Raw genomic sequence first — 526,119 nt, forward strand, 5'->3', positions numbered from 1 at the left:
CATCAACATATTGCTCATCCTCAGGACAAGAGGTATAACATAAAGAAATCCTCTCATTTCTTCAGTAATAGAGTCATCTGACCCCTACAGCCTTACTCTCTCAGCTTTTGATCATAGACCTGCAAGGATTGTCCAGACACCTAGTTCAGAGGAGAAGCTGCCGACTCCTGTGCTTCAGGGCTTTGTCAGCTAGCTCTGCAGAGTATTGCTGGGACAAGGACATGCGAGGCATGAATGCAAATTACCATAGAGATAAAGGTCATCATTTCCTGGTTGCAGTTTATTTAAGAAATGGGTGACCCGAAACGTCACCCATGCCTTCTCTCCAGAGGCTGCCTAGCCCGCAGAGTTACTCCAGCATTTTGTATCTATCTTCGATTTAAACCAGCATCTGCAGTTCTTTCCTGCACCAGAGTAAATTTTTGTTGTTTCATGTTATAGTGTAATAATTCTCCATTCTTTAGACAGATTGGAAATCCGCTGCTCTGACATCTTTAATTGTTTCAGAATGTAGTTTCTCACTTGAATCACACTGCTTGCTTCCGATCAGAGCATGTCCGTGTGTTATCTTAATTTTCAGGCACAGACTTTAAATTTAATGGTTCTATTAAATTGACTTTTGGCACCATGTATCATTGTCATTTTCAAAGGTGCTAGATGACAGCCATTAAGTTAAACTGACAAAATGCTTTATTAACAAAAGAATTTACAAAAATACGCATCCTTTTTCTGCAAAGTGTCTAATGCACAAAGACAAGCAGGCAACTTCCTTCAGCAAGAGACTTTTCAGAAGCATCTTCATTAACAATGTTACAATATATACATGGACAATTTGATCATATAAATAATCCTTAAAGGTTACAACCTGATATTATTGAAGTAAATCTCTGACAATTGATTGTAAAATAATGTGGTTGTTGTCATGGCTGCAATGTTATTTTGAAGTTGATTTTTAATTCATGATTCTTCTCATCTGTTCAGTCAGCTCTACAGATCATGGCAACTTGCATGAGGAAGACTCTTACAAGAGGCTGACAAATATAAACAGTTGCCCAGTAAGAGGAAACATCTCCTTCATGTGGTATGGTGGTATGGTACTTTATTTGTTACATCTACAGAGGTACAGTGAAATTCATTGTTGCTCATTTTCCAAGAGTCCCCTTTCAAATGGGGGATTAAAAACTACAGAAACAGGGTGGGACAATATAAGGCAAATGTGATGGATTGTGCAGGAAACCAAGTAACTGCATCCAACTGTTTCTACCAGAGTGAAGCATTGTGGCTTGAAAAGGTCAATTGGAGCGATGGTTCGAGATGGAGATCACTTGGAAATTCTCTGGAAATATCTCTAAGCTGAATAGGTGTGGACTTCATGGACTTGAAATGTCAGCCCTCCGTTTAGTTTACTTTAGAGATACAGCGCCGAAGCAGGCCCTTCGGCCCACCGAGTCCACACCGACCAGCGATCCCCACACATTAACACCACCCTACACACTAGGGACAATTTACACATACCCCAAGCCAATTAACCGACATATCTGTACAACTTTGGGGTGTGGGAAGAAACCGAAGATCTCGGAGAAAATCCACACGGTCACGGGGAGAACCTACAAACTCCATACAGACAATGCCTGTAGTCGGGTTCGAACCCGGATCTCCAGCGCTGTAAGGCAGCAAGTCCAACGTTGCGTCACCATGGCCTCCGTTTGCTCCTGGCTTAATTGGTTACAACACTGACTAGCTGCAGTCAATGTTGAGAAGCAGTCTAAAGGGTTCACAATCTGAAACAATGTTGAACTATAGATTAGAGCTGATCTTAGGGAAGTGCATTTTGTTCAGAAGTCATAGTTGTTTAAGCAAGGCGTCAATTATCAGGAAACGTAGAGAGTGTTACATTCAATGTATTAAATGGAATGAACGATGTGCTGCAAGCAATGTAGGTGGTTGTGTGTAGTGGATGCTAGGGAAATCATTTCACCATCTGGTCTCTCCAGGCTGATAAGTTAGGATGGACTGTTGGTGTTAGGCAATGAAGTTTTGACGGGATCTCTTGGATTGTATAAGGGTCCTGACTGAACAGGCTCCAATCATCTGTCTATCAAAGAAATCCTCGTCTGTGTTTACCTATTACCTGCCCTGCTTTGCCCTACCCCTCCCTCTTCCAACTTTCCCCCTCCCCCCCACAATCAGTCCTGACACAAAACGTTCCCTATCCATCTTCTCCAGAGATGCTGCCTGACCGACTGGGTTACTCCAACACTTTGTGTCCACTTGAAAAGTGTTTGTCCATAAAGGAGTCAGATAAAACCTACTTCCTCTGTTCAAAGATGATAGATGCACAGTGCTGGAGTAACTCAGTGGGACAGGCAGCATCTCTGGAGAGAAGAAATGAGGTTGACGTTTCGGGTCGAGACCCCTTCTTCAGACTGTCGTCAGGGGGGAGGGAGATGGATAGATAAGGAAAGGTGAAGGTGTGAAACAGGGTAAAGGAAATGTAGATCAAGAAAAGAGGAACAGCACCTCTTGTTTCGCTTTGGCAGCTTACACCCCAGCAGTATGAACGTTGACTTCTCAAACTTCAAGTAACCCTTGCTTTCCCTCTCTCTCCATCCCTCCCCCTTCCAAGTTCTCCGACCAGTCTTATTGTCTTTGACTGCATTTTGTCTCCTCTACTGATGATGCTGTTCATGTCCCTTAGCCTTCATCAAACATCTGCTGGTCTTCAGACTTTGCCTCGTGGATCTTAGGCTTAAAATCTGCATGAAGCTCTTATTCTGGTACCATCTCTCCTCCGCAGCTGGTAAAGTTATGAAGCATCCAGTCCATGACATCTCCCCATTACTGGGTGCATAATATGCAATGTCTGAACTTGATAAGGTGAACAGAATCTCATCTGTCAGAGATCAATGGTACTCAATGGCACAATGAGCAAAGAGGAAGATACAGAGTGCAGAATATAGCTCTCAGCATTGTAGTGCAACAGTTCCATAGACAAAACCCAATGTCTACACTGGGGTGGTTCTTGGCCATTCCCTCTTGGCAAGCCATGTTTTTGCCAAGGCTCTCTGTAATGGAATTTTACCAATATTATCACCACTGAGGAAACCCCTTGAAACCATAGTTTGGCTGCTAACTGCTGGAAACAACACTAGTTGCAATACATTCTGATGCAGATTTGCAGACTCAAAAATATGAATGCTTCTCATTCTGCTGACTAGGTGAGTTTTTATAGCATTTTCCATTTTTGTTTCAGATTTCCAATTTCTGTTATTTTTTATTTTCGCTCTATGCCCATTTTGAAGTTGACTAATGTATTCCTTTAAAAAGCACAATAAACAATAACACGTTATCATGTTTAGGGTACACAAAAATGCTGGAGAAACTCAGCGGGTGCAGCAGCATCTATGGAGCGAAGGAAATAGGCAACCTTTCAGGCCGAAACCCTTCTTCAGACTGATGGGGGGTGGCGGGGAGAAGAAAGGAAAAAGGAGGAGGAGGAGCCCGAGGGTGAGGGATGGGAGGAGACGGCCCAAGGGCTGAGGAAGGGGAGGAGACAGCAAGGGCTAACAAAATTGGGGGAATTCAATGTTCATGCCCGCAGGATGCAGACTCCCCAAGTGGAATATGAGGTGCTGTTCCTCCAATTTCCGTTGTTGCTCACTCTGGCCATGGAGGAGACGCAGGACAGATGGGTCGGACGGGGAATGGGAGGGGGAATTGAAGTGCTGAGCCACTCATCATGTTTAGGTTCAGGTTTATTGTTGTCATGTGTATCAACATACAGAGAAAATCTTTGTTTTACATGTTACCGCTCAAATCAGATAATACTCATGTGCAATAAGTAGACCAAAGGGAACAATAGTGTGCTCATAATTCATATGAGAGTGTTCTATAAAGATTTTACCAAGATCAAATATATGTTGGTGTGTGGTTGACATGGACAGAAAAACACCAGTGTTAACACAGAAAGTAACCTGTCCCTTTTTATGGTTCCATAGTTGGGAACTGTGAGGTTAGACAAGCACACCTCTTCAACCCTCACCCTGAACACCGGCGTTCCTCAGGGCTGTGTGCTGAGCCCCCTCCTCTACTCCCTCTTCACCTATGACTGCACACCTGTACATGGTACTAACACCATCATCAAGTATGCAGATGATACAACGGTGATTGGCCTCATCAGCAACAATGATGAGTTGGCCTACAGGGAGGAGGTCCAGCACTTAGCAGCATGGTGCGCTGACAACAACCTGGCCCTTAACTCCAAGAAGACCAAGGAGCTCGTTGTAGACTTCAGGAAGTCCAGAGGCGGCACGCATACCCCCATCCACATTAACGGGACGGAGGTGGAACGTGTTTCTAGCTTCAGGTTCCTGGGAGTCAACATCTCCGATGACCTCTCTTGGACCCACAATACCTCTACTCTGATCAAGAAGGCTCATCAGCGTCTCTTCTTCCTGAGGAGACTGAAGAAGGTCCATCTGTCTCCTCAGATCCTGGTGAACTTCTACCGCTGCACCATCGAGAGCATCCTTACCAACTGCATCACAGTATGGTATGGCAACTGCTCTGTCTCCGACCGGAAGGCATTGCAGAGGGTGGTGAAAATTGCCCAACGCATCACCGGTTCCACGCTCCCCTCCATTGAGTCTGTCCAAAGCAAGCTCTGTCTGCGGAGGGCGCTCAGCATCGCCAAGGACTGCTCTCACCCCAACCATGGACTGTTTACCCTCCTACCATCCGGGAGGCGCTACAGGTCTCTCCGTTGCCGAACCAGCAGGTCGAGGAACAGCTTCTTTCCGGCGGCTGTCACTCTACTCAACAACGTACCTCGGTGACTGCCAATCACACCCCCCCCCCCCCCCACCCCCGGACACTTCTTATTATTTTATTTTACACTTATTATTAATATTTTTTTTTTTTTTAATTCAAATCGTTTGCTATGTCGCTCTTCAAGGGAGATGCTAAATGCATTTCGTTGTCTCTGTACTGTACACTGACAATGACAATTAAATTGAATCTGAATCTGAATCTGAATAACCAAAACAATATAGAATATAGACCATAGAAGAATGCAGGATCAGGCCCTTTGGTCCACAATGTTTATGCCGAACATGATGCCACGTTAAACTGATCACATCTGCTTGTGCATGATTCATAATCCCTCTATTTCCTGCACTTCCATGTACCGATTTAAAAGCCTCTTAAACACCAATCTACTTTGGGTAACCTCCAGTTTGGATTAAATGATGCTTTAAATAAAAGTACCAGTTGATCCAATTTCCAGTTTCTTGTCCAAAAGTTATTTACTTTTGTTAACTTTATTTTAACGACATGACCCTTCACTTAAAAACTTCAAACATGAAAATCAACATCTTTGTAATATAAATCCAAATACGTTTTCAACCACATCTTTAGTTAGTCTTCAGCAAAAATTAATACAGTTTATACAGTTTGCTCAAAGAGGTGTGCCAACAATAATATTTGATAACGTCTAGCAAATTCTTTGCATATTTCACTATCTTTGTTTGTATTTATTGCTTGAAGTAAAACATATTCCATTTTATTTCTTTGATTCTTGGAACAGTTACATTCCTAAACCCCACCATTCAAATATTTCAGATTCCATTAGTTGAACTATTCTTTGTAGTCTCAACAAATTATTGTCCATGATATCTAGATTTCTGCAGCGGTATCAAGAACTTGTTCACAACCCGAGGAGAAAAATCTGGCAAGGGAAAATATATCACGGCAATTTAAGGGATTCTATCCCCAATCCGTGTCATTCTGCTGCCAATCGTTGAAAAGATTTCACATCTGTTGAAAATTTCTCCTTAAAGGAATTTCAAAGTTTCCCTTTACTTCCTTCTTTTTGAATTTTGAACACATCCTTAAATTAAAAACAGAGCATATCTATATACTTTTAAAACTCTGTGCCCACATGCCCACCAATCGAGGCCCTCCTGCCTCCAGGCCCCGCCCCGTCCCCCGCCGCTGTGGCTTAATGCAGCGGCTGTCAATGCGCATGTGAGTTTTTTCTACGAGTCATATTACCCCCCCTCCCTCTCTCCCCCCACCGCTCTCTCTCCTCCCCCTTTTCCCTTTCCCCCCCCCCTCTCTCCCCCCTCTCTCTCCCCACCACCCCTTCTGCCCTCCCCCATCCTCCCTCTCCTTAACCCCCCTCCACCTCCATCCCCTCCCTACTTCCTTCCCTCCATCCCCTCCCCCTCCATTCCCCCATCTCTCCCCTCCGTTCCCCACCTCTTCTCCTTCCCCTCCTCTCTCTCCCCCCCCTCTCTCTCTCCTCCCAAATCTCTCTCTCCCTCCTCCTCCCCCGCCCTTACCCCCCCCCCCCTCTCCTCCCCCCCCCCCCCCCTCTGTCTCGTGCTCTTCTGTCTCTGCCTCTCTCACTGTCTCTCTCCATTCTCCATCTGTCCTCACTCTCTAACCCCCCCCCCCCCCCCCCCCAGACGCGCCTGCGAGTTGGGGGCTATGCGTCAGTGGATATGGCGGTTATGGGGTAAAAGGAGCAAATTAATAATATTATTATAATATGAAGGGGAGTAGTTAGTGTGGGGGTGGTTAACGTGTGTGACGCCGCATGCTGCCCCGCCTGCTCCCTCCCCCCCCCCGCGCAAACACTTGTTGGGGGTACAGACACAACGGGTCTGCACTTGGTCTAGTTTTTAATTAAAGTGCTGTTAGTTTTTTTGGTTTTAATTTATTTAATTAAGTAATATTTGTTATCTTTATAATTATTAAATAATATTTCATAGTAACATAGAAAAACAGGTGCATGAGAAGGCCATTCGGCCCTTTGAGCCAGCACTGCCATTCAATACGATCATGGCTGATCATCTAAAATCAGTACCCCATTCCAGATTTTTCCCCATATCCCCGATTCCTTTCATTAAATAACATCACTTATCTTTGTGAGCTATATGCCACTGAAGCACATAAAGGTCAATGCTGTACAGTGGTTATACTTATGATTTAGATTTTCCATTCACTTTTTTATCAGTATAATGCTGCTCTTTATTCCTAGTTTGTTATGTGTGACCTTCCTTTACTGCAATTCATGTTGTAACTCCATTATCTTTTCAATCTTACTTTCTTCACATACTTATTCAAGGGAAAATCTTTGAAACCTTTACTACAATGTTCATTCAAATTGCTACATTAAGCTGGTTCAATACTAATATTGTTTTTTTAAGTAACTGAAAGAAACAGAAGTATTCCATGGTGAATTTGTACTTTTATTGGTAAAACCTTGTCACATATATGAAGAAGAAAGTAAAATTTGCCGTGATGTTTTAAATTCGTTGTTGCTATTAAAATCACAAACCCATTGTGAGGTAATGGTTTGAACCATTATCTTTTAAAAAAAATTGCAGCCGACAGAGAATCCAAAGGTTTGTTGTTATTACAATGTTTAATCTGAAATAATTGATTGAATTGGAGATTTTAATTTTTTAGATGTTTACTTAGTGCCATGTTAAACATTTATTGAAGCTGGAAAATAATTCAAAGTGCATGGACTCTGTATGAGCAGTTCACTTTAAATATTAGTTCACTTTGCAAAATCTTTGCAAAAAATTTAATTTATTGTCAAATGTTCCTAACAGAGCATTTGAACATTTAGCAATCTATAAAAGCTATCTCGGGTAGCTTGTACTAAAATTTAAATGAAGACATGTCTATTGAAAGTTTATTATACAATTATTCATTATTGAACTAGTTGCAGTAAAAATAATGGGACATGAAATAATTCACTCGAGTAGTTCCAATGCTGGCTTTTATGCTCAAATCAAAGAAATGGTAACAGGACACTTAAAGATAATGATAGGACTGAGTGGAGTCAGCATAATAGTAGTATATATTTTATTTTGAACATGTAAAACAAAAAAAAGTTACAAACAAAGAAAAATAACAATTAAATTAAATGAACATTAAACCTACTGTACACACAACTCATTGAATAACTTATAAACATCATAAATTAAATCTTACATGTTCCAAAAGTAGGATGTATAGTTATTTATTCTTACCCCTTCTCCACTACTCATCTATTAATTCACAAACCTTATCTCATCTACATATATATATATATATACACACACACATACACAAACATATACATACATACATCCATACATAAGCCACATACATACGTATATGCACGCATATGTACACACACAAACATACATATATACAGTTTATAAACACTGATCGAAATTCTATGTACAACGCCAATATCACACTGTGTCAATAAACTAAAACTTAACCGTCATCACAGCACTTCCTCATTCTTATACCTCTGGAAAATATTTTTTTTGCACTTCTTCTTAAATTGAGTAATGTTTGTGCTTTACTCGAGTTCCACATCCAAATCGTTCCACAATTTCACCCCACAGATTGAAATACACATACTCTTCATAGTTGCACGAACACAACATTTCTTTAAATTAAACTTTCCTCTCAAATTATAACCACCATCCCTGTTCAATAACTTTTTGTATATTATCTGGTAGTAAATTATTTCTTGCTTTATACATTATTTGTGCTATATTAAATTCTACTAGATCCATAAACTTCAAAGCATTTGACTTTAAAAACAGAGAGTTGATGTGTTCACGAAATCCTACATTATTAACTATCCTTATGGTCCTTTTTTGCAGTATACATAATGGATGAAGGATGCTTTTGTAAGTGTTACCCCATACCTCCACATAGTGATTTAGATATGGCAGTACAAGTGAACAATAAAAAATGTACAGCGCTTTGTAATTCAGAATGTGCCTTGTTCTTCCCAGGATTGCAATGCTCCTTGCCAGCTTTGCTCGCACACGTTTTATATGAGGTTTCCACCAGATTTTGTGGTTCAATATCACGCCTGGAAATTTATTTTCATTTACTCTTTCTATATCAACACCATCTACCCTCGCTTGTACCCGAGTGTTTATTTCACAATTTCCAAACAACATAGTCTTTGTTTTGTTCAAATTTATTGATAATTTGTTTATGTCAAACCACCTTTTTAATTTTCTAATTTCTGATATGATTTGCTCCAAAAGCTGCTGTAAATTCTTCCCAGGACAAAATATATTAGTATCGTCCGCAAATAAAACAAATTTCAATATTTTCGATACTCGACATATATAATTTATATACAGAATTAACAATTTCGGTCCTAATACTGACCCCCGAGATACTCCACAAATAATATCCAACATGTTAATTTATGCTCACTTATCTTCACAAACTGTTGCCTGTTACTTAAATACAGTAGCTTCTCAACCAATTTAACACCACCATGATACCATACCTTTCCAATTTATCATGTAATATATTGTGATCAATGGTATCAAAAGTGTTTCTAAGATTTATAAATACTCCTACTGCATGGGAGTATGTTTTTATCTATACAATTAGTCATTTCTTCTTTTAATTCAATGTGCCACATATGTTGATCTGTTAGATCTGCATCCGTACTGATCAGTCAGCTATTGGTACTTCTCAATGAATTTGTCTAGTCTTTCAGTAAAGAGTTTTGACAGTATCTTGGAGACGTGGGAAAGTAAGGAAACGGGACTATAATTTGTGAAGTGGTGCCTATCCCCAGTTTTATATAAAGGTATAACTTTAGCAATTTTCATTTTGATTGGGAATTTGCCAGTTAGAAACGATAAGTTAGATGTGCATTAGTGTTTTTTTATATTCAAAATGTTTTGCAATATCATCAATGACTTTCTTGACTATTGTCATGTCAATTTCATTCAGTCAGTTTTGTTCTTACCTTTATTTACAATATTCACGATTTTGTTTTCTTCTACTCTCTTAAAAAAAAGTGAGCTTGGATTTCTTTCTCCATAATCATCATCAGTCCTCTCTTTGAGTGTCTCTGGATCGTTGATTTTTTTTCTGCCAATTTTGGGCCCACAGTTACAAAAAAATTGTTGAAACCACTAACCACATCATCCATATTATTTATGGTCTTATCGTTGTCGATGAAATACTGACGATAACTTGAGTCTCTGGATCCTTTTCTAATAACACTCCATATACCCTTCATGTTGTTTTTATTTCTATCTATTATTTCATTATAGTATTCTTTCTTACATATCCTCAAAATATTAGTTAACTTATTTATATATGTTTTATATTTCATTTCCGCCTTTTTAGTTCTGTATACTTTATGAATTGTCTATATAAAGTATTTTCATTTTTACAGGCACTTTGCAATCCCTTTGTAATCCATGGAATATCTATATATTTTTGCGTTCTACTGTATTGGTTTATTGGACAGTTTTTGTCATACAATGTTGTGAATATTTTTAAGAAGGTTTCATAAGCTTTGTCAATGTCTTCTTCCTCGTATATTATTCTCCAATCTTGTGATGGTAATTCATTTCTAAATGCATTCATAGATTCTTCCGTCCTCACTTGTTTGTATTTCAGGTTATCGACATTCTTATCCTTCTTATAGCTAGTCATAGATTGCAAAATCTGGCAAATGGGCATTGATGTCATTTATTAATAACCCGCTCACTGTATTATCTTCCATAACATTTGTGAATATATTATCTATTAGCGTGGCACAGTGAGATGTAATTCTGCTAGGTCAAGTGATTTTTGGATACAAGCTCATGCTATACATTGCATTAATAAACTCTTCTGTCATGTTATGCTTATTTGGATTTAACAGATCTATGTTGAAATCCCCACAGATGAACATAACCTTTTGGAATGTTTTACCAAATATTTCTTACACCCAATCCTTAAATATTTCAGTATTATTTATTTCAGCTCTATTTATACAGCTCACAATTACATTTTTCTTCTTTTCCGTACAGATTTCTATTGTGATATATTCTAGCACGTGATCAACTGCTGTTGTTATGCTTTCCACCACCTTATATTTGAAGTTTTTATCCACGTACAAAGCCACGCCCCCTCCATTCTTGTTCTTCCTGTTCATATAATTCAATTCATATCCAATTAACTCGGTCCACATCCTTCTCAGGGCTGATACAAGTATCTGATATAGCTATTATTGAATGGCTTCTTGAATTGATATGTATTCTTTGATGTTTTATTAATAATAATAATAATATATTTTATTGTCATTGCACATAAGTGCAACGAGATTTGGTATGCAGCTTCCATCCGATGTCATAACTTAAATAACTAATGAAATTTAGATTTAGATACCCCGAGAACATGGTTTGTAAAAAGAACAGTAAAATAGTCAAAACAGTTCAAACAGGCTAAAGTGCAGATGTGTCTGTGCGACGTGACCATCAGAGGGAGACAGTCCATGGGGGGGGGGGCACTCAACAGGGCCGGTTCAGAGCCGCTATAGCTCTGGGAATGAAGCTGTTCCTGAGTCTGGAGGTGCGGGCTTAGAAGGCCTTGTAACGTCTGCCGGAGGGAAGTAGTTCGAACAGTCCATTACAAGGGTGTGAGGAGTCTTTATGGATGCTGACGGCCTTCCTGAGGCACCGTGTGTGGTAGATGCCCTCCAAGTCTGGTAGCTGTGTCCCAATAATCTTCTGCGCTCTGTGGACGACGCCTCCATGCAGCTGAGATACCACACAGAGATGCCATATGTTAATATGCTCTCTGTGGTGCAGCGGTAGAAGGTTGTCAGCAGCTGTTGGGGCAGACCAGTCTTTTTTAATGTCCTCAGGAAGAACAGTCGTTGCTGTGCCTTCTTGACCAGCGCAGCGGTGTTGGTGGACCATGTGAGGTCCTCTGAAATGTGAGTGCCCAGAAACTTAAAGCTGGACACTCTCTCCACACATTTTCCATATCTTTGGAAGTTGGCATATAAGCTTCTGCTGTTAAAGTGGACAATTGATACTTTATGATCTGACTTAACATTCATGTTAAACTGTTCATCTGTGTAGTAGCAGCAATTATTGTATATATTGTTGAAGAAATAATTTTCGGGATCATAATCATTTTCCATATCTTGTGATTTATGCTCGGTATATTCAAAAGTTTTCAAACCCTGTTTATCATATTCTGTCATCCTTGTTGTTTGTGGTTCATCATTATCTCCCGACGGAGTTAAATGACTTATTTCAGAACTCGCCATGTCATAGCATAGACATATGAAAGAGAAATCAAGTTTGACAAGTCTGTCTGAAATGGTTGAGGTTGTCGCTAGCAAAATAGATAAGGGAAAACCAATGGACTTACAAAAAGGACCCCATACAACAGTTATTAAACAAAGTTAGAGCACCTGGGATTTAGGGGAATATTTTGATGTAGATTTTGACAGAAAACAAACATTAATAATGATCAGATCATTTTCAGACTCAGAAGCTATAACCAATGAACCAATGAAGGACCCTGGTAAGACAGACCAGGGATGGTCATAGAGTCAGTGATACAGCATGGAAACAGGCCCTTTGGCCCAACTTGCCCACACTGGCCAACACGTCCCAACTACACTAGTCCCACCTGCCCGCATTTGGTCCATATCTCTGCAAACCAGTCTAACTGTTTCTTAAACATTGGGATAGTAACTGCCTCAATTGTGTTCACATATTGTGTCTCCCTCCTGAAGGAGGAATATACTTGCCATACAGGGAATGCAACAAAGGTTCACCAGACTGATTCCTTGAATAGGGGAGGAGAGCTTAAACATAGTAGGATTGTAATTTAGAAGAATGAGAGGTGATCTCTTTAACTGAGCACTTCACAGGGTGGGTGCAGGGATGATGTTTCTTCTGACTTGGGTGGCCTGAACCAAGAGTCACTGATTCAAAATAAGAGGTCACCCTTCAGAACTGAAATGCAACGAAATTTATTTATTGAAAAGATTTGATTTTTGAAAATCTCAACCCAAAAGGCAAGTGGGACACCACTGCCAAGTTTATACCAAACAGGGACATATGAGACTGTTGAAAATGTGAGGAAAAAAAACAAAGTGCTGAAGGAGCTCAATGGGTCAGACTGCATTTTTGGAGATAAATGTATAGGCGATGTTTCGGGTTGGGACGGTTTCTGACTGATCACGTAGATGGGAGATGGCTGGTAGTAAGCAGTGAGAGGATGTAGTGGGACAAGAGCTGGCAAGTGATAGTTGGATCCAGGTAAGGAGGGGCGGATTAGCAGATGAAGCTGGGGGTGGAGAGAAGTAACCGAGGCCTGGGGTGACACTATAAGTGGAGAAAGCAAAATATGCAAATGGTGGGTTCTGATCCGAGAGGAAGGTTGGGACGGAAATGGAGAACCAGATCCAGGTAAAAGTGTAGTGGGAAGACAGTGACAGGGTGGAGAATTAAAACAGGGGATCTGGAGTTGGAGGTGTGGGTGATGAGCAGTTGAGGAAGGCCAAGGAAGTGGGTGATAGGAGCAAGGGGAGTGGAGAGAAAGTGTGAGGGGAGAAGGTGAGGGGAGCTGGGTAGACAAGAAGGTGGGTGGGGATTTACCTGAAATTGAAGAATTCAATGTTGATACCATTGGGTTGTTGGCTGTCCAAGAGGAATATGAGGTGCTGTTGATCCAGTTTGCATATGGCTTCACTCTGGCAATGGAGGAGGCTGAGCACAGGCATGGGAACAGGAAGAGAATTACCCCCTCCACTCTCCTCTTTCTGTCTCCCCTCTACTCCATCAGCCTGAAGAAGGGTCCTGACCCAAAATGTCGCCTGGCTATTTCCTTACACAAATGCTGCCTGACCCACTGAGTTTCTCCAGCAATGTATTGGTGAAAGATCAGTGGGGTTTTTTTTTATTTTTTTAATGGTGGTGCAGGCATGGACAGCCACTGTTGCTTTTTTTTCTTGAATTCTTTAATCATTGTAAGGATCATGAATTTGCTCCATCATAGCTCTTTCAAATCTGAACAGTACAGGTGCACAACCTTTTATCCGAAAGCCTTGGGACCAGACACTTGTCGGATTTCGGACATTTTCGGATTTCAGAATGGAAGATTTTTAGCGTAGATTAGGTAGGTAGCGCGGGCGGCTTGAAAAGTCTGGAGCTGCTGCCTCCTCCCGGGTGACCGGGAGACTCATTGCATAAATGTTAGTCAGTTAGTTTGGAGGGATTTTATGTGGTGGTGGCAGAGTCGGGGTGAAGGGGGAAACTTTAATTCTTAGTCCCCTACCTGGTCGGCGACTCCCAACCTCGCGGAGCTGGGGGCTCCGTCCGGCCGCGGGCGGCGCCGGTTGTAGCTCCGACCCCGGCAACTCTACCCCTGTCTGCGAGGCGCTCCAAATCCAGCGCCGCCCGCGGTCGGACGTCCCAGCTCCGGGAATGTCGGGAGTCGGCGGCGTCGCAGCGCTGGGATACCAGCGGGGAGCGAGCAATGCCTTACCGGGTCGCCGTGCGGCAAGCTCCGGAGCGCTGTGGCCGCCTTCTTCCAACATTCGCGGAGCGTCGCTGGATTTGGAGCCGCGGAGCTGGGGGCTCCGTCCGGCCGCGGGCGGCGCCGGTTGGAGCTCCAACCCCGGCAACTCTACCCCTGGCTGCGCGGCTCCAAATCCAGCGACGCTCCGCAATGTTGTGTGTCGGCGGCCACAGCGCTCCGGAGCTTGCCGCACGGCGACCCGGTTTTCCCAGCGCTGCGACGCTGCCGACTCCCGACATTTGGGGCGTCCGGCCGCGGGCCCGCGCTGGATTTGGAGCGCCTCGCAGCCAGGGGTAAGTTGCCGGGGTCGGAGCTACAACTGCCACAGCGCTGCGGAGCTTACTGCACAGCGACCCGGTAAGGCATTGACCGCTCCCCGCCTCTCCGACCAGGTAGGGGACTAAGAATTAAAGTTTACCCCTTCACCCCCCTTCACATAAAAGCCCTCCAAACTAACTGACTAACATTTAAGCAATGATTTACAGATGTTTAAGCGTCTCCCGGTCTCCAGGGAGGAGGCAGCCGCTACAGTAGTACAGACCTGGGTTGACCGTGGGTCGTTTTGGGTCAAGTTTGGCGCCAAAAAATGGCCGGTTTTCGGAGCTTTTCGGTTTCTGGAACACCGGATAAAAGGTTGTGCACCTGTACTATGTTCACAAATATTTACATGGTGTTGCAAATTTCATAAATTGATCAATCAGAATTATTTTCAGAATCACTGAAAGATTTGTCACACGATACATTAAAATAAAAATCATCCTGCAACAATAACAGGACTGCAAATCATGTATTTTTATGGTAATTATTTTCATAATTATATCATAATTTGAAATTATGCATTAATTTGTGACAACTTTCCAAGAACCAATGCATTTGGAAATAAGCCTTGTGGATTATAATAGATAAATTCTCTTGGTAAAGTCAATTTTTAATATATAATGAGCCGATTTGTGTTCTGTCTGATCCATCAACAAATGCTCATCCACTCCATTAGCCTTGTGGCCACACTAACCAACCACCCCATGCAAGTGTTTTCCAGCCATCCTATGAGAGCAGCAGATCATGAGTTGTGACCAGGACACTGGACAACAAATCCTAGGATTCTGCCCAGCAACACTGGCTCCAACAGACTCTGACACCTCAGACTGTTCTAAGCTTCCTTACAGTGTGTCTAATTAACATATTTAAAAAACATTTGAATTAAATAATTCAAAACATTAAAGATTATATTAAAAAGTCAAATGTTAAATAATAACAAAGTTGTTCAACCACACAGTAAACGATTGCCAATTAAATAAAACATAAAAATATACAGAGCAATAAAGGGACATTTAAAAAAAACGTAGTAAGCTCAGCATACATTTTTATTCATGGTCAGCAAATTCAGTGGACTCAATGGTAAACTGCAGGAGGTCCCATGCACCCATATCTGACCTCCAAAACATTCCTAACTCATGCATTGCTGTGTGCAGGAAATCAATAGCATACTCACTCATTTTTGCTGCAAACGTCTCTATAGACCTGCCAACTAGCTATTGGGTAAATAGCATGATAAAAAAAAAAATTCTCAGAAATCACACGTTGCTGTACATCTTTATAATGTTGCCAACAGTTGACTAATTGATGATATGAAGTGGTATCCTGATTTCTAGATAATATGATAGAATAGAATACCTTTTATTGTCATTCAAACAGCTTGGTTTGAACGAAATTGCATTTTCTACAGTCTTACATTACAAAAAAACCCAAGACCCACACTTAACACAGTTTACACAAACATCCATCACAGTGGATCTCCAACACCTTCTCACTGTGATGGAAGGCAAAGTCTTATCTCTTCCCTTTGTTCATCTCCCGCGGTCCAGCAGTCCAACTGCAGCGTTGAGGCGAACTGGGGGTCCCGATGTTAAAGCCCCCGGCGAGCGATGGTAAGTCCTGTGGCCGTTTAAGCTGCGCTGGGTGCTGTCAGGCCCCGTTCCGAGTGCTTTAAACCCCGCAATACCAGCAGGAGAAGTTGCCGTTGCGGGAGCTCCGAAAAGCGGTCTCCCACCAGGGACCTGGAGCTCCTGATGTTACCGTCCACCGAGTCAGTGGCCGGTGCCCCCGAAGCTCCAAAGTCAGGTCGCAGCCGCACGCCACCACAGCGCTTCCCGTTCCGAAGTCGGCCAGCTCCGCGATGTCAGGTCTGCCGGCTCCGCGACTGTTAGGCCCAACGACACCGGAGACCAGACAGGGAAAACGTCGGGTCCCCTGAACGGGGGAAGAGATTAACGGTTTCCCCCACCCCCCACAGATACACAGCTAAAGAAAAATAATAATAACTAGGGTCAAGACATACATTTAGCGAGACAAAAATTAAAAAAAAAAGACAGACGGACTGCAGTGGAGCCCCTGCCAATAAGCGCCGCCACACTGTATGATGTAAACATAAATGATGTCAAACACCCATGTGGTGTGCTTTGTTTTTAAAAAGTATCACAAAGTTACAAAGATAGTTCAATTAAGATAGTTGAGAGCACACTTTCGGGATCTCCCTGAAGACTGAGCATCCCACTTTCTGAAGAATGCTTTGTAAAGTTGGTCCCCATTGTATATAACTGATAAACATCAGAATATGATATACCTCTGCACATGTATTTCTACCTGGATTTGCTTTTAGTTTATTTTTGAGGAAGAACTGAACGTTGTTAATTGAATGACATTGAACTGTATAATACACTGTCTAACATTCTGAAAGTCAGAGCATATTGTTTGATATCCTTCCAGTATCTTTCCTTATCTTCTGCCAAATTAGGCTGTTTACGATGATATGAAATGACATGATGTCCGCAGATTCCATCAGCATGCCCAGCACACACGCTGCTGAAAGACTCATCCATGCCTTCATCTCCTCCCGACTGGACTATTGCAACTCACTTCTCCTTGGCATCAGCTCCACCTACATCAACCGACTCCAACTGGTCCAGAACGCAGCCGCCCGACTCATCACCCACACCAAATCCTGGCATCACATCACTCCAGTCCTCAAACAATTTCACTGGCTTCCCATCTCCCACCAGATCACCTACAAAATCCTGATCCTCACCTACAAAGCCCTCCACCATCTGCCCCCCCCATATTTCACTGACCTCCTCTCCCCCTACCAAACCTCACGGTCCCTCAGATCCACATCAGCCGGTCTCCTCTCCATCCACAAGTCCAACCTCCGCAGTTTTGAGGACAGAGCCTTCTCCAGGGCAGCTCCCAGGCTCTGGAACTCCCTCCCCCAACTGATCCGCAATTCCGTGTCCCTCACCATCTTCCAGTCCCGCCTCAAGACCCATCTTTTCACCTCTGCCTATCCTTAGCCCCACATCCCCCTCCCTTTTCATCTGTGCATTAATTGCCTCATATTGTGTTTTGAATTGTATTCTGTCTTTACTTTGTGTACTAGTCATGTCTTTACTATTTATTTCATTCCCCTTACATGTTTTTCCTCTACCTGCTTAATTTTTGTAAGGTGTCCTCGAGACTCTTGAAAGGCGCCCATAAATAAAATATTATTATTATTATTACACCCGATGTGATTCCTCAGATGAAGATAGAAGTAATACAAAATAATAAAAGCACCAACATACGGGAAAAATAAATGATTATTTTGAGATCAATTAGTAAAATAACAATGAACTGGAATTAGAACATATTTTTCAAGCAAACAAGAATATATTCAGGTGAAAAAAGTGTAAGTGAATGTTTGCCATAATGCTTTTATAAAGCAATTTCAAAACAGTAAAGCACCCCAAGGAATTTAATTGGAGATTATAAAATAATATATGGCACCAAGTCACAAACAGAGACACCAGATCTACTGCCTTGGTCACCTAGGGAGTCTTAAGATGCCTCTTACAGGAGGAGCAAAGCAGAGATTTGGAGAGATTTAAGGAGATTGCAGTGCTTGCATTAGAGGAACTGGAAGGTCTCCTCTCAACAGTGAAACAATTACAATCAGGAATTAGCACAATCCCATGACCCAGAATGTGCAGGGAACCCTTGCAAAGTTAAACAGTGTCAAGACCTTTGATAGATTTGAAAACAGAACTTGTGAGTCATATTGTAATTAATTTAGAAGCAAAGTTAGATACCGCGTGCTGGAGTAACACAACAAGTTAGGCAGCATCTCTGGAGAAAATGTATGTGACATTTCGGGTTGGGATCCTTCTTCAGACAGAAAGTGGGGGTGGGGGTGGGGAAGAACAGGACTAATCGTTCTGGTATTTTCTCGCCTTCAGTTCTTCCGCCCAACCGTCTACTTCAATCAATCAATCAACCTTTATTGTCATCTTGCAAGCAACAGTTGTACAGTGCAAAATGAAAAGACGTTTCCCAGTGAATAGCGGAGCATCGCACATGAAATTTAAAACATTTCACACATAATAACACTAAAAACAATCCAGTCCCTGATGGAACAGTATAAATAGTTAAAAAGCAGGTAAAACACAATATTAAAATACAATAAAACCCAATCATAAAAATGTCCGGGGCAGCTGATTTGAGTGGCCAGTGCCAGTGTCCGTGCCAACCGCAGAATCAAGTGACTGCGAGTACAGAGTGACTGTTTAGCAGCCTCACAGCCTGTGGTAGGAAGCTGTTTAGCAGTCTTGTAGTCCGGGCTTTGATGCTTCGATATCTCTTGCCTGATGGCAGGAGATCCAGGTGTATGTGGAGGAGGTGCAGTTTGTCCTTAGCAATTCGCTGAGCTTTTTTCAGACAGCGGCTCTGGAACAGTTCTTGTACCAAGGGTAGGGAGACGCCAATGATCCTCTCTGCTCCCCTCACTACCCTCTGCAGAGCCTTCCTGTCCGAGCAGTTGCAGGTGGAGTACCATGTATTTACGCAGTACGTGAGTACAGACTCCACCGTACCCCTGTAGAAAGTCCTGAGGATGTTGGTGGGGAGTGACTTTCAGTCTGAGGAAGGGTCCTGACTTGAAATGACACCTATCCTTTTTCTTCAGAGATACTGCCTGACCCGCTGAGTTACTCCAGCAATTTGCTATAAACCAGCACATGCAGTTCCTTCCTCTCATAATTTAGAAGCAGTTTGTTTCAGAGTAATTGTTATCAAAAGATGGGTAATCCTACAGAACAATACTGCTGGCAAGTTATCTTCTCCACTGCAGTATTGGATTTAAGCCAGGCATTATCCCCGAGTAAGAAGATTGTGAATAGCATTAGGCCAATTCCCAACAAGCGGGCAGCCAAGAGTGCAGATCGGTACATCCATTCCTAAAGTTTTGAAGAAGATCTTTAATTTCCCTGAGGATGCATTTACTTTCTGATTTATGTATTGTATTGATCCTCACAAACCATAGAGTCCAGAAGTGTTCCATGCTCTGTGATGGTATTTTATCCCAGTAAAAAAAATCTTGACATTTTAAATTTACTGTTGTATCCTAGCACGTGTGAAGAAAAACACAGTCCTTAGTTGGCAATCATTTTGGGATGTAAGGCTATCATAAGAAAGGCCAAGTTGACCACAGACATCCATGATCCAAGTGAATGGCTGAACAAGACTGATGAGGTTGAATAGCCTACTCCTTTCCTATGCTCCTGCCTCTTGATGTAGGAGCAATAATGTTTCTGGCCATTAACATCCCAGCAGTTTATCTGCATCTTCTCGCTGCTTTGCACATAATTGTTACTTTACTCAGAACTATGTTACTATTACTTCTCATTCTCTCCTGCTAAAAGGACCACCTCAGGAATCATTTGACTTGATCATCTTATTTTAAGATTCTTTCACTGAGCTATTCGTGCTATTTCCAGCTTCAGTCTATGATACTATTACAACATTCTAGAATACATAGCCACCAACTGCACTTTACACTGTAGCAATCTACTTTCCATTGACAGCACAACTGACACTTCCAGAAATACAGATTTATGCTCTTGAGCGTCTACATCAATGTTATACTCTCTTTGGCTTATCTGTTATACTGGCTATCTAATGATATCACAACATGCAAGTTAGTAATTTTTCAAACAGATCAATTTTCATATCTTTCAGTCTTTCAATTTAGAAATACAACTTCCATTTAGATTTCCGTACCTGACTCACTTTCTCAATTATCTACAAAACCCCCTTTATGTTTGCTTGAAATTAACACTGTAGCATTGATATTCATTAGGCTGCCCAACTAGTGTCCCCTGTACTCAATTTCCAAATGATCCAGCTGCCTCAGAGTGATTGCAAGCACATGCTGACAAGACTAAGTTGTGCAGTAAATCCTTAACTAACTTGTTTTCCAATGTTTGTCGACATTGTTAACTCATGACTGATTCCTACTGATGTTATGTTGTTTCTTCCACATCTCCCAATAGGTATCATCTCATTCATTTGCACAGCATCTATTAATCACTTACTCTGACAAACCTTTTTCATAATTTATGAATCACTTTTCAATTGATTTTCTACTCGGAAGCCATTCTTTAATGAAATACCCCTTAGAGTGTCTCTGTCCAGAAAACAATATGCGTTTGGTTTCTCGTCCACTTTGTATTATTCTTTGAAGAATTCTTTTGAGCAATGTTTTTGCTGTGTGAACCATAAGGCCAATGTTTCTGTACCAGCCACATTCTGTGGCATTAGGCAGAATGTAATGTACAACTACATGAGTAGGTTTCCAAAGGTGACAATTAACAGAGCTGGACAATGTTACATAGTAATGTGCCCTGTTATTCTAAAGATCCTTTGAAAATATGTCAAATTATGCTTTACAATGGTGTGTAAAATTCCTCAGATGCTTTTGTTCCATAAAGATATAATATAAATGCCCAAGAATATTGCTACCATTGCTGACAAATTTAAGTATACATCACAGGTATTACCACCAACTAGAAATAAATTGATACACATTTGCTCTCCATCTGCTTTTTTCATCAATTAAATACTTTTTTTAAACATAATATTCTGTAATGAAGTGAGCTCCAGTTTTTCCACTTCACCACGGCGGCATAGTCGAGCAGCGGTGGAGTTGCTGCTCTACCGTGATTTGATTCGAAGGATGTCACAACCTAATCTAACCCTCGCTAACTTGCACACACATGCGTTAATACTTAATATAGACATGATAACTGATTTGTGTGTGAAGGAACTGCAGATGCTGGTTTATACCAAAGATAGACACAAAATGCTGTTGTAACTCAGCGGGAGAGGCAGCATTTCTGGAGAGAAAGAATGGGTGACGTTTTGGGTCGAGACCCTTCTTCAGACTGATTTTCAGCTTTACTGGAATTCCAGTATATGATATCATATTGGTCATAGCAATGGTTTGGGCATTTTTCAGGCAAGCAGTAAGGTAAGAAAAGGGTCAGAAAAGTGTTGACAATTCTATAGCTTGTGACTTCTGGGGCCACTCTATGAGAAGCTAACTGTAAATGTTAAACTGATGAATCACAAACCAGTCACTTCCACACTCAATTCAACATTTTAAATCTTCCCTCCACAAAAGGGACACAAGTTCTTATCTGGACATGTGCGTGGAACATCACAAGTCTCTTGTGATGAAAACTACTTGAGGTAAATGTGAACTCATAAAGCAAGGTCCTGAATACATTTCTAACTCCTACTGCTCTATTTATACTCTGGAGTGGGTGGCATAATTCAAACAGAACATCGAGGCCACTATTTCTGCTCTGAGCCATTGCATAAGCCACTCTCTTCATTATTAGATCAATATCTGGTTCTTATCTGCAGATCAAATGTTGCAAGTGATGCAATTGATGCCGTCTCCATAAAAAAAAATAGTAGAGTTTTAAAGACCATTATACAGAGACTAGTGCATCTCTAAAGCACTTTAAAGAACATGTGCTCATTGATATTGTGCAGCCAAGTAAGGATGTGAAGTAATATGGCCATTGTTTATTGGGTCAATATTGTGGACTGCAGAGAATGTCACCAGGTCCATGGTACTGCACTGAACTGGCAGTGCTGCCAAGAGTAAGGTATTGCACTTTGGTAGGTCGTATTCTAGTAGGGCATATAGAGTATATGGCAGCAGCCTTCAGAGCATTGATGTACACAGGGACACGGGTGTTAACTGAAAGTGGTAACAGGAATGGATAGGCTAGTGCGGAAAGCATTTTCTTTGCTTGCCTTCGTAGGGGGGAAGAATTGAGTGTAAGAGTAGAGATGTCACGTGCAGCTGTACTAAACATTGCTGTGACAGCATTTGGAGTGTTGCGTGCAGTTCTGGTCGTCATTGCAGAAAGGATGTCAAAGATAGGCACAAAATGCTGGAGTAACTCAACGGGACAGGCAGCATCTCTGGGGAGAAGGAATGGGTGACGTTTCCTTCTCTCCAGAGATGCTGCCTGTCCCGCTGAGTTACTTCAGCATTTTGTGTCTATCTTGTGTTTAAACCAGCATCTGCAGCTCCTTCCCATACAGAAAGGATGCAGCAGCAATAGAGTACAGAATGTGACCTGGAGTCGAGGGCTGTAGTTATAAGGAGATACTGAATCAGCTGGGTTTATTCTCACTGGAGTGTAGGAGGCTGGTGGTGGGGGGGGGGGGGGGTGTGACCTCACAGAGTCTATAACATTTTGAATGACATACATATGATAGTCAGAGTCTTTCTCCAGGCAGGTATCTAGAACTAAAACACACAGTATTCCTTTTCAACGAGATTCTGAGGGGTAAACTTTTCACACGGGTGTAGTGGTTATCTGGACCAAACTGTCCAGGATGCCTTCAGGGCAGATACAATTACAACATTTAAAAATCATTTTGATTGGTACTTAGATGGGAAAGGAGTGGAGTACTGGCTAAATGCAGGCACATTGGATCAGTATCACAGACAAAGTAGGATGAACGGTCCCGTTTCTGTGTTGCATGATGCTCTGAGTTTATGATTCAAGTCAATACATAAATGTACCAGGTTTGAAATATAGACTATCAGGCAGAGCAACTGTTCAAGGTTTGTGTTCTCTTCGAAAGTTTTCAGCAACAGAGAATGCAATGATATCGCAGGAGCAACAATAAACAAAGATCTTGCAAGAAATACATACCTAGGACATGAAGACTCTTCAATTCATATTCAATTGTCAGTTCCGTTTTGACAATGAGGGTCAGATATTCAACAGCCAAAAGTGACCTAGTCACCATATTCACAAATATAAGAGGGAATTCACTGGTTCAGGAGAGTAGAAGGTTTTCTGAAAAGAAAGTGTGTTCTCATGAACTCCCATGAGAGTAGATAGCTCAAAAACCTCAAAGCAAACAAGAGACAGTTTGAGAAGAACCAACCGATTGATGTTCATGAAAGAGAAGAAAAATAGTGAGTGCAGAGTTTTTGGAAGCCAATTCTGCGGCTGCAAAATAAACAGAATGTGAATGAAACCCGAGCTGTAGCCCCGACATAAATATCAAGGTAAGGATCATTTTCATAACAGAAGTGGGCTCTGCCCACGTTGTTTGGCTGTCTGCCTCACAGAAGGAATGGTATTTGTCAGCAATGTTTTCCTGGCACATTATGTGGATGTCAATTTAGCTGAGTACAGTTGAAAATATTGAAAAGGAGAACTTCTCAGCCATGACTATCCTAGTGGTAATTAATCACTTTGCCAGTGGAATCCATTCAAGCAATGGATTTGTTTGTTAAAGTTACCACAAAGGCTCCCCCAGTCACAGAGTGGAGTCTATCCATCTAAAGACACAATGGTTGTAATTTTCATTGATCAAGAACTACAAGAAAGAAACAAAGAGCAGCACCAACTAATGTACAAGGCCTTATAAAAAAAAAAAGCCCTTTACTCCTTCAATTGAGAGGCACTGTGTCAAGAGTCAAGAGTGTTTTATTGTCATATGGCTCGATGAAATTCTTACTTGCAGCAGCAAAACGGATACGCACAGATAGGCACCTTACTCAACTTGGGCTGCCCTCAAAAATCCACCTAGATTTGTTACGTGGGGACATGTAAGCTGCGTTCTAAACAAATGAGTTCAGAGCAAAAATAACATCAGTACAGACTAGGGACAAACAATGCACATCATCTCTTCTCTCGATCCATCACATCACAACAATGCATCTCTGCTTCCAATGTATGTGGATTACATCCAACGTCAGCTCTGGTGGAATGGAACTAGTCTACAACCATGGGAACTTGTTCAAACCATGTCGTCTCTACTCCAGATGACAACAACATACACACATGTTTGGAGGTCAAGCTTCAAGTCATTGTTGAAACTTTCGTTGAAGCATTCAAGGGAATGGCCCTGCAACAATAATGAGGCTGTGATGTGACTTGGAGCACTTTCTATTAACCCAAAGCTACCTATCAAAAAATGCAGATGTCAGCATAAAAATTGATCGGTACCTCCAGGCACCAGCTCATCATCTGGACATCTGAAGAAAGGGGATCCAAACTTTAAACTTGCCATGTGTAGGAAGGAACAGCAGATGCTTGGTTTATACCCAGGAGAGACACAGAAAGCTGGAGTAACTCAGTGGGACAGGCAGCATCTCTGGGTGGAAGGAATGGGTGATATTTCGGGTCGCGACCCTTCTTCAATGTCTTCTTGAAAGGTACGCTGTCAACAACAGCTCATGGATGTCCCCGACCTGTGACCCTTCAGATGGAGAAGTAGAATTCAGCTCGGCAACAGGAATGTTGAGTTTCTCCGTAGAAACAACGGGGAAAATCTGCAAAACCAGCGAAGGGGCACATCATCTTTGAAACTACTCACTAATCTGTCTAGTACCTCCAGCCCCAACTGTGGTTGGTCCTAATTGGCCTAATCAGCCATGGTGGAACCTACAGGAATTGGCATATTAACAAGTCATCCTCAATCCCGAGGGACTACCTAAGAAAAGGGCAGACGACAAAAGTTCCCTGCTCCTTGTTTAAGAAAGAACTGCAGATGCTGGAAAAATCGAAGGTAGACAAAAAATGCTGGAGAAACTCAGCGGGCGATGCAACATCTATGGAGAGAAGGAATTGGCGGCGTTTCAGGTCGAGATCCTTTCCGTTTTCACCTATGGCAACTGGAGTGCCTGGATCAAGTAGAATTATTGTGGTAAAAATGGTAAAAAATGTTTTCCTGTAATATCATAGCATGAAGCTTGCCTCGTTTGCCGATGTGTACTGGGTGATGGGAGCATGTTCCATGCAGGCAGTGCCCTTCTCCATCTCCATTTTGGTTGATGGTCAAGGAACAAACAGGTTTCATGACTCATTCTGTGACTAGGGAAGGCCAGGCACAAGCAAGTGGGACTAATTCGATTGAACAACTTGGTCACCATGGATAAGTTGGGCAGAAGGGACTGGTTCTATGATTGTATGTGTGTTTGGTGAGAAACTCAAGTTGATTCCTTGATGTATTTGTGCTGTTGCAAACCCAACATTTACTGCTTTATCCATTGCAGTCCAAGGCTCGGTGCAATACTTAAAAATGTGCTTATTACATTGTCATGGAGAATGTGATACTACTTTGTTCACGGAGTTAGATGAAAGACTTCTTATCTCATGTATACTCCTAGCTTGCATCACAGGGAGTGGGAGGTTATCACGATCAGCTCCATTGCCATTTAATAGTAAAGTCAATGAATAGATTCAGGCCACATAAATGCAGATATGTTCCTGAACTGCATGGGTATTATCATCAGTTTTTTGTTGCTTATCTCCAAAGTTTTCACATGCAGCTTATAGGGTAAAACATAATTCAGCATTTCGGTAGTCTTACTATTCACTCCGCTCCTGAAGGGTTCCCCACACTGAAGACAACTGTAACGGGTATAGCTTGGACCCAATAGCAGCACAGAATCAGGCAGGTATAATTGGTCATGAACTTTATTACGATACTGTAACACAGAGTAGTAACACAGGAATGGGTACACCGTACTCACACAGAGGCTCAGGATTGAGCAAGGGTTCCGAAGAGGGGCAGGCAGGAGACGTAGTCGGGGTAGCGGAAGGTCCGGTAACTAGGAGATCCAACACACGATGCAAACAAACCAGCGAGGGACAGACGAAAGGAGAGTCGAAGCCAGGCAGGAAGTCAAGGAGCCGTTGCAGGGATACACCAAACAGCCCAGGAGAGAGGCAGACAGAAACCAGGAGGTACGGGACGAAGGCCGTGGTCGGGGACAGAAGGTTGAGGTGATATCCGGGAAGACGACAGGACGGAATGGTCAGGGGCAGGCAGGTTCGAATCCGTGTAGTCAGTCGGGAAATCGTTGGAGAGTCTTGCATGAATGCTAAGAACAATCTGGCACTGTGTGAACGGTGAGGAGAAATTATATACCGGGTTAATTGGTGATCAGAGGCAACGGAGTGCAACAGGTGAGGAGAGTTGGGCTGATGAGAGGGGAGTCAAGAGTCAAGAGTATATTTAATTGTCATTTGGACCCCTGGAGGTCCAAATGAAATGCCGTTTCTGCAGCCATACATTACACACAACTAGACCCCAGACACAACATAATTACATTTTACATAAACATCCATCACATAGCTGTGATGGAAGGCCAAATAAACTTATCTCTCCACTGCACTCTCCCCCCCCGATGTCAGAGTCAAAGTCAAAGCCCCCGGCTGGCGATGGCGATTGTCCCGCGGCCATTAAAGCCACGCCGGGTGGTGCGAGGTCGCACACCGGGTCTTGGTGTTGGAGCCCCCGGTGTGCGCTCGCAAAGTCCCGCATTCCAAGCCGCGCGGGGCGGTGGTGCTAAGCCCCGCTCCAGGAGCTCTTCAACCCCGCAACTCGGGCGGGAGAAGTCGCCGTTGCAGGAGCCCCGAAAAGCGGTCTCCCTCCAGGGATCCGCGGGCTCCCGGTGCCGCCGTCCGCAGACCCGCAGCAGCAGCCTCCGACTCAGCAGCAGCGGCAGCGGCAGCAGCAGCAGCGGCAGCGCTCCTCCACCGCTCCACCCGCTCCGGTCTCGGCCAGCTCCGCGACGGTGAGGTGAGTCGGCACCTGAGTCCCCGGCTTCTTCCTGTTGGAGGCTGCTCCTCGTTGCGGCCCCAACGACAACTGAGACCCAACGAGAAAAGGTCGGGTCTCCAGTGCAGGGAGAGATTCAAAAGTTTCCTCCCACCCCACCCCCCCCCCCCACACACACACACCCCCCAACAAAAAATAACAAAAAACACATATAAACATAGACAAAAAATAATAAAAACGCGGACAGGCTGCAGAGGCCGCTGCTGACCAGAGTCGCGCCGCCTACCGGACAGGCAGGCAGGTGAGGAGAAGGAGGGACCGGTGGAAAAGTACTGGGAGGTGAAGTGGATGAGAATGAGGAGAGGGCAGACTGTGACAACAACAAGCCAATGAGCTAGCTGCTTGGACTTAACTGTCCATCTAATGGGTTTGGGATTACATTGGTTATTTCTACAGTGTCACGCCCAGTGACATTTATTCAGACTGGAGAAGGGGTTTGTCAGCAAGGTGTAAGAATGAACACCCATTGTTATTAAGAAGGAACTGCAGATGCTGGAAAATCAAAGGTACACAAAAGTCTGAAGAAGGGCTTCGGCCCGAAACGTTGCCTATTTCCTTCGCTCCATAGATGCTGCTGCACCCGCTGAGTTCCTCCAGCATTTCTGTGTATCACCCATTGTTATTATTTGTATGTGAGAGAAAATTGTGCCTGGGACAAGTTCAATATCTGGTTGCCAAACACTTTAACTCCCTTCCCATTCCCACACTGATCGTTCTGTCCTGGGCCTCCTCCATTGTCAGAGTGAGGCCCAGCACAAATTGGAGGAACAGCACCTTATATTTCGCTTGGGCAGCTTACACCCAGCGGTATGAACATTGACTTCTTTAACTTCAAGTAACCGTTGATTTCCCTCGCACTCCATCCCTCCCCCTTCCCAGTTCACCAACCAGTCTGACTGTCTCCGACTACATTTTACCTCTGTTTGCTTTGTTGCTTCCTTCTCCCAGCTTACAATGATCTATTCTACATTTTCCTTGATCTCTATTCTCTTTGTCATGTTTTCACACCTTACACTTCCTTATCTATGTATCTCCCTCTTTCCTGACATCAGTCTGAAGAAGGGTCTGGACCCGAGACATCACCAATTCCTTCTCTCCAGAGATGCTGCCTGACCCGCTGAGTTACTCCAGCCTTTTATGTCTATCTTCAAAATATCCTTTGTTTGCTTTGGCCAAGATTTGGGCCTCATGTGACTAACCTGCAAATTTGGTGCCCCTTTACTACCAGCTCTTAGAGCCATATGAGATTATGTCATGGAAGTTGTAAATATTCCTGTAAATCACTCACTGTGCTTCCCTAACTATGGTTTAACTATTCCAACGATTGGTTTTGCAAGCTGCATGCTCCATTGAGGAAATCAGATTCGGACAGTGATAGTTCTCTATTACATTCTGGCTGCCTCTCACTGACCATACTGAAGTGCATTTAGTAGATCAGGATCGCTTACGAAGAGCTAGTTCGAAAATTAATTGTGTCGGAAGGAACTGCAGATGCTGGTTTACACTGACGATAGACACAAAATGCTGGAGTAACTCAGTGGGACTGGCAGCATCTCTGGATAGAAGGAATGGGTGATGTTTCCCAAAATGCCTATCCCGCTGAGTTACTCCAGCATTTTGTATCTAAAAATTAATTTTTGGGCTTTAGTGGAATAACATCACATTTATTTCTGCATTGCTCCTCATGAAACTGCAAATTATGGATTGTATTGTGCAGGCTGTGTATTGTCCCTTTATTAGTTTTACAAAATGTAAACAAGTTTATTGGTACACGATTGTGCCATTTGGCCTGGAGTGTTCTTTGTTTACCTCCCATGGACTGCAAGCAATATTTGTCCGTGCAGCAAAGAATTACATTAGATTACATACATAATCAAATATTCAAAAAGGATTGATTGTTAAAATAAGCAGATTATTGTATTATTAAATTATTAGCAATAATGGCTCATTCCAAGTTTGTTGTAAATGCAACTTCTACCTAAAAGAATGAACAATGATGCTAATCCATGGGAATGTCTAACATAAATCAAAAATCATTCATTGGCCACAGAGGAAGTTCAACATAACTCAACTGGCATCATACCTGGACTCAGAAGATCATATTATAAGAAGCAATTATACAAACTAGTTTTGTAGCCTATGCATTATGATTTGATTAATGATTTCAAGATGACAAGAGAAACTGTAAACAGTGGGAACCAATCTCCACTTACTGAGGATTTAGGACTCAATATGATCATCTTAAAATGTGACCCAAGACATCCCAGAGTTAAATCAGGAAACAACAATGAATTTTGGAAACCCCTTCAGCAACAAGTAGTGATGCGTGTTCATTTTAAATCTGAGATTAATAGAATTTTAGATAGATACAAAATGCTGGAGAAACTCAGCGGGTCAGACAGCAGCTCCGCAGAATAGGAATCGGTGGCGTTTCATGTCGAGACCCTTCTCCAGACTCATTCTGAAGGGTCTCGAACCGAAGCGCCACCCATTCCTTCTCTCCAGAGATACTATCATAGATGCATAGATACATAGACAATAGTAGGCCATTCAGACCATCGAGCCAGCACCACCATTCAATGTGATCATGGCTGATCATCCACAATCAGTACCCCGTTCCTGCCTTCTACCCATATCCCTTGATTCCGCCAGCCCTAAGAGCTCTATCAAACTCTCTTTTGAAGGCCTCCACTGCCTTCTGAGGCAGAGAATTCAACAAATTCACAACTCTAATTGTGAAAAACATTTTTCTTCATCTCAGTCCTAAATGGCCTACCCTGTATTCTTAAACTGTGGCCCTGGTTCTGGAACATCGGGAACATGTTTTCTGCATTTAGCATGTCCAATTCCTTTAAAAAAATGGATATGTTTCTATAAGATTGCCTCTCATCCTTCTAAATTCCAGTGAATACAAGCCCAGTCGACCCATTCTTTCATCATATGACAGTCCCGCCATCCCGGGAATTAACCTCGTGAACCGACGCTGATAGCAATAGCAAGTATGTCCTTCCTCAAATTAGGAGACCAAAACTGCACACAATGCTCCAGGTGTGGTCTCTCCAGGGCCCTGTACAACTGCAGTTGGACCTCTTTGCTCCTAAACTCAGCTGTTTGTCCCGCTGAGTTACTCCAGTTTTTTGTGTCTAACTTCAGTTAAAACCAGCATCTGCGGTTGTCCTTCCTACACACTACAGGTGCACAACCTTTTATCCGGAGTTCCGGAAACCGGAAAACTCCGAAAACCGGCCATTTTTTCCAGGATGTCGTCTGCACACCAAAGCTCGTGTTTGGCGCCAAACTTGACCCGAAACGACCCACGGTCAACCCAGGTCTGTACTACTGTAGCGGCTGCCTCCTCCCCGGAGACCGGGGAGACACTTAAACATCTGTAAATCATTGCTTAAATGTTAGTAAGTTAGTTTGGGGGGCTTTTATGTGAAGGGGGGGAGGGGTTGAAGGGGTAAACTTACCTAATCTACGCTAAAAATCTTCCATTCGGAAATCCGAAAATGTCCGAAATCCGACAAGTGTCTGGTCCCAAGGCTTTTGGATAAAAGGTTGTGCACCTGTAGTAGTTTTTTGTTAGTTAAGAATATTGAAGAATATGTGGAAAGATTAGATACATGACTCCGGCCATAATCTCAATAAATAGTGGAGTTAGCAGGAGGGATTAAATAGTCACAACTTGCAAGTTGATTACCTGCAAGATGATTAAAGTGCTACTTTAATTCATCACCTACAGAACTTGTCCAGAAAAGATTGGTCCACGATCCAACCATAAATGCCCACTATAAACTTTGAAGTTAATTTAATTTCTCCCCCAAGGTTAGGTTGAATATAGTCCTAGAAATCTTTGAACGATTATTAAATTAAATGATCATGTCATCTATCCTATTCCTTCTGAATAGCTGATTGTCCAATTTCCCTCTCTGACCCCAATGAAAGCTAACATGAGTAATCCTCTGCATTTCCTGTCTAGCTCCAAAATCCTATATATCATCATATGCCTCTCTTCACTGCATCTTTTGCTGTGTTAAAATCAGCAAGATTCTTCCCTCTATTTTAACATAGGTGTCACTGCTAATTCCCTGCAGGAAGCTAGAGGCATTCTTTGATAATCCTGTTCACCATTGCATATTCCAAAATTCAGTCCAATTTAAAACCTACCCTTAGACTTTTAAAGCCTACAGTGTTCCAGCCTCTCGCCCCTAATATGTGTTCAATACAGAGGCTGCAAGCCTGGTTAATGTTAATGAGTTGAGCTATCAAAGTATCGACATGGATTCTTTCCAACAAAATCTTAATCATAGATAATCTCCCCAAATCTTAGAGCCCAGGTATATCTTTGATGCTGCACACAATATACCATCTCATAAATTTATTTTGTTAACAGAAAACAATGAATCATTATATTAGATCATTCAGCCATGCATTAATGCTGTTGAATTTACTTAAAATAATGATGGAACCTTTTTAATGTTGTTTCCACATTTCCTTTGTATTGTTTCATGGGTTCAAGAGCAGAAAACAAATGAAGGAAGAAAGACTATTTTATTTATAGCACTTTCCAAGGTCTCAGAGATTGTTACAATGCCAACGGTACATTGTTGAAGTATAATAGCTATAATGCTGGAAATGCTTCCGCCACTTTGAGCACGGCAAAATCTCACGAACCTTCAACGAAAGAGAATGACCTGATCATCTGTCCTATTCCTTTGAAAAAGGCTGGAAGTATTATCAAGGACGTCCCTTGAATAGGATGGAAGTATCATCAAAATGGCTGTCACCTTGGACATGTCCTTTTCCCTCTTCTACCTTGAAAGCCCAGACATCCAGATTCTTCCTCACTGCTAGCAGATTCCTGAACCAATCACCACTTTTTCAATCCATTCCCAGAAGTGCTGCCACATACATGCACTCTTAACTCTTCCTCATTTGGGTAATCCTTTATTGCACTTTAATGTTGTTTTTACACTATCTCAGATTACACCATGATCTTTGCACCATTCTACTGTTTTGCATTCATCGTGTGCATTGTTGTATCTGTCATTATCATGTATCTTGATGTATCTATACTAAGATAGGTGGGGTTGTGGATAATGAAGTAGATTTTCAAAGTCTACAGAGAGATTTATGCCAGTTGGAAGAGTGGGCTGAAAGATGGCTGATGGAGTTTAATGCTGATAAGTGTGAGGTGCTACATCTTGGCAGGACAAATCAAAATAGGACGTACATGGTAAATGGTAGGGAATTGAAGAATGTAGGTGAACAGAGGGATCTGGGAATAACTGTGCACAGTTCCCTGAAAGTGGAATCTCATGTAGATAGGGTGGTAAAGAAAGCTTTTGTTGTGCTGGCCTTTATAAATCAGAGCATTGAGTATAGAAGTTGGGATGTAATGTTAAAATTGTACAAGGCATTGGTGAGGCCAATTTTGGAGTATGGTGTACAATTTTGGTCGCCTAATTATAGGAAGGATGTCAACAAAATAGAGACAGTACAGAGGTGATTTACTAGAATGTTGCCTGGGTTTCAGCAACTAAGTTACAGAGATAGGTTGAACAAGTTAGGGCTTTATTCTTTGGAGCGCAGAAGGTTAAGGGGGGACTTGATAGAGGTCTTTAAAATGATGAGAGGGATAGACAGAGTTGACGTGGATAAGCTTTTCCCACTGAGAGTAGGGAAGATTCAAACAAGGGGACATGACTTGAGAATTAAGGGACTGAAGTTTAGGGGTAACATGAGGGGGAACTTCTTTAGTCAGAGAGTGGTGGCTGTGTGGAATGAGCTTCCAGTGAAGGTGGTGGAGGCAGGTTCGTTGTTATTATTTAAAAATAAATTGGATAGTTATATGGACGGGAAAGGTATGGAGGGTTATGGTCTGAATGCAGGTGTATGGGACTAGGGGAGAATACGTGTGCGGCACGGACTAGAAGGGTCGAGATGGCCTGTTTCCGTGCCATAATTGTTATATGGTTATATGGTTATCTTGCTCTAAGAGCTCCATAAAAGCAAGAGATTTCTTTGCATCCTAGTGTATGTCACAATAAAATAAGTTGAATCTAAAGTGATGACCACCCAATGGCACTTTCTGACCCAGATGATATATAGCTGATATTGATAATGGTTCTCACTCTTCATCGCCTTCAAATTATATGTCATCAGCACTCTTCAAAAACATACCCTTAACATTTTTGCTCAATCAAACAATCCTGATTTCCAATCAGGCTATTACTATAGCATTAATGTGGTTTTAATCAGCTCTAAAAGTGGCATGAAACATAATTGTTACAATAGTTATTTCTCTTTGTCCATTTTTACATCTTTTTCAAACTTAAAATGATTGTCAGTAAATTGAAGGATGAAAATGTGACAAATATACACTTGGATGGATCCACAACCATTGGTTCCACTTATCTATCCAGTCTGAGCCACAGAAACAATAGAAAATACTTCTCTTTTTCTTCCTGCACCCTTTGACATCCCACGTGGATATTTCCAAACCCCATCCTAGTTCCACATGCTGCCTGATGGCAATATCATCCCAAACCGCAGTGTTATTCTGCACGTCGATCTGATCGAAAACATAGAAAATAGGTGCAGGAGGAATCCATTCTGCCCTTCGAGCCACCACCGCCATTCATTGTGATCATGGCGCTGCTGAATCCTCATGAATCCTCACCAGCCACCTCCTTGACTGCAAAGCTGTTGCTAGCTTGACATTCAGTACAGGATGAGCAGAAACGTTCCCCACCTAACTATTGGGAATACCCAACCCATAATCATAATCATACTTTATTAGCCAAGTATGTTTTGCAACATACAAGGAATTTCATTTGCCATACAGTCATACCAATAACAAGCAACAGAACACGCAAAGTACATTTTAACATAAACATCCACCACAGTGACTCCTCCATATTCCTCACTGTGATGGAAGGTGAAAAAAAGTTCAATCTATTCCTTTCTTTGTTCTCCCGCGGTCGGAGGCCTCGAGCCTTCTGTTGACGGGACGATCTTGGCCGGCAGCGTTTGGGCCTCATATCAGGGTGATCAAGTTCCTGCATCGAGGGGGAATCTCAGCTCCTCCGTGCCAGGTGATCTGACCCCGGGCCGGAGCTGGTCGAAACCTTCTGCGTAGTTTGGAGTTTCCTGACATTGGTCTATACCCGAGAATGCGAGCTCCTCGATGGTGAAATCCGCAGGTCTTTGGAGGGTCGATCCTAGGCAAGGGATCGGCTCCGATGCCAAGTCCACTTCCCCACGGCGGGGCTCAAAGTCAGTCCCGAGCAAGGACACCAGCTCCATGATGTTAGGCCGCAGAGCGACAGGAGATACGATCCGGATTGCATCTCCAGCAAGGTAACAGATTGAAAAAAAGTTTCCTCTGGCCCCCCACCCACCCCCCACATAAAACAAACCAGGGAACATTAACACATACAGATGTTCCCCGATTTACGATGCTTCAACTTGCGATATTTCAACTTTACGATCGGCAAACGCTCGGCAACAGCAACGAGCTGCACGTCACTTCCGATCACATGATCGCGATGTATTAAATGCGTTTTTGACTTACGATATTGTCGGTATACTATGAGTTTATCGGAACATTACCTCATCATAGGGCGAGGAGCAGCTGCACTTTTAAAACACACTAAAAATAACAAAAAAATACAAAACGACAGAGAGACTGTTGGCGAGGCTGCCATCGCACGGCGCACCCTGATGATCTATAATTATCTTCATTAATTAACTCATTATCTTCCATCATCATTCCCAGCTCTAATCTCAAAAATATTAAACCTCTCCTGGTTTATGTCTAAAAATATATCAGTCTGTTACCAATTTCAAGCCCAGCATGAACTTTTGCTCATAGACCCAGGCTATAAGTTTGATTACTTAAATCCACCTTGGTAACTCCATGCAACTTTAAATCTACCTCACCTTACTTTCACTGTAAATTTCTGCATAAATTTGCTTGTATCAAACTTAACTCTTCCAATCTGTTCCTGGTTAGTTTTCCTCATTCTATGTCAAATAAGCATGAGCTCATGCAAGATGCCATCTTGCATCCTGACTCACACCAAGCTCAATGCCCCCATTTCTGCTCTGTCGCAGCTTATCGTGCATCCTGATCGACCAATATTGTAATGGCAATCTCAAACGTTTCCATTGTCATTACTACGCTGGCAGGGAGGAGTGGATCGAACTTACGCAGTACGATAACAAAAACGGATTTTCCAGTCGTTATTTCCATTTTAATTGATTCCTTATTGAAGATTTGTTGTAAATACAAAGAAGTGTCTTATACGAATTGCAGCTTTCCGTTCTTACTATCTGAACTGGTAAAAACTGTGTCTTTTCTCCGCGTACCAGCTCTCGTCTCATCTGACCACACCCTGTCGTATCGCTCAGTTAAATGTAAGTCACGCCCATCTACCTATCAAAATCCCACCCCCAAGTGTTCAAAATGATATAACTAGAAATATCTAGACAAAATACTATAACATACTGACAGTAACTAACTTAAGCATAAAGGGCTCCTACAAATATATCTATTTTAACATACTATCTCTAGTTTTCAACCCCCTACTTAGTCTCTCCTATTATTTTGGAATTTGCTCCAGTGGAATGGCTTTCCAAGATAATTGCAAGAACTCAAAAACACTAGAAAATAGGAGCAGGAATTGGCCACCAGGCCCTCAAGCCTGCCCTGCCATTCAGTATGATCACGGCTGATCTATACTGACCTCAACTCTTCTGTGACAGCTCCCAGTTACCCACAATTCCTTAATCTTCCAAATATTTATCCATCTCCATCTTAAATATAGTTAATGATTTAATGCCCACCATCCTCAGGAGAATGAGTTCCAGAGACTCACTACACCCTCAGAAACGATACTCCCGATAGTGAAAATATCTCAACATCTATCCTGTCAAACCACCCTCAGGAATTGTCCTTATTCTTCTAAAGAATAAAGGTTCTAAAGCAGAGTCCTGACCAAAAACATAGTCTATCTATTCCCTCCTGCCTGACCCACTGAGTTCCTCCTGCACTTTGTTTTGCTCCTTACTCTTCTAAGTTCCAAGCAATGCAGGCCCATGTTTATCTTTCATGATATGACAACCCTTTCATCCTCAGAATTAATTTGGTGAACCTCCTTTGGACTGCCTCGACTGCACCTATATTCTTGCAGTTTTAATGGGACCAGAACTGTACACAGTATTCCAGATGTGGTTTCTCCAATACCCCGTACAACTGTAACATAACTCCCTATTCTTAAACTACAACCCCTATACAATAAAGGTCAACAATCTGTTTGCCTTCTTAACTACATGTTGAATCTGCCTGCAAACGTCTTGTGATTCCCTCGATCTCTCTGAACTTCACTCACTTTCAGTCTCTTCATATAGTCTCTAAATCTAGGCTGAATTAAATTGTTACATTACCATTAGCCATGCCTTCAACTCCAAAGATTATGACCTTTGAAACGTTCTCCCTAAACGTTTCCACTCTTGGTCTCTCCTTCCTTCTTCAAGATCTAATCGGCCACCTTTTGCCACTTTTATGGCCAATCGAACAATCTATCTGTATTCCATTTCAGAATCACAATGTTGTTATCACAACATGTCCTACCGCCTTTTTCATAACGTTGGTAAACTTTAAACTTCATTCCCATCTTCAGGCCATGAACTTAAATAGTAAACAATTGAGAGCCGAGAACTGATGACTGGGGGGGGGATCTTCCATTAGTTACACCCCTCCAACCTGAAAATAAACCCATTTATTCCAACTCATTGCTTTTAAAAAGGCACTTCGTTTTCAAACTATCTTTGAGTTGTTGAAAGACACAGCGGAAAGAGACCCTTCAACTCACAGAGTCCACGCCTAACATTGGTCACCCATTCACACTAGTTCTATGTTATCCCACTTTCACACTCCCTACACACTAGAGGAAATTTATGAAGGACAATTAAGCAATAAGCCCACACGTTTTTGAGACATGGAAGGAAATGGGAGGAAACCTACGCAGCCACAGGGAGAACTCCACATAGACAGCACCCGAGGTCAGGATCAAACTCTTCTAAATCTAGATTGAATTTAATGATTATTCTAACAAAAAGACACTAAGTGCTGAAGCAACTCAACTGGTCAGGGAACATTTGTGGAGAATATGGATGTGATGTTTCAGATTTGGACCCTTCTTCAGACTGATTGTGGCCAACTACAAATTGTTGTTATCTCTGTCATAAATGTTGGTTGAGAGAACATTTTGGACAGTTAAACAGGAGGAAACAAACTCCCATGCTGAAATCAAATGATGACAAAGGATCTTATAATGCAAAACCACGTTAAGCACTTTAAACTGCTGTGATTATCATGTGACAATCAACAGCATTGACTATGATTGTTTAACAAATCATCTGAAAACATCAAATGCAACAATGCCGAGTTACCTTAATTCTGCACTGAAGTGACAACTGCCATAAATAATGGTGCATTGTTTGAAACCTCACAGAACAGGCTGGAATTTGATTGAATATCCATGCACCTATTAAGGAATCACCCTTCAACAGTGAAGAATAGGTGTTTACATCACATAGGCAAACATTGCGAAGGCAGTTGATGCTTTGCATACCAATTACTATTCATGATATATATAGTTCAGAAATTGCCTAGTTTATTTTCCAAAGTCATATATTTATTCGATAGAATAACCAGCGTGATATTGATTTTTCTTTCAGTTTTACGAAAGGCCTACATAACTTGCTGGTGAAGTAAAAATCAATATCAGACTAACTGCCATCAATTATCCTCCACCTTTTTTGATGACGAGCGTTTTTATTTTCATTGTCGAGCAAATTGTTACTTACTGCACTGAAAATAGATTTCCATCATTAATATAAAAGCCGCGCTAGAAGCATTTAATGTTTGTTCCTAAATATTATGGGGCTTATGTGGAGAAGGAGTAGAACAGTAGTACCATTTATATAATAGTCACAATATAATTAAAAACAAACCTGATGAAGCTTTTCAAGAGTAGTCAATGAAACAATTCTGCTACCTCTCAGGGTCAAGTCAGCAGCTTTCAAGATATATCACACGATGGTTTTACACTGGTCATAAGTTACTGTTGGTTCTTATTGTTAAAATGATTCCATAGAATAGACTTTATTGTTGCCATGTGTGCTAATTTCCATGTGGTAATTACAAATGCATTAAGGACTTTGGTTTGCATTCTTTATGCATCAGAAGTGATTGAACTGGAGAGGGTGTAGAGGTGATTTGCCAGGATGTTGCCTGGGATGGAGTGTTGCAGTAACGAGGACAGTATCCAGCCTCATTGTTCCTATTCATGAATAGTCAATGTTCTCTGTAATAACTTTCAGATGAATGGCCATTTGGGGAAAGCACTGGAGGGTGACCGGCACTTACAGAAGTGTACTGCAGCATAAACCAAGGACTTTCAGAAGGCCAAAGCTGAAACTTGTAAGAAAACCAGCTGCATTTTTAATCCTGCTCTACTGATAGGAAACGGACGGGACTGGCCATCTGTTTAATGCCCCATCTGTGAGGGCAAATTCAATTAAAAGTTAGTCAAGAAGTGTGCAAAACAGGCAGCAATCTAATGCCATTATTTCCCTGCCAATCAAATCAGATTAAAATACAATTAAGTTAACATTAAATTATTTTGAATTCCAGTGCAAATTGTCAAATCAATTTCTTTGCCGACCTTAAGTGGAACAGAAGGGTACACCCTTGACATCATAGTCCACAATGCTGATGTGTAAATTGTAACTGTACTGTATAATATTCCACCTTTTTAAACAACTATGTACGTTTAAACTGTTAATATAAATAGGAGTAAAACATTATTTTTTTACATAGAATATCTGATTGAATGTGGCACCTCTAACAGTGCTGCACTCCCTCAGAATTGCAATGAGGTGTCAGCCCAGATTTTTGACCATATTTTTCTGATGTGGGACAAAGTATATATAACATTCGGAACCGAGAACATGAGTGCTACCAAATCAACTTAAAACTCGCATGGCATTTTTTAATGTCAGAATTATCCATTCATTATTATTTGTATATTTATTAACGTCAAAGTTCCCAATAAATTCTGCAAATGAAAATCTTTCTAAAAGATTTTATCCTCTATTCAGAACATGACAAACATTGCTAATTTGGAATAGTCTGAGAGTGAATAATTCATCAGACAGACATGATTAATCTATCTATAATCGAAAATGCAGGAAAAAGTCTGGGAACTACAGGCCAGTGAACATAACATCCGTGGTCAGAAAGTTACTAGAGATTATTCTGAGGGATAAGATATACATGCATTTAGATGGACAAGATTGGGGATAGTCACCACCGTTTTGTACGTGAGACGTGTCTCATGCATCTGAATGGGTTTTTTGAAAATGTGACCATAAAGGTTGATGAGAGTATAGCTCTAGATGTTGTATATGTGGACTTCAGCAAAGCATTGGACACGGTTCCACAGCGCCTTCCATATGTCCACCATCCTATGTGTGGAAAAGAGGCCCATCAGGTTCCTATTTATTCTTTACCCTCTAAACCTTAAACCTCTGCCCACTAGTTCTTTATTCCTTTACATTGGGAAAAGACTTTTCTATCCCTATCAGGATTTTATACACCACTTTAAGATCACCCCTCAGCCTTCTGAAATCCAACAAAAAAAGTCCTAACCTGCCCGATCTCTCCCTGCAGCTCCCACCTTCAATTCCTGGCGATATCCTTGTTAATCTTCTCCGCACTCTTTGTCTTGTCCGACTTTAACATAATGTCCCAAATTCTATACCCCATTCCTCACAGGAACTGCAGCATCTTCCAATATCCCAATGATAAGTTGATGTGTGACTGTAAATTGTCCCGAGTGCAAGTAGATGGCAGGGACATTAGGAAGAGTTGACTAACATGTGAGAGGGTGCAGGTTTATGGGATATAGGTGAGGGGATAATATTTAAAGAATTGTAACCAGGCATGACCTCGAACAGCTCATTGTCTCATTTTATCATTGCCGTGGCCTTTTTTCCACTGCAATGAAAAAATAAAATATGATAAAAGAAAAATTCAGGCCGAGTCATCTGGGATAACCCACCTCCACCCCAACAATATAGTCCCTTATGATTTTTAACATGAGTATCTCTTATATCCAGCTGAGGGAGCAGATGTGGTCTTGGTTTAGAAGACGGCAACTTTCACAGTGCAGTTTTCACCTAGTATTGTGTTACAACATTAGCTCGGATTTCGTGCTTCTGTCTCTGAGTCATTTTCTAACTCAGAGGAAAAAGTGCTTTCAACCAAGCAGCAGCTGACACAGTCAGCCTCCTGCCGACCATCCATGCTGAGCAACAGAGGAAAATATGTTTTAAAAAATATTGTGGGCTGTGAACACTGTGGAGATTTATGCACAATGAATGTACAGTAAATGCAAGAAATTGTATTTCTCTGGAGTATATCATGCAGAGAGCAGTACTATTTACAGTCAACTGAGCTGATCCGAGTTGAATACATGCTTAGTTATGCAGTTATGTTATAGGATAAGCATTAGAGTTCAAGACATGCGCTCTGCATTTCTTTTGTGTAGATTATTAGATGCTGAGATTGAAACATTTCCCATTTCTTGTGCCTAATGATACACAATGTCCTTGTCTTATCTTGATGTGAATGTAAGATATCACATGATAATATATTAAAGCACAGGAGAGCTTACATCCTTATATTCCTCACACCCTGGACAATATTTGTCCCTTAGTCAATATCACATAAACAATATAGTGAACATACATGTTGCAATTTTTTCAACACTTGTGGGCTGCCCTGAAGGTCACCATAACTGGCACCTGTAAAGATGGTTGGACACAAAATGCTGGAGTAACTCAGTGGAACAGGCAGCATCTCTGGAGAGAAGAAATGGGTGACATTTCGGGTCGTGATCCTTCTTCAGACTGACGTCAGGTGAGTGGGTGGTATATAGATAAGGAAGTATATAGATAAGGGTGTGTAAGGTGTGAAAACGGGGCCAAGGGAAAGGAGATCAAGGAACATGTAGAATAGATCATTGTTAGTTGGGAGAAGGTAACAACAAAGCCAACAGATAAAATGTAATCATGGACAGTCAGACTGGTGGGAGAACTGGGAAGGGGGAGGGATGGAGAGAGAGAGAAAGCAAGGGTTATTTGAAGTTAGAGAAGTCAATGTTCATACTGCTGGGGTGTAAGCTGCCCAAACAAAATATGAGGTGGAGGAGGCCCAGGACAGAAAGATCAGTGTGGGGATGAGAGGGGGAGTTAAAGTTTAGAAGATGGAGTCGCAGGCAAGCACTGAAAAAACAAACGTGGTTGTGGTAAATTCAGATTCAGATTCAATTTTAATTGTCATTGTCAGTGTACAGTACAGAGACAACGAAATGCATAGAGATTCAGAACTAAAACATAGTTGTAGTCAGAGAGCAGGAGGAATCATAGAAGTGAGGTTCTTTCCTACACCTTTAAAGGTGGATTCTCTACCAAGGAGGGCCAGGACCTAGAAAGAGATATTGGGAGGAAACGGGCCCACCAAGTCCAGGCTAACCATTGAGTAGTACCATTGAGGCATTAACCAGGCTAATCCTACAGTAGAGTCATACAGAGTGCTAACGTTAAGCTCCTGTCCCACTTAGGAGACCTAAACAGCAACCTCTGGTGATCTTGCCCAACACCCAAAAACAAAATCAAGGTTGAGGTGACCTGCAACCTCCTACCACCTCCCACTCATATGTTGAAAACCTTCCTCGACTATGAAGAAAGCCGGCTTCGACTAAAAAATAATCGATTTTTAAAACGGCCACCTATTTTTAGTCGAGGCCGGTTTTAATCATGATGAAAAAATAACAGCAACCTAGATGAAGCCTCAACCACACGGAAACCACTTTCGACCATTAGGGAGAGTGACCCAAAACCTCCGGTAACCTCATGGAAACCTTGGGTGGCGAGCAAGGTCACCTGAGGTTGCTGCTTAGGTCTCCTAAGTAGGACATGGGCTTTATACGGTGCTGAAACAGTCTATTTGACACAACTCATCTATGTTGGCTAATCAATCTAATAGAGTCAATAGACACTTGCCTGCACTGGTCCATATCCCAAGGAACCTTTCCTATCCATGGACCAGTCCAAGTGTCTATTAAACATTGTAACTGCCTTTCCCACTTATTGTGACAGCTCATTCCATATACATATCATCCTCTGTGAGAAAAAGTTAATCTCGAGTCCCTTTTAATTTTTTCTCTTCTCACCCTATTTATGCCCTCTCGTGCCCCCACATGATTTTATAACCTCCATAAGATCACCGCTCAGTCTTCTACTTCCCAGCAACGAAGAACAACCTTATCCAGACACTCCTTATAAGTCGGAGCCTCCCGATCTAATAACATGCTCATGAATCTTATTCGCACACTTTCCAGCTTCATGCCATCCTTTCGACAGCAGGGCAGCCAGGACTGTACACAGTACTAAAAATGTGGCCTTACCAACATATTGTGCAGCTGCCTGGATTGAGTACAGGACATCCGACCTCCTGTACTCAATCCACTGCTCAATGAAGGCAGGTGTGCCAAATGCCTTCTTCATCACCCTACCTACCTGAGTCACCACTTTAATGGCAGTATAGCCCCGCGCCCCTTGCTAGGTCTTCTGTTCTACAACACGTTCCTGAGCCCTAACATTTACTGTGCAAGTCCAGCTCTGGTTTGTCTTACCAAAATGCAACATCTCGCATTTATCTAAATGAAACTTCATCTGCCATTCCCTGACCCATTGACTGAGTTGATCAAGATCCCGTTATAATCTTATATGACCTTCTTCACTGTCCACTATGCTATCAATTTTAGTTTTATCCACAAACTTACTAACCTTACCACCCAGATTCTCATCCAACTTTTCGATATAAATAATTAAGAATAGTGAACTCAGTGCCGATCCCTTTGGTACACCACTCGTTGCAGGCCTCAAGTTTAAAAAAAACAACCCTCTACCACCACCCGTGGTCTCCTACCTTAAAGCCAGTATGGTATCCAATTTGCTAGCTCACCCTGAATATCATGTGATAAAGCCTTACAGAAAAGCATACCATGCAGTTCCTCGTCAAAGGATTTGCTGAAATCCATGTAGACTACATCTATCCCACTGCCCTTATCAGTCTTCTTGATCACCTATTTAAAAAAACGACGTCAAATTTGTGAGACGGTTTCCCAAGCACAAAGTCATGCAGATTACCACTAATTAGTGCTTGCGTTTCTAAAGGCACATAGATTCATTCTCTCAGAATCCTTTCCAATCATTTAGACACCACTGACGTTAGCCTTACCGGTCTGTAGTTCCCTGGCTTTTCCTTGCAGCCATACTTTATATAGAGGTACAACATTAGTCATCCTCCCCCATGACTATTGATTAAACAAATATCTTTTCCCTAGCTCCCTGCAACGTTTTAGGATACACTTGATCAGGTACCAGGTATTAACATATCTTTATGGGTTTTAAGGGCCTTGGTACTTCCATGTAGACTTTCTTCAGGACATCACTATTAACTTCTCCGTATACCCTGGTATCCATATCATTTACAACGGTAAATTCAGACAACAAATATTCACTTCACACCTCGCTCATCTCCAGTGCCTCCACAGATAGATGATCTCATGATCTTTAAGGGGCCCAATGGTTTTCATAGCTATACTTTTGCCCTTAATACACTTCCAAAATCTTTGGTTTTCCTTCTTGATCTACCAATGTTATGTATGCATTCTGTTTAATAAGAAGAGACCAAAGAGCTAATCACAATTATGCGTGCCAATTTCACTGATGCCTACCTTCGCCGGGAGGTGTTTTCTTTAATTTGGGAGGTGATTCCTGTATTCCGTTGCCTGTATAAATAATTAAATAAGTTCATCAATTCTATTTCCATTTCACTATAGGATAAATGCAATGACTTGAACACACAGCAGGAGTCAGGTTAGAGAATCAGCAAAAGTGTTGCCAGACATAAACTCCCTTTAGAGCTGAGTAGGTGTTTGTGAATAGAAATAGTGCTGGTAAGATAAATTGGCCTAAAATTCATGATTAATAATTAATATTGTGGGTCATGTGCAATATAATTTAACCGTGCTTTCACTCTGTGCCATCCTATTGAGGGAGTGCCATATCGCACAGTCTGCCCTGCCCCTGGGAGCAATCATCTGCTGAATTTAGCCTCCTTTCATTTTATTTTTATGTGCTATTTTTCCTGCTATTATATTTTTACTGCATTTTGTGATGGGGGGTGACATTGAGAAGGTACAATAAAGAAGGAGAATACAATATCAAAACCAGAGCACGTCTTCCAGGCAGCACTTTTGTAATGTTAAGTGAAAATGTCAGTGGTAGGCTAGTTGCAAAATGTTCACTTTCACAGGGTAAATGAATGTACAATTAAGAGATTAAGGTATTAGAAATACAAAAAGAATAAATACAAGACAGTAACTTTGGAGCTCTGCCTGCCTGCACACCTTCGGGGCTTCATTGTTGGATAAAAGCTGAAACATCGAACCGCTGACAGATGTTAATTAAGTGATGTTTACATTTTTGATTTACTGCCTAAACAAAGATAAGGCAGCCTCATCCAGACGCTTTGAATGCACAGTCCAAACACATCTATTAAATCTGTCACACTAAACATGACAGCTTTCTTCTAACTTAACAACCATATTCTTCATTTCCATATTAATGAGAAACTGAGATCAGGTAATGCACAATTACATGAATCTAGACAGGACCTGCCTCTGTCCAATAGTACAAGCCTGCAGTTATCAGCACAAACTATTGCAGTACTGCAGGGAGATACCTATATCCAGTCTGTTCAATGTGTTGTACCACGGTTGCACTGGGACAAATCCATTTGTGAACCTGGAGTCAACAATAATGAAGTTAAAAGAATTGTCTTTTCAACCACAACAAAGAATCCAGTTATGCAGCACATTAACACTGGTAAAATCAAAGTAGGCTTTTCATTTTGACTGCTGCATGGACTAACAAATGTTGTTATCGTTCAATACTTGTGAATTGTGTGCAGTTTCCATTTTCAACTTCCACCAGAATTGTATTTCTGTGTAAAAATTCATGTAGAAACAAGGAACTGCAGATGCTGGTTTATACCAAAATAAACACAAAATATTGGAGTAACTCAGCAGGTCAGTCCAGACCAAAAAAATGTACCCATTCTCCAGAGATGCTGCCTGATCCACTGAGTTACTCCAGCACTTTGTATCTAAACATTTGCATTATTCTATTAAAGTCATTTTCGCATCACGCGTCAGGATGGCGTGCGAGGATTTTGAGAATCCCAAAATCCTGGGGCGCCACGTGCAACCGCGCGTCACTTCCTACGCCACCACGTCTCACCACGCGCCATGCATGCATAATGCACGTGCGTTGTGCATCGTGATGCGTAAATGATGTTGCATGAATGATGCGCAAATAATGCCCAAGTGGGACAGGCCCTTGACCTTCCAACAGAGAAACCAAAACGGTTTCTCAATTCCGCATATTCTGGTGGATTCTAACCATTCTCCGATAAAGCTGACAATGAATACCATGTTTGTGGCAAGAAGACAACATATAAAAATGCAAACTATTATCATTATTGGTGTTTTAGAGCTGCAGTTGGAGCATCTGTTAGGGATCCCAGTGCAATCATAAACTGTAATGTTGGATTACCTTTCTTCCATAACCATTTAGGCGTACACTGGCATCACATATACTGTGTTTGAATGCTGACACTGTGTGAATCATCCTCTGCTGTATGCAATGCAGTTGCAATGTGATCCCGCTAAAAATATATATTTTGTAGTTAAAGTGTCCACTTGACATTCTCTTATGTTCATAATATCATCATTATCTCTTCCATTCCTATGGTCGACTATGAAGATGGTTTTCACGAATTACAGCAGGATCTTGATCAGCTGGGCAAGTGAGCCAAGGAATGGCTAATGGAGTTTAATTAGATAAGTGTGAGGTGCTGCATTGTGTGAACTAACCCAGTGCAAACCTTCGCAGTGGATAGTATGGCTCTTCACGGACGGATCGAGGAATACAAGTAAATGAAGGTGGTAGGTGAAGAAGGCAGAAGGGTATGTTTCTGTACTGTATGACACCATGACTATGGCCCATGCTATGTGCTTCCACCATCATTTGACCCAATGCTTTATGCCGATCTACAATCAAAAACTTGTAACATGGTTCAAGGTAACTTAAATAATATGTAAAAGCTTGGGATTATAAAACAACCACAGCTTTATTCAAAGAGCAAAATTAGTGTTAGAAGTCAGAAAATACTGAAAATACTCAGCGTCGGGTAGTATCTGTCGAGGGAGATCCCAGTGTTTCTTTCTCCTGACTGGAAGCCTGAACTGCTGCAAGTTACCAGTACTTTTTGATCATGCTTCATATTTGCAGCAACTATAATATTTTGCTTTGGAATAAATGACAACAGTTCAGTTCTGATAAAATACCCTTTTCCTCCATTAGATCTTGGCTAAATTTAATTGAGCTAAATAGTAATTTTGTATTACAGTTTAAAATGCATTCATTATAAAATATTGAACCAAGGGTTTTACTGACAGTCAACATAAAGCAATTACTTGAATCACGTGCAACTTGCTCTGTTGCAGTTACATCCTAGATGATTGTCATTACCCTTTAGCTAAGCATTTGCTTCCTTATAAATGTTGACTGTCAATTAAAGTCACATACTGCCAATAATTATTTTGCACATTTTCAACCATGTAAAATTGATCTATTTAACCAAAGCATTTATTAATTGAAAATAGCATTGCACGATAATAGTAAATAGTAGGAATTCAGTAAGCAAAAAAGCTCAGAGGAATAAAAATCGAGATTAAATTCAAAATACTAGATACCTAACGTACCTTAACAGATTGAATATGTGAAAAGAGAAATTATATTTTAAATTATTTTATTGTTTCCGAGCCAAAACAAATACTTCTTGGTTTTTTTCAACCAGCTAATTTGATTAGTTATTCACATGGATTGTGGGGATATGGTGGTAATTTGCTGGGCATTTGCTGAGCTCCTGGATGATGAAGATATTTTCACAATATAATCAGGTAGGGAGTTCTAGCATTTTGACCCACTGATGGTGAAGGATTGGAGATATGTTTCCAAGTTTGGATGGTGTGCAATTTATCCGAGGAGTTAATGAAACAATGAAACGATTGATGAAATAATGAATTAATGAAACAATTATGAAGTGTAATACCAAACAAATTTGAAAGGTGTCAGATCACACTCTGCATTAATCCTAGATTGATTGGGTTTTGCTAATGATGAAAGCGATTTCATTTTGCCAATTTAACTATGCAAAATGCTTATTCCTGAAGTTTCTATTAAAAAATATATACAGCCATAACATTTCCTAATCAATTATCAATTTAACAATCATGATTTTGCTCTTGCCCCAACCCCTGTGTTCTATCAATAGGGGGAAAAGCTTGCCAGGTCACCTTTCCCAAGGCTGATTGATGCCTGTACACTATACCTGCAAAGAAATGTCCAAACATAAGCTTTGTGATCAATTTGGCTTTGCAATTCAAATCAAGGGACATGTGTGCCCCTATGATGCCTATTTTTAAAGCATTTTGTAAACCGTCAATAGTTGCAATCAAATAATTAAATCAACTAAAAGAATGCAAATTTGAAAATAAAGTGTCCAATTGCATTTTCTTTAATTTTGCCTGAAATTGAAGATCCCTGTGATTACTTAATATTTTATTTAGTCTTTTACGCAAAGCTTCTGGCGACAAAATTAGTATCTAAACTCCATGGTCATTCAAAAAAACCTAACTCTGTTCTCCATGCTGAGGTGGAATGGCACTACCCTGGCAGGCAGGACACGGTGAATGCTAAGAGCATCAAAATAAGATGCAGGCACTTTGAATTTAACCTTTGTATTTTGTCCTGCACTTCCTTAATTGATCCATTTGCCAGAATTGCTTATTCGAATTTATTCAGGGAGCTCTGTGATAAATGTGGCAGCAAACCAAAAGCAGGAGCCTACGCCCCAGTCCAAGTCAGAGGGAGCTTCAAAAATGCTTAGGTTGTGAAATTAATGGGATAAAAATAAAATATTTTGTAGACAAGCAGGCAGAGGGAGAAAGGCTACAAGGTAGCAGCAGGTAACATTGTTAGCTGGAACATGAAACAAAAGCACAAAACATGCAATTAAGCAGCCTGGTTAAATACTTCTAGTGATGACTAAGATAATTCTACATTTTATTAAATCTAACTGCATTTAATTTTACTTTTTGTTACATCTTCACCTTTAAACAAGGTGGAGGTTGCATTTTGACCTTTAGGAAGTTTATTTATTTTCTTCAAGCCTGCTGTGACCACATGTCTGCAAACATCAATCAACTAAACTGGCGTCTGGCAAGAACAAAATAACAGCACAAGAGTATTTGCTACATATAAATTATACAGTCACTACTTTTGTACAATAATGTCATCAGAATTTTGTACTAAAATATATTTCATGATAAATAATACCTTAGAACATAGAACATTGGACAATGCAACGTAGGAACAGCCCCCTTTGCCCACCATATCTGAGCCAAACATGATGCTAATCGAAACTAATCCTATCTGCCTGCACATGATCCCTCTATTCCCTGCCCCCCCTCCCCAGCCTCCAGCGCTTCAGAGAAACAATCCAATTTAGTCCCATTTCTTCTTGTAGTGAATGCACTCCAATACAGGCAACATCCTGGTCTAAGTCTCCTGTCGCCTTTCCAAAGCCTCCACATCTTTTCTGTAGTGTGGCAACCAGAAATGCACACACTATACAGTCACATGACTTCCCAACTTCTATACTCGATGCCCTAACCAATGAAGGCAAACATGCTGTATGCCTTCTTTATCACCCTAAACAGTTGTGTTACCACTTTCAGTAACTTATGGGCTTGCACCCCAAAACCCCTCCAAGCATGAATGTTCCCAAGGGTCCTGTCATTTAATATACAATTCCTTCTTGTATTTGACCTCTGAAATTCCATTACCTCGGACCTCATTACCTCATACTAGACTGGATTAAATTCCACCTATAATTTATCCATCTAAATTGCCAATGGCTCTATGTCCTGCTATACCCTTTGACAACCTTCATTGCTATTCATAACTCCACTAACTTTTATGTCATAGGCAACCCGACAACGGAAGGATTGAGTGCCCCGACTGTGGGTGAACAAAGAAGGGGAGATGATTGAACTTGTTGTGCCTTCCATCAAAGTGAGGAATGTGGGGGAGTCGCTGTGGTGGATGTTCATGTTAAAAAGTTATTTGGGTGTCTTGTTGTTCTTTATTGGTATGACTGTCTGGCAATCTGAATTTCACTGTGCCTTGATTGGTACATGTGGCAATAAACTGATCTTGAAACCTTGAATTTACTAACCAGACTACCGCCTGTACTTTCATCCAAATCTTTAACATATATAACAAACAGAAGTCTAAGCATGGATCCTTGCAGGACTATACTTTGGATCCAATTTACCTACGCGCTGGAGATCCCATGTGACTTTATATTTTAGACCAGCCTATCATGAGGAATGAAGATAGATACAAAATGCTGGAGTAACTCAGCAAGACAGGCAGCATCTCTGGAGAGAAGGAATGGGTGACGTTTCGGGTCGAGACCATTCTTCAAGGGTCACAGGAAAGGGAAATGAGTCTTCAGTCTGAAGAAGGGTGTCGACCCAAAACGTCACCCATTCCTTCTCTCCAGAGATGCTGCCTGTCCCGCTGAGTTACTCCAGCATTTTGTGTCTATCTTCACTTTAAACCAGCATCGGCAGTTCCTTCCTAAACACTATCATGAGGGACCTTGTCAATGGTGCCACAATGGTGTAGCAGTAGAGCAGCTGCCTCACTGTACTGGAGACCTGGGTTTGATCCTGACTACGGATGCTGTCTGTGTGAAGTTTGCATATTCTCCCCTGTCACTGTGCGGGTTTCTTTCGGGTGCTCTGGTTTCCTCCCACACTCCAAAGATGTGGAATTTTGCAGTTTTGAAGATTGATTGGTTTCTGAAAATTGACCCTTAGTCTTTAGGAAGATAAAGCATAATGACATAGAACAAGTGTACAGGTGATTGATGATCAGAGTGGACTTGATGGGTCAAAGGGCCTGTTGTATTTCTAATAAACCTTTTGTTAAACAGTTTCATGTAGTCCATGTAGAACATATCCATTGTCCTATCCTCATCAAACATCTTCAAACCTTGCTAAAAAAGATCAATTAGATTTATGAGAGAGGATATCCCCCACACAAAGCCAAGCCGACTATCCCTAAGGTCTATGCTTTTCCTAGGTCTGCGGGCCACCCACGTTCCAAAGATGTGCGGGTTTGTATGTTAATTGGCTTCTGTAAATTGTCCCTAATGTGTAGGAGAGAACTGGTGTATGGGTGATTACTGGTCAGCACAGACTTGGTGAGCTGAAGGGCCTGTTTCCACGTTGTACCTCTAAACTAAACTAAAATAAAATAAAATCCACCATCTATTCTTCGGCTCAGATTTTCTGCTGGCCGGCCCCTTGCCTTCATTTTCCTGTCGAACTATTTTTCCTCCATTTTGCCACTCAATCGCCTTGTAATTTTTATCAAACCAGTCCTGGTTCTTCTTGGTAAAGAAGCCAAGAATTTCTTCGTAGTTGCCATTTGTGGTAAGCCCATAATCAGTAGGCTCCCTGTGGTCGGTGTTGGCTGGGAGTTGACAGGTTGCCCACGAGTACTGCCTTAGCCGTGTCATTAAGAGCTTCAACATTGGTATTCTTGTGGAGATGCTTCCGTTGACACTAATGTTTTCGGACAGTTTAATGGAGATTATTATTGGATTAGATAGTGATAAGTCCAGTAGTCATTAAAATTCTATAAATAATTAAAAGGTGTAAGGAAGTGATAAGTGCGCTGTTCTATTCACTGCTAATATTTCTGTTCAATATATTTAGAGACTCTAGTTCAGACTATGATATAATCTAATAGGAGCCCGCGCTTAGACCGGGGGTATATTGCCATAAATTCATGTCATAGCAGGATTGGGCCATTCAGCCCACCGAGCCTTCTCCGCCATTCATTCATGGCTGATCTATCTTTCTCTCTCAACCCCATTCTCCTGCCTTCTCCCCATAACATTTGACACCCTTACCATTCAAGATACTGATAAACTCTGCTTTAAAAATACCCAGTGACTTGGCTCCAATGAGTTCCATAGATTTACCAACCTCTGACTAAAGAAATTCCTCGTCATCTCTTTTCTTCATTATTCCTACTACCAACGTGCATGACCGCACACGTTGTTACGTTGTATTCCATCTTGCACTTCTTTGCCCACTCTCCCAGGTTGTCTAAGTCCCTCTGCTGCCACCCTGCTTCCTCTACACAACCTGCCCCTCAACCTATCTACTTATCATCGCAAACTTGGCCACAAAGCCGTCAATACCATCATTCAAACCATTGTTATACAACGTGAAAAGTAGCGGCCCCAACAACGACCCCTGTGGAACCGCTGGTCACTAGCAGCCAACCAGATAAAGCCCCCTTTATTCCCGTTCTTTGCCTCCTGCCATTCAGCCAATCTATCCAATGCTAGCATCTTCCCTTTAATACCATGGGCCCTCATCCAGCCTCAAGGTGAATCCTTAGGTCCTGTGCTTGTTCCAATGACAAAACAAGGTGTTGGTTGTGAGAAGACAATGCTCAAAGCATTTGTCAGGAGAAGGTCTCTCATAGAAGTCAAAGTTTGAAAATCTAGATGAGGCAGGAGAGGGAAGGCCAAGATGAAACAACCGGAATCCAAAGTAATAGGTAGGTACATAGTGAGGAAGTGGTTGGTAATGGCCAGACATGACAAAAAAGTAGAAGATTATATGAATGTCCAAAGTTAGACTTTGGCATCTTATGGCCGGATGATGTTATTTGTGCCCAGTATAGAGTAGGCTTTCCTACATCCTTCTTTGCCAGAAACGCTGCCTGAACCATTGAGTTACTCCAGCACTTTGTGTCTGTCTTTGGTATAAACCAGCATCTGCAGTTCCTTCCTACACACGGGGTTTCCAACACCTCTGACTGTAATCCCCGAATAATACTGTGGAAAAAGAACCATAGAATCTAAGTTATTATATGGTGGTATGTCAAACATTTGGAAGAGAATGTAGAAAAAGGAACAAAATGCTGGAAATACAAGTAGCATCTGAAAATATTTCAGGCAGAGGCCATTCATCAGAACCCACAAGGAAGAATTTTTCCTGAGGAATTACTGCCTGTTTTCTTGTTGGGATCTGAGAGACTAACTGCCTAGTTGCCATTTTCTATTTCATTACAACTGTAATGTTAGCGTTGAATAGGAACTGTGCATTTATCATTTCCATTAACCTTTTAATTATTTAGAGAAGTATCATTGAATTACATAAAGAAGATAGGAAAGAATAACATAACTCTAATCATTGTAGTTAATCAGAAAATTGGTGAAGACTCCAGTATTTAACAAATTGTAACTGGTATTGATTTTATAAAGAGTTCTTTATTAGTGGAGACATTTCCCACAGCTACGTATAAATTATCCCTGAACTCAAAGTCTCTCTTCAGTATTTTAACCAAAAGCATTTTGAGATTCAGCAATAGTGATTTTTTTTATTCTAATATTAGCTACAACTTTTAAAATGTTGTCAATAATTTCAATATATATCTTACATTTTTTAAGTGCTTCAAGACAAACAGCTGAAAGTTCAAAGAGGAAAGAGGTAACCGGTGGTACGTGTGAATGGGGCAGCAGAGTGACGCAATCAGTGGAGCTGCTGCTGCTTTTTTTTTTTTTTTTTTTTTTTTTTTTTTTTTATTTTTTTTTTTTTTTTTTTTTTTTCTTTTTTTTTTTTTCTTTTTTTTTTTTTTTTTTTTTTTTTTTTTTTTTTTTTTTTTTTTTTTTTTTTTTTTGTTTATTTTATTAGAAGTTAATACAGCACAAAACAGTACAGTGGCGCCTAATTTTAGGTGCCAACTATGTAATACCGTAATCCATTCTATGTACACCCTCTAGTTTTATGTTATAAGAAAAAAGTAAGCAGATCAAGAAAAAGAAAGCAATAGAAAGGGGAAAAAGTGGAAAAATAGATGGCAAAGAGTAGAAAAACGTGAAGTGTGTATATAAAAAATAAAAAAAGGAAGAGAGAAAGAGGAGAGTAGAAATAGAAGAGAAGGCCCCTTAAAAGAGAATTTTTCAAATCTGTATTCGGAGATGTAGATCTATCCGCGTCATGAACTGAAATCGGCAATCCTTACGGCACCGCTGCATCACATGATTCCAAAAAGTCGATGAAAGGAGACCAACTCTTTAAGAATTGGTCATATTTATCTATTAGTCGGAGTCTCATTTCTTCAAGGCGTGCTATGTCCATCATATTCCTAATCCACATTTTAACAGTTGGTGTGGTTGTACTTTTCCAAAATTTAAGTATCAATTTCTTTCCAATTATTAACCCATAATTAAAAAAAAACATTTTGATCTTTATTTAAATTGGTATCTTCTCCTATTATTCCAAATATAATCCATTCCGTTTTGGGTTCTATTCTTGACTTGAAAATCTTTGTAAATATATCAAATATATCACTCCAAAATTTATTCAACTTTGTACATCCAACAAATGAGTGTGTTATATTAGCGTTTTGAAACAAACATTTATCGCATCTGGGAGAGACGTTTGGATAAAATTTGTTCAACCTCGTTTTTGAATAATATAGTCTATGTAATAATTTGAATTGAATTAAATTGTGTCTTGCATTAATAGAACAGTTATGTGTGTTCATCAAATATTTTTCCCATCTATCCTTCGAGATCTTTGTCATTAGCTCTTGTTCCCAATCTTCCCTTAATGCTTCTGTTGAGGGTGATTCTCTATTTAATATATTATTATAAAAGTATGATATTAATTTTTGTGAATCAGCCTTAATATTCATTGCTTCTTCTAAAGGATCTAAAAATATAGTTTGAAATCTATGTGTATGTTTCTTCATAAAGTCACATACCTGTATATATTTAAAATATTGATTATCCTTCAATTTAAATTTTAATTTAAATTGTTGAAATGATAACAGTTTGCCCACTTCATACATGTCCCCTACTTTCCTAATCCCCAGTCTATCCCATTGCTGATATGTGTTGTCGATGAGAGAAGGTTTGAATGCGGGGTTGTTCAGTAGTGGGGTTAGTACTGATAAATTATTTAATTTCAAGGATGCTTTTATTTGTTTCCAAATTCTTATTATATTGTGAATAATTGGGTTCTTCTTATATATTATACTATTCAATTTTATCGGTGAGAGCAGGATCGTTCCTATATCGTGCGGATAGCACTCCTCTTTCTCCATTCTTATCCACTCCAACTGCTGAGTGGAACTATTAACTGGAGCTGCTGCTTCAAGCGCCAGAAACCCGAGTTCAATCCTGACCTTGGGTGCTGTCTGCGTGGAGTTTGCACGTTCTCCCTGTGACCGCATGGGTTTCATCCAGGTGCTTCAGTTTTCTCCCACATCCCAAAGATGTGCTGATTTGTGGGTTAATTGTCCACAATTGCTCCTCATGTGTTGGGAGTATATGAGATAGTGGAATAACATAGAACTGGTGAGTGATATTTGGCAAATGGGTAATTGATAGTTGGCGTAGACTCGGTGGGCCGAAGGGCTTGTTTGCATGCTATATCTCTGATCTAAATAAATACGGGAAAAATCGGAGGTAACATTTTTGGGAAGGTAATTAGAAAAAGTAAGTACTCTCCACTAGGAGTGCCACACTGAAGACAGCCTCTGCCTACAGTTTGTTTGTTTTTTTTATTTTTTATTTTAGTTTGTCTAAACAGTTTGTTTTGTGGATTCTTTAGTTTTTCTATGTGGTGGAGGGGGGTAGGGAAAGGGGGAAACTGTTTCCCAGTCATTTCCTGGCGAGGACGCGACTATTTCTCCGAGTCGCGTTCCTGCCCCCCTCCTCGCGGCCTACCAGCTATATTGGACCGGCCTTTCCAACCGGAGACCGGGGACTGGACCAGGACTTCGGCAGCGGCGGTGGCGTGGCGCTGGATTCACTGCGGAGCGGGTAATGCCTATCTGGATCGCCGTGGAAGATCCGGAGCGTTGGGCCTGTGGACATCGTGGAGCTGTGGTTCGCGGAGCTCCCAGCACGGGCGGCGCTGACTTCAACATCGCGGAGTCCCTGTGGTCCTTTGCCGAGTGCCTCCAACGTGAATGCCCGACCAGCGCGGCCTGGGGACTTCGGGAGCCGCGGACCCCGGTGGGAAGCGGCCGATTTGGAGGTCCAAGCAGCTGAGGTTGTCCTCCAGTCCCTACGTCGGAGTTCCAACATCTCGGCGAGCGGGCCTGAGCGGCGAGCCACCCGTAGCGGCAACTGCGGAGGGCTCCGGAGACCCCGACATGTGACAAATAAATGTATCTTGTCTTGTATACACATAGAAGAAGCAAATACATGTATTTGCAGTATATGAGAGAAAACCACATGAGAATTTAGGCCTCAATAGAAGTAGGATAGCCACATGAATTGGTATGAAGCTGATCTTTTCAGTGGATCAAGGTTCTCAAATAATGAGCAGCTTTTTACACTTTAAGAAAATGCAAAATCATCAAACTGTGCCCTATATAAGGAATTTAAAAAAATAGACAATAGGTGCAGGAGTAGGCCATTCGGCCCTTCGAGCCAGCACCACCATTCAATGTGATCATACCCCGTTCCTGCCTTCTCCCCATATCCCCTGACTCAGCTATCTTTAAGAGCCCTATCTAGGAATGTATTTGAAAAGCAAGAGTGATATCCTCCAATAAAGGCAAACATGTTGGTGTGTGTTTATACTTTTGGAAGACCTTCAATAAACTAATTAACCTGCTGCCTCACAGCACCAGAGACCCGGGTACCATCCTGACTTCGGGTGTTGGCTGTGTGGAGTTTGTATGCTCTCCTTGTGACCATGTAGGTTTCCTTTATGTGCTCTGGATTCCTCCCACATTCCAAAGATGTGTGGGTTTGTAGGTTAATTGGCCTCAGTAAATTGCCCCTAGTGTGTAGGAAGTGGATGAGAAAGTGGGATAGCATAGTGCTGTGAATGGATGATCATTGGTCTGCATGGGCTCAGTGGGTCGAAGGATCTGTTTCCATGCTGTATCTCTAAACTAAACTCAATTAAACTGCAACACAAGAAATTAGGAAACAAAATTAGAGCCTAAAGTCTTGGGGGTAATATAGTAACATGGATTGGAGCCCCAGAGCTACACAATCTATTTCAAGTGTAATATATCCCTTTTCACAAAGCTGGATGGCTGTGTGGCTTAGAGGCATATGTAATGAGGTTTCATGTGGATAGGGACAGGCTAAGTGAATGGGCGAGGCAATGGCAGATGTATCATAGTGTGGAAAAACATGTAGTTATCCACTTCGGTGGAACAATTTGAAAGATGCATTATTTCTTATATATTTCTTAAATCATGAAAGGTTGAAATTTGTTGATGTTCGAAGAGACCTGAGTGTCCTTATACACTAATATAGTTATGGTCTACTATTAGGGAGACTAGCGGCCCCATAGCAGAAGTGTCCACGTCGCGGGGCTGGAAACTGGAAGTATCCTGAGCTAATTCTGCTACCACCATCATCTATTGCGACAAGTGATGGCTCCCACTGATTGTTGCCGGAAGCTTGTGTCCTTTTCAGGACGGACGATGACAGCGAGGTCAACATTTGTAACATGATGGACACGAAAAGAAGAAGGAAGACTAGCATATTACATTGAAGCTTGATCTCCCTGCTAATAATGATTAAACTTGCAATAGAGTGAGTGCAGCTAAGGAGCATCAGGTTGATTCCTGGATTGTCAAGTCAAGTCAAGTTTATTTGTCACATACACATACGAGATGTGCAGTGAAATGAAAGTGGCAACTCTCTGCAGATTGTAGGGATTATCCTGATAGAAGTAAATAACCTGATAGAAGTATATAAAATTATGAGTGGCACAGAAAGGATAGACAATCAGAACCTTTTTCCCAGTGTGAAATAAGACCAGGCGGCATAGCTATAAGTGAGCGGGGCAAAGGATGTGTGGGGTATGTTTTTTACACAGAGAGTGGTGAGTACCTGGAACATGCTTCTAAAGATGGTAGTAGAGACAGATGTGATAGTGGCACTTAAGAGGCTCTTGGATTGGCACATCATGTGCAGGGAATTTAGAGGGACATGGATCATGTGAAGGCAAAGGAAATTAGTTCACCAGGGCATTATGAACTGAAGGGCCAGTTCCTGTGATGTACTGTTCTATGTTCTTTGTTCCATATTCTGTGTTTATGTAGACCTGATCTCAGACAACGATGTGAAGGCCTACCGGGAAGAGGTGGCTGATCTAGCACTCTGGTGCCAGGATAACAGCTTCCTCTTGAACATCAAAAAAACGAAGGAGCTGATCGTGGACTTTAGGAGGGCACATCATCTGAGGACGTACACTCCATTGAGGATAAATGGGGATCCTGTGGATAGGGTGAGCTGTTTTAAATATCTGGGAGTCCACATCTCTGAGGATATGACATGGACATCACACGCCGCAGCACTCGTAGTAAGGCAAGGCAGCGCCTTTACCACCTCAGGCAATTGAGGAAATTCAGATTGTCTCCGAGGATCCTCCAGTGCTTCTACACAGCGGCTGTGGAAAGCATCTTGTCCGGAAATATTACCATCTGGTTTGGGAATTGCTCTGCCCAGGACAAGAAGGCTCTGCAGCGAGTAGTGCGTTCGGCCGAATGCACTATGGGAATTTCACTCGCCCCCCTGCAGGAACTATACATCAGGAGGTGCAACTCCAGAGCCAATAAAATCATGGGAGACCCCTTCCACCCAAGCAACGGACTGTTCCAGCTGCCACGGTCAGGCAAACGCCTCCGTTGCCATGCTGTGAGAATGGAGAGGTTGAGAAGGAGTTTCTTCCCTGAGGCCATTCGGACTGTAAACGCCTATCTCACCAGGGACTAACTTTACTGAATCTTTTTCCTTCCTATATTTAATATGTAAAAGAATATGTGTGTGTTTATGATTGTGTTTATAGTTTGTTTGGTTGTTTGTTTGTTTGTCTTTTTGCACAAAGTCCGCGAGCATTGCCACTTTCATTTCACTGCACATCTTGTATGTGTATGTGACAAATAAACTTGACTTGACTGACTTGACTTGACCTCAATTCTGTCTTCAATATCTGACATCTTATTTTATGACTGTAAGCCTTGGTTTAAGGCACCCCAGCCACCAGAAACATCCCCGCATCAACATTGTCAAGCTCCATAAAGTTTTTGTATGTTTCCATGAGATCACCTTTCATTTCTTCTCATCTCAAAACAGTATAAACCCAGTCTGCTCAAACTCACCTTAGAACAACGAACATCACAGAAACGGGCCCTTCAGCCCACAATGTCCTGGTCAAACTAATCTCCTCTATTTACTCACACAAAGGTGAATCTTTGGATCTCCTGAGCCACATATCCGTGGAAGTTGAGATTTTGTGTATGTTCAAAATTAAAGTCGAGAGAATTTCAGAGACTAAGCAATTCAAAAGATATGCGTTTGGGAGAATGGCCAAGATTAATGATCAGCCATTTGATGTTACCACAGCATGAAGCAGGCATTGGGGTTAATTGGTCTTCTCCTGCATTGATTTCTGATGTTCTTACAGTATATAATTGGGAGAAAATAATCTGGGGAAAATCAGACGTGGGTGTTGGTGTAATGCTTAACTTTATTCCAGAATACTAATAATACAGAATGTTAGATCATATTTGCCACAAAAGCTTCTTCTCCTTAAACTTTAATATTTCAATTTTATTGCCCATATCGTATTTTATGAAGTAATTCAATGCTCCAAGGAACCCACGTAATAAATGTTTAAATGAAGATGTTCAATTATACAATAAGTTTGCGCATTTATGTATACACATTTGTCAAAGTTATGGATTGATGGGAATAAAGAGATTTTACATAATATATATTTATTCAAGTCACCTTGAGCAATCACATAGAGCAGCCATTTCAGAGCTTGGGGTAATATGTTTACAGCTCAGGTATTTTTATCAGTTCTTCCACTCAAGCATTGAAATGAATTCTAAATCTGTGGCTTTCATATCTTAAGTCTGGGTGATAGCTCGGACAAAGTTAAATGTGGAATTAGGCAAACTTTGTAAGGCACAAAAATCTGGAGTAACTCAGCGGGTCAGACAACATCTATGGAGAAAAGGAATAGGTGACGTTTTGAGCCCTACTTCTTTGTTAATTTGTTACATCAGTACGTCAGGGTCTATAAGAGGGAGTTACTGCATTGTACCCAGAGCACTCAAACTGAAGGTTTTCACCCCAAGACCTCAAGTATATACCCCGGCTCTGGTGCCTGCAGGAAGCCAATGACGATGAGGCCACCATCCAGGGACAATTTAGTGCTCAGAATCCAATGAGATAGAAAGGGCTTGAGAAGGGCAGTTGCAGGAAATATAGAAATATATAGAGTATAGAAAAGGAAACGTGGAACTGCAGAAGCACTCTCATTGTCCCCACTCTCAGTTAAAAATATTGAAAAGTTCCCACTGCTTTTTCTACCCATGGCCAAAAGTCTTTGCTGCCCCCTCTTTTTGGTGCCTATCTAGTTAATGTGTGAACTCAGGAGCATGGTTCCTGATGCCATTCTTGAGGCATTGCCTTTTCAATTAGTTCCCCCAGGTCAGGGAATGGCAGTCTTTCCATGTTCAAGCTTTGGCCGTTTAAAATATTGTGGAGAGCATTGCGATGCAATGCCTCCAGCATCTTAACCCAGCACCAACTCCCTTCCTGCTAGGTGTGGCATTAAAATTGTACTCAAAAGAATAAGCTTCTCTTCTTTAAATGCCAAAACAAGACCCACCCTCATCAACTATTTTATACAAGTATGCACTGCTCACAGTGCGTTTCTGCTGAGAAGATACTAAATTAACATGCCCTCATATGATTGTTTAAGAAGGAACTGCAGATGCTGGAAAATCAAAGGTACAGAAAAAAGCTGGAGAAACTCAGCGGGTGCAGCAGCATCTATGGAGCGAAGGAAATAGGCAACGTTTCGGGCCGAAACCCTTCTTCAGACCTCATATGATGTTCAGGTCAGTCTGGAATATTAGACACAACATATGCAGGCAGAAATCAGTCAAGGTTAAACTCTGATCAATTTTCCAATGTTCATGCACTCATTCTGATATAACATTGCAACCATGGCAACCAGATAATATTACTCTCTGATACTTTTGATAATAATTATTTAAACAAAGTAATTTAGTGGAAAAAGTGGGCAGGGAATTAATCTTAGGTAAAACTGATTTAAGCACATTAATTATCTCATAAGTGACATGCCAATATGGCAGGTTTGAGATTATATAAAATAACCAAATATCTGTGCAGATAAATCATGTGGGTCAATCCAGTATCAGTTTTGTGTACTCTAATAGTTGAAGTATCAAGAATACGATACTTGGACCAGGTGGTGCATCAGCAGGGACCGACAATGTGATCAATGCATACATATGAATATAATGGACAGGAAATGAGTCAGTATAGCTGTCCCATATAGTTATGACCCTCTGCATATCATTAAAGGCACCAACCAATCCCATGAAATCTATAAGAGAAGGAAATCGTCAGGTAGGAATCCAATATGTGGATAGGAACTGCAGATGCTGGTTTATACGATAGATAGACTCAAAGTGCTGGAGTAACTCAGCGGGTCAGGCAGCATCTCTGAAGAAAAAGGATGGGTGATGTTTCGGGTCGGGACCTTTCTTCAGACTCTGTCTGAAGAGGCTGAAGAGGGTCCTGACCCGAAACATCACCTATCCTTTTTCTCCAGAGATTCTGCCTGACACATTTAGTTACACCAGCACTTTGGGTTTATCTTTGGTAGGAATCCAGGCCAGTTAAGGATTGAAAGAACCACCCATCCCCCTCCCTGGCAATGCAAACAATCAAAATTAAACTTGGAAATCACATTGACCTTGCCTTTTAATATAGGCTAATAAACTCCTGCCCAAGGTGATATCTAACTTAGTCAGCAATAAGTTAAGTTGTCTTGAAAAAATGGAGCAAATCATCTTCAATGCCAAACCTGCCAGCCTCCCTGCTGTTCTCTCCATAAAGAAGAACCACCTAACACCCAAACTATTCCACAACTTCCTCATGTGACTTTGTTTTACCACTGCACCCCAACTCCTCCCAATGTGTTTTGTTCATGTGAATACAGTCCAGCCTTGTTATTATTTTATAAACCTCAATCAAATCATCTAACATGCCTATTTGAGCTACAGGATATTCTGTTTTGCTTTGTTATACCTCGTCTTCTGACTTGAATTCCATTTACAAAGTAGAAAGGTCAGAAGCAAAGCTGGATCAAAAGGGCAATAATGTGAACAATAAGCAAGTATATATAATATTCAGGAATGATAAAACGAGAAAGAGGTCATTTAGATGCTTGTGCATGATGATTTGTTCAGGCTGTCTCTAAAGTTCAAAGGCCAAAGTTGAGAATATAACACAGGTAGTTTGACCAAAGTGAGGAAGTTTCCTTGCTCTATAAAGAAATAAGAGCTTATAAACACTAACTGAATGGGACTAACTAAGTGAATACAACATTCAGTTTTCAGTAGTTTCTACCATGTGCTTTCTTCTGCATGCAGCCATTTTAATTTAGTTTTAATAGTCGACCACAAGGGGGAGAATCAAACATGAAATGGGAATACCCTAGTGGTTGATGTTTAAGGTGGTAAGTGCAACTCATGACTATTTCCTAGCTTCAGGGAAGCGGCCAAGGGCATTGTGTATCTTGACTATGGTAAATGGTCCAGATAACATCCAGGAGATGGACGACATCATCCTTTTGGTGATGCTCCACAGAATGATAAGGTTTAACATGATTTTGAAATAAAAAATACTGAGGGTATCTACCAAACCCTGAAGGAAATGAAAGAAGATTATAAACAAACTGACAGAATAGAACACAAAGAGTCTCAACCCGAAACATCACCTATTCCTTTTCTTCAGAGATGCTGTCTGACCCAGAGTTACTCCGGCTTTTTGTGTCTACCTTCAGTCTAAATCAGCATCTGCAGTTCCTTCCTACACAGAATAAAACGCATTCTATTTGCGTAAACTAAGGCCCACAGTTCCTCTTTTGTTTAGTTTAGCAACATGTAAATTTATTGATGTTTAAAAACAAATCTCAAAAAGTAGCAAAGACTTTGCACATTTAATAGAAATGACAATTAATATATTGAATTAGGAGGAAATGAATGCTTACCATATCAGATTTAGTGAATGCCAGAGAGAGCTCATCATCATTAAACAACCCAACACCATGGAGAAATGAAAGGGAACATTCATCCCATTTAATTCATCCATTAAATTCCTTGTACATTTCTTGTTAGTGATTGCTTCAAGTTCAGAATCTTCTGTTCCCTATTGTTATGTTTAGTTCCTCATTTAATACTTTAACCAAAACCATAATTTACCATGTTCACTATTCCATAAATAGACATTTGTAACGATAGCAAAGTTAGTATTAATTTAGCTTAACATTTATTTTCGAAACGCTTACAATCTTACCTAGTTTTTTTTATCCAGGGTTCATAGAATTCCATTCCCAAGTTCTGTTTAAGATTTCCTCTGTTGTCTAAAGTGCAGATTTAAATTATCTGAAAAGGAATCATCATTAGTTTATTCTGTTTAGTTTACAACATCTCGGACTCATCACAGATTTTATGATCACATCTGTGAATCCTCAAGTTGCCAGTTCCACCTCCATGCTCTCAGTAGCCTGAAGGCTTCACCATGCATATATAATATGTTTCATTTTTGCTGTCTCTGATCAGTAAGTTTGTAGTGCTGAACAATGAAGGTATCTCACTTAGTCTCCCTCCCACTCCCACTCCCACCAACCTCCAGCCCCATAATCTCCCCAATAACCAACAACAAAAAAGTGTACACTGTAAGATAGACACAAAAAGCTGGAGTAACTCAGCGGGGCAGGCAGCACCTCTGGAGAGAAGGAAAAGGTGACGTTTCGGGTCGAGATCCTTCTTCATACTGGTTAGGGATAAGGGAATCGAGAGATATAGATGGTGATGCGGAGAGATAAAGAACAAAGAATGAAAGATATGCAAAAAAGTAACGATGATAACAGAAACAGGCCGTTGTAAGCTGTTTGTTGGGTAAAAATGAGAAGCTAATGCAACGGGTAGGAGGAGGGATAGAGAGAGAGGGAATGCCGAGGCCACCTGAAGTGAGGGAAATCAATATCCGTACCACTCGGCTGTAAGCTGCCCAAGGGGAATATGAGATGCTGTACCTCCAATTTGCGTTTAGCCTCACTCTGACAATGGAGGAGATCCAGGACAGAAAGATCTGTGTGGGAATGGGAAAGAGAATTAAAATGGCCGGCAATCGGGAGATCAGTTTGGTTCACGCGGGCTGAGTGAAGGTGTTCCACAGATGATCGCCCAGTCTGCGTTTGGTCTCGCCAATGTATAAGAGTCGACATGTTGAAGAACAGATACAATAGATGAAGTTGGAGGAGGTGTAAGTGAATCTCTGTCTAACCTGAAAGGACTGTCAGGGTCCCTGGACAGTTGAGGGAGGAGGTATAGTGACAGATGTTGCATCTTCTGCGGTTGCAGGGGAAGGGACCTGGAGAGGGGGTGGTTTGGGTGGGAAGGGATTAGTTAACCAGGGAGTTACAGAGGTAAAGGTCTCTGCGGCAGGCGGAAAAGAATAGAGATGGGAAAAGGATTATGTGTTGTATGCGATGGCTGATGGGGTGGAAGGTAAGGACTAGGGGGTCTCTGTTGCAACTAGGTGGAGGGGGAGCAAGGGCGGAGCTGCGGGGTACCGAGGAGACACGAACGGGGGTCTCATCTATGATGGGAGAGGGGAACCCCCGTTCCCTAAAGAATGAGGACATCTCGGATATCCTGGTATGGAACACCTCGTCTTCGGCGCAGATGCGGTGTAGACGGAGGAATTGGGAGTAGGGGATAGTCTTTGCAGGAAGCAGGGTGGGAAGATGTGTAGTCGAGGTAGTTGTGGGAGTCAGTTGACTTGCAATAGACGTCAGTCAATAGTCTATTTCCTGTGGTGGAGACGATGAGGTTGTGTATGGTTGTACATGTACTTTGTGTGGAGTTTGTACGTTTCCTGTCTGATCGTTGTACCTTTCCTCCGGGATTCCACCCACATGCAGAAGACGTGCGAGTTGGGAGATTAATAGGCTGCTATAAATTGCCGCCTGCGTGTAGGTGAGTGATATATTCATGGCAATAAGGAGGGAATAAAATAGGTTTAGTGCAGGGATTAGTGTAATAGTTGCTTGAGGGTCGGCATGGGCCGGCTTCCATGCTGCCTGACATGACTTTAATCACACGTTTGTACATGCATGTCCCTGCGAAAGCCAGCAACTTTAAATTCCTGAGCATTCCTTGACTCTTGCATTCAGGTGACAAGTCAAAAATGCCACGTTGGTTTCAGTTTAACTTCTTTTCCTTGGTTATTTTCGCCTTTCCCTACTTAAGTGAGTATGGGAAAAACGTGTATCCAGCTTCAGTGTGTGTTAAGAAACATTTGTCACCAGCTGCAAATGATTGAGGGTGATGGTGGTGTGTCATCGTCGGCTGTCCTGTTGCCATCCAAGACCCACCAATATTATATTGCAATAGGTCAAGCAATCAGTCAATCGGAAACAGTCATTGCCTTATTCATCAAACTGGACACTGCAGTCCTGGTGAGATCTGATGATTGAAGGGGTAGTGTTTTCAAAGTATTCCACCTTATTGCATCAGATCTTACTTGCCGATTGTCAAGCAGGTCACCAAAATCTACCCAGAAAATGACCACAGTGTTTTACTGGTTAGATTGGAATGGAAATAGATGGGGCAAAGTTCCATCCTGTGCCCAATAGTAATGTGAGTCACTTTTTAAACACTAGATTTTAGAGATAAAGTGTGGAAACAGGCCCTTTGGTTCAGTGAGTCAGTGCCTTCCAGCACTCATCCCACACACTAGCACTACCCTACATACAGTACAAGGAACGATTTATAATTTATAGAAGCCAATTAATCTATAAACCTGTATAGTCTTTGGAATGTGGGAGGAAACCAGAGCACCCAAGGAAAACACATGCAGTCACAGAGAGAGCGTGCAAACTCCGTACAGGCAGCACCCGTAGTCAGGATCGAACCTGAGTCACTGATGCTGTAAGTCAGCAACTCTCCGTCAGTGTGCTGTACTGTGCTGCCACTGTTCTCCATACCTTGAGTGTACCTCAGGGGCAGCTCTACAATAGAGCTCCCACTTCACATCGAACCATCTGACAAGCTGCTGACCTTCCTGCCTGGTACCCACAGCTCATCATTTCCATTTGACGGAAGCCTGGTGTGAAAATCATGAACCGAGCTGAAGCCAGCATGGACTGATGTGTGGAACAAGTCTTCCACCAACACCACTTTTACACAAGTCGAGCTTTTCTCCATGTTTACACCTCGACAGGGTGGACTTCAAAGGAATAGGATTCCCTCTCGTAATCTGCCAAGTACACATTTGACTGTGTTTCTGCAGACAGGCCATGGTATCTTGGGAGGAATCACAGGCACTCTTGTCACAGACATGGTCCTGAATCTGAATCTATTCCCACTACACATTTCTAGCCAGGTATTGACTTTCCTAATCAACACTTTGAAATATAAGGATGTTGCTTGTATCCTTATACCTGAAACCAAAAAACCATTCCGTAACTTGCACAACTGGACATCAAGGTCACAGAGTCACAGGACACAGAAACAGCCTCTTCAGCCCATCTCATCCATGCCAACCAAGATGCCAAAAGGTCTTTCACCTCTTCTCCATTTAAAACCTAACTATTAACGGTGTTCCTTCTTCCTCTATTCTTGTTCCAATATATATTAATTCACACGTTTCTGCATTGAACTTCCTCTGTTGTCTATTCTGCTATCTGTATTCTCTTCCTTTATTTCACAACTTCCTTCACAATTTCCCACAATTCTCAAGGTTATGTGTCATCAGCAAATGTCATCATTGTTCTCGCACAATTCTTAGTTCCAGTTCACTGTAATAAATAACAGGAACTCCAATGTAAAACCCCATGGAACACAATTCACCACAGCATTCCCTGAGCAGGTCGCCAATTCATACAACCTTTCCTTTTGTCTTCCTTACATTTACATTTTCATGTGGTCATGTTCTTTATAATCATGCAACATTATAGTTCTGCAGCATGATATACCATCAAAACAATGAACAACAAACCACAAACATGACATTTCCTTATGTTTTTCTATCTATCGTTTCCCAAGCAATTCTAAATGTGTGGTGAACCACAAGCTGCCTTTCAAACTAAGTTAATTAATTCAGGTTTTTGAAGTTTGAAGTTCATCCCCAAGTTTTATACCTTCATCAGCAATTGTAGATGAAATGATTGAGCTTAAATTTTTTAATTATTTCAAAGAAGGGAATCATATTTACTATTGACAAAAATTCAGCATTCCCACAAAAAGTTATCTTTTCCACAAACAAAGATTGCAGTCTTTCATCATTAACTGTTGTCGGGTCCTTTTGGGACCATGTAAATGTGCACCTTGAGTACTTTCATTGGTAGTCAATGAATGTTCTCCTTTAATGACCTCTACATCTGACCCAGGTGCAGGAGGTTACTAGCCTAATGGATCATGCTTACTTGTATTTCAACTCAGTAGGTGAGCAGAGACTCTTCGTGACACCTGAACCTCTGAAACAACTATTTGCCCACCAGTGAAGGAATCTCCCACCAATTGTCCGCTGCACCTCAGGGAGATGATTCTCCAGGTCTCTTCATCAATGGAGGACCTTCGGATTCGGCGATCAACACTCCAACAACATTTTATGTTCAGAGGCCTCTCCTCTCGACCGCTGAATGGTGAAAGGCCACAGGCTGAGTGAGGCCTAGGGAAGGATTTATTCCCCAAATCAACTTGGGACACAGGGAATGGGAGAGATGAGGGGGTGGGGGAAAGGATTAGAAGAAGGCATACTTTAAGTTCAAGCAAAAAGCCTACTTCATGGGTGTTGATTATTCAATAATAGGTAAATAAATTCTAATCCTAAATATTCCTCTTAAAATTCATTGGCCCTATCTGTTAATTTAAAATAAAGAATCTGTTACACTCTCATGGGCTTCTCATAACTGCGGAATGACCACTCAGCAAAGATAGATGGCAATAATGAAATTCACCCGGGGCCTTCAATGCATAGCACAGCCTTTAGTCAACTGAGGAAAACAATGTTATAGAATAGGGGGATCTTATAAAAACATATAAAATTATAAAAAGGACTGGACAAACTACATGCAGGAAAAATGTTCCCAATGTTGGACGAGTCCAGAACCAGGGGCCACAGTCTTAGAATGGAGGTCATTTAAAACTGAGATGAGAAAAACCTTTTTCACCCAGAGAGTTGGGAATTTGTGGAATTCTCTGCCACAGAGGGCAGTGGAGGCCAAATCACTGGATGGATTTAAGAGAGAGTTAGATAGAGCTCTAGGGGCTAGTGGAATCAAGGGATATGGGGAGAAGGGTTATTGATTGGGGACGATCAGCCATGATGACAATGAGTGGCGGTGCTGGCTTGAAGTGCCGAATGACCTCCTCCTGCACCTATTTTCTATGTTTCTGTGTTTCTAATGCCTTCACCCATCAGGAATGGAATATTTTATTGTCACATGTGACAAGGCACAGTGAAATCCTTTGTTTGCAAACCCAATGTACACAAGGAGCGGCCACCTGGTTAAAAAGTTACAAAGCACGCCAACTTCTCCTTTGTTCTCCCCCCCTCCCCCCCCCCCCCCCCCCCCTCCCAACCCCCCCCCCCCACCCCACCCCCCCCCCCCCCCCCCCCCCCCCCCCCCCCCCCCTCACCTCAGCGCGGTGTGGGCTTAGTGGGCCAAAGGCCTGTTTCCAGTCAGTATCTCTAAACTATTTCCTCCTGCTAATGTTTAGTTTAATGCCCTATCTTCAGCCAGAGTCCCAGTTTATTTTATTGAAGTTTTTCCAACAGAACAGTTCCCTCTTTCCGTAGCACTGTCGAAACCATTTCATCCTAGACCACTATTTACGCTGCACATTCATTTCTCTGATCTATTTGATCTCTTGCCAATTTTCATGTGGTTTACGTAATAATCCCACATTTACCTTTGTGGTTTTCCTTGTTCATTTAGATCCTAGCTTCTCACATTCCCTTTCAGAAATCATGTCCTAGTTCCAACTATGTTGCTGGTTCTGAAACAAACCACAACAACTGAATTTTCTCTTTCCCACATCTAGTTTCCCCCTCATCCCCAAAATGTCCCTGGTTCTGGCACCAGGCGGGCAACTCAGCTTTTGTGGCAAACTCACAATTACAACAGTACACTGACAGCTGCTTTCTCCTGCAGCCACAATATAATTTATCCATGTAGTCGCACAGTGCAGAGAAAGGCCATTGGGCATCAATACGATAAGCTTGCGCCGATATTAATCCCATTTTATTTCACCACATTTCCATCAACCCCCAGAATGCAGCACTCGGGGCAATTACATAGCCAATTAACCTACCTGTCCGCATGCATTTGGGAAGTGGGAAGAAACCAGAACAGTTACAATGAGAACGTTCAAACTCCACATATCATCAAAGGTCTGGGTCACGTAGTTCTTACAATTGTCAGTGTTCTGCCCACATGGTTTAAAGTCATACCGTTTAGTTTAGTTTAGTTTAGTTTAGTTTAGTTTAGTTTAGTTTAGTTTAGTTTAGAGATACAGCGCTTCGGCCCAGCGAGCCTCCACTCGACCAGTGATACCCCCCACACACTAACACTATGCCCCCACTTATACTGTCTTTACACCTACGCCAATTGACTTACAAAACCATCGTCAAATTTCTTTGACACTACGTCGGGAGGGAAACCAGAGGCGCCAGAGGAAAACCCACACAAGTCCGGAGAGAATCCTCTACCATAGCACAAAAGGTCAGGATTGAACTGTAGGCACAGCACTGACTTAGCCCCCCTGCACTACCATGCTGCGTGTGTGGAGAAGGTCAATACCTTCCGGTTTCCCTTAGCCCATGCTGCATCTATACGGACAACACCATCATGCCTCAAGTACAGTACACTACAGTATGTAGGGTACAGGAATCCCACGTCTACTTTAATTCCATTCCCGTCCATCGAGAGCCTGCTGACACACTGCATTACACTGTTGCAGCTGCACCTGGGCAGACAGGGAGAAAGAAAGAGGGTAACCAGGACATATAGAGGATCATTTTATGCCCTTGTCCCCTCCCTGATGGACATCTGTTTCAAAGTGTTAGCAGGGCAAAAAAGATCATCAAAGACAGCTCCCATCCTACGTTTGGACTGCAAAATGCTGCCCGACAAGGCGCTATAGGTCCATCAAGACCAGGTAATCAGGTATGTTGCTTTGAAAGATAAAATCTATATAAATTCAAATCACACATGCACCTGATACATCCCACCCTTACACCGGACTTACTGTATATAATGTATATATGTATGTAGACAAATCCATCTGAACCCCCCATCTCCCTTCATTTTTGTTTTTGCGAGGCTAAACTGTATAGACCTGAAACTGAGCAGCTTTCAAGCACTGTCAGGGGACAATAAAGCATATTATCTCTTACATGTCAGTGTTCTGCCCACATACTTTTTAAAGTCAGCGGGTAGTTTTGTTTTTTTCAGTTTAGTTTATAGTTTAATAGAGATACAGTTTCGACTTCATAGTTTTCATTACTGATCCCCCAGGATAACATTATTGTCACAACATTTTTACCAAGCTCTCAATTGACTTACAACCCTGTCAGGTCTGCCGTCTGGGAGGAAAACCAGTGCCGCCAGGGAAAACCCACGCAAGTCACGGAGAGAATCCTTACAAATAGCACCCTTGGTCAGGATTGAACTGTAAGGCAGCAACTCTACCGCTGCACTACCATGCTGCCTGTTGTACAGTATAGAAATGGGCCCTTAGCCCATGGCATCTATACCAACCATCATGCCTATGTACAGTACACTACAGTATGTACAGTACACTAATCCCACGTCTACATTAATTCCATTTCCGTCTATACCTTGCACATTTCACTTTTGCAGAGTCTGGATGAAAAGAAAGAAAGAAGGATATATATTTATGTTTATATTGCATCTGTCACAGCCTCAAACTGTTTCAAAGTGTTCAATTGGCAATGATACTCTTTAGTGTAGTTAATTTAATACAGCAAAATTGTGCTGACAAGTTTCCATTAAGACCAGGTAATCAGTATGCTGGTGAAAGATAAAATAATGGTGGTCCAATGCACATCACCTGATCATCCCACCCTTACACCAGTACTTAATATATAGCTAGACAAATCCATCTGAACTCACAATAATTGTCATTTGGGTTGCGAGGAACTTATAGACCAAAACTGAGCATAAGCACTTCAGGGGAGAAACGTTACATGAAAGAATGAAGTCATACTTTTTTAAGTCAGAGGGTATGTTTGTTTTTTCAGGATAAATAGGGTTACGACTTCATAGTTTTCATTACTTCTGCCAGGATAATATTATTGTCGAAACATTTCTAACGCTCTCAATGAAACCTTTCATAAGAAGAAGCCAAAATGGTTAGATTTATTTTTTAAGAGGGAACTGCAGATGCTAAATATAGTTTCAAAAAGCTGGAGAAAAGCGGAAGGCATCTATGGAGCGAAAAATAGGCAACGTTTCGGTCTGAAAAAAGACAAGAAAACGTTGCCTATTTTTTTTTGCTGCACCCGCTTTTTTCTCCAGCTTTTTTTGTGTAAAGATATTTATTCAAATGGAATAAAATAGTATTGAAACATATGTCACTCAAAACAAAACACCACCATGCTGGCATCTTGACAAAACACATATGCTAAGAACACACTGCATTAAACGGGATGTGTAGAAATTGACAATCCTTGTCGGGACTCATCTTGTCAGCTTAAGGATTCAAGGGGGTTCAATCCTTTAAAACCGAGATGAGAAGAACTTTTTTCACACAGCAAGAGTGTTGAACTGTTCTCTGCAAAATCTCTGCAAAATATTCTAGTTTCTCAATAAAAACAATTACAAGAACACAGTGCATGGAACCGAACTAAGCAGGGTCATTTATTAATTCAATAGGTCAATATTTCTAGAATAAAGATAAAATTATTCATCTTTCATGAAGTGGTAAAGATTTTATTTTCTAACCCTAAATATAGTTTCACAGAGAAAAAAGGCAAAGACAAAAGAAAAAAGACAAGAAAAACTCCTATCACTTTTTTTTTTCTTTTTTTCTTTTTTTAAATCAAAAAGCCATTGATCATATTGAATGGTATTTGCAATACAAAGGGCTGAATGGCCTACTCCTGCACCTAATTTCTAAGCAACTGTTTCTATGTATATTGCAATCCAGGATGCATTCAACCCCCCTCGGTGCCCAGCGGTCGCGGAACTCCCTCAGGGTGCCCGTAGACAGGGCGTATTCCCTTTCCATCCGCACCGTGGCACAGACGTATCCCTGGAAAAGGGGCAGGCAGCCAGCTCGGGCAGAGTCCTCCATCGTCAGCCGCCGTGACTCGCGGATGGCCAGCTTGGCCAGGCCCAGGAGCAACCCAACCAGGACATCTTCAGCCCTACCCTCCTGTCACTTTATAGTAGGCACAGTAATCAGTAGATCATCAGATCGATGGCTCATGGGTAAACAAATAGGTTAAAGAAGTAAATATGGGTTTTTTTCTGAACAAAGCTGGGATGAATACCCCTCTATGAAGCTAGGTTGGGTTTCGGGAAGAAAGAAAGCAAGAGAGGAAAACAAAAATCTTGATATAAGCACACTTGCAACAGCACAAAAACAGGCCTATCAGTCTGAAGAAGCATCTCAACCTGAAACGTCACCCATTCCTTCTCTCCAGAGATACTGCCTAACCCACTGAGTTACTCCAGCATTTTGTGTCTATCTTCAGCTCACCATGTCCGTGCCTCGCTCTCGGAATCATGGGGTCACGCAAGCCTCTTCACCACGACAAGGTAAATGTTCTGAAGAGTGAAGATATCACCCACTCTCTTCTTCAAGAACTTACTCCTCAGAACACCCTCACCTTAAACCTACAATCTCCTGCTTTGATATCACTACAATGGGAAAACGTTTTTGACTATCTACCCAACCCATGCCCCTCATAATATACCATCATCACATCACCCCCTCAACCTCTTTCATCCAGCCTACGCAATCTCTCTCCACAACTAAAGTCCTTGAGACCTGATAACATCCTAGAGAATCTCCTCTGCACACTCTCCAGCACTATCACATGCTTCCCACATTGGGGTGACCAGAACTGCATGCAATGTTCATATTTGAGCCAATGTCAAAGAAAAAAGAATGCACGGAAGTTAAATGGAGAAATGCTGTAATGAGAATAATTTTAAACAGAGGAAACGTAAGGAATTAGTGATATTACTCAAAAACCCACACAGTCCTTCCGGTTAGGCAGAGGCTCATGCACCTCATCCAACCTCATCTACTATATCCATTGTTCAAGATGTAGACATTGGCGAGACCAAACATAGACTGGCCGATCGTTTCGCTGAACAACTTTGCTCAGTCGGCCTGGACCTACCTGATCCACAGGTTACTAAACACTTTAATTCTCCTTCCCATTCCCACACAGTCCTAGGCCTCCTCCATTGTCAGAGAGAGGATAAATGCAAATTGGAGGCTAAACGCAAACAGCATCTCATATTATGCTCCGAAACTTACAGCCCAGTGGTATGAATATTGATTTCTCTAACTTCAAGTAACCCCGGCATTCCCTCTCTCTCTATCCCTCCCCCACCCAAGTCACACCAGCTTCTCGTTTTCACCCATCAAACAGCTAACAATGGCCTGTTTCCTTTATCATCGTTACATTTCTGCATATCTCATTCATTGTTCTTTATCTCTCTACATCAACGTCTATATCTCTTGTTTCCCTTATCCCTAACCAGTCTGAAGAATGGTCTTGACCCAGCTGAGTTACTCCAGCTTTTTGTGTCTGTCTTCAGTTTAAACCAGCATCTGCAGTTCCTTCCGACACTCAAAAATATAGCTTGCTGATCAGAGAAAAACAAAAAAGTATAAACCTTGTAGCCAAACTAAAAAGAGATAACAGTATGAATTTTTTATTTATTCAAAAGTGGATTAGTGTTGGGTACTGCTTGTGATTAGAAACAGTTCTGAAATGTGCCTAGGCACACTCTCATATATGTTATCATTCTAATAAGCGAGTTTGGTATTCCAAAAAACGCAAGGAATCATGGGATTTGTCATAGGTCACTTGCGATAAACACTCTCGGCAACCGTGCGGCAGCACAGCCGCTGAGAGTGTTTATCGCGAGCGACCCATGACCTGGGCATGCGCAGTCGGAATATCAAACTCGCTTATAAGCAGTCGCTTCAATTTCACTGCAGTTTTATTTTATTGCGAAATCCAACATTCAGGGAACATTTGGGAAATATTGTCCCAAATGATTCACTGGGAGAATATTGCAAAAAGAAAAGTTAAAGCCTAGAATAGATGAGCAAATAAACCAAAGTACTGTAAAGGGTTTATTAAAGGGTCTTGTACAGATAAATTGTCTTTCAGAAACGTCTATCATCGACTTCTTGGAATCATGTGATGCAGCAGTGCCGTAAGGATTGCTGATTTCAGTTCATGACGCGGATAGAGCTACATCTCCGAATACAGATTTGAAAAATTCTCTTTTAAATATATACACACTTCAGTAAAAATATACTTCCACATAAAACTTTGGTGTACATGAATGGTACGGTATTACTGGCCTAAAATTAGGTGCCACTGTAGTGTGATCCTGACTATCTTTTAGAAATGTTGAGGGATCCAAGCTTCATTTGGTTTGCATGGGCTGCATGTGTGCAGACCTGCAAAAGAAAGGTTAGAGCAGATTTTTGAACAAAATTAGTTAAGGAAGATAATGAAAATGAAAGTTATGATAAATATAAAAATATAAGAAGATACAATGCAAACTTAAATGGTAAAACACCATAAAATGACATAATATGGCTTATCATAGCGTTACATTTAATAAGAGGTTTGTCAGAATCTGAATGATGGCAGATGTAGGAAGTTAGTTTATAGTGGAGAATGAGGAAGAGTTACAGATCCTCGAACAGGACTCTGGGGTGAATTATTTGACCTACCATGTGCGCTCAACCCATTGCTTGGTTGCAGCTGCAACATATGTTGCCCAGTGATAAGCAGCAAGCCTTACTGAGTCCAGCAGCAGACTCTGTGGTGGATTCTGTATCCAGCGCGTGGGAAAGTCGCATGGAGAATCTACTGGATTCCCATTGTGAGCCTTTGTCATCAGAGGGCAGTATTGTATAGCATGATCAGGTTGATAGAGAACCTTTGTCTTCCAGATATTGAGCAAGAGACCCAACCTCTCGTTTGCTTCACAGAATGAGTCATTGATCAAGTATCAAGTCAAGTATCAAGTATCAAGTATCCTTTATTGTCATTCAGACTTTTCAGTCTGAACTAAATTTCGTGCCTTGCAGTCATAACATAGAATAAAATAACAAAACACACAATATACACAGATTTAACATCCACCACAGTGAGTTCACCTGGCACCTCCTCACTGATGGAAGGCAAAAGTCTTAAGTCCTAGTCTCTTCCCTCCTTGTTCTCCCTCTGCGTTGAGGTGATCCAAGCTTCCGATGTCGCGACCCCACCGGGTGATGGTAAGTCCAGCGGCTGAATCCGAGCTCCGCAAACAGGCCGGTGCAAACTCCGTGGCCCGGGCCGGTCGAAGCTACCGAAGCTGCCATCCACCAATCCAGCGGACGCAGCTGTTGTTGCGGGAGCTCCGGAAAAGTAGGTCACCAACCCGTGACCTGCGAGCTCCCGACGTTATCATCCACTGGGCCGGTGGCCGAGCCTCCGAGGCTCCGAAGTCGGGTCGCCACCGCCGCAGCGCCGCCACAGCTCCGAAGTAGGTACGCCCTGGCTGGCTCTGCCTCCGGAGCCTCGAGGTCGACCCCAGTTGGAGGCCGCCAGCTCCGCCATTAGACCTCAGCGCAGACGGAGACGGGGAATACGACAAGAAAAGGTCGCATCCCCCCCAAAGGAAGAGACCTAAACCGTTTCTCCCACCCCTTCCCCTCACATACACAACTAAAATAAACCTGAAACAAACTGTGACAACGGGACGAGAAAACAGAAAAAAGAAAAAACAAACGGACTGCAGGCGAGCCGCAGCTGTTAGGGCAGCGCCGCCACCTTCGAGCTTGGCCTCTGTGTGTGCACAAATACAAGTGGCAGCTGCATGCTGTTGAGGTTTGAACAACCTCAGTGTAGTCACCATAGGTTGCGTTTGCCATTAGTTCTGAAGATTAACTTCTCTCCCACAGGACGTTTGTTAGAAGCATGATGCGGCAATAGGTAGGAAAGATTGAGAAAAGTGTCATGGAATTAACACAGCCTTGTTTGACACCAGATTAACTCTGTGCCGACCAGCTGGTTGGGACCACGGTTTGCACTGATGTTCCAAACTCAGCAGCGAGTACTATTTTTTCACAAATACACAATCTCATTATCCACAAGCTTCCGACCCGAGCTTTTACCCGCGAGGCCCTGACCCAGGCTTCTCCGTGGCGATCCAGGAGGAGACATCGAGACTTGGAGGTTTCTTAGTATTTTTATGTGGGGGAGGTGGGGAGGGTAAGGGGGAAACCGTATTTCAGTCACTTCCTAGTCAAGGGTACGACTATTCTCCGAGTCGCATCTTCGCCCCCCCCTTCCCCCCCCCCGCCTTTCCCGCTGGAGACCGACCAGAGCTTCAGCGGCGGCGCAGCACTGATTTACCATGGCGGAGCGGGCGATGCCTTACCGGGGATCACCGTGTTGAAGCTCCAGAGTCCTGAGTCTGCTGCTTTGACATCGTGGAGCTGTGGGCTGCGGAGCTTCTTGCCACGGTTGGACTGACTTTAACATCGTGGCGTCCCTTTGCTGAGGTTCGCCAGTGTTGAACCTCTGCCCAGCTCGGCCTGTAGACTTCGGGAGCTATGGTCGCCGATAAGAAGTGGCCGATTCGGAAACTCCAAGCCGCTGAGAATGTTTTTCCGTTCCGACGCCGGAGTTCCAATCATCCCGGCGAGAGGGCCTGAACATCGGGCCGTTCGTAGCGGCGACTGCGGAGGGCTCGAGGCCCCGACCACGATTGAACAAAGAGGAAGATGACTGAATTTTATTGCCTTCCCTCGCAGTGGGAAACGTTGATTCCGCTGTGTGGGGATGTTCATGTTAAATTCTATCGTGTGTTGTGTTCTTTTATTCGTATGGCTATATGGTAACTCAAATCCCACTGTACCAATTGGCGCATGTGACAACTAATGTAAACTTGAAACTTGATAGAGGAGGATATCTGAGAGGATCTGAGAGATGCTATTATTGTGACTAACCTCCTGGAAGGAAAGATCTGATTACAATACAATAATACTTTATTAGCCATAATCATAATCATAATCATAATTTAATAGCCAAGTATGTTTTGCAATATACAAGCAGTTTCATTTGTCAAGTCAAGTTAGTTATACAAATAAAAAGCCACAGAACACACAAAATATATATTAACATAAACATCCACCACAGTGACTCCTACACATCTTCTTCTTCTTCTTGCGTATGGCGTGCACAGCCTAAAGCTGTAGGACAACTTGTACTATTTGATCTTATTTGATTGTGCACGCCAGGTTGATTGCATTCGTCGAAACAGTGCTGACCACGTGAAGGTTGTAATCTTCCCACCCCACTCCTCCACATTCCTCACTGTAATGGAAGATGAAAAATTAGTTCAATCTCTTTCCTTCTTTGTTCTCCCGTCGGGGGCCTCGAGCCTTCCGTTGACGGGATGATCTTGACTTCCGTAGCCGTCAGACGAGCATCGGAGCGATCAGCTCCTGCAACGGGGGAGTGGGGGGGAATCTCAGCTCCCCCGTGCCGACGATCGGACCACAGGTCGGGGCTGGTCGCACCTCTGCGTTGTTGGAGCTTCCCGACTTGATCTCTCCCGAGACCTCGTGCCCTTGATGGTGGAATCCGCAGGCCGCAGTTAGAGGGATCCCAGGCGAGGGATCAGCCCCGATGGTAAGTCCACGCCCTGCGGTGGGGCTCAAAGTCAGTTCCGAGAAGGCCTCCAGCTCCATGATGTTAGGCCGCAGAGCGACCGGAGAGAGGACCCGAAAACCAATCGCATCTCCGGCAGGTTAAGAGACTGGAAAAAAAGTTTCCCCGACTCTCTCCCCTTCCCCCACATAAAACAAACCAGAGAACATTTACACAAACTTTTAAAACACACTAAAAATAACAAAAAAAGGCAAAAAAATGACAGAGTTGGCGAGTTTGCCAATTGTACGCCGCCCCTAGTGGTATTAGGATAACTATAAAGGGCGCTTCTGCTGGTATGCCACGAGGAAAGTCGTTGCATGCGTACTTCTTATTGGCCAAAGAGCTGCACCTGAAACTGGGAACTGTGTTTATTCCATCCATCTGGGAGTGACCATGATCTTTCCTTCATGACAACTCCTGGATAAAGGCAAGGATCGGCACCAACCACTGTACATGGCCATTTTCAACTTTAATATTTCCTTTGATTCCATCAACATGGGGGCGGGTAGAACTGTGAAATAATCTCCTCAGATTTGGATGCCCAAATTAAATTGTCTCCGTCATAAGGAATCGGACAAGGACAGCTTTGCTTGGCCAGCCTGACCCTGTAAAGCCACCAGGACAATGGGCCTTTACGGCCAATTGCCCATAAAGCAGCTTTGAAAATGGCACCTAAACCTGTTGACTCCTGTATGTGATCTCAGTGGAGTATTTCTACACACTTAAGATAGATGTTTCGCTTAGGCAGCTTACGCCCCAGTGGTATGAATATTGACTTCTCTAACTTCAAGTATCCCTTACTTTCTCTGTCTCTCCATCCCTCATCCTTCCTAATTCTCCGACTGTCTCCCTGATTAAATTTTATCTCTGTTTGCTTTGTTGTCAACTTCTCCTAGTTAACAATGATCTATTCTACATTTTCCTTTATCTTCATCCTGTTTTCACACCTTACACTTCCTTATCTCTGTGTCCCCTGACTCTCAGTCTGAAGAAGGGGCTCGGCCAGAAACGTCGCCCATTCCTTCTATCCAGAGATGCTGCCTGTTCCGCTGAGATAATCCAGAATTTTGTGTCTATCGATAGTATAGTAATAATTTGCTGAACAGTGTGCAGAAAAAAAAAAGTACTTTGGTACATGTGATAATGAAGAACCATCAAACATTTGAATCATTAAACCACATTACTTTACTATTGTTTCTGTTGAACTGCTGCTGGGGTTACAATGGGTGATCAATGAGGTATCTGAAAAAATTCAAAGCCAATGTGTTCTTCAGCTAAGAGAGTCTGTTTTTGATACCTAAAGTAATGATATATGTACAGTATTTCAATGAATGATTGTAATCTTTTCAAATAATTTGCTGCAATTTAGAATCAGCATTGCTTTGGTCTATCTTAAATCATTATTTATTTTTTCTTTGTTTCGGTATGGAAACGTGAATTTGTTTCAGTGCAATACTGTAATAATAATAATAATACATTTTATTTAATGGGAGGCCTTTCATACATCTCAAGGACACCTTACATAGTAATCGGAATAAAAACATATAATCGGAATAAAATAAGTAATAAAGACATCACAGAGACACAAATTAAAAACAGAATTCAATCCAAAAACAGAAAATCAAAAACACAGTTTGAAGAGAGAGCAGCGGCAGCCAAAGCGCGCCAGCGTCCACTCTCTCTTCATGGCAGCCATCTTGGACACAGACTTAGTATTGTGGTCACTGAAAGTTGATCAATAATCAATAATCACTGATTGATACCATGACAAAGCTCCTTCCCAGACTAGATGAAAAACTCAGAGTTTTATAAATAAGGTGCTGGGAAGAAAAGTCTGAGTCATTGTCTTCCCTGGAACTGTTTAGTTGGCAGCAAATGGTTTTGTTTTGTCCTGATATTTCTCTTTGTCACTGTAACCAGATTACCACCTGGATTGATCCAAAGGATAAATAAGTTTAAATGTCAGTTTCGGCTTCAAACTTTCCAACCCTACCTTGGATAGTCAATACCCTCCTGCCATCCAGTGAATTTGCTTTTAGTAGGTAAAACTGCACTTATCAGTCACCAGAGAAAGCAAATTAAATGAGAAATTTTATATGCCACTTTCAATGAAAGTTTCTGAAAAGACAGTCACACTTGCAGCTGAGCACTATTATAGGTGTATATTTATTCATAGTGCCATTCATGAGCCAAATTTGTTGCTGACACATCATCATTGGAGGCAGAATGGAGCAAGAAACTGCATATGCTGGTTTAAACCGAACACAGATACAAAAAGCTGGAGTAACTCAGCTGGGTCGAGACTATTCTTCAGACTGGTTAGGGATAAGGGAAATGAGAGATATAGACGATCATGTAGAGAGGTAAAGAACAATGAATGAGATATGCAGAAAAGTAATGATGATAAAGGAAACAGGCCATTGTTAGCTGTTTGTTGGGTGAAAACGAGAAGCTGGTGCGACTTGGGTGGGGGAGGGATAGAGAGAGAGGGAATGCCGGGATTACTTGAAGTTAGAGAAATCAATATTCATACCACTGGGCTGTCAGCTGCCAAAGCAAAATATGAGATGCTGTTTGCATTTAGCCTCCAATTTGCATTTATCCTCTCTCCGACAATGGAGGAGACCTAGGACAGAAAGGTCTGTGTGGGAATGGGAAGGAGAATTAAAGTGTTTAGCAACCTGGGGATCAGGGAGGTCCAGGTGGACTGAACGAAGGTGTTCAGCGAAACGATCGGCCTGTCTACGTTTGGTCTCGCCGATGTATAAGAGTCTACATCTTGAACAACGGATACAGTAGATGAGGTTGGATGAGGTGCGTGAGCCTCTGCCTAACCTGAAGGACTGTCCGGGTTTTTGAGTAATATCTCTATTTCCTTACGATTCCACTGTTTAAAATGATTCTCTTTACAGCATTTCTCCATTTAACTTCCGTGCATTCTTTTGCTTTGACATTGGCTCAAATATGAACATTGCATGCAGTTCTGGTCACCCCAATGTGAGAAGCATGTGATAGTGCTGGAGAGTGTGCAGAGGAGATTCTCTAGGATGTTATCAGGACTCAAGGACTTTAGTTGTGGAGAGAGATTGCGTAGGCTGGATGAAAGAGGTTGAGGGGGTGATGTGATGATGGTATATTATGAGGGGCATGGGTAGGGTAGATAGTCAAAAATGTTTTCCCATTGTAGTGATATCAAAGCAGGAGATTGTAGGTTTAAGGTGAGGGTGTTCTGAGGAGTAAGTTCTTGAAGAAGAGAGTGGGCGATATCTTCACTCTTCAGATTGTTTACCTTGTCGTGGTGAAGAGGAAGAAACTGCAGATGCAGGTTTAAACCAAAGACAGACACAAAAAGCTGGAGTAACGCAGTGGGATAGGTAGCATCTCGGGAGAGAAGTTGGTGAAGTTTCTGGTCAATACCCTTCTTCAGACAGAATCAATCTCCTTTGAAAGGCAAGCAACCAAATCAATTTCAAAAGGAGAGTGTGAAAGACTTTGGAGATTAGAGAACCCCAGAGATTTGGAGATTAGAGGGCGGCACGGTGGCACAGCAGTAGAGTTGTTGCCTTCGCAGCATCAGAGACCCGGGTTCAATCCCGACTATGGATGCTGTCTGTAAGGAGTTTGTACATTCTCCCAGTGACCGCGTGGGTTTTGTCCGAGAACCTTGGTTTCCTGCCACACTCCAAAGACGTACTGGTTTGTAGGTAAATTAGCTTGGTATAAGTATAAGTTGTCGGTTGTGTGTGTAGGATATGTTAATGTGTGGGGATTGCTGGTTGGTGCGGACGCGGTGGGCCGAAGGGCCTGTTCTGCGCTATCGCTAAATTAAACTAAACTAAACTTTGGAAACTCTGGAAAACACGAAAAACTTAATCTTGATTTCTACAACTTATTTAATTTTTTCCAAGCATAGTGTGTTCAATGGCAATGCTGTCTCCTGCACGTAAATAAACATGATCTCGCAGCGAAAGTACAATACACGATTAAAAAGAGGCAATGAAACATAACATTCTGTCAAGCATCAACCATCAAAATAAAGGAAAAGGACATATAATGTTGCCAAGACTACTGGTAGACTGGAACCTGGGAAACGCTTTAGAAATCAGCAAATGACAACTAAAAAAAATCAAAGAGGAAAAAAAGTCAAGAAAGAAATATGAAAACAGATCGAAAGAGCAACTACAAATATATAAAAAAGGAGTATTTAAGACAACTGATCAGACCTTAAAGGATGAGATCGGGAATTAAAAATGTGAGAGAAATAGCAGAGATTATGAACAAATATTCTGCAAGTATCTTCATGGTACTAAAGGCATCCTGATAGTAGCAGTAAATCCAGGAGCAAAGGAAAAGGCGGAACTCAAAACAATCATCAATAGGGAGAAGATTCTCGGCAAACTAATGGGGAAAGGTTTTCAAGACACCTGGACCTGACATTTGCATTCTCGCGTCTTCAGAAATGTGTACGCATCAATTCATGGCTTGTGATCTTTTAAGATTCATTAGATTTTCGAAAACTCTCAGTCAATTACAAACTGAAAACAAAACGCCCCTATGCAAAATAGGAGCAAGGCAGAAAGCAGAAATCTGTTGATCGGTTAGCTTCACATCTGCCATTTGAAAAATGCAGAAATCCATTATTGAGGAAGTAGTAACAAGCCATTTAGAAAATCATTTTATATTCAGGCAGAGTCAACAGGAACCAAAGCAGTGAATTTAGATTCACAGAAAGCTATCGCTAACTGGCCACATTAAGAGAGCTCATAAGATTGGGAGTATTTAATTAACAAAGACGGACAACTGGTTAATCAACAGAAAGGAACAGAGAATGGTTAATGGAATTTAAAGCAGAAAAATGTGAGATGTTGCATTTTGAGAAGTCTACTGTGGGAAGGACCTACACAGTGAATGGTTTGGCTCAGGGTAGTGTTGCAGAGCAGAGTGATCTTGGAATGCAGGTGCATAGCTCCCTGATGGTGGAGTCGCAGGTAGATCGGGTGATCAAAAAGGCTTTTGGTACAGTGGTCGTCATCAGCCAGAGTATTGAGTATAGAAGTTGGAAAGTCATGTTGCAGTTGTATAAGACATTGGTGAGGCCACATTTAGAATATTGTGTTCAGTTCTGAGCACCATGTTATAGGAAAGATGTTGCCAAACTGTAAAGGGTACAGAGAAGATTTACGAGGATGTTGCTAGAACTAGAGGGTCTGAGCTATATATAGGCAGAGGTTGAGTAGGCTGGGACTGTTCCTTGGAGCGCAGGATGATGAGGGGTGATCTTATAGAGGTTTTTTAAATCATGAGAGGAATAGATCAGGTAGATGCACAGAGTCTCTTACCTAGAGTAGATGAATCGAGGACCAGAGGACATAGGTGAAGGGGAAAAGATTTAATAGGATTTAATAGGAATCTGAGAGGTAATTTTTTCGCACAAAGGATGGTGGATGTCTGGAACAAGCTGCCGGGGGAGGTAGTTGTGGCTGAGACTATCCCAACATTTAAGAAGCAGTTAAACAAGTACATGCACAGGACAGGTTTGGAGGGATATGGAACAAATGCTGGCAGGTAGGATTAGTGTTGCTGGGACATGTTGGCCGGTGTGGGCAAGTTGGGCCGTGGGCCTGTTTCCACACCGTATTGCTCTATGCCTCTAATTGGACTGTCCATTATTTTCTGGTTGGCAACCTGTAACTGGTGGGGTGATACAGGAATCGATACTGGAGTCTGGACTCAGGATTGAAGAAACCAGATGATACAAAGAATGCTAGGAAAGCAATAAAAATAAAGTTCTAGAGTAACTCAGCGGGACAGGCAGTATCTCTGGTGAAAATAGTGACATTTCGGTTCAGAACCCTTCTTCAGTCTGGATGTTTCAGGTCGGGAAAGCAAGCTGTGAGGAGGACATAGAGTCCACAGAACGATCGACTTAGGTAAAATATTAAGAGTATAACGGGGTGGAATGTGAGGCTATCCACTTAGATAGAAAGAATCAACAGATGGATTCTGGTTTCAAAAGGGAGATACTTCAGAATGCCACACTTTGAAGAAATCTAGGTATCCTTGCTTATGAAATCCTGAAAGTTAGCATATAATTAGCACATCACGTAATTAGAAAGGTAAATTGAATATTGGCTTTTATTGCAAAGAGAATGTAATCTAAATGTTCTCAGGTCTTACTACAAATGTATAGAACATAAATAAAACCAGTTGGAATTTTGCACACAATTTTTGTCTCTTTAATTAAAGGGTGATATTACTTTATGGAAGGCAGTTCAGAAAAAGTTCACTCGATTGATCGCTGGAAGTAGGGGTCGACTTATGAGGAAATGCTGAAAGATTTAGTCAATATTAATTGGATTTTCACAGGCTGAGAAGTGACCTTATTGAAAGGCAAGATTGTGAGACAGTTTAACAGGGAGGATTCTGACAAGATATTTAATTTCAGGTCTGAGATCTTAAATTGGCAAATTTGATTATAACACATGAATGTAGAAACAAGGAACTGCAGATGCTGGTTTATACCAAAGATAGACACAAAGTGCTGGAGTAACTCAATGGGTGAGGCAGCATCTCTGGAGGAAAAGGATGGATGACGTTTCGGTTTGGGACCCTTCTCCAGACTTGATTTCTTCATCTAGGTAATTAATATAGATTGTAAATAGCTGAAACTCTAGTATTGAATCCTTGTCAGTCCAGTGTGCACAAATGACTCACTTTAAAAATGTTGGCAAGTATGTGGGAATCACTCAGAATTCAAAAACATTTAATGTTCCAAGTTCAGTGAGGTCAAAGGGTCATGTGTAGAGAAGTAGAAAAACATCATTCATTTAAGTGGCATTTAATATCATTTTGTAGTACAACAAAACTGATAATAGGAGCAGAATGAAAAATGTGCACCGTAGATTGTAAAATAAATTGCTGGCACTAGTGTTGATCCATCACCGTTCCAGGTAGAAGGTATTTTTAATCCTTGCAACTTGGTGGTTGGCTATGTATCCAAACAAAAAGAGCCAGTAAATGAAATTAAAATAATTCATTTTACCGTCTTTTTAACACAAATGGAAAATGTTCGGAATTTTTGCAAATTATATGGTGGTTTTGCTGGTTTCCGGTGGTAAATCCGTTGAATCGGTAGGTATCTGCCCTCTCCAAACTCCTCTGATATACTCCTTACCAGGTAAGTATTATTAGATGCAGATGAATGAGTGGGTCAATCATACCCAGCATAACCCTGGGAGCTCTGCACTCTCAGTGGCGTGAGCTATTCCGGGCCACAGAAGGAGAAGGATCTCGCCTGTGCTGGCAAGGACAGGCATGAGGGAGGAGGAGGGTATATGACTCAGCTCAAGGAAGAAACATGGTAACCCAAAGAGAACTGAACACAAACTGCTTACCCTTTATATAAGGGATATGTGGAATCACCCCACCCGCCTCCACAGTACCACGCAAGAAGCTGCCTTTCTACAGTATTTGCATGGAGTGAGGGGTGCAGTAATGCATAACATGGAAATAACAATGAAATGGTCAGAGTTGGAGGGCGCAGTGAAGACATTCCTGGCAGAAGTACAGAGATCATGTCCCAAGAATGTGTGAGCCAAGATGCCAGATGCCACTTAAACCAAATGGCTGCTTCTTCGGATGTTCCTATGGTAGCTTGGAATGTAAATGAGACCTGAAAGTTGAGAACAGTGTTGATTTTCACTTCTATTGGTAACACGTAGCAGATGGTTAACTGTTCCTACGGGTTTCATCGCCCAGATGGCTGGTTGTAATCACAACCTCACTCCTAAGCTCAGGGCTCCTTTGTCATGCAGGTAGCTGATTGATGCAATCATCCCGCTACCTAATTTGTGAATTTTGCTCTTGCTGTACCCTCTCCATTCCTGAACAGTCTTACCTTCTTCCTGCTGCAGCCTCTACTGCAGTGCAATATATCTGGCATTGTCCAGGCTCGGACTTAGTCAGTAGATTTATTATTTAATTTAATTTAGTCATTATTTAAATCATGATTCCCATTCAGGTGGATGACATCAGTTCTAGATTTAAATATTTCTGTTTTGATTGCACAGGCATTACATTAATAGCCTAAAAATGTATTAACGTAAAATAATTGACATTCCTTTTAACCATTATTAAATGATAATCCATTTTGGATTAACAATTAATAATGTTTGGGATCCCGCCAAATAGAGAAATGTTGTTATTTTATGACAGAATGAATTGTTAATCACAGCTCCTTCTACACATAAAGACCAAAAAGGGTGTGGGTACAAAAATAAGCATTAAGGGTTATAAAAATGTTACGGCTTTAAGGATCCAACTAAATGAATTAGAGGCAGATATTGAACTTGAATGCTGTGACGAGGAAGTCATTACTGACACATGGCTACAGAAGAGCTTGATTTTAAGCCAAATATAATATTAAGCCGAATAGAAGAAAGGAAAAGAGAAAGAGTAGAATGGTGGAGCAATCTTGTTGAGTGAGAATTAAATCACTTCAGGAAAGGATGTAATGAGTGGGAAGCAGGCAGTGGTCTACTTAGGTCAAATTAAGAAAGAGTAAAGTACATTTTCACCTGAACCAGTGCTCATGGTTTCTGGTAGCTGCAATGAAGTAACGGGATGAATGAATTCGAAGATTAAACAAGAATGCAGAGTGTATTTAATAGGGAAGTTAACTTTCAGAGACTCTCAAACAGGTGGAGTTTATGTCAGCATGTTCATAAAAATGGTGTACACCAATTATCTAGAGATAGGATAGCATCCATTTTCGGTGCACAAACTGCGTTAACTTTACAGCCAACATCAAGGCAGAAGTCACCACAGAAAATCACAAAATTAGGATTTTCTTGCATAAAGAAATTTTTATTTGTTTACATGCTTTAAGAGACATTTAAAAGCTAACCTCTCTTTCCTACATACGCAGCTGCCTGGTAGGTTAAATAGAATGGTTCACAAAAATTGTAGAGGGTGAAGGGAGTGGTTGAGAGTCCCTCACTGAGAATGGAGTGGGTCACCATGATCCACAGAGGACGCAGAGCCCCTTTGGTCAACGGCAGCATCAGGTCACTGATGCCGAGCTCCTTGAACCGAACAACGGCTCTCTGAAGCTTTGTTTTGCCGTGGGATTTTATGGAAATATAAATTGGTGGGAGCTTATTTTCAAAAAGTTAGAAAAATATACCAGCGTGGTAAAAAAAATGACAGCCTTTTGATCTACATGTTGATGATGTTTTTCAAATGCAAGAAATGATGGCGAAGCATTATCACCATTTTGCATGGATCGGGATTCACCTCTATCCCATTGAGGACATCGGACTTTATCTATGGAACTGATGCACTCCAATGCTGAAAATTATATTCTGCACTCTGTTTCTTCCACCATTCTACCACCCCCCACCATTTGCCCATCGCCCTCCATTCACCTGTCCCCACCATGTGTCCCCCACCATTTGCCAGAGTCCCTCCATTCACCTGTTCCCACACCATTCGCACATTCCCCACCATGCGCCCATCCCCCTACCATCCACTCAAGCCCCACCAATCACGCATCCCCCCACCATCTATCCATTCCCCCCCACCATTCCCTCGAACCTCACCATTCGCTGGATACCCCCCAAAATGCTATGCAACACCCCCCCCCCCATGCACCATTCCAGCTGTGCCATCATTTGACACCCCCCATTATTTGTCCAGCCAAGGTTAGCCTCAACCACCATTCACACCACCCCTCCATTTACTCCCCCTCTACAACTCCTGCCCTGTTCTCCCCCCCTGTTTGCTCCCCCCGTCCACCATTCAATCACTCGGCTGCCATTCACCCACCTCTCCAACGCTCACTCTCCACCACCCCCTTCCCTCCCCCCCACTCCACCCCCCAATTTGCCAGTACACATGATAATAATAAACCTAATCCTGGATCTAAACCAAAATGGAGTGCTCAGCCAAATGTCCTGCTGGGTTGGAATTCATGAAAAGCCTTGCGCAAATACTAAAAAACATGCTCAAATTTGCATGTTATAAGCTATTTACACATAAAAACAGATGCAGTTATTTTTTTTCTCTAATCACCCAATGTCTAAATTGATATGTCTTTGCGCATTAAGGGAGGAAAGATGTGTTAGATTTAGTAAAGAATAACATGCCAAATTTTATGGCTATTTCAACAGCACGTGAACATTCATACAAAAGCAATAATTCAACATAGTGTTTGACTGGCTGATTTCCATATGATATAATAAAGGCTGCACAGATCTGTTAATGAGTAGAGCAACAGAAGAACAGTGGGGGGTATTCTAAAAATAATGTAACATGATAAACAGCTCATTTATAACCATAACGAGTAAGAGATTTACTTGGCAATAAGAAAAAAAAAAGTTGATACATGGCTAAAGTGGTAAAGGATACCGTAAGACTCAAGATCATAGTACATGAGGCAGATGCAAGAAATACAAAAGAAAGACCCTTGAAAACCAATCACAACCGACTGGAAATAAAAACAGGGAAGGGCTGAAATGAAGAATATATTGCTTAGTAACATAGTCACAAAAGCTGCAGTAACTCAACGGGACAGGCAGCATCTCTGGAGAGAAGGAATGGGTGACCTTTCGGGTCGAGATCCTTGTTCAGACTGCTTAGGGATAAGGGAGATGAGAGATATAGACGATGATGTGGAGAGATAATGAACAATGAATAAAAGATATGCAAAAAAGTAATGATGATAAAGGAAACAGGCCATTGTTAGATGTTTGTAGGGAGAAGCTAGTGAGACTTGGGTGGGGGATGGATAGAGAGAGAGAGAATGCCGGGGCTATCTGAAGTGAGAGAAATCAATATTCATACCTCTGGGCTGTAAGCTGCCCAAGCGAAATATGAGATGCTGTTCCTCCAATTTGCGTTTAGCCTCGCTATTATAATGGAGGAGACCAAGGACAGAAAGGTTTGTGTAGGAATGGGAAGGAAAATTAAAATGTCCGGCAACCAGGAGATCAGGTTGGTTCAGGCGGGCTGAGCGAAGGTGTTCCGCGAAACGATCGCCCAGTCTGCATTTGGTCTCACCGATGTGTAAGAGTCCGCATCTTGAACAACGGATACAGTAGATGAGGTTGGAGGAGGTGCAAGTGAACCTCTGTCTAACCTGAAAGGACTGTCAGGGTCCCTGGACAGAGTCGAGAGAGGAGGTATAGGGACAGGTGTTGCATCTTCTGCATTTGCAGAGTAAGGTATCTGGGGAGGGGGTGTTTGGGTGGGAAGGGATGAGTTAACCAGAGAGATGTGGAGAGAACGGTCTCTGCAGAAGGCGGAAAGGGGTGGAGATGGGGAAATGTGGCTATCCCGTTGGAGGTGGCGGACATTTTCGAGGATTATGTGTTGTATGCGACGGCTGATGTGGTGGAAGGTAAGGACTAGGGGGACTCTGCCTCTGGTGCGACTAGGGGGAGGGGGAGACAGGGTGGAGCTGCAGGGTACCGAGGTGACACGAGTGAGGGCCTCTTCTATGATTGGAGAGGGTAATCCCTGGTCCCTAAAGAATGAGGACATCTCGGATGTCCTAGTATCGAACACCTTATCTTAGGCACAAATGCCTAGACGGAGGAGTTTGGAGTAGCGGATAGAGTCTTTGCAGGAAGCAGGGTGAGAAGAAGTATAGTCGAGATAGTTGTGGGAGTCAGTGGGTTTGTAATAGATGCAAGTTAATAGTCTATTTTCAGTGATGGAGACTGTGAGATCAAGAAAGGGGAAGGAGGTGTCGGAGATGGTCCAAGTAAATTTCAGTGCAGGATGAAAATTGGTGGTGAAGTTGATGAAGTCCATGAGTTCTGCATGGGTGCAGGAGGTAGCTCTAATGTAGTCATCAATCTAATGGAGGTAGACTTCAGGGATAGGGCCACGTACCCTACAAAGAGGCAGGCATAGCTGGGACCCATGTGGGTGCCCATAGCTACGCCTTGGACTTGGAGAAAGTGGGAGGAGTCCAAGGAGAAGTTGTTGAGGGTGAGGACCAGCTTCGCTAGGCAAAGTAGAGTGTTAATAGAGCGAATTTGGATGGTTCTGATGTTGAGGAAGAAACGGAGGGCTTTAAGGCCTTCCTGGTGGGGGATGGAGGTGTAGAGTGACTGAACGCCCATGGTAAAGATGAGGGAGTGGGGGCTCGGAAAGCAAAAGTCATTGAAGAAATGAAGGACATGTGAGGTATCTTGGACATAGGTCAGGAGGGATAGGATGGAGTTGAGGTACGTGGAACCTTTATCATTGTTACTTTTTTGCATATCTTTTATTCATCGGTCTTTATCTCTCCACATCATCGTCTATATCTCTGGACCCTTACACCTAATCAGTCCGAAGAATGGTCTCGATTCGAAACGTCACCTATTCCTTCTCTCCAGAGATGCTCCGAAAATACATATTGTTGGGGGCTTATTTTCATAGAAATTCAGATTTCATTACTTTCATGTGCTGCAGATGGAGTACAGTAATTTTTTTTAATAGCCATTTACAGTGCGTTCAGAAAGTATTCAGACCCCTTCACTTTGTCCACATTTTGTTACCTTACAGCCTTATTCTAAAATGGATGAAATTCTTCTTTTTTATCATCAATCTATACACAATACCCCAGAATAAAAAAGTGAAAACAGGTGTTTAGAAATGTTTGCAAAGTAATTAAAAAGAAATAACTGAAATATCATATTTACATAAGTATTCAGACCCTTTGCTATGACATTCAAAATTGAGCTTAGGTTCATCCTGTTTCCATTGATTATCCTTGAGATGTTTCTACAACTTGGTTGTGGAGTCCACCAGTGGTAAATTAAATTGATTGGACATGATTTGGAAAGGCACACACCTGTTTGTATAAGGTCCCACAGTTGACAGTGCATGTCAGAGCTAAAAACAAGCCATGAAGACAAAGGAATTGTCCGTAGACCCCCGAGACAGGATTGTGTCGAGACACAGAACTGGGGAATGGTATAAAACAATTTCTGCAGCGTTGCAGGTCCCGAAGAGCACAGTGGCCTCCGTCATTCTTAAATGTAAGAACTTTGGAACCGCCAGGACTCTTCATAGAGCTGGCTGCCCGGCCAAACTGAGCAATTGGGGGAGAAGGGCCTTGGTCAGGGAGGTGACCAAGAACCCGATGGTCACTCTGGCAGAGCTACAGAGTTGATCTGTGGAGGAGAGAGAACCTTCCAGAAGGACAACTACATCTGCAGCACTCCACCAATCTGGTGCTTATGGTAGAGTGGCCGGACGGAAGCCACTCCTCAGTAAAAGGAACACGACAGCCCGCTTGGAGTTTGCCAAAAGGCAAGATTCTCTGGTCTGATGAAACCAAGATTGTACTCTTTGGCCTGAATGCCAAGCTTCATGTCTGGAGGAAACCAGGCACCACTCATCACCTGGCCAATACCATACCTACGGTGAAGTTAAAAAAACTACAGTTGTTTGTTTTAGGAATTAATTTATGAAACATTTCTTCATGACAAAAGTGTATGTGCCAATTGTTGGTGTCACTTTTAAATCTGTGATCGATATTTATTAATTGAACACATTGGCTGTAAAGAGAAACGGGACAAAGCTAAATATGGAGGTGGATCACAATCAACAATGATCTCATTGCATGGTGCTACGGTGGTGGAGCCAAATTATCTACTTCTGTTCATATATTCATGAGTATTATTGAAGAAATAAAAATATGACTAACATAATGATTTAAAAAAAAATCAGATTACACTGACAAAGATTTTTGTCCATTAATCTCCTTCGTGGAATCACTATGGAGTAACTTGAATCATTCCCATCAACTTTACATTTTGTAAATGCAGTACCATGGGGAACTTTATTGTTGATAAAGATTGGATAAAAGCAAATTATTAATGTTGGTGACAATCTTCAATATAATTACACATAACAATATGGGGATTTATTTTTCCAGCTTTGAAAATTTTACTTAATGAAAAATTAATGGCAAATTTACCCCCAGAAAATCCACAATCCTCCCCTACGACTGGATGATGTGAAATGTGCAGAGGGAAATATCAACCCATCACCTTAAAACATTTCTGTGCAACGTGGTTGAATTAGAGGGTTATACAACAGAACAGTAAAAATAAGCTTTTGTCACATTTAATCTCAAATATAATTTTTGTAGATTTTATCAGATTTATTGGTTGCCATCCATTTTTGCAGTCTACTTGTAGAATTAAATGCAGGAAACTCCACTATGTTTATTGTTCTTTTCATTTTCACATTCATTTCTATTACAATAATATAGCCAATGATTTCTGATTAAATATTCTCCAAACCGGTCTGCTGCTTTAGATTTTAATCTTTGAGAACTCATTTTTTGACAGCCTTGTGTTTCCATCATATTTGATAAACAGGAGTGAGTCTTGGCCCCACTTGTTACCTGCACTCACTTTGTGGAGAGAATTCCATCTCTTTTGAAGAAGAAGCACTTTGTAGAATCATAGTGAGAGGAATAGAAGTAATTGTATTCCTCAACGAGCTTTCTCCCAACTGCGGTGGAGTACCACTGATGTTGAGAGAGAAAATTGTGTGTATTTCACAATAATTGAAGACATCTTAAAAGATTTTTCTTGTATTCTCCTGTGCCTTGTGACATTTGGAGGAATTCCAAAACTTGCACTGGTGCCAAAAAAAACAGCAGTCTGCCACATACAATCTTATACATTGTTACTGTGTTAAATTTTGTCAAAACAGTGCTCTTACTACATGCCATGAATTATTCCTGGTTTAAAAAACAAAACTTAAAATAAGTGCTGAATTAATATTATAAATATTTATTCAAAAAATATATAAATTTATGAATTAATTATTTTTTGTCAAAAATTATTTTTGAAATAATGTTAGTATATACACCATCCAGCATGGTATCAATTACTGGTAATACAATGGCTATCAGCTAAATAAAAATACTCAAAGCACCATTTGAGATTTAAACCAGTTGTTAGAGCACTATAAAAAGTTAAAGAGCTTCAAATTAAGATAGACTCAAATTTAGCATCAAATTTAAATTGGTGTACCAAAGCCAATCAATTTAAGTTAATAATTAGTTGTTTTTTTGTGCTCTTTCTGTAAAGTATGAATTGAAACTGTGATATTTGTGATATTTAGTTATTAAGTTGGAGTTCCAGATATTCACTTTATCATCAAGGCTCCCTCCAGAAAAGAGACCAAAATTAATGCAAAAATATACATCATAAAAATGTGAATATGGTTTCAGTACAATTACAGTATTGTACTTCACAGAGGACAATATTATTTTCTCCCATTTATTTTAAGACTTGGGTAATCCAGGTGTGATTTTCGATCTTCAGATAAAGTGGAAGATGGTTCAGGTGACTGTCGCAATACAATGCAGCTGGGATAAGAACCCACACCACATATAGGTAGCAACACTAAGAACACCTAATACCTAATGGCCAGGCCTCTGCCCAAATAATACACCACCTAGGCTCTCATTTTTGTTTCACCTCGCAGTTTCAAGTGCATGCCTTGCCTCTTTCAAACGATATGGGATGTCAGGACTTTCATATGAAGAAAGACTGGATAGACTCGGCTTGTACACACTAGAATTTAGAAGATTGAGGGGGGATCTTATAGAAACGTACAAAATTCTTAAGGGGTTGGACAGGCTAGATGCAGGAAGATTGTTCCCGATGTTGGGGAAGTCCAGAACAAGGGGTCACAGTTTAAGGATAAGGCGGAAATCTTTTAGGACCGAGATGAGAAAAACATTTTTCACACACAGAGTGGTGAATCTCTGGAATTCTCTGCCACATAAGGTAGTTGAGGCCAGTTCATTGGCTATATTTAAGAGGGAGTTAGATGTGGCCGCTGTGGCTAAAGGTATCAGGGGGTATGGAGAGAAGGCAGGTACAGGATACTGAGTTGGATGATCAGCCATGATCATATTGAATGTCGGTGCAGGCTCAAAGGGCCGAATGGACTACTCCTGTACCTATTTTCTATGTTTCTATAGAACTGCTGCTTCTTTACTCCAGCAACCAAGGTTAATTCCTGATCTGCACTGCTGTCTAGGTGGAGGTGGCAATGTGCTCCCTGTGGATCTCATTGGTTCCCTCGGTCTGTTGCAGCTTCCTCTTTTATCCCAAAGACAAGCAGGTCAATTGACTAATTAGCCATTGTAAATAGCCCCGAGTGGGCAGATGGTGGGGAGAGTTGATGGGAATGTGGCCAGATATTTTGAAAAATGGGATTTGAAGTTTATTTGGATTTAGTTGAACAAAGGTATTTTCCCATACACTATGTTCCTATGACTCACGTTCATAAAATGCACAGGTAACCTGACCTCTTGATGAAAGGGGCAAATGATTGATAGGCTCTGTAACCAAACATCTGAATTTGCTCTGAATGTATTTACTCATCCACTTGAAAACTTATACCAGATTTGAGGACAAGATTCTACAACGAGACCTTGGCTGGAAGGTTTCTCGGCTATCTAAGATTGTCACCTCTTTACATTTGTACATTTGTAATTTTCCTGTTGAACTCACCAAATGGGTCTACACCGAATAAAGACAAAAAATGCTGGAATTGTTCCGTAGGTCAGATCACCTCTGTAAGAAGCAAAACAGAGTAAATGTTTCAGGTAAAACTCCCTTATCAGATTTCTACAGAGAGGGTGGAGAACTGTAAACCCCTTCCACACCTCCTTGGATTCACAATTCACTGGGGGGAGAATGTCAAAGCAGGCATCAAGAGGATCTTAATCATCAATAGAAAGGGAGAGACATGTCAATGTCCCAAATACAAAAAATACAAGGTCTTTTAGAAACATAGAATTAGGTGCAGGAGTAGGCCATTCGGCCCTTCGAGCCTGCACCGCCATTCAATATGATCATGGCTGATCATCCAACTCAGTATCCCGTACCTGCCTTCTCTCCATACCCCCTGATCCCCTTAGCCACAAGGGCCACATCTAACTCCCTCTTGAATATAGCCAATGAACTGGTCTCAACTACCCTCTGTGGCAGAGAGTTCCAGAGATTCACCACTCTCTGTGTGAAAAAAGTTCTTCTCATCTCAGTTTTAAAGGATTATCTATAAAGGATTATCTATTCATCTATAATGAATGGGGATAATCTACATGAAGTGCACAAGTTTGCCTGAGAAGTTTTGAGATAATCATCTGGTCCCGTCTTTGCTTTGAATAACAGAGACATGTTTCAATTTTTTCTTCCCTGAGGTACAAGAGAGAGCTCTGAGATGAGTAATCTGGTGGGGCTGATGATATATTATCACAGCGTAACATGATAAGAATCACCAGGTCCTTTTATGGACTTTGCAGTTATAGTCACACAGCAGGGGAAATGGGTCCTTTGGTCTAACTCATCCAGGCCGACTAGGTTGCCTACTTGTCAATGGCTGGTCCCATTTGCCATCATTTGGCCCATATCCCTCTAAACCTTTCCTATTTGAGGCCCATATCCCTCTAAACCTTTCCTACACTCCATTGAGTATAAATGGGGATCCTGTGGATAGGGTGAACTGTTTTAAATATCTGGGAGTCCACATCTCTGAGGATATGACATGGTCATCACACGCCTCAGCACTGGTGAGTAAGGCAAGGCAGCGTCTTTACCACCTCAGGCAATTGAGGAAATTCAGAGTGTCTCCGAGGATCCTACAGTGCTTCTACGCAGCGGCGGTGGAAAGCATCTTGTCCGGGAACATTACCATCTGGTTCGGGAATTGCTCTGCCAAGGACAAGAAGGCTATGCAGAGAGTAGTGCGTTCGGCCGAACGCACTATGGGAACTTCACTCACCTCCCTGCCTATACAACAGGAGGTGCAACTCCAGAGCAAACAAAATCATGAGAGAACTCTTCCACCCCTGCAACGGACTGTTCCAGCCGCTACGGTCAGGCAAACGCCTCCGTTGCCATGCAGTGAGAACGGAGAGGTTGAGAAGGAGTTTCTTCCCAGAGGCAATTCGGACTGTAAACGCCTTTCTCACCAGGGACTAACTCTACAGAACGTTTTTCCTTCTATTATTTATTATGTAAAAGAATATGTGTGTTATGATTGTGTTTATAATTTGTTTGGTTGTTTTGTTGTTTGTCTTTTGCACAAAAGTCCGCGAGCATTGCCACTTTCATTTCACTGCACATCTCGTATGTGTATTTGACAAATAAACTTGACTTGACTTGACTTGGCTATCCATGTAAATTTCACTGCTGCCTATCGTCTATCCTGGATGCAAGTGCATCATCTGCTAACCCTGGACATACGAGAGGCATAAATAAGGTCATAGTCATACAATGTGGAAACAGGCCCTTCGGCCCAACTTGCCCACACCAGCCAATATGTCCCAGCTACACTAGTCCCACCTGCCCGCGTTTAGTCCATATCCCTCCAAACCTGTGCTATCCATGTATCTGTCTAACTCTTTCTTAAATGTTGGGATAGTCTCTGCCTCAACTACCTCCTCTGGCAGCTTATTCTACACACCCACCACCCTTTGTGTGAAAAAGTTATCCATCAGATTCCTATTAACTATTTTTCCTTTCACTTTAAACCTATGTCCTCTGGTCCTCGATTCACCTATAAGGTAAACAGGAAGTAAAGATCGAATATTGGAGGGGAAAGCTTTAAGGTAAGCGAGGCAAAGTTTAATGGGGATCTGTAGGGCTACTTTTTTACACAGAGGGCAGTAAGTGCCTGGGATGCGCTGCCAGGGTTGGTGGTTGACGCAGTTATAATTGTGGCATTTAAGAGGCTTTTAGATAGGCATATGGATATACAGAGAATGGAGGGATATAGATTATATACAGGTAGATATGGAATAGTCTTGGCATCATATTCAGCACAGACGTTAAGGGCCAAAGGGCCTGTTCTGATTCTGTACTGTTCTATGTCTTGCAAAGAGTAAGATCCAGAAGTAATAAATTGATGCATGTGGTGTTTTCATCCACTGTGGGCCTGGTCCTTACCTAAATTCCTTAATTTCTAGCCAGCAACTGGAAGAACACTCTCACTTATATTCACTATGGGAAGGAGAGACAAGACAACATAAAGTACAGTGAGTCTCAGTCTCCCATTATGAATCACAACACAAAGTTCTAGAGGAACTCAGCAGGTCAGGCAGCACAAGTAAATGGAATGGATACATGACGTTTTTGGTCAGGACCCTTCTTCAAACTGATATAAAGGTTCCTGACTCAAAATGCCATCTGTCCATTCCCTCCATAGATGCTAACTGACCTGCTGAGTTCTTCCAGAACTTTTATTTGTAACATAAATCGGAAGCCTATTTCACTACAAAGGTGAAGTGCTCTCTGGAGCAGTTGGACCACAGCATCGGCACTGCTGCATTCTCTCCAGCATTAGCGCGCTCTCTGAAATGGGAAGAGAACTCACATATGACATAGTGGACAACAGTAGAACTGCTGTACCCAACAGTCTAGGAATCAACATGCATTCAAATTTGGCGTCACGCAAGCTTGTTCTTCCTCTTCTTCCTTGTTGGTTCATTGCGTTGTGCCCTTTGCTGATAACTGCCAGCGAATCCTCACTCTTATCAATGTCGGAAACGGCAGGATGAAATCGCCGGCATTCTTCCTCTTTCTTTTTATACTTAACGAAGTCTAAAGTGATACTACATGCTAGATGTAAGAATGAAAATATATTTGTCTCATTTCTTACGGTATATTTCGTGGTATCATGGAAACCTTGACCAACATAGTTGATGGAGGATATTTTGCATTTGATCTTTCTATCAATCCTACTACCACCACTTCCTCGCCATTTCCTTGCATTGTAGCACATTATCTTGCTTCTGCTGTTTAACATTTAATCTCGAAAGCTCGCACTGAATCCATTTCCATCGCATTGTCAGACAATGCATTCCTCACCAGTCCTTGTGTTGCCCATGTTAATGCAAAAGGCTGCCAAGTGCTATGGGCGCTGCGCTGAGATTAATCCTGGAACTACTAATAAGATAGCTACTGTGGGAACTGAACTTAAACTCAAGACCCTCCGAATTCAACCCAGCAGACTCGCAGGCATATAAATGTACAGACAAAGATGGATACAATGTCGAAGTGTGTAAGCTGCAAGTTCTTGACTCAACTTGCAAGAGAAACAGCGGAACATTTTTATTTGCCTTTTTTTAATTTTTAGATATATGTTTGAAAACAAAACCTCACTCACAGCGACGTGTAACCTTGGTTTGGGGGGGGGGGGGATTGGTTTTGTCAATATTCAGGAAAAAAACTGAATTGTTGATTGAAACCTGCAGTTTTGCTTCCAGTACTTTATTAGTATTCAATTAGCCAAGTTTTTATTTTAATTGCGAACGGGTGATAAATCTGGTGGGTGCCAGGCGTAAAACTTGGGCACTTCACTTTCGTTACGGTGAATACAATATATATATTTGCACACAAAAAAAAGAGGCCGTTGAGGATGTTTTCTGTGAGGAAGCGTCGATATTTTTAGTTCACGGGGCGGATTATAGTTTGGCGATTTTTTTTCTCTTAATGAACCCTGGAAAGTTGAGGTTTGAAGGCGGTGCTGTTGAGTTTATGTCTGTAGACGAGGGAAGGAGTGAGCCGCTGCTGCTGCTGCTGCCGCCGAGTGTCGGTGCTCTCAGGGAGTGTGAGAGTGAGAGGCTGAGCGAGTGTCGGAGGCGCGCTTGTCCATGTGGGGCTGTGTCATTGGTTTGTGGCAGAGCCCGCCCGCCGAGCCCAACCCAACCCAGCCCAGCCCAGACCCCCTCCGGCCCGGCACGGCACGGCCCCGCTCTGCTCCACACTCTCTTTCTCCAGCTCTCTCTCTCTGCAACTCGGTTCTTGTGCCGGCGGGAGAAAGGAAGGAAGAAGGAGAAGGAGGAAGGAGGGGGTCAGGGCAGGGCAGGAGGAGGAGGAAGCCCGATCGCCAGGAGCCACCGAGGACCAGGGCAGCGGAGCCGCCGCCACCACCACCCGTCTCTCGGCGCCTGTCGCCCGGGGACCGGAGCGCACTGACCCCGCACCGGACCGGACTGACTGCACCGCCCGCACCGACCCGACCCACACCGACCCCGCCGCTCGGATCTTACAGGCTGCAGTTGGAGGATTAAGTTGAATTGTTTTCTTTTTTGATGTGGACCAGCTGAGCGGAGGACGCTGTGAGCGATAGAGATGCTGCTGCTGCTGCCGAGGGACGGTATGTTGTGACTCTGAGCCGGGCGGCTTTTAGCGCAGGTACCGGGCTCTGGGCGAGTGGCCACGGCTCCACCTCGGGCAACTGGTCCCCTCTCCTGGGCGATCCATCCCCCCCCCCCTGGACGATGCATCCCCTTCCCCAGGGTGACCAATACCCCTCCCTATGCGACCCGTCTGTGGGTAATCCGTACCCTCCCCTCCCTCCCTCCACACCCCCCAAGCCCAACCCCTCTCTCCAGAACAACCCGCCTCCTCGCCCAACCTACACATGTCCCCGCCCCCTGAAATGCTGCCTGCCACCTCCCTCCCACCTTGCATCAGCCCCCCCACCCACCACCACTCGCTCCACCCATCTCACTTGCACCCCCCCTTATTCGCCTGCCCTCCCCCCAAAATTTGCCAGCCCTTCAACACCCCTGCCATCTGACCCACCCACACCATTTCACCCGCCCCTCCCCCCAATGTATGCCCCCAGTTCCTATCTCCACTCTCCATTTGCCCCCCTCCCCACTTAATTTGCCCTCAACACCCTTCAACAGTTTGACCCCCCCCCCATGGCAACGTTTGACCCCCACCGGTTGACTCCTCCACCGTTTAGCCTCCACGGTTAGACTCCCCTGCAGTTTGAACCCCAATTGTATGATTAACCCCCGCCTCCCTGGTTTCCCTCACCATCAGTCATCCCAGTCCACCGTTTGACACCCCCCCCCCCCCCACTGTTTGCCCCAAACCACCTTTTTGCACTCCCTCCCCACTGCCCATCCCAGCTTCTCCCAAACACCATGGAGTCAGTGTCGTCTGCTGCCCCCACCCACGTTAGGCCTTGCCAGCCATCCTCTGGATTCTTTCTCAGCTCCCTACCTCACCTGCACACGGAACATGTGCCTCACACCTCCTATCCCGCATACTCTAACTTTATCTTTGTGGTGACCCAGGTTCATTCCTTTCCCCATCCAATGTGTGCACAGGCCATGGATATCTCACCCTGTCCTATCTCCACCTTCCAGCACTACTGCCCTTTCCAACAATCACCCTGAGCAGACAGTTGAGATTATGTGATGCCCATGTTGCTGTGCAGTACTATGTTTAACTCTCTCATCCACATGTCCTGAGCTAAGATATTCCATGTCTTCAATTTTACATTCAGTGCACATGTGTGGGAGGATACTTATGATGCATGTTTCCACAGGATGCTTAAATGATTATTTTGTGCATTCCTCTTGACATTACTGGCGAGGTGCTTTTTAAACATATATATAAGAATGTTGTTTTATAGTTGCTTTCACAAAGTGTTTTCAGTTATAAATGTCAACCATGCTGATATTTAAAATTTATAGATCTGACATATTATCAAAGGAACCCTAGTCTTTTTCCACACACTCTGATGATTGTGAGTAACTTAACACAGGTGCTTACATTTTGATGTTGGCAAGCAGGAAAATCAACATGGTATAATCAACCAAGTTTTAACCAGAAACCCATCTACCCAAGTTTTTTCTTTAAAAATCATGGTTGGTCTTTTTAAAAAGTGCAGTGAGGTTTGAATCCAAACAACCCAGAGCATTTTTCTCATATTCATTTGCAGTTGATATGTTGAAGGTGGTGAATTTTTGTAAACCAGTGTCATTTCTGGTCAGAATGAGTACTGTCTGTTGACCTATGTTTTGTTGTATGCCCTTTTCTTTTAAATGAATGAATTATGACTGATTTATAGATTTACGATAAAACAGTACAAAGTATGGAAGTTTTATTCAGTGCAGTCTGATACATACCGGACGTGGGCCAGAACTTGGCATTCTTTGCGTTTGCCAATTGTTTGTTACAGATATCTTGCAGGATGCATAATGTGTAACAGTTAACGTTATCCAGACAATGGACAGTTTGTTAGATTTATATCATTAGTAAATGATTAAATAGTGATATGAAATACCAGAACATGTTTGTACCAGTTTGTTCCAGTTGAACAAGAAAAAGTAAAACATTATGAATTAGTAATGGAAACATTGGTTAATTTTGCAAATAGATTTACAGCAGGTTGAGTTTGCTGAATTAAAATGGCTGTAGTGTTTGACTTTTCTGTAGAGATTGAATTAAGAAATTTCAAAGCGGCTTGACTATTCTTAAATTGATCTGGTCATTTATTAGTGAGATAAAATAAAGTTCAAATGCCTTGTAAATTTCATGCAATTGATTCTTAAAAACCAAAACATTTAAGCCACATTGTTTGAATGGAAAATGGGCTTTAAACAGTGTTTGTTTCTTCTGTGTAGGGAGTTATACCACGACTGTTTGCCAAGCAGTTTGCAGAGATTAGCTGCTTCCTGATACTAGATGTACAATTTACTAGGTGGAACATCCCTGCAAATATCAAAACGTATGCAGGGGCCTGCTCTTTTCTTTCCTTATCCTACTGTCCTAACAAAACGTCTCAGTTACTTTGAAGGACATATTGCTGTCGATGAAGATAGTTTTAAATTAACATGTGGCAGTGGGTAAGTAACTGGGAATTAATTGAGGTTGAAGTAAGAGTAATGACAATGGGAATGTTGTCTGATAGGTAAGACTTGAGAGGTGAAGTTCCCAGTGTTCTGTATTTGAGCCCCAGTTTTATATCACTGATTTGGAAGAGGAGATTGAAGTTTCTATTATCATTTTTGCATGTCTAAATTAGAAGGCGCAGTAAGTTGTATTAATGGCAGCAGTATGTTTTGCAGAAAATGGCTGAGTTGGAGTACAGTGCAGGGAAGTGTTAAATCATCAGCTTTTGGATTTAAGAAAGAAAGGTTAAAATAATTTTCTTAATGGGAAGTGACTGCTTTGTGAAAGAGCAAAGGCATTTGGGTATCCATTTGTGTGCAAATATGAATAGCAATTTAAAAAGTATTGCGGGATATTGGTGTCTGCATCAGGGGGCTGATTGTAAAGAGGAAATTGTTAAGGTCCAGTGATGCAAAGTTTAAAAAAAAAAATTATCTCACGTGTCATACTTGATTTCAGGTACTGCACCTCAGGAAAGGTGCATTGATTTAAAAAAAGGGTATGGTAGATTCATCAGAATAAGACGATGCCAAGGTTGATTTGAGATGACAAACTTGGTTTTAAATGCCTTGAGTTTATGAGGTTGTGGACTAACTCCATTACAAAGAGTAGTTTTATATACTACTCTTTATAATGGAGTTAGTTCTGCTGTAAATGAACTCCTGAAGCACTTCCCCTATTTTCTCACAGAAATAGTGAGGATGGCGATATATTTGACATTTCAAGATTGTGGTTAATAGATGTTGAGCGATGGAGGGTGGGTAAATAGAATTAAGCTGCAGATAGCCATGATGTAACAGTGTTTCTGTTGGTCTGGAATAATCGAGTGGGTGTACTCTTCTGCACCTGTTGATGGTCATCTTCATTGTGGGAGAAAGTTGGTGCTCTATATAATCTGACTCAACATTCATTTTTGCAAGAGGAAGGGATACCTTTCTTACATCAACTGCTGCCTTTGATCATTTAAGATCATGAAACTGGAGTTGATTTTAATGACATCATTACACATTGTCTTAAATCCACAGACCATCAGAACAACTCTTGATGTAAACACATTTTTCAAATCTTTATGTAGTCAGTACGAGATTACTCTCCACTAATTTGACATTTATTTGTTTGCCAAATTGAGTTGGCTTTTGTTTATTTTTTCCGATTGTCACCATCACAGTAGCCAGTCTTCAGCCAATTCATATACACTATGAGAGCTGTGGATGCAGCAAAGGCAGTGGAACCAGGTGCCACCTCGGCTATTGAGTGTAGGAAAGAACTGCAGATGTTCATTTTAAACCGAAAATAGACACAAAATGCTGGAGTAACTCAGTGGGACAGGCAGCATCTCTGGAGAAAAGGAATAGGTGATGTTTCAGGTCGAGACTCTTCTTCAGATTGAAGACTCGTTTCCACGCTGCATCTTTGGAGTGTGGGAGGAAACCGGAGCACCCGAAGAAAACCCATGTGGTCAAAGGGGGAAACGTACAAACTCCGTACCGACAGCACATGTAGTCAAGAATGAACCCGGGTCTCTAGCTCTATGGCAGCAACTCTACCGCTGCACCACTGTATGCCCAAATATTTGGAGCGGTACACAAAAGAAGATGGCGGTGGCTCTTGGAAATTAATCATCTCAGGCTAAGAATTTCTCAGTGTACTGTCCTAGGCCCAGCCATCCTTAACTGCTTCACTCACAACCTTCCATCATCAGATTGTAAATAGGTCAGTGATTAATTGTGCAATGTACAATTCCATTCACAACTCCTTAGGAAATGAAACAGTGCATGGCAGTATGCACCAAGATCTGGACAATATTTGGGCAAGGGCTGATATGTAGCAAATAACATTTGAACCTTAAAGGAGCCAGGAAATTACCATCTCCAACAACTGTACTGACAGTAAGTACCTATAATGGCATTACCATTGCAAAATCCTCCATGATCAACATCCTGGCTCCACTCAAATGTAGAAACTCAAATGGACCGCATGAATACCATGGGTACAATAGCTGGTGAGAGGCTGTGACACTATCCCTGACATCAAGGCCCTTCCTGTATCTATAAGGCACGGTTCAGGACTGAGATCACATCCTCTTCACTTGCCTGGATGCGCGAGGCTCCCGAAACACTCAAAAGGTTTGACAACATCCAAGACAAACAGCCATCCTGACTGGCACCTCATCCACCATCCTAACGATTCCACCATTGTACAATGCTGCAGTATAGGTTATCTACAAAATGCTCTGCAATTGTTTGTCCAAGTTATTCTCAAGTGAATGATCATTATGACCAAAACCAACCAGGAGTAGCAGGTGCTTGGGGCACTACCACCCTACCACCTCCAAGTCACTTTCCTGTTCTTTCATTGTCCCTGTGTCTAAATATGGGAACTTCCTACCAACATCAATGCAAGAGCAGTTTGTACTGCAGCAATTCAAAAATGCAGTTTGCATTCTAAAGAAGGCACCCTCTCAGAGCATTTGGGTATGGGCATCAAATACTGGCCTTGCTATTGTTGTCATGATCCTGATTGGGAGTGTTAGTGAAAATAACAGATGTGATTCCTATGAATTAGATATTCAATCATAAGAAATCCAGCTTCAGCAGCATGTTTATTTACTCCACTGCACCAGAACTGGATCAGATGTGTATGTATGTTGAAACTTTTTTGAATCCATGTATTTCCATGATGATTTCAGAGGCTTTTTGAAGCAGATGATCTGCTTAAATCTCGAAATTAATGAGAAGCTCTTTCTGACAGATTGTTGTGTTGGTCGATTCTGGGATGTTGTCAAACTAAATAAGGAGAGAGGATGGGGAATCAATGAAGCTTGCAATGGTGAGGGTTAATATTTCTTTCCAGTAAAACCTATGAAAAGAATAATGTAATAAAAAGGAACTACAGATGCTGGTTTATACCGAAGATAGACACAAACTCAGCGGGTCAGGCAGCATCTCTGGAGAAAATGGATAGGTGGCATTTTAGGTTGGGACTCTTCTTCTGACTGATTGTTTGGTGGGGACTGGAAGCAAGGACCAATCGGGGCCAACTGTTGGCTAGATTAACTCAGATAGAGTGGTTCCATGATAGGCCAATTGTTGGCTAGAGATGGTGTGATCGCATGATGTATGAAAATTCAAAACAAAACCCAACTTCAGAATAGCAGCGAACAAGAATTGTATTATTACCATATGGGTAAATTGGCAATTGGTAGGAATTAACTCAACCATTCTTGATTTAATTGTTGCAGTAAAACTTTAATCTGGATCTAATTGGTTGGCAATCCTGATTATATGGTGTCTGACACACTTTAGTCTGGAATGTGAGCTGAGGCTTCAGAGTTGCTGGAGCTAGTGCCTGCACCGAAGAGGGACTGAAGAGGGACCTCTTCTCAAAACATCACCTATCCATGTTCTCCAGAGATGCTGCCTGACCTGCTGAGTTACTCCAGCACTTTGGTCTTTTGTGTATTAACCAGCATGTGCAGTTCTTTGTTTCTGCATTTTGTCTGCACAGTGGACTGGATTGTGAGTGATGTGGGCCTGGGTCAGGAAGGAACATGGTAGGTCTGAGGACAGAGCTGGGATCCGGAGTGTTTTTTATTCCCCACTGGCTTCCCCAAGTCTCTGGCTTGAATGGAAAATTTGTTGAACTAACATGAAATATGTAAAACAAAATGAAACAGAAGATCTAATGGTCTGGAAAATCCGCTGGTCAAGCACTACCAAAGTCAAAAGGGTGCCAGATTATAGTTATACTTCAGAGATTTTTCTTTAAAAATATACTTTGATTTTAGAGAAGTAGATTTTACTTGGCTGATCTTTGGTCAATGATTATTGTATTGCGACCATCAATTTGCTTATAGTTGAATGTATAGAATAATGGCTTGGTGACTCTTTTTGCATTCACCTATGGTATCTTGTGCCTCCCCCTGATAGTGGTTTAAATGTCTAATTATTGAAATGCCTCTTTGTGGCAAGAACTGTAGAATCTATTGGAAGCAATGGGTTGGCCTCATGTCCTGTCCTCCTTGGGGTTTTAAATGTAAAATTAGATGTTTAAGCCACTGAAGCAGGAAGATGGAAGATATTGGAGGTTGAACAGGCGTCATTTTTTCCCTTGCATTTTGTTTCCCAACACTAAATATGTTCATTTGCAGTTGGAGAGGTAGTTGTGTACCATGAATTCCATCCGTTCTCTGAGCATGATAGTTTTTCTTCTGTCAAACCCAACTAATCCTGCCAGTTCCGCAAAGCGATGGACTAAGGCTTTACAACACTTGTTAAATCTAAGTGTTGCCAATAGTTGAGGCTTTGTTTCCCTGAGTTTGCATTTCATAATTCTACAGAACAGCCCTTCACTTGAGTTTTGATTCCACTTTGGCCCCATTCTCTTGTGCATTCATTTGTTCTGAAGTCTTTGAGTCAAGGTGATTTCCCCTCTTCATGTTACTATCTTCATTGCTGTCTGTTTCCTTATTTTCACACAACATTATCAGTCATGTAATGGATGCACTCCTCTTTGTTAAAAGCGCTACTACATAAATCAAAATTAACTTTGTTTCTTTATCCCAGCAATAAAGTAAAGAAACTAGTAAATTATGGAAAACTCTTATTAATCTAGTTAAATGGGTCTTGGTTTTAAAATGCATCCACAAGAAATGTCAAAGGGGATGACACATATATATTAATATTGGTAATTATGTAACTTCACTGGCATTCTATATCCCATCATGAAAAATAATTATGTTCAAAATATCTAAAACAAATTACTACCAATGCTAGGAATCTGAAATAAAATTACAATGCTTGAAATACTCAGGTCATATGGGATCTGTGAGAAGGGAATGTTTAGGTGCATGATCTTTTGCCATTTTACTTGAGAATTTATATTGTGACAATTGAAGGGGACACACACACCAACACACACACCAACACACACACCAACACACACACCAACACACACACCAACACCAACACCAACACACACACACACACACCCTAACGGGTCAGGCTGGAGGACATGAAAAGGTGATGTTTCGGGTCAGGACCACCTCCAGACTGAAGATGAAGTTTTGGCTCGACACCCTTCTTCGACGGGTCCTGACCCAAAACGTTACCTGTCCATGTTCTCCATGGATGCATGACCTGTTGAGTTACTCCAGCACATTGTGTCATTTTTTTGTAAACCAGCATCTGCCGTTCCTTGTTTCGACTTCTCACCTTTATATCTACTCTTTCATAACCCCAGGAGGCCTTGATATCTTTGGTCACTGTGTGAGCAATGAGGTAAAGGAACGGGTAAGAATGACTGCTGAGAATCAACACACTCAGGAAAACTTCCCTGTACTTGTACAAATAATTCCAGGAAATCATTTTGTGCTGTTGCAGAGGTTAATGCCTGACCTTGGGCAGTGTGACATTCCCACAGTACTGCACTGGTCTCTTTCCCACTCCTTCAGAGATCCCAGAACCAGAGTGGGTCTTGAATGTACAACTTTCTGGTGTAGAGGCACACTATCATGCTGAGTGTTTGTCAGCAACAACTGGAGTTCCTTCTGTGACCTGTTTTAGTGCTGACCAGTATATAGAAAGCTAAGTGTTACAGAAACATCAATATGATACGTTTCCTCGTCAATAAGAAATCATCTTCGCAGTATGCAAAGCCGTTTGATTTTTCTATTATAAAACATGGCCTTTCAGATTTTGATATTAGAAAACAAAAGGACACAGAGTGCTGGAATAACTCAGCAGGTCAGGCAGCATCTCTGGAGAATGTGGATAGGTGCCGTTTTGGGTCGAGATATTGCACATGTTCTCTATCCTTTGTAACAGCTGCCTCACCACTGTGGCATGATACAACCACTCCAATAAAAGCTAGTTTTTGTCTTCTTTTATTCACGCTCACACAATTGAATGTGCTTGATACACTTGCATTTTGAATTCAGATAGTCAGGAAATAATGGCAAATAAAAAAAACCTGACAGATTTATTCAGAAAGACTGCCAACAGAATAAAGAATGCACACTGGAAGGAATTTTCATGTTTTATTGGTATGTGTTATTTGAATAGATTACAATTGGAACTGCAGAAATATAATGATGAATCGAGTTAGAGTAACCCCATGCAGCTATGCAGATTAATGGAATTGCAGTCTTTTTTTTCCACTGGTTTGAGTGATTTAATTTGGGCAAACAAAGGCTGCATTGTTTGAGAGTTGCTTGCAGGTGTGTTTGTTCAATATTATGTGATGTAACATTAAACCATACAGGTGTTCAAGTATTTCTTATGTGGCTGAATAATGTCATTTAATTCCACCCTATGAAACTTATCGTGATTGAAGTAACCATCATTGCTGGAACTGTTTATTTCCCTCAATTACATGTTGCTCTTGCAATAATCCGAGTGACAACACACCACTTAAACCCTGTTTTGAAAACTTTTCGAAGGTAGAATGAGAGAAAGGCACACGGTATGTCAAATCTATTTACCCCAAGTACAATCCTCGCTGACATTGAAGCTCATTTATTTAATTGCATTTATTTGAACGCATGTTTCAAGAATTTTTGTTTCACCAACTTTCAGAATATCTCCTCTTCGCTGCATATTCACCATATAATGCAGTTGACTGCCCACCTTTGTTCCATTTTCCACACCCTCCCTTCTGTACTTTTCCCCTCACAAATCACCACCACCCAATTTAATATCACTGTGACTTGTCTGTGAAATCATTCAATCATTCATTCATTCATTCATTCATTCATTCATTCATTCATTCATTCATTCATTCATTCATTCATTCAAGAGATAAGCCTGTGCTTTTTTAAATGTTGTGTACTGTTTAATTGTCTTGGTCCGTATTTTGTCGTGACATGAATTAACACCCTGGTGGTGAATCCGATGCCATGACTCACTGGTGAAAAACAACATTTGGGACCAAAACATCCCCTTGCATATTATTATTTCTTTCTGACTAACAGACCTTCAAGCTGGTTGTGTGTACGGCAATGTGAATACAGAGAAGAAGGGAAGTCCTTGTAATGAGTGAGCTCAATACCCTCAGCAAGTCTGATGACAGTCATTACATTAAAATTTAAGAACAAAACAGATAATTTTTTTTCCTTTAAATTAAAAGCATGTTTGTGAAAGACTGTGTAAGAGGCGGCAGAAATGTCGGTTTAATTGCAAGATGAAATGAACATTTTTATTACTGACACATTATCATCACAAAATTATTACTGGTGATATCAGTCAAGAAACACTTTATGAAATTCCTGTGGCTGAAATTTTTAGAAGGGATATTACTTTACGTTCATTATCTGAAATGGATATTATGATTGCTTAAACAGCGTTTGCTGACTGTCATACAAACATGGTATTCTGGTTTCTTCCTTTGTTTGGCAAGAGATGGAAATGTGCAATGTTGTTTATGTTCTACTTAAAATATTAATGCTATTATATGACCATTTGATGGGCAGTTTGAAAATCTTTAGTTAAAGATTGATGTTTGACCTGTTAATTTCCTTAATGTTTAGGGTTGTCTTTGACTTATCTGAGAGGCAGTAGGTGCAGTGATGTTAATCTTTTGTGGTCTATAACTCGTAAGGAGGATCAGAGCCAGGAGGTTTAATGTAGAGAACATTTTTTTTAACTGAGAAGACCCACTTTACTGCAGCACTGGAAAAGTGTTTGACCACTTTTATTTGGCAATAAAATAAATGAGTTTGCAGATTTTGGTATTAGTTAGAGTGGAACAAAGCTTGAAGTGACTATATCGCAGGACTTTAATTTATCTGGGAAAAGCTGGTCTGTTGACTCACAACCTTGTTAATAGATAGACAAAAATGCTGGAGAAACTCAGCGGGTGAGGCAGCATCCATGGAGCGAAGGAATACGTGACGTTTCGGGTCGAGACTCTTCTTAACTCTATGACCACATCTTAACCCAGACCCGTTCTTCTTCCTTAAACACAATCTTGTTAATCAGTTTGAGAGGTGAAGTACAGATCATCCTTCATCTGAATAATAAATTCATTTAAAATTATTTGAATAAATGTCAAATGATGCGTAAATTAATTGAGTGCACTGAGTGGATGCGAGTAGTTTGGCCCATTTTTATCTCTGTCCTGGTAGTTAAATGAGTGTGTTGCTTCCTCTTTCTCTTGAACCTGCATTGATTACGCTGTGATGAAAGGTGGCTTCAGCAACAACGGAGCCAGTGTCCTGGAACTTGCGGCTAATGTGCAGAATTGTAACTATGTTTTTGATTGGGATCTTCCCACATCTTGGGGTAGGTAGGTCAGTTGGGAAGGGGGAGATAACTGTTACGGAAGGTTCACCCACTGTCATAGATAAGGTGATGCAGCCTGGAAACATGTTCAACAGCCCAATTAATCCATGCCAACCAAGATGCCCCATCAACACTATTCCCACCTGCCTGCATTTGGCCCATATCCCTCTAAACCTTTCCTATCCAAGTACCCATCCAAAAGTCTTTTAAATGTTGCCATAGTTTCTTCCCAACTGTTATCAAGCAACTGAACCACCCTTCCACAACTAGAGAACAGTTCTGAACTACTATCTACCTCATTGGTGACCCTCAGACTCTCTTTGATTGGACTTTACTGGCTTTATCTTGCACTAAATGTTATTCCCTTATCATATATCTGTACACTGCGAATGGCTCGAATGTGATCATGTAGTCTTCCCGCTGACTGGATAACACGCAACAAAAGCTTTTCACTGTACCACGGTACATGTGACAGTAAAGTGAACTGAATGTTGTTATAGTTTCTGCCTCAACTAACTCTGTGTCTGTGGCGTATTTGTGTCAACACTGAATGACATCATACCTACGCAGAACTTTGCTGTCTGCATAGCCACTGGTATTGACTTATTTACATATCAAGGTTCCTCCAACATTTTTATCAATGGGACTAGGTGAACAAGAACGGTAACTATCTCTGAATATTGGTGCAGTTCTGTCCATCCATGGTCATCAATCTGAATAAGCCCTTAACAGGAAGTTGACTAATGCATTTTATAGGAATGTGACAGTATCAGAAATAATCTGATTTTCCACTGAGTCATGGTGGCAGTATAAGCCTTAAACTTATTGACTCACCGGGAACCGTGATAGAAAATTACTGCTCAAACACATCAGGGACTGTTGTGTGGAAATGCAGACTCCATTTACTGTTGAGCAGAGAACTACAGGCATTAAGTGTTGTGCATCAGAAAAGTGAACAGCTGTAAAGAAGCCGTTAACACCGTGATACATTGCTGAAACTTGTGGTATTTGGTTGACAAGATAAGGATGTGTTTATTTGTGGGAACTGATGGATGAGCATCATGTGCCCTCTCCATGCTGCTATGCTCCACTGCTGTGAGAGCTGGAACATTGATGAGGTATTGTACTCTGGGTGGGAATCAACGTAGGTTTCTGCTCCACAATCTCTTGTATATTCATTGTGTTGGGACATAAATTGCTCATTGGTATATTTATTCAGGCTTATTTGGACAAACAGTAGGTGATTACGTGAGGTGTGGAAAAAATGTTATGATTGTGAAATGGCACCTCAATATGAACTAGGGAAATGGAATGCAGATAAAATGTTGGTTGAGTGTGTTGTTGCTAATTTGTAGTTTATTTAAAATATATATATAATTAGAGTCATACAGTGTGCAACAAGCCCCATCAGACCAAATCGTCCATGCTGACCTAGATGCGCCATTTAAGCTAATCTAATTTCCCTGCATTTGGCCCATATCCCTCGAAACCTTTCCTATCCATGTACCTGATCAGGTGTTGTTTAAATGTTGTTATAGTATCTGCTTCAACTACCTCCTCTGGCAGCTCGTCCCATACACCCACCATCTTCTGAGTGAAACAGTTGCCCCTCGGGTTCCTATTAAATCTTGCCCCTCTCACCTTAAACCTATGTCCTCTTGCTTTTGATTCCCCTGCCCTGGGTAAAATACTGCGTGCCTTTCTATTGGGTACACTGGTTAATATAAACATTAACCCTTTCTATTCCCCTCATGATTTTGCACACCTCTAAAGATCACCCCTCAGCCCACTGCACTCCAAGGAATAGAGTCCTAGCCTTCCCAACATCTCCCTATAGCTCAGCCCCTCAAATCATGGCAACATCCTTTTAAAATGTATTCTTTGGGCAACTTTCTTTATTCATCTTAAATAAATATCTTTTTTTTTACCTGGTGCTTAGGATTGTCATTTATTTTCCTTGTTTAATTTGTTGATCTAATAAACAGCAATCAAAATCTCCATTGATCATTGGACTGCATCGATTTAGGAGCTGAAAATGCCAAAGTGGAGTAAATTCAGCAGTGAACACATAATTTCATAATTTTAGGACTTCATATTGGTGTTGTCTGTTTTGCATGTGTGTGTAATAGAAGCCTGAGGAGACTGGAAGTGTTTGCATTCAATGGAAGTTGGGAGGTTGATATAACATTGACCTCGATCATCGCTGCTTAATTGGATAAAAATATTCAGCTCTGGTCAATTAAAGGTGTGGTATAACTGTGATCATTTTGTGCATAATATGCAAGTAACCAAAGCATTAGAGTTTTGTTGCTTAAGTACATAAGCATTTCCTAGGTTGCTTATTGTGAATAGTGGTTTGTTATACAAGCAAATGCAGGGGGGGAAAAACACTTTTACTGGCAATTAATGACTGCGTTGTTTGTTTTGCCTTGTCTTAAAAAAACATGTTTGTCTTAAATTGCTAATTTATGAAAACACCAATTTGGAAAAGTACGTTGTATATGTGCTTTGTGGAATGTTTTGTTTCTTTGCCTCTGAGAGATCCTACTGATTAAATTTCTCTGAGCTGTTCCTATGACCTCGCATCATTTTATTCTTGCTGTTGGTCATTACCATGTATCAGTCATTCTTAATCAGTGAAGAAATACCACTCATCTTCATTCTTTTTAACTAATTATGCTTTAAGAAATTGACCTTACCGTATCCATAATTATTTTGTGCTGTTTTATACTATAATTTGAGTGCAGAAATGTTTCAATGTGCCAGATATGCCTCATATCCACAATAGCTCGGAGGGCAACTGTTTTTTAACCCCCTCCTCATATTTGTTGTGATGACAATTGGATGGCACCATTTGCATTTCCCTCAGAAACCCAAGGCATTTCTGCCAGCAATGAATGTTGTCTTTAATGACCTATAGTAATTTGTTTGAACATAGAGCAATGTGCAGCTGTAAGCACAGGTCTAGTCATTTTGGGTGTTTGATTGTCTCCATGCAGTTGTTCTACATACTGTTGTTAAATGGATAATGGATGCCTCCTAGTCTTTCCGGAGTACGAGTGAGTTTTCCTTTAAGTGTAGTTTACACATTTGAACATATTTTGAGTGTAAAATTGCGCACTCGGCATAGCTTGATATGCCAAGTTATGAAGCCTGGAACATGACTCTTCAGGCCTAACAGAGCAATGTTAGCAGGGGGAACCGCCTTGAGGGGAGGGGGGGCGGAGATCAAAGGTGGACCTGGAATGATGAGGAACTGCTATGGGGTGAGAAGAACAAAGGAGGACCTAGCACACGGTTACTTTGTAACTTTGAGAGCGCCCTTCACGTGGTAACTATTTGCATACCAAGGCCATGCAAGCAACAAATTTCACTGTGACTTGTAAAGTATTCAATTCAATTCAATAAACAGATAATAATAGCAATAAACCTGAATGAGAGAAGCTGAGAAGCAGGAACGGAGGGAAGAGTTGTGTTCCATTTTGCCATGTATTACAAGCAGGGAGAAATCACTTAACTACCTCATCACAAAAATAGTTTCCGACTGAAAAATTGTAAGCTTTTTGTATTGCCGTTTATGTTGTAGTTTTCGTCAAGAGTATTCATCATTGTTTTTTGTTTTAAAGAATCTGAGTTGCTTCTTGAATGATGTTGATGTGTTTTAATAGAGGAACTTGAAATGTTATCCAAATTAACAATTGACTGTGCTCTATGTTGCTGTTGGGGAGATGAATTGGAATATTGTGGTGTTGGTTATTTTTAAATATTGTTAGTGGTATTTTTATTGGGCTTTATACTTTGGGGTATTTTGGTCAAAATCTTTTGATACAAACTCTAACATTAGAACTTTTAATACAGTATGTTATATCAGCAAATTTAAAAAATAATGAAACTCTAGGCACTTTAGAAATCCTTTTGTTATAATTGAGGGTTTGAGATTCTGTAGTGGAAAATTATTAAATTCCATTTACTTTTCACCTGGAAGTTTTGTTCAAATCCATTGTAAATCTCCGGAGTACGAGGTTGAACAGAATGAGTGGGAGGCATTCAGGTCTTAAGGAAGGGCTTTTTGCCCACGCAACAGGTTGCTGGGTGATCAGGTTATGTACAGATCTCTTTAGAAAGGGCACCTGCACTTTGCTGGAAATCCTATAAATATTCAGTCTGGCTGGTTAATGTTTATACTAACCAGCATACCCAATATTTAACCATGAATGGCTAAAAAACTAACTGTACTTGGAAAGCGTGACACCAACAGTGCTGATAAGTGATAATTATTTTCAGGTTGGCATATGTTTGCATATTGAGAATTAATTTTGCTCCCAATATTGCTGGCAGCAAGGGAATATATGAATAGGCCATTCAATTAGTATAGACAGCAGCCATTTCATTATTTATTATTGGAATCAATGTTACATTGTGTTCACTTCAAGCCTTGATATGCAGGAATTTTGGATTTTGCATTGTACCGCACCTTTGCTGTTGTTCAACATGGCTGCACATATTTGCTGCCTTGTCATGCCCTTACACATAACTTTATCAACCTTGTGCCAACTCGCTTGAATCGTAGTTTTTTTTTTTAGCAAGCCATTCAGTATTGCTGAAGGTGACTGGAAAATATTCAACAAAACCAGCTTGAGCTTTAACTGCAGGAATATATCCAAAGGTTTTTGCAGGAATGTACAGCAGAAAACAAACTGCTGGAGAGTCACAGTGAGTCTAGGCGCTAAAAGCGGTAGGCGGGTTGAAACTCTGTATCCAAACTGTAATTGAACAAAACAACTGACTCTGATTCCAAGGAAGAGATACAATGAAGTGAATTCAAAAGGTGGAGCTTAGAGGAGACACGAGGTGAATGGGATAAATTCCAGAGCTTTCCTGGGTGACAGAAAGAGTGTCTCTCAATGGGACGTGTGTGAGAGATCTGGAAGTGATCACAAAGATGGAGATAAGCGAAGATAGGGAGGAATTTGAATAGATAGATGATCATTTTAAATAACACCTACTGAGCTGGTGTTATCTTTACTCATGTTCCATGATCTGGGTCTTGCTTGCCAGTCTAGCATTTATTGCCTGTCCCTAATTTCCTTGAGAGAGTGAACCACTTTCATGAACTTTTCTAGGGAATGTACTCCCATAGAGCTGAGAGATGGATGCTCCAGGATTTAGCCCCAGAGACAATGAAGTAACACCATTGTATTTCCAGGTCAGGATGGTATACGATGGGAGAGGAACCTGGCAGCGTTCATGTGCACCTACTGGTTTTGTCCTTGGTGGAACAGCCCATGCGTTAGGGTAGTTCTATTGGACTAGCATAGGCTTGTAACTGCAGTGCATGAATATAGTACACTCTGCAACCCACACTGGTCTGTTTTAGAGGGAATAAATATTTAAGGCGATAAATAGAGTGCCAGTCAAATTGACAGTTTTGTCCTGGTCACTGAGTTACTTAAGTGTAGTTGGAACTGCACTCATGTGATGTATTCCATCATGCGCTTAAACCTTGTAAAACTCTAGGGGGATCAGACAGTGACTCATTCACTTCCGGATGCCCAGTCTCAGACCTTTGATATGTACAGCAGATCTAGTTTAGTTTCTGGTCAAGAAGAACCCCACGATATCGATGGTGAAGATGGTGAAGACTCTTAGTGATGATAATACCATTGAATTATCAAAAATAGATTGTTTGACTCTTTAGCATTCTTGTGGAGTGAATGCTATTTGTTACTAACCAGTCCATGCCTGAATGTTGTCTTGGTATACAGGCAATAGACCACTTCATTTAGTTTTAGTTTTAGAGATGCAGTGTCGAATCAGGCCCTGCGGCCCACCGACCCCACGCCGACCAGCGATCATCCATACATTAATTCTATCCTATGCATTGTACGGACGGTATTGTGAAGATGAGACTTTGTTTCCAAAAGATTGTGTTTTGGTCACTTCTACCAGTGCTATTGTGGACGGGTGAATCCCTCAGAAGTAAAATGAGTGAGGATGAGGTCAAGTAGCTTTATCTCTCGTTAATCACTTGCTTCCTGGTGCAGATGCAACCTGGCAGGTAGCCGGGCAGTGATGTTGCAGCCCAGCCATACAATGATGAGCTTTGTAGTCTAGCAATCAATATCCTGCACCTATGCTTCATCCAGTGCTCCTTTCAAGTGTCATTCAACTAATCCATTGGTTGATTGAAGAGGTACTCGGGAGTTCAGCTCACGCCCATTTTCATGGGATGCCTTGAGACTTTATAGGCTTGGTGTCAATGCCGGATCAATCCTTGTTCAATGAATTGCAAAAGGACTCACCTGGGCCAGCACAGGCTCCTAGAATATTACCGTCTTCGGGCAAGGGAGGAGACCCTGTTCGCTAATTTGATTTCTATGAACAGCAGCAGCAGAATGTTTACCATCACAACCTGCAAACTCACACATCTCTCACTCTACCTTTACTATCAAGCCCAATACATTAATCCTGGTTCAATGATTTGCAAAAGGGCTTGCCTGGACTAGCACTAGGCTTCTAGAATATTACCGTCTTCATAAAGTCAATGGAGCAATGTGGCACTTTGTTGACCAAGCTGTAATATTTGGTTGGCATTACAAATACATCTTTACTAATAAAGTGTTTAATGATATGATGACCAGAGTGAATAACTGATACTGGTAAATAGAGCCAAAATTTACATATTGCGATTCCACAAACTGCACATCACATTTTCTGAAGAAGGGTCTCGACCCGTAACGTCACCTATTCCTTCGCTCCCAAGATGCTGCCTCGCCTGCTGAGTTACTCCAGCATTTTTGTCTACCTTTGATTTTTCCAGCATCTGCAGTTCTTTGTTAAACTGCACGTCACATTTTAATAATCAGTAAGGAATTAGAAATGTGTCCTTTGTTCATTCCTCATTAACAGACCAACACATATAGAATTCTATGTTTTTTCCTTGCCTCCTTTTGAAAGTTGGTTTTGATGTTCTCGCGATGATCACATAAGCTTGTATTGAATGACATATGAGAATTTATCCCTACAGATGTTGAGCGAATGCCTAAAATTGGCACTTGCTGATGTAGTTGTCTGTAGACTATAAGGAAATCATTTGTGGGGATCTCTGAGCAATAAACTATTTATTACCACTGCAAGCAATACACGGTACAATTGTCTGCAGAGTAAGTATTTCCAGTGACCACTTTGTCTTTGCATTGATGAAGATCAAGTTTTATATTTGATGTTCCTGGTAAGAACAATTATCGCAATTTGAAGAATAGGGTAATTTTAAGTTGAAATAACCGAAGCAGCAGTCACATTGTTCGGGATGTAACCAGTTTAATCAGGCTGAAAGGTTGCATGTTAACTGGAGGTGAACTCAATAGATCCCATTACAGTTTCAGCCTACCTCCATTCGATAATTTTTATCTGCTGGATGTGTTTTCCCAATGCAATTATTTGAAACTGGACAAGCCATCTTTAAATGTCTTGTTGACTTAATTACGTTATTAATGAGGTTAGAGGTTAATTAGTTCATCAGTGGATTCGAATGAGGATGATGTTTAGAATCTGAGATGATTAGTTGATTTGTGCTGGCCATTCAGAGGTTTTATCAGCTGCAGGAACACTGTGGCATTCTAAGTGGATTAATCTAATGTTCTTCTTAAGAATGCACCACGATAAGATGCTGCAGTTATAGTTTAATTATCTTTAGAACATATTATGATGCAATTAACTGCCCTGGCATTTGAAGATAGTGAAGATTAAATATGGGCATTTCATTTTATGCGTAATGTTTCATAAGACTCAAACTAAAATGCAGTTGTGTAATTGCGAGCACATTCTTGGTTTGCATCACATTAAAATAGTTTACCTCGGGATATTAATTTAATTAGAGAAAAGGATCATACCAAATGCAGATATTGTGGGGGCACTGTGGAAAAATAAAAAATATTAAAACTGTTTTGTTCTTTTAAAAAAAAACCTGTCAACTCTGGAAATCTATATGAAGTTTTGCACTAACTTTTTGCTTTGCAACCTGGCGGAATCTTTTCAAATATGCTTTTGTATTTCACTTCTTAAATCTTGAATCATTGACTCCTGATACTTGCTGTGGGTCAACATGAGCATGAAGTGCCTGTATCATGGACTGATGTAAAATGTTGGTTGACTTCCACTCTCTGGTACTGATTTGTCAAGAGGGTCAGTCCCACAAGGATTCAGAGAAGATAGAACATTATTCGACCATGTCCTGCTCATAAAATTGGTGAATTAATACTGATTTGTTTGTGTCGTTTTACTATTCACAAAACAAATTTTAAACATTTCAATTCTTTAAAAAAAAGAATGAAACTGTTTAAAAAATAATTACAGTAAAACGATTCCTTTGGACTTGATTCAAGAAAAGCATTGATATTCTTTTGCTGAGCAGCAATATTAAAACACTTTAATTCAGGATTAATTTTGACGCTGTGCAATTATTATTGTTTTCAAAATGCTAATTTTGTCATATCAAAGAAAGCTTTGCAGTTGTTAGATCAGAGCATTTTATCTGCTTCCTTTGTGTAAAAGAATCCCAGGAAGGCAAAAATACAGACTTTGAACTGATTATTATAAAAACAATGGAGGGACAGTTACGTGTTGTCAATGTTTTAATGCTATTTCCTGCAGTTCATTTTTCTCTGTCGCATGAGGCAAGTGCATAGAGTAGTTATAGCTGTATTCATTTGAAGTAGCCATTGCTTGTGAAGATCTTTCAGTCCAAAATTACGAGGTTGTATTCTACCTGTATATGTTTGCACATAGTTAAAATACACCCAAAAGTCTTTCTCTGTTAGGTCTACATTTTTAACTGACTGTTCTGCCTTTTTTATTAAGTGTAGGTCGAGGACCAATAGAAAGCAGCAATGAAAGCTACAGTTTCCTTGTCCATTTTGCCTCTGAGAGCAAAAGTAGCAAAAATAAAATGACGTGATTTTCTTTACAAATGTTCATGACTTTGGGCATTCAACAATAGAAAGGATAAAGGAAGCAACATGAGGTGGAGAAAGAACCTGCCAGCATGTTACCAGGATTATGCTATAATGGAAGCCTTGAGAAGTCAAGGTTATTTTGTTCTGGAGCTCAGAAGATTGAAGGACTTGTACAGGACAAATATGATTGTTCCATTCTAAAATGATTTCATAGATGCCAAACAAATAAAAATTATATTAATGGCTTGTAAAAAGTGAGTCAAGGGCAATTCGTGCGGAATTGAAAGGGAATGGGTGAAATTTGTTGTAGTTTTTGTTTGTGCCCTTCAATAAACTTTAACTACAGCACTGAGAAGAGGAGGTTTCATCCCAAAACATGATTCGTGTTGTCCGTACAGAATGAGAATGGTGCCCGAGATGTATAATTCACACGTATGCGATTCAGCACTTGATGATCTTTGAACCTTATCATCAGCAGGAAAAGCAACAGCCAAATATCTCCTTTACACTGCTGTTTGCTCGGTAAGGCTGTTATAGATTGTTCAGGTGCAGAGGTTAGTGTTTCTAAAAACTCAATAGCTAAATGTTTATTAAGTTGGTGAAGGAGAGGTATTTGTTTTAGCATCAGGTTGGGGATTACAAGGATAGTGTGCTGTTACTTGCTGTGGCCTGGTTGGATTGTTAAAGTGGCTGAGTATGTTGATGCACTGCAGATTTTTATAGGAGACTGGACATAAAAGTCACAAGGAGAGACCTGACATTGGGATTGCTTCCAATGAAGTGGGAAGATCAACAGGGAATATGTATAGGAGCCTGAAAACTAATGTCAGGAAGTAAAGGTTCAGAAGCAACTTCTTCCCTGCAACTATCTGGCTATTAAACACTACAACCTCCAAATAGGCTCCGAATTGAATACACTTGGGGACATTAGTTTTTTTATTTTCCATTATTGTTGTCTTTTTATTTGTCTGTTGTTTTATTTATATACACTGAATTTTTTCCGTGTTGTTTATTATCTGTTGTGCTGCTGCAGGTAAGAATTTTGTTGTTCCATCAGGACATACGAAAATAAAACACTCTTGACCCTTGAAAATTTATGATGGGTTTAAATACTGTGGAGTAATCTGTTAGAGAAAATATTTCCAGCATGTCAGTAATAAGGGGGCCGTTATTTAAAAATGAAAAGTCATGAGACAATTAGAAAGTTCTTCGCAGACTTTTGCAATGTGGAATATTTTGCCACAGAGCGTTTGGTAAAGGGACCATAGCATATTGTAAAGAACATTTCTAATGGAGCAAAATATTTAGTGCTATGGAGAAAGAGTGGGGCATTAGATATCATTTTGGAATGCACTAGCGTGGTGCACTAAATAGAATCAGTTTCTTCCTCCTAAGCTAATTGTGCAAGACAGAGCAAAATATATCTAGAATTTCCTTTTTTTTTTAATTACCCACCTGACATGTGAAATTAATTTAATTTTTGACAGCACCTCATCCATTATTTCTTCAGAGTCTAAATACAATGACAATTTGGGAAATGTTTTCATTTCCAAGCTGCAGACCATTTGAACTGGAAATATTCCTTTACTTCATTGCTGTTGAACCAATGTCCTTGAATTTCAAACCTGCAGGAAATACATGACTGTGGATGGATTTAAAAAGAAGGCTCCCATCACTTTGGGCAAGACATTAAATGATTGCTTTATTAACGATGCCCATGCCCAGAATTTTCTTTTCAAAAGAAAACGTGTTCCTTTCAGTGGTTTTCCTACAGTTTGAATGCTTGTCTTTACATGCAGATGAACAAAACTAGGCATATGTCATCTGTACAGTGGCTCAGAGCCTAAGAGTATATAATTATAAAAAAGCACTGTTAGATTGATACATTTGTTTACATTTTATTTTGATCTGCCCAGTTATATTTATAAGTAAAAATTACTTTTAGTTGGCATGTTTAATGTTCATAGGGTGCTTCAGAACAAATTAATTACTTTGAGCATGTAGTTGCTATTAAGCTGCAGAGGAATGATTGTATTTAGCGGTTTTCCACCAATTTTGAACGGTGCATAACTGAGTTTAAATACCATGTCTCCTGTGGCCACAGGGGTAGAAACATGTGTCCTTTTGTTTTGTCTGCATGCTGTGTGCTCTGTTAGTTTTGCATTGTTAATACCCTCTGGACTGTGCTGACATCAGCAACTTCAAGATATAGTGCCTCCTTGTGTCTTGCTTCAGGCAGAATATTATGGAGGTGAGTTGTTGTTAGCAAGCTTCCATATCGGTAGATATCATCTTGTAATAATAAAAGTTCTTCATTAAGTTTGTAGCATATTGGAAGATGAGCATCTTAACTGGCATTGCATTCAACCATATTCACTATAACCGTAAGCATCTTAACACATTTTTACACTAAGCTACCTGAAAGATGAAATTTATCCTTTTTCCATTCCATGGATCATGAAGTTTTGAAATATAAAATTTCCAGAAAATATATCAGAATGGAAAAGAAATAGGCCATTAAAGCTCATCCGAAGTTTGTACTTGCAAGATGAGTTGAGTGCAGAGTAACATTTCACCATCATATGGAGGAGTTGAGGTGAAACATATTGAAGCTATTAAGGGGTTTGGAGGTAAGTGAATGAAAGGCGGAACAGAAAAGGATGAAATGCTGTGATAGCGTTGGATAAACACGAGGAATGTAAGCAACAATGTGGATTTGCGCCAGACAGCCTACCTTTGTGTGCATTTTATTAATATTTTGTGCAAAGATGAATATAAGCCTAATGATGCCAAGTTTTTGTGTGCGTGTGTGTTGTCATTTGTTTTGGCATTGAACAATGCATGAATCCAAAATACCCATCACCTTTGTCAATACATTGAGTTTACCTTTGCCATGCCATTGGCACCTTAAATTATTGTCCCCTTAAACTCCTTTGTTTTCAACTACTTCGAAACTTAAAATCCATCCATTTCAGCTCTTGTCCTATCTAGCTCCGAGGCTCATCATTTCAATAAACCACTCATAATCATCATTTCAATAATCCACTCATTTTAGGCGTGTTTTGCTCTGATAACTATTAACTGATTTGTAAAACTGTTCCTATTCACTTTGCTTTGGAATATTGTCAAGAGTCACGTACTTATATTTATAACAAGGTGTCTGTTTTTTAACAGCTATTTTGCACTAAAGAGTCCATTTGCTTTAAGGGAAACAAAAGTTCCACCAGTGTTGCTGAGAATATGACATAAGTTATATTAGTGAAGACTATACTTTTTCTTTCAAAAGATAGTGACTTATTTTTTCTAAATAAAGTAATTAAGCAACGTATGGCTTCAATATTTACTTAGAAAGCTTTAGAATTCCTCTTGGGGCATGAAAGCAAAAGAGAGACTGAACACTAACTGCTCAGTACTTGTTCTTTTGCTGAAGGCAGACAGTCGGGTTGACAGCTATTAGTTGGTTAACAGTCTGAGCTTTTCCTCTGTCTGGTTGGAGAAGATCCAAGAATATACTCAAAGTCTGCTTGGGAAAAGAAAAAAAAAAATCATCATTCCCACTGAACCTTTCGAGTTACGAGCCCAAGACCATTCAAAGCTGAGAAGGAATATTTGGGATTTGTCTGAAAATCACGTCCATGCATTGGACGTGATCCAATCAGAGGTCCTGTGTAAGTGGCAGAAAGAGTACGCAACCTCAAACCACCCATCTACCTCTCCTGTCTACCTGTCCTGTTAGGCACGTCCTGCCCAACGTGTAGAAAAAGTCTACATTTCTCATATTGCGTGCTTGGGGTGATTGATGAGTGGAATCAAAGTGGAGGAAGATATGCTTAAGGAGAGGTAGTGGCTGGGTTTCGTTTTTAGCCTCTAAGTTTAAGCACAAAAATGACAAATGTTCGGACCCATCATTGTCTACCGGCAAGCTGATTTATCCAAGTTGTTATAATGCACCAAAAATGGCAAATAGACAACACCTGTGACATTGTTTCATCTCACTGCCAAAGATGATCACAGACTTTAGTACAAAAAGTACAAATCACCATATTTGTTACTTAAGGGGCTGTCCCACTTGGGCGACCTACTTGGCGAGTTTAGAACTGTTTGAAAAAATGACATGTTGAAGACCTCCTTCGACTATGTAGAAGACCTCCTTCGACTATGTTGAAGACCAGCTAGGACTAGCTACGACTAACTTCGGGAAAATTGGACACCGAATAGTGGAGAATGAAGACAACATCCTTCGGCCTTCAAGAGTTCAGAGTCTTTCCATTGAACATCACAGAGGACACTATCAAGGTGTCCTATTTTAGGCCAACATAAACATTACAATTCGTCAGTATAAAAATTCTCATCCTATAACTGTGATGAAGACTATGTACGACTACCTTCGACTACCCTCGATTACCTACTACTAACATGCCGACCTACTACGACTAAACCTACGAGTAAAAAAAAGTATAGATTTTTCTCATGGCAACCTTTTTTACTCGCATTTTTTAACATATTGAAAAAAAGCCGCAACCTAGCTGAGGCCTCGAGTACGCGGAGACCACTCTCGAGCATGAAGGAGCGTTACGAAGACCTCCTACGTCCTCGTGTCGACCATGCTGCGAGTATGAGTTGAGGGCAAACTCGCCAGAACTCGCGGATTAGGTCGCCCAAGTGGGACAGGCCCTTTACAGTGGCGCAGCGGTAGAGTTGCTGCCTTACAGCGCTTGCAGCACCGGAGACCCAGGTTCGACCCTGACTATGGGTGCTGTCCTTACAGAGTTTGTACGTTCTCCCCCTGATCACGTGGATTTTCTCCGAAATCTTTGGTTTCCTCCCACACTTCAAAGACGTACAGGTATGTAGGTAAATTGGCTTGGTGTATGTATAAGTAAGTAAGTAAGTTTTATTTATATAACACGTTTTAAGTCAACTCGCATTGACACCAAAGTGCTTTACATAAAATAGATAATAAGTTTCCATACAAACCAGAGAAAAAGGTAAAAAAAATAAAGAAAATGGACACAACACATTATAGAGTTCAACACAAACGTCCCCCCACAGCAGAATCAAAAATTTCCACTGTGGGGAAAGACACCAGAAAGCTAAGTCCTCTTCCTCTGTGAAACACCCAAGGTCAGGGCCCATTTGTGGCCTTGCAGCCAGTCCGATGATTTTCAGGGCCGTCTTGCCATGAAGATGGAACTCCGGTGTTGGGTGAAACATTCCTCAGCGGCTTGGAAAGTCTGGTGAAGAGACGGACTGCGGGCACGCTGCCATACACAGACGGCGCCCACTCCTGCACATCCGCCATCTTGGAAATAAATTTGTTAATGTGCGGGGATCACTGGTCAGTGCAGACTCGTTGGGACGAAGGGCATGTTTCCGCATTGTATCTAAACTAAACCAAACTAAACCATCTCTGTCTAATAGGCAGAGATTCTAAGAATTTGTCATCCACGAAGATTGAGTGACAACTGATTTATCTCAATGATAAAGGTAATAACTGCACCATACAGTCATGGAAAAATATTTGCTGTAAATTTGATCCCTGAAAAGACAGGTGACAGCATCCAGTGATGATTGAATTACCAAATCATGCATCCAGTCAGTATTGTCCACAATACACTTGTAGAGTTTCAAGAGAGGAGATCTGGTGATATGCCAAATCTTCCCTAACCTCTGAGAAAGTAGAGGGATTATAGGGTTATCTTTGCTATTGCAACAATATACTAAGCCCAGGACAAGTCATCAGAGGTGTCGGCCAGGAACCTGAAGCTAGTGACTCTCTCCACACCGTCTCACCGATGAATTCAGATGCATCGACCATCTGCTTTCCCTTCCTGAAGTCTACAATCAGCATCTTGGTCTTGCTAACATTGAGAAATAGATTGTTGATCTGGCACCACTCAATCCTATTGTCCATCTCCCTCCTGTACTTGTTTACACTGTTATTCGTCCAATAGCGGCAAATTTATTGACGGCGATTTGCACCCACTGTCGTTCTGTTGTAGCAGTAGGTGAATTGAAAAGGATCCAGATCATCACTGAGGCAGCACTTGATTTACAACGTAACAAATCTCTTGAATCCCTTCATCACAATGTGCACCCATTGGTGGTCATCGAAGCATGTCATCTGGCTCTTCTTGGGCACTGGTATTATTGACATTCATTTAAAGCAAGTGGGGACCTTGGAAAATAGCAGTGAGTGGTTGAAAGTGTCAACAAAAACTTCAGCCAGTTGGTTAGCACGGGTCTCGAGAACACAGCCAGGTTTACCATCAGGACTGGATGCGTTTAACTCCTTTAAAATCAGTGAGAAAGACACAGTGTATTGTAACTTGAGCAGATTTGGCTCTTGGGGATTACTGTGGGTCTGCAACCATGTGACACACAGCTTTATGTGAGTTCTCTTAATTAAGTTATAAGGATAAAGGGATTTGGAAGAGTTCAAATGTCTTCAGTGATGAACACCACAAAGTTTCACTGATGGAGCTGTTCAGCAAGAGTGCTCTGAATGAGAGTGTTAAAACCACACCAGCAGAATGTTTGAACTGATGGAAGGATTACATAAGCAGCAACAAGCCTGCGGTTTACAAAGATCGTGACGTGAACCGAAAACAAAAACTGTGGGAGCTGCAGTGTGTATTAGCTCATGCCCCTTTTAAGCTGTCAGCTTGGAGTCCTTCTCCACAGTCAATGCCAGCCTTGTCACACAGGACGCCATCCCTGCAGGAACCAGCTCACGATGATAATGCACAATTAGAAATTTTGAAACAACTTAGAACGAAAGACCGTCGACAGCTGCCGCAAGGCCTCAGATCAAGTTTCATTTCAGGCGACGTGGTCTGAGAAGCAAGCAAGGCGACGTGGTGCCTTTATTCAGCGGGCCAGTGCAGTCACTGACTATTTTTAAGCTCTGATGGTAAGTCTATGGAAATGAATCACAGCACAAAAAAAGATGTGGCTGGAGCCAAGGGCTCGGAAGCAAATGGACCGCATTGGGTTTACCATCTAAATATCAAAATTGGAGTCCTGCAGCTTTCTGCATTATTTCTCATGGATGTAGCACAGTAAAAGCTATAGTTCACCAGCTCCATTGTGAATTTCTCACCTCACCAGGAAAAGTGGAAAACTAAATTGCTGTTTTGGAATTTCAAAAAGATAATACGTTGTTCTTGACATTTCTGCTATAAAGTTCTCTAGAGCAGACATTCCCTGACTTTTCGTTGCGTATCCTCACATAACTACTCGCACACCACTCTGCGCTGCATTATCAAGTTTTTAATATTCTTATCTATTAAACACCATTTTTCTTTGATTGTTTTAAAATGTTTGGAATGTGTTACACTCTAATGCACTTAATTCTCTTTTTTCTTTTGTGTGTGCTCTCACTCTCTCCCCCTCACTTGTCCCCTCTTTATTTCTCATGACACAATATCTCTTACTCTGGACATTGTGAAGTTCATGATTCATGAACTAATAGTAAGCACTGGAATGGACAGTTAAGTGAGTGATATTATGTAACTGGTACCTTGTACCTTGTGGTCATCACTTCCGAAGAGTCCACCAGGGACTATACATTGGAGTGTGGGAGGAAACCAAGGATCTCGGAGAAAACCCACGCATGTCACGGGGAGAACGCACAAACTCCGTACCTGACAGCGCCTGTAATCGGGATCGAACCCGGGTCTCTGGCGCTGCATTTTTGCTATAAGGCAGCAACTCTACCGCTGCGCCACCGTGACTGCCCAGGTAACCCAGGGTAACACCCACTTGGTGTGCGTCTTGCTGAGTGCTACTGATTGTATTCAAAGAAGAACGATAAAGCTGGTGAAATTTATTCTTTGTTTGGTCTCGTGTTGTGGTCCTGTTACGAGTTGTGTTTTTGGGAAATGCTGAACTCCAACAAACAGTTCTATCTATTTCCTTGCGTCAAATTTAGGGACACACTGGGCTGCTCATTCCCTATCTGAGGCAGCAAGGACCACCAGATGGTGTGTCAAGCTACTCAGTGAAGCCTCTTAATGTCCAGGCTTTCTTTGATTTATTTTGGCAGTGTAACTTGTTTTGTGACCATCATGGTGTATTTGTCGTGTATAGAAACATAGAAAATAGGTGCAGGAGGAGGCCATTTGGCCCTTCAAGCCTGCACCGCCATTCATTGTGATCATGGCTGATCATCCAAATCAGTAACCTGTGCCTGCTTTCTCCCCTTATCCCTCGATTCTGCTAGCCCTTAGAGCTCTATCTAGCTCTCTTTTAAATACATCCAGTGTATTGGCCTCTACTGCCTTCTGTGGCAGAGAATTCCACAAATTCACAACTCTCTGGGTGAAAACATTTTTTCTCATCTCAGTTTTAAATGGCCTCCCCTTTATTCTTAGACTGTGGCCCCTGGTTCTGGACTCACCCAACATTGGGAACATTTTTCTTGCATCTAGCTTGTCCAGTCCTTTTATAATTGTATATGTTTCTATAAGATATCCTCTCATCCTTCTAAATTCCAGTGAATACAAGCCCAGTCTTTCCAATCTTTCCTCATATGACAGTCCCACCATTCCGTGGATTAACCTCGTGAACCTACGCTGCACTACCTCAATCTTATCGGTGATATTTACTCATGAGTCCAAATCGACGTAGAACAGTTTTGTAAATTAGTGAAAGGTACGAGTAAATGATCAATTGCAGAATGGTTTAATTGTTCTTTGAGATGTCTAAATCTAGCTATCTTTAAAATTGTTCATTGGGAAAGAAGGACCCAACTATCTGAAGGCGATGGAATAAATATTTATATAATTCTTTCTATATCTCTCATCCTGTATTCCTGTGTTAACATTGCAATCAGAATGTAGGAATATCAAATAAAGCTGTTGATCTGTGCACCCGACCGATCAGTCTTTTTTGTTCAATTTAGTACTTGAGATATGCAAGTGTATGATTGGTTGCTTTTGGACCAAAGGATACAATTACACCTTGTTTAGCTAGTGGTGTATGTTTCTCTCCAACTGATTTTTGATTTCTTCCACTTCATATCCTAAATAGAGAATCTAAAATGTTAGGAACAGCAGCTCATCGAGAGTAAATCCAAGCAAGAGACAATTTACAGCTGGAATTAATAATCAATGGATTCTCCATTGCATAAACTGCAGTAAACTGTGTTTCTTACAAGGCCATGCAAAAGTTTGTAAATAGCGCTATTAAGTTAGATTTATAAATGAACCATCATGATAACACATCATCAGGGAAGTTTAATCTCTTGTAGTCCTGTAAATTTGAGAACTCCGGCATTTCAAACTGAAGTTCAGATTTTGCAACAAGACCTTAAAGTTCATATCATTCTCCTAAACTGGAGAGAATGGACATTGAAACACACAAATCGAGTGGAAAGCATTTTGTATTGTTGTTACTTAATCCAGGTTTTAACTGTATCAGTGAATTCAAACAGTTCTCTGCAATCTCAATGCAGGTGCCCTTTGTCCAATGTTTTGTTTAATTCTACATATGTGCCTGCAGTTGCTGCACTCTGCACTCTGTTGATCACTCCTCAATGAAGAAACTAACCTGTATGAATTGAATTACTATTTTCCTGCAAAACTGTTTGGCTTATGGAGCAACCAGAAGTTAATAAACTAACATTGAGTTGCCAACTACGATCATCGTTGTAAGTCTGGGGTAACAAAGCTGGTATGCACAGACACTACACATGTAGATCATTTTATATTTATCTTAGGTGCCTAATTCCCAATATTTACCTCCCACAAAAGGCTTTTCCCTTTTATGTTTGCAGCTGAAGACAAGCAAGATTAAACTCGGGAGCCTGAAGGAAGCTCACCTATAGTTGGATGATACAGCTGCTGAACCACCCACTGCCTTTCTCCTTTATTCTTTAAATCATCATCATCATTTCTTATTTCAGAAGCTCCTTGACTCAATGCTGGCTCTCAAACCAATCCCATTTGTTATTTCCCCTTCTCCCCCCCCCCCCTCCCCCATTTTTGCTGCCATCAATTCTCTTTCTCATGCTTACTAACTGCCCCCTATTCTCGATCTTTTATAGTAGCCAATCAAGCTAATTATCTTCGTACATGGGAGGAAACTGGAGCATGTGGGGGAAACCAACATGGTCATAGGCAGAACATGCAGCCTCTGCATAGGCTGACCCAGAGTCAGTGAGGTGGCCATTTGGCTTAACTTAGTATGCTATAAATTATGGCATTAGCCTTTAAATTTTGTCTGCCTGTAATTATGTGGGTGGGATTTATTATGTAATCGGAGGCGTGTTTGCTGCTGGGATTCTAGCGCAGAAGCTTGGAGTTTTTTAGTTTAGTGTGGAAGAAGCATGGAGGGATGGCATAGCTTTCGACCATGTTCGGAGCTTTCTAACATGTCAGAGCCACATGCTGGAGTTTGACTACGAGTAAGATTAAAATGCACTTAACAAGGAGAAGTTTGGATGAATATCTTACTGTTATACTTCGACAATAAAGAAACTATTAATCAAGAGACTTTGAAGATTTATCTTTCGACGGCTTTGAATGTCTCGTGGAGAGCTCCCATGCGTAAGGACTCTATCTCCTTACCCCCATGTCTTCCCATAGTGGCTAAAGGGTGAAATTCCTTGAACGATATAATAATCTGCCACTATAGTCAGGATTGAACCTACAGGTCGCTGAATTGTGCAGCAGCAATACTTGCGGTTGCACTGTACCACTCAACTCTTTACTTTAGACGCTTCAGCATGGAAACAGCCCTACAGCCCACCGAGTCTACACTGATCAGCGATCCCTGTATCACACACACACCAAGGACAATTTACAATTTTTACAATTGACCTACAAACCTGCTCATCTTTGGAGTGTGGGAGAAAACCGAAGCACCCAGAGGAAACCCACATGGTCATGGGAAGAACGTACAAACTCCGTACTGACAGCACCCATAGTCAGGATCGAACGTGGGTCTCTGCCGCTGTAAGGCAGCAACTCTACCGCTGCACCCATAGTCAGGATCGAACGTGTGTCTCTACTGCTGCACCACTGCAATATTCTCCTTTATCCTTCACTCTTATTTTTTTTTGCCTTTCTGCCTTTTTTCTTTTTGTTCAGCCAAAACTGTTTGCAATACCTATGAGCTGTTACATGCACATGACCACAGGGGAAAAAGGCAAAAATGCAAGATTGGTGTTAAGGTTGGACGATTCTGCAATCTGTAACAGAAAAGTTAGTAGAAAATAGAAATAAGCCCATGACAAAATTCAATCCTGATGAGGGTAAATATGCAGCCTTCTTCAGATTCAAACTGTCTTCACTGATTGTATGCGCAATTGTCACAATCAGTGTGTTTTGCTCCCTGTGCTGCCCCTCTCCTTGCAGTTCCCTCTTCCTAGTGGGGTGAACTTCTGCTCTCTGATCCTTTATTCTTCTTGTGTTAACATAAGTATGCAGTTTAATTTTTAACAGTGGGCGATGTCGTAACAGCCCTACTCCTCTGCGTAATTAGCAAGATTGTCAGCGGGCGATGAAGAGTAGAAAAGTTTCACCCTCCATCTCAGCAGGTTACTCCAGCTACTCCAGCTTCAGAGTGGCTTTGCTTTTATTTTCAGGGCTTGGGTTTGAAAAAGAAAGATAATTTAATTTCCAAGTTGTGTTACTGCAACAACTCTGCTTCATATTTGGCCATATCTCAAACGTGCTTGGAAGCTTAAACTGATTCATAGAATTGGCTATAAAAGACCAGGAGAAATCAGTTTATGGATTTGCCACCTACTTGCAGGTTCTTCTCCGATACAACCCAACTTCAAGATGTAGCATTGTTCCTTTGTGCCTCAAAACTAGAAACAGCTTTAACAGCACAGACGTGATTCTCTTGCTGCAAAGACTGCAAAAGTTTAAAAACAAATGCTTTTCTGTCCTCACAAAACGATTAATAATTGGTAATAAATGTTGCAACGCTGGTACCACCCACATCCTGTGTATATTTTAATTTTAGCTGGAGCCTAGCGAATTTTATTGTATGACTTTTTTTCTCGCGCTAAACCACATCCTGCTACTCAAATTACTTTCATTCTTAATATTTGACTTTTTTTAAATGATAGTTTAATAGATTTGTTCTGTCTGCTTAAATATAATACAGCTGGAACACATTCTCAGAGCTTGTGTTTTCTCAGAGAAAATTTTGCCCAAGGAAGATAGATAGAGATCTGGTGTGGAAACAGGCCCTTCAGCCCACCACATCTGCGCCGACCATCGATCACCCATACGGTAGCTGTATGTTCTCCCATTTTTGCATCCTACACACTAGGAGCAATTTACTGAAGACAATTAACTTACAAACCTGCATGTCTTTGGAATGATCTTGTGGATAAGAATTGATCTTGAGAATCTATGACATTTCTACCTCATCAAAGTGAGAGGTTCTGACCTGAGAAACTTTGCATGATATGGCTTAGATACCTTCTGATCAAACGTGGCCCACAATGATGAAGTTGTATTTAATTACCACATCCATGCTGCTCCAAAGTACATTGCACCTGGTGAATTATTTTTGTCTTGCTGTCCGCAGTTGTAAAACAGGTAAACATGGCCGTCAGATTAGGCACAGTAAGAATTCACACACTACAAATAGTTTTTATGATAACCTTTGCTTGACTGTTCCTTGAACTCTCTGTCCTTTGAAAGATTCCCTGATATTTTATTTTAAATCATTCACAGGAACATGCAGATGTGACTCAATGCTTCATACAAAAGGCAACATGTTTGATGAATGCAGCAGTCACTCACTATTATCTTAAATCGCGACTTTTGATTCGGGTTAAAGTTCACAGCACTGAGCAAATGTTGATTTTTAATTCTGTTTAGCAAATGGAAATGTTACTGCACGACTGAAAACGTCGCTGTTTTCAACTGCAACCTCTTAATTGATTTAACTGTGGTTGCTAAAGTGGACGGATTGAGAACGTGCGGCATGTTGCTGAATACACTATCGAACTTCTACAGGTGGATTGTAGAGAGCATACAGACTGGCTGCATCCAGCTTTGTTTGGTTCCTCAAACGCCAAGGAACAAAGGAGGCTGCAGAAAGTGATGGATGTTGCCCGCCCGGTCCATCATGGATAATGATCTCCCCATCATTGAATGGATCCACAGAAAATGCTGCCACATAAAGTCAGCTCTTCTCATCAAAGACCCACATCCCAGGCCATGCTTTCATCCTTCACCCACCATCGGGAAGAAGGTCTGAGAACCATGACAGGTTTCAAGTTCTCCATCCTCTTCCCACAACTATCAGCTTCATGAAGCACACTGCACAATCCTAATTACGATCCTACCTCAGCAAATGATCTGCTATGGACAATTTTTGTTGCACTGTGTCCTCCAGTTTTTACTTTTTTTTTTGTCTGGTTACCTAGTAGTACTGATTATTAATTTATTATACTATTCATTATTGTGTACCTACGGTGTTGCATTAATGGGGCTGGAAAGCTGCAGCAAGTAAGAATGTCATTATTTTATTCTTGGTGCATATGGCAATTAAACACTCTTGATTCTTGAAATGTGGACAGTTTTATATTCATGTATTAGGCACGTCACCCAGTGGATGAAAATTGACGCAAAGCTGGAGTAAAAGGTTTCTGGTAGACTGCAGAATTTTTTTTTTTTTTTTTTTAACATTTCTGCCTGCATTGGCTGGATTTAAGCACAGATTTCAGAAGGGAAACACAAGTTTCAACAATTCACTGCAGAGATGGTTCTAGACATGCCAGCATTTTCTATTTTCTTGGGTAGTTTGTTATTCTTGGGTTCTTTACAAGCTTTCTTTGAGATTGGTTTCGCCTCGTTGCTTATCTCTATTCAGCAGATGTAGATGAGCATTTGTCTGGTCAGTTTTTTTTGCACATAGTACAATCCTAGTACCACAGCTGTGCATTCTAATGTTTCTATTCCTGACCAGAATGAAGAAAATTTGGTAAATCCCTTAAACATGGATGTGATTTATTCTCCACCAATAATGTGTTTTGCTAAAGGAATCGTCCTGCTTTATTGGGGGATGTTAATGTAGTTTCAGTCATGATTTCAAGGGGGTGCTTGATTTGGTGGATTGTTTAGATAAGCTGCTTAATATGTCTGATCATTAGTCTTGCTCCACCTCCAGCTCATTGATTGAGTCAGTGATGTTAGTCGACATTGAATATTTTCACAGAGTGCAAATGCAAGAGTATAGAGCAGACATACAGTGGAGTGTGGAGGCTGCTAAATTTGAGATTCAAGAGGGAACAGCTCGCAAAGACAGTGGCCTCTGTCCTCGCCTTGGAATGAAGCACACCATTAAATCTGACGAACTGTGCATGGGGTGGTCTACAGAAGAAAAAAATATGTTAAAATCTTTGAATCTCGTGCACTGGATCATGATTTTATTTTTAATTTTCAGAGGGGGAAATGTTAATTTTTACCTTCGCCGTGACTGGGATGAAATTATGGTGTTAAAATTCCTTGGGCAATTTTTTTTTTCTCATCTAATACTTCCCTTCACCTTAATGCATCCCTTAGCCTGTGCGTTTTTACTGAGCAGTGAAAGAATTGGATTCTAATGAAACATAATGAGGTCCATGTTTTTTTTTACACACAGCTAGAAGCAATGCTCTAATTTACTCCGAGTCACAAAAGCAGAATTTTTATCAGGGAAGGCCACAGAGTGGATCATTGTGAAGGATGATATCTAATTTGAATTGATAATACTGCAGAGCAGCTTGCGTGCACATATTGAGTTGGCTTTATTTGCCTCTCAGATAGGTAGTGATTTTTAGCTCCACACTTCAGAAGTCTATCAGAATTTGGGGAAAAAAAGTATTGAAAAAAGTCAACCTGTGCCAACAAAAGCTGAAGGTGCAGTCCTTGCAGATTACATTCAGTTCATTAGTAATGTTTAATGTGGGATAGCGATGGGTGATTTCTAATGAACCTGCTTTTCGTGTTTTATATAGTGAGAGATCTTGGTACTCGGGAGATGGAATTCCTCCAGTTCCAAAGCCCAGTTAAAGCGCAAATCTAGCACACTGCAGCCTCTACTCACCTGATTACATGCTTTACACACAAACCACAGTCTGAAACTGATAATACAGCAAATCCCAATCTGTAACTTTTATAAACTGATGGCTGGCTTGTGTTGGGGGACTGACTATGTCTATTGGGTATTTACATAAAAACATATAAACGTAGAAAATAGGTGCAGGAGGAGGCCATTTGGCCCTGCACTGCCATTTATTGTGATCATGGCTGATCATCCACAATCAGTAACCCATGCCTGCCTTCTCCCCATATCCCTTAATTCTGCTAGCCTCTAGAGCTCTATCTAAATCTCTTTAAAATTCTTCCAGTGAATTGGCCTCTACAACCTTCTGTGGCAGAGAATTCCACAAATTCACAACACTCTGGGTGAAAATGTTTTTTCTCATCTCAGTTTTGGGCTCATTCTTAGACTGTGGCCCCTGGTTCTGGACTCCCCCATCATTGGGAACATGTTTTCTGCATCTATCTTGTCCACTCCTTTTATAGACTGGTCTGTGGTTTGTGATAGATGTTTGGATACCAGTTGCTTGTCTACATTTACCCTAAGTGCTAGTATTTGATGATTGAACTGAGACCATCCGTAATAGGCCTTTAGTGTCTGAGAAACAGAAGCACTGACATCATTCTAAATTATGTATTTCGGCTTCATGTAAATAAGGTTGGGTGCTTGCAGCATCTTCCAGTTTACCCCATATCAGGCCTGGTTACCATGCAGCTGCTGAGGAAGTGTGGGCTGAGGAGAATGGAGTGTGGCTTGTGGGCTAGATGCCAATACAGGAGTATTCACACTCTACCAATCTCCAGAATCTTTCTTGGAATGAAACTAGTCTTCCCTCTTCTACATCATGGCTCAGTGAACACACACAATCGTTTTCCTAGGGTTGAGAACTCAAGAACTGTGGCATTGGTTTAAGGAGAGAGGGGAACAATTTATTACGAACCGGAGGTACTTTTTCACACAGTGGTTGGTATGCATATGGGTGAAGCTGCCAGAGGAAATGGTTGAGGCAGGTACAACAATAACAATCGATAGACATTTGAACAGATAGAGGGATAGGAATGGTTCAGAGGGATATTTGGTCAAACGCAGGCAAATTGTGCTTGGGCTAAATGACCATTTTGGTTGATATGGACAAGTTGGGCCACAGGGTCAGTTTCTGTGCTCTGGCAATGCTAACCCAAGCTCTATGTCTCCCTTGCCTCTTCTGGTGGCATGAAAAAAAATGTATCGACCTAATGAAGGGTTGGATATTAATCTGACTTTCTTAGTTTGATGACACTGTCTCTTAAAATTTGGACTTAGTGGTGTCCATTACTTGCCCAGATGGGTCATGCATGAGGCAGGTGGGAAGGGCCACCCTACAAATAATATCCATAAAATGGTGTTTGATTAGACCTAATGAATGCAAACTTATGCCCCTTCATATCAATAATTTTAATTTCCTGTGCATTCTTTAGTGAGATCCAACGATGCCAGCAATTTAAATTCTGAGCTGTTTCTGCTGCCCCTGGTTCACCCCTTGGTTCACCACCTGCATAACCTTTGGTAAGGTGGCTCATTGGACAGCAATCAGGGTTGGCATCCTGGCTTATGTTTCTTTTTCTTACTGCAGCTCAACAGTGCTGACCCTATCAGTTTCTGTTCAGCATTAAGTTGATTAACTTTAACTCAAGATATATGTACTGGAAAGATAATACTGACTCGAGGTAGAGCCTTTTAGCTTCATTATTCCATCCTTTTTAATCTGTCTTTTGAACTGCCACGGGCCTGTGAGATTTATCTTCTGCTTGGTTGGAATAACGTCTAGTTCTCTACGTTATCCAAACTTTCTCTGCTTCTGCATTATGTGTATTTGAGTGGTACTTGGTGAGAGCAAAAAAAAAAATTTGCATTTTATGCATAATCATGAGTTTTGTCATTGTGATGCCAGGAAGCAGCAGATCAGCTTTTGAGCTGCTGAAGGAGATAGCTTTGTTTGATTTGGCCTGTGGGGCGGAGGTTTATAACAGCTATGAAGCTAACCCTACAGCACATTTCTCTACTCACTGGCAATGTAGTGCTACATGCACAGATGCCTTTTTCCTCCTTGTCAGTCTCTGAGGAGGTGCCGTGGGGTTGGCAGAAATTTTTGACATTGCCAATCTGCATTTATGCAGAAATCTGCCGTATAATATTTTAAAATGTTATTTTGTGAGACCATTATTGATAATGTCGTACACACATACAGTACAGAAACAAGTCTATCTGTCCAACTTGTCCATGGTGACCAAGATTCTCATTCCACACGAGAGGAGTATGTGCCTGCGTTTGGCCCATATCCCTCTAAACCTTTCCTATCCATGTACCTGTCCAGATGTCTTTTAAATGTTGTTATCGCACCAACCTCAACTACATCCTCTGGCAGCTTATTCCATACACCCACCACCATTTGTGTGAAAAGGTGCCCCTCGGGTTCCAATTACATCTTTTTCCTCTCACTTAAGAAACATTTAGACAGGTAAATGGATAGGATAGGTTTGGAAGAATATGGATCAAATGCAAACTAGTGTAGAAGGGGAAGTTGGGCCAAAGGGCCTATTTCCACGCTCTATGATTCCTATGACTCTATCTTAGGCATCCAGTCTCAAAAACAACCCTCCATTATCACCCTACTACTTATTTCCATGAAGCCAATTCTCTATCCTGGGGAGGTCTATGACTACCTACCAACCATACTCCCTCCATACTTCTGATAATATATCAAACATAGGTTTAATGCAATCAATACATAATTTGCCATTTATGGAAGGTTCCCAATTTCTCCCATATATAACCTGCTGAGGTGTTTCATAGTTTTTTATGTTGAAAAGTCAGATTCAATTTTTTGCCTGAAGCACTAGCTTTTATATCCTGTCTGATATCCTTTTGCAGTGAAGCAGGTATTAAGTTAATATTTATTTTGTCTTTGTAATTTTTCTGCGAATGTTTAGACTTTGCTGAAGTGTGCCTCATTGTACATGATTCCAGTGGGCAGTCACCTGCCCGTGAAACACCCTCTTGATTGGAACAGTGACCTGGTGTTGACAACTTTGTATAAACCACCTCTGAACTGATCAAGGCCCAAGGAATATGCCAGGATCTGTCCATGGAATAGGTCTGACAGGTCTGATAGTCGAAACCCTCAGTTTACCAGCTGTAAAAGCAATTGAATGCTTGATTCCCAAATATACAAAGCTGTTAAAAATTCGTCAATTGGGAAAGTGAGAACAATAAACATCAGAAAACACTTAAACCAATTAAATGGAATAGTATTCATTCAAATAAATAAAGTAAGTGACCTACTGACTTTATGAATAAATTTATTGGCCAAGTATTCACACACAAGGAATTAGCCTTGGTGCTCCACCCGCAAGTGACAACATGACATACAGTGACAGTTAGGAATTACATAAAACATTAATGTTAGGAATGACACATACTGCCCGTCCCTACCCCAGCCGTTCCCCATTCAAGATGGGCTTGCTATTCTGTCAAATGTGCATCTGTTGGTTGAACAGTGGGTGGGTTTCAGTGTAAGTGCTGTGAAAGATGTGGGGTCTGCTCACTGCCCCTGAGCCCAGGAGGGATCCAATGATGGGCAGAACCAAGAAATCCACAGCTGGGCAGTGTTTTATATTTGCACTTGAGTTCTGAATCTCTACAGTAATGCACAGAAACTCCAGCATCTCTGCAGATGATTCAATGTAATCTGTTTTCTAATATTGATTAGAAGAGCAACATTGACTGCTACAAGAGGAAGACCCGGTAATGTTAAATGGACCTGTTTTTGTTACTAGTCTATTACCTGGCTTCACTGCAGTTCTGAAGTAACCACCTTCAACACCCGTAATACTGAATAAGCTCATTCGTAAATTCCTGGGCCTTGGCTTTAGGGGCTTCACCAACAGACCTCATTCAGTTAGAAATGGTCATAAAATGTCCCCCTTCCTGACCATCAACAGTGGTGCTCATCAGTCTGCAGCCCACTGAACGCCAATGGCTATTGTGGCCCAGTATAGCGTCAACTTGATCTCTAGGTTTGCCAATGATACTGTTGTTATCAGCTGGATCAACATAAATGGTGAGATCGAGTACAGGTAAGAGATGGGGAATCTTGTGTCATGGTGTCCAAACAACATAGCCTTTAACATCAGCAAAATGAGTTGGTTATTGTCGTAACCACAATCCTATCCTCATCAGGAGAGCTGCTGTTGCGATGGTCGGCAGCTTCAGGTTCCTCGGGATCCATTTCACCAACAACCTAACTTGGTCCCTTCACACTGATGTAATGATCAAGAAAGCTCACCAGTCTATATACTTGGGTGTGTTAGGCATGTCACGAGGATTCTCTGAAACTTTCAGAGTGCGCCATAGAAGGAATTTGGTGTATCTCAGCTTGCTCTGTCAATTGCTCTGCTCTTGATCGCTTGAACGTGCAGGGAGTGGTAAACAGAACCCAGACCCAGTCCTTAACAGGCTTGTCACTTCAATGCACCCAGTCCATCTTCATGGTTCTGAATTCAAGCTGACCAGCGATCCCCATACATTAGCATTATCCTACACACTGGTGACAATTTACAATCTTTACCAAAGTCAATTAGCCTACAAATCTGGAATGTGGGAGGAAGCCAGAGCTCCTGGAGACAACCCACACGGTCACAGGGAGAACATACAGATTCCATACAGACAGCACCCATACTCAGGATTGAACCCGGGTCTCTGACGCTGTAAGGCAGCAAATCTACTGCTGTTCAACCGTGTGGTTAAAACTGGGAGGCTGAAGTATCGTCAAGCTGGCCATTTTCTTTTTTCTCTTTTACCTTTTGGGAAAATCTCCTAGATATCCAGACATGATGACAGTTTCTTCCCCATTGCTATTAGACTCTGGAACAATCGCCTCTTTCTTACCCCATTCTCATAGATGCTGCCACATACTTTCTCTCTTAACTCCGCCTAATTTGGTTATGCAGTTGGTGTTTGTGACAATAAACTAGTCTGAATCTTTAACATCACAGTTAAACTTGCATTATTGTGTCAGTAATCTTCCAGTTAAAATTGAGGACATGCAGGGGACAGGAATGCTGTGGCATCTATCTGCCATCTGACCGCATTTACACCCACTCACACTGACCATGCTGAGTAGGCTGGTGCATTAATTCTAAGACGGACCTCTTTTTTTTAATGTTGAAGCTTCTAAAAAAATATGCAAGTAAATATGAAATTGAAAATTATTGTCAGCATTAATTTTTTACTTGTCTGTCAGAAGAAGGGTTTCGGCCCGAAACGTTGCCTATTTCCTTCGCTCCATAGATGCTGCTGCACCCGCTGAGTTTCTCCAGCTTTTTTGTGTAACCTTAATTTTTTACTTATTCGGTTGGTGCCATTGCAACAAGTTGTATGGAACTTGAAATCCTTTCAGGCTGATTGTAAAGAATTTTATGTAATATTTATTGGCTTGTATACAAGTGTCTCTGAGATGAGGTAAAATAAATGTTGGTAACGTTTGATGGAGATTGATGGATTGTTTTGAAAGAAAAGAGGATTATTCCCATCATTCCTGCTGTCAAACATGTTTGCATTTTTTTTAGTATTCGGGACTTATGTCCCCATAGAATTTGCTGAATTTATTCTCACAATGTTATTAAAAAATCCGGCTGACTGATTTTATCACGGCAGAATTTCTGTTTCGCAGTGATCATCCTGTTGAGATACCAGCATTTTCAAAAACTTCATAAATAAAAATGATGGGTTTTTCAGCAGTGCATGCCATATCCTCTTGCACTCCATTTTGTCAGATGTATTTTGTCTTCATTATCTGTGCCTCTTTGTTCTACATTTATTGTCTTTGAATGAGAATGTTTTCAATTCATCCACGAAAACCGACATCTGTTTGAAATACAAATCTATGATGCCAAAAAATCCCTTTTAGTTGCCTGTATGCGAAGCCCCGAAAGGTCACGTATTATTATAGTGAAACCAAGTGAAGTTTAACCTGGTTGCGGTGACTGTCAAAGGCATGCATGATGGTTTTTTCAAACTGAGAGAAGAAATGCAAAGTATCTTGTCGTGAACCAGTGTGCTATGGTTTTGCTCATGTGTGAGGTAAATGCACCCGTGGTTCCGGTCATAATTGTAGAGAATAAAAGTTTTAGGATTTGTGATGCAAACGTCTGTCCCAGATATTTAATAATGCCATTGCTGCTGGTTCCCTATCAATGAATGTTGGGTTTGACTGGCAAGTGCTCTCCATACAGAGTTGCTAATATGGACTGAACCTTCTGTGACTTTGCTTTGTCTCACTTCATTGCAAGCCATTTGTGTTTTCCTCTATTATCTGTCCTGGTTTCACTGGAGTGAAATGCAGTTCTGTCCTCGGGATTACTGTTCATATTGATTCTCGAGAGGTGAAAACCTCAGTTGCCACCAGTGTAGAATTTGCTCTTGGTGTGGCCATGTTTCTTTCCACATCCCAAAGACCCGCATGTTGCTTGGTACGTTAATTGGCACAAGTGTGTGGGTGAAGGGTAAAACCTCAAGGGGGGGGGGGGGGGGTAAGGTAGGTGAGTTGAGATTGTGGAGAGAATCAAATGGGGTCAGTGCGCACTGCAGTTTGATGGTTTACCATGGTCTCAGTGGGCTGAAGGTCCCCTTTCTGTGCTGCGTTCAATAAATCATTACATATACTACGCTTATTTTCAATAAAGTTCCCAATATTTTGCATGAGGTATGGGCGAATATGCAGGCTCAGACAGTGAGACAAGTTGTCTGACTGAGAGACATGAAAGGTGAGCCAAGGCTTGCCCCCACACACCACAAGCCAAGTACACCATTCAGCAGATGCGGTTGAGTCCCTGATTAATTGTAGGGAACAGCTGCTGCATTTCTCTGACTCTCCCTCGCCCGGAGGCACTGAGTGTGCAGGTAACATCCCAGCTAGTGGTGAGATGGTTCATTTTGGGAAGACAAACGTGAGAGTTTTTGATCTATCCTTATTCACAATAGAACGCAGAACATAGTATAGTACAGTAGACAGACACAAAAAGCTGGAGTAACTCAGCGGATCAGACAGCATCTCTGGAGAAAAGGAAGAGGTGACGTTTCGGGTCCAGGCCGTTCTTCGGCCGTGGTGGCGTGATGGTAGAGTTGCTGCCTATTAGTGCTCGCAGCGCCAGAGACCCGGGTTTGATCCAGACTAAGGGTGCTGTCTGTAAGGAGTTTGTATGGTCCCCCCGTTACTGCATAGGTGTTCTCTGCGATCTTTGGTTTCCTCCCACACTCCAAAGACATACAGGTATATAAGTTAATAGGCCTGGTGTATACGTAAAATTGTCCCTAGTGCGTGTAAGATGGTGTTAATGTGCGGGGATCGTTAGTCTGTGAGGACTCGGTGGGCCGAAGAGCCTGTTACCGTGCAGTTTCTCTAAACTAAACTAAACTGAATAACTCCAGCTTTTTGTGTCTATCTTTGGTTTAAACCTTCCTTCACATAGAATAGTACAGCACAACAGGCCCTTCGGCCCACAGTGTCTGTGTGGAACATGATGGCAAGGCCTACTCTTATCTGCCTACACATCCATATCCCTTCATTCCCTGCACATCCATATGTCGATCCAAATGTCTCTTCAATACCACTATCGTATCTGCCTCAACCACCAACCCCGGCAGCACATTCCAGGCACTCGCCACCCTCTGCGTAAAAGACTTGTTCTGCACACCTCCTTTAAACTTTACCCTCCTCACCTTAAAGCCTTACCCTTTGATATTAGATTTTCCCATTCTGGGAAGAAGGTTCTGACTCTCCATCGATGCCTCTAATAATTTGATGTACTTCTATCAGATCTCCATGCAACCTCTGGCGTTCCACAGAAAACAATCCAAGTCAGATTCAGATTCAGATTCAAACTTTATTGTCATTGTCAGTGTACGGTACAGAGACAACGAAACGCAGTTAGCATCTCCCTACAAGAGCGACATAGAATATGAGCAATAAATAAATATATTTACGTGTATACAGTCATAGTAGTGCAATTTTTTTTTCCTGGTGGAAGGAGTGTCCGGGGGGGGAAGAGGGGGGGAAGGAGGGTGGTGATTGGCAATCACCGAGGTACAGTGTTGAGTAATGTAACAGCCGCAGGGAAGAAGCTGTTCCTGGATCTGCTGGTCCGGCAACGGAGAGACCTGTAGCGCCTCCCGGATGGGAGGAGGGTAAACAGTCTGTGGTTGGGGTGAGAGCAGTCCTTGACGATGCTGAGTGCCCTTCACAATCAACGCTTGCTTTGGACAGACTCAATGGAGGGGAGTGAAGAATCGGTGATGCGTTGGGCAATTTTCACCACCCTCTGCAGTGCTTTCTGGTTGGAGACAGAGCAGTTGCCATACCATACTGTGATACAGTTGATAAGGATGCTCTTGATGGTGCAGCGGTAAAAGTTCACCAGAATCTGAGGAGACAGATGGACCTTCTTCAGTCTCCTCAGGAAGAAGAGACACTGGTGAGCCTTCTTGACCAGAGATGAGGTATTGTGGGTCCAAGAGAGGTAATCGGAGATGTTGACCCCCAGAAACCTGAAGTTGGAAACACGTTCCACCTCTGTCCCGTTAATATGGATGGGGCTGTGCGTGCCGCCGCTAGACTTTCTGAAGTCTACAATGAGCTTCTTGGAGTTAAGGGCCAGGTTGTTGTCAGTGCACCATGCTGCTAGGAGCTGGACCTCCTCCCTATAGGCCGACTCATCGTTGTTGTTGATGAGGCCAATCACCGTTGTATCATCTGCATACTTGATGATGGTGTTAGTACCATGTACAGGTGTGCAGTCGTAGGTGAAGAGGGAGTATAGGAGGGGGCTCAACACACAGCCCTGTGGAACGCCGGTGTTCAGGGTGAGGGTTGAAGAGGTGTGCTTGTCTAACCTAACAGACTGGGGTCTGTTGGTTAGAAAGTCCAGTATCCAGTTGCAGAGGGTGGGGTCGATGCCCAGGTCACCAAGTTTGGTGACCAGTTTAGAGGGTATAATGGTGTTGAATGCTGAGCTGTAATCAATGAAAAGCATTCTTGTGTATGTGTCTCTGTTGTCGAGGTGGGAGAGGGCGGAGTGAAGTGCCGTTGAGATGGCATCCTCCGTACTGCTGTCTTGAGGTAGGCAAACTGATAGGGATCCAATGTGGAGGGTAGGCAGCCTTTGAGGTGTGCCAGGACCAGCCTCTCGAAGCACTTGGTGATGATGGGAGTAAGTGCAACTGGGCGGAAGTCGTTGAGGCTTGCCGCAGTGGAGTGTTTTGGCACCGGCACGATGGAGGTGGTTTTAAGGCACGTGCGGTCAACCGCTTGGGCATGTGACAGGTTGAAGATGTGAGTCCAGACGTCTGTCAGCTGCGCAGCACAGGCCCTGAGAACGCACCCGGGGATGCCCAAGTCTGTCCAACTGCTCCCTGTAGCTAATACCCACTAATCCAGGCATAATTCTGGTAAACCTCCTCTGCCCCCCCTTTCCAAAATTTCCACATCCTTCCTGGTATGGGGTGACCAGAAGTGCCTGCAATACTTCAAGTGCAGCCTAACCAAAGTCCTATAAAACTGCATCATGACTTCCTGACTCTTATGCTCAATGCTCCGACCTATGAAAGCAAGCGTACTATGGCTTCTGGGAGTTTTGGACTTGCACCCTGAAGATCCCTCTGTACATCAATGCTGTTGAGGGTCATGCCATTAATTGTATATTTTCCCATACATTTGCCCCACCAAAGTGCAACACCTCATATTTACTTGGATTATATTCCATCCGCCATTTCTCCCCACATTGGAAAGCATTTCAGCTGTGTAGTTGTCACAACATATACAGTGCCCTCCAAAATGTTTGGGACAAAGACCCACCATTTATTTATGTGCCTCTGTACTCCATAATTTGAGATTTGTAATTAAAAAAATCACATGGTTAAAGTGCACATTGTCAGATATTATTAAAGGGTATTTTTATACATTTTGGCTTCACCATGAAGAAATTACAGCTGTGTCTGTACATAGTCCCCCCCCCCCCCCATTCAGGACACCATAATGTTTGGGACACATGGCTTCACAGGTGTTTGTAATTGCTCAGGTTTGTTTAAATGCCTCCTTAATGCAGGTAAAATAGAGCTCTCAGCACCTAGTCTTTCTATCACTGCATTCCAAGCAGTACCCTATTACATTACATTGCTGTGTCCCAAACGTTATGGTGCCCTAAAGGGGGCTATGTATAAACGCTGCTGTAATTTCTACATGATGAAACCAAAATGTATAAAAATGGCCTTTATTGAAATCTGACAATGTGATTTTTTTTTCTATTACAAATCTCAAATTGTGGAGTACAGAGGCAAATAAATAAATGATGGGTCTTTGTCCCAAACATTATGGAGGGCACTGTAATATCCAAGTGTCTACCAAGCCCAAGTAATCTGTTCCGAATTGAATGTGGCTGATCCAAAATAAAAGTGGGTTGAACAATGTAATGGAAGACCCTGCTATATGCGAATTGAATGTGAGGTGGGTGTCTTTATAATTTTCAAAATGCATTGGGTGAAGCAGAAACTGCATTTACGAGGCAATTGTACATGAATGTCTTGGATTCGCATGACTGAACTGCAGCTCATAATTTTTAGTGTCTCATCAAGATTTAAAATGTATAAAGATATTATGCATATGTTTAAACAGTATGTATAACGTCATGTTTTTTTGTTCCCCCATACCTAAATTTACCTCTAATTGTCTCCTCAAAAATAAAAGCATTGTTATTGTTTGCTCTCTTACTCTGCTATTTTGTGCTGTGTGACATGGTCACTATGCATTTCATAAATGTTTCTTCTGCCTTTCGTGTGACAATATCACCTTAATTTAGAAAAATAAAACCACAGAGTAATCTGCATGTCGCAATCGATCAATGGTACCGTCCAGAAGTCCTAATTGTTTGTTCCCACCTTGTTGTCATATCTAATTCTGTCTCTCTTTCACTCAGCCACCTATCAAATCTATCATCAATAGTTGTGATACCTACCTTAATCATTAATTCTACCAATGCAGTACAGAGCATCGCAGCCCACATCGAAATACATTCTCTCATTCCTAAATCTTTAATATTAAACCTTCAATCGATATCCTTCTGATTGTGCTCACAATAAATGGCTTGCCATGTTCCATAGCTTCATCATTTGAGTCACCTTTATCAGTTTTGTTAATAGACAATAGGTGCAGGAGTCGGCCCTTCAAGCCCTTTGAGCCAGCACCGCCATTCAATGTGATCATGGCTGATCATCCCCAATCATTACCCCGTTACTGTTTTTTATGATCAGAAATTTACACTTTCATGATGGTAACACTAATTAATGTCTTGCGCTTATGCACTATGTAGCTAATGTAACGGTATCCTGTTAATGAGACAGGAGTTTGGTTCTGAAAAACAGAATTAGTAATATGAAAATTATAATTGTCCTGTCATTAAGTTAAAAAATATGAGTAAATAAATTGCTTAATTATTTGAGCAGAAACCTTATGCATATTCACTAACAAAGTGGTGCAGGGTAACTTTAAAGGGAGGCGTGAATTCTTCCAAAACATCTAATTTCTGAATTTAATCTAGGAATCTAGCAGGTTGGCCATTTCCAAACTAGTTCATATTATTGTGAAACCGGCATCATATAGTTTTGCAACTAATCATGTGACATATTTCGACAAAGGATTTGAACTTTTGCTGTCCTTGACATTAAAAATGAACACAAAACGAACAGTTTTTGTTTGTGTAATTCTAGAATATACTTAATTCAGTGTAGGTAAACCACTACAAATGATAATCACCATAGCAACAAATGGGGCGTAAATCTTGTTGGTTTAGATGGCTTTGTCATGCGGCAGTTTCGATAACAAATTCATGTAAGGTTGTGAAGTGCAGGAATTCCTTTGTTTTGAATTTGGTGACTATTAATCTGCATGTATTAATTGGATGTACACAAAAATGCTGGAGAAACTCAGCGGGTGCAGCAGCATCTAAGGAGCGAAGGAGATAGGTAACGTTTCGGGCCGAAACCCTTCTTCAGACTAATAAGGGGTGGCGGGGAGAAGGAAGGAAAAAGGGAGGAGGAGGAGCCCGAGGGCTGGGGGGATGGGAGGAGACAGCTCGAGGGCTAAGGAAGGGGAAGAGACAGCAAAGGCTGACAAAATTGGGAGAATTCAATGTTCATGCCCACCGGATGCAGGCTCCCCAAGCGGAATATGAGGTGCTGTTCCTCCAATTTCCGGTGTTGCTCACTCTGGCAATGAAGGAGACCCAGGACAGAGAGGTCGGATTGGGAATGGGGGAGTTGAAGTGCTGAGCCTCTGCAGTTCCTTCTTGAACACTGTATTAATTGGATGTTGACTTCTGAGGTGTTTATACTGTGAATTCCATCGCTCTCTGCAAAGGAAGCAGACATCTCTCAAGATGGGATACACACATCCAGCGATTTGTCCATAAGTATTTTTAAAAAGTTGTATTCTTAAGAAAAAAATGATGTGTTAAAATTAGCTCCATTACTTTACTTTGAATTGAATGGTTCAAAGGTTAATATTTTTATGTGTCCTTAATTTAGAAGAACGTTACATTCTTTTGCAGGACCCAGTGAAAGATTGAGAGAGTACATATTTATGCATTTTTTGAAGGATTTGAAAACCCTTCCTTCAAATAAATTAATGTTTTTTGATGGAGCTTGATAGAGATCTTTCGCACAAGAAGGTGAACCAGGAAGCTTTATTTAATAATGAGTGAGTAGATGGCTTTATGAAGTGGTTTGTTGCATCTTGTAACTTGAAAGGAGCTTAAGTGGGACAGGCCCTTCACTTATTTTGTTTTTGGTGCTGTTCTCAGGGTGTTGAAACTGGAATGTCCACAAATAGAACAAGTTAATGTTGTGGTGCTCATGTTGGCCAGTATCCATTTCAAGTTAGTTAGTTGACTCGGTGCAACTTGAGTTTGTTGACTATTTTTGGAAGGGGAACAGCAAGGAAGGCAATATTTTAAACAGTGATTGAGGAAAACTATTTCCCAAAAACTTATCGAAACAATAAATTCTGTTGTCCTGTTCATAGTCATCTCAACCAAATTCAAAGTGGTCTACATGGCTTTGAGAAACCTTGACATTCCATGAGACAACACTAATGACTAGTTTAACACTTGTACTATGTTAGAATTTATTGCTAAATTATTCTGATATGCAGTTGTACAGTGTGTTGTAAACCTTTGTTTTGTTATGTTTTCTCCTCTTATTGTATGGCTATCTTTGCAGGTTGGTGTTATTTATTTATTTATTTTTATTTTTTTGAAAGAAATGCAGTCCTAAATTGCAAGTAATTTTATGTTAAATGTGATGCTTATTTTGGCTGTATTATTCTGCATTTATTTTATATTATTGATAGTGAACATGCTTATGTTTGGATGTACCAATCATAGTACATTCTGTTTTTGCTGGTTATCATATCAAACGGAAAAGATCTGCAAACAAGATTTTATAATTAATATATAGTTTCCATCCAGGAGAGAAGCCGTGTAGTTTCCCAGCAGTTTTGATCGGCAATGCTTTTTTAACTGCCGATGTATTAATCTGGATTTTCTTGTGATAGTCCCTGCTGCTCTTGGCACTGCAACCCTGCACTTACCTCTTGGTTTCGGTAACCTGGATGGGATTGCCTTGTTTCAATTCACTTGTGAGTGCTCTTCCATAATTTACCCTCTGTACGTTTTGAGGCTCTCGGTAACTGCTGTTCTGTCCTATCTTATAATAAATTCTGTTTATTCATTAGCCAGACTTTGGTGAGGCAATATCTTTTAAAACTTATCATCCTTATTCCCAGGTACTCTGAATGCCACACATCTTTCTATTTTCTTATCTCTTTGAACAGTAATATTTTTTAAGATATCAGTTCTTCCCTTTCTTTTGGACATTCCAGATTTTAGGCATTTCATTTATTGGTATCCATTCCTTCAGCTGCCAAAACCCTGAGATCTAGGATTCCATTCCCATACCTCTTTGTCTCTGTTGATTCTATACATTGGTGGTGGAACAAAGATATGGAAAGCAGCATGTCAGAGCATTTTGGCATATTATAAGATACCCGACCTTGAGATAATTATTCTTCTGTCCTGCATTCCAAGCAGTACCCTATTAGATTATTCATTACAGCTTTTAATGAGATGGTTTTGAGAGGATGTTTCCTGTTTGTGTTATCCCATACTTCTATTGCTTTGTTTATTGTAGTAGTATAAATATTGATAAAATCTAAACAAAAAATGATGTTTTTTTTAATATATAGTGAATGACCCATTCATTTAAAATACAAGTTAATGTTGATCCAACAAGTAATTATGAGCTTTGTGGTTCTGGAGGTGTGTATTCTGCATTAATTAGAGTGGATGTATAAAAATGCATTTCATAAATCTGTAATTGGGATTGGTTCCTGGAAAGTTTCAGATCCAGAGGGAGGCCTAATTATCCTTCTGAATAGTTCCCAGTCATAGAATTTTTGTAAGCTTTGCAACTACCTGTACTAAATTCATGGTCTTGAAGTATTGATTTGCCATGGTGTAGCTGTATTTGAAATAATGAACTTCTGATGTACTAGGTCTTCAGCATGTGGCATCATTGTGCTATTATTGAAACCGTACAAGTCAATGCCGGCATAGGACAAAGTGGTGATCTCATTAATGCTGTGTCTAGCTGAGGCCATTTGCTTCTCCACAGGGAAGGAGGGAACTTTCTCTTTTATTTGTGTGATGTGAGCAGGTGATACTTCCCAAAACAGTGTCCTGGTTTCTTAAACCACATGGTCTATGTGGTGAAGGTACCCCCCTTGGTACTGTTGGACAAGGGGTTCAAACATTTTAACCCATCAATGATGGAGGAACAAATATCAAATGATGATAGTGTATGACTCGTAGTTTATGGCATTTCCCCACTCTTAGCTCTCCATCACATAGAAGAATCTGGCTTAGTTGGTGCTGATAAAGTAGCAGGTGAGTTTTTGATACACACTGTAGCCCAAAGGTTCCCAAGCCTGAGGTTAATTTCGCCTACCCTGGAGGTATGTTTGTTGATTCTGGTTTCAGTGTTTTAAATTTTCCACTTTGTCGGTTGCTTTATTATGGCAGAAGTGTAAACTGAAATTACTGAACAAAACAGGGTGGGGGTAAATTTACTTTTGAAAAGTTGCCATTGGTAAACGGGACGGTAAAGGTTGGGAACCCCTGCTGTAGTCCCTGTGTCAGTGGTGGAGGTAGGTCATTTTCAGAGTAGGTGGACCGGGGGAATGTCACCATGAACCATTCAGAAAATGCCTCATGATCCATTGTAGCAGCTAGAATGTCAATGTAAGGTCGTGCCTTTCATAGCCCAAACACCTTATAATTAATCAAGTATTTTTCTAAGTGTGATCATTGTTGCATTGTAGGGAACCTGTGGACAATGTTATAATTACCAGGTGATCGGTTTTACTGAAGTTTGGCAAGTGATCCATATGGCTATGATATAGAGAAATAGACTGAAGTTCTCCAACATAAAGCCATGGGACACATTACATCCGACTGAATTATAAAATGGGTTTTTAACTTAATATCTCTCACCTGAAGGACATTGTGTTTACAATGCTCAGCCACGCAGGGAGAGGATGGACAGACTAGGACTTTATTCCTCACAGAAGGCAGAGTAATGATCTTAAAATCATGAGAGGGATGGATAGGGTGAATACACAGATTATTTTGATATACTGACTTGGCAAATGAAATTCCTCATATGTTGCAAACCATACTTGGCAAATAAAGTACTATTCTGATTCTGATTATTTTACCCCCAAAATCCAGAGGACATGGGTTAAGGTAGCATGATTTAATACAAATCTGAAGGGCAAATGTTTTACTTAGTGGGTGGTTGGTATATGGAACGAGCTGCCAGAAAAGGTTGTTAAGACCGTGACTATAACAACATTTAAAATACATTTGGGCAGGTACATTGATAGGAAAGGCTTACAGGAATATGGGTGAAAAGCAGGCAAATGGAGGCTAGCTGAGAGGGGGGTGTCTTTGGCTTGGCATGGAGGAGTTGGTCTAAAAGGTTTATTTCTGTGATGTCTGACTCTATGACTCTATACATCTTGTGGGAAGGATGTAGTATTATTATAGACCACCTCAGCATTTTAATGTGGGTGAGTGTATATGCAAGTCCTAAAGTTTTGATAAATGTTTAGAGATTGGTTAACATAGAAAATAGGAGCTGGGATATTGGAGGAGTTGTAAATGGTGAGGAAGGCTGTTTAGGTCAACTGCATTATATAAATCATCTGGGAAGTTGAATAGAGTTATAGGAAATTGAATTTACTCCCAGACAAATATGAAAAAATATGATATGGCCTTTTTGGAAAACATAAAGACAGCTTTATATAATACAGACCGCGGTAGATCGCCACCATGGGCGGACTGGCAAGGGTGTGGCCCGATGGCAAGTGGACCCCTGATGAAGTGGGCCCCCTATATCAAGTGGACCCCTGATGAAGTGGGCCCCCTTTGTCTCCTGGCAACCAATACAGAGGAAACCTGGTGATGTTTGTCGTTTCAGGAGAAAAGTAATAATAAGATAATTTGATAGTAGAGCACTTTAAAAACAAACATAGGTGACAAAGTACATCACTAATCATGACAAAAAAGTTAATACACACCAAAAATAACAATCAGTAGTAGGAAAAGACATGTAAAATAAAGGCAAAAACCACAAACAGAACAAAGCCTTGATGGTCAAAAGCCACGTTACATGCGTTTATACACTGGATTTGAAGATGGACAGTGAGGGGGCCTGTCTGATGTGCAGACCAGGGTGTTCAGTGCCGGAGGCAATGTGCTGTATCCCCTTGAGCCTCCGACTAGACCTCGGTACCTCCAGGAGCAGCTGACCAGCTGACCTGAGGGACCGGGCAGGAGCGTATGGGTGGAGCAGCTCAGAGAGGTAAGGCAGGGCGAGCCGATTCAGAGATTTAAAAACAAATAACAGTAACTTAAAATGAACCCGAAAGTGCACCGGGAGCCAGTGTAGGGAGGCCAGAATTGGCGATATGTGCTCCCTCTTTCGAGTCCCTGTTAAAAGGCGAGCAGCAGCATTCTGAACCCACTGGAGACGAGCCAGTGAAGAACGAGCAACACCAAAATAGAGCGCGTTACAGTAATCCAGCCTAGATGTAAGGCCCGGATTAATGAGATTGTGATTACTGTCTCAAAATGCTGCCGTGAGGCTTCACCTTCGCCAGCTTCCTTAGGTGAAAGAAGCTGGACTTAACCACCGCGCATAATTGGCGATCTAATTTAAAGTCACTGTCCATCCTAAAACCCAGGTTCACAACTGTTGGCTTCACGTACCTTGACAATGGACCTAAATCAACAAAAGGAGGTTCACGGCAGCCCTTGAGATCAAATAAAATCACCTCTGTCTTCTTTTAATTAAATCCAAGAAAGTTTAGGGCCAACCAGGACTTAATGTCATCAAAACAAGACAGAAGCGATTTTACAGAAAAGGCATCTTCCCCCCTCAGCGGCAAATAAAGCTGGGTATCATCTGCATAACAGTGGAAGGAGATGCCATGCTTTCTAAGGATGGAACCCAGAGGAAGTATGTACAGCGAGAAAAGCAGGGGCCCCAGAATCGAACCCTGTGGAACCCCATATGACAGGGGAGCGGAAGAGGATTCAAACCCAGCAAGGCTAACACACCTGGTTCTGCCCGCCAGATAGGACCTGAACCATCCCAGGGCACTGTCGCAGATGCCCACTAACTGCTGTAGCCGAGATAATAAGATATTATGGTCCACCGTATCAAAGGCGGCAGACAAGTCCAGCAGGACAAGAACCACACAATCCCCAGAATCATTAGCCAGGAGGATATCGTTAAAAACCTTTAGCAATGCTGACTCCGTGCTGTGCATGGTTTTAAATCCAGACTGGAAGATCTCCCGAATATCATGCTCCTCCAGGAATAGTTTTAGCTGAGCATAAACAACTCTCTCCAGTAATTTAGAAATAAGTGTACCTTGTTTTCCCTGGAGCAGATGAATCTAATAGATGACCTTATAGATATGTATAAAATTATAAGGGAGACTGATGTGGTAAAAATCTCTTTCTCCTGATAGGCGGGTCTAAGATAACAGGGCATATGTTTCAAGTGGAGATTGGAGGTTTATTTGGGGGATTTGAGTGGGAATCTTTACACACAGAAGGTAGTTGGAGTCTGGAATGCGCTGCTGAAAAGGGTGGAAGCTGATATACTCAGTACATTCATGAAACATCTCGAAAAATACAGGTGACCCCGCGTGACAGCAGTTCAGATGATGGAAATATGTCCTTACATACACATAATGTGTGGGACAAAGACCCATCATTTATTTATTTGCCTCTGTTCTCCACATTTTGAGATCTGTAATAGAAAAAAATCACATATGGTTAAAGTGCACATTGTCAGATTTTATTGAAAGCAAATTTTATACATTTTGGTTTCACCATGTAGAAATTACAGCGGTGTTTATACATAGTCCTCCCATTTCAGGGCACCATAATGTTTGGGACACATGGCTTCACAGGTGTTTGTAATTGCTCAGGGTGTGTTTAAATGCCTCCTTAATGCAGGTATAAGAGAGCTCTCAGCACCTAGTCTTTCCTCCAGTCCTTCTATCATCTTTGGAAACTTTTATTGCTATTTATCAACATGAGGACTAAAGTTGTGCCAATGAAAGTCAAAGATGCCATTATGAGACTGAGAAACAAGAATAAAACTGTTAGAGACATCAGCCAAACCTTGGGCTTACCAAAATCAACTGTTTGGAACATTATTAAGAAGAAAGAGAGCACTGGTGAGCTTACTAATCGCATAGGGACTGGCAGGCCAAGTAAGACCTTCACAGCTGATGACAGAAGAATTCTCTATAATAACAAAAAATCCACAAACACCCGTCCGACAGATCAGAAACACTCTTCAGGAGTCAGGTGTGGATTTGTCAATGATCACTTTGTCAGAAGACTTCATGAACAGAAATACAGAGTCTACACTGCAAGATGCAAACCACTGGTTAGCTGCAAAAATAGGAGGGCCAGGTTACAGTTTGCCAAGAAGTTCTTAAAAGAGCAACCACAGTTCTGGAAAAGAGGTCTTGTGGACAGATGAGACGAAGAGTAACTTGTATCAGAGTGATGGCAAGAGCAAAGTATGGAGGAGAGAAGTAACTGCCCAAGATCCAAAACATACCACTACATCTGTGAAACACGGTGTTGGGGGGAAGGTACTGGCTCACATTTTCCATTGATGATACAACTGCTGATGGTAGTAGCAAATGAAATCTGAAGTGTATAGACACATCCTATCTGCTCAAGTTCAAACAAATGCCTCAAAATTCATTTGCCGACGGTTCATTCTACAACAAGACAATAATCCCAAACATACTGCTAAAGCAACAAAGTTTTTCAAAGCTAAAAAATGGTCTTTTGTATGCTGAAGATAAAACTGAAGGGGACTAGCCCCCAAAACAAGCATACGTTAAAGATGGCTGCAATACAGGCCTTGCAGAGCATCACCAGATAAGGCACCCAGCAACTAGTGAGTTGAATCGCAGACTTCAAGCAGTCATTGCATGCAAAGGATATGCAACAAAATACTAAACTTAACTACTTTCATTTACATGACTTTGTTGTGTCCCAAACATTATGGAGCCATGTATGGGGGACTATGTATAAACACAGCTGTAGTTTCTACATGGTGAAACCAAAATGTATAAAAATTGCCTTTATTAAAATCTGACAATGTGCACTTTAACCACATGTTATTTTTTTATATTACAAATCTCAAATTGTTGAGTACAGAGGCAAATAAATAAATGTTTGGTATTTGTCCCAAACTTTACGGAGGGCACTGTAATTCACAAAGCACCACTGAAATATCAGGGACCCACAATAAACATTTGCTCTCAGAACATTTATGTGAAAAAGCAAACAAATGAATCCTCCCCCTCCCCTCCCCTCCAATTTGGATTTCTTGATTTTCTGCACAATTTAGCATTACTTCCAGTTTTAAGGCCGTGGTGTTAATTATGAAGTGTTCTCAGCTAAATACCAACTTAAAGGGGAAGTCTGGGCACCAGTTAGTCTAAATGTGCTGATCAGAAGCTATTCCATAAAAAGTAAGTGTTGTACAGTTCAAATGGAGACTTTTTTTCTGATGTATTGCTGTTCAAATTGCAACAGATGAGAAGTCCCGACACCACTATTCTGACCTTTGTTCCCTTCACCCAACTAATTGCTGCAGAGTTTTCAGTCATTCAAGGTCTCCTTTTGTGGAATACCTTCTAGCTTTTCTCTTTTAGAAACTTTCTGGAAGCTTCTGTCATTCACAATGTCTTGGGTCACCCCACCCATTTCACTTTCCTTACCTCCTGCATCAATTTCTGAAGTGCTTTGTTAAGGTTTGAATGTTGAAGATACTATAATTAGTCAACATGGTTATTTTTATCTGCCAAGCGAACTTACTGGCTGTGGTTTTTAATGCTGCTATCATCTTTCTTCTCGCTTCCTCTTATTGGGGAGTAGTAAAAAAAAGGGGGGGGGGGGGGGGGGAAGCACTTCAGTGTGTGCGTACAAGGCATTACCTAGGTCCAACAAGCAATGATAGCTGGCTAGGCAGAAACTACGATTGGAAAAAGTGAAGGATATAATTAGGGAGAATGTAAACCACCACCTATTATAAGGGAAATTTGCAATAACTTAATAACATTATGATTCTGAGGCACAGCACATTGTAAAAAAAAATGTTAGTAATTTTTAGTAAATGCTGGCCTTGCCACTGAAAATAATAGTATGAGTGTGTTGGTATAATCTGAAGGCCTAGGTGGTTTTACAGTACTTGCATAAGCATGAAAGAACTGTATGTAGCAGATCATCAGTGTTTCATGGGGTAAAGTATATTTTTTACCCCGTACGTCGTAAAATCCATTGTGGTGGTATTGTATGTTGCTGGTCAGTGAAAGTACCAATTTATCACCCGCTAGAAATACCCGAGGAAGTTTGATAATTTGTTGATTTTTTTTCATTGTGCTTCATTCAGCGTGCACCTGCCCCCATCCCCTTCTTGCCCCTCCCCTTCTTGCCCCACAACCCCTATTAACAAGATGCAAGATAATTTATTAGCCAAGTATGTAAGGACATACAAGGAATTTGATTTGCCATACAGTCATACCAAAAAAGCAGCAAGGCACACATCTGCATGAAAATTAAAATTAACATCCACCACAGCGCACTGCGATGGAAGGCAATAAATAACGTGTTATCTTCCCTCCTTTTCTCCCGCGGTCAGGGCAGTCGAAACATCCGCAGTCGGGGCGATCAAAGCTCCCACGTCGGGGAAGTCAAAGCACCCGCGGTTGCAGCTCCCTAAGTCGGCCCGTAACCAAGGCATCGCCAGCTCCATGATGTTAAGTTCGCAGGCGCCAGCGGTTGGAGCTCCCGAAGTCGATCCCAGACAAGGGGACCGCCAGCTCCACCATGTTAGGCCGCATCGCGGACAAAGATGTGATACGGAAAAGTTGCATCTCCGTCAAGGAAAGAGATTAAAAATATTCCCCCCACCCCTCCACTTAATACAAAAGTTAAGATATACTAAAACATACAGTACCAACAAGCTAAAAACAACTAAAGAAGAAAAGGATGAGACAGACTGGTGGCGAGGCTGCCATCATGCGTCATTTACCAGTGGGTTATTTTTAATTAAACACTGATTTTTGGCGGATCCTTCATAATCGAGGCACATATAAATCTTTGGAGTTCAGACAGTGCAGGGTGATGTTATTGAGACACTTCTTGATGGGGCATGACAAGGTAGTTGTTTTTACAAGTGAGAGAGTTTTGAACAAGAGGACAAGGTGGGCACTGAACTTTTAAAATGGAGGCGCAAAGAAATTTCCTTTAGATTTTTGGAATTCGTTGTCCTGGAGGGTTACGAATGTTAGATCAATAGAAGTATTTAACATGGAGGTAGATATATTTTTGAAAGATCATAGAATGGAGATCTTTGGGGAACTGCCACAAAAGAGGAGCTAAGGCCATTGTAGATCAGCCATGATCATATGGAGTCTGAAGAAGGGCCTCGACCCGAAACGTCACCTATCCCTTTTCTCCAGAGATGCTGTTTGACCCGCTGAGTTACTCCAGCTTTTTGTGTCCATCTTCATATGGTATGGCAGCCAGGCAACAGGGGCCAGGCAGCTTACACCTGCTCCAGTTTCCTTGTGTTTTGCCTGGCTGTGCATCTTCAAATGTGTTACCGTATTCAGGAGAGGCAAAAGCAACAATTGCCACTGATCATTTGAGTTAAAGAAAACCATTCAATCTAGCAAAACCTCAATAGTGTCAGTGTGCGCCTAGAAAATAAATTAAAATAGAGTAATCTAAGCTTAAAGTGCTGTTTAATTAATTTTAGAGAGATATATTCAGGAGTGGACATGGGCTTTCAACATTTAGGTTTCTGGTACACTAACGATTTTAAACCATTCATTCGGAAGGGTTTTCTTTGAGGGATGCACTGAAATAAATCACAATAGTGGTCTGGTGAGTTTGATTCTGATACCCTCATTAAAATGTTATGAAATTTGTAAAGAAATAAATTCTGAAGTGACTAAAGGCATCAGATTGAGGCTCGATTAACCTGCTTGCTGTACTATCAGCAAGTCTTATTAACAAGTGTTCCTTTTTAGGAGCATGGTTTTAATTGTTTTTCTTTTTGCTTCCTTCTGACTTTGACCTTCTTTGAAACATTATAATCTCTTTAGAAAGGCAGACTTGCATTTAAACCACAGATGCGGCTGGTTTCAATGTCATTTATTTTTAAATAGAAGTTGCAAAATGCAGCTTAGTGGGTCTGAAGTATGTTTTGCTGAACGCCTGCTTTGATACTAGAGCTATACACAGTATCTTAAGTCAGCAGCTTTATATGGTGTTATCTCATTAAATTTTCAGAGAAAAGCTGCAAGCAGCTAATTGGAAGCATGTAATAGTTTAGGCCATGAGCTGTCTTATGGTGTAATAAATTACTGAAGGAGAAGACAGTTTTATACACTTATAGAGGGTGAAGTAGTTTACACTTAATGAGTTTTTAGAGAAAATTTGATAGAAACATTGAACTCCTTAATCATCACAGCTTCACTCTAAACTATTTAGTTACTTTATGAATAGCATTAATTTCAGCAATAGTTGCAATAATTCATTTATCATAAATTAATGACTTACAGATAAGAATGGGACTGAAATGTAATTTTCTCTATAGCAATGGCGATTCCTATTTATTACCATAGATAGCATTGTAATTTCAACAAAGGAACAACTACCTTCAGCATTGCTTGAGGATTTGTTTTCTGGAGAGGATCATTGCAGTGGCTATTGTTGAGAGGAATTTGTAAATGAAGATGTAAGCAGTTAATAAATTTCATAAATTTTCAACAAAGCAAATTATTGCAAAGTTTTTTTAAAGGTGTGATGACTGGCGAGTTACAAGAGAGTTACAACTATAGTGTAGGAAGCCACCGCAGATACTGGTTTACACTGAAGATAGACACAAAATGCTGGAGTAACACACATTCCTTCAATTCAGAGATGCTGCCTGTCCTGCTGAGTTACAACTATAGTTACTGCTATTTGGCACTAATGCCAATATGAACTGAAGAGAAATCATTGCAGAATAACTTTCCTTGCTACTCCTCATGGATTATTGAACGTAATCTCGAATATATGCCTGGTTCACTTGTTCCCACCAATGTTTGCAAATTAAATGGCCAAAGTGACACATTTTCTTTACTTTTCATGCATATAACATATTATGCATATGCTGGAAATCTGGTCCCTTCTCACCAGTGTTTATCTGCCAACTCTAGTTGGTGCAAACTGTAAACTAGGGAGATGGCCAGAGCTTAGGGGTTTTTATTTGAAGCCAGGATAAAACGGGGCTGGTGATGGATTATTTAATTGTCTTCAGCTTTTGCAACAGGTGTAGCGACCATTTAAATACATTTATCAAAGTCCATGTGTCTTTCTACCCAGTGGATCAACTCTGTACATGCTCCCCTATGCGCAAATCTGACCAGTGTGTGGCTTGATCTTAGGCAAGGGTTGTGCTCGGTATAGATGAGGTGGATCAAATACTTGCTACATGAGGCCCCTCGTGGCTTTGTAACTTTTTCAGGCCTTCACACAAACTATAACTTGATCTTTCTTATTAGCACTGAGTGTCTATTAGAAATTTAAGGAAGAAATCAGTCAGGCACATCATGATTTAGTCGTAGTGTCTGTGTTCCTATTGAGTGCATCCCTGAGTCAGGACCACCATTTTCTCAGATTTCCCCTGTAAGCCTTCAGTGAACGATTAATGTTGCAGAAATCAATCATTTACAGGATACCGGTAAGTTATTTCTGTTGTCGTTCACTCTTTTTTTGTTTTTGACTGTGGTTTTATTAATTACTTTGTAAAAATGTGAATTTATGAGGGAGGGGAATGGAGACCCAAAATTCCTCTGCAATCATGTTGGAAATGAGTGTTGGTTCACTTGCTTCATCACCAAGTCAGAAACTGGGCATGAAGATTTTCACACCCCACTGATTCAGAATTCTGAATCAACGGTTCAATTTACACCTTAATCCTTTTGCTTCTCACAATTGTGTCCAGTGTGAAATGACTGCTGACTTGTTGGCTCACAATGGACCAAGTGTCACCACTTGTTCAGTTACTTGAGCATTATCATTAGCACAAATCATCCAAGAAAACAATGTTAAAGACAAGGATGCTGCGTTTAATGAACATCTGCAATGATTCAGTAAGTATCATGGATCCGGAAATTTAGAGAGGTCGTCAAGGGTAGAGAGTTGGTCAATGCTAGTTGGAAGGCGCACTTCAGAGATCACCTCAATCCTGTCTTTGAAACTTATCACTCCATGATGAAGCACATAATGACGATACAGCCTTATAGGACTTTGGTTAGGACGTATTTGGAATAATGTGTGCATTTCTAGTCACCCCAGTACAGGAAGGATGTGAATGCTTTATAAAGGGTGCAGGGGAGGTTTTCCAAAACAGTGCCTGGATTATGGGGTATTAGCTGTAGGGAGAGGTTGTACAGATTTAAATTTTTTTCTCTGGATTGCTGAACGTTGTGTGGAGACGTGATAGAAGCATATAAAATTATGAGAACCCTAGATATGTTGGACAGTCTGATTTTATTTTTTTTATTTTCCCCCTAGAATTGGAAAATCAAATACAGCTTTAAGGCGAGAGGGGGGAAATTTAAAGGAGATGTGCAGGGCAACTTTTTTACACAGAGGGCGGGGAGTGTCTGGAACACACTGCTGGGATTGGTGTCTAAGGCAGACACGACAGTGCCAGTTAAGAAACGTTTGGATAGGTATCAGGATGTGCATGGAGTTTAGGGATATATGGATTATGTACAGGTAGACAGAAGATGGTCTTGGCATGATCAGCACAGATAATGGGCCAAAGGGTCTGTTCTTCTGCTGTACTATGTTCTATGGAAACTATTTATTAACCATTGCAGATATCAATAAAGAAATTTGCCACAGTGTCTCGTGCACAAACACATTTCTTCAGCTGATAGAGAAAATTGTTCGAAGACTTCAATGTAAATCACAGCTAAACCATTGTGCTGTGTCCTTCCCTCCGTTTAAATGACCAATAGCAGCCACCTGTAAACAATAGGGTATACCAGCTATAGCTCCATCATTTGAAGAATTGGCAAACCAATATTGCCATTCTTTCTCAGGTTTGCACTCCCTGGCATTGAGGTAGTGATTACACGCATCCATGCTGTTCCCAGCTAACTCTGAGCTCCAAGTCAAGGGATTTCCCTAAGGACCGAGAAAACACTTGGGATCTCTGTGCGACAAATTTCAAAATAGAAGAACAGCATCTCGTAAGATTCCCTGAATCACAATGTTGGCGGCAAATGGATTTCATGCACATACAGCAAAAGTAGCATACGGCACCGCTAACCGCCAACCTACTGGGTCCACCAGATCTCTCAAACAGAAGAATACACTTTGGATACTTGCTGTGCAGCAATGTGCATGACAAATACCCATTTTAGTGAGAGAATAATGGAAAGCTGGTGCTTATGGCATCCCATTTTGTACAAATTATGCAGGTAAATGATAAAGTAGAGAACTTGAATCACCAAGGCTTAATAGTCTACGGACCAGGTGCTGATAAATGGAATTAGTGTAGATAGGTAGTTGCTGGTCAGCATGTACATGGTGGGCCAAGAGGATAGTTTCTGTACAGTATGACTTTGAGTCTGTCTTAAGTCGATTATGTTGGGTGAAGTGAAAAGAAAGAAAATGAGAGGCCGGCTTGGAGCAACAAAAGCCGTTAGCATGTCTCTGCAGCACGTTCGAAATGTAGTTTGTGATGGATGGTCTTGAGAGCAAGTCAAATGGGCGGACAGAAGTCATCATTGACTCGGTAGCAGCCGTCTGATTGTCTTTACCAATTGCTCCAACACCAACATGAGGGCAACAAACACAAATGAAAATGCCAAAGAGTCACTGTGTTGGCTATTATAAAGATCGACAATTTTATTGGAACTACTCAAGCAAGGATTAATCTGGAAGAAATGGATACACTTTTAATTTTCTTTATCTATCCATGAAGGCAGCCTGTGTTAATGTCCCATAGCAGTGCAATGTGAGAATCTAGAACACAAACAGGTTACATTTGGTCAATGAAATCCACTTGTAAAATTGGCCTACTGTTGTCCACACTAATCCCTCCACCCCCCCTTCCCCTGCTCATCTCCATTTTAAGTGTGCTGTCGTCATGCTAGCCTCTTACTGATAACTACTTAGAAAATCAGGTATTAAAGCTTCATTGAAAAATAGATTGCTGGTCATCATTAAGTGATCAGTGATACACATTGAACCTGTAATTAATTTAATCTGCTATTAGCAGGTGGCTCTGTAATTTTCTCCTTTCTGTTGGAAAGAGTGGGCTGCACTGATACGGTAAAATGTTTTCTGAAGATTAGTTTTAAATCCTGGCATTGTAGAGGAGTCCTGTTTAGATTTATACCTGAGCTCAGCAGAAGCCTGTTTTCAGGGATGAATATTTCTTGGCAAATTACTTAAGACTCTACTTTTCAAAATTCAGCTGTATTCATATTTAAATTAAGTAGAAATTTGAATTGTCATGGAGAATAAGCTACGAAATGTAACAAAACACTACGGTGAATTAGACGTGCAAAAACTGGAAATGTAAATGGCAAAGTTATTTTCCTGTCGGCTATTTAACCAGTTCCAACCGTGGTGCACTTGATACTGGAGAACAAGAGTGTACTGATCAGAATCCTGGCCTGTGAAGCTAGAGGTGACCTTGGTCACAACTTTACCCAGTACCAGAGATGAGTTCAGTGGAGGTTAAAATAAAAGTGTAGTGGTGTTTATATCTTTAAACAAGAAATATGTATCTCTAGCCCTTTACAACCAATGAAGTTTGATCACTTTTTTATTGCATAGAAAACGTAGCAGGCAGTGTGCATGTAACATATCACAATGCAGTAAGCAACTTTATCATCTGTTTCAGTTGGTGGGTATCACTGGCTGCAATCTGTTTGGGATGCTGGTTTACTAAACTCATCCAATTTACATAACATTAGAACTGGGAACTACATTATAATTGAAGCTTTTGCCTGGAGGTTGGCAGGGGATTTGAGGTTCATCCATTCCAAGATTGTAATAAACACATTGTTCCGGCCTGTATGGGTGGGCTTGTAGCTTCAATCTGGCAGCTGGCAGCGTGCACCACAGTGCATTTGTTTGCTGCTTCGCTTCTCAGTGCATTAACGGAAACTCTGGAGTAAATGCGGGTAATTTTACGCAAGGCTTCTATTACTGCGAAACTCGCGGAACTGTCCTCAACAAAATTAACTTAACTGTGCATTCATTGCTTCTAAAGTGAAGAAAAGCTTCTTGCACACAGTGAACTGATTATATTTAGTTGTACAGATGGTGAGTCAATTGTCAATCCTCAGTTTATTTTTTGGGTTATGCATTTACGAGGATGAAATATATGAATAGACATTCAAATTCCACTTGATTTAATTTTCAAAAGAAGTGGAAACATGTAATAATATGAACGTTTACTTTCAATTTTGAAAATAGTGCCATCCATTATGACCATGTTTGTGAATATCCAGTACAACCATCCCTAGTTCTTTAAATTCAAGTGTTATAATGGATTTCATCCAAAAATTACATGTTGGTATGTAGGAGGAAACCTTTTAATTCACTGTAACCTCTGCACCATTACCAGTTATTATCTCTATCCGATATAAGGCATAGTTTAGTGGTATATTTTTTAATTAAATAAATTAACTAAGCTCTTGATTCCCCATCATTTACACTCAAATTTATTTCAATTGTCAGATTGCAGAGGGATTTAGCGATGTACAATGTGGAGTTGAAAACCGCTTTAATATTATGGGGAAAATTGGAGAAACATAGAAGCAGATGAAGGTTTAAGGTTATAGTGGTATGTGACCAGTAGGACAGCTATTGCGCCTTGCAAAAAGCCAGCTTGGTTGTCCCAGTGTGTGCCTTGGAGTGGAGAAAATGCAAATTATGTTGAAAGAAGCAGGAGATTTGAGGAAGGAAAAAAGGAAAGAAATGTGCAAATCTCATAACTGCCTTAACTTCACCTATAATGGCAAATAAGATTGGGGTATTCTGCATTAGATAAGTAAGATTGCTACCTAGGACAACTCACCTCAGCGGTAGGTTTCTCATTGTACATTGCAAACTCCAAATCTTTCATTGGTTGCAAAGTTAAAATACAATTTTAAGAATAGATCAGGAGAAAACAAAATAAAGTCTGAGTGTGTACGCTGATTATTTGGTAAAGGTAACAACATGAGTTTTAAGAACACAAGATGATGAAAATTGCAGAATCTGTGGGAAATAAAGAGTCCACATTTTGGATTTGTAACACTGAGGACTTGCCCTGGAGAACTGGAGAAGAATTACGAGGATATTGCCAGGTTTTGAGGGCCTGAGGTATAGAAATAAGTTGAGCAAGCTAGGACTTTATTCCTCTGAGTACAGGAGGATGAGAATTAATCTTGTAGAAGTGTATAAAGTCATGAGAGGAATAGATCAATTAAACGCAGAGTAGGGGAATTGAGAACCAGAGGGCATTTAAGGTGAGGGGGTGAGGGGGGAGAGAGAGATTTAATAGTGTACCTGTCTAATTAAACATTAGACAGGTACACGGATAGCAGTGGCGGACTGGCCAGGGTGTCAGCTTGCCCGATGGCAAGTAGGCCCCTGATGAAGTGGGCCCACTATATCAAGTGGGCCCCTGATGAAGTGGGCCCCCTTTGTCTCCTGGCAACCAAGATTTTTAGACCCAGTCCGCCACTGACGGATAGGATAGGTTTAGAGCGATATGGTTTAGCGGGATATGGGCCAAATGCAGGCAGGTAGCACTAGTGTAGATGGGGCATGTTGGTTGGCGTGGGCAAGTTAGGCCGAAGGGCCTGTTTCCCCACTGTATGACTCCATGACTCTAACCTAATGCTATCCATAACACATCTGTAACCTGATGCTGCCACATACTGGTGCCTTTCCTGATCTAAATATGGAATGATGCATGAGTACAGACTTTCTTTACATGGCAATTTGACACCTGAATTAGGATGAAAAAAGGTGGGAAGCTGTCCATTTAGAGGGGCTACTTATAATGAATATGAGGTGGAAAACGTGTTTGTGTCGGAAGACTTTCAAAAACGTTACTGTGACATGGTCTAATTTGTTAATATGAGGCCAAACGCTGAGGTGGGTCTCAGGTTACAGGGAGTTAGTGCTTTAATTCCGGATAGATCTGATTTTCTTTCCCATTATAAGGTTGAATAAAGTGAAGGATTATTATGAAATATTTTTAGACTTCTTTCTTTCTTTCCCCCCCCCCCCCCCCCCCCCCCCCCCCCCCCCCCCCCCCCCCCCCATCTCCTGCCCTTTGCCCTTTGCCCCCTCCATTTTAATATTTTCTCCACACCAGTCATATGTCTAATCACAAAGTTAAGGACGTTACCCGTCCATGTTCTGCACCAAGTTGGTATAGAGTGGGCCATCTAAAGGTGTGTCGGAAGCTTCCCTGCTGGAATTGCCCCCATCATCTCATGCAGGCAACAGCATACTATGTGAGCACAGGGACTGTAATAATGAAGCCCAATCCATTCCTTACCCAGTGCTTAACAAATAGAATTGCGGACAGGTTATTGAGGTCAGGAAGACAGAATTCCTCTCCTCATTCCCAGCATGGGTTCAAAGACTTATTGTAACAACCTTGTGCATTAGCCTGGTGCACCTTCATTGATATGAGGTGGTTTATTATGAAAGTAGGTTGTGGCCTTTTGCTGTTTATTTTATTCTTGCACTGTGTCTCACACTGGGGGATTGACAGAGTGACCCTCTTCTCTGAAAATACAGTTAATTCTTCAGAAAATAGAAGGCTTTTGTGAGACTTGAATTTGTGAGACTTGAGTCATATGGGTCAAGAAACGGCAGGATTGAGTCCTTATCCAGTACTATCTAAATGCAACCAAAAACTAAATGCAACCAAAATGCACCCTGCATGTCATAAACTTTACCTTCACTATGATAATGTTAATGGAACTAATAATTCCATGAACATCATGGAGGTATGCAGTGAGTGTTCAGTATTGGTGAATCAAACTAAAAATTAATATCTCACTCATTAAAAAATGACAAAAATAGAAGAAATTCTGCACCAGGCCGATTGGTGACCTGATTTACCAAGCTTTCTACATCCATGTGACCTCCCCCTCTTTCCATCCTACCCACACTCAATGGTGCCTCGAACTTCTTCTGTAGCTTAGGTAAGCAACAGTCTAAAACACAGCTATGAATTTAACTTGAGATGATTTTTGTCGTGCCGAAAGTTTAAAACTTTAAACCTTAAAAGGGTATTGTAGGAAGGAGGATATCTAAAGTAAATGCCCACATTTATTTTTCATGTTGCAGCTGCATTACACAAATGTTCCATCTCTCCTGGGGATGGTTAAATAGTTAAGTTAAGAGTGCATATTTGTCGTGTGCACTGGACATGAACTGAAACTATTGCATTCTTCCCTGCTGCCGCTTTACAGCCACATTAAAAGTGAAAAATAAATATACGATATGTTAACAGGTCTTCTAAGTTAGTGTCTGGCTACAAACTCATAGGTGCGCAGAGGGTCAAGCAGGGGATGAGCACACAGCCCCGAGGTGCCCTGTGTGAATGGCCAGCAAGGAGGAGGTGTCATTGTCAATTCATACCGGTGGATGTCTAACTAAGCACTGCACTAGATCGGTATTAGTCCTGCACAGACTGCAATATCCGTGTTTCCAAATTTACCTTTTCAATGCAGCAGGATTCATCATATGTTCACTGAAGCTGGACTTGGCCATTTATCGGCCAGATCCATATCTTGCATTAACTGACACACAATTTAATGTCAACAATTAAGACCTGTTGTGACCAATGAAACATTATGCATCGCATGTCAAAACAAATGATGAGGCTCCTGAGTCATTTAAGGCTTGTTTTATCCTTCCACATTTATCTTAAATATTCTTGATGGTATCTTCAAAGCGGGTCAGGCACTTTACTTTTTCTGAATGCATATGAATTTTCTAGTGAAAATGTGTTTTTTTGAATGTTTGATAGTTATGTTGGTAATGAAGGCTCAAGGACTCTTCTGTAAATCATTTCAGGCCCTTTTACCTTTACAGCTTTGTTAAATGCCTGAGCATTGGAACTGATCCAGTCTATTTATAGTTTGAGTACTTCTGCCTGGAAGTCAGATAAACAAGCTGCTTACTGTTGGCGTTGTAGTCACATGTAGTATGCAGTCCTTTGGCAAGACCTGTGAACTGATCTTGTATTAATATCTAAAAGGGGACACTGAGGCTTCATTCTCCTGGAGACTGCTTTTGGTCCCGGAGGTCTTTTACTAACTTTTTATAGTCTTGTAACCAGTCGTAGGTGCAAAACTTTTAAACCGATTCAGATAGTTTGTTGTCATATACACCAGGGTGTAATGAAATTCCTTGTTCACATAAAGCTCACAGAGTGAACCGTATACATACCGTGTACATACGGTAACGATGAATACACTGATGGGTGCAAAACAGCAGAACGGTACAAAGTTGTAGTGCAATTGGAAGTAGTGCAAAACTTTATTAAAGTAGAATAATGGAATGACTACGTGAGGTAGAGTTAAGAGTACATGGGGTCATCTCTGGGAAGGGGATGTGAAAGCGATGGTAGATACAAAATGCTGGAGTAACTCAGCGGGATAGGCAGCATCTCTGGAAAGAAAGAATGTGTGACGTTTCGGGTCAAGACCCTTCAGACGTGAAAGCGCTGATTGCTTCAGGAATTTGATAGCAGTGAGGAAGCAGCTGTTCTTGTTCTAAGTTCCTGACACGCGGGCTTTCATACTGCAGTTTTTTTTACCCTGAAGATAGAAGAGAGAGAAAAAGGAATGTCCAACCTTGACGACACTTCCAGCCTTCCTGATGCAACACACCGTGCAGATGGACAGGATGGATGTGAGCGATGACCAGTGATAGACTGGGCTGTCTCCACTCTCTGCAGCCATAACAAAGTATCCTTCTCGACTGCCTCTGTAGAAGTCAAGAGAATTCTCGTGGTCTTGCGAATCTTCTCAAACATCTAAGGAAGTAAAGACCCTGTTGTGCTTTCTTGATAACCACATCAGTGTGAAGGGACCAGGTTAGTTTGTTGGTGATACACATGCCGCAGGACCTAAAGATGTTGACCATCTCTACAGCAACTCCGTTGATGAGGACAGGGTTATGTTTGCCTCCACGCTTCCTTAGGTCACCAAACAACTTTTTGTCTTGTTGACCTTCTTCTTCTTTTGTGCGGCGTGCGCAGCCTAAAGTTGTAGGACAACTTGTTCTATTTGATCTTCCGTTTGTGCATGTTGAGTTGATTGCATTAGTCGAAACAGGGTGGACCACGTGAAGGTTGCAATCTTCTACCCTTTGTTGACATAAGGACTAAGTTGTTCTGACACCATGACTCTAGGTTTTTGATCTCTTTTCTGTATTCTGTCTCATCATTATTGTTGATCTCGCCAACAATACCGGTATCATCGGCAAATTTAACGATTGCGTGGCATTGTACTTGGCCACACAGCCATGGAAATACAGTGAGTAGAGCAGGGAACTGAGCACACAACCTGAAGTTACTAATGTTAAGGGTCAAGGTGGAGGAAGTGTTATGACCAATTCTAATCGACGGAGGTCCAGAAGCCAGTTGCAGATGGAGGTACCAGGGTCAAAATCCAGAAGTTTAGGGATGAGTTTATTTGGTATTGTGGTGTTGAAGTATGAGCTACAGTCAATAAATAGCATCCTGACATAAGTGCTTTCATGATCGAGATCGTCCAGAGCTGAATGTCGTGCAAACGAGATAGTGTCCTCCATTGACCTATTTTTCCTGTATGCAAATTTGCAAGGGGTTTCGATTGTCGTGAAGACTTTCACAAATGTAGGCCATTACCAAACTTTCAGAGTACTACATTATTGTTGATGTTAGAGCTACTAGGCATTGAGACAAGTCACTTTATTTTTCTTGGGGACTAGAATGATGGAGGTTTTCTTGAAGCAGATGGAGACAGTAGCCTGTTGAGGTGCGAGGTTGAAGATGTTGGCGAAGGCTAGGGGTGAGAACGGTGCACATTTTCCGAACCTGAGCAGGGACTCCATCCAGGTTTGCCATTTAGAGTTTACCCTCAAATGATATGATATAACTTTATTTATCCCAGGAGGGAAATTGATCTGCCAACAGTCATAAAACACAAGATACATGGAACATGAAATTAAAGTGACGAGTGAAAAGGATTGGGGATGTGCAAAGATTGGGGGGGGGGGGGGGGGGGGGGAATCAGTCTACCCCACGACAGAAGGGGTAGGAGTTGTACAGTTTGATAGCCACTGGGGAAAAAGGATCTCCTATGGCGTTCTGCATCTTGGTGGAACCACTTTTGCTGAAGGTCCTTCTCAGGTTGACCAGTGTGTCATGGAGGGGGTGAGTTGTATTGTCCAAGATGCTCCACAGTTTGAGGAGCATCCTCCCCTCCAAGACCACCTCCCATGAATCCACTTCCGCCCCCAGGGCGGAGCCAGCCTTCTTGATGAGCTTGTTAATCCTGTTAGTGTCTGCGGCCTTCGCCCTGCTGCCCCAGCACACGGCAGCGTAGAAGATGACACTGGCGACCACCGATTGGTAGAACATCTTACTGCAGACATTGAAGGAGCGGAGCCTTCTCTAAAAGTACAGCCAGCTCTGTCCCTTCTTGTACTGGGCCTCACCGTTCCTGGACCTGTCCAGTTTACTGTCCAGGCAAACTCCGAGGTATTTGTACTCCTTGATAAACTGATGAAAGGACTCATGAAAGCACCTCCGATTTCCGCCGTTGAGATGTATGGGGCAGAAACGGGGGATCAGGGATGTGCCTTGTTGGCACTTTGTTTTTCTGTTCAAAATGGGCATTTGAGTTCAGCTGGTAAAGATACCATATGAGTTCATTGGGTATAACTCTATAAGCTCTTTAAATGGAATGCTCTTGTCTAGTACAGTGTGTTGATGAGATAACATCTCTTTACAAGTTGGGTTCTCTATATATCCATCAGGATTGAGGGGGGATGGGCTTTCTAATCTGGGCTTGCAATCTGGGAAGAAAGGCCCTTACGTAGGATGGAACTGCAAATGCTGGTTTTAATTCGAGGAAAGGTCCTTGATTTGCTTAAGGCCTTTCTTGAAATGCCCAGTTAAACACTTCACTCATTCAAGAATTACCACAATACGTGGATTTGCACATTGGAATGAGCTATAATTTGCTGTTCCTGCTGATGAGATTCTTAGTTGCCCTTGAATTCGTTGGGTGTTATTAAGTATGAAGGTTATGTGAATAAATTGATTAGATATTAGATTACTGCCGTAGGGATAACAACCAAGAAGTAATTTTGGGAAACCAAGACTGAGCCTGTTGATGCTTGCAGAGTGAAGGCACATGATCTGTTTTCCCACTTTGATCTATTTTACATATTTCTCTTAAATTGCCTTTTTTTGTTTTTACAATCTAGGATAGGATCTCAATTATGCAACTAAATGTTCCGTATATTTATTTGTTTTATATATTTAGTGCACGGCAATAAAAAAAAAACACAGGCAGCTCTAATAGTGGTTGAACACACACTGTGTTCTAAAATCTCATTGTCTGCAACCTTTCTCTCTCATTGAGCACTCCATTCTCTTATGAAACCTTAGCTTAGGAAATCCTGTTGCCAAGCAAAAGAGCCGTAACTACTTTTGGTGGTTATAGATTGCTTTAACCTAATGGAAAAGATGAGCTACTTTCACTGCCTCTGTAAGTAATTAACTCATTGTGCCAGGCAGCTTAACCTTGAGTCATACCCAACTTCTCGCATCGTGGGAGATTCTTGTTCTGTCGAGTCCCCGCAGAGCTCTGCTGATTGTTACATTCCAGGCGTTGACAACAGGCCAATGATCCCAAGATTAAACCCTGAATATCTTCCTGGGCACTTCATCCTGTCCAAGTTCCTTTGTTATACTTTGCCTGCTGCAGGTTTTTTTTTGTTGGAAATTGTTTTGTATAATTCGCTGTTGTGCACCAGATTTGTACATGTGTACGGTGAATTGCAGTGAGTTTGATGTTACTCTGAGTGTTGTGGATGATGCACTTTAACTAATGTTTGTTAACTAATTCAACATTAACATTTGTGCTGCTCTGGGAGGCAATTCCACAGAGCTTCTAATCAAACCACTATGTAAAATTTAACCCATTTTGGCACTTGAGCGGTTAGGTCCTTCCACTGCAAGGTTAATTATCTATCCCGGTGGAATTGATTAAGTGTGCTCTGCACAACAGTCCAATGGGTATCTTCTGCCTAATGTCTTGAGGGCTTCCTTGCAAGTTCCTTATTAATAAGGTACTACTGCCACGATTGTGCTCGTACTTGTGTGTTAATGTAGAATTAGCTGAGAAGTCTAAATCCCTGCATTGGGAAATTTTTATTTACATTAACAAGCCAGTACTAGCAATTACTTCCATTTTAAGTATACCAAATTAAATGCAATTCTTGACTTCATGTTTCTTTAAAAAAACTGCAAACATCCTGTGTTGGACCAATATTTCAAGAGGAGCAGTGCCAATCTATGTCTCTTTATTGCCAGGATTTGGAAAACATTAGCGAGACACTTTAATCTGGCTTTTCTCCAGAGTGAAGATTTTCTTTAAAGATTTCAAATCCTACAGTCGCGCTGGATTTAGGGATATTAACAAATTCCAAATGGTTCGTGCCCTTCATAGGACATTTAGACAGGTACATGGATAGGAAATATTTCGGGAGATATGGGTGAAATGGGACTCGTGTAGATGGGACACCTTGGTTGGCATGGGCAAGCAGGAACAAAGGGCTTGTTTCTGTGTTGTGTGACTATGACTATGATCCTATGACTCTAAATAAAATCCCTCACCTACACACCTCTTAGCCATCTGCTATTTTATCTGACTTTTGTATTTGTTATGCAAAAGCAAGCAACAACCAGAAAGAAGTACATCATTCCATTAAATAGGATAGTGACTTTTGCTCTCCTTAACCCTTTTGGAAGCTTAGGTTTTTAGAAAGTTATGGTTTTTATTCAGTATGAAGATAGTTGGCTTTCCTAAACATTCTAACCTGCACAGTCACTGTCTTGTTTTTCATGAAGAAATAGTTTTTTATACATTTGCTTATTTTGTGTTATGGTTTCCTCTGAAAGTCCCAGCACTGCTGACAGGAAATGAAAGCCGGGCCATGGGTTTGTACCTCTTTTTATGGCTGCTGGTGCTGGTTGTGCCTGAATGGAAACATGACATACTGGAGCTGACACGTTTTCTTCTGGATTCCCACAGGGCTATTTGCCAGTTTAGGAGGTGTTGGGTTCAAAGGTCAGGCGTTGTTATATGCTTAACTATACTTGCCAGATATCTCTGAGAAATAGCACCTTTTTGTCTTAAAGCGTTTGTCTGGAAGAAGAGCCATTCGGCTTTTTTTTTAAGCTTTGCCAAGAATGTGGAAGTAATCATTTGCATCAGATCCAAAATACTTGTTATCTTTATTTTGAGGTTTATTTTATTTTGCATTGTGAAAATTTGATAATTTGGGAGGGAGAGGGAGATTTTGGGAGCAAGGATGAGGAGCTTACCAATCACCCCTTCCACCACCACCTTCCTTGTTGGAGGAGTTCTGACCTGCCTTGTCTTTTCATCCATCTGCTAGAGGAATGAAGGATGTTGACATTTTACCTCCCATGGCCTCCTGGTTTGGGCATGTGTTACAGCAGAATCATCAATCAAAATAAAACAGCAATAGATTAACGTTCTTGTATCCTGAATTAATTACTTTTAATTTTAAAAGCTCTCACCATTTCAAAGAGGATTTAATATGAAAACTAATTGAATCCAGCCAGATTTGAAATCAAAATGGGATTTTGAAATAAGACTGTTTGTTTATACTTTAAGTGTGTTGGTTATACTTTTAATTCTTCCCATAAGTTTAGTTTTGGAAAACAAATTTCTTGCTTGGATTTTTTTTAAACTTATACTGATAATAATCATTAAATATGTTGGTCTGATTTTTGTATTCCCTTGACCACTCCCACATAGCTGATCGTGCTAAAGCTGCCTCCTCTGCATTAATTTAATTACTTTGGCAATTTATTTCCTTTTGATCATAACTGCCAAAAAATGACATGTGCTGATTGTGAATTTTGCACAGACAAATATTTTCTCAATGCCATGGCAACTTAGTATTGTTGGCATGTTGGGCAATTAATATTAATTTTCTGCTGCAGGCAATTGAAGTTTAGGCAACTACTTTAATGGCAACAACATTTTTTTAAAAAGCTCCTGAAATATTTGCCACCATGCAGAAGTGATTTAGGATGATAACATGGCTGCTCCATTCTATTCCCAATATCTTCCTAATCTATTGTTTAAAAAAAGCAGCTGTACTCTCTTGAGGGTCCTTTCTCTTCATTTTCCTTTGTGAAGTCTGCATGTTGGGACTCCAGGATTTCTACAGTGCCCACCAAAAGATGCACGATAACCCCTATCAATCCGGGGTTGGGATCCTGGAGAATTCCTGCAGTAGCTTTCTCCCTTAGGACATCTTTCAAGTCAAGTCAAGTCGGGCTAATTGTTATATGCTCATGTCGGTTAGGTACAGGTAAAATGGAAAATCTTGCTTGCATCAGAGGCACTTGGATGCAGACACTCACAAAGCATGAATTATACATCATACGTAAATTCTGCAATGTAATGTAAAAAGTTGCCAAAAGAACAAGATATTAGTGCAAAACACAATTAGAAAAGACAAAGTGCATAATAGTGCAAGAGGTGGTCCACAGTGTTCCATTGCTGTGCTACGATTAGGGTTGCAGGGTTGATTCAAAGACCTAGTAGTTGTAGGAAAATAGCTGTTCGTGTAATTGGTGATATGCGACCTCAGGCTTCTGTACCTCCTGTCTGACAGTAGCAGTGATAAAAGGACCTTACCTGGGTGATGGGGATCCTTGATGTTAGCTGCTACCTTCTTGAGGCAACACTCTATGTGGATGGTTTTGATGGTGGGGAAGGCTGTGCCGATGATGGAGCAGGCTGAAGTCACTGCTCTCAGCAGCCTCCTACATTCTTTAATGATATATATATGTGTTGGCATGAGAGCATCATCCCATATCATTAATGAGTACAACAAGCCAACTTTTCATTAAGATCTTGATGCTGAATTGTTGGTGCTGCTAGTGCTAGAACGTAAGAACAGGATGATGCTGGTATATTGTGTGAAGAGATGAAAGAACAAAATGAGTGGAAAGAAAGCATGATGTTGCTTTGCACCTTTGTGATTTTCACACCTCGATACAAAACAAAAATGGAATTACTCAGAATGGTAGGAGGGAGTGGGGGAAAAAAAGTTATCCAACATTATCGAGAACTAGAAAAATGAGGTGTACTGGCTCTTGCTATTCTTGCCCTACATTTGCAATAGTTGACTGCCCCTGTTGACTAAAGCCTGTTGTGGATAACTTCTGTTGCTGGTGAACACACTTGACTCCTTGCCCTCGCCTCTGTGGGGAAAGTCCAAGCAGGCCAGTGGTAGCAGAGTGACGTGCCTTAATTTCCCCTCTGTAGTGATATTTGAATGTTTTACTTTAAAAGTGGTATCCTCCCTTCTGTTAGCCCTTGGGGGTTCTCGGTGTCTTCCATTTCCTGAATAAGTCAGGGAGGCAACTCAACAATTGTATTGAAATTAAACTTGGAGGCTAACACTGTGTGAGGCTTGTGGTGGTCTTGGCATGGGAAGTTTTCTCTGTATGAAGGGACCAAATAGAAATTGAAATTATGGTTTTGTATCTCAAGCTAGTGAAAGTACATTTTAACATTTTAAATCGTTACACATTCAGAATCCTAACCATTACTTAAAGTAAAATTACCTGAAAATTGATCACTTGAGCCCGAGTTTAATGAAAATTACTACATAGAAAGACTCAAAGTGTTGGAGCAACTCAACGGGTCAACATCTTCTCTGGAGAACACAGAGGGGTGATGTTTTGGGTTGGGACCCTTCTTCAGACTGATATTACATAGCATGTTTGTGACCCAAAATTAATTTGGCAAATTTGGGTCTAGTTTGTAAAGGTTTTCAGACTTTTGCTCTTGTAATTAACATCTATTGATATGTAGCAGATATTTTATAACAATAGAGCATATTCCAACATCAGTAATATTCAGTTTTATACTGCAGCTTCTGGGTTCCTCTAGAATGATCTTCTGCACCTGCTGTATTAATACCTTTTAAAATTTGAAAAATAAACTTTATTTATGAAATATATACAAGAAAAAATGCATGGCTATCTTTGCATACATAGTGTTATCCAGTCTGTATAATTATAGGCATGTAACAATACTTACCTTCAGCAGCGCTGCAATTCTGCCACTGGCCGTGTGCGCGATTGTAGCATGTTTGAGGGGGGGGGGGGGGGGGGAGCAGGGTTAAAACGCGATTTATTTCCGACCTGGTCCTTAATTATATTTTGTTGGAGTGCAAGATGTTGCTAAAGAATCGTTCCGATGGCCGTTCTGTGTGTTTTTAAAAAAAATTCGCCCGACAAGTTAATCGCTGGAGTGATTTTGAAATCAGCTTCTGAAGCCGTCAATGCCGACAACTGGGACGGATTTTATGTAGGGGACAGGTAAAAGAAAGTAGTTTATTTTTATGTATAAAAGTGTTTCTTAAGATGTATTTAATTCACATTTTAAGTTGCGAAACGGTGATTTAGTCCCCGAACGAACCGGCAGTGTATTTGCTGCCGATATGGGGACTAAATCACTGCAACCTCAACGTTCCAAATGGTCCCGTTCCAGAAAATCCCACTCGCAAGATGATTTAAATGGCCATTAATTTACAGGTATTAACATTAAATTCCTTCCATTTGGCCTATAAACCCATGACAATGAGATTTAAAAATTATGTTATATTCTGAATTCTTGTGTGAATGTAATTTGAACACTTAGGCTATTTAAAAATGTTAATCTATTCTTAAGAAATGGATAGATGTTTAGATCTAGTAATTGAATTTTGTAATTAGTTACAATTAGGTAACTAACTAACTATATGCTTTAATTTCAAGTCATCTAAGTAAGATTGTTTCATATTTGTTTCAGAATGCTTCAATCTATAATAACTGAAAATTTCTTTCAGTTCTCTTAAATTTTAAGAAAGTTATGGGCTTTTAAATGTTCTCGATCACAGCTTTTGTGTTAAGTCAATGAAAAAGCAATAGGGAACAAGATGCCAATTTCCGAGTATGAAAATTGCCATAACTATTTTAATACTGAAGATATGAAAGTGAATTAGGTGTCAAATTAAACTTCTTTTTATGCTTTATCTGATGGGATAAATTAAAGACTTGATGTTTAAAATCTCAAAATGTTGTAACATTGCTAATAATTGCAGTGCTGTTGGCTTAGTGTCTTTGGTTTAGCGTCATTACCTCTCATGTGGTCGAATGGGACAACACAAACTTCAAGCATTTGAGAGGCTTATACACGGGATTTAACCTCTCAATATCTAACAGCAGAAAGACCTTAAACTGCATTCTTTTTTTCTCAAGGTCTTTGCATTACCACACCAGGCTTCAGTGAATCCTGTGTATAAGCCTCTCAAATGCTTGAAGTTTGTGTTGTCCCATTCGACCACATGAGAGGTAATGACGCTAAACCAAAGACACTAAGCATGTTCTCTGCAGCCTACATACAATGCAGCAATTCAGGGCATAGTGGGCAGCCTTTGCTTTATTTCAGACCATGGGGAAGCTATCTGTTTCCCACCCATTGATTTGGACTGTGCTTGTTAGAGCAGTTGGTTCCAATTCCTGATTCCCTCCCCGAAGCACATTAAGGGGAGCATGTCGGTCATGTACGTGAGATATCCTGTCAAACGGCTGTCTCCTGTTCCAAGCTGACCAGGTCAATGTCCTGCACATAGACAATGGTATCCCTCTGCCTGCTGCATTCATTTCAACCTGGCATCACATCTGCACTTGGTTATACAGCTTGGAAAGTTTTCCCGAGTAAAGGGTGGAACTGCAGCTATCTCGTTACACCCATGGATAGAAGCGTCCATTACCAAAGCGTGGGATTATGATTGAAAGCATTTATTGCTGTTCCTGCCATTTGTATTGTGTACTGTGTTCACCGATCATGCCAGCAAGGACAACGTTGAAAGTCAGTAAATGGTGTATTCCTGTTTTATTTAATAATAGCTCTAATTTTTGAAACTCTATATGCTTTGCAGATATTTAAGTCATCTGGCAGTGCTAGTGTTGGGTAACAAACACTGTTTCAGCTTGTACTGTCAGGTATTGTTACATTCACAATGACGGTGTGGCAGAACTAGAAATTATTTATTGGTTCAATGGTACTTTGTTGTCACGTACCTAGGAATGATGAAATTCAGTTTTTGCATACAATTTAGTAAAAAGTCTGACCATACATAAGCACTATCATACTTCAGTACAGGAGTATAAGACTAGTAGATTATACTGAGACAGCAGGCAAGAATGGCCACGTTTCCAGCAGCATCTTGTAACCTTCACATTTCAAGGTTCTTAAAAATGTAGACTCTTAACTTTGCCTTAAATGCCTGTTGTCGTGGCGGCGGCACTGGGTTGGAGTTGCAGGGCTGTCCTGGTCGGGCGAGGTTGTCGATGTCCTTCACCACCACTCCAGGCCACGTCCGATCCACATACTCCACCTCCTTGAAGCGGCGTCCGATCCAATCGAGCCACACGCTGCTGCAGGCTTCCAGCGGCACTTTCCACCTCTATATTGACCTGGCCCATCTCAGAAACATGCCGTCCCTGAGTCGCCTCACATGGCCACCACTCACTCTGACTCTCACAACACTGGGACTCCTCTCACCGCTGACCTTGGAACCTCCAAAGGCGCAGGAGGCGTGCCCCCAGCTTGTTTGACACCATTCCTCTCCTCTGTCCACAAACACAGCACAGAGGCCCTGTCCTTCAAAATGTAAAAATGGATTGTTTCTAGAACACGATGCAATGAAAAAATGTCTCAGTTACCACAGATGAAGCACGAACATTTATTCAATGGTCCACACCACGTGAACAGCTAAGGGAAATTAATATCTTGTTACGTGGTGACAATGTTCCTAAATTTTGTGCACATTTGGAATAAAGCAAGGGAAACATTTGGATCTTTCAGTTGATCAAATTAATATATTTTGTTATGAACCTCCTATCTAACTATTGTCCTTCAAGCCCCTCTCATTCAGCCCCTTCTTGAGCTTCAGCACCCCTTCAACCATTTCCTCTCCTTTACCACCCAACCCCCATCTCTCCATCTAACCCTTCAAACTGTGTGGAGTTTGAACATTGTTCCTGTGACCACCAGTACTCTACTTCCCTCCCAGATCCCAAAGATGGTGGTTGGTTGGTTAATTGGTTACTGAAATCTAGTTCTAGTGCAGGTGGATGGTGTGAGAATTGGGAGTTAATGGGCTTCTGAGACAGCAAGTTCCAGGGTAAATAAGTGGGGGAATAGGATGGTTCCGAGAGCCAGTATAGACTCGATGGGCTGAATAGCTGCCTCGCATGTTGTCTAGAAATGCGAGAAGGGCCTCCCACCCTTCATCCATCTCTGCTGCCCCACTTTGTGTAACGCCTCTCCAGCTGCTGTATGCTCACTCTCTCCTGGATTACTGTCGACAATGTCAAGACAGACCATTGCCAACACCTTTTAAAAGGGCTGCAGTGTTGTTTACTGATCCATTGATGTTAGCAGTATGAACTGGACTTGCTGCAGCTGTGCCCTACAGATATCCAATGGCCAAATGCCACTGCTCAAAGCGGATGAGCATTCGTTTGTGTGGGTGACACATTCTAGTTCCAGTCGGTGTGGGAAGTTGTTCCTCTTGGTTTATTGCTCTGCAGCGGGCACTAAGTAGTCAGATTAGAACAAAAGGAAGTGTGACTGTCATGTACTCGGAGTGGAGTTTGACGAGCAGAGCAGAGCATACTGAATATGGGAATGTGTCGGGATGTTCTGACATCATCCTGCTGTTGACACATTTAAGGTTTAATTAGGAAAACACAATGGCTTGGCTTGTAGTTTGTCACCAGTTGCAATACTCGTTTTCTTTACATGTGTGTACGAATAATTATTATTGAAGTTGCATTCTTAATTGCAAAGATTAGTTTGTGACACAGTGCAGATGTGCTCCTTTACACAGCACAGTGTGATGTACACCAGACGGTTGTCATTGTGGAGGCTGGGTTGGTGCAGCAAGAGAGGCATTGTAGGTTAAAGTTTACCCTCACCCTTTCATCCCCGTCACAGTTGTGTGTCGAAATCTTGCAGGCTTGGTGTTCAATTTAAAAAATGATACGAAAATAATCTTTAACCTTCAGTTTTCAACGGGGATCTAAATTAAAAAATTCCCGGGTAAGTTGATGAATTTGTGGTTGTCAGCAGGGTCACTGATCTGTGCTACTTTCTTTCAATGAGGTGAGCAAATCTTTCAACTGAAAACTAAAAGTTATCTCTGGTTTGATTATCTTTAGATGTTGAAATCACTTTGCAGTCCAGCACAGACAATGACTTGGTTAGTCACAGCAGTGTCCCCAAATAGTTTATTTGAATTATTTTACGCTTTCCTCAATTGAATCATGAGTGTGGTGTTAGCTGTCATCTGTTTTGAACACTGAGCCTTTCAACCCCAAGACTGAGTGGTGGGTGGGTGGGAAGAGGGGAAGGGAAGTGAAGTGGTTTGGTAAAATAATATCTTGCTGATCAGTTGTGCAGGCTACCAATACAGAGGCTGCCAAAAATATTGCTTGCTGAAATATTGTGGCCTCACACAGTGTAGCGTTAGTGTGCTTTGTTCAACAGGTTTATACTTTACGTGATAAGATTCACACCTTCTTGTGTTGCATTGCATGCTATTTATTTATAGTATGTTTAAAGTTTCTCACAATTCTCTTTCTATAATTAGATTTTGGTTTTTGACATTTGCTTCTGCTAAAGTGAAGTGGTCCCCAGCAAAGCTAAGTTATACAGTTTAGCACATCTTGTCACAGGAATGTAATGGTAAAATCCCTTGCAGTTCTGAAAGAGTTTGCATTGCATTGACGATATTACTGTTCAAAATTGTCCTTCCTACATATACTGTATATGGAGAATTTATAATTCTCATCAATACATGCAAGCAATAATGAATCTCATCAACAATAGATCAATTTGAGTTACTGCCCCATAAATGCGGGAAATCCTTGCTGTTAGAAAGAAAACTAAATAATGTGCATATGTCACTCTTTTTCTATACCTATATTTCTATTGTTTGGGAATGTAATAATAATATCTCATTTGAATAAAGAATGATAGCACATCATGCACATAATGCATGAATTGAAAATCGCTAATCCAGCATTGAAAAATTCAATATTTGCTTTAATAAGGACTGCAGGAGAATCAGTCGTTACTTAACCAGCATTTTAATCTGGTGTTTGGCTCGTAAACATTCAATCCTGGTTATTCCTTCACCCTTTTTGTGCATCTGCTTAGAGAGGTCTGTTTCTTTGGAAATAATTGAAAGGATCTGGTAGCGATAAAAGGGGGAGGGATTACTAGTGGAATAAAGTTCCTCAGAGATGCTTGCTGGTTGCTGACCCACCTAAATACTCCTGACTTTGAGCGGGTCCCTGGGCACAAATTTTTACAAAGTAACTTGCTCCGAACCCGACCAGTGAGACCTTGTGCAATGCAGGGCTCCTTTTGGTAGAAAGTAGAAAAGAAAAGAACATTTTTCAATGGTGAGAAGCTAGAGAATGGCAGGAATATTGATGTGGTGATTAATGATGTTGGAGCGTATAAACTGGCAGCACAGTGAACAATTCCCTCTTCTCCCTTCTCCTGTGGGGCAGAAGGTACAAAATCTTGAAATCACATATCAACAGACTCAGGAATAGCTTCTTTGCCTCTATTATCAGACTACTGAACGATCCTCTCATATGTTGGAGGGTAGTCCCAATCTTCCAACCTACCTTCATTACAAACTATAATGCTTCAATGCTGCAAAACTATATTCTGCACTCTGGTATTGTGTTCTTTGCACTAGCTATTGTACTTGTGCATGGCTTGATTGTACTCATATTTAATATCATCTGATTTAATTGGATACAATACAAACAACATATTTTCACTGTACCTCAATCTATGTGACAATAAACCAATATCAATTCAAATACCATTATTAAAAAATCTTGGCCTTTATTGCATAGTGAGTATATTGGATCACAAAGTAATACCCCTGTCCCACTTAGGAAACCTGAACGGAAACCTCTGAAGACTTTGCGCCCAACCCAAGGTTTCCGTGCGGTTCCCAGAGGTTCCAGATGGTTGCCGGAGGTTGCAGGTAGTGGAAGCAGGTAAGGAGACTGACAAAAACCTCCGGGAACCACACGGAAACCTTGGGTGGGGCGCAAAGTCTCCAGAGGTTTCTGTTCCGGTTTCCTAAGTGGGACAGGGGCATAAGAAAGACGTGCTGAAATTGTAAAGGGCTATGGTGAGACGACATTGGGAAAGCATTTCACAGTTTTGGTCTGTCTTAAGAGGATATACTTGTAGTAGTACACCATTGGTTCATGAGCTTGATTCTCAGGACGAGGGCATTGTTCTGTAGAAGATTGACTCTTATTCCAATTTAGAGGGATTAAAAGTGATTTAACTGAGTTAACAGATTCTGACCGAGATTAACAGATGTTGAGAAACTATTTCTCCTAACTGGCATATCTAGACCTGGGAGGCGTGTTGTGAAGATAAGAAGTTGTCTGTTTCTGATTATAATAATAATAATAAATTTTATTTTTGGGCTCCTTTCAAAAATCTCAAGGACACCTTACAGAGATTAACAAGAATAATAAAACATATAATCGGAATAAAATAAATAATAAAGACATCACCAAAACAAATTAAAAACAGAATTCATTCCAAAGACAAAAAATCAAAAACACAATGTGAAGAGAGAGCAGCGGCAGCTAAAGCGCGCCAGCGTACACTCTCCCTTCCGACAACCATTGCCCGCTTGGCCCCAGCGTTGTGCCGCCACCGAAGCCGAGATGCTGGGCGGTCCACGCCAGGAAGCGGCGCTCCACGCCTGCTGGTAGGCCACGAGGATGGGTCGACGGGGCAGCCCAGAGAAAAAGCTGCCTCACCGACCAGGTAGGGAGCTAGAAGTATAATTACCTCCTTCCCCCCACATTAAAAAGTCCATTCTCCAACAGACAAAGGACAGGACTTACTAAAAACTCCAAAAAAGAAGTGAGTTAAACGGACGGCTGCTGGTTAGCAGCCGGTCCCCAAGATGGCTCCTCCTCCTATTGAATTGAATTGAGGAGACATTTCTTTGGCTGGGGATTGTAATTGTTTGGAATTTTCTGCCTTGGATGCTCTGACATTAGCATATATTCCAGGATGGAGCTGGCAGATATTTTAGATTCTCGGGGAAATCGGAGAATACACAAATTGGGCAGAGTTGCTTGAGGCATAAGATCAGCCGTGATCTCGTTGAACAGTAGAGAAGGTTCAAGCGCAGTGGGAGTAGTTTCTGCTTGCAGCTGTTAGAATAAATACAGCCAAAGATTAAATATAAAACATTGAAACCATGAAAAAAAGTATTTAGTTTGCTGCTGGTCAGCATTTATATGTGCCTGGCTCGTTCAAATTCTGTCAACTGCAAGAATGTTCTGAGAAATGCTGCCTCAGGCAATGTACCAAGAGAATGACGGAAGAGATACAAAATGTGCGTGCATCTATCAATCTATATAAACAAGCTATTTTCATTCTTGGTATTCCTTCTGACTTGTAGTTAATATTTCAGATACAGTCAGATCTTCAGTAGGATTCAGGTTTTCAGCGTCTTGTGTGAGGCAGTATTGGTTGTATTTAGTCATATGAAAGTTTGCTGCCTGTCATATCTTTAAGATCAACTGTGAGAGATAGGAATGCTATCTGGATTGAATTCCCTTTTCCTTGTGGTTAGATTGACAGACTTGCCTTCTGAACAGCTGAATTTAGATTGAGTTATTTCCCGTTGGAAGTGGTGGTCTTCCCACTGTGAGAAAAATTAATGCAAGGCAGAAAAACAATGCATCACTGCTAAGAGATCTGGACATATGGTACAAATAAAAAAAAAAGGGATTGCAGCAAACAGACTCTATTGTACCTCTGGACTGAAGAAGTATGAGCGTCACTTTGATCAAAATGTCAGCACGTTCTCCCTGAGTCGTTGCTGTACTGAGTTGCCATTTCCAGTTATAATTACTTCCTGACAAGCGCATGGGTTTGAAAAGCATTGAAACTGAGTTGTTCACGTTGATAAAGAGTCCAGAACATTAAATTAATGTCTGCAGTCTGAATTGTATTTAATTGTTACAAAATGGTTCATATACCACAGGGTTCCATAATATATTACTGATATCATTGTTAAATACATGGAGTGCATTTTCAATTTACTAAATACTGAAAGTCCCCGAGGGCTTGTGAACAGAATGTAGGCGCTGGGTAAATGTAAGAGGGGTTTGGAAGGGTTGGTCAAAGAGATGGCTAATGAGTGACACTTAAATTAGAAAGAAGGCGGGTTTAGTAAGGAAAATTATAGTGATTAAAGGAATAAAGAGAAGGAGTTTTAGTCAGTTTGGGAGGATGAGAGTTAGAGTATAAAACTGTTGGAAGCTGCCGAGTTTAGGTGTAATGAAACATGGAGAAAATTCACGAATGAGACTTTAAATTGGAGAGATTATAGATTATATATATTTGGGATACATTTTTTGTAATGTTGATATTTATGAAGGGTAGAGGAACGGAAGCCAGGAAGGAGAGCCTTGGTGTTCTGGGGGGGGGGGGGGGGGGGGTTTGTTTGGGGATGAGATAGGAGGTTTGAAAGTTTGTGATAGGAATTTCTTAGCAAAGTGAATAGGCTCCGTACAGTGAAGTGGAAGCAAACACAGGCACTTCAATTTTAATTCTTCAGTCTGAAGAAGGGTCTCAAACCGAAATGTCACCCATTTCTTCTCTCCAGAGATGCTGCCTGTCCTGCTGAGTTACTCCAGCATGTTGTGTCTACCTTCGATTTAAACCAGCATCTGCAGTTCTTTACTGCACTTCAATTTTAATAGTATTTTGTTAATATTTATTACAACAATAAAAGAGATATTCATGAACTTCAAAGTAAATATATTGGCTAGGACTTTGTGGTGGCAATTACCCTAAAACTGTTGGCGTTAATCTAAATAAAACGTGTGGGATCTGCGAATCCAATGTACTTACTTTAGGGTGGAAATTCCGATGTAGCTGTCAGTGATTTATTGTGTCTTTTATAAATGCTGTTTGCTGGTTCTCCACTGGGATCGAGGGAATTAATGTGAATTTAAGCTAGTTGCAAACTCTCTCATTATGAAAAGTTCAGAAAACGTTCATCTTTGTAGCTGAGATCTATGTGATAGGATATATCACATTAAGCCACTGCTTAGAAAATCTGCATCCCTCAAAGTCTAATTCTATGTGTATTCTGATCTCCTCACACAAGTATTTCAATTTGTGGAATCTGAATTGCAATAAAAATTATATTTTGGCTTCTGCAATTATATGTACAGATTCCAATCGGTTTTTAGCACCTTATGATATTTTCTGAAAATGTTTTTTTATGATCCTATTCAAATGCCGTGGCGCAGTGGTAGAGTTACTGCCTTACTGCGCCAGAGACCCGATTTTGATTCTTGCCAAGGTGCTGCCTGTAAAGTCCCCCCCCATGACCTGCGTGGGTGTTCTCTGGGATCTATGGTTTCCTCCAACACTCCAAAGACATACAGGTTTGAAGGTTAATTGGCTTGGTTAAATTGTCCCTAGTGTGTGTGTGTAGGATAGTGTTAGTGTGCAGGGATTGTTGGTCGTCGTGGACTCGGTGGGCCAAATGGCCTGTTTCCTCATATCTCTAAACTAAACTAAACTAAATCAGTTTATAATTTCCTTTTGAACAGTTTGAATAAACTGCACACAGTAAACGTTCATCTGAAGTACGGTCCCAATCTGAAATGTCATCAGTTCATTTCCTTCACAGGTTTTGTCTGGCTTGTTATGTTCCCCACAAACTTTGGGTTTCTGCTCAAAGTTCCCACATCTGCAATTCCTTATATCTTCATCCATCTTTATCCCTTTATACCAATAATTCTACCAATAGCATCAGCTTTCTGTGACCGAGAGTTCTTCAATGCTATTGACTGCTCAGCCTGCTTGATGATGTTAGAGATGCTGGCCAGTAGGGATTCCTAATGAACTGGCACCTGAACACTTGATAAGTTCTTGCTGCAGGTATGTGAGGGGTGTGTTCTTTGCAGTGAACACCATTTCATTGCCACTGCATGCAGTTCCAGCCTGTTAGGAAACAGTAGCATCTGCAGTTTCATTCCACACATTTCGTCTGCTCCATGGCGAAATCTCGTCAAGATATGCCTACTTTGAAGAAAGTTCCCTCTCCAGAGAGAATTCTGCAACACCCGTTCTTGCTGCTCCCCCACTTCGATTCATCTGCTTTGATCTATCGCTTTCACACCTTACCTTTCCATATGTCTAGATGTCCTCTCCCCTGACTCCCAGTGGAGATCAGAAATAATGTTTGTGCATACAAAGTCCTCAGTGCATTATTACAGCTGGGCACTAATCGTAAACCTCCTACAGCATATTGCTTAGACCCATCAGGCATTTAAAAAAAATGGTTTGGTTCCCTGGTGATTTTTATTCCCTAAATAATTTCTTATATCCTCCGAGGGAATGAATTCCAAATTTGTAAACATCTTGCAAGCCCCTGTCCATCCCTTGATCATAGTCCTCCCTGCTGTCCCAGCTGGAACTAAGGTTAGAGTTCTGGTCATCACATTGTGCAAAATCAAAATGAGGGCTCAAAATTGTAAGTGACTAAACAGTCCACACTCACCATTGCTTGGTATTTGTTAATTACAGTATCTCAAGGTACTTTGTTACTAGGGCCACTAGGGCTGTCAAAAATGCTATATTTAACTGCTGTTTTTATCCTTCTCCATTGTAAGCATTTATTTTGTTAATTAATGGCTGATGTCCAGAATGACACCACACTAGTTCATATTTCTCTTATTCTTTAGATCTTGCTTGTTGGAAATTTGTATCACTTAACAATCCCTCAATTTTATGTTTATTTTTGCTCCTGTGCACAGATTTTATGTTATTTGTGTAAAGATTTCCTAATTCGAATCTCTGTTTGGAATAAATCTTATTATTCACTGTCCTCGACACCCCTCTCTCCTACGCTGCCAACTGATCTTGCCGTGTTTCCTTCTGAGCCCCAACAATCAGCGGGATGGGGCTTGACCCCTTTCCCAGGCCGATACGGAGTCGGAAGGCCTCACCTGTTGTTCTTGCCGCCTGTTCCCTGTGTTTCACAACTGAGTCAATGCCTGCTGAGATGGGCATGGGGAGCACTGAAAGTGGTTTTGGAGCCTGCGGGCTAGTGGGAACCTCGCCTCAGAGCAGCCTGCCAACTTTCTCTCTCCTCTAAGCATGAAAAATGGCCACTTGGATGAACTGTTGGTACACAGCCAGCACTCGCTAAACTTGCTCCATCTAGCTTTAGCAACTAAATCAGAACAATGATGGAATAATACTTCTGTGGTTTATTCAAGCTGTTGCATTGAAACACAGATTGTGTGCATTTTGTGGAGTAAATGAGTTTCAATACGATGCCACCGAAGGAAACAATCCTGTCTTTATTATTTCAGCATCCGTTTGACCCTATTCAAATCAATTCGATTATGATTTCCTCTTGGAACAGCTTGAATACCTGGCACACAGTCACAGTTTGTCTGCCTTTTATCCATTTATATCAATGATTTTAGGAACTGGTTTTGCATCAGTTTGAAGTGGTGAATGTACAAATGGAAATTGGTTATGTTCTTTTCCAGCATCTGGCAAGGACTGGAAAGTGCTGACAATAAATGAGTGGCAGAGATAGATCAGACGAGCAGCTTAGTGACAGAAGCAGCCATTTTCTGGTATACTTCCTGATCGAGTTTGCACCATTTGTTGACGGGTTCTCTGATTGTCCGACTAAATAACAAAGAAGAAACATCTGCCATCGTTCTGTCAACTGACTGCTAAAACACTAAATGTGGCTGGCAACAGATTGTGATGTGTTGAGTTTATCTATAGTAGCTGTTTTGTTTGAAAGCACTTTGTTCCTTTTGGTTATTAATATTTTGTTTTAAATCTCTGGACACATGCTTTGAATTTGATCCAGGCTGGAAGGGGAAGTTCACTTTGTTAGTCAGTACTTGGCACTCATACATTCCAGCTGATGCTCCCAAGTCTGTAAATAGCAATTTTCTGATTCAATTGGTAGAATTAGACGTTGGAGTGATAAGGAAACATTTTTTTGATGTAAAAATATAGGGACTACTATATTGATGAACTAACAGATGTATAACAAGCAGAATGTAACTTTTTAGTAGTGCAGCAGGTTTGCTGAATTTCTGTGTCTAACTATGGAACGGCTGAATCAGGGGTTGTTGTGCATGGGCACAGAATGAGTACAGTCCAATATCATTCTCCCACAGTTTTCGGAGCAAGCATTGAAACCAGACTTTGTAATGTGTAGGAAAGAACTGCAGATGCTGGTTTAGACTGAAGAAAGACACAAAAAGCTAGAGTAACTCAGCGGGACAGGCAGCATCTCTGGAGAGAAGGAATGGGTGATGCTTCGGGTTGAGACCCTTCTTTAGACTGAGAGTCAGGGGAAAGGGAGACACAGAGATATGGAAGGGTAAGGTGTGAAAACGAGATATCAAAGGGGATGAAGCTCGAGGAAAATGTAGAATAGATCATTGTTAGCTTGGGGAAGGGGGCAACGAAGCATACAACGATACAATTTAATCAGGAGGGCAGTCAGACTGATTGGAAAACGAGGATGATGGGGGGAGGGATGAAGAGGGAGGGAAAGCAAGGGTTACTTGAAGTTGTAAGCTGCCCATGCAAAATATGAGGTGCTGCTCCTACAATTTGCTTTGGGCCTCGCTCTGACATTGGAAGAGGCCCAGGACAGAAAGGTCAGCATGGGAATGAGAGGGGGAGTTAAATTGTTTAGCAACCGGGATATCAGGTAGGATTAGGTGCACTGATTGGAGGTGTTCAGTGAAACGATTGCCGAGCCTGTGCCTGGTCTAGCCGATGTATATGAAGGACTGAATTTTGCCAAGAAAAGGTTCAGAGTGCCTGTCTTTTAAACACCATACAGGCCACTGCTAAAATTGAGTTGTTTTTACTTGGATCCTCCCATGTTAGCGGAGAGATCAATTTTTTGATTGAAGTGCAGAATGGGAAATAAGAATTGTCAGACCATCATGCAGCACACTGTATTTCCTTTCCAATTGACGTTAGTGATCTGAAAAACTGCCTCTCATCTCCCAGGAAGGCCTAAAATCATCTTGTTCTGTGTCCTTGAGATGTAAACGGTCTGGGAGTCTTGCTGCATTAGACACGTCGGTCCAGCTATTCAGCATTTAGACACCTCTTCACTCGATAGTCACAGAACATGATAACCACTTAAGTAGACTTAACCCAGCTACAGTGCTTGCCCAGTGACAGGACTGAATTGTTAGTAGACTTTACTTTAGACTTCACTCTAGACTTTAGAGATACAGCAAGGAAACCTTCGGCCCACCGAGTCCATGTCAACCAGCAATCACCCCGTATATTAGCACTATCCTACACACTAGAGACAATTTACTATTTTACCGAAGCCAATTAACCTACAAACCTGTATATCTTTGGGGTGTGGGGGGAAACCAGAGCACCCGGAGAAAACCCACACGGTCATAGGGAGAACGTACCAACTCCATACAGACAGCACCCATACTCAGGATCGAACCCAGGTCTCTGGTGCTGTAAGACAGCAACTCTTCCGCTGTGCCAACCTAGTAATGGTATACAGTGCTATTGCATTTCTCAATCTTTAAAATAAACTATTCTGAAAAAGATTTTAATTTTGCATAAAATGCTGAAAAAATAATCATCACCAGTGTGCCCCTGAATTTCTGCCAGTTATGGGTGACTTGTTTTCATTACAGGAAAATTACATTTAGTTCTGGATGAAGTAAAAGTATTGAAGTCTGCTATGTTGAATGGAAAAGTTTTTCTTGTTAAAAAAATAATTCTCATTTTTGGATGAGTAAATGTACATTTATTTTTAGAAAGCATTAAGCTTGCATCTCATTTTAAAACCCACGTCTTTTCCACAGACTATTAATATTGATAATCCTTTTGCGGGGTAGAAGCAACTTGGTAGTGGAGCAATTATGATGATGTGATGTTGCAATTGCTTGTATTTTAACATACTAAAAACAAAACTATACTGCTGGATTAGTAATTTAGAGCTGTGGATTAATGACCTGGAGACATGAAATTACAAACTTGCCATGATTAAATAAATTGAAAATATATCGGTAGCATCAGTATTGTTGACTATTAAATTACCAATTTTACATGACCCCCATTCTCAAACCTGATGGTTACTGGGAACCATGAGCTAACGGTTCTGAGGTTCTTGTAGCAGCTTACTGATGGCAACAGACAGAAGAGAGCATGGCCAGGGTGGTGCGGATCTAGAGAGGTCAGTTACCTTTAATGTTGGGGAAGTCCATGTCTGTGATGGACAGCCTCCATCGTTCTTGAGTGTTCGAATTGCCGAACCAGGCTGTAATGCAATCAGTCAGTATGTTCTCCGTATACAGTTGAAGACGTTATATGGAGCATTCGGCAACATGCTGAATCTCCTCAAACTTCTGAGGAGCCATGAGCTTTCTTTATAATTGCATAGGCACATAGACCTGTGCTGGGCTACTTTGGACATCCACAATTTCTCTGATCTCTCCACTCTCCCTCTCTTTGCAATTTAAAATCAGCTTGTTTCCTTACATTTCCAATTCTAATTCTGCTCATGAAAAGTGTTACTCAGTGCAGGCGCTGCTTGTTGAGTGTTCCAACACTTTCTGGGGGAGTTTACATATTGCCATTCATTGCTCTGCTTTATAATTCTCTGCTTGAGTGAAAGTATCACTCTGGCCAGTATTTTAATTTATAAAGTATAATTTATTTGACGCTGTTGTGCCTAAAATGTAATCATCACACAATGAGGGAATAGTCTCATCTTTTCATATCAGCTGTTTGTGTGTTGTAGTGGAGTGCCAGATAGAGCAGTGCTCAGCGAAATGCTGTCATTTGTTTCTAAAAATGTCCCACTTAGGAAGCCTGAACGGAAACCTCTGGAGACTTTGCGCCCCACCCAAGGTTTCTGTGTGGTTCCCGGAGGTTTTTGTCAGTCTCCCTACCTGCTTCCACTACCTGCAACCTCCGGCACCACCTGCAACCTCTGGGAACCGCACAGAAACCTTGGGTGGGGCGCAAAGTCTCCAGAGGTTTCCGTTCAGGTTTCCTAAGTGGGACAGGGGCATAAGCAAGGCTAATTGTAGTTGCCGGTTGACTCTTAAGGCAGACAGTAAAAATGTGGTCCTCTGAACCACTGCAAGCACCCTCATTTTGATAATACCCAATGGGGTCACCATAACTTGAAAATATCTTCAGCGACATCCTGGATGGAGTTTGGGAAGCCATCAGCCTTCAGTATCATAAGCCCAGACCCTGATTTGATCCTGACTAAGGGTGCTGTCTATGTAGAGTTTGTACGTTCTCCCTGTCAACACGTGGGTTTTCTCCGGGTGCTCCGGTTTCATCCCACATCCCAGACGTGCCGGTTTATAGCGCGACTCTCGTCAGCAGCGGCCTCTGCAGCCCGTCCGCGTTTTTATTATTTTTTGTCTATGTTTCTATGTAGTTTTTGTTATTTTTTGTTGGGGGTGTGTGTGTGGGGTGGGGTGGGAGGGAGGGGGTAACTTTTAAATCTCTCCCTGCACGGGAGACCCGACCTTTCTTGTCGGGTCTCCGTTGTCGTTGGGGCTGCAACGAGGAGCGGCCTCCAACAGGAGAAGACCGGGGACTCTGGTGCCGACGACTCACCTCACCGTCGCGGAGCTGGCCGAGTCCAGAGCGGGTGGAGCGGTGGTGGAGCGCTGCTGCTGCTGCGGCCCGACCTCCCGACCTCCGGAGATTCGGAGGCTGCAACTGCGGGTCTGGTGGACGGCGGCACCGGGAGCCCGCGGGTCCCTGGAGGGAGACCGCTTTTCAGGGCTCTCGCAACGGCGACTTCTCCCGCCCGAGTTGCAGGGTCGAAGAGCTCCTGGAGAGGGGCTTCACAGCACCGCCCCGCGCGGCTTGGAATGGCCGCGGGACTCTGCGAGCGCATGCCGGGGGCTCCAACACCAAGACCTGGTGTGCGACCTCGCATCACCCGACGTGGCTTTAATGGCCGCGGGACAATCGCCATCGCCAGCCGGGGCTTTGAGTTTGACTCTGACATCGGGGGGGGGGGGGGGTGCGGGGGAGGGTTAAGTTTCTTGGGCCTTCCATAACAGCGATGGGATGGATGTTTATGTAAATTATGTTGTGTCTTGGGTCTATTTGTTTGTAACGGAAACGGCATTTCGTTTGGACCTCAAGGGGTCCAAATGACAATTAAATTGAATCTTGAATCTTGAATTGGCTGAGTGTGTAGGATAGAACTGGTTGATCAACAGTCGATGTGGACACGGTGAGCTGAAGGACCTGTTTCCATGCTGTATTTCTTAAACTATAATAGATTTCCGGTGTATTTATGTTCCGACTGTTCACATTATCTGTGTTTTGCAGCATTATTCAATTCTTAGTTGAATATGATCTGAGTCAATACAGCTTTTTTTCTTCACGTTTATAATTATGCTGAAGGTCACAAGGAGACATTTTCTCATTCCTTGTTTTGTACTGTAACCAGAGAATCATTTTCAGTGATAGCTGAATCTCAACTCCTTGAACGAAGAGCTTACATACTTTACACGTTGACATTTTGCATTTAAAAGCTGAATCTTTGTTGTGTGTTTGAGATATGTTGTGCGTCACGTGCATAATTGTTCCTACAGGGTGTATTTAAAATCTTCAGTTTACAATTATCATCGAGGTTAAGCTGATTCAAATTTACAAAGTTTGTAAAAAAAATGTTCCAGTTACATTTGCGGAATGGTAGTATAGGGGGAGCAAGAACGTAATCCTGTTCTAGTATGTACTGTGCATGCAGATAGCTGGGTATGAGGCGCTAATCTCCCTTTTAGCTCTGGGGCTTTTGCATCAAACTGCCTGTTTGAACGCAAACACGTGCCGCAGGAGCTGAGGGATGATGCCAGACATTTTCCATATGAGAGTATCAAAATATGGAAGAGATCTGGGCTTGGAGGTTTATCAGTGTATATTTTGCATTAACGGCCATTAACCAATTCTGTGCATGTTTTTGAGTGACATAACAACAGTGCTGACCCGGACATGGACTAGATATGGACATCCTGTTGCAAGGATTCTGTATGATGTACAGCTGTTTTAAGGTGACCAGCTTACCTGAATATCAGTAGCAATAGAGTGACACCCAAAATTAATTTCTGCCAACATTTTCAACCACACTGGCCTGAATCATGGCTGGCATTATTCACTTGCATCTTTTAATAATGCCGAATGCTTAAAATGAATGTCTCTTGAATGGTCAGACATATCTCTCCAGCAGTTGTTGGCAGACAGCTCTATGACACCGGGATAACAGCATGGGAATGGGCCCTTCAGCCAATTGAGCTTGCGTTGACCACCATTTACATTAATCCAATTTTATTCACCCCATATTTTCATCAACTTCCCACAGATTTGCCTCAAACATTATCTCCGCCCCATTTAGTTTAGTTTATTGTCATGTGTATGGAGGTACAGCAAAAAGCTTTTGTAGCGTGCTAACCAGGCAGCGGAAAGACAATACGTGATTACAATCAAACCATTAGCAGTGTACAGATAAGTGAATAACGTTTAGTGCATTCCATTCTCCCTACATTCTTTCCGACACATTCACACACATAGTAGGGGCAATTTAGAGTGACCAATTAATTTATGAACCCTTTTGTTTTGGGGATATGGGAGGGAACCTAAGCAAAATATCATAAGGGGCTTTTGCATGTTGTCTGCAAGTCAGTGTCTCTGTGGCTTATGTATGCAACATGTAACATTTTGCATTTCCCTGCTGGGAAACAGATGTCAAGAAAACCTCTACTGGTAGCATCGGGAATCCTTTGTTTTTGATGAATGTTGCTTTCACAGTTATGCCTGGAAGAGGTCTCTGACTGCAATGAAGAGTTGGCAAAAGTGTGGGCACTTGAAGAGGGCTTTGTGAACCTGGAGACATCTCACTAGCATCTTCCTTCAATAGATGCTGGCTCCTACACTCACTGCTCTTCACAAGTTTATGCCGGTTCCCCTTCACCCGTGGATGTTTTTTTGTTAGTGTCTCCAGTATTGTTGCCTGCCCACATTAGTTGCCAACACTCACTTGTATTGTTGTAATTGTGGTTGTACTGTCCAGTGATCTTTTAAGAGCTTTGTCCTGAGCTTAGAGGTGTGAGAAAGATTGCTACTATTGGAGGAAATTCACCAGTAATACCCATAGCTACTGTGGCAGAGTAAAGTCACATGTGAGAGAGCAAGTTTTGTAACTGGGCATAACTGCAGCTTTTTGAAACTGCATCACCAGAGTTGCTAACTCTGTTTTAATGTCTGTAAAATAGCATCTATCAACTTCAGTGTCAAGTGTTGCTTTCCCTGATCATCAATCTCTGCTTGCCACTGGAGTGCCCGCTTTTCCATTTGTAATGCTCAGAAACGTGGAACATTTTGCAGAGATCATGTTAAAATGTCTGTGGGTCAAATGTGCCATTGAATTGCAATGTCTGGTCTTAAACCTGAGGTGGATTTACAGCCTGAAAACTGTAATGTCCAGGTTCAGGTGCAACTTCTTCCCAACAATTATCGGACTATTAAACACTACAACCTCTAAAGGGCCTGTGACATTGTATGAGCTAATTCAAGAGTTCTCCCTAGTTTCCTCTGATTCAAACTCGGAGAATTACGGTAATAGCCGCTTGTAGGTACTCGGGGCTCTCGTGGACATTTTTCAACATGTTGCAAAATCTTCACGAGCTTACCGCGTTTCCCGGGTACCTGCCGTTAGCGTTATGAGCCGCTAAGAGACGCCCCGAGCTCCGACGTACCCGCTACGTACATTCTACCACGAGTTTCCTCACCACGAGTTTAATTTTTTTTTCAACTAGTGAGAGCTCTTGAATTACCTCGAAGAGTGGATCAGGCCCTTAACTCTGAGTTCTGAACTGCATAGACTCGGGGGCATTGTTCTTGTCTTTGCACTATTACTATTTGTTTTTCTACATACAAAACTTTCTTGCTATTTATTATGTTGCTTATAGAGTACTATGTTCACATGTCTGTAGTGCTGCTGCAAGAAATAATTTAATTGTTCCGTTTCGGGACATGTGACCATAAAACATTCTCGACTCATGACTTGAAGTATAACTCACTTTGATTGAGCTGTTTGTCCCCAACCATTTATACAAAGGTCTCGACCCGAAATGTCACCCATTCCTTCCCTTCAGAGATGCTGCCTGTCCCGCTGAGTTACTCCAGCTTTTTGTGTCTATCTTCCATTTATGCAGCACAGTTCAATGACTCTTTGCTAGTAAAGGAGCAGGTTATATTTACTACAAGAGAACTACGTGCCAATATAAACAGAATATATATATATATATATATTCTGTGGTATTAATTGCTTTCAAATACTTTAGTATTTGCCTTCTCTTCATATTTCTAGAGTTTACCTTGCTGAAAACTACATATAAATCAGGATGATCATGATGTTGTTTTGGAGCCAGATTGTCTTAGTTTAGTTTAGATATACAGTACGGAAACTGGCCCTTCGGCTCAACAAGTCTGCACCGACCAGCGATCCCCGCACATTAACAGTATCCTACACACACTAGGGAATTTTTTTTAAACATTTATACCATGTCAATGGACCTACAAACCTGTACTTCTTTGGACTGTGGGAGGAAACTGAAGAAACCCATTTTGGTCACGGGGAGAACGTACAAGCTCCGTACTGTCAGCACCCGTAGTCGGGATCGAACCTGGGTCTCGGGTGCTGTAAGGCAGCAACTCTACCATGCCGCCCACAAAGGTTGTCCACAAAGGAAGCTTGTAAACTCCTACAAGGTTTGGGTCACTTGACTCTCCAGTGAAAAATGTCTAAGAAAAGATTCCTTAAATATTCAGACTGCGGGTATTCATCCTCTCATATGTAACGGACAAATAATGTATTGAAACAAATATGGGTTTTTATGTTTACTTCCTTAACAATTTGACCAAATCTAGACTTGGGTTTTAAATCTTAATAATGTGGCATTAACCGATTCAGACCCATGTTGATCCCTAGTCTGCATGAAATTAGCCAGCTTCAACCACAGGGGCTTCTTAATTAGCTTCAGTGTCCCTCAGTGAGGGAGCATTGGGGGGGAAATCCTCGGACGTGCACATGACAGTTTTCCTGGTTGGAAATGTATGTTTGTTGGTTTGAATTGCAGTCCTACCCTCTATCAACATTCCTGTATTTTCATACACCATTTCAAACAACTTTCTAAATACTTGCATTTAACACACTTAAATAGTCCGATAATATTTTTTGTAAATTTCATAAGATGCTTATTTCTTCTGAAGTAGCAAAAATGTTGAGTCTAAACAATCATTACTAAATGACATGTTCATAATTGATTTGATTAATCCTTTGCAAGATAATACTTGCAATCATTTATTGGACTTAGGAGATCAAAGACCCAACACTGAAACAGGCCTTCGGCCCAACTCATCCATGCCAGCCAATATGCCCAAGTTCGTGCTATTTGCCTGCATTTGGCCCATATCCCTCTATATCTGTCCAACCCATGCATCTGAATAAATGCCTTTTAAATGTTGTTGTTACTTACCTGCCTCAACTATTTCCTCTTGCTGGATGTTCCATATACTCCCCACCTCTGTGTGGAAAAAGTTACCCCTCAGGTTTCCAATGAAATCTTTCCTCCCTCAAATTAATGCTCTGCCCTCCAGTTCTTGATTTCCCCTACCATGGGAAAATAATCCACGTATCCCTCATGATTGTATACACCGTTGTATATCAATCCCACCCTCCTGTGCACCACAAAATAAAGTCCTAGCCTGCCTTCTCTCTCGCTCTCTCTCTCTCTCTCTCTCTCTTCAGATCCTCAAGTTCTGACAGCATCCTCGCCAATCTTCGCTGCACTCTTTCCAACTTAATGGCCTCTTTGCTACAGCAGGGTGACCAAAATTTAACACAATACTCCATGTCGGGCCTCACTAACTAGCACAACATCTCAACTTCTATACTTAATTCTCCAACTGATGAAGGCCTGCATGCCCAAAGTCTTCTTCACCATCATATCTACCTTATACATTTTCATCCAAATCAACGATGTGGATGACCAGCAGCCATGGGGTCCAGCACCGATTCCCTGAGGCACACCACTGCTGGCATACCTCCAGTCCAAAATCAACCTCTTAGCACCTATCATGAAGCTAATTCTATATCCAGCTCGCCAGCTCTCCCTGGATCCCATGCGATCCAACCTCCCAGAGCAGCAATTTTAATCTTCAAAAATGGCATAAAAATAATTTACAGCAATTGATTTACAAAGAGTGGTTGGAAAATTACGAGCAGGTGTTGAAATTGGCAGTGGGTAATCTGACAATTTTCACTACCCCCTCTGAAGCTGTAGAAAATTACAACCTTTCTGTAGAATAGTGCCTATTTGACTTTTTTCCAAGTTGTGTATAGGAAGGTGAAAGACAGCAGGTAGTTTATGTACACTGGGGTGCAAAGAAATACCTTGTTGGTGTGAAGTCCATAGAGTACACAGTATGCATGATAATTGATAGATGGAGAAATAAATTCAATGATGAGTGCAAAATGGCAGATTGAGCCGTGATTGCAGAGCAATCTGAAGTAGTAAAAGAAGAAAGTGCAATAATGCCCTTTGGCCCACCAGGCCTGTGCTGACCAGCGATCACCCCATACACTAGCACCATCCTACACACTAGGGACAATTTACAGAAGCCAATTAACCTGTATGTCTTTGGAGTGTGGTCGGAAACCGGAGCAGCTGGAGAAAACCCACGCAGTCACAGTGCGAACGTACAAACTCCACACAGACAGTACTAGAGTCAGGCTCGTACCAGAGGTTCTGGTGCAGAAACTCTTGCACTGCGCTACTGTGTCACACACCAAGGAGTCTGATTGCAGTGGTAAAGAAGTTGTTCTTGAGTCTGGATATTCCAGAAGATAAAAGAGAGAAAAGGGGATGTCCAGGGTGGCAGGCATCTGTCAGTCACTAATTATTTGTGTCACTCTCAATCCATTTTGGTAAAGATTTAGTGGTTTGGGGGGTGGGTGGGTGGTGATACGTGCCTTACAAATATTTTTAATTCTCTTGGACCATCCAATACTCTTTAAGGGACATCATTGGACATGTGAAGTTGCAAAATGCAAGTCCAGCTAAATACTGTCTTAGTTGGTGAATTTGAAGATTCCTTTCACTGAGCTTTTGACAAAATAGTTTTGAAACCATAACATTTAAATGACTAGGCTGACCCCAAAATAAAAAAAAGAAACGTAACTACCTAATGCATGACTGTTGTGTGGTTTCAGTTACAGTTGAACAGCTGGTCACAGTTTGGAACAATATCGGGCAGATTTAAGACACTTATTGGAGAATGATTCAAGACCACAATTGGCCTAGGAGGCGATGCTGTTAGTTTTCCGACTAGTTTCATTGCCCTCCTAATTAAATTTTACTGACTGGATTCCTCGTTGTCACCTTCCCCTCAGCTAACTAGTTCCTCCAGAACTAGGGGTCACAGTTTAAGGATAAGAGGGAAGTCCTTTAGGACCGAGATGAGAAAATCATTTTTTACACAGAGAGTGGTGAATCTGTGGAATTCTCTGCCACAGAAGGTAGTTGGGGCCAGTTCATTGGCTATATATAAGAGGGAGTTAGATGTGGCCCTTGTGGCTAAAGGGATCAGGGGGTATGGAGAGAAGGCAGGGATGGGATACTGAGTTGGATGATCAGCATGATCATATCGAATGGCGGTGCAGGCTCGACAGGCCAAATGGCCTACTCCTGCACCTATTTTCTATGTTTTCTATGTTTCTAACAATGAACCATTCTTCATTTTCTTCATTTTCCTTGAGCATCGTCCCCTTTGATCTGTGTTTTCACATCTTACCCTTCCATATCTCGATGTCTCCCTCTCCCCTGACTCTCAGTCTGAAGAGGGGTCTCGAACCGAAAAGTCACCCATTCCTTCTCTTCAGAGATGCTGCCTGTCCCACTGAGTGACTCCAACATTGTCTGCCTATTCTCGCTGTTATCAGAGTGTAGCTCCAAGCGATAATAAGCCACTCTTGTGATGTCAGAAGAAAAACAGAAATGTATCTGATTAGTCATTTCATGGAAATAGTCTCATGAGTAATAGTTCATGCTGCATCCTATTTATACAATCAAGTGCAGAAACCCATGTTTGATGAAGGAAAAGAGTTATTACAATAATGAGTGGCAAAATTCATTACATAAATGAGTAGAAAGAAATTATTAGCCGGATGTGCCTTTTGTGGAAACTGTTTAGAAGTATGAATATAGCCTATGAAGTGTAGTCTTGTGTGCTTATTTAGCTGTTTTGTTATTGAAATGGATGTTTATTGTGACGTTGCTAAAGCAAGGGTTTAGCTTAAACCTCGGCAGTTGCAGAAACTTGCGGCAATTATACTAAAGTGGCCACCTTTGCTAAGGACGAAAAAGAACAAGATTTATTTTGTGAGGGAAGAATCATCACTCCTTTATTAAAATCCGGTATTGTAACAGTTATAGCTGACCCATGCCTGTTGCTTTGATTTTTGATGGGCTGAAATGTGTCACTTTTATGTGGGGAATGTTTCAATTTGCCATTAACGACTTGTGGAAGAGACCACTGACCTAAGAGTCAAAAGTCCAGAACCCTTCCAGCATTGCCCCTAATGTTCCTCTGTAAGGAGTGTGACATGAAGATCCACAGATTAGGTCTGGCACATGAAGTGGCTGATGTTGGATCATTTTACATGTCTAATTATTTTTTTAACAATCTGGCTTCTTTCAGGTTCTGAAACATTTGACCTTGGCAATAAAAGGCAAACCAATGCGTAGTGCAAAATCACCTCTTTTAACCACTTCTGTTCTTTTGTGTTTCCTCTTTTCCTTTCATCCCCTTTTAATAACATTAAGTTGTGTGCACGTTTGTAACATTTCTTTTTACAATTTTATGCCTCTTTTCTGCATTGAAAAGTCGCCCATTCTGATTTTTGAGTGAAAAGCAATCGGATATGGTGATTGGGGATAAAATTAAATGGAGTTCCCCTTGCAATTCCCCTCCCCAAGTGTTATTGATTTTATAGTTGGTACTACACACCAATTAAATAATTATGTTGGCAAGAGCCCTCTGTAAGCAACTTTTCAAGCTTGCTTGTAGTACAGGTATCATATCAAAAAATCTTCCAATGAAAATAACTAGCGGCAATATAAACAAATAAGCGGGTGGGGAATTTCCCCCTTTGCAGCCACTGAAAGAGTGAAGACTTCTTGGGTCAGATGAAATACTATTTGTATGAAACCCATCAGTGTATGAATTCATACAAATGAGCATTGAGTGCTATCCATAGCTATCCATGCAAGACATTTTCAAGCTCAAGAATTTGTACTAAAATCCCATTGTCCCGGATGCTACAGGAATTAAAGTTGCAGCCCAGAAAGACACCCAACGATTGCCAGGAAGAGGGAAGGATAGAAGCAGAAAGTTCTCTAACTCGAGTTGGAATCCAGTTTCCGTGTACACCAGGCCGTTGTCCACATGCACCATGCAGTCTGTTCCCCACACTCGTGTGTGGGAAAAGTGTTCACTATGGAGTCATTTAACCATATAACCATATAACAATTACAGCACGGAAACAGGCCATCTCGACCCTTCTAGTCCGTGCCGAACACATAATCTCCCCTAGTCCCATATACCTGTGCTCAGACCATAACCCTCCATTCCCTTCCCATCCATATAACTATCCAATTTATTTTTAAATGATAAAAACGAACCTGCCTCCACCACCTTCACTGGAAGCTCATTCCACACAGCTACCACTCTCTGAGTAAAGAGGTACCCCCTCAAGTTACGCCTAAACTTCAGTCCCTTAATTCTCATGTCATGTCCCCTTGTTTGAATCTTCCCTACTCTCAGTGGGAAAAGCTTTTCCACGTCAACTCTGTCTATCCCTCTCATCATTTAAAAAAACCTCTATCAAGTCTCCCCCTTAACCTCCTGCGCTCTAGAGAATAAAGACCTAACTTATTCAACCTATCTCTGTAACTTAGTTGTTGAAACCCAGACAACATTCTAGTAAATCTCCTCTGTACTCTCTCTATTTTTGTTGACATCCTTCCTATAATTAGGCGACCAAAATTGTACACCATACTCCAGAATTGGCCTCACCAATGCCTTGTACAATTTTAACATTACATCCCAACTTCTATACTCAAGTTTGTAAGAAGCTGATTTTCTTCTGAAATGTACAATTCCAGAAACAAGCTAATAGATTGCAATTACTGGTCCATTATCATCAACAAAACACATTGCGGTTTTAAGTGGGTATCTGAAGGAAGGAAAGAGGAAGTGGGCAGGTGGAGAATTTTGGTGAGGGGTTCCCATGCTTGGGGCTTGGGCCTCTTTGAACCAGAGCTGCCAGAGGTAGATATTTTGGAGGAGAGCAGATATCTCTGATCATTGACTGTCTGGGGGAAACAATAGAGATAGGAATGTGGTGAGTGAGACATTAAGAAAAAAAAACAAGGATGGCAGTTTTAAAATCAAGGATTCCTCAACATGAAATACAGGGGTAATGGATGAACAATTTTGTTTTTACAAAGAGGAAAGTGAGGGAAGATGACTAGGGAAGCATTGGAATAGTCAGCTCTAACAGCAGTAATGTATAGGAAGGAACTGCAGATGCTGGTTTACACCAAAGATGGACAAAATGCTGGAGTAACTCAACGGGACGGGCAGCATCTCTTGGAGAAAAGGAATAGGTAATGTTTCGGGTCGAGACCTTTCTTCGGACTGAGATTCAGATAAGAGGGAAACTAGTGCAATGAAGAGGTACAAAGAACAAATGAATGAAAGGTATGCAAAAGCAAAATCAAAGCTGGATGGTCACCTAGGTAATAGATAAGGTTCCACAGAAGATGAACTGATTCATGAGCTGTGCAGGGCTTAGTTAGATGGAAGTGAGTGGTGGCAATCACCCATGGACAAAGTTTGTCTCATTGTTGGATATGGGTATCATGGCTGTTATAGTGAGGGTCCACTTCAGATTGATGCCCATGAAAGTGGTAGAGTTGATGGGGAACAATTTGTTCAAGGAGTGAAGACAGTGGCTGGGAGAACATTTCTGTTACCCTGGATGGAAAATTAGCCGAGCTGCCACAATTTAGAGATTAATAAATCAACCACTGTCCCCTTCTCACCTACCCACCTCCCCCTGTACCTCACCACCTCCCTGTTGACACCTTTACAAACACTGCCCTGCCTCAGTTACCCCGTTCCTTTCCCCTCTTCCACTTCCTTCATTCACATATCACCCACTCATCCTTTTTCCAGATTGTCTCCCCCCCCCAAGTTCCGTTCCACTGGTTGTACATATCACTCCCCACATATAGTTTTTAAATCAAATTCCACCATTGGCACTCATGTCACCCATGGGACTTTTTCATGTATCACCTCCAGCCTCAGTTACTATCTCCACCTTTCTGCTCGCTCCCGTGACCTCTTGGTCAATGAACCCCTCATTTCCTGGATTCCACTTCACATCAGCGTTTGCCCCACTCCTTCCCCCTCACTGCTCTCCACCAGATATCTACCCTCTGCCCAAGGAGCTGGCAAGAGAGCAGGATGATGCCGGTTGGATAGTTGCTTATGGGGAGACCTCGATGGGTTATTTGGACATTGTCAAGAAAGGCATAATGAGAGTTAAAGCCTGAGACAGCAGCAGCAGCGGGCGGCATAGAAACATTGAAGAGCAATGAAGTGCAGGAAAATGGGAGAGCAGAGCACTCAAGAATAGAGAGATGAAGACAAATATCCACCACCAAGAATGAAGCTGATTTTTTGTGGAGGAGAGAAATAGAAGTTAGAAGTGATGAGCTGGGGTCTGTACTGATAGCCAAACGATGTCTATAAATGGAAATGGAAGCACAAATTATATGAGCCTGTCACTAATTTTCTGATAGTAAATTGTGAATAGAGATGAGTGTCCAGAGCTAAGACAGGTGATCTATTGTGGTGGGTGGGATACAGTCGACAGAGGTAGGTGGAGTTAGTGGGGACTATTGTTGGCTTGGCAGCCATGTTTGGTAATGGGTTTGGTGGTGATGTTTTGGGTCACGCATTGAGGATTTCTGTGCACTTGAAGTTCTCAGAACTGTGTAGATCAGAATTTTTGCTGGAAAGGGCAGTTGGAGGTTAACCTATGACTCAGAAACAGCAGAGATTTAGCTGATCCCAAGACAGTGAAACTTCCACTATGACCTACTTTGAAGAGAAGCTGGTAAATTGAAAAGCAGTCACGGGCTCAGTAGGTGAAACGGATCACAGGGTTGAGTACTCTGACAATTTAAGTAACTGGGAAGCTGAATTTTGGTGTATAGTCTATTTACAGACATGATATCCAGAAAAGCACAGGCACTTGAAAGCTCAATTTGCAAGATCAGTTCTCATTGAGAAAAGCAAAAGGCAAATGTGCGCTCTAAGGATGATGGGGGGGGGTGGGGTGGGGAGGAAGCTGGAGTATTTAGTGGTGGCATTTTACACCAACAGATAATTTGTAGTTAGTGGTACAACGTAGTAAAGAGGAAGTTAGCCAGTGGGAGAAAGAGCAGCAGATAGACAAGAACAGGGGTGCAGAGTAAGCAACCCACATATGCCCTGGGAAACAGATAGAGTTGCTCAGCACAGAGCGTTTATCAGATGATTATTCGTAAAAATATGTAAAGAGTCATTGAGAACCTCAAACACGATTTGCTGAGAAAACACCCACTGTGCTGAGGGGAAATGAGAATTATTATGCAATTACCCGTTCTTAAGATGATAATTGTGTGGTAAAATAAAACATTTTAACTCAAACGGCCCTTATCTCCTCAAGTACTAATTAATTCTTTATCTAAAAGTACATGCAAATGTTCTAGTTATACAGTTCTGAATGCTTTTGTCTTTCCCGGTTTTATATCTTATCAATGTGTTGAGCATTGAATGGAGGGAATCTTTCAATTAGTTACAAGAATAAGGGGGAACATGCGCTTCGCACTGAACCAGCACACGCCGTATTGGAGGGCCAATTTCCTCATCACCTTAATCGCTTGCGAACCTGGAGTGAGATTTTTCAACAAATTCACCCACTTCTTGTCTATCGGAACACTCAGAAGCCAGAGGATGCTCTGCCAAATAAATATTTTGTAATGACATCCTGCAAAATAACATCAATGTCTATTTATTTATTCCCCCATTTCCCAGTTGGCAAAAGGTTGCAACTGCTCTTCTATATTCTGCACAGGCAGAATTCCAGTTGGCTCCTCTCTTTAGTACTGTACGTATGCTTTTAGCTTACCCAGTCACCTATAATATAATGTTATTGATCAGGCAGAGCAAACCTTCAGTGTCCGATTTCACTGGTTGATCATTGGGTGGGATAATTTGGTCATGGGCTAAGAGTTCAAAGTAAAAAATAGAGGAACTGCTTCTTGAAGGCTGACTGTTACTGAACATGGTCTAGTTTGGCAGGGGCACTGAGCTGCTTAGTAATTTTGAACGGAGAATGAATACTCCATGAGTGAGATCTATTGAATACATTTTTGCTTCATCACATTAGATGACAATTACATAGTGGTTAAATTATTGCTCTAAACGTGTAGGGTTCTGGATCACTGATTTGGAAGCAACTCATTGATCATACCATTATTATTTGAGAGGAAGAGACCATTAAGCCCATTGAGGCCTTACTGCCTCCATGTGTAGTTAGGCCATAACCTTCAAATTATTTTTGCAAGTACAACTTCCTTCTGAAAACTGATCAATTCTGTATTCGCCACTTTAACAAGAAGTGAGTTTTGGATCAGAACCACTGATAATCTTTCCTGTAAATCTCCTTCCCTATGTCTTTTTTGCCCTTAACTTTAGAGTACATCTGCTTCAGTCCCTTCATCAACCTTCTATGTTACTTCATCTGAAAACACCAGTCAGATTGGCCAGACACAATTTGCCTTTAGCAAATCCAAAGTGGCTCTCCATTATTGATAATTGACCACTTATACTTATGCTGCACGTGCTCTGAAGTGCAGGGAGGATGGCAATCTCTTGTATGACATGCAGTGTGGCCAAAGTAACATTGTGCTTACAGTTAGCCAGCAATAAGCAGGTCCTCAACATCTCCCCTGTTCCCACTCTTTTCCTTTCAGATAATGAAATAACTAGGCAGAAGAATCCAAGCTTTTGGCTTTTTAAAAATGTGCAGGTAGAAGTGTCTCGACCCGAAACGTAACCCGTTCCTTCTCTCCAGAGATGCTGCCCGTGCCCTGAGTTACTCCAGCATTTTGTGTCTACCTGCAGGTATTATTGGATCCTTTAAGAGAATGTTTAAATTCCAATTCATTCGCATGTAACTCAAGCTACAAAATTCCCCAAATTCAGAATTTGGATCTATCTAATCTATCCTAAACCTTGATGTTGACGATATGTAATTAGGTCTAAACTGTAGCATCACTCTGAGGAAGGGTCTCAACCCGAAACATCACCTGTTCCTTTTCTCCAGAGATGCTGTCTGACCCACTGAGTTGCTCCAGCTTTCTGTGTCTATCTTCGGTTTAAACTAGCATCTGTAGTTCCTTCCGACATATCTGAAAGTCTGGATACAATTGAGATGTGAATACTTCCTACAATTTCACAGAAGCAGCTACATTCCAACAACCATCAGGTTCCTAAATCAATCTGCTCAACTCTAATTTTACTGTGACAATGGGTATAGTGCTCAATGAACTTGTTTTTGTTTACCAACTATGTTCTTCACAGTAATGAGTCTGAGCCTGTGTGCTTGTGATGCTGCTGCAAGCAAGATTTTTCATTGTACGTGGACTTCTCACCATACTTGTGCATATGATAATGAGCTGGCTCAGTCGACCCGTCAAGCTCAAGGGCCTGTTTCTGTGCCGTACAATTCTGCATCTAAATCATGAAGCTTGACCATAAAGTGGATTTGTTCAGTGCAGATGAAGTCTTTGCATACACCCAGTCTGCAGATGATTATCTTTGTTTTAAATAAATGTGCAATTATGAAGTGATATAATGAAGATATGCAAAGTTAGACACTGATTTGATCAGATAGACATGGAGTAAGTATCTTATCTGGATTTAAATTAAAATGATCACCAAATGATTAAAGGCAGAGATTAAAATAATTTCTTTCCTACAGGGTTGTTGGGACAAAAAAAGTATGATCAGAAAAGTGGTTTAAGGGACTCTGTTTTGCTTCTAAAACCAAAGTACCTGTACTCATTATTTGAAAAAAATAAAGTCATAAAAGACTGTGAAACCATACACTTGTGGACTGCAATGGATAGGTGATATCTTATTCTGTAACGTAATTGAGTAATGGCTGGCAATGCTAAGTTGAAGAGCAGAAGGGCGGTAAGAGAACCTGGGTCTTGCCTTCCGCACCCTCAAGGTCGGCTGTGGGAGGTGCCCTAGGGGCACAAGGGCTGGCCAGGCGAGGAGAGGGACGATGGTTTGCTGGCTGATTCGGACCAAGGTGACGGCCGTAGGCCCTGCAGCAGCCCGGGACTCACCTCGAGAAGACCGAGCGACTGGACTATGAAAACAGCGGCAAAACCCGGCAACTCTTGTATACTGTCTTAGTGGACTATTTCTATGCACTTTGTACTAATTGGAGATTGTGCTTGGGTATGGTAAACCTTTACTGAACCTTTCCATGCAAAAAAGTGGAATTTGACAGTACATGTGTTAATACCGAACCAAATAACGAACATTGATTGAACCATTGAATCATTAAATACATTACTCAAATTATTTTTTCTTAAATTCTCATCCATTAACAAATTGGAAATATAATTTTCCTACCAATGGACTCTGCTAAAGTTGCAAGTGATTCGTAATTCGCAGTAGATTTTACTGAGATTGTGAATGCCAGAACATGCAAAAACGGATCATTAATCTAATATTTCTTCTTTCGAGTCAATCTTGTTACAAACGTTGACATCGATGTCATCATCCGTCCTAAAAGGGACGCAAGCTTCCGGCGACAATCAGTGGGAGCCACCTCGTAACAATAGATGATGGTGGTAGCAGAATTAGCTCAGGATACTTCCAGTTTCTAATACTGAAATAGTAACACTGCCAGTACTTAAGGGGCTGTCCCACTGCGGCGACCTAATCCGCGAGTTAAGAAGAGTGTCTTCGACCTTCATGCTCGAGCGCACTCGCCTGGAAAACCTGGTCCTGAAAACTCTAATAAGCCCAATCAAAATGCCCGGTCAGCGAACGAGATTGCCTACGGCTGCCTGTAACTAAATAGCGATCCCACTCCACTGCACCACGAGTTAAAAAGAACCATGCCGACCAAATTTTACTCACGAAAAATTTTTCATCATGCTGAAAAATTTTCCGCGATCTAGGTGAGGCCGCGAATATTCGGGAACTTCCCTCGAGCATGAAGGAGAGTTCCAGTGACCTCATAGGACCACGGTGCTGGCTCGAAGGGCCGCATGGCCTACTCCTGCACCTATTGCCTATTGAACTCCTAGGACCACGTGTCGACCATTCTGCGAGTTTGAGTCGAGGGCAAACTCTTCTAAACTCGCAGATTAGATCGCCGCAGTGGGACAGGCCCTTTATAGCAGTTTTATTGTGGCAACTTTAATGTTGGTAAATTCTAAAATAATTTATGAAAACCATGTTAAAATACATTTAAGCATCAGAATACATGTAAAAAGTGTGTTGTCGAGACTACAGAAAATTGTTCATACACAATGACAATAGCAAAAATAGTTTGACCAAAAATTGGTCATTTTTGTCTTGTTAAATCAAACAAAATTGAAGGCAATAGAGTGTCACATTCTCAGATAGCTCCATTAGTCTTGTGGGGTGGGGGAGGGGGCAACATGATGTATTTCGGTTTTGACTCAAAATACATGCTTTTCTTTTTAAATCATTGTGTTAACCTTTCAAAGCAATACTGTGGACGCTGAGAGCTGTGAATTGGGAAGGTTGGTTGTGATGCACCATTACCACTGTTTGTACAGTGCCTGATGTTTAGAGAATCTGACAGTAGACACGTCTGAGACTGTAAAGGATGTAGAAAATATTCTAGATTCACTCAACCTCCAGCACTAATATAGATTCTAATGTAACCTTCCTTATTGCATGATCAAAGCAGCAATGATCCGTGTCTCCTTGTGCTGAATCAGTACACAAGCTTCAAGTCTCTCAAGAAAAAGGTCTTATTATTTGAAAATCCAAGTGTCAGATGATTCTTACTCTACTGTGATTTTTCTAAGATTATCTCCGACAGTTGCGGTAACCATAGTGCGTGATATTTCATTGAATGTCGCACTATTTAATTGAATCTAGAAAAACAAAATGCTGGAGTAACTCAGCTGGTCAGGCAGCATCTCTGGAGGACAGGGATAGCTCTGAGTGTGAAGAAGAATCCCGACCGGAAACGTCCCCAATTCATGTCCTCCTGAGCTGCTGCCTGACCTGCTGAGTTACTCCAGCACTTTTGTGGGTTGTTTTTTGTAAACCTGCATCTGCAGTTCTTTGTGTAGGAAGGAACTGCAGATGCTGGTTTGCATTGAAGATAGACACAAAATGCTAGACTAACTCAGTGGGACTGGCAGCATCTCAGGATAGCAGGAATGGGTCACGTTTCGGGTCAAGACCCTTCTTTTAAAGGCTCAGTCTGAAGAAGGGTCGCGACCCGAAACATCAACCATTCCTTCTATCCAGAGATGCTTTCTGTGCGACTGAGTTACTCCGGCATTTGTGTCTGTCTGCAGTTCAATGTTTCTTCTTAATTGAGTCTGAATTATCTTCCCATAATGTGATAGCATATTACTTAAAGAGTTATTAAATACCCCAAAGGGAGACGTGTATGAAATCTGGTTACATATGTACCCTGAACATTGCATTAAAGTTAATTTAGATTTGAAACCCTAAACCTACCTTTGTCATGACACAGACTTGGATTGAGTGGGTTTAGAACACGGATTCCCAACCTTTTACGTCCCGTTCACCCCTGGCAACTTCAACATAGCAGTGTTATTTCACTTATTTATGAGCAACTAATGATGAACATATACCAGAACCAAACACAGTCAGTCACTGAGAAAAAATATGTACAAATCCAGAATCAACAAATTTACCCCCTGGGTAGGCGAAATTTACCCGATGTTGGGAACCCTTGGTTTAGAACATCACTTGAACTGTTAAATTGATCACAAATTAGAGTTTCATAGACTTCTAATTATTAATGCTCAGCAAATGTCAAAAAATATGAAGAGGGCCATAATTTTCCTGGTCTTCTCATAGGTAACTATTGTATTCTTGACTTTTCTTATGTGAGAAACAAGGCTTGTTGCAGGCTGGATAGGTTAAGCTTCAAGGGAGTTCAACTTTAAAACATCCACATTAATCCCATTTGTCCATATTCTTCTATGACTTGCCTATTCAAGTATCAGTCTAAATGACTCTTCAATGCAGTGATTGTAACTGACTCCACCACTTCCTCCGGCAACAAGTTGTAACTATCAGTCCCTCCCTGTGTAAAAAAAAAACCCCATACCCCTCAGATCCCCTATAAAACTCTCTCCTCGCACCTCAATCACGTATTGTCTTTCTGCTGACTGGATAGCAGGAAACAAAAGATTTTCATTGTACCTTGGTACATGTGACAATAAACTAAACTGAACTGATGTAGACCTATTCCCTGTTGTGTTTGATACCCCTACCACGGTAAGAACATTTCTCACTCTCTTTCCTATCTAGGCCTCCCACAATATGATATACCTTTTGGCAGGGTAGTTCTCAGCATCTTTTGCTCCACGGAAAGCAAGCCCGTCCTATCCAATCTCTCTAACACTAAAGTCCTCCAATCCAGGCAACATCCTCTGCACCCTTTGCAACACACCCTTGGGATTGATAGAGATGTTCTGATTCAGAAATTGTATTGAGACTTAACAAAAGTCTTTTCTATTTACCAACTTAATATAAGGTTTATATTCAATATCCACAATGTTCCAGTTTTACTAAACTACTGTCTCTTCAAATCTCCTTTCAGGATTTGGGATTAACTCTATGCACTTGAACTCTTGTGGATTCATCTGAATAGTGACCACCTTGAACGCTGTTTGGTTGTTATAGTGAAACACATTCTTCAAGGGGCACCATTGACATCTCTGATGGACAAGCACAAAGTGAAGAGGCAACGATTGGATCGAATTTGCGAAGGTATGCGGACTGTACAGTTTCATGGTGTTTGGCAAAAAATAGGTTGTAATTCAGGAATATCTTGCTCATTAGGCCCAATAATGTGCGTTTTCAAGAGAGAGTTAGATTCAGATCTTAGGGCTTAAGGAATCAAGGGAAAAAGCAGGAAGGAGGTACTGATTTTGGATGATCAGCCATAATCATGTTGAATGGCGGTGCTAGCTCGATGGGCCGAATGGCATATTCCTGCACCTATTTTCTATGTTCCAATCACAGTCACAATATTACTTTATTAGCCAAATATGTTTTGCAACATGCGAGGATTTTTATTTGCCAAGTCAGTCATACAAATAAAAACAACGGAACACACAAAATACATTTTAACATGTATTTAATAATCACAGTGACTCCTCCACATTCCTCACTGTGATGGAAGGTGAAAGAAAAGTTCAAATCTCCTCCCTTTATTGTTCTCCCGCGGTCGGGGGCTTCGAGCCCTCCGTTGACGGGATGACTTTCTGTAGCCGGGCCCTCCGCCAGGCCCTCCGCATCAGGACGATCAGCTCCTGCATCGGGGGGATCTCAGCTTCCACGCACCGGCGATCGAAGCCCACGTCGGGACTGGTCGAACCTCTGCGTCGTTGGAGCTCCCGACATCCACGGTCTCTCCCGAGACTGCGAGCTCGTGATGGTAAATTCCACGGGTCGCGGTTGGAGCGATCAAAGGCAAAGGATCGGCTCCGATGGTAAGTCCGCATCCCGCGGAGGAGCTCAAGGTCAGTCGGAGGAGGTCTCCAGCTCCAGCGATGGTAAGTTATAAGTTAAGTTTCTATAAGTTAAGATGCAACTCGAAGAGCAAATTTTCGTTTGGACTTTGCTGCATTTACTTCAGCTGTAATGGCAAATTTAGCATAGATCTCTGGAGGGTGCACTTGCTATTGAGGCATAAGCTTGTGTTGCAGTGAAAAGGGATAATGAGTAAATAATTTAAGGGGGCTTTAGAGAAGAGTGATCATAGTATAGAATTTTCAATAAAGATTGAATGTGATAATGAGGTATTAAATTTAGCCAAAACAAACAATGAGGGCATGTAGTGTGAATGAACTATGGTAGATTGGAAAACTGTGTTGAAGCATCATGGAAGTAATGACTGACATTTAAAGAATTAGTATATGGAATACAGCAAATGGATTGTTCTTTAAAGCTGAAATATCCAACCAGTCTCGGCCAATGAGGAAAAATATTTTGTCAAAGGAAAAGGTTTATGATAGCCTAGCAAGTGGAGTAAGCCTGGCGATTGGGTAGATTTCAGAATTCAGCAAAGGACAATCAATAAATTGATAAGAAAAACTACAATAAGAGAGTAATCTGATGATGAATGCCACAACAGAATGTCAAAGCTTACATAGAAACGTGAAAGAAAAGATTTGCAAAAGTTGTTGCTGATCCACTACAGAGAAAGGAAATTGTAGGGAAGTTAAACAAATATTTTATGCCTGTCTTCATGTACATTAAAAACCCAGAACATATTGGAGGTCTAGGGTGAATGAGCTGCTGAAGGGAAATTATGTTAGAGGTAAAAAGATGTTGGACAAATGAATGGGACTGCATTCCATGGTTTAAAAGATGTAGACATGATGATGGCAGATACCTGGTTCTATTGTTTGGAAAGGGATAAATGTATCCCCTCAATTTAAAGAAAGTAGGAAATTGCTGGATTGATTAATGGGATGGGAATTGGTGTTGTAATGAGGACACATTAAGCCAGGGGTTCCGAACCTTTTCCGCCCCGTTTACCCCTGGCAACTTTGAGGACAATGAGGACACATTAAGCAGACCGAGTCTGAATTCTATAGAATTTAGAAGAATGAATGGTGATCCTGAGGAAACATTTATAGGACTTTACCAGATGGTTCAGAGATGATGTTTCCACTGGTTAAAGTCAAATTAACATAGACTCAGAAATAAGATCTTGGCCATTCAGGAATGAGATGAAAATAAATTCTTCCCCAGACCGTTGTGAATTGTTGGAATTTTCTACCTGAGGGGCTGTGGTGACAAACTGTCACAGGGTGAATTCCAAATGAGAATGACAGATTTAAAGAATATTGAGGGGAATGGCATTGGTGCTGTAAAGTGGCATTGAGGTGACTGATGGGTTATGACATTGAATGATAGAGAAGGCACAAGGGGCTGAAGGGTTTCTGCTATTTCTGTTTCCTATTTTATGATCTCATATTTTTTTTTAAATCTATACTGACAGGAATATTTAACCGTGCATGAAATCTTGATTGGTAGCCAGATTTCGATCAGGTAGAGAGGAAGGTACCAAGTTGAAGAAAACCAGGGATGATTCTGCCTTGGCTTCTACTTCACCTTTGACCAGCACGGCCATGACGGAAACCCAATTATTTGTACCCCTGTGGTGTGAAAATTGTCTGGCGTGCCTCTATGCACAGCAACACTTAACTCACTGGTTGCCTTTGACATGCTGCAAGGCTGCAGAAGGTACAATATAAATAAGTTATTTTATAGACAATAGGTGCAGGAGTAGGCCATTTGGCCCTTCGAGCCAGCACCGCCATTCAATGTGATCATGGCTGATCCTCCCCAATCAGTACCCCAATAGACAATAGACAATATTTTAGTGGTGCAAAATAAATAAAAGGAGGCAAGTGATTGGTCAACATAACACATCCACCTCAACCTCAACATGAAGATGATTGCTTACTAATAGGCACTCAAATAAACTCCACAATCATTGGATTTGAGTAATAACTGACTTTTCCTGGTCTGGACACCTCGATTACTACCCAACTGATGAAATTGTCATTTTAAGAATAAAATGTAATTTCCACATTCTAACCTTCCTATTATTTATTGGGAAGGGGTGATGATGGGTATGCTTCTGTGGAGGAATAAGGAAGAGTAAAACAAGATATGCTCGATGGAAATATAAACGGGTTGGAGTGGATAGTGGGTGTCTGATCTTACTTGATTCTTGGCCATGTTCACACGAAGAGAATGATATCCAACTCTTAGTTCTTTAATTTACGTTGTCCAGTCCGAGTGAGGAATACCCGCCCTCCCCACTCCCCTGCTTCCTTTTCTGCTGTCAGGCAGTTTTGTAGGGCACTTCTTTGAGGCTTGGAATCTGAATGCACTCTACTAGAACTGAACTGTGTCAATTTCAATATGTCCATTCATGTTTTATAGATTAAAAATACATTTTCATCAATGAAGAATATTTATTGGCCTCATAAAAACTATGCTCAGGACCTTCTGAAAGCTTATAAAATATGTAGATGCCATCTGCAGTAGGTCATCAGTTACACTCGCATTTGCCATTGGAGCTATGATGATGCATGAAGAAGACAGTCTTGTAATATGAACAGATCTATTTGCACAGCTGTCCTCCTTTAGATCATCTCTTCCAAGATTATTTTCTAACCTGAGATTATTTTATAGTTTATACATTATTTTAATAATTGTGGCCGATGAGAGCAGAGCCATTCTAGCCAGATCTGAACCTATTCCAAATGTCTGCATCAGACTTAATGTGACTTCATGTGAGATAAGTAGAAGTTAATTGGAGCAAACAGTGGCCCAAAGACACACACTGACTAATGCCTATGACCAGTCTGAAGAAGGGTCTCGACCCAAAACGTCACCCATTCCTTCTCTCCAGAGATGCTGCCTGTTCTGCTGAGTTGCTCCAGCATTTTGTGTCTATCTAATGTCTATGAATTCCACTTGTGGACAACCACTACTAATGCAATGATTGTACAATTAAATGCCCCCATCCTTAGTAAAGTGTTATCATCAGCTCTCTAATGCATTTCATTTAGTGATCATATTTTTATCTTCAATTAAATATTATTGTTAGCTTCACTATTCCCTCAGTTAATGATGGTGGGTCGGTCTCTCAGATGTCATTTAATTGTGTTGATTGTTTTGTGAACATTTTATGACTCTTCATGATAACATCCCTCCAGTTATTTCATTTCATTACTTTTTATTGGTTGAAAAATATAGGCAAGTTAAATACACTTGCATCAACTTCTTGACTAGAATCAAAAGCTGTGGCTCACTGGGATTGTCCACACCCAGATAGTCCCAGCTTCAGTCCCTATTCCTTTGGAGAATGTGTCTGTTGTAGCTGGCACGGCAGTAAGGATAGAATGATTGGTTACAGCCGCTCTAGGTGAAGTGCAGGACACGTCAGCCTGTGCTGCCTGTTCATCCTGTTATGCAGTGGCCCCTGCTGGCAGATATACTGTATGGACATTAAGTTGGGAAAGGATCAGTCCTAGCTCTCTTGGCAGTCCTGAGGTTCAACAAGAGGACTGACATGGGGTTAAGGACCAGCAGGAAACTACTGCTCACCAACCTGTACCCCAACATGAACCAATGTTTAGAGGAGAAAAGTGGGAGGCGTATGGGGAGGTTAGTGTTTGGATGGGGGAGGAATTGCAATTCCAAATCGAATTGATGATCATGTTGCTTTGATCTTGTTTAAATATAAATGCTCACATCTCATTTGCTGTTTGGCAAAAGTCCTTTGCAGTGATTGCTGTGGTTAAAGCTAGACTGGTGCGTGGCAGAACGTGAAGGAAAAGCAATGTTCCCACGTCTCAACTTTCATTTGTTCTTTGCCTTGCAACAAATGTCTTTTAAAGCAGCTTAAGCCTCCCCTTTGCCCGCGATTTATTAAAGTAAGTTTCATCATTTGAGGGTAATCACGCTTTGTTGTTTTACAAAAGTGGCTTTGAAGACAAGTTAAAAGAGGACAAATAAGCAGAACTGGGCTTCGAGAAATATGCCTTTCTGTCTGATGTTTTTCATCAGATCTGATAGCTACTGATTAGAAAATAACTGGAACAAGGGAACAAATGGTTGTAAAAATTCCACGGTTGCAGATTTGATTATGATTGAAGATTATTTCCAGCTGTGTGCTTTAATTTGACATTTCCTCTTAAAGGGGACCAGTTCAGTGAACCACACTTCAGAATGTTGAGCACCTTAGCCTGTCTATTTACACAGCTGGAAGCAAAACTGAAAGAGATTGAGCGTTAGTTTCTTGCACAGCAAAACCTAGTTACTTACAACGAAAATGTGTTGAAGCATTCATTACACTCACGTCGCCCAATTACTCCCTTGTCCCCTGCAAATCAGTATTGGATTTCCCGTTTTTTAGTCTTAAGGTGCCTCCTTTAATGAGAGAGATCACAGAATAACACCTCCACTGTAGTCTGGAACTGCTAACTTTCAGTCAGGTAACGTTTGGGAATACGGCTTTGGAATTTGCCTGATTGCAAAATGCTGTCACTTTGCATTGATGTAGCAACACTCGATGATGGAGCCTAGTTGAAAATGCAGCACTGGTATTGTACTTCAAATTTAAGATGTAGAAATTCAGTGCAATTTATGTTGACGCCCTGAATTTTACCTGGGAGTGGAAATCAAGCAGGCGACACGTGGATAAAAATAAAATGCTGCAAATATTTACCAGTTGAGGCAGCCTTTGCAGAAAAAGCAAAACATAAACCTTTATCAAGTGGTGAGGCTTTTTCGTTCTGTGCAGATTAAAATAGCCACCCTATGATGTTGACCTGGTTCTCACTGACTACATTGGTAAAACTGTCCTTTAAAACAGGAGTGTAGTACAATTTATTGATTTCACCTCTGGGTTAGAGATTATAGATTCGAGTCCACGCCTGGAACTTGATATTCTGGAAAAGTAATCATTATATTTTCTGAGGTATTACTCTTTTAGGTGAAATGTTGCACTTATCATTTATTTTGCTTTGTCCTTTAGTTTAGGTGTATGATCAAAATCCTGGCCAATTATCTATAACATGTTGCTGTGCCTGGAATCTAGCTGTGCTTGCCCACTGATCCAAACTAATCAGTGAGATTTCTGAAGTAAAATAAGGTGCTGTTCGATAGTACGTCCCTTTGATAAAACTATTTTGTTACACCTTATGATTATATTTGCCGCCTACGTGAAGCTCTGTTTTCGCAACTGTTTTCGATTATTGCTGAAAGTCGAGGTGAAAATTGTTTTAGTAAAACATATCAGTGATCAGAGTCCAGATCAGTTATTGGCTCCAGTTAAATTGCACCTCCCGATGCAGTAACTGAACTGAACTTGGATGCATTGACAGAAAGCAGGATTGCTGGGCAGAGGCCCAATCATTGATCTCTGTGAGGCTTCTACTAATTACTGAGTCTTTTGAGTTGCTGACTCTTTGAAAATCAGCTTCAAAAAGTTATTATTGCATTTGTTTGGGGGGGTTTCTCTGATTTCATTCTTCAAAGTTTTTTTTTTAATTGACATGTTTGTCATTGGTGTCATAACTGGGCAGGATAAAACTAGTCAGAGTTAGGAAGACGCTCGCTGTGATGGACGTGTAATCATGTAAATTGATGTTTCCCTTTATTAAGGTATTTAAAGCAATTGCCTCTTTTTAACTTTATATATCCGGGTTGGCACATTGGTGCAACGGTAGAGTTGCTGCCTTACACTGCCTTAAACTCTGGTTCGATCCTGACTACGGATGGGATGCTGTCCGTACAAAGTTTGTACATTCTCCCCGTGACCACGTCTATTTTCTTTGGGTGCTCCAGTTTCCGCCCACACTCCAAAGATGTACAGATTTGTAGGTTAATTGGCTTTGGCAAAATTGTTCCTAGGATGTAGGATAGTGCTAGTGTACGGGGTGATCGGTGGGCGGCACGGACTTGTTGGGCCGTAGGGCCTGTTTCTGCACTACACCTCTAAAGTCTAACTATTCTTCCTACTGTTAACAATTTGTAAATCTCCCAATAATTTCATCCCATCATTTCAGAATACACATTTTACACCTGATAAGGAAGTAACATGGATATATTTTTCAGTCCCTGAAAATATTCATTCGGTGATGAATGCTAATGTGGTTTAAACATTCTTTTGTATAGTATTTCATAAATGTAACTTCTTTGTGTTTGGTTATGTGTGAACGGACCTGGTTTGGATAGATGCTTTTAGCTTCTGTCACAACAGTGATGTACCAACCTCAGTGAAATCTAGGCATAAGATCAATATCTCACCTTCATGAAATTGGACCCAGATCCGATTACAAATTAAAAAAATAACAGCGGAAAGAAATTTGCCTGGTTATCAGTGTTGCATATTAGGTGTCTGACAATATCAGTTGCATACGTGGATACAGCCGAGGTTGGCAGGCTGACCTCGATAGTTCTGAGGCCAGCCACCCGCTCTCAGACACCTCCTCTTACATATCCTTTGACTATGACCCCACTGACAAACACCAGGCTATCATCTCCCAGACCATGGCCAATCTCATCACCTCTGGTGATCTCCCTGGCCATGTCCTTCAGAGATGCGACCTGACTGTGGAGTTACTCCAGCAATTTGTGTTCTACACAAGATTCCAGCATCTGCCGTCCCTTGTGTCCAATGTCAGTTGCAATCCCAAATTGGTTCACAGTGACTTTTTGAGCAATCCTTACAAGGAGTTATTTGGAAAGGGACCAAAAATATGATTGAAGGGGAAGGTCATTTAATTAATCTCAACCAACCTTCCTGTTAACGGTTTTGTTAACTTGCTTCTAATTACTTTGTATAAATGTGCAGGAAAAATAAAGTGTTAAGACATGATTGCTTTTTTTTAAAAGATCCATTGATTGAATATATATGCCTTTATATGAATAACAATTCCCATTTCAATGTTTCAGTATTTATGAGATGTGATAGCATCCCAACCCAAATTAAGTACTTGGGTGTCTGTCTGAATCAGCTAAATGTTGATGATTTGTAAAAGTTTTATGCAGAAACGTATGAGAATAAAACAAACCAAATTCATGCTATGCTCGTGCATGTGAAGGGTGGCTTATAACAAGAGTGCAAATCAACAATTAAAAAAAAATATTACTTCCCCCTCCCCTTACTCCTGTTTGCAATGAAAGACATGTATTGTCAAACTGCAGGACCCTTATGCTCTTGTTATTTTTTAAAGCGGGGGCTTGGTGGGGAAACCAGCAGCGGCTTACAGAGGAACACAGCAATCTGGCAGGCAAAGCAGGAACAAGGAGAGGTATGTACTCACATTGCAGATAGAGGAAGGTTAGAGACGTCTGAGAATTATGAGCAGACCATTGGATTATTGTACACACTATGTAAAGATTCAAAATAAAGTGTGACATTTATAGAAAGTTTGTACTTTTAAAAAGTATCTGAAATTTTGCACAAAATGTTTCCTCCAATTCGTAGTAAATGAAAAGAATCTGGACCTCAGATTGAGATTGTCTGTAAGCAAAATTGAACGATACTTTAAAAAATCCCTGTAGAAGAAATGTTAATGGTTATTACGACTCTGTCAATACTAGTGGTGTTCCACTGGTGAAATGGAGACGGTTCAGATCATCGGAGAGATGTTAACTAATAATGCTGATTCAGCAAATGTAGCAATGCATTTTTTGGTTAAAATCTGGAATTTTGTGGTAGCCACTAGAAGAAGTGAACATCATAGTCTGCAGATCCTATGTACATTGTTGTCAGATTTATTTTACAGGAAGGTCAGGTAGAAAGGTCTGTAGCATTTATGATCAAAAACATCTAATAATCTGAGTGAGAGACCAGTGTTTGTGAGGATGAAAGGTTGTGATATACAGGTAGATGTATTACCGATGTGTTTAGTATGCATAAATTGTTAAATATTCATGCCGGCCTTTGACGAGATGTATTATTTCTATATTTAAAAATGAAATATTTTGTATTTATTTATAATCACAGTCTGTCGAAGTCCCGTGTTAAAGAAGGTGCAAGTGAGGTGGATCATGCCATTCTCCCTGCATTTGAGTTTTCAAAAATGTTTTCAAAATTATTCTATGCCCAAACTTAAGATTTAATCGTAGCAACTCACTTGTAATGAGAATAGCAACACACCTAAATCTTAAGGTCATGGAACTTATTGTCAGCCAACTATTCCTTTCTGGTGGACTGTAGCAAACATTGAAAAGTTCAACCAGTACTTGCATTTGTACTTTATTTTAACAAATGGAATAAATGCATCTGTGATTGTTGCATTTATTGCGTTGATATGCAGACGAGACACTACAAATCAGCCCTGTTGTAGAGGAAATTTATTACTCAAACTATTGAACAGTAAATAGCATTTTTATTTTACTATAGCATGTCACTGTATACACATAACTGTATGTTACTCTGCATGTAACATTAATATTTTTAGACTTTCTCAATGTTTTGAGGTATATATCTAATTGCCCAATGATGTTTTATAATGACATTTATTGGTTGTATAAATGCATTAAGGGTAAATTAACCAAATATAGCAAGAAACATCTATGAACAGAAAATGTTCGAGTTGGTCAGCACCTATTAACGTAACCATTTTGTGTATGAAATTGGCCTAGAAATTCATCTACATCATATTCATGGATATTACAGCATTGCGATATAGATCTGCTTTAAAAGGCTTTTAAAAGGTCATGGAATTCAGTGGTATTTGACAAGAAATGTTATCAGGTTCCCTTGTGCAATGCCATTCAGTTGCAGAAATGGTAGGCATCACTGGCCCAATTTCTTGCTGCTACCAGCACTTTGACAAAGCTGGGAGCTCATCAGTCAGTCCTGAAAAGCACTGAATGACACCAACACTCATCAAGCTGTACAATGCTGTTTACTTGGTGGGTGCACCAGTGATCCCTGAGGATTAGGAATGTGCTCCTAGGGTTACGAATACAGAATTATAGAGGCTGGAGATTCACATCATCAGGGGAGAAGAATTACTGGTGTCATATATATGAAGCAAGCGGCTAGTTGAGGATTGCAACAGGGTGAGACATTTCTCAGCTGAAAAGATGTTCTTTCTAAAATGAGACTGTGGCCTGGCATTACAGGAGACGCTTGAGGGAGAGCCTCTCGAAGAATTGTCCAGACTTGTTCTTGTAACTTGTTCTTCATGGGAGTTTGTGATGCAGTCTTATATGCAGTCATCCATGAAGAAGAGTGTTAGTCTAGTCAAATGGGGTTTGTAGGTGTGCTTTGGTTACATCAGAATATTTGATGATGCAAGGGTTCAATGTGAGCAGTGTGCATTCTACGCATGTTTAAATATGAAGACACAAGGAACTACAGATGCTAGAATCTGGAGTAATTGAGCAGGTCAGGCAGTCTGTGGGGGGGGGGAATGGATATTCATTACCTCCACAGTTGCTGTCTGACCTGCTGAGTTACATCAGCGCATTGTTATGCTTAAATATGATCCCAATTTAGTTGATTGAATCTTTGAAGAACATTTCTTTGCTTCATCATTATTTAAAACTGAGGTTTCTTCATTGAGTAATTTGATCAATGTGGTTGAAAATTTTGTTGCTGATGAATTTTGGGCATTGATATCATGAAAACAGTGATAGTGAAGATGAATCTCTGACACCAAAATACCCGCACAATTAGTGGTTGGCATTAAAAGGTCATGAAATGGACACTGTGTTAATATGATATTCAGCTTCACAAGCGCTGTGTATTTGGTGTTGTGTTGGTTATTTTCAATTAAATGATTTGCTGAGTAGTTCCAACATTTATTAATTGCACTTGTTTCAGCTTATCCTGCTTCTACTTTTCCAGAAACAAATGTTTGAAATAGATGTCGTTTATATCAGCTACATTTCCTACGCATTTTCCGCATATTTTTAGATATTTTTATTGTTGAATATGTAGGCAACATAAGCATTTTGTAATTCTAAAAATGGAACATCTTTCCAGCTAACAACTTATTGAAGTGCAATTGTGTAACCTTTGGAAACCAGTAATTAAAAAAAAACCTGATTTACAGCAAATCAGACTGTTGAAAACACCTTTAATTTGAAATTCAGAGTGAGTTTTTGATTTTGTGAAGCTTGAAATACTAAACTTTAATAATCTGAAACAAAGGTCAGGAAACATCTATTACATAAATACAGCAGTATTATTGAGCAACAGTATGATGTACTCCACTGCCTTCCATTCTGTTGAAATTCACCCAAACACAAAGTATGTTCCTTGTACAAAAGGCAAGACAAATTCAATCCATCTCAATGTTGCTCCATCAGTTTACTCTCATTCATGAACAAAATGATGAAAGATTTGATTGACGGAACCATCAAGTGGCACGTACTCAACAATAATGTACCCACTAATGTGGACTAAGTATCCCCAGGGTCACTGAGCTCCAGACCTCGTCATAAATATACATCAAAGAGCTGAATTCCAGAGGTGAAGTTCAAGTGCATTCTTGCTGCTTGACATCAAGGAGCCGAGTAAAACTGATGGTTGAAGCCACATCTGACACAAAGAAAAACGTGTTTGGTGGGTATCAATTATCTCTGTGTTGCAATAAGGACTTTATTGCAGGGGTCCATCATCAATGATACTCTTATTATTGGATAATGCGGAGTTGTGTACTGATGATTGTGCAATGTTCAGTTCCGTTTGCAATTCCTTAGTAAGAGTGACAGTTTAAGCCAGCATTTAGCAAGAGCTAGACAACATTCAAGCTGGGGCTGTTGAGAGAAGTAGCATTTGCAACAAACAAATGCATGGCAATTGCTATTTCAAACAAGAGTATAATCAGCCTAACTAAAAAGCTAACATTGGATTGAGTCCATTTCGGTGCTGGAGCCGACCAGGAGATTTTAAAAGCTAGCCTTTGTATTGTTGAAAGAGTCCATCGGTGTCGGAGCAGGAGATTTTAAAAGCTACCGTTGGTTTAGCTGAGTGAGTTTATTTCAGTGTTGGAGCAGCAGTGGGAGTTTTCAAAAGACAGCGGTTTAGTTGGTTGAGTGATTAAAATAGCTTAATTTAAAGGCAAGGTGTAGTGGAGTGTCTGTGTTGGAAGAGCGGTTGTCTGGAGGTAAAGTGCTGCATGGAGGGCAAGTGTGAGGCTTTGACTCAAGAGCAGAGGGTAACAGAAGGTAAATGGTGGAGAAGGCGGGAGAATTGGGTTGAGAGGGAAAGCTAGATCAATCACGATTGAATGGCGGAGGAGACTTGATGGGCCAAATGGCCTAATTATGCTCTGAGAACATATGAACATGAAAAGTACAATGTTGTTTCTTCTATGTGCTTGTTGTGCTTTTTTTTCCCTTTTGATTTGAGTGCAGTAGAGATGGCAGGTAGAATGATGGAATGTTCTTCCTGAAGGATGTGGGAAGTCAGGGAGACTGCTGGTATCCGTGATAAGCACACTTGTGGTGCAGGTGCAACTCCATGTTTCAACTTTAGGGAGCTGGAACTGCAGCTGGATGACCTCAGGATCGTTCGCGAGAATAATAACTTAATAGATGGGAGTTATAGCAAGGTATTCATGCCTAAGGTACAGGAAGAGAGTAGATGGGTGACCACAAGGAAAGGGAATAGATGGGAGATGGATAAGTCTCTCAATTAATATTTCTCCTTTTTTTTCATTGGGGAGAAAGTCATGAAGGTTAGGGAACTTCAGGCAGTTAATGGAGATGTCTTGAAGACAGTCCATATTTCGCATAAGGATGTGCTGGACATTCGAAGTCGTGTGAAAGTAGATAAATCTCCTGGACCGGGTCAAATATATCTGAGGACAATGTGAGAATAAATTGCAGGAGCCCTGGCTGAGATATGTGAATCAGCACCAGACAGGAGTGAGGTGGTGGAAAATTGCAGAGTGGCTAATGTTGTGCCTCTATTGAAGAAGGGCTGCAAAGAAACATCTAGGAACTAAAGACCAGTAAATCTAACGCCATCATAGGCAAGATACTTGAGAGGATTCTGAGGGATAAGATATATATGGACTTGGATAGACCGGGATTAGGAATAGTTAGCATGGTTTTGTACGTGGGAGATCGAGCTTTACGAATCTGAATGAGTGTTTTGAAGTAACCAAATAGTTTGCTGAGGGTAAATCTATTGACATTGTCGAAATGGACTTCAGCAAGGCATTTGACAAAGTTCTGTAAGGTAGGTTGCTCCGGTAGTTTAGCTCGCATGGGATCCAGGGAGAGAAAGCTGGCTGGATGGAGAATTTACTTAATGTAAGGAAGTAGGAAGGAAGTAGAGGGTGATGGTGGAAAGTTGTAATTCAGGATGGAGGCCTGTGACTAGTGGTGCTCCTCAAGGATTGATGCTGGACCCATTGCTGTTTGTGGGTTATATCAATAATTTGCATGAGAATTAGTAAGTTTGCAGATGATATTAAACTAGGTGGTATCATAGATAGCAAAGATGGTTATCAAAACCTGATTTATTCTGTTAGGAAGGATATTGTTAAGCTGGAAAGAGTGCAGAGAAGATTTACAAAGATACTGGCAAAACTAGACCGTCTGAGCGAAAGGGAGAGGCTAGGCAGACTAGAACTTTATTCCTTTGAGTGCAGGAGGCTGGGGGAGATAGATAAGGTGAATACACATTCATCTTTCTCCCAGAGAAGTGGAACCAAGAACCAGAAGACAAAGGTTGAAAGTGAGAAAGAAGAGATTTAATAGGAATCTGAGGGGCAACGTTTTCACACAGAGGGTTTAGGGTTTATGGAATTACCTGTGGAGGTAGTTGAGGCAGGTACAATAACAACATTTAAAACGCATCAAGACAGGTATATGGATAGGAAAGGTTTAAAAGGATATGGGTTAAATGTGGGCAGGTGTGACTAGCATAGATGGGGCATCTTGGTCAGCAGGGGCAAGTTAGGCCAAAGGCCTGTTTCTATGCTATATGACTTTATAACCTTTTGATATTCAATGATATCATCATCACTGATGTCCTGGGTTCAGAAACAAATTGGAGTCAGTCAGGTAAATGCTGTGGTTGCAAGAGCAGCTTGGAGGTTTGTTTCCCGCAATGATTAACCCACTTCCTGAATTTCAAAAATGCTCACCATTGACATGGTGACAATAGACAATGGGTGCAGGAGTAGGCCATTCAGCCCTTCGAGCCAACACTGCCATGATCATGGCTGATCATCCACAATCAGTACCCTTTTCCTGCCTTCTCTCCATATCCCTCGACTCCGCTATCTTTAAGAGCTGTGTCTAGCTCTCTCTTGAAAGCAAACGGAGAACTACAATTGGTGAAATTGCAATTGGTGAAAGTTAAGAACATGAGAGAATGTTCTCCACTCACTTGGATGACTCCAGCTATATGAACAATGAAGAGGATGGACACCTTTCAGAACAAAGAAGGCCTTTTGATTGGCATCCCATCTGCTATCCTGAACCGTAGTTCCTCCTGCCACCACCATGGCGGCAACGTATATGAAATGTATTCAAGTTATTCAGCTAGGTTATTGTGGTGTCACGTCTCAAACCTGTAACCTCTACCATAATGGACAAAGGCAACAAGTACATGCGTGTACCACCACCTGCAGGTTCCCCTCCAAGTTGCACACAAACCCAATTTGGACATACGTTACTGTCTCTTCATACTTGCCAGGGTTAAATCATGAAACTCCCCATCCAATACTATAATCAAGATGTCACTTCACCCAAAGGACTGCAGCACTTAATACATTGGCTCAGTACCATCTTCTCAAGGGCAATTAAGATCGGCAATGAATGAAGGGCTTCGGAAAAATGAATTTGAAATAATTTTTGAAAACATTAAAGCTGCAATATAAGCTTAATAATCCAAATAAGCTATGGATTTGATTATTTTTATGTGTAGGTTTATTTATCTGTTTTTAATGTTGGATTTGTGGGTGTGCAGGCATGAAGGCAAAGAAGCTTGCACAGATTCAAGTCGAACAGACTTTATTTATAAATCACATCCAATTCATCCTGAAGGCACTGATAAGATTAACAAAAGACATTTGAACATGTTAGATGGAATGGAAACCATAAATTCATTGAGTACTCTTACTCCATTGCCATGCTGAAATAATTGTATGGGTGAATTTTTATTGTCTTAGCAGCCTTAGAGGCTCATTGAGAGAGTTTTTGCATTTAGATTGCAATGGAATAACTTTGCTAAATGGTTTCAGTTTTACAGAAACTGCAAAGTGGTAGCAGATTCAAGAGTCTGGTCCTAAGAACAGTAATGTACCACACTTGATTGATTGATTGATACATGGAAACGGGCCTTTTGGCCCACCAAGTGAATGCCGACCATCAATCACACATTCACATTCATTCTGTTAGCCCACTTTTGGATCCACTTCCTGCAGACAACTGGAAACTTACAGAGGCCAAATAACCTACAAACCCGCACGTCTTGGGATGTGGGTGGATACCGGAGCACCTGGATGAAATGCACATGGTCACAGGGAGAACATGCAAACTCCACACAGACACCAGCCAAGGTCAGGATTGAACCCAGGTCTGTGACACCAGGAGGCAGTAGCTGTATCAGCTGCACCTCTGTGAAGTGCACATACATTCACTACTTAGATTAGACATCTCATGCAGTTAATTCCTGTACAGGAGAAGTCTGTGTTTATAATTACCTTGTTAATTTAAATGTGCAATGAATCACCATGGAATTACATATAATGTATGATGTAATAGAATGCATGCCCATAAGAGCAATGGTGGTACTTCTAACGTGTGCTCTGCAGTGCTGACATTTACTGCATTTGTTGCATTAATTCTCGGATCTGATGCTGATAGATGCAGCTCAGGAAAATCTGCTGCTTTTACGCGTAAATGATGGAGAGCGGATGTGGTTCTTGGAATGCTCTGACGGGGAGGTGAATTCCAACTTGAATGTGGGGCAGAACTAAAAATTGCAATCAAGGATGGAGAGAGTGGATGTGAAGTGGTGACATTCATTCAGGGGAACATTGTTAACGTCTGAAAGGGAGACAATATTTGGAGACAACACATTTGGTGCTCAAAAACATTCATTCTTGAAAAGGTGTGGGTTACCTGACCTGAATTGTAGGGAGGAAATAGAAGAAGAAATGCACAGGCTAACTGGAGACACGAGTTGGGAATTCAACATTTTATTTTGAGAAGATTTTACTTACTTGTTTATCAGTTGGGGTAAGGAAATGCATGAAGATAAGATAATGGAATTCCTTCGAGAGTTATTTTAGTTTTTCACAGATCTTTTTATGAGGATCTGGTTATGAATAATCAAATAGGTTGGATGGATAAATTAGTTGGTGAGTACATAGGGAGTAGGTGTCCATAATAGTGATATTCTGAAAATCCAGCAAGAGAAATCATAATGTGTTTGGTAATATGTTTAAAGCATGCATAAATCAGTGCAGGCAATGGTTAGTGTAGTAATTTAAGTTTGTAATGCTTTAGTAATTAACATGGTGAAATGCTCCAGGAATACTATTGCCTGCAAGCCATGCACCAAGTGTTAGTGAACATTTATTTCTTGCGTCAGTACTGTTTCAAAATCTGAGAACTCCCTCCCCAAGATCATCTTGGGAGTGTGTAAAACTGTTGGCCAGTATAATTTATCAAAGGTACCAGCTAAATCCTTAATTCATTCATCTTAATGGCTCGTCATAGACCATCTGGGGTTTATCAACCAGTCTATGCCTGGGAGTTAATGATGCCTATGTCGAGTCCCTGAACTGTTTAACATCAAGCGGCTTGAATTATATTAGCATTTACACCATGAAATTCCCATCAGGATCTGCACAACGTGGTAAATGAACAGATTAACCCTTTTCTGTTTGCATTAAAAGACACCAGATCACAAAATCATGAACTGGCAATTATTCACTAACCTTCAATGGCACTGAGATGCAGCCTAAAGGCAACCCCTGTGTTACAACCATTCGTGTGATAGAAATTTGCAATTACAGAATTCGCAAATCACTACCCAAAATGTTCAGATATGGAATAAAATTAAAGTGGGAGGAAAAACATAAACTAATCAACACAAAGTTTATGATTTAATCTCTCCATTCATGACGCATAAACAGATGATGTTGCTTTGCGTAATGAAAATCGCAATAGGACTAATCTTTAAGAACGCAACCTTCCCTCCCAGCCCTGGGTAACCCAGGGATCGCCTGCATGCATGTTTTGTGTGCAAAAGATTAATTGATGAAACAGACATGGTTACAAGGGCAGATAAGTAGATAGTTCAGCATTAACTAGTTGATTACAAATTTACAGTTGAGATAAGCATCCAGTTGATGTCAACTGATGGCTAGGTAGAATTTAATTCTATAGAAATCTGTTTATATTATTCCTGGTCAGTTGAATAAATTAAGATCTATATTCTTGTAGTCACCGTTGTTTTCTCAATATGTCTGAATGAACAGGTTGCCTTGAGTTCCTTTGGGACATTAGCTTTTTGATTAACTCATGGGCCTGTATTTTCCTGTCCTCCTGGATTCTATGCTCCTGTCCAAATTCACCTTCTATACAGGCAGCTGGCTTACAACACTAATATCTGAGATGTACTTTCATCTTGCTGGCGTAGCTATGCATTCCTGTTTATTTGACGTTGCTCTGTGTCAGTGGAGGTATTTCTAAGCTTGCAGAGACACTTTCTCACCTTCATTGTTTAACTTCCATTCCAACTAGTATTGAAGAAGTTGTGAAGAAAACTAAACAAAAGCAAGTAAACAGTTCTCATAGTACCAGTAATTTCCAATTAAGCCCTCCTTATTTTTGCTGATCCATTTGAATAGTAAATGTGTCAGAACAATTTAGCGTGACAAACAACATACCTAATACACAGGTGTTCCAGGTTGCATGTTTATTTTCTGGTCTTTGGGCTACAGGCCTCATGGCTTATCACCTTGCTAGGGAATGTTTCAGTGAGTTGAATAGGATTAACATGTTCATTGCCCAGCCCTCAGTGTGATATTCCATTTTGTGGGCACGTTTAAGGTAGTCAGTGCGTTCCTCTTATAACTAGAATAATCCTGAGTATTTTAGTGTTCACCAATGAAGCCTAACCACCACATTATCAAGAATACATATCTTTCCCAGTGTCGCCAATGTTGTGACAACAAATAAAGATCAAAGTAAAATCTATCAGCTGTGAAATTATGCTGCAGTGGTTTAGTTTAAGCTGCAATAGTTTAGTTTAGTTTTATGTGTAGTGGTAGTTTTATCGTATTTCTCACTAAAGTGCATTTGGAGAATTTTGGGCCAATATACTGTAAAGTGATGTATCTTACAAGGCACCGTTCCTTATTGAAACATTTGTACACGCATTGGATATTGTAGAGAATATCAAGACTGTGTAGAATAAATATCTTGAAAACTATGCCTATTGTTCATTGTACATTAGGGTTTTCTGCATTTTACAAGGCACCATTCCATGAAATCTTAGTTGTTCCTTCCTTGGTCTATCTAATGTCAGATATTCTGAAAGATATAAGGTGACTGTTTATTCTACACTTCCTTAAAATATATTTTTAATAATTATTAAATCTATTTGAAGTACAGCTGCAAAAAGCAGAGAATAATAACAGTTTTGTGAATAATTGTGTGATGGGAAAGATCTTTCTGTGCGACAACATGGAAATGAAATTCAATTCCCAGTGGAATAATGTGTCATTTCCAGGAACTGGAGCCACACAAAAGCACTCTGGCACCACTTGTGTGATAAGCCTGAATTCTGACTAGTTTTGGAAATTTTGAGACTATTTTTTGGAATTATGCACCACTCCCCTTTCCCCCACCTCTGCTCTTCCAAACAATGATCCTAAACGTTTAATTTTGGCAAATTTGTAATTGGATAAATTCTTGAAATACATCAAACGCAAGTTTCATTCTGTTGAGGTTTTTGTTAATGAGGTTGAAGATTCATAATCTTTAGTTATGTCACAGGTAAACAAGCAGAATTGCCACATATGGGCGCTCGGTTAGTATGGGCTGAAGGGTCTGTTTCCACACTATATGACTGACACCATCGGGCATTATAGACAGATATTATGAGTGTTTCTAGTTTGACTAGCAGCACAGACTGTGCAGTGATAACACTTTCATCTTGTTTAAAATATATTCTGATTTGTGACATAACAATAGTGTTGCCATAGCTGGACATTATTCACCTCTGCTACTTGTGGAAGGTTAAGTTGTACAGCCACAACCAAACCTTAGATTCTTCTCCTGAACACATGCAAGTCTTACCAACAGTATCATTGCCTTTTGTAAGGGTTGGCTTTTCCACCTCTGCCTTGTTCTGCGGAAGTCAGTTTGGTCACAGCTTAGCAAGTAAATGATGTCTGTTGTAACCTGACCTACTTCAAAAGCCTCTTGAACAGTCCTAAAACACTCACTGTGATGCATTTGCTGCCTCAGAATAACTGAGTTTTTGTGTGTCCTTTTTAGCTACTTGTCACCATGGCTATGTAGTAGAGGGGCAGGTAATAACAGAGTTGTACACACGTACACTGAATGCCATTTACTAATTTTGCTTTCCAGGAGCATTGTCGAATTTTCTGATTGAGGGGGTTAATTGGACCATGTGAAAGTACGTAGGGTGTTATTTTCTTAAAGGCGTTTATTGATTAGTACAGGTGTCAGAGGTTATGTGGAGAAGGTAGAAGAGAGAATGGGGTTAGGAGGGAGAGATGTTTGAATGGCGGACTAGACTTGATGGGCCGAATGGCCTAATTCTGTTCCTATCACATGATCTTATGATCTTGTGGTACCCTGTGCCATAACTTTGACACCAACGTAATTCCTAAGTACTTGAAATAATAAACAAAAATACTGCGGATACTCAAAGTCTGGTCACATTTCTGGGAAAAGAAACCGAGTCAACATTTCAGGTTGAAGATCCTTCATCAGGATGGAGAGAGAAACATTTCTTGCTAATCAGCAGTGGGATCATGGAGTAGAGGTGATGTATCTGATTAGATAAAACTAGGGTGCCCATGGGATTAAAAACAAAGTGCTGGGGGCACTCAGTGGGACAGGCACCGATGTAGGGAACGGACAGATTATGTTTTGGGTCAGGACTTATATTAAGGGGCTGTCCCACTGTACGAGCTAATTCAAGAGTTCTCCCGAGTTTCCCCTGATTCGAACTCGGAGAATTGCGGTAATAGCCGCTCGTACGTACTCGGGGCTCTCGTGGACATTTTTTAACGTGTTAAAAAATCTACATGAGTCTTCACTAGCTTACCGCGTTTCCCGAGTACCTGCCGTTAGCGTTACGAGCCGCGAAGAGACGTCCCGAGTTCCGACGTACCCGCTACGTACATTCTACGTGCTTACCACAAGTTTGATTTTTTTTTTAAACTCGGGAGAGCTCTTGAATTAGCTCGTACAGTGGGACAGCCCCTTTAGACTGATGTGTGACCATGGGCATAGGCTGGCAACTGGGGATATCTGGTCAATTGGTGAATGGGAGCAGTTCAAGAGCAGAGATTGTGGGAGTTGCAAAACGCAGAGCTGGGAGATATTCACGGCAGATTCGGCTGGTCATTTCCACTCCCAGAGGGGAAAAAAGGGGGAAATAAAACAAACGGCCTGAGCCAATGTAGCAGGTGATAAACTAATGCAGAGAAATCAAGTTATCTGATGTTGCACAATTCCATATTGAAGGCCGCCACATGTCCAGACAGGAAATAAGTCCTGTTGTTGATGGTTGCATTGGCCCTCATTGTAACAGTGCTGGTGGCCACAGACTCGTATATCAGAGTGGGGCGGAGAATCAAACTAGCAGGCAGCAGGATGCTTGGCCACTCCAGTGGACTGAATGGGAATGCTCCACAAAGTGGTCATCCAATCTATGTTTAGTTTATCCACTGCAGAAGAGACCTCATGTTGAAAGTCAAATGCTATACACTAGATTGGAAGGAGATTTATCTTATAGAATCATGTATATAAAATCATGAGGTGAATAGATTGGGTGGATGCACAGAGTCACTTGCCCAGAGTGAGGGAATCGAGAACCAGAGGGCATGGGTTTAAGGTGATGGGGGAAGGGTTTTATAGGAATCTGAGCGGTAACTTTTTCATGCAAAAGGTGGTGGATGTCTAATACGAGCTGCTGGAGGAGATAGTTGAGGCAGGGACTATCGTAACATTAAGAAGCAATTAGATAAATATATTGATAGGACATGTTTAGAGGGATATGGGTCAAATGCAGGCATATGGGACTAGTGTAGATGGGACATGTTGGTTGGTGTAGCAAAGTTGGGACGGAGGGCCTGTTTCCACACTGTATGACTCCATGACACTGAGTACAATTGATTTGTTGCTTCATCTGGAAAGACTGCTGGGGTCCCTGGAGAGTGGTGAAAGGACATGTGTTATGTCACCTGTAGATGCAAGAGTAAATGCTGCAAGGGGGGAGTGGTTGGTGAAGGCAGGAGTGGGCCAGGAAGTTGTGAAAGGATTGGTCCCTGTGAAATGTTGAATATGGACGAGAAAGAGAAAATCACTGATTTTCCAAAGCAGCATTTGATGGACAAATGCTATGATGTTGCACGTTTAGTAGATAGATGCAAGTGAGGATAAACCACTACCGTTTCACATATTTTCATGGTTGTTCAAGCTCCTCACCAGGACTGTTGTGTACACTGTCACCTGATTGAAGCTATAAATGAATGCTAATTTATGAGCATTCCACATAATTTATGCCCATTCAAGTGAACATAAAGAAGAAGAGTCAGAAGTGTTCTCAGGATCTTAGATCAATGCCACCAAATCAATTCATTGATTATTTCTTCCATTGCTTTTTGTAAGATCTTTGGCGTCTTTAATTTCACATCATGATACCAAGCACTATTCTTAAAGAATTGTGGATGAGAAGCATTTGGAATATCCCTAGAACTTGAATGGCATTGCCTAAATACAAATTATTTCCTTTTTATTAAAGTATTTTCACCTATAGAATGGCACATCCTTTTGCAAGGTTAATGTGCCATTACTGGCAAGTATATGCTATTTCTGCAATCAGTCAGATTATAATGAACGACCTTGGTCTCTGAGATCCTAAGAAAGAGGGGGAAGAATAGGAACATTTCTTTTATATCAATGAAGACAGAAATTCCTGGTGGAAATTGATCTTACTTCCAATTGATCCAACGTCATTAGTACAGGTTGCAACCCTGTGGATCTGTAGTACAGATTTGTGCTAATTAATTCTAACTGAGGTATAATTAAAATCTAAATTTAACAAATATCTGTACTAATCTGCACTTAATTAACCAAACAGTGCAATTCTGGTCAGAAGTTGATGATCAAGAGGACATTTCCTATGGACCGGCACCAGTCAGATCTCCAGGGTGGCAGCCTAGTGACTTCAGCCTGTTGTACAGAAGTCCACCAAAGCAATAATAACAATCTAGACATCAAATTTGGAAACTACTAAAATTGTAGATGCTGAAACTAGTGCACATTGTCAGATTTTATTAAAGGCCATTTTTACACATTTTGGTTTCACCATGTAGAAATTACAGCAGTGTTTATACATAGTCCCCCCCCCCCCATTTCAGGGCACCATAATGTTCGGGACACAGCATTGTCATGTAAATGAAAGTAGTCACATTTAGTATTTTGTTGCATATCCTTTGCATGCAATGACTACTTGAAGTCTGCGATTCATGTAAATCACCAGTTGCTGGGTGTCTTCTCTGGTGATGTTCTGCCAGGCCTGTATTGCAGCCATATTTAACTTATGCTTGTTTTGGGGACTAGCCCCCTTCAGTTTTCTCTTCAGCATATAAAAGGCATGCTCAATTGGGTTCAGATCGGGTGATTGACTTGGCCACTCAAGAATTGACCATTTTCAGATTTGGAAAAACTCCTTTGTTGCTTTAGCAGTATGTTTGGGATCATTGTCTTACTGTAGAATGAACTGCCGGCCAATGAGTTTTGAGGCATTTGTTTGAACTTGAGCAGATAGGATGTGTCTATGCACTTCAAAATTCATTATGCTACTACCATCAGCAGTTGTATCATCAATGAAGATAAGTGAGCCACTACCTTCAGCAGCCATACATGCCCAGGCCATAACACCCCCACCACCGTGTTTCACAGATGTGGTGGTATGCTTTGGATCTTGGCCAATTCCTTCTGTCCTCCATACTTTGCTAGCCATCACTCTGATACAAGTTCATCTTTGTCTCATCTGTCCACAAGACCTTTTTCCAGAACTGTGGTTGCTATTTTCAGTACTTCTTGGCAAACTGTAACCCGGCCATCCTATTTTTGCAGCTAACCAGGGGTTTGTATCTTGCAGTGTAGCCTCTGTATTTCTGTTCATGAAGTCTTCTGCGGACAGTTGTCATTGACTAATCCACACCTGACTCCTGAAGAGTGTTTCTGATCTGTCGGACAGGTGTTTGGAGATTGTTCTTTATTATAGAGAGAATTGTTCTGTCATCAGCTGCGGAGGTTTTCCTTGGCCTGCCAGTACATTTGCGATTAGTAAGCTCACCAGTGCTTTCTTCTTCTTAATGATGTTCCAAACAGTTGATTTTGGTAAGCCTAAGGTTTGGCTGATGTCTCTAACAGTTTTATTCTTGTTTCTCAGTCTCATAATGGCTTCATTGACTTTCATTGGCACAACTTTGATCCTGATGTTGATAAACAACAATAAACGTTTCCAACTGAAGAAAGACTAGGTGCTGAGAGCTCTCTGATACCTGCATTAAGGAGGCATTTAAACACACCTGAGCAATTACAAACACCTGTGAAGCCATGTGTCCCAAACATTATGGTGCCCTGCAATGGGGGGGACTATGTATAAACACAGCTGTAATTTCTACATGGTGAAACCAAAATGTATAAAAATACCCTTTAATAAAAACTGACAATGTGCATTTTAACCACATGTGATTTTTTTTTCTATTATATATCTCAAATTGTGGAGTACAGAGGAAAATAAATAAATGATGGGTCTTTGTCCCAAACATTATGAGGGCACTATAAGATAGCATGTAGCCAAATGAACAGATATATATCAGTACTATTAGCACTTTATAGGTTTATAGCTGATTGCGTTTAGATCTAAATCTTAATTTTTTAACCTTATGAAGTGTACTGTTTTTTAGTCAAATATGTTAGTGTTCATCAATTGTTTGCAATCATATCTAGATTATGCAATGTTTTCTGAGCGAATGTAATAGATAATCGTTTGAAGAGGGACTCGACTTGAAATGTCACCAATTCCTTCTCTCCAGTGAAGCTTACTGTCCTGCTGAGTTACTCCAGTTTTTTGTGACTATCTTCGGTTTAGACCAGCATCTGCAGTTCCTTCTTACACATATTCCTTTGAGGGCGGTGCCGTTGAAATGTAGAGTTTTACCTGATTTCAACAGATACTGTCGAATATAGGTTGGCATGTTAAAGTTAGATTAAAATATCATTTGCAACTTTCAATTTGGAAATTACTGAAATGAACCATAACTTTATCTCTTGCCAACCTCCCAATGTGCTGAAAAACTCCATCAGCTGATGTTGGACTGATCACATCAACCAAGATGAGGCATAAAGCCTGCAATTAACTCTCAGTTTGGTTTGTATTAAGTGTACTGTAATTACTCTTATTCCTGCACAGAGGCAGTGCTGAAATTGGTGTGAGTTTCTGCTTTGGATTAGTATTAATGATTCCTGTGGATCTGTCGGGAGTTTTTGGTATTCCTCATGATTTAATTTTTTTTTTTATCATTCCTGACCCACTCCAAGACTAGCCACTGGTTTCACAGGCAATTTGGGGTAGGCAATAAATATGGATGGTCATATTCCATGAATAAAGTGAAAATATAGCAGTAAAATAATTATTAGTTTGAGATTAATGAAAGCCATTTAACTCACATCCCGATGTTTTTTTCCCCTCTCGCAAGTATTCCAGTGATGTTTTCAAGGAATATGAAATTTGTTGCATTCTAGGCACGTCAGAGGTTGAAATGCTCGATATGAACTAATCTTAAAAAAAAAAACCTGAATTGTCATTGCAGCTTTAAAGCTTTGCATGCTTGGTTAACATGACATGAGTACAGTAAATGGTGAAGTATTTGAAGTTCTTGCATGGCAAAGAAAATCATCATTATGGCAAGCCGTTGTTCACTTACTTCCTAATGACTGGATTTTTACTGCCATGCTGTCTCCTCCAATGAACTGTGTGTAGATATGCACAATTTTTAACAAGAAAGTTGACTAAAGCAGAACTATTTTAACTGGCCTGATATTTACATAGTATTTCGATTTTTTGGGGGGAAAAAAAGCTTGGGTTTGTAAAATCATGGCGTTTATTGCAGTGAATCCTGTCAGATAATTATACCTGATATATGTTATCCCATCATATCCAATTAATGTCTGGTGCTCTATATGTTGTTCTGTTATGGCAAATCTGTGTCTTGAAACACAAAACATGTCTGGTTCATTTTTACCTCTAAGGCAACCCGCTGCAGATCATTAACAGATGGTCAGTGTAGTTGTTTCCATTTATAATATCACTTGGTTTCTGGATCACAGATATTGTAGGTTGCTTTGATAAAACCAAAAGTCATGGTCAGCAGAACCAGTGGCGTACCCGTATTGCCTGGCAATGAAGGCGCACCTGCGTCTAAGACGCACCCCCTTTTTGAGTTGCTAAATTTTGAAAGAAGGCTGACGGGACATATGAATGATATCTTTATTTCGAACGATTAAAATAAAAAAAAGAAGAAAAGAAAAGATGAAAATGAATAAATAAAAGGAAAATTATATATATATATATATATATATATACATAAATACATACACACATACATACATATACATGTACATACATACATACATACATATACACATATACACACCTAGCATGTGAACCAACAAAATACCAGATCAAAGGGAGGCTACAGATTTTTGGCTTGAGTAAAGCAACTACTCGTGGATAAAAATTGCTTTTATGTCTGGCTGTGGCAGCTTTGACAGTCTGGAGTCGCCTTCCAGAGGCAAGTGATTCAAAGAGTTTGTGGCCAGGGTGAGAGGGGTCAGAGATGATCTTGCCCGCTCACTTCCTGGCCCTTGCAGTGTACAATTCATCAATGGAGGGAAGGTTGCAGCTCCACCGGCCCGCTCATCTCTGGCAGTACTCTCCATCTGAACACCTCAGTCCTGCCGCTCGCCGGCCTCGCTCATGTCAGCCGCTTCCCGCAAATCCTTAAACTCCGACTGCCGCCGGGTGCAGGACATGGCCTCACTTCCTGTGCTGGGTGACACTGCATGGCATTCACTGCCCGGTCCATGTCTTTCAAGAGCAAAGATCATACAGCGGAGCGGGTCAGCGGGTGATGGATAACATGACAGCGGGCGGTGGAGCTTACTCCTGTGTCAGCGCGAGTAACCTCAATTGGTCCCTTGATCGCACTGGCTGACATGAGCGAGGCCACCGAGCGGCAGGAGAGAGGTGTTCAGACGGAGAGCAGTGCCAGTGGTGAGCGGGCCGGCAGAAGGCGCTAAGATGGCAGCAAGTTCCGCTGCCCGGTCCCGGCGGCCACTCGCAGCCACCGAGCTACTTGCCTCCCTGGTCACAATGTGGTGGCTCCGCGCCCGGAGCGCCGCTGCAGTGGTGAGTGAGTGAGTTGCTGGTATGATCCCCGACCCCCTCCATCTCAACGCTCCTGCCTGTGCTGGCCCGGGCCAGATTCCTCACACGCTGTGAAAGAAAACCCTTTCCCTCCCCCCCCCCCCCCAGCGGCGCTGTCCTTTTACAGCCGCTTCCCATCAGCTGCCCAGCAATGAGGGATTGACTTGGCTATCCCTCAGTACAGCAACATCGTTCTTGATTTCCGTGCCTTATTTTTGGATAAAAAATAACATCTTCATTGCCGGGAAATAAGGTATATATTTGGCACACTAGTCATGAGTGTTTAAATGTCAGAAGCACTGGCAACAGAACAATGAAATTCTTACTTGCGGCAGCATAATAGGTCAGGAAGCACACTGAACATAGATAATATATAATAAACAAAAATCAATTACAAAAATTGTAATATTACTTGCGGGCAAATTTATTACAACTACAAAAAAATTCCTAGCACATACTAATGATTTACCTTGGCAGGGTGTGAGTAGCTATTTGAAACTGGATGTCTCGATTTACCACTTTTAATTTAACATTAACAAGTAGTAATAGACTGAAATTAAAACAAGCAAATCTACCAAAGGCCTGTTATTGACGGCAATGTTCCAAATGTTGGTGTTTCCGGGCGTTTGGTGTTGCTGCTTTTTTTTTTGTCGCGTTATATACTTGTTTTACAAATAGGCCGCACATCTCTATGTTGTCTCTACTTTACTTTCTCTCACTAATCAACACAGATCCACTGTAAACTGTACAACGGCAATATCTTCCAAAACTGGCGGCTTTAAAGTTGTTCCATGAATCAGAGATATGGTCACCATGTGAGAATGCAGACAGAGTTTTGTGTTTTTTTTCTCCCCCCTCCAAGGTGAATTGCTGAACCATGACTGGGAATAAATGATATCTGTCATTTAGGTGGTTAGCAGATTACGTCTCCCCCCCCCCCACCATAGGAACCTTAGTTGCAATCAGACATCTTAGTTGCTCACCATTGTTAGAATTTCCATTAGTATTTCCTTTTAAAATAATACTTTTGTCAGTATGTTTATCTTGGTCTATGCCAGTTGCAGCTCTGTTTTCCTTATCGTTACATCCGACAGGAAACATCTACATTTTTCACAATTCCAGCCATTGATTCACTGAGACGGTAGTATTTGGCCATGCAGCTGTCAAATTCTATGACACTGTGCTTAAGCAGGGTTTAATTTCAACAGCAGAGAATCATAGAAATTTCCATCAGTGGCAGTCCTCCAGGAAAGAGAACCAGACAGAGTGCCAGCAACGCTGACTGTTCCATTAGTTGCTGGCTATTGAGCTAGCAGTCTGGTTAAAATGGAAAGAGACATTTTAATTCAACAACGTTGTAAGTAAATTCTTTGAATTGACTAAATTAATCTGAGGCATCGTTAATTGTCCACCTTTGACATTTTCTTGACCACCTAATGACAACCTTCATTGTTAAGGATCTTCTCGTGTTCTGGAATGTTTTTCAAGGAACTTTGCTGTTCCGTTTCTCAGTAAGTTGATAGACCTAATGGTGCTGCTGTTCTTAGAACATCAGTTGTGATTATTTGTTCACTGAGCTTTCAGCCAGTGCTTAAATACTTTGAAAATAAATGCTCCCCTGATTTAAACATTCTTTGACATGTTGATAGTTATACATTTTGTTTTATTGCTTCATCACTGTAAAGCAGTACATTCCATGTTTAACTTTCCATTAGTGCCTAGTATGTTTGTTCCACATTCTTTCGGACAATATTTGGGTGTGGTATTTGAAGTACTGCACCATGTTGGAAAATCTTTTCAGATCAGTGAAATATTAAACATTTTTCTAATGACTGCTGCATAACTAATGACACTGAGTAGGCTTCAACAGTGAATCAGAATGCAATCTTTCATACCCAGTGCAATGATGGGTTCAGGAATTTTACTGTAATTACTAGTGACAGGCGACAATGTTAACGTTGCAGTTGATCGTTCTGTTCAACCTTTACAGTTCCTCTTAATATTCCATGGTCGGCCTGAAGAAACTACTTGTTAAGCATTTGTAATATTTCAGCTTTACATTTTACTATAATTGTTCCTGGAGTGGGTTGGAGCTGATGGAGGTTGTCACTGTCTACATTTTCCAAATATTTCAAAATTAATGTATAACTTGTTGTTAAGATGATGGTGTCAAAGGACTTGGGCAATTTCTGATACATTATGCTGCTCTTTACTCCGCCTGGAAGGAGCTGACATCATCTGCTCCTCTTAGCAAAGTTTAAACCCACATTGCCTATTGGACAATTACTGACAATTGTACTGAGGAGATGGGTCTGTTAGGGTCAAGTTTGATACAAGTTTCCACGCTTCTCACTAAGAGATTAAAATAAGAAGGCAATAATGACATAAAACATTTTATGTGGAGCTAGCAAATTAAATATTAAAAAATAGCTCATGTGGAATACTGAATGTTGTCAAATATGCACGAGAGTGATATTTAAAAAAATAAATTCCATTTGAATTGTTACAGTTTACATGAGCCTAAACAGCTTGTGTATTTTTCAGTGTGTCTGTTTGGACACGGGCAGAACTGAATTCTAACCATTCTACCTTTTCCTGTAGTGTGCTGCCTCTGCTAACTAGGCTGCAAATTAGATAATTTCTCTTTGAGAGTTGGCAGGAGGATTTTCCCCGTGTGATAATGACGAGTACTGGACTTTAGTTGGCTTGATAGAGATTAGTAAATATGACTTCTTCGAAAACTAAAATCATAATTACATCATAAAACCCATGACTCAGGAAGTTATTCCACAATTACACTGAAAGTGTAATTCTAAATCTTCGCTTATGCAATATAACATTTTATTTTATCAACATTCCCTTTTGCTTGCAATGCACTTCCAGCTGTACTCACTGGATTAGTATCTCATCATGATGGATTTGAATTGTGGTGACAGTGAGGGATTGTCCGGCTTTTTGCCTCATTAATTTTCTCATCCACGTTTTACCAGAAAAAGAGGACGAGCCCTGCATTTGTAGAGAGGTTTAAAAAAAAAAGTGAAGGAGCGCATAATTAATTTGATAGGAAATTGCGTGATGGCTTGATTTTTAAAATGTGCAGATCTGCAGTGTATGACCAATGTAAGGTTTGGAATGAGCTTGATTGATGTCACAGAGAGCAAAGGCTTTGCTGGTTTAATTTAGCACTTAATCCATGAGCCCTGCGTTACTAGTCATCTGCACAAGCAATGTCCCAAGCAGGAAGGGATAAAAGTGGATTAAAAGAATCCACCCTTTCTATCGGCAAGCTGACACACAAAGAGGATCTTTCATTTGGTCGTTGTGGAATGAGACTTGGTAACAAGGTGCGTTATGTTTTGTTTCTACTGATGTTTCTTTGGATTAATAATTCAAGCAGTACTTTGTAATAGAATACCTTCAGTTGCTTGGTTTTGGAGTCCCACTGGGGCTCAGGTGAAACCAGCCTGCTTTGTTTCATGTTTTGTAACCAGAGGTCCCGCCTCTTTAACTAAGCTGAAGTCATTTTATTCCAATGCCTGTCCCTAGCAAACATACAACTGTTGGCTGCTCTCAGAGCTGGGACTCTAACGGATGGTACAGAGAGGACTGGGACACCGACAACGCATGTGAATACCAAAGACCTCGTAGGAGAAGAGATTCACTAGCCTACTCCAGTGAAGGTGCCTGCGACGGCAGTGATAGCGGCAGAGTGCACGATCACAACTTTACAGGAGGGTATGAACATAATTACGAACGTTTCAGGTATCCAGACTCTGGCTTCAACGAAGATCATCCCAATCGGTATGATCACAGACCTGTGAGGAAATCCTCTGTGCCTGATCTCTCTCATTCCCATGAAAAGCAGGCCGTGATGTCGGGGCGTAACTCAGTTCCTCAGGATTACTATGCTGAGCAGGGTCTGGTCCACAGGCCATCGGAAGAGGCACGGTTTTATAGGGATCATATGCTTAACAGATCAACGCAGAATTATGGGGTGTCAGGTGGGAGAATGTCATGGGACCACTCGCACGGGAGGCCCCCTCCCCCTCCTGAGGTAAACCGTGCGTACCAAGATGCCCCTGGTAAGCTGCTTCACGATGGACAGAAGATACGGAGTCGTGATCCTTCTCCTGCCAGGTACGGTGCTGAGACACCTCTCCCTCATTACGGGGCCGAGCCGCCACCTCTCGCTGGCAAGCAGATGTACAGCGATGCCAGCGGTCGGCCAGTGGACTCTACCGGTGCACGGCAGATTACTCCGACATGTCTGGTCGTGGATCCTGCCACCGGATCCCGGTGTGAGAACAGTCTGGATAGAATGCTGTCACCCGGCACATTAAACCACGGCCACAGGCAAGGGGTGACAGCACGGGCCATGTCTGATTATGGTGCACACAGGGATGGCTTCATTTCCAAGCCTGTTTATGATGGCTATGACAACAGCATGCTGGCACGCGGTCAACTTCCTGCAAGCATCCTCGGGCAGGACAACAAAACTGAATTCATGGCCCTACTGCGCTCAGAGGGCTTGTCTGAAAGCACAATTGGAAACTTGCTGCATCAAGGATTTGATTCAACAAACTTCCTGGCTATGTTAGAAGAAAACGATATCAAGTCGGTGGCACAAAACCTGGGTCAGGCGCGGCTGCTGCTACGACTCATCCACAACTGCAAGGCAGACGCACTGTTACGACAGGAGCTGCAGAACAGCAGTGCCCGGATGAGAACACGCTCAAACAGCTTCAGTCACAGGAGTGAGCTACTGCGTAATGACTACGGAGTCCAGCAAGGGATGGTCCCTGCCATGGATAATCCCACTGCTCAGCAGCTGCCAATAGCATTGCAACCAATGTCGCCCAGGTTTGCTGAGGTGAACCGCCGGCCATCCAGCGCCCCTTCCCAGCATCTCCTCGAAACTGCTAACTATGGTTCCTCTGGGCCTGGTAGACTGGGGAACCATTTTCCGAGCTTCACAAGCTACGGCAGCAATTCCCCAGTTGGGCTGCAGAACCTGCGATCAGGGCATATATATCCTGCTCAGTCCGGAATAGCAATGAATACACTGCAGGGTGCTCCAAGTACAGCTCCCAAAACCGCCTACTCTACCAACTACACGGTACCCATAGAACTAATGACAAGGGATCGCAGCTCAACTCATTCTCTGATGCACAGCCCTCACAACAATCCTCGGATCCTGCGAAAACCAGGAACACCACTGGAGTCTACACTGGCACCTGCAAGCTCAGCTTACCAGCTAGCGAATACTACACACCCAAAAGTGACCAGGCGTACAGGACCTCCAGTCATTGTCTCCACAATGGCATCACCTGAATCAAGTAATGCATTTTTTACATTTTAGCTTGTATGTGTGATAAATGTGCTATAGCTCCTACTTAAAGTTATTTGGTTTTGATTTGTTCCTCCCCCTTGTAAACAGAAGTTGATTGAAACCAGGTTGATCGATTTTTTTTTCCTTGCATTTTATGGACATGTATTTTGTTTCTCTGTTTTGACATGCATCTTTTCAAAAGAGTATTGAAAATCTCTTTGTATGCTGATCTGCAACTTCTCACTTAATAAGGTCAGTTGTCTTTCTATTAATGCAATTATTTGTGTCGAGGTGGGTGAAAATGAGCCTGGTCCCATATCTCCATTCAATATATTATTGTTATATGCAATTGGCTGTGTAGAGAAATCATCAGCTACTGTTATGACACAGGATTTTTACATTTAATGTAGGTCAAGTACTCTTTAGAACAATTCAGATGTGTCTAGAAATTGATCCTCTTGCCATTTTTTTCCACATTGGAGGCATGACAGATTATATCACTGTTACTCTTAATTGCTTTCTGAGCTTTCAGCGTCGCATCTAAAGATTAATATACTGCAGAACAACTAAATGATGTAAAAGTATTAGAGAAACAATTGTGGTCTGCTTTGCAGTATTTCATAGCATTTGCAGAACTATTTTATTGGACAGGAATGATTGTTGTGTTTCTAGCACTATTTTTGAAGAAAATGCATCATTCATTTTACAAAAAATAATCGTTCAAGCCATCCATTAAGGACAAACTATACTGGGTTTAATACCATCTCAGGACTATTGCAGAGCACTGGTTAATGTATTCATTTTAAATTCCTGCCTGCCCTTTCTTAATCCAAAGCTAATAACCGTGTTAAAATAGCAGAGACAGGAATTTAGCTTGAGCGTTAACCCGTGCAGCAAAAATACCATGAAGAAAAATTAATGGCTGTAAAGTTTTGTCTGAATTCGTTTGGAAGCCATCTTCAAAAATCTTAAACAAAATGTCCCAGATTTAATAATCTCAAATGAAATGTTAATAAATGGTGGTCAGTTGAAGATAGGGCCAAGTTTCTTTGACTGTTTGATTAAAGACTACTTTAAATTTTCTTTCTGAAAGAAGTTGTTTGATTAGGAAAATAATCCATGACCTCTAATAGACCTTGCATTGCATGTCTTAAAAGAAGCAGGGACAAGCCACCAGACAATAACAAATTGAAAAGGTGTTTCATTACTACCCTGTCCAACATTAAAACCTTCTTTCCATAGCATTCTCCATCTGGCAATCGGAGATTTGGCATCCAAATTGGAAAATGCTATGAGACACGACTGTACAATGCAGCATGGGCCACATGTGGAACACACCTATTTTGCCAAGATAATATTGTTAGATTTTTTTTACTTCAATTTCCCCCAATTATTTCATTCAGGTCTATGAATGTCTTCCCAAAATAATTATAACAATAGTTGGATATAGTTCTAGCCACACCCTTTAGACTGAGCTATGTGCAGATTTTAAGTACAATATTATACAGATTTCCTGTTCAACAAATGCAGATTGCATCTTGGACATTATGAAGTTATGGAATCTCAATTATTCTCTCTTATGAGTATTGAGCAGTACGTGATTGTGATAGTGGAATTTGTCCCAAATTCCATGACTCTTACCATTTACAGTATGGTAGGCACTTTTTAAATGTCAGTCCATTATTCTGAAACAAAAAAGTATGAAAGAATGTAATCCAAAAATCTTTACAAACACTTTACTACTTTTTTTTTCTAAGCATTATTTTAACTGTGTTTATTGTTCAGTAAATCAGTAGCGATTCTTAGCAATTTAGGAAATAACTTGAGGAGTTGCCATGTCAGGATTGTGGACTTAGTAGGATGATGGTTGAGAAACACACAAGATAAGTGCTGGAATGCCAAGTGTTCATAGGAATTCTGTGAGACTGAGGACTGAGCTGCACTGGGCCAACCAAACTGCTGGCCTTTGAGAACTCACTATTGCATGATTGCAGAAATCTAGTCCATGGACAGAGAAATTGTATGGATCATAAATTAGTAGAAATTGGCATCTCGGAAAGTGTTGATTGGCCGACAATGTAACCTCAAAATTATGAATAAAATTTAGCCCTTTCCTGGTTTCAGTTCGAATTGCTAAAACTTAATGCTAACTGTTTTAATCATAAAATATCAATATGAAGATCCAAATATCATTGCATCTATTAAAAAGTGCCCAAAGCTGGTAGAAAATCTCTCATGAATCCATGGCAATCTATTTCACAGCTAAAACATGGTGATTAGACATTGGATTTCTTTCATAATATTGGCTCCTAATCCTATTCCTAATACATTATGTTAATGATAAAGAACTGTATAGTTCTTATTAAATTATTTGGCTTCGTGGTTGTAAATAGACATCACTGAATTATGGAATCAAACTGGTAATTTTAAATTGAATACAAAGGAACTAGTAATTTTAAATTGAATACAAAGGAGTTCTTTTCTGACTTTCCTTTCAAAAGAAGAGTAATGGGGAATTATTAACACATGAGGTGAATCCAGGACAAGGGGGCACAGCTTAAGGATAAGGGGGAAATACTTTAAAACGGATGAGAAGAGTCTTTTTCACACAGAGCGTGGTGAACTGTGTTCTCTGGAAATCCCCATGCAGGCTCTCAGAGACTGGCTACCATATTAGTATTCAACGAATGATTAGAGAAGCAAGGGTTAGGTATAGCATTTTCACTTTGGTAAATAAACAAGAATATAAGGACTTCTTGGAGCTTGGTCTGGTGGTAATTTATATTGCTTGGACGATTTATATCCAAGTATGCAATCAACTATTCATCTTGTGTAAGAAAGAACTGCAGATGCTGGTTTAAATCTAAGGTAGACACAAATTGCTGGAGTAACTCAGCGGGTGAGGCGGTATCTCTGGAGAGAAGGAATGGGCTACGTTTCAGGTCGAGACCCTTCTGCAGACTGATGTCAGGGGAGGGGGCAGGACAAAGATAAAATGTAGGAGGAGATAGCAAAACTAGTGGGAGAACTGAGAAGGGGAAGGGGATGGAGAGAGAAAACAAGGGCTATCTGAAGTTAGAGAAGTCAATGTTCATACCACTGGGGTGTAAACTATCCAAGTGAAATATGAGGTGCTGTTCCTCCAATTTGCGCTGGGCCTCACTCTGACAATGGAGGAGGCCCAGGACAGATTGGGAATGGGAGGGAGAGTTGAAGTGCTGGGCCACCGGGAGATCAGGTAGGTTAAGACAGACTGAGTGGAGGTCTTCAGCGAAACGTTAATATTCATCTTATTTGACACCCTTCACTCCTGCAATAAGCGTGACTGGGATGGGTAAGATAACCCTGAATTTACAGTAAAAGCTGAGGTATTGGTGCTTCAACTGACCTTAATTGTTTCCCGTGGAGATCTGGCAGTCTTTCTGTGGTGAGATGAACCCCTTGACTGATGTCTACCACTGTCAGCTACAACTGCAAGGGAATCCCTGAAACCTGTGATGTAGTCAGGTCGATTAGCCAATTGCATTAAAAAATATATCTCAACCAGTAAACCAATATTTGTTTACATTTTTGAACATTTAACATTTAAGATTTGCGAAATATAGTACGGAAGCCTTATGTTTAGAACAGAACCTGAAATTTGTCTTTTTTAATCCTTTACCTTTTAGTTATTAATTTCACAATATCACAATAGATTTGTTTTCCTGGGGCCAAATAGTTTGCTAAGCAGCAATTTGGTGTTAGAATGCCATTGTAATTCATCAAGATTACATGCAATCAACTGTGACATTTTCAGGATATTTGACAGTGGGACGTTCAGAAATAGCTCAAAGTTTCGTCAGTTCGAGCAATTTCATCTTGATTCTGGTGGAGAAGATTGTAAACAGTGCAGGCCTTGATTGAACAGTGGATCACTGTCAAGAACTTTTGGATTCCTGTGTTCAGTTGTACATGCATGTGAATTCAGAAGTTCCTGTTAGTTCCATGGAATAATGAATGGTGAGCGACATTAGTATTCCGGCCCATTCCTTCGATGGACATGCAGGTTGAGCCACTAGGAAGTTGTTTGGTGCATATTGACAGATTATTAAATGTTGAAATGCACCAAGTCCTTGCTGCTTTTAGCTCCACGGAGAGGAATAAATAAAATAGAAAAGGCATATTCATTGAGTGGTATGTTACCTGCTATCAGACTTCACAATTGAATGCTCACCAATGTTCACCAGTTCCTTTATTTTGTTGAACAAATTTAGACATCTCCCTGAAAGTTGAAAGGTAACCTAGCAAGAGTTACTTTTATATTAAGTACAACATCGACAGTTTCCTGCAGGTTTTTTAAATATTGTTTCCGTGCGTTTTTATAAGCTAATAGGAAAACTTTCCAACCTCTCTCCCAGAGGAATGTTCTGGTGGGAAAAGTCAGTTTGTGGATTACTTCTTTAGTTGGTTTCTATAAATATCCTCAAAGCAATAATTTCAGCTTAAGCCAGAAAGCTCAGACTGTGTTCTGAATGCAAAATGTTCATTATGTAATAGATGAACTGATGAAGGCCATTAAATTCTGGAGAATTATGGAGCTTGCTTGCACGACAACTGAGTGGTTTGATAGATCAAATGCAAGCCAGTTGACTAAGACTTAATCGATTGAAGATGTTTTCTGGCCAGCAGGTAGATCGCACCAATTGTTATCTGAGTATCAATGAGAAAACTGTCCAGTTTCATAACTGGGTCTCCTTAACATGCAGCTGTAGATCGGAGCTGTAGATCAGAGACTGGTTCTCTGGAATCGCCTCTAAACTCAAGGCTGCCAGAATATGGGGTCCTTATAAATAGCTAACCCACCAGCGTCAGATGTTAACAGCTAATTTACCCATGGTTTCAAATGGGTGGTCAAGGTTAAAGTTGGTACCCCGGGATTGTTCAAAATTCCTTTGCCTAGGTGTTCATTTGAAGTGTGAATTATGCTTTAAATTGGTCTATCGATATCTTCTATGAATGTGTGCAGCCTTAGCTTCACACTGTTGAGGCATCCCAGCAGTTTAAAACACCCATTGCCCACTGCCAGAGTTCATTGCTGTATATTTGATTTATTATAAATCCACAACGTCCTTCTCTCTAATTCCTGAGCTGATTTCTATAATCTCTCTAAATACCGAGTTTTCAGGACGGGTTATTTGTCCTGGGTTTCTGTTGGTTCACAAATAGATTTGGTTACGAGTGAGGGCTAAAATGCAATCTTCTGTGTTCTGATGAAGGTTATTGATCTGAAACATTCGCTGTTTGTTCTTGACAGAAGCTGCCAGACTTGCTGTGTGTTTCTGGCAGTTTGTGCTTTTTAAAAACGAGTTTCTGGCAACTGCATTATGTTTTTATTTGGTCTTACATGTAGGCTATTTAATTATCTACTCCAGCAACAAACCTTCTTAGTCTGAAACTTGTGGGCGCTTTCAATGTTGTGGACTTTTGAATTTATTCCATTGTGGGATATGGAATTACAATAACAGTTCATTTAATTTGTTCAGAAATAGTCGAAAGAAAACAACATTGGTTGGGCCAGGAGTTGCATTTAGGTCATACCAGGTAGCTTTGACAGACAATAGACAATAGGTGCAGACCCTTCGTGCCAGCACCGCCATTCAATGTGATCATGGCTGATCATCCCCCAATCAGTATCCAGTTCTTGCCTTCTCCCCATATCCCCTAACTCCGACAGATTTTCTTCCCTGCAGAATACTATGGAACCATATGGATTTGACAACAAATATGATGTCATGGAATCTAACATGAGTTTATTGTATATTTGACTACTTGGAGTTGTTGTGGCGGGGAGTATTTAAACTCCCATCTCTGGATCAGTAGTCTAGACCACAAGTTAATTAACTTAACCATTGTGCTACTGTAACCTTTGCAAGATTATTATATTATAATCTATTAAAATGCTTCCTTGAATAAGTAATATTTGATATTGCAAGTGGTCGCAGAAATCAATTTAGAAATTAGTGACAACATTTTGTGGATTTAAATAAAAATGAATTACTGAATTTACTGATATGAACTCTGACGTGAAAGCTTTTCTCAAAATATAAACGACTGCTGTTGAGCACAATTTCTCTCAGGTTCCTGAATATCATTCTACTCCTAGTTGTCATTGGGAGAGTTTCTGAAGTATTACGAGCACTTTGGAGTTCAATATCCACTTGGAAAAGAAGAAATTTGCTGTCTATTTGAACAATTATAGATTTCTGGAACATATATTCTGCTTGTTGTCATCTTCTTTTAACTTGGCATTTTTAGATTCTGAGTTATGCCTCCACTCCTGTTTATTTTAGATCTGCCAATACAATAGTCACTTCCTGAGTCTGGCCATACACTTTGTGGATAATCATATCTTGTTTCCCTTTATCTCTGCAGCCAAAAGCAAAATGTTCCACATCATGGGTAATCAAGAACTCCTAGGAAAGTCATACAATATTGAGTGTATCCAGGGCCGAGAAGGAATATAGCAGGAAAAGGAGTGGATTTTTCAGCTCTGTAACTTTGTTTTGCCATTTATTTAAATCATGGCTCTGTGATACCTATGCTCCATTTGTTTCAATTACCAGCGAATCTGAGGCAAAACTCATCATCTGAAAATGATAAGAAGTTGAAAACTATTGACAATAAGCAGAATATTTATTCTAGAAATCTCTCTTTGTCATTGCTGTTCAAATGAATAATAGATTATTTATTTTCTTCTTTGAATCTTTATTATTCTTTAGATTTTTGAGGGATATTTCTATCATCCTTAATGTAAAAGACTATATTGTGGCAATGCCCCAGCAGTCTATCACTAATTTAAGGTTATGCCCCTTCCTTTCAATGAGCAACAGAGGCAATATTTTCTCCAGCTACCCTTCCAAGTCCTCACTGTCGCTTGGCCATTTACAATTCATCCATCTCAGGTGCAAAACTATTATTGTTTTTGCAAGAACGTTGACCACATTTCTGCCACCTTTTGCATGTTTCCTAGACTCTCTCTCGAATGACCTGTTTCTGACGTTAAGGCAAGGTCTTTTTTTGTCCTAGACTTGTCAATGGCAGGAAAAGGTTTAATGTGCCCCCTTTTAAAACTTCAATCAAACATTCACATCTCTCCTCACTATTCCATAGAATAAGGCCTGCTTTAAATAATCTCGCCTCATAATTAACCCAAGGACAACCTCATGGTGCATTCCCACAAATTAATCAAGTACTCCAACTATTGCCAGTATTTTCTTTCTAGAGTGTGGTCCTCAGAACTATACACTATGCACCATATCTGGTCTAACCATGCCTGAGTATCCTTGTCGAAATATTTGGCTCCCTTTACATCCATAGCTAAGATTTCATTAGTCTTTCTGATTTTTTTAAATTATTTGATAGTTTAATGGATAGTTAAATGCACGAGTCACAAACCTGCTTGGATCTCCATTGTGTATAGCTTTTGACTATTCACAACAACACATTCGGGTCAGACTTCTATTGGTGCCAAATTGGTGGCGCAAATGATTATGTGCATCAGATTGCATTGCGACAGTTTTGTCTATTCATTTAATCCATCGCTGAATTTTGACAAATCTATTCTTCTGCTCTTGATATTTAATACGTTGAGTTACGAGCAAACCTGGGGACATATTATTATCTTATTTGAGTCATTAATTAATGTATTGGATAGATATGGCATCAGCATGGATCTTTTTGGAACCCTGGTAGAACCATCTCCCAATAGAAGTCCCTGTCGTTTGTGCCTGCTTTAGATGGTATGGGATCCAGGGAGAACTAGCCAGCTGGATAGAGAATAGGAAGAAAACAGAAGGTGATGGTGTGCGGTTGTTTTTTAGATGGGAGGCCTCTGACTGGTGGTATACCTCAGGGTTTGATTGCTGATTGTGATTTATAACAACAATTTGGATGAGAATGTAGAAGGCATCATTATTATGTTTGCAGATGGCATAAAGTAGGTGGTGTCATAGATAGCGAATATGGTTATCAAAAATCACAGCAGGATCTTGATCAGTTAGGCAAGTAGGCAGGAAAATGGTTAATGGAGTTTGATGCAGATAACTATGAGGAATTGCATTTTTGGAAGCTAAACCAGACAGGAACTTCATAGTGATTGGCAGGGAGGGCCCTGGGGACTGCTGTAGAGCAGAGGAGTACAGGTACATAGATCTTTGAAAGTGGAGTCACAGGTAGATTGGATGCTCAAGAAGTCTTACAGTACATGGGCCTTCATCGGTCAGGGTACTGAGAATAGAAGGTACACAAAAAAGCTGGAGAAACTCAGCGGGTGCAGCAGCATCTATGGAGCGAAGGAAAAAGGCAACGTTTCGGTCCGAAACGTTGCCTTTTTCCTTCGCTCCATAGATGCTGCTGCACCCGCTGAGTTTCTCCAGCTTTTTTGTGTACCTTCGATTTTCCAGCATCTGCAGTTCCTTCGTAAACACTGAGACTAGAAGTTGGGATGTTATGTAACAGACATTGGTGAGCATGCATTTGAAGTGTTGCATCCTGTTTTGATCACTCTGCGAAAGGTAGGATGTTGTTAAGCTGGAAAGAGCGCAGAGAAGATTTATGAGGAGGTTGCCTGGACTTGAGTGCCTGAGCTGTAGGGAGAGGTTGGGCAGGCTATGGCTTTATTTCTTAGAGCGCAGGAGGCTAAGGGGTGATCTAAAAGAGGTGTATAAGATCATGAGGCTAATAGCTACAGTAAATGCATAGAATCTTTTACGCAGGGTCGGGGAATCAAGAACCAGAGTACACACGTTTAGGGTGAGAGCCGAAAGATTTAATAGGAACCTGAGTGACAATTCTTTCACTCAGAGGGTAGTAGGTTTGTGGAATAAGCTGCTAGAGGAGACACTATAACAACATTTAGAAGACATTTGGATAGGTACATGGATAGGAAAAGTTTAGAGGATGTAGGCCAAATATGGGACTAATGTAGATGGTGCATCTTGGTGGTCATGGGCTAGTTGGGCCGAGGGCCTGTTTCTGTACTGTACGCTCCATGACTATGTCTCTGAGATGTATTTCTAAGGTGCTGAAAGTAACATCTAATCTCTTCCTAATGATGGGCTTAAAACAGCAACTTGTGTTCATTTAATGTAGGAAAACATCCTAAATTGTTTTACAGATTAAAAGAGAAAGCCCGATCCCACATCCTATCCTGTGCCAAATCACTTTCATCCATCACCACATTCTCAAACTACATAGGCTACAGAACAGTTGCTGAAAGAAACTTGTTTTTTTAGTCTCTGTCTCAGTAACATTTTCATCTTTGTAATGTTCTTTCTTGGCATGTCTCTATCTCTGAAACCACCTCCAATCCTGCAATTAGTTCTAAATATTTGTTAACTTAATCCTTTTTTTAAATATATCATAAAAATATTGTTTCGTTTAGCTTAGTTTACTTGAGAAAAAGCGCGGAAACAGGCCCTTTGGCCCACCGAGTCCGCACCGACCAGCGACCCCTGCACATTAACGCATTCCGACACACATCAGGGACAATTTACACTTATTCAAAGCTAATAACCTACAAACCTGTACATCTTTGGAGTGTGGGAGGAAACTGAAGCCCTCGGAGAAAACCCACGCGGTCATGGGGAGAACGTACGAACTCCATACTGACAGCACCCCTAGTCGGGATCGAACCTGGGTCTCTGGCGCTGCAACGCTGTGAGGCAGCAACTGTACTGCTGCGCCACTGTATTTACATGGAACTTGCCAAGAATTCTGTTGGCATATCAATAATTGTTTTCAACTGGAGATAGATATTTAATAATTTGATGGTAAAAAGGTGGTCAAATTCAACCTGCCACAAATATTAAAAGAAGAACCTCCTTTAATAGCTCTTAAAAAGTCTGACTACCCCACTGACGGTTAAATAATACTGCTGCATTCAAACACCAAAAAGAAAATAACACCACAGGTTCAAAATATAACTCAGACATTTCCCATAATTCTGTCCTTGTTTTCTTCATGCCTTCGACCACAGTTTAGAGTCAATTTCCAGTGACTCTTGTAAAGTATTCCTCCTCAGATTCAGACAAATACGATCGATTGTCACCACCACTTCAACCAACTTGCCTGAAATGTTGTACCTGTGGGATTGCTGGCTTAGTATCATGGCACTCTGTATATTTAACCAGCTGGGAAGGCCAATTAGGTAACTGTCGCAAACTTACTCAGTTGGCTCCATGTTACATTTTTGATGGCTGGGCTAACTACTTCCAAGTAACCTATGCTCGTTAAACCAGAATAATAAAACAGGACTCAAAATAAAATGCAAGTTGCTTTAAGGAAATATTACAGATGAAGGAATAATGAGTACGCTAGACTCTTCTCATTCCATGCCCAAAGGAGACAAATCTTGGTTGTTTGTGGGAGAGGGCAATGAAGCTTATTTAGTCCCAGCTCATAATTGCTAGTGATTCTTAGCAGTGTCCACATCCGGTATCTTTGGCTACTTTGTCCAAGAGCTATCAGATATGAGGATCCTTCTAGACGTCTTCACAAGCGTTCAGTACCATTCACAGCCTCTTGTGCAATTAGGCACTTTATGTCCATCTGCCTTGGGACCTGTCCGACCAGGCGACTTATAACACTTATGCCAAAACAAATACCAGGCATTTTCATATTTTCTTGACGTTCAAAATGATTAACACCCTGGCGGGGGAGGGGCAGGGTGAGGGTGGTGTAAGGGGATGGTTGCGTGGACGGGTTGGCAAGTGGGTGAGAGTGGTGGACATAGTTTACTGGAAAAGCTAACTAGACCTGTCACATAAATGCTGTGGCCACAACAGGATATTCAGTGGTAAGTGATTCCGGAATCACCAAAGGCTTTGCTCCATCCACAAATCACAAATCAGGAATCTGATGGAATACTCTGCCGTTGCCTGGTTGGATGTAGCTCCTACGATATTCAAGAACTCGACACCTGGGACCAAGCAGCATGTTTGCTTTGTATCTGTCCTGCACCTTAATTATTTATTTCCTTTCCCCTTGAAACTACATGGTTACAATGTGCACCATCTACAAAATTCTGTAGCAGTAGCTCATCAAAGCTTCCAAGGCATCCCCTCACAAATTCCACCATCTACCCTAACAAGAGCAAGGAAGCACAATCAGCTCCAGTCTCCCCCCCTTCCCCCTCCCCCCCCCCCCCCCCCCCCCCCCCCCCCCCCCCCCCCCCCCCCCCCCCCCCCCCCCCCCCCCCCCCCCCCCCCCCCCCCCCCCCCCCCCCCCCAACCTGTGATGACCCGAAGTGAGTGAGAACAAGCTCGGGCTTAGCTGCGCTGCCAACCTCCACAGTTAACGATATCCCAGTATACGTGATGGTGGTGCTGCAGTGAGGTGCTAGGATTGCCTGGTGGTCAGGGGACTAATTAGTTGGCTTCTGGAGAGAGAAGAATGAAGGCAGGAAAATGGTAGGAGCAAAGCAGGATAAAAGACAGAGCAGACATCAGCAAATATTAAATTAATGAGTGAAAAGGTATAATCGGAAAAACAGCCCTAAAGACAGCATGTTAGCATGTACAACAGTGGAACAACAGACATCCATAACACCTGCTTCTTAATAGATAAAGCACTAACAAGTCCTTCCACCATTGAAAAAGATGGTCTGTCTACATTCTTTAATAGAGATTGACACTTGAGGAAAATTAGAAACACATAAAACCACAAGACAACAAGACAAAGCTATTAAAACAGCAGGGTAAAGGAACAAAACAAATGGCTGCAGATAAAATAATAGAGGAACCATTATTGAAAGAGACAGCTTGGAACATATTTCCCCTCAAGCCATCATAAGCATCCTAGGGTATGTGAGCATGTTGAGATTTGTCAGAAGGAGGACTACACGACAAAATTGTTGTGATGTGGAGGCCCACAGCTCCAAAAATGTGAAATTCAGACAACATGCCTCATGTAAAATAAAGAACCCAAAAAAAGAAATACATTGAAAAGAATTCATGAGGCATAAGTGAAATAGGATTCAGATCTGAAACTGATCTGGGTAAGTGGATATGAATCTTGTTTCTCTGTCACTCTCATTGCAGTGCAAGGGGAAAAACGTAGGCAATGCGAGAACTCAAATATTCACATTCCAAATGAGAACGACTTTTAAAAATTCTGTGCGATTCTTTGAACTAAGGTAAAACATGCACGCTGAAAATAAAAGTTGAATAGCCCTGATTGTGATAGTGACCACACATAACAGTTTTTATAGATTACATTGAATTATATGAAATGCATGTTGCTTGATTAGTGTGTAGTCAGGGGTTCGATTACACAGGAAACGCTTTGCACTTTTACATTCAGCATTTTTTTTTGTGAGGAAACATAATTCAATTTGAAACATTAACTCTGTTTCTGTATCCACAAATGCAGACTAATGCAAGCTGAGGTATCCAACTATTTTAAAGCTTAGTTTAGAGATGCAGCATGGAAACAGGCCCTTCGACCATATCAACCAACAATCACCCGTACACTAGTTCTATGTCCTACACACTTGGAGCAATTTACAGAAGTCAGTTCAGTTACAAACCTGCACGCCTTCGGAATTTTGAGAGGAAACCAGAGCACCCGGGGGAAACTCAAGCGGTGACACATGGAAAGGATACAAACCCCAGCCAAGGTCAGGATCAAACCCGGGTCTCTGGCACTGTGAGGCAACAGCTCTACCTCTGTGCCGCCCCCCAATTGTCTGATTTTATTTCAGATTTCAGCATTGTGCATATTTTATTGTGTTCCATTCAATGATCGCAGATCCACCACCGATTTGATGGCACTCTTGCTTCCAGAGCCTTTCTAGATCATCCGTTTTGCTGGACTAACAAAGTTCACGGCATCCAAGTGGAGTCGTATGGTACCAGAGTGGTCTGCCTAGGCCCCCAGGGAGCCAAGATATCAACCCCGGAAGTCGGCTATGGGAACGGGTCCACTGCCTGCAGCCCGGACGGAGTTCCAGAGCCCCGGCCACAGGGGGCAAAGTTGATCTGCTGATCAGTGGTCCAGCCATAGAAGTTCCAATGAGATCACGATCAGCTGCCTCACCCAGCCTAGGTGTCACATTTTGGGGGGGACTTCTGGAGAGGTTCAAGTTCACATTTATTGCCACATGCACCAATTAAGGTACAGTGGAGTTTGATTGACCATGCATCCACACAATCAAAAAGAGCACAATACACAATAGAATACAACATGAACATCCACCACAGTGGAATCAACATTCTTCACTGTGGTGGAAGGCAATAACTTTGTCAGTCCTCCTCCTTTGTTCATCCGTGGCCGGGGCCATGAACCCTCTGCAGTCTCTGCTACGGACGGCTCGATGTACAGGCCCTCTCGTCGGGATGATCGAAACTCCGATGTCGGGATGGATGGACACTCCACGGCTTGGAGGTCCCGAATCAGCCGCTTCCTACAGGAGACTGCGGCTTTACGATGTTATAGGCTGCAGGTCGGAGATCTTCTCTGGCAATCCCCGTCGAGGGATCCCAGACTCCGCGATGGAAAGTCCACGCTGCGCCCGTGGCTAGAAACTCCGCTTCAGGATGTTACGGTCCGCGGGCCAGCGATCGGAGCACTTCTTCTGGCGATCCCTGGCACGGGATCACCCAGCTCCGCGATGGAACGTCTGCGCTGCGCCCGCTACTGAAGCCCTGGGCCCGACTCCGGGAGTGGCCGCACCAATCCAAGTTGTTAGGCCTCGAGGGAGGGCGAAAATGTGACATGAATAAAGGGACTGAAAAACACTTTCCTCCTATTCCCTTCCACCACCCCCCCACACTAAAACATACTTTTAAACATACTAAAAACATAAACAAAGTCAAAAGGACGAGCAGCTGCTGGCGAGGCTGCCGGCTCACGGCACCATCCGTTGTAAATTGTACAATATTCAAGTACATTATCATAATTTTGCTGGATTAAAGGTGCCAGACAGGTGGAACTGTAATATTGAGTTCCACATTTTTGTGTAAAATCCTCCAATGCGATTATTTTGTGCTTTTATTGTTCTGGACTCCCACAGAAATATTTCCATGCCAATGCTATAAATCCCCTCCTTTGTTGTCAAAATCTTTCTCGGCTCTTAGATGTTCCGTTGCTCGAGGAAAGCTTCAAGTTACTGTAATTTATTCTAATACTTTTAGATGTATGAACCCTAAATCAAATACAAGGGTTGCAATACCTATTTCTACCAGCAGAATTAGAGCTACATTTCTTTGTCATGTGTGAGAAATCTGACCAACCGCTTGTCTCTGCAGTAAATGTGCAATGAAATATGTGCAAACATGAGCATCGTATTCCGGTGGTTTGAAATTATATTGACAAAATAGCAGCATCAATGTCTTTCCTGCACTGTAGAAATACTCATTAAAATTCATTAAAGTCACAAGCGCACAATGTGCTTTCAAACAAGAATAATCACAGCCGGGACTGTGATGATGATGAGCAGTCTACTCCCGAACAGTCTACCCATGAGGCTGACTGTTCACTATTATATTGCCTCTTGCAGGTTATTTAATGAAGCTCCCTGGAAAGATACTTATGCTGTCACAACTGATTACAATACTTAATACCTAAATACTTAATAAGCTAACAAACCAGGGCTCATGCATCAGATTTCATGAAGAAAGATACTACTATTGTATGGTGCTAACATCCTGCCAATTCAGAGTGTCCCCATGACTGCATTCTAACGATACGAATGCACACGAGAATGGTCCTGGAGAAACCACAACTGCATTACGATCTTGGCTGCAGCATTTCATCTTAATATAATCACAGCAGGTACTCTGCATTCACTATTGATATACACATTAGCCAAGCTTATAATATAAGTGAATACTAAAAGGAAAATATCGGCAGCAAGGTCACATCTTGTTAGTTTGCAATGTTCATTTCAAGGTTATATTGCAGATTATTCAATGATTGTTGCTTGATGTGAATCGCATTTCCATGCTGTGAAAATGTCAGAATTTTAACAAAATTTGAAGAAACCTCAGTTTGCCTGCAGCAATTCGGCAGTAATAAAATCCAACGCTTTCCTGCAGCAAAACCCAACAAATGACGAAGAGAAGGATGGACACCTCATTCTGCTGCATTTGTGTCAAGTTTAAATACATTGTCCTGGAACAATAATGACAGAATTAAGCATATAATATTAATTGTGCATTTACAAAAAAAAATCCCTGTGATGAATTACTGGTTGACTATATTTTCACTTCTTCACCATATGCTTCCCTCTTGATCTCCTGGTCTGTATATTTGGCATTTTGTTTCACATGTTCCATTTTGAACCTTATAATTTTCACATCATTTTCCTACGTGTAATTGTGTACGCTACTCAATTCCTATACCTGCTCACAGATACATTCACACACTTTCTCTCTTACCTTTCTCACTCCCATCTGTCTGTTTCTCTTGCACTTTCTTTCACTCACTCTCTCCTCTCTCTCTCCTCCTTTCTCCCTCTTTCTCTCTCCCGCTTCCTCTCTCCCCTTTCTCCCGCTTTCTCTCTCCCCCTTTCTCTCTCCCCTTCGCTCCCCCTTTCTCTCTCCCCTTTCTCTCTCCCCCTTTCTCCCCCTGTCCTTTCTCTCCCTGTCCTCTCTCTCCCTCTCCTCTCTGTCCCTCTCCTCTCCCCCCTTCTCTCACTCCCCCTTCTCTCTCTCCCCCTTCTCTCTCTGCCTCTTTCTCTCCCCCTTCTCTCTCCTTCTCTCTCTCTCTCCTATCTCTCTCTCTTTGTCCCTCTCTGTCCCTTCTCTCGCTTTTGCCACACAGCCCCGACCACCTTCTTTCCTCTTTCTAACTCTTCCTCTCTCGTATAGGCATACATAATATTTCTATTATTAAACGCCATATTTTGTCTTCTGTTCTCGCTTAATGTTTAAAAATTATTTATTTCAGTCGGCTATTTTTGTCCTTGATTTGTGGAGCCAAGAGAAGGCCAATCAGTATGATGCCAGATTGTTCATATTTTAAACTAAAATAAGTCTCCAATTGCACAACAAACTCGTTTGCATAAGCTTAACATTTGTTACTCTAGTAAATTTGCCTGATGATGGCCTGATTGCAGAATTGATCTGAAAACATATTCCTTAATTGTGCGTTGCTAGGTTACAGAGGGTTTGACCATAATCAGAGAAAGATTATGGATTCATTTTAGTTGCTGAAAGATTTAACCCGAAGAAGGACCTGGAGAATATTGCTTTTGGATTTTTGATGTATGCAGTTATTCATGCAGAACATTAAACAATCATCAGAATTATTATTCGGAGTGGTAATATCATACATGAAACATGTTCATTTTCAAAAACAAAAGTAATGAACTACTAATCTCTCCTGCCTTAAAAAAAGCAGAAAGTAGGAAATGGTTTGACCTTTATTTTCCGTAAGCCTTCCAGGAAATGTCCATTGTTGTGTGATGCATCGTTTTATTAAGCACTTTAATAATCCCAAAATATACATGAATAGATGTAAAGAACAGCTGGTTATTACCAATGGAATTTCTTACTTCTGAGAAATTATTGTTTCTAAAAAAAATTGGACTACATTATTGAGTAAAAAATAATATAAAAATAGCAATGTGAATGCTTGTTACACAGAATAGCAGAAAGGAATCAAATATTAGATGATATATATTTAAAAAAAAACATATGATGATGAGATGTAAATATTTCCGTAAATTCTTTAAATATTTAGGCCTGAGAAAGCTATCTTACAAATAATCATAATCGTAATCATAATCATACTTTATTAGCCAAGCATGTTTTGCAACATAGGAGGAATTTCATTTACCATACAGTCATACCAATAAAAGTTAGATGTGAGTTAGATGTGGCCCTTGTGGCCAAGGGGATCAGAGGGTATGGAGAGAAGGCAGGTACGGGATACTGAGTTGGATGATCAGCCATGATCATATTGAATGGCGGTGCAGGCTCGAAGGGCCGAATGGCCTATTCCTGCACCTAATTTCTATGTTTCTATGTAAAAAGCAACAGATCACACAAAATACATTTTAACATAAACATCCACCACAGTGACTCCTCCACATTCCTCACTGTGATGGAAGGCGAAAAAAAGTTCAATCTCTTCCTTTCTTTGTTCTCCTATGGTCGGGAGCCTCGAGCGTTCCGCTGATGGGGCAATCTTGGCTCCTGTAGCTGGCGGTGTTTGGGCCCTCCTCGTTGGGGCAATCAAGCTCCTGCATCGGGGAGGAATCTCAGCTTCCCCGCGCCGGGCGATCTGACCCAGGGTCGGGGCTGGTTGAACCTTCTGCATCAATGGAACGCCTGACTTCGGTCTCTACCCGAGTCTGCGAGCTCCTCGATGTTGGAATCCGCAGGTCCCGGTTGGAGCGTCGTTCCCAGGCAAAGGATCGGCTCTGATGGCAAGTCCACATCCCCACGGGGATGGGTGGGAGGGGGTTCAAAGTCGGTCCCGAGCAAGGCCTCCAGCTCCATGCTGTTACCGGAGATACGATCCGGAAAACAATTGCAAGGTAAGGGATTGAAAAAACGTTTCACCGCCATTCCAACGCATGCACACATTGCAGCCTAAGCCACTTTCTATTTAAAAAAACCCCCTCAAATATAGGCCTCACCTTTGTCCCTCTCCGTCCCCACCTCACTTAGTTCCACGCACTTCTTCCGTCGCCTTCGCCTCAAAGCGCTCTTCCATGGGAAGGAGTCCTCGCCCCCAGTGATGACCCCTTCTCCCGTCTCCAACGGACCCCCTCCTCTTAGACTCCCCCTCATGGCCATCTACCAGCTTTAGACCTTTTTATTTTAAACTACCGGCGGGACGTCAACGGCCTCAACTTCTCCACTCCCCTTTCTCACTCCCCCCCCCCCCCTGAACGTACTCCCTCCCGCAATTTTACCCCTGGCCAGACTCCTCACAATCTGTGAAAGGAACTCTTCCCCCCCCCCCTTCCCTCAGCGGCGCTGTCCTTGTACAGCCGTTTCCCACTTTACAGCCGCCTGCGCTGCGCATGCGCATGCGCAGTACACAGTCCACGCTGCAAAGGCAGAATTTCAGCTACCTTCAGCTCCCCTTGTCATTGACGGCTTGAAGCAGCGTCCACGGCACGTGGGCTGCACACACTTTCCCGTCTTACATGTACTGCGCATGAAACGCACGGAGAATTATGCCTACCTAAGAGATAGATCACTTAGGTAGGCATAATTCTCCCGTACCTTTACTATTCATATTTCATAATCATAATTTTATAATTTTATTCAGGGTCGGCAGTGCCCACCTTGCCGACCCTGACGGCACGTGCCTGGTTGAAGGAGAGCTGAGAATGGGAGGAGAAAGTAAGGACTACCTGAAATTAGAGAAGTCAATGTTCATACCGCTGGGGTGCAAACTGCCCAAGCGAAATATGAGGTGCAGCTCCTCCAATTTACGGTGGTGCTCACTCTGGCCATGGAGGAGGCCCAGGACAGAAAGGTCAGATTCAGAATGGGAGGGGTAGTTAAAGTGCTGAGCCACTGGGAGATCAGGTTGGTTATTGCGAACCGAGCGGAGGTGTTCGGTGAAGCAATCGCCAAGCCTGCACTTGGTCTCACAGATGTAGAGCAGCGGATGCAATAGATGAGATTGGAGGAGGTGCAGGTGAACCTCTGCCTCACCTGGAAAGACTGCTTGGGTCCTTGGATGGAGTCGAGGGGGGCGGTAAAGCGACAAGTGTAGCATTTCCTGCGGTTGCAAGGGCAAGTACCAGGGGAGGGGGTGGTTTGACCAAGGAGTTATGGAGGGAGCGGTCTCTGCGGAAAGCCGAAAGGGGAGGAGATGGGAAGATGTGGCCAGTGGTGGAATCCCGTTGGAGGTGGCGACAATGTCAGAGGATTATCTGTTGTACGTGACGGCTGGTAGGGTGGAAGGTGCGGACAAGGGGGACTCTGTCCTTGTTATGAGTGGGGGGATGGGGAGTGAGAGTGGAGCAACGGGATATAGAGGAGACCCTGGTGAGAGCCTCATCTATAGTCGAAGAGGGTAGCCCCCGCTCCATAAAGAATGAGGACATCTCCGATGCCCTGGTTTGGAATACTTCATCCTGAGTGCAGATGCGGCGTAGACGGAGGAATTGGGAGTAGGGGATAGAGTCCTAACAGGAAGCAGGGTGGGAAGAAGTGTAGTCTAGATTGCCATGGGAGTCAGTGGGATTGTAGTAGATGTCGGTCAGTAGTCTGCCACCTGCGATGGAGATAGTGAGGTCTAGAAACGGTAGGATATGTCAGAAATGGTCCAGGTGAATTTGAGTGCCGGATGGAAATTAGTGGTGAAATGGATGAAGTCAGTGAGTTGTGTGTGGGTGCAGGAGGTAGCACCAATCCAGTCATCAATGTAGCGGAGGTAGAGCTCTGGGATAGGGCCACTGTACACCTCGAACAAGGTTTGTTCGACGTACCCTACAAAGAGATAGGCATGGCTGGGGCCCATGCGCGTGCTCATAGCTACGCCTTGGATTTGGAGGAAAAGGGAGGAGTCAAGGGAAAAGTTGTTGAGGGTAAGGACTGGCTCCGCTAGGCAAAGGAGAGTAGTAGTAGATGGGGATTGGTTGGTTCTGCGGTCGACAAGAAACAGAGAGCTTTAAGACCCTCCTGGTGGGAAGAAGTGTAGTCTAGATAGCCATAGGAGTCAGTGGGTTTATAGTAGATGTTGGTCAGTAGTCTATCACCTGCGATGGAGATGGTGAGGTCAAGAAATGGTAGGGAAATGTGGGAAATGTGTAGTTGAGTGCCGGATGGAAGTTAGTGGTGAAATGGATGAAGTCAGCGGGTTGTGTGTGGGTGCAGGAGGTAGCACCAATACAGTCGTCGATGTAGCGGAGGTGGAGTTCGGGGATAGGGCCAAAGTATGCCTCGAACAAAGATTATTCGACCTACCCTACAAAGAGGCAGGCATAGCTGGGGCCCATGCGCGTGCCCATAGCTGCGCCTTGTATTTGGAGGAAATGGGTGGTCAAATGAAAAGTTATTAAGGGCAAGGACCGGCTCTGCTAAGCGGAGGAGAGTATCAGTAGACGGGGATTGGTTGGTTCTGTGGTCGATAAGAAATGGAGGGCTTTGAGACCCTCCTGGTGGGGGATGAAGGTGTAGAGTGACTGGACATCCATGGTGAAGATGAGGGAATGGGGGCCTAGAAAACGGAAGTCCTGGAGTCGACGAAGAGCGTGTGTGTGTCTTGGACATAGGTAGGGAGGGATTTAACCAGGGGGAATAGGATGGAGTCGAGGTATTTGGAAATAAGTTCGGTGGAACACGTACAGGCAGAGACAATGGGTCTGCCAGGACAGTCAGGTTTGTGGATTTTGGGGAGAAGGTAAAATCGGGCCGTGCGGGGCTGGGGAACGATGAGTTTGGAGGCTTGGGAGGGCAGGGAGCCAGAGTTGATGAAGTTAGTGATGGTGCTAGAGATAATGGCCTGATGCTCGTCTGTGGGGTCATGGTCCAAGGATAAGTACAAGGATAAGTAGAAGGAGGTGTCTGAGAGTTGGCGCGTGGCCTCAGCCTTGTAGAGATCAGTGCGCCAGACCACCACGGCACCTCCATTGTCAGCGGGTTTGATCACCCAGTCTGGGTTGTTGCAGAGTGAGTGGGGGGCTAGCCCTCCCCGCAACTTTAGCCCTGGACAGACTCCCCCCACACGCTGTGAAAGGAACTCTCCCCCCAATTGATCCCTTGAACTAGTATTGTCATTCAATAAGATCACAACTGATTCAACTTGTCCCGGTGTGCTCCCGTTTTTCCCACCATCTCTCCACCTGCTGTCACCCTCCACCCCCCACACATGCAGTAATTCAGAATGAAGGAGATTTGGAAACCTTGGACAAATTGAATTATTACTTTCTTTATCTTTATTCTTTATTTTTACGGAGAGGAAAACAATCTACACATTTTTAAAAGCGGACTGACTGCCTAGCCTGAGTAATTACTCACGGCACGTGCCTGCCCTCAGCCCACTGGCTCCACATCTTCTTTTCTTCGTCCCTCCCCCACCCTCACATCAGTCTGAAGAAGGGTTTCGACCCGAAACGTTGCCTATTTCCTTCGCTCCATAGATGCTGCTTCACCCGCTGAGTTTCTCCAGCAGTTTTGCCTACACTCATATACGCCATGTTGGCTCGTAATTTCATTTACGCTCCACTTTTGGCATTTAATATGTTGCCCGCCGTGAATTTCAACTCTTTCAAAGCCTTCCTGGCCCAGCCCCACGCAATCTTCCAGCCCCACATTAGTTTAGTCCCCTGTAAAAACTTGATTGCTTTACCTCTCTCCAACCTTCTCCACCCTAAAGTCAAACAGCCCCATGGGGAATCAGTCAGCAAGAAATTTCCATTGACGGCTATAGGCTTTTGGGGTGATTGGTTAACACTCAGAGTTCCAAACATTGCCTGAGATTCACGTGTCCTTTGTGGAATGGATCACAGTAGCTGTGCAGGAAGGAACTGCAGATGCTGGTTTAAACCAGATAGACACAAAATATTGGAGTAACTCAGCAGGAAAGGCAGCATCTCTGGAGAGAAGGAATGGGTGACATTTCGTGTTGAGACCCTCCTTCAGATGCCTTATTGGTCAGGCCATTCAAGCAGGTACAGAGAATATCGCAACTTCAAACCATGTGTAGTTTTGTTGTTAGCGTCGCCATTTTGGCGACTAAAGCTCCAGGCAATGCCCTCTCTTAACTTTGCGCAGATGAACATGTTGAGCCGTAGGAAGGAATCCAAGTCTCACTTTAGAAAGACTCATCAGTCGCTTTCAGGTTAATCGCTGGTTGTTTTCTTCTGGGTTCTGCCACATGGACGACAGATGGCAAAATGGGCTAAGTGTTCGGCTGGCGACCGGAAGGTAGCCGGTTCGAATCCCGCTTGGAGTGCATACTGTCGTTGTGTCCTTGGGGCAAGACACTTCACCCACCTTTGCCTGTGTGTGATGTAATGTAATTATGTGAAGCACTTTGGGGTCAATGCAAGTTGACTGAAAATGTGCTATATAAATAAGATTATTATATTATTACATGTTTGCAGGTACTTTTTTTAATCAAATTGCAGCACTCAACAAGAAATGGCATGGCAGATGCTGAAAGATTTTGTTTCTGCTTATTCCGTGGTTTCTACATCAGTCTGTTTCTCTCAAACAGGTGCATGGAAGCACCTATGATGATGTTATGGCAGTGATGCTGAGTAGCACAAGATACTGAAAGGGAAGGAGAGAGTAAGGGCAATGGGCATAAGGCTACACCTAAGTTCCTAAAATGTCCTGCATTCTGTAGCCATAGCTAAATAGCAAGATGGAGACTGTGATTCCTGTGCCAGTCAGTGTTGAAAGGGGCAAAAAGATTGTTTAAGTATCTAGAATAAGTAGTATTTGGCACTTTGCTACCTATTCTGTACAGGAAATCACCAGGCTCCCTATTGAGTAAAACCTAATAAGATTTATCTTTCTTTGTTCCTTCTGCCTGCTTGTGCTCTTTGAACCATCATTGTAGCCCTTGTCTTCAGTGGACTCGACCATAAGATGTCCAATTTAATGTATCATTACTTCTTTTACACCTCTTCATTTCCCTCTTCTCCCTTAAAATGACCTTTGCTAAAATCTACCACTTTGATTGTCCTACTCCAATACTCCCCTATCTGATGCTCTACTAACCTCTATTTAATTAGATTCCTGAGGTACTGTTTTTATATTTTTTCTATGATGAATTTGCTTTCAAGTACAGACCATTGTTGATTAGGACTTTGCTTTGAATTTCTGGAAGGCCTTTCTTATTTCTTGAATACCTAATTGCTTTGTAATATGCTTTTGAAAATTGAAAATGTTCAAATGATTTATGTTGAAAAGGGTCTGTTTCCATCTATCAGTCATTTTAAAGCAAGAGTTTGATTATAAAGCTGGAAGAACTAATTGATTTGAAAATGTCACTATGAGCTGTGAAGGTTTCGAGGCTTACTTTAACACGTACATGAAGTCATGCTGACAAGTCCAAACATGCACTGTGATTTTAGTCGGTAGTTGTATCGCTGCATGACCTTAATTTTAGAATCCCCATGGATAATTCTCTTTCCCTTCTCAGTCATGTAGGTGTCTAGCTATGTTACGAAGACCCACAGCAGAAACTAGGATATAATTAGGAAACCGTAAAGCTGTGAAAATGAAAACCTGTTAAAGTTGCAGTAAAGGCATTATCCTGAGTGCAGTTGTGTGGTAGTTCTAGGACCAGAATTAGGCCATTCGGCCTATCGTGTACTTCACCATTCAATCATGGCTGGTCAATCTTTCCCTCTTAACCCCATTCTCATGCCTTCTCCCCATAACCCCTGACACCTGTACTAATCAAGAATCTATCTATCGCTGCCTTAAAATTATCCATTGACTTGGCCTCCACAGCCTTCTGTAGCTGGCTGCAGGTGGGTGAGCCGGACGTTAAAGCTGTTGGTCAATGGGTTAATGGTAAGGCAATAATTGCACACTGCACAGTGTTTGACGTGAGGTGCAAAACACAAACACAAATCTAAAGGCACAACGTTCTGTAGTTACAGCAGGTCAGGCATCATCTCTGGAAGACAGGCAACGTTGTAGGACAAGACCTTTTGTCAGACAAAATTGACTGCCTAAAGAGTATTTGTAGAGATCCAGTCAAGACCCTTGAGCAGAACTAATTAATCTATGGTATCATGTAGCTGGCAGGAACATTATGTTAAAACTTCAATTGCTAATGCCCGGATATTGATTGCAAGCTTAGCAAATGTATTAAGTACTTTGAGTTTTGGAAATCCCGTGGATGTCTATTCCATTCACACAATAAATGAATGAATTCTCTAAACATCTCACTGAAATCCTACTGGAGGACTGAAGGATCAAGAAGATACATGAAAACATGTGTTTACAGTAGACATGTGGTATTTCATCTTTAGTTTTATTATTATAATAATCCTGCCATGTAATTTGACCCAAACTCTGTGTTTAAATTTTAATCTTTCCCAGACCTCTTTCCCCATCTTCTTTAATGACCCTTTGGTTTCCCAACTCCTGTTCACCACAGGAAAATAAATACAATGAAAAAACATCATCCTCTGAGAAACATTGTTATTTTGGTTCATTCTGTAGTGTGGCTATTGTACAGTAAATGTCCAATATTTTACAGTAACTGTGTGTTTTCATGGAGAATTTGATGCCCTTCCCAGGATGAGCAGCATACTTTGAATGTCTGTGGTTAGATAATCATAACATGAATAAAAGTGGTTGAAAAATCATATTCCAACCAAAGTACACGACAGTAAGTGACATGTTGTACTTTTTGATTTGTGCTGAATGAAAAATGTTATTTGCAGGTGAATTGGCATTATAAATCTCTGAAGATGCTTCCTCTTGACCTAGGAATTGTAATTTGGACTAGAGCATGTTGCAGTGAATTGATGCCGCTGGCCTAAAGTCTCCATGTGATAAATCTAGACTAAGGCAGCTTAATCAGATCAAGAGTCAACAACACTACATCAACTTAAATTGATAAATAAAATGAAAAGACATTTTCACTTGTCTACTTGGTTAATGCCAACCCAGTTCTCAAAGTTTAGAATGAAGTCCAATTCTGAAAATAATGTTTAGTGCATATAGTTTATATACTGGTTTATCAGTGACTGCAAATATTTCAAAGCACGGATTAACTTAATAATTTAACTAATTGTAAAAACTACCACCTCTTGCTATTAAAATAGGAAGAACAATCAACTGCAAATTCATTGTCAAGTTTCAATTTACCATAAAATGATATTTTAATGCAATAATTATTTGGACATCTAAGTTTCAGTCTTTCATGGCTATTTATACAGTATAGTATAATATGGTGTAATAGCAATGACTCCGTTTCACCTCGAGTCAGAAGATAATTGCTCAATTCCTGTCCAGAATCATGGGTATAAGATCTAGGCCAACTCTCCAGCATGTTACTGAAGGAGTGTTTTAGTACTAAAAGTGTCTAACACTTGTGGAAATGCTTTCTAATTAGTGAAATGTTAAATTGAGGTCTCATCTAATCATCCAGGTGAGCGTAAACAATTCTATTGCTTTATTCTGAGAAGAGCAAGTTACTCTGTCTGATTTAAATAAAACACAAAGTGGTGGTGTAACTCAGCTGGTCAGGCAGCAACCTTAGAGAACATGGATAAGTGACATTTCAGGTCAGGACCCTTCTTCAGAATGGGGATGCTGCCTGACCCACTTAATTACTCCAGTGCCTTCAATCTTATTTTGTGAACTAGCATTTGCAGTTCCTTGTTTCTACATCTTCTTATGTATTATAGTGGCCAATGTTTATCCCTCAACCAATTAAGGTGGCATTGTGGCGCAGGGGTAGACTTGCTGCCTCACAGCGCCAGAGACCCAGGTTAGATCCTGACTGCGGGTGTTGTCTGTGGGAATTTGTACATTCTCCCTGTAACTGCGGCGGTTTTCTCCGGGTGCTCCGGTTTCCTCCCACGTTCTCCAACGTGCAGGTTAGTAGTTTAATTGGCTTCTGTAATTTGCCCTGAATGTGTTGGATGCGAAAGTGGGATAACATAGAACAGGGGTGGGGAACCTTTTCATGTTGGAATGCTGCATTAAGTTAGCTGTAATCTAAAAAGGCTGCATCCAAGAAACTCCAATTGGATATACTTCAAAATGTACATTATTTTGTTAAAATAGCCCTCATGACTTACTAATGTTTTAATTGTGGCCGTCAATCGAGGAGGATTATTTTGTTGAATCTTCTTTTACTCTGGTATTTTATATATGTTCATTTTAAGATTAAAATAAAAATAATAAAAGATGAACAAAAAGATATTAATAATAATAAAAAGATTTGTTCTACAAAAATTGGGTTCATTCAAAAGGCCACACTTAATGACCTAGAAGGCCGCAGGTTCCCCGCCCCTGACATAGAACTAGTGTACAGATGATCAGTGGTTGGTATGGACTTGGTGGGCCGAAGGGCCTGTTTTCCCGCTCTATCTCTATATACTTAACTCTAAACCAAAATAACTCAGCAAAAAGTAGATCATCTGGCTATTATTACGTTACTACATGTGGGGCCTTGATGTGTGGAAACTGGATGCTAAATTCCTCTCATTACAACAGACATTTCAAAAGTACTTAACTATCTGTGAAGCTCGTTGAGGTATGAAGAATGTTTTATAAAATGTAGCATGTTTTATAAAATGAAGCATGTTCAATAAAATCCTTTACTTGGGTGAAACTGGTGGAGTGTAAACCCACATTGGTAGAGTAGTACTTTTAAAATTAACGGATAACATTGCTGCAACTGGTATTTGATTCTAAGATCTCCAAATCTGAAGTCTCATTTGTATGAGTGACAAATAAAATGTAATGCAGAGTGATGCATGTTTTAAGATGATGAAAGTTAGTAAAAACTAAATGGCACAGTATGGAATGTGATCAGGGTGCATATGTAAATGTAATTTCTGCAGAACAATTTTCCATTATTTTCTGTTCCAATTTTGTATGGTACTAATGGGTTCTTTTTTTCCGGTCTTTATTTTTTACTGTATTGCAGAACTTGTGTAAGTTATGTATAATGAATATTTTTGTTGGGCTGAATCTATATGCTTGTGCTGCAAGCAAGATTTTCATGATTCCTGTACCTCACTGTACTTGCGCTCATGACAATAAACTTGACTTGATCTCAGGAAGGCATTGGAGAAAGTGTAGAAAAAATGTCATGTAATGTGATCTGGGTTGAGAGACATCAGTTATATAGGGAGACAAAATAACATGGGATTGCTTGTCTGAAGAAGGGTCTCGACCTGAAACATCAGCTGTTCCTTTTCTCCAGAGATGTTATCTGACCCGCTGAGTTGCTCCAGCTTTTTGTGTATATCTTCGGTTTAAACCAGCATCCGCAGTTCCTTCCTACACGTAACCTGGGATTGATTCTTCTGGCGTTGAAAATATTTGGCAGAGATGCCACAGAAACCTTTTTAAGGAAGTGAAAGAATATTAAGAGTCACGGGTAATTTGTATCCCTCAATCAACATCACTCAAAACAAATTATCTGCTCGTTGTCAAGTTGTTGATTGTGGTAGCTTGCTGAGTGCAAATTAGCTGCCGTGTTTCCTACATTACAGTTGAAAAGTCACATCACTAGGTAGTTTTAATTGCTGGCAAGGTGTTTTTGACCATGAAACCACTATAAAAATGGAAATCACTCTTTCTAGTGGAAAAAATATATTATATTCGGGTTAAAGGGACTCTTGAAAAATTATATTGTGAGTGAACTGTGTTAACTTAGTTTAGTTTAGAGATACAGCGCGGAAACAGGCCCTTCTGCCCACTGAGTCTGCACCAACCAGCGATCCCCGCATATTAACACTATCCTACACACACTATGGACAATTTACGCTTTATACCAAGCCAATTAACCAACAAACCTTTATGTATACCGAAGATCTCGGAGAAAACTCATGCGGTCATGGGGAGAACGTACAAACTCCATACGCACAGCACCTATAGTCTGGATCGAACCCAGGTCTCTAGAGCTGCAAGCACTGTAAGGCAGCAACTCTACCGTTGCACCACCATGCCATCCTTGTGTTATTACACTTTTGATAAATTTTGATATTTTTAAATCTTGACACTTTTGATATTTTTATGACATTGTTAGAGTTGTATATAAAGAGGGGGCAAGAGATGCGCTTTTGGATTTTCAAAAAACTTAAACTGCTCGAGATTATGACTCAAAATCAGAATGTGTGGAAATGGCCATGTATTGAGCATTGGATGAAGGGTAGTGGAGGAAAACAGATTGTCTGCCTGTACAGTGGTTGGACTTTAGCTATTTATAACATACTAGACTAAGTGAGACCCGTTGGGTCCCAGCATCACACAGGAGGGCTGGTCACCAACGCAATATTCCACCTCTCACCAATTCCAATATTGCTCGCCAGTAAGGAGGGGGGGCGCTTTCTGTTGAGCTATTATGGGTGTTGTGGGCCGAAGGTACTGGTTTCCAGAGGGCTAGTATAGACATTGTGGGCCGAATGGATTCTTGGGCTGGCAGCTGTTGCAACGATTTAAAAAGCCAAGCCAAGGCAAACAATTTGGCTGCAGCCACCCGACAACCAAAGTTCATTTTGTGAACACAAACTTTTTTTAAAGGCGAGGCAAACAATTTGGCTGCAGCCACCCGACAACCAAAATTAATTTTGTCAAAACAAACTTTTTAAAAACAGCCGCCACTTTCGGGGGACTCACCGTGGAGTAGACGTGCGTTCAGTGTTATTCGCAGCTCAGAGAGCCGTAACCCTCTCGCTTCCTGGGTCTGGCAGAGACTGAGTGAGGGACTACACTTCCGGGTTTTATAGTCCCTCCCCCCTGCCGCCAGCGGGAGCAGCAGAGAGAATGGGGAATTAAAAAAAAACATTAATATCTCTCTGATTTTTCATCGATGGGAAAAATCCTCCGGTCCCGAAAGGCGGAGGGGGGCTCTGAGCGAGGTGGCCAAAAATATCGGCCGTAGGTGGCGGCGTTCACTCAGAAATCGCAGCACAGTGGGCCAAAAGCGTCAAGATCAGACTTTTAGTAATATAGATATCAATGGTACATCTAACATGGGCAGAAACTATATATGTGGTTAAAAGTTGAGCATCAGGAAATAGACCCACTTTGACAGCTTCATATTTTGTACTGCTGGAGACAGCTGATAAAAAAATATGCTGAAAACTGCAAGTTTAAATTGCACTTTTTATTTAGGGAAAACTAAAAATAGTGCAAAAATTGAGCGAGTACTTATATATCTTATTTTGCATTCTCCTCAATCCAAACAGTTGTGTAAATCACATTGAAATACTGTAAATGTTTTAATATCCCAGCAGGAATGGGAAAAGCAGATTTATTGTTGAGTACAGGTATTTGAAAATGAATTTGTTCACTGGAAATGTTTTTAAAAGGCTGTGTCAGGAGAGAAAGGGATCATTCAAAAATATAAACGTTGTTATAAAAATGCAATCAATTTTGTATGCTTGCCTAGATGTAAAGTTAAACCAAACAAAGATGCTCTGCAATCTTAGTAATAGGACAGAATAGAACTATAAGCGGTATTGATGTTTGAGAAGGGAAAAGATTAGAAATGAACTTGGAATTTGCTGGATTGCACCACGAAGCACATCACTAAATATTTCAGTACCTTCTGAGAGTCTACCAAGGCAATGAGTTTTGGCATCTTGGCCTCTGTCAATTACTCAATGTGTGTAGGTAACTTCTAGAATCTGGGGAAATGACAGAAATGTTGGGAGAATGGGATACAAGGAAAATTGATGGGGAATGGGATCCCCTGGGAGCCAGCGTAGATTTGATAGACAGAAATGGCCTTGTGTGTGGTAAATAAATATCAAATGTTATTTGAACGTCGCGTGACACCATAGCTGGGCCTGATTCTGCTTTCATTCAGTGTGTGCAACAGGATATTTTGTAGCTGGATACTAATCAGAAGCAAGAGGCACTCCTGCTTCTTGTTATTCGATCTCCTGTGCCTACTATTGAGATTTCATGTATGCACCTTCACTAGCTTCTGTCAGCTAATTCTACACAGTCTGTGGTTATATATATCTTTTCATTTAGTTATCTATTTTTTAGCACCTGGCCTTAACTGGAGGCACAGTGGCGTAGTGGTAGAGCTACTGTCTTACAGCACCAGAGTCCTGGGTTCAATCCTGATTACGGGTGCTGACTGCACAGAATTTGTACATTCTCCCTGTTACATGTGTGAGTTTTCTTTTCTTCAGTTTCCTCCTACACTTCAAAGGCGTACAGATTTGTAGGCAATAGTAATTTAAAAAAAACAAATATATAAATAAGTGGTATCAGGACCTGGTAACGGGAGGTAAAACAACAAAAAGAGTCCTGGGTTGGTAGTCCCTTTTCTGCGGGTTTAATGTTATAATGAGCGATTGCACAGAGTTTTTCTACATTTTCTCACTGTTCTCTAACCTTTTCTAAGGGGCTTTCTTTTCCCAACACTCTTGCACTTCACGACTCTCTTGCACTTTCTTTACTTTCCTTACTTCTACCTTTTTCTTAAAGCTCAAAAAAAATGAAGCGGTACAAAAAATGTATTAAGATATATGTGTTGTGTAGGATTGTAATTTACCGTACTTCTTATAAAAATAAAATTAAAAAAAAAAATTTAAAAAAAGATTTGTAGGTTAATTGGCTTGGTGTAAATTTTTTTTTTAAATGTCCCTAATGTGTGTAGGGTAGTGTCAATGTGCGGGGATCGCTGGTCAGTGTGGACTCGGTGGGCCGAAGGGCCTGTTTCTGCACTGTATCTCTAAACTAAACTAAAATAAACTATTGCTCATCCTAAATTAAACTTAATGGGCTTGCTTGGCTATTTCTAAGAGTATTTAGGTATCCACCACATAAATGGGTATAGAGATGCATGTAAGCTTGGAGTAATTCAACTGGTCAAGCAGCATCTCTGTAGAAAAGGAGTAGGTGACGTGTCAGGTCGAGACTCTTCTTCAGATAATAATAAATTGCAATTGTGCTTTTTCACATTCTAGTTGTTAACTGTTTTAAATTCCACAATTGGGATTTGATCTCTGGTTTCTGGATGGTCAGTCCAAACCTCTGGTTTACCAGGCCGGTAATACGACCACCCCTCCACACAATGCCACACTGGGCCACATTTGCCCTTTGATCTAGCAGGAAGCCTAAAAGCCTGTTCTGTAAAGTAAGACCAAGCTTTACTGGTCAAGTGTGACACATTTACATTTTAATGGCTGAAAAAGAGCTCAGTATATCTTTCTGGTCATTAAAGTTTTCATTGGAAATTGGAGAGCAATCTGCTGCCCCTGTCTAGGACCTCTGGCATCTATATGTACTATGCAATGTGAGTGACAAGTGAAGATGTAGCTCCCTGCTTGGCTGGAAGTGGAAATAGTGGCAATTTTGTGCCGTTTTGAAACACAGCAGTCACTGTACTGAATGAAACAGCATGCCAAGCATGATCCCCAACTAAAGTCATAATTGCTGCAGCATAACTGGGACAATGAAACTTAAGAAGCTTGATATTTAATAGGGGAGAAATGCGTCAAATATTCTGATTTGATATCACCAGCCAACTGCTGATTAGAACAGTGATCTGAGTAATAAATATCTTCGGTATAGGAGAGCGCTGAGCATGCCTTTTATTTAAAGCTAGAGTTATATAAATTGTAATGTTTTGCACATCTGCTCAGTAAATCCAAACAGCCGGGTGTTTCTGGTGTGACTGGCTGCCAAGGTGACAGATGAATTTCCTACTTGTGGAGATTAGACTGCACATGTGCTAACCCCAGCACTGGCGTGGGTGGCAACAGTGAGGATTGTGTGGTTAAACGAGGCCATCGGTGGACATTATTTGAACGGATGTGGAATAAGAGAAGGCTGCATAAGACCAGATAGGTAAGGAAGTTCTCAAATTGGCCCAGCAAGTCTACATTCATTGTACAAAGCCCGTAATCCCAGTGTTATTTTGTAACACAGGATCATATGCAAAGAGAGGATTATTGCTTAGCCGTCAGGCAAATGTTAATCTGGGAGAAGCGACAAAGCTATCTGCAGTTTTAAAATCAATACCGTGCAACTAAATGGGAAACAGGGAGTTTTCTACCTTGTAGTGATAAGCCAGAACAGTTCACCTTTAGACTCTCCTTCATCCTGAGTCAACTGGTTCGTTATCCAAGATAGGTAACTACATTATTTATCAATGGAAATTTTTTTTCTTAAATGTAGTATTATGTTGCACAGTTATAAATAACTGATGAATTGTAGTTTAGCCTAACTCTTGTTTGTTATTTTTGCACATTTTCAGAAATTATTGCTGTATTTTAGTGTGACTTTACTTCCACCTACCGGGTTCCCCAAACTTTGTTCTTTTACATCTTCAAGACCTGTTGAAAAACAAACAGAGTTTCCACTGGAACTGCCGTGAGGGTTTACTGCTGGTGCGCAGGCCTATAAGTGATTAATATTTTCTTCACAAACACTAATAAGAGGTTGTGAATAGGTAATGATTCTACAGAACTTTCTTCCTCAGAACACAGTATTTGAGTATTTCTAAACAGAATTAGATTCTTAATATATACGCGGATGAACTGGGGATAAATAGAAACAATTTGATTAAAGGACACAGCATGGGAACAGGTCCTTCGGCCCACCTAGTCCACACTCACCCATTCACACTAGTTCGATGCTACCCCACTTACTCACGCACACCCGTAAAGAAGGGGCAATTTGTAGAGCAATTTGTGGGGGCAATTAATCTACAAACCCACACATCTTTGGTTATGTGAGAGGATGTAAGAGCACCTGGAGGAAACCCACGTGGTCACGGAGAGAACATGTAAACTCCACACAGCCAGTACCTGAGGTTAGGACCTCTGATGCTGTGAGGCAAATGTAGAGCTCACAAACAGATCAGCCATAGTCTTAATCAATTAAAAAAAATAAAATCGCTCAACCTCTCCCATGGGGTCAGTGACTCCATTGAAATGAAGGGATGTGCCATTGATAGCCAGTGTTCTCTGAGGTAAAGCTGAGGTGCTGAATATAAAATGTTCCAATCTCCCGCTCTGCCAGTACTCAATTCCTGGGATGGCGGGATTGTCATATGTTGAGAGAATGGAGCGGTTGGGCATGTGTAATCTAGAATTTAGAAGGATGAGAGGGACTGTTACTGAAACATATAAGATTATTAAGAGTTTGGACACGCTAGAGGCAGGAAACATATTCCAGATGTTGGGGGAGTCCAGAACCAGGGGCCACAGTTTAAGAATAAGGGGTAAGCCATTTAGAACGAAGATGAGGAAAAACCTTTTCACACAGAGAGTTGTGAATCTGTGAAATTCTCTGCCTCAGAAGGAAGTGGAGGCCAATTCTCAGGATGCTTTCAAGAGAGAGTTAGATAGAGCTCTTAAAGATAGCTGAGTCAGGGGATCTGGGGAGAAGGCAGGAACAGGGTACTGATTGTGGATGATCAGTCACGATCACAGTGAATGGCGGTGCTGGCTCGAAGGGCCGAATGGCCTACTCCTGCACCTATTGACTATTGTCTTGCCTTTGGGTTTAGGTCACGTGTACCAAGGTACAGTGAAATGCTTTGTTTTACCTTCTAACCTTTCAAATCAGATAATACTATACTTAGAGACAATCAAACCAAACCCAACAACAACAGATAGAGCAAAGGTAAAGAGTACAAAATATAGTTCTCCACATTGTAGGGCACCAGCTCCGTAGACCAAGTATCATGTCCTCAATGGGGTGGAGGAGCATTGGACAGAATCCTGGTTTATGGAAGGGCCATTCAGAATCCTGACAACAGAGGGGAAGAAGCCGTTCCTGAGTCTGGTGGTGTGCGTATTTAAGCTTCTGTATCTTCTGCCCAACAGGAGCTGGGAGAAGAAGAAATGACTGGGGTGGGACAAGCCTTTGATTATGTCGGCGGCCTCCAAGTATAGATGGAGTCAATGGTGGGGAGAAAAGTGGCATTTTGATGAACTCATGGGCGTCTCGGGCAAACGGAGCCATGAATGGGAGCAGAATGTGAATGGTTACTCAAATCAATTCAGCTCAGTCTTATACTTGATTCTGTTTCGAGTGGATATCCAAAATAGAGAATTGTGTCTGATTTGGTATTTATGTCTTTGCAGTCTTCCATTAGAGAATAGGTTGGAGTAATGAAAGGATTTGCAGACTAATGAACGTTAATATGGCAAGAACTGGACACTTCTTCCATGACTGTGACCACCTGTGTATCAGATTGGTTAGTTTTACATGGTGGAGGAAGTTTTGAGGATCCCACAATAAGTCGGGACCCTTCGCTGTCTCCACTTCTCCTTCCCGCCTAAAGTTATTCAGAGTGTTGGCACCTCCAAAATGCACATCTATATTTCCCACCAGTTCATATTTAAACTTGTCCAATTAGATTTGTGGCATCACCCCAACAAATTATAAGGTGAGAGGAGAAAGATTTAACAGAGCCCTGGGGGGCAACTATTTCACACAGAGGGTGGGGTAAGTATGACATCAGCTGCCAGAGGAAATGGTCGAGGTGAATACAATTATGGCAAATGGATAACAAATGATGGAATGATATGGCCCAGGTACAAGCTGGTAGGATTAGCTTGGTTAAGCCACTTGGTCGGCATGGACAAGTTAGGCCGAGCGGCTGTTTCTCTGCTATAGATCTGCTATAGATGGCTAGAGATCTCCGTTGGTTAGAACTGGGGCCTGTGCTATAAATTTCTATAATTCACAACTAATGTTGGAAATCTTGTGTTTAAAAGTGACCTTGATGATTGTATATTAATCAAAGCAAATCATAGAGTGAATCCGAACTGAAGCAGACCCTTTGGCCATCAAGTCCATGCCATCCACAAAGCACCAGTTTTAAAATTGATCCATTTTAGTCTCCTCCCATTCCCAGAAATTTTCCCCAGATTCTACCATTCATCTATGCAAGGGGCAATGTACAATTGTCCATTAATCTACTAATTTTTTTTACACATCAGTGGAATCCAGAGCACCTAAAGGAAACCCATGGGGTCACAGAGTGAATGTGCAAACTCAACGCAGGCAGCCACATAGGACAGGATTGAATGTGTAGGAAGGATCTTCTGGTGCTGGTTTACACCAAAGATAAACACAAAATGCTGTAGTGATTCAGCGGGTCAGGCAGCATAGAGTCAGAGTCTTACAGTACGGAAACAGGCCCTTCAGCCCAACTCGCCCACGCGACCAAGGTGTCCCATCTACACTAGTCCCACCTGCCTGCATTTGCACCCTATCCCTGTCCTACCTGTCCTACCCATGCACCTGTCGAAAAGAACATCTCTGGAGAAAGGAGAGAGGGAAATCAGAGGTATGAAAAGGTATAAAAAGACCATATCAAAGCCAGCTACAGTGATCAAGGAAAGGTGGAGCCCACCATGGTCCATTGTTGGCTGTCGACAAGGTGATAACGAGTGGATACAAACAGTGAAACTAAGCAGGAAACAGATAGGACGAATAGGTTGGGGGAGAGACAGAGAGGGAGGGAAAGTCTGGTCTTCTGGAATTGTGAGATCAACTTTATCAGCTGTGTCTGTGCCACCTCTAACTGTATGTTAATGGGCATACTATGATGAGATTTAGAACTTGACGGTCTTGCGGTGAAATTCAACATACTGCCTCTGTCTTTATGTCATACAGCACCCCTCTATAGTTTCTTCATGGCTATAATCTGAGATTGTTCTTCTCACATTCAGAGGATCCAGTTGATCAGCAGAATATTTAATGTGCAGACTATCACTTATCTCAAATAACTTATTTATACTAAAACGCTGCAGGTGAAGCCATGGGGTGTGCGCAGTGACCATATAATCAGAAGCTCTGACAGAGAAGGAATGGGTGATGTTTTGGGTCGAGACCCTTCTTCAGACTCTGCCTGTCCCGCTGAGTTGCTCCAGCATTTTGTGTCTACCTTCAATTTAAACCAGCATCTGCAGTTCTTTCCTGCACATAATCAGAAGCTCTGTCGTGTTCATGTTTGTGACATGAAGTAATATCACTCATACAACAAGAGTTGCCGTTGTGTTGAATGAATCCGCTTTAGGCAACCACTGCTAAACAGAACCACTCAGATATATTGACTTGGGTCATATTGACATTAAGGCCTTGAACTTTTGATATGCATACACTTTCATAGGAATGATTAACACATTTCTATGAAAGATTTTGACTACTGTTTAAATGCAGGACCTGAACCATCTGTACACAAAGTCATTATCCGTTATTCCCTTGTTATTCGTCTAGTTTTAATGCAACTTTGAAGTTGGTGTATAGTAGATAGGAATATTTGAATGTCGGTATTTATTTTTAATGTGCCGTTACTCTTTCTCGTTGCAGCGATAAGTATGTGGAACAGTTGTTAAAGTGTGCAAGTATATTTTCCTCTTCTATATTAAAATTGCCAAATATTCTCCTCTCACCTGCATACCGCTTCCTCTTAGCATTAATTTCTATAAGGCGGATGATATTTGAGGCTGCTGATGTTTCTACGTTGGGGTGATGCTTAAATTCCCTCTCTGGCATCTATCCTTCTGATATTTTGTTTATTTTCCAGTGATGTCCCCATTCAGGTCTTTATCTTCAAAAAGGACCAGTAGCCATTTTCACCGTATAAAGGAGCATTAAATGGATATTTTAATGTTATATATCGGTTTATGGGTTGCATTTGAAAGAAAGTAGTAATGTACAAGTTCGCTGTCCAGTAATCTATTCACACTTGTGTAAGTAATTAATTTTATTTATTGTGCAGCACCTTTCAACTACTTGTTGTGTAGCAAAATGCAGATACTGACCTTGAAGTTCAAGCCTCGTGGACTGATTTAGCCAGCACGTCACCAGTGCACTTTATGAAATGGATAGACTGTCTGAAGAGTTCCATGTAACAATATTTATAATGGCAGAGAAATGGCAGTAACTCTATATAGTGCTAGTAATAAAAAGTGGATTTTTTTTTTGCACAAAAAGAACACTGTGATTAATTGATGACATAGGCTTATGCATGATGGTTTAATTGTGAGTGTCCTGTATCTGTTGTGCATTTATGATTTCTTTTCACATTCCCTAATGCATTTGCTGGGATTCACTTCCACTGATGCCAGCAACCCTTCATTATCTCAGATAAGTGGCCATTCTTTATGTGCAAGCCTGTACAATGAATGTCAGTGGGCTATTCAGTGGACTGTGAAGTGAAATAACAGTAGAGCTAGCTTTCACACACCAATGTATTCAGGCACTGGGTACAGGGTAGCAATGTGGCAAGTTTTGTATTCTCACCAGCTAAGGTAACATTGCCCCAACAGTAACTGAGCTTGCATTGTATTGTTCCATTTAATATTGAAAACGACTCCGTGTATGTAATGGGTTGCAGGATGCCGGGGGAGAAAGAAAATGAGTAGGAGTAGACATGTGAAGGCAGAGAGAAGCAAGCCTAAGGGAAAACTGTATGGGTGGGCTTTGGTTAACAGAGGGAGAATCAGCAGCGGGGAATTAATGAGAGCAGAGAAGGAAAAGCGGGAATCCGTCAAATGTAGGTAAAAATGTTTTGTCGATCAGCCCAGTGTTTGAACCCATTACAGATACATATTTCATTTACTGGTCAGTAATTTTAGTGAATATTGAAAGTGGTTGGTCGAATGTTGCTTCGTGTTGGTAGCTAGTTTTATTTATTTAATTAGACTCTGTATGTAGGCATTGGATAAACAATTAACCAATTCTTAAAGACATTTTACAAATACATTTAATTTATGCATTAAAAACACAAAAGCTTTCGAAAAGCAAATCAAGTCTTGGGAATGCAGTATGTGGGAGTTTTTGACCAGCAAGACATGAGCAATGACATCTGCAGTGATGGCTTTTATACAGAATCATCAAACTGGAGTGTGAATTGGAAACATACTGGATTCATGAAGGAGAGAAAGGCATATTTAGACTATTAACACCGGGCCTAAGTCAAATTTGATAGAAGTCCTAGATCAGAACAGGATTGCAGTGATTAATAATGTAAGGAATAACTAGAACTCAAGAGAGGGAGACTCAAAAAATCTTCTCAAAATGATCCTAACCAACATGAACAAAGAATGTTGGAAGGGTACACAGAAAAGCTGGAGAAACTCAGCGGGTGCAGCAGCATCTATGGAGCGAAGGAAATAGGCAACGTTTCGGGCCGAAACCCTTCTTCAGACTGATCAGGGGTGGGGGTGGGTGGGGACAAGAAAGGGAAAAGGAGGAGTAGCCGGAAGGCTGGAGGGTGGGAGGAGACAGCAGGGGAGCTGAGGAAGGGGAGGAGACAGCAAGGACTAACAGAATTGGGAGAAGTCGATGTTCATGCCCCCGGGGTGCAGACTCCCCAAACGGAATATGAGGTGCTGTTCCTCCAATTTCCGGTGCTGCTCGCTGTGGCCATGGAGGAGACCCAGGACAGAGAGGTCGGAGACGGAGTGGGAGGGGGAGTTGAAGTGCTGAGCCACCGGGAGGTCAGCTAGGTTATTGCGGACCGAGCGGAGGTGTTCGGCGAAACGATCGCCCAACCTCCGCTTGGTCTCACCGATATAGATCTGCTGACATGTTGGAAGGGTACCATTTTTGAGTGAAAAGCTTTCCAAATAGAAATGGGAAAGGTTAGCAATTGTAGAAAATGCAACGGTTCAGAAGAAAGGCATACTTTACTTTGTAAGGAAATGTACTAGATTATAAGATCCATAGGAAAATGGTAGAAAGAGTGGAATGGTCCTATTGATTTAAAATGAGATCACTTGAAATGAGATTGATGAAAGGAGACAATCCACCTGGAAAAACTTGAGGGCCAAACTGTCTGCTTCAGGCTATGAAAGACAAGGATGAGGAAAGTAAATCTAACGTGGTGAAGATTGGGAGCTTGTGCATTCTGCATGGTTCTGGGAGTAAATAATCCTTAAATTTGTGCATACAATGAATGAATGGAGGATAAAATGATCTCTAAGCTTCATATGCTTTTAGGATTGAATCTGGTGCTTGTCTAAATCATAAGGTACTGAGCTAGTGTTTGCATTTGTATATTGAGGTTAAAAGTATGATGGTGAACAATGCTGGATTATTGAAGAAATGAAATCTTATCATCATGATTGTTCCCAAATAGAACAGTGCTTGCACCCACAATGGGGGACACTTTGGGTGGAGTGTTGTAGCAGGGACTCTTTGACATGCCTGTCATGTTGTTGTCTGATCCCGTTATAATTATCAGAAATAGTATAATCACTAGGATAGGGAAAGAGATTGCAATTTTAAGATACTGTGTCCGAGATGCCAACAATGTTCATTTAAAAGTATTTGTGTCCTTTATATTAACATAGTGGCACTTAAAAAAAAAAAGTATTACTAAGTGGAATTCTCAACAGGAATAAAATGAAATAATCTGATTGTGGGTGGGTGGCCTCAGTGTCACTTCTGAGTATTGCTTTCGGAACAAGGCCTCCCCACTATCGAATAGATTGTTGTGCTAAATCCATTCAAAACATTTTGAGTCCCATTTTTCAACGAGAAATGTCTGATGATGTACTTTGCAGCCTTGATCAGAATGGTAAACATTGGAAATGTATGAATGCTTCATGCCACAACATTTAATGTAAAATGCTTTAAATTGTGCTGTCACACTCTTATAGATTTTATATTTTTCTCAAAAGATTGTATTTTTCGATAGCACCACACTTAAACCTGATGCGTACTGTTTGTTGTCGGCAAGCTTTGCCCCGATCACAGTTTATATTCTACCGTTGTAATTGTCATCATCTGCCAAAATACACCTATTTACTTATTTCTGACACATTCAACACTGCATCTATAATAAGGAACCCATGCTTCATAGTGTGCTGAAATTTTGAACTACCTGACTCTTTAAGAATTTGTTCTGTTTAATATCCATCAAGAAATTACTGTTTGCAACATTAGCTTATGAATGTTATGAACGCTTAATGTTTCTGTATGATATTCTTGTACGATTTAGCAGGGGAGCAAACACATTTAAAATAAACAGGTTAATGATTGTTTTAATGGCATTTAAGGGAATGTCATTCAAATAAATGCACTAGGCTGTGTAAGTGAATGCAAGGAGTAATTTCCATGCTATTTTCTTTGGTGATTGTTTATTCATTAACGGGAGTAGAGAAGAATCAAAAATGAGAGCTTGGCAGTGTAGGAATCAAGAATACTGATGTAACTATATTGATTTTGGAGTTTTATTTATGAATTTCTGATCTAAGTATTTTGAGTAACAAAAGTTTATGAGTGAACTGCCTTCTATGTACGGTTCTGCCATGAAGACGGAGGGGGGTGGTTGGAAATACATTGTTGGCACACTCACAGATGTTATCTTCCTCTGAACAAAAGGCCGCTTGTTCTTTCTGTCTTGGGAAAAAATAATTTCTTCCATTTGCAAATGATTTGTTTGGTAATAGTCTGGAAGGGGATGGACACATGGTCCAGCAGGTTTTTTACTTGCATAAGCAGGGTCGCAGGTCTTGACTGAAAACATTGGGAATGCATTGGCAAGGAACGTGAGCTGCGTAAATCCAGATTGACTGTCTGGGTCCCCCTGGGGTAGCATGTGCGTCAGTACAGAAGCCTCTGGCCAAGTGCTCCAAGGTTAAGTCACGTTTAGTGCTCATTGTGATGTCACTTGAATCAACACTGAAGTTCAGGCCCGCTTTGGTGTTACATAAAGGGTCATGCCCTGCCAGAGCTGCTACTAGGAAGTCCAAAGCCTCTGTTTCCCCTCAGGTTTATGCTTCTTTTTGACTTTTCATAATTACTGATAATCCCCACCACACTGTCACCCAACATGTAATCCTAAACTCCCCAGTGATCATCTTCCTGGCCCCTGTGATATTGGGCACATAATCTTGGGGCCCTAATCTAATCAACCATTTCTCAAGGCCTTCCCATTTGACCCCACTCCCTTCTTTCTCCGGCGTACATTAGCTGCCACTCCCAATTAAATTGGCATATTTCTCACATTTCTGCCTTTAGACATGCACAAAGTGTAATAATACTTCAGTGCCTGAAAAGGGACGTGGAATATTTACTTACGGTGGACTAATATATGCTTTGTGTGCGGACTTTCTGTAGCAGAGGCACAAAGTGCTGTGGAGAACTGCCTTTATCATGTTTGCTCAAAAATAAGTACAATTACTCAGATGTGGTGAGGGCTGTGGGGGAGATAAAGGGTTTGGTGTGGGGTGGGGTGTCTAGGGGAACAGCATTAGGCTCAAGATTGGATCGGAGTTGAGATGTGGGGGTAGTTGGGAACACAGGCAAGCCATTATCTCTAGCTGTGCGTGCAACCTAAAGAAACGAAGCAATCAATGGAAACCTAATTGTGTTCTAACAGGCAAAGTAAACAATAGTGATTCAAGGGTCTTGTAATAGAATGGATGTTGGGATGGTAGATTGTAGCATTGTCATTACACTAGAGATGATTTTCATTGATTCTCCTGGGAGCAAAGAGGTTTGAGAGGAAATTTTAGGAAGTATTCAAAATCATGACCAATAGAGAGTATATAATGACAATATGCTTCCATTAGGGACTAGCACAGTGGCACGGCTGAAAGATCCAGTACCTCAAAATGCCAGAGACCTGGGTTCGATGCTGTCTGGGTGGAGTATGCACATTCTCCCTGTGTGCGTGGATTTCCTCCACATGCTGTGGTTTCCCCCCACATCTCAATGATGTGCTGGTTTGTAGATTAATTGGCCTTTGTTAATTGCCCTGAGAGTGTGGGGAGTGGATGCAAAAGTGAGATAACATAGAACCACTGTACTGTAAATGGGTGAATGATGGGCAGTGTGGACAAGCGGGATCTGTTTCCGTGCTGCACCCATGCACTCTAACAAACTCTTAACAAATTAGCAGATACTTAAAGGTGTGGAGAGACGGTGGTTTAGATTGAAAGGTTTGGTTTAAGATGCATGCAAAAAACTATTTTACTAATAAATAATTCAAGTCTGAAAATCCCTCGCTGTAAAGGTGGTCGGTCATTGTGAGCCCACAAAAAGGAGCTGGATCAGCACTTGAGGGAGAATAGTTTGCAGGACATTGGGAATGCAGGACTATTGGGAATGGGACTAGAATTGGGAATAGATTGTTCTACTAGGAGGAATGAACGATGTGGAAATCATAAACCTGCAGATGCTGCCAATCTTAAAACAACAACAGTAACTGCTGGAAATAACCAGCTGGTCTGGTCTGGTGGTACCCATGGAAAGAGAAACAGAGTCAGTGTTTCAGGTCGGAGACCCAGTCCAGATGAGGGGTCATCAACTTGAAACATTGGTGCAGCCTTACCTGCTGGATATTTCCATCAATGTATATATTTGTAACAGACTGGATGGACTAATAGATCTTTTTTTTGCACCATAGAAGTTATGAGCATATTAAAAAAGATTGTTCTGTAATTGTGAATCTAATTGACTGTCCACTGTCTCCCAAATAACAAGGTGTAGAATCCACAAAGTGTGCATGACCAAATAAGACCCTTTTTGTTGCAAGTCAGATCTGGTCAGTCCTTAAATTGAAGAACTTTTTAAAATAAAACGATCTGGAATTGGAGCCAATGCCTGTACCCCAACTTTAGCTGGGTTTGATATGGGGGGAAAAGGATGGTTCTGACCTGCCAGCATCTATTGCACAATTAAAAATATGTATGTTGTACCAGCACTGCTGCCTATGCAGTTCCCTTGCATCCTCCATTTTGCCTAATCAATCAGAGGAAATCCAATCTCATTTTTAATCTGCCTTGTTACGCACTGTAGTGTCATTATGTAGTTTCCCCACATCTCAGCAGAACCGCTTCCTTGGCAAACTGTAGCCTAATAAAAGTTTCGATGTCCGAGTAGTGTCATTTTTTACAATGTATATGGCAAAGGAACTGGTTTATAAAATGCTTTTATTTCTTTACATTTTTGTTTGCTTTTTTTTTAAAACTCCCTTTGGTATTGAATTTATGCAGTTTGAATGTCAGAGTATAATTGCTGAACGCTTTGCACAAGGCTCCTTTCGTTTCATTCAGAAGTGATTGGCTAACTTAATTAACGGGGAAATTTCTTCGGAGTGTGTGAAGTGTTTGCACGCAGACGCTTTCCAGACTTAGTTTCCAGGCCTTTGTTTGTTTGTACGTAGCTTCGTTTTTTGTTTACCCCACCACTTTCTCTTATTTATCTTTTTGTTCATTGCTCTAATCTTTTCTTCTGTAACCCTCTCCACGTTTCATTACTGATCTTTCCCAGCCCCATCTGAAATCCAATACGCAATTTGTTTTTAAACCAAAGTAGGGAATAAGCCATAAATTTCTTGGCGTTTTGCTTATGCTAACTGACAGTTGCTCAAATAATGCCAGTGTTGTGTGGTCTATTTGTACACATATTTCTTGGCTCACTGACATTTTTCAGATGTATATAGTTAATACTGGGAAAATGTCTGTTAGTATTCTCGGACCACCAATTAATTGTTTCTTACTCGTGCTAATTCTGTGGTTTTGTTTTTCGCCTTAACCTGAAGGGGGAGTGGTGTTGTGACCCACACATTTTTTTTTGGCAACTATCGACTGCTGTTCTCTGAGTTACTTACAGGAAACATTGTACTTCCACAGGATGGCGTTTGGTTTGCTGGATTTTCAACTTAAAGGAATGTGTACGTAATTGCTGACAAAGCGATAGCTGAGTGGCTGGAGTTTAATGTTGATTTCAGAATCTGGTTATCTTCCCAAAGGCACTGGAAGGCTAACCTCTGGACTAAGAGGAATTAAAGCTATAGCCTCAATGTTTATCGCTGTAACTAAATGTTTTAATTTCAGAAATAAACTTTATTTGTAAGAAAATATATATACTAAACAGAATCTGTGCAAATCTCACAATACATTCTTTGCGTCTGTACATTCAATATTTTTAATGTTATACCGAGTTCGCACCTCTTCTTTTCTTTATATGTGTCGCCATTGCCTCTCATGTGGACATTGGTCCTTCTCTCTGTTTGAGGGGTGGCCCCATCAGGCTCAACCCCTTAATGTCCAGCAGCAGAAGGAGCCTAGTCTTTTCGTTGGTTGCACCAAGCTTCTCGAGCTGAAACTTGTTGGTCACCGTGAGATGTCCATAGGGAATGTTTCCAACTGACCCATTCCAGACTGCAGGAATATGTGCTGAGGGAGGCATTGAAGATTGATGTCACTTAACTCTTTTTTTTACTGTTAGAAAAATAGTCGTAGATTGATGGGGCCCAGCGTTTTGAATATGAGATTGAAATGCCCAGTGTTCCTCTGTATGTTTAGGATGACGAAAGGGTTCCTTTTTCATAGAATAATAAATTACAAACATTTCTTATTCAAAAATGAGGATAATGTTGATAATCCTGGGAATGCTCAATGAACTGTTGCATTATATATTGGCACTCTCCTTTATGGAATGGCTGCCAATTTTCAGCTAGTAACAAAAGGGCCTAAAATAAACGTACAAGATTTGACAAAATGCTATTTTAAATTTAATGCAGAAGGCTCCTCTTAAATTATGCAATAAATAGTAATTTTATATGTTAATATAAAATATATTTGAAAGTAAGATGATATAGCATGGCATTCAGCATGTGGAATTGAAAAGCAAATGCAACATTTGAGTCTAGCTGTTTTTGAGCTGACTTTCGTTTGTCATAAATACCACGTTATACGTTCCAAAAATGATCTCATTGTTTGACAAGAGGCTGTATATTGCAATTAGCAGGGAGTAATTCATAGTTTTGGATTCAAGGCCTGTACCTCAGGATGAGGATTTCTTCATTATCTTTCCGCAAACAGCAACCAGCCATCTGGCACGTGCGCAAGGAAGGAAGATTAGAGCTAGCACTGGGGACTGACATTTCTGTGACTGCCTTTCAGCTCAGAAACAGTTGGATAAACACACTAATGTCAACTTCCAAAGACGTTGGTGGAACATAAATCACAAAGTAAAATCATCACACAAGTGGAGTTGACAATTTTTGTTGAATATTTGACCTGGACTGCTTTTTGTTTGACACTGCTTAGTAGTAGATGTTGGGATACAGACAGAACTGGTTAATTCGGGATACAGAGGCTGGGGATGATGAGAACCTGAATTCTACTTTGGCCATTTGCTGGTGATCTGGACTGTTAACACCAGGCCAAAGTCACATTTGAGAAACCCTGACAAGGTGCTTCTATAGATATACTGGATTGGAGAGAAGGAATGGGTGATATTTTGGGTTGAGACCCTTCTTCAGGGTCCGTTTTCTCCTGTCCTGCTGAGTTACTCCAGCATGTTGTGCCTATCTTCCAGTGTAAACCAGCATCTGCAGTTCCTTCCTACACAAGGTGCTTATTTAGGACAGAGTATTCCTGAAGTTCCTGCCTGAGCTTTGCACAGTGGAAGCACAGAATGTGCTGGACATCAGAATGTGCTGGACATGCATCTGAACCCCGCCTCCCCACTACCTCTCCTTCTAGCATCATTGCTCGCTAATCACTGCTTAAAGAACTGTCAGTATGGTTCCTAATGGCAGCTACTTGCAGAGATCACAGTTGCGCCTCATTGCCACTAGGATTCATGGCAAGCAGGCCCTGCCCATGGCAGAAATAACACAGCAGCATGAAAGGCTGCCATGGTGGTGAGTGAAATGTGCAGAGGGAGAGGCCATGTGCCTTCCGACTCTGTGGCCGCGCTGCCCTACCCTTCCTATACTCTTATGATTATTAGGGCAGATAGAGTCCATTGCTTTGAACGGCATCGAGCCATCGCAAAAAACAGGCTTATCACTAAAATGGAGATTGTGGTGTGGCCAGTTGTAATTAACTCTGCAACCCAGCAATGCTGTGTGAAACATGCAAAACATTAAAAACTCAGGCGGACAGATGCAGTCACTATTGCGGTGTCCATGGGTGACACTTTTATTCACTTACCTTTGCCAATAGCACGGTTTTTGTTTAGTTTAGAGCTACAGCGCCCTTTGGCCCATCACTTGTTATCTCCGGTTTGCTTCCAGTTCCTCGTGCTGGCAAGAGCAGGAACAGGGAGATACGGGACATGAATGTGTGGCTGAGGAACTGGTGCACGGGGCAGGGATTTAGATTCTTAGATCACTGGGATCTGTTTTGGGGTAAGGGGGAACTGTACAAAAGAGACGGATTGCATCTTAACAGGTGTGGGACCAGCATTCTGGGAGGCAGGTTTGCCACTGCTACACGGGTGGTTTTAAACTGAATAAGGGGGGTGGGGTGTCGAATGGGATAGTGGAGGATGGAGTTAAAGGGAAAGGGTTTCTTAAATGTGTGAGCGTAGAGACAGAGGGGTATAAAATGAGGGTAGAAGCAATAGATAGCAAGGTGAAAAGTAAAAGTGGCAGGCTGGCAAATCCAGGGCAAAAATCAAAAAGGGCCATTTTTCAGCATAATAGTATAAGGGGTAAGAGTGTTGTAAAAACAAGCCTGAAGGCTTTGTGTCTCAATGCAAGGAGCATTCGTAATAAGGTGGATGAGTTGAATGTGCAGATAGCTATTAATGACTATGATATAATTGGGAGCACGGAGACATGGCTCCAGGTTGACCAAGACTGGGAGCTGAACATCCAGGGATATTCAATATTCAGGAGGGATAGACATAAAGGGAAAGGAGGTGGGGTAGCGTTGCTGGTTAGAGAGTAGATTAACGCAATAGAAAGGAAGGACATTAGCTTTGAGGATGTGGAATCGATTTGGGTAGAGCTGCAAATCAGGGGCAGAAAACGCTAGTGGGAGTTGTGTACAGGCCACCTAACAGTAGTAGTGGAGTTGGGGATGGCATCAAACAGGAAATTAGGAATGCGTGCAACATAGGTAAAACAGTTATAATGGGTGACTTCAATCTACATATAGATTGGGTGAATCAAATTGGCAAGGGTGCTGAGGAAGAGGATTTCTTGGAATGTATGCGGGATAGTTTTCTAAACCAACATGTAGAGGAACCAACGAGAGAGCAGGCTATTCTAGACTGGGTATTGAGTAATGAGGAAGGGTTAGTTAGCAGTCTTGTTGTGCGTGGCCCCTTGGGCAAGAGTGACCATAATATGGTTGAGTTCTTCATTAGGATGGAGAGTGACATCGTTAATTCAGAAACAAGGGTCCTGAACTTAAAGAAACGTAACTTTGAGGGTATGAGACGTGAATTGGCCAAGAGAGACTGGCAATTGATTCTTAATGGGTTGACGGTGGATATGCAATAGAAGGCATTTAAATACTGCATGGATGAACTACAACAATTGTTCATCCCAGTTTGGCAAAAAAATAAATCAGGGAAGGTAGTGCATCCGTGGATACCAAGGGAAATCAGGGATAGTATCAAAACAAAAGATGAAGCGTACAAATTAGCCAGAAAAAGCAGCCTACCAGAGGACTGGGAGAAATTCAGAGACCAGCAGAGGAGGACAAAGGGCTTAATTAGGAAAGGGAAAATAGATTATGAAAGAAAACTGGCAGGGAACATAAAAACCGACTGCAAAAGCTTTTATAGATATGTGAAGATAAAAAGATTAGTTAAAACAAATGTAGGTAGGTCCCTTGCAGTCAAAAACGGGTGAATTGATCATGGGGAACAAGGACATGGCAGACCAATTGAATAACTACTTTGGTTCCGTCTTCACTAAGGAAGATATAAATAATCTGCCGGAAATAGCAGGGGACCGGGGGTCAAATGAGATGGAGGAACTGAGTGAAATCCAGGTTAGCCGGGAAGTGGTGTTAGGTAAATTGAATGGATTAAAGGCTGATAAATCCCCAGGGCCAGATAGGCTGCATCCCAGAGTACTTAAGGAAGTAGCCCCAGAAATAGTGGATGCATTAATGATAATTTTTCAAAACTCTTTAGATTCTGGAGTAGTTCCTGAGGATTGGAGGGTAGCTAATGTAACCCCACTTTTTAAAAAGGGAGGGAGAGAGAAAACGGGGAATTACAGACCAGTTAGTCTAACGTCGATAGTGGGGAAACTGCTAGAATCAGTTATGAAAGATGGGATAGCAGCACATTTGGAAAGTGGTGAAATCATTGGACATAGTCAGCATGGATTTACGAAAGGTAAATCATGTCTGACGAATCTTATAGAATTTTTCGAGGATGTAACTAGTAGAGTGGATAAGGGAGAACCAGTGGATGTGTTATATCTGGAGGCTTTCGGAAGGCTTTCGACAAGGTCCCACATAAGAGATTAGTAAACTTAAAGCACATGGTGTTGGGGGTTCAGTATTGATGTGGATAGAGAACTGGCTGGCAGACAGGAAGCAAAGAGTAGGAGTAAACGGGTCCTTTTCACAATGGCAGGCAGTGACTAGTGGGGTACCGCAAGGCTCAGTTCTGGGACCCCAGCTATTTACGATATATATTAATGATTTGGACGAGGGAATTGAATGCAACATCTCCAAGTTTGCGGATGACACGAAGCTGGGGGGCAGTGTTAGCTGTGAGGAGGATGCTAGGAGGCGGCAAGGTGACTTGGATAGGCTGGGTGAGTGGGCAAATGCATGGCAGATGCAGTATAATGTGGATAAATGTGAGGTTATCCACTTTGGTGGCAAAGCAGGAAAGTAGATTATTATCTGAATGGTGGCCGATTAGGAAAGGGGGAGATGCAACAAGAACTGGGTGTCATGGTACACCAGTCATTAAAATTAGGCATGCAGGTGCAGCAGGCAGTGAAGAAGGCGAATGGTATGTTAGCATTCATAGCAAAAGGATTTGAGTATAAGAGCAGGGAGGTTCTACTGCAGTTGTACAGGGTCTTGGTGAGACCACACCTGGAGTCTCGCGTACAGTTTTGGTCTCCTAATCTGAGGAAAGACATTCTTACCATAGAGAGAGTACAGAGAAGGTTCACTAGACTGATTCCTGGGATGTCAGGACTTTCATATGAAGAAAGACTGGATAGAGTCGGTTTGTACTCGCTAGAATTTAGAATTGAGGGGGTATCTTATAGAAACTTACAAAATTCTTAAGGGGTTGGACAGGCTAGATGCAGGAAGATTCTTCTCGATGTTGGGGAAGTCCAGAACAAGGGGTCACAGTTTAAGGATAAGGGGGAAATCTTTTAGGACCAAGATGAGGAAGTCTTTTTTCACACAGAGAGTGGTGAATCTCTGGAATTCTCTCCCGCAGAAGGTAGTTGAGGCCAGTTCATTGGCTATATTTAAGAGGGAGTTAGATGTGGCCCTTGTGGCTAAAGGGATCAGGGTGTATGGAGAGAAGGCAGGTACAGGATACTGAGTTGGATGATCAGCCATGATCATATTGAATAGCGGTGCAGGCTCGAAGGGCCGAATGGCCTACTCCTGCACCTATTTTCTATGTTTCTATGTTTCTAGCAAGTCTGCACCGACCAGCGATCCCCTCACTGTGGACAATTTACACTTATACCATGCCAATCAACCTACAAACATGTATGTCTTTGGAATGTGGGAGGAAACCGAAGATTTCGGGGAAAACACACGCAGGTCACGGGGAGAACGTACAAGCTCCGTGCAGACAGCGCCCTTAGACGGGATCGAACCCAGGTCTATGGTGCTGCAAGCGTTGTCAGGCAGCAACTCTACCGCTGCGCCACCGTTCCGCCCTTATCATATTTGTATATTTCTTTATAGTGAATAAAGTTTATTTTTGAAATAATAAAAAGTCTCCTTGCCAACCTGGGGTTTGCTCCTTTTTTTTACTGAGAGTTAAAGACTTCTGCTCCTGTTTCTGTCAGTGCAGTTGGGATCAATATTGCAACACGGTAATTGTGTCATTATTGACACAACTGATGCCTGGATTTGTTATGGGCAGCAAGGTGAATTACACGTTTAAGTGGCCAGTCCAGTCCAGTTTCCTCATGGGCACAACTTCCAAAGGAAATGGTTGTTATTGTGTTAGCCTCTCTGCAAATGGTGTTATGTGCAATTTGCAGATAAAAGGATGGGTGAAAATGAGTCCTTTCCAGTTTCATCGGTTTTACACCAAAGCATCAGGTCATTCTAAAAAATGTTCTCTACTGAGATTATTCTGTCATACAGGACATCTCCCTCTTCTCCACATCCTATTCCTTTAAAATAGACACAAAATGCTGGAGATAGACACAAAAAGCTGGAGTAACTCAGCGAGACAGGCAGCATCTCTGGAGAGACCAATTTTTGGTCGCAGAAACATTTTCAACGTGTTGAAAAATTTGCGGCGTCCATACTGAGGCCACAACTAGTTCCCAGAATGCGGGAACTCCTCGTGACCATGAAGGAGACTCACCAGAGACCACCAGCGAACAGGTGGCGAGCGTAGAGTCTTCTGCACTCGCCTAAAAAGTCGCCAAAGTAGGACAGGCCCTTTACATTTCGGAACGAGACCCTTCTTCAGTCTTCTATTCCTTTCTATATCTAGCTTTCCCTTCAATGCCCCAGCAGCTGCCATGATGTTTTTCTCTTTTACAAAGCACAATACATGTGATGTAATATGCATTATACTTTATTAAATGAATAAATAGTTATTACTTCAGTTCCCTATTTAATTTGTCGGTGTGCGGTGTTTCTGATCTTCAGGAATAAATTTTCCACACGAGAAAGTATTTTCTGTACATCCGCCCCATCAAACACTCTCATTTAATTTTCATACTTCACAGCAACGTAGAGCGTGGCCACTCAGACCACCGAGTCAATGCCACCTCCCAGCACAATCCTGTCAGTCCCATTCCCTCGCTCGCATTCTGTTCCCCACTCGTGTACCCATTGACTATACACCCTGCTTCTCCCACCAGCTATCTGCGCAGCGTAAGTTACAGCAGCTAGTTAACCTAACAACCAACACATCACTGGGATAGGGGAGGAAAATGCAGCACCAGAAGGACAGAAAACACACTTACAGGGAGACCAGAACATACAAACTCTACACAAACAGGAGCAGAGGTCACAATTGAACCTTGTTACCTGGAGCTGTAAGATAGCGATGCCAATCCATTGCCTTAAAGATTTCAATTCCAGCCCATTTAGCATTTTCTAATAATTATTTCATCTCAGTTCTCACTTGCCAGGCTTAATTCCATGACCCACCCCCGACCTATTGTCCAGCTTCCTTCCCTCCTACCGCAATCAGTCTGAAGAAGGTTCCCAATCCGATTGCCTCCTACTTTAGCTATTGCATCTGTGTAGCTCTTTGAACCGAGAAAAACACCACTTAATATTTCATCTTTTATTGTCAAGCAAAATTTGTACCTGAATCTAATAGAAACATAGAAACATAGAAAATAGGTGCAGGAGGAGGCCATTCAGCCCTTCAAGCCAGCACCGCCATTCATTGTGATCATGGCTGATCGTCCCCTATCAATAACCCATGCCTGCCTTCTCCCCATATCCATTGACTCCACTAGCCCCTAGAGCTCTATCTAACTCTCTCTTAAATCCATCCAGTGATTTGGCCTCCACTGCCCTCTGTGGTAGGGAATTCCATAAATTCACAACTCTCTTGGTGAAAACGTTTTTTTCTCACCTCAGTCTTAAATGACCTCCCCTTTATTCTAAGACTGTGGCCCCTGGTTCTGGACTCGCCCAACATTGGGAACATTTTTCCTGCATCTAGCTTGTCCAGTTCTTTTATAATTGTATACGTTTCTATAAGATCCCTCCTCATCCTTCTAAACACCAGTGAATACAAGCCTAGTCTTTTCAATCTTTCCTCATATGACAGTCCCGCTATCCCAGGGATCAATCTCGTGAACCTACGCTGCATTGCCTCAATCACAAGGATGTCCTTCCTCAATAGTTCGGATATGGGCTGGATGGGACGAGCTCAGTGTTCTGAAGGTGCTGTGTGGGCATTTAGAGAGCTCCAGATAGAGCCAAACACATTTCTCTCTAAAGTGAATGATGTAAAAAAAAAACCTTTGAATAGATATGTAATATGAGTTTTTTTCTGGGAAGAGTGACAAACATACATAGAGTGCAAACTGCATATTGTCGGTGAGCCAGGTTGGATAAGAACAGCAGACATCCTTCCCTAGTGGACATTCGAAGATCACCATGGGTTGGAGCTTGCAGTCTCTGGATTGATGGTGGACATTCATCATGTTAACATCTTCCAGGCAAAAGCAAAAGCATCAGTGAGAACATTGGAACCAGAGCCCTTATATACTGGCCTCAGCACAGTTGGATTAGGAGGAGGACAGCACTGGACCTTGAATACAAAAGCACCAGCAGGAAGGGAATGGCTGAAAAATTCAACAGTCGGAGTTTGGGCAGTTCGCACCCACGATATCTTATATAGGCAACCAAGAAAAAGTGAGAAGGGTAGAAAATATAATTAGAAAGAATACAGTGTTACAGCAAGTTCCCTTATTTACATGAAAAGATCAAATTTCCTATCTCACAGTGTTGAATGGGTTGTAAATAACAGCAATTTGCAATATCCCTTTTACGTGGCTGCCATCATTTGTCACTCTTTGCTGTTGTATCATCCTGTGAGCTGCCTCATTTATCTGACATACAAGATTGAGGCAACTTAATCTGACATGTCAGGCAAACAAGGCATCCGGTACATACACAGATCTGGAGAATTTGTCGAGTTATTTCAGCCAAATAATTTGACAATGAGAATAATTAGTTGACAGCTTGCAAATCTGCATGTCTTTTTAACGTGCTTTTATTTTTGGCCAGAGCAATTTTTGAATTAAATTTGCCTTCTAAAGTTGTACAATTTGCAGAAGATGTCTGGATTTTTGGCTGGATGGAATCAGCTTAATTAGGAAAAAATTTAGTAAGAGCATCTGAATTAGTAATCCATTTCTAACGTGGTAGTTCTTTGAACTTTCATCACAACACGTAGTATAAAAGTTAGGAATGGTGCTGAGTTAATTTAAATGACCGCATGAGAATATTGATTTAAACATTATTTCAATTGCTTCATAATGTACAATATTGCATCATGATTGGACTTACTTCTCTGCCAGTTCTTTGTGAATGAGCAGGGAATCCAGCATTTATCGAATTTTAAGAACATTGGGATGCAGTTTGTGAGCAGTCCTGCTGTTACTGAGATAAGAGTATTGAGCAATTACTCTGCGTTACTGATGCAGACAGACAGACAGATCTAACAGGTGAAAGGATGCAAGTTCTGAATGTTTACCTTTCCAGTTTAGTTTATTGTCACATGTACCGATGTACAGTGAAAAGCTTTTGTTGCGTGCTAACCAGTCAGCAGAAAGACAATACATGATTACAATTTGTTCTAAACACCTCAGACACTCTCCGCCGCCTCCGAGCATTTCACTCTCGAGGCCCTCACCCACTCATCTTCACCATGGATGTCCAGTCACTCTACACCTCCATCCCCTACCAGGATGGCCTCAAAGCCCTCCGGTTCTTCCTCGACCAGAGGAGCAACCTATACCTAGCCACTGACACTCTCCTCCGCCTAGCGGAGTTGGTCCTCACCCTCAACAACTTTATGTTTGACTCCTTCCATTTCATCCAAACACAAGGCGTACCTATGGGCACACGCATGGGCCCCAGCTACGCCTGCCTCTTTGTCGGGTACGTTGAACCATCCTTGTTCAATACGTACCAGGGCCCCATCCCCGACCTCTACCTCCGTTATATTGACGACTGCTTTGGGGCCACCTCCTGCACCCACACACAACTGACTGACTTCATCCACTTCACCACCAACTTCCATCCGGCACTCCAATACACCTGGACCATTTCCGACACTTCACTACCATTCCTTGACCTCACCATCTACATCGCAGGGGACAGACTTCTGACCGACATACACTACAAACCAACTGACTCACATGGCTATCTGGACTACATGTCTTCCCACCCTACCCCCTGTAAAGACTCCATCCCCTACTACCAATTCCTCCGCATACGCCGCATCTGCTCCCAGGATGAGACGTTCCACACCAGGGCATCGGAAATGTCCTCGTTCTTCAGGGAACGGGGATTCCCCTCCGCCACCATAGATAAGGCTCGCACCAGGGTCTCATCCATACCCCGCAACACTGCTCTCTCTCCCCATCCCCGCACTCGCAACAAGGGCAGAGTCCCCCTAGTCCTCACCTTTCACCCCACCAGCCGGCAAATACAACAAATAAGCCTCCGCCATTTCCGCCACCTCCAACGTGACCCCACCACTCGCCACATTTTCCCATCTCCCCCCATGTCTGCCTTCCGCAAAGACCGCTCCCTCCGCAACTCTCTTGTCAATTCTTCCCTTCCCTCCCGTACCACCCCCTCCCCGGGCACTTTCCATTGCAACCGCAAGAAATGCAACACTTGTCCCTTTACCTCCCCCCTCGACTCCGTTCAAGGACCCAAGCAGTCGTTCCAGGTGCGACAAAGGTTCACCTGTATCTCCTCCAACCTCATCTACTGCATCCGCTGCTCTAGATGTCAGCTGATTTACATCGGGGAGACTACGTGGAGGTTGGGCGATCGTTTCGCCGAACACCTCCGCTCAGTCCGCAATAACCTACTTGAACTCCCGGTGGCTCAGCACTTCAACTCCCCCTCCCATTCCCAATCCGACCTCTCTGTCCTGGGTCTCCTCCATTGCCAGAGTGAGCAACACCGGAAATTGGAGGAACAGCACCTCATATTCCGCCTGGGTTGCTTGCGTCCGGATGGCATGAACGTTGAATTCTCCCAGTTTTGCTAGCCCTTGCTGTCTCCTCCCCTTCCTTAACCCTCGAGCTGTCTCCTCCCATCCCCCCGCCCTCGGGCTCCTCCTCCTCCCTTTTTCCTTCCTTCTCCCCCCCCCCACCCCCATCAGTCTGAAGAAGAGTTTCGGCCCGAAACGTCGCCTATTTCCTTCGCTCCATAGATGCTGCTGCATCTGCTGAGTTTCTCCAGCATTTTTGCGTACCTTCGATCTTCCAGCATTTGCAGTTCCTTCTTGAACACATGATTACAATCAATCCATTTACAGTGTATAAATACATGCTATGAGAATAACGTTTAGCGCAAGGTAAAACCAGCAAAGTCCGATCAAGGATAGTCCGAGAGTCATCAATGAGGTAGATAGTAGTTCAGCAGTGTTCTCTGGTTGTGGTAGGATGATTCAGTGGCTTGATAACAGCTGGGAAGAAACTGTCCCTGAATCTGGAGGTGTGTATTTTCAAACTTCTATACCTTTCGCTTGAGGGGAGAGGAGGGAGTGGCCAGGGGTCCTTGATTATGTTGCTGGCCTTGCCGAGGCAGCGTGAGGTGTAAATGGAGTCAATAGAAGGGTAACTCCAGCATCTTTGGTGTAAACCAGCATCTGCAGTTCCTTCAGATAGCCCTTGCTTTCTCTCTTTCCCCTCCCCCTTCCCAGTTCTCCCACTAGTCTTACTGTCTCCGACTACATTATATCTTTGGCCCACCCCCTCCCCTGACATCAATCTGAAGAAGGGTCTCGACCCAAAACGTCACCCATTCCTTCTCTGCAGAGGTGCTACCGGACCCGCTGAGTTACTCCAGCATTTTGTGTCTACCTTTGACTTAAACCAGCATCTGCAGTTCTTTCCCACACATCTGCAGTTCCTTCCTACACATGAATGTTTACCTGGCTGGCAACCTCATGGAATGCTGCCTTAACTGATGATCATTGATTATTATGGTTCCAAATCAGCATCAGAACAGATTTGCTTATTCGGTGACAACAAGCCAGTGATTTGGGAAATACATCATTTGCACTCTTTGTGTTGCGCTCTTAGAATTTCCATTCACTCCCGGACTTACAGATCTTCACAATGAAACCAGGACAGCGTCATAGGCAATAGACAATAGGTGCAGGAGTAGGCCATTCAGCCCTTCGAGCCAGCATCGCCATTCAATGTGATCATGGCTGATCATCCACAATCAGTACCCCGTTCCTGCCTTCCCCCCCATATTCCCTGACTCCGCTATCTTTAAGAGCCCTATGTAGCTCTCTCTTGAAAGTATCCAGAGAACCGGCGTCCACTGTGCGCTGAGGCAGAGAATTCCACAGACTCACAACTCTCTGTGTGAAAAAGTGTTTCCTCGTCTCCGTTCTAAATGCCTTACCCCTTATTCTTAAACTGTGGCGCCTGGTTCTGGACTCCCCCAACATCGGGAACATGTTTCCTACCTCTAGCACGTCCAAATCCTTAATAATCTTATATGTTTCAATAAGATATCCTCTCATCCTTCTAAATTCCAGAGTTTACAAGGCCAGCCGCTCTATTACATCAGCATATGAAATTCCCGCCATCCCGGGAATTAACCTTGTGAATCTACGCTACACTCCCTCAATAGCAAGAATGTCCTTCCTCAAATCGGGACCAAAACTGCACACAATACTCCAGGTTTGGTCTCACTAGGGCCCTGTACAACTGCAGAAGGACCTCATTGCTCCAATACTCAAATCCTCTTGTTATGAAGGCCAAAATGCCATTCGCTTTCTTCACTGCCTACTGTACATGCATGATTACTTTCATTGACTGATGTACAAGGACCCCCAGATCCCATTGTACTTCCCCTTTTCCCAACTTGACACAATTTAGATAATAATCTGCCTTCCTGTTTTTGCTACCAAAGTGGATATCCTCACATTTATCCACATTCAACTGCATCTGCCATGCACTGCCCACTCACCCAACCTGTCCAAGTCACCCTGCATTCTCATAGCATCCTCCTCACAGTTCACACTGCCACCCTGCTTTGTGTCATCTGCAAATTTGCTAATGTTACTTTGAATCCCTTCATCTAAATCATTGATGTATATTGTAAATAACTGCCGTCCCAGCACCGAGCCTTGCGGTACCCCACTAGTCACTGCCTGCCATTCTGAAAGGGACCCATTAATCCCTTCTCTTTGTTTCCTGTCTGCCAACTAATTTTCTATCCATGTCAGCACTCTACCCCCAATCCCATGTGCCCTAATTTTGCCCACTAATCGCCTATGTGGGACCTTATCAAATGCTTTCTGAAAGTGTAGGTACACTACATCCACTGGCTCCCCCTTGTCCATTTTCCTAGTTACATCCTCAAAAAAGTCCAGAAGATTAGTCAAGCATGATTTCCCCTTCGTAAATCCATGCTGACTGAGACCGATCCTGTTACTGCTAACCACCTTTCATCTTTTATGATTGACTCCAGCATGTTCCCGATGTCAGGCTAACTGGTCTATAATTCCCTGTTTTCTCTCTCCCGCCTTTCTTAATAATTGGGATAACATTAGCTACCATCCAGTCCACAGGAACTGATCCTGAGTCTATAGAACATTGGAAAATGAACACCAATGCGTCCACGATTTCTAGAGCCACTTCCTTAAGTACCCTGGGATGCAGACCATCAGGCCCAGGGGATTTATCAGCCTTCAGTCCCATCAGTCTACCCACACCATTTCCTGCCTAATGTGGATTTCCTTCAGTTCCTCCGCCACCCCAGATCCTCTGGCCACTAGTATATCAGGAAGATTGTTTGTGTCCTCCTTAGTGACGATGGATCCAAAGTACCTGTTCAACTCAGCTGCCATTTCCTTGTTCCCCATAATAAATTCACCTTTTTCAGTTTTCAAGGGTCCAACTTTGATCTTAACAATTTTTTTCCCTCTTCACATACCTAAAGAAGCTTTTACCATTCTCCTTTATATTCTTGGCTAGCTTACCTTTGTACCTGTCTGGTTTGATAACCCAATCTGGGTTTTTGCGGAGTGATTCAATGGCAGTGCGTTCAGGGGGGGAGAGATTGGAGTGAGACAGGGGAGTGGGATGGACTGGTTTGATAACCCAATCGAGGAAGGGGTGCGTTTGCGGAGTGACTCCTTCCCATCAGTGCGCTGTGAGGCGGAGGCAGTGCGTTCATGGTGGGGGGGAACTCATTGAGATGGGGAGAGGGGGATTGGACCTCTGTGAGGACATGGGGAGTGGAGAAGTTGATTGCCTTTTTAGTTATGTCGCGGCGGCAGTTCTGGATAAAGTGTTCCAGAGCCGGGATTTACGAGAGGGGTTCCACGAGGAGGGGGTGCAAGTCTGCAATTTAGACGGATAAAGCATAACAATAAGTTTAATTTGACACCAAATTCACTTTCATATCTCAAGTAAAAATATCATCATTGGGGGGATTTTCGAGGACTACCTTCCCATGGAAGTGCGCTGTGAGGCGGAGGCATTTTAAATAGACGGTCCAAAGATTATTCACAAATAATAGAAGCATTAATTTATAGGCCAAATGGAAGAATTTAGTGTTCAATTCCATAATGCCCATTTATGACGCGCGGCTGGGTTCGTTGACAAGTCATGGTGGGCGCGGAACTCATTGAGATGGGGACGGAGGGGGACAAAGGTAAGACCTCTGCTGAGGACATGGCTGGTTTGATAATTTGAGTTACCTTTGTACCTCATCTTTTCTCCCCGTATTGCCTTTTTAGTTATCTTCTGTTGCTCTTTAAACATTACCAAATCCTCTTGCTTCCCGCTCATCTTTGCTATATTAAACTTCTTAAACTTCTTTAGCTCTTTCCATTTGGACTTACAATACAATACACCCCTCTAATTGTGGTCTGTTCTGGAAGAGAGAATTATCAACAAATTATTAAAATCCTACCTATTCCTTCTCCATCATATCTTCCCGGGAGGTGTGTCTAGAGTTGATTTTAGCTTTACAAAGATTTATAAATATAAAGCTGTGTCTCAACGCCTCTTGACTGTCAAAGATGATGTGTGCACATGTTGTCGCTCGTAACATGACAGGAGTTTAAATATTCCTGCACAGCAATTGGTGCCAGCGTCCATTTTGGTGGCCACCTTCTCATTGCAGATGACTTTAGTTGTGCCCAAGGGCTTTGGTGCAGCAGCCCAGGGTTTTAGCACATGATGTCCAGTTGGGTTTGTGCAATGGGTGGGAGCAGGTTGTTGGGAGGAGTGTTGGAACAGCTTCCAGCATTATATCGCAAGGATAAAGGACCGGGTATGGATGGGGCTTGCTGGGAAAATATCTTCTTTGTCTGTAGGCATTCCATGAAATAGAATTGTGAGACAAATACATTTTCAAAAGTGAAAAAAAAAAAAAAACTATGTATCTTTTGAGGAAGGGGGAAAGATTTTCAATATTTCTTTTTGAAGTATTAATGGAAGCATGAAGTAACAGAGAGATTGGCATTACAACAAGGTGGAGTTCAACAGTGGTGGGCAAAGGATGCGAAATTGCAGGATTGTCACGACCTCAGATCGGAAGACAGCAACATTATTGATGGAGTGTCAGGGTGAATGGGAAGAGGCCGAGGCTATGGGGAAGTCAATTGCTCACTTTGTAGGTTGTTGCTATGCTAGTAAGACCATGTTGTCTCAAGAGTTCCCAGTGATGCGTACCCCAAGAACAGCATTGGTCCAAGTTCCCCTGTGTCCTTGGGGAATAGCGTTGTGTGGAATGAGGTCGGGATCACAAGACTGAAAACAGGAAATGCCTGATTCAATTTCCCAATTGGTGCAATGTGACCCTGACATGATTGCACATGCAATCTGCTCGAGGTGATTTTCAGTTGTATTGCGCTGAGAAATTCAGTTGGAATTGATCTTAAGATCTTGGCCAATGATGTTGGTTTAGGTTCCTCATTTCTTGCAGCCATTTCTCAACGTATGTTGTCCCTGAAAAGCTGTTTTCTGTTTGAATCAAAAAGCAGCAGAATAGCAGCAAGCTGTGCTTGTGCATTATGGTCATGTGAAAAAATGTTGATTGAAGAAAACACATTCTCCGATCTCTCCCCCAGTGCAGACATTTTCAGGTAAAGTGTATTCAGCCATTTACCATATCAATTATAACTAATCCGGGCCATGTACAATGCTGTGAAATAATCTACACGCTCCTCAACTAAAATTAAAATGGTGTGACAATCAATTTGCTTCAATAAGTCATTTACCCAATTAATGGTCCAAAGATATGCTTGGTTAGAGTGACTGGCTAAAGAAATTGGGTAGATGCGCCAATCCAGGTAACTCACATGCAAGATTTATTAATGTGATGTGAAATGACAGCCTGTCCTTTATTGGCCTTCATTCACAGTGAGAAGCCTTTGCCTTTATTCCGTGAATAGGTTTGCCAGTGAGCTGAAACATTGGACCAGCACGACAGCCGCACGTGTTGTAGCTGGAATAGAAACCGTTCGAATGCCGTCAGGAGCAACGTCCGTCTGTTTGAATGTGTTTCTCTTTCTCAGACAAATAACATTAACTGAACAAAAATGTAATTGCAGCACATGTTGCAGTGCAATTAAATGGGTCTGACTCCTTGTTAGTAAGTCAGTACCAGCCAAATCTTTACAAGTGTGACAATCTTTCTACAGACAGGCCAAGGCTATTTAGGTGTTTTGTCATAAATCGACTAGGCCAGCTGGCTAATAACAGACAAAAAAAAGTCCTTCCAAGCACCACCTACTGAGTTGCACATGTGGACCCCACCTGCAGAGTGCAATTCTGTCTTTGCATTATCTGACAGCAGTTAGTATGGCAACAATTTGTGTTTTTTATTCCTAATATGAATGTATTTTATCACCCTCTTGAGGAAACAAGGAGCCAGGTTGTTTTTCCAAATGTGCTGTGTATTCTGATACTTCCATGCATGTTCTGTTCTATTGTCATTCAGTATAATTTCTTCAGGACTGATGCTAAATATGCTTTTAGAATCTGCCACAGTTTATAGGTATAATCGAACTAATGGGAAACACATGGCTGCACAAAGTCAACGTCTTATTAGTGGACGTATAGAATGTCAAAAAGACTTGTAAACTTTGGCCTGTTCTGTCACAATTATTTAAATATCTGCACAATTTATATAATTGGGGGAATATCCTCAGCTCATAAATTTTAAAAGTATAAATTCTTCCATACGGATTCTGTTGCGACACAAAAATGACACTGAAATTGGCCTGAGAATGTTTTTTTAGCTGTAAGTTATGAAGTTCCTAGGCTTCAAACAATTTCTCTAGGTCTTATGTAATATTCATGTGAAGGACATGGATTATTTTAGGATTTTTAATGTAATCAGGATAAGGAGGTTTAAAGCACCTTCATACTGGGAATAATTTGGGAGAACGACAGAACAAAGAAGTATGTGGAACAGGGAATGTCACTATGTAGTATCTACTAATGCAATGATAGTTTAACAAAATAGTGTGAAGATGTGGCTATTTGTGATACCATGTACACTACATAAAAAATAGGAGCAGGATTGGGCTCAATGGGATCACCTAAATTGTCCATGTGACCACAATTGAGAAGCTATATTATCCAAATGTAAATTTTACCAATGCTTATCCATATCTCTTGAACTCCTCGAACTTTGGGAAAACCTTGTATGTTTTGCAAACCACGCACCCATATTTTAACCACAGTGGGATATGAAGTGGGTGGCTGTGATATCTGAGAGGACAAGGCTTGTCATCAAGAATCGGGAGGTGGGGATCAGGGCCATCGTGTGACTGTGAATCTGAGGATTGACATGGTCAAACAGTGGAAGTGGAACCAGAGCACAGGATGAGGCCAGGGTCCAGAGTAGGCCAGGGCTGGAGCAAAAGATGTTGGCGGCAAGATTGATGTGGGTTGGGGAGTGCTGAACAACAAACAAAATACTTAAAGAGAATTTATCTGTCATGTAATCAATGGTGAGGCTGTTTCTGTTTAATTAACTCCCTGGAGCAACAAAGGTGCACATCTGTGGTCAGGGGAGAACACTAGTGTGAACTTGTGGCTGGGGGGAGGGGAGGTGGAGTGTATAACAGAGAATAGTGAGCAATCACACCATTGTAAACTTCAGAGAAGTGGAAGACTAGCATTAATGGTTGTGGAGCCGGGACAAGAAAGGCAGAGTCATCTCAGAGGTAAATTAATGGAATAAAAATGGAAAATATTGATGAAAGTGTTCTGATCGACCTAAAACGCTAACTATCTTTTCTTCTCTACACAAGATGCCTGAGCTGTTACTTCGAGAATCTTCTATTACTTCAGATTTCCAGTATTCACAGTGTTCTACTGTTGTAAATTGTAGAATGTAAGCTTGAATATTGAAGTAAATAATAAGGCAGATTGGGACAATTTATCAGACTGTTACAAAGGCAAACCAGCACTTCTTATCACATTTTTGTGATGCAGATCAGATATGGCCCACCATCGCCCTGAATCACATTCATTGTGACTGCCTGATGAAGTCCATATCCGTTCAGGTTCTGTTCACAAGTTGTTGGTCATTTCTTCTTGTTTGTCAGTCTTCTTGCAAATGGAAACCTCTAAACAGATAATTCCCTGCTCTATACCTGAGGAGGTAGGAGAGGGGCACAGATTCTGGCGTTCTCTGTTCTCTGAGCTCAATAACCGTGTGGTACTAATAGGCTTTGCAATTTGGAGATTGAGTTTTCCCTCATGTGAAAGAGTAGGTTCGTGCATTGTGTGGCAACGGCTATTTATCATTGTGGTGTCACCCAGAGCTCAGAGATCACGTGTTGAACTGCAAGGCAAATTCAAAACGTTTGCCAAAATCTAATAGTACATCAGGGACAAAGCAAGAGCATTTGGCTATTACAAAATGGTGTTAACCTGAAAATAACTTGGAAAATGTTGAAAGATTATTGAAGCTGCTGCTTGTATTTCCTCCCTATAGTGACGTCATGGTTCTGTGCTTTTAGTCATTGACTCTTCCATGCTGTGTTCGGGCACATGTTTTGGAGTATTGTGTGCAGTTCTGGTTGCCCCATTACGGGACCAATGTGGAGGCTTTGGAGAGGGTGCAGAAGAGATTTACCAGAATGCTACCTGGATTACAGGGAGAGGTTAGATAAACTTGTTTGTTTTTCCATGGAACATCGGAGGTCAAGGGGAGACTTGATAGAAGCATATATAATGATGAGAGGCAGAGATAGGGTTGACAGTCAAAAGGCTTTTTTCCCAGGGTGGTAATGTCCAACACTAGAGGGCATGGCTATAAGGTGAGAGAGGGAAAGTTTAATGGAGATGTGCGGGGCAAGTTTTTCTATACAGAGTGGTGGGGGCCTGGGAATCATTGCCGGGGTGAGCAGATACAATAGTGGTGTTTAAGAGGTATTTAGATAAGGCACATGCAAATGCAGGGAATAAAAGGATATGGATCATGTACAGGCAGATGAGATTAGTTTAACATGGCATCATGTTGGGCACAAACATTGTGGACCGAAGGTCCTGCTCCTGTGGTGCATTGTTTTATAAAAGGCAAGTAACTCCCTTGGAGGATGAAAACATGTAGTTATGGCCCATGCATGTACTCTGTCGACTTCCTGGTAGGCATAAGTGAGGCAGTGAAAAGTTGCCACCTCTAGTTGTGTACTGTTGTGTACTGAAGAAAGACATGAAGCTGAAGGGATATTACCAGATCTGCTGAGCATCTCAAATATTTTCTGGTTTTATTTCAGATTTCCAACATTTGCAGTTTTTGATTTAATTCATTGATTTGTAGTTTAGTTTATCAATTTGCGCTTGATGTAAGCACTCTGTGTGCAGTTAGCAAGTAATCCTGTGTTTGGCTATTTGGGTTGCTGGGTTACTTTGATAGTTTATTTTAGCTGAGAATTCTGGATAAACTGTGGTATAATGGTGTGAGTGCAGCTGCCTCACTGCTACAGGGACCCAGGTTCCATCCCAGCCTTGGCTGCTGACTGTGCAGTTTGCTCTGTGGGTTTCCTCTAGGTACCAGTCCCCAATTATATGCTTGTAATTAGCTGTGGTAGATTACCCCTAATGCCGAAACAAACCAAAGTGTAGTTAATGAGCATGTTTAAAATAGAATGAGATGAAGGGAAAGGGGGAATGGGATCAATGGAATGTTTCCCAGAGAACCGGCAATCGATGCAGTGGGCCGATTGGACTGCTCCAATGCCTTTGTGTACAAGATCTAAACATGTAAAAGTGCATTCTCTCATTCCTGGTGTTGAAAGCAATGACTTTGCCAGTGGAGTTATGAAAATTATTCACTGGCCTTCCTTTATTAAGACTTCATGTATACAGCTCCCTGGCAAACCACTTCCCATTGTGTGTTTAGATACGCAGAAAGGGAAAGAGAAGGTGCCAGTGAGAACAACTTCAAACGTCAGGTATGAGCATAGCTAGAGGGAATTGAAGGCATCAGTAGTTCTCATGCCTCTTAATTATCATTGCAATATTTTTCTTAACCTCAGGAAGAGGTAAAATATTCCTGGGAACAAAAAATATGAATGAGATTCTAAACTTACAGGATTGATGCCTTTCTAAAGCAGGAACTGCTCTGCAGGTGTGTTCCGCACTCCCTCTCCTTTCCCCTCTCTCTCTACACACGTTTCCCGATGACATTGCCCAGCACATTAAAAATCTAAAGAAGCTGCCGCGCTTCTTTGTTATTGCCAGCAGACAAATTCACATCAAAAGCTCGAGCTATATATAGGTACATTAAAGAATAGGTGATCATCAGCCTTTGATATTGTATTATTCAGTGAGATCAGTGCTGATTTTTTAAAATCTTGGGTTAATTTCTTACCTAACAGAGATCTGTTTGTGGCAATTCCAGAAAACTCAATTGACCCAGCATCCACCACCACTTGAGGAAGAGAATTCCAGATTTCCTCCGTGGAATATGTGCTTGCTGATTTAACTCCTGACCAGACTCATGTAAAGGTTAAGCTTGCTTATTCTGGATTCTCTGTTCTCACTGCACGTGGCTTGATATTAGTGGAATATGAGTAGGAAAGTGGAGTTGCAGACAAATGATCAGATCAGTCATGGTTTTGTTAAAAGGCAGAGCAGACTTGAGGTTCCAGTTAACACACTCGGCCTATGCCTTATGTCCTTCTGGGCTTCTCTGAACCTATTAAAACAAATGGAGCACAAGTCAAGTCTATCATTCTGTACTCAAAATTGATCTCTTTAAATCCTGTTGTGATTGAGTTAAATCCATGCTGTACTATTACAGCAGTAAGTGTACTGATTTTGTTTCAAGGTAAATGTCGCACAGGGACATAAAGCATATCCACTGGCCAATTGGCCTACTGAGTCCGCATTGACTATCAAGTATTGATGCAGGCTCTGATAGGCTCTGTACCTTCCCTTACCTATAGTTTCCCCTCTCAGTGATCTTGACGGAGGGACGACAGATTCACAACGGGCTAAGTGTCCGACCATCTCGAATCCCGCTTATCACTGTCTTTCCTTGGGGCAAGGTCACCCACCTTTGCCTGTGTGTAAATGTCAGTAATTATGGTTGAGCACTTTGGGGGTGGTTGACTAAAAGAATTGGCTACAGTTTATTGTCGTGGTGGTTGCAGTAGTTTTGCCCGTCAGCATGCCCGGCATGCACCACGTGGAGGTTTCTGCTTGCATCCTACTCCCCCCGGACACTCCCGGACACTCAGTCTGATGAAGGGTCTCAACCCGAAACGTCGCCCAGTCCTTTTCTCCAGAGATGCTGCCTGACCCACTGAGTTACACCAGCATTTTGTGACTATCTGCGGTGTAAACCTGCATCTGCAGTTCTTTCATACTCATTTACATATGCCGAGTATCATTTTATTCTCCGCTTAACTACACTTCCTTCTTAATTCAATATCTCTCATACAAAGCAGGGCTGTTTACAGTAAACTTACTTACCAGCCTGTTAAAAATGTTTTTTGTTAATTTCAAATATCAATCATTTGAATCTGTTATACTCCTGGGAAATAGAGATGGGCAGCTCAAATCCAAACTAATGACATGCTGCCAGAAATGATCCCCTACTGCACAAACTCCCATCTGGGACACCTCATTTTGGCTTTCTAAATATACAGAGATTTCTGGCATGTTTTTTGTAACCTTTCTAGGATGGCTTATGATGTTGCAATCTCTTGAGTAGTGGGCTGTCAATAATGTTGCACTGGCAGTATTGGATGTGCAATCAAATGTATTGAACCTGGATTTTTAAAATAATTTTGCTTCAGGTTTTTGAGTCTCGTATTGAACTTGCCACCATCTGCTTAGATTTATTGCAGCTTTGCTGCACTGCTATCTCTGGAGTATCTCACTTTAGGCATGAGGGGCGTATCGGTGGGTGTGGTAGATAAAGACTGTCCTGCCATCTGCCCGTGACACGGCAGCGCCTACATTGTTAAAGACACATCCAAGACCCTGGGTTTCCCCACCCACTCTGCTGATAGGCCGTATGGAGACAAGAGATTGGAAATAAAAGTGGGGGAGGGGCATGAAGGAAGAGGGTTGAGAGAAACAGAAATATGAAAAACTGAAGAGTTACCAAAACCGTTCAAATTCCTACTTGGAATTAACTGGTGTGTGAAATAAAATTGAGTCAATCAAAACTGCAGGAAAAAATCAGCAGGCACTGTAAAACAAAAATCAAATGGCGAATTAAAATAATAACTTCAAAAAGCACATTCAGCGTGTCTGGTTTCTAAGTGTTTTTTTTTAGGCTGGCTCACATGATTTTTCAAGGGGTTGGAATAAATTGTGATTAGTTAAAAGCTTCAGCATAGTGCAGAGCGAGTGCTGTGGACTTTACAGTGGTGTGAAGGTGACTGTATCCGTGTTAGGGAAGCCTGGACCTTTCCTCCGAGCCCAGGACAAAAGCCTTTTCTTTCCATTTGTGTTCAAAGAGACATTTGTCTGGAGATGTTGCAGCTGTGGGGAGGGGGACTGCTTGATCGAAGACATCCCTTGTAGTTGCACTGACGGAGGCTACGAACTAGACCCTGAACACTCAGTGTCTGCTTGTGTTTTTTTTTTTAATTACTTGTTTTTTTTTTCTTCTTCCGCTACCATGTACCATGTGTGATTCTTATCAATGTATTAATGTGAAGAATGTGGAAGCAACATTTCCCAGGCAAGGAAAACTTCCTGTTTCTTTTCTCTTTGTTTAATAATTGTACACTATCTTTTCAAACTGTAAAACGTTTGGTTTATACTAGTGGATTAATCCTTCCGTTTGAGTGTATGAGAGCGTGTGTTTGATGAGAGTCACTGGTCTGCTTATGCGCACTTCATATGCTGCAGTTTAACACATTTAAACCATCTAAGCCCTGTTGTGGTGCATGCAATGGAGATTAATGATTATTAGAGAAATGGCTTCCCTTTTGTTTTTCTGTGAGACCGTACCAGGGACATTACAGTAATACAAAGGCTGCTATTTAGTAAGGAGTAATCTCTAATTTACTTGGCAGGGTGGCATTGGAATAGGATATGACTGGGTGGCAAAGAGCAAGAGACGTGAGCAAGGACAAGCAGTCTTTGTGCATCAGCAGTAAAACAAAGACACTTTATACAGTGTGCTCCATGCAACAAGCTGTTCAGCCTTTCATTAGAGGGGGAGGTGGAGTTCTCTGTGCGGTAGTAGACAGTGGAAACTCAGAGCCCTCCTCAGAATAATATACAGCCCAATTCCCCAGTAAAACAACAGAAATTTGTGACTAAGGATGTATAATTGTTGGTGAAAGTGAGCCTGGGTTCAGATTGCCACGTTGTGTGTTGTACCCCAGAAGTCCCAACATATAACCTTAAACTTCCCTAAACTTCTCATTTTTGGAGCAGCTGGGCTGGAACTAATTTTTGAAAAGCGTAATCCAAAGCTAAACTGAAACATCACAGACTGTCGATGAAGAATTAGTTTTGTCCCTGCTAATTCAAGTCCCTCAAAACAAACACAGCAGAGTGTCTAGGAAGAACAGGCCGGCTCACAACACATTCTTGATGTGTCTACTATTGACCCTGAAGTGGTTTCCGTCCCGTCCTTCCTCTCACCAGCACTTCATTCGAAAGCTGAGTGCAGATCCGTTGCTGTTCCCAGGTTTCTGAATATATCAGTTCACAAAACCCTCAGTTTAAATGTTTTTCCCTTGGACATGATCTTGAGGAATACTTATACACCAGGATGCTGTGTAATTAAAATTAATTTAGTTGAAGTGATATTTGACCCTTAGCCTGTTGAAAAAAACTATGAATGTAATGGAGTCAAGACAACACTAAAGCACGTTGCATTAAAACATTATAATTATTAACCAAATGACTTTGGCTGCGTAATAAATAACCGAATGCCAGAGATATCTGTTTCCTCATGTGGTTTACTACAGTGCAAATAAGTTGTGTAGCATCCTGTCCAGATGACTGAGTGCATTTCCTTTCAAGAAGATGGGGGGGAAAAATGATGTTTGGATTGTTGAAACGAGAGTAAATACCCTGTTGTCGTGTCAGTTATAGATTGGCATGTGTAGCCCACTGGCTGGTCTCTCTGGTTTGCAAAGGTCAGCAGCCTCCTCAGAAAATGAATGTTTTCAAATGAAAAGATGAAAAAATAGAATTTAGTTTTTAATCATATTACTTCATAATTCAAGTGTATGCTGTTGTAAAAACGTGCGTTTCTGATTTGCAAGACAAATTTCTGACACCAAACAAAAGCCAGATTGGATAACCATTGGTTTTGCAAACATTTTTAATAACTGTGTAGTAATTTTGAGAGGAGCCTTTTGACGAAGCCAGACTTTTAAAATGCGCATTCTTTGTGCCATTGGTCAGAAACTTGTTCAGATCATTGTACATTTTTACATTGAGGGTTTTGTGAGGTTTAAGGAATTTCTAGCTTGACCTTTCTCATTGCCCTGATAAAGCATTCATCATGCATTCAATATGAGCAACCCCCTTGCTTTCTTCCCCTTCACTCTCAATCCAATTGAATAACATTAATCGCTATCTGTTTATGCTGTGATAAATAAATGGTACGGTGCCTGAGGCCCTATGAGCGAACTGCACAAGAGCAGAGACATTTAAAGGAAATATTTTCAAAATTAAAAAAAGTGAAAAGTGAATGAGTTAACTGGAAATTATGTACTGTTGGAGTTTTTTAAATAGGATCGAGGCAAAGGTTAAGGCCTGCCCTTTACAAAATGGCAGATTCACAGCACTTTCTGAGGTGGTGTCGTCAGTGTAGTGATTAAGAAGCATGGGCAAGTACGCAGTTTTTCTGGAAATAGTTTACGCTTAGTTAACCTTTCACCTTCTGTTGAAGGAGTTGTTATCTATTAGAAGGTAACTAGCCTTGGGAATATTTTTAGGGAAGAAGTAGCATTTGAGATTAAAATAATTGATTTTTACTCTGTCTAAATAACGTCTGGTATTGACGTTGGCAAAAGTGCAATATTCACTGTATTATTCACGTCTTCATGAAATGCATTCTCATTGCCAATCTTGATTGCAGCTGCCACAGTCATTCATAAGTTAAAATGGTATTTAGCATGATGAAGAAAAATGACATGTGCAGCAGCAGAATTTTAAATAATTAGCGTAGATGCAGGGTGACTGAATGTTTGGATAGAGTCGTAGTAGGAACAGATGTTCTGCCAACCTGCTGTCTCTGCACTCCGCTTGCCAATTCCTCATCTTTTGGGAGCTCAAGTTGTTTCAAAAAAAAATACTGCAGTATCTTGGGAGTGCCTGCGAACTGCATTTTGTTGATGGGTCAATGTGATATTTACTGGTTTTCATTCTTCCTGTTGGCAAGTCAATGATTATTAACCCATTGAACTTTGCCCACAGTTCTTAGCAAGAATGCCCAATATCTGTAGGCCTACTGCCTGTTCATCTTTGCTGGGTGTGTTTTGTCAGCTTACGGTATAGAGGATCATGTTTCAGGGGAGAGCTCTATTGGACCAGAGTCCTGTGTGTCTCTGTTCAGCAAATCGTAGGGCCAATCACAACCTTCCTGCCAGGGCAGACAGAATAATCATAGGGAAATCGGCAGAATACGTTGCTTGGACTATGTTGCATGTTCCGCTGCTTTGACCGTGTGATGACTTCTTTATTGCCCTATTGTAATGATCAAGTTCGCAATTTCCACATGTTATTTCCCAACTATTCAGGAAATAGCGAAGAAAGCCAAGCAAATGGTGCAGTAATCATTCCTGTTCATATTTTCTAATTTTAAGGCTGATAGATTTAAATTTTCAGCAGTAAATGGTCTCTGATAGCCCTGATATCTCTCCAGTCAGTACATTAGTGGAGGTTAAATTTGCACCTCCAAACATATACTCTGGGGAGGTGAGGCTTCTGTATTATTGTGCCGGCTTACAGGCATTAAGTCTGTTCATCAGCTTTTGTGTTTAATATTTTCTGGTCAGGCAGAGTGTACAGGTTTTCCAGCTTCTCTGTATTATTTGGAACAGCATTAAGGAATGTAAACGTTGATTCCAGCCTTGGCTGTTTTTAGCTTTGATATGGCTTAAGTAAATGCCATGGTATTATATTGTTAAGACATTGCTTTGGAGTCATAAAGAACTGCTGTGGATCTTTTAAGATTATTTTAGTGCACCCAGAATTAAAGTCATAGTAGAGACTCAGCATGAAGCATTGCTACAAGAGGAGGAATTGTACCACGTCGAACTTTATTGGATTTGGTTCACTGGTGTCTGATTTCTGCTGCAGTCGCTGAATGCTTTTAGGATCAGATATTAGCTTGTTTCCGTTTCAAATCATTTTATTTCAGAACTGCGGCTGATTGAGAACAGAAAGATGCACATTTCACAATGCAGATACCTTAATTAGCACCATGATATTTTGATCGTGTATGTTCTCTTCTCCCGCTACCAGAGATTGTGCAATGCTGCACTCAAACTGGGGTGAAATAGTCCAGAGTATTTGGGAGGTTATTGGAGATTTCTCCACCCCTATTCTGTTTCTCTTTGCAAGTACTTTCCCCAAATTAATTTTAGCTCTGACCTACATTTAGGAGAAGCTTCCCTCTTTGCCACCCCTTTCCCCTCCCCCCCCCCCCAACACACAACCCCAGAAAGTAATTACTGACATGAAACCAAGCTGGAAATTAATTGATTTGCCTTCATGAATATTTGATGGTGTCAAACACTGCTTGGTGCTATCCTTAGCTCGCTGGAATTATATTTACCAATAGTAAAAATCAAACTTAACTAATACAAATGAATGTACCTGTTGTCTGCTGTTTTTAAACTGTTCTGATATCTGACATAGTTACAACAGCTCCTCGCATGGAAATATTGCCCAGATGTTAGGAAACCTGCTTGGCTAGGTTTCATATTTAACCCGTCTCAAAATGTTTCCATCATTCTTCATCCTAATGATACTTAGCTCAACCGTTCTATCCAGGTGCAGTCCCAGCTTAGAATGCCAGCTTTTATTCATAACATATTCAAGTGCACACATTAAGGAAAACATGACTACAGTCAAGATTTCACATGGCCATCATTTACACGAGCAGATTTTGCTTTCTTGAATAAAAGAAGGCAGTGATTCAACATTTCAAGTTTGTCTGTGTTGGTGCCAGCACAGTGAAAATAAGTAACATTGAACCTTTGCCTGTTTCCATCAGTCTGTGACCAAACAGAACCTGATTTGGGATTTTTTTTTTTCCCTTTCCACAATCCAAGGAAAAAATTGGTACTGAGCTTGCATTTACAGCTTGCACAGCTGGATTAAAGGGTATGCGTTCAACCCAGGACAAGTTCAGATGCAAAGCCCCTTGTTCCTGCAGCAGCAGAGGTCAAAGTCAAACATTTCACAGCATTTTCAAAATCATTAAATTTGCAGAAATTTCCCAGGTTTTGATCCTTTTCTGCTTAGTCAGCTGATCCCATTCAGTGGGCCACAGCGAAGTAGGGATAAATATCAGATAAAGTTGTGACTCTAGATTCACCCCTCCAAGGTTAAAAACATCGGAATCCTCTCTGAAGAGTGTTTGTAAAATACAAATGGCCCCAACATAGTGCCTCAGCAGAAAGGGGTGAAAATTAGGAGAAAGGAACCCTGTTTGAGATAACTGCTTAATTGAGTGCAGTATAAAAAAATCATTCCTTTCCAGCCTTGTTGAGGTAGCTTCTCACTGGACTTCAGAATAAATAGGCCAGCACAAAAGGAGTCCACTCAGTGCATTGATTCTCTGGCAGCTCTCTGGAAGAACAGTTCTGTTGCTCCATTTGTTTCTATTTCACTGGTGCACTGAGCAGCAGGATAATACAGGGGTGTAATGGAAAAAAAAATCGCACATTTATTCTGATGATTGAGAAAGCTTACACGAGACTTTTCATGTTGAAATGCAAATAGATTTCTTGTGAGGGAATGTATGATAGTAGGGCATGAATGTATATGTAGGTTGTTTCAGGTGCGTACATTTATTAATAATGTTCAGCAAAATATTGTTTGTAATCATTAGAAAAACTTCGATCAAGAGATCGGTCAATATCCTGTCTCTAGATCATCAACTAAAACTGGTGATGTTAACAAAACACACACACACAATTAGAGCCAAATTAACATCAATGATGACCATTTTCTACCACATCACACCGTTGACCTGCACATCCCACCAATGAATGAAATATTCTTAAAACAAAACAAATTTAAATGGATTCTGCCTGTTGTCTTTTATTGGCAGCAAAAATTTTTAGTGATGAGGAAAAATTGAATTTTTCAAGTTGAAAGTTAAGGCCAATGAGGTGACACATGGCAGATTTTCAGTCAAAACATACAACTTCAGAATTTGAAATAAACACATTTCACAAGGAAGGCATGAACTGGCACCGGGGATAAATCATGGTTCACTTCACTGGCAACTCTTCTTAGTTTAGGTCTACATATTTTTGTACTGTTGGTTTCTGTATTCAGATGTCAGTCTGCTGAGCTTCTATATGTATCCCAGTTTGTACTGGCCTTTATTTAACAGTTCACTTATAATAACACATTCATTTGTTCTTTGCAGGTATTCGTCCTCAAATTATGAATGGACCAATGCATCCGCGCCCTCTGGTGGCACTGCTAGATGGCAGAGACTGTACCGTCGAGATGCCAATCCTGAAGGACATGGCCACTGTTGCTTTCTGCGATGCACAATCTACTCAGGAGATTCATGAAAAGGTAGTATTCAGTTTTAACATTGAACACAACAGGTGCTGATTTGGTTCATCTCGTGTCGTCATCATCATCTCTCCTTGCCCCTCCTAACATTTATTTTGCTACGTTACACAACTTAAGAGATTCTGCACTTGGTTTCTAATCCTGAGAACAAATTAAAAACATTTTGGCAGTATGAAAATTATCATCATTAATATGCAGCACTCGTGGATAATATAATGCCATGAAATATCTGTGCTGACTCTCTTCTGTTGCATTTCTTTCTATATGTTTGTCCATTAAACCAAAATTATGATGCCCATATACAAAGCTATAGTTCAGTACAATATGGGTACAATGTCCCTTGATCTACACAAGTAGCTTGTCCAAGGTGCACCTCGCCCAAATACAATGCTGGTGCTGCTGAACAATGGACGTGCTCTTTTTCTGTCAATTCCCAGGATGTGGTTGAGGCCAAAGCCAGAATTTAATTATTCAGCCCTTATTGGTGTTTAAAAGGTGTTGGTGAGAGCGACTGGCCTGAACTACAGGTGTGTGTGTGTGTGTGAGAGAGAGAATGAATATATCCCCGCATTGCTCTTGCAATGGACCTGCACTGATTTGACCCCATGGCACAGCGAGTAACGATAATGCGTCAAAGCTTCAATGATCCAGGTTCAATCCTGACTTCTGCTCTGTTTGCACATTTTCCCTGTGACCATGTGAACTTCCTCCCACGCTCCAAAGACCTGCAGATACATAGGTTAAACGGCTGTTGTAAATTGTTTCTAGTGTATAGGTGAGCAGTTCAATCTAGAGGGAGTAGATGAGAATTCGGGAAGTATAAAATGTATTCAAAACATTTAGTGTGAAAATAAGGACGATGAGTTAAGGCGCCTGTGACTAAAATGATGATAAAAGGTGATATTATTCCCATTGAGAGTGAGGTGTGATTTAGTGTATCCTGCTCCTTTCTTCTCCTTAGATAGTAGATAATGATTTACCAACTGCAATTGAAGAAGCCTTAGCCTGTTGTTACATTAATCTTGTAGATGGCAGCCATGGATCAAGGGAATGGAACCTTAAGATAGCAATTATGGTGCCACTTTATCCTGAGCTTCTTAGTTGTTGCTTGAGCAACACTCACCCGGGCAAGTGGTGAATATTTCATCACGTTCTTGCCTTGAGCTTTGTGAAGTCAGGAATTGAGTTGCATGTTGTAGGATATCTAGGCTCTGATCTGCTTCTTTACTTACCTAGTCGGTCTACTTTTGGTTTCCGATTCATTGTAACTACCACAATATTGGTCATAGGTAGGCAAAAATGCTGGAGAAACTCAGCGAGTGAAGCAGCATCTATGGAGCAAAGGAAATAGGTGACGTTTCGGGTCGAGACCTTTCTTCAGAATGTAGTTGTAGGCACAAATTATTTTGACCAATTACCAATGGAACCCGAGTGCTATTGAATCAGAAGTAAGCATCTCCACTTATTTCTTAGAATGGAGGGTGGGTTATTGATGAACCTGGTGAAAATGATTGGGTCTGTGGCATTGTCTTGAGGAATTCCCCGCAGTGATGTTTTTGAGTGAGCTCATTAGCTTCATCAACCACTACTGTTTTTCTCTCTCATAGTATGAGATGACTTGGAGAGAGGTTACTCTTGTTTCACACTGATTACAGTTTTGCTAAACTGCACTCATTCAGAGAGACTGTCTTGATGTTGTGGGTAATTTCCGTCATCTCACCTCTTGAATTTAGCTAGTTGCAATGTTGCTAATTAGACCTGACCGACACCAAAAGTGAGCGTCATTGAGCAGTGTATTGGTGCCAAGTACACCTTGCAGGGTGCGAGAACAGATTGGCTGCAGATGCTGTGGGTTCTGAAGAACCAATGCTCAGCTGGGAGTCACAGAGCTGTTGCTGTACATAGAGCGCTCTGCAGGTACTTGATATCACGAGGAATGGATTGAATTTGTTGAAGACTAACTTCTGTGATACTGGGAACTCTGGGGAAGCCTTGATGGTTCATTCTCTGGACACTTCTGGCCAAAGCTGACTGCAAATGATTATACAGTGTTGCCTTGTGTTTGATGCTAAACTGGGGCTTGCCATTGTTAAGGATGGGCATATTTCAGGGGTTTCCTCTTCTCATTATCTGTTTAATTTTGTCTACTGTGTGTGTATTGAGCACTGTGTGTGGCAGAGCTACAGAGCTTAGAGTTGATCCATTACCTGTGAGATAGCTTGACTTGCTCTCCACTGTGCTACATCTGCAGTGTTATACCCGCATAGTCCAATGCTGCAGTTTCTCCAGGTTGGCACCACAATGTTCAGTGCCTGATGCCTGATGCTATCCCGGCATGCTCTTCTGCATTCTCTCCAACCTTCATTGCAACGGGACAATAGAAACACCTAGCAGGTCAGACAGCTTGTGCATGAAGACACACAGTCAACACCTCAGGCCAGTGACATTTCATCAGATGAATGTTGCCCTGAAATGTAGTCTCAGTGCACAAGCTGCCTGACCTGCTGAGCATTTCTGGCATCTTTTGTTTTGGGATCGGATTTCCAGCATCTGCAGTTCATTTTTGCTTCAGCTTGGCTTTGGAGAAGATGCAGAAAAGATTTACCAAAATGAAATCAGGGGCGAGGTTGAATGGATAGATTGGAGAAGTTGGAACCCTTTGTGAAACAAAGGTGGTTGCGATGAGATGTGGTGGAGGTAAATGCAGAGTGGATACAGCAAAACTGTTGCCAGAATGATGGGGGAGTGGTGCAGAAGGATTTTTACTGGGTCTAATTTTCTCACGAACCACAACAGGCCAAGTCAAGATGAACTACATCCATCAGGTTCAGTCATTGGTGCAAAGGAAGTGCGCATTGAATTCCACTACCTGGATACTTCTGTGTGCCTTTACTCATGTTGCACCTTGCCTGTGCTGTTGAACAGGAACAATACTAATTCATCACCTGAGAGAAGTAGATGATAATCAGGTTGAAGTTGTCTTGCCTAGTTTAATCAATGCCACGAGACCTAATGTTGGCCACTCATTCCCAATTCCATATCACAGTACCATTTGCCCATATCTCTGTTACTCACAGTGCATTTGGCTAGTGCTGTTGAACATGAACTATGCTAATTCATTACCCGAGAGAAGTGGCTGGTAATCAGGTTAAAATTGCCGTCCTTGGGTTTGATCAATGCCATGAGACCCAATGTGGGATTTGAACCCATCGTTGGTGACTTGTAGAACCATTCCCTCCCAATTCCATATTATGGTACTATTTGCCCATTGGGGCAAGCCATGCCCAGGGAACCATTCAGGAAGTCTGGAATGGTGGCTACAAAGTATGATTCTATGAGCATAACAACATCCCACGGTTACATGACTTGTTTTTCATATGGTCCAGGAAACATCTTCTATCTTCAGGGTTCAGACTTAGCTCCAGAGAGGCAAATGACAACCAAAAAGATGCTGAAGGATTTTGTGGGCAGCACAATGGTGCAGCTGGTAAAACCGCCACCTCACAGTATCTCAAGAGTCAAGAGTCAAGAGTCAATTTAATTGTCATTTGGACCCCTAGAGGTCCAAACGAAATGCCGTTTCTGCAGCCATACATTACACACAAATAGACCCAGACACAACATAATTACAATTTTACATAAACATCCATCACATAACTGTGATGGAAGGCCAAAAAAAAAAATTATCTCTCCACTGCACTCTCCCCCCCCCGATGTCAGAGTCAAAGTCAAAGCCCCCGGCTGGCGATGGCGATTGTCCCGCGGCCATTGAAGCCACGCCGGGTGGTGCGAGGTCGCACACCGGGTCTTGGTGTTGGACCCCCCGGTGTGCGCTCGCAAGTACCCGCGGCCATTGCAGCTGCGCGGGGCGGTGTAGTGAGGCCCCGCTCCAGTAGCTCTTCGACCCCGCAACACGGGCGGGAGAATTCTCCGTTGCAGGAGCCCCGAAAAGCGGTCTCTCTCCAGGGATCCGCGGGCTCCCGGCGCCGCTGTCCGCAGACCCGCAGCAGCAGCCCCCGACTCAGCAGCGGCATCGGCAGCAGCAGCAGCAGCAGCAGCAGCGTTCCTCCACCGCTCCAACCGCTCCGGTCTCGGCCAGCTCCGCGACGGCAACGGTGAGTAGCACCTGAGTCCCCGGCTTCTTCCTGTTGGAGGCCGCTCCTCGTTGCGGCCTCAACGACAACGGAACCCGACGAGAAAAAGGTCGGGTCTCCAGTGCAGGGAGAGATTTAAAAAGTTCCCCCCCCCTCCCACCCCACCCCCACCCCCCCACACACACACCCCAACAAAAAATAACAAAAACTACATTAAAACACAGACAGAAAATAATAAAAACGCGGACAGACTGCAGAGGCCGCTGCTGGCCAGAGCCGCGCCGCCTACCGGACCGCACCGCACCGCCTACAGCTGCACAATGGTGCAGCTGGTAAAATCGCCACCTCACAGTATCTCAGTATACGTCCTGATCTCAGGTATCTGTGCGGAGTTTGCACATTCTCCCTGTGACTGCGTGGGTTTCCTCCAGCTTCCTCCCACATCCCAAAGACATGCGAGTCTGTAGGTTAATTAGTTTCTGTAAATTGCCCCCAAAAAGTGTAGAGAGTGGGAAAAGTTGGAAAACATTGAACGAGTGTGAACAGGTGATTGGTGGTTGGCATGAGCACGAAGGGCCTGTTTCCATGCTGTATCTTTGAACTAAACTAAACTGAAGTACCTGGCTGGCTGGATCATATCTTTGAGAAGAGAAACAAAGACTGTGTTTCGGGTTGACTACCTTTCATCGGTGACCTCCAGCATTCCCTCTGTTTCTCTCTTCACAGATGCTATCTTCCCAGCTATTATTTTATTTTCATTTAGGATTTCCACCATATGCAGTATTTCCGTTTGCAAGCCAGGCTTATTGAAATGCTGCTTTACTGGTAATTTGATTTAGGAACATAATTAGATCCATGAAAGTAGATAGCGCACTGATAGAAACATTTCTTGCGCTCAATGTTTACTGGAGGAATTTGATAAATCATAGCTAGTTCTTGTAGCTGGAGGTCACTTTGACATTCAGTCGGTAGAGAACGACAGCTAATTTGACTTCTGTTTTTAGCACCACTGCTGCAAAAAATCTAAAATGAATTAAAATAAATCCATCATGTAAATACAGGCATGTGTTTGGCAAAAAATGAAAAGCGTTGGCCTAGAGATATCTCTGCACTATTTATCAGATGCTGTAACAATGCTGCCAATCTACCTGATGCTTTCAAAAAGCTGTTTAAAGAAGGAGTGAAAGTTAATTCATTAGTGCTGATTCCAAACGAGCTGTTAGTCGGCTCATTCCTGTAACACTACTCCATCTCAGGAACAGCAGACGTGAGTGATCACATTTCCCGCATTAGTTGCACCTTTCCTCACAACCCTGACCTCAGGAAGTAGGCCTTAAGAGGGGGTCAGCCCACAATACAACCTGCATTATTCCAGCCAATGGGAATTGTGGACTGGGGAATGAGAGGAGGGGGGGGGGATGGGGAAAACGGCCACCTCCTTGGTCAGATATCTTTCTTTTTTTAGTCTCATCACAGGTACAAAAACATTGGAACCATTTCCCTTTTCCTGAGATTTCTTCTGGCAATTCTGGACTCTTAATTTTGAGGGAGAAGTTACTAAATGTCCTGTGCGGTGCCTAGGATCTAGTTCAGTTTGAATGAGCCTATTTGAGTTTATTTGGCTGTGGGTTTTCCAGCATTGTGTCTATCACCGCATGCCTGCCCCTTTCAATAACAATGTTCAAAGCAATGTTTCCTTGAGGGCACGGTGCCAGAGAACAGATTTAGAACAATGTGACTTTTTTTAGAAGGGATCTTTATGCAAATTAATTTCTAGGGCTCTATACGCAAAATAGTTTAAGCTTGTGACATTTTATTTAAACTACAGATGCTGGAAATCTGTAATCAAAACAATTGAGATCAAAATGTTGGAAACTTTCAGCAAGTGCAGCAGCATCTGTGGAAAGAGAAACAACCAATGTTTTAGGCCCTTGACATTTCAACCTGGTATATTCCCTGTTTTTCTTTCCACCGCTGCTGCCTGATCTTTTGTGTATTCCCCGCCATCCCTGTGGCTGGTTTTAGTCGGGTCTTGCACTGGTGACTCATGTTTCACGTCACAAACTTGGCTCAAAATAAGTGGTAGTAAAGTGTTTAATGTTCTGCTGATGGAAGGAAATATTGGCCAGCTATGTTAATTGCAGTAGCTTTGATGGAGGGAAGAAGTTTGGAAGCATATAGGGGTTTGAAATTGATTCCTGTTTTCCCAGTGTGAAACAAGATGACAACCATTTCTAGACCCCTTTTGCATCACTGTAGAAATTGAAGGTTGACACAAAATGTTGGAGTAACAGCGGGACAGGCAGCATCTCTGGAGAAAAGGAATGGGTGACGTATTGGGTCGAGACCCTTCTTTAGACTGATGAAACTGAACTGGCCCTCCTTGGCTATCATCATGCTTGCAGTGTCAACACATTGTTGTCATTCTTCATCCAGTGCTCATTGCTGTATTGCTGTGGAGCTAGGATCACGTTACCCAGAGTCAGTTCCCTGACTGATGCTAAGAGCCACCCTATTTATCTGCAATGGTACTTTCAAGAAACTATGTATTTCTACTCCGAGATCTCTCTGATGGAAAACACTTGGACAGGTACAAGTTTAGAGGGATGTGGACCAAACATGTGCAAAAGGGTCCAGCTTAGAGGGGGCACATTGGTCAGCATGGAGGAGCTGAGCCAAATGGCCTGTTTCTGCACTGTATGGCAATCTGACTTTATGACATAGAAACATAGAAAATAGGTGCAGGAGTAGGCCATTCGGCCCTTCGGCCTTCATGGCTGATCATGATCATGGATGATCATGACTTCCTAGGGTCCTACCAATCACTGTGGAGGCTCTGTCCTGGTTTGATTTCCCAAAATGTAACACCTTGCACTTATCTGAATTAAACACCATTAGCCATCCCTTGGCCTACTTGGCCAGCTGATCAAAATCCTGCTGTAATTCTTGATAACGATTTTTGCTGCCTAGTCTGGTGTCATCTATAAACCTACTAATCATGTTTTTTTGATTATTATTCAAATAATTGATAAAGCTGACAAACAGCAATGGGCCCAGCACCATTCCCTGAGCCACACTACGAGTCACAGATCTCCAGTCCGAGACACAACTTTCCACCACCACCCTTGACTTTCTACCATGAAGCCATTTCTGTACCCAGTTAAAGGGGCTGTCCCACTTGGGTGACCTAATTGGCAAGTTTAGAAGAGTTTGAAAAAATGACATGTTGAAGACCTCCTTCGACTATGTTGAAGACTAGCTTCGACTAGCTACAACTAGCTATGACTAACTTCGGGAAAATTGGACACCTCCAATTGAAATGAAGACGACCTCCCTTTGACCCCCTTTGACCCCCCTTCGACCTCCCTTCGACTGTGATGAAGACTATCTACGACTACCTTCGACTACCCTCGACTACCTACGACTAACATGCTGACCTACCACGACTAAACCTACGAGTAAAAAAATTATTGGTTTTTTCCATGGCGACCTTTTTTTACTCGCGGGCATTTTTTTAACATATTGAATAAACCGCCGCGACCTAGCTGAGGCCTCGAGTACGCGGAGACCACTCTTGAGCATGAAGGAGAGTTACGAAGACCTCCTACGACCTTGTGTCGACCATGCTGCAAGTATGAGTCGAGGGCAAACTCGCCAGAACTCGCGGATTAGGTCGCCCAAGTGGGACAGCCCCTTCACTAGCTTTCCTTGGACGACTTTGATAAAATTTGGAATTAATTTTTAACATTGTTGCTTCTAAACCTTTTGGTTATTACTTTACTAAATTAGGTTGATTGGTTGCAAATTCAAACTGAAGAGGGGGATTTAATTAATGGAAAAAATTGTTGATAAATGGAGCTTAATTTTTAATTGATATGTGTACCTGGGATAAAGGGCCAAGTGCTGGTAAATGGAGTTAGATTACATGGATATTTCGTGATCAGAATGGACATAGTGGGCCGAAGGACCTGTTTCTATTCCCTATGGCTGCACTGAAAAGCAAACGACACTTGAAACCCCATCACAAGTCAAGGCAGCATCTGTGGACAGAGGAACAGAGTTAATGTTTCAGGTCGATGACCCTTCGACGGAACACTTTGTCATTGCTTTCGTCAGAAGTCGCTGGGATGAAATTCCTGACTTGCTTGTCATTTGCCTCTGGCACTGGCTCCACTGAACTTGGAATAATTTCTGCCATCTGGAGCATTTGGCAGTGAGTGCAGCCTGGGCATAGAAAGATTCACCCGTGAAATTTACCATAGAAGGGAAGAAATAACATCCTTTAATTTAAAATGACTCACATGATGAGCTTGAAGCATTCAGTCATTCTTAAGTGGAGAAACTACACACAAGGGAGATAGTTTCAGAAGTACGTGAAGGAAAGAAATGACTGTGCAGAACTGAAACAGCTGTCAAGCCAGTAGCACCGTATTCGTTTGGAAATGCAACCTGTAACAGTTTTCTCCTGTGCTGTCAAAGCGGATGGAGCTGGAGGGAGGAAAGCTCCATCCGGGGGGAGAGGAGTGAGGATATTCTGGTAGTGACAGATCAGAGCCCACCTAAGGTACACAAAAATGCTGGAGAAACTCAGCGGGTGCAGCAGTATCTGTGGAGCGAAGGAAATGGGCAACAATAGGCATCCATAGATGCTGCTGCACCCGCTGAATTTCTTCAGCATTTTTGTGTACCTTCGATTTTCCAGCATCTGCAGTTCCTTCTTAAAAACTGTGAGCCCACCTATTCTGCTGTAATTTTATTTACTGAGGAATGCATTAGGATCTCGACCCGAAACATCATCCATTCCTTCTCTCCAGAGATGCTGCCTGTCCCGCTGAGTTACTCCAGCTTTTTGTGTCTATCTTTGGTTTAAACCAGCATCTGCAGTTCCTTCCTACGCATTAGGTTGAGTTGATATCTGGTCTCCTGCGCTACTTCACACCTGGAGTTTAGTCCATTTTCCGCGAGGAACTGTAGTTATTCATTTTCAACCAGGTTGCGTACATCTTGTGGCACGTTCCCACCATTTGTGCCGATTGAATACACTTAATTGATTTTCAGTCAGATGTTCTACAGTCTCGCAGCACACCTGACCCTTCTGATGGTAAATGTCAGAAGATGGTTTGGCTGCTGCCTGATTTTACTCTCTTGCATTGCCACCGCTTCCACTGCACAGGATACCCTGTCCTTGATCTGACACTGGCCTTAAGTGAGAAATAATCCCCCTTGTAAATTCTGTGACAGCCACCTACCTAACTTTCTCTACAGTGAGTCAAATAAGGAAAAGATGCTCAGATTCAGATTCATTCAACTTTAATTGTCATTGTGCAGTGTACAGTACAGAGACTGTACTGGTCTGCGGTGTATGAATTTTAGATGTCTGAAACTTCACTGAAATGATGTAGAAGTGAATCATGCAGCCAGAAAGCGCCAGGCTTTTGTAAGAGGTATCCAACGTGTCCTTCACCTCTACTTTTTCCAGACAGCCGTGCGGAAATTTCATTTTTAAATATATGTCCAAACCTCTGAAAATGGCTGTTGGATCTGCTTCAGCAACACGTCTGCCTGTAAATTGCTGATGGAAATAAATGAGTGTGTTAAAAGTGTACTCCATATCTTTCTTCTAATCATGTTTTGATTCTCTGAACTTTGTGTCATTTGGTTACTGTTCTTGGTGTAAGTGGAAGCAGCTTTGACGGTCCTTTCTCTGTCAAAGCCTTACATCATTTTGCTTTCCTTCAGTAAATTCCCCTCCATCTTCCATGATTGAAAGATAATAATCCCAGCTCCTTGGGTCTTTCCACGTAACTGAAGCCCTCCACTTTGGGATTATACACCCTTGTCAGGAACTGAACACAATGCTTCAGATTTATAAATGCTCTGTATAACTTCTATATCTTGTACCAAGATTGAGATGAAACTTACTTCCCACAGTTATTCATTTCTGCCAGCCATGTTCTAAAGTTTTTTTTATATGTCAACCACCGATCATGCCCAGCCTTTAAAACGTTGACAGTTTGGTTTATAATTCCTTTGCACATTTTCCTTTCAACATGCATGACCTCATGCTTCTCTAGTAAAATAGCAAACGCAACTTAGTGCAGTGTGTATGTGCCTTCCTGAAGCTGCTTCCTATCATTCCTCTTTGATTTATTTGGGTCGTGATTTAGAAAACACGATTCTACTCCTTGTATTCAAGTTTCCAGTGTTAATGCATGGCCGTGCGGAGGGTGCAAACGCACCCCACTTTTTCCCCTAGAGTAATAAAAAAAATCGCGCCCCCACCCCCCCCCCCCCCCCGCCGTTCAGGCCGCCGTCACCCCCCCCCCGCTCAAGCCCCCCGCATCCCCCCTCATGCCACCCCCTTTTTGAAAAGCTTCGTACGGGCCTGTAATGTGGATCTGCCTGTGAATTACGGATGAAAACAAATTGTTGTGTTAAAAGAGTACTCCATATCTTTCTTCTAATTATGTTTTGATTTTCTTAACTTTGTGTCATTTGGTTACTGTTCTTGGTGTAAGTGGAAGCTGCTTGGCCTTTCTCTGACAGGCTCTGTGCCTCTCTCCGTGATGGCCTTCAGTTCTTAAGTGGACCAGTTGTGATGGAGGCTAAGGATTTTTTCTTGTTTACAAACCTCACTCATCAATTCTTTTTTGTGTTTACTAAAAAGATAACATAATGCAGTGGGATTTTGTTGGGGGTTTATTTTCGAGGTGTTTTAAACTATGTAATCAAAATGATTTCCTGTTATTGCCCAATTGTAATTTGTAATAAATCTGATTCATAGTTTGTAACCTGAGTCACTGCGTGTTTACTTCTCTGTTAATTGAAGTCTGGGAAAAATAAAATGTGGTCGTTTGATTTTGGTGACTAACTGCAGTGATTGTGTTTGGTTTTGGATCCAGATGTTGTACATTTCAAGTCACACTGCAGTGCCAGAATTGATGATGATTAGTGCTGAGCATGGACAAACTACCCGGGTGAAACCCTACAAATGCTGCAGACTTTCACAATTTGTGAACAACCGTGCCTCAACAAAGCTATTAAATGCTTTGCAGAGCAAATCATTTCTGTCAGGGTTTCTGTTATTTCCGTATCAGCTTTTAACCACATGGAGCAATTCCTACAAATGCTTTTAGTAGCACAATATCACTCCATTTTCATGAACAAAATGGACTATTCGTTCTCTTAAATGACCAAAGTTTTCACTAATCTTGTGCAGTAAACGCTATAAGACCAAATTCCGCTTGGCGCCAGTTTTTAAAGTATGTTGTACTGCTTGGAGAAACCCTCTCCTTTTGTAAACACCATAGACTTCATTGGTAACAATTATTATTTTGTTCTTAATGTCAGTACATTTTGCTGCCACCAAGAAAATGAACAGAGGCTATCCTGATGGGGAACCTAATACTTTTGTTTCGAACAGCCCATTTATTTCTCTCTGAACACTTTTGCAGATCTAAAAATTACAGGAATTTACACCAGCCTATAATTTACATAAGTCTGAATGCAAAATATGTGTCTTGTTTATGCTACCTATGGAAATCGGGGAGCTCTGATGCTTCTAAACACTTAGACCTGATATTTGGGGTTCAACAGACACATAAGGCAATAAGTGTCTTATCATTTTAGAGCCTCAGATGGCTACATCCCTGCAGTTGTTTGTGTAAAGGTCATGGGACTAACGTTGGCACTGAATCAGCATTGACACATCTCTGCATACTAGCTGTAGTTAAATGATATTTTTACTTTCTCTGTAGGTTTTAAATGAAGCCGTGGGTGCATTAATGTACCACAATATTACCCTGACCAGAGAAGATCTGGAGAAGTTCAAAGCCCTGCGAATAATTGTACGGATCGGCAGTGGATATGACAACATAGATGTTAAAACTGCAGGGGAGCTTGGTGAGTGAAGTCCAAGCAATGTCTTTCATCAATATCTTTTTATGTATTGTGTAAAATGTAAATTGCAATGTCATTTATAACTCTGCAATGGAAGAGACACAAAACAGCATTGAAGAATCTTTGGAATTCATTAAAGGAACAAGTAAGACAAAAAATGCTAGAGTAACTCAGCGAGACAGGCAGCATTTCTGGATAGATGGAATGGCTGCCTGTCCCGCTGAGTTACTCCAGCATTTTGTGTCTATCTTTGGTGCAAACCAGCATCTGCAGTTCCTTCCTATACAAAGGAGCAAGTAATATTTGGTGTGAATTATAAGCACAAGCTAGGCTAGGTTCTGTGGTATCCGAATGAGAATTGTTTTTAGAAAATAATATTAATTTGTGCTGTGCTGCCACTCCTGTTCTGGAAACACTGCACCATTCCTAGTGCACCAGCAACGTTAGAGTAAGCAATTGATAATTTGTTGCTTATAATCAAACTACACCATGCAGCACTAAGCTGATATAACAGGTATCAACCAAGATGATGATGGTGCTGCAAGTTGGTACCAAGACTCTTTGTCTGAAAAGGGGAGAAGATCACAGTAATTGCCACACCTGATTTGGCATTCACTGCAGAGACAATGAATGAGGCATGGCCGTGCAATGTGGTGGAAGGCAGCCATGCACACTGCTGGTTTAACAAAAAAAAGGCAGCTGTGGGTCGTATCCTGGTCCAAATTGCAGCTGATGTAATATACATACTTTTGCCATGTTTAAACTATTTCAAACATTAAACTCTGTAAATCAAAAACTTAAATGAGATTCACAGTTTTAAAAGTATTTTTCCTTTATTCTGGCATAACTGGATGAAAAACCAAGCTAAAGTTGCTTGTAACATGCAGAGGTTTATGAAAACAAATCTGCTGTAACTATTAGTTTCTGATTTTGAGGGATATCCTCGTTGAGTTTACGCTTGCCACTCCTTGTGTCCAGAAGTGGAAAGTTGGAGACTCGCGTCTTGCTGGCAAAACTTTCCTTCTAGGAATCTGTCAGAGAATTATCTTGGGTGATTCCAAACGTAGTAATTCAAGTACAAGTGTTTTATGCATCTGTGGTCGCGTGTATTCCTCGTGCATTTAAACTCCAGCTTTTGCAAACTCTGATTTAACCTGTCCAGTTTTTGGGAAATCGGACGGAATTCTCTTCCAGCTGCCCAGCTGCATTAGGTAATTGTTATTATGCAGGATGAAGTAGTTGCATAGAGTGGAACTAACTAACTGCTGGTATCCAGGCAAACCCAAATCAAGATGGACACCAATTTGAGGGTAGAGGGATTTGTGAGTTCTGCCAGGAATAAGATTTCTTACTCTTCTGATCGACGAGCTGCAGTTTTTTGATAAAGAAAACAAATGTGTGGTCGTTTATACAGAAATACTTTTAAAGTATTGTACTCGTGGAATCCTGTCATTATTTAGTCTGCAATACTATTTGTAAAGAAGACTGGTGCCAAATTGAAGGTCACCAGGGTGATTTGGCAGTGTGCCGTTTAATAAACTGTGCTCTCTATTAGAAACAGTCCATATTGTTGATGCTTAAAAGATGCTGAATTCAGTGTGTGCCAGGTTAAAAAACTGAACAAAGAGCCCAGTCGTAGTGGCTGATTTTATTTTAAATGGGATACAGTATCGAATGTAAAGATGCACTTTAGTTGGTTAGTGCTTAATATGTTGCTTAATATGTTTGCTGTGTAGTGCAGCAAGCTAATTGGGAACACTCGGTTCCTGGCACTGTTTATTCGTATCAAGGCTCGGGATTGATCAGCAGGGCAGGGCAGTGAGGTGCTTTTAAATTCAAGATCTGTGAAGGCTTTTGGAGTAAAGGAATCAGGCCCGCAGTGTTGGAAATATTAGGGAAACTATGAATTTTTTTTTACTTAACAAATAAACAGGTCAAAAGTATTTCATCACTGAACTATTTTTATAAGTTGGGCTCATGTTTGAAGATGTAAACATAGGAATTAGGAAGTAGGCCATTAGATCATGGCTATAACCTCAACTCCATGTTTCCACCTACCATCAGTAACTTATCACTGCCGTATTTATGCCTCCTTAAAATTATTCAGACACTCACCACCCGACTCCCATGAGAAAGAGGGTCCCAAAGCCACAACCTAATGAGGGAAAGCAACATTATCACCTCGCTCTTCAATTCAATTCAATTCAATTCAACTTTAATGTCATCGCACAAATACAAGTATGAGTACAACGAAATGCAGTTTTGCGTCAGTCCGTAGTAGTTGTGCATAAAGAAATAAAAAAAATAGAAAGAGAGAAGATACAGAATAATCAAAAAATACAGAATAATTAAACAATGGGGACGGAGGGACCAGAGAAATCTATCGGCGGGACTCCGAGTTCAGCAATGTAATTGTATTATTGTAGAAGCTGTTCCTCATCCTACTAGTACGTGACCTGAGGCTCCTGTACCGCCTCCCTGATGGGAGGAGGGCAAACAGTCCATGGTTGGGGTGTGAGGGGTCTTTGATGATCTTCCCAGCCCGTCTCAGACACCGTTTTCGGTGGAGGGCATCCATGGCAGGGAGCGGGGCACCGATGATGTGCTGCGCGGTTTTCACCACCCGTTGTAGTGCCTTCCTGTCCGCAGCAGTGCAGCTGCTGTACCATACCGTGAAGCAGGTGGTCAGGACACTCTCTATGGTACAGCGGTAAAAGTTGGTCAGGATCCGGGGGGACAGGTGGGCTTTCTTGAGCCTCCTCAGGAAGTAAAGGCGCTGCTGTGCCTTTTTGATCAGCTTGGAGGTGTTGAGGGACCAGGACAAATCCTCCGAGATATGTACTCCGAGGAATTTATAGCTGGAGACGCGCTCCACCTCAGTCCCGTTTATATGGATGGGGGTATGACTGCCTCCTCTGGTCTGCCTGAAGTCAACAATAATCTCCTTCGTCTTTTTGGAGTTGAGGACGAGGTTATTGTTGGCACACCAGGCTGTCAGGTGCTGGATCAACCCCTTATTTTAAACAGGTCCCCATTTCTAGATTCACCCACAAGAGGGAACGTCTTCTCCACATCCATCCTGTCTTGACTGCTCATGTTCATGTAAGTTCCAATCAAACCACGTCTATAAACCCCAATAGCGTTTAGAGTTTGGACAAGCCTAGCCTGTCCAACTTTACCTCACCTCATCAGACAACCTGCCTGTTCTGGATATTAGTCTAATAAACCGTCTCTGAAAGGCCTCCAATGTATTTGCAACCTTTCTTAAAGAAGGAGACTGTATAATCATAGGACACAGAACTCAGATGCGATTTTGTCAGTCCGTTGTGTAACTAATAGCCCTGTCCCACAGTACGAGTTCATTCAAAAGCTCTCCCGAGTTTGTCCTGATTCGAACTCGGAGATTTACTGTAATGGCCGCTCGTAGGTACTCGGGGCTCTCGTGGACATTTTTCAACATGTTGAAAAATCTTCACGAGTCTTCCCGAGCTTACCGCGTTTCCCAAGTAACTGCCGTTAGCTTTACGAGCCGCTAAGAGACGTCCCCGAGCTCCGACGTACCCGCAACGTACATTCTACGTGCTTACCACGAGTTTGATTTTTTTTTTTTAACTCGGGGGAGCTCTTGAATGAACTTGTACAGTGAGACAGGGCTTTAAAGCAGCATCTGCATAACGTGAATAATCAATTACACGTGCAATCAACAAACATTTTGTTCGTTTTTTTAATTATATGCTTTACTTGCATATTAGCCTTCTGCAAAACAAGCACCAGGACACTCAAATCCATCCCATTCTCAGAGCTCTGCAGTTTCTTACCATATAGACGCTTTCCTTTTTTCAGACAAAGACATGTTTTTGTACATTATACTCCACTTACTAAATCTTTGACCACTCACTTAATGTATCCATGTTGTTTATGTAGCCTCATTATGTCTTCTTTACAATTCACTTCCTTGGCTATCTGTGTGCCATGATTTAGTAATCACACCTCTGGACTCTTCATCCAAGTCTTGTATATAACTTGCAGAAAGTTTAGGGTCAGCACCCATCCCTATGACACACCCCTTGTTATATCTTTCCAAATACCCACATTCCCTGTCCCCTGTTAGCAAGCCACCCTTTTATCCAAAGATAGACACAAAATGCTGACGAAGGACTGAAGAAGGGTCTCGACCCGAAACGTCACCCATTCCTTCTCTCCAGAGATGCTGCCTGTCCCGCTGAGTCACTCCAGCATTTTGTGTCTATCTTCGGTTTATACCAGCATCTGCAGTTCCTTCCTGCCATTTTATCTAATATGTTTTCATTTTTCATAATAACATTTAATATGGTTTGTTTATTTTAAGATAGTTTAATGTTATTTTGTAAAGAGGAATTTGGGTTTCTTATAATACAATGTATTAATGTCATTTGGCATAGGGCTAAAGCAGTCTGAAATTATTTTGTTAAAGATGGTACTCAAGCATTGTTCAATGGAGGAAGTGACTCCCCCACTGCCAACACTATATTGACTGAGCCAGTACAAATATTAGCATTGTTGGGGGTCTACAATAGTTTGTTTAATAATTTGTTTTGTTTTTGTCAATTTGCTTCTGTTGTCTGTGAATGTGTCACTAATTTGCACCAGGTCCCTCAGTCTAAAACGAGAGCAACTCGTTATTCATCTGAATGAATACTTGCTTTACACAAATAACTAGCTGGAGTATCTGTTCAGCAACAGTGACAGACTTCAAAAAAAAAGCAAATAGTAGTAGCAAATGATCTTGAAGAATGGTGTTCTCTGCAAAGAAAAGATTAGCAAGATATAGTGCTATGATTTTGGTGTTATCCTTGAATAGTTTGTTTAAAAAATAAGCAAAATAAGGGAAGATAGACACAAAATGCTGGAGGAACTCAGCGGGACAGGCAGCATCTCTGGAGAGAAGGAATGGGTGACGTTTCGGGTCGAGGCCCTTCTTCAGACCCGAAAGCTCACCCATTTCTTCTCTCCAGTGATGCTGCCTGTCCTGCTGAGTTACTCCCGCATTTTGTATCTATCTTTGGTTTAAACCAGCAGTTCCTTCCTACAGCAAAATAAGGGACATGCAGAGCAGAAAATAAAATTGGTTAGAGAATGCATGGTGGCCGATTGGGAAAGGGGGAGATGCAGCGAGACCTGGGTGTCATGGTACACCAGTCATTGAAGGTTGGCATGCAGGTGCAGCAGGCAGTAAAGAAAGCGAATGGTATGTTGGCTTTCATTGCAAAAGGATTTGAGTATAGGAGCAGGGAGATTCTACTGCAGTTGTACAAGGTCTTGGTGAGACCACACCTGGAGTATTGCGTACAGTTTTGGTCTCCAAATCTGAGGAAGGACATTATTGCCATAGAGGGAGTGCAGAGACGGTTCACCAGACTGATTCCTGGGATGTCAGGACTGTCTTATGAAGAAAGACTGGATAGACTTGGTTTATACTCTCTAGAATTTAGGAGATTGCGAGGGGATCTTATAGAAACTTACAAAATTCTTAAGGGGTTGGACAGGCTAGATGCAGGAAGATTGTTCCCGATGTTAGGGAAGTCCAGGATAAGGGGTCACAGCTTAAGGATAAGGGGGAAATCCTTTAAAACCGAGATGAGAAGAACTTTTTTCACACAGAGAGTGGTGAATCTCTGGAACTCTCTGCCACAGAGGGTAGTTGAGGCCAGTTCATTGGTTATATTTAAGAGGGAGTTAGATGTGGCCCTTGTGGCTAATGGGATCAGGGGGTATGGAGAGAAGGCAGGTACGGGATACTGAGTTGGATGATCAGCCATGATCATATTGAATGGCGGTGCAGGCTCGAAGGGCCGAATGGCCTACTCCTGCACCTAATTTCTATGTTACTATGTTTCTATGGTGTTGGAGAAAAACTTGCAGGGTGGGTGGTGGGGAAGGGTTAACTTTGGTCCTCCTAACAAACACCAACTGGGATTAGCGAGGAATGAGATTCTGCTATGATGCTCTGGCAAGGGTGCATTTGAACATTCAAATCATAGACGGTACAGACCAAGTAACATTGTGACAAGGAGATTAACCGTTTAAGTACATAGTTGTGAGACTAGTGTGGGAGATGGCACATTATTAGCCCCATTTATCATTGGTGACAAATACGAGAGATAGGGGGAGAAAGCAGGCACAGGTGCTGGCTGACTTGCTCAGTTCCTCCAGCATTTAATTTTTTTTGCTCTCGAAAAAAAGTATGTTTGGATAAAATTAAGCAGGTTTGTCAGAAAAGGTGATGGGGTATCGGTGACCATGCCATAAAATGAAAAATTGTAACATTTAAAATTAGCAGTGGCATATCTGAATGTGTGGAACATTTTAGTTTAGATCAGTGTGGAAACAGGCCCTTCAGCCCACTGAGTCCATGCCTACCAACAATCACCCGTACAGTCGTTCTATCCTACACACTGGGAACAATTTACAAAAGCCGATTAGCCTACAAACCCAAGCGTCGTTGGAATGTAGGAGGAAACCAGAGGACCCAGAGAAAACCCACGCTGTCCCAGAGAAAATGTACAAACTCCATATAGACAGCACCTGTAGCACCGGGTCTCTGGTGCAGTACGGCAGCAACTCTACCGCTGCACCACTATGCCCCACTATATGTTTATATCAAGGTAGATGAATTAATGGTGTAACTAGAGATGTGGGCTTGAGATAACAATCATTCTAATGATATGGTTGCAAGGCAATCAAAGCTGGGACAGTAATCATAGTGCAGGACAAAGTATATATCATCAGATTAAAGGAGCATGAAACAAGGATAAGCAATAATCATTGGAGACCTTAATCTTCATAAAGAGTGTGCAAACCAAATTAATAAAAGTAGGACAAATCATGCAATACCTCCGAGACCATTTTCTGCGCACAGATGTCGAGGAATCATCTAGGGAACTGCGCATTTTATGTAATGAAGCAGGATTGATTAGTAATCTTACAGTAATGGATCCTCTGGAGAAGCGAGTTTATAATATAAAATTTCTTATTAAACTTCAGCCTGAAACAAAGTGAAGACAAGCAGGCCAGGTTGTCTGAGGTAAGCTGGGAAATTAGATTCAAAGACACAATAGTAGATAGGCAATGGCAAATGATAAACGGAATAATTTGTAATTCTCTTGAATATATACTTTGTGGATTGTAGAAGTACACTCATGGATTGTATTGCCGTGGTGGTGCTGTCAGCTATATTGCGATTCTACACAGGACGGTGGTCTCGCTTCAGTGCGTTAGTGCAAAGCACGTGGGAGGTCAGATGCAGGCACATCTGATCTCGCGTTCCACCCCTCAGCTCATCGTTGAATCTGCAATCAATACATGACGGCCGGGATATACACTTTGAATCTTTATGCCAACCCTGGCTGGAGCATCCTGGGTCATGACCCTTCCTTAAAAGGAAGTTTAGTTGCATTTCTCTGTAATTTTTATGTAGTTAAGTTTCACATATTTTTGAAATTTTAGAATTAAAAAAAAAAATGAAGTTTCAGCTTTTTAAATAGCTGGTTATTGGAGACGGAAAAGTCGTGAAACATGCCTTTGGCAATTTAAGCTGTTGATAGTTGTCAGGTCATTGCTGGAGGTGTGCTCCTCAGAAATGGAGGAACAGCTGCTCCAGCCTGCCACTTGGTGAGGTATTTATTAGACCTTCTCTTGTGCAAACAGCCCAGCACATGTAGCAATTCAACAACTCTTCCAGCGCCCTTTGGAGGACTACTTAACAGAAAGTGCCACAGCAAAATATAGCCTAACATCATAAAATCAGCTTAAAATGATGGATGTAGAAAAACGTATACAGTATATCCCTGCACAACAAACCAGTCGCTGAGGAACAAACAGTCCACAAATATAATGAAAATATCAAAGATGCTGGAGATCTGAATAATAAAAATGCAGAGTTTATTTTTCCACAGCAGCTGCCTGACACCTGCTAAGTGTTTCTAGCAATTTCTGTCTTTTATCATTAATATAGAAGATGTGTAGCTGAGCTACATATTTCTTGAAACACAACTAAGCACATTATATGTCACAGCTTAGATAGACACAAAATGCTGGAATAACTCAGCGGGACAGGCAGCAGCCCTGGAGAGAAGGAATTGGAAACGTTTTGGGTCGAAACCCTTCTTCAGACTGAAGGGTCTCTGACGAAGGGTCTCGACCCGAAACCTCTCTCATTCCTTCTCTCGAGAGATGCTGCATGTTCCGTTGAGTTACTCCAGCATTTTGTGTCCATCTGCAGTTCCTTCCTATACACATCATAGCTTCTCTAGCTACATTTTCTTTTAACTTTCATAACATTCGTTCTTTCCTTTATTTTCCTCTCTTGGTCTCTATTTTCCTATCTCTGCTCCTCCAGTTAAGCTAAGTTTAATCTCTCCCATATGTGGTACTTTGACCAATACCCATCACTGCGCTTTGGTCTTCCTGATGCTCTGACAATTTCTAAGACCTTTTCCACTCCTAAAATCTCTTCCTCCTCCATTTTACAGACAGTGATCTCTTTCCAGCTCCCCCTTGCCCCATTTTTGATGACTGGACTTTTATGCCATCAAAACCACATAGTTTAGAATGTTGGCTCCAAGGCCCTTTGCTTTTCTAGCCCCCTCTTCAGATCTAAGATCCTTCTTAACTAGAAATAAATGATCACATAAAAAACAAACCACTTTGTCCAAAAACTCTATGTTGCTGTTTATATTCTATATGAACAACGAACACGATCTCATGTTCCCCACTCAGTCACCGCCTTCTCCTTCAGTGATCGGTATAGCGTAGCCAAAGCTGACATAGGCACTACACCATGCACTCACAGTGGGCAATGTCACAACTCCTCATCTATAAAATAATCACTTCATCATAAATGTGCTACATTTAATCTTGTGATCTACAACAACCACTTCGTCCGTTAAACACTCAAAAAGTCTGTTTCTATCTATTCTTCATATCATAACATTATTTCCAATACATCTATCAAATCATAGAAACATAGAAAATAGGTGCAGGAGTAGGCCATTCGGCCACATGGCTGATCATCCAACTCTGTATCCTGTACCTGCCTTCTCTCCATACCCCCTGATCCCTTTAGCCACAAGGGCCACATCTAACTCCCTCTTAAATATAGCTTTTAAACTACAGAAAAATGCTTTTATACATTTATATTTATATTTCCTTACCCAGAGCAACATCATGATGCTTCCTTTATTGGCTCAATGTTAAACACTTTATTTAATATTTATGTTATTACCACAATTTTTTATTTTAAACATGCTCTGTAAATATAATGCATTTTCTGTTTCAGTAACACAGTTCAGATGGTTAGTAATAGATGCATATGGAGAAATTAGAAATTCAATTTTCTGTTCACTGACTGGAAACCCAACTTCAGGTGCATCCTGAATCAGTTTGAAGAAAGGTCCCAGACCAAAATGTTGCTTTTCCTTGTTCTCCTCAGATGCTGCCTGACCCGCTGAGTTACACCAGCACTCTTCACCACCTGTCTTCTTCAGGTGTGCTACTGTTAACCACAGCAATCCGTTTCCCATTCCATGTTTATAATCGCTGTATGTTCATTGCAGATACAGATTCCTGTTGCTAATAGATTGTTCTTTAAAGCCTTTAAATTGATTCTGAATGTTCCCATTTCCATTATCTAACATGTAAACATGCACACAAAAAGCCCCACAAAACGTTAAAGATATTGACTTTAGCGTTGCTGTTGACTTTTAATTGGCTCAAATACACTTTTAAAGAAAAACACAATCTATTTTTCTTCTCACTTTCCCATTCCTTGAGGTAGTGACTCCAGTGAAGATGTTGGCAAACCTGCTGAGTCTGAACCGGGTGGTCATTTTACCTCGTAGATTCACTAGGGTGAGTGACAGCAAGTTATGGGAACCTGACCTTGCCTACACGCATGAGAATATCTCAAGTGAACAGCAGCTTTCCTTTCTTACTCCAAGGCCAGAAGGTCACTCTGACCAGAATGAGAGCAAATAATTCAGCAGAAACAGGAATACTGATTTATCTGGACTATTTGGTTCCATTCCTTTAGCAGGCATCCTCTGTTAGATTGTGAGATTAAAAGTACTGTCTGATTTAATGCAGATCAAATAAACTGCAGATGTGAGAAAACTGATATGAAAAGGGTCTCGGACCTGAGGTCCTTCCACCAGATGCTGCCTGGTGCTGTTTTCCAGCATCGTTTGGTCATATTATCTGAATTAGTATTGTAAACCCTAATTTTAATGGACCCCTTTATAACGGATTTCAGATATAGTGGACAGACCTTCCGACCCACTGACCCGCCTATATCTCGCACCGCCTACCTACCCCTGGTTCTGACATCATCCCCGAAGATGCATCAGCGAGCCCTCCTTCATCCACCGCACGGTCCTGTGACACAGCTGTTGTTGTAGCTCATGTTGTCGCCCTTGTGGACGGCACTTTCTTCAGGCTGCTAAAAGCGATGGGACGGCCCCGGTCACCATGGGGCTCCCTCCCCTCTCACCAGCCACTGCTTCTTGTTGCCGGCAGTAGTTTTATCCACTCCCCACTCGACCGCTTCCTTCGCTGTCGCCCTGTCCATTCAGCCACATACAATGATAATACCTTACTCGGTTGCAGTGGACAATCGGCAATAACAGACAATGGTTTGGGTCGGGACCTTTCTGCAGACTGAGTGGGGGGTAGAAAGCTGGAAAAGAGAGAGGGGGGGTGGGCAAAGCCTGGCAAGTGATAGATAGATAGATACCGATGAGGGGGATGTTTGGCAGATGAGTGGAGTAGGTGGTGGAATAGATGAAAAAGGGGTGTCGAATAAGGGAATAAAATAAAGAATAGGAGCGAATGTAAAGCCAGATGGAGGGATAAGACAGACAGGGGTGAAGGGAAAGTAGGAGGAGGAGAAAGGAACAGGGGAATGTGGGCGGTGAGAGGAATGTGTGCGCTCCAGTGGGGGAGCAACAGCAAATGAGAACTGGACCAGGAACCAAACGTATGGGCATCACAACAAGGGAAGCAGCAGAACATTGCAAAACTGTTCAATTCATATTTCCTACAGTGCTGTCCTCATCTATTCAATGTAGTCTATAAGTAGTCTAGAGGATTTTTTATTCACTTTTGCTTAACTGTATGAGACTAACCTCTGTAGCTGCTAAATTCCAGCCTACATATATACGACAGATGTACGCAGTATCTGACAGATTGGAAGAGTGTAAATATCCCCTGAGGAACATTCTTTCTTCAGAGGTCGAAGCATTTACCACTTAACACTGTTAGTTACAAACTGCAGCTACAACTGCAAGCAGCAACCTGCCAGTTCTACTTTCAAGTGACAGTGATGGATAGTAATGCTTTCGAAGACTAGCAGGGAGACTGGAGTCGATGCAATATTATATTGCATTTCTGTTGCCATTACATTCTGCCTCAATAACAAATATAGAATTAACAGAGCTGTGGTGTTTAAATATTGATACCGAGCTAACCACTTGCTAAACATTATTCTCAGCGGTGCATTTTATATGTTGTAACTAATACAATAAACATCTGCAGTTCTTCAGTCTGTTTATGGCACTATTTTTATATTTCCTGGCAGCACAACTGTGTTGGGGCTTACGGGCAAGTTTGTGCTCTGCAGGGGGCTTTCTTACAGGAGGCAGGAATGAGTGGAAGCCCAGCCACTGCAGCCTGCAGAGTTGAGAGCAGGGATGGCTCTGGGAACAAACCCCCTCCAGCTGCCCAGTTAGCGAAAGCTGGAATAATATTAGAATGTTTATCCAGGATATGATGGTGAATGGATAGGGTGGGAAATATTCAGCTACTTTCCCACCAATTATCATAGGCAATTAGAAGGATTTTTTTTTTTTAAAGTTATGCCAGAGTTTGCAGTTTCATTTTCTCAAACAAAATTTTACAAACCTCTATCCAAAGGGGAAGAAAGATCTCTCGTTATTGCACAGGCTTTGGCTAGGGAGTCAATAAGTGTGACATCACACAGAACCAGGCCCTTCAACCCACTGAGCCCATACCAATCACAATCCACAAAAAAAATCAGTTTTGGTCCCCTAATTTGAGGAAGGACATTCTTGCTATTGAGGGAGTGCAGCGTAGGTTCACCAGGTTAATTTCCGGGATGGCGGGACTGACATATGATGAAAGAATGGATCGACTGCGCTTATATTCACTGGAATTTAGAAGGATGAGAGGATATCTTATAGAAAAATATAAAATTTGGTTTTTCAGGCCACTGGAATGGCGACTGTCAGAGTGGAACACACACACACACATCGCTTCCTTCACCTGCCCGTTATGCAGGTGGGGGACGGGGCAAGCGGGGAGAGCGCTGTCTGAGTGAAATTCACACGGTGGAAAGCCAATGTCTTACAGACACACCGTGATGAACAGGAAGGTTGGCGCTGTAATTAAGGTGAAAGCACAGTGTACGTGAAGGGTCACGTAAGTCCTTTAAAGGGGGGGGGGGGGGGGGGGGGGGGGGGAGGAGAAGGAATGGAGGCAACTTTTAAGAAGCCAGAGATACACGGCTGTGAAGTTCGGCGGACATTAACATTACCGGTCGGTTATCCTTGGGTCTGAAAACTACTGCTAACGTTTTTTCCCCCAATGAGCCAATGAAATTCGCCGGTCTCACCGGCAACAACCAACGACAACATTCAACCTCCTGGCAACCCACTAACGCTGCACCTGCGGCACGAGAATTATCGCTACTCTCCATGGCGGCTTCATTCTGGTTGTCAATAATTTGTTTTGACATGTAGACATATTCGCGGCGTCCATAATGAGGCCGCTACTAGTTCCCAGAATGCGGGAACTCCTCACGACCATGAAGGCGACTCCCCGGCAACCACGCGTGAACATCTGGCGACCATGTGGTGACTGCATAGTCTCCTGCAGTCGCCTAATAAGTCGCCTAAGTGGGACAGGCACATAAGGAATTGGACAGGCTAGATGCAGGAAAAATGTTCCTGATGTTGAGGGGAGTCCAGAACCAGGGGTCGCAGTTTAAGAATAAGGGGTAGGCCATTTAGGACTGAGATAAGGAAAAACAGTTTCATCCAGAGTTGTGAATCTGGAATTATCTGCCACAGAAGGCAGTGGAGGCAATTCACTGGATGTTTTCAAGAGAGGGTTAGATTTAGCTCTGAGGGCTAACGGAATCAAAGGATGCGGGGTGTAAGCGGGAACAGGGTACTGATTTTGGGTGATCAGCCATGATCATATTCAATGGCGGTGCTGGCTCAAAGGGCCGAATGGCCTACTCCTGCACCTATTTTCTATGTTCCTATGAATGGCGGTGCTGGCTCGAAGGGCTGAATGGCCTCCTCTTGCACCTACTCTCTATGTTTCTATGTTGATTTTTACCATTCATCTGCACTCTGGGGGTAAATTACCATGGATAATGACTATATCAACCTGCACATCTTTGGGATATGTAAGGAAATTGATGCACCTGCGGCCCATGCAATCACATAAAAAATATGCAAACTCCATTTAGATAGCACCCAAGGTCAGCATTGAAGCTGAGCTTGTACAGCACCTGTACCTGGACATGTACCTAACAGTTTCTTAAATGTTGGGATAGTCCCTGCCTCAACTACTTCCCCTGGCAGCTCGTTCCATACACCCACCACCAAAAGGTTGGTTAAACGTCTAGGAGAAATTTGAATAATGATGTTATCTAGGGTTCTAACATTTCTATTTATATCATATATTCCTGAATTAACATTGATAATCACTCTGGCCAAGTAAGCCATTCATGCAATAACATTATACCTTTCTGAAAGAGTTAGTTGGAGGTTAACCTCAGCAAAATGTGTGAATTACTCAAAAATCTGTCTCTAATTGGAGGTGTTGAACCCCTCAAAAGGAATGAATGTTGAAGCCTTATACAGAATCTTGTTACTACTGTATTTCATCTTTAGTGCTACTGAACTAAGCAGATGAGTTTACACAGGTGGATTCTATTATAAATCTGATAGTACGAATCTATCCAGTCAAATTATACTATACACGAGTACAAGCAGCATCACTGGAGAACATGGATCAGTGACATTTTGGTCGGGATCCTTCTTCAGTCTGAAGGGTCCCGACTCGAATTGTCACCTGTCCATGTGTATAGGGAGAATGTATAGGGAGTACAATAAGGGGCTGAGAATGCATCATTGCATCAGGACCTGGGTGGAAAACAGAATAGATCGCTTGATGTCAATGTAATACAAAAAAATAAATTTAAACCCAGCAGCATAAAACTGGTGCTGATGATGCAGTATAATTCATATACAACATGAAAATAAAGGGCCTAAAAAAGAAAATGATTCAGTTAATCGACCTCATGTAGTTCCTCATGAAAGTCTAGCTTTTGTGTTTTTTTATCATTTTGATTGCTCCACTGATCATGCCAGCTTTAAAAAATTGTTTTTATTTTAAAGCAAATCATCTCAGACTGGTGGTTTCAGCCTTGAGACGAGTTGCGTGTCCCAATTCTCCACACACTCTTTACAGTCCTTGCCCCAGTCCAGTTATTCTCTACCTCCATCTTTAATATCCCATCCAGTCTCATTCCAGTGTGAATTGCAGGGGCTTCTCCACGACCCTGTCTGACCCCTGGGCCCTCTATGACCTCAGACCAGCCGCTGTTGATCTGTGAGCCTGTTCTGGCCACTGCCTCTGGGACCTTTCCCCGGCTGGTGCCCCCTCCTCCAAGGTCAATCGTGCCACAGTTTGCACTCAGGCTTTTGTTTTTGGCTTTTGACAACATGTACTGCCCAAAGAACACACAGTTCTCTGTGCATGTGACCTCTAAAATGCGCCAATAAAGATACTCGATTTTTTTTTTTGTGGGAATTTTATTGCAATCCATATTTGCCATTTTGTTGAAGCCGCTGGTGGATGAACAGACTGCGGTGTGATTAGACATTTGTTGCAGCTTCCCCGCTGTTCCAGTGCCCTGATGTGTTCTGCTCTTCCTTGCGCAGGGATCGCCGTGTGTAACATCCCAGCGGCAGCCGTGGAGGAGACGGCCGATTCCACCCTCTGTCACATTCTCAACCTCTACCGAAGGAACACGTGGCTGTACCAGGCGCTGCGCGAGGGGACCCGGGTACAGAGCGTCGAGCAGATCCGAGAGGTGGCGTCAGGAGCGGCCAGGATCCGGGGGGAAACACTCGGACTCATCGGTTTTGGTAAGCTCACTGCAACTGGGCAGAAAGATTGCTTCCTGCTTCGACACTTGACACAAATTAACCTGGTGTAAATGTGTTGGAAATGCTTTCCATTATTTGGTTGAAAATTGGAATACAGTTTAATATCTTCCAGACGAGCTAATTAACTTTTGGGCTTGCACTTTCAATTGGAATATGAAAGAATTGTCCAGGTCGACTCAAACTTGTCCCATGAACAATCTACTTCCATGGGGTTAGGTTTAGCTGTATTATTGTCAAGTGTACCAAGGTTCAGTGCAAAGCTATGTTTTGCATGCTTTCCAATCAGATCCGACAATACTAGATACTAATACAATCATGTCAAACTCAAGTACTATAGATACAGCAAAGAGGAATATACTGAATGCAGAATACAACATTCCAGCATTTTAGCGCACCAGTTTCATAGACAATGACCAATGTCTTTGTACAGTACATAGCTTATAGAAGCGCCATTCAGCAGCCTATAACAGAGGGAAATTGAGTCTGGTGGTGTGAGCTTACAAGCTTCTGTATCTTCTGCCCAACAAGAGTGGGGAGAAGAAGCAATGACCAGGATGGACCAGTCTATGATTATATTTTGTTTGCTTTTTCAAGGCAGCGTGAAGTGGAGATGGTTGATGGCAGGGTGTCTGGTCTGTGTAATGTACTGGGCTACATCTATAACTCGCTCACAATTACTTGTGGCCTTTTTTAAACTTTAGTTAAGAGATACATCGCAGAATCAGGCCCTTCGGCTCACTGAGTCCGCACCGACCAGTGATCCCCACACACCAACACTATCAATAGACAATAGGTGCAGGAGTTGGCCATTCGGCCCTTCGAGCCAGCACCGTGTGATCATGGCTGATCATCCACAATCAGTTCCCCGTTCCTGCCTTCTCCCCATATCCCTTGACTCCGCTATCTTTAAGAGCTTTATCTAACTCCCTCTTGAAAGCATCCAGAGAACCGGCCTCCACCGCAGAGAATTCAACAGAATCACAACTCTCTGTGTGAAAAGTATTTCCTCGTCCCGTTCTAAATGGCTTACCCCTTATTCTGAAACTGTGGCCCCTGGTTCTAGACTCCCCCAACATCGGGAACATGTTTCCTGCCTCTAGCATGTCCAATCCCTTAATATTCTTATATGTTTCAATAAGATCCCCTTGCATCCTTCTAAATTCCAGTGTATACAAGCCCAGCCCTCCATTCTATCAACATATGACAGTCACGCCATCCCGGGAATTAACCTTGTGAACCTAAGCCGCACTCCCTCAATAGCAAGAATGTCCTTCCTCAAATTTGGAGACCAAAACTGCACACAATACTCCAGATGTGGTCTCACTAGGGCCCTGTAGAACTGCAGAAGGACCTCTTTGCTCCTATACTCAACTCCTCTTGTTATGAAGGCCAACATGCCATTAGCTTTCTTCACTGCCTGCTGTACCTGCATGCTTACCTTCAGTGACTGATGAACAAGGACCCCCAGATTCTGTTGTACTTCCCCTTTTCCCGACTTGACACCATTTACATAATAATCTGCCTTCCTGTTTTTGCCACCAAAGTGGATAACCTCACATTTATCCACATTAAACTGCATCTGCTATGCATCTGCCCATTCACCCAACTTGTCCAAGTCACCCCGCATCCTCATAGCATCCTCTTCACAGTTCACACTGCCACCCAGCTTTGTGTCATCTGCAAATTTGCTAATGTTACTTTGAATCCCTTCATCTAAATTATTAATATATATTGTAAATAGCTGCCGTCCCAGCACCGAGCCTTACGGTACCCCACTAGTCACTGTCTGCCTTTCTGAAAGGCACCCATTAATCCCTACTCTTTGATTCCTGTCTGCCAGCCAATTTTCTATCCATGTCAGTACCCTACCCCCAATACCATGTGCTCTAATTTTGCCCATTAATCTCCTGTGTGGGACCTTAACAAATTGCTGCACACACTTTACAATTTACAATTATACCAAGCCAATTAATCTGCAAACCTGTACATCTTGAGCAGAGTTGGTCCCAAACCAAGCTGTGAAGCAAGTGACAGTAGGTTTTCTAGCGTTCATCTGCAGACGTTTGTAAGAATCATTGGAGACACAGGTCTCTTCCCAGCCAGCGCTTGTCCCATCTGCTTTGGCTTAAGAGAGGAGCTGCAAGAGCTTCAGGTGAGTCTGGTCTAAACGTTTGGAATACAAAATGGTCAAAGGTACTTTAGAAACATAGAAACATAGATGCAGGAGTAGGCCATTCGGCCCTTCGAGCCTGCACCACCATTCAATATGATCATGGCTGATCATCCAACTCAGTTTCTCGTACAGGTACCTGCTTTCTCTCCATATCCCCTGATTCCATTAGCCACAAGGGCCGTGCTGCTTTAACAGAATCATAAAAAATAAATGGCAATTTACCTTAATCATTTAACTACTTTGGAACTATGTTTGAAGTGTAAATGGACCCACTTTTGGGACTTGATGCTAATATGAGGGAGCAGAGAGAAAAGGAAAGATTCAAATAACTTAGTTTTAGGTGGTCTGCCTCAGTCCAAATTTAATAAGGATCAATCTATAATGAAACAGTGAGAAGCAGTATAGTCACAGGCACTGTTGTTCCCCAGCTTTCCATTGATTAGCTGTGTTTCTATGATTTACATGAAGTATGCTCTAACCAGTGCACACATAGCATTGTACAGCTTTCTGTTTTCCATCTTAATCTTGAGAGATGTCCAAGTTGGCTGCATCCCAACGTAGCGAGTGATCCAAATGCATTTTGTTCAAAACACCTTGGTTGGTTATATTTTCCAACATTTGTTGAGGTTCTCTGCAAGCTAAGTGCTGCTGAAGTATGAGAGATTGGCAAGAAGTTGGTGTTTGAGGTTGGAGTTAGGTTTTCATTTTCAACGAAAGAAAAGCTGGTGTGTAGTCATTCATATGGTTACAATCTGGCCAAAATTATTTTATTTGCCTCCCGCTGTAAATTGTTCTTGGAAGTTCATTTGCATCTCTTCCTCTGCAAAACAAAATGGTTTCAATGCAACTGCTTGTCATAAGAAACTGCTCTGAAGGTTCATGAATAAAAAGGAAACAACTCTCAAGAGTCAAGTATTTCCCAGATGTTAATGTCTCCATCTGAAAGCCGCAAATGAGGCAAATTAACTCAGATTCAGTCGTTTCAGTCACCAAAGCTGTCGAAATTTATCACACCGGTAAATGACCCTTCTAATTCTCTTCAGTTTGAGGAATTCCTGGAAGCTCTTGTCATGTGACAAGCCATTTGTAATACTTCTAAAAATACTTGACTTATTCTGCTTTTACAGTGGATACAATGGAGAGGGGGGGGGGAGGAGGGAGGGGAGGAGGGGAGGAGGGGCGAGGGGGGGGAGAGAGAGGGGGAAGAGTGGGCAGGGAGGGGGAGAGTGTAGTAGGGGAGGGAGAGGAGTAGGAGAGGGAGAGGGGTAGGGGGAGGGGGAGGAGGGGGGGGGGGGGAGGGGGAAAGAGATGAGGGGAGATAGAGGAAGGGGTGAGAGGGGGGGTAGGAGGGCAGAGAGGGAGCAGCGGGGGAGAGGGAGGGGGGAAGAGTTTGAGGGGTTGGGGGATCCCTCCCGCCATAACTCCTCTCCTCTCCCGACCTCCCTCTTATCCCTCTATCCCCAGCTCCCCCACTGCCCACCTCTCCCTCTATTCCCCACTCTCTATCGCCCCCTCTCCTCTCCCTCTATTCCCCACTCCCTATCGCCCCCACTCCTCTCCCTCTATTCCCCTCTTTTCACATATTAAATTGAAATGTGACTTTCCTCATAACAGTTTTAGTGCCTTGCTGTTTCTTGACCTCTTTTGATCACAGTAGCTGGGAGAGAGATTGCACAGAAATGAAGTCCCTGGGGCCCTTGTGTCAATTAGTGGTTTTGAAGTGAACGGCTACAAGCCAGAGGACAAAAACTACAGAAACTTCCCATCAGAATGTTCTCAGAGTTGTGAACTGACAACATATACAACACATTTTGCATTGTTCATTTTGCACAGTTCGACTTTTTTCAAGGAATCTCTGATCAGCCATTTTGTTTCTCTACGGATTGAATGGTTACGTTAGAAATATAGAAACATAGAAAATAGATGCAGGAGGAGGCCATTCGGCCCTTCGAACCAACACCGCCATTTATTGCTATCATGTTTGATCTTTCCCAATCAACAACCCGTACCTGCCTACTTCCCATATCCCTTGATTCTACTAGCCCCTAGAGCTCTATCTAACTCTCAAATCCATCCAGTGATTTGGCCTTCACTGCCCTCTGTGGCAGGGAATTCCACAGATTCACAACTCTCTGGGTGAAAAAGTTTTTTCTCACCTCAGTCTTAAATGGCCTCCCCTTTATTCTAAGACTGTGGCCCTGGTTCTGGGCTCGCCCAACATTGGGAACATTTTTCCCGCATCTAGCTTGTCCAGTCCTTTTATAATTTTATATGTTTCTCTAAGATATCCCCTCATCCTTCTAAACTCCAGTGAATACAAGCCTAGTCTTTTCAATCTTTCCTCATATGACAGTTCCGCCATCCCAGGGATCAATCTTGTGAACCTACGCTGCACTGCCTCAATCACAAGGATGTCCTTCCTCAAATTAGGAGACCAAAACTGTGCACAAAACTCCAGATGTGGTCTTACCAGAGCCCTATACAACTGCAGAAGAATCTCTTTACTCCTATTCTGAAATCCTCTTGTTATGAAGGCTAACATTCCATTAGCTTTCTTCACTGCCTGCTGTACCTGCACGCCAACTTTCAGTGACTTGTGTACAAGGACACCCAGGTCTCTCTGCACCTCCCCCTTACCTAACCTAACCCCATGGAGATAATAATCTGCCCCCTTGTTTTTGCCGCCAAAGTGGATAACCTCACATTTATCTATATTATACTGCATCTGCCACGCATCTGCCTACTCACTCAACCTGTCCAGGTCACCCTACAACCTCCTAACATCCTCTTTACAGTTCACACTGCCACCCAGCTTTGTGTCATCCGTAAACTTGCTAGTGTTGCTCCTAATTCCCTCTTCCAAACTATTAATATATGTGGTAAACAGTTGCGGCCCCAACACTGAGCCTTGCGGCACTCCACTCGCCACTGCCTGCAATTCTGAAAAGGACCCGTTCACTCCTACTCTTTGCTTCCTGTCTGCCAACCAATTTTCTATCCATGTCAACACCCTGCCCCCAATACCATGTGCTCTAATTTTAGTCACCAGTCTCCCGTGCGGGACCTTATCAAAGGCTTTCTGTAAGTCTAGATACACTACATCCACTGGCTCCCCTTCATCCATTTTACTTGTCACATCCTCAAAAAATTCCAGAAGATTAGTCAAGCATGATTTCCCTTTCATAAATCCATGCTGACTTGGACTAATCCTTTTACTGCTATCCAAATGCCCCATTATTACCTCTTTAATAATTGACTCCAGCATCTTTCCCACCACCGAAGTCAGGCTAACTGGTCTGTAATTCCCTGTTTTTTCACTCGCTCCTTTCTTGAAAAGTGGGATAACATTAACTATCCTACAATCCACAGGAACTAATCCTGAATCTATTGAACATTGGAAAATGATCACCAATGCGTATACTATTTCTAGAGCCACCTCCCTGAGCACCACCACGGATGCAGACCATCAGGCCCAGGGGATTTATCATCCTTCAGTCCCATTAGCCTACCCAATACTATTTCTCGCCTAATGAAAATTTATTTCAGTTCCTCTACCCCCTTAGATCCTCTGTCCTCCAGTACTTCTGGGAGATTGTTTGTGTCTTCCTTAGTGAACACAGATCCGAAGTACCTGTTCAATTCTTCTGCCATTCCCTTGTTCCCCATAATAATTTCACCCGCGTCTGCCTTCAAGGGACCCACATTTGACTTTGCTATTCTTTTTCCCTTAACATATCTAAAGAAGCTTTTACTGTCCTTCTTTATATTCCTGGCCAGCTTCCCTTCGTACTTCATCTTTTCAGCCCGTATTGCCCCTTTTATTTCCTTTTGTTGTCCAATGAAAGTTTCCCAATCCTCTGGTTTCCAGCTACTCTTTGCTGTGTTATATATCTTTCCGTTTAGTTTTATTCTATCCCTAACTTCACTTGTCAGCCACAGTTGCCTCCTACTCCCCTTAGAATCTTTCTTCCTTTTTGGAATGAAACGATCCTGTGCCTTCTGGATTATGCCCCGAAATTCCTGCCATTGTTGTTCCACCATCATTCCTACTAGGATCCCTTTCCAGTCTACCTTGGCCAGCTCCCCTCTCATGCGTTCATGGTCCCCTTTGTTCAACTGCATCACTGACACTTCCGATTTAACCTTCTCCTTCTCAAATTGCAGATTAAAACTAATCATATTATGATCACTACCTCCAAGCGGTTCCTTTAACTCTAGTTCTCTTATCAATTCTGGTTCATTGGACAACACTAAATCCATAATTGCCCTTTCTCTGGTCGGCTCCATTACAAGCTGCTCTAAGAATCCATCTCGGAGCCATTCTACAAACTCTCTTTTGTTGGGGTCCTGAACCAACCCGATTTTCCCAGTCTACCTGCATATTGAAATCCCCCACCACCACAGTGGCATTACCTTTGTTACATGCCAGTTTAACTCCTGCTGCAACTTACACCCTACATCTGGGCTACTATTTGGGGGTCTGTGGATAACACCAATTAGTGTCTTCTTGCCTTTACAATTCCTCAACTCAATCCACAGTGACTCTAGCTCGTCAGTCCCTATGTCTTCCCTCTCAAGGGTCTGAATTCCATCCCTCACCAGCAGAGCTACCCCCCCCCTCTACCCACCTGCCTGCCCTTTCTATAGATGTATAACTCTGAATAAGTTCACATGCCCGACCCTCCTGCAGCCACGTCTCAGTAATCCCCACAATGTCATATCTACCAACCTCTAACTGAGCCTCAAGATCATCTGCTTTACTTCTTATAGTTTGCGCATTCATATACAATACTTTTAATTCCTTACGCATCTCACCTTTCACATCGATCCCTATTACACTTGTCCATATCCTCCGATCCCTTTGTGAGCTTCCTTTCCCGTTAATTCTGGGGTCATTAACTATCCCTTTACTCCCTTTCCCTTTAACTCCGTCCTTGACTATCCCATTTGACACCCCCCCCCTTATTTACTTTAAAATCACCTGTAGAAAACGTTCCTGTAGAAAACTCATGGCATTCTACTGCGTTAAAGATGCCAATTAAATGCAAGTTGGAAGCACTTAGCCAAACCTTGAAATTTAGATTGACACCAGAAGAAAGGTTTAGGAAAACATCTGAATGACGGCATAAGTCTGACTAAGAGTCCCGACTCGAAACGCCATCTGTCCATTCCCTCCCTAGATGCTGCTTGACCCCGTTGAGTGCCTCCGGCACTTTGTGTTTTGTTCGATTCCAGCATCTGCAGTTTCTTGCGTCATCAATATGGCAGATCTAAGCAGATACAGGACCATTTCTGCAAACTCTGGAGTCTGCGTAAGATTCCCTTCTTACCTGCAAATGTACCCTCTTGGAACCTCCAGTTACAAATGTCAGTATATCCATGGGCTAACTAAGCAAGAGATCTTTGCTGAGTTAATTATAACATTGATGATCTGACCTGCATTCAAATGCTGAACAAAGATGATGTTGCAAGAAGCTGTAAATAAATCTAATTTGAATATTTCACACATTATTATACTCCTGTCACACTCTATTGTAGAACAGGAAATGAATGACAAAGATGCACTAATCTTGATGACAGCAGTATTCAATGCATACTGAATCTTACGCAGGCTCCAGAGATTGTTAGAGCTGTCTCTAATCTGAACTGAATATGTACCAGATAGCATTAGGGATGCTTCCGTTGCTTTATATCAGTCAGCTTTCAGAATCTTGTTTGATGTTCAAATACATGTGGGCCAGGTGAAAGCAGGGATAGGATGGTGCTTAAGAAGGAACTGCAGATGCTGGAAAATTGAAGGTACACAAAAATGCTGGAGAAACTCAGCGGGTGCAGCAGCATCTATGGAGCGAAGGAAGTAGGCAACGTTTTGGGCCGAAACCCTTCTTCAGACTGATGGGGGGCAGGGAGAAGAAAGGAACAATGAGGAGGAGCAGCACGAGGGCTGAGGGAGGGATAGGAAGGGGAGGAGACAGCAAGGGCCAACACAATTGGGGGAATTCAATGTTCATGCCCCCAGGATGCAGACTCCCCAAGCAGAATATGAGGTGCTCTTCCTCCAATTTCCGGTGTTGCTCGCTCTGGCCATGGAGGAGACCCAGGACAGAGAGGTTGATTACGGAATGGGAGTGCTGAGCCACGGGGAGGTCAGGTTGGTTAATGCGGACCGAGCGGAGGTGTTCGGCGGAACGATCGCCAAGCCTCCGCTTGGTCTCACCGATGGTGCTTCACAGTCGATTGGGCTGCGGTTGGTTGTTAGGCAAGCTGATGCTTGTAAAACACCCACAACTTGCATAACCCACTGCAGAGTTACCGTCATGATTGAAATCATGCTTGGCCACGTAGAAGATGGCCAGGCTGGAACACCAGACTATATTTGGTCCACTAAAGCTGTATTTTATCACCAGTCTTACTTCTATGCTGTGGTACTACCACAGGTAACATGAACTATTCATCACTAGCATTGAATGGGCCCGGCTACAATATTTACAGTTAGTAGAAACAAGGAACTGCAGATACTGGTTTACAAAAGAAATACAGAGTGCTGGAGTGACGCAGAAGGTTTGGCAGCATCCCTGGTGAACATGGATGGGTGACGTCTCAGGTCGGGTCTGAAGAATGGTTCCCATCAGTGTCAACATTGGAGACCCACTATCTGACATCTGATTGGAAATATTAGCGCAGTGTGCTTCTGGTTTTTGGTGGCTGCATCTATTCCAATTTACTTCGGTAATGCGGAAAGAAACAGTGGGAGACTTGTTACGTCATAAAGTGCTCGACTTTTGTTGGGAAAATGTCATCCGCATTGAGGTGGCAACAGTGGCTAGCACAGTTTCCCAATGGGCATGCAATTGGATCCAATTTCAAAGCTGTTTGTTTAATGACCTAGTAATTATGCTGCAGCTGTTCTTCTTTATCAGAAACTCTTCATTAAGTATGTGTCGGGGCACCTCATCTCTGGCCAGTTGTCCTGGTCATGCCCAATTAAAAATCCATTTAACCAGAAATTGCCATGACAACAAGTTGCAAATGATACCATTATTAAACAACTTATTATACAAAATTGCAAAAACATCCTTGTAGGACGACATCCAGTTTTGATCTGTAGTTGAGATTATTTTACAGGTTCAGTTAGAAAGCCTATGAGCGCATTGTATGCCTCTATATATGTATGTTACCAATTGTCACTGCTTTAAGCAGTACCAAAATTAGGCTGTGACATTTTGGCATTAAATGCGAAACACCGTTAGGTTTATGGACCTCGAGGTAAATTAAGAACCTAACATCGCTAGCTATGAAGGGGAGGACAGAAAATCACCTTAATTCCAATCACTTCACAACTTCTGAAGTGTTTTATATTTGGGATTTAATTTTCTCTACACTTAATTTACATGATCACAATCAGGAAAATATACACTAATTACATAATGAGGTGATAGAGATATTGTATAAATTAAATTTGTTCCTTTTAGACTTAGAGGTCAAAGCCTAGTGGCAGAAGAATGCAGATTTTTTATATGTTTTCATCAATTATTTCATGAAACAAGAATGACTTGCATGAAATTTACTTTTGGATATTGGTATAAAGGAATGCTTTTTAAAAAATGTCACTTTTCTTTTCCTTGTGGTCCCATTTTCCTGCATCGACAAGGCTGGCAATCCCCACCCACTGACACCTACAGAGATTCTGCAGATGCCTTCCTTGTGTTAATTTACCAAGTGCCAGCTTGCCATATTTCTGGTCTTAACCAAGGCAAGGCAGCTGAGAATGTAGCAAAGCTTTCTCCCTGCAGGAATCCTGTGAATCGTACAAGAAGACTACCGATCACACTTGGCTCTCCTGCCAAAACACAGCCCTTTCTGCATTTAAATGAGTTATTGGAACTGTTACTGTGGAAAAAAAATCCTTTCTGTCTCCCTGTTATTAAATCGCTTCTGAAACCTCTTTGATCAAACTTCACATCGTAAAACGTTGCTAGCTAATACTGGAGTGAAGCACCTTGGAATGATTTACTGTTAAAATGATCACTTATGTCGCCTTGCTTCTTTAGAGCAATAGTGGTTTAGATTAACTCAGTCAATAGTATTGCCCACTATCTCATACTACAAAATCATTATGTTGTTTGTTTTGCAGGTCGTGTTGGCCAGGCTGTTGCTGTCCGAGCTAAAATCTTTGGGTTTAATATAATATTTTATGATCCATATTTGCCCGATGGAATTGAGAGAGCTCTGGGCGTACAACGAGTTTATACTCTTCAGGACCTGTTATACCAGAGTGACTGTGTGTCATTGCATTGTAACCTGAATGAACACAACCACCATCTTATCAATGACTTTACCATCAAACAGGTAATCCCATACTAAGAGAACGACAACCAGAGCTCCAGGTATCTCTTGCCCTGCCGTAGAACGTTTCCTCTAAGAAGTGGTTGGGGAGTAAGAATAAAGCAGTCCCTGTCCAGAGGAGTCTTGTGGCCACTGTATTATGATTATACACTGTTCTTGATATACAGTGAGTGAGTGAGTGAGTGAGTGGCTCACTGATCTGGTACATATGTTGTTCAGTCCCCGTGTGACATGAAAGAGCAAGGCTGTGACAGCCAGCGTGGCAAAATCATAACCTGATTATACATTCATACAGCATGGAAACAGGCCCTTCGGCTCGACTTGTCCATGCCAACAAAGGAGTGGAAATAAATTCAGCTGTTCCATTATCTTCAATGACCTAGATACAGTTCCTGCCCTCAGGTTAGAGAATGACAGTGAAAGAGTTTAGGGAAGAATCATCTACTGGCCTTCTGTGCCAGACAATTCAAGAGGTTCCACGGGAGCAAACCTTCATAAAAGGATGAGGGGATATAGGTCAACATAGTGTGAATATATTCATCTACTGTTTCATATTCTGTGTAATCTATGTTGTCTTTCATTTTTTGTGGTGTATTTTTAATGATAATGTTACAAAAGGTAGTGAGGTGCATAGTTAGCTACATGTACACCAGCAGATTCCAACACATGTTTGCTGGTATTAGTCGTTAAATAAAGAGATACTGCACATTTGTATTTCCGTTAGGATAGATTCAGGTTTACAAACACTGGTGTAACAACCAATGTGGGACGCATGATAATAACAAATAATTCCTACACGAGTACATTAAAAAACGCCACTTGGCAGTGAAACTGCATGCAGCCTGAGTTAGTATCCTCAGGAGAAAATGGATAACTTGAGGCCAAAAAGGTACATGTCATAGTCTATTTTTCACTTAAATTGACTGAAAATCAATAAATGCAATCCATTCATTGTACAAGGGATGTTCTTTACATGGAGTAAAGACTGATACATTTCTTAGCCAAATAATACAGAGGGAACATGCTGTATGTGACCAACATGACCCTGTTGATGTTGGTCTGTCAGAATCCCAGTGTTAAATGCTGAATCAGAAATAGACAAGCACAACTTGAACTTAGTCAGTGCTGCTCCGTTTTCTAAACAGACAACATCTATTAATCTGTTCTTTATTCAAGTATTGCTTTTACTCCATTGAAGCTCACTGCAACATTATAGATGTTAAAGCCACATCACATCTGGTTTTGTGCACAAATTAGATGTCATAGTACTTGTTTTCTCATTGTCATAAACTCTGTTCATCATCTCCTGAAGTAAACTCTTGCTGTGCTTGGTCCGCAGATGAGGCAGGGAGCATTTTTGGTTAACACAGCGCGAGGAGGATTGGTCGATGAGAAGGCTTTAGCTCAGGGCCTGAAAGAGGGAAGGATACGAGGAGCTGCTCTTGATGTCCATGAGAGTGAACCTTTCAGGTGAGATGCAGTCATCAACAACAAATCTAAAACTAACCAGAGTGGAGCAGTACCTCAATGTAGGAAGCACAGTGTCGCAATTAGTAGAGCTACTGCCTCACAGCTCCTGTGGCCTGGGTTTGATCCTGATCTCCAGTGAGTTAGAGTTAGGGTTTGCTCTTTCTCCCTGTGACTGTGTGGGTTTTCTTTTGTGTGTTATGGTTTCCATCCACATCCTAAAGATGAGCAAGTTGGTGGTGAAGGGTAGAGTCAAGAAAAGCTTTTCACTTACCTCAGTACGTGTGACAATGAACTAAACTAAACTCAACTAAACCCATTGAAAGATACAGCGAAGAACCACGTCCTCTGGTTAATGGTATTAATTTCTTTATTTTGGAAGTTTTATTTACAGGCACTCAACTTAATCAAAAACGACATTGCACAGAGTTGATTATTAAAAAAAGACATCTAATTGCATTGCTTACATCTCTATTTTGTTTCACTTTTTCCTTCTCATTTGGTAATTATACTTCCTACTTGATTGGACATTATACCTCTATTAGAGTCATCGAGTCATACAGCGTGGGCACAGGCCCTTTGGCCCAACGTGCCCACACCGGCCAACATGTCACCAGCCACTCAGGACTTGATGCGTGATGATAGAGATGATATACTGCTTCAACTGTAATACTTGCAGCTATGTCAAACATACATCACGCTGCATGGTTTGGGTTAATTTGGAAAGTCAGTCTTCAGCCTTGAACCCTTTAACCAACTTGCTCTTCCCAATCTCCTGATCGGTCTTGAGTTCAACCCTTCATCCAAAAATCTGACACGATATTTGTGGCCCCCAATTTTCCGGTCCCATTCCTGTAGCCAAACTCTCCAGCTGCTAAAGTGGCACAGTGGCACAGCGGTAGAATTGCTGCCTTACACTGCCAGAGACCCGGGTTTGACCCTGACCTTGGCTCCTGTCTGTATGAAGGCATAAACATGTTCCTGTGATCGCCTGGGTTATCTCTGCGTGCTCTTGGGATGTGTGGGGGGAGAGGGGAACAGGAGCACCCAGTGGAAATGCACGTGGTTACAGGGAGAATATTACACTTTAAACTCTGATTGGAAACATTTGTTATCTGGATATGATAGGATTATAAATATGGCCACTGGTTAATGTGATCACTTTTTCCAATACCCACAAAATCTGAAGAAGTGTCTCATCCCGAAACTTCACCTATTCCTTTTCACCGGAGATGCTTCCTGACCTGCTTCCTGACTCCAGTATTTTGAGTCAACCACAATATTGGAGCTGATTTGCCATCTTCTCGGGCATTGGAAGTAGAACAGCTGTTACACAAATTGAGTATAATTAGCTCTTTCTCAGTTGAAGAATGCCAGTGGTGCTTTTCTTTATCAGTGTTGTATAAACAAAAACTTGAAATGCTTTACTTTGCATTTTGTGAATAACAACTAAGAGCCATCAAATTGTATTGAGACTGAGAATCTTCATGGAGGGGTGACGTTTCAGGTTGAGACCCTTCTTTTCAGACTGATTATAGGGGGGAGATGAGATGAATGCTGGAGAAGGAGAGATGCGGGGCAAAGTGTGGCAGGCAATAGGTTGACAGGGCAATGGTTTTTACGATATTCAAATGATTGGAACAAAGGCCATAGATAAGAAAGGAAGCTGTGGAACATGTTTGAAGAGTTGTGGATTGTAAAGCTGGAAAGAGGAAAGTGGCACAATTATGTTCAATATTTATACTGTTGGGTGGCGAGCTACCCAAGCGGAATTTGAGTGCATTAGTTTCATTTAACGATACAGCGTGGAAGCAGTCCTTTTGGCCCACCGAGTCCGTGCCGACCAGCGATCCATGTACACTAGTTCTATCCTACAAACTAGGGACAATTTTACAGGAGCCAATTAACAAACAAACCTGCACGTCTTTGAATTGTGGAAGGAAACTGGAGCGCCCGGAGATAACCTATGCAATCACAGGGAGAAGGTCCAAACTCCGTACAGACAGCACCCGTACTTAGGATCGAACCTGGGCTTCTGGTGTTGGAAGACAGTAACTCCACCGCAGCACCACTGAGCTGCCGCTAGAGGTGCTATTCCTCCAGTTTATATGATATTCCTTCCTCCATTTGTTTAACTCAGTTACTATGAAGTAAACTAAATATAACAAAACATCTGAGCCAAAATTATATATTAAGTACAGTGAACTTTAGAAATTTTGCCCACTGGTTAATCCTGTCTGTTCTCACTGATTTTTTACCTTTATGAAAATAAACTGGGATGAAATATCTCTATTGAGCAGTATCATACCACCCACTTGTTACACACGGTATCAGATTCAGATTCAGATTCAGATTCAATTTTAATTGTCATTGTCAGTGTACAGTACAGAGACAACGGAATGCATTTAGCATCTCCTTTGAAGAGCGACATAGCAAACGATTTTGAATAAAAAAAATAAATAATAAGTGTCCGGGGGGGGGGGGGGGGGGGTGATTGGCAGTCACCGAGGTACGTTGTTTAGTAGAGTGACAGCGGCCGGAAAGAAGCTGTTCCTCGACCTGCTGGTTCGGCAACGGAGAGACCTGTAGCGCCTCCCCCGGATGGTAGGAGGGTAAACAGTCCATGGTTGGGGTGAGAGCAGTCCTTGGCGATGCTGAGCGCCCTCCGCAGACAGCGCTTGCTTTGGACAGACTCAATGGAGGGGAGCGTGGAACCGGTGATGCGTTGGGCAATTTTCACCACCCCCTGCAATGCCTTCCGGTCGGAGACAGAGCAGTTGCCATACCATACTGTGATGCAGTTGGTAAGGATGCTCTCGATGGTGCAGCGGTAGAAGTTCACCAGGATCTGAGGAGACAGATGGATCTGCTATTTAGTCCCATTGACTGTAGGCAAATTGAATACAACCAGCAGGGGATGTGGTGCTGGACACAAAAAGCTGGAGTAACTCAGCGGGACAGGCAGCGTTTCTGGGGAGAAGGAATGGGTGACGTTTCGGGTTGAGATGCTTCTATGCTGCCTACTTTGTCCTGTTGCTCCCTGAATTTCCATGTTGTTTGTACCTGGCATTTGGGGTGAGGTAAAGTACCAATTTAACCTGAATATGAGCTTTAAAGACTACTTAGTGCTCCTGTTTCAATACACCTTTACTGTTTTTGACATTTTATAACTTGGATTTGACTTGTGATACATATGGACTCTGCATACAGGATATAATTGTTGTATTTTGACCTGTCAATTGACTTCTGATTCTAAGTGGCACTGAACCAACACCTTTAATATATTGTTAAAACTCCACCATGGTATTTGTGTGGCACACAGTGTCTTACAGCTGTCTTACAGCGCCAGAGACCTGGGTTCAACCCTGATCGCGGTTTATATTTGTGTGGCGTTTGCACGTTCTCCCTGCGGCCATATGCATTTTCTCCAGGTGCTCAGGTTTCCTCCTGCATCCCAAATGTAAATTGTTCCTAATGTGTCGAGAGTGGATGAGAAAGTGGGATAACATAGTACTGGTGTGAATGGATGATTGATGGTCTTAGTGGATTCGGTGGGCTGAGGGGCCTGTTTCATAGAAACATAGAAAATAGATGCAGGAGTAGGCCATTTGGTGCTGCCCATTAATTGAAGGGTTAACACAAATATAAATTCACAACTTAAATTCATCTACCCTTTATTGCTGATAGAAATTGTGTGCGGCAGAGATAACAAAGGAAGGAAGGGGACAAGGTATGAAGGGTTTTTAACATGATTTCTGATCTGTGGCCAGGCCACAGTGTGAGGCTCCATCAGTTGCAGCCCCTACATTTCTACCATTGATCTGACAGATCAAATAATCTGCTTCTGTGTCAGTGTAAGAAGGCCGTGCAAAACTCTGGTGGGAAATGATTGTCTATTACCATCTACAAAATGTGACAACAGAATGTGAAATTATATTAAATAGGAAATCTACACCAGTGTAAGATTATAACGTCATATGAATGATTTATACTCTGTTGTTCAACGGCAGTAGTTAATATGTCCAGTGATACTTTGCAAGATTAATGAACAGTTGCCAGAAAATAGGGCAAAACAAAATAACGCAAGTAAACTTTTTGTAATATTTTTTGTAATATTGGTACAAGTGTGCCACAGGGGTGCAGCAGTTAGTTCTGCTGTAATACACTTCAAGGGTTAGGTTTCAATCCTGACCTTGGGCAGTAACCTTGTTGAGTTTGCACAATCTCTGTGTGACCATATGGATTTCTTCTGGGTTCTCTGGTTTCCTCCCGCTTCCTAAATATGTGCTGGTAGATTAATTGACTACTGTAAGTTACCCTTCGGTGTATGTTAACATTTTTTTTAAATCAGAAAGTGGAGATGACGGGTGTGTGAGAGAGAATCTTGGTGCCACAACATAACCACTATGTGCCGCTCTTCTCGACATCTATTCATTGCGTCGTTTTCCTGCCTTGTAGCGATAGTTTGATTCCAGTTGCCCGCTCTTGATTTTTCTTATTAGTCAATATAAAATATTCTGCTAGTTCTCACCAGGATGCTCTGTGGGAGAGGGAGAAGGAGGCCATACGGCTCATCAAGTCTACTCGGCCATTCAATCATGGCTGATCTATATTTCCCTCTCAATTCCTGTCTCCTGCCTTCTCCCCATACCCCTTGACACCCTTATCAATTAAGTATCTGTCAATCTCTACCTTAAAAATACCCAATGACTTGGCCTCCACAGCAGACTGTGGCAATGAATGCCATAGATTCACCACCCTCTGACTAAAGAAACTCCTCTTCATCTCCTTTCTAAGGAGACATTTAGAAAACACCCTCTCCACATCCACTCTATCCCAGGCCACTATTTGTTAAGGTCTGACCCCCCCCCCCCCCCCTTTTCTACCAATCTCCAATGAGTACAGTTTCATCAAAAGCTCATATGTTGATCCATGAGATCATTCTTGTAATTTATCATATGTCTCTAAATACTCGGAAGTCTCATCCGTTATAATGGACTTGCATGGCAGACAGATATTGCTGACTTAAACACTGATCCCTGAGAGTTTGGTGGCAGTTATCCTTCATGCTTTCACCCCCCTTGCCTCCATGGGTTAATTGCTTTGGGTTATTGGATTGATGAGCCACAGGAGGAGTGCGATCATATTGCATTTACAGATTCCTGCAGTGAAGATTGACATAAAATGCTGGAGTAACTCAGCGGGACAGGCAGCATCTCATGAAGAGAAGAAACAGGTGACATTTTGGGTTGAGACCCTTCTTCAGACTGAAGTGTCTCGACCCAAAACGTCACCCACTCCTTCTCTCCAGAGATGCTGCCTGTCCCGCTGAGTTACTCCATCACTTTGTGCCTATTTTCGGTTTAAACCAGCATCTGCAGTTCCTTCCTACACATTCCTCATTTACAGATTCCTTATTTATAGAGACTCCTTATTTTGTTTCCCATGCAGTTTTACACAAGGCCCGCTGAAAGATGCTCCCAACTTGATCTGCACACCGCACACATCCTGGTACAGTGAACAGGCATCCCTGGAGATGAGAGAAGCAGCTGCCACTGAGATTCGTAGAGCTATTACAGGTGAGACCACTTGACAGATGTGATTTCAGAAGATGTTACGATGATGGTACTTGTTTACCTGTAATTATGTGGTGCAACATTCTTCAATATAAGTAAATATTTCCATCAATTCTCCTATATTGGTAGCGTCATTACTTTAATCTGCGCGTGCGGAAGGTTTAACGGAAGTAATTATGATGGTAGACAAAATTGCTGGAGAAACTCAGCGGGTGCAGCAGCATCTATGGAGCGAAGGAAATAGGCAACGTTTCAGGCCGAAACCCTCCCATGTTGGCTGTGTTTGATATATTATCTTTATGAATGTATATTTGTAATGCGTTAAATTGTGATATCTCTGCCCTGTTTGTTCTCCACAGGTCGGATCCCAGACAGTTTAAGAAACTGTGTAAATAAGGATTACTTTGTTACAACTGCTGCCTGGCCAAGCATGGATCCACAGGCTGTCCACCCAGAGCTCAATGGTGCCACCTACAGGTAAGATGATTCTTTCACGGGCACATTTTTAAAACAGCATCGCGTTCATTCTCAGAACAGGAGATTGTACGGGGAAAAAAACAGCATTTATTCCCTTTCTATCATTGATTGTTGAATAAACGGGTTGTCGTGGCACTTCAGGGGGCATTTAAGAATCAGCCAACGTCTACAAAAAAGTGCGGATGAGGCAAATCTGAAATTAAAACAATTAAAATGCTGGAAACAGCAATGTTTTGAGTCAGAGACCCTTTGTTCAAACCCTTCTGACCTACTGAGCATTCCCAATGCTTCCTGCAAGAGTTAACACGTTTGGGATGATAAGTCCGGTGGTGAGTCTGGATGGTAAAGATGGCAAAAATTCCTGTCCTAAACAACATGGGATATTCTAGCAATCTTGTAATTTTGCTATTCCTGACATTATTTAAACTGTAGTTGATTTAAATTTCTTAAGTTTATGATTTGAACCAAACTCTTCTTTGTGGATCATTGTCCCAGGATATTAATCAAGTGTGTGTGAAAAATAAATACATTTTGTTTTTATTTATAAATACAGTCAATATAAAATTCTATTAATTCTAGAGGAAGGGATAAAGTTAGTCATTAAAGGCCTTAGAGTTTTCAGATCAATCTAAGGGAGGATACTAACTTTCAAGAAAGGCACAGATTAATGAACCACTTAATTATGGAGAGCCATCTTTGTTAAGGGAAGGTTGAGTGTGGCTGCCTCAATATAATCATTTGCAAGGGGGGGGGGGGGGGTTGGGGGCCAATGAGACAATTGGATTCAAATCATAACAAGAAGAGTTAGATCTATTTTTTTAATACATTTTATACACAGAGGACAATAGTTTTTTTAGCTTTCACCTTAGCTGATCTAGGTCAAAAAATTGATCCCTTGTGCAATGAGACAATGGGATTCAAAGGAGAATAACAAATTAGATCTAATGTTTTTTTTCATTGGCAGATGACAGAGGACAATAGTTGGGGGAAGCTTTTGAAAACTGGAAAGCTGATTCCTCAGGTCAAACTAATTGATCCCTTGTACAAACACAAATCTTCTTCACAGTATCTGGCGGATCAGTTTAGTTTAGTTTATTGACACGCGTACCGAGGTACAGTGAAAAGCTTTTGTTGCGTGCTAACCAGTGTACTTGAAGAGCCATGACCTGTAGGGCTACAATGACAATACAGGAAGGTGGGGTTATGTTGGTAGTTCTCTCAATCACCACAGATAAAATGGGATGTATGACTTCCTTGTATCATAGATTTCCAAAAGTTTCAGTCCTCTTCTTTCTAGTTTCCTTGTTGCCCTTCATCAGCAAAAGAGTGTCTCTGTGATGCTGCCATGTAACACAGTTGATAAAGAGGAGGAGTCTGAAGAAGGGTCTCGACCCGAAACGTCACCCATTCCTTCTATCCAGAAATGCGGCCTGTCCCGCGGGGTTAGTCAAGCGTTTAGTTTAGTTTAGTTTAGAGATACAGGGCGGAAACAGGCCCTTTGGCCCACCGAGTCTGCGCCGACCAGCGATCCCTGCACATTAACACTATCCTACACACACTAGGGACAATTTACACATACACCAAGCCAATTAACCTACAAACCTGTACGTCTTTGGAGTGTGGGAGGAAACCGACGATCTCGGAGAAAACCCATGCAGGGCACGGGGAGAACGTATAAACTCCGTACAGACAAGCACCTGTAGTCGGGATCAACCCCAGATCTCAGGCGCTGCAAGCGCTAAGGCAGCAATTCTACCGCTGCGCCACCATGTGTGTCTATCTCGGTTTAAACTACCATCTGTAATTCCTTTCTACAGGAATGCTTTACTGGTAGCTTTGATGTATCTATTCAATTTTAAACTGTAGCGGTGTATTGGATTATGATTGTTAGGTTAGATGATCTTGAAATGTACTGATAGATATTGGACTCCGGAGAGGAGGGCTGGCAGTTTTCCATTATGAGAGATGCTGTGCCCTCATCTGTATCATCTCGAATAGTTAATACTTCCCCTGCTGTCAGTCTTAGCTGGGTAGTTAACAAGATCATCTGTGTCAGAGGTCGATGGCTTCAGGTCCCACTCCAGATAACCAGGCAACAATGCTTAAATTTCAAAAAAGCTTTCAAAACCAGTTCCTGTTTACCACTGAGGTCCTGTCAAGAGATTATCTAATCCCAGTGTCATACAGTTAACGGCAGTCGCAATGAACTGGAGAAATTGTCTTTACTAGTTTAGCAAATCTCGTGCTGTCTAAGGTGGAGGTATTACCAAGTTGCCCTAAATTTTAAGAGCTAATTTCGCAGATACGAATACAATGGATTAGAAATATTCAAATGACATTTCATGGCTTTGATATATTTGATGGTTAGCGGAGAGCATTATCTAGTAGGCTAGATAAGGTCCTGTGCTAACTGCTGATAATGTAATAGTTATTAAAAACATACATTGGACATATGTTGTCTGATAGCCCTTGCCTTGTCTTAAGTGAAAGGTCTTTACTTTAAATTCCAATTCTGAAGCATTTGCTGGATACTTGAAGAGTTGATCAACTTCACTAGATATGTGACTGTTCAGTCCTTCATTTGGAGAAGCTGTTGTGATTAAAGCTTTGCTATCATTCAGTGGCATCTAAAATGGCCATGTTTACATGCCGAACCATCCAAACTGCCCCTTATGGGTGGCACAGCGGTAGCGTTGCTGCCTTACAGCGCCAGAGACCCGGGTTTGACCCTGACTATGGGTGCTGTCTGTACGGAAGTTGTACGTTCTCCCCATGACCTAGTGTATGCAGGATAGCGTTAGTGCGGGGATCGCTGGTCTGCATGGACTCAGTGGACCGAAGGGCCAGCTTCCGCGCTGTATATCTAAACTAAACTAAGCTAAATGCTTATCTGAAGTCAAAAGAGGGGTACAAGATCAGCAAGAGCAATTGGTTACATATCCTCTTATTGTGCAGTCATATATATCATTAACTAGAATATTGTTTACCAACTTCATTATCTTTCAAAATGGGGATTTATGCTGATCTGCAAAGTTATTATTTAAGGAGCTGAGCTAGTTGAGAAATGATGCCATACTTCAACTTATGCCAAGCTAGTCACATCATAGATTCAAATAGTCATTATTCATTTTGAGTTTTTACTTGATGTAGGCATTAGCATCATCCTGCTAATGTAAGATGTCTTAGCCAATTCCTAAAATTTTGTTTTAGATTCATAATGTAAAACTTCTGGAGAATTGGCTAATAGCGTTTTGTCATTGGGTGATGGCAGGAGGCTACCTGCTTCTGGCTTAAAGAGAGCAACAAGGAGTCTTGTGCATCTTACCAGCAGAATGTACAATGCCCGTTAATAGAAAACAAACTCCTTTTCTGTTTAATCAATAGGGAAAAGACTAATTGTTGTGAGCTCTCCTCATTTTCAAAAACTCTCCTATATTGATATTTGAAGTTTACTATTTCAGCCAGCAGCTGCTAATATCTGCTGATAAAATGCTGTAAGGTAAGGAAATACATGTTTATAGATTTAAATGATGTGAAGCTTCTGTCCATCCTCCCCCCTATCTGTGCCATTTCCTTGCCAAACCTTCAGAACTGAAGGTGTTGGTTGATGCTGTCAGTGCCGCCCATGGGTGTGCATCCATTCACCACGTGCCTATTTTTCATAGATGATGAAAGATAGCGTTTTCATCTGTGGGGCGTTATAGTGAAGCTCATCTTATCCAAACCCATCCCAGTCCTCCTGCCCCAGCCTCCGGTCCTGCAGTTTTTGACAATGTTACTGTTTATTTACATCTTGTTGAGGTGTACTGATTTAATGTTTGCCTTGAACAACTTTGCTTAAAGCCCGGTCTGTCTTTCAGGTAATACAAAACTAAAACCTCAACTTTAGATCTCCAAGTATGTTTTTAGTCTGGCTGGTGGAACAAAGAAGAAACATCATTGACAACGTGTAATCTGTAGCTGAACTGAGTATCTGAGAAATACCTTATCATAAAGTATCAATCAATACTTGTATACGGTTTTCATTTGATTGTGTCTTTCTTTGCAGGTACCCTCCTGGTATAGTGGGTGTAACGTCAGCAGGAATCACTGCATCCATGGAAGGAATGATTCCTGGTGGAGTGGCCGTCTCCCACAACCTTCCTGCAGTCGTGCATCCGTCCCACACTCCGTCTCCCAATCAGCCCACAAAACACGAAGGTGACAGAGAGCACGCCACTGAGCAATAGCACCTTGCAGGGCTCATCCAGTTTTAGGGCCGGGACCAAGAGACACCGAAAATATCATTATGAAAATGGAATATTTATAGGATATTTGAGACTTGAAACTCTTCTAAGAATTTGTACTCTTTACAGCTGCCAGCCTTGAGAAGTTAGTGTTATCCATGGATGGGATTGAAAGCTGCATTAAACCCAAGAGAACTCCCTTGACTCAACAGAAACTAAGAAGTATTTTACAAAGTGTGTTTTCCGAAGAAATGTCCCTGTTGATAAATGTGTGTCACGTTCCTTCATATCTTTTATCTGTTGATCACAAGTTTAACTGGGTAGATTTTTCTTATAATTTGAAGTAAGTGTTTGATAGGTGATAAGAGAGAGTGAAATGTGCTATTGACAGAAAATGGTAGCCTTAGGTGTGGAGTTTCAATAGGTAGCTTGAAGCATTTCCCTTCATCTCAGGAACAAAACCTTTTGTATTGTTGGTTGGCAAGTTTGACTTCAAAGCATTTGTTCCTCAAGAGGTCTCCCATTTCTTGATCAAAACAAAACTGTTTCTCTTTGTCATGATGTGGCTTTTTTTATATGAACTCACCTCAACTGTGATTTGTCTGGACTATTGAATCAATCATGCTCAGATCCATGTGCATCAGTGCAGTGTCTTACCAGTGAGTATGGTGAAGGAGGGGGAGCTGTAATTCCAGATGTGGCAGCCAGACAGTGATGATTTTAATGGGGTGGTTGTGTGGTTAGGGTGGATTATTTTCCAGCAAAACATTAAGAGGATCACTTGGTGATTGTGGTCACAGAAAGTCGTCATTGAATACCGGAGTCAAATTTAAAAGGTTACAAATTCCTTCCCGTTCACTCCTTTTTACATAGGACTTGTGATCCAGGTCAAAATACTACCCAAACAAAACTTTAGTTCATGATTAAGCATTTCCACCATCAAACGTTTTCTTGATACTCAACACGCTGGACATCACCAATCTTTCGCCTGATTTCACTTAAAACAGCAGCTCGAGTTACATTAACAGATTTCAGTAAAGCTTATGTTTTGGTTAATCTTGTTTTCAAATAACAAGTGTTTTGTGTTTTATTTTAGTTATATTCAGTTGCTGATTGAAAAACTAACTGAGCTGAATTTAGTATTGCACATTATTATAGCCCAATGTCCTGATCCAAACCCTTATCTTTGCTAAATATGTGTTTATCGTGATTCCATTCTATTGCTATTTTTTATAGAGTTCTAGCATCATTTCTTGTATGTAGTTTTAAAGATTGTTTTTAAAATCAGCAAAGACAAATTGTCTAGTGATATCTGTGAATCTATGGAAACGCATACCACTGCTATGAGTTGGAAGAGGGGGGAGTAGCTTACTGTACCTGGATATTAACTTGCCCCTTTTAAAGCAAGGGTCAACATTCAATCATGGAGATCAAAAAGTATGTGTGTGTGAAAGACTCTTTGTTTAAACATTCTTTTAGGCTTAGAGTGTTATCATTTAAAACTAGAAAGCTCTTTATTAACGTTTGTTAAATTGTGTCATAAACTTGCTGTTCTGTTGTTCAAATGTTGTGTGCAGCCATGTTGAGTTAACATTACTAGTGTTAAGCCTTTTTCACTTGAAACTTTTTTGGTAGCTGTGCAGTGACAGTTTCCAATTGCAGGTAAAATCATTTTTTAAAGTCAGTCTTTCAATTTCTATATTTCTTCAACAATTTGTGTTAACAGTGAAAAATTATAAAGAATTAAAACTATTGCTATTACTGTTTGCATGTGTCTCACTGTTAGGTGTTCTTATACTACACAATTAATTCAAAATGTTTCCTGTCACTTGTGCAAAATATTTACAGCTTAAAAATATTTTCAGTCTATTACTATCTGTAATATATCTCCACATTTTTAAAAGTTGTAAATTAAAGTTATTTTTCTCCAGTTTAGTGGCATAGCATGGATACAGTCCCTTCGGCCCCTCTATGTCCATGCTAACCATTGTTCACTCTTTTATACTAGCTCTTTGTTATCCCACTTTCTCAATAATTCCCTACACAAAAGGAGCTATTTTTCAGAGGCCAATTATGCTACAAACTCGCACATCTTTCATTTGAGGGAGGAAGCCAGAGCACTGGACTGGGTCGCCAGCAGAAATTGTCCTGCTCATAGTGTCTGCTAATAGTGAAAGGCCTGGACAGAATGGATGTGGAGAGGATGTTTCCACTAGTGGGAGAGTCTAGGACCAGAGGCCATGACCTCAGAATAAAAGGACGTACCTTGAGAAAGGAGATGAAGGATTTCTTTAGTCAGAGGGTGGTGAATCTGTGGAATTAATTGCCTCAGACGGCTGTGGAGGCCGTCAATTGATATTTTTAATGCGGAGATTGACAAATTCATGATTAGTAATGAGTGTCATGGGTTTTGACGAGAAGGCAGGAGAATGGGGTTGAGAGGGAAAGATCAGCCATGATTGAATGGTGGAGTAGGCATGATGGGCCGAATGGCCTAATTCTACTCCTCTGACATGAACTTATGCTCAAATTCACATGTGCACTTCTCCTTGGATGAGACTACAGTGATATGTTGTGCTTCTCTGTGCTTAAAGAATGGTCTTTCAAGCTATCCCTGCTTCCCCAGAAACAGTAACCCTGCCCTGCCAACTTCCCCATCCCCCATTTCTGCCCAATGCATTCAATGGAAGTTACAACACACAACTAACCCCGACCCTATATGCAGGTCTGATTAACCATTACTACGCCATTGGATGTGGTTGATCAATTATAACCACCACTACTTACTTCCTCCAGCATATCCATCCATTTGTTCAGATGAGGTTATTGTCATTTCACAATATTAGGGTTGATTGCAATTTCATTCACATGGGCTGATTCTTCACCTACTGACTATTTATTTGCTTTTTCCAAACCATTATGTTGACAATCTGTGTCTATTATTCAGCTAAGGTACACAAAAATGCTGGAGAAACTCAGCGAGTGCAGCAGCATCTATGGAGCGAAGGAAATAGGCAACGTTTCAGGCCGAAACCCTTCTTCAGACTGTTCAAATTATTCAGCTAATTTGTTATCTAGGACAGTGAATATTTTTCTAATTAAGCACTTTACTTATCATGTCACCGGAGACTGCCCAGCCCATCAGATCCTTAACAACTCCCAGCAGAGTAATCAGAGTCATAGAGCACAGAAACTGGTTCTTCGGCCCACCTTGTTCATGTTGACACACTGGGCTAGTCACATTTGCCTACTTTTGCCCCATATCCCTCTAAACCTTTCCCATTTATATATCTCTATAACAGTCGGAATTGTACTCACTTCTATAGCTTACTCCAGCCGAACGCAATACCCTACGAGTGAAAATATTATCCCTGCAGTCACTCTTAAATTTAGTTTAGTTTATTCTCACGTGTACCGAGGTACAGTGAAAAGCTTTTGTTGCGAGCTAACCAGTCAGCAGAAAGACAATCCTGATTACAATCGAGCCATTCACAGTATTCAGACACGATAAAGGGAATAATGTTTAGTGCAAGATAAAGCCAATGAGGTCCAATCAAAGATAGTCCCAGGGTCTCCAATGGGGTAGATAGTCGCTCAGGACTGCTCTCTAGTTGTTGGTTGGATGGTTCAGTTGCCTGAAAACAGCTGGGAAGAAACTGTCCCTGAATCTGGAGATGTGCGTTTTGACACCTCTGTACCTTTCGCCCTGATGGAAGTGTGTGGCCAGGCTGCGACTCGTCCTTGATTATGTCGTTGACCTTGCCAAGGCAGCATGACGTGTAAATGGAGTCAATGGAAGGGAGGTCGCAATGTGTGATGGACTGTGCTGCGTCCACAATTCTCTGCAATTTCTTGCGGCCTTGGATGGAGCTGTTCCCAAACCATGTTGTGATGCACCCTGAAAAAATGCTTTCTAAATCTCTCCCCTCTCAACTTATGCCTGTCCTTTAGATTTAGAATGTGATCATTCACTTTATCCATGAGTGCATGATCTTGTATACATCGATTTTTTTATATGAACATAAACAGCGTGTAGACATTTTAATTACAGCCCCTCAGAAGCTCTGTGATTAGCACAACACCAGATTTGTCTGAAGAAATGTCTGAAGAAAGGTCTTGTCCTGAAACATCACCCATTCCTTCTCTACGGAGCTGCTGCCTGTCCCTCAGTGTTTCCCCAGCTTTTGGTCTCTATCTTTGGTTTAAACCAGAATCTGCAGTTCCTTCCTGTACCAGATTTGATCCTGACAGTTAGCATTGTGTGTGAAGTTTGCATATTCTCCCTGTGACATTTTCCACCTGATCCTCTAGTTTTCCACATCCCAAAAATGTGTGGATTGGTAAATTAGTTGATCACAGTAGATTACCCCTGGTTTGTGCAAGTGGTAGAATCTGGGAAGAGTTGATGGAAAGGTTTGTGGGGAAAATAAAATAGATTGGGGCAGATACTATTTTAAAATGTGCAGAATAGCACAGTGCATCACGATGGGTAAAGGAGTTTTGAGTGACTGTTTTTGTTCTGCATCCTATAGATGCTGCCTGACCTGGATAATTAAATCATTGTATTTAACATTTCCAGAATATTTTTGCTTTAGTATTCTATTTGATTGATTTAACAAAACCCAGCCTGCAGAGTTAACAGGTAAAACAAACATTTGCTGTCTTTATGCCAGACTGCAAAGACAGGACATCCTTGTGAAGATGGTTGGGAGCCAATGCTAATTCAGCCTGAGCTTTCGTAACCAGTGTCTCCTCAAAAAAGGTATAAATTGGCAGTTACATGGAACATTTTGTTAGGGTGTCATAGTGCACTCAATGTACTGACTTAGGAAGAAATAGCACCTACTTTGCGTAAGGCAAAGTTGTACAATTGACAAGTCACTTAAAGGGATTTAATTAATTTTAAAGGGTTAATTGATTCTTTTGAAATCATGCTTTCACACAAATGTACATGCCAAAAACTATCAGTTTGAAAAACAGAAACGTGCCAATTTCCTTTCCTGATCTGGTCAGCAACGTCAGACCTGTGACACTTGTATTGCTGTGTCATGGTGCTGCTGTTCAGGAGTCAAACCATCGAATTAATATAAATAGAGAAAATGCTGGAAACACACACAGCAGGTCAGGCAGCATCTGTGGTTAGTTTCAGTTTGGTGACCCTTTATCAGAACTGCAAAATGAAAACAAAATAGTTTAAAGTTGCGGAGAAAGTTTGTGTCTGGGGGTGGAGGTAATGGAAATGAATAGGTCAAAGGGAATAGTTGACTGGTTAAGGCCTGCGTAGCTATGGAGACAAGTTGTTAATATGAGCGTTCAGGGGTGAGAAAGTAAATAACAGATCAGTGTATAATAATGGAGAGGGGAAAAAACTAAGCCAGTATCAAGATGAATGATGTGAAGCAACAATGGTTCATTCTGATATTGGCAGAGAGAGCAAGTCATGAAAATTGAAGTCTCCAATTTGAGCAGAAGACAGCGAGGTTTTCAGACAGAAGAAGAGGTGGGGTTTTTTCTTGAGAAAAGACACAAAGAGCTGGGGTAACTCAGCAGATCAAACAGCATCTCTGGAGAACATGGAGATAGGTGTTTCGCGACAGGACCTGTTGAGTTACTCCAGCACTTTGTGCCTTTTTTGTAAACCAACATCTGCAGTTTCTTGTGACTGTTATTTCTCAAAATGGAGTTGGGCTTTGTTGCATCTGTGCAGAAACCAACAGATAGGTCAGAGTGAGAGTAGGATGAGGAATTAAAGTGGCAGACCATGGGAAGCTCAAAGTCATCCCTACAGGCCAAATGCTAGTGTTCACCAACTCAGGGTACTTTAAGAATATTTTTGACTCTACTGTTTAAAACGGACTCATCAGAATGAGGAAGGTCATAATTGTTTAAAAATGACTCATCAGAATGAGGAAGGTCATAATTAAGCCAGTGTTGGAACAGTTACATTTTTGTCAGAGGGCAATGTTCCACCCTCCTGCAGCTGCTCACAGCCACTTGAAGGTAGAAAGGAAGCATTAAAAAAAATGCAGAGATGTCTTCCATGCAGAGTTGAGGAGAAAAATAAATAAAAGGCAGATTTTGGAGTTTCTTACGCTCAATAGTTAGTGGCAGGAGAATGGGGTTAGGAGGGAGAGATAGATCGTGATTGAATGGCAGAGTAGACTTGATGGGCTGAATGGACTAATTCTGCTCCTATCACTTAGGATCATGTCAGTTTCCGGAGGGTAGGGGCAGGGAAAGAGTAGTGGGTGAGAAAAGAGAGCGAGTGCTTTAACAAAGATTTGTATTTACCTTGCTGATTATCTTTTGACAGGGTTAGGTCACTAGGTGGCAGTATTTTACTAATCTTCTTGAAAACATGGCTACTTTTTGTGTCCATCTTGCTACAAATGTTGACCCTACTGTAAGATTAGCAGTCCCAACACATGGTCTGTGTGGATATAAAATAACTTACAAAAAACTCTGTTCTATAATAGCAGTTTACACGTTTGAAAGATCTGCCTTTGCACAATTATAACATTTATCTTTTTGGGGTGGTGATCCACATCTTTGCTAATGTCCCTGACTGGTTGTAATTACTTAATTATTGCTGCGACTGCACAAGTTCTGCACTATACATTTCACCGGGAATGGTATCTAATGTTGTGCTTAAAACATTAAACAATCATTTAACTAGGAATTCAAGCAATTTGAAATACAAACAGATAAGATTGGTGATTCATTGAAAGATGGGACCGTACATTAATTGCAAAAACAAAGCAATTATGTTGTGGGTCATCCGTCATTTCAAAACTTATTGTAATGCAGATGAACTTTCTTTCCAGTTCAGTTGGTACAGCATCTATGGTGTCAGGCAGGTAGCATTTTAGTACATCATGAAGAGCAATATTAAACTAGATGATGGGAAGATGTAACCAGCTCTTTTGTGTAGATATGGCAGAGGATTAGCAGAGGAGTAAACTCAGGCTCACGAGTAAAAATGACTGAAATTTGTATCACGGCTTCTGAGGACTAGATCAGTCTACTGGGTATTGGTGTCTTTCATCGCAACTCTGAATACTTAAACTACATGGTTAACCACACACCCTCACAAAATGTGGCAGGGACCAAAATCCTGGTTCAGCTTTGGACTCATTCATCAAGTCAAATCATCAGCCCCCCCTGTCAAACCATCAGACCCCCTATCAAACCATCCGGGCCCCCCATCACACCATCAGCCCCGTTAAACCATCAAGGACCCCATCAAACCAGGCTAATTTGTCAAACCTTCAGCACCCCCCCCCCCCCATCAGGGACCCGTCATACCACCAGGCACAAAGGCATTTTAAAGAGGCAGTATCAGGTTTTCGGTCTTGGCAAAAGATCACAAGTGCCTTCCTAGTCAATGACTCACTACTAAGTATTGCCCTTGAAGCAGTTTGTTGTTTCAGTAATACTGTTTACTATTTTGATACTGAATTGTGTAGGTCAGCAAGAACAAGAGGGATGAAATGCAAATTAAAACATCACCTGAATATTTAAATGTTGCAACACATTTTGTATTGTAAAGACTTTTCATTAATCTACAAACTGTACTGTAATATCAAACAATACAGGAGCAACTTTTTATGCTCGGTTTCTCGAGTGAATTGCTATAGAAGCTGATACAATTATATCAAAAGAGATTTGGACAGATATGGATAGGAAAGATTTAGAGGGGTATGGGTCAAATGCAGGTAAATGGGTTTAGCCCTGTATGCCAACTTGATCGACATGGACAAGGGGGGGAGGAAGGACCTGTTTCTGTGCTATGCAGCTCACTGATTATAATTGCTAAGGGATTAAACAAAAATCTGATATATTTCACGATTCTACAGACAACTCAAAATGAGTGAGGAAACCCATTCGATAGGTTGAAGCTTTCCTCAAGCAGTTCCTTAAGACCGCACAAGGTGTGTAATTCTTGTTCGTACCCTGGAACAAAGCCCAATTGACTGTAAAGCCCAACATTCTTTGAAATATGAAGACTTACAGAATCCTTTATGAAGCCAAAATAGGAAGTTGCAAAAGTGCATTTGAAATAAGAATTGTTTATAGCTTAATTATGAATATGTTTTTAAACTGAGACTTACCCTCTTCACCTATTGTGCTTTTCAAGATATCGATAGATTTTGACGTTTAGACAATAAACCAATGGAATGTGTTGGCCATCTGCTCTGGGATTAAAGATCCCACTGGCAGTTGGATTAAAGCTGTAAGTAGTAAGAGAGCCATAAGGTACCAAACACGTCCCAATGCAGCCTTGCAGACAAGTCAACAACCAAGCCAGAGCAGTGGAGGTAGGGATCATGATTGTAGAACACACAAGTTAATAGCCACACAAATTGTGAGTACGCACAATATGCATGAAAAACAATACGTTTGCAGGTCGCTGTGTATGGATCTGGTCACAGTGAGTACGATGCACGTGTCTACTGGTGTTGATATGAAGTAACAGATGGGAGTTTTATTGATGTCATGGAACTCCGATTTCCATTGTAGCAGCCCCGTCCCTGGAAATAGATGTACTCGAGCCACGAGAGTAGCTCTCTTTCACTGCAGCTGCTGTTAGTGGGTTAGTCAGTCCACCAAACCAATTCTAAGCCAGTCGATGAATAAAGTTACTTTTAAAATTGATTTAAAAAATAATTGAGAGGACCCATTGATCTCGCAGGTATCAACCTTTAGCTTTGAAAAATCAGTAACATTAAGCAAGAATCTGTAGTATTAATAATACTCAGTCATGTTTCTAAATCAGGCTTTGGTCAGGATCAGCTAACTGGGTTCCATTAAAATTGGAAGACAGCCAAATCTACTCAGCACAGTGGTACCAAATTAACGTCATTGCTGTTCTAATGTTTCAACGTCCATTCTCTATTTGCTGTGTATCAAATTCTTCTTCCTTTACACTCTACTCACTTTCAGCATTGCACAACAGTGGCACAACTAGTGCCGGTGTTATCAAGTATCTCCAGCAACCCAATTCCTGAATTCAAGTGCTTTTGGTACTAGCTATTCACATTCCTCCTTTGTCCCAGAGTCTTGTTCATTTGGCAGCGTGTAGGCGATTGGTAGAAACCAGCAGCAGTCAATGTGAATGTGGAAATAAAATGGAATCAGTGAAAACAGGTGTCCAAAGGTTGTTGCTGAGTTAGTGGGCCAAAGGACTTGCTTCACTGCTGTGTGATAAACACAGGCTAAACAACAAACTCAGCATTTTAAACTCGTGCACAAAAACACACTGTTGGCAGTACTCAGCGGGACAAACACCATCTGTGGATGCAAACGGATTGGTCAAGATTTCAGGTCAAGACCCTGCTTCTGGATGGAGTGCATAGAGGTAATGCAGCCACATTAAAGAGGGGAGGGGTCGAAGCAGGTAGATGAGAGATGGAACTAGATAAGGGGGATAATGGGTAGTTGGAACCAGGTGGGCTTAGGGGATATGCCAGGTGAACCATTTGAGATGAAAGTCAGCTAGATGTGGGAGATTGGCAGATGGAACCATGTGGAATGTGGGATAAATCTTGATAACAAGGGGGAAGCAATGGAAAAGACCAAAGTATGAATGGGTTTCTTTTTCCACTTTCATGTAACACATACCCATGTGCCTTCTCCACTCTCCTCATTCCACCCAGGTCTTCACTCCATTCATTCATTTTCCAGCCCTCTACCTCCCCCCTCATTCCCCTTCTCCTTAATTGATCTTGTGAAGGGATGATGCATTACATAGTATAGAAGAGCGCAAGTCAAATATTGAATACAAAAGATGTGCACCATTTAAATTTTGTGCCGGTCACATGAATAACTGAGTGAATAAATTAATTGAAATTCAAGACAAAGTGTTTAAGTAATGACGACTTTGCATTGCATGTTATATTTATTTCAAAGCCCAGATTGTGTTGTGAAAGATACAGTACATGTTGAGAATGAGAATCAGCGCCATGCCTTGTACACATGAGCTTGTTAACAACATCCCACATCTTGGCTTGTTGGTCTTCTGCTGGAAATACTAATTAAACTTGCCACAGCAAGTTAAGGCTGTTATTTAAACAAAGAATTAGTTGGCATGAAAATGGACCAGTTAAAGTCTCAAAATGGTAACATTGAAGTACTGCAATAAAGTTTAAGTTGATTTAGCTAGTTAATCTTTGAAAATCTTTCTGCTGGGACCAAAGATTTGCGCTATATCTATATATGCATCAGAAAGAAAATAGCATAAGATGAAGCAAGAGGCACAAGACGCCAGAGTCATGGAACAAAAATTCAATTGCAAAGCATGCTGCTTATTTCTGGTGTAGAATTTTAATGGCATTGCTAACAGGAACAGTAAGTCACATGTCACTCAACATTGAACAGCATAGTTTGTCTGCTTTTAAGTGACATCAGTTCTTGTGCAATGCTTACTTGATTCCTACCACATTGTTAATTGCATCTCATTCTTCAGTGCATGGGCGACTTACAGGAAATCACATCAAAGCACCACAGACAGAAGTCCTGCATTATAATATTAAGGCACCTGCAATGGGGTTGAAGATGGTGTTGTTGTTGGGTAGTTATTTGGAATTGTCATCAGTTAACATCTTCACTCTGGAGGTGGGGATTTCTGCTCTAGCTGGGTTAAAATGGAGTGGGGCTCTTGGGTAATCTGGGGCACACCAAAGCTGAAACAGAAACACCTAAGGCAAGAAATCTTTGCGAGAGAGATTTCTTTATCCAACAATAGTGAAACTAACTCCTAAAAATTAGAGGACAGGGAAGACATGGTCTGAGTTAAGCCAGAGATTTTCCAAGTACATTATGGGGGGGGGGGGGGGGGGGGGGGGGGGGGGGGGGGAAACGGGTAAACAGAGAGAGAAAATAGGCCACACAGGAATCAAAGCTGTCATCTCTGTGTGGGACCACAGGAAATGGACACGGTGCTCATAAGTATTTTACAGTTTTTACTGTTGAGAAAGACATGAAGCCCAGGGACATCCCAACACACAAGGCAGGCAAATCTCACGCGCCTGATTAGATATCTACAAGGACACTGTGGGAAGCTAGAGAACAAATTGCAAGTGCAGATAAACGAGTCATCATTAAATACAAGTGAGGTGCTGGTAGACTGGGTAAGATATTGGGATAAGATATGCATTCATTTAGATAGATGATGGCTTATAAAGGATAGTACGGTTTTGTACATGGGAGACTGGTTCTCAAGGTTGCGATTGAGATTTTCATCTTCAAAAAAACTAAGTGTAACTTACAAAACCAGCCATAATTTGATGTGTGTATTTAAAATGTGCACATGACCAGTAAAGAATTTATTTGTACATGGAGACAATGCAATTTAAGGAAGCAACGCTTATGCTCCAGCAGAGGAACTTCAAAGCAAATTAACCAGTGTTAGGTTTGGAGAGGTTTATTGTACACCATTAGATTATAGCACAACCACCCTTGCATAATGTCATTTATAACCTACTCTAGGAGAATATATGAAAACCATAGATTAATGCTGATACACATACAAAGAGAAAACAACCAGCAGTACCGTGGCAGAGCCTTGACCTCAACTCCAGAAACCCTGATCTCCAGTGCTGTTCAGAATTTAAACTTGCTCCCTGTGATGTTCTGGTTTCCTCTCACATCCAAATTAGTGAGGGTTATTTGGTTAATTCCTTACCGCAATTTTTTTCTTGTGAGTGGTAAAACCTGGAGAAATTACAGGCCGAGGAAATGGATGGTATAAATAAGTGGCTGACGTAAATAAGTGGTTGACGTTTTGCATAGGCTCAGTGGGCTGAAGGACCTACTTCAATGCTGTATCACGGACAGTAACCTATTAAATTATTTAGCACATTGAGCAGCATACAGATTCTGCATGTAAATTTTTACTGATTTATTTAGCTTGTTAAATTTTCATGGTCATTTTCTTTCACTATCTAGTAAAATATATCTATATTGTTTTAGGAGCAAGAAAGCATCTGAACTGGCAAAAAAGTAAAATCATAGTCTTTGTGTAATTCTCAGTATTATTCAATCGTCCATTAGAAATGGCATGAATACTGTGAAACCTCTGAGAATCTAATGTATCTGCATATATATACCAAATGTTTGTCTTTTAAAAACAGCAAGACTAAATGTTCGTAAATTGCAGACCAGCACTTTCCCAGGCGTAGCTCTTAAATACATTAATACAGCATAGTGTTTTGAGTAGAAAAAATACTTAACAGCAGTAACAATGTGAAGTGAAGTCATTGTTAGCACAATACACAAAAAAAATTAAGGATTCATCATGAAAACAAACTGAGGAATAGTGAGTCAGGCAGCACCTGTGAAGGAAAATGGACAATTTGAATTGATGCTGCCTGACCTGTTGAGTTGGTCCACCAGTTTGATTTTGTGTTGTGCACTCCAGGACCTAGAGTCACCCATGACTCATTTACGATTCATCTCCGCAAAGACCCAAGTGTGTGCAAAATTAACATTTCATTGCCTTTTTATCTGATTTGCATTTAATGCAATTTTGATATTTACTTCAGAATCATGCACAATAATTTTCTTTTAACATGCAAAAATGTGTTTTATCTACCCAATATATCAATACTGTTCAAATATACGCTCAGATATATTTATATGGGAATAAAATTAAAAGGGCTTGTGAATTTCTGCTTCTACATATGATTTGCAATATTTACCATCCAGATACTCGTTAGTGCTACACTTGCGAAACAACAAGATCCAATTTCTGCAACTGGGCACCTCCAACTCACTTAGTTCTTCTAGTCAGCTATGATTGAAAAAAAGACACCAGCAAAAAAAGTGCATCTTATCAAAACACAAGAACCAGCTATGTAGTTCAAGTTTGTTAAGATAGAAAAAAAGATGCAAATATTCACATTTTTAAAAAACTCCTCTCACAAACAGATTTGAAATATGGTTTTCTAATGTTCTGAGCAAGAATGCAACATTTTAAAGCAGTATTTCACAATGTCATAAGCAAAACAGGAAAATGGAAACCTTTGACTTAATGCAGTTTTGATTGCAGGGTGGTCACTAACAAGAAGCATCAGTGAATAGGATACCACCCATGAATCCATTTACCAATTCCTGCCCTGTAGCACCCACTCGGTCATTTACATTATTGACTGCTCTCACTTAAACCTTGAACAGTTTACCAGTTTATCAGCATGCATTCCTGCACATTAATACATAGTTGATTGATTGTTGCAAACTTTTGATCTCTATTCCTCAAAGTATTCAAGCAGGAGATCATGCTCAAATAAGCATTATGTTTACTTTCAAGATAAATTCAAGGAATTTAAGATGATAAAAAATTGTGCAGTCAGAAGTGTCCCATCTGAAGTTTTCTTTTGTTGCAGCTAAGAATTCAAACTTCAGCTTTAACTTGATCCTTTAAAATATCTTGGGCTTTTGTGAAATACATTAACCTTTCCTCATGTAGGCAGTAGTTCGGCAATACCCGAGGTTCAATAATGTGATCATTCTCATTCCCACCTGTACATGTCAATGGTATCCAATGCCATATCTTTGTGGACTTTTTCCATTTCCACTTTTCCCTAATGGGAAAAATACAGGTCTCAACTGTACACAATCTCAACTATTTAATATGAACAATATTGCAAACCTTAGTTACGAGCTCAAATGCAATAAATTTCATGGAATTTCAATTAACTTCTTCAATGACACAATCGGACACCGATGATTCAAAAATATTTGTATTCTTAGATGCTAATAAATTGCTGAACAGATTTTCCTGCAAACTCAAATACATCACTTTAATCAACATTTGGGATATCATTTGCTTTGATTAATATTTCAATTCCCTCACCTATCTACTATTACTTAAGTGCTGTAAAGCAAGTCAAGACATAATCATCAACATTTACACCACTTAAAACTGGCAAATTGCTTCCCTTTTCATTCAAGAAAATGTTATACAACTGGAATAATAAATTCACAACCGGAATGAGAAAAAAATATCCACTGAAAGCAAGACATTCCTAGAGACAGTATATTGTTGTCTTCACTTCTACAAATAGACCGATACTCAAAATGTATTTCCTTATTGTCAGTATTGCTTTTAAGTTAAGATTGGATGAACTTTTACATTCCAATTCTATAAGCATTTAGATATATGCCATATTAATAAATAAAACAAAAACAACACTCAAACTGTAAGAAACATTAGGGCATTTTTCATGCTCCATTTAAAATCCAATCAGCCTGACGTGTTGAAAATGTCACGTGGATTCATCATCAAATACCGCAGCTAGACAAGTCTCAAACAAATATTAATTTATAGCAATTAAATAGGCCATATGCATGCCTGACAGCACATACAATATACCTCAACCCAAAATTGCTTCTATGCAATTTGTATTTTACATTTATACAATTAATTTGTACAAGATACCATCTCAAGTTTGGATTTAACTTTCTTCATAAAACAAGTCAAGTTTAAAACAAAACTTCGGAATTGTTTAGTGCCTATTGTATACTTTGGTTACAATTCCATTAGTGCCTTCTGAAGAGTTGCAATTTTCTTTATTAAATACTCATCACCTAAATATTTCATGTCAAATGTAGTTTAATTTGCATGGCTGCTGATGTGACAAGGACTGAACAACAGGGATTATACACAGTAAACTTAATTTGCATAAAATGCCCAGAATAATATTACCAAGAGAGAAAATCTCTTGTAAAGCTCAAAAATGTACTGAATAGAATTATAAAATTTCAGTGAGACACATGCAACTGCAGTATAATACCCTTGTTAAGTTGAAACCTTTGGCTTTGCAGTGGTGCAAGCATTTGCATAGACAAAAAAAGTCAACAGCATATTCAGCAACATTTTCACAGAAAGAGTATGTATTTGTGCAACATGAAATTCTTCATCAGGATTGAATAAACAATCAACAAAATCCACACAATCGGTTCCGAACTTAATTTTATGGGAAAAAGCACCTCATTTCTTCAGGTCACTTTAAATAAATAGGCTTATCAGAACAGAATTCTTGGCAGAGTTCAGCATCTAAACTAGGTTTTTGTAGTGAACATTAGTGAAGAGATGAGAACATGAATTATCTCTGAGAACGTGAAAACACTAATTTGCTGACTCTATTCTAAATAGAGCAAGTCTCTTTAAAAAAAAAAGAAAGAAATTGGAAACAAAGACAATATTTCATGAACACTTTCCAAAAAAACCCAACATCTCCATTTTGTTCCTTAGAGATTTGACATCATTATAGTATTCATTCCTGCATTTAAAAGGAATACCCATGCACTTGTTCTCACAATGGTTTTTTGCCATCCACAATGCCCCAAACTCAACAAACCCAATATATGTCACCTGGCCCTCAGCAACATAATCTGGCATTAATATTTCTCAAAGAACATATGCACACGCACTTTAAAAACATGACTATAATAAAATAAACCTAAAAGGAACAAACCAGAATCCAAGATGAGGAGTCTTTAAGCGCCCTTTTTTTGGAAACCATTACAAATTCAATTATTTTAGATGCTGGTATAGTTATTCCCCCTTGTTACACAAGTTCTTACACAACCACATGCAGTACATTTAGAGCTAAGGATGTACAGACTGGGGGTTGGGGAAAAAAAGCTTTTTCTATTAACATTAAAGTAAATTTAGCATACATAGTTTATTGTCCAACCATGCCAGTTCTGATTTTAACATGGCACATCACATAAGCCTTTTTGTTGCCAAAGATCAGACTTCAAATGCAACTTCTATTTGGTATCCAAACTTTCCATGATGCACGACAAACTAGAAGAGTCCAATCTGGAGGCTTCTCAACGAAGTAATGCCCATGACTCCATCAGATACCATGCATCACTCATCATCCTCCTCCTCATCTTCTTCACCATCTGAGAGTGAAGTGCATGGTCGTATCTGCCGATATCGGTCCAACCATTTCTCCACCATTTGTGTAACTAATGGATGATTGCGTCGCCGGGAGCTCCTTTGCTGTGCAACAAGAATTCCGCCCTCAGTGACACAACAATCAAGCCATTCCCTCAGTAGTTTCTCCTGCTGGTCCTCATTACCAATCTGCAAAAAGAATTGCATCAGATAATTAACTCGGCATCCCAAAGATTGCAGATGCAGCAGATACTCTACATCAACTGGGGTCTTGAACATAAACATACGAAAATTCGATGACACGAGGCAAGGGTTAACTAATATAGATTGGGAAACACCTAACACAGGAATAGACCTAGGGCAAGAATGGAACAGGCAGGATTGTTCATGTACAGCTAACAAGGGAATATTGGATATCGACACAAAATGCTGGAGTAACGCAGCAGGTGAGGCATCATCTCTGGAGATGAAATGGGCGACATTTTAGGTTGAGACTCTTCTTCAGACTAATGTCAGGGGAGGGGGCGGGACAAGGATAGAATGTAGGTGGAGACAGTAAGACTAGTGATAGAGCTGGGATGGGGAAGGGGATGGAAAGAGAAAGCAAGGGCTATCTGAAGTTAGAGAAGTCAATGTTCATACCGCTGGGGTGTAAACTACCCAAGCAAAATATGAGGTGCTGCTCCTCTAATTTGTGCTGAGCCTCACTGACAATGGAGGAGGCCCAGGACAGAAAGGTCAGATTGGGAATAGGAGGGGGAGTTGGTGTGCTGAGCCACCGGGAGATCAGCTAGGTCAAGACTGACTGAGCGGAGGTGCTCAGCGAAACATAAGGAAATTTCTGTCCACAAGGGAATCTTGGATATGAGATCCAAGGTGACATATAAATTGACATGAAAAAGGATAATTTCCTGGGGAGCCAATCAGTGCATTAAAACACACGGGAATGGGGCAATGCATTGAGATGGATAAAGGGCTGCTGGTGGGCAGGAAACCAAGACAAGGAAAAAAAAATGTCATATTCCAATGACCAGTGGCAATACCAAAGGTATTTCCGGGGCCCCAGCTATCCAAATGCTTTTCAATTGATTTAGATGAAAGGAATTAAAGGAAATATCTCCCAGCTTGCAGAAAGAATGGAAGTAATTACTAGCAAGATACTGAAAAACCACAGAGTAGATTGTGGGGAAAGGTGGGAAAAGCATTGCAGATGCAGTTTATTGCGCATAAATCTGAAGTTATCCAGGTAAACTGATTCTCCGAATGGTGAAAGATAAGTAGTGCACCAAAACCTGGGTGCTTGTGCACCAGCAACTGAAAATACCACATTGAATGCAGCAGCAGGTTCGGAAGAAAAATGATGTATCAGTCTTCATGCCTAGAGGATACAAATGCAGAAGCAAAGTCTTGTTGTGGTTGTACAGGGTCTTTCAGGCAAGCACACCATTAGTATTGTGTGTAGTTTAGGTACTCTTATAGCCTTATAGTGTTTTCAGCATTACACTTAATGTATCTGAAATAGATTTTTTTGCAATCTATCAATGTATTTATTTAGTAGTTACTGGCAACATAGGTGGTGAGAGCAGGTATTGAGGGGGATAGTTCTGGGACTACAATGAGCCTTCCCAAGGTGTCGTGGGCTTAACACAATGAAACACCACTGAAGGGGGATGCCCACTTGATGATCCCAATGATATACTTGTATCTACACAATCAGTTTTTATGTGCTTGTTAACATGCACAGTGCCCTCCATAATGTTTGGGACAAAGACCCATCTTTATTTATTTGCCTCTGTACTCCACAATTTGAGATTTGTAATAGAAAAAAAATCACATGTGGTTAAAGTGCACATTGTCAGATTTTATTAAAGGCCATTTTTATACATTTTGGTTTCACCATGTAGACATTACAGCTGTGTTTATACATATTTCCCCCATATTTCAGGGCACCATAATGTTTGGGACACATGGCTTCACAGGCGTTTGTAATTGCTCAGGTGTGTTTAAATGCCTCCTTAATGCAGGTATAAGAGATCTCTCAGCACCTAGTCTTTCCTCCAGTCACCTTTGGAAACTTTTATTGCTGTTTATCAACACGAGGACCAAAGTTGTGACAATGAAAGTCAAAAGAAGCCATTATGAGACTGAGAAACAAAAATAAAACTGTTAAAGACATCAGCCAAACCATAGGCTTACCAAAATCAACGGTTTGGAACATCATTAAGAAGAAAGCACTGGTGAGCTTACTAATCACAAATGGACTGGCAGGCCAAGGAAGATCTCCACAGCTAATCACAGAAAAATTATTTCTATAATAAAGAAACATCCCAAAACACCTGTCTGACAGATCAAAAACATTCTTCAGGAGTCAGGTGTGGATTTATCAATGACCACTGTCCGCAGAAGACTTCATAAACAGAAATACAGAGGCTATACTGCAAGATACAAACCACTGGTTAGCCGCAAAAATAGGATGGCCAGGTTACAGTTTGCCAAGTACTTAAAAGAGCAACCACAGTTCGGGAAAAAGGTCATGTGGACAGATGAGATGAAGATTAACTTATATCAGAGTGATGGCAAGAGCAAAGTATGGAGGAGAGAAGGAACTGCCCAAGATCCAAAGCATACCACCTCATCTGTGAAACACGGTGGTGGGGGTGTTCTGGCCTGGGCATGTATGGCTGCTGAAGGTACTGAGTGGTCAATTCTTCAGTGGCCAAGTCAATCACCCGATTTGAACCCAATTGAGCATGTCTTTTATATGCTGAAGAGAAAACTGAAGGAGACTAGCCTCCAAAACAAGCATATGCTAAAGATGGCTGCATTACAGGCCTAGCAGAGCATCACCAGAGAAGACACCCAGCAACTGGTGATGTCCATGAATCGCAGACTTCAAGCAGTCATTACATGCAAAGGATATGCAACAGAATACTAAACAAGACTACTTTTATTTACATGACATTGCGGTGTCCCAAACATGATGGTGACATGGAAATGGGTGGGGGGGGGGATCTATGTATAAACACAGCTGTAATTTCTATATGGTGAAACCAACATTCACATGGTTATAAATGTAATCACTATAGTTTATTTGTAAAGCCCCATACACAACTATTACATTCAATTACACACACAAGTAAACAACTACAATGGCTGGAGGTAAATTTCAGTATGTTCTAAAGCATGTTTAAACTACAGCAAAATATGTAATAAAAATGGGGGGGGGAGATGATACTTGCCTCATGAGCTGATAGGAAGTGGATGTGCAATAGCTTCCTCTCACTGTCCACCAATGGTAAGAAGGTAATGTTAACATCATCATCTGTATTTAGATTGGCGCCAGCACCTCGATTGTCATAGCCAACATTCTCCATAGCAACCAGTGCAGAGAAGTGGCCCCTTGTATACCCAAGAGCAATAGGGCTCTTCCAACAAAAACTCTGTTCCCATAGCAAAGGCAGGTAAACACCTGAGAAGAGACCATAGATAGAAAACTCAAATCCAATCATGACAGTGATATATCAATGAGCCAATTAACTGCTTTCCTGTTCAATCTACTATGCTTTTGACTACTGACATTTCCTATAAACTCCATCGGATTATACGCAAGTACCTATGCACCTTCCAGTCATTGCCCATTTCCCAGAGAATTTTAGGAAGCATCATTCATATTTCTATTTAAATATGCTGCTCCACTGCCCTTCGCCAAATGTATAATTTATAAATAGTTTGTGAATAATGAAACATTATCAATTTCTAAATTTCGTCATAGTATTTTCACTTATCCCTTTAAAAACTCCTAACTGCACTTTAACACTCCTACTTACATAGCTGAAAATTTTCTCTCGACCCAAGGTCAAACTCTTAACAGGCAGTGGAGTGCTAGAAGGGAAGGATGGAATTATAACTAGATGATTGCAATCAGGTTAAATGAATCGATCAAAATGTCATCCCTTGTAGTGTCGATCATCTCCATATACAATTATACCAATTGTTTGCAGATCCAAAACTACATTTGACTTTTTCAAAGCTGGGCAACCAACTTGCTTGAAGGCTTTATTACGCCAAATTGATTCAAAGATAAATTGCCTCAAACTGCCAATTTCACTATACCAAATCCCAGTTTTGAGGAACAAATTCCCTTACATAACTTGTGAATAAAGTAATTAAGGGTGTTGGGCTGATTTACACATATTCATCAATATTATCCAAAGCAATTATTCAAGCATTCTGCATAAATACGAAGAGAACATCTTTTGTACATTATTAACAAAAATTCAAATCTACAAAGTATTACAGTACATTATTCTCCTTCAAGGAATGGAAATTGCCATTCCTAGTGGTCTCTTGTGTATCATCAGACCTTTTGATGTTCCTACTCTTAACTGCTTTGGGTAAGGACAACCGATATCAGCACCTTGGGTATGTTTACAGCATATGAATGATTAAAGCACGTTAGTCCCATTAACTTATCTTGCTCTAAACATTAAAATTTTCTGTACTATAAATTAGAAACGTTGTTAATAAATTGTATAGGATTTAAATGACTAAAATCCCTTACAAATGTTATACAGACGAGTAAATTAAAAAAAAATACAAAATTCAGAACATCACAATTCACAGAAACCTTCAGACCATAGACCAGCAGACATTTTTGCCAAATGAACAACAGAATAGTATAATTCGCCTAGAAAACCTCGAGCTGGATGGACCGTCCGCGTTGAAACCATGAGCTGCATCGACCGACCGTGCGCACACGCACACACGTAAACACATCGCAATGGCGGGGGGGGCAGGGAAAGCTGGGGAGTGCTGTCTGAAATTCACACCCGCGATGACAAGGAAGGTTAAAGTCGGCTGGCATAGTGTACGGTAAGTCCTTTAGAGAGTGCGGAGGGGAGAGGGGGAGGAGGAAGGGGCGCGGACATTTTTAAGAAGTATAATAAAGTTCAATGGGCATTTTACCTACTGGTCGGTTTTCCCTGGTCCTGAAAATTCCAATGAGCCAATCAAAATGCCCGGTCAGCCAAGACGATTGCCTACAGCTGCCCTCGACTGCCTGTAACTACATAGCGACCCCACTCCGCTGCACTGCGAGTTAAAAAGAACCGTGCCGACCAAATTTTACTCGCGGAAAAACTTTCAACATGCTGAAACATTTTCCGCGACCTAGCTGAGGCTGCGAGTATTCGGGAACTTCCCTCGAGCATGAAGGAGAGTTCCAATGACCTCATAGGACCTCCCAAGGCCATGTGTCGACCATACTGCGAGTTTGAGTCGCGGGGAAACTCTTCTAAACTCGCAGATTAGGTCGCCGCAGTGGGACAGGCCCTTTACTCTTCTCTGAAGCCACCTGAATGAAAAATCAAGTACCCCTAATGACCAATATTATAGCGGTTTCTTTCTAAAAAAAAGTAGCCTTCCTTACGACCCAACCATGTCAGTTTTAAAAAAAAATAAAAGTCCTAATCTTTGACTGTTACTCTGGAGCCAACGTCTTCTTAGAAAATAAAAATCTGCATTTATTAATCTGTGTTGCATGCTGTTTACTCGTCTCAAACAACTAAAATATCAGCAACTGTAATAGAGACAAAACTCAAATTTCTCATGTTCAAAACCATTACCATTTGTCAAAGCAAGATGATTGTGAAAACCAGCCCAGTTCTGAAAACTGAGTTGATTAACCATAACTAGTGTCATTTCATTTCACAACTATTAGCCAGGCAGGATTTGATAAAAGTTATTACTAAACAAAATGAATGACATGTGCAAAATCCATACCTTGAAATCGTGTGTAACCCAGAGTCTCACCACGAAAACTCTTGTAGTACTTTACTCCATATACTATAATTGGTCGGCGAAGTATATGAGCCAAAACAAAAATGTGGGTCTGCTCTAGACTAGCGCCAGGCTAAAATGAGTAAAATAAAGTTATATTCATTGCACCATTCAGAAATACATGAATCTCTTACATAATATACAAGATATATTTTCATTTTCTAACATAACTTTTGTAGACAAAGAATTAGAAATTAGGCAATGACAAGGCCTTGTAAAGTATTGATACATTAAAATGAGAATTCTGCATGCATTCATGACATACACATTTCTAAAAACTGCAAATGTGGAAATTTTTGTTTAAAAAAGTATTTGAAACATTTCTCCCAACCTCAATTTTGTTTTGCTTCTGAAGCAAGCAGCCTGATTGCTACTCTTCGAATACACAAAGTACATACATTTGCATTGCAGCAAACACAACTGTGTTACATTTGGGTGATTTTGAGAGGATTATTCATTGGGCTTGTCTTGCATTTAATATTCGGATGACCCATGTTTTTGTGCATCCACTGCAGGAAAAATCTGAAATCTCAGCAACACCTGCTTCACGAGAGAAAATTACTCAACTCGCGGTATGAATGAATAGGTTTATTGGCCAAGTATTCACATACAAGGAATTTGCCTTGGTGCTCCACCCGCAAGTGACAACATGACATACAGTGACACATAAAACATTAATAATAAAACATTATAGATCTGTCTGAGGAATTCTGGACAGAAGCACTGAAAAGAGTTCATTCCTCGTCACCATGTGCTAGATTGGGGCTCATATAGTTCAAAGTTTTACACAGGGTTCATTTAAGCAAAGCCAGGCTTGCTGGCATATATCCAGAGACAGACGCTGGCTATGACAGGTGCTCCTTCTATCCAGCCAATCTAGCTCAAGCATTCTGGTCTTGCCCCAAACTTGGTAACTACTGGGCAGTGGTTTTCAAAACTATCAGTGAAGTCCTTGGGATGACAGTAAGACCTTGCCCGCTTGTAGCTGTATTTGGTGTAGCAGATGAAACCTTGGGTTTAAATACAACCCAGTCTGATATAATTACATTTACATCACTTTTGGCCCGTAGGAGAAGCTTGCTGGTCTGAAAATCTACCTCCATCTGTTGCTGCTTGGCTGGAAGACGTAATGTTTTTTGTTTTTGTTTTTTAAGGCTATAAAAGATTAAATTCACATTGAGGAGGTCTGTGAAAAAGTTTTATTTGAAATGGGAACCTTTTTTTTTATTATCATACTTTGATGGTCTAAAGGAACTACCTATTGACTGAGGGCACTTGACAGTAGGTGAGGATTCGCCTTTATTCTGTTTTGTTACTTTATTATTGTTAAAATGTGCATTTGTATATGTGATATGTTTGTATTGTGAACACATTAGCTGCCAAAGGGTGTTTAGGGAGGGTGGGTAAGGGTTATTTTGTTATTATATATAAAAAACAAGATGGAGGGAAATGTAATGCACTACGTCAGATGTACTGTGTTTTTTTCCTCCAATAAAAATAAAAAATAAAAAAAATAAAACATTAATGATTAAATGTGTGAATATATCCGAATATAAAATATCAGAGCAAAAGGAGACTATAGATTTTTAGTTATTGAGAAGGGCTACTAGTGGAAAAAATATGTTTTTATGTCTGGCTGTAGCAGCTTTGACAGTCCGGAGTCGCCTTCCAGAGGGAAGTGATTCAAAGAGTTTGTGGCCAGGGTGAGAGGGGTCAGAGATGATCTTACCCGCTCGCTTCCTGGCCCTTGCAGTGTACAGTTCGTCAATGGAGGGAAGGTTGCAGCCAATAACCTTCTCAGCTGATCGAACGATTCGCTGCAACCTCCGGATGTCGTGTTTGGTGGCTGAGCCAAACCAGACCATGATGGAAAAGGTAAGGACTGACTCTACGATGGCCATAGAGAATTGGACCATCATTGCCTGTGGCAGATTGCATTTCCTCAGCTGCCGCAGGAAGTACATCTTCTGTTGTGTCTTTTTGACTGGAATTGATGGTAGCCCCCCATTTAAGGTCCTTGGAGATGATGGTTCCCAGGAACTTAAAAAAGACTCCACAGATGTGACTGTGATGTTGTTGATGGTGAGTGGGGTGAGGGGAGGGGGAGCTCTCCTAAAGTCTACTCTCAATTCCACTGTCTTAAGAACATTGAGTTCCAGGTTGTTGCAACGGCACCAGGACGCCAGTTGGGTCACTTCCTGTCTGTAGGCAGATTCCTCCCCATCCTGGATCAGTCCAATCAGGGTTATGTCGTCCGCAAACTTGAGAAGCTTGACAGAGGAGTCAGTGGAGGTGCAGTCATTGGTGTAGAGAGAGTAGAGGAGAGGGGAGAGTACGCAGCCATGCAGTGCTCCTATGCTGAGGGTTTGCGGGTCCATGATGTGCTTTCCCAACCACACATGCTGCTTCCTGTCTGTCAGGAAGCTGGTGATCCACCGACAGAGAGGTTCAGGCACAGTCAACTCGGAAAGTTTGGAATGTAGTAGCTCTGGCACAATGGTGTTGAATGCAGAGCTAAAATCAACAAAAATGCCCGCTTAGGTCCCTTGCCGGTCTAGGCGTTGGAGTATGAAGTGCAGGCCGAGGTTGACTGTCATCCACAGATCTATTGGCCCGATATGCAAACTGCAGAGGGTCCAGCAGGGGGTTTTATGATATTTTTCAGCTTGGCCATCACAAGTCTTTCAAGGGTCTTCATGACTAGAGGTCAGTGTGACATGTGGTCATTAAGAACAGTAATCCTTGTTTTTTTGAGTAGATACTTTGAAGCAGGCAGGGACAGTACAGGTTTGTAGGGATTGGTTGAAAATGTCTGTGTAGACCGGTGCCAGTTGTTCGGCACAGAGATTGAGGGGGAAACATTGTCCGGTCCTACAGATTTCCGGTTTTTCTGCCTTCTGAACAGCCTCATGGACAGTGGTGTGTAGTTACAGGCTGGACATTTCATTTGAAGCTAAACTGTGAAACAAATATCCAAATAGATATTTGGTGTCAACATTAATTTGCAATCTTTAGGCACCAGAATTCAAGGCTAAGATAACAGTAGGACTGATGAGTTTCTTCACTAATCATAAGACAATCCTACAATTTCAAATGAGGCAACAGGTATGGTTATTTGTGAAAATCCCAGGTCAGGTACACCAATGATGATGTTAATGAAAATGGCTTCATGGTGTTTGCCTCACTAACAAAATGGCGACATGTTCATATACCTGCACAGTACAAAGTAAACAGAGTTTGGTAACAGTCAAATATTCCCATTTCAAACAGTAATTATGCAATTATTAATTACTACCAATCTCATCAAGTTTTAACTGGAAATATTAATACAACTTTAAACTTTTTTTTTCCAGTCTGTGCTACATATTACATTTTCCTCTTCATTTTCGCCCCTTCACTTAATTCTCCCTTTAAAATAATCTCATTTAAAGATAGAACGAGCTGCTTGCTTTGTTCTCTCAGATTCCATAATGATACCACCAACACATTGGGCACAAAATATAATCATGGGGGAGGGGGAGATGCATGGCAAGAGAGCTCATGGGGTAGTGATGCCAAGGGGAAAACCCAAAATAAGTGCTAATCTAAAAAAAACTTGAGGGTATACCTGCTTCACCACCCCTTCAGAAAATATGCTTCATATTTAATTTCTCCAAATCAAAATAATTATTTGGCAAATCCCCATTGCATTAAACCGATGCTTTCTGGTTATAGATATCTCTCACCATCCATCCTTTCAAAGCCTCTCAATTTTACCTTCAATACCATCAGCCCGCTTTGGTCCAGAGAAAACACATCCAGTTAATCCAATCTCTCACATACTTGAACATCTCCATCCCAAGTAACATCATTGTCATTCTTCGCTGTGATCACAGGGACTAGGCAAGGATTTTGGCTTGACAATATAAACAGGTGGCTAAAGGGGCAATATGCTCTTGCATTTCTCGTTTTGTTCCCAGACATCCACATCATGTCTGGGTTAATGTCTGGCAATAAAACATCCACACCAAACATTGTTAGACCAGCAACTCGTGACTTGCCATGTGAAGTAGAGCATTCCTGAAGACTAAATAAAAAATTACATTCAACTGTTAAAAACCCTAATGAGCTCAGACTTGAACCAGACTCTCTTGCCAGAAATGTTATCTGACCTGTTGAGTACTTTGAATGTACCAATTAAAATTTCCATTGCTGCAGTTTTTTTAAATTTTTGAAATGTGCATGTCTGATTATAATAGTATTTAACACAATACCCAATTTAAGAACCAGATAAAGCAGTTGGTAATTTTGGTTGTGTACGAAAAAAATTAAAAAGTCAAAATGGAAGATTCTACCACACTTATTCCATTCAAGCAATTAGTCTAGTTAAAAATTATAAAGAACCCAAAATAAATGTTGAATTGTTGGTCAGTAATAAAGACATTTACCTGACTTGCAAGGGAAAGAATAAATGCCCAATCTTCCTGCCACTGCTCCTCCCGCAGAGAGAAATGCAACCCAAAGCTCTGAGAGTACCACGACTCCCATTCTTTCCAGCGTGTGTAAAACCTGATAAAAGATTAAATACAATAATTTTATACAAGACTGCAAATAATTACCATTAATCATTTTTTGCTCTTCAGCCCAAAAGCTTGTTTGACAGGGAAACCAACTTGTGGCCTAGGGGCCATAGTGGTCTGTTTTATTGACCCATGATATTGTACCATGCACAAAATATTGTATCTGATGGAATCTCTTTCTCTGTGATCTCATGGCAACAAGAGGACTGCTGTGGTGTTCAAGAAGGTTCATGCTGATTATATGCAAGTGATTGGGTTCGAGAATGGGAGTGCTGTAAAGATGAGAGTTTTCATACTGTACCAGTAAATCACAAACAATTAAATGGAATACTAATGATCTGGCATGCATTATACATGATCATATGAACATGGGGTATCATAGAAATGCATATTAGTTATAAAAGATTTCATATGAATAGTGATGGTATTTCCATTCCAAATAATTAGGTGGTTCCAATCACATTTATCCAGTTGATACACTTATCATTGAATCTAAGCTTAAATCATTAATATTAACCAAATTTACTTCATGTACTGACTTCAGTAGCCAAATTCCACAATTGCAACATCCTCTGAAGCAGTTAATGTATTCTATACTAAATCAATGCACTCACAATATTGTCTATAAAGCACTTCAAAGCTATACAAAAAGGGGAAAACATAGAAAATCCAGATTATCACTAAAATAAAACAGGACCATATTAGAAAAAAGATATGTAAACAAAAAAATTTAAGACCACATTTAAGTGAGGTACATTAATTCAATGATTCATGATTCACATTAACAATGAGAAATAAAAGAAATGCAATGTGTTTTATTGAAATGATTTAAAAATAAATCCTATAAAATGATATAGTAAAATTCCCCAAAATTTAGTGGAAGTAAATGGTGCTGAAATAATGGCGACGTACAAAGTGATTTGAATGGAAGATTAGAGGCAAAGTCTAAACAGCAGAGGTAAAATGAACTTCCAATTCAAAAATGTGTGCGCATGTACACAAATGCTTTGGATTTTAAAAAAGAATAAAGGGAATAGTGAATAAATTCTGGGTATGGCAGACTATATAACAGGGCATAATACCAAGCAAAATTGATCGAGTGTTTAATGGTTAAAAATAAATCATTGTTGATTAGCCGGCTTATTGAAAATGTCTTTCATATCAAAAATATTGAAACATTTCAAATCCACTGACATCTTTCACAGATAGCAAAGCGTTGCCTGCACATTTGCCAGCTGTTAACAGGATATCATGGGATTTGGGGGACAGTACTTTCTCTCTGCATTTCTGGAGGTCCTGCATTAAGACCACTGATAGACTTTTGGGGTGTGGAGCACTATCGGGATAGGTTACTTGACACTTCTGCATTGCTCAGGTAAGTCTCAGTATTGATCGACAGAATACCAACCCAACAAGAGCAAAAAACTCAGCTAAGATCTTAGTTCAATAATATAGATTTTGAACTTTGGACTGCACATTACTAAACCTTGGGAGGAAATACAAGTTTATACTAGATTTGTTCCTTGGAATGTGGCCATCACATTTATTGGTTGATCCCCCAACTGACTTTTATAAGTTAGTGGCAACTTATCATCTTCTACTGCCATAGACCTTATGGTGATGATATTCCCACCATTTTACAATATACTACAGCATGGCACCTTCAGTGAACCTCCGGCAATCTTTTTCCCTCCCACCACTAAAAAAATTAAAGATGGTTTTAAAATTCAAACAATAATACTGATTTTACACCTGCTCATGCAAATCCACAGAAAAGGTTTTACAAAAGCAATATTTGATTACAATGTTAGTTAGAAAAGTCATTATTTGCTTTCTGGGTTAATTCCAGCAATTTGCTGGAGCACTTAATTTTTAGAGATAGAATGAATAAACTTTGCAAATATCGACACCATAGTTAAAACTCATACCAATGTGAGCAGTCATGCAAGCTCTCATGAAGAGCTTTCCGCAGAACCGAATCTTTGTCATAAATACCCCACGTTGCTTGTAGCACAGAGTCAAGCAGACAGTCACCTGCTGTGCGGTTCCAGAGAGCATATAGTCGACTATCTAAGCGGCTTCCAAGCTCCAAAGACCAATTTATAATAGGGGATTCCTCTTCTAATTCTAGAAATCCGGAATATACAAGGATTAAAATAAACTTACATACAATTAGTTTGCAAATTAAAAGTTTAATATATCCTTTTCACGGATAATGAAATAATCAGATTTACAGGAGATAGATCAGCAGTACTGCCATTGGTTACTTAGATTTAAATACTGTGGTTTTTATACTTCAATAGATTTTTTGGTGAAAAGTTGGTTGGCACCCATTATCTTGAGACCAGGAATTAGAGGAAAGTCTCTAGACGGTTAGTCACCCAATAGACAGTAAATTAGACTGCAGCACTTAAAAGAGCAAACAATTACCCGCTGTTAGCAGGAACATAAAACAATGACCTGCTCCTGTACATCTATGGTCTAGGTATAGATCAGACTCCTCCACGAGCGTGACTGTCATGTAATTAGATCATTGCTAAGCTGTAGCTTTGTGGCAAGGGGAATAAAGAAAGGGCAAGGAGGGGGGGGGGGGGGGGGGGGGGGGGGTGGGGGGAGGTTTGTAAGGAGAGGTCCACCCCTGGATCTCACACATTGGATCACTTCTACAGACCACACAAGATCCTAAAACCACCAAAGGAAACATCCACTGTATAATTTAACAAACTCTAATCAGTGCCAGCAGTATAACCGATTCATATAGAATTAAAAAAAAAATACCAATAAGCTGATCACCTTTTTGTACATCTCGATCAAGCACCTCATCAAATAGCTTTTCCTGGACAGATGGTGGAAGATCTTCAACATCTGCAAGAAACAAATAAAAACATCAGATTGAATCATGCTATTTCACTCATTCACAGTCCCACTAGTATGGCCAAAATTCTAAATTTAACACAATTTTTCAGTTATCTGATTAGTTCCTAGACTATAATGGAATTCCACTGAATAAATTTGTTTTTATTTATTTACAGGATCTAGGTGTTTGGTTAAGAGGCCAGCATCTAATGCCTATCCGTAATGGTTCTTGTTAAGGTGAATTGCTGTAACTTGTCAGACAAAGGTCCCCCCCCCCAAACACTCTGGCAAAGGAGTATGAGGACGGACTGATATGTTGTCAGGAACATACACAAGCTGCATATATTGGAGTTCCCATGTTCCTGCTGCTGTCATTCTTCTTGGTGGTTTGGAGAGGTCATGGATTCGACATTCTATCAAAGTGGCATGGATGAGTAATTGCAGGGCATTTTGTAAATAGGTCATTGGTATAGGGAATAAATGGTGGTTGATGAGGAGCCTGTCAAATGAGTTGCTTGAGTTGTTGCAGCAGCACTGATCAAGGCAAGTGGGGACTATCCCATCATGCTGCTGCCTTTGTTCCTGTTGATGATGAATAGACTTCGAGGCATCAGAAAGTAGGATGTTGTATACATTTGATTGGTCAAATCAAATTTGCAGTCAACAGCGACTCTCAGGACGATATTGATGTTGGGGGATTCATAAATGATGGGGGGGGGGGGGGGGGGGGGGCACTGAATGTTAAAATGTTAAAGTCTGGTTGTTGAATGTTAACACAAAACTTTACTTGCCATTTATAAATCCATGGTTGAAGGTTGAAGTCTAGGTGCACTTATGACTAGGAATATGATGCATCATCACTTGACATTCTCACTTCTAACATTACAATCAGAGGAACATGGTTGAGCTAGGAATTTGCCCTGAGGAAATCATGGAGCTGGAATGATTTCTTCAAACTCATTTGGTTCCAATTTCCCCGAATGCTAAAAATCCAACTTTTCTCATTGACTGGGGATTCAAAAACTTACAGCTTCAAGAAAGAATTTCTCATCTGAATGATAGTCAACACATTATCTTGAGACTATGACTCACAGGTCTTGACCACACCCTACATTCTCAGCATAGTTACGATTATACTTTAGATATTTCCACCCATTCTATTCAATACCTATTCTTTCTTGGAGAATAAAACTAATTCCATCCACTTCTGAGAATATGGACACACTCCAGACAAAACTGGGTATTTGGGATAGTTATTGCAATTAACTCAAATTACAAGATTCAAAATTAGAATGTTTAAAAAATATTTTCCTTTTACAAAATACAAAAACAAGATTGAAAAGTATGCTAAATAAATGTTAAATTTAGTTTTAAGGCAGAACTAGTCAGTCTTGTCAAAAGTGTCATATTTGTTAATATACAGCATATCTAGATCATAAATTAGAGTAAAAACAACCTCAGCATGGGCAAAAAACCTTATTGACATTTTTCTGGCCATGCACTGAATCAAAGTTAGATTTACTGAATCAAGATATGCATTATAAATGTGTCAATAATAATATTGCAGGTTTGATTAAAATTAAGTACATGCTCCTTAATGACTGCAGCAACAATGCAAATCAGGTCAATTGAATGCCAATGGTTTAATTTTCAGAAAGCATCCATAAAATTCCCATCAGAACATTCAATTCTATTGCAAATGAATCAAAAATTATCTTACCGAGGCAACCCAATTTGAGAGAACTTGTTAAAAAGGGTCTACACAGGAACACGTCGGATTCATGCATTCAGCATTGTTTATCTCACCAGCAGCGTTATTAATAAATTACAGAATCTCAACTGGTTCATCTCTGCCAAATCAGAAGAATGTGGGGATATTTCAAAATGCTATACACAACTTGTGACAGAGATAAATGAGAAGGTAAAAAATATAAGATTAGAGTGCATTAAAATCACTAATGAGCACAGAAATAGTTTATGCATCAGAATGTATGGTCAAGAGATGAAAATAGTTTTGTTTAAAATGCTGAAGACAAAAATAGGAGCACGTTATCAGGTCCTTCAAGCCTAGTCTGCAGTTCATCATGGTTGATCTTATGCCTCAACACCATTTTACTGCACGGCACTGTATCGCCATAATTGGGCGATTGCCTTAATTCCCAGTAATCTAGCCATCATGGTTTCAAATGAACTTGAATACTGATACTTTTATTTCTTTCATTCCCAACATCTAGGGACCCAGTCTTTCGAATTAAGGCAAGAATTCATTTACACTTCCTCCAGTCTGGTGTACCACATTCACGGTTTGCCATGTGCCTCCTTCAATGGATAATGGATGCTGCAGCTTACTTGATATTGAAATCTCCAATTTGAGGCAACTTTTTCCCCCTATTTGTAAGGGGTCTGGTCATTTTTGCCTGTTTATATTTATAAGGGGTCTGGCTATTTTTCCCCTGGTGGTAAGGGGTCTGGCTATTTTTTGCTTGCACCCTTTCCTTTTTCTTTCACTTGTATTGTTTGGTCCGTTGGGCTGACTGACATGTTGAATTCCTCCTGTTGTTTTTTTTGCTCTACATTATACATACTTTACAACATTAGCAACACATGAAACATCAAAAGGGGTCTTAACAGCCCCATTATTTCATTCAGAGAAAATCCCTTTGTTCCCTTTATCGTCACTCTCTACCTTCTCTGCCACACAAACCAACTTGTCTCTCCTTCCCTCAGTTTTGATGAAGGGGCTCAAACACGTTAAGTTTCTACATAACTTGCTTTTATTTTAGCTAGATAAAAAATTTAATGAAGCAATTTTCTAATAAAGCTAGTTTTTTTCTTCTATTAAGTTAAATTTTCTATGTATTTTACCCGTCAAACCACCTTCTGAATCTTTGCATTTCAACAAGATTCTTTGCATTTCAACACGATACTCTATCATTGTGCACAAAGTACTCAACTATTCCACACAAATCATCCCATCCCCACCAGAAATCAATCTAGCGAACCTCTAAATGTCTCCACAATATAAAGGAGACCATTAGGGCGGTCACAGTGGCACAGCGATAGAGTTGCTGCCTTACAGCAAATGCAGTGCTGGAGACCCGGGTTTGATCCCGACTACGGGCGCAGTCTGTATGGAGTTTGTATGTTCTCCCCGTGACCTGTGTGGATTTTCTCCGAGATCTTCAGTTTCCCCCCCACACTCCAAAGGTTAATTGGCTTGGTAAATGTAAAAATTGTCCCTAGCGGGTGTAGGATAGTGTTAATGTGCGGGGTTCGCTGGTCAGCACGGACCGGGTGGGCCGAAGGGCCTGTTTCCACGCTGTATGTCTAAACTAAACACTACTCTCAGTCTCACCAATAATCTGATTGTGGTAAGACTTCAATTTTTACTGTAGCCTCTTTGCAAAGAGTTAAAGTTTCAGGTAAAAGACCCTTCATCAGAACTTCAATCTGAAATGATAACTCCATTTCTCTTTTCACAGACATTGCAGTAGGTACTGAGCAGTTTCTACATCGTCCTTTCAGGTTTCGAATGCCTACCATATTTAAGTTTCATTCTACTTTCCTATTCTTCCCAAAATGAAGATATTTCCTCACATGACATTCCATCCACTAATTTTTGCCCAGTCCACTGACATGTCCATAATGGTTTGCAGACCAAGTATTCATCAATGCATTTTCCCCACACTTTGTATTGTCAACAATTTTGGCCATAACATAAATGGTCCCTTAAATCCATTGCGATCTTATGATTTTCATAGTCAAACCCCCAGCACAGATCCCTGCTACTCAATTAGTTAGATTACCAGCCTCAAAATGAGCCATCTATCATTTGTTACTTTGCCAAACAATATGTTATTCTTTATGCTCTGAGCATTTATATCCTGGAGTTATGTGGTACCTCATTTTGGAATGCAAAACATGCTGCATTTACCATGTCACCTTTATTCACCCACACCATTACACTCCCTTGAAAAAGTCAAATATTTGTTAAACACGATTTCAAATGCATGAAAACAGACTTTGTTCCAACTGCAACTTAATAATGGATTCCAGGATTTTCCAAATGATATGGAGTTGGACGGCCAACAGATACTTCCTTTGTGTTCAAGAAGGAACTGCAGATGCTGGAAAATCGAAGGTACACAAATATGCTGGAGAAACTCAGCAGGTGCAGCAGCATCTATGGAGCGAAGGATGCATAGATCGATTCGCTCCTAAGATACTTCCTTTGCGTCTCCTCTTTAAAAAAAGTTGTATTTCTGGTTTTCCAACTTGTTACAATCTTTTAAGAAGCTATAGAGAATTTTTATTTAGCATCTTCCACACATAATCTGTACATGTGGGTCCCTTAATTACAACCAACATATCCACCTTCTCTTCATCAACCTTTCAAGAACCAAAGATGCAGGGCCATCACATTCATAGCACTTCAGACTTTAATTACATTAGTTTACCCATTATCTTTTCTCTAGACAAGACACGCACATTTAGGCACTGTCTTTTTAACCGTATTTGTCATTATGCTACTCAAAGATATACTTGTGGTTGTAGTGTGTTGTTCTGGCTCACTTATACAGTTCTCCATCATATCTTGATCGTCTTGCTATACAAATCCCTAAATTTCCTTAAATTGGAACCCCATCTTCACCTCCCCAAATTTAGTTTAAAACAAATGCTTTTTGAGGAATTGGGTGAGTCAGCGGTGATAGAAATTAGATTACAGTCCAAATTTGTTTTACATGCCAGTTCCAGATTCTTTAACTTTTCTGAAGGGCCCAATTCTGAAATTGCCGTCATAAGTGTTCAAGAACAAGCTCCTCAGTTTTCTGAATATTCATTTTGACATACCAAAACCTCAGTGAAATAAATTCTTGATAATTTAACCCTCGGAGCTCTGATAACATTGCCAATATGCTGCATTGCCACAAATGCTAACATATAATGCCCTCCATAATTTTTGGGACAAAGACCCATCGTTTATTTATTTGCCTCTGTACTCCCCAACTTGAGATTTGTAATAGAAAATAATCACATGTGGTTAAAGTGCATATTGTCAGATTTTAATAAAGGCCATTTTTATACAATTTGCTTTCACCGTGTAGAAATTACAGCAGTGTCTATACATAGTTCCCGCCTCCCCCCCCCCCCCACCCCATTTCAGGGCACCATAATATTTGGGACACAACAAATTCATATAAATGAAAGCAGTCGTGTTTAGTTGTTTTTTCGCATATCTTTTCCATGCAATGACCGCTTGAAGTCTGCGATTCAGAGAAATCACCCGTTGCTGGGTGTCTTCTATAGTGATGCTCTGCCAGGCCTGTGTTGCAGCCATTTTTAGCTTATGTTTTTTTTGGAGGCTAGTCCTCTTCAGTTTTCTCTTCAGCGTATAAAATCATGCTCAATTGGGTTCAGAATGGGTGATTGACTTGGCCACTCAAGAAGTAACCATTCAGTACCTTCAGCAGCCATACATGCCCAGGCCATAACACCCCCACCACTGTTTCACAGATGAGGTGGTATGCTTTGGATCTTGGGAAGTTCCTTCTCTCCTCCATACTTTGCTCTTGCCATCACTCTGATATAAGATATCATCTGTCCACAAGACCTTTTTTTCCAGAACTGTGGTTGCTCTTTTAAGTACTTGGCAAATTGTAACCTGGCCATCCTATTTTTGCAGCTAACCAGTGGTTTGTATCTTGCAGTGTAGCCTCTGTATTTCTGTTCATGAAGTCTTCTGCGGACAGTGGTCATTGACAAATCCACAACTGACCCCTGAAGAGTGTATCTGATCTGTCGGACAGGTGTTTTGGGATTTTTCTTTATTATAGAGAGAATTATTCTGTCATCAGTTGTGTAGGTCTTCCTTGGCCTGCCAATCCCTTTGCGATTAGCAAGTTCACCAGTGCTCTCTTTCTTCTCAATGATGTCCAACAGTTGATTTTTGGTACGCCTAAGGTTTGGCTGATGTCTGTAATAGTTTTATTCTAATTTCCAAGTCTCATAATGGCTTCTTTGACATTCATTGGCACAACTTTGGTCCACATGTTGATAAACAACAATACAAGTTTCCAAAGGTGATGGAAAGACTGGAGGAAAGACTAGGTGCTGAGAGCTCTCTTATACCTGCAGTAAGGAAGCAATTAAACACACCTGAGCAATTACAAACACCTGTGAAGCCATGTGTCCCAAACATTATGGTGCCCTGAAATGGGGGGGGGGGGGGGGGGGGGGGGGGGGGGGGGGGGGGACTATGTATAAACACAACTGTAATTTTATATGGTGAAACCAAAATGTATGAAAATGGCCTTTAATAAAATCTGGCAATGTGCACTTTAACCACATGTGATTTTTATTATTACAATTCTCAAATTGTGTAGTACAGAGGCAAATAAATAAATGATGGGTCTTTGACCCAAACATTATGGAGGGCACTGTATCCAGCCGAAATTGGGACTGTGGTCTAATCAAACCTTTAAGCGTATAAAAACAACTTGTTTTATACTCTAGCTACTTAAAGATTTCCATTTCATTTGCCATATTTTTTGTATCTTCCACTTCCTAATAATCAATCTACAGATACCTTGATAATAGGCTCCTCTAGAGTGTGTGTGTGTGTGTGTGTGTGTGTGTGTGTGTCTGTGTACCTTTTCACAATTCAAATACCCCATCAACATTTCACGCTGCCTTGTCAAGGCAACCAGCTTAACAATCTCACCCCGGTCACTCCCTCCTCTCTCCCATCAGGCAAGAGGTACAGACGTTTGATAACACATACCTCTACTAATACTCTCCTCCGCCTAGCAGAGCTGGTCCTTACCCTCAACAACTTCTTCGACTCCTCCCACTTCCTCCAAATCCAAGGCATTGCTATGGGCACTCGCATGGGCCCCAGCTATGCCTGCCTCTGTAGGGTGCGTTGAACAATTACTGTTCCAGGTGTACACTAGCCCTATCCCCGAACTCTACCTCTGCTGCATTGACGACTGCATCGGTGCTACCTCCTGCACCCATGCAGAACTCACCGACTTCATCACCTTCATGACTAATTTCCATCCTGCACTCAAATTTACTTGGACTATCTCAGACATCTCCCTACCATTTCTTGATCTCACTGTCTCCATCACAGGAGACAGGCTATTGACTGACATCTATTATAAACCCACTGACTACCATAGCTATCTAGACTACACTTCTTCCCACACTGCTTCCTGTAAAGACTCCATCCCCTACTACAAATTCCTCCGTCTACGCCGCATCTGCGCCCAGGATGGGGTTTTCCATACCAGGTCATCGGAGATGTCCTCATTCTTTGGGAAACTGGGGTTTACCTCTTCCATTATAGATGAGGCTCTCATTAGTCTCCTTGATATTCCACAGCTCCGCTCTTGGTCCTCCTCCCCCCATTCGTAACAAGGACAGAGTCCCCTTTGTCCTCGCCTTCCACCCCATCAGCCGTTGCACACAGCATATAATTCTCCAACATTTCTGCCACCTCCGATGGGATCCCATTACTGGCCACATCTTCCCATCTCCACCCCTTTCTGCTTTCCGCAGAGATCGTTCCATCCATAACTTCCCGGTCAACTCGTCCCTTCTCACCCAAACCATCCCCTCCCCAAGTACTTTCCCCGGCAACTGCAGGAGATGCAACACCTGTTCCTTAACCTCCCCCCTCCACTCCATCCAAGGACCCCGACAGTCTTTCCAGGTGAGGCAGAGGTTTACTTACACCTCATCCAACCTCATCTGCTGTATCCAATGTTCCAGATGTCAGCTCCTGTACATTGGTGAGACCAAGCGCAGGCTCGGTGATCGTTTCGCTGAACACCTCCGCTCAGTCCGCCTTAACCAAACTGACCTCCCGGTTGCTCAGCACTTTAACTCCCCCGCCCATTTCCAATCTAACCTTTCTGTCTTGGGCCTCCTCCATTGTCAGAGTGAAGCCCAGCACAAATTGGAGGTACAGCACCTCATACTTCGTTTGGGCAGCTTACACCCCAGCGGTATGAACATTGACTACCCCAACTTCAAATAGCCCTTGCTTTCGTTCCCTCGCCATCCCCTCCCCCTTTCCAGTTCTGCCACCAGCCTTACTGTCTGACTATTTTCTATCCCCTGCCATCAGTCTGAAGGGTCTCAACCCGAAACGTCACCTATTCATTCTCTCCAGAGATGCTGCTTGTCCCGCTGAGTTACTGCAGCATTTTGTGTCTACCTTTACGCAAGATACCTTTACGCAAGCAATAACAGCTTATCCCAGCTGTTATTGTGCAACTGAACCATCCTATCGCCGTCTACAGTGCGGTCCATCTCACTAGAGACCTTTGAACTGCCTTCATTCCAACTTTATCTCGCTCTAAATAATATGCCCTTCAGCCTGCATCTGTACATTGTACACATCTTGATTGTAATTATGTATAGGAAGAAACTGCAGATGCTGGTTTACACTGAAGATAGACACAAATGCTGGAGTAACTCAGCTAATTTTCTCCAGCATTTTGTAATTATGCATCATCTTTTCGTTGACTGGACAGCATGCAACAAAAAGCTCTCTGGACAGCGGTACACGTGAAGATAATAATAATAATAATAAATTAAGATCCATTATTCGCACAGTCCATTCATGCTCTATCAAGATTTTATTTTTAACATATCCTATTGCTCATGTGTAACTTATATGCTGACAATTTAAAAAAGTTTACTGCTTTTAGCTTCCAATCTGTCAGTCATATAAAAAGCAGGCTCCGTCTTGGTCATTAATGTTCCTGAAAGTCACCGACATAATGCGTAGCAGCCTTACAGGGTACATCTCGAAATATCAAATGATCTCTTCGTTGCTACTTATAGCTTTGAAACAGCTGCCCATAATGAACCATGCACCAAATTAATTTCCTGCCTCCACCCTAATACCCCCAAGAACTCTACCAAAAGAGATGGTAATAACACATTTAAACAGACAATATCCGAACCAAAATTTTGCTGGGAGACAATTTCAAATATGTTCACAAGTAAGCAAAATCTAAGAGTGAACCCAATTTTGATTTTGGCCACTACCAAAATCATATTTTGTAGCTCTAAATAAACATGTATTTTAAAGTATTCAAAAAAGGCTTAGAGTGTTTTAAGTACCCATTACATATATTTCTATTTTCTAAATAATGCAGTAACTTATGAACTACAGTAAACCCTGATGTCAACGGACCTCTTTATAAGGGATTTCAGTTAGAGCTCAGCTTGCACTGCCTCCCTGACTTCTGACAGCCCCGCGACACAGACAGTTGGTTGACACAGTCGTTGTTGCGGCTCATGTTGTTGCCCCAGGCCGACGGCACTTTATTCAGGCCGCAGTCACCGACGGGACGTGCCCGGTCACCATGGAGTTGCATCCATTCTGTCTGTTGGTCGTCTCTTAGTCCACTCCCCCATCACTGCCACCCCCTCCTCCTTCTCCCATCACTTTGTCTGCACTGCCACTGTCTCCTTCTCGTTCTCCCTGGAGTCACTGAGATCTTCCCTCACACCAGCTGCCACTTCATCCTGTTGGCCGTCGCTTTGTCCACTCTGGCTCTTGCCCCCCACCGCCCGCCTCCCCCTCTCCACTGCTGCCTCGTCCCCTGGAGTTGCCGACATACTCCACCTTGAAAGATGTCAGCAACTCCAGGGGAGGAGAAGGTGGCGGCAGCGGACAAGGGAATGGCAGAGTGCACAAAGCAACAGGAGGAGGAGGTGGCAGCAGATAGCGAAGCAAAGTGACAGCCAACAGAAATAAGCAACAGCTGGTGAGAGGGGAGGCTGTCCCACAGTGACTTGAGCACATTCTGTCAGTAGCAGCGGCCTGAAGAAAGGCATGCTGTCCAGGGGCTACAATGCTGAAGAAGGCCTCGCTGGTGCAGATCAGCAGCAACCGCACATAGTTTTAAGGTGAAACAACACCAAGTGTTGCAGTAACTCAGCTGATTGAATAAGTCTGAAGAAGCGTCCCGACCAGAAATGTCACCAATCCGTGTTCTCCAGAGCTGCTGCCAGAGCAGCTGAGTTACTCCAAGCACTGTGTCCTTTTGTATATTAATCAGCATCTGGTTCTGTGCTTTTACTACAAACAACGTGCTTTTACTACAAACATTGCTCAGTTATAGCAAACGTCAGCAATAACAGACACCATTCTCACATCCCCCCCCCCCCCCCCCCCCCCCCCCCCCCCAACAGTCCATTATAACAAGTTTACTTTTCATTGCAAACGTTCATATATGCACAACTTCTCCATCAGTTTTCATAATGGATTTTATCTAAATGACTTTATTATGTACTGCCAAACATATTACAATGGTGTAACCATTGTTAAATTTCCCTTTTCTTAAAATTCAAAGACAATAATGAAATACAAAGATGCATCCAATTTGGAGAGAGCAAGATAAATCAGTTGGGACATAACAGGGCACGTAACCCAACTTTTAAAATATTGACTACAAACCTAATTAATTAACTAAAATGCATAGTTGAATTGAACTAGCTGATCTTTTTTTTTTAAATATAAAAGACTATGGTGGCTCCTCCTTGTTCTAGTAGCTCTCTATTGAGCCCAGCACCAAGCTAGTTGGAAGATACGCAGAGCTTTATAACACAAATCATTGGCATTTGAATGACTGCTTCAGCCATGCAGGTAACAGTGAAGTGACTTTATCTCAAATGTTATTAAATTATTAATGTAGAGGTGTTTTCAATTAATGTATTTTAATTTTTAATTACTTAAATCTGAATCCGAGTGAATTATTTAAATCTTAATTTTAATGTCTTTCTCTCTCATCTCTGGTCAGTTCATCCAGACCTCGTCACCAAGAGAGGCTGGCTGGATTAGCTGATCAGGCCTATGGATCTGAGTGTGCACAATCTCAGCCATTAAGCTTTCCCCTATGTTAAACATTACTAATGTCATATTACTATAGAATCAGCCCATTTTAAACACGTTTCTTTCAAAATGAATCCCAAAATACATGTTGCTGCAGAACACATCCATTGTTATGCTGTAAAATTACTAGTTAAAACATAATTGAATAACTTTTATAAACATCTAGTAAACTAGAATATTAAAATACTTTCCTCGATCTTAAATAAAATCAATCTCAATTTAAGTGCACTAATATATACCATGTTTTCAGAAAAACAGATTTGCTTTATTATTGAGCCATTGAAATTCCTCATTTTCAAAAATACTAATCCTGCCTCAATCTTGCATCATACATTAATTTACAAATTTACAAATAGCCACTGCTATTGAAGTGAATTTCCATGTGACTTCTCAGCCAGGTAAAGCAATAAACTCAACTCTTTTCTGCCGTTCAGCCGGTTACCGCTTACATTTTAGATGACAGCAAAACAAAACTAAACAAGCATATATAAAGCGTTATCCAATGAGAGGATTTCGATGTTTCGAGACCAGAGGTTCAAATACAACATATCCCACTCCTGCTCCTTTACCTCTTCTACTTGTCGAACTGCAAGAAACACCATCAGCATTTGCCAAATAAAATTTCCAGATCATTAATCCATTCTGCCCAATCTATTTATACCTGCCAACTGCCCTACTACAACTTTCAAGCCAATGATGTCAGGCTAACTGGTCTGCAGTTTCCCATTCTTTAATAGTGATGTGTACAAAAGAACTAAAAGGGTCTTGACCCAAAACGTCACCCATTCCTTCACTCCAGAGATGCTGCCTGTCCTGCTGAGATACTCCAGCAATTTGAGTCTACCTTTAATAGTGATGCCAGTCAGATACAGAATGACTGGGTGGGACAAGTCTTTGAACGAGTTGGGTGCTTTTCCCAAAGCAGCGAGAAGTGTAGATGGAATCAATGGAGGGATGTTCGGTCTGCGGGGGTGACATCTACAAATTTCTGCAATTGATTGCGTGGGGCTGTTCTCAAACCAAGCCGTGATGCAATTCAACCGTATGTTTTCTATGGTGCATCTATAGGAGTTTGCAAGAGTCATTGGAGACACACCAAATTTCCTCAGTCTCCTCAGAAAAGAGCCAATCCTGGCTGTCTCATCAATGTGGATGGTAAATGGCAGTGTTGGAAATAAATCTTACTCATTTGAAAATATAGAAATTTCCCCAAGTCATCTCCAAAAAAATAACACACAGAATGCAACTTATATATCTGCATTAGATATCTATTTCAGAATCAACAAACCTGAACTGTGTACATATTGACTTCAAAATTGCTCATTGTCCAATCAATATTTGCAAATTCAGTAACCCTATACAGTCCAGAAATAAGTACATGTGTAAACAGAACACTAGTGGCATTGATCATTCTACATGTACTGAAAATGATACTGCTTTGTTCCTCAGAGGTGCGATCATCACTCCTCAGCTTTATTTTTGAGACAAGAAATCAATAAATGTCAGTGTTTGCAAGATTTTGTTTTGGTGCAAATGCTTAGCGTATTATCTGCATTTTTGGCATGCGTTATAATTTTATTTTCAGCTGGATCTTTTCATACTGCAAAGAGTAGGAGTAAACGGGTCCTTTTCACAATGGCAGGCATGGACTAGTGAGGTACCGCAAGGCTCAGTTCTGGGACCCCAGCTATTTACGAAATATATTAATGATTTGGACGAGGGAATTGAATGCAACATCTCCAAGTTTGCGGATGACACGAAGCTGGAGGGCAGTGTTAGCTGTGAGGAGGATGCTAGGAGGCTGCAAGGTGACTTGGATAGGCTGGGTGAGTGGGCAAATGCATGGCAGATGCAGTATAATGTGGATACATGTGAGGTTATCGACTTTGGTGTAAAAAACAGGAAAGTAGATTATTATCTGAATGGTGGCCGATTAGGAAAGGGGGCGATGCAACGAGACCTGGGTGTCATGGTACACCAGTCATTAAAAGTAGGCATGCAGGTGCAGCAGGCAGTGAAGAAGGCGAATGGTATGTTAGCATTCATAGCAAAAGGATTTGAGTATAGGAGCAGGGAGGTTCTACTGCAGTTGTACAGGGTCTTGGTGAGAACACACCTGGAGTATTACGTACCGTTTTGGTCTCCTAATCTGAAGAAAGACATTCTTGCCATAGAGGGAGTACAGAGAAGGTTCACCAGACTGATTCCTGGGATGTCAGGACTTTCATATGAAGAAAGACTGGATAGACTCGTTTGTACTTTTAGAATTTAGAAGATTGAGGGGGGATCTTATAGAAACTTACAAAATTCTTAAGGGGTTGGACAGGCTAGATGCAGGAAGATTGTTCCAGATGTTGGGGAAGTCCAGAACAAGGGGTCACAGTTTAAGGATAAGGCGGAAATCTTTTAGGACCGAGATGAGGAAAACTTTTTTCACACAGAGAGTGGTGAATCTCTGGAATTCTCTGCCGCAGAATGTAGTTGAGGCCAGTTCATTGGCTATATTTAAGAGGGAGTTAGATGTGGCCCTTGTGGCTAAAGGGATCAGGGGGTATGGAGAGAAGGCAGGTACAGGATACCGAGTTGGATGATCAGCCATGAACATATTGAATGATGGTGCAGGCTCGAAGGGCCAAATGGCCTACTCCTGCAACTATTTTCTATTTTCTATGTTTCATCTGTGTAGCTATACAATTGTCCACAATACTTGATGTATCGGTACTATAATTTGTTATCTGTTGTTGTGTCTTTTTGCAACAATGGCACCCAATCTCCCTCATAAAATTCACTACACTTTTTATGTGCACTTCCAACCGCATCTTAATCTCCAATTATGGGCTTTATACCAGGATTTATTGTCATTGAGCAGGTGATGGCGAATCACGTTTCTGAACTATTCAAATCCATGAAAGTTCACAGCAGAAAATTGAAACAGTTAAATTAACTCTAGACATTACACAATAACAGAATGAGAAATGTAATTGAGATTGCAAAATATTAACAATTTGAATATTAAGTATCACTAATGGATTCTTCCAAACATAGTGACTGGCCAGTGTTTCCATAAATCATGGTTAAAACTTCAAGAGATTTCCATAAACAGATAAATTGAAAACCAAGTATTGCTCAGACAACATGGTCAGAGGATCTCCCCTCTATACTCTGTCCTGATGCCTCAACCCAAAAAAACATCAACTATCCATTGTCCTCCAGATGCTGCGTGACCTGCCAAATTCTTCCAGCAGGTTTTTTTGCTCATGGATGGGAGGGAGGTGGCAGACACGTGTACAGTGCATTCAGAAAGTATTCAGACCCCTCCACATTTTTTTTACTACAGCCTTATTTTCAAATGGATCAAATTCTTTTTTTTTAAATCATCAATCTACACACAACACCCCAGAACGAAGAAGAGAAAGCAGGTGTTTAGAAATTGTGGCAAAGTAATTAAAAATAAATAACTGAAAGATCACATTTACATAAGTATTCAGACCATTTGCTATGACACTCAAAATGAGCTTAGGTGCAACCTGTTTCCATATATTATCCTTGAGATGTTTCTACAACTTGATTGGAGTCCACCAGTGGTAAATTAAATTGATTGGACATGATTTGGAAAGGCACACACCTGTCTATATAAGGTCCCACAGTTGACAGTGCATGTCAAGACGAAGGAATTGTCCGTAGACCCCCGAGACAGGATTGTGTCGAAACGCAGATCTGGGGAAGGGTATAAAACAATTTCTTAAGCATTGTAGGTCCCGAAGAGCACAGTGGCCTCCGTCATTCTAAAATGGAAGAACTTTGGAACCACCAGGACTCTTCATAGAGCTGGCCACCTGACTAAACTGAAGAATCGGGGGAGAAGGGCCTTGGTCAGGGAGGTGACCAAGAACCCGACGATCACTCTGACAGAGTTCCTTTGTGGAGATTGGCAAACCTTCCAGAAGGACAACTATATCTGCAGCATTCAACCAATCAGGCCTTTATGGTAGAGTGGCCAGCCGGAAGCCACTCCTCAGTAAAAGGCACACGATAGCCTGCTTGGAGTTTGCCAAAAGGCACCGAAAGAACTCTCTAACTATCTCTGGTCTGAAGAAACCAAGATTGAACTCTTTGGCCTGAACGCCTGGAGGAAACCAGACACCGCTCATTACCTGGCCAATACCATACCTACAGTGAAGCATGGTGTTGGTGGCAGCATCATGCTGTGGGGATGTTTTTCAGTGGCAGAACCTAGGAGAATAGTCACGATCAAGGGAAAGTTGAACGGAGCAAAGCACAGAGAGATCCTTGAAGAAAACCTGTTCCAGAGCATTCTGGACCTCAGGCTGGGGCGGAGGTTCACCTTCCAACAGGACAACGACCCTAAGCACACAGCCAAGACAACGCAGGAGTGGCTTTGTGACAAGCCTGTGAATGTCCTTGAGTGGCCCAGCCAGAGCCCGGACTTGAACCCAATCGAACATCTCTGGAGGGACGTGAAAATAGCTGTACATCGACGCTCCCCATCCAACCTGACAGCTTGAGAGGATCTGCAGAGAAGAATGGGAGAAATTACCCAAATACAAGTGTGCCAAGCTTGTAGCATCACACCCAAGAAGACTTGAGGCTGTAATCGCTGCCAAAGGTGCCTCAACAAAGTACAGAGTAAAGGGTCTGAATACTTATCTAAATGTAATATTTCAGTTATATCTTTTTAATTACTTTGCAACAATTTCTAAATACCTTTCGATTTTTTATTATGGGGTATTGTGTAGATTGATGATAAAAAAAAAAGAATTTAATCCATTTTAGAACAAGGCTGTAATGTAACAAAATGTGGAAAAAGCGAAGGTCTGAATATTTTCTGAATGCACTGTATATCAAGTTATTCATCCTCATTTAAGGGGCAATCTGGCACATTTGTATGGCAAATTGGGAGGTGGGTAATAAAAAAAGAGGATAATAAAATAGTTAGAATGTTCAGAGATAGTAAAATGCATGGTGAGAGAAAAGTTCTTATATATATGTAACAACTAAAACCCAAAATGGAAATTGCAATAACAAAAGTGTTTCATTATTACGATCAACTACTTCTCAATTTTGATTTGGGGTCTTGCAATTACAAAAAAGATTCCAAAAATATTATCAGTATTACTTGGAAGTTTGACATATTTCAGTTGGGTCTGAACATTCCCAATTACACCAAGGGCAGAATTTCCAACCAGGAATAGTGAAATAAATATCATAGATAATTAAAAGATCACTGTGTTTTTAGTTGTGGAGATTACAGTTTTGTATTGGCAATGCTCATGTGGGTAAAAGGTCGAGATGATCTCAAGTTTCAACACAAATAAATCTAGCAGCATTTGCGGCAACCACGATTAGGACATTGCTCCAGTTACAAAATGATACCAGTGCCAATTAGACCCACAAACTGCAAAGTTATCATTCTCCACTATAGAGATTAATCACAGTCCAATCAGCAATCAGCCTCTCACATGCATCTGTTGGAGGAAAAGGTGGAAGCAAAGGGAGGCATTTAAATATTTTGCAGTACAATTTGCAGAAATAATCTTTAATTCTTGGCAAAGCAGTTGTGTGTCAATCACTGATGAGCCAAATCAAACTGTGGATTTGGTCTCAGCAAGGCCCCACTTCTAACTGAATAAACTCACCAAGCCACCAATCAAAATTTGAAAATTTAAAACTAAGACTGAACATTTCTTTCAATGGGGGATCCTTGCAATTGTTATAAACAACGTGAATATGCTCAGCGGTAATTTTAATTTGTCCAAAAACATCAATGACGTCACCAATACTCAATGGTTACTGATATTATCTATAGTTTCAGATACATTTTTGTTTGATTACATCTCCCAAGTCCTTACAAACGTTTAATACATTCAAAAGGCACTAAGTTAATGCAACTTACTGTTGCTGCAATTGCAGGATAAAATCACTGTGGGTTAAAGTTCACCTTACCTAAATTTTCATTACGCATTTCTGAGAAAACTAATATTACTGACAATGTATTGCATCATACCTCAAAAGGTATGCCTATTCATTTCTTTAAAAAAAATCTGCATGTACAATGGATTTAACAATGGCTAAAACAGGTGACACATGAATTGAACTATTTAGATACATCCTTTTGATTATAGTTGGTACCTGCAGGTAATGTAAATGTCACCAGATCAGTTAGGAAGTAACAAGCAAAGTCTCCCTTGCGCTGATGAAGTGATGCAGCTATTTCACGCCGTATCTGTTCCGTTAGCTCGGGACATACCATTGCAGGAATGCACTTGGCCGCTTGTTGAGACACCTAAAGAAAAAACAGCAATGATTACATCATCAAATTACTATAAATTAAATTGGATTAAGCTGTAATACATTCAAGTGGTTTCAATGCAACAAAAACAAAGTTGTTGTTGCTAGAAACCTGATAATGCTACCAACACTCAGAGCTAATGTTTCAAGTCAATATTTCATATCATGTCACAGATCACCAATCTGAATGTTAACTTGGTTTCTCTCCCCACAGGTACTGCATGCTCAGAATATTTCCAGTATTTTGTATTTAGTTCAAATTTCTAATGATATTTTTATTTTCATTATATTCAGTTTGTCAACATTTTTAAAAGGCAAAACTTCATGTTCTTTGATTAGATTATTATCTTCCCTCACTAACAATCTGTAAATACAAGAAAATAGGTGTTATATTTGGTGCAGTCACTCACACTCTCAATGCACCACCTAGGGAGGGGGACAATTTAAACAAAAATAAGTTTCCACTGAAAAGATTTTGTTTTGAGTGGAGGGGGAAACATCAAAACATTCTTAACTCTGCAGGTCAGGCACTAGAATGATTTGATTGCAGAAACTGGAGTTAAACAACTGTCTCTTGTAATCATTATCGTGAAACTGATAATAAGCATGGGATTATTTTGCAATGTCTACTTTAAAAAATCAGCAAACAACGCACTCAAATCAACTTTGGCAAGTTATTAAACAGGAACTTGCCAAAGTTGGTCTTGGCCCCAATTTCAAATGTCAATGTGTTTACCAGCCCTGTCCATATCCATAACTATTTTAAAGCTCACAAAATTGTCATTGCTGGTCCCAAAGTGTCACTTACACTTCAGTAACTTGCCCTGCCCAATTCCATAAACTAGCTCAAGCTTTGCCCTCTCCCTCTAGGACACTCCACATATGGCCGGAGGGAACATTTCTGAACACGCATGACAAATTCCACCTCATCCTGGCCCTTGTGACTATGACCGCCCCAGTCCATGTTGGTAAAATGAAAATCCCATACTATGATAACTGCATTAGTCTTGCAACTGCCTGCTATTTCTTGACATATTTGTTTCACCAATTCACATTGGCTATTTAGAGCCCAACAGTATAATCTCAACAAGCTGATCAACCTTTTTTTTATTTCTCAGCTTCATCCATGCAGCCTCACTGGGCAATCCTTCAACAAGGTCATCTTAGACAACTGCAGTGAAGTTGATTGATAAAGCAACTCCCCCTTCTTTTTTTCCCCTCCCATCTCCATCTTGCCTTGTAGCATCTGTACTCTGGAACATTAAGCTGCCATTTATGTCCCGCTCTTAGCCAGGTTTCCGTAATGGATATAACATCCCAGCCATATGTACCCAATCCACACCCAGGATTCATCCACCTTATTTGTCAGGCCTCATGCACCAACATAAACACAATTTAAACCAATGGGCCTTTGCCCATACCTGTCATACTACTGCCAGACCTGTCTACTGAATTTACCATCATTGATTTCTGTATCGACTTACAGCCTCCCACCTGTAACACTACTGCATTAGGACCCATTACCCTACCAATTAAGTTTAAACCGTGCTAAGGAGCACATGTTTAAGCCTAGATATTGATCCTCCTCCAATTCTGGTGCAACCAGTCCCTCTTGTCCTGGTCATGTCCCTGCACTAACTCCTCAGCTAAGTACTCACCTGCCTCGTGAGCACCAGGCACTGGAAGCAAACCAGAAATTACTGCCCTCTAGGTCCTGCTCTTTAATGTTTTGCCAATTCCATATATTCACTCTACAATACCTCATCCCTTGTCCTACCCATGTCATGTGTGCCAATGTGCACAACAATTCTGGCTGCTCACCCTCCCCTTTGAGCATGTTCTGCAGCCACTCTGAAACTTCCTGGACCCTGGCACCAGGGTACATCACCATCCTGGAGTCCAATTTGTGGCCATAGAATCCCCTATCACAATCACTGTCTGACTTCACTCTTTTGTGCTGTGCCTCAGAGCCCAGTCTGGTGCCACAGACCAGACTGCTGCTGCTCTCCCCTGAAGTCATTTCCCCCTCCCACCCCTGGCAAAAAACAGTATCCAGAACAGTCCAAACACATTTTTGGGGAGAACGGCTGTGGTGGATTTGTGTATCCTGCCTCCTCCCTTTACCTTTCCTGATGGCCATCCATCTACTTTCTGTGTGCATCTTGGATATAGCCACCTCACTCCCATAACAACTCCCATCTATAATACTCTCATTCTCCCGGATGATCCCAATGTCGATCATCTTAGCTCCAGCTCCCTCGTAGTCAGGAATTGCAGCTAGACACACTTCCGACAGGTATAGTCCACACGGACATTGGTAGCATTCCCGATCTCCTATACCCTGCAGGAGGAGCATACCAATATCCAAACTGCCATCCAAGCTGCATTTAAACTAAAGAGAAACTGGTAAAAACAAAGACCTCAACTCATCTTACCTTTTACCTCCTTTCAGCCTCTTCACAGCAGTGTCACTCACCTTCAAACACAGCACCTCACCCCAACAGACAACCACTTCCAAAACATCTGCTCCACCTACACTAGTCTTTTCATATCCAGTTGGAGCAATCACTCCCAGACACCAGTGGTCCAGGTTTTATTTAAACCAGCTGGGAAGCTGGAAGGTCTGAAGGTGGAGCAGTCACTTGGACCAGATGGACTAGCCTACAGGGTTCTGAAAGAGGTGGCTTTAGAGATGGTGGAGGCATTAGTGGTGATCTTTCAAGAATCACTGGAGTCAGAAGTGGTTCCAGAGGATTGTAAAATCACAAATTTTACTCTATTGTTCAAGAAGGGAAGGAAGCAAAAGAGGAGATATTATTGGCCGGATAGCCCGACTTCAGTGGCTGGTAACATTTTTGAGTCCATTATAAAGGATGAGGTTTCTGAGACTTGGAAGCACATGATAAAATAGGCCAAAGTCAGCATGGTTTTGTGAAGGCGAGAGAGATCTTGCCTGACGAATCTGTTGGAATTCTTTGAGGAAGTTAATAGTAGGATGGGCAAAGGAGTTAGCTGGATGTGTGATTTTGATATGAAAAATCTGAAAAAGTATTTTGGTTATGTAAGCACAGCAATGTTGAAGAATGCCATTTGAATCTATACTACTAGCTTCTATTTAGAGCTTACAAAATTATTTTCTTTCACGAGACCAGGTTTAATCTGTAACTCACTTGACATTAACTCAATTTTGCCAACAGAAATGGGGGTAACAGTGAGGGGTGATGGGCAGGTGAGTAGTTAATAAAGGTTCTATTAGTTAACTTACCTCAGTCAACAAAATTGCCAACATGTCCTGCCTCTGAAAACGGATAGCAAGGTGTACAAGCGTGTAACCTACATCAAAAGCAGAAGGACGATTCAGCAGGCGCACTTCATCTGACACAAGCTGACGAGCAATGTCACTTCCAGATGACTTGTAAGCTTCCACTGCAGCCAGATCTCCTTCAACAACTCCTGCAGAACACAATGCATACTCAAATTAAGTAAGCTGTTCAAATATTACCACAAACCAATTTATCAATATACAATACAGAATTTGGAACTCAGGATGCAGGTATTTGAAGACTGCAATGATAAAAAATCTTCCAAAATACAAATACTTGCACTCAAGGACAACTTTTGTGTTAGTTTATGGGACCTACAGATTGTTTAATGAAATGCATTTCAACTCTTAATACAGGTAGCAGAACAACATACTTGAGTGCGAGAAGATACAAGGAAGCTGATTTATACTCGAGTGAATTATGTACAGCAAATCAGATTATTTTATTAAACACTAGGGGAGCTTGAAAGAGGGGAATAAATAAGGATTCCTTGACAGTGGAAAAAGCTTACCCCGGCACAATAAAATATGTGAAGGCAAATTCAATATGAATACCTGTGGATGGGAAAGATACGTCCGACAAAATATTGAAGCCTCCACGATGATGGCATATTTTTCAGCAAGGTTTTTATCAGCTGCTAACATTGAATTTTATGTTTCGTAACAGGCAATTTTGGAAAAAGGGCAGTTTGATTTTATTTCAACATAAACACACTCCACTGTCATAAGGAAAAGTAACCAAGCATCTGTTCCAGAAACCCCAAACAGATAAAGTTGTAGTAATTTTATCCAATTCATTTTAGAAAGCTTATAAACAATCAGTTGCTCAATTTAATATTTGAGTTCATTAGGTTTTACGCAGCTTGAAAAAGTTCTATTTTGGAACACAACAGACTGAAGTTGCTGGAATCTAAAGCAAAAAAAAAAAAAACTCTACAGGAAGTAGTCAGTGAATCAAGCAGTATCTGTGGCAGAGAAGTATTTGTTGATGTGTTGAGTCAAGACATTGCATCAGGACTGACAGTGGAGAGGGTAGATAACTGGCATATAGAGTCAAAAGGGAGGGGGTGAAATAGGGGCCAATAGATGATAGGTGGACCAGGGAGAGGGATAATGGGTAGATGGAGCCGGGAGAGAAAGATAGCATTGGGGACAGAGGTTAAGTAGATACATTTAAAATTAAATTATAAAGAGCATTTTAGAAACTCGTAGGTAGACAAAAATGCTGGAGAAACTCAGTAGTATCTATGGAGCGAAGGGAATAGGCAACGTTTCGGGCCAAAACCATTCTTCAGAAATCAAACTCGTATTGAATTTGCTAATGAATAAGCTCATTGAATCACTTAAGAAATTATACCAAAACTACTTTTGTTGGGAAAGGATGCATACGGACAATACTGAACGGTAATGGCTTCAAATAGGCCATGAGTGTGGGATTTTACATTGGAAGCGAGGTGGCCAAGGACAGAAAAGGTCAGTATAGGAATGGGAGAGAGAGTTAAAATGGTGACAGGACTTGACAGGCAGAGTGCAATGTATGGCTAGGAATGAAACAATAGATATTTTGAACCAGATGCAAGGGAAGAAACATGCAGCCAAGGATAAAAACAAGATGCTTGTGCAAAAACACAAGGTGCTATAATAACAGGAATACATTTCCAGTAGGTATTCAGAAAATTATTCCAGCGTGTATACTTAAAGGAAAGCAGGAATTAAAAAGTTGAACCAGAGATCAAAAATTACATAGAAAAGTGCAAGGCAGAATGAAGAAAATGCTCGAAAGAGCCCATAAAATTGGTTTAGTCGTCAAGTAGAAATTCTAATTATTACTGACCAACAATTTGCATGTCTGGCAACTTTGTGACAGTACAAAATATACAGGTAATGAACTTGTTGATATGGGCAGCTATGAGCCAACAATAAATGTAAGCGATTTAGCTCATAAGTAGGGTGACCATGCAATGACTACGACAGTCTTGAATTTAAGAACTCAGAAATGCCTGGAACTAGGACTTGAGGGAAAAAAACAGATCATACAATGTAACAAAGAGGTGGAGTTGGAGAGTGGGGTATGGATCAGGGAAACCTGGGAAAATAAAAATGTGTTCAACGCTATATACAGATTCCCTCAATTACAAATTACTCACAGCAAGTATATGTACTGTAAGAGGTGAATCAGTACCAAAATGTCGAGGAGAACTAACTAAGCAAATTTAAAACCAGGAAAGTCCTTGTAGTTTGGAAGTCATATACCAGGCAATGATAACAATAGTTTGTGGTACCCAAAAACAAATTAGCCTTGCTACAATGATAATAATCGAAATAACCAGGAGTAAACTTAGAAATAGTACTCACAATACTATAATTTAAAAAGATCTAAGGAAAAAAGGTGGAAGTGATCCAATATAAAATTTGAAAATTAACTATTTTTCTTCAGCTTGTTTTTGATGGTTTAGTAGCTGGTTGACTGAGATTCTAGTTACCTATATTCTGACTGCCTATAAATCCTGTCACTTCAATTATATATAGATTGTAGTCTTACAATCATTCCCAAAATAACTTGAGGGCAATCAGACAATTTTAACAAATGGAACAAATCAATTGATAAAAAAAGATATGGAATAAACAGATCATTTTCAAATTGAGAGGCTGTGGTTTGTGGGTTACCGCGGGAATTGATGTGAGGCACCCAGCTGCTCGCAAGCAAATATGGATTGGTTACATATCCAGGTCTGCTGATGATAGCAATTTCACAAGGTGCAGAGAAGCTATAATGGGACAGAAGGGTGAATAGGAAAGGATATTCATTTCGATAACAATATGGAAAAATGTGAGGTTATCAAAATTTACACTGATAGCAAGGTTTTGGTCTTCTGCGCTATCTGAGTTTCTTTGTACACATATTACTATAAGTGAATCTGCAACCACAGCATGTGTTGCCTTCTTTGCAAGAGGATTTGAGTATAAAAATGAGGACCTTACTGAAATGATACCAGGAACCTGTACAGAAGTTCCAAGTTTACTGTCAATGCACAAGTACGTTAAGTTACGGTTATAAAGAAAAATCTTGCATTCATACAATGAAAAAATAAGTGGAGAACTTGAAACAAAATACTAGCAGCACCCAAAAGAGCAGGTAGTATTTATGGAAAGAGAAACAGTTTGTTTCAGGTCAAAGTTCTTTATCAGAACTGGGAGAGCAAACAAGTTAGTTTTAACATGCAGGGAAGGCAGGACAAAAGGGAATACCTTCCATTCCTGTCACAATCTGACCAGCTGAGTATTACCTATGTCATTTCACCTCTTTTCCAACTATGCAGGGACACAAATAATCCTTCCAGATGAGGCAGCACTTTGAATCTAGTGTACTGCATTCAAAGTTAACATTGTGCTTTCCTCTTCACGGAAAATGCAGATTGAGTTAACGCTCCATGGAACACATGCAATCAATTGACAGGGGGAATCCTAGCTTTAATCGCCTGTAGTTTGCCTCTCCATCCCATCCATGGCCTTCTTCACAGCTCTAATAATGCTGAAAGCAGGTCTGGCAAATACCCAGATGAAAAATGGTTTTATGTTTGCAATTTGTAACTTGGATTCTGTATTTGTAACAGAACTGGTCATAGCTCGACTGTGGGTAATCATTAGCTCAGTTAACACATTCTTACCTGTGGACTCTACCTACAACTCTGCATTTTGCAGCTTTTTTTTAATAATCTTTGGTTTTGTCCTTCTAACTGCATGCATGTCATATAGATCTTAACTGTGCGAAATAATTATGGATGGTTCAGATGGCAAGTAATCCAGGCAATATCCAAAAATATGTTGATCTTTATGGGTAGTACACGAAAGGGGCAGAGGCAAATGATTGCCATTATTGAATGGCAGAGCTGGCACTTGGACATGAACGTTCTACTCCTGCTTCTAATTCTTAGTAACACCAGTTCGATAGTGGGAGGGCACAGATTGAGAATAGGGAAGCCAAATATCAGGGATACCACGCATTTCAATTGCATCAGCTTTTTTCTCATGACCTATTCATTTTTTTAAATAAATATCTTCTTAATTCCAACGCAATTCCTTTCAGCTGTCCCAGTCATACAATATAAAACTTCGTAAGACCAACAGAAAAGTAGTACGTTGTCACAAAAGTGATTGGTTCAAAACTATGGAGTATTTTCATTAGGTATAGTATTACTTACTTCTTAGACATAGTGACTATTCATGCTTGAAGATACTGAATGTGTAAGAAGGAACTGCAATGCTGGTTTAAACCGAAGATAGACAAAAAAAGCTGGAGTAACAGCGGGACAGTCAGTATCTTTGGAGAGAAGGAATGGGTGACGTGTTGGGTCGAGACCCTTCTTCAGACTGGTTAGGGATAAGGGAAGCGAGAGATATAGACGGTGATGTGGAGAGATAAATAATAATCTGATACTGAATGCTTATCTGAATTTGTTTCTTCTGCTGATCCTTCTACAGAATGGCTGTAAGTAGAGCTACTTTTTATTGACTAGAGATTAAAGTTAAACAAAAGGAACACAAGCATCCAGTACCAACAATTGTCGAGAATCTGAAACTACTTGGATCTAGGGTGACTGTTTGTGTTTAATTAAGATTCACTAAAATCAGAAGTAAATGCCATTGTCCAGTATGCTAGTAAACTGAGGAACAGTCTTTGTGCAGGTTTCCTCAAGCACAGCCTATTACATCAAGCACACCATTCTTGGACTTGTGTGCGACAGATTAAGAGTGTCCACAAAAATCCAAGCCAAATACTACTTTGGCATGTTGTTTTCACAAACATGCATTCAATTATTATCAGACAGACAAAATTCACATTTTTACTTCTGGCCCACTTCAAACACAGCTTATTTGATTGAAAACTGCTTTTTGTTGCAACAGATACAGCAAATTGACAGACGCTCCTATGCCAATAAAGTAGCTTATCCAATTTTCTATTTAATTTGAATTGTAAGTGTGCACAGTTGGGGCATTATATGACAAGCACAGGAATGTTTTATTATTATTATAGTGACTGGATACTTTAAAAGTAGGAAAAGGTATAATTTACTTCAAGGCAAATTGCAGCTGAGGAGATCATACAATTAGGGATGCGTTGATAGTCATAGAAGGGACAAGGAGTTGTTTGTGCAACAACGGCTCAAGTGGCTTGCAATTTAGTTTCAAAGTAGCAATGGAAGCAAAATAATGTATTGACCCCAACAACAGCTTAACTATTTAATCAAAATGTTACTACAAAGTCTGATTTTTTATCTGATCACTAATAATGGGCACACTGTGGTGACAAGCCACTGTCTACGAATGATGAGATATGATAAGAGGCTTGATACCAGCCCCAATATACCCCTGAGCAACAAGCTTCACAGAGTAAAAACATGGTGCAAAATCTGGGAAACCTAATACTGATGATATCAAATGTGGTTTTAGTGGCTGCTCACTCTAACATTGTTACTGAGCCGACCTTGCCTTTGTTTGAAGGATTAATTCAACACAATGTAGGGATTTGAATATCCAGTACACACAAATATATATTTGATACTTTTTGTGCTTTTCGAGCCTTTTGATACTTAGACAAGTCTGAATTTTGAAATTTAACTGTTCAATGTCCAATAAAATCTTCAGTCACGCTGAACCCCGACATATCTTTTCCCCCTATTTCCTTCATAGTAAAGTCCTAAAATTGATAGAAAAGACACATGTGGTTGGATGCAATGACTATATTGCCAGTGTCAACTGCATCCAATTAAGGACCAGTCACATGATATCCTGAATACAAAGAGTCCAGCATCAGAGGTTCAGCAAGGGGCAATGAGGATTTGCTCAGTGGCGCACATTAAGGCAACGGCCAAATACAAAAAACTGACAAATGGTGGGGTGGACGGGAAAATTAAAAATTTACTATTAAAAGGAAGATTCTCTATTGAACAATTGTTGAGGTCATGTGATAGGAGTAGAATTAGGCCATTCAGCACATCAAGTCTACTCTGCCATTCAATCACAGCTGATCTATCTGTCCCTCCTAACCCCATAACCTCCGACACCTGCACTAATCAAAAATCTATCCATCTCTACCATAAAAATATCCACCGACTTGGCCTCCACAGCCTTCTGTGGCAGAAAATCCCATAGATCCACCACCCTCTGACTAATTAAATTTCTCCTCATCTCCTTCCTAAAAGAACACCCTTTAATTCTGAGGCTATGACCTCTGGCCCTACACTCTTCCACTAGTGGAAACATCCTCTCCACCTCCACTCTATCCAAGCCTTTCACTATTCTGTATATTTCAATGAGGTGCCCCTCATTCTTCTAAACTCCAGCAAGTACAGGCCCAGTGCCGACAAATGCTCATCATTGATTAACCTACTCATTCCTGGGATCATTCGTGTAAACCTCCTCTGGACCCTCTCCAGAGCCGGCACATACTTCCTCAGATATGGTGCCCAAAATATTCCAAATGCGACCTCACCAGCACCTCAGCATTACATCCCTGTTTTTATATACAAGCCCTCTTGAAATAAATACTAGCATCGAGTTTGCTTTCCTTACTACCGACAACTATTGATCAAATATGTGCAGAATAGGAAGAATATCCTATTAGTGTCAAACAAAAATAATTAATGAGCTTCTTTTTTAAAAAGCCCACGTTAGAATGACCATTTAAGACTAATATTAAGAGGAAAATAAAATCAACATGTACCAACCAACTAATTCATTTACCACAAGTTTGGGGGGGGGGGAGGTCACAAATCTTGAAATTAAAGCAAGTGGGCAATCACCGACAGAAACTACTGATCACGTCATTATACAATTGCTCATAGAATCAACCCCAATCTATTAATTCCATTCAATGTTATTTAAACACATTGTGGATGGAGCATGATTCAAATACTGTCAGACAGCCATATCACATGTTGCACATTACTTAAACAATTAATACAAACAATCCTCTTCTCTCATTTGAATGTTCTGTCTTAGATACCACACAATGCCTTCATCTGTTAAAAAGTTCAAGCTTCATTTAAAATGTACTTTACAGGCCACCTTAGTTATACCAAAATGCCTGCAAGCATTCAAGAAGGAAAATAAACTTGTAGGGAATTTGGTTACAACCACTGATTTAGAAATAAAAAAGCTGTGACAATTTATTAATAATCATGCCATATATTTTAAACAATTAATTTTAACACCTCTCATCATTTCCCAGTACAGCATAACTGTGGCCAACTTCTAAGATGTATTCACAGTTTAATCTAGAATTCATTGCAGTAAACAGTGCAAATCAGCAAGGGAAGTGGATTTCCTTATTTGGCAATATAGGATGTCTTAATATCACAATTTATTAGATAAATATGCAATGAATTCCCCAAAGCTCCTACTCACCAACAATTTTCATAACATAACTCTCATTTTTCTAGATTTAGTCCATTAGTGAATGAAGCCTAACCTTGTAACTAGTTAACACTAACTCCCAGTAAAGCATTGTTAATTAATTGAAATACTTTCATTTATGAAGAGTGAAATTAATTTGTCAAGGAAAAACTTACCAAGCATATTGGCCCAAAGACTTTTAGCATTATAATCTTTACTAACACAATTCAGAACCCAGACCTGAAGATTCATGCCAGGAGCGTCAGTGGGCTGTATGCATTTCCACTACCCCACCCACCCCAAAATGAGTGCCCTCATGATAACTTCTGCTCTAACTAGAGAAATTCATGAAATGATAGCAAATTGCATGGATCAATAACATTAATTCAGAGAAAGAATAAATGTTAGGTTACACAGAAAAGCTGGAGAAACTCAGCGGGTGCAGCAGCATCTATGGAGCGAAGGAAATAGGCAACGTTTCGGGCCGAAACCCTTCTTCAGACTGATCAGGGGTGGGGGTGGGTGGGGACAAGAAAGGGAAAAGGAGGAGTAGCCGGAAGGCTGGAGGGTGGGAGGAGACAGCAGGGGAGCTGAGGAAGGGGAGGAGACAGCAAGGACTAACAGAATTGGGAGAAGTCGATGTTCATTTCCCCGGGGTGCAGACTCCCCAAACGGAATATGAGGTGCTGTTCCTCCAATTTCCGGTGCTGCTCGCTGTGGCCATGGAGGAGACCCAGGACAGAGAGGTCGGAGACGGAGTGGGAGGGGGAGTTGAAGTGCTGAGCCACCGGGAGGTCAGCTAGGTTATTGCGGACCGAGCGGAGGTGTTCGGCGAAACAATCGCCCAACCTCCGCTTGGTCTCACCGATATAGATCTGCTGACATCTAGAGCAGCGGACGCAATAGATGAGGTTGGAAGAGATGCAGGTAAACCTCTGTCGCACCTGGAACGATTGCTTGGGTCCCTGAAAGTGAGTTGAGGGGGGGAGGTAAAGGGACAAGTGTTGCATCTGCTGCGGCCGCAAGGGAAAGTGCCCGGGGAGGGGGTGGACCGAGAGGGAAGGGAAGAATTGACAAGGGAGTTATGGAGGGAGCGGTCTTTGCGGAAGGCAGATATGGGGGGAGATGGGAAGATGTGGCCAGTAGTGGGGTCACGTTGGAGGTGGCGAAACTGACGGAGGATTATTTTTTGTATGTGATGGCTGGTGGGGTGAAAGGTGAGGACTAGGGGGACTCGGCCCTTGTTGCGAGTGCGGGGATGGGGAGAGAGAGCAGTGTTGCGGGGTATGGAAGAGACCCTGGTGCGAGCCTCATTTATGGTGGAGGAGGGGAACCCCCGTTCCCTGAATAGTGAGGACATTTCAGATGTCCTGGTGTGGAACGCCTCATCCGTGGAGCAGATACGGCGTAGACGGAGGAATTGGGAGTAGGGGATGGAGTCCTTACAGGAAGCAGGGTGGGAAGAATAAATGTTAATTGTTTTCTTTGAAGTTACTTTTTATTCCTACAAGCTGCCAATCTATAAAAATTCAATACTTTGAACAGATTTTTAATCTCTTAAAGAAGTTTCTTAATAAATCAAAAGAAAGTAAAAAGTAATTGAGACAGTAGATTCAGAAAGGCTTCCTCAGAATATGGATTAAAATATTTGGATTAAAAACTCAGCAGCATATTTGTTTCGGAGCCAAAATGCCAAACATTGATTCATGAGTATTATCAGAAACATTATTAAGGTTAATCAAACCTAGTTAATTGCTTATCTTATGTGGTACATTGGAAGTTATGCCCCAAGTGACATTGCTGTGTCTGGAAGCACGAGATAAGAGTTCTGAAGACAACAGGAGAAATAAATATTGTCCTTTTTACCATTGATTAATTTTCCAACACATGTGGGCCAGGTATTCATTGGAGTTTGCATGTTCTCCCTGGACCTCGTGGGTTTTCTCCAGGTGCCCTGGTTTCCTCCCACATCCCAAAGTCAGGCATGTTTGTAGCTTAATTGGCATAAATTTCCCCTAGTGTGTAGGAAATTGATGTGAAAGTGGTTTAACATAGAACTAATGTAAACAGGTGATCGATGATCAGACTACTCACTGGGCCAAAGGGCCTGCTTCCATGCAGTATCCCTCTAAATACCTGAAAACAGCTTGGCTTCCCCATTATTCTTATGCAATCAGAAAGAATGGAGAGAAAGAAATCCTGAACTGCAATTTCTTGCATAGAATTTCCTGTTTTGTGGCAATTTCTTCAATGCTGAACAGTTGACTTCAATTACATTATGGGAAAATCAATAGCATTGAGTGCAGAAAACAACAGCTTAACCAGTTAGGTAATGCACAATCTGCTTGTCTGTATGCCTTAATACAAAAATGGATGAACAAGCAATGTAACAAAAACTGGTAAATGTAGACATCTTACATTTTGTTTCAATTAAATAGTGCCATTTTATAAAATCTCCGCAATTGGATATCCTCAATGTTCTCTCGTTTCCTCCCACAACCCAATGATGTCCTAGTGGGTTAGCTAGCACCACAAACAGAAGGTGCACTATTTTAAACAGTCAATGCCTTAAACAGATTGGTAAATGCACCAACAGAATGTTTTTACACCAGAGCCTGATCCTGCAAGACCTGGCCTGCCATCTAGAATCACTGCCTGCAACTGTACACATCAGTTTGGAAGCAAAGCCAACTCTCCCACCAACTAGTCTATGAGTAGCTAAATCCAAGACAGTTCAAAGGCTTTACAGAAATAAAAATAATCCAATGTGTTTGGTGGCTGGTGTTGATCTTTACATTTTTCTTGGCACCATCATATACACTGTCACTTTGGATGGACAGAAAGCACACCAATTTGGTGAGCAATTTTTCTGGGTGAAGAGGACACTGGTGATGTCTTTCCAAGATAGATTGCAAGAAGACTCCTTTTTAAAAAAAAATTAAAATTAAAAAAAATGTAACTGGTCTCCCTTCTTAAAAATGGTTAACTGGGCTCGAAATTAGCGGTTGCCCGGGTGCCAATGACCACCCAAAGTGCCGCCGGGCAACCTAAACAGAGAGTCATTTTGCCCGGCTTGGCACTGCAGATAAAGACACAAAAAACTGGAGTAACTCAGTGGGTCAGGCAGCATCTCTGGAGAAAAGGAAGGTGATGTTTCGTGTTGGCAACGGCAGTATTGCGGGGCAGAGATATTAGGTGAGTGGTGACGAAAGGGTCGGAGCGAATGACGAGCCCCGAACAGCAGCAGTAGCGGCCGCGATAGGGGCTCAATCTCCTCCTCCCCGCCCTGATAGCAGCCGCTGCTTGTCACTCCGCCAAAGGTGCTTTCAAAGCAAACCTTCCTGCACGGCGAGGCGAGGCCTCCTTCCGCCGTCTGAAGCAGTTGCACCAAAGATCCTATAGCTATAGGATCTTTGAGCTGCACCGCTCGGCCCCGCATCTTGCTGTTGGCTTGCGGAGGTGGGGAGGCTGTGGCAAAGAGATCCCAACCGCCTCCCCCTTTGGCGGCAGTACTTGGCGGTGGACAGGAACGGCCAAGGAAGCAGGGCAATGATGTCCGAGGAGCGCTGGCCTTCCCCCCTCTCTCTCTCGTACGCCCCCCTCCACCCCCTTAATGGCAGTCACGGTGGTGCAGCAGTAGAGTTGCTGCTTTAGCAATATGCAGCGCCAGAGACCCGGGTTCGAACCGGACTACGGGTGCTGTCTGTATGGAGTTTGTACGTTCTCCCCGTGATCTGCGTGGGTTTTCTCCGAGATTTTCGGTTTCCTCCCACACTCCAAAGAGGTACAGGTTTGTAGGTTAATTGGCTTGTTTAATCGGCTTGATAAAAAAAATGTTAAATTGTCCAAGATGGCAATATGCGACTACAAAATTCAGAAGGTATAGAAACATAGAAATTAGGTGCAGGAGTAGGCCATTCGGCCCTTCGAGCCTGCACCGCCATTCAATATGATCATGGCTGATCATCCAACTCAGTATCCCGTACCTGCCTTCTCTCCATACCCCCTGATCCCCTTAGCCACATCTAACTCCCTCTTGAATATAGCCAATGAACTGGCCTCAACTACCCTTTGTGGCAGAGAGTTCCAGAGATTCACCACTCTCTGTGTGAAAAAAAGTTCTTCTCATCTCGGTTTTAAAGGATTTCCCCTTTATCCTTAAGCTGTGACCCCTTGTCCTGGACTTCCCTAACATCGGGAACAATCTTCCTGCATCTAGCCTGTCCAACCCCTTAAGAATTTTGTAAGTTTCTATAAGATCCCCTCTCAATCTTCTGAGTATCCTGAGACCCCTCCTCTCCATCCCACACGGATCCCCATTCCCGCCTCTATTCAGTTCTCACTGACATCCCCGGTGCGCCCCTCCCCATCTATTTATCCTGCGCTGATCACCCTATCCACCTCGCATTGATTCTCCTGCCACTCCCCCCCCCATCCTACACTGGTCCCCCAATTCATCCTGCACCGATCCCCCCATCCATCCTGTAGTGACCTACCCATTCATCTTTTACTGATCCCCCAGTCATCCAATACTGATCCCCTCATTCATCCAATACTGATCCCCTCAGTCATCCTGTAGTGATCCCCCATTCATCTTTTACTGATCCACACTCATCTTTAACTGATCCCCCATTCATCCTGTACAGATTCCCCATTCATCCTGCACAGCCCCTCCGATCCACACTGTACTGACCCCCCCCCCCCCCCCCAATTCATCCTGCACTGATACACCCATTCATCCTGCGCTGACCCCCCCCCCCCCCCATCCATCCTGTACTGATCCCCCCCATTCAAGAAGGGGGGGGGGGGGGGGGACAGTCTGAAAGGGTCTCAACCCAAAACGTTGCCTATTTCCTTCGCTCCATAGATGCTGCCTCACCCACTGAGTTTCTCCAGCAATTTTGTCTACCCCCATTCATCCTGTACTGATCCCCTCATTCATCCTGTTGTGATCACCATTCATCCTGCAGACCCTCCGATCCACGCTGTACTGCCCCCCCCCCATATGCATTCTGTATTGATCCTCCCATTCATCCTGCGCTGACCCCCCCCCATCCATCCTGTACTGATCCCCCCTCTCAATCCATCCCATACTGAACCCCCCCATTCAACACCACTGACATCCCCCGTGCTCTCCCCTCACAATTTTACATAATCTAACACGTACTAATTCACCTGCCTCAATCCATCCATTCCACACCGATTGCCTTCTCAACACCTTTAAACATATTACCAAAAGAACATTTGCTGCAGTTATGTCCTTTGGCCATCTCTTGTCAGTTAGTGTAATGTTTAGATGGGTTAGATACCCACCTGTCAGATGGGTATATTCGGTTTTAACAGCTATTATCATAAAATGCCTTTAGAAATTACCTTGCAACCTGTATATTTTGTCATGGATAAATTATGTGGGAAGCGAGAGTGTTTCTGTCCCAATAGCAATAACGACCCATGCTATGGCCATGTCATGGTAATTTTTGTTCCTTCACAGAAAACATGCTTGCATCAATCTGTAGTATGCATGGTTAAGCATATATGTTACCATGGTCCAGGATTTATTGACACATGTTGATCATACGCTGAATAATTCAACCACATTTTTGTTTGGAAGTGGAAAGAACTAATAGAAATTACATTAATTGCGATGTGTAAAAAGAATTTAGATACTGTATTATAATGTTGCTGCATGTCATTGTGGTATATATCATGTCTTGATTGGTGAATATGTTTAGTTTGTGACTTTATTTGAAGCAGAAATAATATACGAATGCTTCATTGAGCATAATTCCGACTGTTAACTAAGCACTTGATAAAAAAAAAGTTAAATTTGTCCGAGCACTTATCGCACGCGTCATGCAAGCTGTCTTAAATGACCACCGAAACTGTCATTTGGCAACCTAAAAAGCTGCCACGGTTGCCCGGCTGGCAACAGGGAAAAAAAGTTAGGTGAGAGCCCTGGTCAAGCTTACAGTATCCTTGAAGTTACTGGGAATATCCACCTCTTCCCAGACATGTAGATTCGTAATTGAGTTCTACACTGCCACATTCAGGAGCTCAGCAAAGATGCAATCTTCTCCCAAATCTTTTTATTTTTGAGTTGGAATATAGTTTATGATTTCGTAATCACTCAGGTGATAGCAAGGATTGCCCTTGTAGTTTTGCTGTGGGATAGTCCAGAGCACTCGCATCAAGGAAAATCAATGTTGAGACAGTTGGCTTTAAGTCCCTATTTTACTCGTGTTCTTGGCTCTCAGTTGTGATGAGGTCTACATGTTAAATTCAGCCACAACAATCTGTAATTCACTGCCCATTAACTGTTGGCAGAAAATTCATCCTGGCAATTCTGATGCAAGATCATAGAAAATGTTCTGACAGCACATTGCAGTGCTCCTCAAAGGACTCCCAAAGAAAACTGCTCATTAAAGAAAGACACTCCAAAATAACTAATTAATGTCCACCAGCAATATTAGTTTCTATATTTCATCCATATCTTAACATAAATTCACAGTCAAATGCAATTGAAGAATTTAATATTACAAAAAAAATTAAGGACAGGGATGCACTTTAATAATCAGTGCAATATCTTACATGCACCAACAAAACAAATGGAGCTTTGGCAATGGAGTAAAACAATTAATCACTCATTCACTACATGCTAAAACTCTGCTGGCTTTAACATCAACATCCTTGCATTGCAGCTTGAAGGTTCCAGATCACAAGTGATTTATACAATGCTGGACAACTCCCTTCACAAGTTGCACAACAGTACCACCACAACACCTGGCTGTTTTGAATAAGAATGACATTGAAGGTGTGAAAATAAAGCTTCATTACATCAGTACAAGTACTTCAGTCTTCCGAACACATTGCATGAAATCAATTATTCCTTCCAAAGGTTCGTATCATGCCTGTTGGTAGTTATTTTGTTTGGAGAATACTTATACTGTCCACACATCATAGCACTGTGCAGATGATGCCATTAATTGGACATGCAGATTGGGTGTAGTAAAGGCAAAGCACAATTATGATCAAATGCAAGAACTCAAATTATGTCCATTCCTCCCCAACTAAAATGAAACAGCAATTATACTATTCTTTCGTTTGAGCAAATTTATTCCAGTGCTTATCCAAACCCATTTGGGAAAATGCAAATCTCAATATAATTTAAAATTCGAAGTAGTGTTATAGACTATGGGCAGAAATGCAATCCTCCTTTGCTTTAAAATAGGCAAAAGAAAATGTCTGTGAACGTGGGCACAATTGGTGGACATTCATAACTCAATCCTTGGCACCCAAGGTTACAAGCAGTCTCTTTACAATAGATATGAGGCTTTAATCACATAAGACGAAACAGTATAAATCAGACAATGGTATAACCTCAATAATAAAATTCAATATAATGGATAATTTTATGATGCAATGGAAATCTAATTTGAGTGAAAGTTTATCATTCCGTCAGCAAAATGTTTTAAAAACATAGATACGAGTCAAAAACTGACACACTTTTACAATAACAAATTTGATGCCAAAGTTTGAGATCAAGAATTCTGAACAATTAATGATAAATTGCCATATCAAATTATATACTATACCTTTATTATAGTTAATATTTTGAGGTGTCAACCTGCCAAAAATAATCTCATTTGCAAGACAAGTGCTTTCAATCAAACGTACATCTTGGACATACAAATTAAATGGTGGAAACAACCCCATACCATGTGATAATTTAAAAACATCCTCCCCCTTATTCCCCCCCCCCCCCCCTCAATTTTCCAATCTTCTCAATTTTTTAGAGATGAAGTGGTGGTGTATGGACCGTTTTGTGCAAATGGCAAGTGTTCCATTAAAAACTAAAAATATATACACCGGATATATCCAGTAAGAGAGAGTGCCACACGTAATCAGCAAGAGACATGAGTAAGCTTACATAACGAACGACTCAGACAAGCGGAGTGGTTTGTCTGCTTCCTTGTTACACAAAGGTAGGTGCAAATTAATCATACTTAGGTTGATACACACATTTGATCAAGTTTGATCTTGCTTCAAGGTGAGAAAATATTAGGTGAAGTGATGCAGTTTCATAGTCGCAATATGCAGAACATGCATTGCTCAACACAACCCAGTTTGGAAAACATTTGGCGTTTAAAAATCTACCAATCACAGTCGCAATCAAAAGTAAATCAAATTAGTAAAAATAACACTCTGGAAATCACTGGAGTCCTGTTCGTTGATCTTAAATCGCCGTGGAAAATGAATCCTATATCTAATATTCCTGATTGTGACCTACATTAAGTTATTGGAAAATTGTGCCCATACTTTGTGGCCAGACGCAGCAAAATTTGCTAAAAGTAATAATCCAAACATAAACTTCTCAATTTAAAAAATGCTGCTTACATTATCTTCTGAACAAAATATTCTTTAACAAATATACACAATTCTAAAAATGCCACACACATTCACTATTATGAAGTGAGTAAAGTACACATGGTGATAAACAAAAGGAAATTCACAAAATACCTACCTACGCAAGCGTTGAGAAAGAGCCAATCTGATCTTTTCATTCTATTCTTTATTTGTTTGAGTCGTTTAAAATCCACTTCCAACTCTCCTTTACCACAAACAGCTCCCGGTGCCAACTCAATCCTTTGAAAGTCCATTTTCATCTCCGACTCAAGTTTAGGTACCGGAGGAGATCTTCTTTGGCTATTACCACTACTGCCACTGCTCCTCCATCGAGCCCTGTCCTGTTCATTTATCAGTGAAGAAGCTTCATCTGCTTCTGCAAATTCAATTGCATCCAAATTGTTAGGTGTAGGACAGTCACAGACTGCACACTTCCGAGACTTGGGGCAGTTCTCATATGTGCAAGCTGCACAGATCCAATGCATTGCTTTTGTGTTGAGTCGGTTTCTGTCATTATACTCTTCACAAGGGTCCTGAGAAGCCTGAACTGGTCTTGAAATGCAACCAGATGATTGAGGGGAGTCTGCAGGACTTCTGGTCCGACGCTGAGACAAACACTGAGTGCATCTTATTGCTCTTGGCCAATTCAAGTAAGTACACATGTGGCATGACCACTTGCTTGCACTTTCAGAATTGTACGACGATTTAACCCTTGGTCTAGCACTAGAGTCTGGACAAATCAGAGGACTGCTGCCACTTTCTATACTTGCAGTATCCCAATCTTCATTCAGATCACTGGAGCTACCTCTGATCGGATCTTCAGTAATTATAGTGCCGTTGGGTCTTGGTGCACGACACATGGTGCATTTGATTGCACATGGCCAGTTTTCATACGTGCAGTATTCACAGGGCCATTTTATTCCATATTCAGTCATTGTTGCTCACATCTAGCATCAGTTTTCTATGCAGGACAAGAGGCTGCAACAAAAATAAAATCAACAATTAATACAGATTTCTTCCCCTACCATCCAACTGGGCAAACATTACAATGACACTGTTTTTCTATAAAGTATGGAAAAATGAGATTTTTTTTTTCAATTTATAGGTAACACATTTGGTCTTTCAAATCAACATTTTCCATTACACTTTCACTCAATTTAGTGGAATTTAAAACTATAAATACAACATTTTTATATTAATTAATATAGCATCTGTGAAAACAATGGAACAAATGACAATCAATTTCAGACCATCCATTCACCATAAACTAGTTCATAATTTCTATAGATTTGGTCATGAATACTTGGGAGGGAATTTGGTAGACTGAATTTCTATCTTAAGCAAAATGACACATGAACAAAGTGATTTGTCACTGTTCATTGTACTTCCAGCTCCAGCAACTCATTCATATCTAGAAACAAAATATTTCCCAATTAACTATATAAAAAGGACAGATTCATTTTATGCTGATATTCCATATATCTCACTTAAATGATTAACACAGAAATAATGTCCAGCAACAGAAAAAAAAACTCCAGGCATTCCCTGGATTTTGAGACATGTCAACTTGCATTTTTTCATGGACTCGACTCATGGTTTGCATATATCAAAGCTAGACAGTATAATGTATTTTCTATAAGAATGGTATAGTAATGATGGTACTCCTTGCATCCTAACCAGTTAACTCACTAGATTATTAGCTATATGTTGGACAAGAACTTGTTACATTCAAGGCGGTTTTGGTTTTGAAGTCAGTTTTACATTCAGATAATTGTTACTGCCTAGTTTTGTAGAAAACACATTTCAGCAGAAAAATAGTCATGAGAATGATGACGAGCCTCATACCTGCAATGCTTAATATCAGACTAGTAATAATTTTAGCATTTGATGGAGTTTTGCTGCAATAGAATTATAAACCCAATTTAAAAAATAATCCACACAAAATCAGTATGCTGTTCCCCAAATTCTAAAATATATTTAGATAATGCAAGATATTGTAATTGAAGTGATATCCACATATTTACAAATGAGAAAGACAAAGTACTTGAGCTATTTAGTAATAGTATAGGGAAAACAAGAGTTTTTCTTTCAACAGTTGACTATTAGAAAATTGGAAACCCAGTTTCTATTCCTAAAAAATAGTACATCTATTACATGAACCTACTTTTACATTTACAGATTCCGACTGACCTCGTTTTTCAGCATTTTCTAATTGTGACTGTAGACCAAGCTTTCCAGCAACTCGCAAACAACTAAACACTGCCAATGTTTGCTCCTTGCAAATGAAACCCAGAAGGCATCTTGACTATTACAAAATGATAGTCTAAAATTAGAAATTAAATTTAACGTTCAGAATGTTGGTTGATTTCATCCTATTTTTTGAAAACAAAAATACACTCGCCAAAAAAACTATTTTTTGTAAAGAGGCATGGTGTATATTTTGTGGTAAGCAGCAAGTGCTGCAAGGCAGATGGCTTCTAACATACCATTTAAGATTCAGCACAGTGGGGGAAAAGCAGCAGTAATCTTCTGCTCGTAATCAAGTGATATAAGCAAAGTTAAATTAATTATTATCAACTTCTGTTGCAGATTAACTTTCTCTGAATCTACAACATGGCTCCGAAATTTCCACAAAAATTATTTGTCTAAATACTGACAAGATGCAAGCATATTAGGATTCTCCCTTTTTAGCAAAAAGTCAGTTGGATTTCTAAAAGTTAATAACAATAACCATATAACAAATTACAGCACGGAAACAGGCCATCTCGGCCCTACAAGTCCATGCCGAACAATGTTTAGATAAATTAGAAAGCTAAAAAAACAGACCTTACAGCACAAAACAAAACCAGACAGCTAGCACAAGTCCATCAAACAGAAACGAAAGATGCAATGTTTGGGGAAAAAAACTGGCCTTGAAAAACAAAAGTACTTAAATACTATTTGTACATTGGATTGAGCATTGTTTCTCAAAAAATGGTTGCACATTGCGTGATCAAATACACTAATCAAAATACTGGCGTAGAAATGTCAAGTTCTACACTATCATTTACATTGTTCAATTATTTGAATATAGCAACAGGAGTTATGGCAACTCCAGGATATTTAAAATATGAATGAAGCAATTCCAAATTAGGAATTGGCAGCACATTGTATATATGCAAGTCAGCTGATTTGCATCAACATATCTGCAACACTGGGTTCGGTTGCTGATCAAGGGCCCGGGAGGTGTCAAATGATTTATTGCGTTATAATTTAATAAACGTGACAAAGAAACATCGTAAACGTACATACTAACCCAGCATTTCTAAACAAAGGATTGCCAACTACGAAAACTGTAGACGGTAGGTAACAAAGGCAACTTGAACAAGATTGTAATTATAAACGTTTTGCGTTATATTCCAATCTGCAGTATGTAAAGATAATTTTCAAAACCTTTGCGTACCGAGTTCTTATCACAAACTTAAAGGCTGCAGAATGAGTGATATTTTTCTTTACACAGATTATCATTGGAGAGAAGAAAACTGTAAACGTGACATCTGTTCTAGACAAAATGCAATTGGGAAATAAAAGAATTACGAAAGCTGGAAACGTTTATTGTTGTAGTTCAACTAATAAAAGATAGGTAAATGTGGTAATGTATCGAATAACGTAATTTCATACAGCATATTTTATGGCAAACGAGAAAGAAATGCTTGGCACAAAAGTACTTCAAATGCAAGTAACAAAGCAGGATTCCGGTGATCACGCTAAAAATCACAACTCAACCACAAACTTGCAAAAAACTTAAAATCTGGAACCTATAAATGGAAAATTTAGCCAAAACCTGTCCGCAACATGTCCGTTTAATTCTGTTGCTAAAAGAACTAAACTTTGTCTTTTTCGCTAGCTTTACGCTGGAAACTACAGAAGCATCAGTGTGAAGCAGATACGGCCTCACTCTGCACCCGGCTATCTGTCACTTCGCGCAGGATACTTAAAACAGCTAGCTCTCGCTGCGGATTTTACTTTTCGCTACTGATTGACCAGCAGTTACCTAATTCCAGCTCTTGGGCACCGGCCTCGCATTCAGCTGCGCTGGGGCTGCACTTCCACGCCGCTGCCACATCTTTACCTTATGTTTAGGTTCGGGTCAGAGGGGGGGGGGGGGGCGCACACAACAACAAACAGACCTTCTCCCCCGCGCACTCTCGCTCTCTTTCGTCTCTTGTCCACCGCCGCCGCCTCCTCCTCCGCCGCTCCAGTCGATCCGCTCCCCCACACCACCCCCTCTCTCTCACCCACCCACCCACCCCAACCCCGCTGCCCCCCCCGCCGCACTTTTCCTTACATGGTGGCCGGGTCAAACAAAAACCCCGCTCACAGTCATCGCTCCGTCCGAACGAACGACCGACCTCCCGGCCGGTGACCTCTGGCTTCCCCTTCACTTCACCACCCCCTTCCCTTCCCCCTCCCCTCCCTACCCCCCGGCCCGCTGGTGTATTATGACATTTTTTCTCTCTTCCCCCCCCCCTCTTCCCTTCGCTCCGCTGTTCGACTCTAATGGCGACGGCAAAGACAACATCGGACAAAGTTTGCTGGGAGATTCACGACGTCACATCGCACCCCCCGCACGCTCGCGCCCCTCATTGGACGGCGCCTCTTGTCGGGCCGCGGACCAATGGGAGGCGCCGACCCTGCTGTTTAGGAACGGGACGTCACCTCGAGCAACCGGGGGGTCGGCTGACTACGTCGCGTCAACAACACGGGTCGCAAGCTGGGTCTCCACCCGAAATATCACCCGTTCCTCCTCTCAACCCCAAACACGCGCTGCCTGTCCCGCTGAGTTACTCCAGCATTTTGTGTCCGTCTGTCTGAAACAAAATGAAGGGTCGGGGAGGGAGGGAGGCCGATCACGTGACCTCTGCCTCGTCGTCTGATTGGTTTACGATTACGTCACACGGTTCGGGCGCCTGGAATGCCTCTCAGCTGCTGGAAGTTTCAACCCAATGGTAAGAGTGAGAAAAGTTGTTCTACTTTAACGGGACACATCCCCACCATTTCTTTTGACTTGAAGGATCTTTAAAACCTAATCAGTATCAATGGTTCAATGGTACTTTTGTTTGTCACATGTACCGAGGTACAGTGACATTCATTTTTGTATGCAGTTCAGTACAGGTATCACGAAACACAAGCAAGACACAACATGCTGGAGTAACTCAGCGGGACAGGCAGCGTCTCTGGAGAGAAGGAATGGGTGACGTTTCGGGTCAAGACCCTTCTTCAGTCTCGACCCGAAACGTCATCTATTTCTTTTCTCCAGAGATGCTGCCTGACCCGCTGAATTACTCCAGCTTTTTGTGTCTTATCTTCGGTTTAAACTAGCATCTGCTGTTCCTTCCTACAGAGATCACTATACATAAGCGAGACACAACATGCTGGAGTAACTCAACGGGTCAGGCGGCATCCCTGGAGAGAAGGAATAGGTAACATTTCGGGTCGAAACCAAAGATCTTTGGTCGAAACCTAAGATCTTTGGTCGAAACCCTTCTCCAGACTGAGAGTCAGGGGAGAGGGAGTCTAGAGACATGGAAGGATAAGGTGTGAAAATGACGGATCAAAGCAGACAATGCTAAGGGAATGTAGAATGGTTCATTGTTAGCCATGGGGAAGGTGACAAGGAGGCATACAATCAGCAATATTAATCGGATGGACAGTGAAACTAGTCGGAGAACTAGGATGGGGGGGGGGGGGGCAAAGAGAGAGAGCGAGAGAGGAAAAGCAAGGGTTACTTGAAGTTAGATAAATCAATATTAAGTATTTAATATGCAGAAATCAATAACCAATAAACAGAATGAAGGGTCGGGCGGCTGCTTACGTGACTCCACCGCTGGCCATTTCTCGTTGATCATGAGTCCGAAATGGGAACAGTGGGAATGATGATGGAAATTATATAAATTGGAAATATTCAAACATGAATAAGTCTGTTCTATATTTATCTGAACAATGGTTTTACCTTTTCCGGGAGCCCTTAATGATTTTACCTTTTCCTGGTGTCTAATTTTCTCATTAAAAAAAGTCTGAAAACAAATAACACCTCAAATATTTGGAAATCTGAAATATAAAATGCTGTAAATGTTAGATCAGGCAGTATTTGTGGACAGAGAAACATAATTGACGATTAAGGTCGATGGGTCAGAACAACGTCAGCGAAAAGATGGAGAATGAGACTGATTGACACAAATGGTGCTGGTAAAAAGCTTGTTAATCGCAGATGATCTGTCTTGAGGAGATATAAATAGCGACGAGGCAAAAAAAAACTGAATATGCAAAACAGTTAAGGGCTAGAACTCGGAAATAAAGCATTCTTTTCCGATACAGGCTGGGAAGGCTGGTTATCGAAAAGTGTTGTATTCAGTGTTGAGTCTTGAGGATGGTGATGTTTCTTCAGCTCATATTAAGCTTTGCTTGAAGAGGTCAAAGACAGGTCAAAATGGAGCAGGATTGAAAATTGAAGATTCAGTGACTGCAAACTCTAGGACCCGTTTGCTGTCTGAATGGAAGTGTTCTGAACAAGTCACCAAAACAGAATTTGTTTATCCAATTATAGTAGTTAGTGCATCCTGACCTGGTCAGCAACTCAAACGCTCAGGAAAGAATGAGATCACAAAAAGTGGTGTATATAGTCCAGTCCCTCACAGCCACTGACCTCCCCATCATCAAAGAGAATTATAAGAGGTGCTGCCTCGAAAAGGCTGCCAGCATCATCAAGGACCCACACCACCTTGACCAGGCTCTTCTTTTCATTCCTGCCATTGAGAAGAAGGTAAAAGAGTCTGAAAAAGTGACCTTCAGGTTCAAGAACAGGTTCTTCCCATCACCCATCAGGCTCTTGAACATTATAAACACCAACTAAACTATGAACTACGATTTATCTTGGTTGCAATGACTTTTGCCTTTGTTGCACCAATATAATAAAAAAAAAAATAATTGAACTTTTTCTTTCTGTTTATTTTGTTATCTATCAGTACGATGTTTACAGACGTGTATGCTGCTGCATATGTTCCATTTTCAGTACATATGACAATTAAGCACTCTTGATATAGTTCAGTAAAATGAAAATTGTACAAGTCAGTTGCTGCTTCACCTGGAAACAATGCTTGGGTCTTCGTATCGTGAGAAATGAAAAGATAAAAGGGCATGGGGAAATCTTTGAGAGTGAAGAGGATATTGGTGAAGATAGAGCCAAAACCTGGGGATTGTGCAGTAAATAAATCCCTCTTAAATGCTGAAAGGAGAGAGATGCGGAAAATGTTCAAAGTTACAGAGGTTTTTAAATATGGCTGGTAGGATGTAAGATTAGAAGGGGCATGGGGAATAGCATGATTGGGGAGGGAATGCTGATATTCTAGGGCATCTTGATATCAAGGAATTGGGGGTTTGGTTCTCTTGAAGAATACTCGGGTGGACACATCCCCAGGACCTGACAGGATAACCTCTCCTGTTATTGTGAGAGGCAAGGGAGAAGATTGCAGAGATTTTATATCCTCTTTAGTTAGTAGCAACAGAGGATGGAGAGTAACCAATGTTTGTCCTCTTTTTAAGAAAGACAATAGAAATAAACCAGGAAATTATAGGCCAGTGTCTTACATCAGTGACAGGGAAACAATTGAAAATTCTTGGGAGGTTTTTTTTGAGAAGGTGACAAAGATGATTGGTTGGCAGTAGATGTTGTATACATGGAATAAGTGAAGTTTTCCACAAAGCTCTCGTGGTAAGGTAATCCAGAACCCATTGTGAGTTGATATGTTGTATACAAAATTGCCTTGGTCAAAGAAGATAGAGGATAGTGCTGGAGGGGTGTTATTCCGAGTGGAGGTCTGTGTCCAGCAGTGTTTTGCAAGAATCAGTGCTGGGACCTTTGTAATATATATATATATATATATGTTGAACTGTCTGTTGGTGATCCATATCCCTCAATTTCATGCATATCAATGTGCCTATCCAAAAGCCTCCTAAATGTATCGGCCAAAGCCACCATCACTGGCAGCTAATTCCACTAATCTCTACAAATGTGTTGTAAAAACCATTTATCACAGTTCAAAGTTCAAAGTAAACTTTATTGTCAATTCAAATAAATTGGATTGAAATTGCGTTTCCCCATACTCCAAATGTGCTAGTAATATTTATAACACAGACAGACAATATACCAATAAGATAGACAATATACATTATTTCTTAGTCCAAGTAGTATAGTTCTGTTATAGACTACTCTCGCACAAGACTGTGACGGTACAGACAACATATTAAACATAAAACGCACATCGCTATCGGGAGCTGGAGTAGCCGCTGCCGTACAGGGCGCCGCCATTTTGGACCCAGCATAGTTTGGGAACAGCTGCATCCGACTCCCAAGAAATTGCAGAGTTGTGAACGCAGCCCAGGCCATTGTGCAAACCAAACTCCCTAACATTGACAGAGTGAAGTTCTGCCTTGACAAAGCCATCAACATAATCAAGGGCCACTGGTCACTCCTTCTCCTATTAGGCAAGAAGTACAGAAGTTTGAAAACACACACCTCAGGATTCAGGGACAGTTTCTTCCCAGCTGTTATCGGGCAACAGCCATCCTATCACCAGCTAGAGTGTGGTCCTGACCTCCCACCTACCTCATTGGAGAGCTTTGAACTATCTTTAATCCGACTTTATCTTACACTAATAATATATCCTGTATCTGTATCAGGATATTTATCCTGTATCTGTACACTGTGGACGGTTTGATTGTAATCATGCATAGTCTTTTCTTTGACTGGATAGCACACAACAATAAGCTTTTCATTCTACCTCGATACACATGATACTAAACAGGTAAATGAAAAATGTCAAACTGACGAATGATATCATGGAAGGTACACAAAATGCTGGAGAAACTCAGCGGGTGCAGCAGCATCCATGGAGCGAACGAAATAGGCGACGTTTCGGGCCGAAACCCTTCTTCAGACTGATGGGGGTGGGGGGGGAGAAGGAAGGAAAAGGAGGAGGAGGAGGAGCCCATGGGCGGGGGGATGGGAGGAGACAGCTCGAGGGTTAAGGAAGGGGAGGAGACAGCAAGGGCTAGCAAAACTGGGAGAATTTAACGTTCATGCCATCCGGACGCAAGCAACAATATGAGGTGCTGTTCTTCCAATTTCTGGTGTTGATCACTCTGGCAATGGAGGAGACCCAGGACAGAGAGGTCGGATTGGGAATGGGAGGGGGAGTTGAAGTGCTGAGCCACCGGGAGTTCTGGTAGGTTATTGCTGACTGAGCGGAGGTGTTCGGCGAAACGATCGCCCAAACTCCACTTAGTCTCGCCGATGTAAATCAGCTGACATCTAGAGCAGCGGATGCAGTTGATGGGGTTGGAGGAGATACAGGTGAACCTTTGTCGCACCTGGAAATGACTGCTTGGGTCCTTGAATGGAGTCGAGGGGGGAGGTGAAGGGACAAGTATTGCATTTCTTGCGGTTGCAACGGAAAGTGCCCGGGGAGGGGGTGGTACAGGAGGGAAGGGAAGAATTGACAAGGGAGTTGCGGAGGGAGCGGTCTTTGCGGAAGGCAGACAGGGGGGGAGATGGGAAGATGTGGCGAGTGGTGGGGTCACGTTGGAGGTGGCGGAAATGGCGGAGGATTATTTGTTGTATTTGCCGGCTGGTGGGGTGAAAGGCGAGGACTAGGGGGACTCTGCCCTTGTTGCGAATGCGGGGATGGGGAGAGAGAGAGCAGTGTTGCAGGGTATGGATGAGACCCTGGTGCGAGCCTCATCTATGGTGGCGGAGGGGAATCCCCGTTCCCTGAAGAACGAGGACATTTCCGATGCCCTGGTGTGGAACGTCTCATCCTGGGAGCAGATGCGGTGTAGGTGGAGGAATTTGGAGTAGGGGATGGAGTCTTTACAGGGGGCAGGGTGGGAAGACGTGTAGTCCAGATAGCCATGTGAGTCAGTTGGTTTGTAGTGTATGTCGGTCAGAGGTCTGTCCCCTGCGAAGGAGATGGTGAGGTCAAGGAATGGTAAGGAAGTGTCGGAAATGGACATGATATCATGGAGGTAGGTTTGAAGAAACTGAACAAAGGGAGAAAGTATTGTGTCAAATTAGGAATAAGTAAATACTGTGTAATCTAGACACAAAATGCTGGAGTAACTCAGTATCTCTGGAGAGAAGGAATGGGTGACCTTTCGGGTCGAGACCCTTCTTCAGGCTAGTCTGAAGTGGGTTGGAATGGTGGATATACCAGAACTGTGGATCATTGAAAGAGGTTGAATTAAGGCCATGTTGAGGGACTGTGGATGGGAGTTGTGGAGGAAAGATCTCCAGATTTAATTAGGGGGAGATCATCAGAAATGGCCAGATGTTCAATAATTGGGTTATGGTCCAGTAATGAGGAGGTCAGAGAGGTGATGTTCAGCCTCTGTGAGATAGGTCAATTAGCCAAACAAAAACACTACAATCATTTAAAACAGGTTTGACAATGTTGGTGTTGATCATCAGTAAGTGGAGTGCTGTGGAGTTTGGTTGCAAATAAGTAACCACAATTAAAATGTTCAATTATTTGTGCATAGATTGTGCTTTGTACTTCACAGATCCCACATTTTTTCTCTGCACATTCTCATTCAGCTTCTTCTAATTACATTTCCTCCAGGAAGAACAGCTACAATGAACAAGTCTTCACTATCTTCTTTCAGCTGGCAGTAACAGCTTTTTATGTCTTCCAATCTCCCGTGGTTTCAGCAATATAACAGATATACTCTTCAGTCCTCCTGTGCAACTTCAAAAATGTTTTATTTCTAATTATTCTTATTTTGGATTAAAGATCACCAGCCTGAAACACAGTTTGTCTAACCAGATGCTGCCTGACCTGCTGAACACAATGAAATTTTAGTTTTTATTAAAATGCTTTATATCCCTTCGTACATGAGCTGTCACTAAATAACAGCTATTTCAACCTGTGTCTGTAGAGTTCATCTACCTCCCGAGAATTTAACTTCATATTTTAATACAATACTGAGGAAGTGCTGCACCATGTAATTGCCCAGTGTTCATAGAAGATGATAAACCAAGATTCTGAGAACCCTCTCCCAAGTACTGTGGGAGACGCTTATTACAATTAAAAGCATTAAAAATAGTTCATTCAACCATTAGCCTCAGTATAATTTGTGGGAACTTCGTTCAGCATTTTCTATGTTGTACTCGAACCAGGTACTTAATTGTTTTTGCAAAACATTTTACAATGTCCAATGGGATGATAAATACACAATTGTCTTTGTTTCTGTCGAGTACTGCAGTGGTATTGAAAAAAGAGTGAGAAAGGTTGAATAGAAAATATAATTCACTGGGCTGATGTACCCTAAGGCATTTACACTTGATATTCATGTAATTCTGCTTCTTGTCAATTCAAAGCTAACCCAATAGAAATATGATCCCTCATAAATCATTGAGATTATGAAAAAAGGGGATTGTTTGTAAAACCAATGTCTGTCATCAGATGGATAACTATCAACTGATATTGCTGAATCTACAGTCCTTTTTGTTGAATTACATATTGTTAAAGTTAAAGGACACCAAGAACAAAAAACTTGTACTTGCATTGAACTCTTCATCCTCAGCATATCATGAAGTGGATGCACCCCTGCATCATTACCTTTACTATCCTGATACTGTTCTGGTATAGATGTGCAGGTTCCATTAACCTGGGTCTCATGATCCTGGAGTCAGGCAGCAACATTTAGCAATAATTGCAACTCATCTTCATTTGACAGATTATTTGACATTATCTGCCTTGAGAATGTACTTGGCATTATTTAAGAAAAGACAAGGCTGGGATGACGGTTTACAGTATGACATCAGTATAAATATGGATTTCTCTAACTTCAAGTAACATTTGCTTTCCCTCTCTCTCCGTCCCCCCACCATAGTTTTCCAACCAGTTTCACTCCTGATTAAGTTTACTGATTATATTCCTCGTTATCACCTTCCCGTCAGCTAACAATGAACCATTCTACATTTCCTTGAGCATCGTCTACTTTGTGTCGTTTTCACACCATACCATTCCATATATCCAGTCTCCCTCTCCCCCGAGTCTCAGTCGAAGAAGGGTCTTGACCCAAAACGTAAACCATTCCTGCCCTCCGGTCCTGTCCCGCTGAGTTACCCCAGCATTTTGTGTCTATCTTCAAGGCTGGGATGGTGTCTACTTCCCCTCCCACCAAAGTCTGTGAGGCCGTGTTGGATTTTTTTAAATGCATCTGATATTGAGATATTTATGCTTACAAAATTGTTTTAAATTAACATTTAGAATAATTTAACCATATTAACACACTAATAAATAATGGAAAACTATTTCATATAAATTATAAGTAAATACTGAATTTACTATCTTCCTAATCAGTAAATCCTATTCAAACATATGGGGATCCAAATCCTATATCAGACCTGACAATTGTAATATTGCATAATACCCAATGTAGACATGTGTTAGCCTCCACGTTCAACAGGTCATAGGGAATAGGAGTAGAACTAGGCCATTCGGCCCATTAAGTCGACTCTGCCATTCAATCATGGTTGATCTATCTCTCCTAACCCCATTCTCCTGCCTACTCCCCATAACCTCCGACACCTGTAATAACCAAGAATCTATCTATCTCTGCCTTAAAAATATCCACTGATGGCCTTCACAGCCTTCTGTGGCAATTAATTCCACAGATTCACCACCCTCTGACTAAAGACATTTCTCCTCATCTCCTTCCTAAAAGAATAGCCTTTAGTTCTGAGGCGATGAACTCTAGTCCTAGACTCTCCCACTAGTGGAAACATCCACTCCACATCCACTCTAGCCAAGCCGTTCATTATTCTGTATGTTTCAATGAGGTCCCCCCTCATTCTTCTAAACTCCAGCGAGTACAGGCCCAATCCAACAAATGCTCATCATAGGTAGACCTACTCATTCCTGGGATCATTCTTGTAAACCTCATCTGGACCCTCTCCAGAGCCAGCACATCATTCCTCAGATATGCTACCCAAAATTACTCACAATATTCCAAATGCGGCCTTACCAGCGCCTTATAGAGCCTCAGCATTACATCCCTGTTTCTGTATACAAGCCCTCTTGAAATAACTACCAGCATTGAGTTTGCTTTCGTTGCTACCGATTCGACTTGCAGATTAACATTTTGGGAATCCTGAGGAAGTCATCTGCCTCGTCTTTTATTTTCCTCAATAAACTGATTAATTGTAGTTTATATATGTTTAATAACATGAACCTTGAGCTATCTGATTATCTTTTGAAAGATGCGTCAAGTGTTTTATTATCTCATATGTCCCGAAATTGAACAATTGAATTCTTACTTGCAGCAGCACAACAGATAGGTAAACACAGTACTCTGTAAAACTCATAATTATAAAACTAAAAAAACAAAACAAAATAAAAACCAAAAAACTATGGCAGAGAGAAAACATTTAATATTTGTTCAGAAATCTACACTCATCAAGTTAATTAAAACGCAATCAAAAATTCCATCTCATCTATCTATTCAAAAAACATTTTAATCTTTTTTTTCTCTCTTCTTCAATGCCTCATACATTGCTTCCATTCTCTAATCAGGTATGCTGACTCATTTGAATAAAACTTATTATTGGTAGTTTTACTTCTTAAGTGTCACAACATATTTCCAGAGGAGGGGGGGAACTTAGCTTCCTTAAATATCTCTAATGTTTATTTCGATGATCACATGCTGCCAGCTACTATGTGAATGCATGTCAGTTTTTCAATGATGCAAGCATAGGTGTTGAAAAGTGACAGACAGCTATTGCAAAACTAATGTTCATTTTTGATTTGGACTTGACTAATAAAGACGTTTCTCGACCCGTCTGCTTTCCTCTACACATATCAGGAACTTGGGGCTGACAGACATGGCATTGCACCTGTACCTCATTATCATTTGCAATTTATTATCATCAAAGAATATTTTATTTGTAAAACCACACATGGCTGATGAGACCCATCTGGGATTTGCAGACTCTGCTGCAATTTGGACATATGTTCTTTTGCAGCTCATCTCATCCTTAATAATTAAAGTAATATTCCTTTTGATTATTTCCAGTTGCAATCTTACAGTTTAAAGTTGCAGATATCCTTGCAGCAAGCTCTCCATTTACAGCAGACCATGAATGGGTGTTCACGTCATACTTCTTGAGGACAACTTTGAAACTTTTTTCTCCCATCCTCATTACAGAACCTTGAGAAAAATGCGTGCTTTGGGAGTTGAGCATCTATATGGTTTAGCTGGTGTAATCTAGGTGCTGTTGAAATATCTTAACTCCAATGATTGGTGCATACTCTTTAAGAGAGGATGCTGATGTTTCATCTCACATTCATGTGTAAATATTAGAAACATAGACATAGAAACATAGAAATTAGGTGCAGGAGTAGGCCATTCGGCCCTTCGAGCCTGCACCGCCATTCAATATGATCATGGCTGATCATCCAACTCAGTACCCCGTACCTGCCTTCTCTCCATACCCTCTGATCCCATTGGCCACAAGGGCCACATCTAACTCCCTCTTAAATATAGCCAATGAACTGGCCTCAACTACCCTCTGTGGCAGAGAGTTCCAGAGATTCACCACTCTGTGTGAAAAAAATCTCTCCTCATCTCGGTTAAAAAGGATTTTCCCCCCTTATCCTTAAGCTTTGAACTTTTTTCTCTCTTGGACAATGCCCCAACATCGGGAACCATTCTTCCTGCATATGCTGACTCATTTGAATAAAAGAATTTTGTAAGTTTCTATAAGATCAAGTGTCAATCTCCTAAATTCTAGAGAGTATAAACCAAGTCTATCCAGTCTTTCTTCATAAGACAGTCCTGACATCCCAGGAATCAGTCTGGTGAACCTTCTCTGCACTCCCTCTATGGCAATAATGTCCTTCCTCAGATTTGGAGACCAAAACTGTACGCAATACTCCAGGTGTTGTCTCATCAAGACCCTGTACAACTGCAGTAGAACCTCCCTGCTCCTATACTCAAATTATCATTTGCAATTTATAAAAGCACACACTGATGAGACCCATTTGCTGGGATTTGCAGACTCTGCTGCAATCTGGACATGCCTACCTTTTGCACTGGTGTACCATAACAATAAAGGTCTCGCTGCATCTGATTTTTTCCAATCGGCCACCATTTAGATAAAGTTGCTGATTTCCTGTTTTTGTCTCCAAAATGGCAGACCATCATGGGTTTATGTCACTTTATGACTGACATCTGCCAAACATTTGCCCACTACAGAACCTATCCAAAAATGCCTGCAGTCTCCTAGCATCCTCCTCACAGCTAACAGGTGCTGTTGAAATATCTTAGTGTCATCCGCAACTCTTGGAGATGCTGATTGCCTTCAATTCATGTGTAAATATTAAATCATCTTCAGCTGGTGATGATAGTGGCATTAGATATCTCATGTGTGCTTCCCATGTTTCAGTCTGTACCTGGTAAACCACAATCATTAAGAATAAATTTGCACAAGCAAGCAAGATCTTATTTGCACATTTGAGGTGAAATTGAAGTTCTGTCAATAGTTTGTCAGTGGTGGCTTCTTAAATATGGGCAATGCTCAATGTTCCCCAGCATCACCCAATGAATTTCAGTTGTTGTTTGAAAAAACTGTTCATGTGACTCCTGCCTTAACTCATGTAAGTTCACATGGTGTACTACATGTTGCTGTGCTGCAAGGATAGAACATTGAGATTCTGGAAAGAGGCTATTCTGAAGGGGCCATGCAATTGAAAAGCAACACAATCAGCAATTTCTGCAGTGAGACATATCTCTATTCTCTAAATGTGTAGGAAAGAACTGCAGATGCTGGTTTAAATCAAAGATAGACACAAAATGCTGGAGTACACACAGCATCTCCGGAGAGAAATTTCGGGTCGAGATCCTTCTTCAGCCTCTAAAATTGTTACTATCTTGGCACCCAAGTTCCTCCGAGATTTAAAAATAGAAAATGCTGGAAACACAGTGTGCAGGTCAGGCAGAGTTTATAGTGAGACAGTGAACATTTCAGTTCATTAACTTTTCATCAGTAAAAGGAAAAGTTAGATTTCAAACATGTTTTAAATTATAGGGAAGAGAGAGGGGAGGAGAGAACAAAGGGAATATCTGTGCTAAAGTTGAGACCAAATGAGGCTGGAAGATACAAAAGGGGGTTGGAGATGGCTGAGTGAGGATAGTGAAGGCTTGTTAATCATCAGGGGTGTCTTCATTATTTCAGACCTTCGGGAAGTGAATGTGTGCGAAGTAATCTTAACTCAGCTAGTTTGGATTTCAATAGTTCCAAATGCTTTGTCATTTCTCATATATTTATTAACCATTCATGCTTCATCATGAATTGAAAGGATATGTACATTGTGCTTCTTAGCCATAAAGTTACATAGCATGAAAACATTTCACAATTGAGTCATTGCCAACTATAAACCCATTTACATTATCCTTACATAATCCTGCTTTATTCTCTCGACATTCCTAATGACTCCCACCAGATTCTATTGATTACGACACACCAAGGGTGATTTATAGTGCCCAATTAAACTACCAAACAACACGCTTTTGGGATGTCGGCAGAAACTAGATCACCCAGAGGGAATGCCTTGGCACCATGCAAGTAAGCCCTCAATGTCCATTCTATACTTCGTCTTATCAGTGTTCGCAATCCAGTCCACGATGGTGGTGTCGTCTGCAAACATGTAAAAGGAGTTAGAGCAGAATTTGGCCGCACAGTCGTGCATGTAGAGGGAGTACAGATAGGTGCTGAGTCCAGAGAGGAAATATCGTGGAGAACATTTTGTCAGTTATCCTTACTGATTGCAGTCTATAAGTCAGGACGTCAAGGATCCATTTGCAGAGGAGGGTGCCGAGTCCAATGTCCAGGAGTTTGATTGGAATTATGGTGTTGAAGGGAGAGCTAGTCAATTAGTATAGTCTGAGTGTAAGGCAAGGGAGATGGGATGTAGGCAATGGCGTACTGGCCAGGGTGTCAGCTTGCCCGATGGCAAGTGGGCTCCTGATGAAGTGGGCCCCCTTTGTCTCCTGGCAACCAATATTTTTAGACCCAGTCCGCCGCTGGATGTAGGCTGTCTAGGAGATTGGAATTAATGTGCCTAGCCAGCACTGAAAAACACTTCATGATGGTGAAGGTCAGAGGCACAGTACCATAGTCCTCAAGGCACATGACCTTGTTTTTCTTTAGTACTGGGGTGATAGTGGTCTTCATAAAGCAGATGGGGTCTAAGGTTTGGTGTAGAAAAAGGTTAAAGCTGTTTGCTAATTCTTCCTCTAGCTAGTCTGTGCAGGATCTGAGGACATGGCCAGGAACTCCATCTTAGCCTTTTGTTTTCCACAGATTCACTGTCAGGAAGGCTGATCTGACAGTGACCATGGGTGCAGGTACACAAGCTTTTATGGCAGTTGGGTACATAATTAGAGTTAGGATTCTGAGCAGCAACATTTTTGAAATATTGTTTATACAAGGTGAAAAATTGGATGCGAGGCAGAATGATATTGGAGACGAGTTTAAAAGGTAATATTTGTGTGAATTTTTGTAGCTGCCAAACTTGGACAAGGACAGTACTGAGAAGGAAAGAACCAGGCAATCTCAGTGATGATGCAAATATAAGGTTGGGGGTCCTCAACAAATTAAAACACCTGTACATAGCCAAGATTACAAATGGTCATTTCAGCTGCAGTAGTTGCTGGTGAAAAGGGGGCCACGACCAGGTACGGGTGAGATAAAGAGAACAATCCTTTGGCCTTTTGAATTTCTGCTCTTCTCATCTCATACGTTTTGTATAAATGCCTGTGCAGGGATTGAAATGGGGAAATTCAGGTTCTACAAATACTCAAAAAAATACCTCCACGTTGAATGTTCCCAGCCTCGCCCAATTTGACTGCGGGAAATCAACCCAACGACCAAGTTCTTTAGTGGCAGTAAACCGCAAAGTGATGAAGTAACTCAGCGGGCCACATTATATATGTGGTAGGAATGGATAGGCGGCCTTTCGGGTCCGGGACTCTTCCTCGGCAGCTCGCGTCCCAGTGTGTCCGTACTGCATACCCATATTTTCGGTCTATATCTCTTTATATTCCTGGGCTACCAAAACTCGCCCCACCCTCCCCCCTTTAAAAAAAAACGCCTCTTCAAACTCACGTATTTGAGTAGGGTTTTGGTCGCTACTTCTAATCTCGCTTATAGGCGTCGTGTCTGTTTTGGATTATTACGTTGTTTGGGGAGGGTTTACTATGTTTAAGTGGTTCAGTGGCCGCGCCTCCCGCCCGACGGTGACGGCAGCTGCCTGCAACACCTGTGACAATCAAAGATACTAGAGGAGCCTTTGGTGACAATTAGTCCCGAACACCACGTGCGCATTCTATGGCCCCGCCCACTCGAGTGGTTTTTTAAGCCACGCCCACAACGTGGGCGGCCAAGCTTTACTCTCCACTGACGCATGGCGTATGACGTATGACACCAAAGATTATGGAGGAGCAAGATAGCCCACTCCTCGAAAAACGCGTAGTATCACGTGTGTGATTGTCGACGTCATAGAGCTCTAGGATCTTTGTATGACCCCGCCCACCGAGTGCGCATTCCGTGGCCCCGCCCACACTGCGTGCATATTGCGTGGGCACGCCCGCCCGCCGGCCCGCACGCTGGGTCCCAAGCCTGCATCCTCTAAGAGCGCTCTGTGATCTTTGGTGCTGACGGCCCTCCCACAGACGTTGCCTGACTGACCCACACAGTATTTCCCACATTTTCTGTTGTAGATTTCCAGCATCTGCAGCTTTTCTCTATTTGTGTCCTGACTCGCCCGAGGCTACCACCTGTGAAGATGGCGGCCAGCGTGCAGCGCCTGAGTCACCTCGCCTTTCACGTCCACAGCGGCCAGCGCTTGGCCCGCCACCTGATGCGGCGCTTCGGCTTCCAGCTGTACGGCAGCCGGCATAGCCGCACCGCCAGGCAGCTGGTGCTGAGGAAAGGCTCGGCCGTGTTCATCGTGAACGAGAGCGCAGAGCCGGGGCCGCACGGCTTGTTGTACGATGCGGCTCCGCCACACGTGGTGGACAGCGCCTGCAATGTGTCCTTCGAGGTGAAAGACGTGGAGCGGGCGACCCTCAACCTGGGCCGGTTAGGTTGCCGCGTCCTTGTGCCGCCCAGCCCGGTGGAGGACGAGTTGGGCTCGGTCACTTACTCTGTGGTGCAATCGGTGGTGGGTAATGTCCGCCACACTCTCATCGACCGAAGCGACTACTTGGGCGACTTCTTGCCCGGCTTCGGACCGCCGCCTGCTGCTCCGGACTGGCCTCAGGAGCAGGACGCCGGTCCGGTGGTGGTCACTCATTTCGACCACATCACCTACGCTTGTCCGCAACGGCAGAGCGGCCACATCATGGACTGGTACCGGAGTTGCTTCGGCTTCAAGCGTTTTCTCGTGAACCGGTGAGCGCTGTTGGAGGAGCGTTAACGAAAGAAATAAGGGCTTTCATCTCAAAATTATAAATTGCTTCTAAATACATCCAAAGATTCATAGAGTGATACAGTGTGGAAGCAGGCTCTTCGGCCCAACTCGCCAACTATGTCCCAGCTACACTAGTCCCACTTGCCTGCGTTTGGTCCGTATCCCTCCAACCCAGCCCTATCCATGTCCCTGTCTAACTGGTTCTTAAACGATGGGATAGTCCCAGCCTCAACTACCTTCTCTAGCAGTTTGTTCACTCTTTGTGTGAAAAAGTAACCCCTCGGATTCCTACTAAATCTTTCCCCCTTCATCTTGAACCTATGTCCTCTGGTCCTCAATTCCCCAACTCTGGGCAAAAGACTCTGTGCATCGACCTGATCTATTCCTCTCATGATTTTGTATAAAATCTCCCTCATTCTGTGCTCCATGGAATAGAAACGCAATCTACTCAACCTCTCCCTGTAGCTCACACCTGCTAATGTTGGCAACATCCTTGTAAATCTTTTCTAATCCCTTTCAAACCTATAACATGGTTCCCAGAACTGAACACAATATTCTAAATGCGGTCTCACCAACGTCTTATACAACTGCAACGTGACCTCCCAACTTCTGTACTCAATATCCTGACTGATGAAGGTCGAAGTGCCAAAAGCCTTTTTGACCACCTAATCTACCTGCGACTCGACCTTCAAGGAACCATACACCTGTACTCCATCTATACTAAATTCCGTCAACCATTCCTCCGCCTCCTTGCCAATCGATCCAGATCCTGTGCAATCTTTCATAACCATCTTCACTATCTGCAAAACCACTAACTGCTATAGAGGTATAGGGAACCTGATCTGTGCAAACATGCTTTTCAATAACTGCAGATTCACCTGTTTGCATGAAAGGACTACCACCTTTACATTGCTGCAGGTGAGTATACAGAAGTTTGAGTTATAATTTTCAACAATTGTACAAGATTTGTCAACAATTGTCAGTTATATCGTACATACGTACACGGGCTAAGCCCCCCCCCCCCCAACTCTTTCTCCACTACATCACTATTTTAATTGCTCCCAATTCCCATACTTTTTTGCAAGATGCTTTTTTCCCCATGTTCGTCAATTTCCAAAGTAAGTTTGAAGTAGTTCTAATAACCAATCAAAATTGCATTTTGAACAAAGCAACCCACAGTGTTCAGTGATTCATCAATGGTGATATATCCAATTAGCAGTTTGATAGCATGCGTTATAGCTGAATAGCTGTAATTTACAAAGGCCAAAAGGAAAACACCACAGCAGCTGAAAACCTGAAATTAAAAAAAAACACAAAACTTATATTATGTGATTATGTCAATTGTTTTATTTTTACAGAGATGAAGATATAGATAATGGTTATGTCATTCAAGGCAATGACATTGGACTGCGTTTGACAGCAATGGAATACTGGAAATGCAGTGAAGTTGGCCTGTCAATGTCTACAACTGAAGAGAAGAAAACAGACTGCAAATTTGTGATTGCTGAATCCCTGCCCTACCAAGGTACAGAATAATTTGCAATCTTCATCGCGTTCACACGCCTATTATATTTTTGTTTAATCTTTTCTAAGTCTCTGAATATTAAAACTACAATTTAAGTAAGCATAATTTCAGACGTTTCTTTATATAATATCTGCCTCTACACTTATAGTTTTTTACCATATTTTAACAATAGAATTACTGCAGCATAAGTCATTTGACTCGCTCGACTCCAATGACATTGAGCCAACTTTGTCTGTAAGCAATCCAGTAAATCATTTTTCTTGCTTTTTTTCCCCTATTAAGTACTAAACTTATTTTGTACAAACCAAAATAGAGTTTACTTCCACCACCTTTCCAGATTGTAACTACTTTATTGAAATTCCAATTTCATCTTTGCTTCATGGGTTTTTAACGGTGTTCTTTTAACTGTAACTACAAAGTATTTCCAAATCAGTGTGATGTGTCACATGGAGAGGATCTTGAAGCATGTGGTATTCCCATTGTCGGCTGTCTTTATTTGCTTTAGTGGAAGAGGACACGGGTTTGAGAGGAATAGTCTTGACAGATAGCTGCATTGTACTCATGACACATACTGCAGGCACTGGGTGGCTACACGTACAAGGAATGAATACTTGGGGTGCATTGCCAAAACCATGGTCTGCTTTGTCCTGGATGTGTTCAACATCTCGAGTGTTTTTGGAACTACACTCACCCAGGCAAATGGTGAAAAATCCACCATAATCCTGAATTGTGCTTTATGTCTGGTGGAAAGACTGCTAGGTGTTGAGATGAGTTAGTTGTTACAATATGTGCAGTATCTCATAAGGTCATAAGTAATAGAATTAGGCCATTTGGCCCATAGTCTACTCCGTCATTCAATCATGATTGATCTACCTCTCCCTCCTAATCCCAGTTTCCTACCTTCTCCCCATAACTGATAAGGCAGAATGAATAATAAGGCTGAATGATGTTAATAATATATTTCTTATATTATTAACATAATTCAGCCATCATAACCTCTGACACCTGTACTAATCAAGAATCTATTTCTCTGCCTTAAAAATATCCACTGACGGCCTCCACAGCCTTCTGTGGCAAAGAATTCCACAGATTCACCACCCTCAGACTAAATAAATTTCTCCTCATCTCCTTCCTAAAAGAACATCCTTTAATTCTGGGACTATGAACTGTAGTCTTGGACTCTCCCATTAATGAAAACTTCCTCTCCACATCTACTCTATCCAAGCCTTTCACTATTCTATATGTTTCAATGATTTCCTCCCTCATTCTTCTAAACTCCAGCGAGTACAGGCCCAGTGCCAACAAACGCTCATTCTTGGATCATTCTATGAGATACTGCACATATTGTAACAACTAACTCATCTCAACACTTAGTAGTCTTTCCACCAGACATAAGGCACAATTCAGGATTATGTTGGAGTATTCACCATTTGCCTGGGTGAGTGCAGTTCTAAAAACACTCGAGATGTTGAACACATCCAGGACAAATAAAACCATGTTTTTAGCAATGCACCCCAAGTATTCATTCCTCATTCCTGGGATCATTCTTGTAAGCCTCCTCTGGACCCTCTGGTCCCTTTGCACCATTGATTTGGATTCTCTCCCCATTTAGAAAATAGTCCTGGATGTGTTCTCTGCCGGTTCTCTGGGTACTTTCAAGAGAGAACTAGATAGGGCTCTTAAAGATAGCGGAGTCAGGAGATATGGGGAGAAGGCAGGAATGGGGTACTGATTGGGGATGATCAGCGATAATCACATTGAATGGCGGTGATTGTCCGAAGGGTTGAATGGCCTACTCCTGCACTATTGTCTATTGTCTAGTGCATGCCTTTATGCCTACTACCAAAATGCACGACCCCACACTTGGCTACACTATATTCCAGGGATCGCGGTCGCCGAGGCCGTCCATGTGCAGAATCCGAGTTGCCCGCTCGGACTCGCTAAGACCAAACCTCCTGATGAGCAGGGCCTTCAGGCCCGCATATTTGTTACCTGCCGGGGGAGGAGTGGGGGTAAGGTTTTACTCGCCTCGCAGTTGCCTGATCAAGGGCGCTGACGACATATTATTTGGTTTCATCTGCAGGGTAAATAATGGAAGGTTGTTTTGGGATTGGAGGCCTGTGACCAATTATGTGTTTCAGAAAACCGTGATCTGCCATTGCTGTTTGTCATTATCTCAATGATTTGGATAAGAATATACAGGTATGATTAGTAAGTTTGCAGGTGACGCCAATGTAGGTGGTATTGTAGAGAGTGAAGACCGCTATTAAGAATTTCAGCAGGACCTTGACGAGCTGGGCAAGTGGGCTTCACAGTGAATGATAGGGCTCTGGAGAATGTTGTAGAGCAGAGGGATCTGGAAATATATGTACATAGTTCTGTGAAAGTGATGTTGCAGGTAATTAAAGTGGTGAAGAAAGCTTTGGTATATATGCTGGCTTTCAACAGTAAGGGAATTGAGTTTAGAAGTTGGGACATTGATACAATCATACAAGATGTTGTTGAATCCACACTTATCTTCTGTTTTGAACACCCTGGTCTAGAAAAGTTGCCATTAAGCTGGAAAGAGCGCAAGAGATTGATTTGCAAATATATTACCAGAACTTGGGTGTGATTCTATACAGATAGGGTGGGCAGGCTAGGACTTTTTTCCTTGGATGCAGGAGGCTGAAAGTAAACTTATAGTGGTGTATAAAATCATTAGGGAAACTGAGAGAGTGAAGGAAGAATCTTTTTCACAAGATAAGGGAATCAAAAACTAGAGGGCATGGGTTTATGGTGTGGGGAGATATTTAACTGAAAACTGAGGGGCTGATTTTTCACACAGATCGTGGTGGGTGCATGGAAATGTCAAATGAAATAATTGAGGCAGGCACAATAACAACATTTAAAGGTCACTAAAGGGGGGGGGGGGCTGAGGCATCACACACACTAACCACCCCCCTCCCCTCCCCTCCACACACACACACTAACCACCCCCCTTGATATATTAATATTATTCATTCGTTCCTTTTACCCCATCCCCCCCCCCCTATCCACGCTCGCATGGCCCCCAACTGTGAGGGGTGGGGGGAGAGAGAGAGTGTGTGGGGGGGGGGAGGGGGAGAGAGAGAGGGGGGGGGGGGGGGGGGAGCGGGGTGAATCAAAGGAGGAGGGAGGGGTGGGGGGGGTGACATCACTCGCAGCGTGAGCAAGGCGGCGCAGACCTATTGTGATGTCATCAGCGAAAGACAGCCGATTTTCATTACTAACTTGAGAAATATAGCATGAATTTTCCAGATAAGGCGATTCTCTACAGGAATATATTAAAATGCTACCGTTAGCGCATCGATTTTTCGAGAAAATGTACATACACGTAAATAGGGAGGTTTCACGGCAGTCGGGTCACGACCCATGACTCGTACTGTTGCTACACTACTCCAAATGGATTACATGTGATGAACTGCAGGTCGGCACTTACCATTGTTTCCACTGTTAAAACCTGCTGAAATTGTCCATTTTTGCGCTGTAAATAATTATGGAAATCGGGATAAGCATGTGAGACATTTAGCCTACTTCAGAATTCCAAAAGTGAGGAGAAATGACGGTAGGTAGAAACGATAACTGAAGGGACAACAACAGCCAGAGTGCTTGGCAAACATTGGCCATTTGCTCACTGCATTTTATCAACAGGCATTATTTGTGTTTTTCTTGATTCCTTTGGCATCTAAAAAGTTTCATAAGTGATAAATCTGGCTGTAATTGTTTTTAAATCGCCCATGATTCCCAAGTGGGTTTTTACATACAAAATGAAAACGCATCAGAAGAAAGTTTTACAGCCAGATTTATCACTTCTGAGAATTTTTAGATGCCAAAGGAATCAAGAAAAAACACAAATAATGCCTTACTTGATGAAATGCAGTGAGCAAACGCGATAATTCCCAATTTCTTCAGTGTTTACCAAGCACTTTAGTTCCTGTAGTCCCTTCAGTTCCTGCTTCTCTATACCTTCATTTCGCTTCACGTTTGGAATTCTAAAGTTGGGTGCATGTCTCACACTTACCCCGACTCCCACAATTTTTTTCAGCGTAAAAATTCAACATTTTGGCGGTTTTTAACAGGTAGGAAAGTACGCGTTTCTAGCATTAATAACATATACCGGAAGTGACGGATGTCTTCCAGTTGGATTTAGCGGCTCCGTGCGTTGAGCCCTATGACCCAATGACCTTTACGTGCAACCCCCCTATACACACACGCACACATATAAATACACATACAAGATCAGACTTTTAATAGGTACTAGACCAAGTGCAGACCCATTGGGTCTGCTTCCCCCAACGCACCCGTCCCCTACCCGTAGACTCCAAGGGAGGCGTGGTCCTTCAACTCAACCCGCTGCCGAAGATTTGAGCACTCCTCAGCAAAGATCATAGCTCGTAAACCTCCCCCAGCACTGGAGTTGAGAAAAAAATTGCAATACCAATTGACCCTCCCCCTCCTGTCCTGCCAGGAGCTATGATGGCAACATTGTCGCAAATGTCGGGTGCAGTACATGGATAGGGAAGGTTTAGAGTGATCTGGGCCAGGTGAAGCAAATGGCACAATCTTAGATGGGGCATCTTGATTAGCATGGGGCATCTTGATTGGCTCAAAGGATCTGTTTCCATGCTGGAAGACTTTATGATTACGGTATATTCAGGAATCCATGCTAATTCTTTCCAGCTTTTGAAACATACAATCATGTACCTTCTGGGAGATTGTTTTGCTCATGCATGTCTAGTTGTTTTGAGTGGGTTATCCTAAGTAGAATGGATAAATACTTAATTTAGTTGCTGACTACCACATAAGCATCTTGCTCTTGCAAATTTGTTCCAAATCATTTTGCAGGGAATGCTAATCCCTGCTCCTTACAAAAGGACAATTCCTGATCCGTGCTGAGCAACAACTTGGAGGATATGCTAAATAGCGTAGGTATTTATCCTTTGTTTTCCCCCTGGTTGTGATTTGTCCACAAACTTTGGTTAACTTACTATAACTGGCTGTGAGGAAGAAACTAGGGGTTATACAGGAGTGGCTCAATCATTTGAGATGACATAAGTTCAGATCAAAAGTCATCTTGACTTGAACTGTTTTGGCCTGTTGATGCTATGCCTGGTTCCTGACGAGGGATACCGTTCAGATGCTTCACATGCATTCTTTCCACTTTGTAATGGCATTATGTGTGAGCACTGTAACAGATCTCTGATGTCATTGCTTTCTGATAATGCTGGTGCTATATTAACATCTTGCTCTTGAGACCTTGCAGGTTGGGTAGATTGTGATCCCTCAGATTTTGCTTATCGTTTGCCATGTTTTGCTGTTGTGCTGACACCGAAGGGAAAGTCACTCCTTTCACTCCTTAGGTGAATTAATTTAAAACATTAATAAAGGAGAAAGTTAATTTGAGGCTAAAGGAGAAAGATCATTTGAGGCTGTAGATTAAAAATTTGGGTAAACCTTGGCAAAAAATATATTGGTGCAGAGTAGAATAACACTTTTTTTCAGTCACGGTTTTGTGTCAGTGACCTTTCCATTAGATACAAAATTGGCTTGAATGTCGAGGCATGGTCGTGGTGGAGAGTCATTTGTCAGACTGAATGCACAAATTCTTTTTACGAGGGTAGTGAATCAAGAAAGGAGGCCTGTACCAACTGGAGTGCCATAAAGGTTGGAGGTGGGTCCATGGGTGTTTGTTATTTATATCAACAGTTTGGATATGAATGTATGTTGCATTGTCAGTAAGTTGCGTATGACACTAAAATTGGTGGTATAGTGTAGAGAGAAGAAGCTTATCTATGAGGGACCTTGGGGTAGAGGTAGATAGTTCCATGAAAGTGGAGACACTAGTAGACATATGAAGATGGCATTTGGCTATCTTGCCTTCATAGCTCAGTGTATTGAGTACAGCAATTGGGACATCATGTTATTGCTGTGCAAGACAATGATAGGATCACATTCGGAGTAATGTGTCCAGTTCTGGTTATCGCAGTATCGGAAGGATGTCGTTAAACAAAAAAAATTGCAAAGATGTCTGGTAGGTTTGAGTTATAAGGAGAGGCTGGGTCTTTTTTTCCTTTGAGTCAAGGAGACCAAGGGCTAACCTGAAAGACATGAAAATCGTGAGGGGGAAAAAATACGGTGAATAGACACAGTCTTGAAATCGTAATGATGTGATCCTGAGGTTGAAGAATGTGGTAATGACAACAGTGGAAAAGAAAATCTTAAATACTGTATTGATCGCATTACTATCATTTATTAAATTGTATTCCAAGTATATGTGGGTTTGTCATTCCTAATATTTAGCTACACTTCCAAATCGGTAGCCCCCGTACATAGTTCCTTGCATTTGCCTGGATTACCTTTGTTCTTCTCTTCCTTTTGTAAGTGGTATTAAAATAATTAAATATACTGCTAAACTAATAAATATACTGCTAAACTAAACCAAAAATGTAATCAAGATCACAGCTGATCATTTTTATGTTCTGGCACTGACTTGTGTTCAAGAAATATAAATTAATCTTTGGCTATTTTTACAAATACTTTGTGTACTTACTTAGGTAAAAACCAAGTTGACACGTTCCTGGAGCAGCACCATGGAGCTGGGATACAGCATGTGGGATTGTACACTACTGACATAATTTCAACCTGCAAATCTCTTGCAGATGCTGGGGTCCATTTTTTTACACCGCCTCCTACATATTACACAGAGGTACAGTACTGGCGTAACCATTCAACTAAACTTCAAAATAAATCTAATCATAATGTGTTAAAAAGAAATATAACAAGGTCATAGGCTTCCTTGAATATTTTAAGGTTAAGTGTTTTTTTTATATATTGCTGGATTAGGAGTCAAGAATTAATAGGTTTTTGCTGATTGTCTCACATTATTTTTGAATAGATGATTCAGTTTTTCTCTTCAGTGATAGGTGAATTTTTATTGCAGTAATTAATTCTGTTTGCCATCAAATGGCCTTTACTGTCATTAAAAACATTGGGTCGAGACAACCCAAAAAGTGACATTAGATCAACACATGAGTATGATATGAATTTATTAGCAAGTTGAGGCTTCCACAACACTGAAGTTTGCTGGTGAAGCTTTATTTGTGATTCTTGAATGCATTTTGCTGTGTGGAGTTGCATTGGAGCAGGAACCTGCTGTGTTTCACAGCACTCAATACAAAGCTGGGCTGCCGGATAACAAAGTTTACTTTTTCAGCTGCTTTGTAGTAGAGCTTGCTCTGGCAAACAGTGTGACTGAATTACATCACACAGGGCTTAATCACTTTATACCCAAACTTCCCTTTCATTGCCTGCATCGGTATATTCAACATTTCATACTTTGAGTGTGGATAGGATCTGCTCTCAGCAAATAGGATGGCTCTGCAAGTTCCATGCCAGTTTTCAGGATGTATAACCTCATTCCAGAATTAACTTACTAAACAAAAGTTAAATTATTTTAATACTTTATATGTTACCCTTTTAAACTGAAACTTATTTCTCTTTATTCCTTTGCTTTATTACTTTGCTATATTCCTTGGATTGTGTACCTTGGGTAAGAAATTTATCATCCGGACGAAGACCCAGCTATTACCTTTCATCTTCGTACACATCATGGAAACTGTAGAGTTCATTGTGCTGAAAGGGAACTTTGAATACTTTGGCTGGTCAAAAGCCCCTAAAAAGTATGTGGGTAATGGCACAATTCCATTGCTGTTGATTGCACATTTGAGGCTTGCATTTAATTTTACACAACTTCTGGATAATCAATCATTTTTGATCAAGAGAACTTGTGAATTGTGTTAGCTGTAATTTGCTATGCACTGTGACCGCTAGTCTAAACCTCATCATGACAATAATGTATTGGCCATAAACCTTTGTGTCTCTTAAAAATAATAACATTAAAAATGGAATTAATGGTCTGATAACATTGGATTTCAATAGACAATAGGTGCAGGAGTAGGCCGTTCGGCCTTCAAGCCAGCACCGCCATTCAATGTGATTTCTTTGTTCTTTTGTAAATAGTTTCCTCAGAACTCCGGAGCAGCAAGTGACCAGTGTTTGTTTTAAATAGTGAGCTTTAAAATTACAATATAACATAACAGCTATATTCCCAGTAATTTCTTCTTGTAACGAAGTAAATAAATGCTTATTCTCCACCCTACTATTCAAATACATTTGCTTAAAAACCATTGCAAATTGTCTTTTGGGATTTTATTTGATATATCCCTATTTAGATTTTGAATTCTTTTGCAGATTGAGAAACGCCAGGAGATCGTGAAAGCAGGAGAAGATCCAGACTTGCTATCAAAATATGGCATTCTTCTGGATTCAGAAGTTGATGGTGAACACTGTAAAGGAGAAGCCAAATGCCCCAGGACAGCTAATCAGAACAAGAGGTTTGTTTTTTTAGTGTGAACCTATATTACTTGAAATCTATTGGTCAGTTGAACCACGCACTTCATAACTTAAGCTCTGAAGGAAAGAATTGATTAAAAAATAATCATTTTTAGTGACTTCTTCCTGATTTCCATCTTTGTTCAAAATCCAAATATCCATGACATTGTCATGACTGCTATCAGCCAATTGTAATGTTAGTATGCAGAGACTGTGTTGGGACATACTTGGCCATTGCTCAACTCCACCTGCAACTTTAACCAATGGTTAATTGCCAGACTGGCAAGATTTTGATCTTGAATATCTCGCCTGTACTTGTTCATTATGCCATTTGAGCCATTGGGTCCCAGTAGTTCTAATCAGTCCCATTCCTCTCTTTATTTGTTGTAACATTATAACTCATTCTTGCACACATGCCCATCAATTCCCTTTTTCTGATTGATTGATTATTTTTACATTTACCGGCACTAAGCGTTGATTTAAAGGAGGCAATTAAGATATGGTCACGGTGGCGCAGCGGTTGAGCTGCTGCCTTACAGCGAATGCAGCACCGGAGACCCGGGTTTGATCCCGACTACGGGTGCTGTCTGTACGGAGTTTGTACTTTCTCCCCCTGACCTGCATGGGTTTTCTCCGAGATCTTCGGTTTCCTCCCACACTCCAAATATGTACAGGTTTGTAGGTTAATTGGCTTGGTAAATGTAAAAAAATGTCCCTAGTGGGTGTAGGATAGTGTTAATGTGTGGGGGGTCGGTGTGGACCCGGTGGGCCGAAAGGCCTGTTTCCATGCTGTATCCCTAAACTAAACAGCACATAATTACTATGTTTATTATTAAGGAAAGATGTTTAATTTGTATTAATTTTTTTAAATATGACATTGAAAAACTCGGGCTAAATGGTTTCCTACATCTTAAATTCTGTTGTGCAGTGTCAATTGTTTTTCCCTTCACAAATTTCTCTGGCTCGATTCCAGATGCATATTTCCTGCATTAAATTTGTCGTGTATTACATAGCCACAAATAGCTTTTTAAAGTCACTGCCATTGTTTCAGAAGTTTTGGGTAGGAAGACTTCAAACATTTTCTTTCCATTTAAAATGCCCTCAGAACAGCATATTTTGATAACTTTTTTAAAGTCATTCATTTTGTAATTTGTTATACCAATTTAACAAATAGTGTGCTTTCACATTTTCTATAGTTTCTAATTTACCCCTCCTAGGAATTGGAATTTGGACTGAATAATTAAGTTTAAAGTTTTATATCAAGCATTGTACGTTGCTAGTTGGTTTTGGAGGGGTAAGGATCCAGAATGAAAACTACTCATTGAACACCACCTATGGTTCTTTGAGAACTGGTTGAATTGACAGTCACAGAAGTCTATTCCTCGTGCTTTCAGCCTGTTTCCTCCTCAAGTTGTTCCTGTGTATCTTTTGTATTAAGCCATGGAGCAAAGTGAATCAGTTTCTGATATAATATGCAAAACTTAACTTTGAGATAAATTTGTGAACCTTCATAATCAAAATGTCCTTTGTTGTAGGTACATAATGCAAATGTTTACAAAGCCAATATTTTCTGAAGATACTTTTTTTCTTGAACTCATTGAAAGGAAAGGTGCCTTGGGATTTGGCGAGGGGAACATCCGTGCCCTGTGGAAATCGGTTCAGACTTTTATGGATCAGCAAGAAGAAAATAAAACCATAAAAGGAATAGAATGCTAGTTTGCCTTCAGGGTGAAAGAGATGCTGAGTGACGGATGGTCTATTAGACCACATAATCCTCTCTGCATTGAGTATTAGCTACTTTCCACAGAGAAATGTATGACATGAATGTACTGTAACATATCTATCAAGCTCTGTAATCTCTCAAATTTTCAAAGTCCTTGCACTGTATTTGGGTAGATTTATGTTTGATATTCTGAACATGGAAAATACAGGAATTCCATTTTTGCGTTCTCCACTGCTTCAGACTGATACTGCTCATACAAGCTGGGTCTTTAAATGTCAGTGATTCCAAATGTAGATTATTCAACTTGGTTTTAAGTTGAATGCTATTGGATCTGCAGTCCTGCAGTTCATTTAGTTTTATTATTTCTTCTATGTGCCTGAAATCTCTGTACAGGAAAATCTCACATTATAGCCATTCAGGTAATGGAAATTCACCGTGGCAAAGCTAGCACATCACTAGAAAAAAATGAGTCTCACAATATGTGGAAACAAATAAATACAATTGTTTTCAACCTGCACTAGATAACATGGGTTTACATTACATAAAATTGAGATGCTGGGTGTTTTCTCAGAACACAATGCCATCCTCTTCTTACTCACCAACCTACCTCCTATGACCCCGATAATGCAGGGGCGGCCTGAACTTGAATCGTTATGTTGTCTGGTCAGTATATTTTCTATCTGGTTAAAACTGGATCCTGTGTCCATTTACATTTTCCAAATTGATCTTGTTACGGGATCTCAAAATTGATTCCTTTTTCACAATTTCAGTTATTTATCACTGTCAGAAATTTTAGTTGCACATCATCACACTCCAGCACTAATTAGTGTGCAATAAGCATTTCAAAATTCTTGAAGATATCCTTGCATGGTTTTAAGTATGAAATTTTATCCATGCTTTCATTGTTCAAACTACTTCAGCCATGGGACATTTTTTTATTTTCAGCAGTGTCAAGACTGGAATCAAAGTAGAAATATATATCGAAGAAAGACACAAAAAAGCTGGAGTAACTCAGGGGGACAGGCAGCATCTCTGGAGAGAAGGAATGGGTGTAATTTGATTTTAGCCCATTTTCCCCTGATAAGAACATGTTTCTAACGGTGTGTGTGCTGTTTGAAAGCACTTGCTTGCAAAACATTGAATATTATGTCGTGAAACCTTTTGGTTCCCCTTATGTGCTTGAATATGAACTCTGGTGTTGAAAATAAGTTAAATATGGTAATTTTGAGATCAATGAGAATGCAAGAACCTGTCATGGTGCGCTACATTTTCTGTTGATAGTTCCAACATTCATTGTTCTCCATTTTGAAAATTCCACAATTAGTGCCTTGCTCAGTTTTTACCTTGTATTTATTTTTCAATGGCCGATTACATTTTTGAACCTTTTTTCCAACCTTGAATTCAAAATGTCATTTGGATTGATTTGATAGGCAATACTCATGATCCATTTTATCAAATTGAATTAGAATTGAGTTGTTTGTAAAGTTAAATCCAGATGACTGACTTGACCAATAACTAATTAAGACTTATTAAACAGTTTTAGAGCACTTGTTTATTGCATAGAGATGTCTGTGATCCGGCTTAATATTCTACCTTAATTTTGGGGGGACTGATCCAGGATTGAATTTTAAACTTTTTTCTTTCCAAGTTACAGCAACGGACAATAATTCTAGATTGTAGAATGCTGCACAGTTAAATTTAGTTTTACCCCTTTGTGCTTTGTAGTCCAGAAGACTGCAGTGGGTTGTATAAAAGTGTTTGGGTACTTGACTTCTTGTCTGAACAAGTAATATCAGGGTTAGTAGGGGTATCTATCTCAGTTGCCTCTATAGTTGTATTATATTGTTTTTGAATGATTGTGCCTTTTGGAAGAAAACATTTTTTTTTAAAAATGTTGAAGTATCAGATGAAATCCAATTAAATAGGGATAAGACAGCGATGACTCAAAGCTAAGTCAAGACTTGACAAATCATATCCAAATGGAAACTAAAGAATGACATTCATTATAAAGATAAGCAAAATGAGTTGGGAAAGGAATAAAATAGGTTTTTTAAAAAGGCTGAAATTATTTTCATACAGGGGAAAACTCCCCCAAGGAGTGAAATTGAACCTCCTTTTGGTGATATGCATATCCAGATCCATATTTAACTTGAAGCAATCTAGCTCAGAAATGTGTTCATTTCTAAATCAGAACTGACAGGGCCCTCAAGTGCAGATTCCAGCCTGGACTAATTGTCCTCCCGTTAAAAGGTAACACAAGGGAAAAAAATTAATCTTGTCACTTATTAGATGTTTACATTCTGATGTAGCATACCTGTCATGGTAAATGTGGGAGACAAAGCAATTGGTTTTGGAGCGTCATTTCCCTAATGCAACCTGGATTATCACCTTTCCTTCAAATTGGGTACAAATACCACACCCATGTACAACAGTACAGAATTCATTTTTACCTTGCCAACACTGCCCATATCCCATGTGAATAAAGACATATACTGTCAACTCAGTCATGAGATTAGCTCCAACATTAGCCAGATATTCCTACATGTAGCTGACATTTCTATAGTACAAGATATAGAAGCAGACTAGACTAAGTGGGACCTGTTGTGTCCCATGTTCACACGGGAGGGCTGGTCCCCCAACGCAATATTCCACCGATTCCAATATTGGTGGCCAGGGGGCGCTTTCTGGAGCGCTACTATGGGTGTTGTGGGCTGAAAGGGCATGTTTCCAGAGGGCTAGTATGGACATTGTGGGCCAAATGGATTATTGGGGTGGCAGTTGACACAGCTATTCCTTGAAATTCCATTTCAAGCAGGGTGCAAGGCCACCAAATTCAAGTGCAGTTTCATACCACTTCAAGCAGGGTGCAAGGCCACCAAATTCAAGTGCAGTTTCCTGCCACTTCAAGCAGGGTGCAGGGCCACCAAACTCAAGTGCAGTTTCATACCATTTCAAGCAGGGTGAAACCACCATAAAACCACATAAACACCACACTCACAGTTCAGTAGACGTTCAGTTGATTCACAGCTCAGTCATGAGCTCTCCCCCATCTTGCAGAGACTGTGCCACACCCACATTTCCGGGTTTTATAATCCCTCGCCCTCCGTGGCGTGGCCTTCAAGACGTGATTGACAGGAGAGAGATTCTCAACATTTTTTAAACACTAATAACACTTTTATTTTTCATTGATGGGAAGAATCCCCTGCACCTGATGAGCGGAGTAAGATGGCCAAAAATCACAGCCGTAAATGGTAGCGTTTTATCTAAAATCAATATACAGTGCAAACAGGAAGTTGTCAAATTTAAACTTTTAATCATTTGCCATTTCAACCCAACGACCACCAACCATTTGCTGTGCTTTATTTCAAACCAACCACCACCAACCATTTGCAGTGCTTTCTTTCAAACCAACCACCACCAACCGTTTGCTGTGCTTTTTCAAACCAACCACGTTTCATTTTCAAACCACATTAAGGGCACTCAAGGTCAGTAAAACCACACTCAGTTTAGTAGATATGTGTTCAGTGTTATTGACAGTTCAGACTGAAAGACGTGACCCTCTCGCACCCCCGTCTTGCAGAGACTGATGCAACACTTCCTGGTTTTATAGTCCCACAGGAAGCGGCGTGGCCTTCAGGAGAGAGAATCTCAACATTTTTTAAACACTAATAACTTTTCTTTTTCACCGATGGGAAAAAATCCTCGTCCTGCACAGCAGAGGGGGACTCTGAGTAAGATGGCCAAAAATCACAGCCGTAAGTGGCAGCGCTTTTTCTAAAATCAATATACAGAACAGGACGTGGTCAAGATCAGACTTCTAGTAATATAGATAGATATGAGAGTGGAGTTTAAGTGTTTATGTGGGTATATACAGATCATACAGTCAGAAGGAATTGTTTAGCTGAAGCATATCAATTTAATAGGGATTTTAGGATATTTACCTAATACTCATTTACCTAATAATCAAATTAAAGGCAATTGCACCTATAAATAACACCGGAGGCCATTCAGAACACACTGGATCCTGGGCGTCTCATTTCTTTCACAGTTAACTACATCACTACCGTGCCATCCAGTAATTGAAGTCAAATAAATAATGTAAAGATGTCAAATAATTCCAGCAGATCTGCAAAACAGGCTCTCTAATGCAGTGTGTAGGAAGGAACTACAGATGCTGGTTTAAACCAAAGAGACACAAAAAGTTAGAGTAAATCAGCAGGACAGGCAGCATCTCTGGAGAGAAGAAATGGGTGATGTTTCGGGTCGAGACCCTTCAGACAGTCTGAAGAAGGGTCTCGACCCGAAATGTCACCCTTTCCTTCTTTCCAGAGATGCTGTCTGTCTCACTGATTTACTCTAGCTTTGTGTCTACTCTAATGCAGATACTACTATGCAATATGAATTTGGGGAAAGGTACACCAAACCAAACAATTTCAATGTCCTATCATGCAAAATGCCAAGTCGAGAGAAATAACTCAGAGCCCTGTCCAACCATTGCAATTGTTGCCATAGTTTGGGAAGATGTGCTTACATTTACATTTGTTTCTAGCAACATTTTTCATGTTATAAAAAGACACTTCCTATTAATTATAAACATTTGAATAGGGAAATAAAATTCTCATCACCATTATAATAGAAGCATTGTAGAAAAATGCGAATTTGTACATAAAAATGTACTGTCAGCATGAAATTTACAGGTTCAGATCAGTCTACTCTCATTGAGGGTTTATGTATTAAAGATGCAATTCCTGGATTAAGGTAAATCTAAACTTCTTCAAATCACTAGAATGAAATTACATTGAGAAAAGTTAGATGGCCACTTGAATTAGAGGACCTCTTGACTTGGAGGTATAAATTTAGAGGAATTTGTCTTTCAAAATTCTGGAAATTGATGGCTTCCCTCTGAACAAAAATTCCATCCGAACCATTAACTGTTTCAATGAAGATGTCTTCCGTTTTACAGGCCCCCACTCCCTCATCTTTACCATGGATGTCCAGTCACTACACGTTCATCCCCCACCAGGAAGGTCTTAAAGCCCTCAGTTTCTTCCTCGACAGCAGAACCAGCCAATTTCAGTCTACGAATACTATCCTCCGCCTAGCAGAGCTGGTCCTTACTCTCAACAACTTTTTCGACACCTCTCACTTCCTCCAAATCCAAGGCACAGCTATGGGGACTCACATGGGCCCGCTATTCCGGGCCCGCTATTCCTGGCCCTTTGTAGGGCACGTCAAACAATCACTGTTCTAGGTATACACTAGCCCTATCCCCGAACTCTACCTCCATTATATTGATGACTGCATCGGTGCTGCCTCCTGCACCCATGCAGAACTCACTGACTTCATCAACTTCATGACTAATTTCCATCCTGCACTCTAATTCACTTGGACCATCTCCGACATCTTCCTACCCTTCTGGATCTCACCATCTCCATCACAGGAGATAGACTATTGACCGACATCTACTACAAACCTACTGACTGCCATAGCTATCTAGACACTTCTTTGCTTCCTGTAGACTATCCCCATCTCCCAATTCTCCGTATACGCCACATCTGGGCCCAGGATGAGGCTTTCCATACTAGATCAGAGATGTCCTCATTCTTTAGGAAACGGGGGTTCCCCTCTTCCATTATAGATGAGGCTCTCACTAGGGTCTTCTCGATATCCCCGCAGCTCCGCTCTTGCTCCCGCTACCCCCATTTGCAACAAGGACAGTCCCTCTTGTCCTCACCTTCCACCCCATCAGCTGTCGCATAGAGCATATAATCCTCCAACACCTCCAACGGAATCCCACTATTGGCCACATCTTCCCATCTCCACCCCTTTCTGCTTTCCGCGGAGACAGCAACTCCCTGGACAACTCGTCCCCACCCAAACCTCCCCAGGTACTTTCCCCTGCAAGCGCGGGAGATGCAACACCTGACCCTTTACCTCCCCCCTCTACTCCATCCAAGGACCCAGACAGTCTTTCCAGGCGAGGCAGAGGTACACTTGCACCTCCAACCTCATCTACTGTATCCGCTTTTCCAGGTGTCAACTTCTGTACATTGGCGAGACCAAGCGCAGGCTCGCCGATCGTTTCGCTGAACACCAACGCTCAGTCTGCCTTAACCTACCTGATCTCCCTACCAGAGTGAGGCCCAGCACAAATTGGAGGAACAGCGCCTCATATTTCACTTGGGTAGCTTACAGCCCAGCAGTATGAACAATGACTTCTCCAACTTCAAATAGCCCTTGCTCTCCCTCTCAAACCCCCCCCCCACCCCCCTCCCCAGTTCTCCCACCAGTCATACTGTCTCCGACTACATTCAAACTCAGTCCCGCCCACTCCCCTGACATCAGTTTGAAGGGTCTTGACCCAAAAAGTCACCCATTTCTCTCCAGAGATGCTGCCTGTCCAGCTGAGTTACTTCAGCATTTTGTATCTACTTTCTATTTAAGCCCGCATCTGCACTTCTTTCCTACCCATTAACTGTTTCTTTCTTCATACCCGTTTTATGACCTGTGTATTATTTTGTGTAAAAAATACTGCTGGAGGAACTCAGCAAATCAGGCAGCATCTATGGAGGGAAATGGTCAGGCAATATTTTAGGTTGCTACCCTTCACACTTTTTATACCAGCTGAAATATTTTGCTTTACATTACATTGCTTAATTTCATGATTAATCATTGAAATAGATGGAGTGATACTGCAGCACTTCCAAGTTGAACTCCCGTTATTTCATTTGACCATCTCAAATCCAATCACAACTCTGAGAACTCAGCCAGGATACAAGATGGGGATAAAATTGAAACAAAAACAAGATAGGAATGGATCACTATTTCACACTTTTTTTTATTTTCAATAGTTTATTTCCAAGGACAGGGAAGATAATATCTATTATGATGCTTTCTTTGTCACTCATTTTACAGACTTTCCATACAATATTTTGGGTATATGCATACAAAATAACTGCATATTCATACTTTCTAGATTTCCATTTAGCACTAACTTGCCAACTCCAAATACTTAATTGACAGTGCAATGCTAATGTTTGTTCACTAACTTTCTAATCTGCCAGTGAATACTTTATATTTCAAAATCAATCTAAATCTAAGCACATTCTACAAATACCAACACTGGTATTCAAGACCAAGTAGATTAGGTCATCAATTACCTCCCCTCTCTAGTGATGTAGTCATTAGGATGATAGTGCCATCACTGTCAACAGCTACCTTGCAATTCTGTACCACAGGCTGGGTCAACAATTAATGGAATTCTTTGAAAGATATTAAATGGACAAATATTCAACTGTTATCCCCCCCCCCCCCCCCCTATGGCACTATTGCCATAAATTATTTGAATATTACACTAGTATATTTAAAACCAGTATGGAGTTAAATTTTGAAAAAGATTTTGTCATGAATAATCACTGTTGCTTTGTGAAACGTTGTGCGCAATTTCATGAAAAGTAGTTCCTTGGGAAGACAGGCTTGAACTGAAAGTGGTTAGACAGTGGCATGTAATTCTTGTATATTGAGACAATTGATTTTAACAAAAATTTCACCGGATATCAATCATACTACAATCCAATGTACCCCACAAGAGAGTACTGAAAATATAGCCCAAACATTCCATCCAAAATGTGTAAAACAGCTGGCACAGCACATGGCCACAAAGGAAGTTCTGTTTAAAACTTCAGTAATAATGCAGAAACAAGAACATGTTGCATGATGATCAGCTACCAAATAATTCTATATATCTCCTCTAGCTTATTTAAGACTAGGTTAGACTGTTAGTCATTACATTTTTGTTACTGTCTACACAAGGTTTGGCTTTCCAAACTTCAACGAGTCAAACACATTTACAGATTATGTGGCTGGCAAATGCTGAAAAAATGTTGGTACAATCAAAGTATTATATTAAATTTATGACCAGAGAATGCAGTCATTTCAAATTATGAGAGCATAATAGAAGTTTAACAAAGTCCTATGCTAATTGCGATATAAAATTCTGTAAATAGAAAGTGAAGTTGTAATGCCACATTTTGGGACAATGGTGCAATGACAGCATAACACTATTCCATGTCTGCAGATTAACTCACAATAGCTCTCGGACTTCTAACAGGGAACATTATCTTCTCAGAATACTCAAGAAAAAAAGCATAATTGTACCACTTCCACAGCTACTAACCAGTGGCGTTCTAAAGCCATGATTGTGGTGCCAGTTTTACATTTAATAGTGGAAGAAATTTATATTGGATGAATTGGATAAAGCAATTTAACGCTATTCTGATAAGCACCATAGTATCTCCGCAACTCAATACATTTTCAGATATCCATTAATTTTATAATTGATTTTTTTTCCCCCCCAAAGTGAAGTTTGACACTACATTAATTTTCTTCTGTGCTGTAACAGCTGATAATTTTACTTTTAACAGAGACATTTATCTTAATATTGATGTTAATAGGTCTATTGTTGTCCAATTTCAGGTAATGTATCTGACAAGTTCTATGAAGGGTATTTGTAAATGGTAATTAACAAATTTAAAACTGCAGATAGTAAGTTTAATTAATTTGTGCAAATTGTCAATCATCCATTTGATGGCAAGAACAGTATTCATATACTTGCAAAATCTAAACATTGTCTGATTACACAAAATTCTTTCACGAGCCAGACAAAATAGAATACTTGCTTTCCTTGTAAAAAAACGATTTGTTTTGTTGTTAAGTGCATCAAACCAAATATGATACTGTAAAATTGCAGGATATTTGGTATTGTACACAATTTTTTGAAATTGACAGGTTAAACAAAAAACTGGGACAAAGTGCTTTTCTGTTACCAAACTTTTAAAAAGTTGAATTGTAGGTAAAACCTGATCAAAAATCTATCATTGTGGATACCTTCAGGCTGCAACTGAGTGGGGAGTCTGTACATTTACTTTTAATCTGAAAGGATGCATGACATTCATTTTACATACACACACACACAGAATTCCTGAGTACAGGATTGGGTACATCACCTAATGTAAAAGCACCCCGTGAATAGCAAATTTAGCACAAAAACAAGTTGTACACAAATACTTTGTCTCAGTTTGTACAAAAGATTGTCACCCAAAGATTTGACACCTAACCCAAAGTCAATACATTTAATGAGATTTTGACATTAGCCCCGCATTGGGAATATTCAAAAGCTGTTAAATTTAAATTGTTAATTCCTGCAATTTTTCTCCTCTAAGCTTGTGTTATCCCCAAAATATTCCTTTAACTCAGATTGACCTAATTAACAATCTTGATGGCTATCTTTTACGTACTGAACCATTTCCTCAGATCAATTAAAAATTCCAGGCTAAAATTTGGAAACAGAATTGAAAAAAAATTATAGCACCCAAAAAGGAATATAGCAATAATTCTAGTAAACAGGAGCAGTGAGCAGATTATTTTTTTTATATATACAAATTTTGCTATACTACCAGTCAGGCACATAATTGAAGAAATCAAAGCTGTTTTGGATTACATTTCCTTTTTTTGTAAAAAAAAAGGACTGAATTGTTAGGTGCAGTAATACATTACACTACAAAATTTCAAATTGTACAAATATTACAGTCCTAGTCACAGATAATCTTACAACGTGCAATCTAAAGCAATTATATAATCAATCTCCGTTCCATTTAGGTAACAAAGATTTGAACAAGCACTAATTTGGCTCCTACTGGGGAATTTGATTTCTGAAGGCCGCCGACAATGTTCCCTTTTGTGAACCTGCAAATAAAAAGGCAAAAAACAAAATAGTGCAAGTAGTATGGTATTGTCAAATTAAAAGACTCTTCATTAGATACAGACCCAGCAGCAATTGGTTTTAAGTCTGTGATACCACTTAAAATCTGGTGCTACCATTGTGTGTCTACAGTAGGTATTGTGCCTTTGGAAGCAATTTTTGGCTGTAACACATGAACCTTTCTAAAGAGTACAGAAAAAAACCTACATCCCATTTATCTGAAATCAGACTTTGCACAAGGCAATAAACATCCAAGTAGGATATCAACGTTTTCTGCACACAGAAGCCTTCCTGTTACGCATTGATTCAATTGCTTGGCCTGAAACTATCTTTTCTCACTTCCTTCAAAATTAATGCGCATCACAAAATTAGTGCCACAAGAGTCTGTTATATTTGTGATGTTTGATTTGTATCTTCATTTGGATGTGAATTCGGACACATTTCACCTAATGCAGTGTATTCACTGTCAGACGTTTCTGAAGGTTCGTGCAAGCTTTCATAATTGTCCTCTTCATTATTAACAGTAACTCCATGTGCTATTTGAGACTGGGGACTCCCCATTTGGCTTCCATAGTAGTTTGGAGCACTTGTGCTTGCTGAAGCTTTGCCAGCAGAACCCACACCCTGTAACCGAGGCACATAAACGCTACTCATCACCTGCAAATTGCCCCTAGCAGTGATATCAGATAGATCAGAATTAGGCAACAGAGCATTAGTAGGGTCCAAACTTTCTTGCATTTGTACTTCCATTACTTGTCCAGGACTGGTCCTCAGATTAAGCACATGCACTGAATTTTCTTCAGCTATTCCTCTATTCAGTGCAGCTTCTTGAAGTTCTAAAGAGAAGAGTAAAGTGATTAAAAAGTGTATTATTTTATTCAGCATTAGTGAAATAGTACAAAAACAGGCTCTACATTCCACCAAGTCCCTGCTGTCCCATCAGGCACCCACTTCCGTTAATCCATTTTTTTTGTACCGATTAATTCACCTTCACATTAAAGGCAATTTACGGTAACCATATCATCCATCAATTTATGCAGGTGGAAGCCAGTGCACCCTGGAAAACCCATGCAGTGACAGAATGTACAATCTCCGCATATGCAGTGTTGTTGGGTCAAGATTGAACCTAGGCCACTGGAGCTGAGGCAGCAAGCAACTCTACTAGCTTCTGTCACTGTGCTGCCTAAACATTATCTTAGATATTGTGGTTGCCCAGAAACTTCTGAGTGATGGGCATTTTGCCATCCGTTCTGAAGGGAATCGTCAGCAGGTTGATTCTGCTGGCTCAGCACATTCATGATTTCTGCATGTAAATTGCAGCACAGAAGTATGAAACTAGATGGGAGTTAGATGACACTTGCCGATTCCTCTACTGGGTACAGCACCTGCAGTAGCAAGGCTTGAAGCTACAAAGAGGCTTGCTCGGGAATAACGCAGTGGGATGCCAGAGCGGCTTACAGACAGTATTTACAAATCCAAAGATGTATTATACTAAGTTCTAAAATGTTTAAATAAAGAGATGTTTAACCTTCAAGGCTTCCTGGACATTAGTTTACAAGGGTGACCAAACGCATGTTACATTCAAAATCAGCAATATTTTTTATCACTGTGGCATTGACACAGACTATAAAATATGAACTATAACACCAACGATTTGGAACAATTATCTAAAGACAAGTACAAATCCTCATAGCAAGAAAAAAATAAAAAATTCTTGAACCAAGAGCTAGTATCAGTAATGGTGACACCATAAGCCGTAGCATCAATGCAGTTCAGGTATCAGTCGGACGCCTGTAGGATATCGGTAGGAATTCACAAGTCACAACCAAAGAGTCTGGGATATGGAATAAAAGTTCGCTGAAGTGCTGGAGAATGGTCCCATCCTGAAACATCACCTATACATGGTCTCCAGAGATGCTGCCTGACCCACTCTGACTTACTCCAGCACTGTCTCTTTTTTTGTTGAACTTACAAATAGCATTTGTCTACCCTGAATGAATGAGTCCATTTTAGCAGGAGGAAATGTACTGGATTGCATTTGCTTTAAAAATTAAATGAGCTCTGTGTAGCCAGATGAAAGGAAGCAGTGACATCCCCACTTTAGAAGCATAAGTTTGCCTGAACTACTTGACACCCAGAAGAATAACTGACACTGCATTGCATTTCTTTTTTTCCCCCCAATTTTGGGCAAAAAAATGAGCAGTTTCATTTTGTAAAAGGTTTTTGCACAGTTTTTATTTTAGAAACCAATTGTGATAAGCAGAGAAATAATACCAAACCTGCCCAGTCCTATAGTTTTAGTCAAACGTATCCCAATTTATTTTGCTGTCCAACTATTGCAGGAAGCATGAGCACACATGTTAGTTAGCTAAGTTTATTGTCACATGTACCGAAGTACAGTAAAAAGCTTACACAAGGTTTAATTAAACTAGATTCAAATTTTCCCTTTAAACACAAAACACTTTATCCCAAGATTTTTAATCTAAAGGGTAAAATACATTTTTTTTTTTTTTTTTTAAATTGCATTTTGTATTAATTTGTTATGGCAGCTCTACTGGTTTATCCAATACAGGGTCCTGCTGGCTGTACAAACAAGATTGTATTGTTCATATTTGTTTGTTCAAGTAATCATCACTTCAAAGCCTCTTTGCGTTGCTTTTATTAATAGACATTCATCCCAATTATAGACAATTTCATAACTGATAGTTACTTACTCTTTTCCTCTTCAATCTCTCTTTTCCTGCGTGCTATTTGTTTCTTCAGTTTATCCACTTCTAGAAGATAACTTTCAACTGTTTGTTCACTCTTTTCCACTTCTCCACATACTGTCTACAGAAGTGTTTGAAGGTTAAATTCAAATTGACTTTAATGCAGAGTTAAATTTAAAATCATGTAAAGCACCTATAACTTAAATTATGCTAAATTGTTTTATAGCTCAGAACTTGAATGAAAAGCAAATGGGAGGAGGCACAAAAGAATTCCAAATCCAAGTCCAAATAGATTCCTAAATATAAGTTCAAACAGCATCAAAGGTAAGTTGTGGAAGCACGAGGCTAGTCATACATTAATATAATGTTAGGAGGACTCTACATTAAGACTGGGGAGGAAGGACCAAGCAGTGGAGGGTGCTGAAGCAGAAGAATGATGGGAAATTTATATTTGAATCCAGGAGACAATGTAGGCCAACAACACAGTATAACAAGAAAATTAGAATAGGTCCACCACCGATTTTCCGGCAAGATGGTCCCGCGCCTCCTTTAATCCGGACTAAAGCACAAGAGCACACTTGAAATCCTACACAGATGTCCCCCTGAAAATGCCACGCCAAGGCCGGGTAAGGTGACCAATCTAGATTTCATTGGGACTTCCGGGGCAATCAACATGTCAAATTTACTCCCAGTGGCCAGGACTGTGGAACACCAACCCAGCCGGAGCTGGCAGATCCGCTCCCATACTGACTGCGGGCTGGTATCTCAGTCTCTCTGCGGCCTAGGCGGACTGTTCCGGTACTGTTGGACTCCTTACGAAGGGGAAATCGTGCTTGACCAATCTTCTGGAACTTTTTAAGGAACGAACTAGGAAAATGGACAAGGGAGAGCCAGTGGATGTAGTGTACCTGGACTTTCAGATAGCATTTGATAAGGTCCCACATAGGAGATTAGTGGACAAACTTAGAGCACATGGTATTGGGGGTAGAGCGCTGACATGGATAGAAAATTGGTTGGCAGACAGGAAACAAAGAGTAGGGATTAACTGGTCCCTTTCAGAATGGCAGCCAGTGACTAGTGGGGTACTGCAAGGCTCGGTGCTGGGACCGCAGCTATTTACAATATATATTAATGATTAAGATGAAGGGATTACAAGGGGTGACAGTGTGAACTGTGAGGAGGATGCTATGAGAATGCAGGGTGACTTGGACAGGTTGGGTGAGTGGGCAGATGCTTGGCAGATACAGTTTAATGTGGATACATGTAAGGTTATCCACTTTGGTAGCCAAAATAGGAAGGAAGATAAATGGTGTCATTGGGAAAAAGGGAAGTACAACAGGATCTGGGGGTCCTTGTTCATCAATCAATGAAAGTAAGCATGCAGGTACCGCAGGCAGTGAAGAAAGTGAATGGCATGTTGGCCCTCATAACAAGAGGAGTTGAGTATAGGAGCAAAGAGGTCCTTCTGCAGTTGTACAAGGCCCTAGCGAGACCACACCTGGAGTATTGTGTGCAGTTTTAGTCTCCAAATTTGAGGAAGGACATTCTTGCTATTGAGGGAGTGCAGCGTAGGTTCACAAGGTTAATACCCGGGATGGCGGGACTATCATATGCTGAGAGAATGGAGCTGCTGGGCTTGTATACTTTGGAATTTAGAAGGATGAGAGGTGATCTTATTGAAACATAAGATTATTAAGGGTTTGGACACGCTAGAGGCAGGAAACGTGTTCCCGATGTTGGGGCAGTCCAGAACCAGGGACCGCAGTTTAAGAATAAGGGGCAAGCCATTTAGAACGGAGACAAGGAAAAAAATGTTCTCACAGAGAGTTGTGAGTCAGCTCGACATAGACTACAAGACCTACACCAAACCCAAACCAATTAGGAGCAGACGAGGGCATTCGATCCAAATTGTGATCCCACCTACAAAGACAGATGTATACAGCAATTTGTTCTTCCCCCGCACAATTAAAGCATGGAATAATCTCCACTCAACTATAGTTACCCAACCAGATGCAACTAAATTTAAAGTAGCTCTTTCTTCCCAATAACCCTTTCTGGCTTAAGCCCTCCCTTCACCACCTCCAGTTTAAATTCCATTTGGAATATATTGGAGGACCAAGAAACCAAAAATTCTCTGCTTCAGAGGGCGGAGGAGGCCGGTTCTCTGGAAACTTTCAAGGGAGAGCTAGATAGGGCTCTCGAAGATAGGGGAGTCATGGGATATGGGGAGAAGGCAGGAACAGGGTACTGATTGTGGGTGATCAGCCATGATCACATTGAGTGGCGGTGCTGGCTTGAAGGGCCTTATGGCCTACTCCTGCACCTATTGTCTCTTAGAGCCCATGACCTCTGTTGGTCCAGATAGGCTCTGGAACCAAGGTTGCTGGAAAATCAGTGGTGAACCTGTATTAATCTGTTATTGCAGAGCTTTGCAGCACCTCCAGGTGAAGGACAGAAGACTAAAACATAGGAGTAGACCATTTCTTCAAACGCAGTTATCAGCTTTCGACTTTTAAAAAAAAATGCAAGAAAGCAATAGAGTATGTGCAGGTGCTTTCTTAAAATATGCATACCGTTACACTTCATCACAAAATCAAACATAAATAATAAAACCTTTTTTTTTGTTCAGTGAATTCTCTACATAGTAAAGTAACTTACTTGCAGTTTTTCTTGAAGCGCATTGTACACCTGATAAATGGCCCTGATATCTTTAATCACTCCATCTTTGTCAAAGAACTCAGCGCTGGGCATGGAAAATTTAAAAAATAATTAATTCAACTTTGTGTACAGAATGACGTGTTCTCATTATTCAATGGTTCAGTTTAACATAAGCTACATTCACATATAGGCTAAAAGCAGCAAGCAACAGTGCAAGTGCCAACAAACAACCACCAACCCATGATATTTAACGGCATTACCAATGCCATCAGTATCAATTCAGATTATAAACAATTTTTTCTGACAAACTGCCAGTTAGCACAGAACAGACAATTTTAACTGCAAGGATATCACTGCTTAGTTTATTTTAGTTTAAAGATACAGCGTGGAAGCAGGCCCTTTGGCCCAACCATCACCCATACACTACTTCTATCCTACACGTTAGGAACAATTTCCAGAAGCCAATTAACCTACAAACCTGCACGTCTTAGGAATGTTTGAGAAAACTGGAGCTGCCACAGGGAGAATGTGCAAACTCCATAAACACAGCACCCATGGTCAGGATTGAACCTGGCTCTCTCGCACTGTAAGGCAGCAATTCTACCACTGCCACTGTGCTGCCATTGGCGACTTGCATTTTCAACAATTATCATTAATATATTATTTGCTGTATAGTTTATTACTCACCCATGTTCCGTTACCACTTTGTCATAATTCCAGGATGTGTTTGGCACTGAGGAACTCTTGTATTCTTGCTGACTAGTGTTCCCCAAATTGGGAATTGTGAGTGAAACTCGCTGATCATACCTTCAGAAGAAATGGAGGATATTTAAAAACTTAAACTATCAGACTTAGAAATACAAATCACCATAATTAGGCTGATTATTCTAATTATTAATTACAAATTCTCAACTCGAGTATTAAACAGAATATTTTAATTCTGATGAATGTAAATATTTATTAATCAAAATTGGGATCTCTTATTTACAACATCCAGCAATAACATTATATCCACATCCAGCAATAACATTAATATGCTTGAGGTGAAAGGATTGGGGAGATGACATGGTAAAAGGAAATAGAGAAGAGAACATTTTTTTTTTTTTAAATGTTAACAATTTAACTGACAGTGAAGCAAGGATTTTTGTTTTGAGAATCAATTTTATAAATCTTCGACTACACAAACTGAATTGACTTACCGGCGACTGGGTCTAAACAGCACATATTCCAAAGCATGCGTTGAGTTGTTTGCTGTGGAGATGAAACTAAACAGAAGGAAGACTAGATCAGGCACTCCAAGGATGTTTGTCAACTGCTTATGGATAATATGCTCTCTGTACGACATCTGCTGCAGTGTATTCCTTCTAAATCTGTACCAGCCAATAACATTCTATAGAAGGAGGAAACTATTAGGACATGTAGGTAAGAAACATATTTAATGTCATTACAGTGTAATACCATTAAAATATAAATATAAAGAAAAGGCATGGGAGGTTGGAGAAGAAAATACTGAACAAGAAGCTAACACTTGGTAAAATATCCAGCGATTACTCTCACTAATGCTAAAAAAGACAAATTTATTTTTACAAATTGTCTAAGAAGGAAAGTCTGGGAACTATACATACAGTTGGGTTTCATTACACTAAAAGATAAAACACCCAATGCAAAATAAAAAAATAGCAGGGAACAAATAATTTAAAACACTAATGAAATGTTATTCTTTTGCACATGCTAAAATAGAGAAAGTAGTTATGTTTCTTATATTTGCCTCATCCGCAGAAGTGAACTTGCTGTGAGGCACCCAGCAAAAAAGCTGCATTATATCGTAGGTTCCCAAACACCAGACCTCTATGAGGATATGTTACATAAACTTATCCTGACTCCCTCATCATAAAGGCCAAAAAGTAAATTGAGCGGTTCCAAATTATGAAAAGAAACAGAAACATAGAAACATAGAAATTAGGTGCAGGAGTAGGCCATTCGGCCCTTCGAGCCTGCACCGCCATTTAATATGATCATGGCTGATCATCCAACTCAGTATCCCGTACCTGCCTTTTCTCCATACCCTCTGATCCCCTTGGCCACAAGGGCCACATCTAACTCCCTCTTAAATATAGCCAATGAACTGGCCTCAACTACCCTCTGTGGCAGAGAGTTCCAGAGATTCACCACTCTCTGTGTGAAAAAAAGTTCTCCTCATCTCGGTTTTAAAGGATTTCCCCCTTATCCTTAAGCTGTGACCCCTTGTCCTGGACTTCCCCAACATCGGAAACAATCTTCCTGCATCTAGCCTGTCCAACCCCTTAAGAATTTTGTAAGTTTCTATAAGATCCCCTCTCAATCTCCTAAACTCTAGAGAGTATAAACCAAGTCTATCCAGTCTTTCTTCATAAGACAGTCCTGACATCCCAGGAATCAGTCTGGTGAACCTTCTCTGCACTCCCTCTATGGCAATAATGTCCTTCCTCAGATTTGGTGACCAAAACTGCACGCAATACTCCAGGTGTGGTCTCACCAAGACCCTATACAACTGCAGTAGAACCTCCCTGCTCCTATACTCAAATCCTCTTGCTATGAAAGCCAACATGCCATTCGCTTTCTTTACTGCCTGCTGCACCTGCATGCCTACCTTCAATGACTGGTGTACCATGACACCCAGGTCTCGCTGCATCTCCCCCTTTCCCAATCGGCCACCGTTTAGATAATAATCTGCTTTCCCGTTTTTGCCACCAAAATGGATAACCTCACATTTATCCACATTAAACTGCATCTGCCAAACATTTGCAGAACAGATCCTACTTTCTCTGGCAGAAGAATTTGTCAACGAGCTTATAAGCTGGCGCTATGCTCGTTACACGTGAAATCATGAAGTGCTTGCGGCACGGAAAAGGATAGTGAGAAAACAATCTTTCCAAAAAAGCAGTGGATGCTGTATCACATTTTCTCCAATGGGGCAGCGACACACTAAGGCAGGTAAATGGAATGTGGAAAAATCATGGCTTAACAGAATGTTGCAAATTGCACAAAGAGATGAATAGCCTATCCCAATGTTCCAACAAGGAAGAAAGTGCAAGTTTAAAAGTGAATACTTACTTTCCTCCTTCCTTTGAGGATTCTATCCAGACTCTCTTCATCAACCCTTCCTGCATAGTCATAAAAACTGAAAACAAATTCAAAATATGAATACCATAGTTGGCAAAGTAATTCAAAATAAGCAAATTTCCAAGAACATTTTAAATTAAATTAAATGGACTGCTAAGGAAAGTATACTTTTAGAAAGATGTACTCTATTACACTCATTGTTGGTGGTATGACGACCTTGCACACAAACTGCTGGCTGGGAACCTACAACTGACATTAATACACAGCAAGACAACAATTTACATGGTACATTAACACTAAGCAGTTACCACTCCTAAAGAAACCCACTAAAATAAATGTTGCTTAAATTTGGGGAATTCTAATAAATCTCTTTAATCTGACGCCTCGTTGCCAGAGGAGCTGAACCTCTTCTTTGCTCGCTTTGAAGTGGAGCCACCCGAGACAGCCACATCACACCACATGGTCCACAGCAGCCTAACCCTCAAGATAGAGGAGCATGAGGTGAGGCGCACGCTGCGGGCCATCAATCCAAGGAAGGTTACTGGACCCGACGGCGTCTCTGGACGCGTGCTGAAGGACTGCGCAGACCAGCTGGCTGGAGTCTGTACGAGGATTTTCAACCAGTCTCTGGCCCAGTCGACTGTTCCACCCCGTCTGAAGTCCGCAACCATAGTCCCCTTGCCCAAAAAAAACCACATTTCCAGCCTCAACGACTACAGGCCAGTCGCACTCACACCAGTGGTGATGAAGTGTTTTGAAAAACTGGTCCGGGGTCATTTCACATCACTCCTGCCCCGAAGCTTTGACCCCCACCAGTTTGCCTACAGAGCGAATAGATCTACAGAGGACGCTGTAGCCACAGCTCTCCATGCTGCACTGTCCCACCTGGAGCAGCGGGGGAGCTACGTGCGGATGTTCTTTGTGGACTACAGCTCTGCTTTTAATACCATCCTTCCCCACAAACTGGTGGACAAACTGGGGGACTTGGGACTTCCACTCCACCTGCATGTGGATAATAGCTTCCTGTTGGGTCGCAGCCAGAGAGTCAGAGTGGGCCATCACACATCCACGGCCCTCAGCCTCAGTACCGGCTCTCCACAGGCCTGCGTGCTGAGCCCCCTGCTCTACACCATCTACACACATGACTGCACCCCCGCCCACCACAGCAACACCATTGTCAAATTTGCGGATGACACTACGGCGGTGGGACTCATCTCCGGGGGGGACGGGTACGCCTACCGGGATGAGGCGGAGCAGCTGACAGTGTGGTGTGGAGAAAATAACCTGCTCCTCAACACCTTATAGACAAAGGAAATAATAAGACTTCAGAAAGAATAAAACGGACATGGTACCATTAATTATCAGAGGGGACTGTGTGGAGAGGGTGGCGGGTTTCCGCTTCCTGGGAATCCATATTGAGGAGGACCTGACATGGAGCGTGAACACCTCTGCGCTGCTGAAAAAGGTCCAGCAGAGACTGCACTTTCTGAGGGTGCTCAGGAAGAATAACATCACTCAGAGACTGCTGCTGTCCTTTTAACGGTGCTCCATTGAGAGCATCCTAACATACTGTGTATGCATATGGTACACCAGCTGCACTCAGAGGAAAGCGCTCCAGAGGGCCATTGACAACGCCCAGAGGATTGTCGGCTGCCCTCTCCTTACCTTGGAGGACATACACAGTTCCCGCTGCATCAAAAAATCCCAGAGTATTATAAAGGACATTTCCCACCCCGGACACTCCCTGTTTGAACTGTTGCCATCAGGCAGACGGTACAGATCTACAAGGACAAGGACAAACAGACTTAAAAACAGTTTTTACCCCACTGCTGTAAAGGCACTAAATGTAGCTGCCAAGGAACGCAGGGGCGATACATACTAAGGGACTGTGGTACACTGTGAAATCGACAGAAGGATGTAGGGTTGGGTGTTTATGCGTGCTATTTTCATGATATTTATTTTAGTTGTTTATCTTTTTTTAATATTTTACCTTGTATGTATCGTTAGCTTTTTGAAATGTTTGAATGGTGCACTGACTGGCTGACATTTTTTTAATTTTGTTGTACATGGTTCATGTTACAATGACAATAAAGAAACTATTCTATTATATTCTAGATTTATTGATTCTTGTTGGAGCAGTTTTGCACCAGTTCTGAACTGCAAGGACAAAAGATAAAGATTGAACTCCAAAACTCCAAATGAACGAAGTTGCAGTGGCATTTTAATTGCTGGCTTCACATTCCTCACTTTGTAGCTACTGCATTTGGGGATGATAGTAACCAGTTTTACTGCTCCAACACCACTTTCAATGCAAATGACTGTAGCACGCCGTGTACCCCTTCCTAAGCCTATTAGTCGGAACATTATGAAAATTCAAGATGAATCTTGACTCAAATCAGAAACTGTGCACTGGGTCAGACCAATCCCACACCCAAATCCAACTCATGCTCATTGCATGCAATTGTTTTACAGAACCATAAGCAGAGTTTTACATCTCATTATCGAAGCCATAACAATTTTTCCCACCTCAACACGTTTTTACATCAACCATCACTACTATATTGCTCATGGGTTTGGCACTACCAGATTCCATTTTACAATAAAGAACACCCCATCTCCACCGACTCCTTGAAGATCATGATACATAAACTCCAACTAAGGTCTTAGACAGAGCACCAAGAATAAGCATTTTAGCTATGCATGTCAGACTGGAGAAATTGAGCACGTCATTGATGTCCAAAAGGAGGTTGAGAAGATTTGACAGACATTACAGATTTAGAAAGATTGACGTCAGAAACCTATTAGCTGATCATTCAGGGATCGAAGGACACAAAATTTAAAGGATGTACCAAAGTCAAAAGGAATACAAGGAATTTGTGTATCATGGATGGTTATAAACTGGTACTCTTTCCATTATTCTTACAGGCAGATAGTCAATCAGGGCTTTGGAAAGTGGATCAGGTGGTCGTTTCAGAGAAAGTAATTTGGGCTATGTGAAACACATCAGGAAATGAGACGCCCGAAAGCTCTTAGCTTTCTTCGTAGATTCAATTGGCCAAACAGCCTACGACTGTGCTGCAACAATTCAATTATCTTGGAGCAAAGCCATTGCTGGAGAAAGACACATCATTGCTTGTAGTCAGGTCCCACAAACAATATTTATTTATTTATTTATCTGATTTTTATTTTTTATTTATTTTTTTTTTAATTAGAAGTACAGTAAATTACAGTAATACACATCACATATATCTTATTACATTTGTTGTACCACTTCGTTTTTCGAGCTTTAAAAAAGGTAGAAATAAAAGTAGTAAGGAAAGTGAGCAAGTCGTGAAGGTGCAGGAAAGTGTTGGGAAAAGAAGGCCCCTTAGAGAAGAAGTTAGAGAAGGAAGTAAAGAAAGGAAATAGACCCTAGAAAGAGAAGAAAGAAAAGGAGAAACAATCGCGCTATTATAACACAAAACTCCGCAAAAAAGGATATACCAACCGTGTTTTTTTTCTGGAACGAAATATTTGAAATCTTCACAAAATTAATTAAAATAAAACTTGTACTAAAAGCAGAATGGATCATTTTTGGAATATCGGAAGGTAACCCCGAACTAAACGCGTTTCAAAAGAACTTACTTAATTACGGGCTAATAATGGGGAAAAAAAGCTTATACTCAAATTCTGGAAAAAGGCTCCAATACCAACAATAAAAATGTGGATTTCAAACACGTTCGAAACATTACACCTTGAAGAGATGAGACTCCTCCTAGCAGGCAAAGTAGACCACTTCCAAAAGACGTGGTCTGCATTTATGGAACTATTACAAGCACAAGGTGCAATAGTAACTTAAAAAATAAATGGTACCCGGATCTGGTAACGGGGGGTAAAAAAAACACACCAAAAAAAAACCAAACAATAGTATGATTAACCGAATTACCCATTTCACCTATGCTCTGTTTTGTGTTATCCCATGTATTCCTTTCCATCCAAGAAGATTGAATCTCCGCATTTACTTCATACAAAAAGGCAACAATGACAAAACAGCAGTTTGGCCTATTAAGAGTGTAAATCCTACTATGCAAAGTGCTCAAATGTATTCCCTTCCTTCAGGGGGTTAATTAAACGTAAATAAAATAAGAAGGGTTTAGTCAGGTTCATGAAAGACTGCTCTCTTGGCAAAGAGATCAATAATGGAGTTTACAGCCACAAATAAAAGGGGAAGGGAATGAATAGTGATATGACAAAAACCTTTTCTTGGAATATGGAATGCGTTGCCTCCATGTTGTGAAGGCAAGTTACAAAGTGGCCATCAGAAGGGAATACAAAGGTATTGAAACATTAGCAAGGCAATGGAAAAGGGATTGAATTGTTCGGGTCGAGACGGCATCAAAATCTGAGGCATTGTTGGCTCAGAAATTACCTGACTCCACTTCAATTGCCTGTCAACACCATAGGTCACCAGCAGATATTAGCTCACCGGCTCGACGCTCTGCTTTGAACAGGAGCAGGGTAGGCTTCTATACATTGACCACAGCCATCCCCTCTAAACTCAACAATATGCTCCAGGACCTATGCCTCTATACCTCCTTTTGCAACTGGATCCTCGAATTTCTTATCTGCCGACTGGAAACAACACATCTTCGTCACTGACCGTCATCACAGATACACCGCAAAGCTGTGTGCTTCGCCCCCTGCTCTATTCTCTTTATACACCCGACTTGCAGCTGAGCACAGCTCTAATGCTACCTAGAGATTCACTGCCACCACTGTTGTTGGACAAATCACTGGGTATAGTCCAGAAAGCAGAACACCTGGTTGAGTAATACCACAACAACCACTTTGCACTCAATGACAGCAAAACCAAGGAATTAATTGAAAGGTGAAGTTGGTAGACCACATGCCGGTTTTCATTGGTGGGACAGCGATGGAGAGATAGAAGTTTCAAATTCCTGGGTGTTAAAACCTCAGATGACCTATTCCGGGTCTAACACATAGATGGAATCACAAAGATAGCCTCTACGTTTTTTTAGAAATGTCTACTGATACACTGTAGAAAGCATCCTGACCGGTTGCATCATGGCCTGGTATGGTAACTTCAATTCACAGGAACACAAGTGGCTGCAGAGAGTGGTGGACTCAGTCCAGTCCTTCACAGGCAAGCCATCCCCAGCATCAAAAGCATCTATATGAGAGGCAACTTCAAGATGACAGCATTTATCAAAGATCCCCACTGTCCAGGCACCTTTCTTGACACTCTGCTACCACCAGGCAGGAGGTACAGAAACTAAAACCCCCCAGGTTCAGGAACAGTTACTTTTCAACAAACATCAGTTTCTTCAACTGACCTGCACCACCCCATCTCATCCTACACTGCGGAAAACCTCTTGAACATTCATGGACTGGTTTTCTAATTGCATTTTGCACTAACGTCATGTTTTTCCACATGCTTTTTCGTTTTCACTGCTTGAATAATTTATGAAGAATTAATGTTTTAGGATTTTGTTTATGCCTGTGATGTTGCTGCAAGCAATATCTTCATTGTATTTGTACTAGTGGATATGACAAGAAATTCAACATGACTTGATCATTGTATCCAGCATGACATCTGAAAGCTTGGATGTAGACAGGCTGTTTCCACTATTGGGAGAGTCTAGAACTAGAGGTCATAACCTCAGAATTAAAGGACGTTCCTTTAGGAAGATGAGGGGGGCTTTCTTTGGTCAGAGGGTGGTGAATATGGAATTCTTTGCCACAAAGGCTGTGGAGACCGTCGGTGGATATTTTTAAGGCAGAGATAGATAAGATTCTTGATTAGTACAGGTGTCAGTGGTTATGGGGAGAAGGCAGGAGAATGGAGCTAGGAGGGAGAGACAGGTCAGCCATGATTGAACGGCGGAGCAGACCTGATGGGCCGAATGACCTAATTCTGCTCCCATCACTTATGACCTTATGAACTCTATTATATCACCAAAATAATCATTCCTATGAACAGCAGAAGACAATACTCGAGAGGCAGAAAATAAAAATATTTATTTCTCCCCAGATCCGATTCGCTGAAAGTTACATTGTGCACATCAGAATAGTCCCTTACAAAGCACTCCAACCACAGAGCAAACCGAGAGTCAAAGATTTAACAACCAGTTTGGAATGACCTGCAGTTTTAGCACTTCAACCAAAACTATTCACAATTTCTTCAATTATTCTTTCCACAATTAGTAAAGGGATATTGGCTTACCTAAAGAGTTGATAACCAGGCTCATGATTATGGATTTCTGTAATAAAACCAAGGCAAACACATATTTTCAATAACAAATTTTGAAAGTGTTTAGAATAACATTTTGTCTTTAAAATAACCTATTAAATTATCAAGCAGTACATTAAGAATTAACAATTGAAACAAGCAGCAGACACTATGTCTAGGGTTCCTAACCACTACAACTTGGAAAGTTTCCATCTTACAGAAACCAGTCAGCAATATTAAAGCTAGAACTCAGTGAATATGTCAACAGTATTTTCCTATGTACCTTATCTTCAATTTAAGATTAGATTTAAAAGTAGTTTAGACCAAACCACATTAATATTAAAATTAAAAATAGGAAAAAACATTGCTGCAAAATAATATGCATTTTAGTTAATTCTGCAATCATACTTCAGGAAGGAACTCTGCAATTCCAGTTGAAACATCTGCTATTTCATTCATACAACAGGATGATTTATGTATTTATCTTGTCATTAAAATCTGCATGCTATTTTAAAGATGCAGTTCGTGGATTATTTTTAAACATCACGATGCATTTCAGAACGACCAAACTCCCAGCTACTGGATCCGTTAAGCTCTTGGCAAGGAAATGTTGGGCAAAAAAACAACAGAAATCAGCTATGTACATGGTTAATCTCGTAAACTGTGACGCTAAAAAAAAAAATCCAGATTTAGCAGACATTTAAATTTAGAATGTTTTATATTTAGAATACATAGTTAGTCACAGAAAATACATCCATCACCCCTGCGTTCGCAAACAGAAATTGGCTCCAGATTAAGCAATAGCTCAATTTGAAAAGTCAAAAAATACTTCAATGTCCTTGTCTATCCCTATTCCAATCTCTTGAAGTCACATACTTTTTTTACTCATGCTTTAATTCTGGTTTTGAATATCAAAACTTAAAAGTCTTAGAAGTTCTTTCAAAACTACTTTTTGCACCAAGCTTCAAGAAATCTGCTGTAATATCGAAGCATAAGAACAAATTTTCACCTACAATATTCCTCAGAAGCAGCTTGGTATGTCTTACAATGTTAAATTAGCTACCTAAACTACATATGCAATCAGAATTTTGTGCAAATTAGATATATCCCCATAATAAAATGAATAACAAATTGGATTATTCATCGATTTGGCTCAATTTTGTGTCAATGACATGCACAGAAATGGATTCCTGCAAATTATCAGTGTACCGAAAATATATTCTTTATGGTTTTAAAATTTTTTGAGCAAGTTACATTCAAACACTACCTTATGAAAGGATCTTTCAATGTGTTTGCCAAATCTTGCATTTATAATCGCAGCAGCTAAATAGAATTATTCCAAAGACCCAAATTGTTGAAATTATTAAATCTAAACAGAGAATGCTGCCTACACTCAATAGGTCTGACAACATCTGTAAGAAAATATTTTAAATGCATGACCTTCCAATGTTAGAATGCAAATGTTAGAAAACAAGGAAGTCTTAAGTCTTAAAAACAAGGAAGTCTTCATAGAACATAGTACAGTACCTCACAGGTCACAATGTGTTGAACATGATGATAGATTACTTGCATCTCCTCTGCCTGCACCTGATTAATATCCGTCCCTTCCCCGCATATCCATCGCTTATCTAAAAGCCTCTCCAATGTCACTTTCGTATCTACTTCCATCACCTAACCTGCCAGCATATTCCAGACACTCACCACTTTTGGTATAATTAAACTTGCCCCACACATCTCCTTTAAAATTTCCCCTCTGACCTAAAGCTGCATCCTCTCATCTTTGAAATTTCCCTTGGGATATAGATTCTGACTGTCTACCCGATCAATGCCTCTCATAATTTTATATACTTCTCAGCTCTCCCCTCAACCTCTGACGATTCTGACGAAACAATCCATTGTCCAACTTATCAATAAATTCAACAGTTAAAATAACGACCCAATTACCAAAGGGCCTGTTTGTGCTGTACGCTTCTATAAGGATCATTTAATTGGCACCACCAATACCTGAATTACATAATTGCTTCTGGTCTTCACTATCATAGATCCACTCTATTCTCTCGGACTTAAAATATGTTCCATATCTAACTTTTCTCAGTTGGCGTTAAAGTTTGTTAATCTGAAATGTTAGCTTTCTAATTTTCGCTCCACAGATGCTGCCTGACCCGCTGTACGTTTCCAGCATTCTCTGTTGTTTGTTCATGTTTCTCATACCTGCAGCGTTTTGCTTTTGTCTGAAGTTAGGGTAGGGAACATTTGGAATTGTTGGCAGTAAAAATGTCATCAAAGTAGCAGTCAAAAAAAGTCACCGTCAAATGACAGAACAGACCCAAGTGGCCACATTATTGTTGCTGTTCCAAATATAAACTTGCCTTCACGTTTATACCTGCACTCCGCCAATTATTATACACAGACAAGTACCCTTTACTCAATTCAATTCTTGGTATGATGGTAAATGCCAATATCTATTGCCTGTTCCCAATTGCCCTCAAGTTGGTGGCGCTGCACTGATTCTCATGAAATTCTTCCCATAATGATGTTCAACAGCAAGTTCCAGGATTTAAATCAGTAACAATGAAATGAAGTATGGACCCTGGAAGAGAAGATGCAGGTGGCAATTCCATGTGCTTACTGCCCTTGACCTTCTAGATGACAGGGTTCACAGATTTAGAATAACTTTCGAGTAAATGTTATGCATTTTAGACAGTACTCAACACAACCACAGTGCAATGGTAGTGGAAGGAATGGATGTTATGTACAAATGGAGGGATTCCAAGTAAAGTGCTTTGCCCTGGATGCTGACACGCTTTGGTGATCCAAACAAATGCAGCGTATTCCATCACACTACTGCAGCAATACCCTGGGAAAGGAATGATTGTAGCCAAAACCACAATCATCCTCTGTACACTCCAATCAATATAGTTTTGCCTCTGATGCCCATTCACCTTAGTTTTACCCGATCTTGATATGGCCCGATTTGTTCCATTTTACCAGCATTTTTTGTTTTACGAAGAACACTGTGATGGGCGGTACAGTGGCACAACGGTAGAGTTGCTGACTTACAACTCCAGATTGTTTAATCCTAAGGATGCCGTCTGTATGGAGTTTGTTCGCTCCCCCATTGATCCTGCGTGGGTTTTCTCCGGGAGCCCCGATTTCCTCTCACACTCCAAGGACGTAGAGATTTGTAGACTAATTAGCTTGGTAAAATTGGAAATTGTCCCCAGCATGTGCAGGATAGTGTTACGTGTTCAGGGATCGTTGGTTGGCACGGACTCAGTGGGCCTGAGGGCCTGTTTGTGCGCTGTATCTCTAAACTAAACTAAGATCATTTTTAAAGGTTTCAGTGCAAAACCAAAATGCACAAAATAAATGTAGGTTTGTTTTGTATAATAGTGCTAGTTTATTCCCATTGGTGATCCCACAACCTTACTTTCAGCCACTGGCCAATCCTTACCAAGATGGACTCAAGGGGTCGCACATATATGCCCGAATGATATTTGCATCTTTTGTGAATGCATCTCTGCAAATCCATGTGGAATTTACAGTACATTTTTTGAAAGGGTCACCAAGCCCACTATACAATACAGCATTTTATCTTATGAAAGAAAGCATATTTACAAATTCACGAAGGTAAATAGTATATACACCTCGTGAGGGAGACATGATCACCAACAATAAATATCACATTTCCAAATTGGGCTGTGGATGTGGGAAAATCCCAAAATTATATTGCTCATGACACACTGCATTGCAAATATTCGTTTAATACTTCCCTTTGAATCAGTGCCTAAAAATTATATACAGAAGGTATTTAAAACTTCTAGAATTATTTTCCAATAAACATGCCGTATATATTAACAACCAATCAATTTCAGGATTGATTGTTAAGAATGAAGGGAAGCAAAACAATTTTCTCTACCAATTCATCAGCTGCCCTGGGAAGTCACAGTAAAGTCTATAAAACCTTGGTCAGAAATTCACGTGCTTTTCTTAACTTTTGCAGCAAAATACAAATTAAGACCTTTTCAAATGTGGATTAAACTTGATCAAATACCAATTTCAAATAAAGTTCAAGGTTTATAGTTCTAATATGGAAACAATAAATCTTCCTAATATTAATCACAATTTTTTATTGCACAGTAAAACTCTGTATTTGTACTGCAGTTACCACCTTAAATATATCACTAATCTATAGCAAAATGCAACATTTCTGAAATAATGTATTGATAAAATAATAACCGTGGGTATATTTGAAATGAACACACCGCTGACAACTGTAAACAGGACAAATTACAGCAGAAATGTACAACAAATCTATGAACATATCTTAATTCCCACTTTGATAACTCATTATATCCTTTCTCTCCTACACTTATTTGATGGAATCAGGTATTTTTAATAGGAACAAATACTACAAATCGCTGCTACCATGTAATCATTCCACAATTGACAATTTGATCATTACATACATCTGGCCAATTTTATATTTGAAATAACATGTCAGAGGTATTTAAATAGAGATTTGTTTAACTGTACGTAAACTGATATTTGGAGCCATCCATTCCCCCACAACTTTAATTTTCAAAACTTCTACAATGTTTTATTAGAGAAGAGATTACAACATTTTGTATTGCGGGTCTCGACTTGAACCGTCGCCAATTCCTTCTGTCCATAGATGCTGCCTCACCTGCTGAGTTTCTACAGCATTTTGTCTACCATCGATTTTACCAACATCTGCAGTTCTTTCTTAAACATTTTATTAGAATTTGTATGTTATTTGAAATGAGATATTCCTTAATTAGAACGGCCATAGCAATTGTGCCATTACTCTGATGACTACATTTTAGATGATTAGTATCAAATTAAGAGCAACAAAATGCAATTATTTTCAGTGTGAAACAAAAGGCTTACCTATAACTTGCAGCAGCTCCGTGTTGCTGATATGTGAATCACTAATACTGAAAGTCTCAAGTTGTTTTACATCACCCAAAAGGAATCCTTCCTGTAGAAAAACAAGTTAGTTAAAACAAACTAGGAAAGAAAAACAATTGTAAATTAAAAATAGGACTGCAAGCCAATACAAGGAAAATGACTCCAACGATGGAGTTGGGAAAACATTGCAAATTCAGTTGTTTAAAAGCTGTGAATTCAACGTACATCATTTGGGAAAACAACATGCTTTTGTACCCAATCAAAACCACACTCATCATCAGAATAGAATCCTGGGTTTGTTCCTGTTGACATTTGACTAAAAATATACAATGTCAAAAATGCTAATATACACAAAGTTCATTATTTTGCAACGGTTTGTATATTAAGAAATTAACCTTAAGGAGAAATTACCCGGACATGATCCAGTAAAGCTAAACCTCTACAAAGTTTCAACGGTTTGTATCTGCCACACATACTAGAACTCCACCGAAAATGTCTTAAATTTAAAACTTTGACTTCAAAGGTGCAGATAGGTTTCACAGGGGGGAAAAAAGCAGAAAGTGGTTCGAGAAGTGGCTCCATCCCCACCCAATGACTCCTAAAGCGGATTCACGCCTGCAATCCAACGCTCGGTAATCTCTTGCCGAAGCAAGTGTAGCGGCGGGTACCCGGCCGACCTGCGCCCTGTCACCGATGCGAGGTACTTCGATGTCAACTCTTATTGTTGAAGAGAGCGAAGCCTCCAGCCGGGGACAAGGCCTGGGTCCAGGCGACGGGAGCCAGAGGCTCATCCTCCTCGCAGCCCAAAACACCCACTGGCCACAAGTACACGGCGTCTGAGCTCCCGACAGATCTGCTCGGTTACCCCATCACCGGTACGTACGTGGTCCGAGGGGCTGTTTGCGTGATGATAGACCAGAGAACTGAAAGTGTAGCCCGAGACGGAGGCGGCCATCTTTTTCCAGCCTTCCCACCCCCGCCCCGCGTCACGGGCACTTCCGTTTCACGCTCGGACCGCTGCAAGCGTTCCACTTCCGCCCCGCAGCCCCTGCCGCTTCCGCCCCGCTGCCTGTGCCGCTTGCCTGTGCCGCTTCCGCCCCGCTGCCTGTGCCGCTTCCGCCCCGCTGCCTGTGCCGCTTCCGCCCCGCTGCCTGTGCCGCTTCCGCCCCGCTGCCTGTGCCGCTTTCGCCACTGGAATGAAAGGGGATCGAAGCTCTGGGTCAGCGGGTCAAGTGGCTCCGCCCCGCAAGGAGACCTCAAGTCGACCGTAAGGACCAAATTCCTGACTGATTCGTGTCCATCTTCAATATTAGCGCAGTCTGTCGTGACCATCGCCAGTCAAAAACATGGCAGCCTCCCTGCATGTCGCACGTTGTTTCCAGGCGACACTTCACTGGAATGAATGGATTCGACGACTTCCTGGGTCAATAAGCCATGGAGGATGGATGTCCTGATGGCTGTGTCAGGAAGGATCAAAACACAAATAAAGAACAGTCCTCGTCGAAAATTGACTTCGAACCTTCCAACTTAGGAACAAAAGAGTAGTATGTATTATTCCTAGATTTTTTTTTAATTCATTTGCAATAGTGAAATTACTACTGGATAACGGTCCTTCAATTTAACGCGTTCGCGTGAGAGTCTGAGAGCTTATGATTATAAAAGACCTATGTCTTAAATTACCCAGTGATAAACCCAGGTCTTAAAAGACCTGATTGATTTGTGACGGATCGGTTCCCTTTGAAGTGGCGGGGCAAGCCGCAGAGATAGCCACCGGCTTGTCAAATACAGTTTAAACTTCGGTCGTAACACGAGCACTCCCCTCAGGGTTAAGCATTGCAATCCGCCGGGAAATGTGCAGTGGGCATTTACAAGGATTTTGCCGGGAGTGGAATGTTTATTTGGAGAAGCTGGATAGACGACCCCTTTTCCCTGTAGCGTAGGAGGCTGAGGGGTGGCCTGCTAGAGATTTATAAAATCATGCGGGGCATGTATACGTCTTGCCAAGGGTAGAGGCATCGAAAACGAGAGGGCATATGTTTAAATTGAGAGGGCAAAGAGATTACAAGTTATCTAACAGGCAACATTTTCACGCAGAGGGTGGTGTGTATGGAAAGGGTAGAGATGGTACAATTACAACACTTAAAAGACACACAGGACAGCAACATGTATAAGGAAGGTTTGGAGGGAAAAGTACCAGGTGCAGGTAAGTGGGATTAGCTCAGTTAGGCAATTTGGGCCTGTATGGATGAATTGGGCTGAAGGTCCTGCTTCTTTGCTATGTAGCTCCATATCTCTGACTGTGCAAATGATGTTCTATTGCATGTAGGTTGTAGTGAATTTTACCAATGCCCACTCTTGCCAAGAAGCTGCTCTTGAGACATGGAAAGAGGTTTTTGCCTTTAAACATTTTGGTTTAGGTTTATTATTGCCATGTGGCAATATACAGTTAAAAAATGTGCATGCTAGCCAATCAAATTGTCGGAATAATTTACATGAGACGTGAGTGACAGTTAACGTTTTCTTTATTCACAATAACCTGTCAGACAAGGAGAACAGTCAAGCAAGAGACTGTTCTGCAGACCCACAGGATGCAATATTTTACTTAATTTTTAATAGCATAAATTTAAGGTCAGTCATGTATACTTGTTTACAAGGTTAACTATTGTGATCCACCATTCTGTTATTTTCCCTTCAAAACATGTTCATATCACCAAAAAAACAAGTTAACCTAGCGGAAAAGGGAAACTTCACTGGAGTAGATTTCGATTCTTTGGAAGAAGAGCTCAGTTCTTCCACAATCCCACAAAATCAGATAATACCATATGTAAATCTATCATGCCAAACTAAAGTACAATAGGTAGAGCCAAGAGAATGATACAGACTGCAGAATATAATTCTCAGTGTTGTATAGCACCAGTTCCAGAGACAAAGTCTGCAACGAATTATAAGTCAACTGTACCCTAGCTTATGAAAGGACCATTCAGAATCCCAATAACATAGACGTAAAAGCTGTTCCTGTGTCTGGTGGTGTGCAATTTGAGCTTCTGTATCTTCTTCTCAATAGGACCAGGGATTAAAAAGAATGACTGGGGTGGGAGAGGAATTGCAGGTGCTGGAAAATCGAAGGTAGACAAAAGTGCTGGAGAAACTCAGTGGGTGCGGCAGCATCTATGGAGCGAAGGAAATAGGCAACGTGTAGGGCCGAAACCCTTCTTCAGACTGATGTAGGGGGGGGGGGGGGGGGGGGGGGGGGGGGGGGGGGGGGAGAAGAAAGGAAGAGGAGGAGCCAGAGGGCTGAGGGGGAGCTTCTTCTTCTTCTTCTTCTTCTTCTTCTTCTTTGGAGTTTTACGGCAGCCGGCATCCGCAATGCTGCATTGCTGTCACCTTCTGGCTTCATTCCACAGTATTCATGTCTTTACATGATTTCCTTTTTATAAGGCCGGAGGCCCTCAAGAAATCAAACAACACCTTTACTCCTTTTCCTTTCCCTCCACACTCCAGAATGTTCTTTACTGATATTTCTGTCACTCCAATTTTCTTCATTTCACTGGTCATAATTCCTCTTTCTGTCTCATATCTCCTACATGCAATTAGGGCATGCTGAACTGTTTCTGGCCTGAGGGGGAGCTGAGAAGGGGAGGAGACAATAAGGGCTACCGGAAATTGGAGGTCAATGTTCATGCAGCTGGGGTATAAACTGCCCAAGCAAAATATGAGGTGCTGCTCCTCCAATTTCTGGTGGGCCACACTTTGGCCATGGAGGAGGCCCAGGACAGAAAGGTCGGATTTGGAATGGGAGGGGGAGTTGAAGTGCTGAGACACCGGGAGATCAGGTAGGGGTTGCTGTGCCTTCTTGGCTGTCGCTTCAGTGCAGTTGGTCCTGGGCATTTTGTTTCTAATATTTAAGCCAAGAACTTGAAGCTCTCAACCATTTCCACGATGCCGGAGCCCAGGCCTCACGGGTTGGAGGTGGAGCCTCGCGAGTTGACGAAACCAGTGGCCAACTGTGCCTGGGTTGGAGGAGCCCGGGGTTGGGGTCTGTGGGGACGAGAGGTTGTGGGGACAGGCTGGGTTTGGGTTGTGCGGGCGGAGGGGGTGTGTGGGCGGGGGAAAGGGGGTGAGCTTGGGGAAAAGGCTGGGGAAGAGCCATGGGAGAGAGGGGGGCATCATGGGGGAGGAGCCAGCGAGGGGGACCAGAATGGTAGTGGCCGGATTTGTCGGTGCGATGGGGACCCACAGCGGTCGCTGCTCATTCTCCGCAGGGTTCAGTCGCCGCTTTCCGTTTGGCGACATCTCCGACTCCGGGCTGGGCTGGGTTTCTGACTCTGGGCTGGGCTTGGCCTCCAAATCTGGGCTGAGCTGGGTCTCCGACTCTGGGCTGGGCTGGGTTGGGTCTCACACGCTGGGCTGGGCAGGTGCTCCAACGCTGGGCTGGGTCGGGTCTCCGACACTGGGCTGCTTGGGGTCGCTTCGGGCCCCTCCGAAAATTGTGTCCGGTTGGAAACCTCTGCCGGCCATCCTCAGCTCCAGTAAAGACGCGATGGCGCAGGAAGGGGCGGACCAACCTGGGGAGTGGCAGGGGAAGAAACTAATCAGTGCAGCGCTGACTGGCAGGAGAAGAGATCGACCTGCACACGCGCGTTTTTTAAGATTTTTAAACCTCGCCAACCTTTACGACTTTCAACCGATCGGAACGAAACTTGGTACACTCGCAGCACAGGAGAACGGTGAGTGAATGGTGAAAAATTGTAGCACTATTGCAAACTGTTTTTGAGCAAATAGAAAGACCGCGCAAACCAGAAGATAACAAGATCAGAGTGTTAGTTATGTATAGATTAATTGGACCTTGGGTATGCAAGCCAAGAATTTCACTGTGACTTGTCACATGTGACAATAAAGAATTCAATTCAATGTACTCCACCATGTTACTTGAACTTGATAACTAGCTCCTTCATCTTTCTGATATTGAGAGAGAGGTTGTTGTCCCGACCCAATGTTACTCAATACTTCATCTCCTTCCTGTACTCTGTCTTGCGATTGTTCGTGTATTGGCCCATCACAGTGGTGTCATCTGCAAACTGGTAGAAGGAGTTTGAGTAGAATTTGGCCGCATCGTCGCAAAGATATCGGGAGTATAGCAGGGGACTGAGAATGCATCCTTGTTGAGAATTGCTATGGGGGAGATGGTGTCATCTATCCTCACTAATTGTGGTCTGTGGATCAGAAGGTTGAGGATCCAGTGGCAGAGGTGGGAGCTGACTTCCTAGGTCCAGGAGTTGTAGATGATTTTGGTTGAGATTATGGTGTTGAAGCCGGAGGGGTAGGTAAATTGGTAAATAACAATAATCAAATATATGGCCATTATTAAAAACAAAATGGATTCTTCCAAACTGCATAATAACATAATTTTTTAGAAGATGCAACCCGAGTACTTTTTTTTCAAACAAAAAAGCTTTTAATGACATTGATATGTTGATGTGAAAATTTGATTTCAGTTTTAAATTTGAGAAGTTTTGTTCTGTTTTCTATTTGCAGTTGGGATCATGCTTATGAAAGGGAACTTGAGTGGTTTCGTGCATCAGGAGAGACGAGTGGGGTCTGGTAAGAATCAAAATGAATTCAACAACATTATCTCACTTTACCCCAACCCACCATCTCTGCTAGCTATTCAATTTAAATAAAACCATTTTTTTCAAAATGGGATGAAATATATTAAAATCCAGCAATGCCTCTTCCTTTAACAATTGCAGGGTGTGTTCTGCCCATTGGTAGGGCAGACCCATGAGGTACAGTGGTACACATGGTATGAGTGACTTTGGAAGTCTTTGGGATTGAATCTAGACCCTTTCAAGTCTTATGACATTAGGTCAAACATGGACAAAGGAAGCATGTCCTGGTCACCAGAGCTCTCCTTGAGCTGATGAATCAGTGAAAAGTTCAACAAACATAGAAAGGGCCCAGAATGTATTTGGGGTGGGGAACCTCCATGACCATAATCATTGAGCAAATTGGCTGAGCCTTGAAAGATAGCTATTGGATAGAAAGTGAAGCTGATAGTGAGTGAACCAATGAAAAGGATAAACTTTGACTTTATTTTATCAATCTATCTGTTGTAGTGCATGACACTGGTGGGAGTAACCACCTCACAAGTTTAATGGGGTTAAGTCATGTGTTTGTGGTGAATACACATCTCTTGTGCGGCACAACCATCATGATAAATAGGATGTTTAAGAAAGAACTGCAGATGCTGGAAAAATCTAAGGTAGACAAACAATGCTGGAGAAACTCAGCAGGTGAGGCAGCATCTATGGAGAAAAGGAATTGGCAACGTTTCGGGTCGAGTCCCTTCGTCAGACTGATGGACAAAATTGCTGTTGAAACTCAGCGGGTGAGGCAGCATCTACGGAGAGAAGGAATTGGCGACTTTTCGGGTGGAGGATAATCTGGACATAGGGGTAGCTCATAACTGGCCATTCGTGAGGCACAGTCGATCATCAGCAGGAACATAAATGTCCTCCACCATCATCTCAAACTTCATGGCCTGGAATATCCTTCGGTCTACCGTAACCATCAACCCCCATCCAATGAGACATGCAGGGAGCAAGCCAAGAGCAGCACCAGTGATACCAGCGAGCACCAGTGATAGTGGAAAGTAAAGTTCATGGCAGGCTCAACTGCAGTTCAGGACGACATGCATGCGAAATGGCCATAACAGCATGCAATAAACAGATACAACAAATAGATCAAATCACTGCCCTGTTATATTGAATCTTGAAGGTGTTAGACAATTAAGTGCTTAATGAGAAGAGGACATTTTGAGAACAAGCCTATCCTCCATGACTATGGGGCTCAGCATAAATGCTGATGGCAATTTGCTACCATGTTCAGCCTGAAGTCTTAGTGGGTGACTTCCTCCTGAAATCCCTGTGACCATTCAGTGCCTTCCATTTAATAAAATGAACATCTTCAAGATTGGTTAGCAATAAATGTTGCTTAATAAACTTATTGTTTTATTTAATATTGGTGTCCTGCTGACATTAATCCACTTGTTTGAGAAATTTGTTTCCTAATTCGATCCATGACAAATTTTTAGCTCTGCATGTATTAATCAATCCGCAACAGTCATAGCCTTCATTCTTTCCCCCACCGTTCATCCCGCATTTGGATGCTCTCCCATTTCTCCCCTTACACCTATATTCCTTCCCCTGACTTCACAATTCGCACTTCTGTCTTTGTTTCACACCTTTTTGACTTTTCATCTTTGGCCTTGTCTAACCATCTGCCAACCAATTCCCCCTGCCTCCCCCACCTGTGTCAACCTATTACTCCACAGGCTTTGCCCTGCCTCTCCTTCCTTCTTTCTGTCTTTGCCCCTTCCCCCCCACAATCAGTCTGAAGAAGGGTCCCAATCTGTCATGTCACCTGTTCATGTCGTCCGGTAATGCTGTCTGACCTGCTGAGTTACCCCAGCACTTTGTGTTGTAAATTAACATATGCAGTTCCTTGTTTCTCCATTATCCTATAGGTTTGGTGAAGAAAGTATGGATCGCATCCTAAAATGGATCGAAAAGCAAAATATTCCAAAGGATGCTGCCCTGCTGGATGTTGGGACAGGAAATGGAGTACTTTTAGTTGAGCTAGTAAGTATATATGTATGTAAAAATATGCAAGTGAAATCTAATTTACCTCAGTCACGTTCTCACTTTTGTATGGCCTTTGTTTTCATAGTCGGTATGGTTTATCGAAAGATGAATTCGCTTTTTATTGCAATTAGCTGCAAGTCTGTTATTCTTGTCATTTTGCGCTCTAAGTACTTAGGCTATCTTGTCCTCATGTTCTGATCATTTAACATTGGTTTATTTTGTGTTCATTGTTGTGCTGACAATTATAATTCCTTTGACTGTCCTGCCCCTACCCACTTGAACATTCATTCTCATTTTCTGCTTTATTATCCTTAAGTTGGTACTCTAACCATTTTCCTGTCCCTCTTTCCCCCCACCCACTGCTTGGAGTTTAACTATTATCCACTACTCTGTAAAGTGCTTTGAAACCTCTGTAGGTAATGAATTCCATCAAGATGCAAATTGTGCGCAATATTTTGAATACCATTTTTCAAGTCCGTTTTCAGTCACTGATTTGCTGACTATGCAATCTGATAGTCCAATTTGTGTGTAGGAAGGAACTGCAGATGCTAATTTACACCGAAGATAGACACAAAATGCTGGAGTAACTTAGCGGGACAGGCAACATCTTTGGGGAGAACGAATGGGTGATGTTTCGGGTTCAGACCCTTCTGCTGTCCCGCTGGGTTACTCCAGCATTTTATGTCTACCTTGTCCTATTGAGGGCTCACTTCTACATGTATGCGATCACATGCTGGGGCAATATATTTATTCTTAGCTGTTAATAGTTCAAACAGGTTGAAAGCATTGTTGGATGCGTGTGGACTCTAGGTATATAAATAAAATTATAGCATGTTTAGAATGTTCCCAGAAGCTCTAGAGGATCAATAAGAATGCTGCATAAGCATAAAGAAGGTGTTTTTCGAAATTAGTATGAGGAACTGACGGAGGAATTGTGTATTTTAGATCTTTTATTATCCAGTAAGATATGGTTACTAAATAATCTTATGGTTAAAGAAGCCTTTAGGGAAGAGTTCTCAGAATGTGATAGAACCTTACGTGACAGTGAGAGTGATTTATTTCAATCGGTATCTAGTCTAAACAAAGAAAACTACAAAGACATGAGGCATAAACTGGCAACAATAGATTGAAAAGTTATGTTAAAAGTATGACACAAAGCAAGCAATAGCTAACATTAAAGAATTATGACACCATTTGCCTTTTAAGGTGAAAACAACACCAGGAAAGGCGATTCAACCATGGCAATGAGAAGTTAAAGTCAATAGTGGATCTTAAGGAAGGGCCTATAATGTTGGCAGAAAGTAGATTAAGACTGAGGATCATGAACATTTAAGAATTCACCAAAAGATGCACAAGATGCTCAACAGAAAGGAAAAGTAGTAAATGAGGTAGTCCAATGAGGAATATAAAATACAGACTGAAAGAACTTCAAATTGATGTGTAAAAGGGAAACGGTGAAACACAAGTTAATGTGAATGAAGCAGGAAAAATTATATTTTTAGGGAATAGGGAAATAATAGAGAATTTAAGCACATATTACATGCCCCTCTTTTATGGAAGAGGACATTAAAACAAACCTGGAAATACACTCCAAGAGATCTGCAATACGGCTGAAGGAAATTAGCATTAATGAACAAAGAAATCAGTACAACTGAAAGCCACTATATCCCCAAGAAGTGATGATCTAGATTTTTGGAAAAATTGGTAAAGAAGTTAAAATCCTATCAAGTCTTAGAAACATAGAAATTAGGTGCAGGAGTAGGCCATTCGGCCCTTCGAGCCTGCATCGCCATTAAAATCATGGCTATCATCCAACTCAGTATCCCGTCTTGTATAATTCCTACAGATTAAAAGATACAGATCTAACACTATTACTTAAGAAAATATGGAGATATGAAATGGGGACCTACAAACAAGTTTTGCCTGACATCAGTAGTAGAGAAAATGCGGGGGCCCATTATCAGTGCACCTGGAAATAATAATAGAATTGGGCAAAATCAATATGGATTAATGAAAGGAAAAGCATATTTGACAAATATAATTTTTTGTAACTAGCATTTGGACTTTCGGAAGGTCTGTGGGAGCATTTGGACACTCGGAAGGTCTGTGATACTGTCACACAAGAGGTTAGTTTAAAAAAAAACTCGGAGGATACAGAGTTACAGACAGGTTGATATTGATCAGTTGGTAAGATGAGCAGAGCAATGGCAGATGGAATTCAATCCTGATATGGGCAAGGTGCACTTTGGGAGAACTAATGATAGGAAATATATAAAGAATGTTAATGTTCAAGCAAATATTGAGGAACAGAGGAACCTCGGGGTACGTCCAAAAATCTCTGATGATGGCAGCACGGGTAAATAAGTTTGTGATGAAAGCATATGGGATACTTGCCTTCATTAGCCGATTAATGGTAATTTGGAGCAGTCTACCCACATTTTATGGATCTCTTTAAAATGTATCACAGTTATGGTGGACCGATGCATCTGCTTGTGGTAGCGGTTGGCATGCGGCGTGCAGTGCAGCGTAGGGCAACAGAAAGGTGGCAGTGGGGAGAGAGCATGCAGTGCAACACTCTTGAAGAGCATTGCAGTGCGCATGGGTTTGCAGAGGCTGCAATAATGCAACGGTCCCACAGTGTTGGGTGTAGAAGCAGTGCATGCCTGCATCTGCATAGCCCTGGCAACGCATGCTTGGTCGCTTGGTAACGGGTGTGAGGCTCCCATTACCTGCACCCTGCTTCTGCCAGGTTACCCGTTGAGCTGGCGCCGCATGGCGTGCTTCCAGTTGCGGTAGCAGGAAGGTGCCGTAAGTACCGGGCCCGTCCCTGGCGCACCACGTGTGTGGCCAGGGGCTCTATGCCACCTCGCATGTGAATTCCCCATGTTTTTAACACTCCCCAGGCACCGCACTTCTTCCTACCTGGCCTTGGGTTAAACTAGGTCATAACCTCCCACAGTTTCATGGACGATCGTCAATAACAGACACCATACCCCCTCCCCCCTCAATGGTCCATTATAATGAGGACTTACTCTAATGTTACATTATAAAATGTCAATTTTACTTCGGAGTCACGTGGAAGGATTACGTGAAGAACCCGTCCAGCACGCATGCGCGACATGAGCGTTCACGCAGTGCAACAGCGACGAACGGGAGTACGGGCGCTCCCGCTACAAGCTTGAAAGAACGGACCGTTAGGTAAGTACTTACCCACAGGTTCGGATTCACAAACTTTTCTACTCTTTGTGCACCAGAGGAAAACTGGAGCAAAGCAGCACAGAGGAAAACCGCCCCCGTTCGACTCCAGGGAAGGAGCGTTCCATCAGTGAATGGGGCGAGAGGCGGCACCTGAACCGCACACGCTGCGGTTCACAGTCACGGGTACCGAGCCCAGCCCAGCCCACTAGCGCTGCCTGACCAACAGCAGCGGGCTGGAGGCAAATCAAGATACAGACCGGCCGGTAATCCCTGCATACTCCGACAAGGAGACTCGCCGCAACAACAACAGAGGCAGCCGCCTGAGCAAAGTTGGCAACCAGTCGCAGCGGGCTGGTGACAGACACATGGAAGACGGACAGGCCGGCTCATTCAGAGAGCCAGCACTTCAAACTACCGCCCGAGAGCGAGAAAGTGTCTGTTTCCAAGCCTTAGAGAAAGGTCATGGAGTAAAAACTCCAGTGAGACTTGCCTCGGGAGCTGGGGCAAGCTCGCCAAGGGAGCACAACACTCCCGCTCCCGTGCACTAACACCACTGGCCATCACATCTCCCTCATCAGAGGGGATTGTTGGCGACCAGGGATGGGCTGGTCAAGAAGAGGGGTCACAGGCTGAACAACATCAGGAGTATGCTTGAGGTACAGGACCAGGAAGAGCTGCTGGGTGTGAGATACCGCTACGTGGCTACACCACGAGCGAGATGGCCGTTACAGCCTAATCTGGCGGCCAGCTTACTACCTGTCCTTTAAAAAACCTCTCCAAGACAGGTAGTCATGAGGCGTTGGACTTTATCACGCCTCCCCAAAATTGCATTTGCTCAAAGTGCCTACTGGGTACATTGGGGGTACATTGAGCAGGGCATTTAAAACCCAAAATCTTAATTTGCAACATTGATACCCCTGACGTTGGCTATCATTTTGCATGCTCATTCCAGAGGGGCAGGGTAGTATGGCAAAACACCTGACCCTACTGTTCAACACAGTATGTGATCCGCAACCTCTGGAAGGAAGTCATAAAACCTGCCCTCAACCTAAAAAATTCACAGGACTGTGAGAACGCCGACCTCAGAACCACAGATCCTGCTATCTGGCAAAGTTACCAAATCAAACCTAAAAACTGGACGAAGTGTCCAAGATATTCGGCCTCATGTGGGCAGGTCCTGGAATGAGCAAACCACACAAAACCAGACAGCAGTACCTCCATGCGTCCACCAGTAGGCGTCTTCTTCATGGTACTGGTGAAAGCTCGGGGTCCGCATGCCATCCCCGCAAGTTTTTCAGGACAGGGCCCAGAGCGGGCCCCATGGAAAATGCGCCACCCCCCAACAACACCACCCCGACAGACAAGGAACCAGAAACCGAAGAAATGAACATGCCACTAAACATCAGTGGAGGTAGGTGAGTATGGTTCCTACCATCACATAAAAGGTGAGGGGACTGTGCTAACAGGGGGAGGGGGAGGACACCACACCTGGTTTTGGAAGCATGAAGAACTATCACACTTGGTAGTTATATTCCAAAAGTATTCAAGGATAAAAATTTGAATTTAAGAAAAACTTGCCACCAGTTCAGCATGCACCCCAAAGGGGTTTTTACCCTCTCACTAAAAAGGAAAACATGAGGGACAAGCTGAACTGGAGAAGACATACAAAGGGGTCATAAAGAAGTCTAAATATGAACCTTTGGAACCGTATTAATTTACCAAAAAAACAAAAAAGATGGTGAATGTCGCACCATCATTGACTTAACCACTTTGAATACTTTCACCAGGTATACACACTTTAATGGAAAACATTTGTAACTGCCAAACATCGATTTCCTAAAGATACTTTATGGTAGGCATCGACTTAAAAGATGCATACTATTCAGTACCCGTTCATATAGATCACCGTAGATACCTAAAATTTACCTGGATGGGGTAACTATGGCAGTATAAATAATTGACTAATGGGCTAAATATGAGCCAAAACTGTTTTCCAAGAGGTTCAAACCTGCCCTGACACTATTAAGGAAACACATTGTCATGGCATATCTCGATGATATTTAACAACAGACAAAACCATGGAATTAACTAAATCAGCAGCATTAGCTACTAAAAATGTATTTAGCCTGGGCTTTGTCATACAATCCAGATAAATCTACGTTGACATCATCCACAACTATGGACTTCCTGGTATTCAATTAACTCAGCCCACATGTCTATAACATTGCCAAAAGGAAAATCAGCATAATTGGCACAAACCTAACAAATTAATGGTTAACAATCAACCAACCATTCGACAAAGTGGCAAGAGTAATTGGGAAATTAGTAGCAGCATTACCAGCTACTTAACTTGGACCTTTCCATTAGAGCTCGGGTACTAGCGTTTAAACAAAATAACCCATATCCAGAACAGGTGGTAAATGGACTAACCTAGAGTCATCACCACTACAGACACTGGACAAAAAACATAGTTGGAAATGTTGGGTGCATTCTATGGGTTAAAAGCATATTATTCAATAGTGCACCATTTTGCATGTTCGTTTATAATTTGACAATATCACAGTGGTGACCTATACTAAACCACATGGGCGGAATAAAATCGATATCATGTGACAATTTGATTAACACCATTTGGTAATGGTATGTCGTCAAACATATTTGGCTATCAGCAACTTACCTACCAGGTGAGCTAAATACTGTGGCAGACATGTTAAACCAAAGCGTTTGCTGAAATTACAAAGCAATACGGAACACCAGATATCGATTTCTTTGTAATCACCACGTACCGATGTATGTCGCATGGGAACCAGACCATGAGGCAGCAGCGATGGATACATTGTCGCTGAACTGGGGGGGGGGGGGGGGGGGGGGGGACTAATCTCTATGTTTTCTCCCCTTTTCTACCTTATCAGTCAGGTACTACGCAAAATACAGATGAATTTTGCTTCGGACATTTTGGTAGTACCCGACTGGCCTACACAGCCATGGTTCCTAGTGATCCTTGAGGTCATTGAAACCCATGACCATTCCCCACGGACCAGATCTACTGATCCACCCTGTATCAGGCGTAAGTCACCCATACCATGACAGAATAAGCCTACTGGGTTGCAGATTCCAAAAAGACTTTTTGATGGACCTGGTATTAACAAATAGGACCATGAACACGATGACAGCATCTCACCGACACCACCAAGAAACAATATCTCAACAGTATAAGACATGGGAAACATACTGCTCGAGAACAGAGACAACCTACTAATCAACCACCATACCTATGTACTTGAGTTCCTGGCCAGCCTTCGCCACGATGAAGGTCTGAACTATAGCACTATCAAATGTGCTAGAAGTGCACTGTCAGCCTATCTAAGACAGGCACCAAGGGAAACAGGCCATAGGTCTCGTCCACTGGTGGCCAAATTAATGAGAGGTACCTTCTATTCAAAATCCCAAGACCCAGATATACCAGATCTGGGATGTCGGCGTTGTCCTGACACACCTAAGGGATGGCCACCAGCCAGATTTCTTACTTTGAAAACAGCTACCCTGTATACGGCCATGCTGATGGCTTAGTCTCAGCATAAGGGTCCAGTCTTTTTACCTACTCAGACTGGACAATATGGTCATAACACCAGACCAAATAACATTCACCATTCAGGAGCTGGTAAAACAGAGTAGACCAGGAACTTCAGGACTCATTATGGAATTCCGGGCGTACCCACCTGACCACCGTTATATGTCATGATTCACCTTCTACAATATATCAACACAATCTAAAATTCCCGAGGGAGACAAAATGGGTCAGTCACAAAAAGCCACTGGGTCAGGGTTCCGAGTCAAACCTTCTCTAAATGGCTCAAACAGGTATTAGGAGCTGCTGGAGTGGATACCGATATTTACATCTCACTCCACCAGAGCAGCATCCACAGCGGTGGCTAACAGTATGGATGTGCCTCTGGACCTAACCTGGTAACAGCGGGGTGGTCCATGGGAAGAACTTTCAAACATTCTACAACAAGCCATTAAAACCGGTTTCATTTGCAGAGAGAATTTTAGACGCTGCAAAAATATATAATTTAGCCCAGGGGAGCATTAATTTCTTTGTTATTATTTTCAAATAATACCATTGTTGTTTTACAAACAGATTCAGGTTTGGTTACGATAACATACTTCCTCCCTTGGATGACTTCGGCAGCGAGTGAAGTATGGACTGTTACACGGTTTGAAATCACAGAGCTTTAAAATCTTTACGTAGTCACTCACGTGACTCCGAAGTAAAATAGTAAGATTAAACGAGAACTTATCAGTTTGAAGTTTGATCTGTATTTTATGAGGAGTTCCGCTCCCACCCTCAATTATAGAGATCAACTGGTATTTAAGTTCTCCTTTAATTTACTATGTTTATTTCAATTATTGTGTTTCCTGTGATTCCACACCGCTGCTTTGAAGTATGTCGCGCATGCGTGCTGGACGGGTTCTTCACGTAATCCCTCATCGTAACTCCTCATAAAATACAGATCAAACTTCAAACTGGTAAGTTCTCGTTTAATCTTACTATTAAGCTACACCTGGAGTATTACAAACAGATCTGGTTGCCACATTTTGATGATGGTTGTCATGTAAAAAATGGTAACAAGATTCAGCAGGTTGCTGCATGAATGGAGTGTTTCAGTTATAAAGTGAGACAGCTATTCTGGATTTGTTTTCCATGACACGCAAATGATAAAGGGGCCTGACAGAGGTATACAAACCAATGAGGGCCTTAGATAGGGAAGGTAGTAGCGTTTTTTGTCACTTTATAGGGAAAGTGGGTAAAAGGTTTGAGCGGAACTGAGGAGGAGCGTTTTCACCTATTGTGCAGTTAGAATCTGGAAAGGAGGCAGCTACTCTCAAAACATCTAGACAAGCACTTGTTTAAGAAGGAACTGCAGATGCTGAAAAATCGAAGGCAGACAAAAATGCTGGAGAAACTCAGCGGGTGAGGCAGCATCAATGGAGCAAAGGAAATAGGCGACCTGAAACATCGCCTATTTCCTTTGCTCCATAGATGCTGCCTCACCCGCTAAGTTTCTTCAGCATTTTTGTCTACCTTAGACAAGTAGATTTGCAGATTAATTGGCTTTGGTAAAAAATTGTAAATTGTCTCTAGTGTGTAGGATAGTGCTAGTGCATGGGGTGATCACTGGTTGACGCAGACTCAGTGGGCCAAGGGACCTGTTTCATGCTGTATCTGTAAAGTCTGAAAACTGCTTACTCACAGTGTGAGAAACCCGGGTTTGATCCTGACCTCAGGTGCTCTCTGTGTAGAGACTGCATGGGTTTCCTCCAGGTGCACTGGTTTCCTCTCGCATCCAAAAGATGTGCAGATTTGTAGGTTGATGACCATTGTTCATTGCTGCCAGGTGCATAGGGAGTGGATGAGAAAGTGGGGATAAGTAGAGTGAATGGATGATCGATGATCAGCATGGACTTGTTGGGCCAAAGGGCCTGTTTCCATGAGGAATTTCTAAACTAAACTAAACTAACTACTTGTAAATGGAATTAGCGTGTACGGTACTAGATGGCTGATATATACATTGCGGGCTGACAGCCTGTTTCTGTGCTGTATTACTCAATGACTCTAGAACACGAGATGGAGATAATATTGAAGATACCGTAGGAAACAACAAGGTGACACTGAGGTAAAACATCTTCCAAATGGTCTTCTCCTGGCACTATTTCTATTTTCAATGTGATATCAAATTTTGGTTGTGTTGTCCTGTCACTCATAGTGGTTCTCATGCGTCTTTCCATTAGAGTTATAATGCAAAACGTTTCACTTCATGGAAGTTGCAAACTGCATTGCTGAACAGTATGAATTAGATTGCAGCAATGATAAATTCGAGATTTCCACCATTATCAAAAATTGAGACCATGCCAAATGAGAAAATCCTCAAATTTAAAAAATCCAATAATAGGAGTCACTCTAACAGATTTCATGATTAAAGAATAGCCCAAAGCAAGAATATTTCATGTTTTAAATATATTCTTAACTGAATATCATACATTTTGTTTATCTTAAGGCAAAAGCTGGATTTACCAACCTATCTGGAATTGACAGTTCAAAAACTGCTGTGGAGCTTGCGAAAGCTGTGGTTGAAAAGGAAGGGTTATTGTCTTTGAAAATACAGGTATTGATTTTTGAATGTTTTAACATGAAAGCTCTTATTTAAAATATCATAATGTATATTATAATCATGCTGCCTAAGTTACTCCAGCATTTCGTGTCTATCTTCATCATAATGGATAAGTTGAACCACTGCCAAAGTTTTCTTTTACCAATATTTTCCCCACTCCTTCAAATTGTTTACTTCCTTGCCTTCATGAGAACTGAATGCAAATGCCAGATTGCTGCTAATTTTATTCACTATATCCTGATACTTGGTGGCTATGGTCTAGAATGATGCAGCTGTTTATTCTCTTTGAGGAGACTAGCATTGGATGCTGGTAGAACTTTGAGGAGGAACCAAGTATATGAGCCAAGACTTTTACAAACTTGATGCCTCTGGTATAGCTTGTCGATGCACGGATAGGTTTGCTATCCACGCATCGATGTTATTTCAGAGTTCCTCGAACTTACTATTAGCCACCCTTGTAAATTAAAAAAAAAAAAACAGACTCGGAATTGAAAATGAAAACCCCTTCTCCTCCTAACCCAATGAAGGCAGTAACATCTGCTGTGGTTGTGGTTTTATTGCTGGAGTCTCCTCATTTGCTAGTTTTGTGATTACCTGGTGTCCCCGGTCTAAATACTCCATTTAGTTCATCATATGACATCCATTCTATTCTAAGAAATAACCCGACACACCCTAGCTGAATGGTTTCCTTCTCCTTTACACAAGGAGATTAAATCTATTTGCAGTTGTTCATTGTTCTTTAAAACATCCTGTTTAGTTGTACACATTCTTCCCTACTTTTGTACTCAATCCCCCTTGCAATAAAAGTTAACATTCCCCTTACCTCCCCAGCTACTCCCCAGTCGTCAAGGTAACATTCTGTGTTTCCTGTATGACATCCAGATTCATTCTGTAGTCTCCTTGCATTCTAAACTATGGTCTGATTCTTCTTCTTACAGAAGCAGATCAACTCATGTTTTCCCATATTATACCTGCCAATTTTTTTCTGTGCATATTTAAGATATCGGAATCCTTTTGCAGACTCTTTGAAACCGCTTTGCAGTTTTGCCTTGCTACCCATTGATTATGGTATCAGATACAATGCTGACTTGTATTTAGATCACACTTAGATTTAAAGTCCCTCACATATCTGTGGAGAAGTCTGTCAAAATGTTATCATTTTTCTTTCATATGTTCAAAAAGACTGAGAGTTGACGCACATTCTAATTTTAAGAGAATTTGTCAATCTGATTAGTTATGCTTAGCATTTTGAATACAACTAACATAAGTCTGTGTGTGTAATTGACAATGAAGTTACAAAGAGTAATTGCTCGGAAACCAATGACTGGTAACATGATAATTGAAGGAGTTGGGCTCTGAAGTCTGGGCTATTTTTATCTGTACAATTCCATGATCGTACAAGAACGTTGGGATGATTTCTGGCAAAATGTTACAGCTCTGACAACAAATAAATGTCCTGACATTAATGCTGCATCGACCATCCTTGGCAATTAAGATTAGCAAATTATATGGAAATCTGAGATACTGAAAATCGATTGTTTATTCATTCACCAGGTGAATGTGGCAGCAGTATAACTGATGAGCGTGCATTAAATAATTATTCCTTTGCTAATTTAACAAGATTTTATCTTTATTCCACGTTGAAATCAAACCTTTTAGCCCTTGTGGTAAAATGTGGCTTCTATTGTATGGTTAAACATATGCCCAAAAATCTAAGAATGACACTTAACAAGCTATACCATTTACCGCAAATATGCCAGTCAATTGAATCATGTTACATAAATGAACTTGGAGTATTAGTAATAATTGTAGTTTGTAACTGAGTGATTATTTCTAGAGATGTGTGATTACAGTCTCACATGAATGAGAGGCTCTTCCCACCTACGGTTGTTTGTAAATCAATGTAACCCCACCTTTTAAGAAAGGAGGGAGAGAGAAAACGGGGAATTATAGGCCAGTTAGCCTTACATTGGTAGTGGGGGAAATGCTTGTTGATTATTAAAGATGTAATAGCAGTGCATTTGGAAAGCAGTAACAGGATCGTCCAGTCAGCATGGATTTATGAAGGGGAAATCATGCTTCACTAATCTTCTGGAATTTTTTGAGGATGTAACAAATAGAATGGACATGGGAGAGCCAGTGGATGTGGTGTATCTGGACTTTCAAAAAACCTTTGACAAGGTCCCACACAAGAGATTAGTGTGCAAAATTAGAGCACATGGTATTGGGGGGTAGGGTATTGACATGGATAGAGAACTGGTTGGCAGACAGGAAGCAAAAGGTAGGAATTAATGGTTCCTTTTCAGAATGGCAGGCAGTGACCCGTGGGGTGCCGCAAGGCTTAGTGCTGGGACCCCAGTTATTAACGATTTAGATGAGGGAATTAATTGTAACATCTCCAAGTTTGCGGATGCCACAAAGCTGGGTGGCAGTGTGAGCTGCGAGGAGGATGCTATGAGACTGCAGGGTGACTTGGATAGGTTGGGTGAGTGGGCAGATGCATGGCAGATGCAGTATAATGTGGATAAATGTGAGGTTATCCACTTTGGTGGCAAGAACAAGAAGGCAAATTATTGTTTGAATGGTGTCAGATTGGGGTTTGTCAGCCTGGGAAGGCAGTCCATCTAGGAGAGGGAAAACTCTGATTTAAAACTTCCATTGCCTTGTGGCCATATCCAGTCATGGAAAAGGCTCCAGGCGTAAACCTCAAGAAAATCTGGAGTTGGAGCCCCTAAGGCAGTTCGTCGTTGTCTACAACCTCGCTCTGGCAGCTCCTGCGACGGCGCTGGTGCCAAACTGTAACGGTCCTGCTGTTCCTTTGGATCGATCAGCGGCGTGGAGAGGGGGGGCGTGCTGCATGGGCAACAGCCTGTCCTCCATATGACATCGCCCAGGCTTGCATCCGACCAGGATGCATCACCCATGGTCAGTCATGACCGAGAGGGGCCTACTACTACTGGTGTCAGATTAGGAAAAGGGGATGTACAATGAGACTTGGGTGTGCTTGTACATCAGTCACTGAAAGTAAGCATGCAGGTACAGCAGGCAGTGCAGAAAGCAAATGGCATGTTGGCCTTCATAGCGAGATGATTTGAGTATAGGAGCAAGGAGGTTCTACTGCAGTTGTACAGGGCCCTGGTGAGACCACACCTGCAGAATTATGTGCAGTTTTGGTGTAATTTGAGGAAGGAAATTCTTGCTATTGAGGGAGTGCAGCATAAGTTCACCGGGTTAATTTCCGGGGTGGCGGGACTGACATATGATGAAAAAATGGGAGGACTGGGCTTGTATTCACTGGAATTTAGAAGGATGATAGGGGATCTTATAGAAACAGATACAATCTTTAAAGGATTGGCCATACTAGATGCTGGAAAAATGGTCCCGATGTTGGGGGTGTCCAGAACCAGGGGTCACAGTTTAAGAATAAGGGGTAGGCCATTTAGGACTGAGATGAGGAAAAACTTTTTGATCCAGTGTTGTGAATCTGGAATTCTCTGCCACAGAAGGCAGTGGAGGCCAATTCACTGGATGTTTTCAAGAGAGAGTTAGATATAGCTCTTAGGGCTAACGGAATCAAGGGATATGGGGAAAAAGCAGAAACGGGATACTGATTTTGCATGATCAGCCATGATCATATTGAATGGCTCGAAGGGCTGAATGGCCTACTCCTATTCCTATTTTCTATGTTTTTATTATTTGTGTCGATAAACTGTTGTAGGTAGAGCATCTGAGAATTGATTCTTAACTTTGTTTTACCGTATCTATAGGTGGCAGACTTTTTGCATCTATTCCCTTGTCTTTCCCATTATGAAATATGCATCGACAAAGGAACCTTTGATGCCATAAGTCTCGGTTTTGACCATCCAGGTGAAAAACTACGAAGTTATCGTCAATCGTTGCTTAATGTTCTGAAGAATGGAGGACTGTATGTTATAACATCTTGTAACTGGACTAAACAAGAACTTGTCAATCATTTCAATGAAGGTAAATTATATCTTTGTTGATATTGCTGTTTCAAATGACTAGTTTTAACGTTTCCAAAGTGCGTCTGGAAATGTAGGGCAGCAGGGACTTTGGCTGCAGAAGTACATTTTATCCGTCTGACATTTTATCTTTTTTGCTGTGCACCATTTTCAACAACAGCAATTATTTCTAAAACAGTGAGGTGCATCACAGGAGCGTAATCAAACCAAGTTTGACACTATTTTGGGATAAAAGATGAAAAATCTTTTTTTTTTTAAGTCAGTTTTGGGATCAGGTGTTGCTGGCAAGTCTAGGAGTTGTTGTCCATCCCTAATTGTCTTGAAAAATCTGGTGAACAGTTTCCTTGAACCATTCCAGTACTTCCGATGAAGGTCGATCCACGGGGCTGCTGCGAAGGGAATTCCTGAATTTGGTTCCAGGATTTGTCATATGCATCCATGTTAGGATGGGGTAGGACTTGGAGAGGAGCCTGCTTGGTTCCATGCACTGCTGCTGGTGTCTTTACTGCTGGTGTCTTTCCTGCTGGTACACAAAAATGCTGGAGAAACTCAACGGGTGCAGCAGCATCTATGGAGCGGAGGAAATAGGCAACGTTTCGGCCCGAAAAGTTGCCTATTTCCTTCGCTCCATAGATGCTGCTGCGCCCGCTGAGTTTTTCCAGCATTTTTGTGTACCTTCCATTTTCCAGCATCTGCAGTTCCTTCTTAAACTCTTTCCTGCTGGTAGTGGCCACAGATCTGGGAGGTGTTATTGGAGCAATGTAGGTGAGTAACTGCAGTGCTTAGTGCATACCAGCTGCACATTGTGGTAAACTAGGAGGATGAGGGGTGATCTTATAGAAGTGTATGAGGTAATGAGAGGATTAGACAGGGTAAATGCACAGTCTTTCACCCAGAGTAGGGGAAATCAAGAACCATAGGACATGGGTTTAAAATGAGGGGGGGGGGGGGGGTTAGATTAATCAGGAACCCAAGGGGCAACCTTTTTACACAACGGGTGGTAGGTATATAGAATTAATTGCAGAGGAAGTAGTTGAAGCAATGTTTAAGAAACATTTGGACAGGTACATGGATAGGAAAGGTTTGGAAGGATATGGACGAAACGTAGGCATGTAGGACAAGTGTAGATGGGACAAGTTGGTCGGCGTGGGCAATTTGGGCTCTGATGGGCCTGCTTCCACACTATATGACTGTCTGAAAGTTTGGAGTGATGGATAGGAATAGGACCACTTTATTGTCACATGTGACCAGGCACAGTGAGATTCTTTGCTTGCGTACACAATGTATACAAATACATTGTATAGTAACAATGACATAGTAGCAATCAAGTGTGTGTTTTGTGTAGTTTAGTGATAAAACATGGAAACGGGCTCTTCGGCCCACCAAGTCCATGCCAAGTCCATGGTAGTGCAAGGTCCGTAGTGTTCCGTTGCCCTGGTAAGATTAGGGTTGTGTCGGCCAATTCATGAATTTGGCAGTTCATGAAAGTAGCTATTCCTGAACCTGGTGATTTGCAACTTTGGGATTCTGTACTTTCTGCCTGACAGCAGAAGAGGGACTTACCCAGATGATGTGGATCATTGATGATAGATGCCACCTTCTTGAGGCAGCCCCTCACGTCAATGCTTTATATGGTGGGATGTTTTGCTGTGCTTGTGATGGGTCAGATTGAGTCCACCGCTTTCTGCAGCCTCTTGTATTCTTACGCATTCCTGTTGAACGTCCATATCTTGCAATCAGCTTAGTCCAGACCATTTCAAAGTCGCTTCAATATAATTTATTTTTTCCTCATAACATAAGCAGAGGCCATTCAGCCCATCAAGCTTATGCCTGTTCTCAGAAGCAGTGTGGCAGCAGCGCTATCGGCATGGCCACTGTGACAGTATGTAGTGGCGATGTATGTTTTGGAGAGTTGCTGTGACTTTCATGGGGGTGTAATCATCTGTAATATAGCAGCCATGTGTCGTGACAGTAAAATGCTCTATCTATTTGTTTTGTTGCAGGGTTTGAGTTGCTGGAGGAACTGCCAACATCTCGATTCCATTTTGGAGGGACAACTGGAAATACCGTAACAGTGCTAGTTTTCAAACGGAAAGAATAGGTTTGGCTGGCAGCAGGTCACATCCATCTCCTGGTGTCTTCCCAGAACTGAAAGTACTCAACCTGATCCCAATTAGTCCCCTGACATTTACATTTATACGTGGTGCACAGTGAACATGTGAAATGATTGTTTTCCTGCTGATGTCATCTTTCTACAAAGTCTGATGTTGCAACAGAAACAAAACACTAAAATGCTTGGTGTCATATTTTATGTCAACAAACAGCATCACCTTTTCTTAGCCCACCAATGCCTGTTGCAGAGCACAGTAATGGCCTCTTGTGGTGTAATACTATAAATACATAAATCTGTGACCATGTTAATCCTGGAGAGGTTGTCAGAATTGAATGTGAAGATTACAGTTCGGCCACTTATTCAAAGAAGACCATGACCGTGGTTTTGTCTGGTCTTATACCATCTTGTAAATCCTGTCTGGTCTATGTTAAAAGACCCACAGAAGTTTGCATTGATGGATGGTGCATATCAGAGGGATTATAGAAAATGTGAAAGATATACATTTTTATTATGCAAGTTAAGGATATAAGCTAATGTTATTTGTTTGTGATGTTTGCCCACTTAAAATTTTTAAATTGGCATGTAAATATACCTCGGCAAAGATGGACTCGAGCATAATGTTCAGCATACTTGGCAAACATGACTTTTTAAAATAAAATTGCGAGATTAATGTATAAAACATTGATTTTGTATTTGGGAAGCCAGAAATGTATTTTGAAAGTAGTAATTTATAAAATGAAAAGATTGGATTGTAGTTTTGTTTTTTAACAATGTTTGACTATTGAGTTACTGTTCTAATCCACTTAAGTGGCATGAAATACTATACATAAGATTAGATTGTTGTGATTTAATTTAATATTTGAGATATATGGAAAAGTCCAATAAAACTATTCCTTTCGTTCAGTAAGTCTTTTAAGAACATTTCTTTTGCAGTTTCTTCTAAACTTTGAAATTGTTTACATGTTGGAAGAAATCTTGAATTGGAAATTGTCTGGAATAAAAATACAGGCTGTATGAAATAATATGCTCAATTACTTTTTTCCTATATTAAGGGGGAATTTGTATGTTTTCTTTCTTTTCGGTAGTTTTCTGATTTCCTTTTTTCTTATTTGAACTTTTTTCTTCCGTCTGTTTTGTGATAGAGGGAGTACCATGAAGGTAGATTTATGGAATGGCCGGTTTGTCAAATGAGGAGAGAATAATCAGGCCAAGTCTCTAAGCACTTGTGTTTTGAAGAAAAAGATCCCATCGAAACCAACAACATTCTTCTTAGGCTTTGGATACGGGAATGTATCTAAACTAGAGCTCACAAACTCAACATAAAAGGTTGGCCATTCAGGACTGAGATGAAGCCTTTTCTCGGAAAGGGTACTGTAACTTTGGAACTCTCTACCGATGTATGCTGTGAAAGCTTGGTCATTGAGAAGATCCAAGAAAGAAGTCAGTAGATATTTGGATATTAAGAAATAACATGTTACAAAGTTAGTGCAGGAAAATGGTGCTGCTGAAAGATCAGTCTAGTCACATTAAAAGATGTAGTGTACAGAATTACAGGCATTGCATAATCTACTTCTATTTCTCAAATTCCTAAAGGTTTACATATTAGAAAAACAGAACTTGGCAATGGATTTAGATTAAGCTTTTGGGCCATGTAATAATTTGAGCAGTTATCATTATTGAAACGTACAAGGAAAATGGCCAATGATTGTAAGCACTGGAAAGCGTTGGGCTTCATTGTTACAAAGAATAATTGGCAGCGAAAGACATGGATTGTGGAATAGCAGGAACAAAGGAGTCTGCGAGAAGGAGCAAGGCAGTACAGTAGATCAAGAATCATTGGTTGGAGAAAGTCAATGGTGTAAGAGGAGAATGAATGGGAAGAGTGCACGTGGTGTGTCTTTGCTTTTGGGATGTTGACCATTTTGCAGTCAGAATGAAAGTGGGAGCAATGAAATTTGGGACATTAAGCAGGATCTGCAAAAGTTATAATAAATGACAACAGCAAGCACTTAAATATAATGAAGCTTCAATTCCTGCAGCAGGAAGTGTTTCAGGCACTGAGAAGATACCCTCGTTCAAGAAGCCAGAGTGTAGTTGTGGCCTATATGCGAGTCTAAAGCAGAGTCCACACAAAGATCACAAGATTAATCCAGCCAACAGAATAGACTTCAGGAAAAGCCAGAAAAAACTGACATACTTGTTTGTTCAGGGTGAAGTACATCATACGGAATACATTACTTTAAATGCCAGTAAGAATGGTGTAATTAATCTGTGTAATTGTATAGTTCCCAGATTTTTCCAACCATCCACACCTAGTGCACTGCTAAATGATTTCCTCCCAAACTATTTTCTTTGCCCCAGAGTAACTACGTTTGTCATGCAACTATAAATGTGTTCTTTTAATTTCCGTAGAAACTACTCTCACAGTGCACAATGCTGTTGGCAAGTGTGAAGTTACATAGTGGTGGAAAGTCAGAAAAAAACAAAGTCACCTTGGCTGAATTCATTGTATATGTAAAACATGAGTTTAATTTGTCCAAACTTTAGGGACTGAAACCTTTTAACCTTTTTTTTGTGATGTTGATTCGCCCTAAAGTAAGGGCAGCCGCAGGAGCTTCTAATTGCAGCTTCTTTGTTTGAATATTTTCAAAATTGTTGCACCAAAAAGTTCCGGTAACTTACTCAACACTTTGTTATTTTTTAGGCCTGTTCTTTATCCTCATTTCCTACGGTGGATATAATGAGAATTTAAAAGCAGTGATTTGTGAAGTAACGTGTTTTCAATTATTTCTGTACAGTGCTGTAAACAGGGTAATTTGTGGAAATGAGTAGCCCTGGGGTGATGGTTTGAGGTAAAGGAGAATTATTTTCCTTCATCCTGCTGGCTCTGCAGTGAGCAATTCTGCTTTCTGACGATACATTGAAATGCTGGAGGAGACAAAGACAGCCTCTACGAGGCCTCCTCCACGAGTAGCTTACAGGCTCGTAAGCCCACAAAGCGAAACCAATGTCTTTACTGCGGCTACACCAGTACATTGATGACCCCATGGACGTCCCTGGCCAGGACCTGCCCCGAAAGCAGTGCACAACCCTCAACCGCTTGAGGACAGGCATCGAACGCTATGGAGTAGCGATGAAGAGGTGGGGCCTCGTGGACAGCGCCTCCTGTGAGTGTGGGGACCCAACACAGACAGTGGAGCACATAGTCACCAGTTGCCCCAAACACCGGCCACCGAATGGTGAACGAGGTCTGATTGACCTGGACGATGACTCGTTGGCCTGGCTCGCCTCAACGGAGCTACAGGTCTAAAAGACATACGATAGAGCAAGAATTGAAATGCTGAAAGTACTTTATTCCAGCTGTCGCAAAGTAACTTCAATTCCATCCCATTCTTTCTGGTTTGGAGGTTAATTGCCTTGGTTTAAATGCAAATTGTCCGCAGTGTGTGTAGGATACTATTAATGTGCGAGGGTCGCTGGTTGGCGCGGATTCAATGGGCCGAAGGGCCTGTTTCCACGATGTATCTCTAAACTAAACTAAACTGCTGCTGTCTCTATTATCATATTATTTCTATTACTTTCTTTTGTGTTCTGCCCTGCAAACCCTTCACACACATAATATGGTCACCGTCTCACTTATTCTGGCTTCCTCTGCTCCAGTGATAATCATCCATTCCTTTTCCTTTGTATCATTCCTTGCTGTTCACTCCTTTGTTAAGCTACTTTTGGGACCTTCAAATATCGCATGTCGGCCTTCTAGGGATTTTTTTTATGATCTCTTTCGCCTTGTTACATCTCTTTCTGTTGGTAAAAGCCTTTCCTCGACTGCCCTTTCAATCTTTAACACCACTTATTTTTTTCATGTGCCATTTAATGTCTGCATTTTCTAGTTAACTAGTTACTAGTTTAGTTTACTAGTTGCCTCCTCGCAAAGCCAAGGGTCCCAATGGTGTCATCCCGAGGGTACTTGGGACGACGTGTGCCAGCCAGTTATGCAGAGTACTCCAGCATATCTTCAACCTGAGCTTGAGCCTGGAGAGGGTTCTTGTGAAGTGGAAGACATCATGCCTGGTTCCTGTACCAAAGAGGACTCGCCCCAGCTCTGCCAATGACCACAGACCGGTGGCGCTGACTTCACGCATCATGAAGTCGCTGAAGAGGCTGGTGCTCACTCACGTGTGACCACGGATTAAACCCCCTGCAGTTTGCTTCCCTTCTCAAAGATGGGGGTTGAGGATGCCATCATCCACCTGCTCTATGTTCCTATGCTCACCTGGATAAGCCGGGAAGCTTTGTGAGAGTCACGTTTTTTGACTTCTCAAGTGCTTTTAACACCGTCCGGCCTGCACTGCCAGGGGGCAAACTGATGAAGGTGCGGGTGGATGCTGACCAGCAATGATTCAGAGCGAGACCCTTCTTCAGTCTGAAGAAAGGTCTCGATCTGAGACATCACCCATACCTTCTCTCCCGAGATGCTGCCTGTTCAGCTGAGTTACTCCAGCTTTTTGTGTCTTATCTTCCCTCATATCATGTCCTTCTCCACATTGAAAAGATGCCTCTTAAAATATTAATTTCTGGTCGGTATGCATTTCATTTCTGGAGATGGACATGGATATGAGGGAACTTGGGCAAGTTAATAATGAAGTCTCGAAGAAAGTGGATATTACGTAAGAGGAGATGCTGAAGGAAGATAAATCCCCAGAACTTGATGAAATATCTCATAGAACATTGGGAAGCTCGGGAGAAATTGCAGAGACACTGGCAGAGATATTTGTACGATTTGATAAGTGTCGAAAAACTGGAAGGGGGCTAATGTACTTCTGTTTAGGAAAGTCCACAATGAGAAGCCAGGGAGCTACAAACCAGTGAATCTTACATAAGTGGTGGGTAAGTTATAGGAGAGGATTCTGAGAGACAGGATCTACCAGCATTTTCAAAGCAAAAACAGACGGGGAGTGACTAGAGCAACCAGGTATCTTCTACCTGCAGCCCGAGGAGGTTAAGAGGGGACATGTTTGAAGTACATACAACTAGGATAGGTGTAATGAGGATAGACTGCTGAAGCTTCCCCATATCAGAGGTAGACACAACCAGAGGACGTACTGTAGATTTAGGGTAAGAGCTAGAAGATTTAGAGGGAATCTGAGGAGGATCTTCATCACCCAGAGAGTGGCAAGTTCCTGGAATGCACTTCAGGAGAGAGTGGTTGAAGCAGGCTCACTGATGAAATGTAAGCAGTGTCTAGATGCGCAGTTGAACACTATAGAACATATGCTGGGAAATAGTATTAATATGGAAGAAGGCCCACTGATTGGTGTGGACATGTTGGGCTGAACGGCCTGCTCCCATGATAAACACATTCATGATTCTACAGCACCACTTTTCTAGTTGTTTTAACTGGTCTCCATTACATAGTGTTACTTCTTGGAAATCCATCTTTCGAGTACAGACTCGTATGCTTAACCATTGTCACTGAACGAGCAAATGTGGCATCCTTTGAAATATGTTCCATTTCTACAAGTAGTCTGCATTCTTAGCACACTCTGAGGTCAGGCTGGTAACCTGTTTGTTCCCAATGCAACTTTCTTTCTTTCTCCAGTATCTTTTGATTGTTGGCACTCACTTTGCAATATCGTAAATTGAATAGCAGTGAACCACTAAAACATGTAGACCACAACCGAACCTCCTGTTACAGTACAAACGAAACAAAATACTTTTATAAGTGATGAACCTTTCCGATAAGGACTATTTTATTGAAGTCCATACGTTTCTAATAATGAAAGTTAATAACAGATCGTTTGTTGTTCCGTCAGTCAACACATGCTTTTGTAGTCATTACATGCCTAAAGCAGTTACCAGCAAAAAGAGAGGCACTTGGTATCTTACTCATAGGGAATTAAACTGTAATTGCTAAATTGAATTTGTCTTTAATTGTATTTTATACTTTGCTATTCCAGAAGTTTGTATCTAAAAGCAGAACGGTGGAACCACCGGATGCTATATTTTTGGTAAGAGATGTGACTGAAATAATGTGTGTCTGAGATTTATTTAATTATTCCCAATATATTTCAGGGTCTGTACTTTGCAGATGAAGAATATGTATTTATCTTAAATGAATTTATTGCAAAAGTGAGTAATGTTTAGGAGAGGGTATACAGACAAATACTGATATCTCTGGATGATAAAAAATCACAAATGTTTAAGTGAATGCTTTGGCAAATGCAAGCCACTATGAAAATCTATTGTTAATATATTCCTTCTGACATGATCTATGGTTATTGTAAAAGTACATCATGCCTTGCAGAGTGCAATGAGAGAATGTACCAAATTAGATAAGAGAGTAATGTATTTTTTAACAGCCTTGAGTTACAGGGATTGTTTTCCAGGCAGCTGTCCTTTTGCTCATCCACTTCAGTAGATTGTGGAACCTAACAGTCAACTCTAATGCCATCTACCTTTGTTCAGTTTCCCCTTGATAACATTTAATTAGGGATACAGCATGGAAACTGGCCCTTCGGCCCACAGAGTCCATGCCAGCCATTGACACAAGTTCATACTAGTTCTCTGTTATCCCACTTTGTCATCCACTTCCTACTTGCGAGGGGCAATTTTCAGAGGCCAATTACTCCTGCAAAGAATAATAATTTCAATGGAAATATGTCACAGCATAACGTTGCATAAGCAGAGTAACAAAATAATAATTTCTTTGACCAATTATGAGACATGAGACTCAAAGCTATGTTATCAAGAATCTACAGTCTGTCAGCTCAGTAAACATTTTAAAATAGCTTCTCTCAAACTGAATTATTGGGGAAATTAACTGTTAATTTTATTTCTCAATGGTTTAATGTTCCTTTATTGTCACGTGTACCGAGTTACAGTGAAATTTGATTTACCATATAGTTATACTAAAAATTCAACAATATACAAAAACGACATAAATATTAAACATAAACAGCCACCACAACGGCATGTGAGAATCCTTGGGTCACACAGTATAAGCGGAGACCCACAGCCATCAGTTCAATGTCCAGGCCACACACAGGCTCCTTTACCATGATGTGACCAGGGTTGTACCGACCGCTGTCACTCTCTCTGCACACCGTGTCCGCCCGAACAGTCAGAAAGCTGTCCACGCTCGCACTAGACTCCACGATGTCCTCATGGCGCCATGTCCCTGCAAACACCGAGATCACTGCACTCACTCCGAGTCCTCATCAGCGCAGGCAGCACGTCCATCTTGTTTTTTGGTGACCTCACATTCCCCACTGTGATGGAAGGCAAATAACTTGTACCTTCTTCCTTCTTTTTCCCCACGGTCAGAGCGATCGAAACATCCGCAGTCGGGGCAATGGAAGCTCCCGTAGTCAGCGATCTAAGCCTTGCATCAGGGCCATCGAGCCTCCCGCGATCAGGGCGGTCGAAGCTCCTGTGGTTGGAGCTCCTGAAGCCCCTAACAAAGGGGCCACCAGCTCCACGATGTTAGGCTGCAGTGCGGATGGAGATACGATACGATACGGTAAAACTTGTATCTGGGTCGAGGGAAGAGATGAACAAAGTTCCCCCCCCACCCCAAAAAATAATACTAAACTAAAGATACACTAAAACATACAAATAAAACAGACTAAAAACTACAAAAGAAGAAAGGGACAAGTTGGCGAGGCTGCCACTTACGGCGCCACCCAGTGGTTCGTGCGTGTTTCTGTGTTGCTGGCTACGCAAAGAAGGTAACATCATTAAATTAATGGAATGTGGGTTTTTTTTGACTGAACAGTTTAGCCAATGTTAGAGAGAGAAGTAGCAGTGATGGACTAGTAGGAATTTGTCCACGGAAGCAGTGTGGAAAAGGTGACCGTGCATTGGAGACCACTTATACCTTACTATTTTCCCTTTCCATTGATTTGAACATGCTGCTACTGAAGACCAATCCCACTCTCAAAGTTCAACAAAGCTGCTAAAAAACAGTTCAATTTATGTGAGAAAAGAACAAACCATAGATTTAGAATTGCATGTGTGTTATCATTCACGCAGCTTTTGAATAAGTGTTTCACTTCCTGGACGAACTACTACTATTGTATCGGCGTTAAAAGATTTCAAGCAGAATCTTGATCACTTCGTTGAGTGAAGCACTATCTCTGATCCATATTCTAGGCATATGAATCAAGAAATTTAGTCTGGTGAATGGAAAATATCCTCCAATTGCATTTTCCCTATCCTGCTCCAGACTCTATTATTCCACATCGTTACAACTCCCCATATCATATGGTTCATCTGATTAATTAAACCCTTAAAACTCTTCCAGTGTATTAGGTATTACATCCATTTGACTAGTCAACAAATGGTTATGGCCACAGAAGGAGCATTCACATTAATATCATACCATACCATTAACCAAGGAAAGAGTCTGTAGGAGCAAAGTATGACTGCTTCTAATCACAGAGAGTAAGCAAATAATCAGCTGCTAGAATGCAAAATCACAATTGGCATATTTTAGCCAATAGCCAAAGAAATAGCCAATCTTTACATCCCCAAAAGTGCAGTTTTAATCTGAAAATATATACAACAAGAGTGTAAGATAGTTAAAATGTTTGCAATTGCAATTTTGATGTACTGAATTCACCAGTGGTTTTCAAACCTCAGTGAGATCGGACAAACATGGGATTAGTTACACCTGGTTTCCTGACAGTCAGAAACCCAAATATTATTTCATATTTTCCCAATATGTGTAAGGATGGAGATCAACTCTATTGTTAAGTAAGACTAATGGTCCTGTCCCACTTAGGCGACTTATTAGGCGACTGCAGGTGACTATGCAGTCGCCACATGTTCGCGGGTAGTTGCCGGGGAGTCGTCTTCATGGTCGTGAGGAGTTCCCGCATTCTGGGAACTAGTGGCGGCCTCATTATGGTCACCGCGAATATTTCAACATGTTGAAAAATTAGCAGCGACCAGAATGAAGCCGCTATGGAGAGTAGCGAGAATTCTCGTGCCGTAGGTGCAGTGGTAGTTGGTTGCCAGGCGGTCGTAGGTTGTTGTAGGTTCTAGTAGGTTGTAGCCGATGCTGACCGGTGAATTTAATTGGCACATTGGGAGAAAAAAAACGCAAGCAGTAGTTTTCAGAACCAAGGATAACCGACCGGTAATGTTAATGTCGCCAAGCTTCACAGCCGTGTATCTCTGGCTTCTTAAAAGTTGTCTCCACTACTTCTACCCCCTTCTCTCCCCCCTCTTTTAAAGGACTTTCGTGATCCTTCCCGTACACGGTGCTTTCACCGTCTTAATTACAGCGCCAACCTTCCTGTTCATCGCGGTGTGTGTCTGTATCGCATTGGCTTTGCACCGTGTGAATTTCACTCAGACAGCGCTCCCCCTGCTTGCCCTGTCCCCTGCCTGCATAATGGGCTGGTGAAGGAAGCGGTGTGTGTGTCTGTGTGTGTGTGTGTTCCACTCTGACAGTCGCCATGCCAGTCGCCGGTTTTTCAGGTGACTGCCGGTCGACTTGACAGACGCCTGAAAAATGGCCTAAGTGGGACAGGCCCGGCAACAGACCAATCCATTCCAAATACTGGGACAAATGAACACAAAAGGAGAGTTACAACTGATAGGTAAAAAAGAAAAAACAACTTGATGTACTTTTGTTGCTGAATTATGTTCAGGGGACACATTTTGTGAACAAACATGACATTTCCAACCCATTTATTTTTAGAAGGATTTATATTGAAACAGCAGCTGAAACAACTTTAAAGTGTACTTGAAATCTCAGTGTTGGGACGTTGATTCCAAATTAGATTGTGGACAGGAAATTAAAGATAATACAAGTACCTTTTGAAGTGTTTTATTTATGACTAATGGCAAGAGATTAGTGAAACTAGGGGAGAGGCACAAAAGCAAAACATGAACTTCCGAGAGACCCTAAGGAACTTGAAAAGAGTTTTTTTTTAATTAAATAAAATAAAGATACTTTCATAGATAACTCCAGAGAAAATCAAACTTTCCCAGATTCCTCTCTAGCCCGTAGTACCACACATTCTGTATTCTTCTTGCATTACAGTTTAACAGCCATAAATGAAAACACATTTCTGCTGGTGTAATCCAAGCAACCACTCTATCGTTGGTTAGGCAGACAAAGGATCAAGAGCAGAATAACTACCTAATGGTCAGTCAGGAGTTGTTTGGGTTGCATCAATTGTCCCCGTACAGTTTCCTTTTGATTGTCAGTGCTATGTTGCAGTGGTTCCTCTTGGGAATAACAACAAAATAAAAAGTTGCCTAATTCTTCAGCTGATTGACAATTATCCATTGGTTTAAGTTTTCTAGTATTTGTTATCAAAAACCAGAGCAGATTAAGTGGCTTTGTCTTTCCAGTGGTGTCAGATAACTAACTACCTCCAAATCCATGAATCATTGTTACTACTCAGTATAGTGTTTCCATTTATGCTGCCTGGGCTTGAGTAAAGGTGTAGTATTGTGTGGCAGGCAACACATATTGACAAGGGGTTATCTGGGCTTTTGTTAAGAGATACAGCACGGAAACAGGCCCTTCGGCCCACCGGGTCCGTGTGGACCAGCGATCCCTGCACATTAACACTATCCTACACCCACTTGGGAAAATTTTTACATTTACCAAGCCAATTAACCTACAAACCTGTACGTCTTTGGAGTGTGGGAGGAAACCGAAGATCTCGGAGAAAACCCACACAGGTCACGGGGAGAACGTACAAACTCCATACAGACAACACCAATAGTCGGGATCAAACCCCGGTCTCCGGCGCTGCATTCGCTGTAAGGCAGCAACTCTACCGCTCATTTTAAGTGTTGCTTCAAAGACTATGTGGAGTATTGCGTGCGGTTCTGGTCACCCCATTACAGGAAGGTCGTAGAGGAGGTTTACCTCCTCAGTAATGCCCCTGTCCCACTTGAGAAACCTGAACCAAAACTTCTGGAGACTTTGCGCCCCACCTTAGGTTTCCGTGCGGTTCCCAAAGGTTTTTGTCAGTCTCCCTACCTCACGGGAACCACACGGAAACCTTGGGTGGGGCGCAAAGTCTCCAGAGGTTTCCTAAGTGGGACAGGGGCATTACAGGGAGAGATTGGATAAACTTGGATTGTTTTCTCTGGAACATCTGGAGGTTGAGGGGAGACTTGATAGAAGTATATAAAATCATAGGATGCATAGATAGGGTAGACAGCCAGAACCTTTTTCCCCAGGGTGGAAATATCCAACACTAGAGGGCTTAGCCATAAGATGAGAGGAAGAAAGTTTAATGAAGATGTGCAGGGCAAGTTTTTTTACACATGGAGTGGGTTGGGGGGGGGGGGGGGGGGGGGGGCTGGATCGCATTGCGAAGGGTGGTTGTGCGGGCTGATACGATAGAGGCATTTAAGAGGCTGACACCACCAACCTTGGCAATGCATTCCAGATGTCATGTATTCTGTTGAGTTCCAAAGTTCACTGGAAATGTATATAGTTTTAGCCCACTCTTACAATTTAACTGAGCTTGTAAAGGGATTTATCTATTGTTTGTTCTGCATTTCCCTTTAATTCCATTTCAAAATCTTGTCAACAGTTCCTCTGTCTCCACATATGTTGACATTGTCCTTTCCTGTTTTTGTGTAAATTGATTGATTTGATCTTAAAACGAATATATGTCTCTGTCTGCACACAGTAGTACATGCAGGAGATCATATTTTACACTTGAAATGATCACTCAAACCAAAGGTAATTTGAGGTAATTTGTTTCTAACAAACTACAAAGCAAATGATTATCTGATTAATACATTTTTCAAATATATTGAAAATTGTGGGAGTTATCCAATTCTCAAGATATTTGGCCTTTGTTCTTTTTGTCTGTTAAAGGATATTTCACATAATTAATCTCCTCTATAAAAATGAAGCTCATCAAAGAGTTCAAACCAACAGAGTTGCCATGTGATATTCCCTAAAGGAATATTATGTGTTGTAGTTGACCCTCTAAGAACGATACTTGTCTGAGCACTGAGCCACTCAACAAGTTGCACATCTTCCATGCATGCAGGTGGACTTCCCAAACTCTCAAACAAAGAGTGACAGAAGATGACAGACATTATTAATACAAGTAAAGGTTATTCAATAGACAATAGACAATAGGTGCAGGAGTAGGCCCTTCGAGCCAGCACCGCAATTCAATGTTATCAAGGCTGATCATCCACAATACAGTACCCTGTTCCTGCCTTCTCCCCATATCCCCTGACTCCGCTATCTTTAAGAGCCCTATCAAGCTCCCTCTTGAAAGCACCCAGAGAACCGGCCTCCACTGCCCTCTGAGGCAGAGAATTCCACAACTTCACAACTCTCTGTGAAAAAGTGTTTCCTCTCTCTGTTCTAAATGCCTTATCCCTTATTCTTCAACTGTGGCCCCTGGTTCTGGACTCCCCCAACATCGGGAACATGTTTCCTGCCTCTAGCGTGCCCAAACCCTTAATAATCTTATATGTTTCAATAAGATCCACTCTCATCCTTCTAAATTTCAGAGTATACAAGCCCAGCCGCTCCATTCTCTCAGCATATGACAGTCCCGCCATCCCGGGAATTAACCTTGTGAACCTACCCTGCACTCCCTCAATAGATAACTGAAAACCTGAGAAGGAAAAGGTAAAGAGCTTTGAAAGTCATGGTCACAATGCACATTAATCTCATAAACCTCTGAAAGGGTCTGGAGATGTTGATCGAAATCAAGTGCAGCAACAAGTTGTCCCAGCCCATCTCTGTTTACTTCCAAAAGGAAAACTCACTGCACCCTCAGTCCCAGGAGATATGATCTTGATAGAGAAAAATGGTACTGAATCAGGATATGCTTTAGAGCAGTGATTCCCAACCTGGGGCCATGGCAAATTTCAGGGGGGCTCAGAAATATTTTGGGATTTAGGGAGCCACAGGTTCAATGAAGGGGGCCACAGAGCTACCACCCTGTTGCCTCCTAAATTTCAGTTCTAATAAATTTAAATCTATGTAGTTGAAATATTTTTGATGTTTGTGGAATAGAATAAAAGAGAATATATGTGCAATTAATAGACACTGATATTTTTATGGAAGGGATTATAATATTGAAATACTTTTTTTCCGCTATTAATGTCGGGGGGGGGGGGGGGGGGGCACAGAATAATTAAAAGATCCCAAGGGGGCCATGAGCTAAAAAAAGGTTGGGAACCACTGCTTTAGAGCATAGAACCGAACAGCACAAGAACGGGATCTTCGGCCCACAGTATTTGTGTCGAACATGATGCCAAGCTAAACTGATCTCATCTGACTGTACATGATCCCTTCCCCTCTGTTCCTTGCACTTCCATGTGTCATATGTGGAGACAGAGGAATTGTTGACAAGATTTTTGAAATGGAACTAAATGGAAATGCTGAACAAACAATAGTTAACTCAGTTTAGAAGCTCTGTTAAATTGTAAGAATGGGCTAAAGTTATATACATTTCCAGTAAACAACTTTGGAAGTCAACAAAATACATGACACCCAACAAAATAATAAGAATACCGTTTGAATTGGCTAACCCTAGCGTTAGTCATACATCATTTAATGGACAGATTTTGATATCAGTAACCTCAGGGTAACTGCATTCATACATATGCATGCATGGAAATGCATAAGTTGTTGTTGGTTATATTTAAAACATACGTTTTTCTGTGAGTGATTCTTGACAATGAAAAACATTCAAAAACTTTTAAGAACAATATAAACAACTTAAACACCTAAAACACTTTCAATCAACTTTAAACACTTGCAGAAATGTTACATTTAATAGTCAGAATTTGCATAAAATTCTTGGAAACATATAAAAAAGCTATTTTTAACCTAAATAACCAGGGCAAAAACTTTACATTTTGACAAATACTGATCTAGCAACTGATCTATGCCATTGAAATCAGCAGGGAAATATTCCTTGCGTCACTTGATTAAAGTGGGATTAGTGTAAATATAGAAACATAGAAAATAGGTGCAGGAGGAGGCCATTCGGCCCTTCCAGCCAGCATCACCATTCATTGTGATCATGGCTGATCATCCCCAATCAATAACCCGTGCCTGCCTTCTCCCCATATCCCTTGATTCCACCAGCCCCTAGAGCTCTATCTAACTCTCTCTTAAATCCATCCAGTGACTTGGCCTCCACTGCACTATGTGGCAGGGAATTCCACAAATTCACAATTCTCTGGGTGAAAAAGTTTTTTCTCACCTCAGACTTAAATGGCCTCCACTTTATTCTAAGATGGTCTGGATTCATGGTGGGGTGGGGGAGGTGGGGATGGGGGGATGGGGGGGGGGGTGGGGGGGGGGTGGGGTCCAGATTCATGGTGGGGGTAGGGTGGGTGGTGTGTGTGGAGGGGTGTTACTGTGCCTCTTTAGAACTGTCACATCTTATCCAATGAGTTCAAACATTAACTATAGGACTTTTTGATTAATTTCCCCTCACCCACACTGAGCACATGAGTAGAACTGTATTGGAGTGCAGCAGGTTGCCTGTAATGAACCCACATGTAAATCCTGCATCAATAGCTCTAAATATCTGTGTGATTATATGAGTTTATCTCCTGAATATTTTATTTTAATTTTTGATATATAAAACTTTTTTTTTGTTTTACGATGACTGACATCATTTAAAATTGTTCCCTGGTCTGTAAATGCTCTCTAGTCTTTGGTCCCAGTCTCAGGTTGTGGACATTGCCCGTAAGGTCAGCATTTATTACCCATTATCAATGCAGATATTAGTAGTTTTCTTAACCTGCTTTAGTGCACAGTAAAGGATTTCCACAATACTTTCAGTTGATTATAAAAAATACTATTGTGTATTTTTAGGCCTTATGTTCATAGTGAGTGACTAAAAACTGAAAAATTATGCTTGCTTTCCAGCAGCAATAATGCAGGATGCAAACATACAGTATATATTGCCAATATGGTTGGGAACTTGGAGAAATAAAACTTAATTTCTAATGCTCCTTCTTTCTTTTCCATCTGGC

The 526,119-nt window shown here is 41.5% G+C and overlaps 5 protein-coding genes and 1 long non-coding RNA gene across 18 annotated transcripts; 4 read left to right on the forward strand and 2 right to left on the reverse strand.

Annotated features, from left to right (window-relative positions):
* The first annotated feature begins 98,488 nt into the window (after positions 1 to 98,488).
* On the forward strand, positions 98,489 to 363,714 carry LOC129703972 (C-terminal-binding protein 2). Of its 6 annotated transcripts, XM_055646726.1 has the most exons (11): positions 98,489 to 98,911; positions 208,027 to 208,196; positions 216,197 to 216,274; positions 312,300 to 312,454; positions 324,306 to 324,450; positions 339,456 to 339,662; positions 349,991 to 350,205; positions 351,542 to 351,672; positions 357,121 to 357,248; positions 357,605 to 357,722; positions 361,771 to 363,714. In XM_055646726.1, exons 2-11 carry the CDS (start codon positions 208,148 to 208,150, stop codon positions 361,949 to 361,951), a joined length of 1,407 nt encoding a protein of 468 aa, XP_055502701.1. In that variant the 5' UTR covers positions 98,489 to 98,911; positions 208,027 to 208,147; the 3' UTR covers positions 361,952 to 363,714. The 6 variants fall into 6 exon arrangements, with proteins under 6 accessions (XP_055502701.1, XP_055502703.1, XP_055502704.1 ...); XM_055646728.1 differs by lacking the exon at positions 216,197 to 216,274; XM_055646729.1 differs by lacking the exons at positions 98,489 to 98,911; positions 208,027 to 208,196; positions 216,197 to 216,274 and adding an exon at positions 235,900 to 236,014.
* Positions 363,715 to 376,541: 12,827 nt separating this feature from the next.
* On the reverse strand, positions 376,542 to 432,279 carry LOC129703973 (ubiquitin thioesterase ZRANB1). Of its 5 annotated transcripts, none has more exons than XM_055646734.1 (10): positions 432,148 to 432,279; positions 427,568 to 428,427; positions 411,595 to 411,782; positions 408,171 to 408,324; positions 391,046 to 391,117; positions 390,181 to 390,379; positions 388,121 to 388,241; positions 383,637 to 383,766; positions 381,095 to 381,324; positions 376,542 to 378,044 (listed from the first exon to the last, which is right to left on the reverse strand). In XM_055646734.1, the coding sequence occupies exons 2-10, from the start codon at positions 428,382 to 428,384 to the stop codon at positions 377,826 to 377,828; spliced, it is 2,130 nt and encodes a 709-aa protein (XP_055502709.1). In that variant the 5' UTR covers positions 428,385 to 428,427; positions 432,148 to 432,279; the 3' UTR covers positions 376,542 to 377,825. The 5 variants fall into 5 exon arrangements, with proteins under 5 accessions (XP_055502709.1, XP_055502706.1, XP_055502710.1 ...); XM_055646731.1 differs by lacking the exon at positions 432,148 to 432,279 and adding an exon at positions 431,777 to 431,910; XM_055646735.1 differs by lacking the exon at positions 432,148 to 432,279 and adding an exon at positions 431,619 to 431,677.
* Positions 432,280 to 432,299: 20 nt separating this feature from the next.
* LOC129703976 (uncharacterized) lies at positions 432,300 to 438,670 on the forward strand. Its single transcript, XR_008724667.1, has 2 exons — positions 432,300 to 432,437; positions 438,105 to 438,670. It is a non-coding gene; the product is annotated as an uncharacterized LOC129703976 (long non-coding RNA).
* Positions 438,671 to 446,149: 7,479 nt separating this feature from the next.
* hpdl (4-hydroxyphenylpyruvate dioxygenase-like) lies at positions 446,150 to 459,135 on the forward strand. 2 transcript variants are annotated; one of them, XM_055646737.1, is made up of 5 exons: positions 446,150 to 446,941; positions 448,319 to 448,485; positions 455,166 to 455,212; positions 456,757 to 456,899; positions 458,433 to 459,135. In XM_055646737.1, exons 1-5 carry the CDS (start codon positions 446,334 to 446,336, stop codon positions 458,611 to 458,613), a joined length of 1,146 nt encoding a protein of 381 aa, XP_055502712.1. In that variant the 5' UTR covers positions 446,150 to 446,333; the 3' UTR covers positions 458,614 to 459,135. The 2 variants fall into 2 exon arrangements, with proteins under 2 accessions (XP_055502712.1, XP_055502711.1); XM_055646736.1 differs by having other exon boundaries at positions 446,153 to 446,941; positions 455,061 to 455,212.
* An 8,395-nt stretch (positions 459,136 to 467,530) lies between these two features.
* Positions 467,531 to 489,040, reverse strand: abraxas2 (abraxas 2, BRISC complex subunit). 2 transcript variants are annotated; one of them, XM_055646740.1, is made up of 9 exons: positions 488,893 to 489,040; positions 487,989 to 488,079; positions 483,072 to 483,108; positions 476,840 to 476,906; positions 474,946 to 475,136; positions 474,434 to 474,553; positions 473,747 to 473,831; positions 471,095 to 471,209; positions 467,531 to 469,216 (listed from the first exon to the last, which is right to left on the reverse strand). In XM_055646740.1, the coding sequence occupies exons 1-9, from the start codon at positions 488,962 to 488,964 to the stop codon at positions 468,768 to 468,770; spliced, it is 1,227 nt and encodes a 408-aa protein (XP_055502715.1). In that variant the 5' UTR covers positions 488,965 to 489,040; the 3' UTR covers positions 467,531 to 468,767. The 2 variants fall into 2 exon arrangements, with proteins under 2 accessions (XP_055502715.1, XP_055502713.1); XM_055646738.1 differs by lacking the exon at positions 488,893 to 489,040 and adding an exon at positions 488,421 to 488,498.
* A 180-nt stretch (positions 489,041 to 489,220) lies between these two features.
* eef1akmt2 (EEF1A lysine methyltransferase 2) lies at positions 489,221 to 512,141 on the forward strand. 2 transcript variants are annotated; one of them, XM_055646741.1, is made up of 6 exons: positions 489,221 to 489,553; positions 493,521 to 493,610; positions 495,535 to 495,649; positions 504,910 to 505,017; positions 508,791 to 509,007; positions 511,010 to 512,141. In XM_055646741.1, exons 1-6 carry the CDS (start codon positions 489,444 to 489,446, stop codon positions 511,105 to 511,107), a joined length of 738 nt encoding a protein of 245 aa, XP_055502716.1. In that variant the 5' UTR covers positions 489,221 to 489,443; the 3' UTR covers positions 511,108 to 512,141. The 2 variants fall into 2 exon arrangements, with proteins under 2 accessions (XP_055502716.1, XP_055502717.1); XM_055646742.1 differs by having other exon boundaries at positions 489,227 to 489,553; positions 493,545 to 493,610.
* Positions 512,142 to 526,119: the final 13,978 nt, after the last annotated feature.

This window comes from Leucoraja erinacea, chromosome 15 (assembly GCF_028641065.1).
Source record: "Leucoraja erinacea ecotype New England chromosome 15, Leri_hhj_1, whole genome shotgun sequence".
Taxonomy (NCBI): Eukaryota; Metazoa; Chordata; class Chondrichthyes; order Rajiformes; family Rajidae; genus Leucoraja; species Leucoraja erinaceus.

Excerpts from the sequence above, each read along its gene's own strand:
- hpdl (XM_055646736.1), top strand. The coding sequence starts at position 446,334 with ATGGCGGCCAGCGTGCAGCGCCTGAGTCACCTCGCCTTTCACGTCCAC. Across the intron at positions 455,213-456,756 it reads CTCCTACATATTACACAGAG|ATTGAGAAACGCCAGGAGAT; the intron begins GTACAGTACTGG and ends ATTCTTTTGCAG. Across the intron at positions 456,900-458,432 it reads ACAGCTAATCAGAACAAGAG|GTACATAATGCAAATGTTTA; the intron begins GTTTGTTTTTTT and ends CCTTTGTTGTAG.
- LOC129703973 (XM_055646734.1), bottom strand. The coding sequence starts at position 428,384 with ATGACTGAATATGGAATAAAATGGCCCTGTGAATACTGCACGTATGAA. Across the intron at positions 390,380-391,045 it reads TGATCGAGATGTACAAAAAG|AATTAGAAGAGGAATCCCCT; the intron begins GTGATCAGCTTA and ends CCGGATTTCTAG. Across the intron at positions 388,242-390,180 it reads TTGCATGACTGCTCACATTG|GTTTTACACACGCTGGAAAG; the intron begins GTATGAGTTTTA and ends ATCTTTTATCAG.
- eef1akmt2 (XM_055646741.1), top strand. The coding sequence starts at position 489,444 with ATGGAGGATGGATGTCCTGATGGCTGTGTCAGGAAGGATCAAAACACA. Across the intron at positions 495,650-504,909 it reads GAGTACTTTTAGTTGAGCTA|GCAAAAGCTGGATTTACCAA; the intron begins GTAAGTATATAT and ends GTTTATCTTAAG. Across the intron at positions 509,008-511,009 it reads TGTCAATCATTTCAATGAAG|GGTTTGAGTTGCTGGAGGAA; the intron begins GTAAATTATATC and ends GTTTTGTTGCAG.
- LOC129703972 (XM_055646724.1), top strand. The coding sequence starts at position 238,190 with ATGCCTGTCCCTAGCAAACATACAACTGTTGGCTGCTCTCAGAGCTGG. Across the intron at positions 239,994-312,299 it reads AATGGCATCACCTGAATCAA|GTATTCGTCCTCAAATTATG; the intron begins GTAATGCATTTT and ends TGTTCTTTGCAG. Across the intron at positions 350,206-351,541 it reads ATGACTTTACCATCAAACAG|ATGAGGCAGGGAGCATTTTT; the intron begins GTAATCCCATAC and ends CTTGGTCCGCAG.
- abraxas2 (XM_055646740.1), bottom strand. The coding sequence starts at position 488,964 with ATGGCCGCCTCCGTCTCGGGCTACACTTTCAGTTCTCTGGTCTATCAT. Across the intron at positions 488,080-488,892 it reads CAAACAGCCCCTCGGACCAC|GAAGGATTCCTTTTGGGTGA; the intron begins GTACGTACCGGT and ends GTTTTTCTACAG. Across the intron at positions 475,137-476,839 it reads TCCTCAAAGGAAGGAGGAAA|AATGTTATTGGCTGGTACAG; the intron begins GTAAGTATTCAC and ends CTCCTTCTATAG.